Here is a 552,130-nt window from a genome sequence, read left to right on the forward strand (position 1 = left end):
GGTGAGCCTCCGCTTCCCATCTTTAAAATGGGACTAATGATGGTTCCTACATCATATGGTTATTGTGAAGGTCAAATGTACTTAGCACAGCACATGTAATAAAAGTTCTTTAAACTATATCACTAGTAAATATAGCTGGAGCTTGGTAATGCCAGGCAATGGGAACAACATATATGAAGGTATTGATGAGGAGTAAAAATCATTCTCTGCTGCCTCGGAAGCCATGCCTTGTATCTCAGAAATTCAGCCTGAGCTATTTGACCAGGGGAGAGTGTCTGACCTGATAAGAGCCAGTGATAGGTGGCTGGTCAGGGACCTATGACCTAAGGCCAATGAGATTTCCTCTCATGGGTGATTGATTGAAGAGACATGAGAAGAATTGGCAGGAAGAGCAGAAACTGTAAGTTCCATGATGAAAATATCATGGCACAACAAAATAGAAATTAAGTAAGTGCAGGGGTCAGAGAGAGCCAGTCCAGCCCATCTCAAGCCTTATGATGGAAGTCTTATTTTTTTCTGTTGGAGGAGGCAGCATAGTAGTGCAATTAAATTCGACTTCTCGCTCACAAGCGTACAAGCTGTGTGACCTTGGACAGAATACTTAACCTCTCTGAGCTTCAATTTCCTTGTTTGTAACATAGGGATGATAAAAGCATTATCTCAGAAAGTTGTATGGATTCAATGAAATAATGTGGTGGACTATATTACCATTCACTGGTATCCTCACCAAGACCAACCAGCCTGGTTTCAAAGATATTGTGATTGCTTAAGACTTGGCACTACTCCAGGGCCTCTAATCTTTTGTGGATAGAAAACAGGCTGAGAGGCCGGGCGTGGTGGCTCATGCCTGTAATCCCAGAACTTTGGGAGGCCGAGGCAGGTGGATCACCTGAGGTCAGGGGTTCGAGACCAGCCTGGCCAACATGGTGAAACCCTGTCTCTACTAAAAATAAAAAATTAGCTGGGCGTGGTGGTGCGTGCCTGTAGTCCCAGCTACTCAGGAGGCTGAGGCAGTAGAATCGCTTGAACCCAGGAGGCAGAGGTTGCAGTGAGCTGAGATTGCGCCACTGCACTCTAGCCTGGGCAACAGAGTGAGACTCCGTCTCAAAAAAAAAGAAAAGAAAACAGGCTGAGAAATATGCCTAACCCGCAAACTGAATATATTCTCCAACATGGAGAAAGGATAGGTGGAGACTATGAAAATTGCCAATATTCAACCATTTTGGTTCACAAAAGCTGTCCCATAGAGTTCAACATTAGAAGAGGAAGGATCCCTCAGGATCCAAGAGCCCTGGAGAATGCAAGACTAGGGCATTCCTCCCGGGAGACAGAATCAGGACCTGATCAAGGAACATTCCCCGTGCCCAGTGAAGGAACCCTTTGAAATGTGGGTCCAGCCTGATTTCAGAATTTCTCCAGTGCTCTGACTGCCATGTGTCTCCCATTCTGGTCCCTTCGAATAGAAGTGTTTAACTGAGATTGCCCTGTTCCATTTCACCACAGCATATTGAGTCTGTGGGTGGGAGGTAGCCGGTCTTTTTGGTTCATAGATCTCTGAACCAAAATGAGCCAGTTATTTCCTCTCCCTAATGAGTTTCAACTTGATCACAAGATCACACAAGATCCTGGACTTTGGGCTTCAGCCTGAACTAGTGGCTGGATGGAACTTTGGATTGCTTGCCTGGAGGTGAACATGTTCTACATGTAGGAGGTAGAGGGAATTGAACATGTGGTGACCAGAAGAACAGGGCCAATCCAGATTTTTTTTGGCCACTAATGCCCTAGCCCATTGAAGTCAGTCTTCGCCACGTAACTCACTTTGACCAACAAAATGTGAGTAGAAGTGACATGTCACTCTAAGCAGAAACTGCTAGAGTCAATTTGTATTTGGCCACATTTTCACATTTTCTTTCCTACTAAAACAACAAACACAACCAGCAATGGTCCAGACAGAGAATGCTCCAGCGGCCTGGATTCTGGAAGAAAAAAAGTGAATTGCCAAACCCTAGCCAACTTGACCTGGACAGTAGCATGAGTGAGAAATAGACACTGTAAGATCCTGGGATTTTGTTACTGCAACATAGCTTGGCTTATCCTGACTGACCCAATCACTCAACACAGAGCCTGGCTCAAAATAGGTGTCATCACGACTTTTTTCCTATCTCTCGAAAGCCAGATAATCATATTAAAATTCCTGGAGACACACATAAAGTATGAGTTTGGTTTGGTAAATAATTAAATGGAACTAGAGTGAAGCCTACATGGAGGGGAGTAGTTAACAATAAAAGTGAGAAACTGAGGCTGGGTATGGTGGCTCATGCTTGTAATCCCAGCACTTTGGGAGGCTGAAGTGCGCTGACTGCTTGAGGCCAGAAGTTCGAGACCAGCTTAGGCAACAAAGTAACACTCTGTCTCTACAAAAAAAAAATATATATATATATATATATTATATATATATATATATATAAATTAGCTAGGAGAGGTGGCATGCACCTATAGTCCCAGGTACTGAGGAGGCTGAGGTGGGAGGATCACTTGAGTCCAGGAATTCAAGGCCACAGTGAGCTATGATCACACCATTGCACTCCAGCCTGGGCAACAGAGACAGGCCTCCTCTCTAGAAAATAAAAATAAAGCGAGAAACAGAGGCCAGATTATCAAGGACTTGCAATAGAAGCCATATGTTTGGCTGAACTTATTTTGTAAAGGGTACAAATAAAATCACCTTTACAATTCCAATGTTAATTTCCCTATCAGAAGAAAGAGTATCTTTCTTACCCTCTCACACCAAGTTAAATCTGAGATCCCCAACAGGAGTCAGTTGAGGTTACTGCTATCTCACAGAGAGGAGCAGAAAATCCAATCTGTCCACCAGAGGGAGGGCCTGTGTTCCTGGCTGCTGGCTTCTCTGCCTTTCAGTGTCACAGCTGAAAACAGACCCGCCCAAAACAAGCAGCATAAAAGAAACAATTGATAGACCTCCCCACGCTAAAATGTAACACTTCTAAATGACCTAAATGACCGCAGACACCATAAACAAGCTAAAAACAAGCTATAACCTGGGAGAAAATATTTGCAATTTATATAACAGATAAGGGATTAGCATCCAGAATATATAAAGAATTCTAGCAAATCAATAAGAAAAAGACAAATGGCCCAATAGAACACTCAGCAAATGATAAAAAACAGTCGATTTATAGAAAAGGAAATTCAAATGGCCAATAAACTTGAAGAATGTTCAATTTCACTAGTAATCAAGGAAATAAAACATTAAGTGACTTTGAACTATATTTCACTCATCAGATTGGAAAAAAGAAATTAAAGCATTAAAGCTTGATATGAAATGTTAGTGAGAGTGTGTGGAATTCGGGACTCTTGGATCCTGCTGGTCACAATGGAAATTCGTATCACCACTTTGAAGAACAAGAAATCCACTTGCCAGTATCTCCTCTGGAGATAATGTTTGCACATGTACACAAGGAGACCTCTGTGAGGGTTTTTACTGAAGTACTTTCCATAAGAATAAAAAACTGGAGACAGCCCAAATGTCTATCAACAGGGAATTTGCTCAATAAACCATAGCATGGCCCTACTATGAAGTATTATGCAACCATTTAAAAGAATGGGGTAAATCTATGACATCACCTGGAGAGATATTGTTGGGCAAATAAAGCAAGAGTCAAATACTTAGAGTAGTACCTTTTATGTAGAGACAAAGAGGACGAGAAAAACAGAAACACCCAAAGTAAGTTTTTAAAATTTTATATGAGTATGGATGCATAAAAAATACTTGAAACAATGATTCAAAAGGAAATACGAGTAGCAATCTCTGAGACTTCGGGAAAGGACTTTGTGTGGTGGTGGTGGTGGTGGTGGTGGTTATGGTTGAGAGAGTGGCAGGAAAGAATTAAAAGGGACTTGAGCTTTATCAATATTTTTGTATTTTTTACAGAAGACAAAAAGGAGAAAGTATTTATGAACTGCTTGTATAATTGAAAATTAATTATTCATAAAGAGAAAAACAGGCTGTCTGGCAGCTCGGTGAACCCCCTCCCACTGACAGAAAGACAGTGCAGAGCTAGGAGCACACACATCCCACCACTGATGGGGGACAGTCATTTTTCAGGGCACATGGAGGGAGAAACAGTGGGTTAGTCAGGACAACCTAACTGCTGTAAATAACAACACCAACATCTCAGTGCTTTAACACAAGTTTTTGTCTCACTCACTTCACAAGTTAATGCACAGTTGGGTGGAGGCTCTGTTCCACACAGTCACTTAGGGGCCCAGGCCCCTTCCATGTTATGGTTCTGTCATCTCATGGCGCTTTGCCTTTCAGGCCTAGAAGTAACCATACCTCACATTCTATTTGCCAGAACTGAGTCAAATGGTTTCACCTAACTGCGAAGGAGGCTGGGAAATGTAGTCTAGCTGGGTGCTAGGAAGAGGAAAATGGCTTGATGATCGTATAGCAGTCTCTGCTACACTCAGCCCTGGTGGCTCCAGCTTCTATTTACACAGTTGTTTTAGGACATATCCCAGCCTGGCTTCTCACAATAAAATGGCACAGGGACCTATCACCTATAAGCCATCTAAAAATTCAGGTCTTAAACGTAAACTGCCCAATTCTCCTTGCTTGGCACCCTGCAAGTAAATGCCTTCCTTTCTCCCACTACAAACCTTGGTGTGGATATCTGGTCCTACTGTGCCAGGCAAGGGCACCCCACATTGGTTTGGGAGTCACTCTACTCCCAACAGCCTCTCCCCCAACCTCCCTGCACCAAGCCATTTTCCCCAAGGCACCCTCAAGCTGTCAGTTTAGGAGGGGTTTCCAACTCTGACCATCCTCTAAGCCTAGACCCACCCTCTGTCCCCATCTCACTGTCTTGGTAGTGTAGCAAAAAGGAAATCCTTCCCCAATCCCCACGTCCAAATGAAATGCCCACCCTATTTGTATGCCCCGAAGACTACTTTCTCCAGGAGGAATGTTCACCTTTTGCTACACAGGGCTGGGGAATGCAAATTCCACTCAGAAGCAACAGGAAACTTGGAAAAAGTTCTGAGTAGGGCACTGATGTGACGAAATCCATGCCTCAGGAATTGGTGATGGGGCAGCAGTGAAGGGGTGAACCTGGTTTGGAGGTGATAACAGGGTCCTGCTGTGGTACTTGATGCGAAAGGATCACTTAGGCAAGTCTGGGGCATAGGAAGAAGACGAAGAAACACTCAGCTCTCCTCAAGATGTGTCCTTGTAGCTCCCAGCATCCGGAAATTAGGTCAGCTGAAGGGATGGACTTCCAGACACTGCCCAGTCTCTGACACAGGGCAGAGGAGCTAAGACAGGTGGGAGAAGCGCTTGGCAGAGGAGGGAGCCCTGGGTGAGCCCCCATTTTCTGAGAGGGAGCGGCTGGGCCATGGAACCAGAAGCAGTCCAGGGGAGGGGAAGCTGCATGCCAAGGCTATCTTGAGGGCAGGAATGTGGCCAGGGTGGGCAGGGCCAGGTTCATGAGTAGGTACCTGTGAAGTCATACCCAAGCTCCAGCAGGCCCTGAGCTTGGTTTAATGCTCTGCTGTGGCTGTTTTGAAATTCTTAGCAATTTTATCTTTGAACTGTGTTCTGTAAGTAAAGATAATAGGGGCAATGGAGCATGCTGTGAACAGAGTAGATAACATGCAAAATGCACATCCCTGTTCCCCGTTCTCAGTGGTTTCCATGCCCATGAGCACGGAATTCCAGTGGACCCACAATGAGTGGGAGTCCAATGACTGTCAAAGCAATCAGAAGGCAAGCGTGTTACTTCTGCGGCTAAGTGGGATGCTGAAAGCCCCAAGAGGCCACACTCCCTCTGCAAACCAGAACTTGCTTCAAACAGAAAGGAGGTGTTCTGAGAAACGTGAACTACCAAGCAACCCTAGCATATCCTTTCCTATCCATGATACTTCCCCGCATTAGCCAACCACTTAGCCAAAAACCACGATGGGAGCAAAGGAACAGATAGCACAACCGTCGTTCCTTTTCCTTTCAGACCTTCCGTACTCATCTATAAGCTGGAGGTAGACAGTGTTAGGAGAGTGTGAATATATCTAGAAGTGGAATAAAAGCAGGGAGTGAGTGTTGTGCAGTATTTCTACGTTCTGATGAGGACAAAATGCATATGTCTATGTGAGCTATGAAATACGTGTATTGGTGGCGGGCGCCTGTAATCCCAGCTACTCGGGAGGCCGAGGCGGGAGAATTGCTTGAACACGGGAGTCGGAGGTTGCATTGAGCAGAGATCTTGCCATTGAACTCCAGCCTGGGCAACAAGAGCGAAACTCCATCTCAAAAAAAAAAAAAAAAGAAATATGCGTATAACTTAGGTGATTCTGCACATGAGTTAAATGCTCTAATGTTTGCATTTAAAACTGACTTTGTAAAATACAGAGTAAAACTTGTACTAATAATTTGAAATTATGTGTTTTTTATTTTTACTTAGAGTGACATTACATAGCAAACTGAAACCATTATAAGTCAAGAGAGAGACCACTGAGGAAAGGAGAAAACTTTTTATTTTAATATTTTTTTGGTGGCACTTTTCTCCTGCTTTTTGAACAGGGGACTCATTTTCATTTTGGAACTGGGCCCTGCAAATTATGTTGCCAGCCCCAAGGCATTTTTTTTTTAAATGGAATCTCGCTCTATTACCCAGGCTGGAGTGCAGTGGCACAATTTCGGCTCACTGCAACCTCTGTCTCCCAGGTTCAAGTGATTCTCCTGCCTCAGCCTCCTGAGTAGCTGGGATTACAGGTGCCCACCATCATGCTCAGCTAATTTTTGTATTTTTAGTAGAGATGGGGTATCACCATGTTGGCCAGTCTGGTCTCGAACTGCTAACCTCAAGTGATAAGCCCCCTCAGCCTCCCAAAGTGCTGGGATTACATGGGTAAGCCACCGCGCCCAGGCTGGGAAAGCGTTTCGACTTGCTTTCTTCTTGACTGGGGATTTGAACTCTTCTGTAATCTGGCTCTATCTCTGATTCTGGTAGCAAATTGTCCCATGGTTTAGAGCTAGGCTTGAGCCAGGCTGCCTTGATTCAAGTCCCAGCTCAGCTTTTGCTGGCTGTGTGATCTCAGGCAAGTTACTTGACCTCTCTGGCCTCTATTTTGCCATCTCTTGAATGGGGATTTCGGTAACAGTACCTACTTCCAAGGGTTGTTGAGAAGGCTGGATGAGTGAATACCTGCAAAGTGTTTGCACAGCCCTTGAGATCTCCAAATGGAACTCAGCTGTGTGAGCTATTATCACAGCATTTTCCACAATTCCACTGCCCAGTGGAGGAAGCCCCCAGGTGCCATCTCCTCTTGTATCTTGGTGCCACCAGGAAATTGGGCCAAACTCAGGCTGAGGAAGGGGCTGTGGGAAATGTGGCCCTGGGCTTCATGTCTGCAGGGGTCCATGCTGCCTCCAGGGCTCTGTGCAAGGCTGTGAAGGCGATAGTGGGTCTGGGGTGACACTGGGGGACATTGAGGGTCTCTTGGCCTCCATGTCTGAATTCATTTGCCAGGGCTGCCATGACAAAGGACCGCAGACTGTGGCTTACACAACAGGAATTTATCTCCTCAGAGTTCTGGAGGCTGGAAGTCCAAGTCAAGTTGCCAGCAGGGTTGGTTTTTCCTAAGGCCTCACTCGGCGTGGAGATGGCTGTCTTCTCCCTGTGTCTTCACGTTCTTCCCTCTGTGTGTGTCTGCGTCCAGATCTCCTCTTCTCCTAGGGACACCAGTCCTACTGGATTAGGGACCTCACCCCAGTGACCTCATTTCAACCTTCATTACCTCTTTAAAGGCCCTCCCTCCAAACACAGCACATTCTGAGGTAGTGGGTGGGGGTTAGGACTTCAACACATGAATTTTGAGAAAGACACAGTTTGGCCCACAACAATGTCTGTGAATGCTTGGCCATTCCTGGGCCCCTGTGACTGTGTGATTGCACATCTGTGCTTCTGTGTCAGAGTCTGTGTGTCTGTCTGTCTGTCTGTCTGAGCGTCTGACCATAAAGAACTCTGTCCTTGTGAATTTTTGGAGCTGGGACTCCTGGGTCTCGGCTGCCTTTGCTTATGAGACCTCGACAGGGTTCTGTGTGGACTTGACCATGTCTGTAAGTTGGCCTGCAATCCAGGATGTTATAGGTCAGGGAGACTGGGACCTGTGCGAACAGGATCTGTCCCTGTCTGGGCCCCTGTGAATGTGGGTCCTATCATGCATCTCTCTATGGTCTGAAATCCAGCCATCTCTGAGCATGTGGCTGTAAGGCAGAATTTGAAAGGAGAGGGGAAGGATCATATTAATTTGAGATTTGAAAGGAGACAGAGTGTTTACAAAAGCAGAGGAACAGCGGGTTAAACATCTGTTGACGATGACGGTGAGGACAGCAGCTGAGGCTGGGCCGGCTCCAGTGTGAGCTCTGTGGCATGTTGACATCTTTAAAACTGTCACAAAACCAGATACAGAAGCAAAACAGTGGGACTGAGGGAATCTGCTGATGGGGGCCGGGGCGGGCAGTGCAGGAAGCAGAAGGGTCTGGGAGGGGGACTTCATGAAGAGGCCTCTTTGTCTCGGGACCAGGGAAGCGCACAGCTGACCCCTCCAACACTGACCTCTTTCTCTCTCTCCACCCATTTTCTCTGCAGCTGAAACAAATCTGTGCGCCCCAAGGCCTGGGGCTGTCGGGTGGGCATGGCCCTCCCTGCCAAGACGCCACCCAGACTGTGCTTGGGGCTCTACAGGAAGCTTCTGTGTTCCTCCCTACAAGCCTGCAAGGGGCAGACGGCAATTATTATTCCCATTTAAGAGTTGAGGAGGCTAGGCACAGTAGCTCACACCTGTAATCCCAGCACTTTGGGAGGCCCAGGTGGGAGGATCATTTGAGCCCAGGTGTTCAAGACCAGCCTGGGCAACATGGCAAAACCCCATCTCTACAAAAACACAAAAATTAGCTGGGCTTGGTGGTGCATACCTATAGTCTCAACTACTTGGGAGGCTGAGGCAGGAGGATTCCTTGAGCCCAGGATGTTGAGGCTGCAGTGAACTATGATTGCACCATTGCACTCCAGCCTGGGAGACAGAGAGAGACCCTGTCTCAAAAAAAACAAGGGAAACTAAGACCCAAAGAGACTAGATGACTTGGTCAGGCTGTAGCACCTAGGATTTCAGTGAGGTCTAATTGCTCTAGTCGCCCAGGCTGGAGTGCAATGGCGTGATCTCAGCTCACCGCAACCTCTGCCTCCCGGGTTCAAGCGATTCTCCTGCCTCAGCCTCCCCAGTAGCTGGGATTTCAGGCGCCAGCCACTACGCCCAGCTAATTTTTGTACTTTTTAGTAGAGACGGGGTTTCACCACGTTGGCCAGGCTGGTCTCGAACTCCTGACCTCAGGTGATCCACCCGCCTCGGCCTCCCAAAGTGCTGGGATTACAGGCATAAGCCACCATGCCTGGACTGTAATTTTTGCCTATTAACTCACACTAAGCAGGGCCTGTCTTCCCTGGGTCTCCTGTGAGCGCTGGGTTGTGTCTATAGAGCTGTTCCAAGCTTGCCTCCATGGGGATCCAAGATTTTCCTCTGGTCCCAGGTGAGATTGCTTACTAATTTTGCAGGGTAAATGCCAGTGGCTCCAGACTTTATACTGGGGCATGCTCTAGCCCTGGACTCCCATTATTTTTTCCATTCCTGGCCCAAGAGATTGGCAAGACTATTTCCCTCCTTTGCAGACCAGCAGGCAAAACTTTTCCCTACAAGTTTTGATAGGTAGAGCTGCTGTGCTTGTTTATTTGTAAGCATGGTACTTTCTAATTTCCATGATATCAAGGCTTTGGGCCCCATCTATGAGTTTTGACAAGGAGCATTTTCCAACCCAAGCATCCCAAAGGCCCTTGAACTTTTGGCTTTGACCCGTCATTGATTCACAAATCTTTTGTTTAATTTCCAAAGTTTCCTTTTTCTTCTGATCTTTTGTCAGTTCTAACAGATTTTTAGAGTGGATACTAACTAGAAAGGATAGAGCTAGAGAGGTGTCTAGAGTTGTTATTTTAGTTGAATGTTTAACTAAATTGACAATGCCTGATTATCAGTATGCAGGCCAGTTATGGAGTGGCCAGGTCAAATCCCTGCTCCAGGACTGACTTAGCTGTGCCACTTGGATGCCCCACTCCACTAATGGTCTCAGGCCACTGGCTGCTCATTGGGAGGACAGTGGGAGCCGTGGGCAGAGTTGTTCTGTCCCTCTTCCTCTGTGGCTCCTGGCTGTATGCACATAGCACTGTTCCAGCCCATTGCATTCACAGGGCCCAAGGCTCCCAGCACCCTCCCTCTCCCCAGCAAGCCCCTCAACCTCACATTCTGCTCACTGTCCCAGCTCTGAATTTCCTCTTTCTCTGGTCCCTGGGGCTTCCTTTTTCTTGGCTAGGAACTCAACCATGCATTTATATTTTTTGTTTATATTTTATCGAGTATTGTAATGTATATAGAGCAGGAGGGGGGATTTCCCATATTGGCAGTTATGGCCTGAATGTATCCTCCCCAAATTCACATGTTGAAACCTGATCACCAAGGCGATGATATTAGAACGTGGGGCCTTTGGGAGGTAATTAGGTCACGAGGGCTCCATCCTGTGACTGGGGTTAATGCCCTTATAAAAGAGGCACCAAGGAGCTGCCGTTCCCTTCTGCCATGTAAGCACACAGCAAAGAGCCACCTATGAAGCAGAGACCCCTCACCGGAAACTGAATCTGCTGGCACCTTGATCTTGGACTTCCTGGTCCAAGATCCTGGTCCTAGAACTGTAAGAAATAAATGTCTTTTGTTGTAAATTACGCTGTCTAAGGGATCTTGTTACAGCAGCCTGAATGAACTGAGACATTGGCTCAGTGCACTGCATTAGTTAGAATCCCCAACACAATTAGCTACATGACTTTGAGCAAGATACATAATTTCTCTGAACCTCAGTTTCTTCGTGTATAAAATAAGTAGGTCCTACAATAAGAGTATCTATATAATAGGTTTTGTGGGTTTTCTTAGGCAGAGTCTTGCTCTGTCACCCAGGCTGGATGGAGTATAGTGGCGTGATCTGGGTTCACATGGCTCACTGCAACCTCCGCCTCCCGGACTCAAGCGATTCTCCCACCTCAGCCTTCTGAGTATCTGGGACCACAGCGCCCGCCACTGCCCCTGGCTAAATTTTTTGTATTTTTAGTAGAGACGGAGTTTCACCATGTTGGCCAGGCTGGTCTCGAGCTCCTGACCTCAAGTTATCCACCCACCTTGGCCTCCCAAAGTGCTGGTATTACAGGCATAAGCCACTGCACCTGGCCCCAAAATAGGTTGTTATAAGGCTTGTGTAGACAGGTGTGCCAAGAGTTTAACATACATGGTGTCTGGAACAGGGTAGGTGCCCAATAAGTGATAGGTGCTATTGTCATTCCTGCTCCTGTTTTACATATAAAGGTCTGGGGCTTAGAGAGATTGAGTAGCTTGCCTAAAGTCACACAGCTGGACAGCAGTATAATCCCCAGATGTTTGAGTTTTCCCAGACCAGGAGCCAGACATGGGAGTGAATAGGTCTTCAGAATGACCTGGGCCGCAATCACTGTCTGAATACAACTTCATGAGAAACCCCAACTGGGAACTGCCTAGTAGAACCCAGCCAACTCCCAGATTTGTGAGCAAAGCAAACAATTCCTGTTATTGTAAGCCACTGTTTTAAGAAGGCTGGTCACACAAAACTAGATAACAGGAACCGTGTCCTAATGCTTACAGGGTACAGTTAACTCCTCAGCAGATGCAGGGAAACACAGAGCTGCATCATTTGTTCATTCATCCTGTATTAGGCCATTCTTTCATTGCAATAAAGAAAAACCTGAAGGCTGGGTATGGTGGCTCATGCCTGTAATCCCAGCACTTTGGGAGGCCAAGGCGGGCGGATCACCTGAGGTCAGGAGTTCAAGACCAGCCTGGCCAACATGGTGAAACTCTGTCTCTACAAAAATTAGCCGGGCATGATGGCTGGTGCCTGTAATCCCAGCTACTCGGGAGGCTGAGGCAGGAGAATCGCTTGAACCTGGGAGGCAGAGGTTGCAGTGAGCTGAGATCGCGCCATTGCACTCCAGCCTGGGTGACACAGCGAGACTCCATCTCAAAAAAAAAAAAAAAGAAAGAAAGAAAAAAAAAAGAAACAGAAAAACCTGAGACTGGGTAATTTATAAAGAAAATAGGTTGAATTGGCTCACAGTTCCACAGGCTATACAGAAAGCGTGATGCTGGTATCTGCTTGGCTTCTGGGGAGGCCTCAGGAAATTTACCATCATGGCAGAAGGCAAAAGGGAAGCAGGCATGTCACATGGCCAGAGCAGGAAGAGAGAGAGGGGAGAGGTGCTACACACTTTTAAATGACCAGATCTCATGAGAACTCACTATCATGAGGACAGTACCACAAGGGGATGATACTAAACCATTCATGAGAAATCCATCCCCATGATCCAGTCAGCTCTCACCAGACCCCCACTCCAATGCTGGGGGTTACAATTTGATATGAGATTTGTTGGAGACAGAGATCCAAACCACATCACATCCACTCACTCAACAAACATTTATGAGCTCTTGTGTGCCCTGGGCTCTTTGCTAAGCACTGGGGATTCAAGGGCAAATAAGACAGAAACATTGGAAAGATGGGAAATAAACAAAAACACCAGGTAGTGAGGCATTGAGATTAAAATAAAACTTGGTGAGATAGAATGACAAATGGGGCTTTTCAACTTTTAGATGATCAGGGAAGTTTGCTCTGAGGAGGTGGCATTTAGGTTGAGGTGAATGTTAAGAGGAAATATTATCTGGAAGCAGACTATTCCAGGCAGAATGCAGATGCCACTGGGGGAGTGAGCTTGGTGTGTCTGAGCCTCCTTCAAGGGCCAGTGTGGCTGGAACAGGGTGGATGTGGGAGCCGAGGACAGGAGGGGGTACCTGAGAGGTAGGCAGGGGCCACAACACAGAGTGCTTTGTAGACCACTCAAAAGATTCTAGATTTTCTTCTAAATGCAATGGGAAGGCACCAGTGGGCATTTTTAGTGAGTGGTGTATCAGTCAGAATGGGATAGGCATGGTACAGTAACAAATAAACCCTAGAATCTCTGTGGTTTGCTCTGATAGACATTTATTTCTCTGCTACATCACAGTCTACCAGGTTTCTGGAAGGTTTCTTCTGAATGGTAAGCCAGGAGCCCAGGCTGCCTCCATCCTATGGTTCCATCACCTTGTAGCTTCAAGGTCACTCTGAGGTTATCTACCTGAGGGCAGGTAGAAAGGGAAGAGAGAACGGGGAAGCCCACGAGGTACTTAACTACTGTAGCCTGGGATTAATACACAGCACTTCTGCTCACATCTCCATTGGCCAGAACCAGTCACATGGCCAACCTAACTGCAAGGGAGGTTGGGAAACATGAAGGAGCACACCAATATGCTCAAGGGCCCCAGAAGCCTCTACCACAGATGGCAAGGTACTCTGATTATATTTTAATTGGCATTCTGGTTTCTGTGTGAGAAATTTAAATCATCAGTAGTGGGAGTTTCAGCCACATCAGGCTCTGAAATGACATCTTAACTCCTTCCCCTTTGGGTTTGTCATTTGTGGCCTTATTTGCCGGGTAAATTTTACCTCCTGGAACAAAAAAGCATATGCTGAAAGTTGGTCCTAAAGGGACATTTAGGTCAAAGCTGTAGTAAAGAGTTCAAAGACAAATGTTTAATCAGGAGGCCCTGATTCTCAGACCTTGGGATTTCAGGGACTGGAAAATTCCAAAAACAATTTGGCAAACCAACAAAGAGTTGCCTACAGAGAAGCCAACAAAGAGTTAGTCTGTCTCATAAGTATCTATGCTGTCACCATAATTTCATAAAATAAAGTCCATCTTAAAATTTATCAGTTGGAAGGAAATAATAACACAATGAAGAACATTCCAGCCGGGCACAGTGGCCAATGCCTGTAATCCCAGCACTTTGGGAAGTGGAGGTGCAGGATCACTTGAGCCCAGGAGTTCAAGACCAACCTGGGCAACATAGCAAGACCCCATCCATTAAAAAAAAAAAGAAAAAAGAAAAGGAAAGAAAATAACACACTTTTCATTGAAGAGACATTTGACAAATTTGCACATATCACACACACATGCACATGTACCACACACTCGCCAGATATTCACAGGTACTATACATTAGTTGGCCTTCTGGAATTGCCCATGAGAATCTTTTATCATCATTAAATAAGTGAATCTGTGCGATGACCCACTGTGGAAATATATGGAGTTGCCTGTGTGAGAAGCTGCTTGATGATAAATTACCATCTTTCATTCAAAGAATCACCCTAAAAACTTTCAATTTGGGAGTTATACTTAAAATCAGTTTGTCAGCCAGGCACAGTGGCATGCACCTGTAGTTCCAGCTACTCGGGAGGCTGAGACAGGAGGATCACTTGAGGTCAGGAGTTCCAGGATGCAGTGTGTGATGATTGTGTCTGTGAATAGCCACTGCACTCCAGCCTGGGCAACATAGCAAGATCCTGTCTCTAAAGTAAAAAATAAATGAAATAAAATCATTTTGGCTTCTTTTACTGGGGCATCTTAATATTCACCTCGTGTCCCTCTCAACTGGTAGCCATATAGGCCTCTTGTGTTAATAACTGCTTACCTATTTGTGGTGTCTTTCCTCTTGGTGCCCTCAAAGTGAATTTTGTGCATACCATGTAGCTTCAGTTTTAAGCCAGAGTATTCCAAACATCCACTTACATTCAACATGTCCGGTCATTTTCATGCGTTGTGGTAACACACAGACAGAAATGCAATTCTGTTTCTATCATGCCACATTGTCCCTATTTCTCATTTCCCTACTTGCATGTCCATCTCATTGACAAGCGCTGGTCTGTGAACTCGTGCTTGGAGGCTATAGGGCTGGGCGTGCAACAGGAGCCAAAAGCCAAAGCCAAACACGGTGGTCTAGGAACTGTGATTCTGAGAGTCAAGGGTGGCCACATGGGCAATGGGCAGAAGCCTGGGTGAAGACAAGAAGAGTAGGCACAGGGCTTAGTGCTTAGTGAGAGGCTATGGAGGACCTTGAAGGGTAAGCTAGGAGACCTAGGGATCTGTCAGGACCTGTAGGAGCCGGCCAGACTCCATTCACTTCTGGAGCCTTCCTTCACCAGGTCCCCTTGAGTCCCCATCCCTGCAGTCAGACTGTCTTCCCTGCCATCCCCACACAAGACCTCTTTCTTATATTTTTGTGACCTTTGCCCATGACCTTCCTGCCTGAAGCATCTCCTTCCTGGGCCCCTGCCCCACCACTTCCGCTTGGCCAATGTGTATGTATCCTTCACAAGGAACAGGCCTGTTCTTCCACACAGCTAAAAATAAGTTTGGCGCTCAGTAGAGGCACCTTCTTTACTGTCCTAAGCCTTGAAGCTGACAACTTGGAGGTGAGGCATAAGAGAAAAAGAGGAGGAGAAGATGGCGCCCAGGTTATTGGCTGAGCAACTGGAAAGATGGAGCTCCCGATGGATGGGGTGGGGAAGACCGAGGGAGGAGAAGGTTTGAAAGGGATGACCAGAGCTGAGGTCTAGATGTGGGATGCCCACAAGCTATTCAAATGGACATGTCAGGTAGGCTGTTGGATATACATGTTTGGGGTTCAGGGAAGAGGACCAGGCTAAAGGCATCAATTTGAGAATCACTAGCATAATTGGATTTAAAAGAACTTTTGGATGAGGTTATGTGGGATGTGGCTCCCACTAGCCCTCAGCCTGGGACACTAGATCCTTCCAACTGGGCGTCATCCACCAACCGAGCCTCATGCCTTCCCCTCCCACCTGTGCACCCTTCACACTGGCCCCAGCAAACCTCTCATCCTCCTGCACCCTGCACTTGGGGACAGGTTTCCTGGCTTGTCTGCCTATTGACTGCCCCTCGTTTCTCAAGGACTGGCTCATACCTTCTTTTTCTTTGTAGCTTCTTCCTGGAAGAGTGAATATTTCTATTCTTACTTTTCCCACAGCATTTTGACTGTATGTATTGATACCCTTGGCAAATGACCTCACACTATGTTATAATACCTGTGTTGTGGATAAATATTTTGAAAGAGTGTTTTCTCCTTGGCAATTCCTTCTAGCACCTTAACCTGGTTCTCATCCCTCTTTAAAAGTTACGCTTCAGCCAAGTGTGGTGGCTCACACCTGCAATCCCAGCATTTTGGGAGGCCAAGGTGGGCAGATCACCTGAGGTCAGGAGTTCAAGACCAGCATGGCCAACACGGTGGAACCCTGTCTCTACTAAAAACACAAAAAATTAGCTGGGCATGGTGGTGGGTGCCTGTAATCCCAGCTACTCAGGAGGCTGAGGCAAGAGAATCGCTTGAATCTGGGAGACAGAGGTTGCACTGAGCCGAGATCACACCATTGCACTCCAGCCTGGGCAACAAGAGTGAAACTCCATCTCAAAAAAAAAAAAAAAAAAAAAGAAAAAAAAAAAAAGTTAGGCTTCATATCTCAAGGAAGAAGTGATACAAAACAAAAACAAAAAATAAACAGCAAAACAAAAGGTTAATTTTGTAGCTTTGAGTTTTTACATTTCACTACTAAAAATCTATGGCATCAAGAGAATGAGAAGACAAGCCACAGACTGGTAGAAAATATTTGCAAAAGATATAACTGATAAAGGACTATTATTCAAAATATGTAAAGAGCTCTTAAAAGTCAACAATAAGAAAAAAATGATTTAAAAATGGGCCAAAGACCTTAACAGACACCTCACCAAAGAAGATGACAAAATAAGCACATGGAAATATGCTTCACATCATATGTCAGTAGAGAATTGCAAATTGAAACAACAATGAGATACCTCTATGCAGCTATTGGAATGGCCAAAATTCAGAACACCGACAATAACAAATGCTGACAAGGATGTAGAGCAACAGGAACTCTCATTCATTGCTAGTGGGAATGCAAAATGGTACAGCTACCTTGGAAGACAGTTTAGCAGTTTCTTGCAAAACTAGACCTACTCTTGGCGTACAGTCTAGCAGTCAGGCTCCTTGGTATTTACTCAAAGGAGCTGAAAACATGTCCACACAAAAACCTCCACGTGATGTTTACAGCAGCTTTGTTCATAATTGCCAAAACCTGGAAACAATCAAGAAGCCCTTCAGTCAGTGAATGAATAAACTGTGATACATCCAGTCAATGGAATATTGTTCAGCCCTAAAAAGAAATGAGCTATCAAGCCATGAAAAGACATGAAGGAAACTTAAATGCATATCACTAAGTGAAAGCAGGCAATCTGAAGAGGCTACATACGTATTGTTGCCAGCATTGAATCCATATCTGTACAGGTCTGCAGCAACCTCAATTCTTGCCTCTTCAGAAGAAAGAACTCAACTGAGGGGCATAAGGCAGAAGCAGAGACCGAGGCAAGTTTTAGAACAGGAGTGAAAGTTTATTAGAAAGCTTTAGAACAGGAATAAAAGGCAGTAAAGTACACTTGGAAAAGGACCAAGCAGGCGACTTCAGAGATCAAGTGTGCGGTTTGGCCTTTTGACTTGGGGTTTTATACGTGTGCGTATTTTCAGGGTCTTGCTTCTCTTATCCCCTGATTCTTCCGTTGGGTGGGCTGTCCACATGCACAGTGGCCTGCTAGCGCTTGGGAGGGGAGCATGCGCACTGTGTTTACTGGAGTTGTACTTATGCTCACTCGAGACATTCCTCCCTTACCAGTCTAGCATTCCTAGAGGAAGATCATTTACCAGTTAAACTCCACCATTTTGCCTCTTAATGCTTATGCTTGAGCCCACTCGCCCAACTCCTGAGATCTTATTTGGAAGCTGCTGATCACCAGTTTCAGGTGTTCTCTGACTGTTAGAAGACTACCTTTCCCTAGCAACGGATGTTACCAATTATTATTTTACAGAGACAGTCAACAACCACCTGACCATCACCTGATTGTCACCTGACATTCCTGCTGTATGTGTGTGGGTGGGTGGGGGGGAACACTCTCCTGCCCTGCTCATGCCTGACCAGCTACCCACTGTAACAGTATGATTCCAACTAGATGATATTCTGGAAAAGGCAAAAAGGTGAAGACAGTAAAAAGGTCAGTGGTTGCCAAGGGTCAGGAGGGAGAGAGGAATGAACAGGCAGAACACAGGATTTTTAGGGCAGTGAAACTATTCTGTGTGATACGCTAGTGGTGGACATAAATCATTATACATTTTTTCAAACCCATAGAATGTATACCACAAGAATGAGCCCTAACGTAAACTATGGACTTTGGGTGACGATGCTGTTTTAACATAGGTTCATCTGTTGTAACAAATGTACCACTCTGGTGGTGGATGTTGACAGTGGGGAGGCACAAGGGGGCAGTAGGGTGGCAAGGGTGGCAAACCTCTGTACTTTCTGCTCAACATTACTGCGAACCTCAAACTGCTCTAAAAAATAGAGTCTATTAACAAAAAATAGTTAAGACCAAAAAAAAAAAATGTCATGGCAGAGAAATAGTCTGAAAGACCATATGTTTTTTACTTTTTTTAAAAAAAGAAAGCTTCCTGGAATGGGTGTGAATGTGAGGAAGGCTTGGAAGATAAAGCCAGAGGGTTTGGATACTAATTGTGGGATGGGGTGAGCTTGGGATGGGGCGAGCTGGAGATGGCACAGCCATGCTCCTTGAGTTCCAGAACCAACTGAGGTGGGGTTAGGGGCTAGTAGAGGAGATAAGCAAACAGAATCATAACACAGCTTTGGGCCAATACATGGGTTGATTTTCCCAGGACCACCCATTTTCTTGGCAACCTGTTCTTTCTGCAGGAGCAGCTGTGTTCTTTAATGACCCTGTCCCTCTAAATGGCCTTGATCAGGCCAGAGTGGTCACCTGGTCATAGCTAGGCCCATTGGAATCTTTTCCCAGGATTTTTAAAGTGAATCTTAGACAGCCAATTTTTATTTAGTGGTAGAAGCAATAAGAGGATATAAAACTGTCAGCAGTCTGATTCTGCCATGTGGAAGAAGAAGGTCTGTAATGAGAGAATGAAGCTGAGATAAAGGAAGCTCTGGGTTTCTGGTGTCAGTTCTTCCTGAGTACACCTGCAGCCCTAACCTTCCTGAGGTTTGCCTGGCCCAGGGAAGTGGGCACATAGATGTGATGCGATCCTGCCCTCTGTCCCAGTTTATTGGGTCTGGGGTAGTTCTGACCTTTACTGGGCCTGTCAGATCATCTCTCTGAAAGTCTGGAATTGGAGCTTAGAGATGCCTTGTCACTGTCTGCAGGCCACTGGGACTGATGTGATATAGACTGTGGGCTGAGAACACCATCATGGCAGCAATTGTTAGACTGTGGACAGGGAGGAGAAGAAGAGAAAAGTCGTTGTTAGAAAGGGCAAAAAACAAAGGCAGACACAGGGAAAAGGGGAAACAGGAGGAAACATAGCCCTGGAAGAGGCCTGGAAATGTGCCTGCCGTACGAGACTGCTTCCGTGAGAGAATCCCAGTTTGTTCCATGAATTCTGTTTTATGCCTAACTGGGTTTGAGAGCATTTCTGTTACGGAAAACCAAATGATCACTGAACAACATCTGAATCTCCCTACAGCCTGTGAATATCTTGAGGGCACAACTGACTCTGCTCGTCTCTCTAAATCCAGAAGCTTGGCCTGGACTCCCAGTGAGAGAGTGAAGAAACAACCATTGTCCTGAGAATCAGGGCTCTATCCAACACAATGCGTTTCAGGACTCTGGAAATCCTGCTCCAGAGTTTTGTAGGCAGGTGCAGTGGCTCTCACCTGCAATCCCAGTGCTTTGGGAGGCTGACGGGGTAGGATTGCTTGAGGCCAGGAGCTCAAGACCAGCCTGGGTAACACGGCGAGATCTCTGCCTCTAAAAAAAAAAATCTAAAAATTAGCCAGGAGTTCAAGGCTGCAGTGAGCTAGGATTGCACCGCTGCACTCAGTCTGGGCAGCAGAGTGAGATCCTGTCTCAAAACAAAAACAAACAAAAAACAACAACGAAAACAAAACAAAACAAAAAAACACAAAAAAAGAGTTTTGTAGAGTGAAGTTCCAAGCATCGACTTTAGAGTCTAATACCTCTAACTCCTACTTTCCATGATATAACTTAGGAAAGCCACTTTATCTCTCTGAGCCCCAGTTTTTGTAGTTATAATATGGCAATCATACTCCCTGCTTTACAGGATCAGTGTTGGTTATTGAGTGAAATAGTTTAGGCAGAAGGACCTAGCCCAGTGCCTGACACAGAGGAAATACCCCGTGAATGGCAATGATCATGATTCCTAACAGTTGCAGATAAGGACCGACATTAATTCAAGAATTATTTGTTGAGTGCCTGCTAAGTCCTAGAGTGGTAAATAAAAGAGACAGGGCTCCTCAGGTGCCTGCCCCTGTGAAGCTTACAATCTAAAGAAAGGAAGTCGCTTTTGCTGAATGCTGTCTTTGTACCAGCTCTCTGCGGCACAAAGGCCCTCTCTATTAGGGAAGGTGTTGAAACAATCACAAGTTGGATCCGTTATTCTGTGGGGCCTCAGTGTCATAAAAGCAGGTCTGCATGTGTTTATGGCTTCTTCATTTCAACAGCACTGTTTGTGGGTATCCTCCGTTTATTTCTCACATCCATCCAGTCAAAGTCTTGTGAAAGTGAGCCTGCCACATTTACACACCTGTCCCACAAACATGCTAATCCCACCTGCCTGCTTTCTGCTCCTACCAGCAGGTCAAAAACTGTGCAGATCAGGGAAAAGTTCTGTTTAGCCAGCAAGACTCATAACTGAGGAGATTTTACCCTTACTCTTTCAAGGCAGAATCAATCCATTCTAGTTCCCGCAGATCAATACCAGAAAACAGCCCTAGGAGTAATGATGTATTTATTATCATAATTGAGAGAGCCCTTAAAGAGGGCCAAAAAGGAAGGAAGTGAGTGGTGGGGATCTGAGCTCCAGGAAGCTGCCCGAGTTGGCCCTGGACCTGTGCAGGTAAGGCCTGGTAAGCATGAAGGCCTGCTTTGCACGGCTCTCCACCCTTAACCCATCTCTTTCAGAACAGGTACTATTTGTGGCACTGAACACTTTCTGGGATCTTATCATGTATGAAATGCACTGACATTTTTTCCCCTGATTATAAAGGTCATATAGTTCATTATTAATTTTTTTAAAAACTTAATTGCCTTCTTCCTTGATAATGAAACAGTGATTTTTTTTTTTTTTTTTTTTTTTTTTGTATTGGCCTGGAAATACGGCCAGTCTCAGGAAGTGACTGCCATTGACAAAGCCAATTTCCCATCCTCCCTTGCAGTGAGGAGGGGCAATGTGACCCATTTCTAGCCAATGGTATCTAAGCAGGCCTGGTGGGGAGTTTCTGAGAAAGTTTTTGCTGCCAGGCCATGACATCTGAAGCTGGGGGAGTAATCCTGCACCCATGAGGCAATGACAGAAAAGACATCAAGCTGAAGATGTCAAAGAAGTGTGGATGGACATGTATTCTTAATGGCTTCATTCTTTCTTAACAAGAAGACTGAAGATGATTACTGGCCAGTAAAATAAACACCTACTGTTCAAGCTACTGTTGGTTGAATTTTCTGTTATTTGTATCCATATTCCTAAGTGATGCAAATATGCTAAAATAAAAAATGATAGTCTCTGTGTAAACCATTCCCAAGACGTAGCCACTGTTAAACAGTTAACATTGGGTATATATTTTTTCAAGAATTTTATGCATATATGAATACATATAAATAATCACAAATACATATAAAATTGATGGGCTCATATAATAAATGCATTCTGTTCTAGAACCTCTTTTTTACTTAACAAAATACCATGATATATTTCTATGTCAGTACAGCTTTTTTAAATGACTCAATCTATTGCTAGACATTTAGGCTATGTCCAATATTTTCTCATTATAAGCAATGCTGAAATAATTATCCTTGAACATACATCTGTGTGCACTTGTCTGATTGTTTATTGTGGATAAATTATTAGACATGGACAAAGGGTACACACATATTAAATGTTGACACATCTATCTAGAAAATGTTTATTGAGGGGCTAGTATGTGTGGCACACTTATGCTTAGTGAACAGAACAGATATGTCTCCTGTCTGGGTGGAGCTATTTGTATGCTGGGAAGACTGACAGTTGAACAGGTTAACAAATAGTGGATGGTTCCAAATTGTGATGAGTGATAAGTAGGAAATGAACTAGTGGGGTATGGAAATAAAAGGGACCTACTTAGATAGATGACCCATGAAGGCCTCCAAGAGGGTGACATTTGAGCTGAGAGCTCAAGGATGAGAAGAGCCCAGACCCTATAAGACTGAAAAGAGTGCTGTAGGCAGAGTCACCCAGGGAAGAAAGAGCTTTGATGTTTAAGGATCTACAAGGAAGCCAGTTGGTTAGAATGGCTGAGAGGAGGATGGAGGGGAAGCTGGGTCCATATAGCATGGGACCTTGAAGGCTGTGCTGGAGCATTTAAATCTTATTTTATTTTATGGAAAGTCCCTGGAGGGCTTTAAGCAAGGGAGCACCTGCTGCATTTTTATTATTTATTTATTTTGTTTTATTTATTATTTATTTATTTATTGAGATAGGGTCTCACTCTATTGCCTAAGCTGGAGTACAGTGGCATGATCACAGATCACTGCAGCATCAACCTCCCAGGCCCAAGCAATCCTCCTACCTCAGCTGCCCGAGTAGCTGGAACTACAGGTGTGCCACACCATACAAAGCTAATTTTTGTTATTTTTCATAGAGATGGAGTTTCATCATGCTGCCCAGGCTGGTCTCAAACTCCTAGGCTCAAGCGATCCTCCTATCTTGGCCTCCCAAAATGCAAGGATTACAGGTGTGAGCCACTGCACCCAGCACTTATTATTATTTTTTTATTTTAAAAAAGTATTTATTTATTTTTTTAGAGACAGGGTCTCTCTGCCATCCAGGCTGGAATGCAGTGGTACAATCATAGCTCACTATAGCCTCAAATTCCTGGGCTCAAGTGATCCTCCTGCCTCAGCTTCCCAAGTAACTAGGACTACAGGTTCACACCACCATGTCTGGCTAATTTATTATTTTTTGTGGAGATGGAGTCTCACTATGTTTATTGATCTTGAACTCCTGGCCTCAAGCGATCTTCCTGCTTCAGCATTCTCCAAATGCTGGGATTATAGGCATGAGCCGCCATACCTGGCCTATTATTATTTGTTAATGATTGCTCTGGTTGCTACTTTCCATTGTTTGGGTAGGGCAAAGCCAGGAGACCAGTAAGGAAATTACTAGAGTGGTCTAGGCCAGAAAATATGGTTTGGAGTAGGGTGTATGAAATATACAAATTTGTATGCCTTATTTGTATACCTATATACAAATAGCTCAATAGATTAAAATGGATATTCCTATTATATACAATAGATGTATAATATACAATGGATATACCTATTTTTATAGGAATAGTTATTTAAAAATATACGCATTCTCAGCAAACTAACACAGGAACAGAAAACCAAGCACCACATGTTCTCACTCATAAGTGGGAGTTGAACAATGAGAACACATGGACACAGGGAGGGGAACATCACACACTGGGGCCTGTTGGGGTGTGGGAGGTAAGGGGAGGGAGAGCATTAGGATAAATGACTAACGCAAGCGGAGCTTAAAGCCTAGAGGACGGGTTGATGTGTGCCATGAACCACCATGGCACATGTATACCTGTGTAGCAAGCCTTCATGTTATGCACATGTATCCCAGAACTTAAAGTAAAAAAAAAACTATATCTACATCTATATCTATATCTATACACACAAATAGATCAATGGATAAAAACAAAGCATTTATAAACGGAACTTAATATATGACAAAAGTGTATATTCTTACACTAGTGGCCCATAGTTTCTTCTGAAGTTTTACATTATATTGTAATATTTGTTAGAGCAATATTTTCTCATTATTCTTCCATTTCAAAAATTTCATGGGTATTTCCTCATACTTATTTATCAAGATAAGTTTCTTGTTAGTTTTTTTTTGTTGTTGTTTGTTTGTTTGTTTCTGAGATAAGATCTTGCTCTGTTGCCTAGGCTGGAGTGCAGTGGCGTGATTATAGCCTACTGTAGCCTCAAATTCCTGGGTTCCAGCAATCCTCCCACCACAGCCTCCCAAGTAGCTGGGACCACAGGCACACACCACCATACCTGGCTCATTTAAAAAATCTTTTTAGAGACAGGGTCTCACTATGTTGCCCAGTCTAGTCGCAAACTCCTGGCCCCAAACAATCCTCCCACCTTGGCCTCCCAAAGTACTGGGATTACCAGCATGAGCCAACACACTCACGCCAATCAAGGTAAATTTTAAAATAATTTCATCATGTTCCATCTCACCTCACCCCTCAGATCATAGTGGTTTCTTGATCTGAATTTTACTAAATTTATAAAGTGAGTTGGGGAGACACAGCATCTTTGCACTGTTGAGACTTCCTGCCCAGGGATTTGTTATATTTTTCCGACTATTAAGATCTTCTTTTATGTCCCTCAGTCAGGTTTGTAGTTTTCTTTCCATGGACCTTCACATTTCTTGTTAAGCTTATGCCTAGTATATGCCTTATAGTATTCATTGCTAATGTGAATATGCTTTTTTTCCATCATACTTCCTAAATGGAAATAACTGGTATTTAGTGTTGTATTTGGAGGTCTCTGTAAGTAATACCTCCCTCCCTATTCTAAGTTTGGAACAAACTGGGGCATAGACACAGGAAAGAGACATAAGACAAAAATACTACCTTAATTTTTAATGAAGCTGACTGGAAAAAGTAGCTTTTGCTCTGTAGCTAAGTGGGCTTGCTATATTTCTCCCTGAATTGAGTAGATTTATTTGTGTAGTGGCGGGTGGTGCAGGAGAATAGTATCACTCTGTCCCTGAAACAGGTTCACTTAACCCACAGTGAGAGCGCATGGAAATATTTGCTCTCTGCAGTCAGCCAAATCCAAAAAGAGAACTCAGAAGCATCTATTCTTGTCCACTTTTTCCAAACTCACTCATCTTCCCTTAGAGTGGAGAGAGGCCAGAAGTCTTATTCTAATGGAAGTCCCTCTATATGGAAAAGAAGGCTTCTCCCTTCAATACCATAAGACAGGGTAAGGAAGAAAAAAAAGAATAATAATAATAATAATAATAATAATAATAAGAAGAAGAAGAAGAAGAAGAAGAAGGAAGGAGAAGGCTTCTCCCTTAACATTTAGGAAAACCATTGATTTTGGTGTTTATCTTATAACTGACCACCTTACCAAAGTCTCTATGATTTTTAGTTGATTTTTTTTATTTTTACTTTTTGGGAAACACTTAAATCATAAGCAAATAATGACAATTTTATCTCTTCCCTTCTAATATTTATATTTCTTATTTATTTTTCTTATCTTATTGCATTGGCTTTATTCTATAGCCATTATAGCAGGCATCCTTTTGACTGACTTACATGAGAATACCTTTAGTGTTTCACCATTAAATATGTTTGTTGATGGCTTCTGATAAACTTTGTCATGTTAAAAGTTTAAACTTTCTTCCTATAATAGTTTACTAAGAGTTTTTAGAAATTTATGGGTCATTAGTTTTGAAGTTTATAAAATACTTTTAAAGCATCTATCCCATTGATAATATCCTGTAATTTGTTTTCCTTTAACAATGCAATGCATTTACAAATTCCCTAATGTTGGATTTTTCTTGCGCCTCTGGAATAAATCTTGCTTGATCATGGTGGGTTTTCAGTTGCTTTAATAGTAAACTGGATTCAAATGGCTAAAATTGTATTTAATAGTTTTACGACTATTATATACTTAAATATATAGTGCAGATTCACATATTGAGGATTTATCAGTGAGCTTTAGAAGGTGGTCCTGGCTCAGATGAGTTTGGGAAATGCCAGGTTAAACAAACCAAACAGGTTTCTTTACTCCTGGACTTCACAGAGGCCTTCCTTAATATACGAATACTTATCGTGATTCTCCAAAAGGTACACTATAAACGGCATGCAGCACTTTCTCAAGTTGCCCACAGAAGCCCATTTTCAAAAAATAAATATTAAATTCTCTGGGGACTCGTGTTCTAGGTTAGTCATCTGCAGTTCTTTTTGGTATTGTCTGTTGGATTTTGGTATCAGGGTTATGCTAAACTTGGGAAATGAAATAAAAATTTTTGTTTCTTTTGTTTATTTTTTCCTGTGTAACAGTTTAAGTAACATAGGGATGATCTGTGCCCTGATGGGAGGATAAGGCTTGCTGTAAAGCCATCTGAACCCATGGCATTTCTGAGTAGTGAAGACACTGGGAATGCACACGTGCATGGCTTCCCTACAGGATGTTTCCCCCGACAGCCCATTCTGCTTGGCACCCTTCTCTTTAGGATCAAACAGCTATTATGGAAAAGCCTAGAATGTGTGAAAATGAGACTCAATGCATTAGCAAATCAATGCTGATCACTCCTGCATGGTCCTCAAGTCCTAACGAATGCTCCAGCCTCCTGGCAGGAAACCTTTCAAATCTTGCACACGCTGGCCTCTGCCTGGGGTGCCTGGCTGGGCGGTGTGGGGGGCATGGTTGGTTAAGGCGCAGAGTCCGCCTTTCCTACCAGCCACTCTAGCTGAGGGTCAAGCTCTGGACCCTCCCCCAACCATCCAGCTCCATTTTATCCTTGGCTTATGCCTTCCCCAAGTACTGCAGGGTAGGACTCCTGCTAAAAACTTCTTCTAGATGCTTGCCTGAGGCTGGCCCCATAAACCTGATTCTAGGCTTCTGGGGATAAATCATCTAACTAATATAAGAGAATTGCTAGGCAATTGGGGTTAGTTTGAGACGACTGGCTGAGCTCACCTTAGGTGAGCTGGGGGGTGGGGGAAGATGAGCTGAAGGATTCTAGGGTTCAGTGAAGCCTAGAATGGCTGGGTGGGCGGAGAGTCCTTAGAAGGGTCCAACTTCTAGCCTGAGGGCCTGGGGGCTTCCAGGGATCTGCAGCCGAGCGGAAGACCGGTCTTGCGTACAGCGAGGCCTACGAGAGCTAAGTGGGCTGAGGGTCCCTGGAAAAGACCAGCCTGGGGGCGGGGACCATCGATGCCCCAGGCTCTAGAGGCCGTGGGCTCCCGGGGGCCTGAGGCTGGACTGGGGTCGCCGGCGGGCTCGGGGAGGCCCGGGTGGGCGCACCGGGGCCCTGCCTGCGGCTGACGGGCTGGGTCGAGGGGGAGGCTGGGGAGGCGGGGTGCCGGCCGGGGCGGCGGCGCGGGCTCGGGACGCCAGGGCTCCCTCTCCCTCCTCCCGCCCGAGCCAGCCTCGGGCGCCGGGCGCCTCCCCCGATCCTGAACCAGCGCCAGCGCCGGGAGGCCCGGAGCCCGGCCCGCCGCCGCGGCCCGCGGAGGGAGCCGCCGCCGCCACTGCCGTTGTCGCCGCCGCCGCCAGGCCGCGCCCCGCCCCTCCGCCGCCGCCGCCGCCGCCGCCGCTCTCGGTGAGGCTCGCGCTCGAGCTGCGGCGCCGGCTCCTGCCGCCTGGGCCCCGGGCCCGGCCCCTCCCGCGCCGCCCGGGCGATGAGAAGCTGCTTCTGCGTGAGACGGAGCCGGGACCCGCCGCCGCCGCAGCCACCGCCGCCGCCGCCCCAGCGGGGAACAGTTAAGTGAGGCCCGGGCGCCGCGGAGGCTCGGCGGAGCCGGCCCTGCAGCCGGGAGGGCGGGCGGGCGGGCGCGGGCCCCCGGCCGAGGGGCGGGCGGACGGGAGGAGCCGGGCCGCGCCGAGGCCTGCGGGCTCCGTGCCCGGCCCGCGGCGGGGACAGGCCCGGGCGGCCTTTGCAGAGCCCCGAGCGCGCCGCGGCTGCCGGTGCCCGGGCTCGGCCTGGCGGCGAGAGGCGGGAGAAGCTGGGGGACCCGAGTGCCAGCAGCGCCCCCAAGGCCCGGGCAGGTGAGGGGCGCCGAGAGCCACCTCTGCCCGCGTGAGAGGGAGGCGGCCCACCTGGGCACAGACTGGGAACAGTCAATCGTTTGACCGGCCTGGCCTGGGGTCCTGCTCTCTCTGGTCACGTGGGTGCAGACCAACGTGCACCTGCCCCAGGAGCATCACTGCCTCTGTGACCTGGGCACAGCAGAGAGGACACCTAAACCCTCAGGCACCTGTCTGGAAGGTGACATGCCCAGCCTGGGTACCCGAGACCCAGAGCACCCATCCAGGAACATGGTGGGCACGTCGAGCACCCTACAGTGACTCCAACACCAGCGAGACGGGAGGAGCAGGGGCTGGGACAAGAGCTGAGGCATGGCACCAGGGGACATCACATCCTCAGAGGCAGGCACCAGGGAACGGGGTAGACCCAAGAGCATCTTTTGTCCTCTTTGTTACCAACACACAACTGTTCTAAATCAGCAGCCCTTCTCACCATGAAAGATGAGACTCTTCTGTTCCCTGCCCCTCAACACCTCTTGCACAAGGCACTGAGGAAGACCACAGGAGGGCAAAAGGCAAATGGTGGTTGCCCCTTCCCTGCTTCCTGCCCCCACCCAAGAACCAGAGCCCACTCCGATTGCTGCCACAAAAGCAGACAGCAGACCAGCTCCTCTTAGGGGCCTTTGTCTCTCGTGGTTCCTTCTCAGTATAATCTCATTGTACATTTCTCGACAGCTGGCTGGATCTCATCTCGTTTTAACAGGGCTGGGAAATCTTATCAGCGGCACCAGGAAAGCTTAGAGAGTTAAAAAATAAGCTCTGTGAAGCCTTGACTAACTGAAAAACTCAATGTGCTAGGATGTTTAGTTACAGTAGATGGTGACACCTTTCTTGCTTGTTAGAAATCATGTGGGGTCCTTGGAGATACTGTACCATGCTCAGAATCTTTAAATAGGGCCTCAGAGAGATGAGGCTTCTGCTTGGGACCCGGGCTCCAAGCCCCATGGGAAGCAGTTGACGTGGCGATTACTGGTTCATTTAAACCTAAACTTACCTTCTGTAATCCATATTTTTCATTCCTTCCTTCTAGGCTTTAGGTCACACTCCTAATTTAGGTTCAAGGCATTTTTCTTGCCCTGTCTCCATCCTGCTAGGGACCTTTTACCACTTCCAACTGGAATGTTGTGCCATGGTTATGTGCAGGGAGTTTAGAATTAGCCCTCAGCTTAAGTCTTGGCTTTCCTACTTACTTTGTGCCCTTGGACAAATTATTGAACTTTTCTGAGTTTCAGTTTCCTCATCTGTAGAGTGAAACTAATGATAGTATTCATCTCATGGGATTATGGCGTGATGTAAATGAAATTTTGCAAGAAAAGTCTAGCTCAGTGCCTGCTACATGGCAAGAAGTCAGTAAACGGTAGGGGTCATTATGAGAGGTTTGTTAACGGATGAATGAGAGGAGTAGCTTATTTATTTATTTTTAGAGTTTCTTTCTGTCTGCTTTTTTTTTGGTTTTTGTTTGTTTTTGAGACAGGGTCTCACTGTCACTCAGGCTGGAGTGCAGTGGTACCATCATGGCTCACTGCAGCCTTGAACTCCTGGACTCAAGCGATTCTCCCACCTCAGCCTCCCAAGTATAGGTGCCTGCCACCACGCTCGGCTGTTTTTTTAAATTATTATTATTTTTAGTAGAGTTGGGGTCTTGCTATGTTGCCCAAGCTGGTCTTGAACACCAGAGCTTAAGTAATCCTCCCACCTTGGCCTCCCAAATTCCTGGGATTACAGGCATGAGCCACCACGCCTGGCCTATTATTTAGTCTTCAACGGGACAACCAGGAAGTGATGGTATAGTAGAAAGAACACTGGACTTGGATTTAGGAGCTTGAGTTTGACTCTCAGGCTACCTCCTGGACCCCAGGTGACCCTAGGGGAGTCACAGAACCTTTCTGAATCCCCATTTCTGTAATGTAAAAGTGTCTTAAGAACAAAGCCTACCCCATAAAGCTAATCAGTCAAGAAGAGCTGAAGGAGCTAATGTATGTGACTGCACTTGGCACTGCAGGAGGTGGCGGTCCTCATGAAATTTAAGTGTGCGATTCAGCATCCAGCAGCAGATCATGGTGTTTTTTTCAGGTCCGATGTTTATACAGTTTGTTGCGGGGAGAGCATTAAGAAAAAGAATACAAGAATATCCTGTGTTTGTACATGTTACAGAACCACGCCACCATGTGAGCACACTGCTGGATGCCCTCTCAGGGCCTTGGAAGGGGTAAGGGAGAAGTGTAGTCTCTATCCATTTCATGGAGGATCTTCTCCTGGGGGGATCAGAATCCAAATGGCATAGGCCCCTCTGTCTGAGTTTGCTGGAAGTGCTCCATACTCAAAGGGAGACATCCTTGCCACACTGCAAAATAATGATGGTGCTGGAGTCAAGCATGGGAAAAGTCGAAGGTGCTATTATGATGATGAAGATAACAAATGACTACATGGCTGGATGTGGTTAGGCTGAGCACACTGTGTTGCAGAGCCTCCTTTGCAGGTTGGGTTGTGGAGGGGAGGCCTGGGTTTCTTGAATAGACTCCTTCTCCCCAGGCTGCTCTGGCTCTCACCGAGGCCCACCCTGGCCAGCATTTCCCCAACCCACCCCGCCCCCAACCCCGGCTCTCCTTGGCCTTCTGCTTGCTGGGCTGCCCTAGGGAATCGTGGCTTCCCTGCGCTGTCTGCACTAGTTGCAGTGGGTTTGCCAGAGTCAGGTCTCCTGTCTCCGGCTGCCTGGGAGGCAAAGCCACTGCAGAGTGTGCTTGACATTACCTCCCTTGTTGGGGACATCCTGTGGGCATGCATTTGGTTTACTTGACACGCTTCTGGCGAGATGCAGAGCTTGTCCAGGCAGAAATGTGAGAGCCCTGTGGGCCTGGAGCCCAGGGGTTGCACATAGTAGCTTTGTGGCTCATACTTCCCTTAGGACTGGAGGGCCATCTTGTTGGACCTGTGGCAGGAGTCAACATGAGTTTGTTCTTTCTTTCTTTACACACACACACACACACACATACACACACACTTAAAAAAAACAGATTCTAATCAGCAGAGCAGAATATTCAAAAGAATATCCCCTGATCCTTTAGAAGAGAGAAATAAATGAGTTTGTAATGCACTAAATATGCCTGTGGTGTTGATGAAAATGCAGATTCTAGGACCTCATACTCAGACTTTATTGAGTCAGAATCTCTGGGGAACGGGACCTGGAATCTGCAGTCTTAACAGACACCTTGGGTTATACTTCTTCTTACTGAAATTAGAGACCTACAGTTCTTGATGCTTTCTAAAAAAGTGTTAAATACACGTAACATAAAATTGACCATCCTACTCATCTTTAAGTGCACAGATCGGTGGCATTATGCACATTCACACTGTGGTGCAACTAAGCTCCAGAACTTTTCATCTTGCAAAACCGAAACGCTGTGCTCATAAAACAACTTTGCATTTCCCCCTTTCCTGACCCCTGGCAACCACCATTCTGCTTTGTGTTTCTGTGAGTTTGACTACCCTAGGTAGTCAAACTGTGTGATCCTAGTGGATCATACAGTATTTGTCTTTTTGTGACTGGCTTGTTTAGTTTAGCATACTGTCCTCAAGGTTCATCATGTTGTAGCATATTTCAGAATTTCCTTCCTTTTTAAGGCTGAATAATACTCCATTGAATATGTGGACCATATTTTGTTCATTCATCCATAGATGGATGCTTGGGTTGCTTCTGTCTTTTGGCTATTGTGAATAATGTTGCTCTGAACATGGGTCTACAATTCTCTTTGAGACCCCGATTTAAATTCTTTTGTGTAGATACCCAGAAGTGGAATTGCTGGATCATATGGTAATTCTATTTATAATTTTCTGCGGAACCACCACACTGTTTTCCATAACATAGTGGCTGTGCCATTTTACATTCCCACCAGCAGTGTGCCAGAGTTTCCAATCTCTTCACATGCTTGCGAACAGTTATTTTGTTTGTATGTTTGTTTGTTTTTGGTAGTAGCCATCGTAATGAGTATAAGGTGAGATGTCATTTGGATTTGCATTTCCCTAGTGGCAAGTGATGTTGAGCATCTTTTTGGGTGCTGGTTGGCTATTCGTATATTGTCTTTGGAAAGACTTGTTATTCAAGTCCTTTGCCCATTTTTAAATTAAGGAATTTGTTTTTTTGTTGTTGATTTGTAGGAGTTTTTTATAGATCCACATATTAACTCCTCATCAGATACATGATTTGCAAATATTTCCTCCCATTCCATAGGTTGCCTTTTTACTCTGTTGATTGCCTTTTGCTGCAAATTCTTGATGCTTTCTACACATTATAACCCTGTAGAAACAATATTATTTGCTATTCCGGTTTTATAGGGATGGAAACTCAGGCCCAGTTTAGTTTAACTTGCCTAAGGTTGTACAGTAAGTGTCAGAGCTGGAATTCAAGCTCGGGTCCCTTGGACTCCAAAGGGGGCACCCATCCCATTCCTCTGCTCTGCCTGACTTTCCCCCCTTAGAGCTAATAGCATAAGGAGGCCCCATGGGGGTCTGAAGGAAGGGGCGTTGGTTGGAGAAATGTTCAGTTGCAGGTGGGGAAGTATGAACGGAAGGCCTGGGAATCTCTTCCATTAGACCACTGGGGTGCCCCTTCCTGTAGCTCAACATCATTGCTTAGATCTCAGAAACAGCAGAGAAGTGCAGACAGGTTTTTTAGTTCAGTTTGATTGTGTTTTGTTTATTTGTTTTCTTAAGCATTTTATAAGCTTGTTTCAGAGCCCATCTGCTCCTTGCAGTTCCCCGAGCAGTCCCTGTGTGTTCACACCACGGTGCCTTTGTTGAGGCTGTGTCATCTGCTTGCAAGACTTTCACCACTTCACACACCCCCGTCTTTCAGGGAGGCCAGTTCTTTGCTCACCTTTCCCTGCGTCACCAGGCAGAAGGAAGAGTCCCCTCCTTTGCAGTCCCTTTCTCTTGGGATATTTCCCACAGCCTGTGAGTTCCATGTCTTATTCATTGCTCTATCACCCAGCACTGTGGAGCTTCTCCTTGGCTGTGCACTCTCCAGTCTCAGTCCCAGCCTGAACCAATTAAATGAGAACCTGAGGATAGGGAATGGGAAAGCTGTGCTTCTACAAGCTCTCCGGGGCATTCTTCCTGCAGCCAGCCTGGGCACCCACTGGCCCCTGACAGGCCCACATCCAGCCTGGCTGCACTGAGTTAGATCTAAATCTGGAACTCCCTGGAAGTGCTGCAGTCCCTTCCCCCGTCCTCTGTAAGTGGCTCACCCCTGGGGTCATGGTGTGTGTCCTGTATGGAGGAATCAGTGACCCCAGACCCCGGGCTTTCACTGGAAGGGGTCTGACAGCTCTGCTGTTCCCCCGCCCCTTTATGTGCCCCTGCCCCTTTATGTGGCCCCACCCCTTTATGTGCCCTCTCCCCTTTATGTGCCCTCCTTAATCCAGTGAAACTTGGCAATTTTGAGAGGATAGGAATTTTGTTTGTTTATCCTTCCCCCATTCATTCATAATCCATTTATTGAGCACCCACCATAAGCTGGGCATTGTGGTGGACATAACACACCTTTGAGTAACTTACGGTCTGCTAGGGAAAGCATGTTCTAGCCTTCTGAGAGGAAAGGCTGTGTGTGTATGTGTATGTGTGCACGAGTGCATGTGTGCACATACGTGTGCTAAGACTACGTGCTTGCATGATGTCAGGATTCTGAGTGGTGGCACCTGTCTGACTGGGAAATTGGAGAAAGTTTGAGGGGAATGGAAGATGTGACCCTGGTGTTTTGTTTTGTTTTTTTTTGAGACAGACTCTCACTCTGTCACCCAGGCTAGAGTGCAGTGGTGCAATCTTGGCTCACTGCAACCTCCGCCACCCAGGTTCAAGTGATTCTTCTGCCTCAGCCTCCCGAGTAGGTGGGACTACAGGTGCGTGCCACCATGCCTGGCTAATTTTTGTATTTTTAGTAAAGACAGGATTTCACCATATGGGCCAGGCTGGTCTCGAACTCCTGACCTTGTGATCTGTCCGCCTCGGACTCCCAAGGTGCTGGGATTACAGGCGTGAGCCACTGCGCCTGGCCATGACCCTGGTTTTATTTATTTACTTATTTATTTTTTTGAGATGAGGTCTGGCTCTGTCACCCAGCCTGGAGTGCAGTGGCACCATCTCAGCTCACTGCAACCTCCACCTCCTGGGTTTAAGCGATTCTTGTGCCTCACCCTCTCGAGTAGCTGGGATTACAGGCACCACCACCACACCCAGCTAATTTTTGTATTTTTAGTAGAGATGCGGTTTTGCCATGTTGGCCAGGCTGGTCTCAAACTCCTGACCTCAAGTGATCTGCCCACCTTGGCCTCAGAGTGCTGGGATTACAGGCGTGAGCCACCATGCCCGTGTGTGACCCTGGTTTTAAATGGTGGGGTGGGTATCTGCAGGGGAGGAACCTGGTGCCCTTGGGTGAACTGTCAAGAGGAAGGAGGGGGAGACTGGAGGGCTGATTCTGAGGCTTTTCTCCATGGAAGATTACCTTTAGGTTCATTCCATCCATCCATCCATCCATCCATCCATCCATCCATCCATCCATTCGTTCATCAAATACCTGATGAATACCTGCTCTCTTGTACTTAAATTTTGGACTGTAGACCAGCTGTTTTAGTGTCAGCTGGGAGCTGTTACAAATGCATGTTCTTAGACCAGCTCAGGCCTACTGCATCAGTATCTCAGGGGGTGGGGTTCAGGAATGTCCGTTTTAACGACCTCTTCTGGTGATTTTTGCACATGCTAAAGTTGGATAACTCCCACTCCAGAATGTGGACTTTCCGTCTCATTACTGTAGCCTCAGTGCTTAGCCCAAGTGGCTCCGTAGTCATCTGTGGACTCACTGTTCACGCGCCAGGCCCTCTTAGAGACCGGGAATGTAGGAGGATGCTTCAGGGGGAAGATGGCAAGGTCAGCTGAATTTGAGGTATTCCTGAGCCATGTGGGCAAAGACGCGAGACAGATACCTCTGAGTCTCAGGAGAAAAGCCTGGGTTTGAGGTATTTTGGAAGTCATTAGCATATGGGTAGAATGATTAGATGACCAAATATATGAAAAAAAATTCTCAAGACCCATGTGAAAGTCAGAGAGGGGTGTGGTGGCCTGGCTGGCCTGAAGACAGGTGTTCTGATGATTCTGGCAGGGGCCCCCATTTGCCTGGCACTGAAATTATATTAGTATCTTTACTGTATGAGCACCGTGCCCATCAGGGCAAGCTGTGACTCCTGTCACCAAACACTCAGGAACCATTGCTTTTGGGGCCTCCAGGATGGTTTCATTTGTAGGCATCTGCCTTCTGTTGGGGTCCTTTTTTTCTCCTTCTCTACAGGGGACAATATGGCACCACCCAGCAAAACCTGATGGGAGTGGACATGGACTACCCTCATTTGCAGTAATCATGGGCAAGCAGGTGGTACCCACAGTGTACTGGAGAATGCCCTACCCTCGAGTAATGTTCCCTGGTTTGTGCAGAGTCAGGCCTGTATGGGGCAGGGCTTTGGCCAGGGCTGTGCTGTAGAACTTGATCCTGAATTTATTTTTGGAAAGTGAATCCTGGAACCTACCATTGCACCATAAGGGCTGCAGCAATCTGAACCCTAGTCCTGCCTCATGGGGTTTATGCAAAATCTGTTTGGTAATCAAATGGTTAATAGAAATTTAAGCATAAGGCAGATTGAATACACACGTGCATACACTGGATTCTTCTGTTGGGGGGGAAAGGAAGTGCTCACAATTGTTAGTTCCCGAGCTGGAAAATTCTTTGCGATCTAGGAGAGCTTAGAAAAATATTTGCCTTAGTTGCCCAACAACTTAGCAGCCCTCCTAGCAGCTAGTGACTTGTTGCCACCTGACTATGTCCAGCAGCATTTGTCAGAGTGATTTGACTCTGGCTGGTCACCAGGTAATCTGTCCAAAGTTCAGAAGGTGTCAGGATGCTATCCTGAGGCTCCACAGTGACAGCCTCTCAGTCTGTGCACTGTCCCCCACGGGTGGCCCCAAAGCCAGCTGCCCATTTAACTGGGCACAGCATGGACACTGGCCTCAGCTCTCAGCCTTCTGAGGAGGTAGGTCTCTGCAACTTTCTGTAAGGAGGTGGCTGGGTTTGTGTGTGTGGTGTGCATTGGTGAGGCCTGGCCACAGGTTCCCTCCTTGGGGACAGGCAGTCCCTTGCCTGTCCTTCTGTCCCTTGCTTGCGATTTGCCAGCAGAAAGGTGTCAGTAATCCCGGGGCACCAGAGGTGGGCATGTATTCCTACAGACCATCGCTGCCAATGGGAAACAGGCAAAGACCCTTTCTATGAAGGCCGGAGCAGCAGCTTTTACTGGGGGACAACCCATTTCCAGCAGCTACCTGCTCTTGTGGCGTTTCCTACGGCGAATGAAATGTTTATTCTTCTTCCTTCCTCAGCCCTGTAAGCTGGTATATGTGAGCAGGCAGTTTTTTGTCTTTGGTGCCCTTGACTTTGGATTTCAAGCAAGCTGATCACAAGTTTGCCCTTCTGTAGGGATGTAATTAAGCCACTGGTTTTGTCATTTCAATTACAGTAGCCCAATTTAGCCTGCCCCCCGTTAATACTTTGAAATTACTCTCCTCAAAAGTTGTATGCCAGTCATGCCTTCAGCCCTGAGCAGCAGCGCTGGCTGGCGCCGCTTCTGAGCTGGCCTCACCATGGCAGGAGGCCGAGATGGTGGGAGGCTGGAACGTGGGCCCACTGCCCAGGGCACCTGCTTTGAAGGCAGCGCCCCCTGCCCCCTGCAGTTGTTGCTCCCTGAAAGCACTTTAAACTCCTCGGCCCACACCCCGCTGCTGGAAGAGCCTTGGTGGAGAGAGGTCTGAGCTTTGTTAGTTGGGTTTTGATTTCAGTACAGGAGTTGATAAAACGAGATAAACCCCAGGCTCAGGAGGGCCATGGAAATTAAACAGAGATGATATCAAAGTTCCCCTGAGTTTTCAACTGTGATACAGTAGCTCTGTTTTCTCCCAGACTGGGGCCGGGAGGCACACCTTTGATTCCGAAACAATGTTCAGCATCAGTTAAGCCCAGCACTGCTGACTTTCAGGGATTAAACACACTGTTGTAGTAATTCTTTGATCAGCTACAAGGGAGCAGTGTGCCGTCTGTATGAAGGGTCTTTATAGTTAAAGTTCATTTCTCCGTGAACCCGGGATGACAACCTTGGCTAGGTGCTGCAGTACCGGGAGCTGGGGCCTCCCCAAGCGCTATCTGCAGCACTGCAGGCAGAAGCTGGAAGCAGGCTTGCTCCTGGCTTTGTTGTGTGGTTTGCATGGTGCTCTTTGAGCATGGCATGGTGGAAAAAATCCTTCTAGCTTGGAAAACACTTCACCTTAACCCTCCCCAGCTTTCCCATTCCGTACACTTGTGGGCGCACATACATGTTTGTGTGTGCACGCACACACACACACACACACACACACACTACTATCCTGCCTTGCCGAGGGAGCCTCTCGGGGCAGACAACACTGCCTGAACTGAGGCTCTGCAGCCCCCAGCCTTGGAAATTATCTCACAGAGGCTGTATGCCCGCTTAGGGGAGAGGTCAGAATGGAACCATCTGGACCTGATGACCTGCGAGGTGAAAGTAAGAGGACCTGCTCAAGGTCCAGTCTGAGTCCCTGGCATCCTACCACCTTTATTCCTTACCCAGCATGTATTGAGAATAGACTTAGATTGGCCCAATCCTATAGTTCTGAAAAATTTCAACATTTGTCTTGTCATCCAAAACACTGGGTCAGCTTTGGGGGTTCCCTATAGAGAACTTCCTCGCAGCCACAGCTGGGATGGCACAAGTTTCCCCATTTTGCTTCCCCCTCCTCCTGATTGGCCCTGCAACTTCCAGTTGGTAATGGAGCCCCTCTGAGCTGTCGATCCTGCTCGCACCGTGCCATAGATCAACCTATTCCCTCCTGTGCGGTGCTTGGATCTCCCTCATTAGGCCTAAATTTACCTCCATCCTACACAAACATGGCCTTAGCTCATTTTTATTGTTGTAAATTATTTATGAGGGGAATGTTGAATCTTGAAACTGAGGTGTGAGGAAAATTAATCCCGTGTTACTTTTATCCTTCTGTACTTTTTCCCCCTTGCTTGACTTATTGAGCTGTGGCTAGAGAAAGAAAAGCTTTGGCATTTTAAAATATAATTAGTGTTGAAACTGCTTTCTCAATTGGATGGGATATTGGTGCCTCTCTGCCTAGTACAATAGAAAACAGACCAGACCTAGGGAGGAAGACCAGCCGTCCCATTCCTGGAAGGTGACCCGGCCACCTCCCAGGTTTGATGTGAGCCTCAACTGGGAAGGAGCCTGAGAAAGCTTCTGGAGAGCTGCAAAGCGCTGTCCAAATGCAACAGACCTGTTAGTGTGTTTTGCGGGCAGTTTGGGCTTTGAGATACAGATGGATGCTGGATGAGGAGCTGTTGATACAACCTGGGGTTGTTGCCAGTAGGCCTCCGGATTTGATGTGAGAGGGCCCGCATGAATGGCCTCCTCGAGTCCTTAGCCGCGGGGCCATCCTTCCTGGCTTGAGGCTCCGCGCGGCCTGGGAAATGTGGAGCGCTAGTTAATAAATGGCCTTTTGTTAGGAAGGTCAATTGAAGTGCCGGTAGAGACGCAGTTAAAAGTAATTTGCAGTCAGAAAATATGTAATTCAGGGCAAGCGGCTTTGAGTGATGGCCCCTGCCATGGATATCTTGGGCGTTTCTCATTAAAAGCTGCCTTGGCTGGTGATGGCGCTTCCTGGATGGGTCGACTGCAGCCCGCGCGGCCCGGAGCCATTTGTCCATATTTCACAAAGGCCGCCTCCGTCCGGGGCACAGCAGCTGGGGGGAAGGAGGGAGAACGGCTGGCGTTGGAGATGCTCTGCGCGCAGCTCTGCAGGGCCCTCTGGCAGGCCAGGCCCGGCTCCTTTGTCTGCCTCAGCCGGGGGCCGCCCGCAGCCATCTTTGAACCTTCTCCTGGGCCGCCACAGGGCATTGTGGGAGCAGCATGGCTTCTTCCAGGGCATGGTGACCCTCCTGCTGTTGAGAGCGGACTCCAGGCAGAGGGCCATTGTCATCATCGTACCGGGGAGGATACTGTGACCAGGGGATGTGGCAATGAATCCACCAGCAAATAAGATACTGCTTATTCATGCTTACCCCCACTTCTCTCTCTCCTCCTTTTTCTTTGTCACTTTCTTTTCTCTCTCTCTGATAGTAGAGGCCATACTATCTTAAAAAAAAAAAAAAACTTACCTCACATGTTCTTTATTAAATTCACAGCGTGATATTTTAGCACTGGCAGAATTCGTACATTCTGTTAATGAGTTGTTAATTGCAAAGCATTCTTGGTAACCAACAGCAGGTACCAATATTTTGCAAACTGCAGCAATGTTATTTTCATGTTACCAATACTACGGGATTTTTCAAGTGCTGAGCCCTTTTGATCAATGCCTGCTCTGGATCTGCAGGTGCAGATATTTAATTCTAAACCTTTACTGGGGACATGCACTAAGTAAATATTCACTCAAATATTTACTTAGTGCCTACTGTGTGCAGGAAGCACTAAGCCCTGTGTTTTATGCAGATAAACCTGCCTGGTAAATGAAACTTGAAAACAGAAAATGATGCAGTGATGCAGTGTGGTACCCCCTGCCCTGGCCGTTTAGAAGCTTATTTTCAGAAGAATTAGGTAAAGCATAACTTTGTTAAGCTTTGTTGTAAACAGAAGAGGAGACTGCAGCTGTGCCAGGCACTTCCTAGCCTTGATCGAGGACTCAGCTCCATTGCATTGACAAGTCTGTTTCCGGAGCTTTTTGTGGGTTCCACTGACTTCATGGGAGACTTGCATACAGCATTTTGATTGTTCCTATTTAGAAGGCTGCAGTCATTTTTAATGGCCTCTGCCTTTTCTGATTCTAGGCTAGAAGCAAGAATATTCCTCCTGCCTGCTTAGTGAGGTAGGGTGTTTGGTTTGTATTAGAAGCAGTAACCAGCCTTGAGAGATCTGGCAGACCTGCAGCCAGTGGAGTTTAATTGTTGCAGAAGGAGGTGGAATTTGACTTGCTCTTTTTCACTGCTTGTCCTTTTAAAAGTACTTAGGTTCATTTACATATGGTGTTGCCTCTTTTATTTGCTTTCTGGTGCACTGCCACTCCAGCTGCCCAGACCCAGTGCTCTCTATATTCTACCTTTCTCCTCTGGTCACATCAAGAGGCAGTCAGCAGCAGAATAATAATTCCATTTTCCCTCCCTTTCTCTCAAAGTGCCCAGCAAGAATTATGATCATTGTTAGTATTTGGCTTTGAGTAAGTGCCCACATGACCCGAGGGTAAAACACAACAAAGGGATCTGCCAGTCCCCTATGGAGTGACGCCTATCACATTTCTGACCAGTTACCTGGACTTGTGTGTCCCAAACCCCACCAGTTTTATGTGCTTTTTTTGAGCGCCTACTGTATACCAGGGACCTCTCCAGGCCTTTCATTTACATCCACTGTCTTTGACTCTCTTGGTCCTCACAGCAGCTCTGCAAGGGTCAGTATCATGACCTCCTTTTATAGCTGAGAAAATGAAGGGTCCAGGAGGTTAAATTGCTTACTCAAAGTCACCAGCTAGTCAGTCATGGAGCCTGGACTCCAACACCATTCCTTCACCTGAGCCCAGAACACTTATTTCTGTGTTTGCAACATTCCTTGCTTCTTTGCAAAGCTCTGCGTGCTGAAGGCCTAACCTTGGCTGTGGGTTTGGAAGTCTAGGCCTCCGTAGGAGAGATTGCAAGGGAGAGAGAGGAAAGGTGTTGTTAAGCTTAGCCGTGTCTGACATGTCTTCAGAGCAGCTACTGGTATCTGTTCAGAAATCAAGCAGCTGGATGGCGGAGTTAAGAATGACGTGCTCTTGGGTTTGAGTCAAGCTCACCTCCTGAGAGTAGAGACAAGCTCTCATCTTAGCTCAGTGTTCAAAGCTAACCTGAGAAGAGTGGGAAACAGAGGTGATTTGAATTCTTGACCTGGGGAAAGGGTCACATAGGGTCAGGACTCATTCAACCAGTACAGGTATGTGAAACTCAGGGTATTTGCCCCAAGATTCTGGTTCTGTTTGAGACTTTATATTATTCACATAAATGCTATGTTTGAATTTTGTGTTTTCTTTTTCCTTTGCTGAACCAGGACCAGTCCACCATGCCTGAAGTCAAAGACCTCTCAGAAGCCTTGCCAGAAACGTCAATGGATCCCATCACGGGAGTCGGGGTGGTGGCTTCTCGGAACCGAGCCCCGACAGGCTATGACGTAGTAAGTCAAGATACTAGTTTGTACATTTTGCTCACTGATTCTACAAGTATTTATCTCCTGTGTCCAAGACCTTCTGGCCCTTGCGTGTAAGATGTGCTTCTTCCCTCTAGGAACTTAATCCAGGGAGGGCGTGGAGAGCATCCTGGTTTGGGAGTCAGAAGACCTGAGCCCATCTGGGCCGTTTCCTGGCCTTGACCACCTCTGTGATGGTCATTTTCACCTTCTGTAAAATTAAGGAGTTAGATTCATTGATTTTCAACTTCTGGTTGTGACATTTCGTGAAAAGGATCCAGAGTCTATGAACGACTCCTGGTGGTTTTCATATATTGTCATGCATGTGTAAATATTGTAAAGGCATTGTCCTACGTCTGTGTAGCTCTTTACAGTTTAAAATGTTTCCTACCCATGAACTCATTTAGCTCTCTTGGGCTTTTGGAAGGCTGGGAGGGCAAGTAGCTGTATCACCTCTTTGCTGATTAGGAGAACCCACGCTCTGAGAAGTCAAGTAACAGAGTCCCAGTCCTTGGATATGGTGAATCATCAGGACCAGACCCCCTCCAAGTCCAGTGCTGTGGCTGACCACACCACCACAGTTTAGTGGAGAACTTTCCTTGCTTTTCAGCAGACATCTGTGCTGGTGTTCAGTAGTCCTGATGATTGGAACTGGTTATGTTGTTGTTTCAGTAGGTAAATTCTGATTCGGGTGGAGCTTGCAAAGTACAGAGGAACGTTAGGAGGGTTTAATTAACAGTGGATATTATCATGTGTTCTGAGATTCTAAGGTGGTCTTATGTTTACTTTCCTCACTTTGTTTGTGACGTTTTGTTCTTATTCACTGAAAATGTGCACCAAGAATGCATAAGAGTGAAAGAACACGAATCTCATTAGCCAACACTGAAAACCTCCCACAGCAATTAGAATAGTCTCTGATGTCCTGCAGTGAGGAGAATGTGATGCCTGGTCCAGCAGAAGAAGCCCTAAGGCAGGGTTTCCCAACTTCAGCACTGTTGACATTTAGGGCAAGACAATCCAATAATTCTTTGCTATATGTTTTCCTGTGCATCGTATGATGTTTAGCAGCATTCCTGGCCTCTCCTTAGTGAATACCAGTAGCACCTGTCCCTCCTCCCCCAGTGGTGACAACCCAAAATGTCTCCAGACGTAGCCAGATGTCTCCAGGAGCAGGGGGTGGCTGGGCAGAATCACCCCCCATTGAGAACTGCAATGGTCAAGGCAGATCTGTACTGAGTCAGCCAGTGCTGGGTCCTGGGTAAGGAAGGAGGAGCCTGTTCAAATGCTACACATCCCTTCTCCAACTGTTTGAAAGCTCATAAACATTTTAAAAGTGAAAAAGTGAAGGAAACTTTTCTGACAAACATTTCAGTCTTAGCTGCTGCTTGACTTCAAAGTGTGGTTTGAATGTATAACTTTCCATAAAATAGAATCATTAGGTATGGCTTTGTGCCACGAAACTCTGGGGGAAGCTAATAAAAATGTTCCTGATTTGAGAAGCCAAAGTGTCTTTTGATGAATTAGGGATGAAGCAGCAAGTCATGAATCAAGGCAGGGACTGGGAGTTCCCGCTGTGGGAGAGGACGGGCTCAGGGGTCGCTCTCCTAGGAGGGCTCTCAGGGAGCTTGAGCCCAAGGCAGGGGTCTCCCCATCTTCCCATGCCCTCTTTTGTTGATCTGTATCTTTAGCATTCCGTTTGTACCTTTAGGGTCATCCTGCTTGCCTGGGTAGTGGGTGGCAGATGGCCTTTGATAGTTTGGTTTTCTGGAAGTCTTGGTAAGTCTGACAGGAGCAGAATCTATCCCTATCATTTTCTCCTAACATCTAGCTCAGGGCAGAAGAGCGCAGTGTCAAATGAGTAAAATTAATAAGCACATTTCATGATTGTGCTGTGCCATGCATTTTAGTGGGAGGTTAGCAGGGCAAGGGGCTTGAGCTCATCCGCCCGGTAATTACCCAGCTCTGCACGGCCGAGGTGGAGACTGCCTGGGCTCCCTCTGAAAGCCCTAACAGGGAGAGAGGTGGGAGTCCCCTCTTGGTACTGGCCTCTGGACTGTGTGCAGATAAGCGTCTCGTTCCCCAGAGGTCTGGCCCCAAGTTCAAGGAAGGCGGGGAGGGCATGGTGAGAAGAGAGACTTCTCATTCCTTTTATCTGGAGTTTCATATTAAGTCAATATCCAAACCAAAGTGCAAGGCGCTCTGTGGTGGCTAGGCTGCAGAGATGCTTAGACAGAACTCCAGCAGATGAGGAAGCCCTGCTGCGGATTGGGCCGAGACCTCTCTCTGTCTGTTGTAGCTGCTGTAGGATTAATTTCTCCCTGCGCACAGAGCCCGTTAAGTACTGCCACCACGCAGCCCTGCGAGTTAGGCACCAGATGGACTGGTGGCCCTGAGTAGCACAACTGCTTTAAAATGAGCTTAGGTCCCATTGCTGCTTGAGGTAAAAGGTGCCAAATGTTCATTTATAAAAATTTAATTCAATAACTTCCCTTCTCTCTGGGTCAGGGGAGCCTTCTTAGGCTAGGGGGCTGGGGATTATTTGCTAAACTTCTCAATTTATTGTTCCGACGTCTGCGGTCCTCTCTGAAAGAGCCTCGCTTTTCTGTTCTGCACCCACACTATCTGGGAGTGACTGGTGCTTCTCTCCCCTTGCAGTCAGAGTTGGGGTGAGTCTCGTGCATCTTTGTGATGCCACGTGCCCGGAGTAGTGACTATATGTCATAGATGACTAGTGTTTGCCAAAGGTAGTGCATGCTGTTTTATCCTGGGTGGATGGTCAGTTTTCGAAGAATTGTAATGCTATAAGAAGCACTTCCGGCTACAGTGCCTGTGTGCAGAATGTAACCTTTGATTTACAAGCCACTCTGGGATGTTGCAGTGTCTAAAGGGCATCAAGCTGGACATTACTGAGAATCATTGTTGGGTGTGTTTCCAGCAATACACATTTTACCTTTCACCCACATTCCTTTGCCTTTCTAAATAAATGCTTATGGCCAAGCATGGTGGCTCATTCCTGTAATCCCTGCACTTTGGGAGGCCGAAGTGGGCAGATCACTTGAGGTCAGGAGTTCAAGACCAGCCTGGCCAACATGGTGAAACCCCATCTCTACTAAAAATACAAAACATTAGCTGGGCGTGGTGGTGCGTGCCTGTAATCCCAGCTACTCGTGAGACTGAGGCAGGACAATCGATTGAACCCAGAAGGCAGAGGTTGCAGTGAGCCGAGACTGCGCCACTGCGCTCCAGCCTGGGCAACAGAGTGAGACTCTGTCTCTAAATAAATAAATTAATTAATAAATAAATGCCTACAACTCAGAGACTGAAGCTGCAACACTATATTTATGAGATGACTCTTTTTCCATAAAGGACATGTCTTCTTTTCCTTGAAAATATACTTTTCTTGGTAAAAAAAAAAAAAAAAAATAGCAACACAGAGAAAGTGAGACGAATCAAACACTCCAGAACTTTTTAATTTTAAATTGTTTATCTATCCACCCCATTTTTTGAGTACCTACTATGTGCCAGCTAGGAGCTGGGGAGACAGCGATGAGCAAAACACACACAGCTCCTGCCTTCATGAAGCACACAGTCTGGAGGGGAAGACAGGCAATGATGGTTGCAAATAAATAAAAGATGAAATTGGGGGTAAGTGCTTTGAAGGGAAGTCCTTATAGATGATTTATCTTTCAGATCTAGCTTTCCAGATAATTCTGACAGCATGAACCCCTTGCATCCTGCTTCGAAAAATCACTGATCATTCCCTTCCTTCCATACCTGGAAGCCTGCTAGGTGTTGGAGCCTTTCGCAGGAGACTGCCTCAAAGGTGCTCACAGTTCTTCAGCGCCAGCTTTCTCCCCTGCTACCACATGGCGCCTTTTTTGTTGGTGACATCTGCGAGGTTGTCCCATGGCTGGGTTCAGCTCCCTGCTCACCTGGCAGCTGCTGCTCTGGCCTTTCTGGCCTGTGTAGGGGTTGGACACCGCTCTCCCTGCGTCTCCCCCTCCTCTGTGACCCTCCATGGTGTCTTAGTCCTTTTGTGCTGCCATGACGCTATCCCTAAGACTGAGTAGTTTATAAAGAGCAGGATTTATTTCTTACAGGTCTGGAGGCTGGGAAGTCTAAGGTGAAGGGCCTGCATCTGGCAAGGGCCTCATTGCTGCATCATCCCATGGCGGAAGTCGGAGGGGCAAGAGAGGGAGAGTGAGCAGGAGGGGGCCACACACATCCTTTAATTGGGAACCCACTCCTGGGATAAGACTGTTAATCTATTCATGAGGACAGAACCCTCAGAACCTAATCACTTCTCACAGGTCCCATCTCTCAACACTGTTGCACTGGGGATAAGGTTTCTAGCACATGAACATTGGGGGCACATTGAAAGCATAGCATATGGCTTCCCATAGAGCAGCTGAGACCAAACTTACTTTTAGTGAGACCTTTCTGGGACTTTGGGGATAATGGGAGTGAGATATTAAAACTCAGAGGATCTTGACAGCTGTGGTGGGGGTCCAGGTCCATGCTCAGACCTCTTCCTAGCCAGCCCTGTGTCTTGCTGTTGGCTGCCTTCATCTTGCCTACCTCAGAAAAGCATTGAGAGCTGCCACACCTTAGCAGCCAGGCTAAACTGCATCCTGGTCTTAGACTAGGAGATATTTTATTCTTTTTTCTCACTCCAATTTAAGACCTCCTCCATTCTCTTCTGGAGAAATCCCACCCAACACACAGGAGTCTTTCTGGCAAAGTAACCCTGAAGTGACAGATCAGCCTCAGGCTCCGTGACTCTTTCTGAAAGTCCAGGTAAGGGATTCCCAGGCGTTAGTGGGCCTCAGTCCCCTGGAGGGCCCTGCATCAGAGTTCCTGCCTGAAGGGTGCTTTGCACCTTCGGGCATATCTAGAAGAGCAAAGGCCTGATGATAATAAGCATAGGTTTCAGTGGCAGGCAAGGAGCCACTCCCCAGGAGGTCTCTCTGATAACCACCTATAGGATAAAAATCCAAATTCTTTGATTTGGCTTCATGATTTCAGTGTATCTTACAGTCTTACTTCCTTCTGCTCATCCTTTCTCCAGAACCATTGAACGGCTCACTTTCTCACATCCAGAATAAGCAGGAACTTTGTACCATTGTACCTTTAAACCCTCTTTCTTCATGTTTCTGAAATGCCTATACCCAGTCCCCCAACTTTTAAGTAAAACTTTTCTCATCCTTAAAATCCAGGTTACATAGCCCCTTAGTGAAACTTTTTCTGACCATTACTCATTCATTTATTTATTTGCTCATTGGTTTCACAAATGTTTATTGGCCACTTAGCTATTGTCCAAGGCACTGGAAATCCAGTATCCTGAGAAGGCTGGGCTCCATCAGGTGAGAGGTGAGAGATGAGGATGGGCAGGTGGGTGAGACCAGATCATAGCCACGCTAAGGAATTTGCAATTATTCTGAGGGTGGTGGGAGTCACTGGGAGATTTTAAGAAAAAAGAGGCTCTTAGACAGATGTGTGTTTTCCCAAGATCACTTGGTTGGCACGGAAAACCCTTCGGGGGAGGATAAGCAGTGAGGCAGGTGGGCGTGTGTGGAGGCTGTGAATTCGTGCAGAGTGAGAGCTAGAGCCTGCGCCAGGCTATTGACAATGGACATGTGAAGCAGTACGTGGATCCTGGGGCTGTGGGAGCGTGGGACGTGGGAACCCAAATATGTATTTTTGATGGCAAGAATGGGTTGAATGTTGGGAGGTGGGGGAGTAGGGAGGAAGGGGAAGGATGAGAGTGCCACAGGATGTCTTGCTGGCCATGGGTAGATGCTGGGGTTCTCTGCTGGGACAGGAGCAGAGACAGCCAGGTCGGGTGGAGGCGGGAGGGAGACTCTTGGGTCAGTTTTGAACACCTTGAGTTTGAGCTGCTTGTATGACATCTAGCGGAGCCCTGGGGCTGAAGGTCTGGAGAGAGGTCTGAGCACCATCCTCATATAGCAAGGACTGCGGGCATAAGTGGGCTTGTCTAGGGAGGGTTGTGGGACTAGAAGAGAGGGTGTGCCATTTCAGACTCCACTACCGTGGAGGGTCACTGGTTAAGGATGGGTAGAAGAGGAGGCACTCAAAAGGGGACTAAGCCTGAGCATCTGGAGAGGTAGGTGGAAAATTAAAGAAAACTAAGGGGAAAAGTGTATTTCTGTAAGAAGGAGTGGTGAGTAATGTTCAAAGTTGCCGAAGTGAAAGGAGCCTGAAGGGTGTCCATTGGGTTTAATGCAAGGAGATGGTTGTGAACTTGGTGGCAAGCTCAGAAGCAAGGTTAGAGTGGACCTGCAAGGTAAGTGGGAGGTGACAACGAGAGGTTGAGAGTGCAGATGGCCTTTGAAGAGGGGAGGCCAGGGCATAGCGGGAGCTAGAGGATGCCATGACCCCAGCTAGAGGATGCCATGACTCCCTTTGTTAAAGGTAGGAAAGTGTCGAATGTGTCTAGTTACTGATGAGAAGGAACCAAAGAAAGGGAGGGGTGTAGATACAGGAGAGAGGGGCTGGCTGATGAGGCAGGGCCCTTGAGGGGGCAGAGGAGTTGGGACCCAGAGCCCAGTCTGAGAGGGGCACCGGGTCATGTTTCTTTAGCCCTTGCCCTGTCCTGCCCCTGCACGCTGGGAAGCCAGCCTTGGGCTCGGCCTGTGCGGGCAGCACATGGGCCAGCTGCCCTGGGAGTCTCCACTTCCCCTTTTTTGCTGCTCCTGCCTCCCCCCATGTCTCTTTCTCTCAACACTATTTATTTCTGAAACTAATTAGACAAAAGAACCTTTTTTAAAAAAACAACTGGACCTGTATAATTTATATATGCCCAAAACGTAGTAGGAATTTCCTGAATACTTGGAGTTTCAAATGCTTGAATGCAAATATGCGGGACTATGGGGGTCCTAGGAGAGGTCTGCTTCTCTCTGGGCCAGTGGGCTGGGTATAGGGAACATAGGGAGGGATAAGTTTAAAATCCCAAACCTCCAAATGAGGTCCTATTCTTTTACTTACTAAAGTAAGAGAAGGAAAAAGAATCTCAATGGTGATACAAGTTCAAACAAGCTTGCATTTTTATATAGTGCTCAAGGAATTTTTAAAAATCACGTTATGAAAAACATGTGAAGATGGCAACTATATCTTGTTAAAAACATATGGCAGATATCAAGTGGAAATGTGGGACATTGGCATATCCCGTCTGAGCACAGCTGTCACATGGATTTTCAGAAAGCCGAAGCTGTGGTGGGGGGCCTTTCAGGGGGCAGGAAAATTGCCCTCGTTCTCCATGGGCTGGAGGATAGCGGCAGCCCAAAGCCTCAGGCAGTTAGTTGCCCCTCCTGGAACTCTGCCTCCATGAAGCCAATGAGGAAACAAGGGCAGCAGCTTGTTCTTGCTGTCCCAGCTTCCTGAGCACAGGGCTTTGCTATCGTGGGGCTACTAACTGCAGAAATAACCACAGACTTTGAGTCCTGCCACACAGATTGGTTTATTTTCAAAACCAGAGCTTGTTTTGATAAAAGGCACCAGGTGTTCCTCCTTTTTGTTTTGTTAGAAAATACATTAAGCTGAGATTTACTGAAATGCGGAAAGTGGTTTTTGTAACTAGCCCTGGGCCTTTGTTCCCTGTGGCCTGGATTAGCAAACCTCTTTTAAGGTCCTTCCCTCCACATTCCCCTTTGTCCTGCCGCACCCTGGCCCCAAGGGAGCAGAGCTGTGGTCTGAGAGAATGCACGTGGCACACTTAGCACAGTGCTGGCATCCACGAGGTGTGCAGGAGGCAAACATCAGCTATCGTTAGGTGATCCTCTTAGAAATAGTGGCTTAAAGCACCTGGTTGCAGAGGAGCTGGTCTTGTTTTCTTCTAGGCTTCCCTTCCCTGCTAACCATGAATTTTTCGTTTTGACCCAAAGTTCCCGCTAATGACTTGTTCCGTAGTTGATTCATTTGGAAAGTGGTAGGGAACAGGCAGTGTTCTGGTACTTCCTTCTGTTTGCTAAAACTTCCTAATTCCCTATTTAAAAAGCCTTCTAATAATGAAACGTCAATTAATTGGATGGTTGAAAAAAGACGAGGCGCTTGCTTTAATTTTTCTTTCTTTTTTTTCAGTTAAACTTTTTATTTTGAGACAATGGTAGACTCACATGCAGTTGTAGGAAGTACTACAGAGAGATCCTGTTTACCCCCCACCAATGGTAAAGTCTTGCAGACTAGTACAATGTTACAACCAGGATACTGACATTAATACAGTACATTAATACAGAACATTTCTGTTTTAAAACGTGCCCAGGTTTTTGTTTTTATTCATATATGATGTGGCCAATAAATGAGGAGAGGATTGCCACTGGAAAGATTATTACTCGCAGTTCCCAAGAGGAGCAGACAGGCCACACCCTGTAGGGCCACCTGGGGAAGCACAGGTGGGGAAACATAGGTGGGGAAGCGTGGGGTGTGTCAGGAAGCACAGAGAGCCAGGGAGAAACGAGCCAGGAAGGGCAGTGTCAAGCAGGGTGAGCACAGTTAGGATTGATTAAGTTTGAATAATTTTGGCAGGTCCTGGGGTACATGGGTGAGTCCCTCATTGTCAGGTACCTGGCCCTGGGGTGATTTAGGGCAGGGGAATCGTGTCCTGGACTGCAAGAGCCCGTGAAAGCAGGCAGATGGAGATAAGAACTCAGTATTGGTTGGTTTGCATATCCAAGGCATGCACACAAGCAAGTCATTCACCTAGGAGGGGCAGTCCCTCCCTGCTTCTGCAAGACCTCAGGATATCAAAGCCTCATAAAATATAGAAAAAACCTGCCAAAATACAATTTCTATCACCATAAGGATCTTTCATGTTGTCGTTTTATAGCTACACTCACTTCCCTTATACTACCACCTTCTCCTTAACCCTTGATAGCCACTAATCTGTTCTCCATTTCTATAATTCTGGCATTTGAAGAATCTTATATAAACGGAATTATAGTATGTCACCTTTTGGAATTGGCTTTTAAAAAAAACTCAGCATAATTCTCCTGAGATTCATGCAGAGAGTCTATTGTGTGGGTTAATAGTTTATTTCTTTTTACTGATAAATAGTATTCCATGGTTTGGATATCCCACAATTTGTTTAACCATTTACCCATTGAAGGACATCTTGGTTGTTTTCATTCTGGAGCCATTATGAATAAAGTTGCTATAAATACTCAGGTGAAGGCTTTCATGTGGCTGTGTTTTTATTCCTCTGGGATAAATATCCAGGAATGCATTTGCTGGGTCACATGGTAGTTGCATGTTTAGTTTTTAAATAAAATGTTAAACTACTTTTTGGTGTAGCTGTAATGAATATATGAGGATCCAGTTTCTCGACATCTTTTCCAGCATTTGTTATCGTCAGTATTTTTTTGTTTTAGCCATTCTGACACGTGCATAGTGATAATTCATTTGGTTTCACACTGTATTTCCCTAGTGGTTAATGAATGATGTTGAACATCTTTTCATGTGCTTATTTGCCATCTGTATGTCTTCCATGAAAATTTCTTCATGCCCTTTACTCATTTTCTCATTGGATTGTTTGTTTTTTTTACTGTTGAGTTTTAAGAGCTCTTTGTGTATTCTAGCTATGAGTCCTTTGTTGGATATGTGGTTTCCAAATATTTCTCCTAGTCTTTACCTGCCTTTTCATCTTAACAGGGCCTTTCACAGAGCAAATGTTTTTAATTTTGATGAAGTCCAATTTATTACTTTTTCTATCTGTGAATCATGTTTTGGTGTCAAGTCTGAGAACTCTCTGCCTAGCTCTAGATCCTGAAGATTATCTCCTGTTTTCTCCTACAACTTTTATAGTTTTACATTAACACTTACGTCTGTGATCCATTTTTTCCTTAATTTCTGGAGGCTGGGAAGTCCAAGTTCAAGAGGCACATCTGGTGAGGGCCTTCTTGCTTGGTGAAGATTCAGCAGAGTCCCAAAACAGTGCAGGTCATCTCATGGCGAGGAGACTCAGAGTGCTAACATGCTAGCTCAGATCTCTTCCTCTTTTTATAAAGCCACCAGTTCTGCTCCCATGATAACCAATCAATCCATTAATCCAATGAATGAGCCCTCATGATCCAATCACCTCTTAAAGGCCCCACCTCTCAATACTGCTACAATGGGGATTAAGTATCCACAGGATTTTTTGAGGGGACGTTCAAACTATAGCAGGTAGAATGATTCCTTCTACTTTATTCTCCTTTCCAAAATGATTTTAGCTATTCCAGTTATTTGTCCATATAATCTTAAAATAATCTTGCCTATATCTACAAAAAACTTGTTGGGGTTTTAATGGCAATTGATGTTAAATCTGCATATCAATTTGAGGAGGATTCACATCCCCACTATGTTGAGTATTCCAATTCATGAACATAGTATGTCTCTTCATTTATTAGTTCTTCTTTCATTTCTTTCGCCAGCGTTTTGTAGTTTTCAGCAAACAAGCTCTATAATGTTTTGGTAGATTTGAGCCTAAATATTTATTTTTAGATTTTGAGCAATTATAAATGGAATTGTACTTTTAATTTTGATGTTCACATGTTCATTGCTGTTATATAGAAATTCAGTTAATTTTTATAGGTTTATCTTACATCCTGTGACCTTGCTGCACTCACTATTAGTTCTAGGTTTTTGGTTTTGTTTTTTTCTTATGATTCCTTGTGATTTTCCACCTGGACAACAATCTCATCCTTTTTTCTTTCCCATCTGTATGCCTTTTATTTCTTTTTCTTGCCTTATTGCAAAGGATAGAACATCTAGCACTATGTTACCTGTGAGAGAGTAGACCTTCTTGCCTTATTGCTGATCATAGGTGGAAAACATTCAGTCTTTCACTCTTTTTTTTTTTTTTTTTTTTTTTGAGACTGAGTCTTGCTTTGCTGCCTAAACTGGAGTGCAGTGGTGCGATCTCAGCTCACTGCAACCTGCACTTTCTGGGTTCAAGCAGTTCTCCTGCCTCAGCCCCCAAAGTAGCTGCGATTAACAGGCATGTGCCACCATGCCCAGCTAATTTTTGTACTTTTAGTAGAGATGGGGTTTCACCATGTTGGCCAGGCTGTTCTCAAAGTCCTGACCTTGTGATCCACCTGCCTTGGCCTCCCAAAGTGCTGGGATTACAGGCTTGAGCCACCGTGCCTGGCCCCAGTCTTTCACTCTTAAGTATAATATTAGCTGAAGGTGTTTTGGTAGGTACTGTTTATCAAGTTGAGGGAGTTCCTTTCCATTCCTGTTTTTCTGAGAGTTTTTATCATGAATAGGTATGGAATTTTGTCAGATGCCTTTCCTGTATCAATTAATATGATCATGTGATTTTTTTTTTCCTTTAAAGCTTGTTAACATGGTGGATTAAATAGATTGGTTTTTGAATATTAAACCAGCCTTGCATCCCTGGAATAAATTTCACTTGGTCATGGTATATAATTCTTTCTATTTATTGCTGAATTCTCTTTGATAACAGATTGTTAAGAATTTTTTTTGGCTGTTACAGATGTCTGAAAAAGAAAGAAAAAAATGTTGTGTTTGTATTTATGAGGGATATTGATCTGTAGTTTTCTTTTTGTATACTGTCTGTCTGGCTTGGTAATACTAGATTCATAAAATGAATTGGAAAGTGTTCCATCCTCTTCTGTTTTCTGGAAGAGACAGTGTAGAATTAGTATTAATTATTTTTTAGATGTTTAGATGTGGAAGTCTGGGATCCTTACTCTGGCTTTGTTGGCATGGGTGGGTGTGGGGCCACAGTATTTTATGTGGCATTTGGCTGGGGTAGAGCAATTATTGTCTAAACATCTTCCCTCTTGCTAGGCTGCCCCCTGACTAGAGAAAGCAGGCTTCTGTTGTTTTTGTTTGTTTGTTTCTTTGGTTTTTGGTTTGTGTTTACTGCTGTTTCTGGGTTGCTGATTTCTTTAGCTTCAAGTCTGGGATATATGAGGCAGAAAGAAAACCACAGAACTCACCACCATGTTGTTCCCTGGGTCATGAGATCCCTAGCTGGTCAGACGGATTATTTCACCTTTCAGAGTCTTCTGGTGTTTGTTTGGTATAATTTCCAGTTTTTTTAGTTGTACTTACTGGGAAGATTAGGGAAAAGTATATTTACTCCATATTCCTGGAAGTGGAAGTACTGGCTTGCTTTAATTTTATGTTAATTCAGAGTTAGCCAGAGAATCTGTTTATTTCTAAGCCTGTCATAAATCTTTCCAAAACATTTATGTTTCAGCCTTAATATTATATATATAGGCAGGAAGTATGCTATTGTGTGCTTGTAAAATACTTGCTAGTTACTCCTTAAAGTATGGAAGACTCAAAATGCTGCGGAGCCATCTTTCTCAATTTTCGTAGTCCAGATTTATAGTATTAAAAGGCTGTTTGCAGGAGGGATTATGCAAATCAGGAAGAGGAGATGTGGCTGGAGATGAGGATTGTGGCTGGTGAGCAGTATTGAAAGGTGGAGACTACTGAAGAAGAGAAGAGTCCATGAGATGTCTCCAGGAAGGGGAGATGAGACTGGAAGGAAGGATCTGTTCTGGTTCTTGAAGTAGGCAGACATCCAGGGAATCTGTCAGCTCACTTCTGTCATTCATTCATTCATGTCTTTGTAAAGTATTGTTTTGTTTTAATAGTGCAAGTATTATACTGTATAAATACACTCTCACTGTAAAAGATTCAAGCAATAAAGCACTGTCACCTTCCCTTTCCCAGAGGTAATTATCGTTAACAGTTTGGTCTGTATCCCTCCAATCCTTTTCCCACAAATCTGCAAATACCTATTTATAGAGAGAGGCCCTATAGTTTGATGGTGACCTTGGTTAAGTTACTTTACCTCTTAGTGCCTCAGTTGTCTTGTCTCAAAAGTGAGGATTAATAGCAGGACTTTCCTCATAGAATTGTGTTGAGGATTAAATTAGCTAATGTTTGTAATGTATTTAACAGTGACTGGCAGTAGCGTGAGTGTTGTGGCTGTTACCTTAGTGTTATTATTATGTATTCTTATGCAGTACATAGTGTGCCTTGACTTTTCTTTTTCCCTTAACATTATATGTAAGAAGTCTCTCCATGTCATGACATGTCACTCAGCCTCTATTCTTCTACTGGTATGTTTCCCTACTGTAGAATAACTTAGTAACCACTGTGCTGCTGATAAAAATTTAGATTTTTCTTTTTGGTCTGTGAAAAGCAATGCTGATGATGAGTATTCCCATTCATACATCTCTGGGTGTGTGCTGGTGGATCAAAGGATGTGTACATTTTAAATTTCAGTAATTACTATACCAGGTAGCTTTTCAAAAATACTTCACCAATTTATATATACTCCTAGTAAACAGTATATCCAAATAGCTATTTACCCTTGTCCATACCATTACCCTTTATTGTCAGTCTTTTTATTACTTTTCAAAACTAGGAGCTCATTTTGCGAATGTGCAGTTCTGTGATTAGCAATAAGGCTGAGCATCTTTTCATGTTTCTTGGCCTTTTGCATTTGACTGTCAGTTTCCAGTTTTTGTAGCTGGCTCATATGGCTGGCTTTCTCTTCCTGGTTTCTAGGCTTCCCTTATATATTCTGTGTATTGGTTCTTTGCCTGTTATATATGTTACAGATATTTTTCTCTCGGACTGTCAATCTTTCAGTCTTGTTCATAGTATCACATTTTGTTGATATGTTTGTTCCTCTTATCAAAGTTTTGTTTCGTTTTTATGTAATCATATCTGTCAATCTTTTTCTTTCTTTCTTTATGATTGTTATGATTTGTTTGGTCTTAATTCTTTAAAAGACCTGTCTAGATGCTAAAACTAGGAGGTGATATTTTTATGAGAAACAGTGTATTTACAGAGTCTCAGAGTATCTTCCACAAAATAGTTGTTAATTACAAAGGAATAAAAGTGGGGAAACCCAGCAGATACCACTGTAAGCGAGTGATCCAAGTTAACATTACCAGTAATGAGACAATTAGATGTCATGTGCCTGCTGATATGCTACACTGAGAAGGACACAGCATGTAAATGACCACATGGATATGAAAACACATATATACACACATGCGTGGGAATGCAATGTATACATATATAAATACAGAGAAAGAAGGGGAAGCAAACATAGTAATGTTAACATTTTAGGGAATCTGGGGACAGGGTATATAGGAATTATTTGCATTATTTTTGTAGCCGATCTTGAAATATGAAATTATTTTTACATAAAAACTTAAAAAAATTAGAAACAAAAAAGCCTGACTACCTCAGGATAATAGAAATATCATCGATTTTCAGCTAATATACCGTCTATTTTATTGATTTGGCTTTTTAAACATCAGATTTTTATTTTGGAGTGGAGTATAAAGTGGAGTCTAACTTATTTTTTTCCAATTGTGTAGCTATTTTCTGAACACTGTCTTCTCCCTGTGGTTTTGATGAGCTGCATTTGTCATATGCTAGAGGTCTTTGCATATGCACAGATTTATGCTGATTAGAACGCTCGTTTCCTATCCCACAGATGAAACCCACGGCAGCTTCTTTTTCCTTAATATAGGGCCCTTATGCAGGGAATACAGGACATAGGGGAAAAAGAAATAAACTTTATTACCACCTCCTTCTGACCCCTGATGACCCCAAGCCAGACTCCAGCTAGCAGGTGAGGGGCTGATCCTGGAAGCCCCATCCTAGGGGTCTGCGGAAATGCTGGGTGGGCTTTGCCCTTCAGGCTGGGATGTGAGGCCCACGTGCATAGAGGTTGTAGTAGATATAACAGCAGCTACACTGCAGCAGGCCCAGGGCCAGGGGCATAAACAATACTCAGGTTAGGTCAAGTCATACCACTAACAGCAAATCATGCCCTTAACATTCAACGCTACTTTTCTGCTTAAATTTAAAGTACTGCATTATGAGGGCGTTGCAACATCTTGCTTATAACTTAAGGCCTGCTGGCTTCAAATGATTTAGGAAGCAGCCTGCTGACCACAGGAAGAAATCTTGTTGTCGGGTGGCATTTGCTTGGGCCCCAAAGAGAGGGATTTTCCAGAATGTTTTTAGGCCGCATTCTCTTTAATTAATCAATTTAACCTATTCTTCTACAATAGCCCACTGTTTCAGTGATTGCAGGTTTATAGCATCGTTTTTGAAGTTAGCAAATTGTTGATTTTCTAAAAACTGAGGTAAAGTAACATAAAATTAACCATTTTAAAGTGAACAATTTAGTGGCATTTAGTACATTTATAATGTTGAACAACCACCACCTCTATCTAGTTCCAAAACATTTTTATCACCCCAAAAGGAAATCCTGTACCCATTAAAAGTTGCTCCTCATTCTCCCTTCGCTGCCTTCCTCTGGCAACCACCAATCTGTGTTCTGTTGCTATGGGTTTGCCTATTCTGGATATTCCATATAAATGGAATCATATAAGATGTGACCTTTTTTGTTTGGCTTCTTTCACTTAGAGTCATGTTTTCAAGGTTTTTAGAATATATTTTAATGTCTGCTAGAACTATTTCCTTCCTTCTCCTCTTTTTCAAAATTGTTTTGGTTACTACCACATGTTATTTTTTCTAAAAGAACTTTAGATTCAACTCGTCAAATTGCACAAAATACTATGTTTTGATCCTCAGTGCAATTGCAGTGGGTAATAAGTTGATTTGAAGGGATTCGACATATTTGCAATACTGAGTTTTCCTATCTGGGAGCATGATTTGGGTACTTAGGTCTTGTTTTGGTACTTCTTAGTTAAGTTTTAAAGTATCCCACAGATGTTTTGTCATTTCTGTTATTGTACGTACGTGTTTGGTTTCTGTTGCGCATGGATTTTTTTGATAGCTTTATAATTGACATACAATAGACTGCATATATTTAGAGTGTATGATTTGATGAGTTTTGGAGTATGTATGTAAATGTCTGGGACACCATCATCACAGTTAAGATAATGAACATGTTCATCACCCCTAAAAGGTTCCTCCTACCCTTTTACAATGCATCCCTGATTTAGTTTGGGTATTTTGTCACCCTGTATCTCATGTTGAAATGTAATCCCCCGTGGTAGAAGTAGGGCCTGGTGGGAGGTGATTGGATCACGAGGGCGGATTTCTCATGGTTTAGCATTCCCTTTGGGTGCTGTCCTTGAGAGAGAGAGTTCTCGAGAGACCTGATCATTTAAAACTGTGTGGCACCTGCCTTCATTCTCTCACTGCTGCTCCTGCTCTGGCCATGTCACATGCCTGCTCCCACTTCACCTTCCTCCATGAGTAAAAGCTCCCTAAGGCCCCCCAGAAGCCAAGCAGATGCCGGTGCCATGCTTGTATAGGCTGTAGAACCATGAGCCAATTAAACCCCTTGTCTTTATAAATTACCTAGTTTCAGGTATTCCCTGAGACTAGCAATGCAAGAATGGCCTAATACAAGCCATCACTCCCCCAACCCCACTTCTAGGAAACCGTTGGTCTACTTACTTTCTGTCACTGTAGTCTAGGTTGCATTTTCTAGAACTTTATGTAAATTCTTTATTTTGTCTGGCTTTTTTCCTCTCAGAATAATGATCTTGAGATTCATTCATATTGTTGAGTGTGTCCTTGTTTGTTTGTTTAATGAGTAGTGCTCTGTTGTACACCTGTATGACAGTTTACCTGTTGAGGGTTATTTGGCTTGTTTCCAGTTTGGGCTATTAAAGTAAAGCTGCTGTGAACATGCATATGCAAGTCTGTGTGTGGACATACACATTCATTTCCTATGGATAAATACCTAGGAGTGGAAGGGTTGGATTGCACAGTAGATGCATGTTTAACTTTAAAAGAAACTGCCAAATTATTTTCCAAGTGGTTGTATCATTTTATATCCCAGCAGCCGAGCATCTGAGTCTCAGTTCTTCCACATCCTTGCCAACACTTGAGATAGTCATTCTTTTAATCTTAACCATTCTAGTGGATGTGTATTTGTTTATGATTTTAGTTTGCATTTCTCTAACAAGTAATGATTTTGAGCTTTTTTTTTTTTGCCATTAGTATAACTTCTTTGGTGAAGCATCTGTTCAAATTTTTTACCTGCTTTTCACTGGGTTATTTGTCTTATTCAGTTGAAAGGGTTCTTTGTATATTTTAAGTACAATTCCTTTGTTGGATATGTATGAACTATTTTCTCCCAGTCTGTAGCTTGCCTTTTCATTTTCTTAACAGTATTTTTGAAAAGCAAAAGTTTTAAAATTTGATGAAGTCTAGTTTATTTTTTTTCTTTTATAGTTAGTGCTTTTTGTGTTACATTTACTAAATCTTTGCTAGCCCTAAGGTCAAGATTTTTCCTTCTAATCCCTTCTGGAAGTTTTATGGTTTTAGTTGTTATATTTAGATCAATGATGTATTTCAAGTTAATGGTTATATGTGATATGATATATGGATCAAATATCATTTTTTATATATAGCTGTCCAATTGTTCTAGTACCCTTTCTTTAAAAATCATCTGTTCTTCATTGAATTACTTTGGCACTTATGTCAAAAATCAGCTGATCGTAGATGTATAGGCACATTGCTAGACTCTGTTTTATTCCATTGATCTATAAGTCTGCCTGTATGCCAAACCCATACTCTTTGATTACTGTAGCTTTGTAATAATTCTTAACACCAGGTAGTCTTTTAACTTTATTCTTTTTCAAAGTTATTTTGGTCGTTCTAGGTCCTTCAAATTTTAATACAAATTTAAGAATAAGCATGTCAATTTTTACAAAAAAAAAAAGCCTTCTGGGATTTTGATTGGAGTTGTATTAAATGTGTGGGTCAATTCGCAGGTAGTTGACATCTTAACAATATTAAGTCTTCAGATCCATGGATGTGGTACATCTCTTCATTTATGTAAGTCCTCTTTAATTTCTCTCAGCAGTCTTTTAGTTTTAGTGTAAAGTCTGCAGATCTTTTGTCTAATCTTTCAGGCATTTCATATTGTTGATGCTATTGTAAATGGTATTTATTTTTACTTTAACTCCATTCTTGTTGATAGAAATACAATTGATTTTTGTAGATTGACTTGGTATTCTGCAATCTTGTTAAACTCACTTATTAGTTCTTATAACGTTTTTGAATATTTCTTACAACTTCCTATGTAGATAATTATGTTGTGTGTGAATAAAAACAATTTTACTTCTTCCTTTCCAGTCTGTATGCCTCTTATTTCTTTTTGTTGCCTCCCTGAACTGGCTAGAGCATCCAGTACACTATTGAGTAGAAGTAGTGAAATCAAGCATTCTTGCCTTTTCCCAAATCTTAGGGGGAAAGCATTCGGTGTTTCACCATTTAAATATGGCATTTGCTGTGGATTTTGAAATAGATACTATTTAACAGAAAGTACCCTTCCAGAGGGTTTTTAAATCATACATGGATATTGAATTTCATCACATGCTTTATCTGCTTTTATTGAAATTATCATATGGATTTTCTCTTTTTAATTTTAATTTTTTTTTTTTTTATGGAGACAGGGTCTCACTCTGTTGCCCAGGCTGGTATCCAGTCTCAGCTTCCCAGAGTGCTAGGATTACAGATGTGAGCCACCATGCCCAGCCTGGGTTTTCTCTTTTAATCATTTAATATAATGAAATACACTGATTGATTTTTGAGTGTTAAACCAAACTTCCATTTCTGGAATAAATCCCCCATGGACATAATAAATTGTCCTTTTAATATATTGTTAGATTCAATTTTCTAAAATTTTGTTAAGAAATTTTATGTGTATGTTCATAAGGAATATGGATTGGTCTGTGGTTTTCTTATAATATCTGGTTTTAGTATTAGGGTAATACTGGTCTCATATACTGAGTTGAGAAGTGTTCCTTTCTTGCCTGTTTTCTGAAATATTTAATGTTTATTTGGTATTATTTATTCTGTAAATATTTGCAGATTTTACCAGTGAGGCTCTCTGGGCCTGGATGTGGGAAGGTTTTTAAACAACAGTTCAATTTTTTAAATAGATGTAGTGTCATTCAGGTTATCTATTCTTAAATGAGCCTTGGTAGTTTGTGTCTGCTAAGGAATTTTTCATTTAATTTAATTTTTCTAATTCCTGGGCATAAAGCTGTTCAAAATATTTCCTTGTTATCCTTTTAATGCTTCTAAGATCTGGAGAATGTACTCTCTTTTATTCCCAATAATGGTAATTGGTGTCATCTCTCTTTTTTTCTTGCTCAGGCTGCCATCCTGGATCAAATAGTAGTTCTTTTTTTAGTTCTTTCCATTTTATTTTTGGTTATAGTCTTAGTTTTATCAATTTAATCAATCTTCTCAAAGAACCAGCTTTTGGTTTTATTGACTTTTTCTATTCTTGTTTTTAACTTTATTGTGTTCACTTTTTAAAATTTTTTCTTCTGCTTACTTTGGGTTAAATGTTCTATTGTTTAAGGTGGAAGTTTTGGTCATTGATTTGAGACCTTTCTTCTTTTCTAACATAAGCATTTAATGCTATGAATTTCCCTCCAAACTCTGAATTAGCTGCATCCCTCAAATTTTGTTGTGTTGTATATAATTTTAATTCCATTCACAATGCTATCTAATTTCTCTTCTGACATCTTTTTTGACCCATAAATTATTTAGATGTGTGGTTTTTTGTTTCCATGTATTTGGGGACTTCTAGATATGTTTCTGTTACTAAGAATATATTCCGTGTGGTCAGAGAACATAGTTTTATGGCTTACAATATGAGTCAGCAAACTTTTCTGTAGAGGGCCAGATAATGTATATTTTAAGCTTTGTGAGCTATATGATCTCCATTGTATATTATTATGTTTTCAACTCTTGAAAAAATATAAAACTATCTGTAATTTATAATCTGTACACAAACAGGCTACAGGCTGGATTTGGCCTGCAAGCTGTGATTCATTGACTTCAGCCTAGAGTGTGATCCGTCCTAGTGAATGTTCCACATACACTTGAAAAGAATGTATATTCTTCTTCTGTTGCAGTTGAGTGTCCTACAGATGTCAATTAGGTCAAGTTGGTTGATAGTATTGTTCAAGTTTTCTATATTATTCCTGATTTTCTGTCAATTTGTTCTATCAATTATTAAGAGAAGGGTATTAAAATCTCTGACTATAATTGTGGATGAGTCTATTTTTTCTCAGTGCTATAAGTTTTTGTTTCCTGTATTTTGGTGTTCAGCCATTAGTTGCATAAACATTAAGGAATGATATGTCCTCGTGATTAATTGACCCCTTCATCATTATTAAGTGACCCTCTTTATCCCTGTTAATATTCCTTTCTCTGAAATCTACTTTGTCATATATTAGTATAGCCACTACAGCTTTCTTTTGATTTGTGTTGGCATGAAATATTCTTTTCCATCCTTTTGCTTTGAACCTATCTGTGTCTTTATATTTGAAGTGGGTTTCTTGTAGACACCGTATTATCTAGTCTGACAATTTCTTCCATTTAATTGTGGTGTTTAGCCATTTACATTTAACATGATTATTGATGTGGTTGGGTTTAAATGTACCAATCTTGCTTTTTGTTTAATTAATTTTTTCCCATCTGTTGTTTTTTCCCCTTTTCCTATTTTTCCAACATTTTTTATTAATTATTTTTATCTCATTTTATTTCCTCTGTTGGCTTACCAGTTCTATTTCTTTTTGTTGTTGTTGTTTCTCAGTAGTTGCTTTTGAGTCTATACCATGTATCTTTAGCTTATCACAGTCTACTTTTAAGTAATACACAACTTCATGTGTAGTGTAAGAACAGGATGTTTATTGTTCCTCTTCTAGCCCTTGTGCTATTGTTGGCATACATTTTTTTTCTACGTATGTCATAAACTCCACAATACATTGTTATCATTTTTGCTTTAAAGTTTTATTATCTTATAAAAGACTTAAAAATAATAACATAGTCTTTTATAGTTATCCCTATGGTACTATTTCTAGTGCTCTTCATTGTTTTGTGTAGATCTGCATTTGTGTAGATCTGCATCTGATATAATTTTCCTTCAGCCTGAGGAACTTTTTTGAACATTTCTCATAGTGTTGGTTTGTTGGTGATATATTCTCTCAGCTTTTGTTTGTCTGAACAAAGTCTTTATTTTGTCTTTGTATTTGAAGGATGTTTTCCTTGGGTATAGAAATCTAAGTTGGCATTTTCTTTCAGTACTTTAAAGATGTTGCTACAAATACAAAAAATTAGCTGGGTGTGATGGTGCACACCTGTAATCCCAGCAGCTCAGGAGGTTCAGGTGGGAGAATCACCCGAGCCCGGGAAGTCAAGGCTGCAGTGAGCTGTGATTGCGTTACTGCACTCCAGCCTGAGCAACAGAGTGAAACTCTGGAAAAAAAAAAAAAAAAAAAAAGATGTTGCTCCATTATCTTATGGCTTGCATTGTTTCTTATAAGAAGTCTGCTGTCATTCTTACATTTGTTTCTCTGTACATAGAGGGTTTCAGGCTGTCTTTAAGATTTTCTCTTTATCACTGGTTTTAAGCATTTTGATTATGATATACCTTGGTGTAGTTTTCTTAATGTTTATTCTGCTCAAGGCTCATTGATCTTCTTGAATTTGTGGGTTTACAGTTTTCATCAAATTTGTAATATTTCTGTTTATTATTAAAGTATTTCTTGTTCAGTTCTCCCTTTCTGGGACTCCAGTGACATGTATATTGAACCACTAGATATTGTCCCACAGCTTAAATAGCTAGAAAAACACATGGAAGGAAATAACAAAGATATAATCAGAAATTAAAAGTAAGAGAAAAGGAGGGAGAGATGTTAATTAAGAATTGAGTCTTTGTAAAAAGCATAATAGATAAACTTCTGGCAAATCTAATAGTAAAATAAAATAATATAAAGATAAGGAAAATTTATTTGGGAAAAGGAAAGTAAGAATATAGGAAATTTCAAAATTATAAAAGAAGATGATGTGTAGCTCTTATGTACTGCCATGTGTGACTGAAATTGAAAATCCTGATGAGTTAGATAATTTCTACTGCTATCTAAGAACAAATCCTAAAAAGCCTGTATCCAAGGAAGAAATTGGAAATGTTGTTAGAGAATTATTTACAACAAAAGCACTAGGCCCAAATTGCTTTAAAGTAACATTCTCTCAAATTACCAAGGAACAGTTAATTTTTACATCGTACAAACTATCCTAAAGCTTTGAAAAAAGATTGGACGCTTCTTCATTTGTTTTACAGAGCTAATTTACCAAGGTCAGTTTTACAATTGACCTTGCTAATGTAAATGGTACTGTTTCCCCCACCTCATTTTATTTTTTAAAATGGTTATTGGTGTGGTTTACATGTTTTGCATAAAGGAAAATTAATTTTTGGCCAGGCGTGGTGGCTCACACTTGTAATCCCAGCACTTTGGGAAGCCGAGGCGGGGGTATCACCTGAGGTCAGGAGTTCGAGACCAGCCTGGTCAACATGGTGAAACCCCGTCTCTACTAAAAATACAAACATTAGCTGGGTGTAGTGGCGGGCGCCTGTAATCCCAGCTACTCAGGAGGCTGAGGCAGGAGAGTTGCTTTAACCTGGGAGGTGGAGGTTGCAGTGAGCCGAGATTACACCATTGCACTCTAGCCTGGGTGACAGAGTGAGACTCCGTCTCAAAAAAAAAAAGAAAATTAAAGTTTTAAAAATAGATTTCTCTTACATTCAACAACCTCATTGAATTCTTGTTTCTAATTCCCTCCCTTGCTTCCTGGCTGTTCCATGACCCTTTAGATTATGGTTTAGGATGACAAATTTATGAGGTATGTATATGATGGGAAATTATGTGATTACAAACTACCGTGTGTGTAGGGAGTGGCAGGTGATTGGAGAAGAATGTAAGAAGTGATCGACCTGTGGACTAAGCAAATACACGTTGACTCCGTTCTCCACGCTCCTTTCTTAAGGCCTATTGGATTGTCTTCTAATGCATTTCCCTAACTCCATTCTAACCTTCTCCAGTCTTCCCTGAACTGTTGCCAGTGGAAACTTTCCAAAAGATGAGGTTACTCACCTGCTTAGAATTGTCCTCTGGCTCTCTGTTTTTAGACTTACAGGCAAATTCGTTGTTTTACTTACCACCAAGCGCTGAGCACCTAGCACTCAGTAAGTGTTTATGTAATGAATGGACTTCACTGGCATCTGAGAGTTGTTTAGATTTGCTCCTTCCCTAATTTTCATGTTCTCATTCTGCCCCCACTCACAGTTCCTCAGAGGTGCTGTGCCCATCCTTGCCTCTGTGCTTTTGTGCATGCCCACCATTCCTCTCCCTGTGGAATTATGTTCTGGTTCTGTGTGTTTCAATGGCACCCTTTTCCTCCATTGCAGTGCTTACCACTCTTTAATTACAGTTTAATTACAGTTACCACTCTTTAATTACTTCTCTGTGTACTGAGCCCCATGAGGAGGAGGCCACAGAGCTATGCCTTTCGCATAGCTGTACCCCCAGTACCCAGCACAGGGCCTGGTGCACACATTCTCCACCAGCACACACAGGATGTTTATTGAATTGAATTAGCTGGCTCCTTTCTGTTTGGCCTTCTTGTGTCTGGGATATTGGATGCCAACATCCAGCTAAGTTATGTTTGTGTTAAACATGAATTGAAATGCAATTACAGCTGGCAATGTGCTTTGAGAGCTGAGTAATAGAGTACATAAGAAGAGTGACTTAGGCACGAGGACCAGTTTATCTCCTTTCCTTTCTTGCCTCCTGTCATCGGGCATGACTCATGAACGGCGCGAGTTCAACTTGTCTTCTCTTAAATCCCATCACTTCAACTCTTCCTGCCCTCCTTGTCTTGATGGGTCTCTTTCAGGGCCCCTTTGTTAAAACCAGCAAGAAGCCCAGAGCCAGGCCTTGCAGTCTGAGTTGGTTGGAGCCAGAGGAGGCTGCACTCCCCACTCCAGGGCAGAGGTGGGGCCAGCACCATGGGTAGGAGTGTGCACGGGGCTGCTGAAATGCTGGCTGGATCACTAGTTTTCACTACTAATCACATCCTGCTAGTGCCCTAGCTAAGGCAAACATGGTGTCTTTTATCAAAGATGTTGCCACTTTACCTTAGACCCATTGCTTTCATAGCCTTCTCGAATTGCATTCAGGAATTGTGTCTTAGGTTTGGACCCACCTTGAGGTTAATTGATTTGGCTTGATAGAAAAACTCCTCCCTTCTTGTTCTTTTGTTTGTTTGTTTGTTTTGTTTTGAGATGGAGTCTTGCTCTGTTGCCCAGGCTGGAGTGCAGTGGCGCAATCTCCACTCACTGCAAGCTCCGCCTCCCGGGTTCACGCCATTCTCCTGCCTCAGCCTCCCAAGTAGCTGGGAATACAGGTGCCCGCCACCAGGCCTGGCTAATTTTTTGTATTTTTTAGTAGAGACGGGGTTTCACCGCGTTAGCCAGGATGGTCTCTATCTCCTGACCTCATGATCCACCTGCCTCGGCCTCCCAAAGTGCTGGGATTACAGGCGTGAGCCACCGCGCCTGGCCTGTTTTTTGGGATTTTTTTTGAGAGGGAGTCTTGCTCTGTCACCCAGGCTGGAGTGCAGTGGTGCAATCTTGGCTCACTGCAACCTCCGCCTCCCAGGTTCAAGTGATTCTCCTGCCTCAGCCTCCTGAGTAGCTGGGACTACAGGTGCCTGCCACCACACCCAGCTAATTTTTTTTTTTTTTTTTTGTATTTTTAATAGAGACGGGGTTTCACCGTGTTAGCCAGAATGGTCTCGATCTCCTGACCTCATGATCTATCCACCTCGGCCTCCCAAAGTGTCTTTTTTTTTTTTTTTTAAGAGACAGAGTCTCGCTCTGTTGCCCAGGCTGGAGTGCAATGGTGCAATCTTAGCTCACTGCAACCTTCGTCTCCCAGGTTCAAGTGATTCTCCTGTCTCAGCCTCCCGAGTAGCTGGGATTACGGGCATCCACCATCGTGCCCAGATAATTTTTGTATTTTTTGTATTTTTGTAGAGACAGGGTTTCACCATGTTGGCCAGGCTGGTCTCAAACTCCTGACCTCAGATGATCCGCCTGCCTTGGCCTCCCAAAGTGCTAGGATTACAGGCATGAAACACTGCACCCGGCCTCCAGAATCTTTCAGACCATGCAGTTGCTTATTAATATACCTTTCTATTGTTTCTCTAAATCAGCTGGCATGCTCATTTTATAAATCCACTTTCCTGGGTCCAAAGGGAGATTTCATCAAACTTTAGAGATGGAGCAGAGGAAGAGGGAAGTTTTTATTTATTAGCAGTTATTTATTAAGCCCCCACCACGGGCCTGTACTGGGTACTGCAAACTGAGTGGTGAATGGTCAGATGTAGCACTTGCCTGCATGGAATTTACAGACCCAGACTGAAGGATTAAAATGAAAACAGGGGTAGCAGAGATTGGAGCACCCTCCAGTGGCCCTCTTCCTTCCCAAGATTAATCCCAGTAGGTGAGTTCTCATTTCCACATCTTCCTGCCTGGCTTTTGCTTGGAATTCCCTCCCTCATTGTGCTGTCAATCTCTTCCCCTCCTCTGTGTCTTCCTTTCCACAAAGACATGCCTCTGTCCCCTCTGTTCTTAGCAGATGCGGCCTCCGCCACCCTCCCTTCATCTCACCAGCTCCTCCAGCCACCATCTTTGTATGCCCTACTCCCCAAAATCGTCCCTGCTTGCCATCTCCTCTTCATTATCCCCACTCACCCCTCAATTCCTAAATTGTCTAACTCAGTGGCTCTTTCCTAATCCGTATTCTTCTCAACCTCATCTCTACTTTGGTTACTGTTGACCAATTTCCTCCTGCCTTAATATATTCATTTTCTGAATGCAGAACTAGTACATGTTCATTATGGACTATGTAGAAGATGTTAAAAAGCACAAGGAAGAAAATAAAAGCGACCTGTAATCCTACAACTCAGGAAAACTATTGTCCACACTTTAACTGTGTTTAGTTTGTATGTGTGTGTGTTTTAGCAGTAATGGGATTCTATTTATATAAATTTTATAACGTGCTTATTATTGCATCATATTTTCTTATTGTATTTTTGCAGTATTTTCTTAGATCATCGGATATTCTTCTATAGTCCTTCTTTCCTAAAATGCTGCATTCCTTCCATTTGATTTCAGCTGCATTCAGCTTTGTTCCTCTCTGACCCCCCTTCTTGTAGTAGCCTCTCCCTCACTGTGCACCCTGCCCAGTTCCCACCCAGCCTCCTGCACTGAGCATTCTTCTCTCACTTGGCGTCTGGCCCTGCCAGGCGCCGAGCTTCTGACTCCACGCAGCCAGCCTGTGCTCTCCGTAGCACGGGGCCTCCATTTCCACCAGGCTGCTGGACAAGCCCACAAATCGTGACCGGCTGACACCTCAACCTGAATATTCCCAAACCGAACTCCTCTTCTGTTTCCTTACCACTCCCAATAGAAGACCCAACCTACAACCACCCTTCTTCTGAATGTTCCCACGAGACAGAGGCCAGAATCCTTCCAAGGCTTCTCTGCTAGCCCTACCTGCCAGCACCCCATCAGGCATTTCTTCATCTTTTCATCCTCCTCTTCTGTCTCTGCTACCAGCTGGATAAGGTCCTCACAAGTCTTGACGCGGGTAGTTTCTTCTAAGCAGTCTCTGGTGCCTCCCATCTCGACTCCAGGTTTCTCCTATAAGCGCCACTCTGAGAATTTCTCCTTCCTGCCCGGGGCTCTCCAGCCACGCTCCCCCTCTTGCTCCCTAGGATGGGGCAGGTCCTAAGACAGCACCTGCCCTGCAGCCTCCCAGGTTCCAGCTCCTCCCACCAGATCTCTGTGGTCGTATGGTCTGCTCTCTCTCTCTCATCCGCGTGGCCAGTGGTCCAGCCAACCCCACGCTTCCCACATGTGCCGGGGAGGACCCACACCCTGGCCTTTTCTGTCCTTTCTTCTAGGGGTGCGCCTGCCCCTCTGCCCCTACTTCGTTTCTGCCTGCCAGCACTTTATGATGCATCCCACCTGAAGATGCCTTTGGTTCTGTTTATCCTCCCAGCAGCCTGCCTCTTCTCCTTCTGCCTTATGCTTGCTTTTGAGAGCTCTCAGCACTTGGCGCTCCCTTACAGCACGGAGGTGATTCTGTCTTACACTTCTGATGACACCAAATATCCATACTGTGTCTGCCCCTGCACTAGTTGCTTCCACACACAGTATTTATTTCACACAATAACCCTGCCAAGTTACTATTGCAGTCTTGTTTTACAAGTAAGAAAGCAAAGCCTCTGAGAGCTCAAGGGTGTGGCTGAGTGGAGGTCAAACCCAGGTCTCCTGCCTCTGTGTGGCTCTCTTCCCTGCGCCCTCACTCCTGATTCAGCTCACCTGGGAGCCATCCTCGGAGGGAGGGGAGGGAGTGCCTGACATATCATAAATGGCTAGAGAATGTTTGCTGAAAGAAAAGGAAAGACTTGTGTCCTGAAGAGATGAATTGCAGCTTAGTGATGATGGCACATGCTGGGGAGGGCTCTATTTGATGCCAGGCCCGCCTGCATATCTAGGTGCGGAAGGGAAGCAGTGGTTTCCGATGCAACGCCGATACTTGGCATTGATTAAGTGATTACTTTGTACTGACCAAAGCACTTTCTTTGGTGCTGTAACTACAACTGTATGAGCTAGGACCTACTGTTTCCATTTATAGAGACAAAAGCCGAGGCTCAGAGAGGTTAAGTAACACAGCCAAGGCCACACAGCCACTACTGGTTTGTGAATCCAGGATTTGAATCACATCTGTCTAGTATCAAGGCCCATGTTTTAAACTCTGTATGCTGCTGGCCTGCGAGGCTGGTATTGGGTGATGTGGAGCAAACATTGTTATCCCAGATTCCAGCCAGGAAGGGGCTTTGGAGCCTGCCCTGCTTTGCTTTTTCTTCCTTCTCTGCTCAGCAGATGCACCCTCCATAATGAAATCACCTTGAACTCCTTGGATACCGTGGTAGAGAGAGGGTTGGAGAACCTTGTCTTTAAAATTTTTTAAAAAAAATCACATGACATTTAAAAAATTATCAAAGCTCATCTCAGAAAATCTAAATCATGTAGAATTCTATCAACCAAAGAGTGAAAATATTACCTTTCTTTTTTCCTCTAATGCCAATACATCTCGTTGACAGTTTGCAAGTATCTTTCTAGACTTATGTTTTTCTTTTTACCAAAAAAGTATTTATTTTTAATTAAATAAGGAATAGAAGAATATCTTTTATCTAAAAAAATTAAATAATAACAGCCAAGGCTTAAGTACCTTTCAACCACACCAGTTTGCTCATTTTTCTTCCTGACTTTTTTCTCTGCATTTATATGTAAATGACTTACAGAAATACATCGTTGTAATTTGTGTTTTTAATATAAATTAGATCATGCCATCAGCTCATGCTTTATTTTTATGAAGATGTACATATGTCATGTAGATCTTTCTAGACTCGCGTGTGTAGACCCTCCACACTCTTGTTAACGGGTGTGTGATGCTCCGTGGTTGAGTGAGGGCCACAGGAGCCTTCTGCTGCTCAGCCTGTAGTTCTTTTACCTTCAGTTTTTCACTGAACAAAGCTTTTAGTGCATGCTTCCTTGTTAACGTTGTTGGATTTAGCAAATAAAAATACAGGATGAACATTTTGAAAAAATTTTTAATTAAGAAAGGTATTTGTTGTTTGTCAGAAATTTAAATTTCACTGGGTGTCCTGTATTGTCTGTAGCAACTCCATTCCTTATGCACATTTGTGAGATTTGAAATAAAAAGTTTCTTCTTCAGGTCTATTGTCTGATTTTTAAAATTAAAAAGTTATGTTACAAAATATTCCAAATATATAGAAAAGTATAGGGAACAATGTAGCAAATGTCTATGTATCCACCATGCAGCTCTTCCAGGTCTTGATGTTTCACCAAATTTCTGTCAGATTTCTTTTTTAATAAAAGAAAGAAAACATTATTGATGCCCATGCAACCCCCAGGCCCATGCCTCCCTCCTTTCCAGAGTCTCTACTGCTCTGAGTTTGGTGTTTTTCATTCCTAGGTATCTTTCCATGTTTTCACACTTTATATAGGTGATATCCTACATGGGATATACGTCACACTTATATGTATTTTTCACGTGGGTTTTTTTTTGTTTGTTTTTTTGTTTTTTGGCAGATTTTCACTCTTGTTGCCCAGGCTAGAGTGCAATAGCGCAATCTCAGCTCACTGCAACCTCCGCCTTCCAGGTTCAAATGATTCTTCTGCCTCAGCCTCCCGAGTAGCTGGGATTATAGGCATGTGCCACCACACCCAGCTAATTTTGTATTTTTAGTAGAGACGGGGTTTCTTCATGTTGGTCAGGCTGGTCTCGAACTCCTGACCTCAGGTGATCCACCCACCTGGGCCTCCCAAAGTGCTGGGATTACAGGTGTGAGCCACCATGCCCAGCCAGCATGTTTTTTTTTCTTAGCATTGTTCTTGAGATATTTTTCCTTGCTGATACAGCTCTAGTTCATGTATTTTCAAGGGGTATAGAATTATATTCCATGAATATACTATAACTTAGTTATTCATTCTTCTGTTGGTGAGGATTTGGGTCATTTTCAATAATGCAATACTATAAACAATGTTGTAAATAATATCCTTTTGTCTTTATGCTAAGGATTTCTCTAGGGAACAAGTTAGGAATAGAATTGCCGGTCATTTTCGCCTTTCTGGATATGGACATGTGCCCTCTGAAGTGGCGTGCAGGTTCAGGTTTGTACTCCACTCATTTTGTTGGACATTTGCAGTTTGGTCAGTGATTTGCTGTGAATGGTCTAGCACTGCCATTTTGCTTGTGGGTGATGTCTTTTTCTTATTGCTTGGGAGGGGCTCTTTTTTTTTTTTTTTTTTCCCCAGACAGAGTCTCGTTCTGTTGCCTAGGCTGGAGTGCAGTGGCGCCATCTCAGCTCATTGCAGCCTCTGCCTCTGGGTTCAAGTGATTCTCCTGCCTCAGCCTCCCGAGTAGCTGGGATTGCAGGCGCCCACCACCATGCCCAGCTAATTTTTGCATTTTTAGTAGAGACTGGGTTTCACCGTGTTGGCCAGGCTGGTCTTGAACTCCTGACCTGAAGTGATCCACCCACCTCGACCTCCCAAAGTACTGGGATTGCAGGTGTGAGTCACCGCGCCTGGCCTGGAGGGGTTTTTTATTTCCTTATTTTGGATGTTAATCTATTGTCACTGTGCACTGCTCCCAGTCTAAGGCTTATCTTTTTACTTTGTGTCTTGTGTCTTACAAAGGATCCCTTTGGGATCCCTAGGGATACTACAAAGTATCCAAGTTTTCAATTTTAGGGTAGTAAGATTCATCAGCCTATTCTTTTATAGATGGTTTTGTACATGTCCATCTATTTCTTTAATAATTCTCTCTATTTAAACATAAATATACTCCACATTTTTTTCTAAAAGTTTGGAAGTTTTGCTTTTCACATTTCATCTTTAATCCATCAAGAATTTGTTTTTGACAAATTGAGGTAGGGCTCAACTTAGTTTTTCCTCTGTAGTGACGATCAGGTGTCTGGGTACTATTGATTGACTAGTCCCTACTTCAGCCACTGATGCGTCACTGGCAGTGCCGTGGTAGACCAGGTATCCTGTGGCTGAGAGGAGCCGGCCTTCCCCTGGGTGCCGACCAGCCGCAAGGCAACCTCTAGGCTGCTGATGCTGCTCTCTGCAGGCTTGTGGAGGTCCAGGGCCGTGTCATAGCTTGGCCGTCTGGGTGCGACAGAAACGGGAGCACTTCTGGCCCAGAGCCTCCTTCCTGATGACTTGGAACAGGGAGGACGTACCTGCTGCGATGCGGCCAGGTGCCCTGCCTATGTGTATCTCCCATTTCCTGTCTCGTGGGCCCCCCACGGAACTGTCTTCCCTGCCTGGCTCCCTTCGGCCATCAGGAGGTGCAGAGCCAGGGCTCCTAATCCCTTCACCTCTACAAGGGCTTTTGCTGGGAATAGGGACCTGCTTTCTGCCTCCCTGCCCAACCTCAGGAAGCCATCCCCTCTGTGCCTGGCATGGCTAAGGCACCTGTGCCACAGGTAGAATGAGGAAAGGGCTATCTTGTGTAGTCCTAGATGCACCAGGCTTTAGTCTTTGTGTGTTTTTCCTACCATGCATTCTTTTCATGGTTCAATGGTTCAATCAGCTGTTTGGCAAATATCTGATTGTGTACTGTAAACAAGGCATGGGGCTAGGTACTCAGAAAAATATTCCGTGAATAAGATAAGATCTTTACTTTAAGGACCAGAGATAATAGTAAGTAGGTAACATTTTTTTAGTGTCACCATGTGCCAGGCCTTATGCTAAGTACTTCTAGAAATACTAACAGCTTTATTGAGATATAATTCATATACCACAAAGTTCACTTTTTAAGAGTGTACAATCCATTGGTTTTTAGTATAGCCACAGATTTGCACAACTATCACTGCCACCTAATTTTGAACATTGTCATCACCTGCTAAAGAACGCTCCACTCATTAGCCATTCTCTCCATCAACTCTTCCTGCCCCCCAGTCCCTGGCAGCACCAATCCACTTTCTGTCTCTAGGGATTTCCCATTTCTAGACTTTTCATGTAAACAAAATAATGTAATATGTGGTCTTTTGTGTCTATCTTATTTTATTTAGCAAACTGTTTTCAGGGTTCTTCTAAGTTGCATTATGTATCAGTATACCATTCCTTTTATGACCGAATACTATTTCATTGTATGGCTATGCCACATTTTTATCAGTTGATGAATGTTTGGATTAGTTCCTCATTTGGTAATTAAGAAAACATGCTGTCATGAACATTCACATGCAAGTTTGTATGTAGACGCTTGTTTTCATTTCTCTTGGGTATATACCTAGGAGTAGAATTGCTGGGTCATATGCTAACTCTATGTCTAACATTTTGAGGAACTTCCAGACTGTTTTCCAAAGTGGCTGCACCCTGTTACAATCCCACCAGAAGTGCAGAGGGCTCGCATTCGTCCACATCCTTGCCAACATTTGGATTGCCTGTCCTTTTAATTGTCCTGTCCTTTTAACTACCATAGTGGTTCTGAAGTGGTATCTCATTGTGGTTAAGTGCCTTTTGTGCTTTCTCTCATTTAATCCTTACAAATAATCCTATGAGGTAGGTATTATTTCTATTGTCATTTTTAGGTGAGGCTCAGAGAGTAAAAGAGTGACTTTGGAAAACCCTAGTATGTAAATGGCAGAGCTGGGACTTGAACTCGAATCTACCCAACTTCAGAAATCCAAGTTCTTGCCTGCTGGGATCATCACAGAGGCTGTAGAGTAGGGGATTCTTTCAGCCAGGCCCTAAATAATGAGATCATTTCAACAAGACAGATGCGAGAGGGAGCAACACGAGCAAAGGCAGGGAGGCAGGAAATGGCGGGGCACAGTTAGGAAAGACCTGTCTGAGAAGGAGAACTAGAGTGGAAAGCGGGTACAGTACTAGGGTTAGACATAGAGGCCCAGAGGGGTGCAAGGCCAACAGGGCTGGGTGGTCCACTGTGTCCCTGTGCCCCGTGAGTGGAAAGGACCACCTGAAGACTGAGGCAGATGCATTTGTCTCAGGGAACAGGTTTATGTTTTTCATTTCTTTTGCTAAAAAAAAGAGACATTTCAGCTAAAGGTATAAGAAAATGATGCAAATAAAATCAGAACCGAAAAACTGAGAGTTCCTGACCTCTTCACTGGATTAGTCAAATGCCTCTTCCTTTCACTTTATATTTGTAGAAAGCATCTTGAGCACACCACCTGTTAGGGAGTCCACGGATGGTTGGATAGGCTCCTTGCCTCTGCTGTGCCCACGCTGCTCTTATTGAGTTTAAGTGGCTCACAGTTGCCCGCTGTCTGGCCTGGGCCAAGTGTGTGTGTTTCCACTGCTGATGATCTAACATACCCAGAGGCCTATGAACTTCATTCTTGTTCATCGTGTCAGCCAGATATTTCCTTTGGAATGTCTGCAGGATTTCCTGGCCCCTTTCATTGCTTTCTGTCTGCTGAATACACCTTTGAATTGTGGGTGGGCTCTCTTGAAACACCGGTGTGTAAACAGATTGATGAAATTGGTGGTTAGCTTGTCTTTTGAGAGTTTCTCTTTGGCAAGGAGCACTCAATTCCAACGTTGAAGAACCTCTGACGGTTGAAATGATTGACTGCGCCGCTCCTCTTTAGGTGGCTTAGTTGGATAGCTGATTTACAAAGTGCTTCTCAAGTTTAAATCCAGCGGATTTTTATTTTTCACCCCATCAAATGAAGTATTTACCATTATTTTTCTTATAAAAGCTATATATGCTCATTACCAAAAAAGCAGAAATACAGGGGAAAAAAAAGAACATTAAAAATACTCATAATCTCAACTGTGCAGAGCCAAACAGTGGTTAATGCTTTGCTTTATATTTGCCTAGATCCTTTTCTATACAGATAATTGTTTTGAAAACAAACTAAAGTATTGTACTTTATAAACCATGTTGTAACTTACTCTTTCTCCTGAACTTTCCGTGTTAGTGTGTGTATGTGTACAAAGTTGTTTCAAATGGCTGTTGAGTCTTCTATTGTGAGGATGTCCTCTAATCATTAGAAATTTATCATCTCCCACTCTTACCTTTATAAACTGAGCCCCAATAAACATGTCAATAACGCTCATCCCATCTTACCAGGCTCCAGTTACAGAGCCCCACTTTCTGTCCCTTTAATATGACAACTTTATTTCTACCCTAGGGTCTTCACAGTAACTGTCTCCCAGGCCTCCGGCCCCCAGATCTTTCAGGGATTAAGGGAGTCCCTTGAACCAGGGAGGCTGCTTACATTTAACCTCAGCGGTCTCTTTACAGTGAACATGCCTTACAGGCCAGCCTCAGGTAGTCAGTCCCACTGTCCAGTGGGCTGTTCAGGGCTTCCTGAACGCACATCATCCTCTGTGACTGCTGCACAGTGGCCCAGAATGTGACCTCTGAACTCAAGCTAGAGAAAGCAATCAGAGACCTGGGCTATGTGAGACAGGGGTGGGGGCCAGGTCCCGAAAGGTTTGTAGAGCCTTGTGTCGATTCTGTGGCACTGGCAGCCACCATCCCAGGGACTGCCTGGGTGCTGCAGCTCCGTCCCCAGCCATCTGCATGTTCAGTTTTGGTGGACTGTAGCTGTGGGGAAGGCTGGAATCAGCTGGACTTGCAGCTTTGGACATTGTCACCCACTTGGGAACACACTAACAAGCTAACTAGGAGTGAGATTATGTTGCATTGCTAGTCATGTCCCTGATGGCAGCAATAGCGGCAGCTTGCCTAAAAGAAATAACGAATTATCATACTATCTTCCATGAGATATTTCCCCAGCTCTCTTTCAAAGTTAAAATTTGCTTTTACTTTAACAAAGTGATGCCTGCGTGCACAGTTTAAAAAATCAGAGTGCTCATAAGAAAATATAGCAGCCCCTGCCCTGTCTCCCCACCTTCACCTTTTTATTTCCTAGAGGCATTTATTTTCCACTTTTTAAGATTTTTTTCCCTCTAGTACTTTATCTCCATATTTCTAAGTAATTTTATTATATTGCTTATTTCTTGATTATTTTCTTCTCTTATAATCTCCTCCCATTAGGCAGTATCACAATTTTTGGTGGATTAATGCTTAGTGTTTACATAGATTACAATGCAGACATTGAATACCACTGAATCAAGTAACATATTAGGAGTGTGTGTTCTTTCTCATACAACCTTTTATTTTTTTCTTGGAATTAATCAGACTTGTTTCATTCATTTGAGGAGTTGTCCGGGTGCCTATTGATTTTCACAGTACGTTCTTAAAATGTCTTTTTAATTTTTAAATTGATTCTTTTTTTTTTTTTTTTTTTGTCAAATAGCCTTAGGTGCATTGTTTTCATTGTTCTAAATGCTCTAAGGCAGTTGTCACATGCCCATCCCTATTTCTTTCGAACGAGAAAGTACAGTTCTAAATGCTCTCCCCTCCACATCCCCTCCTCCCCAGAGGTTGCTGCCCTGACGTCTCTTCCTTTCCCTGTCTGGGCCTGGGCGTGCTGCTGTCCTCTGGCTGCTGTGCTGTGTGGGTTCTGTTTCCTGGAGTTTATGGTTTCCCCTTTATTGATTTAATCCTCGGTTCTGCTGATGCATCCTCCAGTAGCTTCCTCAGAAAGGGCCCCTGGGAGATAAACTTTTTAAGTCCTTGCACATCGGCAAAGGTCTTTATTCTACCCTCACACTTAATCGATAATGGGCTTAGATGTGGAATTCCAGAGTTCCTCAGAATTTTGAAGACATTGTTATCTTGTCTTTTAGTTTCTAATGTTGCAGTTAGGAAGTCTGATGCAACATGATTCCCGTCCCTTTGTATGTGACCCGTTATTTTTCTCTGCAAGTGTTTAAGGTGGTTTCTTTATCCCCAGTGTGGTGGGATTCTCGGTTCTTTCGTTTTGGGGTGGGTCTTTTTCATCCACTTTTGTGGAAACACTCAGGACCTCTTTAACACAGAGGCTCCCCCTCCCCTCCGGTTTTTATTTTAAAAGTTCTTTCTGAAACTTTTTGTTAGCTGGATGTTGTCTTGACCCTTCAGTTTTCATTCCTATAATTGATCTCTTCATCTCTGTACTTTACCTTCTGGAAGATTTCCTCAGCTTTCTCTTCCAGTGTTTACAGTTTCTAATCTCTTTATATTGTCCTCAAATTGTTCCTTTTTAAAAACGTTTTCATAATACTCTGTTCTTGTTTGGTATTTGCAGTCTATTCACTCATCCCTCTGAGGATTTAATTACAGACTGGGTTCTCTGTCCTGAGCCGGCACTGTTTCCCCCTATTCTCTTTGCTACCTTCAAGCTCCCTTTTTTCTATTTTGGGCCCTTCTGTCATGTCTGAGCCTGTCCCCAGTGCCTGGTGACCCTTTGTTGTGGGTTGGGATTTAAGATGGAGGCACCAGCTCATGGGCTGGAGCCCTGTGGGTGGGGGGCCTGCTGGCTGGTGTGCTACACAGTGGGGCGACGAGCAGGGAGCTGGCTCAGATCGTGGGCTGGTCCACCCTGGCGCTTTCCAGAGACAAAGCCCTCAGTGTCCAGTGTTCAGGGGAGGCGGCTGGAAGCAAGAAGGAGGGTAAGCGCGGGTGGCAGGGAGGGGCCTGCCATTGCCATTCAGTGTGTACGCTTGGTTACTCAATTACCCTCGTTTCCACTCTGAAGTTGCACCTCCTCCCCCACCTCCTCCTGACCTCCAGCCTCCTTCCCCACCTGCCGGGCTTGTAGAGTCCTGAGCTGTGCTGGGTTCCTTTCTGCAGAAGATACACCTGAAACTGGGGTGGGCACCTGGGAGTCTAACCACTTTGTTTATGAACCTTGTTTCAGTCTACCCAATTCAGCCCTAAACTTGCACTTGCTCCCCCGCCCCCACCCCAATGGTGTCTGGTGATTCTGGATCCTGGGGCTCTGCTCAGTATCGGCTGCCACGGGCCCCTTAGGTCACAACCCGCCCCCTCCCCCACACTTGCTAAATCCCTTGCCCTCCGCCTTCTGCAGTGCCAGGCCTTTGTGCTGCCTCTCCCCTCTTGCTCGTCATTGTGGAGGCTTCTGCACTGTCCATTTGATTGTTGTTTTAGAAGAATCCTGGCAGGAAGAGAGATAAACCATGTGTACATTCCGCCACTGCCTGGCCCTAGGGCCCTCCTGCTCCTCCTCAGAGACAGCTCCTACTCCTGGGGAAGAAATGCTAGGAGAGAGGTTGTGAGAATGTGTGAGTGTGAGTGTGCAAGAGCATGTGCATGTGTGCACATGTGCACATGTGTATGCGAGGCCCTGTAACAGACTCTGAAGGTTCTGCAGTCAGCAGACATATCGAGTTGTCTTGGGAACAAGGCAGCAAACACACAAGAGAACCAAAAGAGTAGGTGGCCTCAGTGCTGAAATGGATATGTGTCTCAGAGTGGTGATTTTGAAGGGGATTCACTCAGCTCAATGGATTAAATCCTGGAAATTTCATTTGAAAAACTTCCCGTTACCTTATTTGGGTAGCTGACAGGGTATGTGGCTTTTCACACTGCCCTGATTGCAGAGTTGACTCGTTCATTTATTCTTTCAACAAGGTTTGATGGAGCCCATCCGTGTCAGGCATTGTGCTTGGCACAGGGGGTAAAATGGCAAGCAGAACAGGCACTGCCGTTGTCCTTGTGAAGCTTATAGTCCAGGGTGGGATAGCAGCGGGAGGGCAGATGTTCCTCGTACAAGTATATCATTTGTGTTTGGAAAGACCAGCTTTGTTCCCAGAGATTGGCACAGAGCCCCGGGACAACTGAGGACTTTTTGAATCCTGATGTAGCCTGACATCACTTTCCAGACTTGGTTCGCTGTCAGAGCAGATGTCCCCTTTTTTGGTTTAGAAACATTCGCGCTGTCTTTGGAGTGCTCATGCACTAAGGCAGGCACTTTGCATGTTCGTGGGCTCCTGTGCCCCGGCAGTGATGCCCGCAGGGAAAGGCAGCATGTCCACTTTGCAGAGGAGGACAGGACTGGTTTAAGCTATTGGGCCTCAAATTCAAGTCTGCCTCTGAACTCCATGTTGCGCATGCTGCACGCAAAGCATTTGGTCCTCCACCCCACACCCCACCTTACCCCAGCTTCCTGATGCTGGGACCTGAGGCTGACTGCTGAGTTTGTAAGTTTCTGCAGTGCCGCCAGGTGGGCGTGGGCACTGTCAGGTAGACCCTGCCTTGAGTCAGTGGTGGAGGCTCCTCTTGACACTGTGACTTCAGCCGCATAGATAGATCATTTATCTTGCAGATCATTAGCTCTCCTGACTTGGGATGGGAAGAATTTAGGTTATTAGGCACCTTTATGTGACTGGGTTGGGAAGACACCTCTGGGTACATCTTGTTGCTGTAGGAAAGACAGGCCAGAAATGCCCCCCTTGTTCCACCAGGGCTGCCTTTCCAGTGCTCTCAAAGAGCCAGGAACCCACATCTCACTCCTCACCCAGTACCTGGTCCTGTGGGTCCCTGAACCATCCAGCCCTCCAGGACCATTCCAGAGCCCTTCTCTGCCCAGTACTGCCTTCCTTGGAGGTTAGGGGAGTCTCTCTCTCTCTCTTTCTCTCTCTCTCTTCTCTGTCTCTCTCTCTCTCTCTCTCTCTTTCTTTCTTCCCACCTCACCTCCCTGGGCCCTTCATGATGCCTTTACACACTTCCACGTCATTGCAAATGAGTTTGGGCCCAGGTCAAAGCTGGGTCTTTGGTCATCCTTTTTTAATGCTTCGCAGACAAGGACTGGGAGGCTCTAACTGCCCAAACAGTGAAGCGTGGGCTCAAACAGAGGGGCTCACGTTGCCGGCTTCTCCCATTACATTTTCATTTCTCACTCTGAAAAAGGACAGTTCTAGCAGTGTGGTGGGTGGAGAGAACCATCATTGGCAAGCCCTGGAGACCTTTCTAGCCTTGGGTTAGAATGCACAGCACCCCTCTGTGGCACTTCCAGATATCCAAACAAGCCCTTCTAGACGCCCTTGTCTCTTGGAACGTTAAAGACACAGCTCCCTGTCTTCCAAGGCAGCTTGTGGTTCCACAGCCTTGGAGCGTCCTGCAGACAGTTTCTGTTTTTGAAAGTTTTTCAGAAATTATGCATTTATTATAGAGAGACCATGTAGGTTCCCTTATTCCCTTTGTTTAGAGCATCTTTTATTTTTACATTTTAGTGATTCTGAAATTGGGATGCATCTTAAAATAGATGCATGTGTTTGGATATGGTGCTGTGCCTTTTTCGTGTGAAGGGGTGTTCCCCAAATGACTGCATCCTAGAATTGAGGAAATACAGTAAAGTTGCATTGGGAGACAAAAATCTTTCAAAACATGTAATCCATGGGAGAAAACAAGCATAGGGGGTGCTTTGTGTGGAGGAGCTGAGACCACTGCCTTAAATCTCATGTTTCCCTAGAAACTCTATGTGTGACCATTATGGGGAAAGATGCTGACAAGGCCTGACCCCCATTCGATCGTGTTTCTATCTGTGGGGGTGACATACTTGGAGCAAACAGTTCCTAAAATTATCCCCATACCATTCCTCCTTCAGCTTTCAGGTCAAATATATTTGCATCTTTATCATAAGGGCCTTTCTTTTCCTGTTGTTATATTTGCTAATTTACAATTGTTTGGTTTGAAAAACAAGGATTTTTTCTTTTGCCTCCTGGCCTTTTGGTTTTTCTGAGGCAGCCTCAGAGAGCGTGGCCGTGGTGGGCTCCAGGAATGTCCTGGGGAGCCTGAGCCCACTGGGCTGGGGTCCTGGCTCCCGCCTCCGCCCTGAGCCTGTGACAGGCAGAGGCCATCCATGTGCTGTGGGGCCTGCCATGCTCTGTGCAGAGCCTGCAGTCAGTGTGTGGGATGGGGCTGAATCAGGGCACTTTTGTGTGAAGAATGGAGGCACTTCCAGCCATTTGTCAGGATGGGCGGGAGCTTGTCAGGTCAAGGACTGGATCCCAAAGTCTGAAGCTCAAAAGGACAACCCAGAAGGAGTCAGAAAGTGAACTGCTCAGAGACCTCCTGCAGAGTTTATCCCAAAACAGGCACTGCTCCTCAGTCTTCCTGGATGTCCCCCTTCGCGGTGCTTAAAGGAAGGTGTGCAAGGTTGATTCATGCTCTCAGAGGGAGGCTGAGTCAGAAAACAGACCAAGCCCTGACCAGCGATTCACAGAGCAGTCTGGAAAGAAATAGGAAGAAAGCACCGCCCTCTCCTAGCCTTCTTCTCCTCCTCCTCTCCCATCTCCTTTGCACTCTCTCCCACAAAGCCTGGTCTTTCATGGGAATATCCCCCAGCCCAGCCCCAGTCTAGGTCACAGGGGCTTTGATACTCAGATCAAGGCTGGCTGGCGTCATTCTCAGACTCTTCCTAGTGAGAATTTCTACAGCTGCAGATGAGAAAATGGCTTCTTAGTGAGACTAGAAACAAGGAACCGAGTGAGTCTTCTTTTGTTTTTCTATCCTGATCCAGTTTCTCACCTTGAACCCCACTGTCAGGGCTTGTACCAAGAGGACGCAGGGTGGAGTGAAATGTTTCTGACCTCCCTCCCTGCCCCAGCCTCCAGTAGAATCCCGTTGACTGAAGCACCCAGCTGGTCCTGGGGCCCTAGAGCAGGAGGCTGTGTCACCCTCGCCGCAGGCAGCGCCCCCTCAGGTGGCTCATCACACCCAGTGGACTCCTTTCTTCACCCCGCACCATCCCCCCGAGTAAGTGGTAATAGCCGCTTAATGTACTGACTTACCCAATCCCTTCTTGGTCCATTACGACAAAAGTTGCTCTTTTCTCATTAGAATCATTTTTGTCAGGGTGTCTTTAATCAATGGCTTCCCCAGGGACAGTATTTTTAGAAGTTGTGTTTTTCACACCCTCCCTTTTGGAAAATCTCATCCCAGTGCCTAGTGAAATGAGCTAATGAGATGCCGGGAGATCCCAAGCTGGTGTTAATTGGAACAGGCGTGGAAGAAGTGGCCCACGCGCACCTTCAGTTCCTTCCTGCCTTACCTGCAATCCTTTTCTCTGTCTCTCCGGTGTAGGTTGCACAGACAGCAGATGGTGTGGATGCTGACCTCTGGAAAGACGGCTTATTTAAATCCAAGGTTACCAGATACCTGTGTTTCACAAGATCATTTTCCAAAGAAAATGTAAGTCTAGTCGTAGTTTCCATTTGCTGAGTGAGCACAAGTAATTTACATTCCTGTTTGGAATTTCCTCATTTTGTTGTTGTTGTGGTTTATTTTCATTGCCATATTAATTTATCTGTGGTTTTAGTGAACTGGGTAGAATCAGCAGCCAGCACTGTGTTTCATTTATTAACAGTGTTATTAACCACGTACCCAAGTGTACCGTGAATTCCATTAAATTGTGTTCTCAAAAGGAAACCAGGAAATTTCTCTCCCAGCTCTCATTTGCCTACCTTTCCTCCAAGCAACAGATCACAGGGTAGTGCGGCAGTGAGAGTTCTCCAGTGGAGCGGGATTTAATGCTGGCCAGCAAAGGCAGCATGGCTCAGGGAGGGCCCCTGTGACCCCACCCCATGCCCTTGCTTCCACAGTGACGTTTCCTCGCTCTTTGAGTCTCTGTGTGACATATCACATTTCGTTATTTTTGTAGGTAAGTATTGACTCATGTAGATTTCTCTATGCTTTTAAAAAAAAAAACAAATACTTGCACCTGTAAATTAGGAAACTTTAAAGATACCTACTAAGGTTTTTTTTTTAAAAACATCTAATAAGATATTTTAATAGATGGCTTAGAAAGAAAGGAAATAGCTTTGGTGAGTATCTGCTCTGTACAAGGCCTGCCCTGGGCACCTCATTCTGTCCCCAGGTAATCTCTACCAGTGGAAGTTCCTTTCCATTGAAGAAACCGAGATCCAAGAGGGAATATGCTTGTTCAAGGTTACTTCTCTTCCCCAGCCCCAAACAGGGAGCAGTTGGGATTTTCATTTTCAGGGCTAACATTTTATTTTTGGCCATATGTTATTGTCTCTTTGTCATGTAAATTTTTATTTTGGGAAATATTTTTATTTATTTATATAAATTATATTATAAAAGTAATATTTATTTGCAGTTAAAAAAAAAAAACTGAACCCAGACAACAAATATCCTCATTCAACAGCATGAAAGGGGGAGAGCATTAGTCATCCTCTCTGCCACCTGGCCCCGCAGGCCCAGGGTCCCATCACAGGGTCCTGGCGTGTCCCCTTGGTGTTTTCTGAATATCGACCATCATGTGGCTCTCTGGCTTGCACTCTTTTCTGCCACCCATTCCTGTTGTTTGTGGTTAATTCTTTGATACGATAATTATTCTGAACATATACAGGACTGGGAGAAAAGTCATTGCTTTATTTTTTCCCCTAATTACAAGAGCAATATATGCTCCTTGTGAAGTACAGAGTTTATAATGGAGTCAGGGGAAATCTTGACACAAAAGTCTGGAAATCTTTTCAATTCAGGCTTTTGAGTGTATTTTAAATACCAGGAAGGTGGCAGGGCTAAAGAGTGGACAAGGGCACTGAGATCTTATAATGAGTCCCTGCAGGTCCCCCAGCTCACTGAGCAGCCTGAGGTACCCAGGAGTGGGCTGAAGGCTGAGTAGAGGCTTCAGTTAAAAATGAGTAGAGGCCGAAGAGGCTTCAGTTAAAAATGGCCTGAGGACAGCCATGATCTCTGTGATCATTTTTTAATTTTGTTTTCATTGCATTTCCCCCCAGAGACTATGGGGTGTTGGTACCTAGGCTAGCAGAGTCCCTGCATCCCTTGGAGTGGGGACAGTGACAGGCCTGAATGTGACAAAGAGAAGTCACTGGGGCTTGTTAGCATTGGGTGTCATGGGTAAGTGTATTAAAGAAAACACATTGATTTCATCAACATATGTTGAACATTAAAAAGATATTTATTGGGCATGATGGAGGGATGTAAGAAGAGGACAAGGGCAGTGTGAAAAGCCTCTGCCTCACTTTTGAAGCAGAGTAGGAGATAGGTGCGTGGTGCATATTGTTTTTGGAAAAAGAATGAATGGATCCAATAGTGCGATCCAAACGATCGAGTACCAGCAGTTGGCAGGGGCCCACTTGCCAGCCCAGGAGTGGAGGAGGAATCAGAATATTTTAATCTGTTACAGCCAGTCTATGCTGGCCCTGTAGTCCAAACCAAGACTTTGCAGACCATCATTTTTTACAACTGTAAAGGAGGGATGTGGGGTCTCAAGACTGGACAGATTCTTAATTAGCTGACTTGAGACTCCCAATGTAGGAGTTTTGGGAGACTCCTTTGGAACCCAAATTCCTTTCCCCCAATAATGCTATTAATACAGAAATCTGGCTTTGGAGTGACATTGCTTCCTGGGGAAGGATCGAGATTAATTGCACTTTTCATGCCCTGTACTTTCTGCATTACCTGTAATAATAATGTACATAGATTAGGTAGGGAGGATATTAAACAGAAGGATTTATGAACATTTGAATATTAAGTTGGTTATCTGTGGCTACCTTAAATGCAAGGTTGTCAAAAATAATTACAGTATACTAGCAAATACTGGCTACCAGAGACAATATAAATACCCTGAGTCAGTGCATATTGGGCTTTTGGCATGAATCATTTGCTCAACAAGGATTGGGAATACGTTCTTCATATTTATGAGGAGGAAATGAAAGAGAGAACAGATGGGGGAGGGGAGAGGAACAGGCAAAATTAATGGTGTCGCAGACCCACTGTATTAAACCCAGTACAGTGGCAGCCCTGTGTGAGGAGGGACCACAGTTGGGCTGTGGGGAGCTCTGACAGTGCAGCCTCCCATTTTGTATGCATGCAAGGGTTTTTTGATGCTTTGTTTTTAATGGCCACACCACTGATGTTCAGGTTTTATGATCAGGGACATTGGTAGAGTGTGTGGAGGGTGAGGTCACTAAGTGGTTTGCAGTTGACTTCTGTAAAACCCAACTTGTCAAGCAGAAGACATTTGAGAAGGATATTGATGAATGCCCATCCATCTGCGGGGCAGGAAAACATGCCTAGTTGTTAATTTCTCAATGCAGAAAGCAGTGATGACATGGAAAAGCAACTGCCATGAAAAAAAATTATGATAGATTAGACCAGGCGACTCTGAAAGCAGCTGATGTTTGCAAGTTAGGTTAACAGTTCAAACCCTTCCTACACGGTCAGAGATTTATTCCGTGTTCTGAGGGTCCCACTTACCACTAACTAGGCTGCACTGTACATTGTCTTCCCGAGGCCCAGCTACCTGGAATGTCAGAATATCAAATTGTTGGTAAATATGATAGTTCTGAGAGGAAGAAACGGTTTCCTGATGGCAGTGCCGTAAAAACACTGGTCATAGATTACACTTGCTGCTATGACCTTCCTAGTTAAATTCTAATAATTGGTTTCATTTGTGTACTTTTGGTTCATAATATTTATTAGTGTATATCAATACTTTTGATATTTTTAATCATATAGTTTAGATTTGACATCTCAGCAAACTCAACTTGATATATGTGTGTGTGTATATATATATATGAAACGAAGTCTTCCTCTGTCGCCCAGGCTGGAGTGCAGTGGCACAATCTCAGCTCACTGCAGCCTCCACCTCCTGGGTTCAAGCGATTCTCCTGCCTCAGCCTCCCAAGTAGCTGGGACTACAAGCGTCCACCACCACACCCAGCTAATTTTTGTATTTTTTTTAAGTAGAGACAGGGTTTCACCATGTTGCCCAGGCTGGTATCAATCTCCTGACCTCAAGTGATCCACCTGCCTCGGCCTCCCAAAGTGCTTGGATTACAGGCATGAGCCACCATGCCTGGCAGATTTTTTTTTTTTTTTTTTTTGAGACAGAGTCTCACTCTATTGCCCAGGCTGAAGTACAGAGGCATGATCTTGGCTTACTGCAGCCTCAACCTCCCAGGCTCCAACAATCCTCCTACTTCAGCTTCCTGAGTAGCTGGGACTACATGCATGAGTGCCACCACACCCAGCCAATTTTTTTAATTTGTAGAGATGGGGTTTCGCCATGTTTCCCAGGCTGGTCTCAAACTCCTGAACTCAAGCTACCCACGCACTTTGGCCTCCCAAAGTGTTGGGATTACAGGCATGAGCAACAGCGCCCGGCCTCCAGTTCGATTTGTGACTCTGAGTGGCCCGGTTGAAAAATGTGCACCCGAAATTAATTTATTCAGCAAGTAGTTACTGAGCACCTGCTGTGTGGCAAAAACCATGCTAGGCTTGTATTTATAGTAGGAACAGAGATAGTTTTGGTCTTCATGGTTCTTAAACTCTAGAAGCAAGACAGATATTAAACAAATAACCCCATAAATTGATAGGAAGGGAAAAAGAGAGTGCCAAGAGGGAACATAACACAGTTTAGATGATAAGAACTCCCTGCTTGGCTTTCAGAGACGTGACACAGTGCAGGTGGAGGTGGGATCTTGGCTCCCATGTGCAGAGATGGAGGTAGCAGCCCTTCTTCTCTAAGCAAGATGGAACAACAGCCTGAGAAGTTGCTGTCCAGGGCAGAGTGATGGCTGACCAACTAGATGCTTGTCCAAGGATGCTGAACAAGTAAACAGAGAGCATGTTCACACTGGGCTTCGGGGATGAGGCACTTCTGCAAAATGGGCACGTGGAGTGCACTGCTAGTATCCTAACAGGAGAGATTTGGGATTTGAGCCCATCATTCTTTCCTTAACTGGCTCTGACGAGAGAGGGGGAACCAAGCTGCAAATTACTCTGAAGATTTTAATGAAATCTCCAAAGTGGCCCCACATATTTAAGTTGTAGGGTAGATATCTTTAGAGCTCATTTCCAGCTTGAAATGTGGGCTGCAAGTGCTGGCGTGTTTGCAAAGAATTCTCTCTCGCAATTACAGAATGGTGTACTGTCTTAGAAAGATATTTGTACACCAGTTACCGAAACTGCGCACTGTGGACCCCATATACTACCACTAAACAGAAACTTTAGGAGGCCCTTGTGCGTGTCATTTTAGAAGATGTGTAATATTGAGGCAGCAGGGCTTTCACTCTGTATTAGTGTATGATTCTTGGGATTTTGCAGAATGTATCTAGCAACTGAAATGTGTGTCAGTATGCAGACTGGTGATCACTTAGGAGAGTGATTGGTTCCCTGTTAGGTTTAGATGCAGCTCTTTCCTACGAGTGCCTCAGGAATTTGCTCTTCCTAAAACCTCCTGGCCTTGAGATCTGATGCTCAGGGCTGAATGGCAGCCTGGTCCTGGGACCTGTGTGCACAGCTGCCCTCTGCTGGGTTATGTCTAAAGCATCTCCTGGGTTGCTCCTGCCTCACCAAGGCCGTGTCTGAGTTGAGTGGCTTTGAGGTTCCGCAGATGAAACTCCTTCCCAGGGGCCACACGAGTCCCTGCATAACCACTGGGGACCATTAAGTGTCACCTACTCTAATTAACCTGCTGTCATAAAGCTGCACGAGTCATTGTGTTAAATATGCATCTGGAAGCCAAAATGGCAAACCCACCACATGCATGTTCAGATTAATAGTCTGTATCTCTTTTCTTTCTTCCCAAGAGTCATCTGGGGAACGTGTTAGTAGATATGAAGCTCATTGACATCAAGGACACACTGCCTGTGGGCTTCATCCCAATTCAGGAGACGGTGGACACACGTGAGTCATCCTTTAGTAGCACTCATCACAATGAGCGTTTTCTTCCTCCAGGTATATTTGTAGGTGTTTTTCTATGTGCATTTTTCTTCAGAAACACTTTTGGAGGCCTTACTACATGCCCATGAACAAACCCTGCTGCTTTTGATGTGTGTCTGGCTGGGTTCTCCAAGGAGTTTGCAGAGTATTCTGGGTAGCAGCATGTAAATGAGCAGAACGTGCCTTTCTTTTAGAATGGTGCTCCCTGCTGAATCGGCTCACTGGGGAATGGAATGGTGAAACTATACAGTTTGTCTTTAGTCCTTCCTCTGGTGTTGCTGAAGCCAAGCTTGGCATAAGACCCAGAAGGAAGCGGAAAGAAAACAATCAAAAGACGCCCAGAGAACACAAGGCCAATAATGTGCCCATTTGGGGCCCGTTGAGCAAACAAGAAAAGTGAGAATCAAAAAGACTGCAAATTAAAGTTCATAGGTTCGAATTGGACTGAATATTCTGACCACTGAGCAGGTCCAAGCAGAAGTGAATCACTGAGGAATCGGCAGCGTCTTCAGGGTGTTGGAGCCCTTGGAGCTTCTTGACCCACACATGGGTTATTAAATGGTGCTGGAAAACCTCTGGTGATTCGGCTTCCTTGTTTTGGTGTAATTTAACTTACCTTGTTTCATTTTTAATCACTGGTCAGCCAACTTTATGGTATTTACAACAGTGAAGCAATGAATACAAAACAAATACAGAGAATCCTTTCATTACGACTCAGGGTTTATTTATTAAATTCTCTGTCTCATTTTCTGTCTCATACTTTATTCTTTCATAATTAGCCCCACTTTGGTCCCACTGTTTTTTGCTGTTTTCTTGCTAGCACTTCATATGATATGAACTAGAGTTTCTATCTTTACGCAGATCCCCTGCTGTTATTTTCATGAAACCAGCAGACCCCGTTGTATAGCATATTTTTATTTTCCTGATGGTCTCTTCACATTTCAACATTGGATTGCTTTTTGTCATTTATTATTTTATGTATTACCTGATAATCATAACAGCTGATATTTAGTATGCATTTACTGTATGTTCACCCCTGTGATAAATGCTTTACCTCCCTGATTTCATTTAATCTTCAGAAGACCCCTCTTTAGAGATGGACATTATTATACCCATTTCAGATATGAGAAAAATGAAGCACACTCACTCCTTAGGGATTAAAGAACTTAGCCAAGGTCATGCATCTGGAAGTGGAGGAATAACTAGAATGCTCACATACGTCTTACTCCAGCCACACTTTTAACCACGGCGGCACACTGGAAGAGCATGTGTATAAGCACCTTTTACAGATATGTTTTATATTAATGTACAGAGTTTTAAAAAATTAAGCTATAACTCACATACCGTGCAATTCACCTATTTAACATGCACAGTTCAGTGGCTTTTAGTAAATGCAGAGTTGGCAACCATTATGGCACATTATATCACCCCCAAAACCCATTTTCAGGATATCACCCCTGTACCCCTTAGCAATCACTCTCTTATTGCTCTCCAACCCTCACCTCCCCACTCCCCGCCAGCCCTAGGCAACCACTGATCTACTTTCTATGTAGATTTGCCTATTCTGGACATCTCATATAAATGGAATCATACAGCGTGTGGTCTTTTGTGACCAGCTTCTCTCACTTAGCATACTGTTTTCAAGGTTGGCCCACGTTGTAGGATAGATCATTACTTCATTCCTTCTTATCACCAAATAATATAACATTATATGGATATACCACATTTTGGTTATCCATTCAACTGATGGATATCTGAGTTGTTTGTACTTTTTGGCTGTTAGGAATGAGGCTGCTATGAACATTCATGTACAAGTTTTTGTTGGGCTTATGTTTTCGTTTCTGTTGGGTATCTACCTAGTCATGGAATTGCTGGGTCATATGGTAACTTGGTATTTTTGAGGAACTATCAAATGATGTTTCAAAGGAGCTGCACTGTTTTTTATTCCCACCAGCAGTGTCCTTAGATTCCAATTCCTCCACATCTTCACCAGCAATTTGTTATTGTCTGTCTTTTTGATTCTAGTCATCTTAGTGGGTGTGAAATGGAATCTCCTTGTGCTTTCTGTTTGCCCTTCTCTGATGGCAAATGATGTTTAGCATCTTTTTCTGTGCTTGTTGGCCATTTGTATTATCTCCTCTGCTTAGGATCTACAGTTTTCTCCAAGACTTGGATCACTTTCCTCCTTTTCCCCTGTGTTTTTCACAGTTTTAAAATTTGCATTGGTGTTCGTTTTTTGACAGTCAGTTGACTTCGAATGTTTTTATATTGATGTGCTGTGGAGCCACAATGGGTTTTCCATTCTGCATTTTCCTCTAGGTTAGTTGGACCAGTTCACTGAGGCTCTGTCCTGTCTGGGCTTGGGGCCCAGCTGCTGTGGGGCCCAGGGGTCCTGGTTGGGAAGTTTCTCCCTTGTGACTGGGAGTACACAGGTTGCTGTCCCAAGTGTGGACTCTGAGATCGGTCCTGGGCCCAATGCCAGGTGCCTTGTCACACAGGAGGGTGGGCAGCAGGGGGTCTCTTCATTTCTGGTTCTAGCAACATTTCCTGGAGCTTTTCACCCAGGGAACAGAGGAGCCCAAGCTGGCCACATAAGCCTTATGATCAGCTCTGTATCATCTGAGAGTATTCAAGACCCTGATTTTATACAGTCAGCCAAAAACAGGAGACTCCTGTAATTCATTGAAAATATGGTTTGCTGTAATCCATATAGCACTGAAAAACTGGAAGATGTTTGTTTTAGTAAAGTGCTGTGTACTTTCTCTGTGTTCATTAGCATGACTGAACACATTTCTATTGACTATGTATAATATGTTTACTTAAAATTAGGCCTGCTTAAGCATGTGTAATCAGTGGCTCCATCTCTTAACCCCGAGTTTGCTGCAGACGGAAGAATGGAGCCAAGAGCAGCGTGGCAACAGCAAGTGAAACACCCGGCGTTAGTTTTCTTTGTGTAAAGGTCTCTCTTCTTCGTGCTTTCTAAGGCCGATCTGATCAGCTGATAATCTTTGAAGTTGCAGAGTTGCCATGAGCAGCGCCCCCAACTCCCCAGGTTGCTGTCCCAAGTGTGGACCCTGAGGTTGGGTCTTGTCACACAGGAGGGTGGGCAGCAGGGGCCTCTTCATTTCCAGTTCTAGGATCATTTCCTAGATGTTTAGCAATGTTTAGGGTCTGGATTCAGAACGTTGTTTCTCTCTGCTCGTAGATCTGCTCTAGCCCTCAGTTTCTGTGCCTGAGGAACCCACAGTTATCTGACTCTTTAAAAAACAACCCTACCCCCCTCAAAATATAATAACAAAACAATTCCACTGATTTTCTTGTCCCCCTCCCCACTCCCGGCCCCTATAAGAAACCCTGGGCAGGACTGTACTTCCCCTCATTCTGTTCCTCAATTTGAATGTGCTGTTGAATGTCTTACTTCCTGCCACAGAATTGCAAGGTCTTGAAACCCAATACCAAGCACAGGCATAAATTACATGCTAGAGGCTTACTTGTCAATAATGACGGTAAGATCCCACACAGCTGTTCTTTACTGAGCACTTACTGTGTGCCAGGCACTGGGCTAAGTGGATCATATGTGTTGGCACAGTGCATCCAACCCACATCCCTGTGGGGTGGGTTTCATTAACTCCCTTTTACAGTTTACCAAGACTCAGAGAAATTAAGTAACTTGCCTGAGGTCACAGTGCCAGGAAATGTTGGTGTTGGGATTTCAACCCAGATCTGTCTGACTCGTGTATTAAATGGCCGCAGTTGGTTGAAACTCAGGTTTAAAAGCACAAACAAACACACACCTCCCGTTGGTCAGCACTGGAGGTTGCTAGAGCACCAACTCCTTACTCTAAGGCTTGATAAGTAAGAGAAAAGAATCACGTGCTTATCCTTTTTTTCCTATACAAAACTTATTTCAGGGAGACCAAATAGTTGATGAAGGAAAGTTATTTTTTACATATAGAAGGATTCTAGCTAAAAAATGCAGAAGGAGGCCAGGCGCGGTGGCTCACGCCTGTAACCCCAGCACTTTGGGAGGCCAAGGAGGGTGGATCACGAGGTCAGGAGTTCAAGACCAGCCTGACCAACATGGTGAAACACCATCTCTACTAAAAATACAAAAATGAGCCAGGCATGGTAACACGCATCTCAGCTACTCAGGAGGCTGGGGCAGGAGAATCACTTGAACCCCGGAGGTGGAGGTTGCAGTGAGCCAAGATCATGCCACTGCACTCCAGCCTGGGTGACAGAGTGAGACTCCATCTCAAAAAAAAAAAAAAAAAAGAGCAGAAGGAATGACAGAGTTCAAAAATCACCATTGTGAACCTTTAATAAAACATGGATCTTAGCAACAGTCATCAGAGGGTGAGAAAGTGCTCAGAGGATGGCAGTTGGGGAACTGTGTGACCGAGGTCCTGGGCCGACGCCAGCAGAGCTCAGCAAGAATGGCCCAGCCAGACTCTGGGCCTCACTATATGACAGCCTAGACTTACGTGTACCCCGGACGGCGTGCATGCCTAAAAAACCTAACCTGAGTCTAATCGAGGCTTTAGCTCTGCCAGCCTACAGGAGGCACAGGGGAGTGACCCGATTTCTCCAACCTGTTAGTGCCCTGAAGAAAAGGGAACAGGAGTGGTTGTTCCAGAGTCAAATGATCTGGGAGGCCTGACACCCAGAGGCAGTGTTTCAGCATCCTGGGGATCCAGATGCAGACAGACTGGAGAAAACGTGGATGTAGACTCTCTGTTGGATGATACTCAGGAATTCTGTTCGTTTTGTTAGGAATGGTGATGGCATGGTGGTCTTTAAAGAACAGTGTCCTGGATGCCTACTGAGGTATTGATGGTGACATAACGTAGTGTCGTCAGGGATTCATTTTAAATATCCAGCAAAACTGCAGGGGTGGGAGGAGAGGAAACCAGCTTGTCCATTGTGCACAGCATTGACACTGGGTGACGGGAACACGTGGATTCATTCCACTGTTCTCTCTGCTTTGGGGTATGTTTGAAGATTTCTGTAATAAAAAGAAAAGAAGTCCGTGTGGTGAAATGTGTTAATGCTCAGGGCGTCAGTGTGCAGGTTTCTGATGGCTGAGCAGTGAGCAGATTGTGGTTGCGGCTCTTAGAAGCCACCCAGATTTACTGCAGGGTGTGTGGTCCCCTTCTCAGCAGGGGGTGTCTGGGTTGGGTCCCACATGCAGAGCAGGGTGACTGCAGCCCCGGGGAAGGCAGGCGGCAGAGCGCAGCCCTTCTGTCCAGCAGCTTAGGTGACCTGCCACTTCTGCTGCCAGGAATAGGGCGTGACAGGGGATGTGGTTTTCAGAATAGAGATTCTGGTATCTCTGGAAAACTCATACCTTTTCTATTGTCCTTTCCTTCAGAGGAAGTGGCTTTTAGGAAGAAGAGGCTGTGCATTAAATTTATTCCACGGGATTCAACGGAAGCTGCGATTTGTGACATTCGGATCATGGGCCGGACCAAGCAGGCCCCGCCTCAGTACACGTTTATTGGGTGAGTCTTAATAACAGGACTGTCAGCTGCTTCTCTTCCCTGAGAGCACTCAGGCCACTCCAGGCAATGAGGTCCAAGAGATTTCCATGCAGCCCCCCAGGCTCTCAGCCATGGGCCTCTGTCAGCCCAGTGCTCCTCGCTGCCCTTCCTGCTCAGCTGCGGTCTCTCTGAGCCTCGGCTCGCACTGCTGACTCCACCTTAGGGCCTTTCCTCCCCTGCCCTTCTGCGCATTCAGCCTTGAAGCTCCTCTGGGTCCTTCCCCGACACCCTGTGATGCCACTGGCCTCAGCTCTTCACACTCGTTATTCACCCTAGGAAAGGTCACAGGGACCTATTTTGTACCACGGGGCCAAGGCCACTGGATGTGGATATAAGTGAGGCAAAGGCCGTGCTGTCACAGAGCTGATGTTCTAAAAGGGACAGACGAGCAATAAACAAGAAAATAAATGAGATAATTCCAGACAGTGAAGAAAGTGAAACACAATGATGGAGTGGGGGCCTCTTCCGTGAGGGGGTCAGGAAGGTGACACTTGAGCAGAGACCTGAATGTCAGGAAACCAGCCATGCACAGATGTGAAGGCATAGTCTTTGAGGCAGAGCAGAAGCAGAAGGAGAGAAGTGGGAATGAGCATGGCACGTTCTGGGAGCAGAACACAGCCCTGTGCAGCTGGAAGAGCCAGGGACAATGTTGGGACAAGGGCGAGGGTTGGCAGGACCTCCTAGGACATGGCCTGGAGTTTATTCCAAGCACGCTAGAAAGTCAGTGGAGGGCTCCAAGTCAGGAAGAAACATAAATATTACACAGCTGCATGATAATTCCCCAGTAAGCAGAGAACTGCTGAGGCCTGGGCCCGTTTGTGTCTTGTTCCTCCAGCAGCCTCAGCACTGAGCATGGGCCTGGCTCTGTTGCAGCTCCATAAATACTTACTACAGTGAAATCCCAGGGTTTCACTTAGGGCTCTGTTGATTGTAAGTGACAGGAAACCCAACCCAGTTTGGCTTGAGCAAAAGGAATAATTTATTGGCTGGCATCACAGAGGAGTTGGGGAGGCAGGACTGGCATGCCTGGAAGCGGAAGCTTGAAGGCCGGCACTGGGTTCTGGTTTCCCTGTCTCCCCCTGGCTCCGGTGCTGGGCTCTGTTCTGACATGTTTCCCCCTCGAGGAGGCCTGGTGCTACAGTAGCTCCACCTGCTTTTCATCCAGGTTCAAGTCCAGAGGCCAAGAGCAAGTTTGTGTTCCTGACAGTTCAAAAGAAGTTCTAGAATTTAGTCTCATTGGTCTTGATTGATCTAGGTAGGGTCATGTGCACCCTGGGCTTGTCACTGTTTTCTGGAAAATTCTTCCATTGACCAGGCCTGAGCAGGAAGTAGGATCAGCTCCATTGGAACTCAAGGACAAACCACGACTGGTGCTGCTCCTAAAATATGGAGGGGCAGTCAAAAGTCAGAAAGGGGGTGAGTGGATGCCAGCTGTCCAGAAGGAAATAGATGTTCACTGTCTTCAGTCAACTGAAATCCAGGTGTGCACTTTACTCGGTGTGGCAGATGGTTTACAGCCCCCTCAGCCATGTGCGTCTTCCCTGGCCAGGGCTGGCAGGGGCCATGTGTTTCCCTGTGGGCTCCCAGAGGCACCCTGTCCTCCTCGGCTTCTGAGGCCAGCCTCCTGGCTCAGGCCTGTACTCTGCTTTACTCTTGTTCATTTGAGCCCAGAGCCGCCTTTGTATCAGCCAGGGCCTTTCTGATAGCCTAGACCCGGTGAGACAGCAGATGAGCCCTCGTGGCATTTGCTTGAAGCATGCAGGGAGCAGGTACCACAGAAATGCAGAGTTTCACCTCGGTGGGTGTTCAGCTCTGGCATCTGAATGCTCTGTGTCAAGATCATGTGGTTAAGAAGGACTCTGTGATCATTCCCTTCCTACACACTCAAAAATCCCGTTTTGCAACACGGTTTACACTAATTATGTAAACAGGACTACAGGAGTAGGAAATAGTTAGAATAAACATACTTCAGGCACCTCAGAAGCACCCATTTACATACAAATGGCAGAAACCAGCAATTTAGTAATGAACTTTTAAATCTAATTTCAGTTGCTATGTGTATCTTTAACTACAAACTATCCTGTTGTAAAAAGATTCCATTTTTAACCAATTTAAAAATTTTAAGGAATAGATATGTACCAGTATGTACCTTGATAAAACCAAAGGCTTTTTTCCTTTATGTCACTTTGGAAATATTGCTATAGTTTTATTTCATCTTGGGGCAACAGTTCTTTTCCAGAGGAAGACAATTCCAGTGTTATTTTTAAGCAAGGAAAGAGAATTCAGTATTCAGAACTCTAAGTCACTTATTCTTAAAAGCGGGCACAGTTCTACATGTTACTTTGCAAGGGTTTGGGATTGTCAGTTGGGGAAGATAGAAACCTCACATTGCAAACAGCACCTCCAAAGCCTGGCAGCTGGAGGCCACGGCCCAGAGGTGGAGAAATCAGTGCAGTTCATTGGAATCACTCATCTAAGAAGACAGGATTGTGGTTTTACATGGTTCCTGGGGTGTTCTGAGAAGCTTATTAGGGGTTCCCACAGAATAAGTCATTTTCCATTTTTTGAAGAGATTATATTCCTCTACATCAGGTCCCAAAGATGCAGTTCTGTGGGCAACTGGGAAGTTGGAAACTGAATATGGTGAAAATGATCCCGTCACTATTCCTAGGAGCGTGGCTGTCTCCTCAGCACTCACGAGTGTGTGGTGTAGTAGGGGGCGGGGCTGTGGTGACTGCGAGGGAGGTCACAGGAGAGCTTATGCGGCGTCTGGGAGGCCCCTTGGTGTCCACTCCTAGTTGTGTGGTTCATGGGGCCTCGAGTTTTGTAGTTTGAAGATGACTCCCAAACTGACCCTGAGAATGAGTCCAACGGCAGGTGACACCCAGCTGCAAGAGGCTGTATCCTGAGATTGGAGTGTGTTATAGAGTAGGGGGCTAATTCTTCTCATGGTTAAAAACCAGCATCTCCCTATCTGTCTCTCCTAATTGCACAAAGGACTTGATGTGGATTATCACGTCACACTCCACAAGGAAATGGCAAAACAAAAAGAAGTTTGGAGAAGCAAGGAAAGTACCAGTTGGAGTAGGAAGGCAAGCTTGGGAAGGGTGATGCAGGCGGCCTTGTCCCGAAGGCCTGCCTAGATGGAACGGGTCACCCTCGTGTGAACTATGACACCCAGAGCACAAAGGAGACGGTGGAACCCATTTCACGTGGAGGGCAAGAATTGATTCCCTGGTGTTTGAGGCCATGACTCTTTTAAATGAATTGGTTTGCTTTGTCACTCAGGTAAATGCTTTGTGCTAACCAGAGCCATGAAGATTTCTCTTTTTTCCTAAAGGGAACTGAACAGCATGGGGATCTGGTATCGAATGGGCAGAGTACCAAGAAATCATGACTCATCTCAACCCACAACGCCTTCCCAGTCATCAGCTGCCTCCACCCCAGCCCCCAACCTTCCCAGGTGAGGCCTTGTCGGGGTGTCTTGCGTTGTCCTGTGGTCTTAGGTCCCTGCACAACATTTTAGAACACCACCACTTAGTGTCTGCTGAAATACTGCAAAGTACAGCTGAATAATTGTAGAAGCAATATATCTTTAGAGGAGATTTTTAAAAATCCACTTGGAAATCTTTGCATTACATGAATGCAAAGGCCATTCTATAGTCTATTTTGTGCGTGTTCTGCAGGCTTCTAAAATTGCAGATTATGCAACTTAAAATTGGCTCCCTATTCAAAAGAGCTGCTAGCTACACACAGACACGTGCTGTATAGCCATGGGGTTGGGATCACTGGCCTTAAGGTCAAATTCCTTCTCTGTCTTGGCCAGCAACTCATTTGAAACCCAGGAGGGTAGGTGAGTTCTTATATTCTTCATTTTCATATAATTTCTTTTTCCAATGAGCTATAAAGTAAGAAATGGGTAGTTTGGGTATGAGAGAATAGTGAGGAGTTTTTCAGGAAATGCTAGTTTTAACAATTGTCTCCGCAAAGAAACTTGGGTGAGCCAACTGTTTGCTCTGCAACTGATTTCAGTCATAACAGAGGTAGTAACAGTCTCTACACTTTCTGCAAAAAGAATCCTGTCAAATAAAAATCCTGTGCATCACTAGGAGTAAACTAAGGGCAAGGAACAAACAGCACTGATGGATTAAGCTTGAGAAAGGGATTGCAAAAGTAAATAAAACAAGAACGGTGAGGCAGCAACACTTAGGGATTGACATAACGTAAATGAGAATGGATCTCCAAGCTTCCACGTGGGTGAATAGAGATGAACAAAATCTGTCAGGAACCGGACAGAAGAGTCACCAGTAGGTCTTCCTGGGCCATCCACAATACAGCCTGCCCTCCGGGACATACCACCAGCTCTCTGTACTCTGTTCCTCTGTGCCAAGCCTCCGTCTCACTTGGAAGAATGTGCTGTAATGAGGCTCCAAAGCCCTGAGGACTCTGTCCTCTGGGACATCCCCCTATAAAGACAATCTGGTCCTTCTCATGACAGTTTCACAAACCAAGAGTGGTATTTAAACTTAACTACCCCTGGAATTGCCTGAAACTTTAGAAGTAGTTTTCAGTTTCATTTGGCATAAAAAGATAGGAATCTCTAATAAGCCTCCCAGAGTTGCAGGGTGAACAGTTGAGTCTCTGTTGGGTTCAAGAGTGTGAGGTTCGCACTGCCCATCAGCACTTGTTCCTCACTTCTGAGCCAGAGCGCTGTCAGCTCCGCCCTGGAGGGCACTGCTGAGGGTCACTGTCTCCTGTGCTCAAGGCTATATCAGGTGTGTCACCTGTGCTGGGGAGTCAGCTAAGTCCATCACCTGTGTGTCGGGGTCCTCCATCACCTGTGCTGAGGCCCATCACTTGTACTTGGAGCAGCTCAAGTGTGGGCTCCTTGCAGAGGCTGGAAAGCCCCCACAGGAGCAGTTGCCCTGAAGTTGTTACAGCTGCTCCCTGCTGACATCATGTGGTCTAGAAGGGCCCAGAAATGGGCACCACCTCAGGCAGGTTTTGACTTTCTGTGGTTAAAGAAAGAACACCAGTTCTCTCAGATAAAGCAGAGAGAGCTCTCAGAAGCCTGCTGGTGACTGTGAGAGCAAAGTCACTTGCACCTGAAGCAAGACAGCCGAGAACACCGAGCCACCGGCAGCCTGGTGGGTTTGGAGGGTAGTGCGTCAGAACCAGATGTTTATAAGGCTTATGTATTTTATCACCTCTGCTGTACAGTTTATGGTTTACAATGGCTGCAAGGAAATCGGATCAGTTTTGTTTTACTTGCCAAATAAAACAAATGTCAAAATAGTCAATATAAAATGTATTCTAATTTGGCTGAGTTAAGTCAGCCAATATGCAACAGGATAATTGAATGTTCATTAGTGCTTCCAAGTAAAAGCCATTTGTCTGTCCCAAGTTCTCCTGTGCGGTAATTTACAGGTAGGATGCACACCTATGTAAGCCTCATCCATCAGGGTTTTTTGGTTTTTGTGGGGTTTTTTTGTGTGTTGTTTTCCTATCCAGTATCTTTGATTTATTTTAAAATGAAATGTTGATTATTCATTCAAATTTTCCATTGAAGACCTAGGAAAGGATGAGTATGCTGTTTTATTCCTTGAGGCTTCAGGTCTCTACACTCTCCAGAGGAGGAATCTGATCACCTCCCCTCTGGTGGGGAGCAGTGGCTGGGGCTTGTGCTCCGAGTGCTGGGGGTCTACCAGGAGCCTATAGGGTAAGGCAGGCCCCTCAGTGGGGCCTGCAGGGCTGCACACCAGCTCCGGGATTTCCTGTCTTCCCTTTCCCAGCCAGAGCCCCAGACATTAACGTGCGCTGGCAGCCTCCTCCTCCCCTGGCTTCTGCGCCTTTGCTCCCGGTGCTCCCTGCACATGAGGTGTGTTTGACAGGTCTCAGCGCAGAGGACTTCTCTCCCGGGAAGCCCTCCCAGAGGCTCCTGGGCTGGGCCTGTGCTGGGTCTTCTTCTGTGAGCGCTTCCGGGGCATCTCGAGCCCGTGTGGTGGTGAGGGCATGTGGTGAGCCTCCGAGGAGCTCCCCAGCGCCTACCTGAATCCAGGCACGAATTCAGTTTCACCATAAATGCGTCCCTGGCAACCCCTCCAGACTACTCCCTGGTCCCTGAGCACTGCGCGGGTCTTTTCCTATGGCGAGAGTAATCCAGGCTTGTAGAAAATTGGCAGAATGTAGAAAGTATGAAAAAACAGGAATTCCATTTCCCACGAGCAGATGCTTATAACCTTTTGTTATATTTCCCTCAAGTCTTTTTCTTGTGTACTTTTTACATAGGTGATATCATATCGTGTAATAGCAAGTCTGCATCTTGCTACTCTTTTCTCAGGTAGCCTTAACCATAAACCTGAGAACCACGTCCAGTGCGGTCTTTGTGTGGCGTGGATCGGGCCTCTGGGAGCGCGGTGACGCAGCGCCCTCTACTGCCCAGCCGTGGCGGTGGCGGGGAATGCGGTTCTGAGCCGGAGCTAGTGGCAGGCTCTTTCGCCGCAGAGCCCTGGCCCAGGCCAGCCAGGAGGACCTAGGAAGCGGTGGGTCACAGATCTTGCTGCCTTCTTGAGTCTGTATTCCTCTCCAAAGCCAAAACCATGTGCTCCGCCTCCATTTCTTGTGTCATCGCTCAGATTTCAAAGAATTTCCTGCCATTTTTTGGAATGCCGTTCATTCCCAGCTTTACTTCAGACAAAGGTGGATCTTTGCACCGTCTGTAGGCCATCACCTGAGGACCTCGTGGTTCTAGCAGCACTGCCTTCTCTGTCCAAAAGCAGGAACTGCCTCTAGAAGCAGGAGCTTCCCGCAGAAGCTCCGTTATTGCAGAAAATGCTGTGGTGTCACCGGCTTTGGAGTTGTCCTTTTGGAGCAGGCAGGTCCCCAGGGAGAGGGATGCTCCTGGGCTGTATCCAGTGAGTTGGTGGCTAAGGTGGTAGAAGGTAGCTTGGCAGAGCTCCTCTCCCTCATACAGTGATGCTTCATCTCACATACAGACATCGCCACACACATCTCTTGACTGTCTTCTAGTGAAGAAGGGCAGCCACTTCTTCTGGGACCCAGAGCCTCTCCATATCTCTGGCCGCAGGCGCTCCATCCCCTGCCTGCCTATGTCATGCACGTCGATCAACAGGAGAGAGCTGGCCTGGGGACGGAGGCACAGTCCCATCTCTGTGGCCCTCTTTGGGGCTGGGCCCAGCTTTGTGAGTCAGCCTTGGGCATGTGATCAGATGGTGGGGTTTCTGATTCAGCTCTGTGATGCTGTCTGGGGCAGGGGGCCAAGAGAGGAAACACCTTCCTGGCCTCTATCAGAGCAGCCCCTCCACCGTCTGTCACATGCAGGGCGTCACCTGTTTCTGCTGGGAAGAAGAGGTTCCGCTGCTGCTGGGACAGAGGTTGGGAAGAGCCCCAGGAGGCAGGTGGGCTCACAACCGCTGGAGCACCAGAAGTCCCCAGTGTGATAAGGGAATGGCTCTGTGTCGACCCAGGAGGAGTCCCCTGGTGGGCTGCAGCCCTCTAGCTCAGCAAGCAGCAGAACCATGGCTTGATAAAGACATCAGAGGCATGCTTATCAAATTTGCAGATGATGCAGAGTCATTAGGGTGAGCTGACGTGCTGAATGATAGAATCAATACTCTGCATCTCCTCTACAGCCAGAACAACCTGCTGGAGCCATGGGAGGCGATGGGCGCAGGCGGAGAGGGCCCCCGAGGTTCAAAAATCCATCACACAGGAGCCAAACTGAGGCCTGGCTTAGCAGCTAAGTGTGTGAAATGGCGGGGGTCGGAGCGTGGGTGTGTGGAGTACAGCCTGGTGTGCACAGCGGGAGGCCCTGAGTGGAGTCCTGCTCCTGGGGCGTGTGCACTGCCTCACACCACCAGGCAGAGGTTACCCAAATCCAGTGTCAAGTTTGAGGAATCCAGTTTGGAGCTGAGTAGAGACAGGCCAGCCTGCTGCAGATGTCTTAAGGGTCAATGGCAGGAGAGAAAGTAGAAGTGTTTCCAGGTGGGGATGGAGGGGTGGAGAGATGGCTGGGGGCTCCAGAAGGCAGAATTAGGTCAGGTGGACTGAAGTTACAAGGAGATAGATTTAGGCTTAACACTTTAAAAAAATCAGTAAAGACAGCTTCCCCAAGGTGAAAATTCTGTGGCATCAAGAAGCTGACCTGAGGGGTGATGCGCTCCCAGATGCTAGGGGTGGTCAGACGGCATTTGGATCCTTCAGACTGCAGGAGAACTAGAGCAATCAGTGTTTCTTAAGCCGTATTTAAGGAACTTGTCATATTCCCTCTCCCCACCTACAGAAATTCAGGTTCGGCAGAACTACGTGTTAGGGTCACAGACACCTTGTCCAGAGAACTTCAGGGCCCTGCAGTGGGCAGGGAGGGCACAGAGCAGTGGGCCTTGGTTTCAGAGGTCCTCAAGCCGTCGTCGATGCTGCTTCTGTATCTGACTTGCAGCCATTGCCTTCCTCCACTCACCAGTGCCGAGGTCAGAGGAGGAGGTATGGATAGTGGAGAGTTGCTGCTGTGCAGCCTCCCTGAGAGGGAAGGCTCAGAGGGGCCTCCCACAACGTCCGGGGCCCTCCCTTGGTGATGCGGACACCGTGTCTCCGTCCAGGGTAGGCAGGCATGAGCTGACGATGGGTGGTATTCTGTCCCTTTCAGAGTCTGTCAGAAACATGTAGTCTGGCCTCCAGCTGGCTAGGATTTTCGGGACATCTCATGTTTATGTGAACATCCATCCTGCGGGGGCTCTCCTAGAAAATCTGCAATGTGTGGTTCCAGTAGCCTCACCCCACCCTTCCTGCTGACCTGGGCTGTCCTCACCATGGTCCTGAGGGAGAAGCTGCTGCCCAAACTCTCCTCCCCACAGACCCCAGGCCATGGGCACATCCTGTGACCTTTCCCTAACACTGTCTCTCTTGGGGGAAAGGGTTATTTTCCCACCCGAAGTCACAGAGCATTTCCCAGCCATTGAGTTCTGACCGGCAGCCTCCCCTGCAAGATGCAGCTCCCAGGAGCCTCTTGGAGTGTCAGCCAGGCCTGGGTTGCCCGTAGGAGGTGACGTGTTGCTCGCTATTGCAGTCATCTTCCTGTAATTTGTCAGCTCCCAGCAAGTTGTCAGTCACAGGTTCGGAAGTATGTTTCTTAGTGACAGACATAATTGTACTTAACTTTTTGCATGGATGTTATCAATCTGTGACAGATACTCTGGGAAATGGGGCATTTTGATTGCAGAAGATCTGTCACATGCATTTAGTCTTCCTCTCAGGGACACCAGGATTCAGTCACAACTTTTGCATGTCGATGTCAGGTTTTGAGAACATAGATCCTTGCTGACCTCAAAAATCGTTCCATCACTCTGATCCCAGGGCTGTCATCGGAAAGGTTAATGGCCCTTCCTAGAGGAGAGGAAAAATCATGCCGTGGTGATCTAGAATTCAGGCCGTGCTGCCCAGGCTTGTCCCCCATCACATCATTGTCAGAAGCCCATGAGCGTGCCACGCTCCGTCCTGGCCTCTCCAACCCCGCCTTCCCTCTGGACATGGGGATCAACTCCATTACTTTCTGATTAACTCGCAGAGTAAGTCAGCAGTTGGGGCGGAGCCTTAGGTCACTGGCTGGAGCCTTGTTGTCCACACTGACAGCCTCAAATCCTTCGGCTGCCTTCTGTCCGTTTTCAATTGTAAGATGGCCCTTGTACCCCAGATGACATGTCACCTGTCCTGTTGTTGCAGGACTTGAACGAAAGGCCCAGAATCCCACAGATCAGGGAGGCTGAGTTTTCCTTTTCCTGTTGAGGTGTTTACCTACCTGTTCAGAGTGGCAAAAGGCTTGGTGCTGGAGGCATTTGCCTGTGAGAAGTTTCTCCCTAGGGTTCAGTAGGGGAAGGCTCAGTGCAGAGGATTGGAGTTGAAATCTGTGGTTTCATGTAAGGTGCATCATTTATGAGAGGGGTTCTGTGTATCCCAGGTGATTCCAATGACTCTTTTTGTCCCCTAGTAATAAATTGTGACATGGATTTTGAGCTCCACTTCCATAGTGGCAAGAAATGGTTTGGGGGCAGGTGAGCTAAGCAATGGAGCACTCTGTCCTGGTCCCATCAAAAGAGGGCTTGGGGCGCTGGGTGTGGTGGCTCATGCCTGTAATCCTAGCACTTTGGGAGGCTGAGACGGGAGGATCACTTGAGTTCAGGAGTTCAAAACAAGTCTGTGCAACATGGCAAAACCCCGTCTCTACAAAAAAATCAAATACAAAAATTAGCTGGGTGTGGTGGCACAAGCCTGTGGTCCTAGCTACTCAGGAGGCTGAGTGAGAGGATCACTTGAGCCCGGAAATCAAGGCTGCAGTGAGCTGTGATCATGATTCCTCCATTGCATTCCAGCCTGGGCGACAGTGCAAGACCCTATCTTAAAAAAAAAATGGAAGAAGAAGACGAGGGCTTGGGCCCTGGTTTTCTGGCTTGGGGGCCTTCAGACACTTCTGCAGGTCATGTCCAGGCATAACTATGGGTCTGGCTTCACTTGGAAAAATTAGATTTCCTCTTCCTTCACACTAAAGCCACACATGCTTTTTGTTTGTTTTACCTCTAAAGACAGAACATACATTTTCATTGTCTTTTAAGATGAAGACTGTAGCGCAGGGTTCTTTACACAAGGAGCACGGACGTCAGCACGGGGGTGTGAATGATCCCGCTGCGCAAGTGGCACCTTCCAGCCGAAAGGACCAGCAGCCAGCCCTGTCTCAGAGACGAGCCCTCTGGAGGGGTCGAACCTGAACACTAAATCAAAGATGGATCTGGGGTGGGCTTCTGGGGCTCAGGTATTGTTTCTGTAAATAGCCTGCATTTACATTCTTTGCCTGTAACCTTAAAGTCTGTGGTGACCTGATAACTGCACTGGGGTTTTCAGACACACATATGTTCCTTTTTCCTCAATCGAGAACTTCACTGGCTTCCTGTTATCCGACCGCCCCCCACACATCCTCTTACATTAATTAGGTGAGTCTCCTCTTGGCTCCGGGGCACACCATTCTTATTCCAAAAGCATCTCTGCTCTGGCCTTCACCATGCACCTCAGTTTGTACCAGCCCCTTCCCTCCTGGAAGAGTTAGGCTGGACTCCAGAATGCTTAGGATTGGCCCTGGCCAGCCCCACCCCAGGCCTATAGTAGCCCACATCACTGCTAGAAAGCCTGGCCTGCGTCGTTTTCCTTCTTCTCCTCCAGTTGCCTGCGTCATACAGCCTGGCATCTCACAGTTCCCTGTCATTGCTGCGTGTATTTCTGTTTGATCTTACTGACTAGATTTGCTGCTTACTGATGACAGAGATCCTCATGTTTTCCTTTTTCTCCTTTAAAGCCTCAAAAGAGGCTAGTCACACAGAAATAGCAATGATGATCATATTGCATCACCGTTCATCAAATTTGAGCAAGTACTTTCAACCATGTCATCTCATTCCATGCTCACAGTAAGTGCTCAGTGGAAAATGTGTGGCCCCAAGATGGTAAAGAACTCTGAATTCCAGGTGGCTGACATGTGTTAGGCACCCAGAAAGTATTTATTGGATGCAGAAAATGAGTTAGTTTAATACATAGGACTGGACATCATATTTTATGCATCGCCCTTCCATCCGTCCATCCATCCAGCAGAGACTTATCATGCATTTATTAGGTGTGAGGTACTGTTCAAAGGCTTTACAAATAACTCCTTTAAATCTTTTTTTTTTTTTTTTTTTTTTTGAGACAGAGTCTCACTGTCGCCCAGGCTGGAGTGCAGTGCTGCTATCTCGGCTCACTGCAACCTCTGCCTCCTGGGTTCAAGCAGTTCTCCCACCTCAGCCTCCCAAGTAGCTGGGACTACAAACATGTGCCACCACGCCTAGCTAATTTTTTGTATTTTTAGTAGAGATGGGGTTTCACCATATTGGCCAGGCTGGTCTCGAACTCCTGACCTCAAGTGATCCGCCTGCCTCGACCTCCCAAAGTGCTAGGACTACAGGCGTGAGCCACCACACCCGGCCAACTCGTTTAATTCTAATAATAGCTCTGTGAGTCAGTTACTATTATCAGCCCAGGTTTAAGTTGAGGAAACTGAGGGTGAGGAGGTTAAATCCCTTGCCCAAGGTCATACAGTTAGCAAGTGTCAGGGCTAGGATCTGCACCCAAGCAGGCAAGCTACTGTTAGTGTGCAGACTGTCACGAGGCCCCCAGCCGTGAAGCCTCTCATCAGGGAGCCAAGCATGTGCCTGGAAGGGCTGGTGGGTAGGTGGGGTGCCCATTCAGGTGGCCCCGCCATCTTCCTGTGCAGCTTCTCCAGGCTCCTGACCAGCAACTGGTGAATGAGGACTTCCCAGGGCGTGTGGGTGGGGAACTCATCCCACAGAGGCCCCTCTGGTCAGAAACCGCCTAAGCGGTCTTAGGGAGACGTGTGAACTTTGGCCGGTGTCCAGCACACTTGCACTGTGGTCGCCGACTGAGGGAACATGTGGAGGCCAGCCCAGGAGGTCCCAGCACCACCATCCCTCCCTCGCTTTGAAGCGGGCGTTTAAGCAGGGTTACGAGCAGTGTGGTTGATTCTGGTGATCGTGAGAGTGGCATGAAAGAGACCTACAGAGCGAGGTTATTTGAATATCTTCAAAATGCTCGTGAACAGAGCGGCGGCCGCTCTTGGACCCGTATCAAACTTAGTTTTGGTGTCAGAGTAATTTTGAAGGGGAAATTTCATTAGAATGCAGTTCGGTATTGTTAGATATGAATGATGAGTTTAGGCTGAGCAATACACTTTTTGATATTAATTTTTAATACAGCTTCTTGGGAAGTCAGAGCTTCTATTTAATGAAGAATTGACGATTCGTCAGTTCAGCTCCCGCTTCGGAGCTGGCCTTGGCGTTCGCAGTCTCATGTCAGATTTTTGACAAGGTATTTGCTGCTTGTAAATGTGTTATCTTTGTAATTTTGGTGAATTTCTGAGTGTCTTATTTTTCTCAGTGGTCATGGTGGTTATGTTTGCTTTTTTGTTGTTATCGTCCCGAGAAGCAGGGTTAGAAATGGGAAATTATTCCCTTCTGAGTCCAGCTCGCGAGTGCACGAGGGCTCTTTGTGCAGTTGGTTTCAGCGCCAGGGTTTTGAGAAAGGCTTTTTTCAGGATTATGAAAATAGTTTTCTGTGTGTCAGAACAGATTTATCAGTTCACTTTAGGGTCGGTTTTGTGAACCAGACCATTTAGAGAAGGATATTTTACCTTTTATCAGAGTGGAAGCTGACAGTCTATTTGCAGGTAGCTCTGTGGAATGTTTCACCTGGGTCTCTCAGTGTAAATCTAGCTGCCAAATAAAGTAAAAATGGGCGTTAAACCAGCGATATTTCCCAGGATTTTACTACCACCCCCTACCCCCCGCCCCAACTATGCTGCTCTATTTCGATGCAGAGTTTCAATTATTAATTGGGATATTTAATAAAATCCTTTGCTTGCAGTTACTTTTAAAAGGCCTTTTGAGTTTATTTGGGTTCAGTTTTTGCCAGTGGGTAGGGTAGAATTCAATCTGAATATCCTTCATGAGCAGCAGATGTTTTGTTTCCAGTTGAATAATAATATTAATAATTATTATTATTAGAATAAATACAATTATTATTATCATCATTATTATTTCAGCTGTAATTTTCTGGGCTTCTTGTGCCAGGCATTGTGTAAACGTTATATATATATGTACACACCTACACACACAGAGATAGATATATATGTAGTTTTAATCTTTATAACCATGTTGTGAGGTGAATAATTGTGTCCTCATTTTATTTTGTTTTGGTTTTGTGGGGGGTTTTTTTTTTTGAGACGAAGTCTTGCTCTGTCACCCAGGCTGGCGTGTTGAGAAGACTGAAGCTTGGAGAGATCATGATTCATCCAAGGGCAGAGAGTTAGGATTTAGAGGGGCTGTGAGCAGAGGAGAGGTCTCACCATAATGCCCTGCCTGCCTTCAAGGAGCCTCAGGGCTTCCTGATGGAACGCTGACCCTCTGCTGTGAGCTCGACCTTGCATGGGACCAAAAATCACCGTCCAGCCTGTAGCCCACATTCCACCTCCTCTTCAGTCATGGCTGTATTTTGTTAAACAAATTGTTTTCCACAGCTTTTGAGATGGATTGGGCAGGGAGGAGACAAGTGTTGCCTTTGGCTCTTTGATAGAGGATGTGCTGCATTCAGTCCAGACTGCAGCTTGCCCTGCGCTCTCACGCACACAGTCCTTTATGAATCTGACTTTGGCAGTCCCCCGACTCTTGAATTTTCGAAAAGCGGATGTTTTAGTAGGCTGGAAGAAGATGAAAAGCTAGCAGTGCCCATATGTTCCTTGTTTTTAAAAGTAAGGTCAGCGAGGTTTAGAGACTCTTTAAATATTTCAGTTTATAAGATTAGACTAGATCATCTGGAATGGAAGTGTGGTGCCCCTGGTCCCAGACTTGGCTTTTTTCTTCATTTCTTTTATATGGGAGGTCGGTGTTTTGGCATTGCAAGGTTCAAGTGTAATAAAACTTAAATGTAGTGAATAAATACCATGATTTGGAGTGTTGCTGTGGCTATGAAAGTTAGTTTCCTTTCTTCATCTTTTTTTTTTTATTAAGTAATCAGTGACTTGAAAAATAGCAGATTGGTATAAGGATTGTAACTTAAGAAACTGAAAACTCCCATGCTTTAAAGGAGTATAGGCTTTGATATTTTTCTGCGGAAGCATTTTCTTCACTCATTTAAATCTTCCTAGGCTGAGATTAAGCATTCATCCTGAAATGTACACTTGAATAGTTTGAAATTCAACACAAGTGTATATTTTTAGTGAAGACATTTTCTCTTGGGTTATCAGTGGTCAGTGATGTAGTGGTGGTTTTGCTTGACCCCAGGGTATTTACAGAAGCCTAGGATCTGAGCAAATATCTAGCCCAACCCCAAGTTGGGACTAGGTCTCACTTATTGGTACAGCACACCTAATGTTTTATGCCTTTCACCCAAAAAGCGTTTTTACGGCCAGGATGTGCCCGTAGTCACCAACAGTAACTGCTGGGAGACACGTCAGGGAGAGGTAGCTGTGGTCACTGCCTTGTACAACAGCCAAAAGCCCAAAGCAGGAGGGACCCTGGCCTTCTCCCAGCACACAACGAGTGGGAGCTCTGTGTGCTGGCCGGCATTTCCTGTCACGTTCAATAGGACACGTTCACTCTTCATACTTCTTCAATTCTAAATTTCAGAAGTAATTTGTCACTTTAGAGGAGGGCGTCATTAATAACCATTATTTAGAACTGTCGAGTCTTCCTCTCTGTGAGTGTCTGAGTTAAGCATCCCCAAAATTGGCCTTGTTGGTGGCAAGCAGTGCCCCCACACTGACAGATTGAGACTACCCCACCCCCACCGACGCCCTCACAACCCAGTTCTTCCCCGTCTGCCTTTAATCACCGCGAGGGGGGCGACAGGGAATGGCTACGGCATGTCCTCCTGGAATTCATTAGCGTTATTACCAAAGACCGTGTTGTAAATTGAGATTTTTTTTAACTGCTAGGAAAAAATTTCTCCTTAACTATTTCATTTTATTGTACTTAAAAAAAAGAAAGAAAGATTTTTCTCATCAAACTTTTGGAGCAGAATGGTTCAGAAACCTGACTTCAGATCCCACTGGGTGTGGACCCTGAATTGTAAATGAAGCTGAAATCGCATCTGGTTACCCTTGAGCTCTGGGGAGAGGGCCAAGGAAGAACCCCCAAACCTTCCGATGGGTGGTTAAGAAAAAGAATTGCCATTCAATGTATGTTAATGCACATTGTTATTCTTTAACATTAAAATTCCACTAAAGTACTAATAATTACTGTTAATATCTTTCGGTGGAAACTTACAGTAAAGGAGCAGTAGTGGAAACAGTATTTAAGGGCGAGCTGCCGGCATGATAAGAATGCAAATAAGCGTTATTAGCCTAATGATTTTGCCGTCGCCATGGTTGTGCGGCAGCAGTGTTGTGAATATGTCATCCGGCACCCGTGAATTTGGAAAGTGTGTCAAAACACAACTTCAATTAGTTTGCTCTAATTATGGCTCTGGAGAGTTTGTAACTACATCACTCCTCATTAAAAGAGATTTTCTTATATGGATTAATGTAATATACAAAGGAAAGTTTCAAAGTTCCCGATGCCATTCGCTCCCCCCACGCAGGCCTGATGGATCCGGATCCGGGGTCTGTGCCTGCAGTGGGCCCAGGCAGGGGGCTGGGGCGGCTCCCTCCTTCTGCCTGGCGATCCACTTCCTGCTGAAAGTGGCCACTGCAAATGGAGCCTTTTCCACAAGAGGGTAAGTGAACCCGTCACAGGCTTTTAAGGAGAGATGGCTAACCTGAAACTATCAGGATGTCCCTCCTTTTCGGCTTCTCGGTGGAGGCTGGAAGCAGAAAGGTCTCTGGACCTACCGTGGTCCAGTCCCATGTGTGCACTCAGCCCTTGGCCGTGTCCTGAGTCCTTCGGGGAGATTATGTGGCAAAATGTGTTGTTTTTGGTCACGTAGAATCACATAGTATCTATGAAATGTTAGTAAAAGTCTTTTCAGATAGCAAAGGCGTACATTAAGGAACGTAATCACCAAGCTGATGTATAGTTCTAAATGCTATCATTGAGCCTTGGCCATCTTGAAAGAAGAAAGAGTTCACATTTTTTTGTCCTGTTGCAAACATTCCCCTCCCCAAGGACACCTGTCCCGCAGCGCCCACCTTCTCGAGTCCTACTCTGCGGGGTTTGGATGGCCACCTTGTCACCTTGCCTCAAATCGGCCTTGTGGGACTGTTCCTTGAGCTTTGCTGCCCCCACCTCCACCATTCTGCTGAGCCCCTGGCCACAACGGCATCGTGACTTCCATTGTGGGGGGGGGCTCAGTAATGCATTTTGAACCCAAGAGTTAAATTTTAGAATGCTGATTGAAGAGGCCTGGGTTTTGGTTTTCCTTTGATTTAGCCACACGGTGCAGATGATCCAAAATACAGCCTTGAAAACATTTTTGTGGGCCTTTGCGTGTTCTCTTTGTCATCACTTTTGGTGAGTAACTCTGTGTGTGTGTGTGTGTGTGTGTGTGTGTGTGTGTGTGTGTGTGTGTCCCTTGGGCCTTCTTTACACCACTCACAGGCGGTGTTACTTTGAGTGAGTTTTATCACTCTCTGAGCCTGTTTCTTCCTCTGTGAAATGGGGATAGAAATGCCTCCTTTGCAGGATTTGTCATGAGAATTAAATTGGGGGGGGACACAGAAAGCACCACCCTGGTGCCCAGTGAGCACCCATGCATGCTGGCTTTCTGTCTGTGTCCAGGGTTCAATGCAGAACTTAGCCTAAGCATGAGCAGGGCATCCCCTTAGACCTTTCCTTTGCCACCACGTGGCTCCCGCCTGCTGCAGTTGCAACTCCAGTCACCAGCACCCCTCCAGCACCCCACAGCATCAGAGACTGGGCACAGGCAACCTCCCCTGCGGAGCTGGGACTAGAATGGCTGTGTTCACAGGTGAGCAGCTGGGAAGGGGTTAAGATAGTAATTGTGTAAGTCTTCCAGGCTTTCTCCCAGTTCTGCGATAATTTGATGAAGAACTTCACCCTAATTAAATATTCAAATTAGGAATAAGTGTCAATATGGCTTCCCATTGCCTGGAATGATGATTAATTGTATTCAAAACTCTAGTGGCCCACTGTAATCTAAACCTAACCGTTGTTCTTGATTATTTCTGCACCACACTTGCCATGTTTTTGTTTTAAGATTTAAACTAGTAATTGATTTGCCATATGCCGTCAAGCTGCACGTACTTTATGCATTTAGGAACTTGGGGAGTTTGGAATTGTGATTTCCTTCATCTTCCAGTGGCAGCTTTTTTTTCCCCTTGTCCAATGCACAGTGATTTGGTTTTGTGTGTGTGTGTGTGTGTGTGTGTGTGTGTGCACGCATGCACGCGCATGCATGCATGTGTGTATGTGTTGCCCATGAGGAAAACCCATTCTACAGTCAGCCTGGTAGGTTGGAGTTGCATTGGTCGTGGCAAATGGGCTTCCTGAATGGAAAATGAACAGGTCTGTGTTTGCACTTACTTTGTGCCCTGTGTCATCTCAGTAAAGCAACATGGCATGGTGGAAAGAGCATGAACGCACATCCTAGCCCAGCCATTTTCTTCAGCTGTGTGACTTTGGGTGAGTTACTTAACCTCTCTGAACCACTTTTCCCCCACATATAGGGTACTACTTCCCTTGCTGGGTTGTTTACATTAGAGATGTGTATGAACATGAGGAATGGTGCAAGTGCCCAGTGAGTAGTAACTGCCATAGTCCTAAATAATTACAGGAGTGAAAATTCCAGGAACAAAGCCTTCACGCGGGCCTCCCTGGAAAGCCCCTCCCAGCCATGCAAGTCAAATCCCATTTCCTACCTCTCTGACTCCCGGAGCCTCCGTTGCCCATCCTTGGCTTTGTGACATCTCTTGGGCCACTGTCTAGACTCTTGAATTACTATTTCATTGCTCGGGCCTCTTCTCCCCAGCCACAGTCTTTTCTTTTTGCAGGTGGGACCATGGCTCCCATGTCCCTGGATACCTCCCAGGGCCTAACAGAGTGCCTGGCCTGTAGTAGACTCTCAACAGATGTTTGTTATTTTGGTTATTTCTTTTTTTTTTTTTTTTTGAGATGGAGTCTTACTCTGTCACCCAGGCTGGAGTGCAATGGCGTGATCTCTGCTTACTGCAGCCTCCACCTCCCAGGTTCAAGCAATTCTCCTGCCTCAGCCTCCTGAGTAGCTGGGATTACAGGCACACGCCACCACGCCCGGCTAATTTTTATATTTTTTAGTAGAAACGGGGTTTCACCATGTTGTTCAGGCTGGTCTTGAACTCCTGACCTCGTGATCCACCCGCCTTGGCCTCCCAAAGTGCTGTGATTACAGGCATGAGCCACCACACCCAGTTATTTCTTTTTCATGCCACTGTTTTAAAATTGAAGCATATAACCATATTGTCCTTTATGGCCTATCTTTTGATATTCAGAGCTTTTACTTTGTGATATAGGAGATTTATGTTCGTGTTTCAGTTGACTTATGGATAAATTCCTAAAGGGGAAGATACACGTTTCATTTGGTTTCTTAAACTGTCTCGGTGCCAGGCAGTGCCTAGCACACAGTAGGAGCACAATAAAAAAAGTGCGCTGAGTCAGTCGCCACATCCTAATTATAGCGGCCTTGTGTGCCTGTTGATACTGGTCCAGCTCCCCTGGCATGGGCCTGTGTTCACTGGGTAATACTTGGAATTAAGTTTTAGGTCTGGGCATAGAAGGTTTATAAGATAGTGAATATAACTGTAGAGGAAATAGGTCTCTTTTAAGTTTTACAAAACCTTACTTGTCTTGGCTTGTGTCAATTACAAAACGAAACAAAAAAGAGACTCATCAGACCGTGACAAATGATAGTAAACTTTGCGCATGGTGGTTTCTCCCTGAGGTTGGCTCCAAAATCAATATGAAAAGAAAACCACAACTGAAAATATTTTAGAGCCTAGAGTGATTAAAATAACTGACTTTCTGTTTTAGCGGAAACAAGTTACAAGAAAGAATTACAATATCTCCTCACATCTCTGGGTCTTCACAGATCTCAATCGTAATTCAGAGCCTCACTTGGGAAACACAGGGGACTTGGAGCAGGAATCCTGGCTGTGAAGTCATTGAGGAGGATTCGAGTGTTAGTCAGGCCCTTCCAGCTGAAAATGATTCATTTTAATTACCTTCCAGGGTGATCCGATACCTGAGCATATGGTCTTTAAGAAATAAGGTTCCCCAAACTGTCAGCAAGTGTGGGCAATGGTCAGGGACCTCTTTCTGACACCATTGACCAGCCTTGGAGAGCGGGCGCTCTAGAAGGTGCTTATTAAAATGCCAGCAGGTGCAGCAAAGGTCCCCTTCTCTGTGACTCCCGCACCCTGCTTGTGCCAGGTGTTTTATAAGAGCCTTTTTCTTCATTAAATGGCATTCATTAAGCACGTCCTTACACCTGGCACAGAAGCTGTGCGTCACAGATGACTTCTTCCCAGTGGTGTTTGCAGGAATAATGTGGAATTTCATTTAGCCATTTGCTGTGTTCTTCTTCCCCTTCCTATCTTAACTTGATTTTTGTTGCTTTTCATATTTCTTCTGCTGCCCCCACAATCCATTCCTCTCCTTTGTACATGACCTCTGGTCTTTGTCCACCAGCAGACACATTATATAGAAAACAAGGTGTCCCTTCAGCACCAAGCACCACCACGCTGGATGCTTTCATACGTGTGTCTCTTCTACTCTCCCAACCACATTGAGAAGTGTTCCCCTAGTTTTTGCCATCTTTTTTTCTGATTAAAAGAAATAATTTCTCATCCAAAAAAATTAACACTTAAAACATATGGAAGAGCAGTGGGGAGAATCCACACTCCCATCTTAGAGGCTTCTGTCGTCAATACCGTGAGCCTCTCCTGCCCCTCAGTCACCTCTAAGTTACTCCCTCCAGCCCTTTGCTGTACTGTAGCTTAGCCGTGTGTGCCCATGGAAAAAAGATTGTCTTATGGGATTGTTTATAATACATCATTCTGCAACTTTGTTTTTGCTTGGCTGGTTTTTTGGTTTTGTTTTACTTAACAGCCAGTCTTTGGGAGTTGGGCATTTCTACAGAAAAATCTCTGGCTCTCTTCATCTATTCGTTCTGTCCTACTTTAGTATTATATGAAAATTCCACATTTTATTAGCCTCCTCTTATTGATGGTCATTGGGCTGCTCCCAGTTCATTGCCATGACAAATGCTGCCCCAAGGCCCTGGTTCCTGTCCTTTCCTTCCACAGCTGAGATCATATTCCATACACAGATCCCGAGCATCTCACTCCAACCCTCTCCACAAAGCCTGTAAACATCATTTTATGTCTGCATAATATTCTGAGTCAGACATAGTAACATTATTTCCAGTTTTTGAGTAGACCGTCATAATTAAGAGCATGAATTGTGTAATTGGCCCCATCAGCATTCAAATCCAAGCTTCTGCATACTCTGTGTTCAAGTCCAAGCTGTATCCAGCAGAGAGGCAAGCTGTGGAGCCTCTCTGAGACACCTGTGGAGTAGGGGGGGTCTCAGCAACTCGCCGTAGGATTGGGTTAGGGATCATAAGATGCATATGACAGGTACACGCTGTAAACAAGTCAACTGATGATATTTTTAAATTTTCTTAAATAGGTCATTTCCCACATTTCAGGTTCTTTCCTCAAATCTCAAAAAGGGAAGAATAAATGCTGGTCCTTTTGTCGCATTACTTCCCCTTTCTTAAGTATTAAATTTGAATCATCTGGAATGTATTATTAAGTGTTTCTCCTAGAGAAGGTGACATGAGTAATCTTCTGTTGTCTTCCTGCACAAAAGACAACTTGAAGTCATACAAAATTGCTGAATCACAACTATTTTCACCTTCAAAACTGGCTGCGTCGTCTTCCAGCATTTAGTATGGCAGAGGAAAAGTCTGAAGTCACCATCAGTATTTGCCAGGATGTATCCTCTTTTCATTGCATTTTCTGGAATCCTGTGAACCCCATTGGTTGTGTGTGTGTGTGTGTGTGTGTGTGTGTGTGTGTATAAGGGTTGGGAGATCAAAGTGGCAGGTGCCTCTGACTATGAGTGCGCCTCTGCCTTGCTAGTCACCACTCTCTCGACGCTGCCCTTTGACAGTCTGGGAGGACAGCAGGCACTGCAGCTGCCTGGGCAGAACCATCTTCATTATATGTGGCCACTGGGTCTACAAGATTAATGGTAACATTTTAAAAATTCACACAGACCTGGAATCAGCACTAGAAAATACAGATTTAAATTAACAAGGAAAAAGCAGAATCCCATCAAAGGAAATAAATCGTGCTGGCAACTATTGTCTCATAATAAAATATATTCTATAACTGAAGGGCTTTTATATGGAGCTGTCTGCAGCTTAGTGGCCATGTTAATTGAATAAGGTGCCTAAGACTGACTTGGGGGAAAAAATGAAATTCCCCTCAGCATGTATTTAGCTGGAGCCGTCATCGCTGGCAGTGCGTGCTTGCTGACCTGTTTGTTACAGAACAGCCAATCCCTCCTGCAGAGAGACGTGATGGCCACCAGAAGCAGCAGGGTGAGAGCCCTGTCTCCTCCGGGCAGTTCCGTGGGCAGGGGGAAGGGGAGGATAGCTTGGTAACACTCCCCGAGGATTTAGGGACTGTTCCAGTTACAATTCTCCAGTGACCAAACAGATTTTGGAATAATAATCCATCATTTGAGTCAAGTGGCAGACATGGTTGTCCTCTGATGGACAGCCCTTGCTCCAGGGGTCCAAGACCTACTGGGGAAGGTGCCAGAAGGCCTTCACCTCCTGGCACTATCCTAAGTAGAGACAGTTTCTCGAGCCTTTGAGTCTCCTTCTCCTCAGTCTGCTGGGGAGCTTTATGAACTCTCCTAAAATCTAAACTCATGGATCTGCCTACAGAGTGGTCAACTTCGGGCCCACTAAAATGACTCCACTGAAACTGCTGTCCATAAGTGCACCAGCCACCATCATTCTCGTGGACCTCTCAGGTTTTTTTTTTTAATTTTTATCTATTTATTTATTTTGAGACTGGATTATAAAACTGGCTAATTTTTGTTTGTTTGTTTGTTTGTTTTTTGGTAGAGATGGGGTTTCACCATGATGCCCAGGCTGGTCTCAAACTCCTGGGTTCAAGTGACCCACTCGCCTCGGCCTTCCAAAGTCCTGGGATTATAGGCATGAGCCCCCACTCCCAGCCGGCCTCTCGGTTTTGTTTGATGCTGTCGAGTACCTACTCATTCTTATAACTCCCTTGGCTGGGAGCTGCAGAAGAGGTGAGTGTCCAATGCCAGTGGCCTAGTGCAGCTCCTGATCTCTTGCTTCCTCCCTCCTCCAGGTACAGGGTCGTGATCGGGGCCTTCCTTCAGTCTCTCCTTAGACAATCCAACCTGTTTATTCTCATGAACCAGAGGCCTTTGTATGGGAAAGAAGCCAAAGAGTATTGGGTTAACTGACCACGATTCCAAGCATGAAAATAAGGACTTTCTGTCTATGGATGCCAGTCCATAGACACTGGATGCTGTGGTCATAGGCATAGGCACTGACCAATAAAGAGTCTTCTAAAATATTTTAAAAGACAGCCAAATATTTCATGAAACAGTGGTACCACAATTTTTTAACCAGTCCTCCATTGTTTGATTGTTCATCTGATTCTAGTTTTTGGCTTTATAAGTAGTGCCGTGATGAATTTATTGTTTACGTAAAAATATCGTGAATCAGAAATAGTTGCATTTTCCAAGCCATTAACCAACCCAGTCGTGGGGATGAGAAGGAGAGAAGAGACAAGGCTTCCTGGAAGTTTCCCGAAACTATCCCTAATTATAAGTCAGAATCAGATCAACAAGTAGTAGGTAATCTTAGAGGATTTTCCCTAATATTTGTTAAGCGCTCACTGTGTACTGGGCATTGTTCTCGCCCCTGGGGATGTGGTGGGAAGAAAAGGTGTGGTGGAGATCATGTTCTGGTGACATGAAAACAAGTCAGACAGCCCGATAGAGTGGGAAGGGCGCCACAGGGAGGAGGCAGGTGTTATAAGAGTGTGGCGGGGTGCCTCCTCAGAAGGGTGGCCTGACTGGGGAGGGAAGCCAGCCGCTGAGATCTGGGGACAGTGGCAAGTGCAAAGGCCCTAAGGCAGGAACAAGAGCAGAGGCTGGAGGAACAAAAGCGGCTACTGAGGTTGGCAGACGTGAATGCAGGGAGGGTGGACAAGATGTGGTCAGAGAGGAGGGATGGGCCAGAGCTGGCAGCACTTCTCAGCCGTGGGCGGGTTTGGATTTCATCCTGATGCAGAGGAAAGGCCCCGTGGGTTCTGCTGTGGTGCTGCATGGAGGCCCTCATGAGCCAGACTCTAAAATAATGCCGGGGTGGCAAGAATGGGGAGAGTGGGAGTAGGATTGAAGCTCGCGTACTTGCATGTGCTCACGCATGCCTGGTTCCGTGCTGTCAACCCTGCCTGCATGGTGGCCCTCTGTGCCCTGGGAGGCAACACACCCCTGCCAAAGGCCATGTGACTCCCTGGTGCTGGCGCTGGGATTTGGACCCACATCCAGCGGACTCGGGGGCACTGCCCTCAACCACTACAACTGGTTTGCCTCCCTGGGTGTGCGATCGGGCCATTGGTCATCCAGCTCTGTATAGTTCACTGTAACCTGTCGGGATCACTGAGCTAGTGAGCGGCAGAGATGTCATGTCCCTGGCATCACTGATTTCAAAAGGGCCTTCAGGAGGGACCCTGTGGCCCTGATTGAGTAGTCTCATTTTATATACCCGATAGTGAAGCTGAATCGGGGTAACTCTAACATAGCGATAACCACCTCCGGAGGACACATGGACTGACCTCTTCATTAATACCTAGCTTTCCCTTCATCAGCTTTACCTCTCAGAGCCTCAGTTTCCTATTCTGTTAAATGAGAATAATTACTCCTACCTAAAAAGGTTGTTGAGGTGATGAGGCCGGGTGATATATTGAGGACCCCCAGCCCAGGTCCTGGCAGGTGGGGCTCCATCCCACGCTGGGGAACTGGAATCTCATCTCGCCAGAGACCCAGCTGATGGCAGAGCCTTCATCCTTGTCTCTCACTTTCAGGCTAATCTGACACCAAAGCACTCCTGGGCCACTTCTCCTTCGGCAGGTGACTTGTCCTGTTTAACCACAGGTAATCTGTCCCTGGGGCCCAAACTGTTCATTCTCATTAATGGGAAGCCTTGATGTGCCTTTCTGTCCTGTCCCCATGTCCCCTGCTTCCTGTGTCCAGGAGTAGTGGAAGCAGAAATGCAGGGGAAGCTATTTGCCATGTAGGGAGGAGCCCTTCTCCCTAAAGCTTTCTCTGCCCAGGGGGCCTTCTCACCTGCTGCTCTCTGACTGCTGTCCCTTACCCACTCTTGCATCAGCTACTTTAGCTGGAGTATTCAGTAACCTGATTTCAATTCAGCAGATCCCTACTGAGCAGTTATTCTGCAGAAAATACAGTCAGCCTGTGACTTGAATCCTCTTTTAATTTCACATTTGCTGCATCAGGCACACATTGTCTATCATATATGAACAGAAACCTTCTTTTTTTTCCCTTCTTGTAAATTCCTGGTTGCTGCTGCTGCTGATTTCTTCTTACCCATACCTGGTTTCCTCCATAATGGAGAGAGGTGAGATTCAGGGTATAAAACAGAGACCCCTGGAGCCTAATTAATTGGGAAAATACACACAGGGAGAAATGAAATGATAGAGACTAACAGCAGTTCATGTCAAAAAAGAAACCCAGGAGTTTTAGTGAGCCAACTACAACACTTGATTTGGTCAACAAATGGTCAGTAATTGTCTACCCTGTGACAAAAAATTGTCCCAGAAAATGAAGTACAAAATTGATGATATTTGGCCCTGCTCTTGAGGAGGTCACAATCACATTAGGGAACAGGTTTATATCAGATGACCAAAGTGTACTGTGATACCTGGAGTGGGGTGAGAGAAGACACTCAGGCATCCAATCCAGTCTGGGGCAAGCCCAGGAAAGGTTTTTCCAAAGAGGGCATGGTTGGGTGGGATCTTGAAGTATGAATAGGAGTTTGGAGAGTCGGTAAGGAAGAATGGAGATTCCTAGGAAGAGGGAGTGGCATGGATAAAGAATCAGGCCTAGGCATGAGAAAAACAAGGCCTGTTCAGAGATTAACAAGACTTCCACTCTTTCTGGAGGAGAGGGGAAGTAAGTAGTGGCAAGAGGCAGAATCTGGAAGGTGGGCTGGTGTGCCGGGGATGTGTAAGTGTACAGAGTGAGAAGACAGCTAAGCCAGCACCCTTGCAAACAGCAACCTTGCAAAGTTTGGAGACGAAGTGGGAGTTGGCGGGGTGGGGGGTGGTGGGCAGAAAGAATCATCTCCAACGAGGGAAGAGAACCTGGGGCGGGGGTTGAGTTGCAGAGCAAGCCAGGCAAAATCTGAGGCCCCGAGGGACAAGAAAGTTTGGTCCCGGACATCAGTATTGCATGGAGCAGCTGAAGAGCTGGGCCCCTTGATTTCTCTGTTGTTCATATACTTTTTTGTGGTTGTTATTGCTCATATATTTCTTTTAAGTCCTAAATTTCCCCAAAACTATCCATTTAGAGGGTCTGTGGCAAGTCATGTCGACAGGAATGAAGTCTCTGCACAAAGTAGATAGTGAATAATTGTAGGCTCATGATCATTTCCTGCTACCATTCCCATCCACATTGGCGCCTTAGTTTTATTTCCTCACTCTCCCACAGACGGGCAAGCTTTTGAAATTGTAAATTGGATGTTGGCACATTTCTGCTTAAAAATCATTCCAGAGAAAGGCAGAACCCATGCTGGGCTCCACGTGGCCTGGCCCCACCGTCTTCCTGGCCTTCTAGGCATGGCCACCCTGGCTTCCTCCTAAGTCTGGAGGAGGTCAGACTCCCCACGGAGCCTCGAGTGCTCACCCCTCCTCCCTGCTGCATCTCTCTGATTTCTGCCTATCTTCAGTTCCCACCTCAATGTACCTTCCTCCAGGAAGCCTTCCAGGGAGCCTTCTCCTACCCTGCCCTTCCTAGCACTTGAGTCTTCCCGCCTTCCATAGGAAATGATCACACTTGTAAGCAAGTGTTCAGGTAACTTTATGGATATTTTCGTGTCCCCCTGCCTGTCCTGCCACCACTGAGTCCCCCACAGATCTGTATTGATGCATATTTGACCACCCAACAGCTCGGCTGGCCCCATTTTCTCCTCTGCCTCCTGGCTGGCCTCTTTGCCATCATCCATGTCCACCTGGCTCCCAAAGTTCTGCTAATGCTCCTGCCTCCTCTGTGAGCCTCCCTGAATGCTTCTAGCTCCTGGAGTGTTTACCGCACTGCACAAATCGCTCTGCATCCTTAGTTAGGTTGCGTGCACCTTTTTAGGGCTTTGGAGGCTTAGAAATCTTAGTCTGGCAGCCATGAAGCAAAATACTTCCCTGGCTCCTGGAAATTCCCTCATTGGTATAGTGAGTGCAGTTATAGCACCTACCCTGGATCCTTTTAGTCACACACACAAAGCCCTGTGCTCAGAAGGGCCCCACCATGGGTTTAATGCTCTGCTGTTGCCATCTTGAAATTCTTGATAGCATTTGAATAAGGACCCCATGTTTTCAACACGCACTGGGCCGCGCATATTGTGTAGCTGCTCCCATACCTGCCTCGAGGGGCGTTGTGAGGAGCCATAGGAGGATGTGTGACACCTGCATTCCCAGGGCTGGCACCTGGTGACACTCTCAGCAGGGTCACCTGTCATCATTTTAGTTCTGCTCAACCACAACCACAGTCGATAATTCACTCTTCTGTTTGCTCAGCTTCATTGACTAAGTGCTGTGGTCAGAGACATTGATCAACTGCTGAAAACCCTTCTGCAGCTGCTCCTCACCCTCGCAGGGTTCCCAGACCTGGCCAGTCTTCCCAGACCTGGCCAGTCTTCAGATTCACCGCTGGAGCTTGTTAAAAATAGATTTCTGGGCTGCACCCGGCCAGGCCCACTGAATCAGACTCCCCAAGGTCAGGGCCTGTGAATCTGTGTTGTAGCAAGTTCCCAGGTGACTGACGCCTTCATTAATGCCATGATGGGGGTTTAGGAACCTCCATCCTAGGAGTTTGAACCCAAGCCTCTTGTAATGGTGTTTGGCGCCCTTTCCATCTGGCCCTGCCTGCATTTCTAGCTCTGCTTCCGACGTGTGCCCTAACCCTATGGGGAAGTGCTGGCTCTCTCTGACTCCCTGGTGGGTGCCTTTCACTGCCATAACACCTTGAGGGGTCCTGAAGCCCCGTTCCCTTTAACAGAATATATTGTTCCTTCTTTTCATGCTTACCAGCACTCAGTTTTTCTTGTTCTCCGAGCACATGTCACGTTGCACTGTGATTTGTTTCTGCTTTATTCCCTGCAGCCTGAGCTGAGGGAGCTCACCTCTGTACCCTTAGTTAGCAGCAGTAACAAAGAATATTCAGGTTCCCTCCATGCACGCCAGTGCACCCGGTGGACACACTTACAGTGCATGTGTCTGCTGGTTCCCCAAAGCCCTGAGCGTACAGTTGGTGCTTGATTCAGCCTGGCTGGGCTGTGGCTGAGTGTCCGCCATGAGCTATCACTCTGTGGCTAGCAGACCCAATACCTTCACAGCCCTTGGTGCTCATCTTGCCCCTGGAAGGCTCCTTCCGGTTCCAGCTCAATCCTGGACCTGTGGGAACATCCCCTCCCTGGAGAGCCTTTCCTCCCAGGAGTCTTTTTTTTTTTTTTTTTTTTTTTTTTTTTTTTTGAGGCAGAGTTTTGCTCTGTTGCCCATGCTAGAGTGCAATGTGCAATGGCATGAACTCAGCTCACTGCAACCTCCGCCTCCCAGGTTCAAGCAATTCTCCCGCCTCAGCTTCCCAAGTAGCTGGGATTAGTAGAGACAGGGTTTCACCATGTTGGCCAGACTGGTGTCAAACCCCCAACCTCAGGTGATCTACCCACCTCGGCCTCCCAGAGTGCTGGGATTATAAGCGTGAGCCACCGCGCCCGGCCCTCCCAGGAGTGTTTATGCACAGCAGTCATTCTAGGTCACACATGTGCTGTGTGAAAAAGGCACCTAGTAATTGACCACTTACTTTATGTGATAAGTGTTCCCTCCAGCAGTCTCTTCCTTTTCGGAAATGTCCGGGTGTGGCCACAGGTTAGGCTCCTGAGCTATTGCAACACAGCCCCCAGTTGTCCCACCAAGAGGTTTTGTTGTTTTTTTCCCCCAGTCCTGTTGGGTTTTAAATATTTTCCTATTCGCTTAATTTTTCTTTTCAGCATTCACTACAGGCAGCTGGTGACCATGCCAAATGGATTGTTTACTTTTGACTAAATGCTCACTTAGGCTGAGTGTTCTTTGTGAGCTTTAATGACTCACACCTGAGCCATCAAAGACTGTGCTGTATCTGTCTGGAAGGTGCTTTCCTGAGCACCTACTGTGTGCGCTGCCTGAGGGGGAACACACAGACATAGCAGTTGAGAGCGATGTGCCATCCTGATTTTCAGAGGTCATTAGTCTCCTGAACTCATATGGCAATAATAATTCCCAACACCTTTGTTTACAGAGCGCTTCATGTGCAGTGATCCTCAGCAGCCCTGCGGTGTAGGAATGGAAGCATTTGCATGGCTCCTGGAATAAACCAAGGCTGGTGTTCAGCGCCTGGGTTGTTACGGTCTTGCTGGTGCATTTTGCCCAGTGGGCAGAGATCTGGATCAAACTGCCACCCCGTAGAGTCCCTTGGGCCCGCTGTAAGGCTTGGGACACACTTTCTTCCTCTTGGATGTCCTTTCTAGTATGGAAAAAAAATGTGGCTGCTGATGTCTAGAAACTTCCAAATTCCTTGAGAGGACTTGAGCCCAGTGGAGGAGTTATGCTTGATTGAGAAGGAGGCGCTGGCCAGAAGCACCTGCTCTGCCCGCTGATCTGTGCTGCATTTCAGCTGTTGATGGCGTCAGTGCTTCCTGAGTCTTGGGGAATGCTCCTTGTAATCTCCTTTCTCTCGTCCTTCTCTTCCTCAGGCACATCTCCCTAACACTTCCTGCCACCTTCCGAGGCAGGAACAGCACCCGGACGGACTACGAGTACCAGCACTCCAATTTGTATGCCATATCAGGTATGTGGAGCCACCGCTGCAGGCCAGCTACAGAGTCTGTGTCCCGGGCGCCACCTCCTTCCACACGTTCTCTGTCTTCTCGTGGGATCTGTCTGCCTTACCTCTCTTTTCTTCCCTGCAGGGGACCTGTTCCCTGCAGGGACCAGGCCTTCCCTTTCCTTTGTGTCGCCACAGCACTTAGAGAAGGGCCAAATACTCAGCATGTTTTGAAACTAATGATGAAAAACAATGTGTGGATTTCACAGGGTTGAAGGGAGGTTTCCAGAGAATACTCGCCACATTGTTCACCTGCCAGACCCGGGCAGGCTTCCCACGGGGCCTCGGGAGCAGCGCCGAGCTGAGCCCTGGTCGGCTCACCCTCCCATATCCAAGTCTGTCCTCACCTCTCATTTCTCACAGCCAGGTTTGTGGCCAGCGGGTACACTGGCGGTCTCCCCTCACACCCCTGGAGCATGAGTCTGTGGTTTCTGAACTCGGCCTTGAAATTGATAGTGTTACCTTGGCAGGAACTTCATCAGTCCTAGTTTTCCTTTTCACCTTCACCCAGGGAGGGGAAAACTTACAAGCCTTATTACAGAATTGAGATTCATTAGGTGCTTGGCAGCACAGGTGACTTGCTAAGAGCCGAGGAAACCCACAAACTCGCCTCCGATTATCCTGGGCCGCCAGTGAGGGGTGTTTGTGTATAAGGGGAAAGTGGCAAATCAGTGCCACTTACCAGCACACACCCTTAATGGTGAGTGACATTTTGAACACAGGAACATGGCATTCATTCATGTTCCATAATGAATCGGTTATTTAAAAGGTAATCTTTTTTCTAAAAATTGCAACTACAGGTTACTAAATAGATGAAATAGAACAATGGCATAATTCTTGTCAGTATTAGTTTTTCTCGTTATGATCACTCCCTAATAGGTTTGGAAGTATAAGCAAAAGCCAGTTGTTCCATTTCTGGGTGACATTCCTGCTGAGAAGGGGAGGAACAGGGATGTTCTTAAGCCCCCATCCCTGGCTCCACTGCAGGAGCCAGGCTCTCCAAGGGGAGAGGGAACGTGTTTGTCTAAGAACAGCATCTCCAGGGAGAATTTCTTTTGTGCTGTGGCTATTTCAGCAGAGTCGACAAGGAGCATAACAAGTGTGGAAAGATGACCTATTTTGTAGAAAAGCTGAATATTTCCCCAGATGCTTAGTGGCATAGAGGTGCAGAACAGGCCTGTGGAATCCAGCAGGGCGCCCCCATTCAGAATGCACACAAGGGAAGCTTCATCAAAACGGATGACTTTTTTTCTGCAGCTCACAAATCTTTTTCCAGCCACAGCGTTTGGCTACACCCACTTTACCTGTGTTCTCTGATGGCTTTCCCAGCTGTTGGCGTTTCTGCAGGAAAGAGCCACAGAGTGAAATCTCCTATGGTTTGGCAGGAACACTGCTGTCTGCCTCTGGACCGCTGCTTCCTCGCCCCGCAGCTTTGATGAGGTGTTGTCTGGGTTCATTTCAGCTGTTAGTTTAGCAATACCAAGGTAACAGCCTCAAGACACAGGGGAAGCCATTCAGAAACTTCCTGTTACATTTATGTAAGTGGCAGTCAATTGGATTTTATCTTCCAAACAGAGGTAGTTGAGGCTACAGCCCACGGCAGCAGGCAATTTCAGGCCTCCTCAGTGGCTGCAAGCACCAAATTGCTCTGCCAGGGTCCAGGACTGCTTTGTTGTGTTGCTGCCAGAAATACCCTGCAGGACCTGCTGGCTCCATAAGGCCTGCAAGCTCAGCACTGGGCAACTATGGTACAACTGGGAAGGCTGCCCGCCCACCCACTGGCAGCCTGCCTGCGAGTCATTCTGGCTAGAAGGGAGCAGAGACCACCTCCCTTACCCCCATATGAACAGTATTTGGCACTGAGTGGCCTATCTCAGTTTGGTATTGTGAAGTTAGGGTTTCCAATGGTTTCTTCCAAAAACAGTTAAGGCAAAGTGTGCCCCAGGCCCTAGCCCTTGCCCAGTACCCATGCCTTGATAGCTGGAGTTCTGCTGATAATGAAATGAATCATCAAACCGTTCTGCCTCTGAACTGGCCCTGGCACAGGTTCACTGCAGACTTCAGGAGCTGAGCCTTTGGTGCAGACTCCTGGCGGGCTCTGTGTCCCTCCTGAAGACATTCGATTACTGCTCCCTTAGTGTTCCATCCCTTCCTAAGATAAGTAGGTTTCAAAACAGTGTAATTAGAAATTTGAAAAACAGCCCACACTTAATGTGTATGTATGGTTGTTAAAGTATATTAACTTTTAAATGTTTTCTCAGTGGCATACCTGCTAGTAGATTCCTTTTCCTGTATCTTTCACTAAGACAGTTGGCTCCCATCATGCCTGCTAAGGGTGAGACGTGGCACAGAGTTGCAAGAGACACCAGTGGAGACGATATGTAGTCCCATCCCTGGCACAAAGCAGTGCTCATGATGTGGTCATGGAAGGAAGGAAGAGACGAAGGGAATCATTTAGCCTCCTGTCTGCCTTGCACAGGAGTACCCTCCCAAAACCCTGGGCCAGGTAGTCATCCTGATTTTGCTGCTTGAATGCCTGTGGTGTCTGGGACCACCACCTCCTACCAGCCCACCCATCCCTGTGAGATCCTTCCTCGTTAAGCAGGGCTCTATCTTCCTGTTCTTTCACATCCACTCAGCAATTTGAGACACTGTGCATTCTGCCGACCAAAATTTGCCAGCTGTTCTACACAGTCCAGTCGTATCTCTCTCTTGCCCACGGAAGTGGGGTGAGGAGCTCTAACTCAGTGCTGAAATCCTGAGATGCCTGTGGCCTGCGCTCTGCTCTCTTGTACCCTAATCCAAACGGCCACGGCCACAAAGCCAGCATCCATCCTCACACTTGTCCTAGCAGTATCTCCTAGAAAATACAGATGTGCAAAAAGATTTATCCACAAGGATAAGCACCGCCACTTCTCAAAAATAATACTTCAAGTCAGGGGTGGGAGGTGGATAGATCTTAAATGCCCCAAACAAAGACGAATGCTTAAATTACAAAACATCCATACAGTAGCCTTAACTTTTCAGCCATCTAGAAGTGATGACTTAGATTAAAAGATGTATGTGAATATTGTTAAGTGGAAAGAAAAACAGGTAACAAGTCAGAATATGCAGTGATCTCATTTTAACAATTACATTCTAAGCTGGGAGTGGTGGTGCATGCCTGTAGTCCCAACTGCTCGGGAGACTGAGGAGGGAAGATCCCTTGAGGCCAGGAGTTTGAGGCTATAATGTGCTATTATGATGGCCTTTGGAAATAGCCGTGCACTCCTGCCTGGGGAACATGGATCTTGTCTCTTTAAAAAAATTAATTTTTTAAAATTAACAAAAAATACATCTAAAGGTCTGGAAAGGTCCACACCTAAGTGTTTATGGTGGTTTTCTTGGGACTTTCATCTTTTTTTGGCCTCTTTGCAGTTACTCATTTTCCATAATAGCACGTGTTGCTTTTGTAGTAAGAAAAAATACACACCTGATGTGAGTGTGGCATGTCCTTGGTAAACCCTGCCGGCCTGCAGGATCACCATTTTCTCCTGAGCACTCATGAGTCTATGCTTTCGAAGTTTACTGCAGAGCACTTCCAGACCACAGATCAATAATTTTCTTATTGTCCCTTTTAGAAAATATGATTTTTTTTCCCTGTTATGCAGTCCCCTGAAATCACCTGTTCATTCGAGTTCCTCAGAGATCACTGTCTGTAATTCCAGCACCATCCTTTATGTCCTGCTGGCCCTCTGGATGTGGACTGGGCAGGCAAGCAGCCGGCTGCTCCAGCCACCTCCCTGCCTTCCTTGCTCTTCATGTCCCCCATCAGTGTGTCACTCTGTAGGGTTTTGAAGATGGTTTTCCCTAAAAGGATAAAATGATGGTCGCTTGGCTTGGCTCACTCTGTTACCCATCTGGGTTAGGGTCAGCAAACTAAAGCCCATGGCCCAATCCCATCCAGGGCCTGTTTTGTGTGACATGCAAGCCAAGGATGGTTTTAATATTTTTAAATAGTTGGACAAAAATAAAAAGAGTAATATTTAGGGACATGTGAAAATTATATGAAAATCTTTAGTGTTTGTAAATAAAGTTTTATTGCAACACAGCCATGCCCAGTCCTTTACAAATGGTCCATAGCTGCTTCACGTTCCAATGGCAGAGTTAGGTGTGTGCAGGCAATGCCGGATGGCCAAGAAATCCTAAATATTTACTCTCTGGCCTTTTACAGAAAACATTTGCCAACCCCTGGTTAGGGTCATCACTCCTAAGCCATGGGTGCTATTCATCCTTACTCTTTCTAGCTGTAAACAAAATATTTCAAAACAACCTTTTTTGATAGTTCTTACCTTGCTGACTGTAGCTTTCCTGGTGCTGGTCTTACTGGTGTGACCCCTGTAGCTTTGTGCCTTTGGTTTTTCGAGCATGCCTTTAAGATCTTACCTCTTTGGAGGGCCCTCTTCCGGGTCATGTTGATTTCTCTAGGTTCTACTCCAACCCCACTCCTGAGTTTCCTGGTCAGGACTCTTAGTGGCTGTTACTTTTCTTAAGAACATCTTATCTTTCCTGAAAAGTCTTCTATTTTAGTCCCAAATGGTGGCACCCTACCTTTTTTTTTTCTTGGATTTTTTAATATGTTTAGATGTCTGCCCATTCACTCATTTCTCTTTCATCTATTCCAGAAGGATTTAAGGTAGCTCCAAAAATACATACGGCCAAATGAAAATGGAAGTGAGGAAACACAAGTGAATGGAAATAGGATAGAAAGTAGGTGCGGCTATGTGCAGGGGATATCTAGATTAGGTTCTGAGGCAGAGGGCTGTCCTTTAGGGGTAAGAGAGAAACAAGCTAGTTGCTTGGGAAGAACTGAACTATTCTCTTAAGCCCGAAGAGCTGTCCTTCCTCATAAACAGGGTCCCGTGGGTCAGCGCTGACTCCCACATATGCATTCCTTAGAAAGCTGAACAAAATGAGCAAAAAACCTCTACCGCCAAAATGAGTGCTCTTGTTTTCTTTATTTCTTTAGTTCTGCACTTTCCCACATTATTGCCACATGAGTGTTAGTCCTATGGATACATATTAAAGCTAGTAGACGTCTCAGACAACACTGGACATGAATGAGAGAAATATAAATATTTACCACCTTGCGGGGGGGAGGAGGGCTCCATAAAATGCTGTAAACAATGTAACAATTGCTTTTCAATGATTATAACTCTAAGTTTGATAAGAACAGCTTATACATATATATATATCCATGTATTGGGGGGACACCTACTTGTTTGAAATGAATCTAAAATGTCTGAAAGTTGAGTGAGATGTTTCTTAAGAAATGTTCTTGTGGTGGGTGTCAGGCACCTTATGGGACTGGAGACCTCGGGGAATGTCAGGAAAGACAGATCTTCCCTGACCCCCTGCCCAAACCTGCTGCTCACAGCTGCCCCAGAGGCTTCCTATAAGGAGAGGGGCCACCAAGGAGAGCACAGTGCGGCTTTTCTAACCTAGGAGGGTTTTTTGTCTTACGGCAGGTTTTGCTTAACAAACGGGACTGTGGGATGGGAAATGATACCATCCTATTCTTTTGTTGTGTTTGTTGTTGTAATCTGATTTCTATCTCCAAGTGCACAGTTTTTAACCATAGAAAGCTTATTTATCTCTTTTGAAAAAAAATTGACATAGTAAAATTAAGCAAATACCTATTAAAACTGGCATATAATAAGACCAAAAAATCTCGAACACCCTATGAATGCAGGGTGAGCCACAGTGCAGAAACTCTGCAAAGCCACACAGTGCAGTGAGCTGCGGGGCTAGGACTGCTTTCCTCTTTAGGACCTAGACAGGTTGGCTCACTGACATCTTCATTTATCCATCAGCATTAGGCTGACTATTAAAGTGAAGGGGGCACACAATTGTCCCAGGACAGAAGCTGTAACCTGAATCTATCCTGGCAGACTGGGGTGTATTGGCCACTCCTCTGCCTTCAGCTTTTTTTCTTTTTTTTTTTTTGCTTTTCTTTTTGATTGCTGGAAAAGCCAGCTTATTGCCCTCCACAGCTGTTTGCTTTTTAAAAACCAGCCCCCCTTTCAGGATGTTTGACACCAGGAAAGATGTCGGTGTGGTCAAGTCAGTGTCCATCATCTCATCAGTTTGGATCATGGCCCCTTGTACAGAGAGAAGGAGGATTTTATCTGTAACTCAGAACCGTGGGTGAGCCATGTAGCTCTGACATTGGAGTAGGAAAGCACAAAGCAATTAAAAATAATTAATGATTTCTGAATATCAGCCTTCTCCATGCAGTTTTAATCTAGTCCTCATTTAAATTGGAAGATGGACATTTAATTATCAGTATTATGAAATTCATGATTTATATATTTCATCCAATTGGATAAAATTTCTGCCACCAGCTTTTCATCTTATGATGAAAAAAATGTGTATCTTACAATGTGATCATTTAAAAACTCATCTACAGCATACCAAACAATTCCAAACATATTTTCCTTTCATTTGCAGTGATTACATGATTTCTGTCTCTTAATTAGGAAAAAAAAAACTCACCCGGGAAATTGAAAATAAACTTAATACTTTAATGATCAGGAAGCACTGCAGGGTTGGGAAAATGAAGGGTAAAAGACTCAAACAATGGGGTGCTTGAGAAGCGCTGTTCTCTCCTGTGTCAGGTGTGCTAACACAACTGCTTGGCATGTTGTAATGTTCATGGTTTGATGCCACAGAATTTGCATCCACATTCTGGGTGTGCCATGTGCCTGTGGTTCTCCTTTTCCCTGTGCTCGGGTGAGTGTGTGGGCTGAGTGAGTGTGTTCCTGATAACCACCAAGGAGGGAAAGAGCCACTGTCTTCTGGTGCAAGCCCCTGAGTAGTGTTAGCCTCTGCTTTCACAGGGGTCCCTGTGGCCCTTGTCTTCAGTGGATATGTTCTCGTGGCTCGGGGTGGCATTGCATTTCTGACCCTGGCTTCCCTGAGGTTCTTCGCTCCACAGAGGATTTTCGTAATCACCGACAACTGGCTCAAGCGGTGGTGGGTGAGCGTATGGGAGGGTTGCCCCAGATCTGAGACAGGAACATCAATTTGGCACAGCCACTGATAATAGCATATGGGAAAATTCCTGAATGAAGTGAAAAGATATGTATAATAATTGTGCTTGAACCAAGGAGGAAAGAAGTCATTTTAAAGACAGATACATTTTTATCATCACCTATAAGAACCATTTTTATCATCCCCTATAAGAACCCTTGTCTATCCATCTCCTCTTGCCCTGACTGACAACAAAATCAAGTATAAAGAAAAATAGAATAAGAAAAAGAAGAAATGAATGGGAGCGGATGGGGAATTGATCGCATGGTGTATTTGTATATCCTGATGTAAAAGGTGCGGCTGACAGGTGGCCAGGTTTGCTCCGTACACAACCATGTGTGTGCTGTCAGGCGCACGCACACTGCCTTGTTTCGATTGATGAATTGCCTGCTTTCTTGATTAAACCTTCCGTCACTTAAGAAACAAAAAGCCTGTGTTTAGATGGCAGAGTGGGACATGTCAAAAAAATCTGTCTCCTTTACCTTTGTGCAGATGTTGGGCACAGACTGTAACATGTATTATTAAAATGAATGTGGCATTTACTGTGCATTATTCCTTTCCTGGGAGAAAGGACTGTAAATTATATGCTAATAATAAGCTTTAACCCTTTCGAAATGCAAAAGATTTAAGAGTGCAAATATTCATGTAGGCCTGGCTAATTGGATGTGCTTTTCTACATCCACCACGGTGGCTGTGTCACTGAAGTTAATGAACAGCGTGTGCAGGCAGACACACAGGGCACTTGGGGAACTCCTGCCTCCTGGAGGTTTTCTGCAGTGCGAGTGCCTCCTCCTGGACTTCACAGAGAGATAGACCCTGAGAACCCTGAGCTGGGCTCTGGGTCATCTTACTCCAGATGAAGTCCATGGTCAGGATCAGTTCCCCAGCAGGTCCTCTGCAGCTGAGTGTTAAGCGTGGGACCTCTCTTCGCACACCTGCATTCTCACTTAGAATGCAGGGCCCACAGAAGGCCGTGGGCCCGGGCCTTCTGGGCTGCAGTCTGGCAGGTATCAGGCTTTGGTGCCCAGCCCTTACTTGACTCTCTTCCTTGACCAGGCTTTTCTAGCCTCAGCCCAGTTGCCCAGGTAGCTGACTCATCTCTCCAAAGACCTCCTTGGTCCCCTTGCTCCTCAGATCACACCTTTGTGCCCCTCCACAGCCTGACTGCATTCATTCAGACCTCAGACCTCACCTGCCTGGTGTTGGGGCTGTCAACAACCAGCCCCACCCGTGTCCCACCAGCCTGGGTCGCTCCCTGCGTCCTCCTTGCCTTTGTCTTGCGCTATGCTTGCCCCGCCACTCCAGCAGCTCAGATTTCACCACCTTCTCTTCTCTCTGTCCCTGGCTGTGGCTCTGAAGGCCACTCCCAAGCTGCCTCTCCATCAGGCTTTTCTGATTCCTCTCCCGCTGCTGATGCTCTCTCCTGGTTTACCCCACACTACTCTGTTGGAGAGTTTTCACCTGTGAGCACCTTGAGTGAGAGGGCAGAGACCATATTTAGAGAGAATGGAGGCTCCCCTCTTTTTTTTTTTTTAATTGAGGAGGATGTAGGTAAACAAAGGCAAAGACAAGAGCAAGATTGTTCACTCCATTCACTCAACAGTCACCGAGAGCTGCCCTGTCCTGTGCTCCTGAGGGCAAGCCTGCTGCCCTGATAGGGCATTTGGGGTTGGAAGCATAGGGTCAGAATCTTGGCTCTGACACATACTGGCCATCATACAGTGCTGCTGTGAGCAGTTGCCAAGGTTGTGCACTGCACAAAATATGTGACTAGCATCCTCTAGAACTGTACAAGGACCCTGCACAATGCTACTTTGGGCAATGCTAGTATCCATACCTTTAAAACAATGCAGTAATGCCCGTTTCCTTCCTGGATTGTTGTGAAGATCTAGGGTAGGTAAGAACATTTCATAAACCAGGAAGCAGTGTAGGAATGTCACTTCTCTCCTTATTCAGCTCCCCTACAGGGATGTGATCCAAGAAAGAGCCCAAAGACTTGTTGAGAATTATCACATGGGACACGCTGGCTTGGGCCCAGCACGGTCTTCATCTTCTTAGCCGTGTGCTTCCTTATATAATTTTGATATATAAGATTACTTCTCAGAGTGCTCAGAGGAAATTTCTTCCTCAGTCCAGAGAAACTTGCAATAAAAGGCTCTCTGGCATGGCTCAGCTCAGTACCCCCTGGAAGCCGAGACATTCTGTCACGCATCACCACTTAGAAGTGGGCTATTTTCCGTGGCAAGCAGCCCACGATCCCTTTCTCAAGAAGGTGACAGAATGATGGCTTGGGGGCAGGAAGGAGAGAAGTGCTTGGCAGCGTGAGGCTGCAACTTCTATAAAATCTTTCAATGTACCTTTGGTTTTTTGGAGGAAAAGTGCCTGGGGGGCTGATTTCTGCTCTAGGCTTTCATTTCTGCTTTTCCTGTGCCCCATGGGTAGGAAGAAGTTAAGACTTTTTCCAGTTAAGTCATCATGAAAAATAAAAATATTACTAGGTGACAGATACCTCAGTGCTCTTAAACAGGCGGCCACCTTCCCACTGTGCTTTCCTTCTCTTTTTGGTTTTTAAGCATGGCAGAGCTTAGGCGGCACTGGTTTAATGGGCCACATCCCCTTCTTAACTTGGAAAAGGGTTAAATCTGTGGTCCAGGCAGCCGAGGGCAGCTGGATGAAGCAGGGTGGGAGCCCAAACAGCTGGGTGCAGGCCCTGTCTCTCCCACCGACTAGCCGAGTGAGGCCAGCAGAGATCCTAGCCTTTCTGGATCTAAATTCCACATCTCTCCATATCAGCAATTGCAGTAACAATATCGATCATTTGAACATAGCAATAGGTCGGCTCATTCTTATGGGACGCTTCCTGTGCACCAGGCATTGTCTGGTGTTTAAGGTGGAGGTGGTAATGCCCACCTCCCAGGACTTAAAGCTATGTGGGAAGGAGGCTTGTATATTCTGCAGCTTGAGATGCCCCAGGCCTCGCAGTGGCCAGCAAATGTGCATTTACTGCCCCTGGACTTCACAGACATTCTGTCCAAACACTGCCTTGACTGTAACGTTCCTAAACACATGAACACAGAAAAACCAACTTTCTGATACCTTTCTCCCTGTATGTTTATCTTCTTTGTCTAGTTTTTCAGCAGAAATATGCCCATTTCCCCCTGATAATTCCCTTCCTTAGAGACAGCATAATTGTAGACCTGGCCAGAGAAATGCTGAAAACAAAGGGAACCCCCTTGAGCCCAGCCCTTCACCTGCTCTTAGCACTTCTTCAGAGGTTTACTCTGGAGTGAATGAAGTAGTGTGACCAGACACTCCTGCCTAGAGGCAGCTTATACCAAATTAGCCTTTTGTTTCTTTCTCTACCTCTGTCTCTCTCAAAATAATAAACTCTCAGCTGAGAGGGGAAAATGATGAAGGCAACTTCTTTCATTGAAACACATTTAGTTGTTTTTGCATTATTAAAATGGATTAAATTAATTAAATGAATTTACTGAATAATACCCAGCCTTCCTCTTACTTACCCTGTGTAAGGTATGGCATATGCACTTGCCATGCATTATGTTATTTAATCCCAACAAATCCTTAACCAAGAAAATCTTTTACAGATGGGGAAACTGAGGTCTTGAGAGCTTGTGATCAGCTCACAGTTACACCTGTGGTACGTGGCAGGGCTGAGATTCAGACCCAGGTCTCTTTGACTGCAGACATTGAGCTCGAAACCACGGTACTGAGGATGCTTCTTTAGCACAGGTTGCGTGTGACCGTTTCCCTCCCCTCATCAACTTGAAGGTTGGAAATGGCACACAGACCTGGAGTGAATCGTGCTAGGACTAACTTGGTGTACTGGGCCTCAGCACTGTTTAAACTCTCACGTGGGCCCCTGGATGATCATCTCTGGGACCTCATCAGAGTGAGGCCTTTGACACTTGGCTGATGGCAATGCTGGATCCAAAGGAAAAAAGGAATAGGGGGTGTGGCTCCCATCACTCTTGCTGGGCAAAACAGTGAAGGTGGGGAGCCCAAGGCCTCCTTACTTAAAGTTAAATGACCTTGGGCAAGGAACTGAACCCTTCTGTGCCTTTGTCTCCTTACCTGTAAAATGGGGGTGACGGTGACTTATGGTGAAGCTTAGAACCATGCCTGGGACACAGAAAGTGCTATTGATGTATTGCTGTGATTGTTGGTATCCACAGCCCTGCCCTCCCAGCCCCTTCTCAGATCCTTTCCCAGCCAGGAAAGGGGATACACCAGGTATCCCCTCTGATACACCAGGTATCCCCTTTGATACACCAGGTATCAAAGAACCTCTGCCTTCATAGTGGGGGCTGCACTAGCCTTGCTGCTATAAACCTGTGTCTGGGGGAGCCCTTGGCACTGGGATGTCTCTTCGTGGTGGCCTTCTCTTAGCCTATAGTGATGGTGGGCAGCCCAAGCCCATCGTTTCACTTATTGGGTCTGACCCCCAAGTGTTCTTCTCCCCTACTCTAGCTCTCCTGTTCCGTGAGTCCCTGTACCCTGCCCATGGGCAGGGCTCTAGTTTGAACTGATAGTCACCTGTGTGCTGCCCTGCCTTTCCTGCTTGGAAGCTTCATTCTCTAGATTGGGCCTCCTAAGAGCCAACTTCTCCTAAACCCAAGCCCAAGATTACTGAGCCATTGCAGCCCGTGAGCATTCCTTGTGAGTATTCCCTGTGAGTGCTCCAGAATAACCCTCACCTGTGACCCAGTCATTCCCAGTCCCAGCTTCCACTCCTGCCTGCTTCCAGCCCCCTGAGTCCTCCAGCTGCCAGCATTGCCGAGCTCAAGCATCTCTGAGTTAAGACAGTAGTGGCAGGGCATTGGATTCCGAGTTGGGGTAAACTCTCGATGGCCTGCTAAGGATGGATACATGCGGTGCCAGAACTTGGGGAGAAGTTGAACAGTCGCACAAGCTTTGGTGATGAGATTTATCTTTCAGCTCTTACACAGTATGAGGGTCCCCCTTTTTTGTCAGAATGAATGCATTTAACTGCTGACATTAGGACAAAAGAAATTCCGATCTTTTTTAGAACAACGAAGCCACCTGTCTTGTTTGGACAGAGTACCTGAATCCAACTACTGTCACACAGTTGGTGTTTGTGCCCTGAATACTGAATGGCTTTTTCCCTCTTTTTATTAATGGCCAGTGATAGTCCTAAATGCATTTATGTTTAAAAAAAAAAATCTTCAATCCTGCAGCCTGGAGTTTGGATGGAATATATTTATCACCTATCCCAGAGAATAAGGTTCTTGATTCCCCAGATTTGTCTTACAATTGTCTGTAAGACAATGAATGATACAGAACTCTCCTCCAAGGTTGAGATCCTTTGTTAGAGAGCAGTTTCTTACGCCTGACTTGTTTTATAGCATGAACGATCGCATGATCCACTGGCGAGGCAACATCCATAATTTTGAATGAGGGAGTAAAGCTTGCCTCGGTGGCCCTAAGCATCGCTTCTGGTGACACACTTAGAAGTCCTTAATCGCTTGCTACCTAGAGGCAATAAACACACCTATCTTTATGTTCCATTGCCTGTGTGTTTACCTGAAATATGCCCTGTGTAGCAAAACGCCAGTTTCACTCCTGTGAGAAGGTCCTTGGCTCATGAATTGCACGGCCTTCACTCACCCCTATTTTGCCAAAGGTGGTAGTGCCTTTTGTAGGCCCAAGACGTAGCTTCTTTGGCCAGGAAACCCCTTGGCTATTTATGCTTCTTGTAAAACTCTGGCCATTTGCTTGGTTTCCGAGTTCTAAGAAAGGAGATCCATCTCTGGTCATCATGTGGAGTTCAGGGTTCATTCTGGAGGGCAAGATGATGTCTCCTTCACTGGTGTGTGCCTGATGCCCAATGCCCAGCCCAGGGCCTAGCATACAGGGGATGTTCCATGACACTCAATGTTTCGTTGATTCTGAGAGGACCTGGGTCTTAGAACTGGTTCACCCTTTTGTATCCACCCTTTCCAGCTACATTACTTTAGACAGTTTATATAACATTGCAGTCTGTTTTCTTTTTTTTTTTGTAATTTTGAATTATATTTTCTCTTCTGAATTTGAGGATTAAAGATAATGTACATGAAATACCCAGTGCCTAGTACCAAGAGGGCACTCCAGAAGTGGAGCTGCTATAACTGCCGTAAATATTGTTATTCCAGGGAATTGCTGCTTATTATACCAGAAGGCACTGGTCTCATTCACCCTGCAGTGTGACCTCACCTAAAAGTCCAGCCGGGGATGGAGAGGGTGCAGCTGACAGAGGGAGCTCATGAATGGTGGGACCTGGCATGGCTCAGGGAAACTTTTGGCATAATAGAAGGCAAACCCTCCCTTCTAGTTCAGAAATGTGTAATTGCTGGAGATGTTAGCTTGCTACTGGGTAAAATGATTTTAAAGAGAGAACTTCTCAACATTTAAATCAGCCTCAATTTTCCATGTTCCTTTTCATCAAGTCAGCTCTGGTTTGAGAAGGGATCATATCGGCACTCAACCCTTTAAATGATTTTCCTTCTTTGCCTTTCTTTTTCTTTCTCTTTGGCCTTGGCTCCTTCCTTTCCAACCACTCCCCTCCCAGAACCTCTTATTTTAGCCAAAAAAAAAAAAAAAAAGTTTCTTTCCTTGCTCCAGAATCACACCACCCACCGAGCACATCATCTGGAAGTCCCCTGTCCCTGAGCTCACTTGCTGCCAGGCCGGCGGCACCCAGAGGCTCGAAGGCCACAGGGGCACACCGTCTTTTCTCAGGGTTGGAGAGAGTAGATTAGACAACATCCTCAGATGTCCCGTCTCATGGCAGGTCACTGCCACTGTGAAGGGTACGGCTGTAGATGCGGGGGGACTGCTTGTTTCTTCAGGCTACATTTTTTAAAAAGAGATCATACCTTTTCTTTGGATTTAATGAGGACAGACATTTTAATCAGAGGTTAGTCATTTATTTTTGCAAACTATTGTTTTGATTCATCATTTTTGCAGATAATTAAATGGTTCAGTTGGCACAGTATGTCTACTTTATTAAAACAGGTAATTTTGGGGAAAAAAAGAGATGCTGTTTTTTGGATCACTGCACAAGAATTGCTTTTATCTTCATCTTTGAGCATAGTTTCTGGTTATTTTGCCAGGAGGCTCTCTCGTGTTCGGGCATTTGGGGTCCTTTCTGGTCTGGAGGGGCTTGCCCTTTGATGATTGGGATGTTAGCAGATACGCCCTTTGAAACGGGAGCTGAAGAGTAAATTCTGTGCAGCCGCCTTTTAGGAACACTCTTAGGTTTTAATTGGATTGGGAAAAAGAACCTACAAGTTATGAACTTTGCAGAGCAGCAGTTCTTATGCTAAAAACAGATTAATTGTAGCCCTCGCAGTGGGTGGAGTTTCAAAGTCAATTACTGCTTGTCCTATTATAATTTACACACACAGGATTTGAAAAAGTCTGCCACTTAGTATAAAAGTGAAAAGGTTACGTGTACTAGTTTGAGTATACCTATGACTTTTCATTTGTAAATGCTTTAGCTACATGTATGTGTATGTATGCAACTTGCAGCTGTGGAGCTGTAACTACATCTGTGAGCAAGATTCCTTATGAAGAGTAACCTTTAAGGTCTGGTTCCTTAAATCCGTAGTGGCTCAGCATATAGTCCTTTGTCTGGCAGTCCAGTCCACTTGTGGGCACAGTGGCTGGCCCCTGCAGAGCCTAAGGGGCACTCCACTCATGAGTCATGAACTAGTAAGGGAATGGCCCTTCCTGGGTCAATTTTTTAAAAGCGAATTGCTCACAACATTTGCTTTCTTTAATTTTTTCCATGTTTGTGTCCTGAATCAGTTAATTTACTCATTAAAAGAATTTATTTTAGGTGGACCAATTAAAACTTTGGAAGCTAATTTTTTGCTGAGCAGAGCAGACCTCTGAAAACACAATTTATAACATGGCTTCTGCCCTTCCACAGAGAGCTGTCTTATGGTACTGTAACCTCTGGTGCTTGCAGAAGTACAAAATTGCTGTTCTTTGTCCTCCAGCTCTGGAGCTGAGCTGCCGTGTGGGTGGGTTTCTCGAGCCTTCCCATTGTTTTAGGGTGAACAGGCAAGTCTGAAAAGTCCAGCCCAGCCCAGGAGTGGCATGCTGTATTTGTTTGCTTGCGTAAACTCCATAGTTTAATTTTTTTTAATAGGAAGCTGCTATGTAGTTCGGATATTTAAACAGTTATTAACCGAATGACAATTAACAGATTGCATAGACAGATTTTCTTTTGAAAACCTCTGAAATTGAGTACAGTTTGCAAAACTATCACGGCATAGTAATGACAATGAATTTTGATTTCCCGGAACTGATATTAGACTCCTTATTAAACTATGTGCATCTGCTTTTAATTTACTCCAAATAATTGGAAAATGCAATGAAGCTTTCCAATTAAAGCACGGCTTTATGCTGTTTAATAATACCCCCATAATATTATAGCTTATGAAGTGACAGGTGAGTTGGTGTATGAATAAAACATAAAGGCAGCAATAAGGGACAGAAAACCGGAGACAGTTGTGGGGATTTTAAATGCTGGATGTAATTTGCATATATTAATCTCTTCTTTTCAGCCTTATCAGGCGTTCTTCAGTATTTGAAGTTAAAATAGCGTTGACAGGCGGGAGTACGCTTAGTTTTTTCAAGGATTTATTACTTGTATAATTTCTGATCTTTAATAAGCAGATATGACTGATCCTCATAGTTCTATAGAAATCAGTTAATTGTTCCAGATGGCGTGTACTGATTATGCAAAATTACTTTTCACACCATTTTTTTTGTGATGGAGTTTGGAGTAAAATTAAATTTTTTATAGCCTTCTTATCATGCTGTTTTACAGTGGTTTTTCCACAGAAGTTGAATTTAATCTACTATATTACATTGACCAACACAGTTATTCTAATGTAGCATTTTGTGATTTGACAGAGAATAATAGAACACATTGCTCATTGTTCATTACTGTGTCCCTAATAAAAAGGAACTCCTGTGTATAGAACATAGCTGTTATTTATGAAGAATGCCTAATTCATACAGTTAAAAATGCAAAATTGTATTATGAAGTAGTTCCTTTTGGGGAGAGAATATCTGGAAAAAGCAAATGGAAATAGGCTTGTTGCTGCAGATTCTACATGCTAAGGGAGGAGCCTTCTTTTAATGACCAGCGTGTTTAAATTGTGCTACTTTCTCCTTTGAAGAAGGAAAAACCCAGATAATCTTATTCTATTAACAGAGGTGTCACTGGTTGACTTGTCTTGATTTACATAATCCCAAAAGTCTTTCATAATTGAATAGCATTTATAAAAGGTGGTTACACTTTAGTGTAAAGTATCCAAAAAAAAAAAGTCTAAAGGTGTCAATGATAATTCGTCTCTAACATTTTCCAAAGTGTCTGTTTATCACCAAGGCCCTTGTGTTGGTGTCGGATCCAAGTCCAGGTGGTGTGTACCCCTAGGTAACATTCATGTAGGCTGATCCTCGTCCAGGTTCTCAGATAACACTCTCTCTATGGCTCAGCTGCTAGTGGGATATGAAGTACTCAGCCGACTCACTCCAAAATGGGACTGAGGGACTGTCACCTTGATGCAGGAGTGGATGCAGTTTCCGTCCTTTGGGAGGACCTCTTCCCAGAGCCCAGTGGGGTGGGGGTAGGGGTAGAGAGCTCTCTGTTGCATCAGAAATCCTGTTTGGATATGCGGTATTTTAAATATAGCAGTAAATCCATAGAAAAATATTTCTCTGTATATAGTCTGACCTGTTTACAAAAGAGCCCATCACATATTAAGTCTTATCAGGACTTGTGTAGACTTGGGACTTATCTTTCTATTTTAAGTAGAGTTGAATCCCGTGTATGATACTCGATCGCTGCAAGGTCCATCTGCTTGCTCCTGATAGTTCTGGTCCGCCTCATCAGCCATTCCACAGGCTTGAGAACACGTCCTTGTTTGAACAGACTTGAGGAGGATTTGGATCTGTTTAAAGGGTTCGATTCCCTTAGCCCTGGGGGAATCGGACTTTTTTTTTTATTTTAATACACTTCCACCAGCAACACTGATTGCTCTTCATACAGGGGGCCCTGGAGTGGAAGCAGGCCTGCGTTGATGCCTCTGAGCAGGCTCTGGAGAAACAAAGACAAGCCACAGAAAGTGGCAGACCTGGGAGCTCTGAGAGCTCTGGGCAGGGAGCTCACAGGGTCCGCTGGGGGTGGGGGCGCTAGGCAGGGAGCTCACAGGGTCTGCTGGGGGTGGGGGCGCTGGGCGCAGGGTGAGAGTTGCTCTGTGGGAGTCTGGGGTCTCCACAGGGACCTGAAACACAGATTCTGTTAGAAACCCAGATGTTAGCACTGCCAGTACCACACAGATTGTACCATGTACCTTGTACTATATTCTGGTCTTCAGAATATTTTTGGTTAAACTCTTATTTTGTATCTACTCTGGTCTTGAAGGACATTTCACAGTAAGCCTCGAATAGTACTAGAATGACTAATTAAACCGAACATGAAGAAATGTGACTCAGAGCCTAGAGCACGCTCACACGTACAGTACCAACTCAATTCTGTATTCACTTTACCTCCAGAACTTCAGAAACGTGAAACCTTTCACATACCCTCTTCTGTAAACTCAAAATGTATTTTTGTGAAAATGAAAATTATATGAAAAAGAGAATGCATAAATCAGAGATGATTAAAAATATTTGTTCTAATGCAGTAATAATTTGGTAGTAATGCTTTCATCAGTATAGCTTAAGGCTACATTAAGTGGACAGACTTTATATGGATTCTCTAATTTTAATCTTCAAAATGCTATCTAATGTCTCATTAAGACTTGCATATAATGTATCTTAAGTACAGTCATTAAATATAGTTTAGGGAGATTTATGTTCAGATATTGCTTAAAGATGTTTTAATAGGCCCATTTACTCTGATGATATTAATGAGCTCTTAATACAGACTAAGCTTCTAAAACTAGTGGTAAAGACTCCCAGCCTGAACACAACAACTTGGAATTAATGCCTGGTTTGGACAGATGCCTGAGGGTGAGTCCTGCAGACACTCGAGGGTCAGCGCGAGCCCCTTGCTGTATGGAGCCTTGTTTCAGAAAGGGGCCTCCTGTAACGGGCTCTGGCTGCTGACTCCAGAGCACCCATTCTTCGGCCAGCCTGAGTACTGTCTTTTTTCTCCCCCAAACTGTGCACAGGACATGTGCTAACTAGGCCGAAGTACCTCTCCAAGGTTATTTGAGAGGCGCTGATAGCCTTGGCGGTGGCACTGGGGCCTGTGAGGGGTTAAAGGAGGCTGTTGCTGAACTTCCCGTGGAAGCATCTGCCAGGTAAGGTGTGCACAGTCTGGCATCGTTACGTGAAACAGCTTCCCTCTGCCACGAGTGAACTGTAAAAGGTCACATGGGTGTGCTTTCATCTTTCAGGCATTCATCCTAGCTGAAATACATGTAATAAAGTAGTCCTGCTAATTCAACATCAGAAAGAAAAAAAAAGCCCAACAGGAATCTCCGTGAGCCCCTCACACGCGTGAAACAGTTGTTCTCCAGGCCCCACTTCTAAACGTGTAGCAAAAAAAATCTGTTTTGGTATTTCCCTCTTTCAGAGAAATATTGAAAAGTACATTTTTTTTTTGTTTCAATTATTTTAAGGGAGGAAAAAAAAGAACCAGTGAGTTCAGAGACTTTTCTAATTACTAAATTGGTTTGTTATAAAAAGATAATAGCAAATTTCTTCTTTTCATAATTGGACATTTCTTCCCTGTAGGCTAATGCAGGCACAGCCCGTGCATGCACAATAAGTTATGCTTTTGAAAGCCATAACTAGCTAATAACAGCTACAGTGTCATCAGAGAGTAATGGTGTGCTGATTAGCATAATTAATGACAAATGGTGGTGCGGAATTGGTGGATTGGTTTAGCGGATGATGAATGCGGCGAGGCCTGGGCTGAGGCCTGCCAACTAGGCCTCGCTGGCTGTCAGCCCTTCTGTTCTCCCGATGCAGCCCTCATTAGTCACGATGGGAGGTGCCAGTTTGTATTCCGTTTGGAGCACAGAAAACTTAATAATCCAAGCAAATGTGGCTATCCCTTTTTCCTCTGTATTTACTCACAAAACCCTCTCACTCATTCCCATTGTGGCTGAACCATTAAGACACAGCTATTTCCAGATTCCTCTGCGAGGCTTGAAGGCGAAACAAAAGGGAGCATAATAGAGAGAGGCACGGATCCCAGAGCTTTCATCTGACCATCAATGAATTACTCTCACTAGGAAGACTTCTGTTTGGTGAACCCTGTTTATCTGTGTACTTTATAAGGGGAAAAGAGATGAACTCAGTAAGCGATACATTCTGTCCTAAAATAAGACTAGCATATTTATCTTTGACTTGATTAATCAGACCTAATTTGCATTCGCAAATGAGACTGATAAAAATGGATTTACCTTTTAACCTTTAGAGGAGGAAAGGTATTTCTCTGCAAGATTTCTGGGGCTATCGTTTCTTAACCGATAAGAAGCCACTCCTTTATCAATAAAGATGAAAATCCGCAATTTGCATTAGTGAATGGGACTGATTATTATATAGTTAATTAGCATCTGGAAATGAGGATTATCTTAATTACAAAGCACAATTTCCCTAATAGCTACAAAACTGTAAGTTTGATCCATGTGGAAATTGGTAACATTATTATGTAATTAGTGATAACATTAATAGTGTAGAATATTTAGATGTAATTTGCATATGCAAATGTGATTTACCTGAGCCAAACAAGTGGACCATTAATGATTAGAGCATGATGTAGCTGACTGAAAGTTCTAGATAGCTGAATGGTACCTATTATGCAGAATAACTAAATTATATAGTGGTAGAGTCAGCAAGGACCTTTTATATTTAGGTGGTCAGGGTGGATTTTGCTTTAAGAATTAGTAGCTGCTGGGTTTCATAATGGAGCTAACTGCTTGGAGAAATAGCTAGCCCATAATCATCTCCTTGACTTTGATTTTTTCATGCTTCCCTATATCCCTTGAATCTGAGATGTACTTTCCCTATGTATTTTAACAATTCTGAATTTTGGATCTGTCTTACAATTGATGTGTACTTTTAAAGCAGTAACACACATAAAGAATAATGGTGCAGTTTACAGTTCTTCAGGGGAGAATCAGACCTTTCTGAATTTTATCCGCAGGGCCCTAGAGGCTCCTCCCATCAGAAATGGTTCTTTGTATCTTCTGGGGTTCTATCTAACTTCCTCCCTCAGGCTGACATATGCTTCCCAAAGCCATGTACTCATGGTGGGGTGGATTTTAGAGTAGACATGGATGACCTTTTGAAAACTGTCATTCATAATAGCTTATCAGTGGATATCATTGTTCAGAATGGGACTAAAGTCAGTGTATTGATCAGTCTTTGCTTGGTTATCATGCCAGTAACAAACACCCCTCCAGATCACAATGGCTTACAGTTTCACTGTTTTGTAAAATGGAACTTGGAAATGTAAATTGGAACTTGAGTGACATATATCACCATGTCACTCAAGTTCCAATTTGGTGACCGTGGATTGGCTGGAACCCTGCTCCTTGTGTCTTTGCACTCTGGGACCCAGGCTGAAAGAGCAGGTCCCAACTGTAACTTGCTATTTTTATAGTAGAGGGAAGAGTGAGACCTGGAAGAAACAACCAGTGGCTCTTAAAGCTTCTGGCCATGGTGGCAAGGCCTACAGCCGGCCAACATGAGTTGGGCAGAAGTGTATCCTCTTCCCCCAATGTGCCTTTCACACGGCAGTGGGCAGATGGTCATACTGTTACAGGGAAGTGGGAACACATACTCGGGAATGGTGACACTACCCACTGGAGGAAGCTATTTTGAGTTTAAAATGTGAGTGTGTGCTGTAAAAATATAAAGTCAGTAATTATACTGGAAAAAAATAAGTGAATCTGAGACATCAGGCACCTTCCTAGAGTCTAGAAAACACTGGTGGCCGATAATGTCTGTAGCTTTTCCCTGTGCAGAATTTTATCTTCAACCCATCAAGAGTTTGTGTCCTCCTGGGGTGTTTGGGAGAGCTCAGGGATTTTGATGGGTGTTCAGCACAGTGGAAGTAGCACTACTTTCTGGGGTTTAAGCCCCATTTTGACCATTTCCAAACATGGGACCGTGATTCCTTTCTCTGGAACTCAGTTTGCCTAGCTGCAAAATGAAGCTGTTGGACAGGGTGGACCTCCTGTCCCTCTATCCTTCCACCAATCATTGAGGGCCAGGCACCCTGCAGGGGCTAGAACAGGTGCCTTGAGAGGTTTTGCCTCAGGGTAGGAGGGACTGAGGTTCCAACTGAGCATGACCCACCCGTCATTTCCGGTAAGAGCCTGATAAAAAGTTTGTTCCTAGACCAAACAGTTCATTGATATTTCTTCCTCTTTTAAAAAATAAAAAAACAGACACAAAGCTTTTCTTACCTGAATGATAAAAGTTACATGTTCATTGTAGAAAAGTTACAAAATATATGAAAACATTGGAAAGAAAATATCACAACCCCATTACCCAGAGAAACAGTATTTCAGTGTATGTCCTTTTAACACTTTTTCTATGCCATATGTTTACACTTAAAAGTGTATGTCTACCTAATTGTCCATTCTGGGTTCTTTTTAAGTCAGATTTATTGAAATATATTTACATGTAATAAAATCCAGGCTTTTTATGTGCACATTTCAGTGACTTTTGACCAATGTCAAACTACAGGATAGCCGCCTCCAGAAACAAGATACAGAATATAGCCAGGAGTCCCATAAGTTCACTTGCCTCCATTTCCGGCCCTTCCCTCCCCATCGCCAGTCCCTGGCAGTCACTTGCCTGCCCAGTGCTATCATATACATGGACTCATACAATATGTAGCTTTGTGTGTCTCTCAGCATAATATTTTTGAGAGTCTTCCATGTTATTGCATGTATCAGGAATTTGTTCCTTTCCAACACTCCAGGTGTCTATTCTGCTTTGAGACCTGTTCATGTACCTCGTTCCTTGTCATTAGGTCAGGTGGTCGTCAGGCTGGGATTAATGGTTGTATCATCCTCCCTCTTATGGATACAATGTACTTTACCTAGCCAGTCCTCAGTGGCTGAGTTTTTACATTATCTTCATTTCTAAAAGTTATACTTCGGTGAATGTTCCTTTAAATAAATATATAAACACATTTTTAATTATTTTGACATATAATGACAAATTGTCCCCCGTAATGGTTGAATTTGTTTACACTTCTGCATGTATGAAAGAGGTTTGTTTGGTTTGGTTTTCCACACAAGACTTGCTAACTGGTAATTTTTTTTTTTTAATTTTTATCAATTGGAAGGTGAAGGGGTATTTTATTGTTAATTTACATTTCTTTGATTACTGCTAAGGTTGCCTGTGTTGAGCCACTTGTGTTACTCGAGACCTTTGCCTGTCTGTCCGCAGCATCTCTTCCATTGCAGTCTTAATTTTGTTTGTGGAGTTGCAGGAGCTCCTCTTGCAACAAGGCCTTCTTTTGCTCTCACATTACTACCGCTTGTTTCCAGTTTCTGCTTTGTACTTTCATTTCATGTTTCCTTTATGTTTTGTGTCTTTGCCATCACGTTTTAGAAAAGCCTTCTCGGTTTTCTGGTATATTCTAGTACCTTCATTTTTTTTAACATTTAAATCTAAAGTTCTGCTGTGATTTGTTTTGATGTGTGACAAGATAAGAATCTATGTTTTTCCAAATTATTTATTATTGTCCCAGCATCACTTGTTAAATAATCTTCTTTTAACCAACTCATTTGGAAAACAATCCTATAATAACCTCTTACTGTGATGTATTTTGTGGCCTGTGTTGTGTTCCATTGAGTTGAATGCATATTCCAATGGGAGGGTCACGCTTTTAATAATTATAAATGTATGTATTTTAATTTCTTATCTTACTATTCTTTGTAGTTATTTTTCAGAATGTTCCAGGTAATAATAACTTTTTTACCCAGTAGAAATTTAGAATCACTTTAAGTTCCAAGGAAAATACTTTGAGGATTTTGATTGAAAAAAACATTGAAGTTATAAGTCAATTTGGGGAGAGTGGTCATTTAGAAAAATATCCAATCTTTCCTTCCAGAGATATAACTCTCTATTCAAATGTCTTTGTATATTATTCAGTAACATATTATAGTTTTCTTTGCTTTCTGTTTATATAATTCCTAAGTTTTAAATTTTGTTGCATTACCCATTATGTTGGTTTTGGTTTTTGTTTTGTTTCTTTTTGAGACAGGGACTCACTCTGTCACCCAGGCTGGAGTACAGTGGTGCGATCTCGGCTCACTGCAACCTCCGCCTCCCGGGTTCAAGCAATTCTGCCTCAGCCTCCAAAGTAGCTGGAACTACAGGCACCCACCGCCACACCTGGCTAATTTTTGTATTTTTAGTAGAGACAGGGTTTCACCATGTTGGCCAGGCTGGTCTTGAACTCCTAGCCTCAAGTGATCCTCCCCCTCGGCCTCCCAACGTGCTGGGATTACAGGCGTGAGCCACCGCACCCAGCCTGCATTGCCCATTATGTTTTCATTGGTGATTAAATATTTAATTTAATATTGTTGGGTCTTTTTTTTTCTTTTTTAGAGATGGGGGTTCTCACTGTGTTGGCCAGGGTGGTCTCAAACTCCTGGCCTCAAACAGTCCTCCCACCTCAGCCTCTCAAAGTGCTGGGATTACAGGCTTCTGCCACTCCACCTGGCCCTGTTGTTTTTTTTAATCTTCATTTGGTAACTGGCCACCTCTCTGTATGCTTGTTATTTCCAATAGCCTCCAGTTTATTTACTGGGATTTTCTTGGAAGACAACATCATCTGCAAATACAGATCATTTTGTCTCTTTGATAACATTTATACACCATTGGTTTTTCTTGCTTTGTATTTTTGGCTAAAACATTGAAAGCAGTGGCAGTAGTTTTCATTCTTACCTGGTTCCTGACTTTAATGGGAATGCTTCTAGTGTCCCATGGTTAAGTCTGATATAGATTTGGGGGAATTTGGAGGAGAGAGGGCTTGATTGTATTAAAGGACCCATTCTCTATTCCTATTTTCCAAAGATTTTTTTTTTAATAAATTCAGGCACTAATTTGAGTTTCATATAAAAAAATTTGGAATATTTTAATGTAGTATAATATTTTTTCTCACTTATTGACAGATACAGATTATTTTGTTTTGATGATTTAGCATTTAGAAAGTTATTGTTATATTTCTGAAATCAATCTTTATTATGGTGCATTCTTCTTTAAATATAGTACTAGATTTGAGCCACTGCTATTTAAGTTAGGATTTGGGCATTTATATAAGTAAGATTAGGCTTTTTGCTTATCAAAATGTAATTTTTGTGTGATCTAAGTTTTTTTCAAATATAAAAATATTTCTAAAATATTTAAATGGCTGTTCATTTTGGGGAAAAAAGAACACCAAAAAAAAAAAAAAAAAATCCTGTCTGAACTATGTGGACCTGGAAGCTAGGGGCATTTTGAGGAGATGGACAACTATTTCAGTTTCTTTCAGCATTAGTGATTTTTTTCAGGCTTTCTACTTTTTCTTGAGCCAGTTTTATCATGTGTATTTTTTTAAAGAAAATATAGCAATTTCACCTAAATTTCATCTAAATTTTAAAGTTTATTGGTACAAAATTTTACTTAAGAGTTTGTATTTATCTTAAAATTAATATACCTATAGTCATATATATCCTGATGTTATTTTTCTCTCTCTTTTTCTTGGTTGATTTATTTGCTTTATTTGTCTTTCCAAATAACTGCTTTTTAAATTTATAAAGCCATTAGACTTTTGCTTTATACTATTTAATAAATTTTTATCTGTATTAGTTCTTTTTTTTAACTTTCTTTTTTTTTTTTTTTTTTTCCTTTGAGACAATGTCTCACTCTGTTGTCCAGGCTGGAGTGCAATGGTGCCATCTTGGCTCACTGCAACCGCCGCCTCCCAGGTTCAAGTGATTCTCCTGCCTCAACCTCCTGAGTAGCTAGGACTACAGGTGCGCACCACTATGCCTGGCTAATTTTTGTATTTTTAGTAGAGATGGGGTTTCACCATGTTGGCCAGGCTGGTCTCCAACTCCTGACCTCAGGTGACCCACCTGCCTCGGCCTCCCAAAGGGCTAGGATTACAGGCATGAACCACACTGCCCCCAGCCACCTTTTTTTTTTTTTTTAACTTTCTATTTATTTTAGCTTTTTTAATAGCTTCCCTTGAGTGGTTCCCTCATTTGTTTTCTGTCCTTTTTTGATTTTTAATAAAAGTGTTTAGGGTTATATAAATATTCTTGTATATTGCTTTGGTGGCATTCTGTAGCTTTCATATATAATATTTATTTATAAATACATAATTTCAGTTTTGATTATCCCTTTGACTCAAGTGTTAGAAAAGACATTTCTAAGTAATTTTTGAAACCTTAATTTCTACTTTTATTATGTAATTATCCGAGAATATGACCTCTATAATTTTTTGTTTTTTCAAGTGTATTTAGTCTTTGCAGTCTAATAGATATATCAGTTTTACTAAATGCTCCGTTGATACTTGAAAACACATCTTCTCTCTGTCACAGTGTTTGAGATACACTCCCACCATCAACGTTTTTTGATCAAGTAGGATGGATGGGTATGTATACCCCCATATAGATATATACATTCATTCATTCAATTTGACCAAACAATGGTAGCTTTTGTTTTGCACAGTTCTTCTCATGTCAGTATCATTTTGATCATTGGTTTTATTTTGTATGTTCCTATGCAGTGTTATTGAGGCCATGAAGGTTTATGACGGTTAAAGGTCTATTATGTATTTTACTCTTCATCGAAATAGAATTCCCCTTTTGTCGCATCTCGCATTTTTGGCCATAAGTTCCATGGTGCTCCTGTCCCTTGTGGCCCTGGCTCTGAGTGCTGCCCCTCCTCCTCCCTCTGCTCTGGCCAGGTGAGGCTTCTCCTCCAGGGGTTTTCCACCTTTGCTGTGGTTGTCTCTTCCACCAAAGAGAGCCCTCCTGTTCCCCACCACATCCCTGCCAGCCTCTGACCTGTCTGTGTCTCCAGCTCTTCCCAGAAGCCCTCCCTGGCAGCTCCTGTCCTCCTCTGCTGGATCCTGTGAGCACCACAGCCTCCTGTACACCCTGAGCTATGCCTCTCAAGGCCCTCCACCAGCTCATCCCCTGCTGTGGGCACAAGCCCTGCTTTCAGAGTTTCCCTGCCCAGGGAATGAATGCCCCTTGAGAGACCACACATATGCTGCAAGTCCAGCCCTGCTCAGAGCCGTTCTTTGCCAAATAATCACCTTGTTATTAAAGAGCTGATTGTTCTACTAGACTCTTCTATTCTTATGGTTCACCATGAAAGACCAGTTAATTCACTTTTTAAAAATTACTTCAAGAGCCTTGTGTTTGGCCGTTTTGTGTTTCTATAAAGAAATACCTGAGACTGGGTAATTCATAAAGAAAAGAGGTTTAATTGACTCACGGTTCTGCAGACTATATAGGAAGCTCCAGAATCTGCTCCTGGTGAGGGCCTCAGGAAGCTTCCAATCATGGTGGAAGGCAAAGGGGAAGCCGATGTATCACATGGCAAGAGCGGGAGCAAGAGAAAGAGAAGGGGGAGGTCCCAGGCCCTTTCAAACAACCAGATCTCGGTGAATTAATGGGGCAAGAACTCACTTATTACCAAGGGGATGGTGCTGAACCATTCATGAGGGATCTGCCCCCTGATCCAGTCACCTCCCACCAGGCTCCCCGCCTCCAACATTGGGAATCACATGTCAACGTGAAATTTGGAGGGGACAAACTGCCAAACCATATCAAGCCTCATCCCAGAACTTTGATCATTGGAAGTGCTTATTTGAAATCTTCCCATCTTCCCTGATGATACTCCAGGGGCCCACACCAGAGCGCTAGGCAGCGTGGCATAGAAGGAAGGGCAGGGGTTTTAGAGACTGGCTGCCTCCCTGGCTGGACATGATCCCATAACTTGCCAATGCTCCCGTCAGCTGCCCAGTTCCTTGCACCTGTCTCTCAAGGGGCATTCGTTCACTGGGCAGTTACTGAGGAAACTCCCATGTGCCCAGCCCTGGGGCCTGGACTGGCAGAGAGCCCCGGGCAGTGAGTGGGAGCTCAGAGCACACGGGGCCCCCACACACCAACTGGATGCGACCTGCCACCGGTACAAATACAACCTGCAGAAGTCGGATGTGCTGGTCCCTCTGTTGAGAAGGCTCGGTGGCCGCAAGCACGTATTGCAGTCCACAGAACCATCCTGGCAGATGGCAACGGCTGTAGAGAAGACCCGCAGGCCCTTTCCCTTGCAGGTTTGCTGTCTGACAGACAGGTCTGGCCTCCCTGGCTTCCTGTCATTAATGTGGTTTCAGATGAGAGTGACCCCCCACAGCACCTCCTTGCTAAGGCTCATTTCCAGAGGAAGGCAGAGAGTCATTCTTCATGGTTAAGAATAAGGACAGCCTTTAATTTCAGCAAATTTAGCCACTTCCTTTCTGCCCAGAGGCATAGGAATATTTCTGAACCTGGACAGGGCTGGCCTGGGCCCAGTATGTTCTGAGTCCCATGGGCAGGTATGCTTAGGCTGGGGTGACTGTTACATCATTACCTGCAGCGAGAGACTGGCTTTTTTCCTCTCCTGACTGGCCTTACCATGGAAAAGCAAGTGACTTTTTGTGTCTGTTTGGTTTCAGGAATAATAATCAATTTTTATTGAGCTAAGTCACCTTCATATATAAACTCATTTAATCCTTGAAACCACTCCACTTCCCATTTTACAAATAAGGAACCGAGATTCAGAGAGGTTAAGTGACTTTCCCAACATCACACAGCAAATCAAGGCAGTGGCCCATGGGTGCCTTCATTGTGCCTCCTACGGAATTCCGTAGTAGGCTTTCTCACTCCTCCACTCTTAGTTTTAAGTTGCTGTCTCATTTCCTAGGCTGAGCACTCCATGAGAGATGCCCTTGGCCTCCTCACATCTAACATCAGAGTTAACCGTGAGAGCTCTGCAGTCAAGTTCATGTCGCAGTCTGGTCTCGCCTATGCCCAAAGCCTGGGAGGGCCCATCAGGTGATGAGTCCTGCTGCTCCCTGCACTGTGCAGAGCAGAGCCCCTGGCCCTCCCTGGGAAGGAAGGTCTGGCTCCCAGGTGGGCGGTGGGCAAGCTCCACTTCCTCTCATTAGTCAGCCTAATGGATGGCCGGCTGAGCTTCCAGATCTGTCCGGGGACTAGTGGACTCTTACCGCCTGCTCCCAGAGCAGCCTGGGAAGCTAGCCCCCATTGGGGTGACACAGATGGCAAGCCCAAATGACAAAGTAAACTCCAATATGTCTTGGAGACATTGTCAGCCTGCAGCTTATTTGTCATGTCACAGCAGCCTTGTGGACCAGGGATGTACTCCCTCCCCGGCCCTGCTCCATCCCCATGTGAGGATTATTTACAGGAAACTGCATTTGATAGGGCTGGTGGGGAGGGCATAGAGATGGAGGGGTGCCAGAACAGATGTTGGTCATTTTCTCACGTTTGGGAAATTAATAACACTCACTTACCTAGCATTTATAGAGTGCTTCACCCAAACTCTCTTCAAGTCTCATAGCAACCCAAAGAGGTGTCGATATAATTAATCCCAGTTAATAGATGCAGAAACCAAGGCATAGAGAGCTCAGTCAACTTGCCCAATCACACAGCTAATGAGAGCTGGGATTCCGGCTCAGGCTGGTGCAGCGGAGGCTGAAAGGGCACTTGCTGCCTGCTCAGGGCTGGGTTTTGGGAGGCAGATCAAGCAGGAGGAATGACACCCTGTATCCCAGGGATGTCCTTCAGCCCTGCAGGTGCAGACCAGCTGTGCCACCCAGCCCAAAAGGGGACACATTAAGGGAGGGAAGCGGCACTGTTTGGCCTTTCTCCCATGGTGACTGGGCTCTGCGGTGAGTGGCTGTGTTTGGGGCTGTGCTGGACAGCAAGGTCACGTACTCCACCCTAGGTGGCATCTCTGCATCACCAGAAGAGCAGGGGTCAGAGGAGGAGGAAGAGGCTTGGCAGGCTGAGTATTCCCAGCCTTGCCTTTCACACCACCACTGCCATAGGGAGTCAGGCCCTTCACCATCTGGGCCTCAGCGTCTTTGACTGTAGAAACAAAAATGGAGGCATGAAAAGCCTCATTCAAGAATTGCAGTGAAGATGAAATGAAATAAAGCTTGCAAAATGGCCCTGCCCACGGTAGGTGCTCACCACTGTAGAGAATGGCTGGGAAGCAGTGCAGAGGGGACTCTCTCAAAGGCCTAGGCCTTTTGCTGCACCTCCAGGTGGAGGAGGGTGTCAGGGACAGGTCAGGGGTACTTAGTAGAGGGTCTCGAGCAAATGATCCCAAGAGCTGCAGCCCATCCAGGCTCTGAGCAGGAACCCTGGAGACCAGAGACAGCAAGGCTCTGTGAGAACTGGATTCAAGCCCAGGGGAATGGTCAAGGCTGCATCTCCCTATCCCCAGCTCCCAAAGCAGTAGGAGTTCAAACCCACCGGGACAGGGGGGCCAAAAAGCTGGACAGAGGGATGAGGCACTGCAGGAACTCCGTGGTGGGACACGACCCTCCCACTACCTTCCAGAAGCAGGAAGAGAGGAGGCACAAGGGTCCTGGGTGGGTGCCCGGGACTCATGTCATCTGGAGGGGGTTTATTTATCTTTCTGATTTAGCTTTAAAGATGCCCCTGAACCCACAGCCTCTGGTCACAGGTAAGCAATGAAAAGCCAGGTGGAATATGAAGAGCAGATTAGGTTAGCCGTGTGACTGATCCCAAGCTGTTTGCCGAGTCTCTGTGTAAATTTCATGCAGGTTGTCTGATTGAGGACACCTGGAATGCCGCGGGCTTGGTGGTTATGAAAGTCCCACTGTTTCATTCCTTAGCCCCGCTCACCAGTTATGTGCAAGTTGAACCGTACCATCAACCCCATTCCCAGCAGCTCCTGTGCATGTCGGAGGCAGGGGATCCTTGTGTCAGGCACCAGCAGATGCACCTACTTTTTCCCTAGGAGATGAAAAAAGGAAGAATGTGAGTCCGTGCCTTCAGCTCATGCGTGTGCTCACGTGCAGGCACGCGCAACCAGGGCTCCCAGGGAGAATGTGCATTTTAAACAATAGACCCAGCCTAATTCCTGGTGTTCACGTGGAGGCCATTCAGCCAGCCCTGAGCCCCAACTACTTGCTGGTCATTCTACTTGAATCTGGGACACAAAAGGTAAAGAAGACATGGCCCTGCCTTGGAGCCTGGTAGGCTTTCCCTCCTCAGCTCGGACCAGCACTGGGGACTCAGCTCCAGACGTGTGCAGACCCTGCGGGCCCACGGGGTTGCCTGGGAGCTGGGGAAATGTGTTCCCTGTTAGAGCGCTGTCCATTTGGTGATTTGGGGGCAGCCGGTGCAACACATTCAGCAGGGCCTCAGGTCGTTTGGCCAGACTGGAAATTGGTTCTATCCCAAATGTTGCTGGAAATAACAAGGCAGCTGTTCAGCCTCTCTGTTCTCAGTTAGTAAGTGAGAAAAGTGTGTGAACCCGGCAGAGGAAAGAAAGAGTTGTCAGAGCCCATTTCCCCCATGCCTTTGATCTTGCTGACCTGGATGTTTGGGTGTTGGGGGTGGGGGTGATTTGGGAGTTTGGGTGAGTTTTTTGGCTGAAGTAATTGGGATGTCTTAGGAAGCAGGGAAGGAAGGGAAGTTCAAGGGTAATTGCTAACTGATGCCAGAAAGAAAAAATAAATGAAATGCTTAGGCACTTCATGGCCCTTTATTTTCCAGCCATTTCTGCAAATTGCAGTCTAGTTCTTTCTCAGAAATAAGTGACCTGCTAATACAGGGTGGGGAATAGTGGCTGTAGGACAATGAGGTTTAATTTTTAAAAGCTCTGGACTCAAGTCCCAGCTCTGCCCCCGAGACAAGCCCCTCACCTTCTTTGAGCTTCAAGTCAGTCTTCTATCAAGAGGGGCTGAAAATGCCTGCCTCCCGGGATTGTGGTAAAGACTAATTAAGAGAAGACTTGCTGAAAGTGCTTTGTCAGCTGTGAAATATGTGAGAAAGATAAAATCCCTATTTCTTCAAGTTCAGCGGGTTTTTAGTGAGCATCTATTTTTGCCAGAAAACCCCACAGACGTGCCACCTCCCCGTGAGCATCCCCACCCACCCCAGTGCATTGTCAAGGACACATGAACTTGTCAACTGGGTGAGCAAGCAGGGGAGGGGTGAAAGGTCCAGCTGCAAGCAGGGAAGCAGCTGAGCACCCGGAGCAGACCAGGGCCTGGCTGGGCAGAAGGGACTCCCAGAGCTCAGGAGTGTTGCTGTTTGCCCCTTCTCCCTTCTCAAGTATGGAGTTTTGTTTTCATACCTGAGGTTGGAGGTCCTAGTGACTTCTTTCTGCCTGTGTGGGCTGTAGAGGAATCCGTTGCCAACAGCAGTGGCCTGTGTATCACCGGCTGCTTCCTGGAAGAGGTGTTCATTACACAGGCTCAGCCTCTGCTTGCCCATGAGGCTCTTGCGGTTTCTTTCTTCTCACTATGCCCCTTCTCACATGTGCATAACTCGTACATGGACACAATCTCACATGCGTTACGTGGCACATGCATACACTCACGTGTGGCACACTCTCACGTGTACATACATACCGTGTGCATGGTCTTGCATGTGACACACAGCCTCACATGCATATGTGCACACATGACACGTGTGCATGCTCACATGTGTGCACACATGACATATACACAGGTGGCCTCCCCTCCTCTCTGGATCATCAAGGATACCATCCAGATTACCTTCCAGGGCTGGGACAAGGGCTCACCAGGCCCCAACAGGGCAAAAGACAATGAGAGAGGCAAGATGGAAGTCTGGTGTCCCATCAGGGAAAGTCTAAGTGAGAAACAGACGCGGTAAAGCAGAGAGCACCGGGAGACAGGAGAGGCATGGACCTCAGAGTCAGTGCCACCACCACCTGCTAGCACCTCCCTTTGGTCCCTTCAGCATTTTAAAACCTGCTTTCTGTACTGAGAAATAGGCTTTCTTCTTTTATTTTCAAACTTCAAAGATCAGTTTTGAAATAAAGTTTTTTCTGATGGAATTCCAAAGGTTTTACACATGTGTGAAAGGAGAAGTTTGGCTGTTAAAATGTGTTCACCCTGCCCCTTGCTGCCCTGACCCACCAGGGTCCCACCGTGCCTCCACTTTGTTCTCCTAAATGCTGCACCAGCTCACAACCACCAATAGTGTGTTGTTCCAGCCTCTTTCCTTCATCCCCCTAATTCATTTGTGTTCAGCTAGAGCCTAGTGGGGCAGAATTGATTTTTTTGTTAATGGGAAGAAATGTTTCCTGTGTAGGCATTGTTTACCACTCTGCAGCTAATCCCATTGAGCCTCGGGCTCAGTAAGCGGGACACCCAGGTGGCCTGGGGCTGGGCGAGTAGAAAGGTGGCCCCTGGTCTTAGCCAAAGGAGTGCCCTATTCAAGCATCAGGATACATTTGCAGTGGCCAGGGGTATGGACCTTGCATTTTTTAACCCCTGCATGGCTTTAGCCCCATAAAGACCCAACTAAATAAGTGAGATGGAAGTGAATGTTTTCCTCTTCTTTTTCATTTTACTTTTGTTAAGCACTGCATAATGTGCATGCCACGTAATACAGTGAATAGCCTTCTGGTAGGGGTCGATGACCATAATTGAGTTTTTTTTTTTTTAACCAGCCAGGAAAATGCTTCCTTAATCAATGTTCTTTAAATGCTTTGACACATGGTAACAACACACCACAGAGATGCACGTGCCGCTCTCCACCAGACTCCACTGATAGGAATACTGGGCAGCCCTTTCTTCCCTTCCCTCCTGTGAGCCTGTGGGTGCGCAGGGCAGCCACTCCGGGGATGAGCGAGCATGCACCATGATGGCGATTCCAGGAAGGATCTTGAACCACGTCCTGGCAGGGCTACCTGGGCCAAAACCCTATTTCTAGGCCCCTTAAAGGTGAGCGGGCTTCAGCTCTCTCCCCAGTAAGACCCACAGCTCCCAGTAAGACCCTGCGAGCTGGCTAGAGGTGAATTTATTTTATTTTATTTTATTTTTTATTTTATTTTATTTTATTTTATTTTAGATGGAGTCTTGTTCTGTCGCCCAGGCTGGAGTGCAGTGGCGTGATCTCAGCTCCCTGCCACCTCCGCCTCCCGGGTTCAAGTGATTCTCCTGCCTCAGCCTCCCGAGTAGATGGGACAACAGGCACGTGCCACCACGCCCAGCTAATTTTTGTATTTTTAGTAGAGACGGGGTTTCACCATGTTGGCCAGGATGGTCTCGATCGATTTACCTCGTGATCCACCCACCTCGGCCTCCCAAAGTGCTGGGATTACAGGTGTGAGCCACCGTGCCTGGCCCTTATTTTATTTATTTTGAGACAGGGTCTTTCTCTGTTGCCCAGGTTGGAGTGCAGTGGCAAGATCATCACTCACTGCAGCCTCGACTTCCCAGGCTCAGGTGATCCTCCCACCCCAGCCTCCTGAGAAACTGGAACCACAGGCGTGTGCCACCATGCCCAGCTGATTTTTTTGATATTTTATAGAGATGGGGTCTTGCCATGTTGCCTAGGCTGGCCTTGAACTCCTGGGCTCAAGTGATCCAGCTGCCTCAGCCTCCCAATGTGCTGGAATTGCAGGCGTGCAAACCACTAAGCCTGACTGAAGTGGGTATTTGAGCCTCTAATGCTCCCTGTTACAGTTTTGCTGTCGTGGTGGTTCTAAGACAATAAACTTTGATAGGTCGTTTTCTTTCTTTCTTTCTTTTTTTTTTTTTTTTTTTTTGAGACGGAGTCTTGCTCTTTTGCCCAGGCTGGAATGCAATGGTGTGATATCGGCTCACTGCAAACTCCACCTCCCAGATTCAAGCAGTTTTCCTGCCACAGCCTCCCAAGTAGCTGGGATCACAGGTACCCGCCACCATGCCCAGCTAATTTTGTATTTTTAGTAGAGACGGGGTTTCACCATGTTGGACCTGGCTGGTCTCAAACTCCTGACCTTAGGTGATCCGCCCACCTTGGCCTTCCAAAGTGCTGGGATTGCAGGCATGAGCCACCACGCCCCGCCTGATAGGTTATCTTGAACATCTCTTCCCAATACAGTAATTAGACCTTAAATGTTTTTGTTGGATACTTACCTCCAAGATATTCCCAAATCTCCAAATTTAAAAATAGCTCTTTCGCACACGATTTCTCCCACAGAATGTAGTAATGTAGATATGAAACATTCAGGTGAACTTGTTAGAACTAATGGTTCTATAAATAAAAACTGACATCATTCATAAAGTTATTTAAATAAATTTTGTCACTAAAATAAATTTATATGTTACATCATTGCTAATAATGATTTTAACTGTGAGTTTTCTTTTTGTAAAAAAGAATTGAGCCAAGCCCCAGGGTTTTTCTAACAAGCTGACGGGATACTTGGCTGGGGTTCTCATCCTGCCCCTCCCTGCTTCCAGCTCAGATACTCGGAATATGGTTGAAGCCTGACTGAATCATAAAGACTGCCTGAGAGTGGGAGAGGAAAGGATCAGTTACTCTTTGGCCACCTTGAACGCGCAGCTTCCTTTTCCTCCTGGGATATGGGGTCTGAGGCATCTCCTTCCTAGAGGCCATGTCCATCTGCATTGCAGGGTGTTCTGTGCAAGAGCCATGCTCCCCTCGAGTTTCTTCAGCTGATCTAGTAATTACTTCACCAGCAGCAGGCTGCTGATAGCGCCCCTGTTTAACTTCAGTTTATAAAAGAAAAAGTAAGCGTCTTACAATTCTGGAACCTCCTTTCCTCTTGGGAGTCTACGTATGGGCCCCGGCTTCGTCCTGAAGCAGTGTCAAGAGTCCTGTGCCGTCTGCTCATGCCCTCACCCCACGAGTTTAACCAGATCTTCAGCTCTCACCAGAGTTTCTTCCACAGTCAGAAGCCCTTGCACTAGGCTCGCAAACCCTTTCTCATTTCCACATCGCATGTGTGGCAGGCTTATTCCTCCCAGAGTAGAGCTGAGCTGCGCCCTCAGCCCACCCTCCCCTTTTTAATCGATGTCAGCTCCTTCCCTTACCCACACTGCGGCCAAGTCTCTCCCCTTTCTTAGACCTTTGGGATCCCTTCTTCCCTCCATCACCAACATTAGCAGTTGGCTCTTGGGTGGGATCAGTTTTTTAAAATAAAGAGACGAAGTGTCACTTCAAGGGAGGTACTGCTTTTGCAGGAGAAAAGTGGGGCGCCTCTCAGCCAGGCTGAAATCTGGGAGCTGCATCTGACTGGCTCGCTCACTGGCCCAACTCCCCACTGAGGCACGCCTGCTCCAGGAACCCCAGTGTGTGCCAAGTTCAGTGACATGTTTATGTCATGACCTTCAAGACTTCCACCAATCCTAGCCACCATGAATGTTATTTTTTTAAATTATTTTATTATATTTTAGATTTGGGGGTACCTGTATGTTGTGTACGGGTAGAGATTGGGCTTCTAGTGTACCCATCGGATGTTGGAGTCTCAGGTCCCAGAGAGTCAGATTTCAGGTGTGAGGATGCGGTTGCCAGTACTTCCATTTTCTCCGCATTTTGTCACACCTCAGACAACACAGGTTGAGACTGAATGAAAATAGGGACGCGTCGCCTGTCGTTCTACTGAGGGAGAACGGGTGGTATGTGTTTGGGATTTTACAGGCAGAACATTTAAAGGCCACCTTGTGTTTTCTGAACCTTAGGCACAAATGAAATCACGGCTTGGTGCTTGTCCAATAGCCTCGCTGGAGTCAAGCTGAGAGCCCCTCTCCACCAAAACCAGATAATAAAAGCGAGCAAAAAGCTTGTGCTTTCAAAGTATGTCTGGCAAAAGACGATTTGGGGACTTTTTCACAATAAAGACTGAGCAGAAAGCGAATAGCCATTCTCACCATCTCCTTGAGCTCCTGGACCCCACCGTCAGTAGCCCTGCACTCTCCCTCACCACGGGGCAACCTTGACTTTTGATTGTCAGGTCCCTGCCAGGTCTCTGCTCAAACGGTTTTTCCACTGACCCAATAAATGATTATGTAACAGTCAGGAGACCCCTATTCAGACAACACCTGGTTCTGTTACTCGCCCACCAGGTCACACTGAGCAAGCGGGTAAACGTCTCTGTGCCCAGGCTCAGCCTCACCAGGCCCAGGATAGAGACCAGGACAAATGAGATAATGGGTGTGAAACCCCTAGGAACCCTGTCAGGCACCACACCACACGTTTGTGTGTGTCTGAGAAACCTATTATTTCTAGGCTGTTCGGGGGCCTCTGGGCTGCTCCTTTTGGGGGGCTTTCTGACCCCTGGCCGGAGCCAGCATCCTCACTCAACACTGGCTCTTAACTTTGCCTGCCTGCTGGGTTTCTCTTTTCCCTGAGGGTCTGCTCTTTTGGATTCACGTGATATTCTTCTTCCCCTGGGGCTTTAGGGAAAGTATTTTTAAGAACAGGCGCCAGGTCTCCTGTTGGGCCTTGCGTTTCATGGTGGTTCCCCCTCATTCCAGCCTGCAGTTTGTCCCGCCTGGTTGCGACAGCAGCCCTGGCTTATTGGTATCTTTCTAGGCTGTTAGGTTCCATTGAAATGTGTCCTTCTTATACTTTACTGTGACCAGAGTCCCTTGAAAAAATTCAGGGCAGATTTTCAAATGGCTGGAAGTCATTACTCAGGGAAGCACAGAAAGGTTCAAGGAAGGAAATCAAGAATCCAGCACAAGTTAGAAATACTGTGTTCCTTAGCTTCAAAATAGGAAGAGCTCACTTTGAGTTAGGTAGGGAGAGAGACCGAAAAAACACCCTCTGTCTGGAATCCAGAAAAGGCATTCACAAGGCATCTGAATTTATTCTCTTTCTTTCTATTACTGAAAGTCAATACCTTAAAAACCCTGAGTGCTGAGAAAACTCACTAAGCCTATAGATTCAGATGACCAAGGATCTCTGAGGGTTCCTTTCATCCTGCAAGTTTTAAGGGCTCAGATCACAGCAGGTCTGGACCTAAGAGAACCCCCAGGTTGGGTTACATACTAAGGAAAAAGTAATCAGTTGGCAAGTAGGTTACCTGGCTGTGCTTTGGCACTGGTATTTCTTGATGCCTTGTCGTAAACTCAGAGTGTCACGAGCCTGGCCTGCTGAGTGGTGCCAGTGCAGGCCTCCCCTTGACTGACACATGGCTCCCTTGCCTCTCTGAGTCATAAAACAGGCCAATTGTGTTTTTCTTAGGGGACTGTGACCCATGGGGACAGTCTAGCATGGTGCTTGGCACAAAGTCCAAAGCCGTCTCCAAGACGCAGCTGCATCACTGCCTGCCCCTAGCATGGTTAGTCCTTCCGGGTAATGGAGAGTCCTGTTGCTTCAGAAAGGCTTCACAGAACTGTGCCTGTGAGACCACGAGACCCTCACCCCAGCAGCACGCGGGCACGCAGCCCACAGCAGCATTTCTCATGGTGCCATTGTGTCTGAGGTCCCAGAGCCAAAGCCTCGGGAGGCTTGGGGCTAAGGATGTGTATTTTCGCACGCAGCCCAGGTGACTGTGGCATGCCTGCGGGTTTGAGAGTTTTGGAGCAGAAGGATGCCTCTTCTGGATGTGGGGCAGCTTGGAGTGCGCAGTTGTTACAGCGCTCACAGGGGCCGCGCTCACCTGCACCCATCCTTGCCTGCCCCGCTCACTTGGACCTGCCACTCTCCCACAGGGGCCGCTTGTCTCACAGTCAGAATCGCCAGCTTCAGCCCACCCATCTCGAGGGAGAGAAAGGGCTCCGGGGCTCAGTAATGGTTTTCACAGGCGGGTTTCATGAGTGGAGCCGCTCTTGTTGGGAAGCAGCTTCCCCTGCGATTTGGGGCATGTGCTTTGGACTTTGAATTTGAGGCTCCCATTTGAAACCACTTTTCCCCAGCCGTGGCCTCTGCAGTGTTCTATAACTCAGTCTTAGTGGCTCTAGAGGATGTCTGCCTATCTTCTTGAGGGGGCCCCTAGGGGTCCCCAAATCAGTTGACTGTGTGCTCCCTGGCCGCTGGGCCTGCAACACTCTGCCCAGCTGCTCTTGCTGGCTGTAGTTCTGCTCAGACCTCCTCGGCAGGGTGGACAAGGCTCCGTCACCATGCAGGTGACCAGCACTCACTGCACAATGAGGCAACTTTGCTGCCGCCTTGCTGGACACATTCCTGGGAAGGTCACAGGCACTCGGGCCTCAGTGTCTCCATCTGAAAAAGGAAAGCATTCCACAACATAAGTCGCCAAACTAAACTTCTGGCTCAGATCTTCCCACATTCTTTGATTTGTTTATCCTCAGAATTCTAACGTCTCTGCTTCAGCTCACATCCAGCTGTGCTCTTGGTCATGCCAGGAGATGCCCCCAGATGCTCTGCTTCTGCTGCACTTCCCGTCTATTGCAGAAGCATCTGCTCGGACTCCATTTCTTTCTCTATCCCCTGTGTAGAGATGTGGAGCCAGGAGCAGCCAAGCAGCCAACGGCAGGTCAGAGGGGTGGGCATCGCCTCTCCCTGACCGGGGTCTGGAGAAGGGAGGGCCAAAGGGTGGATTTAGGCCTCAGCATGTTGGGGAGATGATGCTGGGGGTGGTAGCGGCCAGTGGAGGTGGGGAGGAGGGCAAGTTCCAGAGTGATGGCCAGATGGAATGAGAAGACTCCCTGGGTTCAACCCTGGCTCCACCTCTGCTGGCAGGTGCTCCTGGGGAGGTGTCTTAACTGCTCTTTGCCTGAGTGGCCTCTGTAAAATAGGAATAATAATAATAATATACACACATCCCTCATGGGGTTGCCTTGAGGATTAAATCAGTCAATACACAGAAAGCCCCAAGACTACAGCCTGGCGCAGAGCAAGCATTTGAACAACGTTTTGAGTCACCACCACCACCCTTTTTGCGATTTACAGGACTGGTGACTGTTATGAGGTCTGGGGACAGGTCCCTGTTCTTCCCAGGCCTTGGGACCAGACATCCAGGTGGGTGGCAGAGCTATTCACAGGGATCAGGAAAACAGAAACTGGAACCTCATAAGGAAGAGAAGTCCACCCATTCTTCATTTTCCGTGGAGGCCAGGAGTGATGCCTTGATCCAGTTCCATTGTCCCCACCTGGGCCTGTGCATGGCCGTCAGCACCCCCACAACCGCCGAAGGCTGGCCCTGGTGGCTTCTACGGGGATTGCTCTCTGTTGTCTTTGAATCACGCTGCTGGAGAGGAGCTTGCGTAGATTCCCAAGTTTGTAATTAAAACAATCGAGAAACAATTTTCACTATATATAAAAAAAAAAAGAGCTAAACAGAAAGTCTCTTTTAAGCAGATGTTGTGCTGTGAGCCATGTAGAAAAATTATTTTATCATCAACCCAGCTCGCCTATCTCAAGGCTTGAAAGAAACTAAGGGAACATCTTTTCTACTAGCCCAGCGTTTTTTAGCTCCTAATATCATTTCACATTTAAAGGTGACAGCAATATCTTTAACGTTTTTCTATTGGATTAATAACATTTAATGTTCAAAGCAATAAAGCGAAATGTTTTCGTGAGGGTGCTTTATATCACTAGTGGAAAATCCAAGTTTAAAAAAAAAGACCACACACACAAAGTAATAGACGTGGAGAGCCGTAAACCGAGAAAGGGAACCCAGGCGTGGAGGTGGGAGCCTGGGCGTGGAGGTGGGCTCCCGGGGTGGGTGGGCTGGTGGGTGTCCAAGGCCCTGAGCCCCGACTGGCTGGCCAGCGCTGGGAGGGGGTCGGTGCCCGTGGGGGTTGAGAGCATGGGGGCCCTCGCCCACCCGCCAGCCATTCATCTCCACCCAGCAGCGGAATATGACAATGTTAGCATTTTTCATTTCCCTGACGTTACCATTAATAAAGCAATGATCCAAAAGAGGCTTCGCTGAGTCTGTGCTTTATGCTCCCATCACTCACGACTAGATAATTTCACACAGGATCGTTTTAAAATTAAATGACGATAAAAACGCTCTGCTGTTCTGTGTTCACCAGTTCATAGAAGTCTATCAAGTCATTAATGTGTCATGACAAACTGCTCGATAGATACAAGAGTAATTAATTATTTGAATAAATAACAAGTTGAACTTGGAGCTTTGAACCACAATGACATACACATCCCATTAGGGGCGTCTTGGAGCCTCCACAGGGCACTGGTACGAAGAGTTAAAATGCAGGCCAGGGTATTGGAAGTGATGAAAACCAATTTCGTAAACACAGGGTAATATTTTACGGGGAGATAGCCGAAGTGTCACATTTCCGTGCCCGCATGAGGTTCAGTGTTAAAAGTTCCCTGGCAGCGGCCATTCCAAGACACCATTTGATCAGAGATGATTTCAGAGAACAATTATACAGATTTTCATAATCACCATTAATCTCTGCATATTTTTCAAGATAATTACAGCAATTATTATTTAGATTTCTCTTTTATATGCCCATTGTAGAAAGGAACAAGTGCTTATTATACCGGATAGTTCAGAGAACCTTGGATGAGAATTCTTTGTCATCTCTGCGCTCGTTATTTCAACTCATGTTGCCTCTGAAAGTTCATCAGCTGCAGAAATTAGAATACCAGCAGGCCCTGTTATTAAATCTTAAGGTTGAGCTGAGACCATGGTTAGAGTGGCTGGCTGAATTGTTCATTTGTGGGACTGCTGAGCTCAGGTGGGATTACTGTCAGGTGGCAGGAGATGCCCCTGACAGGTACAGGCAGAGATGGGTGGCCGCCTCACGCCCATTTCCCCTGACAGGCTTACAGAGTGAACTCACAACCAATATTTAGAGGATACATTTTCGTGACATGCCCTTTAAAGATTAATATTAGATCTGAAATCTGGGTAATTGATGGCATTCTGCCTCATAGACACAGCAACCAGACAGAAGGCAGCTCAGCACATCCCTGCTATTTCCAGATCAAAGCGCATGTCAGTTCGGCATCAGCTCCGTCTCACACTGCACCTTCCGCCTCATCTCCCCACTGTCCTGCGGGCTGGTCCATTGGAGCTGAGTCCTGGGCCAGTGGGTGTGGTGTGTGCTGCTTTCAAGAGAAGCCCTTTCCCAGGGAAATGGTTCTTGACAGTCCTGCTGGTTGGAAACACACCTCTGCGTAGGTTGGTGTGTGTTCTCCTGCCTCCCGTCTCCAAGAGGCGTGAGTTCTAAGGGCTCCCATCCTCTCACATGCACCATGAGGACTGTCAGCCGCATCCAGCTCAGCTAGATGATACGAGTAGCTATGTGAGGGGTAGGAAAACCAGGTATTCAGTTTTGAACTGAGAAGTCCGGTATTTCTGCTTGCTATAAAATGAGAGAAATACAAGGCATAGAAATGCCTTTTTCTCCATAAATTAAGTTTTATTATGAAGAGATGACCTGGTTCGAATGCACTCAAGTGGTACCAACTCACACAAAATAGAAGTGGGGTTTAGATTGCTGCCGACACTCTGTGGCAGGTCTCTCTTTATTTGGTCTATCCCTGGCCACCATGGTGACTCATCTTTTGGAATCACCTGGTGGCTCTAAGGAGGAAGAAGTCTGGGGCCCTCTCAATAGCCTTTCCCAGGTGGCTGTCCCCTGAGGGGTCACCTCCCAGCCTGAGCTCCAAAGCTTCCATCCCCAATTCTCTGGGCTCTCTTGAGGGTGCTCAGGTCCTGGGGATCTTGGTCCCACTAATGAAGGTCAGAAGATCCCTGTGCTGTGGTACCAAGTGTCATATTTTATACCATTTTTTTTAACCTGTAGGGAGTCTTTTTGAAATCTTAAGCAAAATTTATAACAAGGTTATAGCTTTCCAGTTTGTGCAGTACTCAAGCCTACTATCTTCGTCACTCCCGTACTTGGGCAGATAAGTGATTAAATCATGGAATCCGAGTAAGGAGTGGAATGTCCCCGTTTCACAGAGTCCTAAAGAATCCCCATTGTGAAGCAGCTTTCTTCTGGGCACACGACTTTATTCACTCATCTGTCTATCACCTCATCCAGGCCTTGGCTACTGAGAGTTCCCCCACCTACAGGCCCTGGGCCAACAGGGACCATGGTTCCCTCATGGAGCTCATAATCAGGGGAAGACATCCAGGCAGATGATCGGAGCACAGTCATCCACTATGATGGGTGGTAGCTCAGGAGGCAGCCCAGGGGGTAACGTTTCTGCCCTTTGAGGAGTTCACAAGCAGGTATATAGGAAAGGACTCTCCAGGCTGATCCCACAGCAAGGAGAAAGGCCTATCACAGATGGAAGGCTTGACTCAGTAGAAAGTGGTTAGCAGGCCAGAATAGCTAAATCCTAAAGTGTAGGGAGCAGAGTGGCAGGGAGGAGAGAGCAGCTAGGGAACAAAGCTAGGTTGGGATCAACCTGGAAGGGCCTGGACTGTGGCATTTGACATGACCCTATAAGCTTTAGGAGACATTGAAGTTTTTAAGTAAAGGAATGGTACACGAGGTCTGCACTTGAAAGAGAACTCCAGTGATATTGACGTGGGAATATTTGTCTTGGCCATGAATGGATCTTCTGGGAGAGGGCCCGGAGGACACTCCCTAACATCCCTTAACTCTGTGTGGAGCTTGCCTTCACTTTCACACCTTCTCGATTATATTTTCTCCACTTCCATCTTCAGATGACTTCTTCAGGTCACATGGCAAGGTGTTACCCTCTCTTCCTTCACATAGCGGAAGGCAGTGGATTTAGGAGATCACCGTGTCCACCCAGCTCTGCCCTTGACCAGCTTTGCGGCCCTGACAAGTTCCTTCCCTTCTGGGCTTCAGACTCCTTCTGGGGGGCATGGGAATGCCAGTGCCAGGGCCATTGTGAGGTTTATACGAGAACACCTGTTACTCCCGGCGTGCTTTGCTTCCCTTAGACAGATGCTCTCGTGCCGGTATCGGCTTCAGACACCCAGAGCATCCAAGACACCTTCTCTCTTCTTGCCCTTTGGTTTCAGGGGAGGAAAGGGAAGGCCCAGGACCTACTTTTACCTTTGCAGACCATTTTTGATAAGACTTTATGAGTAGAATCTGGGTGAGGGCTATAGAAATCAGCTGTCATGTAGGATGGACCAACTTAGTGAGATTTATACATTGCATCCTCGGGTTTAAATCCAGGTTCTCAAAAATTACCAATACATATTTAATACTTGGGGTGACTCAGCATTTGTGAGAATGAAGACTATCAGAGCTGGATCTTAAACATCTTCTAGCCCAGGGCTTCTCAAACCTAGTTGCACATTAGAATCACCGGGGAGCTTTGAAACAATGCTGATCCCCAGAGCCCACCCCTCAGACCAATTGAATCAGAACCCCTGGGGTTGGGGGTGGCAGGCAGCAACAATCTTTTCAAACTCACCAGTGAGCACCAGGATGAGTCACTGATCTAGCCCAACCCTTTTACTCTCAGATGGGGGCACAGACTTCATTGCCCAAAAGCTGGGCCCCCTGATGCCAAGGCCAGTTCTCTTCCCATCGTTACTTATTCAATAGGTTTCTTTGGATGCCATTATATGTTAGATACTGTTCTAGGAGCTGGGGGCGCAGCTATCATGGAGCTTACCCTTTAAATGCACGAGTGGCCTCCAGATTGGTGGGGGCGGGGGGTGGGGGGAGCACATTGAAACTGGGTCCTTCCAGCAGTGTGTCAAGAAAGTCTTAGCCTCTGCACATCATTGGGATGGTAATGATAACAATAGCTAACACATGCTGAACATTTGTTTTAGATGTGTTATCTTTCTGAATCCTTGCTTCGCCCCTAGAATAATCAGCCCCATTTCCAGAGGCTGTATAAGTGTGTTTCATGGGTGCAGAGCTAGTGCCTGGTGGGCCTGGCATTTGAACCTAGGGCTGTCTGACACCAAAGCCCTTTCTGTTTACTGACTTTATTCTAAGGCAGCCAGTATAAAGATACAAAGAGAGCAGTTTCTGGAGAAATCTATCTGAATTTCCTCTCAAAGATGTAGCCCCTCCATCAGTTAGTTTTTGTTGCATAACAAACCACCCTAAAACTTAGGGCTTAAACCAACCAACATTTAGAATTTCTCATGGTTCTGTGGGTCAGTGGGTGATTATGCTGGTCTGGGTCAACCTGGCTGCAGCCGGATGGCCTGAGATGGCCCCACTCCCTTGTCTGTAGTTGGCAGGGTGGCTGCTCCAGGGATGCCTTACCTGGGGATGCTCGTGTTTGCTCCACGTGATCTCTCAGGCTCCAGGAGGCTTCTCTGAGCCTGTGTACTTGGCCGACCCAGCACTCCAAAGCCAGGGAAGTCTAACCTGGCCTCACAAGCGTGTTTACGTCTCTGCTGGTGTCATAACTGCTAATGTCCCATTCACCAAAGCAAGTCACATGGCCAAGCCCAGATTCAAGGGGTGAAGAAATAGATTACACCTCTTGATGAGAGAAATGACAAATCATATTGCTAGGGGGCACACATACGCGGATAGTGTGACATGACCGCGTAGGTGACAAATGGTGGGATTTGCCACCATTTTTGCCATCTACCACTGCAGACCGCACCAAAGAAGACTTCCGGCCCTGACAGGTGCCAGGAGTTGTTAAGGAGGAAAAAAGTGTTGTATTGTTGAATTTATTTACATACACTTTAGAGCACTTTCTATGGTGCCCTAGAGATGCATACTTTATAATTAAGTAACTCTGGTGTTTGTGATCATTTCTATTACAAATTGGATATCAACCCTGGGATAGACCTGTAATAACCTTGTGTATGCCACTCACTTTTGTGGGAAATCAGATTTTTTTTTTTCTTTTGAGACAGGGTCTGGCTCTATCGCCCAGGCTGGAGTGCAGTGGTGCAATCTCAGCTCACTGCATCCTCCACCTCCTGTGTTCAAGTGATCCTCCTGCTTCAGCCTCCCGAGTAGCTGGGACCACAGGCATGTGCCACCATGCCCGGCTAATTTTTGGATTTTTTTTTTTAGTAGAGACAGGGTTTCACCATGTTGCCCAAGCTGGTCTCGAACTCCTGAGCTCAGGTGATCTGCCCACCTCGGCCTGCCAAAGTGCTGGAATTACAGATGAGAGCCACTGCGCCCAGCCGGAAATCAGATTTGATTGAAGTAATTTAAACTGAACATCACCTTTTCTGGGGCTGTAACGTGAGGACTCCCCCGGGTGTTGTAGATCCTATCCTTTACTTCAGTATCCTGTACCTTGTGTAATATCCCTTGTCTGATGTTTTCTCATAATAAGATCTGTTATGCATTTTGGCAGGAATCCTCCTGAGGCCATCGATAGAGTCTCACTCTCAGTGCATCCTGTTGGGAGGCCCACGGTGCTGGTGTGACCCAGTACTGGTGAAGTTAGCTTCGATCACCTGGCGAAGGTGCTGTGTAGCAGGTTTCTTCACTGTAAACTTACTGCTTTTACCTTTGTAATTAGTAGGTAATTTGTGGGGAATACTGTAGGCCTACGTGAATAACTTGTTCCTCATCAGATTTTCACCTGCCACTTTTAGCATCCATTGATTTTTATAACTCTGCCATTTCTCCAGTATATAAGGAAGAGGTTTCCCTTATCCTCAGCCAGTTTATTTCTTTATATTGGTATGGACTAGGGTATTCTTACTCATAGTTGTCATTTTTTATTTTGATGCTCAAATGGATTCATATTTAGCCAATGGGAACCCCTTCAGGCTGGCTCTCATGCCCTTCTGCTGTGTTCCCATGATTCTTTGAGAACCTCTTTACTTTCTGGCACAACAAGATGTTCCTGGCCTTTTCCCTTCCTGCCCAGCACTGAATCAGCCACTTCTCCAAACAGCTCCTGTCTCTTTTAGAGGAGATGCTAGAAAGCAGAGTCTGGGTATGAGGAGTGCCCATTGCCTCTGAACTGCCGTTGCCTCAGCAGAGAGAAATGTATGCACACATGTGTGTAGAGAGAAATATATGTACACATATACATATAAGTGTACACACACACAGATGTGCGCTTATGTATCTGTCTACAACTACATATTAAAACCGACTTTATAATGATACATCTGATTTTGATCCAATATCACAGAGTACATTCTGATCTTCCCATTGTTTTTGCCAGCTTGGAACGTTAACATTCCTCAGCTCTGTCCCAGGTCTGCCTCTCTCACCATGTTCCAGAATATTTCATCTTCTCTCATGGTCTCAATTATCACCATGCTGGTTACTTCCAAACTCACCCTCACATCCCCGCCCGCCAGGCCTCATTTCTGGATCTCCACCCGGCAGCCCTCACACACCCATCTCACATTCTCGGTCATAATGTTCTAACCAGTGTTGACCAGTTGCCTCCCCTTGGCTGTGGCCCAAGCCCCTCAAACCAGACACATGCTCAGCGGGACCCACGAGTTCATCTCTGCTGCTTTTCCGCTGGCCCCCACGCCCCGTCAGTACCTGGCATTTCATTCTCCCAGCTCTTTAGGCCAGGATCCTGGGGTCACCCTTGATTCCGCCTTGCCCCTCTGCAGCCAGTGGCCAGGTCTCTTGATTCTTCCATCTAAATGTCCCTTGGCCTTCCCCAGCCACTCCATTCTTACTGCCACTGCCCTCATCCGGGCCACCAGCGTCCCTCGCCTGGTTCAGTGTCAGAACTTCCTCCCTGGTGTTCCTGCTCCAGCCTCACTCCCTGTAATTCATTCTCCTCTCCATAGCCAGGGAGACGCTGTTAAAACCTAAATCTCCCCATCTCTCTCTCCAGCTCAAAGACCCTTTGGTGGCTCCCCAGGGACCTCATGATGTCCTTCAGTCTGCTGAGAATGGCCATCAGGACTCCTGGCAGGCTGGTTCTTGGTTGTCTCTGGACCCTACTTCTATGCAACAGTTAAAAAGGCTGAGACACAGAGCTCTAAGAATTGATGTGGAAACACAGTCAATTGAAAAAAAGTAAATTGCAAAACAGTTACTTATGCTGTGATGCTATTTTTATTAAAAACACGAATACATACAAAACAAAATTCTGGCCAGCTGTAGTGGCTCATGCCTGTAATCCCAGCTACTTGGGAGGCTGAGGCAGGAAGACCCCTTGAGCCCAGGATTTCGGGGCTACACACAGCTATGATGGCACCACTGCACTTCAGCCTGGGTGATAGAGCAAAAGTCCATGTCTAAAAAATAAAAAAATAATATTCTGTCCTTTTTCTATACATGCCAACACGCAGGTGAATGCATGGGAGACAGGCCGGCAGGACCCCAGGCACTGTGTACAGACCACTACCAAGGCTTGCTCTGAGAAGGGTCCAGGGATCAGCGGCTCCGGATTCAAGGGGTGCTTTGACTTAGCTATCCTATTGGAATGGTTTCCTTAGAAAATATATTCATGTGCTGAAGTGTTAAAGAGTACAACTTAAAAATATAGATGGGTTGGTTTTGAGAAGGTAAAAAGAGCCCTGGCAGAGAAAGTGCGTCTTCCAAGCCTGAGGTTCCCTGCTCCACAACCGAGGGGTGTATGTGATGCTCAGCCTGGGGGACAGGCGTGCTCCGTAGTCACAGGCCATGCCTGTCAGGCCCTTGCTGTCAGTTACCCCCCGTGGCTGCAGATCACACTGCCTGTTTTAGAGCATGCCTTCTTCCAGAGGATGTGGTCGCTACTAGTGGTAACGTATCTGCATTGGACCTTGGGTCTGCTTTTTGTTCTGCATCTACAAAGCTCCTTTGGTCTCGAGCTCACTGAGGAGTTTCTGCGTTTGTCGCTGTGGGCAGCAGGTGTGTGCACTGACCCAGTGGCCCCTCAGCCACCAGGGTACCTTTGAACTCATGTGGAAAAGTATCACTGAGTTGCGTTTTATCTTTACCTTGAGCAAAATGCAGTTGATCCCTGCCCCAAGCCATTAAATATTTATAACGTTAAAAAAATGTTTCTTTAATGTCTCTGAGCCTCTCTTTTCTAAACTGTGGAAGAAAGACAATAACAATACCTGGACTGCTATGATGTTTAAATGAGATAAAAACATAAGGCCCTAGGTACAAACTAGCTGCTCAGTAACTGTTAGCCACTGGTATTAGTATTAGTGAGTATTAGTGTTATTACTGCCGTACAGAGGAAAATACCCTTTCGCGGTAGACCCCTTTCTGCCTGCTTTCCCATAAAAACAGGAGTGCAGCCATATTAAATTACATAACCCAGGGGCTGTGAGTCCCAACCCAAAGACGTTTGGAGGGACAAAAGCAATGTTTGCTGAGGAGTAACTCATTGGGTCCCCCAGACCATGGCTCTCCGTGGTGTCTGCTATCTCTGGTGTTGCAAGTCAAGCTCGACTTGGAAGCAAGATCCAAGCTTCTGAGGCTCAGTGAGAATGTTCTTGTTGTGTGTCGAGTTTCTTGTGGGTGTGGACTGTGGGGCAGCTGCCTTCCCTCTGTGCTCCCATAGCTTTCAGAGAACTGCCCTGGACCTGCATGAGGTTGTGCAGCCCAGCACTGCACCCTGGACCCTGGAGGGAGGGACTGCCCTGAAGGAGGAGGTGGGGGGGCTGGTGGCCCTAGATTCCTCCCAGGGCACTAGGGATGCAGAGGGATGAAGCGAGCCCCTCAATTACAGTCTTCTGTGTAGAGATGGGGAGCCTAGGAGGAGTCAGTGCTCTGTGTGTGTGTGTGTGTGTGTGTGTGTGTGTAATCCAGATTGCTCATGCCAAATAGAACCTCTAAGAATGTTCGTTTGTGGTGTGAGGGCACCCTGGTCTGGGTGCCCAATGAGTGACTCCTTAGCAAACATTGCTTCCGTCCCACCAAACGTCTTTGGATTGGGTCTCACAGCCCATGGATTGTGTAATTTAATATGGCTGCACTTACGTTCTTATGTGAAAGCAGGTAGAAAAAGGTCAACCGTGAAAGGGTATTTCCCTCTGTACAGCAGTAATAACACTAACACTAATACGAATGGCTAACAGTTACTGAGCAGTTCGTTCGTACCTAGGGCTTTATGTTTTTATCTTGTTTGAATGTCATTGCAGTCCAGGTATTATTATTTTCTCTCTTCTACAGCTGAGGAAAGAGAGGCTCAGAGAGATTAAATACTTGTCCCAAATTACAGAACTAGTTAGAAGTGGGGCCTGGTCTAAACTCATTTCCTGCAGAAACAGCTGCTTTCGACATAAAACCGCAGCCTTGCCCCATTTTCTCAGTGGCTGCTGTGGTCAGGCTGTTCTTTCCTGTTGCTGTCTGATCCCTCAGCGGTGCTGCGGAGTGGGCACAATTATCCTCATATGACAGATGAAAATCTGACTCTGAGGTTAAGTGACTTGCCCAAAGCCATACGGCCAACAAGCACTGGGCCCAGCTCGGCGTTCACACGTGTCTGACTCCGGCGCCTGTGCTCCGTCCTCCCGTGCTGCCTCTCACGCGGGGGACTCGGGAGGCTCCGGCAGTGGCTGATAAATCACTCCTTTTGGCTTATGAATAACATGGCAAAACAAATTACTTTGGGGATCTAGAAGGAAGTTGTTGGCCCTGTGTAAACTCAATTGGAATGTCACTGAGCAGACAGCTCTGGAGGCATCTACAAATATCTTCCAAGGAATATCCCCAAAGTGAAATCACCAAGAAAGCAAAACAGGCTCCGTGTTTTGGTTTGCAAATGAGTTTTGAGAAATGGCCTTGAGATCTTGAGTTGTTGGCGTTTTCCCCATTACAAATTGTAAAGGACTTTTGAAACGCCACAGGAAAGGGGCGAAGAAAGGCTTAGGGTTGCTGATTATTTACAGCTCCAAGCCCCGGGCAGGTACACAGAATTAAAGGCCTCCCACCACTCCAATTGCATTTAATTTTATTCCGAAAATGACTACCTGCCAATAAGCCTCATTGTTCACCAGCATCTCTGCAAGTACTTTGAGGTACTATTACCCGAGTTCACTTAACACCGCTTGACAACTTTAAGCAGATAACAATTGAGGTGCTGGTAATAGAGTCTGTTTTTTTTTTTAATTTTTACATTTTTACCACATGACTTTATGACTCTCTTTATCAAGCATGTTGAAATTAATCCATGTGTTGATTGGAGTATTTCCTCACCCCTGCTGTGTATTGAGACGTTGGGGAGGGATAAGGGTTGGCGGCTCTGAGCAGCTAGGTATTCCGGGGCAATGGGTGGTCCTAAGTCCGGAGCCTTGGGAGTTGGTCAGTGGTGGGTTTGTGTTGAGCCTGCAGAAGTCTGAGGTGTGTGTTTGGAGGGGAGAATCAAGGGATGGCTCTGGAGGACTGCCTTGGCAGGTAAAATTATAGTTCCCATATGAAGGGAGGATGCAGGAGCTATAATCCCATCTCGTTGCCAGGCAAAGTTCCTACAGATTCATGGCAGAGCTGTCTGTGCAAGCAGGAATCCAATTTTATGTCCAAACAAATGCAGCATGCAGATTGGACTGACTGCTTCCCCGAGAATAGCAAAGACAGGCATTCAGGTCAGCTGGCAAAAAAAAAAAAAACCCACCACCCCCTTTTTCCTCCTTTAAAATAGGGGGTGGGATTAATACAGTAGCAGATTAGAGCTTTATTTGTTTAAACCTTGTAGAATCTGTAAGCATTCACAATCCCCTTGACTTGTAGTGCCTGATTGTAAAAAGAACAGTTGAATGAGCTCATTGTTTTCTGGTTTTTTTCTTTAATGTATTTTACAAACACTCTGGTGACAGGCCTGACATGCTGATTTCTATGTACTGGCACTTCAGTTTGGGATTACAGCATTAATAACAGAGTTCCATGCATCATGCCATTTTTAAGCATGATCGTTATGATAAAGGGCATATACTTAATTACAGGCCTGCTTAATTACAGCTCTGTTGAAGCTCGTTTGTTTAGGAGAATGCTAATTGCGCCACAGAGCCAGCGGCACATCCTTGCTTTCATCTGCTGGAGGTAGCTCGATGCTGTGGATCAGCATTTTGTTAAAACTGCCACCAAAAATAAAAAAAAAATTTAAAAACAAGAAGAAGAAGAAAGCACTGGCCTAGTACTGAAAGGAAACCTGCCCCAGCACATGGCTTTTGGTAAGAGCAGAAGCCAGGGTTAGGTGACCAGCCCTCCCTACGTGGTGGGTGCTTTATCTCTGTCGTCTTATTTCATTTTTCTTCACCCTCACCACAGCCCGCAGAGGCAGCTGTAGTATTATGCCCACCTTACAGACAGGGCAAGTAAGGCTCAGAGAGGTGGGGTGGCCTGTGCAACAGCTGCACATCTGCACCTGCTGAGCTGCAGCAAAAACTCAGGTCTGCCAAGCTCCCAGCCCCTCCTTCCCTGCCATAGCCCCCCATAGCCCCAGAGCAGGTTACACTCTGGGTTTGAATCCTGGCTCCAGCCAAGCCTCATAACTCCTCTAAGCCTTGCAAGTGGTGTATTAGTTCATTCTTGCGTTACTATAAAGAAATACCTGAGACTGGGTAATTTATAAGAAAAGGTTTAATTGACTCATGGTTCTGCAGGCTGTACAGGAAGCATGGCAGCATCTGCTTCTGGGGAGCCCTCAGGAAGCTTCCAATCATAGTGGAGGCAAATCCAGAACAGGCTCATCACATGGCCAGAGCAGGAACAAGAATGCCAGAGCAGGAACAAGAAAGCCAAAGAGCGGAAGGTGCCACACGCCTTTAAACAACCAGATCTCGCGAGGACTCACTCGCTATCACAAGGACAGCACCACGGGGAAGCTGCTAAACCATCCACAAGAAATCCTCTCCCCACATAGCTCAGTCATCTCCCGCCGGGCCCCCTCCAATACCGGGGATTACAATTGAACATGAGATTTGGGTATTTGGGTGGGGACACAGATTCAAGCCACGTTAAGTGGTAATGTTGAGGCTTGAGTTATTTGATGCCTGTTCACCACCTTGTGTATGGGCAGTAAGCACGGATTCCCTTTCCTTTTCTATTTTGTAGAACTGGGCTTGGGGAGAACTTCTTTACCTCCCAGGTTTGTTGGGGGTGGGGGGCTTTGTCATGGCACACTGAGAGCTCCAGGGCCTGGAGAGAGGGCCACTTTGTACCTGGGTGCCGTCTTTGGCTCTGCCAAGGAAAGGGTAGGTGCCGTCCCTGCATCTAGGTTGTGAGTGCAGACTGGTCAGGCAGCGTGGGGGGATGAAGCCCCATCCAAGCCCTTAGGCTGCATGGAAGGGGCAGGTCAGGGGTGAAAATGTGTGTCTCGTTCCCAGCTCTGCCTCCATCCAGCTCCTCGAACAGCATGTCACCCTGCATGGGACTCAGAAATAGACTAAATGCTAGAACATCACAGTCTCTCTGCTCTAAAATAATAACAAAGACAAAATGCTAGTTGCAGCTAGGGAAAAAGAAAGGAAGGAAGTAAACGTGGCTCCCCAGGAGAAGCCAGGACGGAGATGATTCATGAACATTCTTTTGGAATGCATGAAGAATGCATGCCGTTGATTTTAAGAATTATGTTTTGCAAACCTCTAGATGTTTTAAAATATGAAAAGGCTGCCCAGATGAGAGGAGACATGGATGTTACAGAATTAAGAGGGGATTTAGCAGTCCCACAGATCAGCTTTCTACCCAACACACAAAATCCCTCCCTAGCTCCCCAGCAAGTCGCTGTCTGCGTCTAGCCCCTTATGCTGTGACCACCATGAAAACATGTGCAGACATTTGATTATGTTCACCTCAAGTCTTCTCTTATCTGAACCGCCACTTTTGCTGCAGTTCTCATGTGCTGGACACCATACTGGGCTCTGAGGGTGCTGGGCAGGGTGCTAGGATGAACAGAAATGGACAGGATTGTGCCTTCCTGGGCCATCGAACCTGATGGCTGCTTCTCCTTTCCCTCACATGGTCTGGCTTCAGGTTCCCTCACCACTCTGGCCTCCTTGAAGGCCCCCGGGATGACCCTCTGGGAAGGTGGTTCTGGCTCTGAGCGCCCCACTCAAGCTCCAAGTAGACCAGGGTGAGTGACTCATCCGGGCACCAGGACTGCGGCACTGTAACCTTATGATGCTCCGTTTAAATAGTCAGATCACGTCATTGACTTACTCACCTACAGCCGCCTTCTTTCCTGTCTCCTGCTGTTATTCCACGCCTCTTCCATTCCATCCAACACAGTTGGGTTTTCGGACCTACACTACGAGACTCTTCATGGGTCTCTAGTGAACTCCTTCCATTACATTTGGCCCACGATCACAACTTTTTGAGACTTTACTGGTTTTCACTCTGTTATCTGGTTTGTAGACTGCCCACCTCGGCTTCCCATCAGGCGTGCATTAGATGAGCATACCCTGTGTGTCTTCATTTGAGTCATTGATCATGCCCTGGGCACCCTTCACAGGGGTCACTTAAGGTTAGCATTGGTCTCTTAATCAGCTTCTTGAATGTGTGGTTCAACCAGTTATGGATTCTGCTAACCTCCACAGTAGCCAGCTGTATTTATCCATCTTGTGTACATGGATAACATGAGAAAATTTGTAAGATGCTTTGCTGAAATCCATATTATTTCAGCCTGCTTTAATCTTTGATATACTAGATTTTCTAAAATAAGTGGGATTTGGTGGGCAGATTATCTGCTTAGCAGAGTCTTGCTGGTCCTGGTGGCACTTGCTTCTCTTTGGAGCCTCCCTGTGCTGGTGAGAAGGGCACTGTGAGAGCCCCGCTCCTCTTGATTCAGCTCCCACTGTGAGCTTCAGCCCATGGGATCCTATCACCTCCTCTTTCTTTCCTCTGAGTTTGTTAAAATCTGTTTTCTAGGCCATGTGTGGTGGCTCACACCTGTAATCCCAACACTTTGGGAAGTCGGGCTGGGAAAGTCACTTGAGGCCAGAAGTTCAAGACCAGCCTGGACAGCCTGGACAGTGAGACCCCCATCTCTACAAAAAATAAAAGTCTATTTTCTAGAAGAACATAGGGAGCATCTGACTATGCCCCTCCTTCTGTCGTGAACTCTCAGACGGTGGTGGTCTGTCCTGAGGCTCCCGTCTCTGTCACTTGACCAGACAGCTCCTCCTTGCAGTTAGGATTAGGTCAGAGCAGGTCTCCTCATCTCTGCTGCTGGTCCAGTCAGGAGCACATGGGCCGAGGGGTGGAGCGAGGCCGTCAAAGTCCTGAGGGCCCCCCTTGCTGCTGCATCTTGCTCCTCAGACATTTCAGGAATGCGTCTTCCTTCCCTCCCAGTGGCTGCTGTGCGGCATCCCGCAATGGTCTCACATCTCATCTTTGCCTCCTCACTAAGGTGTTACCGCTGAGCCTGCCTGAGGGCCAGAAGGTGCCCTCACCCAGGCACCTCAATGCCTGCATGTGGAGCAGGTTGGCCATGGGCCCCACCAACTCCCCAGGGTGCCCCAGAAGGTCTGGGAGGGAGGGCTTCACCTCTGGAGGGCAGATGTGAGGAGGGCCTGCAGACAAACGGGAAGTGCCTCTGAGGGACTTCAGGGCCCACTGGGAGGTGGGGTGAGCACCCTGCCCGCTCCCTGCAGTCTCTCAGTGGCTAAGGGAGGGCCTTGTCCTAATCATATGTGGGTGTGTGTATGCATATGCATACGTATGCACTTATAATGGAAATATATAATTTATACCTTACATATTATATATACAAAATGTAGAATCTGCCGGTCGCGGTGGCTCACGCCTGTAATCCCAAGACTTTGGGAGGCTGAGGCGGGCGGATCACAAGGTCAGGAGATCGAGACCATCCTGGCTAACACGGTGAAACCCTGTATCTACTAAAAATACAAAAAAATTAGCCGGGCATGGTGGCGGGTGCCTGTAGTCCCAGCTACTCGGGAGGCTGAGGCAGGAGAATGACGTGAACCCAGGAGGAGGAGCTTGCAGTGAGCCAAGATTGCGCCACTGCACTCCAGCCTGGGAGACAGAGCGAGACTCCATCTCAAAAAAAAAAAAAAAAAAAAATGTAAATCTATAATCTATGTAAAGGTATATTTTTACATAATATATGTGATATATATATATTTGTGTGTTAGGCTGTTCTTATGTTGCTATAAAGGAATACCTGAGACTGGGTCATTGATAAAGAACAGAGATTGAATTGGCTCTTGGCCCACGGTTCTACAGGCTGTGCAGGAATCATGGCACTGGCATCTGCTTCTCGGGAAGCCCCAGGAAGCTTCCAGTCATGGTGGAAGGTGAAGGGGGAACAGGCGTATCACATGGCCAGAGCAGGAGTGAGAGAGAGGGCCAGGGGAGGTGCCATGCACTTAACCAGATCTTGTGAGAATCACTCACTACCGTGAGAACAGCACCAAGCCATGAGGGATCCACCTCCATGACCCAAACACCTCCCACCAGGTCTCGATCTCCAACATTGGGGATTACATTTTAACATGAGACTTGTCAGGGACATATATCTAAACTATGTCAATATATGTACAAAAAATGCTATTGTTGATATCTAAGTTTTACAAGTGTATAGTCCATTTTCATACTGCTATGAAGAAATACCTAAGACTTCATAATTTATAAAGAAAGAGAGGTTTAATGGACTCACAGTTCCACATGGCTGGGGACACCTCACAATCATGGCAGAAGGCAAAGGAGGAGCAAAGGCATGCCTTACATGGCAGCAGGCAAGAGAGCATGTGCAGGGGAAACTCCCCTTTATAAAACCATCAGATCTCATGAGACTTATTCACTCTCATGAGAATAGCATGGCAAAAACCCGCCCCCATGATTCAATTACCTCCCACTGGCTCCCTCCCACAACTCGTGGGGATTATAGGAGCTACAATTCAAGATGATATTTGGGCGGGGACATAGCTAAACTATATCAACAAGTTACTTTTTTATCCTTGATTTTTATTTAAAGCCCTAAACTCAGAGCAGCCAGCCTGGGCAACCCATTCTTCCTCATCTCCTCTGCTGACTAGCAAGGCAAGAGCGCAGCGTGACAGGAGGCCTGGCTACTGTAGTCAGAAAGCCAGGCTTACGGGACCACCTATGTTTCTAGATCCTTCTCTTTCAAAGACGTGATCATCAGTTGGAAGGAGAAAGAAACACACGCTCCTTGTGGGAGCAGGGAGAAACTGCTTCATGGGTGAGGGGTTTGGCTTTGGAGCGATGGAAATATTTTGGAACTAGATGGAGGTGATGATCGCACACCATTGTGAATGTTCTAAATGCCACTGAATTGTTCACTTTAAAATGGTTAATTTTATATGAATTTTTTAAAACATTTCCCTCCCTGCTTAGATCTTCCTAGTTCCTAGAAGTGATTCCCAGGCTTCTTCCATCCATGGCTTTCATCTCCAGCAGCAGCAGGCGGGGGTAGCAGTGAGCAGGGTCCCCAGGTCCTGAGAGAGTTAGGCACTTGCCCCAGGCTGGAGCCCTCTACCCAGTTCCCCAGATCCCCGTGCATGGGAACAGCAGCCCTCCCTGTCCAGCACAGCCCCTGAGCCCCCAGGCCCTGCCCCTGGGCTGGGGACCTGGAATGCAGAGGTGACTCGCACATGCACCTACAATAAGAGGAGAGGAGACACGGGCCTGGCCAGACCCCAGGGAGGACCTCGGGGAAGGCATGCTGCAGGAGAGGCACTCAGAAGACTGGGAAGGACAGTTGAGGTACAAGCATAGAGGGAGGGAAGGGATGGGTAAGCCGGGAAGAGGGTCAGGTGCAAGGGGCCAGGGCCTTCAATGCCAGTCGAGACCCCCATCTTGGAAATCCTGCCCTTCTCTGTCCATTGGAGGCACAGGCAGTACTGACAGCCTCTGACTAGGGAGGCCTCCCATGGGAGGAGCCCCCTTCCTCTCTGCCACCCCCAGTACTTCTCAGCCCCCTCAGTTCCTGATGTAATCAGGTCTTTGCACATCACCTTACCACCTTCGTAACACACAGGATCCCTAGACATACAGTGACATGTAGATAGAAACAACTGTCACCAGTGAGAGGCAGTTCTTCACTCCCAAATACTAATAAGGTCTTTAAAACATCAGAGGCAGAAAGTCTGGGGAATGAATGGTGAGTGGGTTCTGCAGGGGAGCAATTGCCAGGGCCTGTGCACAGTACCTGGGCGTGCAGAGAGGACTCTGCTGTGGACCCTGCTGTCTGTCTAGCAGGCAAGAGAAGCTGTGGAAGAGATGGATGTGGGCAGAGAGTGGGAAGTGAGGACCATGACAGGTGAAGAGTGGGCTTCGGGACTTTACTGGGGAGGTCAAGTAGCCTGTACTATCCAGAGCTTTGGGGCCACTGCTGCCTACCTTTGTGACCCCAGCAAGCACCGACTTCTCAGAGCCTCTGCTTCCCAATCTCTAAAATGATCGGAAGTGTTACGAGTGCCCGGCCCATCTCAGCAGCACTAGGAAGGGCATGGAAGTCAGGTCAGGCAGATGGTGGTGGGAGCTGGCACACCTCTTCCTGGATATCCGGTGGGACTTGACTCTGCCCTTCTCTAGAAGGCTTTGTGGCTCTTCCAGACTCCTTTATTCATTGCTGAACTTTTTCATCTGTGAAGCAGCATACACGCATAGGTACTTAGAGTTCACACACAGGTCTGCACGCGGGATGTACTGAACGAGATTGAGGCCCAAATGCGGGACGTACTGAGTGAGATTGTTTGGGGCCTTCCCCTCACCCCACTTTCTGGGGAAGTGTTGCCTGTTCGGGACTTTTGTCCCATCTCTTCCGTCAGCTCACAGCAGGTTGCCAGCACCACCTGAAATGGGAGAAGGCCTCTGACCAGGAGTCTCTGTCTAAGTCCAGCAGCCACACTGGGCAGCGGCCCTTCCAAGAGAGGAGGGCGCGGGGAATGCAGCGACTGCCGCCACCTGTGCTGTGTCTTTTTCTTCATGCTGATCCAAGAAGGTTTCGTTTCTTTCCTTCCCTAAAATAAAGTGTGAGCAGAGTTCTATGATGTTTTATCCCTGTATGAACGTAGCATGAGCCATTCGGCTTTTCTTGCTGATTGGGAGGATCCGTTCCAGGTTTTTTCTTCTCTTATGTCCTTTCCTCTTGCTTTGCTGCTTTCTGCTTCTGCTACTCTTCTGTGTTAGGACTGAGAAAGAAAAAATATGACCACTGAAGGTTCCAGAGAAGTCATCATTCCAGGAGACACTGGGGGAAGCAAAGATTGTTGGTCCCAGGAGCGCACTGCCCGACGCTGCCCCCATGCTCTACCTTGCTTCCATTGTGCTCACTCCGTTTCTCCCTGAAACCACAATTTACTGCATAGCCACCACCTCAGGGTGCGGCCACCCCTGACTTCGGGGCTCCGCGTCCCTGCACTCATGACCAGGCCCCTAACAACTGCGGCTGCATGTTCCCGACTCTTCCCAGACCTAAGGGAGAAGCCAACACTGGAAAGGCCCCTACCACTGTCCCAGCAGCCGCATGGCTGCCACGTTGGCTCTGTGAATGCCGGCATCACGTCTCGTCCAGTGTGACCTGTTCCTCAATGTGGCAGGATTTCCAGTCCTGGTGTGGCACCAGAGTCCTCCTCTCTGAGGTTATAATTCATAGAGAAGTGCTCACTTACGGAGGCACACCCTGGGTCGTTTCTGTCCGTGTGCTTTTGAAAGCGATCCCCTGGGACAGGGCGGAGGGAGGGGTGGCCACAGAAAAGGAACCAGGCCCCTGGTTTCTCCATCGTTGCGTCCCCGTTCCATGCCCTTTTTCTCGTGTCCTGTTAAAATTGAGCACACTGGTGAGCCTCTAGTCAGCCCTTGATGCCCTGGGTCTGAGTGACTGAGAGCGACAGCCACTGTTGCCCCCACATGCCAAGCACCTGCTCTGTGCCAGCGCTGGCCAGGTGCCCCACACACTCCACTTCTGATGCACAGGCACCCTGTCATGTAGGTGGCGCCATCTTTTTAAATGTGACTTCAGTTTTTCGTCTTTCAACTTCAGTTGCTCATCTGCAGTCACCAGCTGGGATTTGAACCCAGCCAATCTGACTCCTGAGCTCCTCTTTCCTCCCACTTAGTCTTTTCCCCTGAGTCCAACAGCACCTTAGAGCATGTCTAATGCACGTGCTTACTGCCTTCATCTCATTGCAGCCTGTCCCTGCCAGCTGTGTCACCTTCATCCTGCTGCCAGCCCCTGGTGACTCTCCCGTTACAGATCAGAGACCAGACTCCAGGGGTGGAGAGTAGGGGTTCTGGACCAGCCGCTCTCTGCTCCTAGAGCTCTTGTCTACACAACTGCCTGGTGCTCAGGGGATGACGAGGCGCCTGCCTCTCTCAGTAGGTTGTGTGTCCTGGCAGCAGGGGTGGGACCTGTCCTCTTTCATAGCTCCAGCACATCTGTGCTGGATGTCACCTGGCTCCATCCAGTGACGGATTCATATTCTCTGTTTCGACATCTTCAGTTGCTGGACAACTAAATGCCATCTTCAATACCTTTAATGCCATCTTTTTTTTTCTTCTTTTGCAGCAATGGATGGTGTGCCTTTTATGATTTCAGAGAAGTTTTCTTGTGTTCCAGAAAGTGTAAGTTTTATGCATGATCGCCCTTCCCCTCTGCCACCCCCCAGCCTGAGGTCCCTCCATCCTGATTTACACAGCACGCAGGGCTGTTCTGGCAGTACTCACGCCCCTTCCCCTACCGGAATCTTGTCCGCCTGCGTGTCCTCTCTCCCACTGGAAGCTGAACCCTGCAACCCAGTGACAGGAACTCCTGAGGTTGGGGGGTGGGTCGTGTGCATCTCTGGCCCTATCAGCCAGTGCCCCATGTAGTAGGTGTTTGAGAAATGAAGAAAACAACAGCTGGGGGATGGGAAAGTAGCAAGAGGCTGTCAGACAAGCTCAGGTGCACTGAGCCTTTGCCATGCCGCACGTGATTAACCCGACCTGAGCTTCCCTGGTTGTGAATGTTCTTTGTCTCCCAAGTCCAACTTAGTAAGTTTTGTTCTTTCTTACTTAAGGATGACAATTTCCTGTAGAAAGGAGGCTGCCTCGTTTTCCCATTGTCATAGCTGCATTCTGCGCTCTGACACGGAGGCCGCCATGCAAATGTGGTGCCTCTAGCTGTGGTCTCCTGCCCATGCCAGTCCAGCATGGACCCAACCATCCACATCAGCACTCTCACGCAGGCCAGGCTCACGCCATCTTTTTATCAGAGGGACCGAGTGAGCTGGCCGGGACCAAAGGCCAACTTCAGACTGTGAGGGGCGGCCACCCTGCATGGCAGTGGGGTCTCTGCCTCTCACTGCTAGGGTCAGCCCTCCAATGGCGCCAGCCCCCAAGGTGGCAGTGGCCCCCTCCCAGCTGCGCAGGCTTGCCCCACGCTGGCTCAGCAAACCCGTTTCTGGTTTTGATCCTTTCTGCAGAAGTTGGCCTTGACTAGCTAATAAACATGAAGGCCCCAGCTTGGGCACAGCTAAAGAATCCTTTAGTGTTTTTCTTGGATCCAGCTTAAAACCACCCGGCTTGCGATTTGACCTGCTCTGTAGTTTCCATTTTCGTGAAATAGAATAGGCCTCCTCTGAACCCTTCTGGTAAGCAGCTTAATCTTGAAAAATGCTCGTGATGTGACATGCGGAGCTCCAGGAACTTCAGCCGACTCCACGGGGCCGCGTTGCCATGGCGACGCTGGCGCCTCTGCCGCCGTTCCCTGGGAGAGGCAGCTCTGTCCTGCTCACCAGCTCCAGTTGGGAGAATTTAGTGGGGTGGTTAGAGCCTAATGACACAGCAGCTGCACCTCTGCTGGGTCGCAGGCAGGCGGCCCCGCTCTCGCACCCCTCGTTTTGGCAGCACAGAGAGCACCACACTGTTCCGTGGCTACCGGCAGAGCAGCCGCGAGCGGAACGTGTGACTCGGTGGCCCCGTCCCAAGATCGCCCTCGCGAATGTGCTGCTGCCGGGCGCTGCCACCTCGGCCAGGGCTCCAAGGACACATACCCAGCCAGGCCCGGTGCCCTGCGCTCCCTGCTCTTCTCAGTGCAGCGCCCCGCAGCCCCACTACGGGGGCCGCCGCTTTTAATGGACGAGGGAATGAGGAAGGGATTTAACCCGCAGCTGCATCGCCAGGAGGCGCTGAGACTGGTTTTGAGTCTGGGTCCTCAGACTCCAGAGCTGGCCTCACAGGAAACCCCTGCTGGCTTCGCGGAGGCTCCAGCTCCCCTCCCATCCCTGAGCTGCCGCCCTTCAGGACCATGCGGGCCCTGGGGTTCTGTCGAAGGCCCTCAGGTTTAGCCTTGGCCCCAGGAGGCTGGGCCAGGGACCCTTCTGGGGAGCACAGAACACTCATGTGCCCAGTAGGGACTCAGACCAGGAGCCACATGGACTGGACGCCCTCTGCCCTCCGAGCCTCTGAGTCCAGGCTTCTATGGGCCTCTAGCTCACTCAACTGCCATGTGTATTTGATTTTTCATGCTGTCTGTTGAAAAGCCAGCATTTTTTTAAGTCTCCAATCTTCATGAAATTATAAAAACTCTCATTAAAATGCAATGTTATCATTTTTTCCACATCGATTTCTCAAATGATAATTGATGGGCAGTTGTTTCATTTACCTGGCATTTCCAAAGACCTGGAATCCCCCCAGCTCCTACCCTGGATTCCCCCTAAGGAACTCTTCCTCCCTGGAGTTCCTTAAACCTCCTGCCTTACCCAGACACAGTGGCTGGGCGGCCTCCGGGGAGAGCTTGGGCACCTCCGGTTTATAGCTGCAGCGAGAAAGAGCAAACCTTGCCTGCGTGTTCTGCTGGCAGGGTGAGAAGACAGGTGAAGCAGGCCAGCCACGGTCAGTCCTCCAGGAGACCTGGATCCCCCTGGGTGCCACAGACCACAACTAGGCAAAGGTCCCGCAGCACAGGGGCCAGCACCTTGAGGGCCACATTCCTGCAGCAGGCTCTATCATCACTTCTCCTGCCACCCCCACGCGTGACCGAGAGTCCCACTGACTGTCTTCCTGTGGAAAGTGGGTAGAGAAACGCTAGATCACACCGTGGCTTGAGGTGTTACCATTGTCATGCATAAAAGTAAGTGTGGGAGGAGCATTTTCCAGCTATTTAAAAGGGCAACTTCATCTGTGTTTTCAGATGCAGCCCTTTGATCTCCTGGGAATCACCATCAAATCTCTAGCAGAAATCGAAAAAGAGGTAAGCAAGCCATCAGGGGAGGGGAGGGCAGGCCTGGGCCATCGCCTGCACACCGGCGTCTCTCGTGTGTTCCCCTAGGGATCCACTCCAAGAGAGGGACAGGTGGAGGTGTTCCGTTCTCTTCTGAGAAAAACACTTTCGTTGCACCCAAATGTGTTTCTTAGATAAAGTAACTAAATTCTAATGTATTTCCTACTTCCAGTCAAATATGACCCACATCTTGTCTTCTCTAAGTCAGAATGTTTTACATGACAGACAGAGCCTCAGTTCTCCTTTTTTAAAAGAAGTCTCAGCTTTGGGAAGGTGGAGGTTGGAGGACAGGCACCAGGTTGACTTTTCTTCCTCCATTTGTTTTGTTTTATTATTTGCCACCAGGAGGGGTTTCGGGAAATGACCAAGCGTCTCCACAATTTAGGGGCAGGTCAGGGTACCTTCCACTGTGCTTCATGAGGTCAGGGTACCTTCCACTGTGCTTCATGAGGTCAGGGTACCTTCTTCCACTGTGCTTCATGAGGTCAGGGTACCTTCCACTGTGCTTCATGAGGTCAGGGTACCTTCCACTGTGCTTCATGAGGTCAGGGTACCTTCCACTGTGCTTCATGAGGTCAGGGTACCTTCCACTGTGCTTCATGAGGTCAGGGTACCTTCCACTGTGCTTCATGAGGTCAGGGTACCTTCCACTGTGCTTCATGAGGTCAGGGTACCTTCCACTGTGCTTCATGAGGTCAGGGTACTTCCACTGTGCTTCATGAGGTCAGGGTACCTTCCACTGTGCTTCATGAGGTCAGGGTACCTTCCACTGTGCTTCATGAGGTCAGGGTACTTCCACTGTGCTTCATGAGGTCAGGGTACCTTCCACTGTGCTTCATGAGGTCAGGGTACCTTCCACTGTGCTTCATGAGGTCAGGGTACCGTCCACTGTGCTTCATGAGGTCAGGGTACCTTCCACTGTGCTTCATGAGGTCAGGGTACCTTCCACTGTGCTTCATGAGGTCAGGGTACCTTCCACTGTGCTTCATGAGGTCAGGGTACCTTCCACTGTGCTTCATGAGGTCAGGGTACCTTCCACTGTGCTTCATGAGGTCAGGGTACCTTCCACTGTGCTTCATGAGGTCAGGGTACCTTCCACTGTGCTTCATGAGGTCAGGGTACTTCCACTGTGCTTCATGAGGTCAGGGTACCTTCCACTGTGCTTCATGAGGTCAGGGTACCTTCCACTGTGCTTCATGAGGTCAGGGTACTTCCACTGTGCTTCATGAGGTCAGGGTACCTTCCACTGTGCTTCATGAGGTCAGGGTACCTTCCACTGTGCTTCATGAGGTCAGGGTACCGTCCACTGTGCTTCATGAGGTCAGGGTACCTTCCACTGTGCTTCATGAGGTCAGGGTACTTCCACTGTGCTTCATGAGGTCAGGGTACCGTCCACTGTGCTTCATGAGGTCAGGGTACCTTCCACTGTGCTTCATGAGGTCAGAGTACCTTCCACTGTGCTTCATGAGGTCAGGGTACCATCCACTGTGCTTCATGAGGTCAGGGTACCTTCCACTGTGCTTCATGAGGTCAGGGTACTTCCACTGTGCTTCATGAGGTCAGGGTACCGTCCACTGTGCTTCATGAGGTCAGGGTACCTTCCACTGTGCTTCATGAGGTCAGGGTACCTTCCACTGTGCTTCATAAGCTGGAACACATCTGGCAGCCTGCTTTCAAACAGTTCACACATTTTCCTAATAAAAAAGAAACCCAGGACTGGCATGCGGATGATAACTCTGAAGAAAGGGAGTTGAGTCAGACCACCAGGGCCCTCCTGTTTCCCTAAGACAGCACGGGGTGTGTGGCTTCTCTTCTGTAGAGCGGGTGGTTAAGCAGTCACACGCCACAGCCAGCTCTCCTCCGAGAGGAACATTCATCTCAAAGATGGAAATGGTAGAACCATTTCAATATTCTCCATTCCTTGGGGTTTTCTCTTGTGTACCCAGCTAGCAGAAGCCGGCTGCATTATTGAAAGATGGCTGAAATCAAGCAAAATTGAATCAATGTAGTACAACAAATTTCTAAACCTGTCATAGCAAAAACAAGACAAAAAAGTCCCCCTTTGTCTTTGATTTTCAGTAAATCATAAAAACCAACCTGATTGTCATATATAGATTTTTTTTTCTTTTTTTGATAACTCAGGGAAAAAATGGCTGGCTGGGACATTAGAAACATAGGTGTGCATAAAATTTCACACCTGCCCTTCTCAAAGCAGGGGAGCTGTGGGTGGCTGTGAAGTCCACCTGCTTATGGACAGCCCATTTGCATGGGGCCCTGCGTGTGGTGCAGCCCAGGGTATGTGAGGAAGGCCTCAGAGGAGCTGCTGCTGCCACAGGTGGTCACCAGGGCAGAGGTTACACTGACATACCTCCAGACCAGCCCGCTCCACTGTGGACAGGGGCAAGTCACATACCTGCTGTTTACCATGGGGTCACGGCAGAACCTGTCTCACGGGGTGCTTTGTGATGCCAAATGGATATAGGTGGGACGTGCTGGCAGCAGCGGCCTCAGCGTCGAGCCATCTCCCCTCCCGTTCTGCTCCGGCCTGCCTGTGGGCCTAATGGTGGCACCGTTTAAGCACCTGCTGTGTGCTCAGCCTGGGGCCTGAGGCTTTCCATACGTGATCACTGGTTCCTACCCCAGGCCTCATTCCTCCCTGTGTCGTGGGGAGAAATGGAGACTCCGAGAGGTGGAGTAACTGGCCAAAGACAAGGTGGAGACCCAGTGTGTCGTGCTCCAAGTCCTCCCCACTGTGACGGAAAGTGGCAGCTCTGTGTCCTTCCAAGGGGGCTCTCTAGGCTGGTGGCCAGTCAGTCTAGTTCCTTAACCTGGGTGGGCCTTCGAGTTGCTGGGGTGGGGTGAAGTGGGTGACGGTCCCAGTGTGGGGTCCAGGGCGGGTGGTGGGAACCCTGCAAACCTTATTCTCTTCCCCACTCTAAGGACTGAAATCTGTGATTCATTACAATGTAGTGTCTCAATGTCGGGCGCTCCGAGTCACAGTGTGGCCACCCCCAGGAGGTGCAGAGCCAGGGGTTGGGGCACACCCCGGAGTCAGTGCCTGGCTAGAATCTCAGATCTTCCACTGACTTTTCTGAGCCAACATTTCTTTTTCTGCACGATCAGGATAGTAATAATAGTGCTTAGTCCAGAGTCTATGTGGGTTTAACTGCAAAGGTCCAGTGAATGGCCTGAACCAGTGCCTGCCTCAGTGCTGCTGGCTGCCACTGTCATCACAGCCACCACCGTCACCATCGTTACCGTTCTCCTTGTCCACAGAGAAGGGCGTGAGTCGGCACAGGCCCACCCATTCCACTGTCCCGCTGCTCTGTTGCTGGGGCTGAAAGCTCCATCCCTGTGGACCAAGGTCAGCTGTATTTCTTGGGTTTAGTGACGGGTTAAAAGAAAAACAGGTCTGGGCCAGGTGTGGTGGCTTACGCCTGTAATCCCAGCACTTTGGAAGGCTGAGGCAAGCAGATCACCTGAGGTCAGGAGTTTGAGACCAGCCTGGCCAACATGGTAAAACTTTGTCTCTGCTAAAAACACACACACAAAAATAGCCAGGCTTGGTGGAGCACACCTGTAGTCCCAGCTACTCAGGCGGCTGAAGCAGATAGAAATCACTTGAGCCCAGGAGACGGAGGTTGCAGTGAGCCGAGATTGCACCATTGCATTCCGGCCTGGGCCACAGGGCGAGACTCCGTCTCAAAAAAAAAAAAAAAAATAACAAAACAGGTCTGTATTTGCTATTGAAGTAAATTAAAGTCGATGTAAAGAAATGTGGGGGAATGGGGAGAGGTTAGAACCTTAAACAGGGTAGAAAACCATAACAAGTATCGCTGCAGTGGAGAGCTCCACAGAGTTTTTCATTTAACCTGAGGACTTAAAAGTTCCTTATACCAGCCATTGGCATGCACAGCCATTCGCGTAACGTTGATGTCCACACACTCTGGCCAACGGGCTCCTTCCGCAGCCGTGGCAAAGGCTTTTCTCCGTAAATAAACCTGAAGTTGCTTCTTTTAGCCACTGAACTCGGCATTGCTCGTGGGAGTTGGGGGCTCAGGGAGAAGTGGTGCCTGGAGCCAGAACGACTGGCTGTCACTCTTGGACTCTGCAGGTTTGGCCCTGGAGTGGGCTGTGTTCCCTGGGTCGGGATGAGTTTGATTTTGTGCCTTCCATTTATAACAGGTCTGGCTGCCCTTAGTGAGGGGCTTGGGGGTGGAGAAGTCTCTGCTCAGAATTTGCTTTGCTCACTGTAAACCTTTGTGTTTTATACCATTAAACCAAAAAAAAAAAAAAAAAAAAATAGAGTAAATACAAGTGGGAGACTGCTTTCAGGTTCAGGGGCATAGACCTTTGACCGTGCCTCCCGCTCGTCCAGAACATCTCCCCAGGCTCGCCCACGATTCCCAGACAGGGTGGAGAGCCTGGCATCCAGGGGGAGGCTGCTCTGTGCTGGGCAGGTGCTTCCCTTCAGGATCCCTCTGCACCACGTGGGAGGAAGGGGGGTCCACCCATTTACGGAAGTCTGGACTCAAGAAGTTAAGTGACTGGCCAGATTCCCACAGCAGCAACCCAGAGCTGAACAGGGGTCTGAGTGTGACCCTGGCTGAATACATGACCGTCTTCATCTACTGAAGAGTGGTCCCAACTTGAAGGGAAATAGAAGTGTGAGCCCTGAGGCAGCACTGTCCTGTCCTTCCAGAACTGCAGCCAGTGTCCCTCCTGCCAGCGTTAACTGTCCTCACCATGCCCTGCCTGAGGGATGTTTCTGAATCGAAGCCGAAGCACAGTTGCCACCATTCGGCTTCAGGGACGGTCACCCTCCAACAAACCGTGTGACCCTGTGTATTCTGAGCATGGAGGTTAGGGACATGGGCAGCCACAGGGAGCTCCCCAGAGCTAGCCAAGCAGAGCTGCCTCCACCCCCACAAGGACACAGATGGCCTGGCCTAGGAGCTGCCCAGCACTGATTGACAAACAGGGTGTCACTTGGTTGTGGGTGGGTGTCCCTCAGCCCCCAGCATCCTGAGGAGCCCCAGGGAGCATGCGCTCCTGGGCCCGGACAGCCAGGCTGCCCTGGAGAACTGGAAGGGGAATGAGCCCATTCAGATGCCGGTGTCTGCAGGGACCCTCATGGGCTGTGTAGGCAGTGGACAGGACACAGCCTCCCAGTGTGGATGCCTGGGGTAGGGGACAAATTTGCTGTATAGGCTTGGCCCTGGGGCATGTTCCCAGGCCCCCTCACCCCAAAGTGGAACACAGGCCTGCTCATCCCAGCCCAGCGTGCCACACAGCGCGGCAGTCAGGGCACCTGGCAGCTGGTGGAGCGTGGTTAGATGTAGCTGCCCTGCTCTTCACCAGGGTCTCCCCAAGAGTCGTGGTACCTGATGCACTTGGGTGAAATTTCATGAAAAATGCCCAAGGACGGTCATGTTTTAAAGTTAGAATCAGTGGATGCGCCATTGAGCAAATTTTGAAGGAAAGGATCTGTGGAAAGACAGAAAACCTCTCACGATTCAGACATGCTCCATGATGGCGCGGGTGGCTGAAAGTGAAGGAAGCCGTGATTCATAGAGAAATTCCAACTCAAACGCCGTCACCCTGCTGGCTCCCCATGACAGAGCAGTGGCCTTCTGCCTGGCCATCTTCCAGCAGCCATGTGCTCCTGCCACCTCCGTCACCTCGCACCCAGAGCAGGGGCTTTGCTGTCCTCCCAGGGCCCGCATACATGAGTCCCAGGCATGAGGAAGTGAATTTTTACCTCATCGTCCCTCAGCCAGGGAGGTGACCAGGGGCTGGTCAGTGGCAGCCTCGTGGCCACCGTGGGCAGTTTTCTTGTCCCGGCCCCACCTGTCCGTGCCTTGTCCCCTCCCCTCCAGTTTGGCTCTGCAGGAGGGCAGTGGGTGACCCGGTGGGGCTGTTGTCCCAGTGAAGCCCTTACGGTTCTCCAGACAAAAGGCTGTCTGTGTCCCAGAGCCTGGAAAGTGTAATTTCGCAGCCAGCGCCCATGATGAAGCATCTTCTCTGGGCGTGAGGAGATGGGTGTATAAATATTCTCTGTCTCTGCCGCTCTTTATTTCCCTGGTAAGCAGTTGCCCCATTTCTCTAGCTGATGGATTCCCCATCGCAACCAGGGTGGGAGCTGCCTGGCTCTGCAGTCCAGGCGGGAGCTTCTAAAATAATCCTCATGTCTTGATTACCTGTGTATCCTCCCTCCCCACCCACGGTCCCGCCCTGGCATCCGTGGAAGACCTCACCATCCCGGTCAGGAGGCAGCAGCCTTGGGTGTAGGTTTCATGCTGTGTGCTTAACTACCCGCAAGCCTTGTGAGAACAGGAGTGAACCATTCCTGTAATGACAGGGCACCGGGCAGTGGAGAAGTCCGGAGCGACTTCCAGCCCCATGCGGAGCCGTTTCTATCAGCTGCCAACCTCAGCAGAAACCACAGTGCTCCCCGTTCCCTTCCAGGAGTGCCACCATCAAAACCGCGGCGGAGGAAGCACACATTAGCCTGCCGCACTCCTGGCGGAGCAACAGCCTCCATTTTCATTCGACTTTAAAGCCGAAAGATGAGGGAGGGTCTAATTAGTAAAGGGATGCTCTAATATTAATCACCCGCTTAAAATTGACAAGGGAGGCAGTTCATTTAACCACTTAATTGCCACAGGTTTTTATGGGCTGCTGTTTGCAGACATATTTAATGAAGAAGTTATAAATCTAAGGGAGCTTACAGTTTTAATTTTATACCTAAATATTTTCCTTGTTCTCATGTTTGTAGTCAGTCCTCAAGAGTGTAGTCACGTGGAATGTTCTTTAAATGAACATATTTGCTAACTGGCGTGATTTCAGTTTTTAAAACACTGGTTCCAGCAATTAGGCATTTTTTTCAGTTCCCAAATGACTAGAGAAATCCGTCTTGATTATAATTGCTCTTAGCCACGCATATCTAATTTGTGTCTTTTTAAGTGTTAATTAGTAAACAGTTTGAGCTGACATCTTTATGTGTTTGTGCGTTGAAAAATGGGGCTTATTGCTTATTTAGCTTGGGGCCGATTCCACTAGCATTTACGTCACGACACTGAGGTGGAATTAATGAAAATGCATTTGGCAGCATGAGGTGAAAAGGATTTTTGAATTCAACTTTTAGACGTCCGCATTGCGTGGGCTTCTGCGGGTCTCTTCAAATATACGAGGTTAGCGTAGATTTGGGACCTATGTCCCGCAGGAATAAAGTGAAGCAGATTTTTGTATCAATAATGAAATGGCAGCGTCCCAATTTTATAAAAGCAAAATGTTCCTATTCCCGCACAATTGTTCATTCTTTCTACTTTTGGAAAGCTTTCCTGGTGCTTATTAGATGTTGAAGAATTTTGTGGCGCGAACTGGTGCAGCCTGAAAAATGTGCGGTCCCTTTGCACCATCTAGTGGTAGGATCTTAAACTGCAGCAGGAAATAAGGTGCCTTTTCTCTGCCTATGAGATTCAATATTTCACCGCCCAGAATCCTTGTTATTTCTTTATTTTTCTGTTAGAAAGCTGAAATGTTTGGGGAAATAAATCTGCCTACTTCAGATATTAAAAGTTAGATAAATAAAAAGAAACCAACCTAGTCTGCTCCCTTTAATATATTGCTAAAAGACACAAAACTATCACCCAAATTCCTACAGAGCTGTCACACTGAGCTAATTCCAGCCCAAAACAAAGAAACCTAACGAATTAGTAAAGTAGATGCCTTGCAGAAATCATGAGAGAAGTCTGAGGCTTCTTTTCAAATACAGGATATAGCTTGGGACCACCGCTTCATAGACTCTACAAGCGTCTGACCACAGCGCAGGAATCAGTTTTATGCCACAGACAAGATTAATTATCTTCCCATAAATTGTTGAGGTTCTTTTGGGCAGTTTATCATTCTAAGCAGCTCCCCTGCCGATCAAAATTGATTTTTTAAATATTTAGTGTTTCCTGAGTACCAAGGTTGTCCATGTTTATAAAAATGCAAACATTACAGGAACATGTAAAAGGTGAACCTCCCCCTCCGTCCACTCCTGCGGCACGTGCACACACACACACACACACGCTCAGCAGGCTCATGCAGTACTGCCGGCTGCGACCTGCCTCTGTACTATCTAGTATGTCTTACACGTCTTCGCATGTTCCTTTACAGATCAGCCTTACCCTTTTTAATGACTATATGTTGTTCCCTTTTATGATTATGCCATAATTTATCTAACCAATCCACTATTGACTGACTTTTGAGGTGCTTCCAATTATTCACAATTACACCGCTGCAATAGATTTCCTTGTACATGTTGCCTGGCTCGCCTGGGTCTTTCCCTGGAAGAGGATGTATGTTACCATTTGCCTTTTGAACAGGGCGGGGCTATTGGAAGTCCCACCAGTGGTGCCTGAGGGGACCTTTCCTCACATCCTTATTCTAGCTAAGACTCACTGGGACCTTAATGTGCCCCTCCATTTAATTTTTAATCTCTGCTTATTTTGGCCAGGTGCAGTGGCTCACGCCTGTAATCCTCACACTTTGGGAGGCCAAGGTGGGAGGATCACTTGGGCCTAGGAGTTTGAAACTAGGCTGGACAACATAGCACCACCCCATCGCTACAAAAATAAAAAAATTATCCAGGCACAGTGGCTCATGCCTTTCTTCCCAGCTACTCAGGAGGAGGCTGATGTGGGAGGATCACTTGAGCCCAGGAAGTTGAGGCTGCAGTGAGCTATGATTGTGCCACTGCACTCCAGCCTGGGTGACAGAGAGAGACCCTGTCTCTTAAAACAAAAAACAATTTGGCCACTCTTCAAGTTGAACAACTTTTCAGGTGCTTATGAGCCACTGTGTTCTCACGCGAGCGTCTTCTGCTCGCTCTCTGCTCAGTTGTTTTCTATCAGCTTCTGTAGCTTTTGCATTGATTTTAAAGAGCTCTTTACGTTTTAAAGAGAGCAAACTTTTCTCTATGAGTTCAAATACACACACTTTAATCAGTGTCTTTTCAGCTTGTAAATGATGTGTTCTGCTATACAAAAGTTTCAAAATGTTCGTGGGCAATTTTCTCTGTTTATTTGGGCTTTGTGTCATAGTTAGATTATGAAAACATTCACCCCTGTTTTCCCTTATTATTTTATATATTAAAATATTAAATACTTTTCAACTACTTAATCCATCTGAAATTTATTAGAAGGTAAGAACTACAGACAGCTTTATTTTACCCTAAAACATTAGCCGGTTTTCTTAATGTTGGCGATCTTTCTTTGACTCTTAAATGCCACTTTTATCATATGTAAGTGGATCAGTGGATGTTTTTCTTGATTCCGTTCTGCTCTGTTATTCTATTTTTATATTAGTACCACACTATTCTGAATCTTATCGCTTTATAGTAAGTTTTAATATAGGTTAGGGTTAGTTCTCTCTTTTTTCCCCCAGAACTTTACTAATTTTACTCACAGGACTATTCTTCCAGTTGAACTTTAGAATCTTGGGGGCGAAGGAAGTTCCGAAAAGCCCACTCTCGATTTTTATTGGAACTGCATTGAGCACATGGTTGAACAGAATAGTAATCGGAATCTTAGATCAAGCGTCTCTCCATCCAGAAACAAGGGATGCCTCTTGTAAGCCCAGGTCTTGGTCCTTTCTCTTTAGGTCATTCCTAGGTGCTTTCTGTCTTTGTGGTTCTTGTGAACGAGATCTTTTTTCTCATTCTATTTTCTGCCACTTATATGTAAAGCAACCATTGACTTTTGTGTAATATTTCTGGAGCTAGATATCCCTCTGGCTTCTTTTACTGTTTCTGATGGCTTTCCAGCTGCATTTCATCGGTTCCCCAGGCAGGCAGTTACGTCGCCTGTGAATGCTGAGGCCTCCATCCTGGCAAGGTCGTTCCTCTTCCTGTGTGCCATTGTCCGACACCTCGGCAGGGACTTGCAGGTCCCCAGGCCTCCTTATGTCATCCGTATTTTAAATGGAAGTTTGTAGTTTCAATATTAACCCATAGTGCTGCGTTTTGACTTGCTATTTATAGACATTGTTTTTTTTTTCCTTCATGTTAAAGTGTTAGCCATCTATTTCTGTTTTCCTAAATGTTTTTATCAGAAATGGATGGTGGCTTTTGACAAATATCTTTGAATCATCCATTGAGATGATCATATTTTTTCTCCCCAAGCATATTAATACGGTGGATTGTATTAATAGAGTTCCTAATTCCAAGAGTCTTGGAGGCCCCCTTCCCCACTGCCCTTTTGGGTCTTCTCGGCAGCCAGTGTCCTGGCAGCCACCACCACCACACATCTTGTTCCCGTGGTGGCCCAAGGCATTCATCATATGAATAAGAGAACCAGGCTGAGCCTGCAGAAATAAAGTGAAGCAGAGATTACGTTTGCCAGGCAGAACCACCTGCCCTGGTTACCGCCATGAGTCATACCCGCTCATGCAGAATTGAAGTCAAGGTGAACATCTCGCCTTTTGCATGTCCTTCAGAGGAGGATTTTCCTACCCTTTTCTTATGGTCTCTGGGAACTTTTGCACCTCTAGTTTTAGGTAAAGTAATGCCTACAAAGATGAACAAGTGGAAAGCTACCTGGCATGTATGTAAAAATAAGCATCAAGACAAAGGGTGGGGAGGGCACCTTTTCAGAGCACCTCACGGCTCTCATTTTCCACCCAGTAACCAGTGGTGGCAATCAGTGTGGTTTTAAATCTCTTCTACAAACTATCTAGAAGAGGAGAAATACAAAGACTCACTTTTTAGGTGGTATTCAGGTGAATTCTAAAATGCTGACTCAGTGACCAGGGAGCACCCCACCCCCCCCCAGGGTTGTTTGCAGACACCAAAATAGCATTTAGGCCAGGCCCGGTGGCTCACACCTGTAATCCCAGCCCTTTGCCAAACCAAGGTGGGTGGATCACTGGAGCCCATGAGTTTGAGATCAGTCTGGACAACATGGTAAAACCCCATCTCTACAAAAAATACACAAATTAGCCAGGTGTGGTGGTGCATGCCTGTAGTCCCAGCTACTGGGGAGGCCAAGGTGTGAGGATCACTTGAGCCCAGGAGGTCAAGGCTGCAGTAAGCTGAGATCGAGCCACTGCACTCCAGCCTGGGTAACAGAGTGAGATCCTGTCTCAAAAAAAAAAAAAAAATGAGAGAGAGAGAAAGAAGAGAAGGGAAATAGCATTTATTCAGTGGCCAGGGCATCTGACGGTGCACAGCCCTGCCCAGAGCCTCCACCCAGAGCAGCACAGCTGGACACCCAGGTGCCACAGGGAGGGAAGGGTTGGGGAGAGCGAGGCGAGAGCAAGTCATGGTTTTGTCTTTGTTCGTCATGCAGCCGTCTTCATTTCCACCACAAAATGTGCTTTCTCCCATTTTTGTTTTGAAATACATAGTTTTCTCTATCTTTCATTTTCCTACTTTTAATAGTCACAAGTACGAGAAACGTTTTGCTTTCTTGCTTGCTCTGCCCCCATCATCCTATACATGCACACACAAGACACAGTCACTGTGGTGAGATGGCAGTGGACACTCTTCCCAGCTGGGCGCCGTGTAGGGAGTGCGGGGTACTGTGGCAAACTGGAGAGCACAGGCCTCTGGAAAGGAGGTCACCTCCACCCACCACCCACCTGTGAGACTGAGGGTTTACTGGGTGAGAATGAGGGTCTGGAATTGTATCTCCCTATGTTTTTTTCAATAACATCTAGATAAATATTGGCATCCTATGCAAAGTCTTTCCACTTTTCAGTGTTTATGACTATTGTGAAACACCGCACAGGCCAGCACTGTGTGAACCTGCAGCTTGTACACTGTCTGCATAGAGAAACAGACCAAATCACTAGACTTAGACTCATTTTCATCATCCACAGGTGTGACATGCTGCTGTGGATGGGCCCTGGGCTTGGTACTTGACATGCATGAGTTACTGTACCATGGGATGGGCTGTCACTCAGTCATGCCCAGGGGCCCCAGGGCTGTGCAGGCACAGTGCTGCTGCTACAAGGACTAGAAACCAGGATGACCTTCTACCTGCCCAAGAACTGAGCCCCTAAACTAGCTGCTTTCTCTCCTTTGCATTGAGCTATGCCCAGAGCCTGATGTGTCTCTTCACTCACCATCGACTTGTCCACCCACCCACCCACCTACCCACCCGTCCATCCACCCACCCATCCATACACCCACTTACCCAACCATCCATCCACCTACCCATCGCCCCACCCACCCTTCCACCCATCCATACACCTACCCATCACCCCACCCACCCTTCCACCCATCCACATATTAACCCATTCACTCATGCACCTGCCCATCCACTCAGCCACTACCTATCCACCCATACCCACCCACTCACTCACCCACCCATTCATCTACTCACCCACTCCCCCACCCACCCACCGCTACCCACCCACTGTTCACTCATTCCTGCATTCATTCTAGGCTGTGATCTCTACTGGGCTCTGGAGCTACAGCTGAGGCTCCACAGCTGCCCTGAGCATGAGGAGGGTATAGAAAGTGTTGTTGTGGTCCGTTCTCCCCGGGGAAGGAACACGCTTCCCAGAGCAAGTGCCCCTTTAGTGGTCCTTAAGGACACGTAGGACTTTGCCACTTGAGGGAGGAGGAGTGTTCCTGACAGAACTGGCTGGGAGAGGAGAGAGAACCATGCAGGGGAAAGACCTCTCCCCAGGATGTGGGGCTCAGGGCTCTGCATCAGGGTGGGGAGCTGGGAATCACTTGCCCTGCTCCTGGACACAGGCCAGATCCTGGGTGGAAGGTGTTTTGTGAGATAGGGTGCCCTGAAGGTGAGGGCGCTCTCCAGGCCCCTGTCCCCCAGGGGACAGGCAGCCTAGGGCAGGGTGTCCCTCAGAGACAGACTCTCAGCGTTGTCATCACCCAGTGGGAGACCCAGGCTTGGAGGAGACAGGAGGGGCTGGGTACCGATGAGGATTGACAGAATGACTGGGATGCGGACTAGTAGAGAGGAAGAGACTGGACTGGCAGATGGCCATGCATTTATTCAGTGACCCGGGCTGGGTGCTGTGCTGGGCAGTGAGGACACAGCAGTGCCCAGACACACAGGCTTCTGCTTCTGGAGCTCTTAGCTCCAGGGAGCAGGGGCTGAACTGGCTGGAAGTGGGGGGCCCTAGAACCACATGGAACCAGCGGGGCCCTTATTGCACCCCCTGGTTTAGGGTGAGACCCCCCAGCTGGATCTGGGGTTCCCTGCTCCTGGGTTGCAGCTCCCAGGTTAGAGCTCATGAACCATCTGGGCGGGCTGTTAGGAAAACAGAAGTAGCTTCCTAAAGGGTCTGCGGGAGCCCTCACCCACCCCTCTGCCCACGCCCCGCAGTGTGGTCATTGAAGGCCTCTCCCAGCTGTGCCCTGACCCCGAGGCCTTGGTCAGGTGGTGCAGCCTCATGGGACCTCGGCTCACTCCCCAGTAGTGGCAAGGAGGTTCTGTCCTGCCAGACTACTCGGCTCCCCACTCCTGACCACAGGGGTCACAGCCCTGAGCTCCAGGCCCAGCTACAGGGCCTCGCTTTCAAAGAGAGCATTGAACAAGGAATCCACCTCATCTCCGGGGCATGAGGTGAGCATCCTGGCTTCTCCCTACCCCCAAGGCCCACCTGCTCGTGAACAGCCTTCCTCCTAGTGAAGCACTTTCTCACGCTTTCTGGAGCTGGGGCTTCCCGCTGGGTATGCAGCCTCTCCAATGTCTCTAGAACCATGGCCCAAGTAGGAAGCAAGGACTTCAGCTGGCCCTGCAGCTGCTGGAAGAAGACGTGCAGGGTTTCCAAACCGAACAGTTGCTCAGAGTCACCTGGGGTCCTTGTCAAAACGCCCACACCCACTGAAGTACTGCCTGGGGAGGGGCCCTGGAATATGGCTCAGAAAGCAGCGGGCGGCCCACCCTCGTCTCGCAGAAGAGGCCTGCAGGATGGGGCCGTGGGGCCCTGAAGGCCTCTCCCGGGACTGCAGCGCTTCAGGCCTCGCCATATGACGTGGGCACTGTGCTGGGCCCTGCCTCTCTCCTCCCGCAGCGTTTCAGAAGCCAGGGCTGCATTCCTCATCTTCAGGAAACAGATGAGGACGTGGAGCCCCTCATGTGAGGAAGCTGAGGCTTTAGGATTTTAGAAACAGGAAGAGCCTGTATCATAGCCGAGGCCGTGGGAGTGCCTGAGATGGAGGGGGATGACTGGAGTGCTGAGCCGGGGGGGCTTGGAGAAGCAGACAGGTGGGGCTGCTGTACAGAATCTCCCCCACCTCTCCCTGCCTGTGCTAGGGCCAGGCCCATCCGCCTGCCCAAGCCCACCCATCAGTGTCTGTCCACCCCTGCACCAGACTCTTCTCGTTGGCCCCAGCCTTGGCCCCTTTGGTTCCCTCCCACCTGTCCTCACCTGGCCCAGCCCCTGCCCTCTGGACTACACCATTCCTGGCCCTATCGTGATTCACCCGTGAGCTCACTAGTTCATGTCTGTCGGTCTGGCCCCCATGCTGGAGTTGCACCCCAGGAGAGGTAGGTGCCAATGCCTGCCCTAATGCAGGTTTCCCAGCCAGCCCAGCGCCTGCCCCCTGCGCCTCTCTGGGCCCAGGCCTCGTCCAGCATTGCCCAGCTCACTCTGGGACCTCAGGAAGTCAGATCCTTTCTTGGGCTTCACTTTCCTTCTCTGCAAAGCTCGGGTGCTGGGAACAGCCCCTTACTGCCTTTTCTCGTCTGGAGCCCTCTAGAGTGTTTAGTATGAGACCTGGTGTGGGAAGGAGGGAGGAGGCTGGAGGGGCAGTGCACTTGCCTTCCCCTCTGGTGATTAGTGCAATTAATACTGAAATCACCTGAGTGTTTTCAAAAAATGCTGGTGTCCCCGTGCCGGTTAAACCAGGACCACTCCTGCCAACCACAGGTGGGGGCCATGCATCACTGTGGTTAAAGCCTTTGGTTCTGATGCATAACCAGGGCTAATTCTCTTCACTTTCAAGGCACTTGCACACGAATCGTCCTAGTTGTGGGTAGACCAGTAGGTTCTATTGCCCCCTCTTTGCCTCGAAGCTGGGTGCTTTCCAGGTGCTGCTGGAAGCTGCAGTTGGCACCTTCTATCACAGGACACTGACCTCACTATGAGAAAAGGCTTTTAGAAGCTGAGACTCTCGCACCGTGGCCTGAGACGCCTGCTTCCATCAGTGGCAGGGTCCCCGGGACCCCTGGCAGAGCCTCCAGGACCCCTGGCAGAACCCCTGACAGTTACATCTCTTTCCCGAGAGAGGCCTCAGGCCCGGGCTGCCCAGCTGCTGCAGTGGCGGCCTGTGCCCACCAGAGGGCGCAGGCCCGGCGCTGCGCAGCTGGACCGGGCTGTGCGGACCAAATGCTTTTTAATTGAAAATTTTTTTAATTCAAAAAGGATTTGCTGTTTGTTCGCAAGTGCAGGTTTTCCTTATGCAGGAGACTAATGTCTTGAGTAAACAGATCCGGGTCCAAATCCACCTTCAAAGGTACTCGCTGTTTGCCCAAGGGAGTGAAAGGGCTTCCAGAAGCGGCCCCGTCTCCTGGGTAAACACGGCGGGAGGAGCGGGCAGGGACCGCGTCTGCGGGAAGGCGGCCGCAGCCAGAGGGGATTATGTCGCGGGACATATGTTGAAATTTCATTTGGGGAGTTAGGGAAAACAAGAAGCGGGGGTGGGTGGCGCTTTTCTCCAGCCAAGATAACCTAAAAAGGGAAAAAATCCCGAGGGAGAGAGGGTGGGGGCGCAATCTGTGCGCCCTCGCGGGGACCGGCGTGGTGCAGGCAGGAAGGGGCGCCTTCTCCGCCCTCCCCCAGCCCGCGGGCCGGGAGAGAGGAGCTCAGCCCAGCCCGGAGGGCCCAGCCATGCCCTCCCCGTGACCCTGTCCCCACTCCTGGCCACAGAGACTGGGACAGCGGCACAGGGTCCCCACGACAGCCCCTCTGCCGAATCAGCCAGTTGCTCACACAGGCGTGGAAGCGTCCTGCTCCCCCGCTCACCATCCAGAAAGCTCCCGCTAGGCCCGGGCCTAGGCTCTCTGGCTGTGGACACTCGGGCTGGGGCTGCAATCGCCCTTAACCTGCTCTCTCTGGCCGGCCAGCCCTCAGCACTCCCTGCCACCCCCAGGAACCCGGCCCAGTAGATACAGCAAGACCTACTGAAGGAGCAGAAGGGCGCGGCCCAGGACGCCTCCCCCAGCCCCTCCACTGCCCTGCAGGAACCTGGCTCTGGGCTTTCTCCCTCTATCATCTGAGATGCTTCGCGTTTGCAGGCATCTCCCTGGCATGGCCTTGGAGCATCCAAAGTGGAGCACCTCCAAGCCATGTCCCACCCCCTCCCCCAACCAGTCCTTCCCCAGCTCCTTTCTGCACAGCGTGTGGTCTCTGGCCCTTCCCTCTCTGCCCATCCATGTCCACACCCATTCCCAGGTTCCAGTGATTGGGTCGTAGAATTCTCTAAACTGATCCCCAGACCAGCAGCATGGGGTTACCTGGGAGCTATTTGAAATGCAGATTCTCAGGCCTGGCCCCAGACCTACCCAGTCAGAATCTGCATTTGACCGGGACCCCCCGGGGACTGGTGTGCGTTCAGAGTTGAAAAGCCTGCTGCATGTTCTCTCCTGAGCCGGGGCTGATGGCCTAACTATCCACGCCGTAGGCCCTCAGCCCCGCTGTCTCCGCAGGCATGTGTGCCCGTGGCACTCTCCTCTGCACCTTGGCACCTATTGCCCTAGGTGCCGTCCATGCCCTTCCCCAGTCAGGCCCCGAATCTGCTTTCAAGATGTGAATGCCCCCTGCCCCGCGAAGCCCTCCTTGCTCTCTCCGGTGATCCCCACGCCCCGTGCATGTGCCCTCGGAGGTGGCCTTCATGCTGGGCTGTGCTGGGCATGCCCGCCCCCTCCTCTGCTACCTTGGGAGTCCCGCGCAGGGCGGATGTCAGTGAGGGCTGATGAAGCCAGCCAGGGAATGAATTTGCCGCTGTTCCCTGCCGTGCATGTGCCCAGGCGGCCACCAGGTGGCAGTGTCCTCCCAGACTTTGGCGCAGCTCCCCCTCCTCAGCCTCCCGGAGCCGGAGTCTCCTGACCGCGGCCTGTGCCTGGTGGTTGGCGAGCAGGAAAGTGAGAGGGCTGGAGTGAGAGAGCTGGCGCTGCATGGTGGGTTCTCTGGAGCAACCAGATGCTCAGTGATCGCTTGCTCAGTGCTAGGGCGCGGCGGGCCCTGATCTACCATCGCTCATTCCATCCTCCAGGCAGGCCTGGACATGGGCGCATCACCCCACCTGAGAGATGAGTTCACTGAGGGCAGGAGAGGAGAGGAGCCTGCCTGAGTAGCCCTGAAGCCTCGGGTCCTTACCTCTGCACCCTGCCAGGCAGCAGATGCTGTGAACAGGGCTCCCTTCGGTTTGGGGGCCACATGTCTGCTCAGCCCACCGTGCACACGGGGACAGAGCCAGCCTCAGCCCCAGCTGAGACTCGGGTCTGTCCATCTGTCCCGGGTCAGCCTGGGGACTGTGGAGCAGTGGCAGCCATGGACATAGTGCTGGGCTTTGGCTGTGGACATGGCGCTAGTCTGTGGCCATGGACGTGGTGCTGGGCTGTGACTTGCTGGCTGCCACAGCCTCCCCACCAGTTTTCCACTTTAAGGGAAAAAGGCCTCCCATGCTCCTTCATGGTTGGATGGCTTTTGGGCCCCACTGTGCCCCTGAAGGCTCAGCCCTGCGGCCCTCCTCGCTCATCAGGGCCCTTGGGAGGGCTCCTTGCTGCAGGCGGCTCGCTCTGGGCAGCAGGGAGGGCTGGGCAGGCCTGGAAAGCCGCCTGCTGGTGGGCAGGGCGTGGGCACCCCAGGGCCCTCCCTGGGGCTGGGTGCAGTGCTCCGCCTCCTGCTGGGGCGATGTGACCCCTGCCGTGTTCCTGAGGGCCTCCCTTCCTGGCCTGCCCGTGTACAGGTGTCCCCCAAGGAGCTGCAGCTCATGGTCAGCTCACCCATAGGGCAGCTCCACTTCCACCTGCTGTCTGCAGGGGAGCCCTTCTTATGACAATTCTACTGCTAAAACTTTTCAAATAAATACTTCAAATGCTTGAAAACCACTGATCTAATCTAAGCTCCTGCTTCCTAAAATCCATGTGACCATGAGGCTGCCTTGACGCAGGGTTCCAGGCCATTCCCCATACCCCACCCAGCCCCAACGCCTTGCACCTGTGTCCGGCCAGGCAGCTGCCAGCCCATTTCTGTGGCTGGGGTGCCCCGTGCCTGCTCTGCCCACATGCCCTGCCTTATGTTTGGGCACCGAGACCTCACCTGGCCTCTTAAGTGAACTACAGGTGCTCCTAGCCCCCTCAGAGGTACTTAACCCCTTCTCTAAATTTCCATCAGACTTGGAACGCGATTTAGTGAGCCAGGGTCGGTTAGGTGAGCTGGGGTCTCTGGCGTGAGGCTTAACTCCTGCCCCCAGACAGGGGAGCAGCAGGGCTGAGCCGTGGAGGAAGGTCCCCCCACCGGGCAGCTGCCCTGGCCCCGCTGTGGCCTGTCAGGAGTCCTCAGCAGGGGTGCCTCTGAGGACTCTGTGAGGAATGCATGGGGAGGGTGTGGATGGTGCCAGGGACAGCAGTGGAGGCCCCTCCCATGACCCTGGGCACCACCTGGTATTGGTCCTTGCTTCAGCGGAGCCAGCATATCAGGGGTCCCTAGAGCCTGGCAGCTGAGACCAGCCTCAGCCAGGTTTGGGGTTGAGAATCTACCCTCACCAGCAGGGGCATGAAAACTGTCCCGCTGGGTGGGAGGCCATGACAGTCAGCACGGGCCTGGCAGATGGGCGGCACCGTGGTTTTACACACTGCTGGTGCCAGGCCTGGCCTCACAGGGAGCAGGCAGGCACTGTGGAGGGTACCAGTCATCACCACAGGAGCCTGTCACCCCCGCAGGCGTGTCCACGCACACACGCCACATGCACAGTTCAGGGGCCCACGAGGGCAGGCTCTGGCTGGCACCGGCCTGGCCAGCTGCGCCATGTCAAGATGCCCCACGAGGCGGCCCAGGCCTCTGCCTGATCTTGATCTGAGGCTGTGGAGGGGTTTCCCTAGTGTCCCATGGACTGACTGTGTCTCTCTGTCCCCACCCGCCCCTGCAGTACGAGTACAGCTTCCGCACAGAGCAGAGCGCAGCCGCCAGGCTCCCGCCCAGCCCCACCAGGTGTCAGCAGATCCCGCAGTCCTGAGGAGCCAGCGGCCACCTGCGGGGAGACCACCGCCGCCCAGACTACTGACGGCAGGGGCTGCTGCCCCCGCCTCCTCCTGCCGCCTCCGCCAGCCCTCCCTCCCACACTGCCCCAGCAGGGCTGGCCCGGAGACTGGGCAGCTAAGTGGGCGCATCCTGTCTTCAGCTGGCCTCACTGACACCCCGGCCTCCCTGGGGACATTGTTCATAACCATGACTAATCTGTGTGTGCTGTAGTGACCAGCGGCTCCTAACGTGTCTGTGTGATGACCAGTTGTCCTCCAAAAACCTCACTCACCACGGAGTCACCCTGAGGGCCCCGGGCAGTTGCCCTGGCCGCCCAGTGACGCCCACCGGCTCCCTCCGCTCCCTCCTGTCACCTACCAGGGCAGACCCCACTAAGCCGTTGAGTCTCTTCCTGGAAGACCCTGAGGGCCGGCAGCTTTGCCTAGGACTCTCCAGGGTCGCTGATCCTCCCCGGCCCAGGGCTGCCAGGAACAAGTTCCTCTCTGCAGGATCTCACAGCAGCCCTGAGAAGACATGGGAGGAAGAAGCCAGTGGCCCTGGGGTGGACCCTGCCCTTTGGACATCCCATGGACTTGTCACCCAGTCGCCTGGAAGTCGGGGAGCAGCACCCCTGCCCCCGGTGGAGGGGTTGTTGCTTTCTGGGGAGGAGGACGGTTGACGGCCCTGCTTGGATCCACCACCAGGACGCTGTGCTCGGCCATGGCGCGCCTCCCCCAAGGGCTCATCTGTGCAACAACCACATGCCAACAATAGCTCCAGGTGCCTCAGCCCCGTGCCCTGACCCGGGGACCACAGGGACACCCTCTGAGACGTGCTGGCCCCAGGAGGATACAGGCACACGGGCACCCAGCCCCTCTCAGAGCCAGGCGTGTCTTGACGGTATCTGCTGACGGGAACAAGTCATTCTGAAAGGTCCCTCTGACCCAGGTCACCAAATTTGGGCCAGAACTGGCACTTCCGAGTGCCCACTGGTGCTGGCGTCCTCAAAGTGCCGGGCGCCAAGTTCAGCCCCAGGTGCGTTTGCCTAGGCAGTGGTGGCTGCCATCCCTCGGGGCCCAGGCCCTCACCCGAAGGGCTGCCTCACTCTGTGGTGTCAGGCACTGGGCTGTGTCCTGATTCCTCAGAGTATGGGGACCTGACATCTTTGGGTCCCCAAGAGTTGGCTCTTGGATGTGGAGGCTTGATGCTGCGGTTGGGGGCTGCACTACCTGCGTCCGTGGAAGCCTCTGCCTCAGCGGGGACGGCCTCCTGCTGCAGGTCCTGGGCAGCCCACAGTAGTGCTAGCTGAGGCCCAGAGGAACGGGAGGAAAGGGAGGCAGCGCCGGACGGCGCAGCTGGCCAAGAGGCGGGCGGGGCCAGAAATACCTCATGCCCCTGCACCAGCCCCTCCGTCTCCAGGCCCCAGGCCTCTTTGTGGACCCATCTTCCTCCTCTGCCACCCCGATCTTCACTCGGATACCTCTTGATTTCTGTGGATAAGGGAAGCGGCCACTTCTCCCTCCCTGAGACCCGAGGATGCCCCTGGTGGGGGTGGCCTTCTCAGGACTCCTGGGTGGCACAGCAGCAGGACCTTGTCATGGGACTGATGCTGAGCAGGGAGGGGGCTGCCAGGCTGGCTGCCGATGCTCCGTTCACATAAGCCAGTGTGGTTCTGGGGACCTGAGGAGCCCTGTGGCACCCACAGGGGGCACCTATGTCTGCCGTGGCTCCTCGGGTGGTGCCCTGTGTGACAAAGCCCAACAGCAAGGGTGACTCCTGGCAGGTGGGGGCAGCAGGAGGGCAGAGGGCAGAGCTCTGGCCACTTCTGCCCACTTCATTAGGGTTTGTGAACTTTGTCCTTCACCTCTTTTCGTGCCCTGGTTGTGAGATTGCCTCTAACAGGTAATGCCAGGGGCCCTTCACTCCGCCCCCATGACTGGGAAGAGGCCTGTGGCAGCGCCGCTGGACCCTAGGAGGCTCAGAGGCAGTGGTGTGGGAGCCCTGTCTGCAAGGACGCAGAATAAGCAGTGAGGGCGGCTGCAGGAGAGGAAGGGGCTCCCACAGCCCCCACTGATGCCGCTGCAGGCCCCTGTCGAGCTGGGGTCCCAGCCAGGTGCCCCCGCATGCCCTCCTGCAGTTGCTGGATGGATAGGGACACCAGGAAGAGGACAAACTGCATGGACTCAAGCGAGCTGGAGCCATCTTCTCCATAGCATTACGGACTTAGCATAAGAGTAAATGACTGTGAACGTTGTAGTAAACGGCAGCTTAAGATAAGTAAGCAGAGACAGTGTTAAGGACGAGTTGGTGTCTGTGGTAGCTTTTAGGCTGCTCCTAACCCACCATTTATTGCCTTCTGAGAGGTGGGTGAGGACAAGCATGTGCCTGTGTGTGTGTGTGTGTGTGTGTGTATATGTGTGTGTGTGCACGCACATGCGTGTGTATAAGCCCACCTGAGTGGGGCTCGTGCAGGAGAACTGAGGCATGAAACTCTGGCTCAAACCTAGGAATTGAGAGCGTTTCTGTCTTTTGGGAGAGTACTTTTCTCCACGAGCCCTCTGGCCACTGTGGGAGGGAAGGACAAGGGTTCCCTTGGAAATGTGAAGGGTCTTGGCCTCATCCCTCAGGTCCCCCCACAGCACTTCCCACTACTGCTTCTGTCCCTGCTGGCAGCCTCTGTCCCTCCAGAACGGCTAACCAGAGCACACTGTCCCCACCGCCTCCCCTTTCTCTCTGGAAAGTTGAAGTATCTCCAAAGGCCTTGGAAATGGCACAAAGGTGATAAGGAGCAGGTGCTTTGCTGCAGTCTCCCTTGCAAATGTATAATTAAGGCCTTTCTTCCCACCCCAAGTCCAAGAACAAATGCCAGCCACGTCCTCCGCCACTTGGAGAGATGAGAACCCAGTGGGGTCACGTAAAGGAATTGCAGGTCGGTGAGAGGACAAGAGGGACTCCCATGTTCTAAGCACCTGTTCCTGGCCAGGCTCTAGGCCAGGCTCTCTAAGCACATTTCTCCTTTCATTCCCCCTAAAAACAGAGTGACCTGGAAGTAGATGTTCTTTGCTCCTTGTCAGAGTTGAAGAGGCTGACTTGGCCCACTGCTAAGCGGCAGAGGCAGGGCCAGCCATCCTGTCGCAAGCCCGTGCTGGGGCTGCCCTTTCTGTTTCCAGTCCAGTTACGGACTTCCCGGCCGCCACTGGGCCCTGCCGGTCACCAGGCCACTGTGCAGTGGGCGCAGAGCATGGTCAGGAGTGGCCTGCCCGTACTCCTCCACCCAGATGAGGGCCCTCCAGAGCCTGCAGGCATCTGTGGGGAATCCCAGCCTGCAGGTTCTTGGAGAAGCAGGTGAACCTAAGGATGAAAGCAAAGGAGGGCCTTGAGGAAGCAGCCCCCAGGCCTGGCAGCCACGCAGCGGCTGAGCTCATGAACTTGGTTCGCAGCCTGCCTTGCCCCTGGAGGCCACGCCAGGCGCTCACCCCTGAGCCCACAGCCCCTGCTTGGGCTGCCTGGCACCCTCAGGGTGGCCCGGCCTCCTCCTGCCACTCTGAGCACATGTCCGGGGGTTGCCACCAGAGACGGCTTTGTTCTCCCAGCTAAGGCCGTGGAGCTGCTGTGTGACTGTGTCAGGCCTGGACAAGGAAGACCCTTAGGGATGACGTCCCCGCTGCATATTTATTCAAGGTGACTCTTGTACTTGGCAAGGGAAGTCCACTGTGTGATTGTCTGTATTCTTAATATAATTTGTTAAATAAACGTTTGTTTTAACCTCTTTCCCCAGTTTGCTGTCGTGGTGTCTGAAGGCAGCAGAGGTCAGTATCCCTCAGGGCAAGCCCCAAGCTCTCTCTCCCCCAGCAGGGCTCTTGTCACCACCTGGCCTGTCAGCCTTCTAGAAAGGACTGGTGGGCTTCTTTGCCCCTTGCTTAGTTGAGACGACCTGGTTACAAGTCAGTGGGATTCCGGGGGATGCAGAAAGCCCCGCTGTTATCTGGTGGCAGCCCTCGGGGTGCTCCTGGAAGGAGAAAAGCCCCAGTTGGCGTGAAGGCAGGAGCAGCTCCTGCCAGGTGGCCCCGGTGGGGAGGGCCGGGGTGCTCGGTGCCTTTCACCTCCGACTCCCCCCAGAGCCCTTGTCTGGGGGCGCAGACCACGTCGGAGTCTGGGTGGTTTCAATCCTGTCCCGACTGCTCACCTGCTTGTGAGAGGCCACTCCAGACACCAGCTAAGGAGGCTGCAGGGCCCAGGAACAGGCGCAGCGCTCCTTGTGAGGAGCCGGCAGTTCAGGTTTCACCATCAAAGCTCTTTGCCTCCTCTTAGCATGCTCTGTGCGTCTGGGCCAGACACCAGTCTGCCTGCAGCCCGTTCACACCGGACTCGGGCAGGAAGGAGCTGGAGCACAGCCACCTTAGCTCAGCGCTCACCTCAGGGGCACCAGCCCCGCCTCCTCCACATCCCAGACCCCTGCTCTGGGATGTCTCAGGTCTTTGTCCCACAGTAGGAGAGGAAAAGCAGCCCGGAGGATCCCATAAGAGACCCGTGGTGCAGATAGAACAGCTGATGCTGGGTTCCAGCGTGGGCCTTGCCACTTCCTGACCACGTGGCCTTCGACAGGTCACCTGCACCCTGTATCTGTCCAAAGCGACACAGTTCCCCTCCCTCAATGGCTTGCCCTGGGAAGATGGAATGAGGACCCAGGCAGGGCATTTAGCACACAGCAGAGACATTTAGCACGCACGTGCCAGGTCTTTCTGGGGGGGCCTTGATTCTATGTTACTGTCCACAAAACGTACAGAGTCCCTCCTCTATGCTGGGTCTGGAGACACCAAGGAAGTACAGGTGGTGGTCTTTGGTATCGAGGACAAGGCCTCAAGTACTGCTTGGAAAGACAGAGCAATGCCCAGGGCCCCAGGGCTGCAAGGAGCTGAAATCTACTACACTGGCCTAAGCCAAGGCAGTAGTGACCAGCCCAGGAGGAGGCCCATGGTGCCCAAGGCAGGTGCAGCCCAGCCTCAGAGGGCCAGCCTGGCAGCCCCTGTTCATCCTCTGCACTTCCCACGGGCCCCATGGCACCTGAGCCGACGTCTCCCCCTGCGCTTCCAGCTGCTGGTTCCCAGCCTGACCACCATCTCAACCCTAACGTTCCGGGGCTTTCTCTTCCCATCTGCGTCCCCGCCGGCAGCTCCCTGCAGCCTTTCTCTGTGCTTAGCTCTGTCGCTGGTCAGTCACTCCAAGCTCCAGCCACATAGTTCCAGCAGCCACCTAGAGGTGTCCATGTGGAGGTCCCATACTCACGTTGACCTCAGCACATGCCGAGCTGAATGAACCATCCTATCTCAAGCCCTAAACGGCCCCTCCTCCTCCAACCCTCCCATCTCTGGGATAGCTCCACCATCTCCCCCTAGAGTTAGCCACGGCCCCCACCTGGAGCCCTTTGGGATCGCTCCATCTGCAGCTGGACAGTTCTGTCATCTAACTGTTTTCAAACCCGGCCACTACATTCTCTTGTTGCTGCTGTGGTATTATCAGTTCTGGCCTCAAGCCCTCTCAATTGGATCGCAGCATCAGCCTCCTAGCCACACCTGCCTCCCACATCACCCTGTCCCCTGTCATTCATCCCCCACACAGCCCAGATCCAGCCAACAGGACTCCTCCACTTACTCTGCCCTCATCACCCTAGGAATGAATGCTGAGTCCCCACCATTCTGTGCCCCTCCCTCCTGGGCCTGGCTCACCTCCCACTGATGCCCCTGCTGAATTATTTGCAGCTTCCCAAACCCTTACCTCTCATATGCCTCCCTACCTTTGCACATGCTATTCCCTCTGCCTAGAATGCTTTTCTCCCATTTTTCTACCTGGAAAACTCCTACTCATCCTTCAAGACCCTGTTCCTGCACCTCCTCTGTGATGTCCATCCGGATGTCTTGGAGGCAAAGGTAATCAATGATTCTCCTGTTCAAGCTGCCTGTGCCTTGCACAGGGGACCACATGTCGCTGCATTGCAGCCACCTGTACCTCTCATTAGATTATGTGCTCCTGGAAGAAGGGGTCCATGTCTCTTTTTTTTTTTTTTTTTTTTTTTTTTTTTTTGAGGTAGAGTCTCACTCTGTCGCCTAGGCTAGAGTGCAGTGGCGCAATCTCGGCTCACTGCAACATCCGCCTCCCGGGTTCAAGCGATTCTTCTTCTGCCTCAGCCTCCCAAGTAGCTGGGACTACAGACACCCACCACCACACCTGGCTAATTTTTGTATTTTTAGTAGAGATGGGGTTTCACCATATTGGCCAGGCTGACCTCAAACTCCTGACCTGGTGATCCACCTGCCTCAGCCTCCCAAAGTGCTGGGATTACAGGCGTGAGCCACCACGTCCAGCCCCATGTCTCATTTATTATGCCCTCCCCCACCATTGTATACCCAGAGTGCCCAGCACAGGCCTGGAAAAATGGTGGACATCAGCAAATGCTCTCTGAATGAATTCCTTACACTGGATGAAGTAGACAGATGAACTAGACTCAATTGCTGAGGAGCCCCAGAAGGACAGACACCAGCAATACAGGGCCTGTGATGCCCAGCGGCAGGCCTCCCTGGACACACCCCGATGCTGGCCCCAGAGAGATCAGACAAGGATATGAAAGCTGAGCCTTGTCTGGTTCATCTCCGAAGCTGCAGGACCCAACACGGGGCCTGGCTGCAAGCTGGCATCAGTCCATGGTGATGATGGTGGGACAGGAAGGTGAACTGCCACCGGCTGCTGTGTCTCTTTCTAGAACCCAGCTCTGGGGGATGTCAGAGAAAGGGAGGAGGTAGATGGGTCACAAGACCCAACACTAAAATGGCCAGGGGCTTGGATCTCAGGGACTGGAGAACTTCAGAGATAAGTTGATTCCAAATAGATATGGATAATGCACATAAAAAAAAATTAGGAGCATGGCTTGCTTCATGAACATGGGCATCAGAAGCCTCAATAAAGTCTTTTTTTTTTTTTTTTTTTGAGATGGAGTTTATCTCTTGTTGCCTAGGCTGGAGTGCATTGGCGTGATCTCGGCTCACTGCATGCAACCTCCGCCTCCTGGGTTTAAGCAATTCTGCAGCCTCAGCCTCCTGAGTAGCTAGGATTTCAGGTGCCTGCCACCTCATCTAGCTAATTTTGTATTTTTAGTAGAGATTTACCATGTTGGCCAGGCTGTTCTCGAACTCCTGACCTCACGTGATCCACCCGCCTTGGCCTCCCAAAGTGCTGGGATTACAAGCATGAGCCACTGTGCCTGGCCAAGAAGCCTCAATAAAGTCTTGAGCAGAGTGAAAGGTGGTTGGGTGCCTAGACGACAGATGGCAGAGGTCAGTTTTCTGGCTATGCCCATTCATCCCTTCCACGTTGCCCTAGGTGGGTCATTTTCATCCATTTGCAGGTTGGGGAGGGGTGTCAGCAGAGGGCAGCACAGGCGGGCAGCTGCCTGGCCCTGAGCCCCCTCCTCCCCTCGCCCCACACCTTGGGTCATGTTGCTGCAGAGACACAGGTCTTGGGAATGGTGGTGCGGGGGCAGAGGTCTGGGAAGGCCCTGAGGGCTGGACTCCTGATGGGGAGGGCACATGGGCAGAGGTTGGCACAGTTTGGAACACCCAAGACACATCCATCCCCAGCTCCTCATCCTTCTCTGGAGCGGGCACAGGGTTCTCAACTTCAGCTGCACATTAGAACCTTCTGAGAGTGGGTTAGAATTCCTGTGCCCAGACCCACACCCAGACCAATCAAACAAGAATCTCTCTCTGCAGGAGGGACCAAGGAGTCAGTAGTGTTCAAGCTTCCCAGGTGATTTCAATGTGCAGCTGAGAGTAAGAACTCAATTCTGGCCGGACTCGGTGGCTCACGCCTGTGATCCCAGCACTTTGGGAAGCTGAGGCGGGTGGATCACGAGGTCAGGAGTTCAAGACCAGCCTGGCCAAGATGGTGAAACCCCATCTCTACTAAAAATACAAAAATTAGCCGGGCACAGTGGCAGGTGCCTGTAATCCCAGCTACTCGGGAGGCTGAGGCAGGAGAATTGCTTGAACCCAGGAAGCAGAGGTTGCAGTGAGCCGAGATTGCACCACTGTACTCTAGCCTGGGCAACAGAGCAAGACTCCATCTCAAAAAAAAAAAAAAAAAAAAAAAAAACAACAACAACTCAATTCTGAGCTTTCACCACTTCCCCAGTTACATGTTACCAGCCAGTGGAGCTGAGTCCCAGGGAACTATGAATTCCCAGGGGCAGGTGGAAGAACAGACATCAGAAGAGCTCATCCACCCAGGGAAGACAAAAAGCTGAGCAACCCACACCAGCAGAAGCAGAAGTCATAGACCAGCCAGAGCATGAGTTAAATATAAACAAAAGGCATCCTCCAAGAGATGTGGGAGGACCCTGGGAACATTGGGCAGGGAGAAGTTGTTTGGAATAAGAGCCTGTCAGTTTTGAAATACTGACAGACCTAGAGAGACAAAAACAGATAAGCCAGTAATTGCACTTGAAGATTTTAACACACCTCTCTCAGAAACTGTAGTCAAATTGCCAAAATATGAGCAAAGATATAAAATGTTTGAATAACCTGATTAACAAGCAGAGAACTTTCAACCTGGCATAGATCCCATATCCTTTCAGAATCAACTAAGAACTAAGCCACTAAACAAACCTCAATAATTTCCAAAGAGCCAACGTCATATCTAAAACCATCTCTGATCATACAATGAAAAAATAAGAAATGTAAAGCAAAATGATAGCTTTTTAAAACCACACATGATTGGAAAATGCACTACAATTAAATAAGAGGAAGCCATAAGGGAAATTATTAACATCTTAGAGGAAAATAATAATGAAATCACTACATATCAAAATTTGTGGGAGGCCAAGCATGGTGGTTCACATGTACTGTAATCCCAGTACTCCAGGAGGCCAAGGCAGGAGGATCAGTTGAGGCCAGGAGTTTGAGACCAGCCTGGGCAACATAGTGAGATCCTGTCTCTACAAAAAAATTCAAAAAAAAAAAAAATAGCCAGGCATGGTGGTGTGCTCCTGTAGTACCAGCTACTTGGAAGGCTGAGGCAGGAGGACTGCTTAAGCCCAGGAGTTTTAGGTTACAGTGAGCTATGATTGCACCACTGCACTCCACTCTCCTGGATGACAGAAACCCCATCTCTAAAAAATAAAAATAAAAAAATTGTGGGACACGATTGAAACGGTAGACAATGAAATTTACAGTTTAAATTTATCCAAAAGCAAGAAAGATTGAACATAAACAAGCTACGCTTTTAACTGAAGAAGATAGGAAAAGAGCAACAAGTAAGTGCAAAGAAATAGGAAATAATGATAAAAAGAATCGATGAAATCAAGCAAACAGAAATTATGAACAAAGTCAAAATTTGGTTCTTTGAAAAGACTAAAAGAGACAAACTTCAGACAAGGAGAAAGAAGAGGCAAATAAGAATTAAAACAAAAGATAACTGCAGATATAACAGTTAACAGGAATATTATTAGTAACCATGTATTAATTACCATATATCTGGAAAAATATAAAATGTCAAAATTGGTATAAGAAAACTAAATACCCTGGCACAGTGGCTCACACCTGTAATCCCGACACTTTGGGAGGCTGAGGTGGGTGGATCACCTGAGGTTGGGAGTTCGAGACCAGCTTGACCAACATGGAGAAACCCCGTCTCTACTAAAAATACAAAATTAGCTGGGCGTGGTGGCCATGCCTGTAATCCCCGCTACTCGGGAGGCTAAGGCAGGAGAATCGCTTGAACCTGGGAGGCAGAGGTTGTGGTAAGCCAAGATCGCGACATTGCACTCCAGCCTGGGCAACAAGAGCGAAACTCCGTCTCAAAAAAAAAAAAAAAAAAAAAAAAAAACATAGTCCAATTTTCAACCTTTTCCTCTATGATCGTTCTTTCTGTGTCTCGTTTAAAAATCTTTGCCTATCCTCCCAAACCCTTTAAAAAAAATGTTTGGCTTTTTTTCCTGCCAGTACCTTCCCTGGAAGATGAGTGAGGAAGGGTTTCTGGAGGAGGCAAGGTATGCCCTGAGCTCTAGAGGGGGCTGGACTAGGATGTGTTTCCCAGGGAAGGTAAGCAAATGTCAAGGGGGGAGGTATTTCATTGTTCACTGGGCATCAGCAAACGTTTACAGAGGACAGCAGGGGTAGCCTTCTGTGTGTCATCACCACAGTCCTGAAGTTAGGGATGGCCCATTTAGCAGATAAGGAAACTGAGGCTCCAGAGAGTGCTCAGAAGCACACAGTCAGACAGGGGCACCTCAGGGCCTCCAGCCCAGGCATGTCCAACTCCAGTGCCGCTCCTGGCGCGGCCTGGATTATGCACACCTGGAAGGAGGTGTCCTGTCCTGTGGGGTTAAGGTGAGGATGGCTCATGAGGTGAGACAGGCCCAGTTCAGGGCCCAGCTTAGTCACCTCCCTTGATGTGCCCCTGGGGCTCTGGGATAACAGCAGCCAGCAGCAACCAGGGCTTTCTGGAGGAGGAATTGAGCAAACCCATTACATACTTGGCCTGGGGCAAGGCACACGGCAGGGGTGGGGGATGCAGCAGAGGGCGTTTGGCCACGGGGAAGCCCCACCAGGCCCCTCCACGGGCAGGAAGGGAGACTGAGGGTCTGAGGTCGTGTGAGCTTCCTCCCCCTACCTGTCCCCTGGCCTTGTGCAGAGACTCAGGAGCACGCTAGCAATCTGCTTCCAGGCTAAGCACCAGCCCCAGTTAGCTCAAGAGAGCTTCCCGCTGAGGAAGAGGGATGATGTCGGGCCAGGTCTCCAGCACCCCACCTCACTGACTGGGGGGCGCTCCCTAGGGTGGGTCCTGGCAGGGGCCAAGACCACCTCACCTCCCGCAGGCCCAGGAAGAGGCACTTCGCAGCGAGGCAAAGCCCCTTGGAGTTCCATTGCCCAGCGAGAGGGCCCCAGGAGGTCTCTGGCCTGCTTTCTCCCCTGGAACCCAAGGGTTCTGGCACCTCCCTTTCTAGGTTGCCCAGCAGGGTGGACCTCCAGAGCCGCCTGCACGAGGCCCCTCCCACCGTGCCGCCCGCCCGGGACCCCGCCCTGCGCTCCGCCCCCAAACACGGGTTCTCACGCGGTCCGGCCGCGCGGGGGCGCCCGGCTCCCCGGCCCTCGCTGGGCCCTGCGGGAACGCCCCGGCCGCGCACTGGGGATGCTCGGACCCCAGCACACACGAGGCGGAGCTCCGCGGACTGGAGGCAAATCAATCCCTCGGCACCGCGCTACGGACGTGTGTTTGGAAGGAGGCTAGCCCGCCGCGCAAGTCCCCGCAGCGCCCCGCCGGCCTCCCACCCCCTGCGGCGTCCGGACCTCGTGGACCTGGGGTGGCTCCCATAGACTGCGGGGCCGGGCCCAGCCGCGCTCGCTTTGGTCGGGAATGCGGGTCGACTGGAGAGGCCCGAGCAAGCCCCCCAGCTCCACCCGCCCCTAAAGGGTGGGCTTGGGCAGTCACATCAGGAGCCTCAACATTCACATCCGGAAAATGGGAAGGTCAACAGTCCCTCCTTTAAAAGGTTTCTGAGAAAGTTAAAGATGTATCACTATTGCCCAGCTTCCAGTCCTTAGGCAAGCCACCTGCGCCCCTCCCTGAACCTCAACTTCCCCCGCTGTAAAATGGGGATAAGAAAAGTCCTCCCCTCAGAGGGCCATTGTATAATACGATGAGCTTGGCCCACGCTGCTGGGCACCCCCTGAGCTCTCAGTAAATGGAGCTATTGGGGTTATGCCCGCTCAGCAGAGGCCCCACCTGCAGTCCCAAGCCTGTGCCCCAAATCCCACGGGTTGCCATTTAGGGACCCAGGCCCCCCAGTTTGGGAGCTGGTGGCTTAGAGTGGGTGCTCCCTCCAGTCCCTGGCTGGAGTGGGGGACTCGCTGTGCAGCCACAGGTGTCTGGGCAGGAGGCTTGGCGGCAGTGCCCCTCCCCTGGCTGCCCTTCAGGGCCCGCTCTGGTTGAGCCACACGGCAAAAACACTCCGCTTTTTGACACCATCCAGAAAATGAAAATGTCCCAGGCGCCTAATCCTTCCCTTCCTTTTGGCAACTTAAACTGCCCTGAAACACAGCCAACATATTGAACGCAGTGTGAGCGTCCACGCCAGAGTGTAGGCCTCCCGCAAAGCCAGCCTTGGGGACTCGTGGAGCAAAGCCTCGTTCCTCTGTCAGACTCTGCCTTACTAGGTACGGAGTGACCCTGGCCCCCACCAGCCGGCATCTCAGCCGCCTTCAAACCCGCCGACCTGAGGGGCACGCCAGCAACTCTGACTTCCTTCCCAGCCAGGGCTGTGCCGCCCCCACTCCCCCCCAGAAAAATATTTGAAATGGTCTTTGACTGAAATGAGATTAATCCTCAGTTCCCTGACAGTGTCTTTGGGCATGTGTTTTTATAACCTCCCTTTCAAATGAGAACCATTTGTCGCCGGGAAGCTGGGGAGGCCCTGCCCCAACTGCTGGGCCAGACATCACCGGCACCTGATTGAATGTCACGGACAGTGCGAGGGGTCAGGGCTGAGGTGAGGGCCGTGTACTCAGGGCCAACTGTCCTCTGCTGGTCTCTGGCTAGGTCCCCATCTCCAGCCAGTGGCGTAAACTAGAGGATATGAATTCCAACCTGGATTCCCCTTACCACCACAATATGCCCTTGAGCCGGTGGCTTTGCCTCTCTGAGCCTCACTTTTCTCATCTGTAAAATGGGGGAGATGATGGTCCCGTCACTCAGGTGATAGACACAGCCTAGTGCCTGAAGACAATCCACACTTGATGTTTGCAAGGCTTTTGAACACAACCTCAGCTCCCTCAGAACTCCTGGTGGGAGGGCAGAGTACCCCCAGGCTGGGGCCTTCCAAGGGCCGCAAACGTTCATTCTAAATGTGGTTCGAGTCTCCTACTCTTCCAGACTTGGCTCTAAATGAGAGGCCATGTCGGCAAAGAAGCCGAGTTGCTGATGCTTGCCTAGGGAGAGAGCTGTGCGTAGAGGTGCCACCATGCAGGCTAATTAACTCTGAGCCCTGGCTCGGTGGCCTCCTCTCCCGGCACAATCCCCCGCCACCCCCACCACTCCAGGTCCTGTTTGAAGTCTGCAACACCCCCCCCCCACCGCCCCCCTTCCTGCCGTCCCTGCTTGCTGAAGCAACTACAGCCCCTTAGGGCTCAGCTGGGAGGGATTTATTGGAGAATTTCAATCATGGGGTCTTGGCTCAAACTTGTTGCTTCCTCAAAAATCTCCCCAGAAGTTGGCTACATGTGAAACTGAGGCATGAAGGAAGGACTCGGATGATCTCACGGTTCGGAACTCCACCTGGGCCTGTCAGAGAATTCATAGACCCTCACTTGGAGGAAGAGAGCACAGAACAGCAAGAAAGATGCAGGTTCCTGGGACGATGTGGAGGTACCGGGCTTGGTTCACTTTTAAGGAGCTGCTTAGAAATAGTGTTTCAGCTTTGACCACCACTCCCGCCCCCAACCATGACACTTGAGTGCAGGTGTCTGATCTCTGCGGTGTAAGCCCGCTATTGGTCTTAGGGTGGGAAAGTGTGGGATGGAATCCTGGTTGAGAGTCCTGAATGGTAGAATAAGGGACCAAAGCCATGCTGATGTGCCATTTTTCTTAAACTGTGTGGCTTCCCTCCCCAAAGACATTCCCTGGGCAGCTTTCAGGCTAAGGAGCCCACGCCCTTCCACGGGAGCCCAGCCAAGAAGGGCCCGGGACAGAGGCTCCATGCATGCTTCATTTTCCTTCCCCTCTGGGCAGGGCTGACTCATTCCATTTCTCTGAACAATCTTTGCAATGATGGATAAGCTGAGGCCCCAAATGCCGTGGCTCTGGAGAGAAAAACCATCTTTCGCAGTTTCACATAAGCCTCCCACTTCTTTCTTAACAAGTGCTGAAAGCGGCACAAACAGAAATACCCCGGACTCCCATGACCAAGGAGATGACTACATCAGGCTGCAGGGCTCAGGAATAGGAACTAGCGAGCCGCGCGGCCCCAGGGCGAGGTGTCCGATTCCCTCCCAGGATGCTCAGCCAACGGCGCTTTGAAGCCGTGGCTGAGGCTGCCGCACTGGGGAGGAGTGGGACCAGGGGCCGGGCCTCCCCTGCACGATGTCCACAGATTCACCGAGATAAAGGAACCGCAGCTTCATCCAACTTGTGCTGAATCGCTCTTTTCAAAAGCCCTTTCAGATGGTTTCACTTCTCTGCCCGCTTTGTTGAAAGATGTAAAAATTTCAAACCACCACAAAGTAAACATTTCAAAACCCTCTCTTTTCAAAATCAGTCACATTTTCAAAAATCTCTTGAATTCCATCCCCCGCGCCCCACTTCGTTTGCTGTCTTTGGAGTGTTTTTCATTAATTTAGAATCAGTCCAGGTAAAGCTGGTGTTTTCGAGCCGTGTTTTAACGGGCGGGAAGTGGCTTTGTTATTTAGTAGATGTGTTAGATAAGTCGATGTCTTGTCAAAATCAAGCAGGTTTTCTTTATTAGGGTGAGAGCGTAATGAACTCATCTGCTTCTAATATTTATAAAGAGAAGAGAGGCCATTAATTCTACTGCTTGTGAATAAAACCATCTGTGATTTCTTTCCATTTGATGGGTTTTGGTTTTAATATACATTTTTCACAAATAAGCACAGAGATTTTTTGGTGAAAATGTCACATTCGGAATCTCATAAAGAAAGAATGCAAAGAGGGGAAAACTAAATGTTTTGTTAGCTAAGTCATTTCTCACCTTGCAGAGTGGGGAACACTTGAGCCAACATTAGCACATTAGGTGATAGACTCGTCGTTCCCCGCTAATGCAATCCATGACATGTGACAAGGCAAACCTCGTCCGTTTTGAAGTTTGTTTTCCTTCGGGAATTACACAGTTCGTTTAACCTAATCTGTCCTGACACTTGAATTATAATATTATGAGCTTCTTCAGGGAAGTAAAACAGTAGTTGCCTGCTTAAAAGCAAAGCAGAAGTTAATAAAGTGGGCAAAATGTCAAGGAAAAAGGGCTAATCGAATCATGGTGTCATTCTCTAGAGAAAATATAGTCAAGTTGTATTTTTTTTTTCCAGTGGAAATCTTGGACGCCTAATGACATATTTCTGTCCAGGAAGAAATTTGAACTCTGAAGCCGAACTTGATTAAACCCCAAACCGAGAGACCTTGCCCAATGGGACCACTCCAGGACTTTGACTTCTGGGTGTCAGAGCTTAATTAAAATATTCATCCAGCTGCTCTCCACTCGCCAAGGGGGCCCAGAGGAATTAAACCAATAAGCTTAATTCTATTAGTTCACCTGCCTGTGTACATAGACATGCGGAAGACCATTTACTGATTCAGAAAAAAATCATCAGACCCACCCTATAAATTCAGCGTGGGCAGCCATCACTGCAACAGCAACACGGTCCCCCCAGCAAACGTAACACTCAGCAATCTCGACTCCTGTCTCCGAACACACACAGCTATTTTTAAGACTCTTCCAAGAAAACCAAAATGCTAAACGGGTCAATGTAAGGATTGATGTGCGCGCATGTGTGTGTTATGATTTATGTGTCGTTTATAATAACATGTAACATTTACTTTGTGCCACAATGCCAAGCCTTTCTCATTCGTATCTCAAGGAAACTGTCACTTCCACTCTAAAAAGTCAACACTATCATTACCCCCACTTGACAGATGAGAAAACTGAGGCTCCGTGAGATGAAATGACTTGAAGCCCAGAATTGTCAGACCACACAGTTGGCTGAGCATTTAACCCCTAGTAATGAGGGCTCTACTGAAATCCGGATCTTTGTTTTACATTGGAATTGATGTCTTGTCTGCCATGCACACACCTAGTGTAACATTTGGAAGGTACAGAAGCTATAAAGTGAAAAATCAGCCTCACATCATCCCCACCTCAGCTGCCTGTTCCCTCCCCCGGCAGCCACCGCGGACAATTTGTCTCTCCTTCTCGAGTGGAGGCTTATACCAGCCAATGTGGCTATGTCTCTTTTTGTAAAAACAGATATGGAGCATAACAGGTACGCTGTTCTGCAGCTTGCTTTTTTCATTTAATAATATATCTTGGGAGAGTTCTCCATCTCGTTCCTTTGAAGACTACACGTCATTCCATTCAATAGAAGGAGTACATTGGCCCCTATGGGATTGTTCATATTCAACCATTTTTGACCAGCAAAAAAAAAAAAAAAAAAGGCAATTTCACATGATTCTGCCTATATACCATAATTGTTTACCGAATCTCCTATGATGGGCGTTTGGTTAGGTGGTTTCACATCTTCTGCCCTTATAAACAGTGCCGTGATGAGTATCATTTGCACACACCAGTGGGTAATATCTGTAGGATAAATTCCTAGAATTGCCACTGCCTCTGTGACCCTGGATAAGTCAAGTTCCTTACCTTAACCCCGAGTGTGAAATGGAGCGGCCGCATTAGATGATTTCTGAAGCCCCTGCCAGGCCCTATTGTTCTGCAAAACTGCACTTCTCACATTTGTAATTCTATATCATAGCTGGAGATTACTCACCACAACCTTGTGAATATAACCACAGCTCAAGCTCAGGGTGCCCCAAATCACTGTGGAAACAAATGTTTTCCACCAAACGCTAACTCACTCCCTGCTGGCCATATTTGTCAACCAGAGAATGAGACATTTCCCGGTGATCAATACAAATGAAATAGAAATCTATCCTGGGCGGCGGCGGCAAGACTTGGTTTTTAATAAGGGAACCTCCAGAGGATATTGCATTCCTATGACAACGGCCGACAGACCTTGATTTTTAGTGTCAGAAGCTGTTGAATGCAAAGGTCTGTGGCCGGGGCCTGGCCAGGCGGTGGGTGCGGGGGTTCGGGCTGGAACCAAGTTGGTCCTGAAAGGCTGTTGCAGAAGCCTGCCGGCCGCCCCAGCCCACTGCCCATCCACAGCCTGCTGTGGGTCACCTGTTCACGAAGGCAGCCACATTTGCCAGCTGGGCTATGGTGGAACCGGCCAGGCCAGACAGCTAGCCAAAGATGATCCGTAGCCACAGATCTGGTTATTTACGGCTTGCCTGTGGTCCCCAGTGACCGGGCAGCTCTCGGATGACAGCAGTTCATCTTAAACAAGACCAGGTACTTGGGCAGAGGTGGCAGGGAGCACAAACGACCGTACTGATAGTCTCTTTTCTGGCTGTAAATTTATCTGGTAACAGAGTGACTCGGAGACACCCCGCATTACTTGCGGTTTGCGAAGTTTACAAACTGCCCGAGACAAACTAGGATATTCTGAAAACACAATTCTCACCCAAACAGCCGAGACAGTTCTGGGTTCCATCTCTTGATTCTTCTGCCTCTTTTAAAATTATCTGCCGATACAGACCAGGGCTGGGAAAGACGGCAGAAACAGGAAAACAGCTGGCATGGAAAGGAGATGGGATCGGCAGTGATTTATTTCCAGCGATGTGATATTTTAGGTTATTGTTATGTGTGTGCAATAAATCATATTTTAAAGCATCTGTTAATAGAGTGTTTTATTCTCAAGAATTAATTCTTTTTTAAAAAACTATTTCAAGTGGGTGGGTTGTTTCTTGAAGTTGAATCCTCAGGTTTTATCAAGAGATGTGACAGTGAGAACATGATAAGAAGTGTTTCCACTGGGAAATTTCGCTACTTAGAAAAGGTCTTGTCCTCGTAAAAAAAAAAAAAAAAAAAAAAAGTAGAAGAAAAACCAGAAAGGGAGCCGTAGAGGTTATTGCTTAAAATACTTTGTTTGAATATGTGTAAATGTATTTAGGCCTTTGGCTTTTTAACCACCAAATTCATGTTTAGGAATTTTAAGCACCACAATGAGCTTTCTCTCTGAGTTTCCAAAGGCAGCTCTCAAAATTGCGTCTACCAAACCTTTAAAATCAGGTACAGAGGTCCCCCACGGAAGGTCTTGGGGGATGATTACAACATTCCTCTGTGCGACACGGTAGCACCCGACCCGGCTCGTGTGCGCTCTCAGACCCTCTGTTGAAAGCAACTGACTAGGCTGTGGCTTAAAACTAATCTTGTCCTCGGCTCCCTGGCAAGAGGTCAGCAGGCAAGTCGGCCAGGAGATGATCCCCAGCCAGATCTGAAGGGCTCTGAGAATATAACAAGTTGTAAAAGGGCCGGGGAAGGGGGAGAGAGAAAAAAAGAAAAAGAATAAAGGCAAAATTAATTTTCACAATTAAGTATATTCTTTTTTTTCCATGTAGTTAATTTCCAGCCGCTCACATTTATTGCACATTAATTATGCATACAGCTTTTGTGCAACTTAAAAAGTGAGGAATGTGATCCTTATTCTTTTATGGAGGCTCCGGCTGCCGTGCTGGAGGCCTCCGAAGCTTCGGGTCAGAGGGGCAGGAGCTGAGTCCCCCTCTGCGAGCAGCCAGTGGCGGGGCCACCTCACCCCCAGCCAGTGCCAGGGATCTTGGATTCCCCCACCTCGACTTTCTTAAAAGTGTTTCCTACAGCAGGGGTGGTGATCGGGGGCCGAGGGGGCCTGGACGATTGGCTGGATGTGTTTCTGGGCCGAATCTTGGGGGAAGGAGCCTGAACTAACCCCTCACCAGCCTCTCCGTCAGCTTGCCCTGGCCAGTATCGGTGTTCAAGCCCACTGGCCCAGGCCTGGGTGTGAAAACAGTAATGTGATGAATGAGGCCTTGGCTGGGAGGCACTGGGGGCACATGTCCTTCCTCCAAGCCCCTCTGTGTGCCACAGGATGCCAAAGAGGTGGGAATATTAACTGGGCTGCGAGATGCTGCCCCCAGCCCCAGCCTCAGACTCCTGATGACCCCCTAAAGGCCTCAGGAAGGGCTGGGCAGGTGGCCCCTCTGCCAACATGCTGTGTGACACTAGACCAGTGCCACAGCCTCTCTGTGCCTTCTCCGAATCTGCATGGAAGTTCCTCTGGACACCAGCAGGCCCACGCCTCTCTCCCTGGGAGGGCTACTTGCACCTGATCCCCCTGCATCCAGCTCAGAACCCGCCAAAGAGGACCCTCCCATGTAAACAGATGTTAGGGTTCCCCACTTGGCACATCCACAGTGTGGGGCGCAGACAGCCCCTTCACCAGCTGCCCAAACTTCAGCCAAGAGCACAGACCCAGGAACCGGAGACCCCGCATCCCACCCACGGAGAGACCCTATGGGACTCAAGCACAGTTGTCCACATTGGACCAGGACCCTTGAGCTCTGCTCAGCGCTAGGCTCCCTGTGCCCCCGGAAGCATGCTCTTCCTCCTCAGCCCAGGAGCCAGATCACTTCATCAGGACAGAGCTCCCACCTGAACCAGGCTGGGTGATTTCCTATGCAGATCCTAAGCAGACAGAGTCAGGACCCTAACCCAGCCTCGCTGCCCCCACTGCTGTGGGCACTTTGGCTAAGGTGGCTCTCCATCTCTGGTCCAGTTCCTCATCCGAAAATGGGATTCAGAATTGGACACAGAGTTGGGTGGAGCATTGTCTCCGAAGCACCCAGCTCAGTCTGAGCTCCCAGGAAATGGCCCGAGGGGTGGGCACAGAGACCCATTTTACAGCTGAGGAAACAGATTTTCAGAGGCAAGGTGCCCTGCGCAGCCTGGAGGTGACAGGAGGGCCAAATGTGTGAAGGCTCCTGGTGCTGTCCTGGGTTCCGCCACCGTCAGCCCACCAGGGTTTAGAACCCAACCCCTGCTCCATCCACTGATGGTGGAGACGAGAAGTTAGAAGAGGAAACTCACGCAACTGGTCCCCCTCTCCCGTGGGGCGGCTTTTGTGGCAGGCTTCCTGAGCCTTCCACACCAAATAGGTGGCCTCTCCCACTCCTCGTTCGAGCTCCCCATGTTCACAACCACAAACCAGCCACCGGGCATCAGCTTCAGAAACAAAGACTGCAGCAAGCAGAGCCAAGTTCCCTCCCACCAGCCAGGCCCTGCAGCCGTAACAGATCCCACCACAGCCAGCAGGCAGAGCTTCATAACCAGGGACCTGACGACAGCCCTGGCCGCCACTCCAACCCCTGACCCAACCGTGGGAGGGGAACAGGGGCCTGGGCCACCCCCTTTTCTCTCTCTTTTTTTTTTTTTTTTTTTTAAATAAAAACTGTTCTCCCAGTGGTCCTGCTGGGATAAACTGTAAAACATCTCTCCCGTTCTGTTCTGGAATCCTGCAGTCACTCGAGGACAAACTTGAAAAATAAAATTGTCATCATAAAGAAATCAACCGAGCATAATAATAAACAACATGTTTAACATTTATTACTCTGTGTTCTGACAAACTAAAATGTGAAAACATGCCAAAATTTGGCTTTCATAAAATAATTTCTCATCAAGTTCTTTCCTTTGACAGAATGCCTCTGTTTCCATTCCTAGCTGGTGAGATCTGCTTGGAACACGGTAGCATTTCCAGAAACGGGTCTTGGGTTTGAGACTTGTATGATCCCCAAAGCATCTCCCTGGCTCTGTTAGATTTCCTCTGATTGACAACATTCTCTCCTAGTGACAATATTCTGGCTTTCCTGGTAAACAGTAGTGAGCAAGCAGGTCACATGGGGACGGGGTGGGTGTCACCATCATTCAGAAACAGGAAACCTTACAAGGCAGCCAGTCACGGCCACCAGAACCCCACTTTTTTTTTCTCACTGTGGCAAAATACAGATCATGCAACATTCACCCACTTAACCATATCTAAAAGTACAGTTTGGTAGCATTAAGTACCTTCACGTTGTTGTACAATCATCACCCCATTCATTTCTAGAACTCATTTCATCTTGCAAAACCGAAACTCTGTCCCCACTACGTAAGAACGCCCCACTCCTCCGTCCCCCAGCCCTTGGCAATCTCCATTCCATTTTCTGCCTCTATAAACTTGACTTCTCTAGATGCCTCATATAACTGGATTCATTCTGCATTGTCTTTTTGTAACTGGCTTATTTCACTTAGTATAACATCCTCCAGGTTCACCGTGTTGTAGCATGTGTTGTAATTTTGCCCCTTTTTAAGGCTGAATAATATTCTGTTCCCAAAGCCCTATTTCTAACATTACACAGAGCACAGACCCACATTCTGACATGAGAACACCCCAGATCTGCTCTTGGGACATCCATACATGCACCAAAATGCACCCTCGCCCCTCCAGTCTCTGTGCACATATGAGGACCACCCTCCTGGACCTGTGAGATGCTCGGTCACACCCACAGATAAATGCAGTCACCCCACAGCCTCCATCTGCAGCTCTCACCTGGGCACGCCCCAACGCACACCCCCCATCAGAAGGAGTCGTGGGAGATTTTGCAGATTCTTGGGGACATCATAGCTGGAAGATCCAGGGACCCATCTCAGCCCTGGGTCGAGATGGGGAGATTTTGGCACTTGAACCCCTCCACTGTCCCTGTCTCCAGGTCCCCTCCACAGGGTAAAGAAAAGGGTTGCTCAGCACCTGGGAAGGCCCCACATCTCCCCACCCAAGCTTAGCTTCCGTGACCCCAAGGGGAGCTGAGGACTTGGTCGCGGGGAAGCCCAATCAGCCCAGGTCTCACAGAGATTCAGCCCAGATCCAATCTGCCTGCCAAGCTCCACCCCCCTCTCCTCTGGACGGGGCAGAACTGGGAAAACAGGAGCCTCTATGCCCAGGAGCATGAAGGGGGACCCAGGGGTGGCCTCTGGCCTGGGACGTGTTCCCTGTGCACATCCCAAGCACCTACCCTACTAGCGTGGTGCTCTGCTCCCCTGGAGATCTCAAACTTTGGAATGGGAGTGTCATTCCATCTTTCTCCAGCTGCCCCGCAGGGGGACCAAGCTCAAAGGAAGCTTTGCGAACAGTAATACAACACAGTACCTCCTCATCTAACGAAGGTCTCAACGCTTACGCCTTGACTAATTCCCAAAATCCCTCCGTCTCAAATCACTGTTAATTTTCTTCAGATGATAATGGTGTTGTGGTTAGAGAATATCCTCATTCTTAGAAAAGCACACGAAAGTATTTAGGGATGATGCCTGGAACTTACTTTCAAACTTACGGCAAAAAATACATAGCTCTAGAGATGTATCTACACAGACAGATAAAGCAAGCGTGTGACATGGTTACGCGTCAGCTCTAGGATGGGCTCTGAGAGTGTTCCTTGTTCTTCCTTCAACTCTTCTGTATGTTTGGATATTTTCATCATACAAATTTGGGAGGAAAAACCCCTCGCCCTCATCATGGCCGTCCTTTGATTACCTGCTCTCCCTCTGCACGCTGTCATCATGAAGTGACCAGGAAGTCCAAGAGGATTTGTCAATGGTAGGACGTGGAAAGAACGTTCTGCCGGGTACACGGGCAGGAATATGCAACTTCCTGCCTCCCAGCAGAGGCGTCGTGTGGCTCAGCCGCGAGCTGCTGAAGGAGCTCTTTCGGACGGGAGCATGAAGCTGCTCCAGGGTGGCTTCCCCACCACACGCCATCCCTAGAGAGAAACAGGAGGGCTGTCCCCAGACACTGAACAAGAAGGTCTCTCCCCAGCCCTCTCTCTTCATGGCCTAGCTGTGCTCTGTGGTGTCCCAAACAGCTGTGAAGTGTGTGGCACAGAATCCATTGCTCATAAGAACCAGAAACCGGCTGGGTGAGGTGGGTTATGCCAGTAATCCCAGCACTTTAGGAGGCCGAGGTGGGTGAATCACTGGAGCTCAGGAGTTCGAGACCAGCCTGACCAATATGGTGAAACCCCATCTCTACTAAAAACGCAAAAATTAGCCAGGTGTGGTGGCATGTGCCTGTAGTCCCAGCTACTCAGGAGGCTGAGGCAGGAGAATCGCTTGAACACGGGAGGCAGAGGTTGCAGTGAGCCAAAACCACGACACTATACTCCAGCCTGGGTGAGAGAGTGAGACGCTCTCTCAAAAGAAAAAAAAAAAAAAAAACAAGAACCAGAAACCCTTCCATGAATGCAGGACCACACCTCTTTCACTCTTGCTGTCTCCCCAGCACCAACCCAGGGCCTGACACGCAGCGGGCACTCGGAGTAAATTAAAGCTTACAGCCAATGTTCTCTCTTTTACAAGTTAGAACAAATTTCAGGTCATTCCTCATAGCCTGCCAACTTTAGAGATAAGAGGTGAATGGCCTGCAGTGAATGGGACCCTGGCCACCCCTGCCGCCTGACCCGGGTGGCTGCAGCTGGGGATGAGCGAGCTGTAGCCGGGAGGAGGCTGAGGAGCCTGGCAGAAAAGCCTCAGGAGCTGGAGGCTGGGATCACGGCAGGAGGAAGGCAACTGGGGTCAGAAGATGGAGAGCAGGCCAGAGCCGGGGCATTCTGGAGCTGCCTTTGACCCTAGGACAACTTCCAAATGAGGACCCTGGGACTGGGACCAGGCAGCCTCTCCCTGGCCGTTCAATGTCTGCCGGCCAGGAAGGAAGGCCTCCTCGGACAAGGAGGAAGCACCGGAGAGGGTGTTTGTTTTAATCATCGGAGATCAAAGACAAGTCCCACCGGGCTGGTGGTCCTCCTGGGGTAGCCAGGCCCTTTCCTCTCCTCCTGCCCCAGAGTGGCTAACTCCACACCCCCCATTCCTTCCAGAGCTGCTGCCCAGGACAGCCGGGGCTCAGGGAGACCTCTGGACACTGCATCCTTCCAGGGCATAGAGAGTGAGGTAGGGATAGGTGTCCAGAGACCTTAGAGCTGAGGCCTTGCTGACTTTATGGCTGTGACCTCACAGAGAGCCCAGTCATGGGTAAGAGAAACGAGAGAGGGATGGTGCAGCTAGAAAACTGCCATGTCCAGGGGGCCAGCTAAGGCTCCCCCACCTTCAGGAAGGCCAGTGGTTGAGAGCAGGGCCCAGGGATGACAGATTCGGTCCGATTTTGCCTCTGATCAGTGAGCCACCTAGTTCTCGGAGCCTCTGTTTGCTCTTCTGGAAAAGGGGCACAGGGCTGCTACTGCCATGAATAGCATTTGTCAAATACTTGGCTCAGAGCCTGACGCGGAGTGAGTGCTCCGTGAGCAGCCAGTGTTCTTGTCATCAGTGTTGTTAGCCTGTGTGCCCTCATGATGCGAGGGACCTCCTGGCTGCTGCGATTTGCTGAGATGCATTCAAGGTTTTGCTTCTACTGGGGGACCAGCAGAACAATCGTGACGGGCAAGTGGGTCTGGATATCAAGCCCTGCAAAGTGACCTGGGCCAGTGACACCCCCACAGGGCCTGCCATCTCCCTGCCCCACACGCCTGGGTGCCCCAGGAGGTGGGCTGGTCTCTATTGCCCGAGGACAGAGGCCAGCGACTTTGTCCCTGCTCTGTTTGCCATGAAAGAGCAAAACCACCACAGGGTTCAAAGGAAAAGAGGAAAACCCAGTAACTCGTCCCAGACGGTCTGTCCCCTTTATCAAAGCTGATTTCAGGGAGCAAAGTTCCCACCAGGAGAGGCCACAGCCTCATTAGAGAGTTCTGGGAATGATGAAAAGCCAGGCCGCCGTGCACATCCCTGGGACAATTAGGCCTTGTCCCTCTGCCTTCAAAGGCAATCTCACTGTCTCTGCGCGTGTGTGCGCACGTGAGAGGGTATGACAGTATCTCCGTGGGTCTCTCTTCTTCCTCTTAGTATTTCTTTTTGGCTCTCCCTGTCTTTTTCTGTTCTCTGTCTTTTCCAACTATCCTTTAACCCCTCTCAGTACCCAGGCACTCTGCATGTTTGAGATGATCCCTCTTCTGCCCACTGGGTACCTAGATGTCTAGATGTCCTAGACCAGACAAAACCTGCCCCAGGAGACCTCCCCTTCATGTCCTCAGAGGAGGCCCCAGACACTGCCCCCCGCCACCAGACACCCAGCTTAACCAAAAGATGGGAATGGTGCAATCACTTCCACGGATCCCTTCCTCTGAACTCCAATTCTCCCCATCATGAGGACAGAATGCAAACTATTCCCCCACAGCAAACTCCGGTTTCCGGATGCCTCTGTTGGATACAGCAGGGTCTGAGCGGAGATTCTTCTCCAAATCCCGACTAGCAGCCTCCCCCAACCCCCAACCCTATGGAATGTTTCTTACCCACGGCAGGAGTTATAAGCAAGGCAGTAACACATTCCTCCACACCCCGGACGCTGCCAGGGCCTTAGGTTGAGAGGCGTTCTACTGTCCAGAGACACAGACCCATTTCGGGGATGCTACCCCAAACCGATCCATGCCCCAAATGCACGCAACGCAGGCCCGCCCGGGCCTGCCCAAGCTGCCAGCACCCTGGCCCCTGGCACCATGAAATGTTCCTAGAACAGACAACACCATGTGTGAGACGCAGATTCTTACATCAGGCAATTATTAGAGGAAATCGGCCTGTTCCTTTAAGTGAGAAGGCAAATTCTACATACTTGTTTTTGTCATAACACCAGAGGAAGCGGGCGCAATATTTTCGAAATTAGAAACAGCCTTGGGTCTCTGCCCCTCGCTGATGGTACTCGGGTATTAATCCATTAAGGCAATCAAAAGAGCTTAAATAAAAGTCTGAAGCCTGCAATATACATGTCAATGAACAAGCGGTAAAACTTCCTGAAAAGGTGATTTCAAAGCCATATTGCCCACGCTTGGCAAATTGCATATTTAATTATTTTGTCAGTCCCTCTTTCTCCTCTAATCTTTGGAAAAAATGCCTTGACCATGTGAAACCAGTTAGGATAATTAAGGTACGATGGAATTAGGTGTCGGCTGATTTCTCAGAAAGATGCCATCCTCTAACCTGGTATGAGATGTGTGCAGGCCCCAGAAGGCAGACGGCATTGTAATGTCTCCTTTCTATAGAAAGATCAAAGGTCTTTTGCCCCTTTCAAGATGTTTGTAGAATTTGTTTCCCAATTATCCCACATTTGCGCGCTGGGACATCCTAGCTAACTCTTTGATGGCACCTCTGGAATTGGGCAGTAATTGACATCAAGCCGCACCTCCTGGCTCCAGGCTGCGGGCTGAGATTTCGATCTTGGGTCTGTGTTCAGAGAGGGAAGAGGATGAACGCGAGATAGAAATGGGGTGCAGGTTTAGGTTTTTCATCCCTTTGGTTCCAGCACTACTCTGCACTCAGTGATTGGGACTCCCCTCATCAGTTCAGCCTTGGTGAGCACTGGGAAACTCCTCCCGCTCTGATTCTGGTGTCAACTGGGCCTCAGATTTGGCCTTTGCAAAATTTTACCATTTTAAAGGCAAAGCCTGAATGCCTTTGAAGACCATTCTGGAAAGCAAATATATTGAATACATGATTTTCCCACAGAAGAATGTTTCTCCTGGTCCGGGAAGATGTTTAAAAAAAAAAAAAAAAAAAAGCCATCAAATATTTGGGAAAAGTAAGAAAAAGTGGTCAAGATTTGAAGTTCTAGTTACGGCATTTTTTAAAAAGCCCATCCATCTGCACACTGATAGTTATGGCATTTTGAAACTAAATGGGATTAGAATAGCACACCGAGGTAGAAGGTCAAATGTTAAAATATTTTAAAGAAAATCTCATATAAAGACTTTTTCTAGTGTGTATTTTATTTTTCATGTTTCCTTTTTTCATGTTCTGTTGATCTTTCTTGACTCTGCAAATATTTTTTTCCTGATTGCTTCATTCAAACAATTCGTCTTCAACATCTTTGTCTTAGCTTAAGAAAGAGAGTTGCAAAGAGAGAAAGAAAGAAAAAGAAAAGCCTTCTGAATCTCTTTATGTGCAAATACAATGACTTCCTTGGAAATAATTTTTTGAAAAAGCTCTCAACAATTTGAAAAATGAAATACCATTGATCCAGGGAACCATATTCCCAAGGCTACTCCAGGAAATTTCTCTGATATTTTATCTTATTCTGTCCACTTTAACCCTTAAAAATTCACCTGTGTCTTACAAGTTTTAAATTGAGGCGATGAGGCCCCAGAGGCATCAGAAGGAAAAGTTTCCCTTATAATGACTCCTGTTTTCCGTATTCTTCCAGAGAAACCGGAGATCACGAGGCTGCCTGCCGGCACTGCTACGTTCTCTACAAACAGCAAACTCGAAAATGCCGTATTTCCCTGATAAATAATTCCCATTCTAAGGGATTCCACCCCCCATTCCAAGTCCCCTCCAAAAATATATATTGAAAGAAAACAAAATCACAAGGAAACACATTTTCTACTCTTGTAGCAGAAAAGGGCTGGTAACGGATTTTTGGTGTCTGCATAAGCTGAGAGCAAGTGGCTCTAACCTGGGTTTCTGCTGCCAGAGAAGGGGCCTGGAAGGTTCTCCCTGTGAGGAGATGGGGCAGCCCTACTGGGACACTGCGTAGGATTGCCAGATTTAGCAAATAAAAATACAGGACATCCCATTAAATTTGAATTTCCAATGAACCAGGAATATATATAATATGTTTGTTTGTTTTTTTTTTTTTTTTTGGAGACAGACTCTTGCTCTGTTGCCCAGGCTGGAGTGCAGTGGCATGATCATGGCTCACAGCAACCTCCTGGGGTCAAGCAATTCTCCTGCCTCAAGCTCCCGAGTAGCTGGGATTACAGGCACCCGCTACCACACCTGACTAATTTTTGTATTTTTAGTAGAGACAGGGTTTCACCATTTTGACCAGGCTGATCTCGAACTCCTGACCTCAGGTAATCCCCCTGCCTAGGCCTCTCAAAGTGCTGGGATCACAGGTATGAACCACCACGCCCAACCAGGAATAATTTTTTTTTTTTTAAGCATAAGTATGTCCCAAAGGTTGCATGGGACATACTTATACTAAAAACTTATTCCTGGTTCATATGAAATTCACCTGCCCTGGTGTATGCCATCTGGCAACCCTAGCCTTGGGTTCCAAACAGGGTCCAGCAGGCTGAACAGGGACATCCCAGTTTTCCCACCTCAAAGCAAAACTGAGTCCATGAAGAAAAGAGTGCTTTGTGCTGGGCTGGGAACAATGCTTGCCTGGCCATCAGCTAGCTGTGTGACAAACTCGTCCCATCTCCTCTCTGAACCCCAGTTTTCCTATCTGTGAATTGGGGGTTGGGTGAGATCTGAGGCCTGCAGGAGGGAAGGAAGCCGCCCAGCTCCGGCAGCCCTGAGCGAGTCTTTCTGGGTCTCACCCTCTCCTGTCTTTGCAAGCCTCCCAGATTACTGAGCCGGTCCCTGCTTTATGATAAGGAAGCTGAGGCTCCAAGGGAGGACGTGCCTGGCTGGGTCACCCAACAAGCACGCAGACAAAAACACTCAGAAATTTCAGTTGGATTTTCTTGTTAAGCACCAAACTGTTCACCGCAGGGAGAATCGGGACTTTGCAGGTTTCCTTGATGTTTGCTTTACAGTTTACTACCGTGTGTTTTGATGACCTGGGGTAGAGGATAAATTTTTGGGAACTTTGGCCGTTCAAAGTCGGGACTTGTGGGCCTGGCTCTCCCCAGCCAGCTTGGGTCCAGGCCCCGGAGATGTGGGGTTTCCCAGACCTCTCACCTCCTGCATTGAGCTTGGGGAAATGGCCTCAGAGGCTCCTATGAGACCTCAGACTGCTGGCCCTACTGGGGTGGCTTAGCCCCTGCTCCACACGGCAGGGCTGGGCAGGCACAGGGATCTACTAATTCAGATCATGTTCTCAGAGGAGAATACCACTTCTCAAGGGAGTGTCCCCATTCCCGCTGCACCCAAACCACATCCCTGCCCCGGGTGCTGGCATTGCCCTCCTGGCCAAAACCCAGTTAGGGGCTGCCAACCTGTTTCTTACAGCTCCTCAGAGGATGGTTCTCTTACTATCTCAGTCCAAACCCCTCCTTCAGCCAGTTCTTTTTCCTATCCTCCTTAACTCCCTCCTGCTGTAGGAGAAATCTTTTTGTTCCTGCTGAGCCTCCAGGGAGACAGGGAACAGCTGGTCAGCATCTGGTGCTCTCCATTAGCCAGGACTCCTGCCCCCTGGGCCTTCCGCTCCCCGGGCAGAATAACTCTGCTTCCTCTAACCTTTCGGCTGGGTCCCGTGCTCCAGGGCTTTCATCATGTCCTTCATACCTCTGAAGCCACTCCAGGCTCCCTGGCCCTCCTGTGGCTTCTGTTGGGCCCTGCCAGGCGGGCCAGCCAGGGCAGGGGCAGAGGGCGAATGACCCTCTCCCCTCCCAGCCCAGAGAAGCGGGGGGTGCGGGCAGCCATGTCTGGGGAAGGAGGCAGATGTCACAGCTGTGCCAGGTTCCTCCTACTGCAGGGTGAGCCTGAGCTTGTCTTCTGGAAAATGCGGACTGATGCCCTTTCTGCAAGGTTTGGTAAGAGGATGCCATGTGGTGGTACGGGTAGAGCCCCCTGCCTCTGTTCCAGGCCACCCTGAACTTCTCTTTCCCCATTGGATGACCTTGGATAAATGACCTCACTTCTCAAACCTCAGCTTTTTCATCTGTAAAGGGGTAGTTAGGAAGATTCTAGAGATAAGGTCCTAATGAGCCTGGCCCTGACCCACAGCGAGAGCTGTGCGGGGCCCATATTTTCAGCGACATTATCTCTGTTTTATTGTTAGTCATCTCAGGCCAGGAATGTGCACACCCAGGGGCTCAGCTGTCTGGCTTTGCTCGACCCTAGAGTCCTGGATTCTGAGCCTGTTGGATTCTGCTGCAGCCTGCTCCTACCTAGGAAAGGAGGGGTCTGTAAACACGGCCGAGTTAGCTCTTCCTCCGCAACACTTCCAAAATCCATTTGGGGATCTCCTCTTTCCAGAAGCTTCCGAGGCCCCAGTGAGATGTCTCTGCCAGCCACAGGGGCACAGGAGGGCTAAATCCAGTGGCCCTCTCCCTTCTCTCCCTAGCTTGGGTTCCTTTGTGCCACCCCGCGAGCGGGGTGTGTGTGCCCCAAGCCGACATGGGCACCTACAGATGAGGCCTGGTGGGCTGAACCGTCCACACTCAGCATTTACAGACTTGAATGAAAACCGAGCTCACAGAAGCTCCAGCCACCATCCTGGCCTCAGGTCACGTCCCTTAGAGACCCACCGCTGTGAAGGTGTCCCAGAAATGCCAGTTGTCTTTTGTCCAAAGATAGCATAAGCTGTCTTTGATTTAGGAGGGATCACCCCATCCCAACACCCGGCTCTCAGAGGCACCTCATTCTGGAAAGAGCTGGAGAGGCCATCTTGTTGGTCTCCTGCTACTGACCTGGGCCGTCTCCCATCCTCCTCCCCGCAGGCCTCTGTGAACCCCCCAGACCCCAAGTCTTGCTCTGCAGCTCACGGGGCTAGGAATGGGCCCTTGGTGGCATCCACAACTCCCCCCTGCCACAAAGCACATCTGCACAGACACCCAGCACGCACCTGACGATTCACTTGGTGATAAAAATTGGAAAGAATCCCAGAGAGAGATTTTTATTAAATGCAAACTTCTAATTATTCCTTTAGTCGTCTTTTTTCTAGTGACTGAGCTACGACGTATTTTCCTAGCAATTATTTTTAACATCTCGAAAACTGCCCTTAAGATATGCAAAACACACTCACTTAAGAGAGGCAAGTTCCCTTTTCCCTCTATCTCAGTTATTAAGAAAATAGGAAGTTAAATTTGTTCATAATCACATTTCCGCAGCAGACCATAACAGGGGTCACGCCTCCAAAATGAACAAGGAAAGAAAACCAAGAAATAAAAAACCAGAACGCCTTGGCGTGTTTGCGATTCCTGCCAGGGTGTGTAGGTTTGACGGTGGGATTTTCCTGGCATCAAACAGCAGTGAGCCCCAGGCTCCCCCAGGATCCTTCAGGGTCCGTAAGTGGGTCAAGGAGTTCAGAGTTGGACCTTACCTGCGGGCGTCCCGAGGGGCAGGCTGGGCTCAGGAGCTGACCGTGCCAGGGCTGGGCCACAGAAGGTGAAGGCGCGGTGCGTGGAGGCCCTTTGTGGACAGGTGCATGGGCCCATCTCTCTCCGAGGCGCTACCTGCGGTTTACTGGACGTTTATTAGAAGCTCACACAATATCATGAAGCACCTGCAGGCAATAAAATCCCTTACATGTGTGAGGCCTTGAGGAAATTAACGGCTCCTCCCTGGGGATGCATATTTTGTGAAGATGTTTATTGCAGATGAAACGCTCCCGGGGTGGGACATTAACAAGTTGTAGAGTGATAAAAGGATTTTTATCCTTTCTCAGTGACAGAAGTAGGAAGAAGGCTTTAATGGAATCTATAAAAGACCTACTTCCTAATGAATTTTCTTAACTCTTTATTAATGGGGCTGGCTGTGTGGAGTCGGGGTCCGTGGTGTGCTGCCCCATTGGACAAGGCGGGGATGGAGCGGGAGAAGGGGCACGGGGCCCGTGCTGGGTCGAGAGCGCATGAGAGGTCTCCGAGTGAGAATCCCGGGGCCGGGAAGTCCATCCGTGAGTGTGCTCCAGTGATAAAGGCACTGCCCCAGGAAACTCATTTGGAGGGCCCTTGGGGTGATGGAGTGAGTCAGGCCAAAAGGCAGGTTCTGAGCCCCACTTTTTAACCCCCTGTGTCCTGCTCCAGCCTGCAGGCCATTACTGAGATGAAAGCCGGGAGAGTGCCTTTGGACCACGACTGCGGAATCTAATTGAATTATATGAACGCAGTTAAACGTCTGCTTCAGAGAGGCAGGGCTCACTTTCAAGATTGGATGCTTCAGGAGTTAATGGGCTATTTGAACAATATAGGCCGAGAGCCGAACACAGGTGGGCTGTGTTAATAACTTTATTTAGACTTGCTTTTTTTTCCCTTTGAGGCGCACAAGCCTTCCATTAATGCATTCATTAGAGTTTATGGGCAGGCTCTGGTTTTCTCCTAATGACACTGTCCAGACCCGGCTCCCAGCTAATTGAGGCCAGCTGCCCGGCTGCCCCGCCCCAGCCTCAGGACCCGGTGTCACCAGGATTAGCTATGGGGCTGGGGCTGGAGCAGTGGGGGAGGAGTCCTGCTTGCCCTCTCCAGTAAGTACAGGAGGGGAGGTGCCGAGGGACACCCCAGCACCACTCAGGCTGGTGAAGGAGCCCAGATGGGTGGGCTGCCATCCCCACGCCCCTTGGGACAGCCTCTGCCACCATCACTGTGGCCCCCTCCTGGTCCTCCTCCCCTTTGCAGTCACACTGATGTTCCAAGAGACCAATCCAACCCTGTCACACCCTGCTGAACAGCCCGCTGTGGCTCCCCACTGCCCTCAGAAGAAAATGCAGACTCCGTCTCTCCATCCAGCAATCTTCTCATGGGCTCCAGCCTCCTCTCTCACCTGGTCCTCGTTCCAGATGCATCCCCATGTCCCTCCTCTCTTTGTTGTGGGCCAACAGCCAGCAATGCCTCACCTTAACCCAAATGGACCCACCCTCTCCCAAACCTACAAGGCCCAGTTCAAATGCATCCTCCTCCAGGAAGCCTTCCTTTTCTGCCTGAATTGGAATCCTTTGAATGTGTGTATGTCTTATTGTTTGCCTCTCCTTCCACTAGGCCATGAATACCTTGAGGGCAGGATCCGAATTTGTTATTAGTATTAAAATAACAATAACACAGCTGGGCACGGTGACTCACGCTGTAATCCCAGCACTTTGGGAGGCTGAGGCGGGCAGATCACTTGAGGTCAGAAGTTCGAGACCAGCCTAGCCAACATAGTGAAACCCCATCTGTACTAAAAATACAAAAATTAGCCAGGCGTGGTGGCAGACTCCTGTAATCCTAGCCATTCAGGAGCCTGAGGCAGGAGAATCGCTTGAACTAGGGAGGTGGAGGTTGCATTGAGCTGAGATTGCACCACTACACTCCAGCCTGGGGGACAGAGTGAGACTCCATCTCAAAAATGAATAAAATAAAAATAACAATAATACACTAGTGGTCAGGTCCCCACTTATGAAGCGGAGGTTGCAGTGAGCCGAGATTGCACCACTACACTCCAGCCTGGGTGACAGTGAGACTCCGTCTCAAAAATGAACAAAATAAAAATAACAATAATACACTAGCGGTCCCCACTTATGAAGCATTTACTATATGCCAGTTGCTTTATAAGCATTGGCTTATTAAACCGCCACAGCACCCGGAAGGGACGTTTTACTGTCCCCATTTCACAGGTGAGGAAACTGGTGCTCAGGGACAGAACATTACTTGCTCAAGGACACCTGTCTCTGCCACTTACCAGCCGGGTGACCTCCCTTCCCCTCCCTGATGACTGCGTCTGTATGTCTGTATTGTGAGATTGTAGCAGTGGGGTGTGGGCATCGGTCCATGTCAGTTTGCAAGAGCTGCTGGTTACATTTTCAAGAATTAATGTTACAAGCTGGTTGTTAAACACAGCCTTTGTTAAACATTTAAATTATGTAAACTTAAATAAATGATATTCAAATCAAAGGTAATAAACACTCCAAACTCATCCATTCCTATACGTTTACTTCATTTTCCTATCATCTATGCCCTTGAGCTCATGTCTACTGTATCTGTGTTGGAAATGCCACATCATGGCAGCTGTGGCACATCTGTGCCTAACTCCACGTGCAGTAACATCATGTTCACCACTTGAAATCAGCCATAGTAGGAGTATTTACACCATAGACATGGTCAAACTCCACAAATCAGGGCTTTTTTCCTCCAGAGAGCAGGTTGTGAGACATGTAGCAGCACATTACTGGGTTATAGAGAAACGCCAAGAAAGAACTCTGCCCACAGCTCTGAGCACAGTGCCAGGTACACACTAAGCACTCAATAAAAGTTTGTTTTGATGAAGATTATAAGAGTGATGATGACAACAATGCCAGTGACATCATGCTCCCCATATCCCCACCCCCAAACCACTCCTACCAGTCCAGGCCTCTATCCTGAGCTCCATGAGCCCCGTGGCCCAGCTTCCTAGACACCCAAAATAGAATCTCCCCCTTGAGGGCCCCTGGGTCAGAGAATGGCATCTTCATCCCCCACGGCCCCGCCAGCAGCCCAGGCAGCTGTCTTGCCTCCTCTGCCATTTCTTGTCTGCACTGGGGTCATTCTCTCTCACTGTTGCCCATCTCACTCCCCCCCTCCAGCCCGCCCTCCTCCAGACGGGCAATGCCACCATCCCCAAGCGTGAATCTGACCCTGTTACCCTTCCCTGGGTCCTGGTCACCTCTGGAAGTTCCGGGCTCCTCGGCCGTCATCTGAGGCTCTGCCCAGCCTCCTGCTGCTGCCTAGGAGTACACAGCCCCATCGCCTGCCCATCCCTCGGGTGCACCCTGCCCCAGCCACACCAAACTGCTCACATTGATGGATGGCATTCTTCCAGATGCTATTCCAGGTACTGGGGCTACAGGGTAGACAAGACAAAATCCTTGTTCTCTTGAAGTTTTCATTTTAGTAGGTTAAAACAAATTTTAATTTAAAAAGCAGCATGTGTGTGTGTGTGTATGTGTGTGTGTGCATTGTGTGTGTCTAATATCAGGTGGCATTGTTATTAGGTTGGTACAAAAGTAATGCGTTTTTTTGCCATTAAAAGTAATGTCAAAAAACTCAATTACTTTTGCACCAACCTAATAGCATGGAGAAAAATAAGCAGGATAAAGACCAAGACAGTCACCGTGGGAGTTGCTGTGTTATATGGGAGTCAAGAACAACCTTATTCATTGGTGACCTTTGGGCGGAGACCTGAAGAAAGAGATGGTGTGGCTCTCCAGGCAGAAGGAAGAGCCAGTGCAAAGGCCCCGAGCTGAGACTGTTTTTCTATCTAAGGAAGAGCAATGGCTGGAATGGAGTGACCAGGTAAATTCAGAGAAACACAGGGGCCAGATTGTGTAGGGTGTGATTGTTCATGCTTAGGACTTTGGAATTTATCTGGAGTGAGCTAAGAAGCCAGTAGTGGGTTTTCAGCAGGGGAGTGATGTGACAGACACATTTCAAAAGCTTCACTCTGGCTGCCGTGCTGATTTGGAAGTCTTGGGCAGACCCCGGGACACAGGCTAGGAGGTGGCTACAATTATCTTCCAATGAGAGATGACGATTCTTCTTTCTGGTCTTTGGCTCATGGTATCCCCTTATCCTAGAATGACCCCCCACTTCTCCTCATTATGTAAGACTAAATCCAGGTTCACCTCCTCCAGGAAGCCACCTCTGATCTCTCCTACCCAGGTTGGGTCAGGTGGCCTCCTGTGTGCTCCCATAGGCCCAGTCACGCCCCTCTCACTGAACTGAAAGGCCTGTTTACCCACCTGGTTCCCCAATAGCCAGAGAGCAACTTGAGGACAGAGGCTGGGAATCTCTGTCTCCAGGACCAGCACATGATCAGGCACAGAAGAGATGCTCAGAGAGGACAGGGGCGGTGGCTCATGCCTATAATCCCAGCACTTCGGGAGGCCAAGGCGGGTGGATCACTTGAAGTCAGGAGTTCAAGACCAGTCTGGCCAACTCGGTGAAACCCCATCTCTACTAAAAATAATAATGAAAAACATAGCTAGGCATGGTGGCATGCACCTGTAATCCCAGCTACTCGGGAGGCTGAGACACAAGAATTGCTTGAATCTGGGAGGCAGCAATTGCAGTGATCTGAGATCACAGCACTGCACTCCAGCCTGGGCAACAGAGTGAGACTCCATCTCAAAAACAACAACAACAACAACAAAAAAAAGAAACAAAAGGTGCTCAGTGAACATGTGTTGACATGAGCTAAAAGACACAGTGATATTATCAGAGTGAATGTCCTTCCACAAATACTTGTCAAAGGTAAGCTTCTACAGGGTGCCAGAGATTCCATCCCAAACAAAATAAACATGGTCCCTGCTCTTGTGACTCTCCCACTCTAGGGTTGGGGAACTTCCAGAAGCTAGGGGTGGCCAGGGTAGCAAAAGAGGGGTGAAGAATAGTAAGAGCTGAGGCAGAGTAAATCATGCTGTACCTTTAATGTCGTGGTAGAGAAGTTGCAATTTCTCCCGTGATCACTGAGAAACTGTTGAAAGCACGTGGCATAGTCAAATGTTTTTAAAAGATGACCCTAAAATGGCACCAGGCCCAGATGATTCTATCAGTTCTCTCAAAGAATAGTGTACATGTAATTTATACTTTTCCAAAGATGAGAAGTTTCACTTATAATTTTGTGAGTTTAGTACAAATCTAATCCCATAACCCAACAAAGACAGCTTTATAAACCCCATAGATGACTAATCTCATCTATAAACAGCGATGAGGAAACACAAAATCAAATGCTATCATAGAGAAAGTAGCAAAACATTAAAGATATTGACTGGGCACAGTGGCTCATGCCTATAATCCCAGCACTTTGAGAAGCTGAGGTGGACGGATTGCTCAAGCCCAGGAGTTCGAGACCAGCCTGGACTACATGGCAAAACCCTGTCTCTACAAAAAATACAAAAGTTAACCAGGCGTGGTAGCGTGCACCTGTAATCCCAGCTACTCCGGAGGCTAAGGTGGGAGGATTGCTTGAGCCCAGGAGGTCAAGGATGTAGTGAGCTGTGATCATGCCACTGCACTTCAGCCTGGATGACAGAGTGAGACCGCATCTCAAAAGAAAAAGAAAAAAAAACATTAAAAATCTAATACACCATTCTAGGAATACAGGTTCAGATGAGGAAAGTCTGTTTATATTATCTATCTCGCTTAATGCCCATTCTCAATCTAAATATTGTGCAGACTTTGTACTTAAGAGTGAACGCCAGCCGGGCATGGTGGCCACACCTGTAATCCCAGCACATTGGGAGGCCAAGACGGGCGGATCACTTGAGGTCAGGAGTTCGAGACCAGCCTGGCCAACACGGTGAAACCCCATCTCTACTAAAAATACACAAATTAGCTGGACATAGCGGTGCACACCTGTTGTCCCAGGTACTCAGGAGGCTGAGGCAGGAGAATCACTTGAACCCGGGTGGTGGAGGCTGCAGTGAGCTGAGATTGTGCCACTGCACTCCAGCCTGGGCAACAAGAGGGAGACTCTGTCTCAAAAAAAAAAAAAAAAAAGAGTGAACATCGTGGCAGGTATATGAACCAGACCTGGCTATGACGAGGATGCCTGTGTGACACAGCATTGCCCCGGGTATGCTGGATGCTAGCGCACTGTCCTCCTCCTTTTGTCTTCATGACACAAACATATTTACATATGGCAGTCCCCCTTTATCCTTGGAGGATAAAGTCCAAGCCCCCCAGTGGATGCCTGGAACCTCAGATAGTTCCAAACCCTAGTTGTACTATTTTTTTTTTCCTGTACATACGTACTTAGGATAAAGTTTAATTTACAAATCAAGCACAGTACACTTGCACTTGGGGGCCATTATTAAGTAAAATAAGGGTGACTTAAACACAAGCATTGTGAAACCACTACATTGATCTGATAACTGAGACAGCTACTAAGTGACTAGCGGGCAGGTAGTGAAGGCAGGTAGCAGAGGCTGTGTGGATCTGCTGGACCAAGAGATAATTCACATCCCAGGTGGGAAAGAGCAGCATGACGCGAGGTTTCATTATGTAACTGAGAACATTGTGCAATTTAAAACTTAGGAATTTGGCCGGGCACGGTGGCTCACATCTGTAATCCCAGCACTTTGGGAGGTCGAGGTGGACGGATCACCTGAGGCCAGGAATTCAAGACCAGCCTGGCCAACATGGCGAAACCCCGTCTCTACCAAAAATACAAAAATTAGCCTGGCATGGTGGTGCACGCCTGTAATTCAGCTACTCGGGAGGCTGAGGCAGGATGGGAGACAGAGGTTGCATTGAGCCAAGATCACGCCACTGCACTGCAGCCTGGGTGACAGAGTGAGACTCCATCTCAAAAAACAAACAAACTAACTAAATAAATAAATAAAACTTAGGGGATGGTTTATTTCTGCAATTTTCCATTTAATATTTTTGGACCATAGTTGACCATGGGTAACAGAAACCATAGAAAGCAAAACTGTGGCTAAGGAGAAGCTGCTGTCCTCGTCTGGTTATGGCCACCCCTGGGTGTAGAGGGTGATCCTCAGCCACACAGGAGGTTTTGCTGGTTCCGGGACCATAGACTGTAACCCACCAGCTCAGATAATCATGACAGACAGTGACCTAGTAGGAAGTACAATATTGGAAAAATAAGTATCGCTACTTTCAGATGAAGATGTCATTTGTCTGTAAAATCCAAAATAATCATTTAGAAATTATTAAGACTAAAAAAGGGGTTTGGCAAAATGGCTAGCAGAAAATTAGAAAAGCAGAAATAAGTAAGTTTTCTATATTTTAATAACAAGCAGTTTGAAAATATAATGGGGAAATCCCACTTATAAAGGCCATTAAAAAGTATTAAATGGGCCAGGCACAGTGGCTCGCGCCTGTAATCCCAGCACTTTGGGAGGCTGAGGTGGGCAGATGGTTTGAGCCCAGGAGTTCAAGACCAGCTTGGGCAACATAAGGAGACCCTATCTCTACAAAAAACTTAAAAAATTAGCCACACATGGTGGTGCACGCCTGTGGTCTCAGCTACTTGGGAGGCTGAGGTAGGAGGATCTCTTGAGCCCGGAAGGTTGAGGCTGCAGTGAGTCATGATCACACCACTGCACTCCAGCCTGGGCAACAGAGCAAAACCCTGTCTCAAAAAAAAAAAAGGTTATAAATGCATAACCAGAAATGTGCAGGACCTATAAGACTAACACTAAAAAACTTTACTGAGGGATATAGAAAAACTTTTTTTTTTTTGAGACAGAGTCTCACCCTGTCGCCCAGGCTGGAGTGCAGTGGTGCGATACAGCTCACTGCAGCCTCCGCCTCCTGGGATCAAGCGATTCTCCTGCCTCAGCCTCCCAAGTAGCTGAGACCACAGGCATGCACCACCATGCCCAGCTAATTTTTGTATTTTTGGTGGAGACGGGGTTTCACCATGTTGGCCAGGCTGGTCTTGAACTCCTGACCTAATGATCCGCCCTCCTAGGCCTCCCAAAGTGCAGGCATGAGCCACCGCACCCGGCCTAGAAAAGCTTTTAAATCACTGGGGAGAAGTTTTCTAAAACTGAGCATTTTTCTGGTATGAGAAGATTGATTAGTATAAAAATGTCCATTTTCTCCAAAGTAATGAACAAATTTAACACCAGTACAAACAAAATATCAGTGGAATTTTATTTTTCAACTTAAATATTTCTAAAGTTCATCTGGAAATACAAATGTATTAGAATTACCAAGAATTTTTTGAAAAGAAGGATTAATAAGAAGTTTGCCTATAAGATAACAAAACATATTATAAAGCTATAGAAATTAAATCAGAAAGATACTGATAGAGAAAGAGACAAATGTGTCAATAAGATAGACCTGGCCAGGCGCGGTGGCTCACACTGTAATCCCAGCACTTTGGGAGGCCGAGTCAGGCAGATCACCTGAGATCAGGAGTTTGAAACCAGCCTGGCCAACATGGTGAAACCCATCTCTACTAAAAATACAAAAATTAGCCAGGCGCAGTGGTGGGTGGCTGTAATCCCAGCTACTTGGGAGGCTGAGGCAGGAGAATCACTTGAACCCGGGAGGTGGAGGTTGCAGTGAGCCGAGATTGCCCCATTGTACTTTAGCCTGGGCAGCAGAACGAGACTCCATCTCAAAATAAAAAAAGGCCCAAAGACAATGGAAATTGAGTATAATAAAGGATAGATTTCAACTCAATAGGGAAATAATAGAATGCTTAATAAATAATGTAGAAACATTAGAGGAAGCATTGGGAAAAATAAAGTTAAATCCCTACCTTATGTGAAAATAAATTCCAGATAGATTAAAGATGTAAGTTTTTAGGGGGATGTTTTTTTAATTGCCAGAAGAAAATATTGGTGAATAGTTATACAATATTGAGTGTGGGAAAGATATTTCTAAATATTACTTCAAAAACAAAAACAAGAAAAAAGTTTTAATTGCTATGTTTACATTATTAAATTATAAGTATTAGATAATATTTTTATTATTTTTACATACAACTATTACATATTTGGCATATTAAAATATTGCAGTGAGCAAACTAGAAGAGATAAATTCTAAATTGAGGAGAGGAAAGGTACTTGCTAGATATATGGCAGAAAAAAGTGATTATATTTACATATAGATATCTCTTACCAATCTAAAATTTAGTACTAATTTGACAGAGGCAGTTCACAAAAGAGGAAATAAAAATGATCCATATGTGCCCAGGCGCGGTGGCTCATGCCTATAATCTCAGCACTTTGGGAGGCGGAGGCGGGTGGATCACTTGAGGTCAGGAGTTCTAGACCAGCCTGGCCAACATGGTGAAACCCCATCTCTACTAAAAATACAAAAATTAGCCTGGTGTGGTGGTGCATGCCTGTAGTCCCAGCTGCTCGGGAGGCTGAACCAGGAGAATGGCTTGAACCCAGGAGGCAGAGGTTGCAGCGAACTGAGATCGCGCCACTACACTCCAGCCTGACTGACAGAGCCAGACTCCATCTAAAAAAAAAAAAAAAAAAAATCCACTAAGTGTAAGAAAAGATGCCCAACCTCACAAATAATCAAAGAAAGGCAAATTAATACACAAAGATAGTATGTTTTGCTTATCAAACTGATCAAGATTCAAAAAAATGCTAACACCCAGTGCTGGTGAGTTTGTGGGGAAAGAGGCACTCTCACATACTGCTGGTAGTGGAGTAAATTGGTGCAGCCTCCTGGAAGAGGCATCATACATGAACAGCCCTTAAAATACTCAGACCCTCTGACCCAGCATTTCCACCTCTTGGAATGTATTGTGGAGAAATAAATAAGATACTTGCACAAAAGAATTCAATGAAGCACTCTTTATAAACAGGTAAAGAACTGGATACAAGCTAAACATTTAGGGAAATGGTTAAATTGTTGCACACCCATTCTAACCAGTATTAAAAAGAATGAGGGAGAAGAATCTCTGGGTGCTGACCTGAGCGATCTCCAGACTATAGTTGGGTAAGAAAAGAAAATGCCAACACTATGTATAGCATGTTTGAAGCTGTGAAATATACTTACAAACATTTATGTTCATAAACATTCTGAAAACATGCCCAAAATGTTACATTGTGGAGAATATAGCTTTTTGTGTTTTTTTGAGGTTTTATATGGTGCTTGTATTATTATTTATTTAAAAATGTTAAAACAAAAAAGTTATGCTATATATGTGCATTTATTTTCACATTGGGGACCTGTCAAAAATAATCAGTTAACTAAACAGTGCAAATAATATGATACCATCTTTAAAAAAAAAAAAAGAAAGAAAGAAAGAAATAGGCCAGGCGCTGTGGCTCATGCCTGTAATCCCAGCAATTTGGGAGGCCCAGGTGGGCAGATCACCTGGGGTCAAGAGTTTGAGACCAGCCTGGCCAACATAGTGAAACCCCATCTCTACTAAAAATACAAAAATTAGCCGAGCGTGGTGGCGGGCACCTGTAATCCCAGCTACTCAGGATCTGAGGCAGGAGAATCACTTGAACTCAGGAGGTGGAGGTTGTAGTGAGCAGAGAGCATGCCACCACACTCCAGCCAGGCGACAGAGCAAGACTCCGTCTCAAAAAAATAAAATAAAATAAAATAGAAATAAATATACACACGAATGTCTATGTGTATGTGTATATTTCTCACCTGTACCTGGCTTATCCATTGCCCCATTCCACTCTTGCACACAAAGCTGGGGCATAATAAATATTTGTTGAATACATTTAAGTGCATATTTCTGGAGTATATACATTCATATCTTAAATGGTGCTGGTCCCTGGGTGAGAAGATTATGGATGGTTTTTATGTTCTTCTATTTGTTGTTTTTTCCCTAAAGTTTCCCTAAAAAATATATATCATGTGTCTTATTTTCCTGTTTCCATTATAAAAAAAGAAAGAAACATTATTTCTCTATGAAATGGATGACTAATGAACTGGTTAACAGGTTGAGGGTCTGGTGACATTGTGGAGGTTGGGGGGCCACCGTCTGCCCAGAACATGCCCCCACTGAAGACCCCTTCTCGAGTCCTTCCCTACTGTTCTCTTATCCATTCTGAACAATAGCAGACTCACCTGGAAGCTTATAAAAAACATTCATTGCCAGGCCCTAGCCCAGGCTGGCTGACTCCCTGGAGGTGGCCGTGGGCACTGTGGTCTGAAGATCCAAAGTCATATTTCACCCGTCTCCCTTGAACCCTATGCCCCCTGACTAAGCGTCTCACTCTTCCTGGAACAGGCCTGGCCCCTTGCACCTTGGCACGGCAGCTCCCCAGTCTGAGGCACCCTCCCCACTTTGCCCCCCAACACATTTCTACCCTTGGTCACCAACCCCGGGTGTGTCTTCAGAGACACACTCACACCCCCGTAAACAAGGAGGTCTGGAAATAGCCTGCCACTGTCCCACACCCCAAATCCTGGGGTCTCCGGATCAACTCCCCACCCTGCCTGGACTCCCATCACCCTCCCAGCTCTATTCTCGGCCGATCACCTGTGGCCCTAAAGCTGCAACTGGTGCTCCGAGTCCATTCTGGGGACAGGATGCTGGAGGGGAACGCTCTAGAACCACCCCCTCTTACAGATGTGGTTCCTGATGCCCAGGGAGGCTGGTGCTACCCTGACCACACCCTCACACCCTGCAACTGCTGGCTCTCAAAGGATTCTTACACATTAATAAGAAATTGTCACGCACCCATTAGAATAACACCAGTCCTCCCTGCTCCCCTAAGAAGTGCATGGCTGGAGGCTTCCAAATCTGCCCAGAGCCTCAGCTCATCCAGGAGCCTCAACTTGGAATCTGGGGAGGAGGAGTCCTGGCTTGGTCCTGGCCCTTAAACTGGGGCTTTCCTCCTTGTCCTTCGCCTGATGCCCTGCATGAAGGGTCTCAAAACCTCTCAACCTCTTAGCATCCTCCTCACCACGCCTCACTCTCAGCAGGTGAGGGCTGAGGCCTGGATGTCCTGGTGACAGGAAGCCCAGATGAAAGAGTGACATTTCCTTTGACAATTGCCCTCCCCAGAGGAGGGGTGACTGAAGGGCCCTGGGGTCTGCGTGGCTCGTCCTGGACATGCCTCTTTGCAAACCCACAGCTCCCTGGAGCATGGCTGTCTGCCCCTGGTTTTCTCATCTCTCCCAGACACCCCCCACCACCAGGCTCAGCCATCCATGTGGGAGGTGGGAGGGTGCCCTGCGGTGGCCATGGCCAGTGAACGCTCCAGGGGGACATGGTTGGTCCCCCTTGGACGTGAACCTACATCAGCACAGGCGTCCCTGGGGTGGGTTTGGCATCTGATTCCTCCTGAGACTCCAGCTCCTGCCCCTGCTGAACGTGGGGTGAGAGTGAAGGGAAGATTGAGGGAGAGGGCAAAGGGATGCAGTAGTGCTGAGGTGAGCCTGTGCCCTGAGTGAGGCGGCCCCATCCAAGGCCTGGCCTCTGCTGAAGTCTAGCTCCTCAGCCATGTGCCCCCAACTTCTCTGCACCTCAGTTTCTTCCTCTGTGAAGGGGACATAGGGATGGTGTATTAGTCTCTTCTCACACTGCTGATAAAGACATACCGGAAACTGGGCAATTTACAAAAAAAAAAGAGACATGGCTAGGGAGGCCTCACAATCATGGTGGAAGGCAAGGAGGAGCAAGTCACGTCTTATATGGATGGCAGCAGGCAAAGAGAGAGAGAGCGTGTGCAGGGAAACTCCCCCTTATAAAACCATCAGGTCTTGGCTGGGCACGGTGACTTACGCCTGTAATCCCAGCACTTTGGGAGGCCGAGGCAGTTGGATCACGAGGTCAGGAGATTGAGACCATCCTGGCTAACATAGTGAAACCCCTTTTCTACTAAAAATACAAAAAATTAGCCGGGCATGGTGGCAGGCGCCTGTAGTCCCAGCTACTCGGGAGGCTGAGGCAGGAGAATGGTGTGAACTCAGGAGGCGGAGCTTACAGTGAGCCAAGATCATGCCACTGCACTCCAGACTGGGCGACAGAGCAAGACTCCATCTCAAAAAACAAACAAAAACAAAAACAAAAAACCCATCAGGGCTTGCGAGACTTATTCACTATCTCAAGAACAGCACAGGAAAGACCTGCTCCCATGATTCAATTACCTCCCTCCAGTCCCTGCCATGACACATGGGAATTTGAGATTTGGGTGGGGCACAGCCAAACCATAACAGGTGGTGTCTGTGTCGCTGGGTTGCTGCGTGAGTTAAGCAGGATGTCCATGGAAATGTGCAACCTGTGCTGGCCCTGGGCGAGTGCTCAGTGCACAGGAGCACCCCTTCCCACCCATCCCTTCCTCCTCCCTCCCCTCCTGCCTTCCCTTGGTCATCTTTTATAATTATAGCAATAATATCCAGTAGCTGTAGCAGTAGTTTGCAGTCTCTGAAGCCCACTCGGGGTCCTCTCTCTTGGCTCCTGCCCTGGAGGCCTTCCCTGGGACCCTGTTGGGCTGGGAGGGTGGGAATGGTCTGGAACAGAGCGGCCCCTGGCACTGAGCTCTGGAGATGATGGAAGAACATACTCGGAGTTTGGTAGGAGACAGAGAATTGAATGGAAAGGAGGATGGTCTAGGCCCGGGTGGGGCAGCTGCTAAGCCCTGTGTACCTTGGTTTCCCTGTCCCTGGTCCCTGTGGCAGAATCTTGCTGCCTGACCTTTGTGCCATGCCCCCTTCAGCTGAGCCATGCAGAGAGGGGACCTCACCAGGGCCCTCCTGTCCTCCCCTTGGCCCCTCCTCTGCCCTCATCCCTCCCCACCCAGAGCCAGCCTGCTCCCCTCACCAAGGTGGCCAGGGTCTTCAGGTGAGAATCTCCATGGCATCTTAGGGCCCCAAACAGAAGTCCATCCCTTCACCTCATCACAGGACCCACCTGCAGCCTGTCACCAGCCACCCTCCTCTCATCCCTGGCCCTTGCTGTCCCACCCCGATGCTGTCCCACCCAGGCTCTGTCCCCTCTCCTCTCCTACCAAAGCTTCCACAGCCTCCCAGTTCCAAGGTGCACCTGGATCCTTTCTAGAGGTAGGGGCCAGCTGAGTCTGTCTAGAAATAATTTCTAGCCATGTGAATTCTTACATATTTTAAGTAATTAAATTTGAAATCTATTGCAACATGTTCTAGGGTGAGGTGGGTGCTAGAGAAGGCGGAAGGGAAAGACTCAGCCCAGGCCTTGCTGTCTGGTCCCGGGGAGCTGAAGCCTGAGCTTCTGTTTCCTTCTATTAGGCTGCAATGGGCTCAGGTAATCGACACTCCAGAGGCCAGGAGAACAGATGTGTTGAGTAGAGGTACTTCTAGGATGTGGGCACACAGTGGACTGGTGGGTGGGGCAGGGGTGACGAGCTGGCATGGAACCCAGCCCTTCCCTGGACCAGATGTCTCTAATGTGCAGGTGAGGAAACCAAGGCACAGACAAGGTGAGTCACTGGCCTGCCACACAGCGCAGAAGCCGGACTTCGGCAGAAACCAGGCCTTGGATGGGGCTGCCTCACCCAGGGCACAGGCTCACCTTTGCACGACTGCATCCCTTTGCCCTCTTGCTCAATCTTCCCTTCACTGTCACCCACATTCAGCAGGGGGCAGGCGCTGGAGTCTCAGGGGGAATCAGATGCCAAACCTACCCCAGGGATGCCTGTGCTGATGTAGAGTCACGTCTGAGGGGGACCAACCATGCCCCCCTGGAGTGTTCTCTGGCCGTGCCCACTGCAGGGCACCCTCCCACCTCCCACATGGGTGGCTGAGCCTGGGAGTAGGGGGTGTCTGGTAGAGATGGGAAAACCAGGGGCAGACAGCCATGCTCCAGGAAGCTGTGGGTTTGCAAAGCAGTGTCCAGGGCAAGCCACGCAGACCCCAGGGCCCTTCAGCCACCCCTCCCCAGCCAATGTCCCCCTTTCCTCTGGCCTTCCTGTCACCAGGACTTCCAGGGCTCAGCCCTTACCTGCTGGGAGTGAGATGTGGCAAGGAGAAGGCTGAGAGGGTAGGAGGTTTTGAGACCCTTCATGCAGGGGGTCAGGGGAAGGGCCAAGTTCAAGGGCCAGGACCAGACTCCTGGACTGCTAAGATGTAAAGGTGGGACAGGAGCCCCTGTCCCGAGTCAGGCTGGCTTGTCTCCATTCATTCATTCTGTCAGTTAGTCATCAGACATCCCTTGATCCCTGCAGTCTGCCCAACTCTGGGCTGGGGACTCATATATAAATGGCAGTGGGTGGGAGGAACGCTTAGGGCTGGGGCTTAGGACAAGTCAAAATCCATGAACAAGGGACGCAGCAGAGGGAATGTCCTCTGCCACCCTTTTCATCGGATTCAGGCTCTGAGCAGAGCCAGAGACCTGCCCATTCCACAGGCACCAGAGTTGGCAGCTCAGCCACCACATAGGTGCACGGGGTGGGGGCAGTGGCTGGCAGGAGGTGGGCAGCTGCTCTGGGGGAGGTGTGGGTGCCAGGCAGAGGGTGCACACCCATGAACAAAGAGGCACACCAGTGCGCACTACAGGGGTTGGGAGCGCGGGGTGGGGTGGGCTGGGGTGGGGCAGCAGCTGCCTCTCCAGCCTCCCAGTCCCTCTCTTGCTGAGCGATGGGCAGGGCTGATAGCAGCGGATGTTGGGCCAGCCGAGGGGGCTCACTGCCCCCCCACAAGAGTTCTTTATCGGCAGGATGCGCCGTTGCCAGGGAGCTGGCTTCAGGCCCTGCTCTAGCCGTTGCTGGGAGGATTATCAGAAAGATTTGAGTCTTTTTAATTAAATCCAAGCGAATGCAATTCTGTGCCTGCACGGAGAAGCCCATTCAGGATCCTGTCACTGCCTCCGATAGCTTTGTCTCAAAGTCCCTGCTATCAGGCCACCAATCTGGCCACGAGGCGGCTGCCCCCATCCCCAGCTTGACAGCGGTGGGTACCTGGGGAGCCAACACGTAGGAGGTCCCTTCTGCCCTGCTGGGTGCTGGCCTCAGAATTCCAGGGAAATTTTGCCAGGGGCCAGGCCAGAAAGTCACAACCCTTCACTCAGCTTTAAAAGTCGGTCTTACCAGCCACAGCACCCAAGCACACGCCCTTTGAGCTTTCACATGGTGCCAGGTGTTGTGCCCTGGCTCATGGATTCCTCAGGCTGCAACCCTATAGGGAAGCTTCTACTACCATCCCCACTTTACAGATTTGAGAAAACAGAGCCCTAGAGGGACGAATTCACTCAGCCAGGTCCACACAGGTAGTAAGTGGCAGAACCAGGATTTAAACTGAAGTCTTTCTGATTCCAAAGTCTCCACTCTTAATTCCACTCTTTTTTTTTTTTTTTTTTTTTTTTTTGAGACAGTCTCGCTCTGTCACCCAGGCTGGAATGTGGTGGTGCAATCTTGGCTCACTGCAACCTGCAACCTCCGCCTCCTGGGTTCAAGCGATTCTCCTGCCTCAGCCTCCCAAGTAGCTGGGATTACAGGCACCCGCCATCACGCCTAATTTTTGTATTTTTAGTAGAAACAGGGTTTCGCCATGTTGGCCAGGCTGGTCTTGAACTACTGACCTCAGGTGATCCACCCTCCTCGACCTCCCAAAGTTCTGGGATTACAGGCATGAGCCACCGTGCCTAGCTTTAATTCCACTCTTAAAGTATCCATGTCTACTAGTTTGAGGGCCAGCCTGGGCCTGCCCAACCATTCCAGCCACCCTCTCACCAAGGCCCCCGGGCTCCATCCAGCAGTCCCACCACTAGCAGTCATCACTCCAACCATAACAACAGCCAGCACGTTCCAAGTACCCACCAGGTGCCAGGCACCTTTCCCCTTGCCTCGTTCAGGCCTCACTTAGCCTTCGGAGGCGGCATCAGCCTCTGCCCCATTCCTGGATGCAGAAACAGGAGCTCTGAGAGGGCTGAGTCAGTTGCCCAGCATCACAAAGTCAGGGACAGGTCCCCCCTCCCAGGTTTTCCTGGTTCAAAGCTGGCATTCCCGGCCTCTCTTGTCCCACAGGAGGCAAAAGCCCGTGCCTGGCACAGCCTGGGAATGGGAGGCAAGTCAGGGTCAGGGCTCAGGGACTCGGAGTTGGTTCATGCTGCTGCCAGAGGACAAAATTAACTCGATAAATAACAGATATGGCAGGGGGCGGGGTGCGCTCCTTTTAGAAAACTCGGCAGCTCCGGGCACCCATGCCTGTGTGTGGGCTTTATGGAGCTAAGTTTTCATTGCAGGCCCCACATCCTGGCCGCAGCCTTCCTGCAGAGGAGGACGCGTGTTCTTTTTAATTAAACCTGTCTGTTATCACAGCAGATTGCTACGAAGGGAGGCCCATTAGCGGAGCGGCAGCTGTTGGGAAACCGCTTGCCACACTGAGCACACGGGCCCTGGAACTCTCGACGGGGCCAGCATCCCTGACCCTTCCCCTGCCCCTGCCCCTGCCCCTGCCCCTGCTGCAACACCAGCGAGGAGCTCTGGGCAGGGCCTCCCACGCCCAGCCCCACTATGCACCAGGAGACACCTGCCACCCAGAGCTCCTACTAAGCAGGGGAGCCTCCCACCCCAGGAACACAGCTCTGGGGACAGAGAAACCTGGATGGGATCCTGGCGCAGCCACTTGTTGGCAATGTGGTCCCAGGACAGTACCTCAGCTCTTTGGTAATGATGAGGCACAGCTCCCATACACCGACGCACCCAGCTTCAGGTACACAATCCGACGACCTCCACAAAGCTTCACGAAGTAGGGACTGTTGTCCTCATTTTACAGATAGGGAAACTGAGGCTCAGGAACAACTGACCGGGTTACACCGCTTGAATATGGCTGAGCTAGGATTTCAATGGACCACAGGCTCAGCTTCCCTAGCTAGGAAACGCAGATAATGGTCTTCACCTGGGAATGTGGGTGGGGGTGGGGGAGTTATTAATAAATAAGGCAGTGAAGGGCGTGGAGTGAGCGTCCATAAATGGCTGCAATTTTTATATGAACGTTGTAATTTAAGCACATGACTGGCCCTTAGCCCCATTTTCCAGATGATGAAACTGAGGCTCTGGCCCTCATAGTCCCCGGTAATCCCCCCTCCTATATCACCCCACACCTGGTCATGCCAGCAGCCTCCCCACCACCTTTCCTAATCTTTTGCCTGTCTCTTCTCCACTGGGCACCAGAACAATTTCTCATTCTCTCATCAAAATAATGTGGATTTGGGCCCAGCGCAGTTGCCATGCCTGTAATCCTAGCACTTTTGGAGGCCAAGGTGGGAGGATTGCTTGAGGCCAGGAGTTCGAGACCAGCCTGGGCAACATGGCAAAACTCCATCTCTACAAAAAATTTAAAAATTAGCTGGGCATGGTGGTGTGTACTTGTAGTCCCAGCTACTCAGGAGGCTGACGTGGGAGGATTTCTTGAGCCTGGGAGGTCGAGGCTGCAGCAAGCAGTGATCTCCAGCCTGGATGACAGAGGGAGACACTGCCTCAAAAATAACAAGGCCGGGCATGGTGGCTCACACCTGTAATCCCAGCACTTTGGGAGGCCGAGGTGGGCGGATCACCTGAGGTCGGGAGTTCGAGACCAGCCTGACCAACATGGAGAAACCCCGTCTCTACTAAAACTACAAAATTAGCCAGGCGTGGTGGCACATGCCTGTAATCCCAGCTACTCAGGAGGCTGAGGCAGGAGAATTGCTTGAACCCGGGAGGCGGAGGTTGTGGTGAGTAGAGATCACACCATTGCACTCCAGCCTGGGCGACAAGAGCAAGATTCCGTCTCAAATAATAATAATAATAATGTGGATTTGGTTTTTAGTTAATTATAAAATAAAATCAGGGTAAACACATTAATGGACAGATGATTATAAAAAGAACATAGAGCCCACGGGCAGTGGCTTACGCCTGTAATCCCAGCACTTTGGGAAGCCAAGGTGGGCGGAGCACTTGAGATCAGGAGTTCAAGACCAGCCTGGCTAACATGGTGAAACCCTGTCTCTACTAAAAATACAAAAATTAGCCAGGTGTGGTGGCGGGCGCCTGTAATCCCAGCTACTTGGGAGGCTGAGGCAGGAGAATCGCTTGAATCTGGGAGGCAGAGGTTGCAGTGAGCCAAGATCCCACCATTGCACTCCAGCCTGGGTGACAGAGCAAGATTCTGTCTCAAAAAAAGAGAACATGGAAATTACCCATAATGCATTATTATTATCTATTGGGGTTCATTTCTTTCTGTCCTTTCCCTGTTCACCCATTCATTCATTCATTCACTGAGTATAGACTGAGTGAGCTCCTACTTGTGCCAGGCCCTGTATGTGGTGCTGGGGAAGCCGTGGTGGAGAAGACTGACCTGGTCCCAACCCTCGGGAGCCTGACGCTGATGGGAGAGATGGATACTAAACAGACAAGCACATGGGCGATATTGAACCCCACGTATAACTGCCACACTGCTCACTCAATGGCCTTCAACAGGGGCACTGACCCAGCTGGGATCAGGGAAGGCTCCTGGGGGAAGTGCCATTACATCTGAGCCTGGAGAGGCATTGATTTTGCCTGCACGTCTATATACCTCTGAGGTTGGAGATATTTTTCTAGAACTTCTGGCCATGTCTCTCCTCGGTGCTCGTTACAGCCTCAGGGCACCTGCACTTTGCTGCCCCTCGAACCCTTCCTGTACCTCCACTCCTTGCAGTGGCTGTGTCCACTGTCTAGGATGCCCTCCCCTCTCTTCCTGGGCCTGTTGATGAACTTCTATTAATCCTTCAAAGCCCAGAGCGCTTGTCTCCTCCCCCCTCCTCACGGGAAGTCTTCCCAAATGCCCATCCTAGAATGGCAGGGTTAGTCACTCTTCTTTTTCAATCCCTCAAAATGTTTTTGTTTTTTTGAGACAGAGTTTCACTCCTGTCACCCAGGCTGGAGTGCAGTGGTGCAATCCTGGCTCACTACAACCTCCACTTCCCGGGATCCTACCTTAGCCTCCTGAGTAGCTGGGATTACCGGCACGTGCCACCATGCCTGGCTAATTCTTTTGTATTTTTAGTACAGATGGGGTTTCACCAGTTGACCAGGCTGGTCTCGAACTCCTGACCTCAAGTGATCCACCCGCCTCGGCCTCCCACAGTGCTGGGATTACAGGCATGAACCACTGCTCCCGGCCGTTCAATCCCCCAAAACTTTTGACTATAGCTGGGTTGTGTCTCTCCCACTGGTCTGGGCCTCCAGGGCCCAGCTCAGGGCACTGCCCCTTAGAGTGGGCAATGAGGGAGGAAGACCTTTTCCGCGGGGTGCCCTGGAATACTATAGGGCTATAAAACCAGCTGGGTTCATTCGGCTTGGCAGTGAGGCCTTGTCGTTCGCTCTGGCCCCCATCTGCCTCCAGGGGCATGACAGCCACTGCCTGTAGCTGGGAGGTGGCAGGCTGCACCATGCATGCTCCTGAACCCTAACTTGCTCCAGGTAGGGGTGGAGTGGCTACACCACAGAGGCCCTTCCCTGGACCAGCCCCTTGTGCCTGGCTTCACCCGTGTCAGGCCTGCTACTCCCCCAGGCGGGAGGGAGTGTGCAGCAGCCTGGGCACTTTGGTGCCTCCGTCCTCAGTGGCGAGGGTCTAGGTGAATTAAGCTCCATATGGGAGACAGGTCACTCTAATGGCCTAAATTTAATAGCTTCACATACTTGACCAGTAACCGTGTGGTCCCCTCCCACCCTGAGTCTTCCCCCACTATGTGGCTTTCTCTGACCAACAGGATGTTTGCAGATGTGACACAAACAGAGGTTTGGGCATTGCCAGCCAACTCCACTTGCCCCTGCTGCACTAGGATCACTCGCTTTGCCCATCTCACCATGGGCCTATGTCTAGGCAACCTGCTGGAGGATGTGGGGGACACAAGGAGGAAAGCCGAGGTGCCCGGCTAAGGCTGCCCACAACCAGCCAGTCCCCAGCCAAACTGCCAGCTGACCACACATGCCTGCGTGAGCCCAGCCAAGATCAGTCAAATCCATAGACACGTAAGATACGATGCATAGTTAGTTGGAAACCACTAAGTTTTAGAATTGTTACCCAGCAATAGCTGACTGATACACTCCAGCTCTATGGTGGCACACAATACAGCCATTGAAAAGAATGAGGTATCAGGAGGCTGAGGTGAGAGGACCACTTGAGCCCAGGAGGTCGAGGCTGCAGTGAGCTATGACGGCACCACTGCTCTCCAGCCTGGGCAAAAGAGCAAGACCTTGTCTCTAAAAAACAAAAATAAAATAAAATAAAAATTTTAAAAGAATGAGGCAGCCCTTTATGTTCTGACATGGAAAAGTTCCCGGGATATATTAAGATAAAGAAATTGGCCAGGCACGGTGGCTCATGCCTGTAATCCCAGCACTTTGGGAAGCCGAGGTGGGCAGATCACAAGGTCCAGAGTTCAAGACCAGCCTGACCAACATTGTGAAACCCCATCTCTACTAAAAATACAAAAAAATTAGCCGGGCGTGTTGGCGCGCACCTGTAATCCCAGCTACTCAGTAGGCTGAGGCAGGAGAATCGCTTGAACCTGGGAGGCGGAGGTTGCAGTGAGCTGAGATTTCACCATTGCACTCCAGCCTGGGCCACAAGAGGGAGACTCCATCAAAAAAAAAAAAAAAAAAAAAAAAGGAAGAAGAAATAAGGTGCAGGCCGGGCATGGTAGCTCACATCTGTAATCCCAGCACTTTGGAAGACTGAGGCTGGCGCAGATCACTTGAGGTCAGGAGTTCGAGACCAGCCCAGCCAACATGGTGAAACCCCGTCTGTACGAAAAAACTACAAAAATTAGCCGGGTGTGGTGGCTCTCGCTTGTAATCCCAGCTACTTGGGAGGCTAAGGCAGGAGAATCACTTGAACCTGGGAGACAGAGGCTGCAGTGAACCTAGATGGCACCACTGCACTCCAGCCTGGGTGACGAGAGAGACTCCGTCTCAAAAAAAAAAAAAAAAAAAAAAGTAAGGTGCAGGTATTGTCCACGGAATGCTACCATTTATATAGAAGAGAAAAAAAGAAATAGCAGGTATTTGCAACCTGTAGACTCTCTCTGGAAATCTCTAAGTCCCCGGTATCAGTGGTTGCTTCTTGGGAGGGGCCAGGGACCTGTGGACAACAGGGGAGCGAAAGAGAGGAAGACAGACACTTCAAAGCCTTATTATCTTATTTTATACCACTTTTGAATTCTGTACCACATGCTTTTTATAATAGGATTTTTTTTTTTTTTTTTTTTTTTGAGAAGGAGTCTTGCTGTGTCACCTAGGCTGGAGTGTAGTAGCACGAACTCACCTCACTGCAAGCTCCGCCTCCCAGGTTCACGCCATTCTCCTGCCTCAGCCTCCCGAGTAGCTGGCACTACAGGCGCCCACCACCACGCCCGGCTAATTTTTTGTATTTTTAGTAGAGACGGGGTTTCACCGTATTAGCCAGGGTGGTCTCGATCTCCTCACCTCATGATCCGCCCGCCTCGGCCTCCCAAAGTGCTGGGATTACAGGCATGAGCCACCGCGCCCGGCCTATAATAGGATTTTAAAAAAGATAACATTTAGGGAATAAATCACCTGTTTTTCCAATATAATGGTTTTACTATTTTTCTTTGGTGTAAAGCTTTGTTGTCTATTCACCTGTGTTCAGATCCCAGCCCCCACCACTTCCTGGCTCTGGGCCTTGGCAAGGGGCTTCTCCCCAGGAGCCCCAGGATGGCAGCCCTGGGGGGAATGAGAATGACATGCGTTTGGTGCCCGGCACATGGCGGGTGCTCCCCCGTTCTGAGGGCCGCCCGCACACTCCGTTCAGCCTGGAGCCCCTCTCCCCCTGGTGTGGGCCGGGACCACTTCTGGCTTCAGCTGGGACCTTCTCTCCCCTTAGGAGTGGTCCTGACCAGCTCTGACCCCAGGCTTGGCCAGGGAGTCCCCCCATGGAGCAGGGACCTGGGAATAGCGGCCCCCAAAGAAGGAGTCCTCCTCTGAGGCTCAAGTCCCGGCAGCCCTCATGTCTCTGCCGGCATCTGAGGCCCATGTGTGCGCTCTGCTGGCCAGGGGTTTGGCTTCCTTGTTTTATGACTCCCTAATCCTCACTTGGCAGAGAGGAAGTGGTGGGCCCGCCTGGCCGCGCAGAGAGTGACCAGAGGATCGGCAAAGGAAAGATTCATGGACCATCAGAAGGGCCCTTTGCCTCCGAGGCCGCCCCAGCCCTTCACGTGGAGATAAATCACAGGCAGCAGGGAAAGATAAAAGGTGCGGGGATGCAAGCCCTGTCTTACGAGAAGAAATGTGCGCAGGGGACGTTTCCCTGAACTCCTGCAGAGCTGGACTGCTGACGTCTCCACGGGCTTCCTAACTCGGACTGGAGGGGACTCGAGTCCACTCCTTGTCTTCTCCATCCCATTGACTTCACAAGGCCCATCCCTTCAGGCCCCTAGCATGGTACTGACCTTGAGATGACCCTGAGACCCATTCCTCACACTTCTTCCTCCGATCCAAAAGATCTGGCTTGGAGGGCATTGGACCTGTGTGGTCACACAGACCCTGGAACTCAGAAGGGTCCTGCCCCTGGCTTAATACTCTCCTGTCATTGTGTTGAAATTCTTAGTAATTCTGGAGCGGACATTCCCACACTTCATTTTGCTCTGGGTCCTGCCTGGCCAGGAGTGGCTTTGGGCATCTGGGTGCCCGTACATCCTCTCCAGCAGACGCCTACCAGGCACAGTTTGCACATCTCCGGCAATGAGGAGCTCACCTCCTCCTGGGCAGCCCCCCCAAGTCCACCATAGAGCAACAGAAGCTTGGAGGCCCTATCTCATGGTGGTGACAGGAATGGGTCCCAGGTCACCTTCCAGTCTTGGTGCCTCACTGGCTGTGTAACCTGGGGCATGTTATGGCGCCTCAGTTTCCGGTCTGCAGAATGAGGCTAATAATAGGGCTGTTGTGAGAATGAAACAATGTATTTGGCTTAATTTTGTGCTTAATCAATGATAGCTGTTTTTGTATTTTACTAGAAAAGGCTGCCTTCCAGCAGATTGGGATCCTTAGGCCTGGCCAGTGGTTAGGGGGAGAAGGTGCAAAAAGATGCATAACCACCACCACCACCCCCAACCACCACCCCCAACCCCCATTCCCCTCCCCCCCCCCCGCTCCCCCGCAACACACACAGCCAGAAGCTCCCCTTCTTTTGCCAACCTTGAAGGTCAAACCTGCGCACTTCACCTGGGCTCCACCGGTCAGGTGCCTTGTTCTCTGCTGCCATCTGCTGGCTGGTATGGGGCACTGCATCACAGCTGGCACCAGGCTTCATTTGTCCCCTTGGAAGAGGATCAAATAATTCTGCAAGTGTTTTCTGAGGACCTGCCTGGGCATTGAGGATTTGTCAGTAAACACAAAAGACAAAGTTCCTGCCCTCTTGGAGCTGACACTTCTGTGTGAGACATGGATAATAAGCAAGAAATCCAATCATGTGATTTCTGCTAGTAACAAGCAAAATTAAAAGAAGAAAAATTTCAGACAGTGGGGAATGGCACTGGTGGACGGTAGGATAGTTTGTTCTGGGGCAGGGTCAGGAGAGAACAGGCTGAATGGTGGTCAGGTGGGACAGGAGAGCTCTGCTATCCAGCCAGTCCCACCAGCCCGGCTGCCTGCCCCCCACTGCTGCAATCTCTGTGACAACTGTGGGCAACTCCCTCTGCTGACCAGGACCTCAGTTTCCTTATCTGGAACACAGGGAGAATCACAGCCACTTCTCGAATTAGTACTGTTGTTTGGATTTAAAGGGATCCTGGAGGGGGAAACGTTTTGTGAAGTGTATTGTTCTCGTGAATTATATGCTTCGTGTTGTTAGCTGATGCTTGCTATGCACTTAACAGTGCAGAAACTCTGTTAAGCCCTTCTGTGGGTTACCTCACTGAGTCCTTAGGGGCACTGTCCTTGGGGACAGAAGCCTGGCAGCAATGAGGACTGAGGGCCTTACCCTCCTCCAGGATAGCAGCCTGCCTTTCCACTCCCAGTCACCTCCATCCACTCTCCAGTCTTCACCTGGGATGAGACGGACCCATGAACAGGACAAGGAATGGATGAATGGACGAATGGATGAATAAATGGGTGAATGAGTAAACAGCAAAAAAAAAAAAAAAAAAAAAAGAAACCCTGTCTCTACTAAAAAAATACAGCCGAGCAGGTGGCTTACACCTGTAATCCCAGCACTTTGGGAGACCAAAGTGGCCAAATCACTTGAGGTCAGGAGTTCGAGACCAGCCTAGCCAACAAGATGGAACCCTGTCTCTACTAAAAAAATACAAAAAAATGTATTTTTTTAATGATAAGTTGTACTTTATTAAAATTTAAAACTTCTGCTCTGCAAAAGACACTGTTTAGGGAATGAAAAGACAAGCCAGACTTCAACAAAACATTTGCAAAACTTATATCTGAAAAAGTACTGGCATACAAAATACACAAAAAAAACTCTTAAAACTCAACACATGAGAAAACAAACAGCCCAATTTAAAAATGGGCAAAAGACCTGAACAGACACCTGACCAAATAAGGTATAGAGATGGTAAACAAGCATATGAAAAGAGGCTGAACCTACCTCATTAGGAAACTGCGACTAAAACAAGACACCACTACACATCTATCAGAATGGCCAAAATACACAACACTGACAACATCAAATGCTGGCGAGGATGCAGAGCATCAGAAACTCTCATTCATTGCTGGTGGGAATACAAAATTATACAGTCACTTTGGAAGACAGTTTGGCAGTTTCTTATAAAACGAAACATACTCTTACCACATGAGCCAGCAATCACACTCCTTGTTGTTTACCCAAACGAGCTGAAAACCTGTTCACACAAAAACCTGCACGTGGGTATTTATAGCAGCTTGATTCGTAATTGCCAAAAGTTGGAAGAAACAAAGATGTTCTTGCGTAGGTGATCAGATAAATAAAATATGGTATATCCAGACAATGGGATATTATTGGGCAATAAAAAGAAATGAGCTATCAAATCATGAAAAGACAGGGAGAAATCTTCTATGTATATTGCTAAGTGGGAGAAGCCAATGTGAAAAAGGTTACATACTGTAGGATTTCAACTATATGTCATTCTAGAAATGACTAAACTGTGGAGATAGGCAAAAGATCAATTGTTGCCAAGGATTGGGGTTAGGGGATAAGAAAGGAAAGGATTAATAGGGGAGCACTGGGGGCTTTTAGGGAAGTGAAACAATTCTTTATGATACTATCATGATGGATACATGTCATTATAAGCTTGTCAAAACCCATAGAATTGCAACACAGAGTAAATTCTAATGTAAACTATGGACTTTAGTTAATAATGTATCAACATTGGCTTATCAAATGTAACAAATGTAGAGCACTAATGCAAGATGCTAATTAATAAAAGGGAAGCAAAGCATATGGGAACTCTGTGTTTTCCATTCAATTTTTCTGTAAACCTAAAACTGCTCTAAAAAATGAAGTCAATTAATTTTTTAAAACACACGCTAGCAACAACAACAAAAACTAGCAACAAACACACATCACAAGGCTGGACGCAGTGGCTCACACCTGCAATCCCAGCACTTTGGGAGGCCAAGGCAGGCGGATCACCTGAGGTCGGGAGTTCGAGACCAGCCTGACCAACATGGAGAAACCCCATCACTACTGAAAATACAAAATTAGCCGGGCGTGGTAGCGCACGCCTATATTCCCAGCCACTCGGGAGGCTGAGGCAGGAGAATCGCTTGAATCCGGGAAGCAGAGGTTGTAGTGAGCCGAGATCGTGCCATTGCATTCCAGCCTGAACAACAAGAGCGAAACTCTATCTCAAAAAAAAAAAAAAGAAATCACAGGGCAAAAATGAGATTAGGGGCCTGACACTCAAATACTTCATCAGTGACACACGTTGATTTGACTCATAATGACTAGAAAATAAATATTTTAAACAGTTAACAGCAAATTAAAAAAAAAAACCTGAAATGACCAATGTTGGTGTGACAAAGAACACCAGGTGTACATATTCATTGCTGCTCATCTTTTAGAGTAATATGATGCACCTAATAAGGGATCTGAATGGATGTGGCTGACATGCATGGTGAATGGAGTTAGCTATAGTAGCAATTGGAGGGGAGTATGTGTTTTGTGTATTCCTACAACCTAGTTCAGCTGGATGAAATATTCCTAGTGTTTCTTGTAGACAAAATCATGCATAAGAAAATGGGAAATTCGAGTAATGCTCAAATTTTCCCAAATGAATAAGTTAATTAATTGTGCCGGAGCAAATTTGGTTTTCAAAGCAGGCATTATCACACAACCGACTGTAGCATTAAAAGGCTTATTAAAACAATAACCTTTGATTTCTTTCATCAATGTCTCATAGTTTTCAGTGTGCAGGTCTTTCACCTCCTTGGTTAAACTTATTCCTAAGCATTTTCTTTTTTTGCTCTCTATTGTAAATGGGATTGACTCTTGATTTCTTTTCAGATAGTTTGTTGTTAGTATATAGAAATGCTACTGATTCTTGTGCATTGATTTTGTACCCTGCAACTTTGTTTGTTTATTAGTTCTAACAGTTTAAAAAATTGTATTTTTATAGAGAGAAGGGCTGCCCTCACATCCAGCAGACTGTGGGCTCCCACACCAGAGAAGCATCATCTGTTGAGCACAACTTTCCCAGGCCAAACCATCCTCGGGACGCGAGGTGAGTTCCTGCCTCCTGTCTCCTCCCCTGTGTGACCCAGACATGCTGCCTACTCCCTCTGTGTCTCTGTTTTCTCATCTTTAAAGTGGAGAGAACAGACAGGATGGACAGAGGCTTGTGAAATAACAGACGGGAAAGGGTTGCGTAAACTGCGAAGCGTGGTGCACACACAGCCCCAGTCGTCACTGCCATTGATTGAGCACCTCCTAGTCCCCAGCACCGTGCTAAGCATTTTTCATGCATTTTCTCCTTCTTACCCTCACAACCCTGAAAGTGACCAGCTTGTCCCAGTTTGCCTGGAGCTTTCCAAGTTTTAGCACTGAAAACCCCATATCCTGGGAAGTCCCTTAGTTCTGGGCAAACCTTTAAAGTGAGAATATTTTCTCCGTTTTTCAGCTGAGGAAACTGAGGCTCAGAGTTTCACTTATCCAGGGTCCCACAGCAGAGAAAGGGCCCAGGTGTGTGGGCTCCAGAGCTGTCATCTAACTAAGGCACGTGGCTGGTTCCTGTGGACAGTGGGAGCCATAGAAGGTTCAGGGCAGTGGCAGGCTCATGTCCAGGAGGTCACTCCCCACCCCAGGCAGCCCTGTATTGTCTAGCCATGGAGGTATCAGCCAGCAATGCACTGCAGAGAAAGACAATCTAAATGAACAGAAGAATCTGCCAGGGACCCTCCCTTCTTTGTTTAGGTTTCAACTTTGCAGATGCAAATGCTTCAAATAAGTTCAATGTGGGCTCTGGGACCAAGATACTCAGGCTCCATTTGCTTCCAAGTGGCCTGTAGACCTTGTCCCCAGAACCCCTGGTGGGCGTGCTCACAGTTTTAGAGGTCTGAGGGTCCCTGGCAGAGCAGGAAGGGACCACATGCATTCTTGGGAGGCTGGGCCAGGGGTAGGAACACTCACACTCAGGGCCAGACAGGTTGGGGCAAAGCCTGGTCTGGAGCTTCTGTTGTCAGCCACAGTCCATTGAATGCTCAGTAAGCAAGCCTGTAGAATGCTCTGAATGCTCACTGTGGCTCAGTTAGGAAAGGCCTTGTTATATCCATTTCACAGATAGGTAAGCTAAGGCTGAGAAGGAGTATGACTTGCCCCAGGTCACCCAGTGGAAGTACCTGAGCTAGATCAGACCAGGGACCCTCAGCCTTCAAGCTCCACTGTTGGCCTCTATACCCTGCTGCCCGCAGACTCGTGGTGTGACCTGGGCATGTCTGCCCTATGCATCTTGACAGCTTATCTGGAAGATGGGAATAAGAGTCTATACCTCCCAATGGGTTAAAAGGAGTCTAGAGATACTGTTTATAAAGCATTCGGGAGCAACCAGGCTCATGGCAATGAAAAGGATTGGTCGTTCTCATTAATACCCTATGAAGGTGATCTCCATATTCAAGTTCATGATCGTTGCTGTTTTTGCTACTGCGGTGCCTGCAATGTCTAGGAGCAAGAGGAGCTATTGATTGAGTACTTACGCTGTGCCCGGTTCTTTACGTGCATTAACTCATTAGTTCTCACTGCCAGCCTGAGACAGGCAGCATTACCAGCCTCAGTAGGCAGGTGTGGACCCCGAGACCCAGAGAAGGCGCTCGCCATGATCACTTAGCTACTAAATGGTAAGGCTGGGACTTGAAGCCATACAGGCTGGGGCTACATGGGGAGATTGATTCCATGGGATGGAGGCCCCCGGGGGCAGCTGGGACCCCTGGGACTCCTGGCTTTGGTGAGGGGCAGGGAGCTGGGGAGCTCTTGGTGCCCTGAGGTGCCATGGACACCCCAATTGGCCCACTCTTAGCTCCCTTTGGCATTCCTATCTGTTTTCTCTGTAAAGTAGGACATGAAGCCCACAAGGAAACCAGGATGCAGAAGTGGAGGACGGGTCGGGGCTGGGGTGGGAGAGAGAGCCACATTAGCCAAGTGGTCAGGACAGCCTTGCTGAAGGCTGACACTGAAGCCAAGCCCTGCAGCGTGCAAGGGAGCTCGAATTGTGAGGAGCCAGCTGGGTGTTCCAGGCAGACAGTGCACCTTGCTCCCAAGCCTGTTTCCCTCTCTGTACAGAGGCAAGGAAAGTGGAATTGTCCCTGCCCTCAGGGAGGCCACAGACTAAAGTGAGGCAGAATCCAGGCAGCTGTGACTCAGGCAAAAGCCAGGGACACACTTGGCTGGGCAAGCTCAGAGGAGGCGGCATTGCCTTTTCTGGGAAGGTCTGGGAGGGTCAGGAAGGTCTGCCTGGATGAGGGGACCTGGGAACCCAGCCTCAGGGAGCAGCAGGTGTGGGCTGCGGACCCTGGGAAGCCTGAGGGCTAGGACAGGGCCCTCCTAGGACTATAGCCTATGTCTCCAGTGGAGGGAAGGAGGGACCAATGGGTCTAGGGTCCAGGATGTGGGGCACGCAGCAGGCAGCAGGCAGGAGGCAGGGTCCTAACCCACGGCTCTGAACTTTTACCCTGGATGGGTAGGGAAGAACTGGAGCCGGATAGCAGAGGAGGACGGAGGCGATGGCCAGCGGGGCGGGGAGAGTAGGGAAGGGCCGCAGATGGGAAGCAGGTGGGGGGGTGGGAGGCCGGAGACAGATGAGGCCTGGACGGGGAGGAAACAGAGAACAAGATGAGAGATAAGATTGCAAAGGCGTCAGACAGTGGCATGGCAGCCACAGAGCAGGGAGCAGCAACCAGGGTGGGGGAAGGGCAGGGCTGAGGGACCTAGGGAGGGACCAGGGACAGCTCCAGGTCATGCCCCTCCAGAGCCTGACCTGCTGTGTCCCCAGGCACTGTCCCGCTGTATCTGTAGTGCTGTCCTGTCACCAGCCACTGTCCAGCCATGTCCCCAGCCACAGCCCCCTGTGCCCTGACCCTGTCTGGTTGAAACTCATGCCTGCTGTTTAGGGGTATGCCTAGTATGTCCCCTGGGTCCCCAGCCACTGTTTGGCTGATCCCAACCTCTCCCCGTCTGTGTCCCGCAGTACTGGCCAGCCTGTCCTTGCCCAGGGACAGTGCTTCTGGCTCCCAGTGCACAGCATCCCTGTGCAGTGGGAGGGGAAGTCCAGGTGCACCTAGTTGGGCAGGCTGTGGTGTGGGGGCTCGCCCCAGCCCCCACATTTCAGCAGCAGATAGAACTCAAAGGGAGTAGCCCTGGAGAAATCCATGCCCAGTGGAGTCCCAGGGAGCATTTAGAGGCCCCCTCTAGCTGGGGGTCTGGATGTCACTCCCAGCCCACCCAGCTTCCTGTGCATGCCTTATCGTAGATGGCCTGCAGGTGGCTCTGGGGACACAGGGACATTCAGAGCCTGCCGTGGCCCCTGACCTGAAGACATCAGCCCAAACCCTCCCACCTCTACCTGCACTGCAGATGCTGGCCCTAGGTGGCCGGGTGGACCCCCAGCTCCACCTCCTACTGCAGAGGCCTTGGCAAGATGTTTGGGTCAAGTCAATGGTGGCGCCTGCATCCCATGGGTTGATATTAAGAATGATGATGGCATGGCCCACAGTTGGACCTCATTCGATTGGCATATGCCCACCCCCCAACCCCACCATCTCCACAGCTCTACTGGGAATAATGGAGTCTGAAGGACCCAACTGGAGGGTAAGACCACTGGCATCAGGAACCCAGGGAGGTCTCTGCCCTATGGCCTGGGTTGAAAAACAAAGGTCCAAGCAGCGCTCTTTCTCCCTTTGAGCCAATTTGCAGCCGACCAGCACTGAGTCTTCAGGGAAATGGGCACCAACCAGAGCGAGGTCCAGAGGCAGGACCACTCTGGACTTTGGGTAACTGTGGCGATCATGATGCAGGAAGCATGCCCAGTGCATGGAGTGGGGTGGGAGTTAAATCTTCGCCAGTGAATCCAAGGTAGTCATGAGTTTTGTTTCTGCAGCAAGTACAACTTGTGCCCAAGAAAATGGGTGCCAAGCTGCGGGTGCAGCTGCATGCAGGCATTCACTGAGCACTTCCATTCCTTGCCATGCACCCGGCAGTGTTCCAGGGACACAGCAGTGAGCAACACAGACCAACATCCCTGCCCTCATGGAACTCATGTTCCAGGAAAGTGGAGGATGGAGACAGGCAGTACACAACATTAATAAGCAGTAGGTTAGATGGTGCTGGGTGCTCCAGAGAAAAACAGAGCAGGAAAGGAGGGTAGGGAATGCTGGGGTGGGAATCACTAAGAGGTTACAAATAGTGTGGCCAAGGGGAAGTGCCGCCACACAGACATCTCAGGGAGGAGGTTTCCAGGCAGCGGGCACAGCAAGTGCAAATGTCCTGAGTCCAGTGCCTGCCCAGCACATCCAGGGAAGGAGGCACTGGAGCAGAGCACGCTCAGACACCAGTGCGGGTCAGGTCACACACGGCTTTGCAGATGGTCATGGGACTTCTACTCTCAGTGCACTGGGGTCATGAGCAGAAGTAGGATGTGTGTTGACTTGAACTCTAAGAGACAGAAGCAGAGAAGCCAGTCATGAGCCATTGCTGTCTCTTCAGGCAGAAGGTGATGGCAATTCGGACCAGGGTAGAAGGGAAGTGTCAGGGTGTAGGGCATGCTCTGCAGCTGGAGGTCCTTTGAGAGTCTTGGGGCCCGTCAGGCCGGCGTGGGTGGTCTGCCTGCAGCCTCCGACATCAGGGCCAATGGAGCAGCATCCAGAATCTGGAGGCAGCTGGACCGGGGTGTGAATGTAGCCCCTCTACTTCCCAGCGGGCAACCCAGGACAACCCAGTCTGAAACATCTTTAGGATAAAAATCTATGCTCTGTGATATGGGACTGGGAGGGCTTAATCCTCCTCTTTTCTGTGTGTTAGAGCACTTTATTTTGGTTAATGTTTATTGGGTACATATTATTTGCCAGTCATTCTGCCAAACACTTTACATACATTATCTTAAGTCATTCTTACCCTAACTTTAACCTTACCCTTGGTCATTTAAATAATAATCTCCATAAAACAGACCCCTGGCCGTGACGTGCACACTTAGGATGTGTGTGTGGCTCCTCCCTCCATGAGGGTACCAGGACCCACTGAAAGTCATGGGGTGTGGAATACTACTCAACAAGAAAAAGTAACCAAGTATTGATGACGCCACAGCTTGAATGACACTCTAGGGAATAATGCTAAGTGAAAAAAGCCAATCCCAAAAGCTCACATATTATATGATTGCACTTATATGACATTTTTGAGATGACAGCATTTTATTTTATTTTATTTTATTTTATTTTTTTTGAGACAGGGTCTCCCTCTGTCACTCAGGCTGGAGTGCAGTGGGGCGATCTTGGCTCACTGCAAACTCTGCCTTCCAGTTTCAAGCGATTCTCCCACTTCAGCCTCTTGAGGTTGGGACTACAGGCATGCACCACCACACCCAGCTAATTTATTTTAATTTTTTTGGTAGAGACAGGGTTTCACCATGTTGGCCAGGCTGGTCTTAAACTCCTGACCTCAAGTGATCCACCTGCTTCAGCCTCCCAAGGTGCTGGGATTACAGGTGTGAGCCACTGCACCTGGCCGGAAATGACAACATTTTAGAAAATAATAGATTGGTGGTTTCCAGAAGTCAGAAGTGGCAGGGTGGGCATATAGGAAGGAGGTGGGCGTAGCTACAAAAAACACCATGAGGGATCCTTGTGGTGATGGAAGTGTTCTGTATCTTAACTGTGATGGATACACGAACCTACACATGAGACACACAGAACTCTCAGTCTCTCTCTCTCTCTCTCTCTCTCTCACACACACACACACACACACACACACACGAACGAGTACAAGTAAAACAGGGGAATCTGAATAAACCCTGTGGCTTGTATCAAGTCAGTTTCCTGGTGGTGATATTGTACCATAGTTTGCAAGATGTTACCATTGGAGTGAAGCTGGGTAAAGGGCTGTATTAGTCAGTGTTTCCAGAGAAACAAAACCAATAGGATCTCCATATATAAATATACAGAAAGATTTATTATGAGGGATTGGCTCATACAATATGGAGGCTGAGAAGTCCCACATCTGTCATCTGCAAGCTGGAGAACCAGGAAAGCTGGTGGTGTGGTTCCAGTCCAAGCTGGAAGACCTGAGAACCAAAGGACTGATGGTGTAAGCCCCAATCCAAGTCCAAAGGCTCAGGCATGAGGAGCGTCCTTGTCCAAAGGCAAGAGGAGATGAATGTCCCTGCTCCAGAAGAGAGAGCAAATTCTGTCTTCCTCTGCCATTTTGTTCTATTCAATCCCTCAGCTGACTCCATGGTCCCCTCCCACATGGGTGAGAAGATGTGAGAATGATGTCTTTTCAAATGCTATTCCTTTTCAGAAACTCCCTCACAGAAACACCCAGAAGTAATGTTTTGCCAGCTACCTGGGCATCCCTTAGCCCAGTCAAGCTGACACACAAAATTAACCATCGTAAGTCCACCCCTTGTCAACAAGGCATCCATAGGCATCTTCTGAAGCCATACTTAATCTCCAAATAACAACAATAATAAGGTTATGGTTCCACTGAACATGATACAACTATCCTGTGTACAACGAAAATGCTCTAATCCCTTCCCCAGAAAAGGAGATAAAGTCCTTGAGTGGTGTTTACTCCTCTCCTCATATCCTGTAACTTCAATAGTATGATGTGAAATTAACAATACTTAAATAGTGATACAAAGTCAATAAATCTTATGTTACATGATAAGGGAATAAGAGAGGAAAGAAAACAAAGATATTTGTTAAATATATGCATAAAAACACAAATGTATTCATAACCAAATAAGGAGGAAATCCTCGTGACAATTACAGTTCTTATTTCTCTAACTGGTCATGTGGTTAAACTGGCATTAATAACTACCATCTTCTGCTGGGCACAGTGGCTCACGCCTGTAATTCCAGCACTTTGGGAGGCTGAGGCGGGAGGATCACCTGAGGTCAGGAGTTCGAGACCAGCCTGGCCAACATGGTGAAACTCTGTCTCTACTAAAAATACAAAAATTATCCAAGCGTGGTGGCACATGCCTGTAATCCCAGCTACTCGGGAGGCTGATGCAGGAGAATTGCTTGAACCCAGGAGATGCAGGTTGCGATGAGCCGAGATCGTGCCATTGCACTCCAGGCTGGGCAACAAGAGTGAAATTCTGTCTCAGAAAACTACCATCTTCTACTACCTATTCCGTACAACCTTTGCCTTCAGAAAGCATCTCAGCGGGTCATGGTTTTTTACCTGGCGGGGTAACCCAAACCTTCATTCCTGAAGGGTCTGGGCCATTCATAGTCCAATAGATTGGGCTATTGTCATTTTCCATTGACCTGAATCACAGGACATGGTAATACTAAGAGATGGGGTCTCCTGCATCCCAGATATACTCTTTTCTACCTCCATTGTGGAGCAGCGCCCAATGTCCTCTTGGTGATCTGGATCAATCACCCCAGCCAACACCATAGCTCGCTTCTTTCCCTGTTGACCCAGAGGTACAAGAGGCCCAAAGTAGCTGGATGGCATCTTAACTTCCAGTTCAATGGAATAGTTGTGTTTCCCAGTGGAAGCACTCCTCCCTCTGGAATTAAGACCCTTAGGCCAACAGAGCATAAAGTCTTGGGAAAAGGAAACAAAGTTTTGCTGATGAGTCACTAGGAGTAATGGTGAGTGGTGCCACTCCCACTTCCACTCCTTGATTCTTGGAACAGGAAATGCTAGCTATGGGAGAATAGGACCATATATTAGGCACTGGTTCAAAACATATCCAGCCTTCTGGAGAACCTTGCCCCAGCCCTGCAAGCTATTGCCACCTAGCTGGTGCTATAACTGAGTCTTCAAAAGGCCATTCCACTATCCATCAAACCAGCTGCTTCAGGACAGTGGGGATCATGGTAAGACCAGTGAATTCCAGAGGGGGGGCCCATTACACTTCTACCAGTTCCTTGGTAGAGGCAATGCTGTGTGGAATACCATGACCATGGATAAGGCACTCTGTTAAGTCCATGGATGGTGGTTTTGGCAGAAGCATTGCCTGCAGGAAAGGCAAATCTATATCCAGAGTAAATGTCTGCTTCAGTATAGACAGAACACTGCCCCTTCCATAATGGAAGCTGTCCAATGTAATCAACCTGCCACCAAGTAGCTGGCTGTTCACCCTGGGGAATGGTGTCATCTCAGGGGCTCAGTGTTAGTCTCTGCTGCTGACAGGTTGGGCACTCAGAGGTGGCCATACCAGATAGGTCTTGGTGAGTGGAAATCCATGTTTCTGATCCCATGCGTAACTTCCATCACTGCCACCATGGCCACTTCGTTCATTAGCCCATTGGATGATGACAGGGGTGGCTGGGGAAAGAGGCTGACTGGTATCCTATCCTCTTGACCTCCTCTGCTGAGGTCACCCTTTGGTGAGCGTTCACATGGGACATAAATATCGTCACAATTTTTTTCCCATTTAGAGGTCTATCCGCATACCTCTTCCCCAAATTTCTTTGTCACCAATGTCCCAATTGTGTTTCTTCCGAGTCCCTGACGATCCAATCAAACCACTGGCTACAGCCCATGAATTGGTTTACAATCGCACATCGGGCCATTTCTCTGTCCAAGCAAAGTGCACAACTGGTGCACTGACTGAAGTTCTGCCCACTGAGAAGATTTTCCTTGACCACTGTCCTTTAGGGATGTCCCAGAGAGGGGCTGTACCTACTTTCTGGTGATACCACATGTTGTGCAGAACCAGCTATAAACTAGGCCAGGGTCTTCTGCTTCTCTATCAACTGATCATAAGAAGTCCCCATAAGCCATAGGTGCAGGTTGGTAGAGAGAAGGCAGTGTGGCAGGAGTGGGAACCAAGGGCATTTGGGCCACTTCTTCATGTAACTTATTTATGCCTTCAGGGCCTGCCTGGGTCTGACTGTGTATATACCACTTTCATTTGATCATGGGGCACTGCTGTGCATACCCAACTTTCTGACTTGGTGGTCAAATAACACCCAGTTCATGAAGGACAGCTCAGGGGTCGCATGGTAACTTGGTGGACCCTGGTCAAATGTCTAGGGACCACCCAAAGCTTAGTTTCTACTAAGGCCCAGTACCAGGCCAAGAGCAATCTTTCAAAAAAAGAGTCATTCTCTGCAGATAATGGCAGAGCCTTGCTCCAAAATCCTAAAGGCCTGTGGAGCAAATCACCCATGGGGCCCTACCAAAGGCTCCAAACAGCATCCCTGCCATTCATTGACACCTGGAGCACCATTGGATCTGCCAAGTCGTATGGGCCAAGTGGCAGAGTAGCTTTCACAGCACCCTGGACATGTTGCAGAGCCTTCACCTGTTCTGGGCCCCACTCAAACTAGCAGCTTTTGTAAAACTCAGTAAATGGGCTGGAGCAAAACATCCAAATGAGGAATATGTTGCCTTCAAAATCTAAAAAGGCCCACTAGACATTGTGCCTCTTTCTTGGTTGTAGGAGGGATCAGTTCCAACAACTTTTTGCCTGAGAAGAAATATCTCAACAGGTCCCACACCACTGGACCCCTAGAAATTGCACTGAGGTAGAAGGCCCCCAAATTGTAATCATATTTATTTCCCAGCCTCCAACACTCTTAACAATAAATCTAGAGTAGTTACTACTTCTTGCTCACTAGGTCCAATCAGCCTAATGTCATAAATGTATGGACCAGTGTATCTTGTGGAAAGAAAAAGTGATAGAGATCCCTGTGAGTTCATTATAACCTGGAGCCAGAGAGTTGGTAGACCCCTGAGACAGGATAGTGAAGGTGTATTGCTGGCCTCACCAGCTGAAGACAAACTGCTTCTGGTGGGCCTTATGGACAGGGATGGAGAAAAAACCATTTTCCAGATCAATAGCTGCATACCAGGTATCAAGGGATGTGTTAATTTGCTCAAGAAATGAAACGACATCTGGTACAGCAGCTGCAATCAGAGTTGCCACTTAGTTAAGCTTACAATAATCCACTGTCATTCTCCAGGATCCATCTGTCTTCTGCACATGCCAAATAAAAGAGTTGAAAGGGGATGAGCAGGAATTACCACCCCTGCATCTTTTAAGTCCTTGATGGTGGCACTGACATCTGCAATCCCTTCAGAAATACAGTATTGCTTTTGATTTACCATTTTTGTAGGTAGAGCAGTTCCAATGGCTTCCACTTGACCTTTCCCACCTTAATGGCCTTCAACTTCACAGGTCAGGAAACCACTGTGGGCATTCTACCAGCTGCTAGTATGTCTATTTCAATTATGCATCTGGAACTGGGGGAATAGCCACAGGATGGTTTTGGGAACCTACTGGACCTACTGTAAGATAGACCTGAACTAAAGTTCTATTGCTCGCCTGACCTCCATAAGCCCCTGCTCTAATTGGAGGGCCACAGTGACATGTGAGGTCTCCTAGTGACAGTGTCAGTTCAGAGACGGTATCCAGTAGTCCCTGAAAAATATGATTATTTCCTTTGTTCCAATGCACAGTTACTCTGGTAAAAAGGCTGTAGGTCTCTTTGGGGAAGGCTAGGAGAGAGGTTAACAGTATAAATTTGGGGTAGTGTACCAGGGTCCTTCCCCGAAGGGACCCAGCCTCCCTTATTCAGGCTGTTCTGAGTATATAAACTGGCTGAGTGTATAAATCTGGGAATTGATCAAAGAGTCATGACCCACTGTTTTTATGATGTGAGTAAGACTTTTGTTCACTTGACCCAGAACTTTTCTTCTTATATGAATCTAGTAAGAATTTAGTGTGTTTCCTATCCATTTCATTTCTAGGAGCACTATGATGAACCAGCCAATGCCATAGGCCTGTGGAGTCAGACTATTCTGATAGTTGCTTTGACTCTGCTGCCCATCACAGTAACCACGCCCACCTTGCCTTTGGCAGTTGAGTGCTGCCATTCGGCCCCTGCCACCCCATGATCCAGTTGCTCCCACTGCATTAGGTTTTCCAATTGAGTGGCTGTGGTTCCCACTGTAAGGTGTGGCCTGCAAAGAAGAGTGATCACAGAACCCTTCAAAGACACTGGGGGTCCCCTCACAAATTTATTTCTCCAAGGGCTGGTGAAAGGTATTGTCTTTGTCTATTTCCACTGCTATAACAAAATACTAGAGAGTAGGGTAGTTTGTAAACAATAGAAACTTATTTCTCTTGGCTCTGGAGGCTGGGAAGTCCAAAAGCAAGGCGCTGGAAGGATTGGTGTCTGGTGAGGGCTGCTTTCTGTTTCCACGATGGTGTCTTGTTGTTTTATCCTCCGGAGGGGAAGAATGCTGGTCCTGACATGGTGGAAGTGGGAAGGGCAACAAGAACCTAAGCTAGTTCCCCCAGCCCTTTGATAAGGTACTAATCCATTCGTGAGGACAGAGCCTTCATGGCTTAATCACTTTCCAAAAGGCCCCAATTCTTAATACCACCATAATAGGGATTAAGTTTCAACATAAATTTTGGAGGGAACATAAACATTCAAACCATAACAGGTATATCCTAGACTCTCCCAGTGTAGATAAGTAGGTCTTAAATGACAAATACACTCTAGCATTCCCATCTGCCTACAGCTCTGACTTTCTTTTTTTTTTTTTTTTTTTTTTTTGGGGGGACAGAGTCTTGCTCCATTGCCCAGGCTGGAGTGCAGTGGCACAGTCTCAGCTCACTGCAACATCTGCCTCTCAGGTTTGTGATTCTCCTGCCTCAGCCTCATGAGTAGCTGGGATTACAAGTGCATGCCACCATGCCCAGCTAATTTTTGTATTTTTTAGTAGAGATGGGGTTTCACCATGTTGGCAAGGCTGGTCTCGAGTTCCTGACCTCAAGTGATCTGCCAGCCTTGGCCTTCCAAAGTGCTGGTATTACAGATGTGAGCCACCATGCCTGGCCTGCACCTTACTTCTTCTTCTTCTTCTTTTTTTTTTTTTTTTTTTTTTTTTTGAGATGGAGTCTCCCTCTTGTCACCCAGGCTGGAGTGCAATGGTGCGATCTTGGCTCACTGCAACCTCCGCCTCCTGAGTTCAAGCCATTCTCCTGCCTCAGCCTCCTGAGTAGCTGGAATTACAGGCACACACTGCCACGCCCGGCTAATTTTTGTATTTTTAGTAGAGATGGGGTTTCATCACGTTGGCCAGGCTAGTCTAAAACTCCTGACCTCAAGTGATCCACCTGCCTTGGCCTCCCAAAGTGCTGGGATTACAGGCGTGAGCTACAGCACCCAGCCAAATATATATATATACATATATATATATATTTTTTTTTTGAGACGGAGTCTCTCTCTGTTGCCCAGGCTGGAGTGCAGTGGTGGGATCTTGGCTCACTGCAAGCTCCGCCTCCCAGATTCACGCCATTCTCCTGCCTCAGCCTCCCAAGTAGCTGGGACTACAGGCGCACAGGCGCCCGCCACCAAGCCAGGCTAATTTTTTGTAGTTTTAGTAGAGACGGGGTTTCACCATGTTAGCCAAGTTGGTCTCAATCTCCTGACCTCGTGATCCACCCACCTCTGCCTCCCAAAGTGCTGGGATTACACCGCACCTGGCCAATATATTTTATTAAAATGAATCTCACCTGTTTTTTTCTGAATGTGGCTCCCAGAAATTTAAAATTACATTGCCCAGGCTGGAGTGCAGTGGCACAGTCTCAGCTCACTGCAATCTCTGCCTCTCAGGTTCAAGTGATTCTCCTGCCTCAGCCTCCTGAGCAGCTGGGATTACAAGTGCATGCCACCATGCCCGGCTAATTTTTGTATTTTTTTTTAGTAGAGACGGGGATTCACCATGTTGGCCAGGCTGGTCTCGAACTCCTGACCTCAGGTGATCTTCCTGCCTTGGCCTCCCAAAGTGCTGGGATTACAGGCATGAGTCACCGTGCCTGGCCAAGACTGAATTTCTTCCTCTACATTAAGCCAAAGAAGGTCAGGCATTTCCAGTTCACTCACAGTGGGTCATCTTTTGGTCCATGTTTCAGCTAACTAACCAAACAAACTGTAAGAGCCCTTTCTAACTCCCCAAGCTGCAACATTAAATGCAGAATCTCTGCTTTAGTGAGCCCATGTCAATAAACGCTGCCTGATCCAACTTTGTTCCTTCCATCATTAGCCCATACCCTTGATATCCATCCCCATACATGTTCCCCAGATTTCTACTTGTCTAAATCAGAAAAATCAAGTAGTTCTTTTGGAATGTAGCATACTTCATACTTGAGTCTAGTTACAGGTCTAGAAGCAAAGAGGGGTAGTGGGGATGGCACTGTCTTGCAGAGCAACTACTTAAGGAGGCCATTATCATTTCCTCCAGCAATGCAGGGTGAAACCCCTCAGACAGAGGTAGAGCAGCCAACACCAGTGTGGCTAAAGAGGCTGATACCACTGGGGATGAGGATGCCACTGTCCCTAGAGGTGGGGAGGCCACTATTGCTAGGGGTGGGAAGCCAGCTTCACTGGGGGTAGGGAGGTCAATTTGGCTGGGGATAGGGACACTTCTTCCACTGGCAAAGAAGACTCGAGAATTTGAGAGACTCAATGTCCCCAGGTTCACCAGAGTCTTCCCTCATGTCCCCATCCCAACACAGGATCCCATTCTTTCCCAACAAATGCCCTCACTTTAATAGTAAACTCCTTTCAAGGCTGGGAGTTCAATTGGTGCTGTAATTCAGCCAATTACAGGATAAGGTTCTGCATTTGATTTTCAGCAATTTCAGCACTATGGCTGCAGGAGGTGAGGTTCTTATTTAGGACACAGTTAGAAGCTCTTAGGTCATTTATGCAGCTCTTGGGCTGGGAATTCAAATCCCTGAGCTCATCCTTTTCTTTCACACTTTGTCCTGCATCATTAGGGGCAGGGAATCAACATCATTATATTCCTTATTTTTCCAAAAATATTTGCAAGTATCATATACAGAGTCACCTAGCTCCTTGCTTCTTGTAAGTGGTTGATTGGAATATTTTGTGTATCTCCATGAACAGTTCTCAGTGCTCTCTTTACTACTAGAAATAGAGTCATTACCATCTTTAAGTGTAATCGGGTTAGAGAGCCAATTTCAGAAACCTCAGAACCAATTTAGAAAACCCATCCTTAAAATTCTGTTCCTTGGCCGGGCGCGGTAGCTCACGCCTGTAATCCCAGAACTTTGGGAGGCCAAGGCGGGTGGATCACGAGGTCAGGAGATCGAGACCATCCTGGCTAACACAGTGAAACCCCGTCTCTATTAAAAATACAAAAAATTAGCCAGGCGTGGAGGCAGGCACCTGTAGTCCCAGCTACTTGGGAGGCTGAGGCAGGAGAATGGCGTGAACCTGGGAGGCGGAGCTTGCGGTGAGCTGAGATCGGTTCAGTGTTCCTCTAGAATCACTCTGTTCCAAAATGGAACTGTTTTGTATCTTGTTTTTATTTTTTATTTTTATTTATTTATTTATTTTTGAGATAGAGTCTCGCTCTGTTGGCCAATGCAGTGCCGTGATCTCAGCTCACTGCAACCTCCGCCCCCGGGTTCAAGTGATTCTCCTGCCTTAGCCTCCCGAGTAGCTGGATTATAAGTGCCTGCCACCACGCCCAGCTAATTTTTTTTTTTTTTTTTTTTTTTTTTTTGTATTTTTAGTAGAGATATGGTTTCGCCATTTGGACCAGGCTGGTCTGGAACTCCTGACCTCAGGTGATCCTCCCACCTTGTCCTCCCAAAATCCTGGGATTATAGGCCTGGCCTGTTTTGTATCTTGACTGTGGTGGTGGATGCACAAACCTATACAGGTGATACACACAACTAAAGATACACACACACACACACACACACACACAAATGAATACAAGTAAAATAAGGGAATCCGAATAAGCTCTGTGGATTATATCAATGTCAATTTCCTGTGGTGGATAGTGTACCATAGTTTTGCAAGATTGAGGGAAACTGAGTAAAAGGCATATTATTTCTTACAACTGCATGTGAATCTACGGTTATCTCAAAATATTAGGTTGGTACAAAAATAATTGCTGTTTTTGCTGTTGCTTTTATGGCAAAAACCACAATTACTTTTGTACTAACCTAATAAAATGTTAAATTTGTTTCAAAGGCACAGGATGCCCACCAGTGATGATGCCTCAGCTGTTGACGGCAGCAGACTCCTGGGTAAGTGATTGGCCAATGGGCCAGTTGTTCACTAAGACTCTTCTAGTTATGACAATAGAAATATGCCATCCAAATATACAAAATAAGCTGTGCTTCTAGTCTCTGGAGCTGTACTGTCAAACAGTACAGTCACTAGCCACATTGTAGCTATCGAACACTTGAAATCTGGCCAGTCCTAATTGACGTGTGCTGTTAGTGTAAAACACACACCAGATTTCAAACACATAGTGAAAATGAAACAATATAAAATAGCACTTTTTTTATATTGACTACATATTAAAGTGATAACACTTCGGATATATTGGATTAAACTATATATATATATATATATATATATATATATTTTTTTTTTTTTTTGAGACGGAGTTTCTCTCTTGTTGCCCAGGCTGGAGTGCAGTGGCGCGATCTTGGCTCACTGCAACCTCCGCCTCCCGGGTTCAAGCGATTCTTCTGCCTCAGCCTCCTGAATAGCTGGGATTACAGGCACCTACCACCATGCCCAGCTAATTTTTTGTGTTTTTAGTAGAGATGCAGTTTCATCATGTTGGTCAGGCTGGTCTCAAACTCCTGACCTCAGGTGATCCACCCACCTCAGCCTCCCAAAGTGCTGGGGTTACAGACATGAACCATTACACCCAGCCAATAATATATTTTATTAAAATGAATCTCACCTGTTTTTTTCTGAATGTGGCTCCAAGAAATTTAAAACTACATACACTTTCTTTATTTCTGTTGGACAGCACTGCTCTAGAGTAACCACAAGCATCTATAATCATCTACAATCATCATCAAATCATTAAGGTCCCAACCAGAATGCACCCCTGGTCTTTATCTGATTTCCTAAGAACCACCTCCTATTGGGTCTGACTCTACAGAATCCAGAGTTGGTTCTGTGTAGGCATCTGAAACCTGCTAGGCTCACACGGCTTGGTCCCAGGTCACCCCAAAGGTCGAGAAATGACCAGTTGATCAGGCGTGGTGGCTCATGCCTGTAATCTCAGCACTTTAGGAGGCTGAGGGAAGAGAATTTCTTGAGCCCAGGAGTTTGAGACCAGCCTGAGCAATGTGGTAAAACCCCATATTCACTAAAAACTAAAAATTAGCTGGGTATGGTAGCACCTGTAGTCCCAGCTACTCAGGAGGCTGAGGCAGGAGGATTGCTTGAGCCCAGAGGATCGAGGCTACAGTTAGCCATGATCATGCCACTGTATTCCAGCCTGGGCAACAGAGCAAGACTGTCTCAAAAAAAGAAAAAGAAAGAAGGAAAAGAAAAAAGAAATGACCAATAGCTGGGTGTGGTAGCTTGTGCCTGTAATCCCAGCTACTCAGAAGGCTGAGGAGGGAGGACTGCTTGAGACCAGGAATTTGAGACTAGCCTAGGCAATATAGCAAGACCCTATCTCTTAAAAAAAAAAAAAACTAAATAAATGTTTTAAAAGAAATGATGGATAAAAGCCATAACCACAATGTTCTTTCTGGAAGATTTCCTCATAGGTGGCTCAGGGGGTCAGGCACAAGGCTCGTTCACTCTCATCTTGGGTCCCAGCCCAAATGGCACCTTGTCAGTGAGCTGTTTTGAACACTCTTGAGCACTCTGGATGTCAACAAGATCTTCCGCCTGTTCCAGTCTTTGTGTCTGTTGTGGCTCATGGTTCTGCAGAGGATCCACCCGGCTCCATGCAGAGGCCACAGGACAGTGCCTCCGTCGGGTGGGGCCCGTGCTCCTCTCACCTCCTGCCTTGGAGCTAACCATGGGACACTGCACAGTGGAACCCACTCCGAGGTCACAAGTATGCAGCCTTGACATTCTAGAAGAGTTAACTTTTTGTTTTGTTTTGTTTTGTTTGAGACAGAGTCTCACTCTGTCGCCGAGGCTGCAGTGCCGTGGCGCGATCTCAGCTTACTGCAGTTGCCACCTCCCAGGCAATTCTCATGCCTCAGTGTCCCAAGTAGCTGGGACTACAGGAGCATGCCACCACACCCAGCTAATTTTTTGTATTTTTAGTAGAGACGGGTTTTTGCCATGCTGCCCAGGCCGGTCTTGAACTCTTGAGCTCAGGCAATCCACCCACCTCGGCCTCCCAATGTGCGAGGATTACAGGCATGAGCCACCGCACCCGGCCAAGAAGAGTTAACTTTTGATCATGAGGGGCTGGTGCCAGTGGACAATGCTTCTGCACCTTCCCCCAGATTGGACAGTCCTGAGATGTCCTTCACACACCACCACAGCTTGTCCTGTGGGACTGAGCAGCCAGTTGTCCCTAGATGCGGTGGCCAGCTTGATGCCACATCCCCTTCACACAGAGATGGGGTTTCACCATGTTGGCTAGGCTGGTCTCAAACTCCTGACCTCAGGCAATCTGCCCACCTCCTTTCCCAATACCCTCTCCCTGGAATCACACACCCCATGAAGTGCCTGCACTCACAGCTTTGCCTCAGGCCCTGCTTTCTGGGGAGCCCAGGCTAAGCAGAGGCCCTCCCGGGCCGCCTGCTCCCAGCCCCAGCCCCCATTTCCCCATCTCAGCACCTGGTTCACTTTTTTGGCTGCGTCTTTTATGCCCCTAAGGATCTTGTGCATTTGTTCATTGGCTTCTGTTTTCCTCTCTGCCCAACTAGACTGCAGGCTCCTTGAGGGCTCCATCCCCAGCGTCTGAAACCCGGCCTGGAGTGAACTTGGTGCGCAGTAAGTATTTGTTAAAGCCCTGACCACAGTGCCCGGTCCTCTCAGAACATTAGACTGAGCCACCCAGCTTCTCTGTTTATCAGCTGGGATCAGACATATTTAGAAGAGATGACCTAATAAGGCGACAAGTCTTTATTCTGGGGAGAGAAGCTGCTCTTTCTAAAACTAGGATATGGCCTGGCACAGTGGCTCATGCCTACAATCCCAGCATTTTGGGAGGCCGAGGCAGGAGGATTGCTTGAGCCCAGAAGTTCGAGACCAGCCTGGGCAACATAAAATAAAAAATAAAAAAATTACCCAGGGGTGGTGGCAAATACCTGTAGTCTCAGCTACTTGGGAGGGTGAGGTGGGAGGATCACTTGAGCCCAGGTAGGTGAGGCTGCAGTGAGCCAAGATAGTGCCACTGCACTCCAGCCTGGGCGACAGAGCAAGACCTCATCTCAATATATATATATATATATTTAAATATCTCAAAATATATATACATATTTAAAAATTCGCCAAGTGCAGTGGCTCACACTTGTAATGCCAGCACTTTGGGAGACCAAGGCAGGTGGATCACCTGAGATCAGGAGTTCAAGCTCAGCCTGGCCAACATGGTGAAACCATGTCTCTACTTAAAATACAAAAAATGGCTGGGTGCAGTGGCTCACGCCTATAATCCCAGCACTTTGGGAGGCCAAGGCAGGCGGATTGCCTGAGGTCAGGAGTTCAAGACCAGCCTAGCCAACATGGCGAAACCCCATCTCTACTAAAAATACAAAAATTAGCCAGGTGTGGTGGCATGTGCCTGTAGTCCCAGCTACTTGGGAGGCTGAGGCAGAAGAATCACTTGAACCCAGGAGGTGGAGGTTGCAGCGAGCCGAGATTGCACCACTGCACTGCAGCCTGGGTGACAGAGCAAGACTCCATCTCAAAAACATAAAAAATAAAAAATATATAAAAATAAAAATACAAAAAAAAAATTAGCCGGGCATGGTGGTGCATACCTGTAGTCTCAGCTACTTGGGAAGCTGAGGTGGGAGGATCACTTGAGCCCAGTCAGTTGAGGCTGCAGTGAGCCAAGATAGTGCCACTGTACTCCAGCCTGGGCGACAGAGCAAGACCCCATCTCAAAATAAATAAATAAATAAATAAATAAATAAATAAATAAATAAATAAATATTTTAAAATTGGCCAAGCGCAGTGGCTCACACTTGTAATCCCAGCACTTTGGGAGGCCAAGGTGGGTAGATCACCTGAGATCAGGAGTTCAAGACAGCCTGGCCAACATAGTAAAGCCACATCTCTACTAAAAATACAAAAAAAATTTAGCCAGGCATGGTGGCGTGCGCCTGTAATCCCAGCTACTCGGGAGGCTGAGGCAGGAGAATAACTTGAACCCGGGAGATGGAGGTTGCAGTGAGCCGAGATCGTGCCACTGCACTACAGCCTGGGCTACAGAGCAAGACTCCATTAAAATAATAAATAATAAATAATAAAACTAGGATGTTACCGTTTTGGATCTACCCAGGTAGAAGCTTGCCCTTAAAGATGGTGAAGGTGAACAGAGAAGCACATATTGAAATCCACCAGTCATCGAGCAGTATGAGCAATCCACGAGCAAATCTTCCTCCCCAGGAGCTTTGCTTGCTTTGAACTTTTTAATCAACCAGGCAATCTCAGGAAGGATTCCCAGGCCCCAAGAGCAGGCTGGGGGTGTTGAGGACATGGGCTTTCTTTTGCAAAATGGGAAAGGCTTTCCTTTGCAAAGTGCCTCTCAGGCACTAAGCAGGTGCTGAGCTTCCACAATCTCATTCACCAACTCCACACTGTGGGTCCCTCTGGGGTTGGGGCAGGGATTAAATAAGATACTGCAAGTAGAGTGCCTGGCATCTACATTATCATCACCATCATCTTCATTATTGTTGCCATCTCTGACCCTGAACATTCACTGTCAGACCAAAGAGGCAAGCCCTGATCCTCCTACACAGACCACATCTGCCCCAGAAAGAGTTCACCTAGAATAGCAGCTGTCATCCCAGGGCAGTGTTAGCCCCCAAGGCACATCTGGCAATGTCTGGAGGCACTTTTGGTTGTCACAACTGGAGGGAGGGTGCCACTGGCATGTAATGGGTAGAGGCCAGGGACACTTAATCATAAATGCAAGGCTAGCCCTTCACAAGAAAGAATTAATCAGTCCCAAATGTCAACAGAAACCCTGGTTTAGAAGGCGCAGAGTATGTAAGAAATGTGCCCTCAGCCCCCAAGGGTGTTGTCAGGGCAGTGTGGTGGGGGACCCCAGCAGGCCTAAGCATGAATCCTAGACCCCCTTACCATGGCTGTATATCCTGGACAAGTGAAATTTCACCTCTGAGCCTCAATTGCTCGACTATAAAATGGGGCCAATGACACCCACCTCTTCAGGGTGCAAGAAGATTAAATGAAGTCATATGTATAAGGGATTTAACTCAGTTCTTTGCAGTCAGAACTCAAGCAATGGGAAATGTACTGGGTTGAATAGCATCTCCCCAAAACTCACATCCACCTGGAATCTCAGAATGTGACTTCATTTGGAAATAGGGTCTTTGGCAGATGTAATTAGTTAAGCTAAAATGAGGTCATACCGGATTAGGGTGGGCCCCAAATTCAAAAACTCATGTCTTTATAAGAGAAAGGAGGAGATTCAGACACAGAGACGCACACACAGGGAGCGCACCACGTGACCACAGAGGTGGAGATCGGAGTGATAAGGCCACAAGCCGAGAAACACCAAGGGCTGCCAGCAACTCCCAGAAACCGGGGGAAAGGCATGGAACCGATTCTGTCTTGGAGCCTTAGAAGCAACCAACACTGCTGTCCCTTTTATTTTGGACTTCTGGTCGCCAGGAATGGAGAGTAATTTCTGTTGTCTTAAGCCACCCAGTTTGTGGTACTTTTCATGGCAGTCCTAACAAACTAGGATGAGGGCTGTGGCCATATGGTGACTGTCATTACAGTGATCTGTGGCATACCCAGTGGGCATCTCTAGAGCACACAGAGGTCTCCGTACCCTGAGAGTACTGGCAGGTGTTTGCCCTCCCACTTGCCGCACAGAACCCTAACACCCATGGTGTACCTGCACCTCAGGACTTTCTCCACGGATGTTGGAGAATGTCTACATCTCCAGGCACCCGGTTGATGTTTACCTACATTCTCTGGAGCTCACGGGGGACCCCTAGGGCCTATGCGATTTGCCTATGATAAGCCATCTGCACTACCTGTATCTGCCACCCCTACACGTGTCCAGGGTGCCAGCAGCACAGAGAGCATACCCACAGCACTGCCAGTGTACTGACAGCAGCTCCCCAAGTGTGTCTAAGGAAAGGTGAGCCTCCTGGAGGACTCACACAGCACACAGCAAGCCTGCACACACTGTAGATATCAAGAGAACACCGGGGGTGACCCCATGGAAGGTACCAGTGACCCACAAACCTCATCCTTGGGAAGCAGATGGTGTTTAGAGGACGGAGTGAACCTGTGGAGTGCAGGTTGTGTCTACAGCACACGGTGGCTGTCTGCAGCCCCGGATCGCACCCATGGCCCTGAGAGGATGTCCGCTCCACAGAAATGGCTCTCCGGAACTCCAAGTAGCTATGGCACATGGAAAGCAGAGAAGGAGGAAAATCCATTTGGGGCCAAGAGCTCTGTCTGAACTTTGTCCTTTTCTCAAGCAAAAGAAAATATTATTTCACCCTCTAAAGAGCCACACATAATAACAGGCGAAATGTCAAGACCAATGTTGATATAAACCCCCAAGGAAAACAAACATCTCCGTACCTTCTCCGCCGCCTCCCCACCTCACCCTGCTCGGCTAGTTTAAACAGATCCAGCGGTGGGCAGAGGGGAGGCGGGGAAGCGGGAAAGCCTGCCTGGCTCCCAGAGCTGTGAGAGAGGCCGCTCCGAGTTCAGGATGCTCCGAGTCCACCTACACTGGGAATGCGTAGGTAAGCCTGGCCCGGGAAGGACACACAGAGTAGACCCATGGTTAAGAGATCGGCTCAATGCAAATCCCAGCATCACTCACTGGCTGTGTGACCTTGGGCAAAAAGCCTGAGCTCTCGGAACCTGAGTGTCCTCATCAGCAATTATCCTCTGGCCAGCCAGATCTCCCTGGGGGTGGGGAAAGGCCAGGGTGTGGGCCATGCAGGGAGGCACTGAGGCTGCGTGACTGCATGAATGAGCAATTCCTGAGCACCCACGAGGTGCCCCCTATGGGTCCAGCTACTCCATAGAATCTACCTCATTGAAGCCACACAGCTCTGCAGGTGTAAATTATCATTCTTAATTTGCAAGAGGAGAAACAGGTTCAGAGAAGTGAAGAAACTTATTCAAGACCACACAGCTGGGAAGAAGGGCAGACGGGCTGATTTTTTTTTTTTTTTTTCTGAGACAGGGTCTCGCTGTATGGCTGAGGCTAGAGTGCAGTGGTGCAATCATAGCTCACTGCAGACTTGAACTCCAGGGCTCAAGTGATCTTCCTGCCTCAGCCTCCAGAGTAGAGATTTAAAGCCAGTCCTGTCTGGCTCCAAAAGCCTCAGGCAAGGTTGACCTCAATTCATCCAGGACACTGGAAGCCGGGTTCTAGTTTCAGAGTTCACAGAACTCTGCTCCCCAGGATGTGTGTTGGAAAGGAGTGTGTTGAGTGATACTGCCCAGGAGACCCCAAGTTTGGCTCTGGCTTGAAGCCTCAACTGACCAGCCCTTGGCTATTGGTCTTTCCAGCCCCACCCAAGGGGCCCTTCAAACTTTCAGTTCAGTTGTTTTTTTTTTTTTTTTGAGATGGAGCCTCACTCTGTCATCCAGGCGGGAGTGCAGTGGTGCGATCTCAGCTCACTACAACCTCTGCCTCCCGGGTTCAAGTGATTCTTCTGCCTCAGCCTCCTGAGTAGCTGGGACTACAGGCGTGTGCCACCATGCCCAGCTAATTTTTGTATTTTTAGTAGAGGCGGGGTTTCACCATGTTGGCCAGACTGGTCTCAAACTCCTGACCTCAGGTGATCCACATGCCTTGGCCTCCCAAAGTGCCAGAACTACAGGCGTGAGCCACCACACCTGGCCCTTTTTTTTTTTTTTGAAGGGAATTCAACAAATATTTTTTGAGCTTTTCCTCCATGCCAACACCTGAGCTGAGCACAAAAAGACCCAGAATGAAATCCTCCCTGAGTCCTACCTTCAAGAAACTTCCAGTTCAGTGGGGGGCAAGGGCAGCAGACAGATATGACAAGACTATTACAATATCATAAATACTCACTTTAATGGGTGCCTTATAAGCTCTGAAAGGACCACAGGAGAAGGGGCCCTGAGTCTCCCAGGGGGAATCAAAGGCAGGTGGCATTTGCATGAAGACTTGAGGAGGGACAGCGGTCGGCCTGGATGGCCAGAGAGGAAGGGTACTGGAGACAGAAGGAGAGGCTCACATAAAAGTACAAGGCCTGAAGGCCAGGCACGGTGGCTCATGCCTGTAATCCCATCACTTTTGGAAGCCGAGGTGGGTGGATCACTTAAAGTCAGGAGTTCGAGACCAGCCTGGCCAACACGGTGAAACCCCATCTCTATTAAAAATGCAAAAATTAGCGGGTGTGGTGGTGCATGCCTGTGAACCTGCCTACTCAGGAGGCTGAGGCAGGAGAATCACTTGAACCCAGGAGGTGGAGGTTGCAACGAGCTGAGATTTCACCACTGTACTCCAGCCAGAGCGACAGAGCAAGACTCTGTCTCAAAAAAAAAAAAAAAAAAAAAAAGCAGGCGGCATGAAAGCCTGGAGTGTCAGGGGATCTGCATGTAGCTCATTCTGTTATGGAGCATCAGAGACTGGCAAGAGAGGTTAATGAACCGATCCAAGATGCCACAGTGAGAAAGTAGGATTGAGAAGTGGCAGGGGCCAGATTACGATGGGCTTTATTGAGGTGGGTTTTTTTGTGAGAGCGACAAGGAGCCACGGAAGGGACGTGGCAGGATAACACTTGCCTTTGAGAGAGGTCACTCTGTGCCCAGCAGGGAGCAGAACTTGAAGGGGGATGGTTAGAGATGGGAGACCAGAAAGGAGCTAAAAGAATATGGCAGCCAGAATGGGGGGCTGACGAGGGGTGTCCCAAGATACACAGGTAGAATGGACAGGACTCGGCACCAGACTTGGAGAAGGAGGAGTGGAAAATGAAGAAGAAGAGGAGGAAGTCTGCAGCACGCTCGGGTGTCCCACCTGGCTGGTGGCTGATGGTGATGCCTCCCAGGGAGATGGGGACCCATGAGGAGGCCTGATGGGGAGAAGGCCACCGGGGCCTGGGGAGTGTCCCAGTGAGGACACCAGGAGGCAGCTGGCCATGGAGGTTGGGTTTGAATGCTGGGGGACACCAGTATGGGGACACAGAGCAAAAGAAGAAATGCCAAAATGTAGCTGGAGAAGGAGGAGCCAGGGGGTAGGTGGTGAGCCAGGGAAGAGGAACATTAAGGGTGTAGGATGAGGCCAAAAAGCCTGGCAAAGGGACCAGACAACTCGTAGGGTGGGGGCAGCCGAGCCAGCCGCCGTTTCAGGTGAGAGATGGTAGTAAGCTGCTGAGAGTTGGGGCGGTGAGGAGGTGGACAAGGGCAGGGGCTGTACACCCCTCTTTTAAAGGCTTGGCAGGAAATGGAAAGAGAGATGGAAGACAGTAGCTAGCAGGAGGCTTGGAGTCCAGGGAGGGTTTTCATTTCCAAATGGGAGACATGAAGAGCTGCTGTGATTCAGAAGTTCAAGTCTGAGTCAGGTTACTGGAGGCAGGGAGGTCCCTGTGGAGGACATCGGGTTGAGGTCTGGAGTCCACTGGGGATGGTGGAGCTTCCACATTGAGACTGGAGGAGAGAAGCTATGAGTGAGAGGGTCAACCTAGACAAGGCAGAGGGAGGCATGATGTGAAGTGAGGCTGGGAGACATCAGCCCCCGGTCGTGGGGGGTCCCCAAGGGCAGGCTGAGGCGTCTGGCCAGGCAGCAGATAGGTGGAAGGTAGATGAGCTTCAGATCCAGACCAACCTGGGTTTGCATCCCACTCGCCAGCTGTGTGACCCCAAACGGTGCCCCCACCTCACCGTTCCCTCATCCCTGACACCAGAAGGGCAGTGGTCCCTGCCCCACGGGAACAAACTCACAAAAGGCATTCAGCACAGGATCCGGCGAGCAGAAGACCTCGATAAATGTTAGCGAATAAGAATAATAAATACTGAGGGGCTATCGAAGGGTTTTTGAAGCCGGGAAGGGACGAGGTCAAATCTGTATTTTAGAAAGACCTCGCTGGAGGGGGAGGTAGCCTTGGGGAGAAACTAAAAGGTCGTGCCCTTCTTGAGGTATTTCTCTGAAGTCTGTGGGAAGTTTGTAGTGTCAGGTTAAGGATTTTATTGGTTCCATGTTTGGGTTTTGATTCGGCCGTTTCCTTGGGTCCTCCTGCATAGACGCTGGTCTAACCGGCGTGTTCATCATTGACCTGGCAAGTCCGGCTCGGTGAGTTGGACACAACGGGGCTTCGAGGTGTATTTCAGTCATGAAATAAACTGATGGGAAAAGTAAATCCAGAAAAATCAATAAATAACATGGAGGGTGGATTTTGGGGAAGGACTAGGACAAGGGCTGGCAGGGCTCAGAGTGAGGGGCAGTGGGCCCCCCAGGAGGGCTAGGGGTGATTCTTTGAGAAATCCGGGACTGTTCCTCAGGGGCAGCCAGCAGCAATGATTCAGACATGACCGGCCCTCCTCTCCCATCCCTCACAGATTCAGCAGAAAAAGCTTCCACTCAGAAAGGCATTGATACATCTTATTGGAGATTACTGGGGCCCACGATGAGCCCAAGGTCTTGGGACTGGGTGAAATAGAAGAATGGCAGTAATAACAATAACATTAGCAACAGTAATAATAATAACATTAGCAATGGTTATCGTTGAGTTCTTACTGTATGCCAGCCCTGTGATGAAACAAATACTATTAATAGCCCCGTTTCACAGAGGAGGAGTCTGTGGCTCAGAGAATTACACTGTTAGCCCAAGGCCTCAGCTTAGGTTTCAGCCTCTGTCTTGGAAGAGCCACCTACGCTCCAGTCCATCCTGCTCCAGCGACCCTGGCCCGCTTGGAGCTCTGGGCAGCACTTTCTCTGTGAAGCCTCAGGGAGAGTGAATTACTCTGCTTGTAACTCAGGCACAAAGTAGGAAGAGCCCCAGGAGCAGGTAGCTTCCCTTTCAGCTCTCTGCTAACCTGCTGTATGACCCTGCGCAAGTGGCTTCCCTTCTCTGAACCTTGGCTGCCTCTTTTGCAGGCAAGTACGGCCCAGTGTCTAGTCCCCAGGACTGTCTCGTAGATTCCACTGGCTCCTGCCTGTCTTTGGCCTAGCACATAGTAGGCACTCCAAGGAGGCCCAAGCCCGCTTCCCAGGGCTTCCCTGTCCGGGCTGATTATCTCCATGGAATCCACACTGTGAAAATAAACATGAACTCAAGTGGCCCCGGTCTCCGTGGCAGCCAAGGGGAAGCTCGGTCTCCAGCCCGTGTCTGTTCTAGGCAAGAACAAAAGTTTCCCTGTGAAGTTGCCCCCACCCCCGCTTCCCTTCTGGAACCAGCTGGGATGGGGGCGGGGGATGGAGGGGGCCAGGCCTGGAGCGTGGTGAGCTCAGCTGCCTGTCAAAACCCAGCCCCAGACCAACACCACCCTGCTGAGACAGGTGGAGGGCTCTAGGCTCAGGAGCCTTGGGGGCAGGAAGTTGGACCTGGGGGCAGGATTTGCGGGCTCTAGGACACTAGGGATGGAGGATGCAGGGATTAGAGGCCGGGGATGCGGAGAGGGGCAGCGCCTGGTTATCCTTGCACAAAGTGCCACAGGGCCCATTCATCTATCTTACACCCCTTTGCCCACCAGCCTCCCTGTGCAGAGCCTGACAGATGCCAGATTTGGGGAGCTGGTGGGAAGTGAGCTGGCCCTGGAGGACATGGCAGAACCAGCACGAAACTTGGTATATCAGGGAGGAATGGGCTCAAACTCCGGCTCCGTCATTATTTGTTGGGGCCTTGGGCAGGTCAGGGCCCCCTGAGTCTCCATTTCTGCATCTGTCATGGAATGGACGATCTGGCCAAGGACTGGGCAGCCTACTGGGGTCGAACATGAGGCACAGCAACAGGGAGCTCAGACACGTGCCAGCCTAGGAGGACAAGAGAGCTGGGTGACAAGGCAGGGTTCTGAGGAGGAGCAGAGAGCCCCTGAAAAAGATCTACCCCAGTAGAAGAGAGCCAGCAACAGTGAGTTGGGTTCAGCCCAGGCTGGGGAGCTGAGGGCAGTGTGGACACAAGGTGGTGCTCTGGGGGGCAGATGGCAGTCTTGACGGCAGTGTGGACACAGGTCTCCTAACAATGTGGAGAGAAGAGTGGCTGTGCAGAAGGAAGCCCTGTTTCTCTAAACTCTAGCCCTTCGTGTGCCCAAGCTGTCCTGCTGTGGGGCCCCCTAACCAAGCGTAAGCCAGTGACCTTGCCGTTTCCTCCAAGGTCATCAGAGCACAGGAAGTCCACAGGGAGGAGCAGCTCCACATGGACAGCAGGCCAAGTGGAGCCATGTGGATTAGTGGCAGCCATCATGACAGAAGCAGCATCGCTTGTCCCTAAGAGGCCAAGGAGGCTCAGAGGCAGCCACAAGCTGCGAGTTCTGGCATGGCCAGTGGTCGTGGTGGTGAACTTTGTTTGGCAGTGCAACGGCAGCATTGGTGAGGGAGGATAGAGGCAGTGTAAAATGCAACCAGAACTTATGTGAAAACCTCAATCACACTGCTTAAAAAAACTGAATTAATGATGGTTTATCACCAGAAGATAGAAATATGGTTGATTTTTGTATATTGATCCTGTATCTGGCAACCTCACTAAACTTGCCTATTAATTCTAGTTGCTTTTTTGAAGGTTATGATGGATTTTCTATCTAGATAAGCATGTCATTTGGAAATAAATGCAATTTTATTTTTCCTTTCAAAATCAAGTGGCAACCAGGACTCATCTATGGGTGCATGTTATCTACCCGCTGGGGTCGCCCTGAAACACGTGGAAGAATGAGGCTCTGCAAGGAGCTAGGTCTCCTGAGTGGAGAGGCAGATGTTCAGAGCGAGCCACATCCAGCTTGCTGTCCTCACAGGCTGTTGATGTCAGAGTTCTGGGAATCGCAGTCCCTCCTGTGCTGGGTGATTACAGTATTCATGATGTCAGAGCTGTGAAAGTGTCTGAAGTGGAACAAGATTTAAAGCCCACAGGGCGGGGCTCTCCACTTTCTGTGAAAGACATTTAAATTCTTAATAATGTACTTTATTCAAATATTAAACATTTCAATAAAAATTACACTGTAGGTTTTTCCATCTTTAAAACTTTCAGATTCAGCAATCCTACCCTTAGAAACTTATCATTAGACAATTATAAAATCTGGCAAGCAATGGTTCACATCTGTAATCCCAGCACTCTGGGAGACTGAGACTGGAGGATCACTTGAGCCCAGGAGTTCGAGACCAGCCTGGGTAACACAGTGAGACCTCATCTCCACAAAAAAATTTAAAAAGTATCTGAGCGTAGTGGCATGCACCTGTAGTCCTAGCTACTCAGGAGGCTGAGGCAGGAGGATTGCTTAAGCCCAGGAGTTCAAGTTGCAGTCGACCGCAATTGCACCACTGTACTCCAGCCTGGGCAACAGAGCGAGACTGAGTCTCCAAAAAAAAAAAAAAAAAAAGTATATATATATATATATATATATATAAAATCCACAAAGATATAGATTGATGATGAGAATGCCATCACAAAGTTATTTGTACAAAAATAATTTAGAGATCATCTGAAGAGCCAACGAAAACATGGAATGCTATGCAGCCATTACGAATGGCTGTGCTGTACAGATATATCTTTATAATGTGCTTGATTTATATCCAAATGAAACAGGCTACAGAACAGTATTACAGAGTAATCCTATTTTGGCACTTATATAAATACACATATATAGGAAAATGTCTGGAATAAAAATATTTCAAAATACTTACCTACCTCTAAAAGGTGAGATTAAGAATAACCTGGGCCAGGCATGGTGGCTCATGCCTGTAATCTCAGCACTTTGGGAGGCCAAGACATGAAGATCGTTTGAGACCAGCCTGGGCCATATAGTGAGACCTTGTCTCTGCAAAAAATAATAATTAAAAAAAATTAGCCAGACATGTTGGTGCGTGCCTGTGTTCCCAGCCACTTGGGAGGCTGAGACGGGAAGATCACTCGAGCCTGGGAGTTTAAGGCTGCAGTGAGCCGTGATCACGCCACTGCACTCTAGCCTGGGTGACAGAGCAAGACCCTGTCTCAAAAAATAAAAATAAAAAATAAAGCAATGTTTTTCCTGATTGCTTTTTGTTTTATCTTCCCTTTCTTGTTTTTCTACAGTTAAATTTATAACAACAGTATAAACAACTCCCATTTATTAAGCACTTACTTTGTGCCAAGGGCATTGTGTATCGAGGGCTTTAGATTTATATGTTTCCTTGACTACTCCTTTTAACTCTAAGAAATACATACTATTGTTTTATCAGCCAGGACTGTTTCAGCTGAAAGTGACAGAATACCCAATTCAAATTGGCTTAAGCAAAGAAAAAAAATTAGATTGTATCAATAGAAAATCATGATCAGCTTCAGGCAGGGGCTCAAAAGTTATGCACATACTGTGGGTTCTCTTGGTTCTACCTCCTCTATTGCAGCCCCATTCTCAGACAATCAGTCCCACTTGGGAGCAAGATGGCTTTGTAGCAGCTCCTCTAACATCCTCTGACCTGCAAGGCCATGGGAAAGAAGTGTTTCAAGCAAAAGCCTGGAGATTCCTGCTATTGGACTGGCTTGAGTCACATGACCACCCACAGACGAATCTCCGCAGTCAGATGCTGGAGTATTCTGATTGGCTTAAGCCTGGGTCACATGCCCCACTCAGAGTCCAGGAATGAATCATGGTTCAGGGTGGGAGAGAATTGGTTCTCCCAAAGGAAAAGCAAAATCATGGTAATGGATGCTAGACGGGGGAAAATAAAGCCATCCACAATTATGATCTCCAACTTACTGATGAGGAAACTGATAAGTTCAGAGATGGGAAATTGTTTGTTCAAAGTCAAATAAATAGCTTGGTGCAGTGGCTCACGCCTGTAATTCCAGCACTTTGGGAGGCTGAGGTGGATGGATCACTTCAGCTCAGGTGTTCGAGACCAGCCTGGGCATCATGACGAGACCCTGTATCTACCAAAAATAAAAAACAACTAGCCAAGCGTGGTGGCACATGCCATCTGTGGTCCCAGCTACTCGGGAGGCTGAGATGGGAGGATGGCTTGAGCCTGGGAAGTCAAGGCTGTGGTGAGCCATGATTGGGCCACTGCACTCCACCCTGGGCAACACAGTGAGACCCTGTGTTGCAAAAAAAATTAAGTAAGAGGGCTGGGATTTGAACCCATGTTGTCCAACTCCAAAGACCATAAACTTATTTATGATGTGATCTTGCCTCCCCTGATTATTTGTACAGTAATCACATCATAATGAATGTAATCATGTCATAAATGAACTTGTTAACAAATAAAATAAAATCATAAGCCTCTGTCAGTGGAATTGTGGTGCGTGGCTGCTTAAGGTGCAGGTGGGGTCAGAGCATGCTTGAGACACCCATGCCCAGTGCCTCCAAGCAAGATGATGGCAGCCATCCAGATACTTCATAAGGCCTGGATTATCTTCCCATCAAGACAAGCTGCCAAGAGCAGCCCTGATACCAGCGAATGGCAAGCGCAGCTCAGAAAATAAGAGCAGAAGCTCCAAACACACAAGTTGTCATAATAATAGCTGATATTTATGGGTGGCTTATGTGTTAGGCACTGTGCTATTGATTCCTCATGACTGCCTGCAGGGGTGGGTACAGTAGCTGCCCTGAGTTACAGATGAGGGATCTAGAGCCCACAGAGTGAAGTCCCTTGCCAAGGTCACACGACCATCTCAGGTGCAGCAGGACTTAGGTGGAGGTCCGACTCCAGAGCCAGCCCTTAATCACATGCTCTAAAGACTGTATGATAGTTCCTCTCTGCAGCCAAGAGGAAATTTTAGTAGTACCTGCAAAGATCGGAACTGCAGAAAGCGGTTGTGCTGATAATACAACTCCTAGTATTAAAGGGTCCAAGGAAGACTGATCCCCCCAGGCTGATGTCTTCGTCGAATTTCCCTGGCGTTTGCTGGGGAAGGATTGTGTAATCGAGACTGAGGCACAGCATGCAGCCTGAAAGCCTGCTATTCTTCCCATTGTGATTTCAGCCTTAATCTTGAGTTTATAAGTATTTTATGTGGTGAAGAATGTCATCACTGGCAAAAAATAAATCCAACCTCTAAGTAGACGCTTAGCTTTAAAGGGATATTCGCTTAGGAAAATGGTCATGATGCATTGTTAGAGATTTTTCTCATTGCAAACAACAAAGCTATGTAGATGGTGTGATCCAAATTTTTTTCTTAAAGGATGTTTATGCAGAAAAAACAAAATAAGCCCAGGCATAGTGGCTCACACCTGTAATCCCAGCACTTTGGGAGGCCAAAGCGGGCTGATCACTTGAGGTCAGGAGTTCAAGACCAGCCTGGCTAACATGGTGAAGCCCCATCTCTACTGAAAATACAAAAAATTTGCTGGGCATGGTGATGTGTGCCTGTAATCCCAGCTACTCAGGAGGCTGAGGCAGAAGAATCCCTTGAACCTGGAAGATGGAGGTTGCAATGAGCTGAGATTGTGCCATTGCACTCCAGCCTGGGTGACAGAGCAAGACTCCATCTCAAATAAATAAATAAATAAATATTAAAAAATAAAAAATGAAAAACAAAAAGACTAACTCTGGGGGCTGGTATTATGGATTATTTTTATTTTCTCATTTGTGCTTTTCTATGCTTTCCAATTTTTCTAAAATGAAGTACATTATATTCATAACTTAAATGTTATTAAAATTTTTTACAAAGGTTTGCTAGTTTCAGAGGCACTAGACTTCCATTAACAACTTCAAGCTTTGTTGTTTTTTTTTTAACTTTATTTATTTACTTATTCATTCAACAAACATCCGCTGATTTCAGCTGTGCTGGGCTGTCACCCAGAGTGGATCAGATGCAGATTCCTTTGAGGAGCTGCCTTGCAGTAGGTGGGCAGACAGACAGTCCCATACCACAGTTGTCTGCTCAGACATGATGACCCCATTAGATGTGAGCTCCAGGAGGACAAGACCCTCTGTGGGTCATCTCTGTATCCTAGTACCTAGGATGGGGTCTGAAACAGTTAGGTGCTGCAGAAATATTTATGAACAAGTAAGTGAAATCAGGGAGGCACTTGTTCAAATCCCAGCTCATTGAGTCCCAGTTTCCTCTTCTACAAAAACCAGAGGTAATACCTATCCCATGGGCATGGGGTTGTTTGAAAGCTCAATTAACAATGCCTTGGCCAGGCGCGGTGGCTCACGCCTGTAATCCCAGCACTTTAGGAGGCCAAGGCAGACAGATCACTTGAGGTCAGCAGTGTGATACCAGCTTGGCCAACATGGTGGAATCCTGTCTCTACAAAAAATACAAAAATTAGCCAGGTGTGGTGGCACACTCCTGTAATCCCAGCTACTTGGGAGGCTGAGGCACAAGAATTGCTTGAGCTCAGGAGGCGGAGGTGGCAGTGAGCCGAGATTGTGCCACTGCACTGCAGCCTGGGCAACAGAGAGAGACTCTGTCTCCAAACAGAACAAAACAAAACAAAATAAAACAAAACAAAAGCAATGCCTACAAATAGTAATAGACCCTTGACAAAAAAGCAGAAATAACTTGTTTCAAATTGGGTAGATGATGATGACGTGCAAAGTCTGAGGTCAGACCTTCCTCTACAAGCATCGGGAACTTGACTAGAAAAAAAATTTGGTTTATAATTTGGGAGAAGAGTATGTAGCTTATACTCCCATTTCTCTAAGAAAAGTAGAGGCATTAACTTTTAAAATGGAAGGACAAAACAAAAACTTGAAGCAGCAACATTTCTCTAAAGGGAGAGGAAGGAAACAAGGTGGAGGGGGAGACAGACCCTTCATAATATTTCTTGTTTTGTAGACCTGACTTGGAAACCAGGCAAATATTTAATATAATCATAAACTAATGTGAAATGCTTGGAAAAGAAATTTCTAATATCAAAAGCAAAACAAACCCAAAAGGCTAACTTATGGCAAGTTGGTGACATCACCACACAGAGAAGAATTACCCCAGGTCACTAAAACGCAGTCATTTTGACTGTCCCTCCCTAATAAGACATTCCCTAAAGAAAAAGCAAAAATAAAGACATAAACTACAAAAGAAAAATAATAATAATCATACTGTTGGGGCGCTGTGGTCTGCATGTTTGTGTCACCCCAAAATTTCCTATGTTGAAACCTAATCTGATGTGGTATTAAGAGGTGGGGCCTTTAGGAGGTGATGAGGTCATAAAGACTCTGCCCTCATGAATCAGATTAGTGCTCTTCTGGGGGAGCTTGTTCGTCCCTTTGCCCTTGCACCATGTTAGGACACAGCTAGAAGGTGCCATCTTTGTTTTTTGTTTTTGTTTGTTTTTGATTTTGTTTTTTGGAGACAAGATCTCACTCTGTTGCCCAGGCTGGAGTGCAGTGGCGCAATGTCAGCTCACTGGAACCTCCACCTCCTGGCCTCAAGCGATTCTCGTGCCTCAGCCTCCTGTGTAGCTGGGATTACAGGTGCGCACAACCAAGCTGGGCTGATTTTTGTGTGTTTTTTTTAACTAGAGATGGGGTTTCACCATGTTGCCCAGGCTGGTCTCAAATTCCTGACCTCAAGTGATCCACCTGCTTCAGCCTCCCAAAATGCTGGGATTACAGGCGCCAGCCAAGGTGCCCAGCCAAAGGCGCCATCTTTGAAGCAGAGAGCAAACCCTCACCAGACACCAAATCTGCTGGGCCTTGATCTTGGACTTCCAGCCTCCAGAACTTGAGCAATAAGTTTTTATTATTTACAAATTATCCAGTCTAAGGTATTTTGTTACAGCTGCCCAGATGGACTAAGACATGATAGTACTGGCATTCTTATCTGAGAGTGTGAAGTGGGTCAGACTCAACAGATGAGTTTATCTTTCACTGGGAACTGAAAAGAAAGGGCATTTCTCATGGGAGAAAGAACAGACAAGGCTAAGTAAAAACATGGTGATCCTGAATTTAAATTAGAAGTGTCAATATGAACTCATGATTTTTTAAGCACATTAGTAGACTTTATTTTTTTAGCAGTTTCAGGTTTACAGAAAAATTCAGCAGAAAATAGAGAGTTCCCGTATATCCCTTCATCTCCCCAACCCCCTCCCAGTTTCCCCTGTTGTGAACATCTTTCATTAATGGAGGGCTCTTTTTTAAAAATCAGACCAGTGACATTGCATAATGGCATACATTTGTTACAACTGATACATCAATAATGAGACATTGACTAAAGTCCACAGTTTACATTCAAATTCACTCTTGATTTACATTCTATGGGTTGGAACAAATGTATAATGACATATATCTACTATTATAATATCATACAGAGTAGTTTCACTAATCCTGTGTGCCCCCTGTCCAGCCCTCCCTCCCCCAAACACTTGGAATCTATGGATCTTTTACTGTCTTGATAGTGTTGCCTTTTTGTATAGTTAGAATCATCTGTGTAGCCTTTACAGACTGGCTTCTTCCACCCAACAATATGCATTTAAGGTTCTCCTGTGTCTTTTCATTGCTTGGTAACTCTTCCTTTTAAGCGCTGCATAATATTCCATTGTCTGGATGTACCATAGTTTGTTTACCCAGTCACCTACTGAAGAACATCTTGCTGCTTCCAAGTTTTGGTAATCATAATTTGTGATGCATTTTACCTTTTAAAAAATGTATTTCTGAGCTCTATTCACTCAAAATGCCCAGAAACAATGACCAACCCAATAGTAATGAGCATTGCATAAAACAAGATCGTGCTTTCTAAATAATATTCCTCACTCAAAGGAACCAGGACTCCTTAGACAGATGGCTGATTCCAGGTTTGGAGCAGCAAGTGTACAAGATGAGTCTGGGGCACCTTGCTGTTCCAGAAAGCAAGGAAGCCATCAAAGCCAACTGGGGTCAAAGACATCAGGAACCAATCCAAAGAGGTTCTCTCTGGCTGAATAGGATCATTTGAACAGCAATAAGAATAAGAATCACAGGGGACTGAAACACATCAAATAGCATTCAGTCCCTATATTCATAATGATACTGTTTTTTTGAGAGAGGTTGAGGGGTGGGGTCTCATTCTGTTGCCCAGGCTGGAGTGCAGTGGCGCGATTTTGGCTCACTGCAGCCTGGACCTCTGGGCTCAAGTAATCCTCCTACCTCAGCTCCCCAAGTAGCTGGGACTACAGGTATGTGCTCCATGGCTAATTTTTGTATTTTCTGTAGAGACAGGTTCTTGCCAGCCCAGGCTGGTCCTGAACTCCTGGGCTCAAGTGATCCTCCCACCTCAGCCTCCCAAAGTGCTGAGATTACAGGTGTAAATCACCAAGCTCGGCCCCATAATGATACTTTTTTAAAAATCAATTTTAAAAAAAAACCTCTCAGGATGCTAGGAAACAAACTCATTATTTGAAAGCCATTAAAGAGCCAAGTCTTGCACTGTCTATAGTGTATATACTGAAAGAGGGCATACTGCGCCTTGGGGTAACTAAAGAGTTAATGAGGAGATGCCCTTTTTCAAGTATTCCAGCTAATAAATGAAGAAGGAAGATAGAATTAGAACACCAAATTAGCTGGGTGTGGTGGCACATGCCTGTAGTCCCAGCTACTTGGGAGGCTGAGGTGAGAGGATCACTTGAGCCCAGGAGATTAAGGCTGCAGTGAGCCAAGATCCCACACTGCATTCCAGCCAAGGTGACAGAACAAAACCCTGGCTAAACAAAAAAAAAGCATCATCATTTTGCAAGCCTTAATGAGATAGTGAATCTAGGCAGTGAACATCCACAGCTACAAACTTCACCCAAAAAAAGAGCTCACAAGACATTATGGGCCTCCTGACAAAAGGACACAGCGCGATACCTCCTGTGAAGTATTGCTGCCAAAAATCAAACCTGAACCTGATCAAGCCTCTAGATCTAATTACAAGAAATTCCGAAGACAGAGGAACATGTTAAAGGACCCCACAGGAATACAAGCAGCAAAATCCAGATTGAGGGAAATGCTGCTGGACAAACAATGGGTTTCTTCCACAGATATTAATAAACAGCAAGAGTGGAGAGGTGGAGAGACAGAGACAGAGATGTGGGGAGAGAGAAACTATAGATTAAAAGAGACTTAAAACACACATGGCCTTTTTAATAAGATGTACAAAACATGTAGGAGACAATCAGGGAAATTGTAGGCGCTGACTAGATCAATTTGATGATAATTTTTCCAGGAGTGATAATGGCATTCTGGCTATTATAACCTTTTGAAGATTCCCTTATCTTTTAGAAATATATACCAAAATAGTCATGGTTGAAACGTTATGGTGTCTAGGATTTGCTTTAAAATAACCCAATGAGATAAGGGTATTGGGGTGGGAAGTAGAGGAAACAAGATTGGGCATGAGTTGTCACTCTGAGGCTGAGTAACTGGTACATTATTCTACTGTTATATATGTTTGAAATATTCCATGATAAAAAAAAAAAAAGCTTACCAGAAATAAACATTTTGGAAAGCTCCTTTTCCAAAACAAAAGCAGAGGCAACCAGGATTTCTTGTGCCTCAGGTGTTTTTATGTTGTCACCATTGTGTGTAACATGTGGCCAGAGTGAGTGGCAGCTTTCTTCCCAGTAGTCTTTCCTTCCTTCCAAGTATGTTGGTGAGTTGGTTCTAAACTGCCTGATAAGGGGTGAGGAGGAGCCACATACGATGTGCCTTCATTGGATCAGCCTGCCTCCCAGGAAGGACCACCAACCATGGGGCAGAGGGAACAAAGCTGGGTCTGGGCCCCAGCACTGCAGCTGACTTGGCAGGTTCAAGGTAGGAGCACTGCAAACCCAGCTACCTGGGCAGGTTTCTCTCTGGGGCACGTGCGGTGCTAGGGCACTCACAGCAGGCATAAATCATGTGGATAAAAGCAGAGTCATGTGATGATTAAAAGCTTGCTACTTGGGAGGCTTAGGCGAGAGGATCACTTGAGCCCAGGAATTCAAGGCCAGCCTGGGCAACACAGCAAGACTCCACGTCCATAAAAATAAATAAATAAATAAATAGGCCAGGCACAGTGGCTCATGCCTGTAATCCCAGCACTTTAGGAGGCTAAGGCAGGTGGATCACCTGAGGTCAGGCATTCAAGACAAGCCTGGCCAACATGGTAAAAACCCGTCTCTACTAAAAATACAAAAATTAGCCGGGCATGGTGATGGGCACCTGTAATCCCAGCTACTCAGGAGGCTAAGGCAGGAGAATCGCTTGAACCTGGGAGGCAGAGGTTGTAGTGAGCCAAGATCACGCCACCGCACTCCAGCCTAGGTGACAGAGCAAGACTCCGTCTCAAAAATAAACAAACAAACAAACAAACAAACAAGAGCCTGGGCTCTGAGAGACATGGGTTCAAATTCCAGATCTACCCATCAGAACCTGTGTGGCTGGTGGGCATGTGCCTTTACCTGCCTGAGCCTCAATTTCCCCACTTGTAGATTGGGAACAGTATGAGTGTATTAGTCTGTTTTCACACTGCTATAAACAAATACCTGAGACTGGATAATTTTTAAACTAAAGAGGTTTAATTGACGCACAGTTCCTTATGGCTGAGGAGGCCTCAGGAAACTTACAATCATGGTGGAAGGCGAAGGGGAGGCAGGCACCTTCACCACAAGGCGGCAGGAGAGAGAAGAGTGAGGAAGGAACTTCCAAACACGTATAAAACCATCAGATCTCCTGATAACTCACTCACTATCATGAGAACAGCATGGGGGAAACTGCCCCCATGATCCAATCACCTCCCTCCCTCGACACGTAGGGATTACAGGCCCCTCACTCGACCCGTGGGGATTACAACTGGAGATGAGATTTGGGAGGGGACAGACAGCCAAACCATATCAATGAGAATCTTCCGATCAGGCTGTTTTGTGGATTCAGTGTGAGAGTATGTGTGAAGCACTGAGCTCAGCGCCAGGCTAGAGTGATACCCAACATATGGTGGTTATTTCTACTGCTGTTATTGTTATCGTTGTTAGGCCTAGCCAGAATATAAAGCAGGGCTTTTCCCCAAAAATTATTCCTTAGATTTGACCGCTTAGAGAGTATGCTATATCATGGGACACATTCCCAATTACTTCATTTTGACCAATAGAATGCTATTTGGGAAAGACGCATTAGCCTGAAATGGCCTCACTAGATGCTCATTTTGGATGCTAATGGCAGTAACCTGACAAATGTGCTAAAAGAAAGATCAGGTAATTTTGTTGTAGCTTTAGAATTTCTCCAGGGAGTGTGGTCTCATGCACACAGGGGATGGATATTGTTGCAAACAAGCCTTTTACTGCCCATTTTGTAACACAATAAAAAAGGTGTGCAGAGTATGAATTTATACTTACCAGAAGAATAAAAGTAACCTAGTAGCCTAATGTTCAGCAAACAGTTATTTTTGGCTTGGGATAATTTTAGCACCGTGTAAGAATTTGTAACAAACAACTTAGAGAACTGGAGACAGGTACGCTAGAAAATGATGGACGTCTCAAAAAGTAGCCAGGTAATGACAAAGGACACAGATTCAAAAATGCAGGTAGAGACTGAGCAAGGTGACTCACACCTGTAATCCCAGCGCTTTGGGAGGATGAAGCCAGCAGATTGCTTGAGCCCAGAAGTTCAAGACCAGACTGGGCAACATGACAACACTCTGTCTCAACTAAAAATACAAAAATTAGCCAGTGTGGTGGCACTCGCCTGTAGTCCCAGCTACTCTGGAGGCTGAGGTGGGATGATTGCTGAGCCCAGGAGATCAAGGCTGCAGTGAGCCAAGATTGCACAACTGCACTCAAGCCTGGGAGACAGAGTAAGACCCTGTTACACAGACACACACATGCACGCAGTAGGTAGAGCACAAGCAACAAACGAAAAAATAAATTGGACTTTGTCAAAATGTAAAATTTCTGTGCATCAAAAGATACAGTCAACAAAGTGAAATGGCAACCCGTGAAATGGGAGAAAACATTGGCAAACCATATATGTGATGAGGAGTTAATATCCAGAATATATAAAGAACTCCTACAACTCAATCACAAAAAAACAAACAACCCAATTAAAGAATGGAGAAAGGGGGCCAGGCACGGTGGTTCATGCCTGCAATCCCAGCACTTTGGGAGGCTGAGGTGGGCAGATCACCTGAGGTCAGGAGTTCGAGACCAGCCTGGCCAACATGGTAAAACCCCGTCTCCACGAAAATACAAAAATTAGCCGGACGTGGTGGTGCACAGTTGTAATCCCAGCTACTCCGGAGGCTGAGGCAGGAGAATTGGCTTGAACCTGGGAGGCAGAGGTTGCAGTGAGCCGAGATCGTGCCACTGCCCTCCAGTCTGGGCAACTGAGCAGGGCTCCATCTCAAAATAAATAAATAAATAAATAAATAAATAAATAAAGAATGGGGAAAGGGCTTGGATAGATATGCTTCCAAAGAAGATATACAAATGGCCAATAAGAACATAAAAAAGATGTTCAACTTCACTAATCATTAGGGAAATGCAAATCAAAACCACAATGAGATACCACCTCATACCCACTAGGATGGCTACTATCAAAAACAAACAAACAAACAAACAAAAAACAGAATGTGGAGAAATTGGAACCCTGTGCACCATTGAAAGGAATACAAAATGGTGCAACCACTATGGAAAACAGTACGGCAGTTTACTTAAAAAACTTAAAAATTGAATTACTATAGGTCTAGCAAACCACTTCTGGGTATATACACAAGATAACTGATGGCAGGGACTCAAAGAGGTATTTGCACACCCATGTTCACTGCAGCATTATTCACAATAACGAAGCAACGGAAGCAACTCAAGAGTCCACTGTCAGATGAATGGATAAACAAAATGTGAGCTATATACACATAATACACTATTATTCAGCCTTAAAAAGGAGGTAAATTCTGATACATGCTACAACATGGATGACCCTGGAAGACATTATGTTAGGTGAAATAAGCCAGTCACACATGCACAAATATGTACAATTCCACCTCCATGAGGCACCTAAGAGTAGTCAAATGCAGAGACAGAAAAAGCAGAACGGTGGCTGCCAGGGACTAGGTCAGGGGAGGGCACTGGGGAGTTATCCTTTAATGCATACAGTTTGTTTTACAAAATGAAAAGAGTACTGGAGACAAATAGTGGTGATGGTTGTATAACAACGGGAATGTACTTACTGTCACTGAACTGTACACATACGAATGGTGAAGACGGTAAATTTCATGTTATGTATACTTCACCAAAATTAAAAGATAATAACAAAAAAATGCAGCTGAAGGGTTTGAAATTAAATTGTTTCAGAAACTGCAAGAAAAGGCAATATTTCAGGCCGGGTACGGTGGCTCTCATCTGTAATTCCAGCACTTTGGGAGGCTGAGGCAGGCGGATCGCTTGAGACCGGGAGTTCAAGACCAGCCTGGACAACATGGTGAAACCCTGTCTCTACTAAAAATACATACAAAATATTATCCAGGCGTGGTGGCGGGTGCCTGTAATCCCAGCTACTCTGGAGGCTGAGGCAGGAGAATCGCTTGAACCCAGGAGGCAGAGGTTGCAGTGAGCCGAGATCATGCTGCTGCACTCCTGCCTGGCGACAGAATGAGACTGTCTCAAAAAAAAAAAAAAAAAAAAAAAGAAAAGAAAAGAAAAAGAAAAACCAATGTTTATATATATGATCTTATTTTAAACCTATTTTTCAGGTTACTGCTACAAACACCCAAAATTACTATAAAAATTGTAATTTTGCAGGTAGTACCAAACTCATAAATTTAATATTTTAAGTAGGTATGTGACGGTTTCATTGTCTTGAGTTTTTGAGGGTTTTTATAAACTTAAATTGGCCAAAAAATACTTGGGGTTTTTTGTTTTGTTTTCAGAGACAAGGTCTTGCTCTGTTGCCCAGCCTGGAGTGCAGTGGTAACCTCAAACTCCTGGCCTCAAGCGATCCTCCCACTTCAGCCTCTTGAGTAGCTAAGACTATAGATACATGCTCCCATGCCTGGCTAACTTCTAAATTTTTTGTAGAGATGAGGTCTTTCTATGTTTCCCAGGCTGGTCTCAAACTCCTGGCCTCAAGCTATCCTCCTAGCTCGGTCTTTCAAAGTGCTGGGATTACAGACATGAGCCACTGTGCCCAGTCCTGGTGGGTGGGGGGCGGAGGGGGTAATCTTTTAATTAGGAAAATACAAAGGTACCTCCTATTGCTTCTGGCATGTTTAGAGCATGTGTGGAATCATCTCCCATCACCACCAGGCTCTCCCCCAGACACCCTTGGCTCTCTCAGGAACTCCTGGACTGTTCTGGGGTCCACACAGACGAGAATCCAGAGCTCAGGGCTCCAAGATTCTCACAAAGCTTTCTCTCCTCTCCAATAGGGCACTTCCTAAAAGCAGAGAATATTTACTGTTTAAAAAGCTTGTATTTTGTTGCCCCCCACCTCACTTTTTTTTTCAGAGACAGGGCCTCGCCATGTTGCCCAGGCTGGCCTTGAACTGCATTCAAAAGGTCCTCCCACCTCAGCCGCCTGAGTATCTGGGACTACAGGCATAAGTCACCAAGCCAGGCTCTGTTGCACTTGTTAATATTCTTTTATTTAAACGTTAAGAGGTGGCTGGGTGCAATGGCTCAAGCTTGTAATCCCAGCCTTTGGGAGGCCGAGGCGGACAGATCACTTGAGGTCAGGAGTTCGAGACCAGCCTGGCCACGATGGCAAAACCCCATCTCTACTAATAATACAAAAATTAGCTGGGCATGGTCGCGCACGCCTGCAATCCCAGCTACTCGGGAGGCCCAGGTACAAAAATCACTTGAGCCCAGGAGGCGGAGGTGGCAGTGAGCTGAGATGGCACCACTGCACTCCAGCCTGGGCAACAGATGGAGGCTCTGTCTCTAAATAAATAAATAAATGGGAAGAGCTGCTCAAAGAAATGGTAGAAAACATATATTTTTAAAAGCTCTTGTACCCCCATATCCTGAAAATGCAGTTTTCCTTTGGCAGAGTCTCCTCGGGACTGTCACCTTACAATTGCCCCCACAATGGGCCCCAGTGGGAAGCTGGCCTGTTGTTTTTTGCCTTGAGTCTTTGGCTGATCTACATGGGAAAGGCATATCCCCAGCTACAGAACCAGCACAACGTGGACTATGTAATATTCAAGGGTATATGTCCCTTCTCCATCTCATAGATCCCCTTCCACCGCCTTGACACTGAAGAGCAACCTCCCCATCACTCCTTTCTCATTGTTCCTGGGTTTCTCTCTGAGACTGCGAGGGCGTAGAATGAGGAATGAAAAAGACATGCAACCCCATCTCACCATGAAGGAGAATCACAATCACGGGTTGCTGAGAACATGTAAGAGGTAGCTCTAAGCTAGCCTGGGAGGTAAAGGAAGGCTTCCAGGAGGAGGTGACCTTTACATTGAGACAGAAAGGATGAACAGGAATAAGCTAGGAAGAGGGAGTGAAGAGGGCTTTCCAGGTGAAGGGAACGACCCATTCAAAGCCTGGAGGCAGGACAGAGTATGAGCTGCTTGAGAAACAGAAATCAGGCCAATGTGCTCGGCACTCAGCGTAGCATGGAGAGCCAAGGGGAGGGAGGAAGAGATGAGGCCAGGGAGAGGCCACGGGGAGGATTCTAGACTTGGAGGCTTTTCCTGAGTTTGGAAAAGCCCAAATTACCAAGCTCTTCCAGGGAGAATAACTCAACTGGGCAGATTGTGTGAGCTGGAGCGGAGGTGGAGGTCAGGACGCCAAGATGGAATTTTCTGGCTTTTCTGCACACTGGGGACAGTTGCAGGGCTGTCTAGATCCCACAGAGCTCAACAATATGCCTGACTCACCACCCCTCTGAGGCTGCCCAGCCCACAGGTGACAGTGTCAGGGCTGCGGCCACCCGCCTGGTTCTGCCACTCAGCGACCTTGGACAAGGCCCCCCTACCCACAAGTCTCTTTATTCATACAATTGTAATGACAGCTACGTCCCAGCCTTACTCTAGGATTCCATGAGATCATTCTAGGTCAGAGGCTTTATTAATAAAGGTTATTATTATTACTATTACTGTTGTTGATGATGTTTGCAGCCTGGCCCAACTCCTGGGCACTGCTTTGTCCGCTGGTTGCTGGTTCTGTTTCAGGGACAGACACTAGCAAGGCGCAGGGCTGGCATGTTTGCTTTTTTGCATACATGCGAATCTTGCATTCAGAAGAGCCCCTCCTTCCACAGAGGGTCCAGCGGGGTTGCTTGGGGGACACATTCCAGAAAGAATAACTCTGTGTAACATGAAACCCTGAATCTGGAAACACAGCCTCTATGGGAAATTGGAGGATAAGGTCTGGTCTGTGGACCGCCCAACCTCATTCCATACAAAAGGGATATTGAAACCCAAAGGCCTCATCCCTTGGCCTCCAGACTATGGTCTCGCCCTCACCGCGGCCTGAGAGATCTTCCTAAAAACCAAACTTGACCAGGACACTGCCCTGTTTCAACTCTTCCGTGGCTCCTACTCAGGTTCCCCCTGAGGATCAGGTCCACACGCCTCATTGTGACCTACAATGCCCTGTGGTCAGGCCACTGTCCATACCTGCAGCCACACCAGAGCCTGCTCTGACCCAGCCACATGGGCCTCCAGCGGATCAAGTTCTTTCCTGCTTCAGGACCCCTGCACATCCGTGAGCCCTCTTCCCACTCTAACAGGCGACTGCTAATTCTTCCAGATTCAGAAGTCTACAGACTTTGTTAAACTTCCAGATAATAATAGAAAGTAGGCCGGGCATGGTGGCTCACACCTGTAATCCCAGCACTTTGGGAGGCCAAGCTGGATGGATCACCTGAGGTCAGGAGTTCAAGACCAGCCTGGCCAACATGGTGAAACCCCGTCTCTACTGAAAATACAAAAATTAGCCGGGCACGGTGGCAGGTGCCTGTAATCTCGGCTAATGGGGAGGCTGAGGCAGGAGAATCACTTGAATCTGGGAGGTGGAATTTGCAATGAGCTGAGATCATGCCACTGCACTCCAGCCTGGATAACAGAGTGAGACTCTGTCTCAAAAATCTAAATAAATAGATAGGTAGATAAATAAATAAAAGAAAGCAGTAATATTATCCCCACTTTCCAGATAAGCAGACTGAGGCCATCCACCTCAGGCCTGGAGTCTAGCTGGCCTGGCTTGAGGTTTAGTTGCAGGAGCCACTTGCAAAATCACCAAGCACCTGGTCACAGCTTCACGACCACAGGAGAGTGGAGGTCGCTCGAGAAGAGAGGTAGGCCAAGGAGAACAGGGCCAGGGTAGCACAGTGTCAGGGTAGCACAGTGTCACGGCATGGAAGCCATTCTCAACGCATTCAAAACCCAGTTCAGCCACTCAGACGCTGTGGTCTAAGGCAGGACATTCAACCTCTCTGAACCTCAGTTTTCTCATCTGTAAAATGGGGCTAAATAATAATACAAACCTCACAGGTACATTGTGAGTATTGGGGAATGACAGATGAAGTGCCCGGCCCGTGGTGGACACTCAGTGCATGGCATGATGCCACCTTCCCTTGACGCACCTGGGGAGGCTGCACCAGTCCAGACCAGCCTAGACCAGACTAGCCTTGCATCACCCAAGGTTAGGCAGCCAGGGCCTGGGAACCATCCCTGCCCTGTTTTCTGTTTGGGGCTTTGTGTTTCCCAGCGTTTCCTTTGGAAAAAGTCCAGCTTCCTCCCCACTGGAAGGAGGCAGGAGGGGACTGTTCACGCCTGGGTCTGGATGCCCGAGGGAGCCTTGTGGGGAGATGACAAGAGCCTGGGGTTTGGAGTCAGGCCAGTAGGGTTTGAATCCAGGATCTGACCTTTACAACACTGTGTGGCCCTGGGCAAGTGACTTCACCTCTCTGAGGTGCCAATTTCCTCACCTCTTTAAGGTCTCATGATCTCTGCCTCAAAGGGTACTGGATGCAGATGGAGGGGTGGGGTGAGAGAAGGTTCTGGATGCAGTTCCCCAGTGTACATACAGTGATTCCTTTTGGGGATGGGCTGAAGACCAGGGGAGGAGCCAAAGGTTGACAGCTGGAGTGACCAAGACAAATGCTCCCTGGCAAACGGAATCCAGTGGGTGTCCTGCCTAGGATGGAGGTGGGAAGGACAAATTTAGGTCCAGCTTGTCAGCATGCTGCTGGAATGAGGGTCCAAAGTGATCAGACCTCTGATTATTCAGGAGAAAAATCCACGCAAAATTTTCACGCAAAATCTCATGATTAAAGTATGGTAAGGAGTATATAGGATGATTCCATTTATAGAAAATTCACAACAGGCAAAACCAAGATAGTGGTTTCCTTTGAGGGAGGTGGGTGGTGCCTGGGAGGGAACATGAAGGATTTCAGGAAGCCAGCAACATTCTCTCTCTTAATCTGGGTGTTGGTGGCATGGGCATGTCCTCTTTGTAATCCTATGCTTCGTGCACTTTTCTACTGTGTATTATACTTCAATAAAAATGCTAGAATAATTTTAAAGCAAATAAATCAAGGCTGCAGTGCTGGGAGAAAAGACTACCTATAGGGGCCAAGCTGAACACACCTGCAGGCTGCCTTCTGACTCTGGGCTGGGGACGTGAGGCAGGCATGGGTGCTCTTGGCCCCTGACACCCTTAGGGGGCAGGTGCTTCCTCAGCCACACAGGAGGAACACCCATCCTGCCCCACCCTGCTGCCTTATCCAGAGAAGGCTGGACAGCCACAGCTCCTCTTAGCCAGATCTGCTGAGCTCACATTCTAGAGAAACAGACAAGTTCTGTCACTTACATGATAAAGTCCCCCCAAAAACTCACCCTTACTTATTATACATTTTACTTTACCAAGAATGCCCAGAGGACAGTAATCAAAAGGCAGACTCAGGCCGGGTGTGGTGGCTCACACCTGTAATCCCAGCACTTTGGGAGGCAGAGATAGGCGGATCACCTGGGGTCAGGTGTTCGAGACCAGCCTGACCAATATGGTGAAACCCCGTCTCTACCAAATACACAAAAAAATTAGCCAAGCATGGTGGCAGGTGCCTATAATCCCAGCTACCTGGGAGTCTGAGGTGAGAGAATCACTTGAACCTGGGAGGAGGAGGTTGCAGTGAGCTGAGATCGCACCACTGCACTCCAGCCTGGTTGACTGAGCGAGACTGTGTCTTAAAAAAAAAAAAAAAAAAAAGCAAAAGAGGCAGATCCAGTTATGTTTCAAAAAAAGGCTTCCTAGAATCTGGATTTCACCAGCCGACTGCCAGCCCTGATCACCCTCACAAGGTAAACCCAAAGGCTACCAACTTGTATCGTCACTGGTGCCCAGGAGCCCCTGACGTCACAGGGGTTGTGGTTGGCAGTGGAATTGCCCCAGCTCCACCCCTCTGCCTGGTCCAGAAGTCTCGGTTTTATTTTTCTTTTCTTTTCTGAGGGCCAACAGGAGATGCACACACCTCCTACATAAAGCGGTACTAACCAAAACAAATGCACATCAAATGCATGTATTTGCACAAACACTCATAAAAACTTTACCAGACACCAAATAATTACAGGAAGGGGCGAACCTTCAATCCACCAAGCCACAGCATTTTGAAGTGGATTTAAGATAAAGATCAAATAGGATGGGCACTGGCCCCAGCCTCACATCGGGCCCCCTTCCCCAGACACGGGCCCATGAGATAGAGACCAGGGAACTTTCTGGGTTTTGGGACTCTGTGTTCAATTCATAGAAAATGTCTTTCTGCAAGTTATTCTTAGTGTCTTCATGTGGCTTTTATGGTTTCAAATACGATCCTGGGTCTTCTCTGCTCTCACTGTGGTCCTCAGCTGGGGAAGCTCCCGGTTCCAGACAGGCTGCAGAAATAATCCAGCCCATCCATTTGGCAAGAAAGCCAAAGATTCTTGAAGAAAATAAATTTTAAAATATGTGACATCTTGAGAATCCCACGTGGTTGCTTTTGATGTAATGGGCTAACGCCCCTAATTCTGTGTCCCCGCCAGGGTCCAGCTCTGAGCAGCTACTTGCAGGCCCAGGCTCTAGAGCAGGGCCAGTGGCAAAGGCTGTGCCGGGCCTCTAGGCACTGCCTGGAGGTCTCCTGCGCCCAGCTCACACCTTCCTGGAGCTAAGCTTCGCCTGCCCTGGAGGAAGGTACGCAGGTGAGCCCAGGGGGTCTGTTTGCCCTCAAGCCCTGGTTGAAGGAGAAGCAGGGAGCTGTGTTCTCCCCAAGTCTTGGTAGCATGGCCCCTCTTCCATCCAATTATTATGACTACTTGAGATGGAGTCTTGCTCTGTCACCCAGGCTGGAGTGCAGTGGTGCAATTTCGGTTCACTGCAACCTCCACCTCCCGGATTCAAGTGGTTCTCCTGCCTCAGCTTCCCAAATAGCTAGGATTACAGACACGTGCCACCATGCCCAGCTAATTTTTGTATTTTTAGTAAAGATGGGGTTTCACCATGTTGGCCAGGTTGGTCTTGAACTCCTGACCTCGTGATCCACCAGCCTCACCCTCCCAAAGTGTCCATCCAATTATTTACCAAATATGTATAGAGGCCTGGTAGGTGCTGGGTGTTGTGGTGAGCACTTATGTTTCAGCCTCTCGACAACCCTGTGGGACAAATGAGGAAGCTGAGGTGCAGAGAGTAGGGCAGGACCTTCCTGAGGTCCCATGGCCAGATCCTGAACCAGATCTGGGTGGCTCCCCAAGATCTGCTCTTGACCACTCCTAGCCACTGCGAGACCTCAGCACTGGGCCACCCCGCCAGGGCACCGTCTCCCTCAGAGCTCCAGTCCCGAGAGCTGACAGCAGCCTGGGCTCTAAGGGAGCACCGTCTCCTGACCCAATGTGGAGGAATCCCATGACTAAAGACCCAGACCTTGTGCTGGAAAGTCATGGGTCTGTGGCCAGAGCCCCTACCCACTGAAGGGGAAGCTACAGGAAGGACTTAGGGGCTTTGCTGGGGCTGGCTGTCTCCCCACTGCACACAGACACACACACTTGCATGCAGCCTCAGAGCCCCAGCTCTGCCTCACCAGCAAATTCTGCCACAAATCCTGTCTCCCTGCAGCCCCTCTCCCATCAGGCTGGAAAACCCCAATGGGAGAGAGAACCAGTTCCCAGCCCTGATTCAAAGGACCCCAGCTGGGCGCCATCACTTTACTCCTGTGTGTGGGCCTCCACCTGGGTTCAAGGTCGCTGTGAGGTCTCCCACCGGCACAGCAAGACCACAGACATTTGCACCGCTCTGCGGCAAGGTGGCTGTGTTACTCTGTGACGATCACACACGGCCATCTCTAGCTGAGAAGGGCCTGACCCTTTGGCCCATGTGCCCTGGGGTCCAGCCCCGCTGGGGTCCAAAAAGCATAACATGGTCACTGCTGGCTGGAAAGTTTCCAGCACTCAGTCTCTGGGTGTTCCCGCTCCACTTCCGGAGTCAGTGTGGTTCTCCCAGGACCCTAGACCCGGGGCCACCTCCCAGGAATATCAGCCCCCAACCTGGCCCACTGCTTGGGCGGCTCTGGTCCCCCCAATCTGGCCGCCTGTCAAGGATCTGAGGCTTGGCAGGGCTGATGGCGCCGGGACAGCGTGGGACGGCCCAGGCTCTCTGCAGCCCTGGTTCTCCGGGCAGAGTGGAATAGAGACACTCGCAGCTCCTGGTCCTTGCCTTCCCACTCCTCCGAACCCGGCCAGGACTGCACCCTGCGCTGCCCCAGATCCGTGCCTCCAGCTGGAATGGTAAACTGGGAGGGGGCAGTGTGGCTCTGGCTCTGGTCAGAAGCACAAAACAATCCAGACAGCCCGGAGCGGGATGGACAGGGCTGGGTGGGGTGGGGGAGGGCAGCTCATAGAGCCGTGCTCGAGGGAGGCGGGTAGCGCAGAGGAGAGGGTGCAAGGCCCTAAGAAGAGGAGCGGGGGGACTAGGGCGGGGCTCAATGGAGCTGGGGCGTCCGCAGACTGGAAGGAGCCGGGACCCCCGCTCCAGAGCCTCCCTTTCCATTCTCGCTTCTTCCAGTGATTCCGAGCCCCCGACTCAGTCTTTCCCCCAGGTAGAGAGAATCCGAGGCTGTTTCTGCCGCTGAAATCTGAGCGGGAGAGCATCCCGAAGCCGCCTGCGTGGAGCGAGCAGCCCCCGCGTCATGGGCCAGAGGCGCCCGGGAGAATCTGCGGGTCACGGATCACACCCGCAGGGGCCTGGCGGAGCAAGGTGCCGTTCGCCGCCTGCGGGCAGGAGCCGGCTCTGGGCCTCGGCCCCTGCTGTGCCGTCCAGTCGGCCGCTTCTTCGCTTCTTCGGCAAGGGAAGCGGTGGAGAGGCGCGGGAGCCCCGATTGTGCTGGAGAGATCTGGGACCCCTGCGCGTCTGCGTGCGAAGGACCCGAGACCGGCCAACTCAGCTGGGAGCACGGGACACGAGGAGTGAGGACAAAGGGCAAGGAACGGGGCCTATAGGGAGGGTGTGTGTGTGTGTGTGTGTGTGTGTGTGTGTGTGTGTGTGTGTGTGTGTGTGTGTGTGTGTAGGGGGAATGAATGGACAGCGGGGAAGGCATGCAGAGGGGCCCAAGGGGTGTGGACTCAGCAGCCCCACCCCAGACCAGAGAAGGCAGCCAGGCTCTGGCGTCCACCGAGCCAGCGCCCCTATCTGGGCGCGGGCCGCATGGCGGCAGACCACCCTATATCCGCCTTGGTGGCGTGGGATATGACTGGCAGGAGCGCGGAAGAGGCGCTGAGAATGCATGCGCACCCGGACAGACCAGACGCGGCACGGAGGGGGTACTTCCCACAAGTCCTCCTGCCTTGAGACCAGGCCTTCGAGTGGTCCGGGGAATGCGCCTCTGGGCACAGCCAGCGGCCCCAGATCGGCACTGGACGCCAACCCGAGTTAGAGAAGCCTGGGAGACTGGATCGCAGGGGCCCTCATTCAGCCAAGGAGGGGGAAAGGAGAGCTGTAGGGTAGGAGAGGCCAGGCACAGGGAAGGTGGGGAGGGGATGGAGCCTTGCGCCAGGAGTTGGGGGTGCAGGGCCTGTGACGAGAGAGTATTACCATGTGCACCCTGAAGGAGAGGGAGAGGGTCTGGGCCTGGAACGAGGACTCTCGCCTGCAGGCAGTCGCCCAGCCCCGGTTGCAGGGATGGACCGCGACCAGCAGAGGGCAGAAAGTGCCTGGTCCGCCCGCCGGCCCCGAGCCGCGCTCCGCGCCTCGGGACTCTGGCTCTGTGCGCCGAAGCCTTGCCCGCCCGGCTTCTCCCTGCAGCAGCCGCGCCCCCGCCCCAGATGCCCGGAGAAGGCGGCTCAGGCCCAGCCCAACTTCGCGGGTCCAGGCCTGGGGTTTCCAGGTCAAGCAAAGAGGGGACCGAGATGTGGGAGAGAAACTCCACATTGACTGTCCACTCTCCCCGACCTAGCCACACAAAGGCGCCTAGAAATACACGAAGGCACAAAGCCCCCCACCACACACAAACACACACACACACACACACGCTAGGAGACACGCGAGCACACAGAAGCATTCAGAACCCCGGAGATAAGCACAGATACGCAAAGCTGACAGAGACACCCATACAGAAAAGGATCGCAGACACAACACAGAGGCTGAGACACGCACAAAGACTTAGGCCCCCGCATGAAATGATGCGGACACACACCCCAGACACAGGCACGAAGGACCCACACATTCACATACACACGGGTGCAGGGGACTCAGACACAGATCCACAGATTCACCCCTGGGAGTCTGGAAGGTTGCAGGGACACACATACCGTGTGTGCAGAGCCAAGGAGCACACGGAGGCAAGAGCCGCAGAGGCGGGGGCCCGACACGCACAGACACACACAGATACCCACCGACACACACGCAGGTAGGGTAGGGCGGGAGCCTCTAATCCTCCACAAAGCCGGGCCCCTCCGCGGGGCCCCGCGGCGCAGGGGGCCACTTCTGACCAAGCCTCCCGCAGGTTCCAAATCCGATCCGCCCTTTCGCCTCCAGCGAGGTCAGGGGACCCGCCCCCCATGCCCTCCGCCCCCGCCCGGCTCCGCGCCGCTGCCTCGCTCCGGGAGGGGCCGGGGCCGCCCCGCAGCGGATCGCGGGGGGTCAGCCCGCCGCTACCCCGGGCCGCAACCGCCCCCCTGCTCCCCGGTGAGCCGCGCGTCGGTGGGGACCACGGGCCGCAGACAGCCGGTCCGACGCTGTGGCCTCTCGCACCGGACGCGGGTGCCAGGCCCGGCTGGCGCGGAAGTCGGCAGCTCCATCTCGCCAGCTTTCGCGTCCCGTTGCCGAGGTCCACTTTGCCCAGGCTGGCTAGAGCACTGTCCTTGATCCGCGCGTCCCAGCGACCCCTGGCCGGGCACCCGACCCGCCAAAGGACCCCGATCTTGGCAGCCAACCTAATTTCTTCAGAGCCGCTACCCTGGGGCCACCACTCCCTCCTAGCGCCCCTCACTGCAAACCCTAGGAGGCCCGGGTCTTGCCCACTGCTCCTGCCCCTGCCCGGGGACCCCTTTTCCAGCCTTAGTTGTCCTCTAAACTCTCGGTCGCCTGAACCCAGGCCTGACCTTCCTTGTCGTCCCAGTGTCCCCCATTCTCGATCCCGGGGCCCCAACCTCCCATCGGCTCAGTCCCCCGCCCAATCTCTGCCAGGCCCGGAGCTTTCCCAGACCCCTCACCCACACTCCAGGCTCACTCCCCGTTCCTGGGCCTGGGCCCCCCTTGCACGAGTCCAGGGCCAGCCGTCCTCGCCTTCTGCCCGCCCCCGTCCTTCGTTCCTGGGAGCCGGCCCTCTCCGCGGACCAAGCGGCCCCGAGCAGGCGCCGCCGCCCGGGGGACTCCGACTCAGCCCCCGCGACCTACCTCGGCCGACAGTCGGGGGTTCCCAAGCGGCCACTCCCGGCCGGCGCCGTCCCCTGGCGGAGCCGCCGCGCTCCCTGCCGTCCGCGCAGTCTGGCCTCGCTCGGGGCCACTCCTCGTAGCGCTGGAGCTTTACAAAATATTAATAATAAAGAAGGCAGAGGAGAAAAAAGAAAGCCTTCGCTCCCCAACTCCCAAATCAATTTTTCAAGGGGGTGGAGCAGAGGGATTTGTTTCGAAGACGATCAAAACTTCTGCGAGGGGCCCGCGGGGCGGCCGGGCCGGGGAGCCGGGGCCTGAGCTCGGGGCCAGGCGCGGCGCGGGGCGCGGGCCAGGGGCGCGGAGCCCCGGGGCGCGCGGGGGGGCGGGACGGCACTATTTGACGTGGAGCCGGCGGCGCATCCCGGCGCAGGGATACCGGCCGCGGGGTTCAAATGTCAGGAAGTTTCGGGAGGTGAGGCGGCCCGTATCCCTCCGCCGCCAGCCCCAGCTCTAAACCCGGCGGCTCAGCGGGCGCACCATGGCACTGGAGTAGCGCGGGGAGCGCGCCCGGAGCCCCGCGGCCCGCTGCGCCCCGCCCGGGACCCCGCTGCGCCGCGCGCCCCCCCCGCGGCCCGCGGGGCCGCCCCTGCACCCCCACCCCCTCCCCCGCCTGCCGCCGCCGCCACCGCCACCGCCGCCGCCGCCTCCTCCCCGCGGCTCCGTCTGCAGCAGCCGCCGCCGCCGGGTTCCGGGACTGACAAGCAGGTGACAGAGGAGCCGGCGCGCGTGGCTGCAAGTGTCCGGGAGAGCGCGGCGCGGGCTGCAGCCGCCCCGGCCCGCCCGCACGACGCCGGGGCCCGGGGCCAGCGCGTCGCCGCTCCACGATCGCCGGGGGCCGGCGCAACCCCTGCCCTGCGGGGGCCGCGCCTCCCCGGTTCCAGGGCCGCGGCGGCGGAGAGCGGGTGGACGGGCCGGCGGGCGAGCAGCCCGGCCGGCGGGGTCCGCAGCGCGCCCCGCGTCCCATGGATATAGCAACAGGTCCCGAGTCGCTGGAGAGGTGCTTCCCTCGCGGGCAGACGGACTGCGCCAAGATGTTGGACGGCATCAAGATGGAGGAGCACGCCCTGCGCCCCGGGCCCGCCACTCTGGGGGTGCTGCTGGGTGAGTGCGGGGTCGGAACGCCCGAGTGGTCTCGGGCGTGGGATGGGGCGTCGTCCGGCTGTGGACACGGGCGTTGGGGCCAACGGATAAAGGAAATGGGTTTGCAGGACATGGGGAGGAGGCAGAGACAGGACTCCTGGAGTGATCGCCAGAGGGCCGCAAGTACGCCTCCGGCAGGCGTCCTGAGGGGACAGGACAGCTCCAGTCGCCACCCACCATCCTTTCCAGGCTTAGGTTCTAGAGCTGCCACTCCGATGTGGTAGGTGGCGGGTGGCAGGGGTGATGGAGGACCTAGCAATCACCTTGGCGAGCTTGGGAGAGGCGCAAGGTCACCTGGGGTGGGGGAGATTCTAAGAGAAAAACGTCTCCCTGGTCACTCAAACCACAGATTTTGGGGAGATCGGGGATAGAAGACCACGAACGCCACCGTGGGGCGTGTCAGCCAGCGAGCGCCCCAGCCTCACCTCGCCTGTCTTGGTCCCAGCCGGCCACCCTGCGCCGTGCTCGTTGTCATTTGTCTTAACACGGAGCGCGGATTCTCCGGAGAAGGGGAGAGCACAGCGCCGAGCCAAGGCTCGAGGCCCGCGGCCTCTCCACGCCGGAGCCCGAGGACTGGGACGGACTAGCCGGGGCCGCCCGGCCCCTGGCGCGGCGGTCCGGGGAGCGCAGGCGGCAGGCGGTGATCCCGGGCGGCCCGAGCCCTCGGGGCCGAGGGCTGTGGGCCCGGTGCGACCGGGACGCCGGGGCTGGGCCGGGCGGCGCTGACGGCCGGGCTTTCGCCCTGTGCGCTACAGGCTCCGACTGCCCGCATCCCGCCGTCTGCGAGGGCTGCCAGCGGCCCATCTCCGACCGCTTCCTGATGCGAGTCAACGAGTCGTCCTGGCACGAGGAGTGTTTGCAGTGCGCGGCGTGTCAGCAAGCCCTCACCACCAGCTGCTACTTCCGGGATCGGAAACTGTACTGCAAACAAGACTACCAACAGTAAGCGCTTCTCGTCCTCCTTCCCCGCCACCGCCCGGCACTCGAGCCCGGTCAGCCCCCTGCCGGGCCCGGCCCGCGCCCGCTCTGCCGCCGGCTCTGTGCGCGGCTGGGCCGGGCAGCTCCAAGGGTTCCGAGAGCTGCGCGTCTTGGGGCTGGGGCGGACCAGCCCAGCCCAGCGGGCACTGATGGGGTCCTGGGAGCCTCCGGACGGCCCCCAGTTGCCATCCGTTGTCCCGGAATCCTGCGCTGGGCCGGCCGAGGGATTTGGTGCCTGGGTCCTGGGATATAGGGTCTGGCGCTACGGAGGCCTGAATTGGGAACCCAAAATTGATTTCCAAAGGAAAATAATGTTTTAGGGAGCCAGGCCTGGCGGACTGCTTCAAGGGCCTGGTGTGTGGGGGTTTGGGATTCCTGGAGCCTGGAGCCAGGAGCCAGGAGGTGGAGTGCTGGGACACTGAACGGCCTGAGCGGCAAGGGAGGCCCCCTTTCTGCCAGGCTCACTGCTGCACTTTTAGTCCCTGATGGAGAGAAAAGAATGTCCATATTCCCCAAACCGTTCCATGCGGGAATTTTGCACTTGCAGTTTTCTTTGGTTGGAGAAGCACTCTAGGAAGAGGATCTCAAAAGGTGGCAAGTTACAATTTGGGGCTCCCAATGGGAGTGAGGAGCTGACTGAGTCAGCCCTTCCCACAAGGCCTCCTTTCTGGTAGTGTGTATTGAGGAGGGAGATGGCCCGCTCTGCCCTGGTATAACCCAAACCTCAGGGCTGAGGCCAGAGATGTGGGTTGAGCCCTTCTTGCTAACTAGTTTTTAGCTGAGACTGGATTTGTATGGCCGGGGTTGGGGACAGACAACAGGACATGCAGGCTTTTTCTTTTGACCTCCTGGGTTTTCTGCCTGGCACTGCAATTGGGAGGGAGGCAGTGAGGAGCCACAACTGAAAGAGGGGTGTGGAGATCCCCAAAGCTCTGTTGCAGACACAGCGGGTGCCTGCGAAAACTTTAGTGATGCCAGAAAACCGTCCTGGATGAGGCTGCAGAGCGGGTAGGCTGCTTAGGTGGTTTGGTGCTCAGAGAGGGCTGTGTATGCCCAAGCCTCCAGGGAAGGAAAAGCTGGGCTGCCGGCGCCTCGTGGTGAGTGCAACCTACCTGTTCTGCCCAGGGATTGTCCCCAGTCCAGGGCCTAGTGGAAAGCAGCGCAGCCCAACTGTTTAACTGAGGCCTGGAAACAGTGCAGGCCAGAGCCCTAGAGAGGGCATCGGATTCTACCCCAAAAGGCTCTGGCTGTGCCTGGTGGTCTGGGGGCTGAGCCTGAGCTGCTTTTTGCACCTAGCTCTTTCTTCCGGCTGAGGGATCTTTGGGTAGGGATTGGAGTCCATTCAGAGGTTCAGCTGTTTTGCTGGTCCCAGAGTGCAGCTGAGGCCTTCCTCTCAGTAGGAAGCACCCCAGATTTAGGCACACTGCCGTAGGTCGGCTTTGTGCTGTGCTCTGAACTAATATGATTCTAGTTCCGGGAGAGGGAGACGCCAGTCCGTTCAGTCACAGCCCAAGCATAGAGCAGCACAAATTGAATGGGGAAAATAGTTTGGGGTAGATGTGGCTGTGGGCTCTGGGCTGGCTAGAGGAGCCCCTCTGTAGGGTGCACCAGCCTCTAGCCCCCTCCCCACCACGCCCTGCACCCCTGGCCTCACTCTGCTTGCCTGATCCCGAGCTCTGGCAGTGCCACTTACACCCAGCTCAGCCACCAGCCTTTACGACAACACATGGGGGAAGGGGGCCCAGGAAACTAAAACCGGCCTCCAAATCATTTGCACAGCTTAAAAAAAAGAAAAAAACTTGTTAATATATTGAAAAGACTTATGAATCGCGTGTACATATTCTGCCCTCCCCCCACTCCCCATAATTATTTACGGAGCTTCTCTTTAAAAAAAAAAAGGAAAGGATAACCCCTGGTTCTTCAGGCACAGAATGGTAAAGTCACGAAATTTCAGCTGGATGTTGCCTTAGAGATGAGCGGCTCACCCCCTCATCTTACAAAACAATTAAACGTTAAGCATTTGCTACTGCTTTGTCCAAAGTATATTTGTTTTAAAAAGAAAAGGAAAGAGTCACCTAACAGCCAGCTTCTTCAGTGCAGTCCGGTGTGTTGAGAATGATTTTTGGCACAGGGCGAATCTCAGGTCCGAAGACCTCACTCAGTCTGGATCCTGTGGGGCTGAAGCCTGGGGTGGGGAGTGCATTATTCTAGCTGTGGACAGTTCATTCCTCCACCCTCATTCTATTTTTTCCAATAACGCCAATTAGGTATCTGCGTTAGGCCGGCCGGCAGGATGTGCTGGGGGTGGGGGGTGGGGGGTGGGGTGATTGTTATCAGGACAAATAGCCAGTGAGTCGTTTCACAGGGAGATGGAGCGCCGCTCCAGGCAGGCAGCAGCCACTGGAAAGGGATGTTCTTTGCACAATAAAAATTTTTTTATTCACATTTCTTTTTTTCTTTGAGAATTGCAGATGCATATTTATTTCATCTGTGCGTAAATGCTTTTCAGACAGGAATCCAAGCAAGCGGGCGCAGAAACGTGCCTTCTTGATATTGTCGAGTCTGTGCGTCAGCGGTATTGAGAAATTAACAATCCCCCCACCAAACACAACTTCTGAAAAATGTGTCCTCACCCCTGGCTGAGTTGCAGGGCTCCGTCCTTAAAAAGAGGTTGCCATTTTTAGTAAATGTCTCTTCTTCCTTTCGATTTGTTCTCAAAGATCCCAGACACCCAGAAGTGCCAAGTTGTCTTACGCACCACGGGGGTGATTAATTGACACTGGGGCACATTGAGCCGAATTTGATAAAAATCCTCTTGTACATCCTTGGCGGGCAGAGCAGAGCGCCGGCCGTGGAGTTTGGGCATTTTCACTCTTAACTCCAAAAGTCTCCTTTTTCCCCATGTGTGAGTTTTGGGGGCTCCTTCAAAAAAAAGAAAAAGCAGCCTTTTCGGACAGAAAACCAGTTAGGAAACGGAGAGGAAACGCAGCCTCCCCCAAATCAGAACACCTCTCACCGTCCTCCACCGGAGAACAAATGAAAAATAAGGCACTTTCCCCCCTCCCATGTTTTTATCTTGGCGGCTTGGCCGAATAGAATTATGTAACTCTCTTTTCTTGCCGTCTGTCGCTCGTCTGGAAAGGGTTTTTATCCTGAAGAGGTGGAGAATTCCTGGAGGAGGCTCCGGAAGGGGGGAGGGTCGGTGGGAGAGTCCAAAAATCTGTCACAAAATGGAGTCTAATCGCTTGTAAGACAGCTCCCAGGTTTGGCGACCCGAGACCCGCTGGGGTGCAAGCGGGCGCCTTTGTGCACGGCGAGACGCGGGGTTCCGGCCCGGGCCGCGCTCCTACCTCGGCGGCGGGGCCGCGGCGTCCTTCCGCCCGCAGGGCCTGCCCGGGCGGCCGAGCCTCTCGGCGACACAGACTTCAGGGCTCCGCCGGGCCCGCTGGGGGCCCTTTGGGCTCGCCTGTCCAGGTAGGATGTGCCTACGTTGGCAGCAGGGGAGCATCGAGGCTTTGATTGAGTTTCACAGAAAGCCCTCTTGAGTCCTGGGGTGAGTTTTTAAAAAATTTCCCCCAGCTGGCTGTGGCTCCAGTGGCCCAACCGCTCTGCCCTGCGCATTCCTTTCCTTGGAAGTGTTTACCCCGGGAAAGACCTTCTTGGGAGGCTCACCTCTCCCCCCACACTCCCCATCCAGCTCCCGCGTTCGGGTGTGGCCCAGGGGGAGAGCAGTCAGGCTCCGGCCTTCTCTGGCTACTTCTTCTGCCAGCCTGGAAGGCCTCCCATAGGCCCTCCTGCAGGGTGCCAGTCTCAAGCAGCACCCCTTCCCCAGTGTGTACCCCAACCAGCGAGCCCCCCTGCCCCAACCATCAAACTCATTCAGGGCTGCAGAGCGCCTGTCCTGGAAACTGCTTGGGAGGAGGAGCCAGGACTTTGCCTTACAAAAAGGCTTCTATGGTGCTGTCTCTGGGGGCTGAGGCCCAAAGGGCTCACCCTGGCAGCCCAAGTCTGGGGACCCTCTGGCCCTTTGGAGGGTACCTCTCCATTTAACCCCGGCACCTTGGCTGTGTGCAAGACGGTAAGCACAGGCCTTCCTGAGGCTGCAGTCCCCTGCTGCTGAACGGAGGCATTATTCACAGTGACTCCTGGCTCACCCTCGACTCCCCGGGCGCTGGGCTGGTGTGGCCTTATTTGTTTGCCCTATTTTTCTTGAGTGGGGGAAGCAGGCTGGGAGGATCTCCTCTGGGGTATGTGATTGGTGACTGTCAGCTCTTTCCTGCCCTGTCCATTGGAGCCAGGCTTAGAGACCCACGGCCGTGGCACCTACCTGATCCTCCTCTGTGAAATGGGGACTTATTCTGCTGGGGGCAAGTATTCTTATAAGGACTTGAGATAAGGTGCCCCAAAGGACCTGGCATCTTGCCTGGCTTGTTATTAATACTCTGGAAGTTATTGCTGTTACTCTTCTCACCATGAGCATGGCAGGGAATACCTTGTCTCCAAGGACACACACCACACTGCCAACAGGTTCTCTACCCAGGTTCCATGGTACACAGGGTTTACCATGAGCCTCTCCATGCAGGGAGGATGAGGAGCACCCTGGGGAAGCCATTGCCTTTCCCTTCGTAGGACACTGTAAAAGTCTTGCCTTCCTCAGCCATGAAAAGAGCTTTAGACTCGGAGTCAGACCTGAGTTCACCTCCCAGCCCCAAGTCTTAGCAGCTGTGTGATCTTCGCTAAGTGGTTGCCCATCTCTGAGCTGGGGCCTCATCAACAAACTGGGGGTGATGATGTGACTTTGCAGGGTGGTTGTGAGGATTACACAGGCACCTGGTGGAACTTTAATAAATATTCCATTCTCCGGGGGATCCATTATCCTCTCCTGCACCTCAAGAGAGGTGGAAAACCTGATTGTGTGGGTGCGCACAGGTGCCAACTGCATTATCAGAAAGGGCCACAACAGGGTGGCCAGCTGTGCTGGGCTCTTTCTCCTTTGGGGGCAGACGGGTGTGCTGTGCTCTTTCTCCCTGGGGGCAGACGGAGGGTGGCCGGGTGTCCTGTGCTCTTTCTCCTTGGGGGCAGACGGAGGGTGGCCGGGTGTGCTGGCTCTTTTTCCTTTGGTGGCAAACAGAGGGTGGTCCAGAGCAACAGTATTTCCACCGGGAAACAATTGGCATCTCCAGGGCCTCCATATAGCTTGGAAAAGCTTAATAATTCATATTTGAAGAACTGTTTGTACTTACTGTTTTGTGATTGAAGCCACAGAAAATAAAGCTCAGCCAATGGAGAAGGGGGTAGGTGGAGGAGAGGTCTGGGGGATTTGTCTATTTCTCAGAAGGAAGATGAGGTTTAAAAGGTGGAGAAACACCATTCCAGGAACTCAGAAGGCCCCTCCAGCTCGGGCTCTGTGGCCTTGTGAGGTTTCCACCCATGGGTGGCTGGCGATGCTTCTCCAAGGAGCCGCCTTTGTCCTGAGGCTCTGGAGTTTCTAAAAAATAAAGAAAAGGAAGAGGAAAAAAACCAGTCCTACTTTGGCATCAGTTAGGCTGAAGGATGGAGGATACTCTCACCGACATGAGTTATAACTTCCAATTTGTTGGACACCACAGTCAAGCCTCAGCCAGGGGAGGGAGGAAGGGAGGGATAGTCTACTCATCCAAGGAGCCGCGTGTGAGCTGTCAGTCAGTTGGGGGTGCCCGAGGACCCAGGGCCCTTGGCTGTCTGGCTGACCCAGCCGGAAGTTCCTCTGGCCCTCTCCAACCAGATTCTGTGCTGATGGCAGCAAAGAGCAAAACCAAAATTATATATATTTATTACCACTGCAGTCAGAAGTGGAGAGACGGTGGTAGTGAGAGAGGGCTAAGGCTGAAAACCATATTTGAAAAAGTTGATTCACGAAGGTAGAGGAAGCAAAGTGGCAGACGTTTGCCATTTCATCGACCGGCTGGTGTTCTCCATTCATGTCATAAATGTCTCCTGTCATTTGATGCCAAAAGCAACATGATTTGGTTCCCCGGTGGCCTATAGGGTTTTTCTCTCTCTCTCTCTTCTTTTTTTTTTTTTTTTTTTTTTTTTTGCAGTAAATGTTTATTTGTTGATAATAGACTTTAAACAGCCTAGCCTTGACCTCAAGTCTCCTGAAGCATCCATCTTCTCTCAGAAAAATGTTTCAAAGTTTGTGTAATTTTGGGGGGAAGGTGTAACTGACGGGGCAGTGAAGGGCTTGTGTTTGCTTTAACTACTGCTGCGGTGAGGAGTGGTGGGGCATAAGGGGCCACTGTGCTCGGAATGGCAACTTTCTTGGGTTTCAGGCCGGCTGACAGCACTTCCTCTCTGCCCTTTACCTTTGCTTTGCCTGATCAGTACAAATAAATTTCTGCGTGGGCCCTTCCTTTGTTATTCCCTGGATAATATTGTATCCATTTCTGCTCAGCATTTTGACTGGCAGCCGCTGGACCTGCCCTGCTGACCTTGGGGCCCCAAAGGGAGGATGAGGGGCTGGGGATCTGGGGATGTGTGGGTACATTTGTGGGGAGGCTTTGTCTCAATTGGGAGCTTGGCTCGGACCAGCCCTGGACGAATGTCCTGGCTGATGGCAGAGCACCTGGCTGGCCTTGGCACTTGGTGAACTGGGGGGAAGTGTTGCTGAAGGAAAAACCCGGTTCCTGGAGCCTGGTTCCAGAAGAAACAAAGATGTTTGCTTCCTGGCCGGGCCAGTGCTGTGAGAGAGGCTTCCCCGGGAACTGTGGGGAGGTGGCTAGCTGGGGAAGGTTGTGACGGCCACCCAGAGCAACAGCGATGCCCACTGGGGCTGGCAGGAATGAGGAGGCCACCGAGCTGCTGGGTAGCTGAAGATGAGCTGAGCATGCTGAGACACAGGGCCGCCAGGGGTCCCTCCCCCAAGCGCCTCCCCAGGAACTTCAGCAGCGGTGACGGGAGGGGAGGAGCAGCACTGGGTTGGGATGGGACAAGTTGGGTGTGACTGCTGTTCCCCCTTCTCCCGCCTCCTGCCTTCCAAGGGGACTCTGTGACTCTTGTCGTGTGATTCCTGGATTGCTATAGTTACTGGGCTGTTGGGTGTGGGCGCCAGACCAGGACTGAGCTGCCCAGGCCTTTGGGGTTCCAGAGGATCAAGGTGCTCTGGGGTGACCTCCTCCAAATGGAGGGGTCCTGGGTGGGGCACATTTTCTCAAAGGAAGAGCAAGCTTGTTGGCAGTTACAGAATGGGGATCCAGAATGTCTCCATCTCCCAGTGACAAAGGCCAAGGGCCTTTAGGGAAGGACTGACAGCTCTTCCTGAGCCTCAGTTCCCTTCTCTGTGAAAAGGGGGTAGTAATTCCAATCTTACAGGGTTGCTCTGAGAATAAAGTGGAACAAACCCAGATGCCAGCCAGTGTTGGGCATGCAGTCAATGTATGTTTTCTTCCTTCCTGCTGGGAAATGAGCCGAAGGCAGCCCCGTCTGGCAGGAATGCATTGTCTGTCCTGCGTGGGAGGCCCAGAAAGTGCAGCCTCCTGAACAGGCCTCCCAGAGGGGTCTTGCCCACCCTTCTGTTCCTCACCCAGGTTGGGAGCCTGTGTTTTTATTTTTATTTTTTTTCCCTTGAAAAGGGCATGGGGCCGGTCTGGATGCCAGAGGCTGCTCCTCGGAGCCAAGGCCAGCCTGTGGATGGGCCCTCATTACTACTGAGACACGTAGGTCCCATTTTTTCCAAGAGACTCCTGAGCATGGTCAGTGTAGATGTGAACTTGCAGGAGCAGCGCCTTACTGAACAGGGAGGCAGCCTGCAGTAGTGCCTCTAGAAGGGCAAGGCATTGGCGTTTGTTGAGCCCCTGTGAAGTTCACTGTCTGTACCGTCCCAACCCTGTGGTTAGGGGAGGAAACTGAGGCTGAGCAGCTTGAACAACTTCCCCAGGCCCAGAGTTAACTCTGTAGCAGATTTTTCCCGGCCCAGAGTTACCCTGTAGCAGATTTCCCCCCCAGGCGGGTCCAACTCCCAAAGCCGGATGGGTTCTCTAAGTCCTCCTATACCGACCTTCCGGAAGGTGCGGGCTCTACATTGTTGCTAATCTCCCCCAGAACGCCCAGCCTGGGAGGGGTGGGGAGGGGGAGTCGCTACCCGAGGGCTGGGAGCAGGGTGTCACTGACCTCCTCTGCGCGGATTGCCCCCTGTAGGGCCAGCCCTGGCCAGCGGAAGAAAAAGGTTAGAATAATTGCCTTCCCCTGGGCGGGAGAGCTTCCTTCGACGTCCGGACACGCGGATGGGGCGGCTTTCAGCGGCCTCCACCCGCGCACCCCTCCAGGCCCACCTCTCGGCGGTTCGTGCAGCATGTTCTTTACTGGGAGTGGGATGACACCATGCATAGGCTCCTGGGCTCCGCAGCCGAGCCGCGGGCACCAGCGGCGGTTGATGAATTTCGGTGTCACCAGGGGTTTAGCCCGGATTTGGGAACCGCGCGCTCTAATACGCGCACACGGTCCTGCCCTTTCTAAAGCGCAGCCCTTTCACCCAGCAGCTGATTTATGGAGGAATTCGATCCTGGGACGCGCTAGGCTGAAGCCCGGAGTCCAGGGCCCTGCAGCAGCTTTCGGGCTTCTCAGCGTTTCGGGGACCCTTGGTGGCTCGGGGGCTCTCTTGGGCTGGGGTCGGGGTGCCCCGCCAGGTGGGGCCTTACGCGGTCCAGAAAGAGCCAGTGATTCTCCTTGGAGCCACTGCAGGCTCCCGCTGGAGGGAGTAAGACTGGCGGGGAGAGCTGGCATTTTCATTCCTTGTTGAGCACAGCCCTCGCCCCTCCCCAAGCCCTCCTGCCGACCCCCTCGGGCTGGCCAAAAGCAGCAAGTTCGGGAGGTTTGTTTATTGAGAGAACAGAAAATTAGGGGTTGCGGGGGAGAATCTAAGACCCTTTTCCCGCCTGAGAAACGTGCGAAGTCCCTCAGCTCCTGGAGGCAACCAGGCGGCCCGAAAGCCGAGTTCCCGGCGCGGATGCTAGGGCCGACCCCAGCCCCCTCCCTCCTGCGCCCCAGCCCGAGGGCGGCGAGTGGCAGGTTTTTTTTTATCTTGTTTTTTTTTTTTTGGATTTGGTTTGCAGGGGGGAAATGTGGTTGTATCAATCCACAAATATTTACTCTTAACAGACTTGTATCTGTGGAGATTTCGAACAAAGACAGTTTAGGGGGATTACAAAAACCCTAAACCCCGTTTTTCTCCCGGACTTGGTGCTTTAAATGCCAATTATAGGCGAGCCATATCCAACAGCAACGGGGAAAGGCGAGCAGGCTCCGGGGAGGGAGGTGGGGGGAGAGTCCGGCCATTAAATGTAACTTTTCATTATGAAAAGGATTTCGCCGGTTTTATCTTCTAATAAGATTATGTCACGAACACAAGTACCTAGGATGGTGCTGAGTGACAGGGCTCTGTCGTTTAATCAGAGGCTGTGCCGCTCAAACCGCGGGGCCCTTTGTCCCACGGAGTGAACGACGGAAACTTGCCATCCTAATCCCCTTATTCATGTCAAGCACAGAAAAGAAGCCGAGCACCTTACAACCGTGTCCCCTCCACCCCTTCCGAGGACGGCGGGAAGAGGGGGCTCCGGCCCTGTAGCCCCCTGACGCTTTTCGTTTCCGAGCGCGCTTGGGCCTCAGGAGCCGGAGCGTTGCCGTGGGGGCGGGGGAAGGGGTGGTTTTGCGGGTGCCTTAATTGGCAGCGTCTGGAAAATGGGGACAGTGACCCCACGACTAGAGGATGAATGGGGGGAGGGTTAGTGGGATGTGTTTGCCTCCTCTGACCGAGAGCACGGGTCCTGCTCTGTCCCCTCTTCCCAGGAAAGGTGGCACTCCGGGTGCACACCCACCACCCCCATTAAAGCGGGATTGACCAGAAGAGAGAGGCCGAATGGAGATGCCAGGCTGGGGCCCTCGGCGGGGCAGATTTCGTTGGATCCCTGGGACTAATGTCGCAGCGCTCGCACTCCTGCAGGTCTCCAGGGTTGGCCATTCCCGGCTGCATGCTCGGCCCCTTTCTTCCGAGGGTGAATTCCTTTGTTCCACCCCCACGGAAACCCTCTTCTCCGCCAGGCCCGTGGCGCCTTTCTCGCCACCTCCGCCGCCGCCGCCGCCACCCTCGTCCCACCGTTTGCAGGGCTTTCCTGCGGCGCTCTGGCCGCAGAGACCCAGCCCTGTCTGCCGACTGGCCCTTCGACGTCGCCGCCGTGCCTGAGCCCCGCTGCCTGCTCGGACAAGCAGAACTCCGGCAGGCGCAGCGGGCGCCGAGGCTTGGGCTTTAGCCGTGGCGCTCGCCTCGGCGCAGTGGGGAGCCGCGGGCGTCGGAGAAGCGGCCGCGCTGTTCCGGGTCACTGCACCGGCTGAAAAAACCAAAAGCAAAACCAACACCCAGAAACGAAGCCTGCGTGCCCCCGGGGGCTCCGTTTTGCTCCCCTCATGGACATGGGGGTGGGGAGCTCGTGGGGTTTCAGCCCAAAGGCTCCAGTCAGTGGAACCGGAGGGGGACTTCGGAGGAATTTGTCTCTGATGTCCCGGCTCCCTGGCCTCCTATTAGAACTCGTAGAGGATCCGCTCTGGAGTCCCCGTGCGCCCTGGCAGAGGTCGGGGACGCCAGAGTGCACGCAGTCTCCTGCGCGCCGAGCCCAGGCTCCGGGCGCAGGGAGGATCGGGCTGAGAGCAGGGTGTCACCTCGTAAAAGCGACAGGCAAGGACTGTTTTATGGGGAGGGAGAAGGAGCAGGAAGTGATGCTTCCATCTCTGACAGCATAGGGACCGGGAGCTCCGATGGAGGAAACCCTTTCCGGGCAGGACGAGTAGAGGGACAGGACATGGCCGGGGACCATGGGATTCGCTGCCATTAAGTATGGGACGGGCAGGCGAGAGCGGGGAAGGGGACCGATGGAGCCAGAAGCCCTGAGCTCACCTCCCGCCCGTCCTCTCCTGGAGCCCCCTCTGCAATCCCGGCTCAGTCGGCAACCGGCCCTTCCTTCCAGGTCAGGGGTGGGGGAGAGACTTTCTCCCTCGAAACACTTGATACCAACTTTGTTTTTTTGGCAAGAAAAATAAGCCTTGTTTGGAAAGGGGTGGGTGGGGGGCGTCGAGCGAGCGAGGGAAGGAGCAAGGAGGCGGCGGCGGAGCAAACTCTGCGGATTAGGTTTCAGCGCCTCCGCCCCACCCCCAGCCCCGCGGCGGTGATTTGTGTGCGGGGGTCTGTGACCCTGCAAGCATCAAACGGCCCGCGGGAACCGGCCGAGTTCAGAGGGACAGTGGGCCGAAGGGCGGCCTAAGACAACGCAGATGGTTCCTATCAGCCCGGCCGGGCCCGCAGCGTCCGCCGGTCCGTCCGGGCTCCTCTGCAGGGAAGAGGCCTTGGTCTTGGGGGAGGCCCCCGCCTGAGCATTGATAAGGGTCTGGACGCAACAGCCCACGCCCAGTCGGCTCCAGTGGAAAGGAGGCCTCGGAGACTGGTGTCAGAGGGTTCCTTGGCCAGGCTGTCCTGACCTCACTGGGCTCAGGAGGAGCCTGATGTGCCTGGTCACCAGAGTGGCCTCTGAGTAGGGACCAGCAGGAAGAGAGACCCCCCGGTCTCCTCCCCGTGGCCGGGTTACCCTGTCCCTGCCCTGCAGGCAGCTGAGGCTCATCCACGATATAGTGCCCCTCCCCCAGGGACCCTTCTTCCCTTTTTTACTCAGAGAGGTGCCCTGCCCTGCCCTCAGCCTGCTTGCTTCTGACTTCATTGATTCTATGCAGTGATAGAATGCCCTGCTTCTTCCTGCCAGCTGGAGCCCTTCTGCTTGGCTTGAGCTAACTTTGAGGGACTCTTCCATTTTCTCCCTCCTGTCCCCAAGGGAAAGCAGAGAAGGAGGCTCACTCATGCCTTGGCCCAGAGCCTTGCCTTGGTGCTGGGAGCCCTGCTTGGTCAGGGTGGGAGGGGCTCTTCCCCCACCAGCCCTGGCCTCTGAGCCTGCTCCCCTTCTTTCCCCAGAGCTGGAGCAGGGCTGTCAACCTCAGCAGTCCCAGGCCTCCCTGGCCTGATTTCCAGGGCCTGGCCTTCTGCGTGGCCTCCAGTGACCACAGTTGAGTGCAGCAGGGCCACACTCACAGGGACCTTGGGCTGCTTTAGGATATCCCAGCTAAAGGGCTCTTCAGGATCCCAGTAGAAATGGGAAAACCAAGGTCCAAGTGCAGCTAGGACTTGTCCTGTTGTAGCAGAGCAGAGGCGGAAATCCCAAGCTGCACGCTACCAGGCTTGGGGGCTGTGTGGCAACTCCACAGTCCTTTTGAGAACCCTCTCCCAGACTCTGGCTTTAACACTGGCCTACTCTGTCTTCCCTGGGCCCAGGTCTCAGGGATGGGAAGGTTCTTCAATCCCAGCTCTTTAAGAAGGGGTGACAGGTGGACCTGGACAATGAAATGATTTTGAGAGTTTTCTGGATAACACGGGGCCACGTGGCTTGGGAATGCGGTCTACTAAACTGGGACCTTGGGGGACAAAAGCCAGGTGAGGACAGTGCCACATCCCACCATCTTTCTTGTCTCTGACTCCCGCATACCCTGGGCTTGGCCCTTCCTGTCTATAGTGGGTCATGGGGAGGCCAGAGGCCTGGCTGGGGACTCAGAGGGCCAGTGGGCTGCTAGGACCTCTCAAGACTCCATCTCCCAGGGTCCCTGCCTCAGGGGAGCAGCCGGCTGGGTCATCTGTGCACAGAAGACACATCTGTCCTCCACATGTTGCAGGCCGAGCAGAGGACATGTGGTTTGGGTCGTGTTATCTTAATCATATTTATTAGCCAATCCTGGGGGAAAAAAGAGTTTGATATTGTTATGATTCGGAAAAGGTCCCCAAATCTACAAGGCGACAGATCAGGAGAGGCCGCCAGCAACAGCCAGGTCTCAGCTGGGTTCAGGACATGGCTTTGGAAGTTCTTTGGGTTGTCTTAGAGCGATGGAATCTCTACGCTGCGAAACAACACTTAACCGCTTTCATTTTCCCAGAGATCTGAAGCGAAATTAATTACCCCGCCTTGACTGATAGTTGTTCTGTTGGAGTATGGTTCTAATCCTTATTAACATTCTCTAAAGTCAGGCATGAAATATGACTTTTATACCACACTCTTTGGCATATGTTTTTCTTTTCCAGGAGATTTTTCAGGCTATCTCTAAGCCTCACTGCTGTTCATTATTTTTGCCATAGGTCTAAAGTTGCCATCCCCAAAGCTAGTCCCGCACAGAGCACAGCCAAGCGGGGAGGGGGGTGTGGGAGGAATGACACATCTCTGCTTGCGACGCAAATTGCTTCTGATTATTGAGCTTTGAATATTTTTCTCCATCGTGTTTTTATTAAAAACTCCAGCATATTTACGCTTGATGGTGTCTTCAATTAGATTAAAAAAAAAAAAAGCAGGGGTTCCCCTTTCTATAGCAGTATGTAAGGAAAATAGTTATGACCACAAAATTACCATCCAAACCTGGTTCTAGTAAAGCCAGTCCTGCTTTGACAAGCCCAGCAGGCTGGGTGCTTTTTTTCTAAGCGTTCCAGCTGCTAGGGAAACAGACCAGAGAGGAAGCCCACAGAAGCCTCCATTCTGCACGGTACTTGGGGCACCTCTCAGGACCTAACACTTCCCAAGTTTGTGAGCCGCAGAAGGAAGCCCAGCTGCTTGGGGCTTTCTGACGGGCCGGGCAGACCTGGAGCATGCACGACAGCAGCAGCAATAATAACGCCAGCTGATGCTTGTTTAGCACTTGTGGTCCATCAGGCACTGCTCTCAGCACTTTCCATTCTTTAATGACACTACGACATGGCTTCCATTATTATTTGCATTTTCAGGTAAGACAACCGAGGCACAGAGAAGTTAAGTAACTTGCCCAAGGTCACACAGCTAGTAAATGGAACCCAGGCATTGTGTCACGAGAAAACTTTCAGCAGCCTTTTGGGAGGGTGGAGTCTGGCCTCTGGCTGGGGTTGGTGCCCCGATGGTGGGCTGGTACTGCAACCCAATGTTGTTTGTTGAAGAAATGGCTCCTAATGAATGGCCAGTGTTCATTTTATGCTGCTTGTGGTAAAGCTTTGATGGGGATTCACTCACTGAATCTTCTTACTGCTCTGGGGGCAGGTTTTATTAATATTATTTCCCATTTTGCCAACATCAAAGCTTGACTTGGGTGCAGTGATTTCCCCAAGGTGGCAAGCTGATGATTGCCAGCTTCAGATGGCACCCTAGATCTTGATGAGACTTCCTAAAAGCACTGTGGTTGGCCGGGTGTGGTGGCTCATGCCTGTAATCCCAGCACTTTGGGAGACCAAGGCGGGTGGATCATGAGGTCAGGAGATCGAGACCATCCTGGTTAACACGGTGAAACCCCGTCTCCACTAAAAATACAAAAAAATTAGCTGGGCGTCATGGCAGGCACCTGTGACCTACTCGGGAGTAGCTCCCAGCTACTCGGGAGGCTGAGGCAGGAGAATGGCGTGAACCCGGGAGACGGAGCTTGCAGTGAGCCGAGATTGCGCCACTGCACTCCAGCCTGGGCGACAGAGCAAGACTCCGTCTCAAAAAAAAAAAAAAAAAAAGCACTATTGTTTGCCTGGGTTTCCAGGTGACAGAATTGGGGCTCAGAGGGGTGAAGCCACACACCTAGGGCCACACAGCCAGTGGGGGGCTATGCAGCACAGAGTCAGCATCTGCGGGTGCCACAACCTGCCCTTGGAACCACTTCTCAGCTCCCGGGAACCCAGGCTTGGGGGAGCACCTGCACTGAGCCTTCTCAGTGGGTCTGACTTGGCCTGAACAACTCTCCTGGCAGTAGGCAGGGCACATTTCATCACTGGGGGGGAGGGTTGTTATCTGTGACCTGTCTGGTGCCAAACAGGCATGGCGTCATCCCTTCCAAACCCCATTTTACAGGGGAGGAAATTAAAGCACAGAGAACCTAAGTGTCTTGCCCTAGGTCACACAGCTAGTTAGCAGCTGATGGGAATCACACTCAGGTGGCCTGTCTTTGGGGCGGTGCCTCTCAGAGAGAGGCTCTGAATCATCATCTTCGTCCTCAGTGTTGTCAGCTTTATGCATGACCACCCCTGAGTGCCTTCTGAGTACTTTGCAAATATATAGTGAAAGCAGCGAGATTCAGAGAGGGAAGGTGATTTTCCAAGGATTACACCACAGGGTGGGGCCGGCCAGGGTCTGCCCTCCTGCCCAGGATAGTGGAAGTCCATGCCATGGATGGGAGCGTGGCCAGCCCTCACAGGGCCACCTTTACCCCTGCAGTGCCTTCCTGGCTCCGGGCTGCCGGTGCAGCAATTCAGGGCAGGCGTTGTCTGGCCTTTGAAGGGACGGCTGTCTGAGTGTGTCACTTTGAACTGCAAAGGGGCCTGTGGTGAGGGCTCGGCCCCCTCCCACGTGCCCCCGCCTGCCCACCCCTCCAGCTCTGGTTCTAGTCGGCAGGCCTGGAGCCAAAGGGGCGGGCAGGGCAGTGGCCCCCCTGTGGGATGTCAGCCTGATAAGTGAGCAGCGACAGACCCCTGGAGGAGGATGGAGCTGGCCGCCCACTGGTTGGGCTGTCCCACGTGGCAAGAGTTCAGGCCAGTCCCCGAGGTGCCATCCTCCCACAGACATGCCCTTACGGCTGCAGAGAAACATCTGCCTGAACGTCAAAAGATTTAAATTAAAATAACAGTAATGATAGTAATAATAATGATTTGTAAAAGGAAACATCTTGCCTTGGGGCACAGGGAGCATCAGGGACTCAACCCTGTGTTCTGCTTGGGGAGTGCTCGTGGCAGGAGGTCAGGAAGAAGAGGTATTAGGTAAGAGACCTAATGCCTATTAGGTCTGGGCTGCTGATTCCCAGGAGTCCAGCTGGGGGCCTTTTGAGTTGCTCAGCTTCCTGGCTCAGCTCGGCCGGCCGGGATGGGGCAGGCCTATCCTGCCCACAGAGAGCTCCCAGGCTAAGTGGGTGGGTGGGGTGAGGTGGGGATAGGGGCGAGGGCAGAGCTGAGCAGAAATGAGGCCAGCACAGTCCCTGTGCCTGCAGTTATTGGCTCTTGGATTTTGTGACCCCAGAACTGATTCCTTGAGAGGCCGAGAACTTAACCAGATTTTTCACCAGTGCTTTGGAACCTCAGGTTTTACCACTTCCCGCTGTGTGACCTTAGGTTAGAGGCTTTAAATTCCCTGTGCCTCAGTTTCTTCAAAGTTTACTAAGGACCAGACCCCTGCCTCCGGGTAAGGATGATTCAGAGGGAGCAGATGCCATTCCTCTTTAGGTGAGTGGTTCCTGCCGATTTTGTTACTGATGCTCCCACAGTCCTTTGTGCTGGGCCTCAAAGGGGGCCACCTTTGACCATATGTATTGGGTCTTAGCTAGAAAAGGGAACGGTAGGTGCGCAGTTCGTACTGAAAGAAAGTATAAGGGTCTAGAGCTGGGCTGGACTCTGGGCTTGGCCTCTTTCTAGCTGTGTGACCTTTGACAAATTCCTTAGCTTCTCAGAGCCTCCACTCTCTCGCAAGCAAAATGCACGTAAAGAACCTACCTTCCAGGTTGTGGGGAGAGCGAGATGAGATGCTGTGTTCAAAGAGCCATACCAGTCCATGGGAGCCGTTTTTCTTAGAGGGAAGAGTTGTGGGCAGGGGCCTCGTTAGTCACACAAGAAGGCAGCAAGAGTGTGTGCCAGCTTACGCCAGGCAGGTGCCCGTGAGATGGGAGGCTGCAGCTTGGGAGGATTTGGGGAGGGCATTCCAGGAGGGGGCCCTGGCAGCAGGAATATTGGGGGTTAAATGGGTGGGCTGGGACAGTGAGTCTGGCGGAGGGGCTGCCGAGGGGCTGCTGGGACTGGAGGCTGCAGAGCAGGGCAGGAGCCTGTGGCTGTGCTCGGGCGTTTGGATTTTATCCTGTGGGCAGGAGGGAGCTATTGAAGGTTATTGGACAGGGGAGTGACAGGAACTGGAGAGGCACTTTATGGAGCTGATGCTGGCAACATGTGCCTGGGATTAGACCGGCGGGAGGAGGCTATTGCCACCTTGGAGGTGAGGGTAGTTGCGGGAACCAGAGAGGGAACAGGGCACAGGGAGGGTCACAGAGGCCTGGGGCTTGGAGCTGGGGTGGCTGGAACCCCAGGTACTCAGCTGCCTGGCTAAGGCCTTGAGGTCCTGAGCACTCTGGGCTGGTCCCAGCAGGGGTGACCCACTTAGCTGGGTCCCTGGAAGAGCCGGCTTGACCTGTGCAGCCCCACTGGGCCCCACACCCAGAAGGGCCCTTAGCTTGGTTTAATGCTCCTGCTGTCACACTCTTGAGATTCTTAACTTTTGAACAAGTGGCTCTGCCCCTGCCTTTTCATTCTGTGCTGAGCCCCGCAGGCGAGCCCCCAGCTCACCTGCCATTCCCACATGTCCCAGACACTTGCCCACATCAAGGTCTTACTCAGGCTGTGGTGGTTGCCCAGGAGGCGTCCCCTGGCCTCCATCATCCTTTCTTCTTCTGGAAAACTCTCCCTACTCCCAAGGCCTGGCACAAGAGTCACCGGTTTCATGGAGTCTCTCTGGCTCTGAGCCCCACCCCCGTCCTCCAGGCTTGGATCTGTCCTGTAGCACTTGCTAGAGGTGCAGAATCCTAGATCTGTGAGGGAACTCGAACTCTCGAGGTGAAGCCCATGAGTCTACATTTCCAGATGGCCCCTGGGGGAAGCCTTGCCTGCTGAGGTATGACAACCTCTGCCCAGGGTACCTCCAAGCCTGGCACAGGGCCTGGTACTTGGTAGGTGCATCCGTGTGTCATGTCATTGTGAAGGAATGAATGAACGGTGCTTACCTGTCCATCTGGATGGATGAAGCTCCCTGGGCCTAGCTCATTGCCTGGCATGGGTGGGTGGGTTGCAGCAAGTCTCCACAGGACAACTGGGAGGACACCTGGCCAATCCTGGGGACTGGCTGGGGCAGGGTTCTTCTTCTTCCTGAAACCTCGGGACATGGGGGCCAGGCTGGGGGATGGAAGGGCAAAATTAGTACCCTCCGGGAGATGGGAAGTGGGCAGAGGCCACGGAGTCCACCAGCACATCCTCCCTGTAGCTGTCCCCTCCTCCGAAAGGACTACCCACTCCTGACATGGTTATACAGCACGCACATAATTATACAGCATGATGGAAGAAGAGAATTTGATTGTTATTTCCAGAGCCTTTACCCTGTGCAGCCACTGATTTAAGGATCACATTATTTCATTCAACCGTAAGCCTCATAGTCTGTGAGGCAGAGCCTGTTATTATCCCCATTTCAGCGATATGGAGACTGAGGCACAGAAAGGGGTAGTCGGCAGTCCAAATTCACACAGCTTTGTGTGACCCCTCTGCCAGTTGGCCTCCGAGATGCCTCATTCCCCCTGTGCCTCCCGCTTTTGATGCCTCGGGGATACACCTGGCACAGTATGTACTCAGCGAATGTTTGGGGAAGGCAGGAGGGAGGGAAGAAGGAAGCCCAGCTCACTCATCCAACCGGAAGGACCCCTGCTCCAGGCAGGACTGGAATAACGCCAGGACTCCAAATGAGCAAGATAGTCCCAGCCTGGCCTGCCTGGGATAAGGAGCGGGCAGGGAAACCCAGAGGAGAAGCACTGACTTTGGCAGGATGGGGCATGTGAGGGCACCTGGAAGGCACTGTGGTGAAGCCCGGGACTGGAAAGCCTTCTTGCCCAGCAGTGACGGGGTCGCCATGGAGAGGCCTCACCGGGCAGGTCTCTGAAGCCAGCGTCAGTTTCATACAGGCATTCCAGAAATACATGTGGAACTTCCTCCCTCCACGCCCTGTGTGGGTATCAGGGAGGCATGGGGAAGAAAACGCTCCAGGTCCTGCCCTCGGCTGCCACCATGGTGCTGAACAGGGTGAGTCTAGCCAAGGAGATGCCAGGAGCAGACCCGGTGCACAGTAGGTGTTCAGGGACTGTCCCCATGGAGATTTTCAGTTACCCACCTCCTGCATTAGCCTCTGGTGCCAGGTTCTGCACACCCCCCCCACAATGCCACATCCATGAGCCACTGTCTTGAGTCCTTTGACCTCTCTGAGCCTGAAGTTAGTCATCTATAAAATGGGTACAGCTATTCCTACTGTCCAGGTTGTTGTAGGGATTAATTTTGTAGCGATTAATCCAGGGGAGGGCCCCGCTGCGAGTGTACCTGGAAGAAGGGGTGCTGCCTGGAGAGGTGGGAGAGCTTTTACCAGGCAGGTGACATTTGGAGTCACGAAAGGGGAGGAGGAGGGCTTTGCAGGTGTGGGGTACAGTGTGGGCCAAAGCCCAGAGACATGGAAGCCTGTGGCCTGTTAGAAGCACAGGGCTCCCCGCTCCTTCCCCTCTCCTCTCTGCCCCTGGCTGTCCTCTCACCCTCAAGCCGGTGCCAGTGTGGCTCTGCAGATTTGCTTCTAAGCCCTAGCACCCGCTGCATGCCAGCCAGGCACAAGCGCCATATGAAGCCTGCTGATGGCCTGGGAGACAGGTGTTACTGTCATTCCCATTTCACAGATGAGGGGACTGACACCCAAAACCCAGAGGCCACTTACCCAGGGCCACACGGCTGGGGAGCTTCACCACCAGGTCTGACTCCAGCTCCTGCTCACCCTTCCCCCAGCCCTCCCACTCCTCTTCTAGTCAGCTACTTGCCCCCACTCGCTCATTGCCCACACAGGGAGCAGGCCCGGGGCTTACACAAAGGCAAGGGAGGTAGACGGCTAGGACTTGGAAGACTGAGAACAGCTACATAGAGGAGGCGGGCACGAGAAGCTTCTGCAAAACCAGTTGCAGTCGGAGGAGATGCTATGGCGAGGGCACTCCAGGCTGAGGGCACTGCCTGGGCAAAGGCATGGAGGCTGACAAGCCCAGCCACGCTGATGATTGATGTCACAGCACAGTCACACACATGACCTTTGAGATTCGGGGGAATAACTGTTTCGGAGGAGGCTGGCGGTCTCAACCTTGGTTCCATCATTTTCTGCCACTTACCCTGTTTTTTTCACCTGTAAAATTGTTATTCTAAAAACCCAAATCAGGGGTTCCAGCAAACGGGGAAATGATAGCTGCTAGATGATGATTAGCCAAGTCTCACAAAATTGCAGCTCAAGAAACTGGGGCTCTGAGAGGTTAAGTTCCTGCTCCGAGGCCACCCAGCTGAGGAGTGAGTTGTTTGGATTAGGGCCTGACTAAGTAGCACCAAGGACTGCACATCTTAGGTGCCATGAGCTGTGGCCTCTCAAAGGAAAGGAGGGGAGGGCCTGAGGCTTAACTGAACACTTGCAGGCTGAGCCAGAACCTGCCCTGTGGGCTGCCAGGCCTTCAGGGGTGTGCAGGGAGAGGCGTCCCACTCCCATGGCCCAGGGAGGAGCACTGGGGACGAGTGATGGGAGTGGCAGCCACTTCCTGCTAGAAGACAGCCCAGTGAGTTCCCTGGGTGTCCTTTACCCTGGAGCCCTCCCCTCTATGAGCCTTTTGGACCCAAGACTGCAGGCCCCACTCTCACTGAGGCTAGGACACCACAAGCAGCTTCCTCCCTTCCTCCTTTCTGATATTTGCTGAGGCTGCTGTGTGCCTTGTCCTGGGTACTAAAGACACAAGGCAGACACAGCCCTCCCCAGTGGCAGTAGCTTGTAAAGGCCCTGATGGAGAGAACACAGGGCATTGTGGTCCCAGAGGATAGGGCTCCTCACCCAGACTTAGGGGCTGGAAGAGGGCTTCCTGGAGGGAGAGCTGTTGAAGCTGAGAGCAGAGGAATTATCCAGGGAAAGAGGGCAGGAGAGCAGGTTTCAGGCAAAGATCAGCATGCACAAGGGCCTGGAGAGGTCAGGTCACAAAAGGTCTTGAAGTCTGTGCTAGAGAGTCTGGCCTTTACTCCAGGGCCCCTGGAAGCCATGAAAAGGTTCTAAGCAGGGGGGTGTCATGTCAGATTTGAGGTTACAACATGCACTCTGGCTGCTGTGTGGATTGCAAGGGGAGGTGGGGGGCCAGAAAAGAGAGTGGATGGAGGCTGTGGACACGGGGAAAGGGGCGCTACAAGGTAGTGTTCAAGTGTGTGCACCCTAGTGCACACGACTGCAAGTACACGTGTGCGTAGGTGTGTGTAGGGGGTGTCAGGGACTTGAGCTGAATGAGAGCCCCACCTTGTCCTCTAGGTCAGGGCTCACCCAGCATCCGGCACAGGGAATGGCCCATGGTAGAGACTCAGTGAATATGTGCAGTTCAGATCTCAGTGGGCACCAGGCGTCCGTGGCTGTGTGTGCGTGCATGCAGGCACATGTATGTGCGAGTGTGTCTCTAGAGATGTATGTGCACATGACAAGTGGTGAGGTGGCATCTCTCTGGCCATACTCCCTGGGTGGGACCCAGGAAGCCTTGGGCAAGAGGGTAGGCAGCGGTTGGCCTGGTCTGGACTGGCCCAGCCTGGCATAGGACACCTTGCACCCAGCCAGAGGCCACCAGCATAAGCTCTGCTTAGCTTTTGTGCCAGTGCTATCAGTCAGGGAGTTATCGCTGCTGCAAGCATACCTGCCTTACTCACTGCAGCTGAGCTGATCACAGGCAGTGGTGGGCGGTGGCACTGTGCTCTGGAACCGGCAGCATCTGGAGAGGCAGGCTCAGCTCCTCCTTGGGGACTCTGGCTTATTCTTCTGAATTCAGATGCCAGAGCATACGGCAGGAGCAGCGCCTGTGTCAGTGTGTGTGTGTCAGTGTGTGTGTCCCTGTGTGTGCTGTGGGTGTGTCCCTGAGCCTGCACGTCACCCTCTGTGCCTGTGGCTGAGGGTGCCCACCTGTCACTTTGTGAGCACAGCTTAGGGTGCCCTGTATCTGTGTGCACTGGTGCAGTCAGGCATTTGCGTGTGCATTTGTGTGTGGGGGTGGGGGGTTGTGGGTGATTCTGTGGTGTGTGGCATACAGGTTCATCCTGAGGATGCTGTGTGAGTCTGGGTGTCCGTGTGGTGTTGGCCATTGTGGGCTAATGTGTCAGGGCATGGGAAGGGCGTGCACCTGTGTCACTGTGGGCCCTGCGGGTGTGATGTATGGATGTGGGCTGGGTGTGACAGGCAGAGCAGCAGATGGCCAATCCTGGCCTGTGACGTCCATGACCAAGGCTCCGAGAGCCAGCCCAGGTTTCGGCGGGAATTTCCTTTCACCTCTATCACGTGCAGGGGAGGGCGGGGTGATGATGGGTGACTGCCTTCAGGGACTGTGGTGCCTGTCCTCCCCCCCCCCCGCCCCCCGCTCTCTGTACTGGGAACAGTACAGTACCCTCCCCTCCTCTCTGTCTTCTCAGGAACTTGGCCCTGCTGTAGCCTCAGGGCCAAAGGGATGGACACCCAGGGCCCCCTCCGACCATGGGCCCTAAACCCCGAGAGGACGCACAATCCCCACTCCTCCCGCTCCGCAGCCCTGCCCGGGGACCTGCTTTGGCCCATGGCAGGCAGCCTTGTCCAGGCTGGGATCTCAGGGTCTGGAAGCGCCCAGGCTGCCTGGGGAAGCATGGGGAGAGGGGGCAGCAGTTCCAGGGCAGGGGGCAGGTTCCCGAAGCCTGAGGAGCTCCTGGCCCAGGTGAGCCCCTCTCTGCTGGTGTCCCTGGCAGGTGGGTCCCGACAGGAATGCTCCGGTGGGGGTGCCCTGCTGCTGTGCCCTCCCAGGTGCACCTGCCCATCTCTCCCAACAGGTGTGCCCTGACAGGTGTGCCCGGATGGAGTTTCCCTGGGAGGAGCAAGGTGAACGACGGGGCCTCCAGGGCTCCCCAGGACTCCCTGCAGCCTCTGCACCACCCTGCAGCCCAGGAGGCCAGTGCCCTCCCTGCTGCCACTGGCTGCCCTGCCCGCAGCCCTGCCACCCTGGGGAGCTGACCCCGACCCCACCCGGCCCCCCACGTCCCAGCTCGGGGGCTCACAAAGGGAGAGGAGGGAAGAGCAAAATCGCAGAGATTTGTCTTGTCTGGGGCTGACAGCGGAGCGAGTGATTGCCAGGCCCGCTTGGCAGTTTTTAATCATTTTATCTCTGTTCTCGGCTCTCGGGGGAGACAGCCAGTGCTTAGCAGTCTGCTCAGAAAGACCTCGGGGCGCGTGGCGCAGCGGCGGCTCGGAGCTCCCATTATTAGCTGTGCTCTTCGGAGCGCGCTCCGATCTCTCCCGGGGGAGCCGGTGAAAAATTAACACGGGCCGGCGGCGCGGGCGCCCGATGTAACTGTAATTACTCCATTGATATTCCTCACACAATAGCGCTGTCATCAGTCATTTACATAAACTTTCTCTCCCCAGGACGGGCGGAGGTGCCTAATCCTATTGGGCGCTTCCACTGCATGCATTATACATGGCAGCTCCTAGGTGCGGACTGAGGGAGGGGCGGATAGCCGGGCTCTAGGTGAGGAGGGAGGGAATAATTGGGAAGGAGAATTGGAGAGGAGAGAGAAGGGGGAGGAGAGGAGGAAAGGGGAGGGGAAAGGAGAGTTGGGAAGGAGAATTGGAGAGGAGAGAAGAGGCTGGTAGGAGAAGAGGGGAGGGGAGGGGAAGGAAGGGAATAATTGGACAAGAGAAAAGGAGAGGAAAGAGAGGAGGGGAGGGAGAGACAGTGAGGCAGGGGCAGAGCCAGAAGCTATCTCTAGAGGGTGGGGCCCCCAGATGGGCTGGAGCCCAGTGGCGCTGGGGTCCCGCTTTGCCGGGTGAGGGTCCCTCTGCATCCTGGGGCCGGTCCCCGAGGGCTCGGTAATGGGGCTCCCAGCCAGCCTGCCCCTCCATCATCTGTCTGGCCTGGAGCAGGTGAATCTGATTCTCCAGGGGCCTCGAACAAAGCCGGGCCCATGCCCCACCCCTCTACCCGCCTGGAGGGTCTCACCCTAAGCTCCACTGGGCTCGGGCTGGAGGCTCTTCAGCTGCTAAGGAGTTAAAACCTCCCTGGAAATTATCCTGTAATGACCTAATTAAAGACTTCGGGCCACCTACTCTGGGGTGAAAGCTAATAACACACGCCCAACAATAATAATCCCAGCGGAGCCCCCCTGTTATTGCCGCAGCCTGGCCCCTTCCCACCAACCTCAGCTGACAGTCTCCCCTGGCCCTGCCTGTGCAAGCTGTTAGTGACTGGGGAGGGGGGCAGAGGAGGGCTCAGGATGGGACCAAGGGGAGAGGCCCAGGATAGTCAAATTTCCATTGCTGAATATTTAATGAGGCCCATGCGGTTTATTTGGTTGGCCTGTCGATTTTTATTCTTCTGTCAATAGCTTCTCATATGTGGGGCTGTGATGATCTTTAGCAGGGCCTCTCCAGGGACGGCTGCCACTAAATGCAATTATGGATTTTATACCTCAATGTGTTTGATATTTCCACTGATCTAATTTGCAGCCTGGTAGTTTATTGTTTGGCATTTTAATGGCGCTCAAATGCTATGGGAAATTTGATTTCTTTTTATAATTCCTCCTTAACGCAGTTAATGCGGGTGGCGGGATGGCCCAGATTTTAGAGCCCAATGTATAGAAAGAAGAAGGGAGGAGGAAAAAAAGAGAACACCCCGTTGTATATATTTAAAGATGTGTCCGTTGAAGGGGGAGCCCTTTGGGCCCTGGGTCCCAGATGCCTGCTGCTTCCAGAGCGGGGACCTCTGAGGACTGGCCTAGGGAGCTGGGGCTGAGGTGTGGGGGTGCTGGTGGTGGTACCAAGGTTCAGTCAGAGGGACCAGCGGGCAGCCCTGTGCCTCAGGTATCCTGAGCTCTGCACCCTGTAGGCCTTGGTATGGGACCCCTCCAAGTGGCTTCAGGTGACTGTCCTACCCAGTCTGGGCAGCTGCAGAGCCAAGAAGGCCAGTCCTTCCACTGGCACCAGTTTTTGTGACCTGTATCTGAGGGCAGGGGCTGCACCAGTCCTGGGCCTTTGAGGGTGGGGGTGATTCTGTGACATGCCTGTCATGTATGTGACAAGTCCTTGTGGGGTCTCACCATGTTCACCAGATGTGTCCTCTTCCCAAGTTCCCAGGCCAAGGGTATCTCTGCCTCTGTACCCACCTGTACCTCTCCTTCTTGTCCTGGCCTCCTTGGGAAGGGTAGGTGTGGGAGCATGGCCAGGATAGGCCAGGGCTGATCACTGTCCCAGAGCTCGGTTCCAGGCTGTGCTGGTCCTTTTTTCAGGCTGGACTGAGGGCAGACAGGATGCTGGCGTCCCAGAGCAAGCTGGAGGCTCCCACCTCTTCGGGCAGTTCCCCCAAGCTAAGCTTCCTGCTTTCCTGACAGTGAGTCCGCAGGCTGGGTGGCCAGCCAGGGGTGGCCTTCTGCCCTCAGATAGCAGGGTGGGGTCAGAGGGGACACTCGGAGAGCCATATAGCAGGACAGCTCGGGCCAGACTACCAGCAATTGTTCTGGACTTTCTAAAACAGCCTCTGGGGAAAAGGAGTTGAGAGAGACTCCAGAAGCACTTCCAAGTGACCTGCCTGGAAGTGACCAGGGGAAACGGTCCAAGACGAGTACACCGAGTTTCTCCACGAGGCACAGAGCTGAGTAGGCAACCTGGCACGGGGGCATGTGGAAGGAGCTGTGGGAAACAGCCTTGGGCCTTCTGGGGAGGTCTGTGCAGGCTCCTCTGGCCTGTAGGCCCCGAGTTCTGGTCTGGAAGGTCCCCTTTCCTGGAGCACAGGGGAGCCTGAAGTCCAGGCCTCTGAGATGATAGTCATAATTAAAGCTGCTGTTGACTGAACACTCTCTGTGTGCTGAGCACTGTACTAAGTGCCTTGCAACCATCATCTCTCTGCATCCTCAGGAAGCATAGGTACCATCAGTATCCTCATCTTATGGAGGCACAGACTGAGGCTCTGAGAGTTTTATGTCACCTGCCTGAGGTCATAGCTAATAGCAGGAACAGGACATGAACCCATGTCTGCATATCTTCATGGGCCCTGCACTTAGCCATGGTGCCTGATAGTATGGTCTTCTCGGGCCTGAGCTGGGCTGGGCTGGGTTAGGCGACCACCCCCACCCAGCTGGGTTCCTCCCTGTCTTGCCACCTCCCGCTTCTGTTCAGCAGCTCAAGTTTCTGTCCTTGAGCCAGTCCCTCCGCTGGAACCCACCACGCTGCTTGCTGAGCTGCACTGGGGAGGCTCTTTCTTCAAGGGGACTCTCTTCTCCCTCCTCCTGGGGGATTCCAGTCTCACCATCTCTCCCAGGTTTCTGCTGGATCCAATCCACCTTCCACACAGCTGCTGTCCACAGCACCCAGCCTCTTGCCACTCACGCGTGAGCAATTGTGGTCACAGCTGATGTGCCCCCATCCCAGCGAGGCCCTGGGCAGAGCACTTCACCCACGTTCTCTCAGAACTCTGTGAGATAGGGACCAGCTTATCCCCATTTTACAGATGACGCAACAGCCTCAGAGCAGACCCATTCCTGCTGGGGTCCTAGCTAAGATTCACAGCTTCCCCCAACAACCCCTTCGAAGCCCCCACCTGGAACAGTTCTTCCACCCCACAGCTCTGGTGTGTCTCGTGGCACCTAATGCCAAGGCAGTTTGTGCTCATATGTGTGTCCCTGGCCAGCCTAGGAGGCTGGAGCTGAGTCTGTCCTGCTCGCAGTCTGCCTGCTGCTGCTACAACAGGGCCTGGCACACCCGGGCCTGGGAAAGATTCCTGAGCACGCAGCTGGCTGAGCGGACCTGTGAGTGCATATGTGTGTGTGAGTGAAGTCCCCAGATCCTGTGTCCCAAACCTCTCCTCACAGCCATTCCAAGATCTCCTGGCCCCTTCCAGAGAGATTGCAGCCCTGATGCCAGGGCTTCAGGTGGTTCACCGTCTTTCTTCCACCCGCCCTCGGTGCTATCACCAGAGCTTCAGTGCCACCCACACTCCCACTTCCCCTGTCTACACTGTTTCCTCCACCAAGAATGCTTTTTTCCTTCTCTTCACCGGGCAAACTCTGCTTCTCCCAGGTCATCCCCCGAAGAGCCACCCCAGGTTGCCTGGAGGGGCTGGCCCTGCCTCCTCTGGGCACCCCCAGCTGTCCCAGCCCTTGTCATGTGGCTTTGCCACCGTCTCCCTCACTGCATGGGTGTTCCCGGAGGGTGGGTCTCTACTGCCATAATATAGACACTGGGGAGGGTCTGCTGAGTGAATGGAGTGAAACAAGGGGGAAGAAATGCTTCTGTTGATCATCTTAGATCATTCTCCTTGTCTTGGAGGCATGAGACAGACTACCTTTCTGCTCATTCAGAAATTCCCACCCTGGGGTGGAAGGGAAAATGGACTGAAACCCCGTCAGCCCTGGTTGTGGACAGGGACCCCGTCCAGGGATGATGGATCTGCAGCCCGGGAAATCGGGAATTGGCCTCACCCTGTGTCTGGGTGTTAAGTGGACTGCGCTCTCTTCCCACCCCCAGTCAGTGAAATCAGACCTGAATAATCTGATGTTCCACTTAGGAAAGAAAACAGGATTCCCCAGCCTGGGAGGAGCTGAGGCTGCAGTGGGCAGGGGCACAGCTTGCTGGTGTCAGTATCAGCCATCAGGGGCCTGATAAGATCTTCACAGCTTGTTATCCCGGGTCAGGCTGACTTGTGTGCACAGCTGGGGGCTAGGGGTGGAGGCTGGGGGGCAGTTCTCCAGGTAGCTGGATCAGCTCTCAGTAACCTGCCTGTGGTGAGGTGAGGAGCTGGGTACTTTCCAGACAGCTGCAGGAGGAACTGGGGGTCTCAGGGCCTCTGTCTGCCCCTGGGAGCGCCAACTCTCTTTGAGGCTCAAGTGCACCTTTGATAGAGCCAGCAGAACAGATGAATGGGGATGGCATGGTGCAGTGGGTCATGCAGACTCGGCAGTGTGACCCTGGCTCAGTCACTGCCCACTGTGAGTCCTTGGGCAACTCACAAAACCTCTCTGAACCTCCGTTGCCTCCTCTCTAACTGGGGAGCACAATCTGTACTCCCCTAGATTGTTGACAAGATTTAGTGATATCCTGTTTGTCCCTGACACAGCTGAGCAGCTCAACAAATTAGGTGTACATAGCAATCATTCATTATCCCAGCTGGGACACTTTTGGGCAAAAGGGGATGTCATTAGTAATTATGCTGGGACCACAAGTATAAGCCAGGACTGTCCTGAGCATCCTGGGATCTCTGGTCACCTGTCAGTACAGGGCCACAGGGTGTGTCCGTGGACTCCCTTGTGTTTCCCCAGTACTTGGTGGTGGTTGAAGGGCTTCTGGGGTCTTGAAAAGGAATTAACTCGAATCAATACTGTATAACCTTTATGGAGCACTTCTTGTGTGCCAGGCACTGTGTTTTCTCATTGAATTGTCACAGTAGCCCTACCAGGTAGACGCCACTTTCATGCCCACTTTGCACATGAGGAAACTGAGGCTCGGGGTCAAGTGACTTGCCAAGGTCTCACAGCCAGAAAGTGGCAGAACTAGAAACAGGTCTGGCCAGCTCCACCAAGGGAGTCTCAGTCACTGGCCCGCACTGCCCAGCAGCAGAGAGGAGAAGAGGCCCGGCTGATAAAGGCCATCTGGAGGCCAGGTGGGAGTCATCTCACCCTGCCAGGTAACGGGGCTGGTGGGCCCGCGCTGGTCTCTCCGGGTCCTCGGTGTCCTGTGCCCCCACCGGGGGGTATCTGCTGAAGTCGTTTCCCAGGCTGGAGAGTCTCCCCCATCAGCTCAGCAGCTGTCAGGATTAAAGAATGAGATGAGGAGAGAAATCCATAAAGTGCGAGTTTGGAAAAACCTGTTTGTTGGGTGAGCTATTGATCGACCGACTGGCCCTTCCCAAGTCAGCATTTAAGCTTTAATGGCCAGCAGAGGATGGTGGAGTCAGGCTCAGAAGAGGGAGGGGGGAAAGTTCACTCTCTCCCACACTATTCTTCTCCCGCATAACTGGCTCCCTTCTCTAGGACGGGGGTAGGGAGTGCCCGCCCTTCCCGCAGCCTTAGGACAGTTATCTTTGGGGATCAATTGTTCCCTAGTCTAAGGCTCCTTGTTTAATTCTGCAAAGCCCCATGGCCCCCTGCATTGTGGGATTATAGAGTGAAATGCTCAGAGTGGTCCCTCCATGAAACAGGGCTCGGGGAAGATAATGGCTTTGCCCTCTGGCTCAGCCGAGTGAGAACTCTACTTTGCCACTTCCTGGCCGTGTCCCTGCCCTTCCCTGAGCCTCGGCTTCCCTGTCTGTAAAATGGGACCACCACCTTCGCAGGGTATGTAGTCGGGGGTTGAAGCTGATGGAAGTTCCTGGCTGCAGCTTCCTTAGGCGGGAGCTGGTGGAGACAGGCGTGTTTCACCTGGGATTCTCTCAACCAAGACAGGCCCTTTCAGCAATTCTGTTGAGTTCCTCAGAATCCCTGCCAAGCGCTGACAAGGACGGAGGGCCTGGGGGCTTCTCCTGCCCTCCCAGCCCACCTGCTGTCAGTCTGCCGTGATAGAGCCCCCACCCTATGGAGACACTCGGCTCCCCTGTCCCACCTGGCCCAGCGGCATAGGCGTCCTGCCACGCTGTGTTGTTCCAGCTCGCTTTGAATCGCGTTCATCTGGCTGGGTTCCCCCCCTACCACCCACCACCGCCCCACTGGAGGTCCATGTGGAAGACCATCGCTCAGACCAGGGATCTCACCTCCCAGAGACCACCTCTCCCAGACACCACTCCAGATGGGCACCTTTCTCCAGAACTCTGCACTTGATCCCTGGCAGACCCGTTCACTGGCATCTCCCCTGGGCCTAGTCAGCCCTGTGGAGGGACACAGGAAGGACTCAGACCCGGAGCCTGTCCTTGGGGAGCACCCAGTCTTGTCAGTCTTGTGAGGGAGACATACATGGGATCCCAAATCCCTGCTGTACTTCAGGTCTGTCCTCCAGCCAGGCAGGGAGCAGGGCCATCTCTAACCCACCCCTTCTTGCAAGGGACATCGTTCCCAAGCTGAGCACAGACTGAATTTCAACCCACTCACTCCTCCGAGGAGCATCTTGTTCAGTGAACAACCTACACAACCACATAGGGCAGCCTGCTGGGGGAAGATCCTCGGAGGAGAAGTCAACAGTGTAGATCCCTTAAGTCAGAGATGCTGCTGGCAAGGCTGAGGGTGGAAGACCTGCCCTCCAGGAGCCTTGAGCACACAAGGAGGGAGGTCAGGGGATGATGTCTCTGGAGAACCATTCCAGGAGGAGCTAGCGAGGAAGTGGGCTTTGTCCTCGGAATTCATGGATTCCATGTTTAAGAGTTGGAGTTGACTCTCGAGTCCAAAGGGAGCCACAGGGGATTTCCAGCAAGAGAGCTCTGGAACCCCAACTGCTTTGTGGAGGATGGGGTGGGGGAGAAGCCGCTGAGGGAGGGAGGTCAGGAAAACAGCCCCACCGTGCCCCTGAGATAGAAGTCCAGTGAGGGTAGGGCCTGCTCTGGCTCTCAGAACATGCTTGGTACCATATCTGCCACCTAGTAGGCATTCGAGAAATACTTCCTGAGCCGATTATTAAACCAGGGGAAAGGGTTAGAATCCTAGCTCACTTCTCCTCATTTAAGGCCTGAGATCCCTGCCTTCTTGGCAGTGTGATTAGGGGCAGAATATTGGGCTAAACTCTGTTCCTCCTCTCAGAAAACCTGTTTTTGCTCTATGTTGATATGAAGTGACATGTCAGGGTAAAATATGGATGACAAGAGGGAAGTCTGCGTATCTAAAAAAGCAGGAAGGTGTGCCTGATCCCTCCCACTCTCATTTGTCCATCCACCTACCTACTCATCCAGCCACCTACCTATCCATCCATCTACCTACCCATCCATCCATCTACCTACCCATCCACCCATCTATCCGCTTATCCGCCTACCTGTCCATCAATCTACCCATCCATCCATCCATCCATCCAGCCCTCCCTCTGTCTTTCCATCCATGCAGTAGTCACTCAGGATCCACTTCATACAGACCCCATGTTAGGCAAATAAAGATACAGTGAAACCTACAGGCATCACCTGCCCTCGGGGGCCCACAGTCCAGGGGAGAGATTGACTGTCCAGGTGGCCAGGTGCAGCCTGCCCCTCTCCCGTGGGGCCAGAGCCAGGTTGCGCCCCTGTAAGATGAGCCCCTCAGCCCCTGGGTTCTACTTCTGGTGGATGAGCAGAGTCTGCCAGAGACTGTGTTCCCAGAACCAGACTCTTGGTCCAATCAGCAAATCTTTGTCAAGCTCCTGCCCTGTGCAGACCCTGCCCTTTCACTGAGACACAGCAGACAAGGTTCCTGTTCATACTCACCCTCTGCTCCTTGTGCTGGCTCTGGAATCGCTAAGGTACATTGAACAACCGGCTCCTAACACTGAGGTCACAGTCTAACAAGGGGGTAGGGGGTGGAACACACAATGTGATAGGTGCTCTAGCATTAAGGTTCAAGGGGTCGTTAAAAGGAAAGACTAACACATTTTGCTTTGGTGGATCAGGGAAGGTCTTATGTAAGAGGAAACAAATGAGATCACTCTTTTGACCAAATATTGTTTTAAAAATTATTACAAAAGCAGTATGGTGCACACCTGTTCCCAGCCAGTCAGGAGACAGGCTGGCGGATCGCTTGAGCCCAGGAGTTCAAGTCTGCAGTGTGCTATGATGGCACCTGTGAATAGCCACTGCACTCCAGCCTGAGCAACAGAGTGAGACTCCATCTCAAGAAAAAAAAAATGCTAGGAAAAATTCAAATAATACAGACTATATAAGCAAAGAAATGAAAGATCCTTCCCCCTACTCCAAGCCTAGTCCCTGAAGATAAACTCCCTTAGAAGGTGGAATAACTTCCTCTGGACATCGTTCGACACATTTACATTCTGTTCTACATGCATAACTTTGGGACACGCCGGGACCGTGCTGCACATGCTTTTTGGCAGCTTGCATTTTTCACTTGCCCGTTCCTTTCACCTTGGCGCCTTCAGCTCCTCCTCACTGTGCACCGGCATAGTGTTCATTTAACTAGTCCCCTGATGATGGACAGTGGGGTTTGCATCCTGGCCTTTTGACCCCTTGACTTTCACTCAAATCTGCCTGGTTTAAGAATGGTCAGTGGCTCAGGGTGCTGAAGTGTTGTGTGCTTCAGGGGGAAATCCATGACCCAGCAGTTCCTTCCAGGAAGCCACGCAGGGAGGACCCTTGGAACTGATGGCTCCTGCACAGGGCAGTGTGGAGCCCTGGCCCAAGCATGAGGTTACTAGCTTCTTGGGGAAGCCCAGGGATGTTAGCGCAACACCAGGCCCAACTCCGCAAGCCCACACTGTGTCCTTTGGGAAATGAGAAGCCTCGAGCAGCCAGCCTGAGGCAGTTCCAGGCATGGACTGGGTGAGTTCACAGGGACACAGACCTCTCTCCCCAGAGATCCGACATCTGCCTCCAACCCTCCATCCTCCTGTCCCCAGGGAGCTGCCGTCTGTGCCCTCCCACTCTGCTCTCCTGACCCTGGCAGCTCCCTGGGTGATGGGAAAGGCAGCTTTCCAGCTGGTGGCCCTGACTCTATGCACAATGCATTTTTATTTTTTCAGCACGTTGTGAAATTCATAACTCCCAGTAATGACTTCCTCACTGAACTGGGAAAAGGGAAGGGGAGAAAAAGGGCCTATAAGAAAAATGAACCGTGGCAGGCGTGGACTCCATTTGTAACAATATGGAAATTGATCGTTGAGTCAGAGGAAAGTTTGCTTAGCTGTGCTCGGCACTAATAGCCGGGAACATTAGTGAACCCAGGGAATGAGTTATAGGCGCATTAAGGAGGCTTCGAGGCTCCCTAGCCTCCCTCGAAGGCAGGTCCCAGCCCTGCGGGTCTGCCCACCCTGGCACTGGCTCCTTCCTGCCCTGGGAGAACCAGGCCAGGCTCTGTGCTAGAGAAAAATGCAAGCACCATCTTGATGGAGTGTTGGGGGCGGGACCCGGCTTCAAATCTCAACTCCTCCCTCCTGTGAGCTGTGGTACCCAGGGCAGGTGACTTGGCTTCTCCCAGTCTTGATTTTCTCATCCGTAAAATGGTGTTAATTATCCATCTCAGGGGGCATGAGAGGACTGGGGACGATCATTAATATAAAGCAAGGAGCACAGAGATTGGGCATGTTGGTGGCACAGCAAGCTGGATGGATAGATCGATGGACAGGTACATGAGTGATGACTCTTCAGGTGAAGATGAGGCCTGGAATCTGGGGGATGCTGGGCTGCCCGTTGGAGGCACCAGGGGTGGCAAGGCTGCCTAGGACCATAGAGGTTACCAGGACTGAGGGGGCTGTGACAGTAGGGACTGAAAGTTGGGACCAGGTAATTGGGTGGAGGGAGGCAATGGCTTGCAGCCTCCTCTGCACGTGGTCAACTCCCAGAGGCAGAGCTCCACCCGGATCAGGCCATGCCGCACGGGAAGCTCTGCTGGTCCTTTAGAAGCAGCATGATCTGAAGTCATGGTCCTTACACCCGCCCATCCAGAACCTGGCCTGCTTGCCTGCTTCCTGTCTTGGTGAGAGGCACCTACCATCTTCCCAGGTACTTAGGTCTAAGCTACCTGTATCTTCCTTGTTGCTCCCTCTCCCTCACCTACAGGCTGACCATTTGACCCCCTGACCATCACTCAAATCTGTCCCCTTCTCTCCGTCCCCTTCACCTCCCCTATCCCAGGCCTCCCCATCCCTCCTCTGAACAACTGCATCAACCTCTTCCTGGCCTCCCTGCCTGCTGTCTGCCTCCCCGGCCCTGAAGTCAGAGTGAACTTTTTTAAGGTCTGACCCTGTCACTTGCTTGCTTAAAAGCCTTCCATGCTCTTATCACCCTTTCAGGGACTCAAGACCTCTAGGAATCTTCCAGAGGCATCTCTCCTGCTTTTCCTCCCTGCGTCCTCCCAGCCCCGTCCCTTGTGTGCTCTAGAACCAGAGTTCTCCAACTCAAGCAGGCCTCAGAATCCCCTGGCAAGCCTGTTCAACTATGGATTGGCACCGCTACTTTCCCAGAGTTTCTGATTTAGTGAGTCTGGGCTGGGGCCCAAGAATTTGCATATCTAACAAGATCCCAGGTGATGCTGAGGCCACTGATGGGGGAACCTCATCTTGAGAACCTCTGTTGTTTTATTTTTATTTTTTTGAGACAGGGTCTTGCTCTGTCCCCCAGGCTGGAGTGCAGTGGCGCAGTCTTGGCTCACTGCCATCTCTGCCTCTTGGACTCAAGTGATCCTCCCCATCTCAGCCTCCCAAGTAGCTGGGACTATGGGCATATGCCACCATGCCTGGCTAATTTTTGTATTTTTGTGTAGAGACCAGGTTTCGCCATCTTTCCCAGGCTAGTCTCAAACTCCTGAGCTCAAGCAATCTGCCCACCTTGGCCTCCCAAAGTGCTAGGATTACAGGTGTGAGCCACCGAGCCTGGCAGAGAACCACTGGTGCAAGCACAACAAATTTTGTACTGTTCTCAAACATCAGTTCCATCCCTGCTTGCGAAGCTTGGCACCTGCTGTGCCTGCTGTTGAGAATGTTCCTTCTTCCCCTTCTCAGCTTGGTGAGCCCCTGTTCATCCTCTCCTACATCCCCCAGCAGAGGCAGCAGCCAGGAGCCCCTCTGTTCAGCAGCCTTTTGTCTCTGTTTGTCCCACATGCTGGGGACTCCTGAGCCCACTGAGGAGGGCTGGGCATAGGAGACTTCAGATAAGGAGCTTCCTGCCCTGCCCCGAAGTCGGTGGCATGTTCTGGCACGTCAAGTGAGGGACTTGGCCGCCAGGGATGTGGGCCATCTGTAGGGTCACAGACCTTGGTCATCTTTTCTAGGGGCCAGAGGGAGCAGAGGCCTCTGGGAAGCCGAGACCAGAGCTGCAGCTCTGACCGGTCAGCTGAGAGGCAGGCGGGAGCTCCGAGGGGGCAGCCTTGTTTTGTTTTAATCATGGGTGAGATGCTGATGTGGCCCTCCCTGGGGACGATAAAGGGGAGGCCAGCCCCATGGGCGGTGGAGGCGCTTCTGCAAACAGCGAGGGAAACCCGAGTCAGCAGCGGCCAGGGAGAAGGACCAGTTGTCCTGGAAAGAGGATGTTAATGACACCGGAGGGCAGCGGGAAAGCCCCAGGCAGGCCTGGTGGCCCCCTCGCTCCTGGCCTCTCGGCACTGCCCACCACTCAGGCCAGCCCCTCTCCCTTCCTGAGGCCAGTGTGGCCGGGGCAGGCAGGAGCCCGCTAGGAGCCTCCAAGCCGCTGGAAGTTGTTGGCTGCAGCAAAACTTGCTGCGCATCCTTTCTGTGGGTGCCCTGGGCGGCCCTCGGCAGGCAGGGAAACTGCTCGCCATACCTATTTTAAACACCAGTGTAATGGTTTATGGCCCATAGAGGGATAATTACGGAGTGCAGAACCCAGCTTTTATGGCCCCTCCTCCCCGGGGCACACTTAGAGAACAGTATGTGTCATGTAGCCAATTTAGATAATGATTCTGATAAAGATAAACGGAATTGTTTATTATAAGTAATTGAGTCTGCTAAGGCCCAGATGAGGCGGTGATGGGGAAGGACTCCTAGGATGTGGGGACATGGGGACAGGTCCTGGATGGGGCTCCAGGGTGGAGGAGAAGGGCCTGCCCCTCTCTCCCTCCCCATCTCTCTCTCTCTCTCCCTCCCCATCTCTCTCTCTCTCCCTCCTTCTCTCCGTGCTGGGGCTGACTGATCCTCCTCCATCCCGGGCAGAGGCTGCTCCTGGGCATAAATAAATCATGGGGTTTTCTGTTGAGTCAGCTGAGTGGGGGAGGCACCTGGAAGGAGGGACTGGGGGGGGTGGCTCCAAGCTGCCCCGGGAAGGGCAGCCTGGCCTATCTGTCCCCAGACCCCGAGGGCTGCCATCCTCCTCAGCAGGCAGCTGGCAGGTGCAAGGGGTGGGGCACAGGGGGCGGGGGTCAGCCCAGAGCTGAGACTGCAGGGTTGTCTCAAGGGGACAGCGGCCTCCTGTTGGGGGTCTTTGTGAAGGATAAACAAAACGAAGGGCCTTGGAGCCCACCTTCTTCTCCCCCCCTCCCAACAACACACACACCTGAGACCTCTAATTACGCCTTAGCCCCAGGCAGGGCCATGGGAACGCTGCCCTGTAACCCACTGCCTGACCCCTCTCCCCTGGGCCCCGCTCCTCTCCTGAGGCCGACTCAGTTCTCACTGCAGGGAGGAGAGGGGTCCCACAGACCCAGATTCAGGAACATGGGGTGCTCAGAAATTAGAGCCTCTGAGAACAGGGTCCCTGTCCCCAGCATCTCTGAGATGAGGATCCCACAGACCAGGGTCTGAGCTGGGAGTTCAACAGGCGGGGTCTGCTCTGAGGAATCCGACAAACTGGTGAGTCCCCTATGAGTAGGACCCTACAAGCCAGGGGCCTAGGTGGAGGATCCCACAATCTAGTTTGAACAGGGACCCTACCAGCCAGGGCCATCGAGACAAAAAGAAACCCAAATCAAACCACAAGCCTCGGTAGTGGCCAGAGATGGGGGGGGGCCTGCCTGCGGTGGGATACTCCAAGGCTTGGGGGTCCCAACAGCCAGGACCCTTGAGGCAGGGTCCTCACAACAGAGATCCAGTGGCCCCTCAGACCCAGGTGGAGGGGCCCGGCTTGGCTGCCTGAGGCTGCAGCTCTCCCGATTGAAACCCAAACCGGAGGAGCTGCCTGTCACGGTGCCTGTGATCCTGTGATCCGAGGCATGATTGAGAGGGGGCGCGGCAGGAGGGGGCTGCAGGCCCCCAGGCAGCCCCTGTGTGGAGCAGCAGGAGTCTGAGGAGGAGAAGGGGGGGGGGATTTTCTCTTTCTTCCCGGCCTGCTTATCTGATCACAGAGGAGGGAAGGGCTCCCGTTCAAAGGCAGTCTCCTTATCAGCTGGGGGTTTGTTTGGAACGATAACTGCACCTGGCAGGGAAGCCTTCCTGCAGGTGGGGGTGCGGCCGCATGGGCGGGGCTGGCTCCAGGGTGTGTGTGTCCACACGGGAACGTGGCTACCGCTAATGCTACGTGAATGTGCATCCCATGGTCTTCGTGTGTGCAGGTCTGTCCTCCGTGTGTACACATCTCCAGGCCAGTTTGTGCTCCCACCTGTGCGTGACTGTGTGTGTGTGTGGATGGGCACAGAGTACATCTGCCCTCGGCACAGGAGAAAGAAGGGACTCAGATCTGGGCCTGGACTGGACTGGGCACTGCTTGGCGTCCACATGATGGGGGTCCCTGCCAATCCCACCCATGTCCTGTCTCCAGAGTGAAGTACCTGGAGCCTGTGGGAACAAGGGGATGGGTCAGGAGCAGAGGTTGTGACATCACAGTTCACTTGTGGGCACAGCAGGGACAATGGGGAAGAGGCTCCATGGATGCTGAGGTGTAGCCCCAGCGGGTGTTGATGGAGAAGAAAAGAGCCTGTGGAGAGGCCAAGGCACGGGCCAGATCAGGGGAGCAGGATGGGCCAGCTGAGGGCTGGGCAAGACTGAAAACAAACCCAGCAAAAGGGCCCAGGGTTGCCTGAAGATAGGAACAGAGCGGTGCCTGGGTCTTTTTGTGCTAGGAGCTGATTTAGCTTAAAACACATCCCCCCATCCCAAACCCAAACCCATTCCCCTCTGTGTTTTGTTTTGTTTCAAGTAGATGCTTTTTTTTTTTTTTTTTTTTTTTTTTTTGAGACAAGGTCTCACTTGGTCACCCGGGCTGGAGTGCAGTGGCACAATCACAGCTCTCTGCAGCCTTGACCTGCCAGGCTGAAGCAATTCTCCTACCTCAGCTACCCCCGATGAGCTGGGACTACAGGTGAATGCCACCACATCCACTAATTTTTTGTATTTTTTTGTAGAGATGGGGTTTTGCCATGTTGCTCAACCTGGTCTCCAACTTCTGGGCTCAATTGCTCTGCCTGCCTTGACCTCCCGAAGTGTTGGGATTACAGGCTTGACCCACCATGCCTGGCCCTAAGTAGATGCTTTTTAATTCAGCTTTTTATTTTGAGATAATTGTAGATTCATAGGCAATTGCAAAAAATAGAGAGGTCCCTGTACCCTTTGCCCAGTCTTGCACAGCCGCGGGACAACATCACAGCTAGGACGTCCACGTCAACACAGTGCCGACTGCACTTAGACTTCTCCAGTGTTGGGTGCGTTTGTGCATGGAGCTCTGTGCCAATTTATCACATGCGAACGTTCCCGGATCTGCCCCCACAGGATCCCTCCTGTTGCCCTTTCATGACCACACTCAGCTCCCTCCCACCCTTCATCCCCAGCCCCCTGGGTTGTGTTGTGTTGTTTTGTTATTTAATCTTATTAAATGGCACCTCCACCTCCCAGGCCCCCAAGCTGAACATTAGGACGTTGTCTTGGTATCTCTCATCTTTACTCCCCACCCCCTGCATCAGGCCAATGGTTGGCCATCCAGGCCTGGACATTCACTCTATTAATCATTTCTGGAACTCTCCCCTTCTCTCCATTGGACCTGGACTCCCAGCTCCCAGGCTTGGTCTTGCCAATCCACCCAGCACTCACTGCCATACCCCGATCCCCTACAGCTCCACCATTCTTAGGATAAGAATGTGGAATATGCCGCTGCTGGGGCCCTACTCATCCCACCAGTCTCCACTCTCTGTGTTTGTTCCAGCCCTTCTGAGCCACTCCCGAGATGCCACACTGTCCTGGCTGCGCCCACTCAGGCTTCCTCCTCTTGGGCAGCTCCTGCCCTTGCGCAGGTTTCAGCTGAACGTCCTATCCCGGGAACCTTCCCTGACACTCTGCTCAGGGTTGCTGCCCCCTGGCTGGGCTCCCACAGACCCCCATGCCTCCCCCACTCCAGCCCTGATTTCACGTATTGTCATGGTCTGTTTACTCAGCAGCCTTCCCCAGAGACAGCAAATAACTTGGAGGCAGAGACTGTGTCTGGTTTAGTGTGGTGAGCCTGTCTATGAGGTGGGGAACGGGCACCTGAATCTAGTTTGTGTGAATGATGAACAGGTAGGTTGGTGGTAGGTACCAGGTTGGCCTGGCATGCCCACTTAGGGTGGAGGCAGCCAGCCAGGGGCTGGAGCAGGTAGAAGGAGAGACTGTTTGCTTCTCTCTTGCCCAAACTGTAGCCACACATCCCAGAATGGAGCCTTCCCCATGTGCCCTCTGTCTTCTCCCAGTGACTCCACTGCCGAGGTCTGAGCACCTGGCTCTAGAGAAGGAAACGAGGAGCAACTGCTGAGTGCCTGCTGGATGCCAGACTCTGAGCATGCCACGGAGAGCCAGGTGGGCCCATGAGAAGAGGAGAGGGTAGGCTTGGTATCTCTCATCTTTACTCCCCACCCCCTGCATCAGGCTAATGGTTGGCCATCCAGGCCTAGACATTCACCCTACTAATCATTTCTGGAACTCTCCCCTTCTCTCCACTGGACCTGGGCTCCCAGCCCCCAGGCCTGGTCTTGCCAACCTACCCAGCACTCACTGCCATACCCCCATCCCCCACAGCTGTGACACCCAGTCCTGGGTCTGTTGCTTCCTGTTGTGACCTGGGGCAAGTCCCTTTACCCTGTGAAATGGGGCGGTGGTGTTAGGATCTTCCTCATGCACTCCTGGGAGGAGCAAAGGAAGAGGTGATGAGAGTGAATGTGACGAAGACTTGTGCTTTTGCCATGGGATAATCAACTTTTTGGAGGTGCCCAAAGATGCCCTGGCCTGGGGCCACTGTCAGGAGGTTGTCCGCAGCTCAGCCCTGACCACTGCTTGGCCTCAGAGGCCTTGTGAGCCTTGCCGCCTCACCCGATGTGGTGGCCCCCTTCGATGAGGGCATCTGAGGGTCCTGGCTGCCCTAGACCACCCCTCCAGCACTGGAGGCAGTGGCAGGTGCTGGAGGAGAATGCCGGTGGGGGTGAGGGAGCTGGCCAGGGACACCTGCCCAGCACAGAGGAATTCTGTCTCAAGAGGGAAGACAAACAGATGGTAAGGGGAGCTTTAAGGTGACCGTGTCATGGAGTGGAATCCCGGCTTTGTCCCCTACTAGCTGAGAGGCCCTCCACGTGGTAAGCAGCAAGGAGGGAGAGGTTTCTCCTGTTTTGTTCACGGATGTATTCTTAGACCCAGAGCAATGCCTGGCACGTAGTAGGGGCTAAAAAAAGTGCTTGTTGAATGAATGAATCAACCTTGGGTGAATCACTTTGCTAAGCTTCCCTTGGAAATGGAGATACAATGATACTGTTTGTTTTGTTTTAGGTATTGTTTTCATAACATAAAATTTCACATAACATAAAATTCACCATTTTGAAGTGTACAATTCAGTGGTTTTTAGTATGCTCACAAAGTTGGGTGCTGCTGTTTTGATCATTGAAAGTAGTGCCTGGCTCACAGCTGCGCCATGGATGTCAGGTCGTCTTTTCGTTTATGATGCACACCTGCTACTTCCCAAAAGGGTATAGACAGCTTCCAAGAGGAGGCGAAGAGTCAGTCAGGTTCTCAAAAATAAAAGCAGAGGATCAAATCCCTAGAGTGTACGGGGGAAGTATGTCAAATGCCCAGGCCAATCTCCACTGAAGTAGAGGATTAAATTGAACTCTGAGCATCCTAGCAGCCCAGGTGGAAGGAAAAATGGGATGAGAGAGAGAATTCACATTGTCTGACCACAGGAGGCTGATGAGTTCATTGGGAGAATAGATATATTTTTACCAAATTTATTTTTTGCAGTTTCCTTAAATGAGGAATGGAAAACAGACAGGTGTCAATGAGCACCTCTGTTGAAGTGAAATATTAAACAAGATCTTCAGGCCGGATGCAGTAGCTCACACCTGTAATCCCAGCACTTCGAGAGGCCAAGGCAGGCAGATCACTTGAGCTCAGGAGTTCAAGACCAGCCTGGGCAACATAGTGAGATCTGGTCTTTAGATAGATAGATAGATAGATAGATAGATAGATAGATAGATAGATAGATAGATAGGATAGATAGATCCTCAGAGGCCATCTCCCCAGGCTCATGGTTTCAGACAGACAAGGACGAAGGCCTCAGAAGCCACTTGGAGGAGGCATTTCTGAAGGCCACTGTACCGAGGAAGGAAGGGATGTGATGCCTCAGGGAACTCTTGGGACATGGGGAGAGGTGGGAGCCTAGCTGGAGGGCAGTGGTGTGTTCCTCCTGCCCATCCCTCAAGCCTGCATGCTCTCAGCAGGTGAGAGCTGAGTTCTCTGACATATGAGTCTAAAACAGTTGACTGCAAGGTTTCTCAGGCTCAGCAGGTTGATGTGGTGGGTCAGCTCATGCTTTGTTGTGGGAGGCTGTCCTATGCATGTAGGGTGTTCAGCAGCATCTCAGCTGCCACTCACAGGATGCCACTGGCACCGCATCCCCCAGTCCATGGCCATCAAAAATGTCTCCAGACATGGCTGAATGCCCCTTGAGGCAAAATCACCTCTAATTGAGAAGCACTGAGTAGGGAAAGACACCAGGCCCTCTGACCTTCTATGTGCCAGACCCTCAAAACTCCCTCTATCCCAGATCTGGCTTTTTCCTATTGCCTGATGAAAGAAGGATTCACACTCTTAGGGGTGGCCCTGGTCACCTAACACTTGCCTGGCCCTACTGCCACCTTTTAAGCAGCACTTGTGCAATTTTTTCAATATTTTATTGCATTTTGTTCTGAGATTTTGAAAAAGTAAAATAAGTGAGAACTGGGCAAAATAAAAGCACTATTACTAGTAAGAAGAAACATTTTTCCCACAAAGGTAGACATCACCAGCTTGGCAAAGTGAACATAAGACTGTCTGATGGTGAAGAGAAATAATGACATTTAAACACATAAATATGGTAGAGCATAAAATGCTGGCAAGTATCTTTCTTGGTCAGGTATCTGATATGACGCACAAAATGCATGAAATAGGCAAAGCATATTTGAGAATCTGACCCTACTTTCAGTTCTCTGCAAGCAGAACTCTGCTTATGTGCAAGTCTGTTCCCCAATGGTGACATGTTTCCAGGATCACCTTATCCTTGGGAGCAGGGGATGCCTGCCTGCATCTGGGGTCAGGACTGGGGTTGGGGGGAGAAGATCCACAGACTTTGGATCCTGGAAGCCTCCTCAGGGAGGCTGGCTGGGCATCCTCACCACAGAGCCCTTGCCATTTCCACAGGGGCACGCATGCCCTGGCTCTGCAGCTCCCGGGCCAGAGTTTTGGAAGTGGGAGAATCTTGATGCATCCATTCATTCATTCAGGCAAGCATTCGGCCACTAGTGAGGACTTGCTTATGCGCCAGCCAGCGTATGAGATGAAGAACATACCAAGATAAGTCAAGGAACCGCAGGGAGCTCCCAGTTTTGTGAGATCACCTAGGGCTGTCCATTTCTGTGATGCAGGACATTCCCTGCATGAGGGCACCCAGCCTAGGAGTGAGTTGGGGACTGGACCTGGCACAGTCCTTTGTCTGGCCAGAAGAAGGGGTGCCTGCCTCACTTAGCAGCACAGTCCAGGGTGGGCTAGCCGTCCAGTGATCAGAGTTTCCAGAAGAGGCTGGGCAAGAGGCCCTACTTAGGTCCTTGCTTGGGGGAATAAGCAGTGGGATGGGGAGGTCTTAGAAGAGGGGCCAAGGGACCTGAGTGGGAACAACCAAGCCGGAGACTCCTGGGTATGAAGGGCAGAGAGGGAATCCCCAGCCAAGTGCAGAGGTCAGGGGTCTGTGTCTGGGGAATGTGGGGGCTGGGTTGTAGGAGTGGGACAGGGCAGGAGGGGGGTGAGTCTACAAAGGGTACCAAATGTCAGGCTTGGGGTTTGGAGAAAGGGAGTCAAGCCTCTAAAATGAGGGAGGGACTTACTAGCTCTGGATCCCTTTGGCCAGGGTGTGGGGAGTGGGTAACAGCAAGCCAGCCTCAAATTCGGCTGGCCCTCCCCCTGGCTGCCGGGCCCGGGCACCCCTGCTGCTGACCCCCTGCCCTCCCTGCCGCCTGCCAGCCCCCTCCCTCTGGTCCACATTCCCAGCTCCTGATTAGATTTGGGAAGGACTAATTAGATATAATTCATTATCCTCAAAAATGAGATCAGAAATCAGGAGCTCTCCTCAGAAGAAGGTGGCCTCGCCCCTCATCCATCATGCCTCTAAGTAACCAATTTAAAGGCAGGCGGCCGCACCCGGCAGCGTTATTACCTTGTCATAAATAGTTAGGGGAAGGCCCCCGAACGAGGCAGCTTTATAAATGGCTTTTATCACATTAGTTTGCAGTTATTTGTCATCCACTTTGCTTAAGATAAATGCCGAACAAATAATCAAATTATCAAGCCAAAACCTGGGAAAGTCATTTGCATTCATTGCAGCAGGAGAGACCGGGGGTTCAAATTCAGAAAGCCCCCTTGCCTGTATCAGGCCTGGTTTGCTGTGGAGAGAAGGAGGACTTCCTGGGGACATGAGAAGTCCATACTGGAGGCAAGAGGCACCCAGAAGCCCCACATAGGATGGGGCAGGCCTGATCCAAGGCTGGGATACAGGGTGGGAGGGACCCTTCAGGGGGCTGAGAGGCGGGTGTTCTGGGGCTGGGGTCTGCCGAGGTATCCTCTCCTTCATGCACGCACAGAGAGGCATGCAGACGCTCAGACGCACTCACAGGCACACTTCTTACTGTCTGTTGCTGGGAGCCAGGGCCTTTTGTCTAGCCCCAGAAGGGCCCTGTCACAGGCCTGAATGGGCCCCCTTCCCCCATAGAGAGTGACAGCTTCAGGCAACTCATGCCCCAAGCCTGTCTGGTTCTTGTCCTGGCCACCAGTGCTGGGCAGGTGGTGAGGAGGGTCCCAGGCCTGGGCAGAACGTGTCCAGGGGCACTGCTGACCCTCTCCCAGCTGGGCTGGGAAGGCGCCCTCCAGCAGCGGCTCCTTAGTGGAGAATGGCAATTTCACGCTGTCCCCAGGAGGCTGTCCTGTGCTCCAGCTGGGCCAGGGCTAGGTCGGCCCTGTAGGCCCCCATCCCTCCTCATCCCAGCAGGGCGGGCATGGCCCATCCAGCCTCTCCACACATTCTCAGGCCAGGGGCTCTGCTGGCTCTGATGATGCTGGCTTAGCTTCAGAGGTGGTCCTGTGTGGGGGTGCCTATACCGGCCTTAGAGATTGTCCTGTATGTGTGTCTATACTGGCCTTAGAGATTGTCCTGTGTGTGTGTCTATACTAGCCTTAGAGATTGTCCTGTGTGGGGATGTCTACACTGGCCTTAGAGATTATTCTATCTGGGGGTGCCTACACTGGCCTTAGAGATTGTCCTGTGTGTTTGTCTACACTAGCCTTAGAGATTGTCCTATGTGGGAATGTCTACACTGGCTTCAGAGATTATCTTGTATGTGTGTCTACACAGGCCTTGGAGATTGTCCTGTGTGGGAGTGTCTGCACTGGCCTTAGAGATTGTCCTATCTGGGGTGCCTACACTGGTCTTAGAGATTGTCCTGTGTGTTTGTCTACACTAGCCTTAGAGATTGTCCTGTGTGGGGGTGTCTACACTGGCTTCAAAGGTTGTCCTGTGTGTGTCTACACTGGCCTTGGAAATTGTCCTGTGTGGGGGTGTCTACACTGGCTTCAGAGGTTGTCCTGCGTGGGGGTGTCTACACTGGCTTCAGAGGTTGTCCTGTGTGGGGGTGTCTACACTGCCCTTAGAGATTGTCCTGTGTGGGGATGTCTACACTGGCCTTAGAGATTGTCCTGTGTGGGGGTATCTACACTGGCTTCAGAGGTTGTCCTGTGTGGGGGTGTCTACACTGGCCTTAGAGATTGTTCTGTGTGGGGGTGTCTACCCTAGCCTTAGAGATTGTCCTGTGTGGGGGTGTCTACACTGGCTTCAGAGGTTGTCCTATGTGTGTGTCTACGCTGGCCTTATAGTTTGTCCTGGTGTGGCCAAGGCAATGTAAGCTTTCTGTGGTCCGTGTACAACTGCTTGGAGCTGCCCAAGAAGTGACTTCTAAGGGCAGTGTAAATAGTATAGCAATGAATGTGGATGCTGCAGCCAGGTGGCCTGGGGTCAAACCCCAGCTCGACTACTGTGAGACTTTGGACAAGACACTTACCCTCTTTGTGCCCCAGTTTTCTCATCTGTAAACTGGAGTTAGTAGCAGTAGCCACCTCCACTGGTCACTGTGAGAGTTAACTGAGTTAACATTGTGAAAGGCTTGTATCAAAGCCTAGAACATGGTAAACCCATAGAAGAGCTTGGAATCCATGTGAGGGGGATTGCAAAGGCTGATGTGAACCCTTGGGGTGATCTCCACTGAACTCTACTATTTATCTGCCCCTTCTTTCACCTAACAACAGTATTCCCTGAGCCCGTAGTGTGGCTGTGGCGGCAGCTCCAACCAAGCCAGTTGAAGTCAATGCCTACTGTGGTTCTTGGGTTGGACTCAACACAAATGATGAAACAGGCAGTGACAGGGCATTTTGGGAGACGCCATGATAGGGGACCCACAGGCAGCTGCTGGAGAGTCAGAACAGGAGTGCTCAACCAGTCAAGGGACCCCACAGAGGATGTCCCTACAAAAGCAACGTCTAAACTTAGAGCTGGGATCTGGGATGGGTAAGAGGTAGCCAGGGGAAGAAGAATGGAAATTTGGAAAACATCCCACATGGGACAGCCTCACACAAGGCAGCCTCTAACCGTAGTAGACACGCCCATACACAGGACAACCTCTGAGGCCAGTGTGGATGCCCTGACACAGGGCGACCCCTCAAGCTAATGTGGACACCCCACGCAGGGCGACCTCTCAGGCCAGCGTGGACGCCCCACGCAGGGCGACCTCCCAGGCCAGCGTGGACGCCCCACGCAGGGCGACCTCTCAGGCCAGCGTGGACGCCTCATGCCTGGCCCCCTTCAAGGCCCTGTTGGCTTCTCTCCAGGAACTCTGTCTGTCGGGGCCAGAGTGGGTTTCTGAGCAGTTGGACAGACTAGGCAGCCAGGATGGGGCAGCTGCTCTGGGTATGGTGGGTGGAGGGCCACTGTAGGGGGCACAGAGGCTGAGCCGAAGCACATGGTCGCTGTCTGTTTGTGGGGCAGCAGGAGCAGGTTTAATGGGCCAGCCCCGGAGGCCATGGAGAGGCGGCTTTCAGAGGAACCCCAGACAAGGGAGGCCCCTCCCTCCTGCCCCAACTGCCCCAGCTCAGCTGGGCCACCAGGAGCCTGGGGCTCTGTGGAGCCCTGTGGGGCCCCGCCCACCCCTCCCCACCTGCCAGCCTGCAGTGTGGCTGCGGGGCCCGAGTTGAGCAGGCACCTGAGAATGCCAGGCCCCAGTGGGAGGGGCTTGGCCTGCCCCTCTCTATCCTTGGAGCCCTGAGGGTTTCCTGCAAGGTGTGGCCGCTGCAGAGGGGAGGGGGACACCTGGCCAGGCCTGCAGCGCCCCCTGGCCCAGTGGCCCCTGCAGCCCTCAGCCGCCTCAATCAGTCATCTCCCTACCCTCTGAACAGCTGGTGCTTCCAGGGAAATTACCTAATGAATCAACAATGCAGGGATTGTGGAGGCGGAACTGCAGCAGGAAGGGGCCTTTCTCCCATGCTAGGCCCACTAGGCATGGGACACCTGCGGGGCAGCCGAGCCCCCTGCACCCCTCCCCCACGCAGCGCCCTGCAGAATAAAGAAAGCTGGAGTCAGACAGACACAGGGCTGCTGCTACCAGTCCCTGCTTTGCTGTTTGCCCGCTGTGTGTCCTTATGCAAGTGTCTTTACCTCTCTGGGCTTCAGGTTTCTCGTCTGTACAAATGGGGTTAATATGGTGCCTTGTACTGGGAGGCTGTGCTGATTAAGAGTAGTGGCCCCTGTGTGGTGCTTAGCATGAGCCTGGGGCAAGTGACTGCTCAGTACCTGGTGGTTTAATAATAATAATGATTATCATTACTATACCTTCTCAGGAGACATTCATCTGTGTATAGTTCCCAGTGATCCTTGTCAGGGAATTCCCTTTGAGCCTCAATTTCCTCGGCTGTAAAGTGGGACCAGGATCTGTTTGCTTGAGGGTAGTGGCAGGGACTGGTTCCTGCCCCTGGAGACCTCCTGGCTCCCAGCCCAGTCTGGGAGAGCAGCCCTGAGAATTCTGCAGAACCAGTTCCCTGGTCTAGCCATGGGAGGCTCCCACGCCCTGCCCTCGGGAGGAAGGAGGCCTGCTCCCAGGGTGGGCACAGGGGCCCAGAGAGGTATGGGTGGAAGTGTGGGCTGGGCTGGGAGCCGGTGGGCGGCCTGTTGGAGCAGGCCCCAAGCTGGGCACAGAGGGCCCATTGTTGCTGGGCTCAGCCAGGCCAGGCCCACGAGAGCGGCCACCGCTGCCGGGATTCAAGAAGTGTCTAGACAGGGCAGCCCCAGGCTCTGGCCTAAGCTTCCTCCAGGTGGGGCTGTGCCACCGGGGACATATAGGGAGCCTGGTGCCCTCAGCTCAAATGGGACCTGACAGACAGAGGAGACTGGGGCAGAGGCAGGACTACCCGTCAGGAAGACAGACAAACACAATCCAAACACACTGCTGGCAAGGAGGGTGGCGTTGGCAGTGGTGGCTCACTTGGGATCTGGAGAGGAGCTTGGACCTGGGAGTCAGAAAACTCTGGGTTCCAGTCCTGGCTCTATTGCTGTGCAACCCAGGGCAAGCGAATGTCCCTCTCTGAGCCTTGTTGACCTCAGCTGAACAACCTAAGGCTTAAGAATTTTGAGGCTGGTGCAGTGGCTCACACCTGTAATCACAGCACTTTGGGAGGTTGAGGCGGGCGGATCACTTGAGGTCAGGAGTTCGAGACCAGCCTGACCAACATGGTGAAACCCCATCTCTACTAAAAATACAAAGAATTAGCCAGGCATGATGCATGCCTGTAGTCCCAGCTACTCAGGAGGCTGAGGCAGGAGAATCACTTAACCCGGGAGGCAGAGGTTGCAGTGAGCCGAGAACACACCACTGCACTCCAACCTAGGCGACAAGGCAAGACTCTTTCTCAAAAAAAAAAAAAAAGAAAAAAAAAAGAATTTTGAGAGCAGAGGGACTTGGGTTCAAATCCCAGCTCTGCCACTTCCACAGTTGTGTGACCTTGGCAAGGAATTTGACCTCTTTGAGCCTCAGTTTTCTCATTTATAAAATGCGGATAATAGTAACCCTTGTCTCTAAAATGAGATAAACACATACGATGTTTGGAGTAGTGCCTGGCGCCTAATGACTATGCAGTAAACATTAATGCCTGCCTCCATTGTTATCACCATTTCAATTTGTTTTGGTTGATACCAAGCTTGTGGATCGCTTGCCAGGCAGTGTCTGGCACATAGTCAACACACGGTACTTGAGAATGCTTTTCCCAAGACGATGTGCTTGGCCCTTGCCCTCTCCTTGGCCTTGGTTGCCCTGCTTGGGAAATGGGCTCATCCCAGACCAGGCCACCCATGGGGCGGGGCAGCAGGCCAGGCTGTCTTTGGGGAATCCCGGGGGCCTCTCTGCCTCCCAGTATGGGGCTATTTTTAGCCAGGTGGGTAGAAGTTGCTGCTCTTATCTCTGCCTGGTATTTTTGGCACATCTTGACTGCCAGGGCTCCTCTGCCCTCCCACGCCAGCTGCACCCACGGAGCCCAAGTCTGAGTCCTGTGCCAGGCTCTTGTCTCCCAACCCCAGCCCAGGGGATACCAGGTGGAGGATGCCTGTCCAGCCAGCCCTCGTCTGCCTCCAGCCACCTCCAGGCCACCCACAGCTGGCCCCAGGTCTGAGGCTGTCGGGGGGGTCTCACATCTGTAAAGGGGAGCCGCGCCATACTCCCCTCCCCCAACGCTCTGTGTCGTTTCCATGGTGGTGAGCACAAATCCCCCAGCCCTGCACAGAGGAACCTTGTTTGTTTCGCCTGCATAACTTGGAGACCAAGTCACAGGACCAGGCCCCCCAAGTTACCCCCGCAGCGCAGCCCAGCCCAATCCCCCACCCAAACAGACAGCCCCAGGGATGGGGGGGAGGCAGTTATACCCCTTCCCCTTGAACCAGGCCAAGGGGCCCTGTGGGCAAGGAGCCAAGAGGTGTCACCTCCAAGTCCCTTCCCTGCTGGGAGTCTCACTTCCCTTGTCTGTAGAATGGGAACATGTCACAGAGATAGCGCATGGCCCGTACTAGGTACTTAATAAATGCACAAGTTGGCTGGGCGCGGTGGCTCACGCTTGTAATCCCAGCACTTTGGGAGGCTGAGGTGGGCAGATCACCAGGTCAGGAGTGCAAGACCAGCCTGACCAACATGGTGAAACCCCGTCGATACTAAAAAATACAAAAATTAGCTGGGTGTGGTGGTGCGCGCCTGTAATCCCACCTACTTAGGAGGCTGAGGCAGGAGAATCGCTTGAACCTGGGAGGCGGAGGTTGCAGTGAGCCAAGATCACGCCATCGCAGTCCAGCCTGGGCAACAGAGAGACTCCGTCTGGAAAAAAATAAATAAATGCACACGTTGTGCAAGTATTTCCTGACCTTGACCAAAGTAATTCAGCTTCCTGAGCCTCAGTTTCTCTACCTACGAAGTTGGGATGAAGGTATCTCTCTCATTGGAGAGGCTGAAGCATTAAACACAGGGATGCCTGTACCGTCCTTAGCGCTGTGCTTGCGTTGGGCAAGTGTCCATTCAGGAATTGCTTGTCTTCTTCCTGCCAATGCTGCTGTTCTTGTTAGTTTTATTATTATTATCCCCAGGTGGAGGTGGGGTGTTCCTCCATGCCTTCGCGCCTCTCTGGCTTCCTCCAGCTCCCTGGAGCTAGCTGCTGGCTGAGCCGGTCCCCCTCCTCCACGGTCCATCGTAACCTGATTTGGGGGGAGGGGCGGTGCAGCCTGGCACGGCCATTGTTGGGCCTCCCCCTGGAGCCAGGGCTGGGGCGGCGGGGGCGGGGCTGCCAGCTGTGCAGTGACATTCCGCAGCCCTGCTAACCGCTGCTCCTGACTCTGGTGGCTAAATTGAGTCTCGGTTTCCTTAAAATGACTATTTATTGCTTTAATGCAGTATTGAGTATTTACTGAGTGTTGGAGAAAAGGCTCGCCCAGTTTGGAGCTTGGCGGCCACCGGCCAGCGGGGCTGCTCTGGGAGGGTGAGTCTGGAGGAGGCGGGAGGCTCCTCTTACCAGAGAAACAAAAGCGCCTCCGGTGTTCCTTCTGCTGGGCTGCAGGGGCGGGGTTGCCCTGTCTCTGATCTGGACCACTCCTTCCCCTGGGTGGTGTGTCTTTGGAAGGAGGGGTTCACAGGACAGCCTTCCACCCGCTTCACCAGCCGTGGAGAATCGCTGGCCTTTGAACAGAGTAGGCACCAGCTGCCCCCTACCAACCCCCCGGGTAGCCCGCTACCTCGGTGGGGCCAGCCCATGCCAGCCCGGGGCAGCTCAGCTGTGTCCCTCTGCATGGAGACCTCCTCACAGCCCCAACAAGGCCAGCGTGGGCCCTCCCCGAGGGCTACACCATTGTCTCCAGGGTGAATGCAAACGCTGACCAGAACCCAGCAGGCAGCATGTGCGGAGAGGCTGAGATGTGCTGGTGAACAAAGATCGGAGGAGGAGGCCTCTCATCACAGCTCCTACGCAGAGGTTCCCGAGCTAGGCGCTGTGCCGAGGCGGTCTGCCCTGCGCCTCAGTAACCCTCAGAACAACCTACCAGGCAGCTTCTATGGCCGGCCTATTTTACAGATGGGAAAACTGAGGTTTGAGAGATTTGCTGAGAGGCACAGACGGGTCTGAACGCAGCTCTGGTGCTCTGCTCACCACCTCCTGGGGGGCAGCCCACTGGAAGATGCTGGGAGCAGGCAGGCTCCCTGAAGGAAGTGCCCATCGAATCCAGCCTGGAAGGATGAAAAGCATTCAGCTGACAGCCCTGGAGGGGCAGGGGGCAGGCCCAGGAGAGGGGACAGGGAGAGCCAAGGCACGGAGTTGAGGCCACGGACCTCAGAGTCCAGAGCAGCTGAGCCAGGTGACAGAGGCTGATGGGATTAGGGAGAGCCTGCCCTGGTGTGGCTGGAGCTGCAGATCCATTTCTGGAAAGAGGAAAGGGAAGCAGGAAGGGAGAAAGAGGGTGGAAAAGTAAGTGAGGGCAAAGAAAGGAAATTGAGGGCAAAAGGAAGAAGGGAAGTGAGAAAAACAGGTTGTTAATAGCAATGCTAATAATAACCTCACTGGCGCCATTCTATGTGCTTTACGTACGTGCTTTACGTACGCATGTTCTATGTGCTGTACGCTGATAACACACTGGGTAGTCAGGGCTGCCCTGTCCTGTTGCGTGTAAGTGGAGAGACTCTGAAGACTTCTGAGCAGGCCGTGATGCAGTTTGATTTTCATTCTGAAAGAGACAGGAGACAGCAGAGGGGACAAGGAGGCCTGGGCAGGGCAGGTATACAGGGATGAGGGCCTGCAGAGGGGCGGCGTGGGAAGAATGGGAGAGGAAGAGGCCTGGGCGAAGGGTTCGAGGTTTCTTCTCTCTCAGCCCTGGGAGAACAGTCATTTCCAGAAGAGCTGGTCAGAGGGAACTGAGCTTAGGGCGAAATGACAAATCGGTCTCTTTTGTTCTCTGTATTTCTTATAGATTTTTTATTTTTTATATTACAAAATCGTTGTTGCTCATTGTAAAATAAATTCAGGCAAAGCAGAAGTCAAACAAAATGGGACAGTATTCATCCGTTCCCTCACCCCTTTCCCAGAGGCGGTCAGTTGACAGATGCGTAACGTTCCAGGCCTTTCCTACAACATAGGAGCATGTTCTGTGCACATCCACTTGGTTTTCCTTTTGATGGGATCCATATTTCCTCTAACTGCTCTGCTCTGTACTGGCTTGTCCCACTTAGCAACACGCTGAGAACACCTGCGCACATCAGTACACGCAGATTTGCTGTATCTTGCAGCCACGACGTAACAGTCCAGGGAATGGGTGAACTTTGATTTATGAACCCATTTCCCTACTGACAGCCCTTTGGGCAGCTGCCAGTGCTTTGCTGTCACACACACCATACATCAGTGAGCATCCTGGTACATATATCTTTGTGCGCATGTGCCGCGTGACGGGAGCTGGAGTATAAACACACTGGGCGGTGCTGCCTTGGGGGCATCCACAGAGCAGCCCAGGAAGCAGGCCAGTAAAGGGGTCTGGATCCCCAGAGAGGCTGGGAGCTTGAGGGAGGGGCCGGTGCTATAGATCTGGAGGTGGTGGTTTGAGAGCTTTTGACATTAAGTGACACTCAAAGCCATAAGAGAACAAAAACCCTGAGAGTCCTGGCATTTAAGAGCAGGTGGAGAACTAGGAACCCACAGGTCTCTGGGGAGAGACCAAGACCGTGTGCCTTCAGAGAGTTTCCAGAAGAAAGGGATGGCCAAAGGTGGCCAGTGGCAGAGGGCAGTGTGTGCTTAGTTGTCCAGCCCCTGGCACAGTGCCTGCCCACAGTAGCTGCTCAGTAAGCAAGGGCCAGTTAAATCAATCAATCAATGAACGAGACACTCGGGTCTGGAAGGTGTTGTTTGTTTTCAGCTGAGTGGTAGCTTAGGGAAAGCGGAGGCAGCTGAAAGCAGGTTGATTGAGGAAGAAAGTGCAGGTGATGATGTGGTCCCACTGGGTGTGGACAGAGCAGGGCTGGCCAGGGAAGGTGAGAGGGGGGCAGGTTGAGGGACTGAAAGGAGCTGAGTGTCCTGGCAGGTTAGGAAACGGAGGGCAGAAGAAGAGCTGCTGGGGAAGTACTTTGGTGTTTGGGGCTCAGGGACAGACACTCTTACTGAGACCAGGGGTCTGCAGAGACCTCAGCATTGCAGGGAAAGATCCCTCTGGTTGGAAAGGGTGGCTGAGTCAGGCTGTGTCACTTCCTGAGCACAGTCCTGGCCACTCAGCGCTTACTGTCTCATCACACCTTCACCAGAACGCTGCAGAGGCAGATCATAACCTCCCATTTTATAGACAAGGAAATTGAGGCTCTGGAGGTGGAGTCATGGGCCCAAGGTCACAAAGCTAAGACTTTAGCTTTACAAATACAGAAGCAGGATTTATTATTATTATTATTATTATTATTTTGAGATGGAGTCTCGCTCTGTCGCCCAGGCTGTAGTGCAGTGGCACCATCTCAGCTCACTGAAACCTCTGTCTTCTGAGTTCAAGCAATTCTCCTGCCTCAGCCTCCTGAGTAGCTGGGATTACAGGCGTGCACCACCACACCCAGCTAATTTTTGTATTTTTAGTAGAGACAGGGTTTCACCATGTTGGCCGGGCTGTTCTCCAACTCCTGACCTCAGGTGATCCACCCACCTCAGCCTCCCAAAGTGCTAGGATTACAGGCATGAGCCACCGTGCCTGGCCCAGAAGCAGAATTTAAATCCACATCTTTCAGACCCCAAAGAGGCCCCACTCACCTCTTGTCCCCCTAACCCCACATCCCCCAGGCCCTCCTGGGTGGTGCTTGGCAGGGGATGATAGACAGGCAGGGAGAGGGGCCTTCTGGAACCTGGCTCTTTGTATCCACAGTTGGGAAAAGCATGCCGCACTTGCCCTTTGTTACGCCTTCAAGAATGCTTGACTGGGTGAGGAAACTGAGTCATGGCCAGACTCGTTTGCTCTTTAGAAATGGACACGGAAGCAGCAGCAGGCCTGGGGTCCAACCCTGCCAAGGGGCTCTCTGGCAGCTTGAGCCCTGAGCAGTCCTGGACCCCGAGGGCGGAGGACGAGGGGACGAGAGGAAGATTGTAGCTGGCATGGGCAGGAAGGTGGAAGGGCATTCCATGCGGCGAGGGTGCACCTGAGAGGGCATGGACTGCCTGGATGGTGAGGCTGAAACAAGGCCTGGCCGCGAGGAGGGTGGAGACAGGGATGAGGGCTCCTGTAGATATGAGAACTCCCGGCGGATGAGGCCTGGGGAGAGGGAGGGGCCAATCTGTGAGTCGGGAGCCCTGGCCTCGCCACTAACCAGTCTCAGACTGTGGGTGGGTCACTGCCCTCTCTGCCTGGGCCTCCCTGGACTTCTGAGAAAAGTTTCCTTCGGGTCTGCATTGTGTATTTGTATGAGCGCATGTGTGTGTGTTCACGTGTGTCTGGGTGTGTCCCTGGGCACCTGCAGCCTGCTTGGGCATCCGTGTGGGCCTGGGGGGTCTTCGTTTTGACGCGTCTTGTTTGTCCAGCCTCTCACATTCACGTGTGTGAGTGTATACCTGGGCTTTTGTGCTCCTCTGGGTATGTCTGTGCACACTGTGTGTGACCCCAGGTGCCTGTGTGTACGTCTGTATATGGCAGTATGTTTCTCTGTGCAAGTAGGTGCCATTCTGGTCACCTCATGTGTGCACATGTGTTAAGGTATGTGTCCATGGGATGAGGGCTTGGGTCAGTTGTCTCTAGGGCAGGGCAGAAAAGGAGGTCATCAGAGCCCAAAGTTCCTCAGGATCTGGGCAGTCCGCTCCTCTGCCCTTCCCCCAGGATGGCCCCCAGGTACTCCCCAGGCCATGAGGCAGGACAGGAACCACAGTGGCCATGGTTAGAAGTGGAGGGGGTAGGAGAGAAATGAAGCCTTCCGAGGAGGCTGAGGGCAGGGCTCCTGGGTGGAGGATTGGTGGACAACTAGGGGTGAGGTCACCCAACAGACAGCGAGGAGACCCCCTTCCTGGCAACTTTTCCAGAAACCTGGCACTGGGAGGGCCCTAACCCAAATCCCAGTTCCCAAGAGAGTCCCGGCGTGTGCCTCAATCTCCCAGAATATACCAGCTGGGCCCCCAGAGCAGTCACCTGATGCTGGGTCTGAGTGACCCCCTCCAAGGGGCAGAGCCCTGAAACAGCCCCCACAGCTGCCTCCCATGGCCAGACATGTGCATACATGAGTAGAGGCGGCAGACCTCCCCACGGGTGGACACGTGTGCATGTGCATGTACAAATGCATCAGCAGTTGTGCGTGCATGTAAATGTGTGAGCACACTCAGAGAGCAGCCTGTAGATAGAGTTGTGTACGTACGCATCCTTGGTGCGTATGAGCATGCATGTGAGTGTATGTGGCCAGTATGTGTGCATATGGGTGCAGACGCGCTCAGATTTGCCGGCATATTGTGCTGGCATGTGTGGGCATGTGTAAACAGCAGGGTTGGGCAGATGCAGATGGACAGGTAGGTGTGAGTAGGTTGACACGCTTGAGTACACGTATGCACACATTGTCAACATACACATATGTATTGACAGGCATGTGTGAGTGGACACGGGTGAGGGCCTAGACTGTTGGCACATGCAATACAGGTATGCACACATATGTGGTACCTGGGTGCTGTGGGTGGCAGTACAGTCAGTCCTCCCTCACCCTCTTGGATAGGTTCTTGGAAACTGTGACATTAAGCGAAACCACAGACAGCAGGTCCTCAAATAACGTTTCCATGTAACACGGACGAAAAAAGTTTATTTCATTATATGGCGTTTCTCTTAAAGTCGCAGTTCCCAAGAACCCATCCACAAGGGTAAGTGAAGACTTACTGTGCGTGTCACAGGTGAATTATCATGGGTGTGGGTATAGCTGTGGGTAGGCATGAGGATTGGGAGCCCAGCACACACAGACCTCCCACGCTAGCTGCCACCACTGTGGTTGTCTGGAGGGGAGTGCAGGACAGATACACAGCCAGGGGCCATGCCAGGTGGCAGAGAAGGGGGCAAGAGAACTATCAGCTGGGACACCTCCCATACTCTCCAGAGTTTGGCACCCAGGCACAGCCCCATGCCCAGCTCACCAGCCGTTGGCAGGAATTCAATCCCACCCCAGTAAACCCAGCTCTGCTTCGCCACCGCCGAGCTCTGAGCTGGGGGGAGGGGACCCCGCTCGGAAATCGGTCATAAATTTCTTGAGATGCTTTAATTTTTTAAAAGCCCCACGTAGATGCTTTGCATTGTGAAAACCCACAAATATCAGCTAAATGAGGTGCGCCAGCAGAAGGCCCGCCAGGCCCACAGCCCTCCCCTCCCAGCAGCTGGGCCCGGGCTCAGCTGGGGCCCCTGGCCTGGCCAGCCAGGGCCGAGGGGCCCATCTTTGTTCCGAGCAGAGCTCAGACTGCAGAGTGGCTGGGTAAATAGTCGCCGCAGTAATCGCAGGCTGATTCCAACTAATTAAATCCTGCGCCAAGAGCCCACTCCAGCCGGTATCCCGAGAGGCCGCAAAAACACAGACACCCCAGACGGGGCACTGCTCCAGGCCGGCTCTGGCTCTCTAATCCTGTATCTTTTGAAAGATAGGCGCACCCCGGGATGAGAGGTCAGCGGGCCTGCCCTGTGCCGAGCGGTGGAATTTTTCAATAACCAGCAGCTGGGTCACCAGGCACACAAAGGCAGTGTAATATCCTGTGGGCTTACTCGGGGAGAGTGAGCGAGCCAGCTCCCTCCAGGCCAGGGCAGCGGCCCCCCACAGCCCAGGCCCCCAGCGGCCCAGAGGCCACTTGGCCAGGCCTCCACTCCCCTCCCTCCAGAGGGGCAGAGAGGGAATAGAGGTCGGCATTCTCCACCACCCCCTTCTCCTGGACTGGGGCTTCCAAGTAAATTCATCTTCCTTATTAAAAACCAGCCTTGATGCTCCCGAGCCCCAGCTGTGGCCGTGATGGGACCTGCCTGGGGCAGGGCTGCTGGGGCCGGGCTCCTTCCAAGGGGTCAGTGGATGCTTCTCACATAGGGAGGCCACACCACAAGGGGTGAAGGTCTCCAGCTCTGGAGTTGGAAGGACCGGGTTCAAATCCCTTGGGCCTGTCTGCTGGAGGCCATCCTGGCTGGCCCAGTACTGGCTGGTGACCTTGAGCAAGGCACTCAGTAGTACCCTCTGTGGAATGGGATCATGAGTTACAGTTATTAGAGGGACTGAATGAGAGCCAGTGTCTGGTAGCTCCCCCTGCCTTAGTTTCTCCCACGGAATAATGGAGATCAGGGGCCTCCCTCACAGGCTCTAGGTGAAGCAGGGTTTGTGCCCATGCGGGGCTCACACACTGTAGAGAGCTGTCCTTGGCGGGACCTGTGCAGCACATGTGAGAGTGATTAGAAGCTGCAGAGACTCAGTTTATTTTATTTTATTTTATTTTTTTTCCCAGAGAAACAATAGTTGCCCCTCTCCCGAGTCTGGAATGCTTTACGCCCTGGGTCTGGGACCCCTCATTTAAATTGGCTGCGAAGGGACAGGCACTGTGAGCCTGGAAGGGGGTTGTTAGGGATGGAAAGCCGGGGCCCAGGAATTTACAATCCGTTACTTGAGGGATGTCCTGCCTCCCTCTCGCCCCATTCAGGCCTTCTCAGACCCAGCATGTGCCGTAAAGATGTCACATGGGGTGCGGGGGGCTGAGGAACAGTCCAGGGCCTGGCCTTAGGGAGGGGGGCGCACACAGCCCAGGACAGAATCCTGGCTGCACCATGTCCTGGCCAGCGGAGCCTGGCAGGAGCTTCCCTCCCAGAGGCACTGGTAAGCGGAAGCGTTGGCTTTTATCGCTTGCTGGCCCCAGTGATGCCAGAAGTGAGGCCAGTGACGTGCCCAGGCACATGACACTGGCACAGGACTTGGTCAGAACGGTGCGCCTCTCGCCGCCCACCTGTGGACTCCTCGCCCACACAAAGCAAGAGGCTCTTTTCGGCTTTTGCCCAACCACATGCTGACCTATCTCTTACTGGGGGCTCTGGCACTTTGTAGCTGTGAGGCTTGGCACAAGGCTCAGTTTTCTCATCTGAGAAATGGGAAGACTCATTCTCCTTGCCTTCCAGGGTCGAGAGGAGATGAGAACTCCAGAAGCTCGGGCCAGAGCCTGGCTCACAGCAGGTATCCATGCTGGGGTCTGGGGGAGCCCCAGACACCACAGGGAGCCCCTACCTAGGGAAAGGGCATTGAGGGGACCTGTCAGAGTGAATGGGGAGCCACCCACAGAGGGTAGGGAGGGCTCTGCGTGCTGCTGGCTGGACTTCCTGGGCGTCTGACACACCAGGCCCCACAAACAACTCCGCACCAGGGAGCTGGGCAGATCTGAGAGCCGCACAGGAGGCCAGTGGGGTCAAGCTCAGGGACCAGTGTAGAAAGAGGCTAACCCAGGGCTCCCTCAGGTAGGGCAGAAGGTAGCTTTTGGCACCATCAGGGAGGTGGAGATGGACAAGGGAACACAGATTTGGGGCCAAACATGAGGCCACGGGGTTTTTGAGGGGGTGGTTCCCCAGGCACCCAGCTTCACCAGGTCCCCGGGCTCTGAGACACTCCACCTCCACTCTGGGCAGAGAGGGGGCATCGGGGGCATGGCTAGGGGCCAGCACTGTGCTTCCTGGGCGCCTCACCTCCTCCCTGACTCCTGGAGACTCCCAGCCCCTGTCTGGGAGATGAGCATTTAGGAATCTGCTTGTGCAGGGGTGGTGGGAGGGGCCGGGGTGGAGGGCGCATCCCCACGGGGAGATTGGATGGAAATGGCCTGCCAGTGTGTGTGTGAGTGTGCGCCTGTGGCAGCAGCAGAGTAAACAGCCGCTGCCCTGTCCTCTCTGCGGCCGTGGCCAGGTACACAGGCCTGTTTGGACAGCTGCCTTGTCTGTCCGTCTGTTTGGGAGATGCTGGCTGATAGATGGGGATGGGCGGACTGTTAACCCCTCGTTGCCTGCACTGCTATGTGCTTCCTGCCTCATCCATGGGGTAGAAGGTAGCCAGAAGGTGGTCCTGGCTGTGCCCCCAGCTCCTCTCTAGGGGGGAAACCTCTAGTTCTGAGTCAGGGACAGAGTGAGGAGGGCTCCAGGGCATCAAGAGCTTGCTCCTCCCCGCACCAGGGAGCCAAGGACAGAGGAGAAGGGGGTCTTCCCCAGTGGTGACTAGGGGCAGAATATGTCTCTGAGTGAGTGTCTGGAGCCCTCCTCACCCCAACACCATGCCCTGTGGAAGCTCCTCTTCCTTTATTAAAAAGTTACTGCCAGGCTTTCTCAGGGCTGCTCTTCTTCAGGAACGCCTGCTCCACTTGTAGGGTGGGGTGGAGGAGGCTGGGGGGGCATTCAGGAACACCAGCAACAGGCCCCTGCTAAGTGTGAACAGGCAGAGATGGGGCCTGGGGCCACCTGTGGGGCAGCTAAGCTCCATCTGTCTCCTCTTGGTCATCAGAGAGCCTGGTGTGGGGAGATCCCTGACCCAAAGATGAACGGATGCTGTGCTGGCAGTCAGTGCAGTGAGCCAGGTGACTGCCTGCCTGGCATCTCCACGTGGTCCCCCATCTGCCACCCTGTGCTCCCATCTCAGGCAGGGCTCCCCCATCCACGTCCACCAGGCACCTGACAGGGCCGAGGGAGCCACTCCAGGTTTCCCATTCAACCCCAAAGCCCCTGTCCACTTCAGGAACTCCCTACATGGCTCTCTGGTAACCCACCCCCTCTCCCACTCCAGGATCCCAGCCAGGACCCGCTGTGCCTCTCACCTGCAGGGCACCAGCCTGGACCCTCTTAGCGAGTCTCCCCACAAATGATCTTTAAAAAATGTAAATCACTCAAGCCACTCCCTACTTAAAACCTTTCAATGACTTCCCCGTGGCTCTTGAGATTAAGACAAAAATCCTTTAAATGGCCCACAAGACCGTCAACAGGGCATGGGTTAAATAAGTTAGGGTTTGCCCTGTAATAGAGGATCAGGCAGCTGTAAAATCAGGTGCTGTTGTTCCAACGTAGAGTCATCTCCAGTCATGGGGTGGGGGTGGCGGTTGTAGAGCATATTAGCGTTTGTATAAAAAAGAAAGTGGAAAAAAATCCCAATCAGTCCTCATTACCAAAACAAAACAAAACCCCCCCAAAATACACCCAAAACCAGGCCGGGAGGGGAATGACAGATGCACTCGGCTTGGTGTATGTGGGCTTGTGTATGTGTGATACGTCTCTGGAGGAGGGTCAAATGAAAGACCTGGATTGCCTCTGGGGAGGGGACCGATGGCTAGGCATGGGGTAGAGGAGGATGCAGAGAACGCCCTTTTGTATTTGAACATTTCAGTATTAAATTATGGAATGCATTACCTCTTCAAAAACAAATTCAATAATTTTTAAGATAAAAAATGTTGGCCGGGTGCGGTGGCTCACGCCTGTAATCCCAGCACTTTGGGAGGCCGAGGCGGGCGGATCACAAGGTCAAGAGATCAAGACCATCCTGGCCAACATGGTGAAACCCCGTCTCTATTAAAAGTACAAAAATTAGCTGGGCGTAGTGGCACACGCCTGTAATCCCAGCTACTCAGGAGGCTGAGGCAGGAGAATTGCTTGAACCCGGGAGGCAGAGGTTGCGGTGAGCCGGGATTGTGCCACTGCACTCCAGCCTGGCGACAGAGCAAGACTCCATCTCAAAAAAAAAATTAAAAAAAAAAAAAAGATAAAAAATGTTCAGTAGGCCGGGCGCGGTGGCTCACGCCTGTAATCCCAGCACTTTGGGAGGCCGAGGCGGGCGGATCACGAGGTCAGGAGATCGAGACCATCCTGGCTAACACGGTGAAACCCCGTCTCTACTAAAAATACAAAAAATTAGCCGGGCGTGGTAGCGGGCACCTGTAGTCCCAGCTACTCGGGAGGCTGAGGCAGGAGAATGGCGTGAACCCGGGAGGCGGAGCTTGCAGTGAGCCGAGATCGCGCCACTGCACTCCAGCCTGGGCGACAGAGCGAGACTCCGTCTCAAAAAAAAAAAAAAAAAATGTTCAGTAGACAGTGTGTAAGACCCTGCACACTCAGGCAGGCTCCTGTACTCCCCAGCTTCCTCTTGCTCCAGGCACCCGCCCTTCCCTCGCAACCCTCTGCACCTTTTATTTCTCATTGATTCTCCTTGTTTCTCAGGACCTTTGCACACAGTGTTTCTCTCCTGCCTGGCCTCTCCGTCACCTCCCATCCTTGCCTGGCTGATCGCCCTCCTCTCCCCGTCTCAGCCCAAATCTCTGTCTTCCGAAAAGTGGCCTTCTCTGACTTGCTCCCCACCACAGTCCCCAGGATGGGCTGTCTCCCAGTGGCTTGTTCGCTGCTGTCCCCAGCACCCAGCACCGCACCTGGCACACAATAAGCACCGCATCAGTATTTGGGGGAATGGATGAAGTGGCAGGAAGAGGAGGATACCCTGGGAACTCCATGCCATGGGGCTTGGGACGTGCCCACCTGGCCTTTGAAGGATGAGAAGCATTTTGCCAGACTCACAGCGGGACAGTATTCCAAGTAGAGCATGGACAAGGTACAGAGACCAGGTGGCTGGCTTTCTCTAGCAACCTGTCTGCTACCCCAGTTCTTCCATGACCAAACTGGGTGTATTGAACAAGTTACCTCCCCTCTCTGAGCCTCAGTTTGCTCATCAGCAAAATGGGGGTGTTGGCAGAGACCTTTCAGACCTTTCGGAGTTACCAGGGGTGGGGTCCGCAGATCCCCATAGGGAGGACTTGCGCACAGTTGGCGCTGGGTAAATGCTGGGAGAACTGCTGCGGGCGAGGGGAAAGGGTTAAAGCTAGGCGCTTTTTAATTGTCAAATGACTGCGGGCGATTAGCACTGGCAGCTTCCTCAATAATCGCTCTTCTCTGTACCTGCTGGGAGCTTAATTAAAAAACAAAGAGGCTCAATTTAAAGGCCATTACTATGCTAATGCGGCCGGGCGGGCGGTGATTAAGCGGCTCAGGCAGGCAGCGGGCGGCTGGGGCGGGGCATGGGGCGATCAGTTACCCACTAAATGGGCGGGCTGCGTGCCCTGCCTGTCCCGAAGGCCGAGCCCTGACCTGCCTCGCCTGCCCTTTGCCCGTCCCCAGCCAGAGCGCAGGAGACCCAGGGATGTGGTCCCCCAGATTCTCTTCTCCATCCCTGGGAGAGGGTCCCCATCTCTGGCAGGAAATGAGTGGCACCCACACTTTCATATACCTCCTTTTAATTCCTGCTCCTGCCCCCTCCTCTCCGAGCTCCCCTGGGCTCAGCATGGAGTCCTGCTCCTCTCTGGCACCCCCTTCTCAAGATATTCTCTCAGGCCTCTGTAGATGACTCAGCCAGGGGACTCATCTTGCCCACCCACTACTGCTATGTCTCCACAAAAAGCCCGGCACAACAGGTCACTGGCTAGAAGCAGGTATCAGGCTCCCAAATCTCTGGGTCATTTGCTTCCCAGTCCCCAACTACCTTTCCAACCTCCAGGAAGGCAGGAGAGTGTGGTGGTTACCAGCCCAGCTGACCTGGGGCCCCAGCTCTGCATTTCACCAGCCGGGTGACCTGTGTAAGGAAGAGACTCCTACCTCCGGTAGTGGTCATGAGGCATCAGTGAGGCCCCTGAGTGTGAAGCTCTGAGCACAGGGCTGAACTGGTTCCCGTGAGTGTAACGTCTAGTAGGAGCGTCTGCCAGCTTCATTCACAGCCTGCGTTCAAACATTCGAGCAGGAGCACAGGGCATGTACTCAGGGCATTGCGGGGAGGAGGAAGCTTAGTCCAGATCTCAGGAAAGAGACTGGGTAGTAAGGCCCTCCATGACTGGGCTAACAAAGTTGGTGCTATCTCTGGCTGCATTAAGAGGAGCATAGGATGGGAAATAAGGGAGGAGATGGTTGGTCCTCCCTCTGGAGGAGAGAGCTACCATGCCTCAAGGTCTTATATGGACAGACTCAGGCTCATTCAGAGGGTGATTAGAATGTGGAGAAACTGCTGGGCATGGTGGCTCACGCCTGTAATCCCAGCACTTTGGGATGCCAAGGCAGGTAGATCACTTGAGGTTGGGAGTTTGAGACCAGCCTGGCCAACATGGTGAAACCCCATCTCTACTTAAAATACAAAAAATTAGCTGGGTGGTGGCCCGCGCCTGTAATCCCAGCTACTCGGGAGGCTAAGACAGGAGAATCGCTTGAATCCGGGAGGTGGAGCTTGCAGTGAGCCAAGATCATGCCATTGCACCCCAGCCTGGGCGACAGAGCGAGACTTCGTCTCAAAAAAAAAAAACAAAAAACAAAAAAAAAAAACAAAAAGACTGCGGAGAAGCTGCCACAGGAGCCTAACCAAGAAAGGGAGGTGTCACTGTCTTTGAGTGCCTGAAGGGCAAGAAGGAGCTCACTTAGTCTGTGGGGCCCCAGCTGAAGCTGGGCATTTGAACACAACATATGACACCCCCAAATCTGTCTCAACCCCATGCTTTTTACCCTGAGCATGTTTTTATCACCTGCCTGGTAAAATTTGTAGTAATAAACTTTGGTAATTTTGTTAACATTGAAAACCACCCATCCTGATCCTGGGGAAAATTTAGCTTGGTAAAATAATCCATACAAAATATAACTGACAACGGTGACACGACCACAGTAAGATGTGTCACTGGCCACAAATTAACCAAAGAGTCCATCAGCAGGATCCAATACAGGCAAAAACCTGATGCTAGAGGAAAGCTTTATAGAAAATTTTTCATGAAAAATAATTATCTCAATGAGAATAATTTTAGGGAAATAATGGGGAAAGTAGAAAATTATTTGACTCTACTAGAAAGAAAATTGATTTAAAAAAATGCTTTAATGGAGTTTGTTCCAGAAAACACTTGCTCAAAGAAAGTTTATTAGTGTTGTTACAGCCCTAATTAAAATGCTATGGTCTATGTGCAGCAGTCCAAAATCCTTAAAGTCATAATGGTGGGGTCAAAATATCAGCTGGGTCAGCCACTTGGACACCCTAGTGGTACCCTGGAGATCTGACACTCCGCTCGCATGGAATACCTGCTCTCCCATTCTACCAGGAGCCCCCTGAAGACTGTGACCCTGCTGATTCCCCATCACCTAGCACAGAGCTTAGTCATGGTGGCTTGCTAGTGCCTACAGAATAGACAAATCATATAGTGAAAGTTTCAGCCCTTTCAGGAGGAACTGAGTCACTACATGGCGTTTGGCACAGAACAAGTAGCTAAGTATTTGTTGGACGGATGGAGGCATGGATGTTTGTATGGATAGCTGGTGGAGAGGGTGGATGTAGCTAAGTATTTGTGAGCTGGATGGAGGCATGGATGTTTGTATGGGTAGCTGGTTGAGAGGGTGGATGGAGGGGGGATGGGTAATATATGGGTGGTGGATGGATGGGTAAGTGGAAGGATAGATGCATGCATGCGTGGATGTTTGTATGGGTGGATAGATGGTTGAAGGGGTGGGTGGATGGGGGACAGGTGGATAGATGGGTAGGCAGATGGGCAGATGAGTGGATGTATGGGTGGATGGATGCATGGATGGATGGGTGGATAAATGGATGATTTTATGAGAAAAAGAGAGGTACGACCTATCCTCCTTAGCACAACACACAAGGTGTCCAGCCTGACCTTTCTTTCTCGCCCACACTCCAACCTGACCACTGTCTCCAACCTGACCCACTATCTTCCTAACCCTGAAAATGGCCTCCATTCCCTTCATGCCATTGTGGTTTTTCAACTTCTCCCTCCCAGAATGGGCTCTCTGCTTTTCCACCTCTACACAGAGCCTGACTCTGGCCTCAGACACACACATTCCCATCCCAGCCCCAACACTTCCCCCATTGGAATCCTCTGAACTCTTTGAAGTCTCCAGAAAGTCCTTCCTGCCCCACCACTCTGCCCTCCACCCGGCTAAGTTTGAATGTCTTCAGACTGCCGTGGAGCCCCCACCCCTTACTGGGCACCTGGCTCTGGGCCTGGCCTATTCTGGCCATGCAGGGCCCCGGAGAGAAATCCAAAGGCCTCTGCCTCCCGTGGCCCGGGGTTTCTCACCTTCCACGTGCGTTGTCAGCCCTCTGGACTGTGGGCGCCATCATCCCCCCATAACCCTGGTGCCCCCAGCCCAGGCCAGAGGCCCAGCAGCTCCGTGCTGATGAAGCAAGTGCAGAGTTGTTTTGGGAGGTGGCCAGGGCAGATGAGGTTAAAGCAGGAAAGGGCTTCAAGAACAGGGAGGTCCAGGAAACCAAGCACAGAGACTGGGAGGATGAGCAGGAGCTGGGAGGCCCAGTGTGCCAGGCTCAAACCCCAGCTCAGACACTAAGCAGCTGTGTACCCTCTGCAAGCAGCACTTTCCTCTCTAGCAAAGAGAGTGATGTTGCCTACCTCGCAGGGGTCTTACAGAGGAGGAGTCCATGGGCAAATAAAGCCCAGAGCTTGCTATGTGGGCAACAGTCAATACATCTTAGTAAGCAATAATAATGATAATAATGAATGTTGGATTTGGCAACCAGGAGCTGCTGACCTCAGTGAGAATGGGGGAAGGTACCTGGGACTAGCTCAAAAAGGTACCTGGGACTAGCTCAGTTTGATGAGCAGGTGGGAGGAGGAGGTTCCTACTGCAGACCAGGAGAGGGCCTGGCTCATGGTAGGTGCCGGGTAAACGTTAGATGAATGGGTGAATCACCAAATCATCAAATGTATTGAATTCACTAGTGAAGGGGCAGAAAGAAGGGGGAAGAGGGTGAACTCAAAGGTCATGAAATAGTACAGGTAAAGCCCTTCGCACAGTGCCTGGCACATCATAGCTCGCAGCCTCCCTGATGCCCGGTTGGTCCAGGATTTCCTGTGGCTCTTCTAGCCTGGACTAGAGTCCCAAGTTCAGCCAGAAACGATGCAGGGAAGGATGGTCAGAGGGATGTGATGCTCCACCTCCTACCTGCACCTGACCTGTCTCGACAATGGCAGGAGGGCTCCTGCCTGTCACCAGGGAAGGTCTGGTCCCCACAGAAGCCTCAATATCCCCACCACCCATCGGAAGTCAGAGCCCCAAAGGTGGGAAACCAGTTGTCAGATGCCAAGCCACATGGACACGGCTGCTCACCCTGTAGCAGTGTGTCTGTGTAAGTGTATCTGTGTGATTGTATCTCTGGGTGTGTCTCCATCCTGGCAGCATCTCCACACAGCATCTCCAGTCTGTGCCTCTCCCTGAACTCCAACCTCACACAAGCAGCTGACCCTGGACCTATCTGTCCACATGGCTGCCTAGAAGGCAGCTCAGACCTAACACATCCAGGGCTGCACTCCCTGTTCTTCCCCTGCCTCCCCACAGACGCCATGTCCTCTAGTGGCAACTCCATCATTCCGGATGCTCAGCCAGGAGATCTGGGACTCATCCCTGATGCCGTCCTTTCTCCCACGTCCTCTCAGGCCCTGTCTGCCTTCACAAGGCTTCCCCTGCCCTCCTGGCTCTGAGCCAACACCTTCACTGTGCTAACTTCCCAAAGCCACTCCCTGCTCCTCCCTCTAACCCGGTGCCCCCCCTACAGGTGCCTAAGGAACCTGGTTAAAATGCCAATCAGAGGCGGACACAGTGGCTCACACCTGTAATTCCAACACTTTGGGAGGCTGAGGTGGGTGGATAATTTGAGGTTAGGAGTTCGTGACCAGCCTGGCCAACATAGTGAAACCCCATCTGTACTGAAAATACAAAAATTAGCCGAGTGTGGTGGCGGATGCCTGTAATCCCAGCTACTTGGGAGGCTGAGGCAGGAGAATTGCTTGAACCCGGGAGGCAGAGGTTGCAGTGAGCCAAGATCACGCCACTGCACTCCAGCCTGGGCGACAGAGTGAGACTCCATCTCAAAAAAAAAAAATAATAATAATAAAATAAAATGCCAATCAGATCACACCCCCCCACCCTTCCCAGGGTCCCTATCTCATGTGATCTGTCCCCTTTGCCCCCCAGCTCTACCTGCACCTTGTCCCCATCACTCATCTGCTCCAGCCACACCCCAGATACTTGCAGATACTTGGTCCCCAGGGTCTTTTTTTTTTTTTTTTTTTTTTTTTATAGAGATGGGCTTTGGCCATTTTGCCCAGGCTGATCTCAAACTCCTGGGCTCAAGCAATCTACAAGCCTCGGCCTTCCAAAATGCTGGGATTACAGGGGTCAGCCACAGAGCCCAGCCTCCCCAGGGCCTTTGCACTGGCTCCTCCCTCTGCAAGGAGCCACTTCCCCCGATATTGTAGATACCATCCCCCAGGTGTCGGCTGGAATGTGTGTCTCATTCATGCCTCTGACTGTCCCTTCTAAAGCTGCAGCCCCATCTCTCTTCCCTGTCTTCACTCTTCTTTGCCTTGTAGTCACCATTCGTCATACTCTGTATGAAATGGATTTATCTACGTGTTAAAATAGATCAGTGTTACTGTCCTTCCGCCTATGAGAATGTCCTCCACGGGTAAGAAGGAACTGGGGGTGGGGGCATTGGGAGGGGCTGTCTCTCTTCTCACTGCTCTAGCCCCGCCTCCAGACAGCGCCGGCCCGCACATAGTAGACGCTAAAGAAATATTTGTGGGGCCGTGTGCGGTGGCTCACGCCTGTAATCCCAACGCTTTGAGAGCCCTAGGTGGGGGGATCACGAGGTCAGGAGATCGAGACCAGCCTGGCTAACATGGTGAAACCCCATCTCTACTAAAAATACAAATATTAGCCGGGCGCGGTGGCGCCTGCCTGTAGTCCCAGCTACTCGGGAGGGTAAGGTAGGAGAATCGCTTGAACCCAGGAGGCGGAGGTTGCAATGAGCTGAGATCACGCCACTGCACTCCAGCCTGGGTGACAGAGAGGCACTCTGTCTGAAAAAAAAAAAAAAAAAAAAAGAAAGAAAGAAATATTTGTGGAATCGCCAAATGTGCATGTGGGCCTCCCTGGCCAGGCTGGCCTGGGATGGCTCCCCGGGCTCCCGGCTGTGCCCGTCCCTCCCTGTCCCTGGCCCGTGACCTCCAGCCCCGGCTGGGGGCTCCCGACAGCGCCCCTGGCGCGGATCAAAGGGCCGAGGGGCCGGCGGCCCCGCACAGCTGCGGGCCGCAGGAAGCGCAGGGGCAGCCCTCGCTGCAGGCCCGGCCCCGACGCGGCGAGGAGGCCGGGGGAGGCCGGGAGGCTGGGAGAGGCCCCGCGAGGCCCGCAGAGCGCGCCCGTCTCGCCGCGCATTCCAGCCGCGTGATTGACGCGCGTACCGGGGCCCCCGCCCGCGGCTCCCGCCGCCGCCCGCCCGGCCCGCGGCCGCCGCATCAAAGCAGATGTTTGCAGCTGGTTTGAGTTGGATCCCCATCAACAGGCCCTTTTTTGTCTCAAAATAAAAAACAGCTACGCCCGGAATGATAAGGACGCGGCAGGCACGTGGGGGAGATGTCAGCGAGTCCGGCAGGGAGGAGGCCGGGCGGCTCCCTCTCTAAGTGACAGGCTGACTCTAGCAGCAGCAGCCGTGACCCCCAGAGTGTCTAGGGTCCTGTCGCCTAGCTCCTGTGAACTGCAGCTCATCCTTCAGCCGGCATCATCAGAGCCCCGTCCCGCCCACAACCATAACCTCAGCCACCACACTGAGCGCTTACTGTCCGACATGCTCTACAGCCTGCCATCCTGGGCACCTCGCCACCAGCCTAGGGAGGAGGTGTGACACAGGAAGGTCAATACATTATGATGATTACCCATAAGGTGGGAATTGGGGTCACCAGTTTTCAAATGGGAAAACCAGTTCAGAGAGCGGAGAGGGCTTGTCCCAAGTCAGGCAGCTAGGAAGTGGCAGAGCCGGGATTTAAATCCATTCCTTCTGCTCCAGAACCGGGTTCTTAGGTATGTGTTATGTCACCTTTTCCAAGAAGTCCCCAGATAGACTCTTGGTGCTTTCTGTGCCTCTCTGCTTGCCCAGCATGCCCCAGTACCCCATCCAAGCACGTGTCCTACGGGATGAGATTCTAACTCCATGCCCCAAGTCCATGAGCCCAGCCCAGAGTCAGCCTCCATGGGTGTTTGCTGGGTGAATGTGAGAGGGTGTAGCCGGTGGGAACAGAAGGGCTGCAGTGCAAGGGCCAAATCTCATGGTCCCCATGGAGGGAGGAAGGTGTTTCCAGCAGTGGTTGCTGCTGGGACCGTGGGCTTGGGCATGGAGAGGCCCTAAAGGAAACCAGCCTAGAATCTGCCTGGTCCCCAGTGCGGGGCATACCTATAAAGGGACAGACAGACAGACAGGGAGAGCACAGACCCAACAGTGCAATTACGGGGCTTCAGACAAAAAAGGGAGGTGGGGAAGAGAAAGTTCCAGAGACAGACTGGGGAGGAGAAGAGAGCACACACCTATTAAGATCCCTCCTGTGCCAGACGCTGGGCCATGCCTTCCCACACTGGTTAAAATCACCAGATTCTCAATTACCAGGGAGGGACAGGTCAAACCCCCATTTGACAGAACAGGAATCTGAGGCTTGGAGAAGGGATGTGAATCACCCGAGGCTGTGCATCACCCGAGGCTGTGCAGCTGGTGATGGAGGTGTGGCAGCCACACCTGAAGATGGAGTAGGGGCTGACAGAGCTCTTGAGTGTGCAGGGGAAGGAAGGGACACAGGACAGAGGGTCTGGTTGGCTCCCCTTGAGTCAGATGTCCAGGCCTGGTCCAATCACTTCCAGTCACAAGAGTCACTTAGTACAAACATGGTACCCCCCGTGGTCTTTCCCTTGGTACAGGGGATGAGGGTGCTTTTGGGGTGGGGGACTCCCAGCCCTGCAGGAGGCATGCGTGGAACTCCACTGATACAAATTCAACAAACCGGACCCAAGTTGTGTTGTTGTGAAGGGGCTGGGGGCAGGAGGGCAAGTTCACTTACCTTGTTACCTGGTGGCAGTTTCAGACCCCTAGGAGCAGAATACCTGGTGTTTTTTTGTGCTAGCTGGCTGCCCATTTAGTTTCACACATGGTTGTTCATTCATTTGACAAACACTAACCACCTCCTCCATGCCAGTAAATTAGACCCAGTATCTGATTTCTGGGTTGGTAGGGACTTCAGACGCACAAATAACTGGAGAGTGGCTGGGATTCTGGCTATCAGGGAAGGCTTCACAGAGGAGGTGACACTTGAATTGGGTCTTCAAGGATGAAGAGGAGTTTAGCAAGATGCAAAGGAAGGGGGCAGAGAAGCCAGGCCTTGGAAGCAGATGGAATTTTAAGCACTAAGGAGGCAAGAAGGGACTTGCTATGTTCAGGGAGTAGTGAGAAGCCTGGCCGAGAGAGCTGGGTGTCACGGGGTGGGTGGGGCCTTGAGTGCCACAGCGAGGTCTTTGGGCTTATCCTGACATTTTGGGGTACTCTTGGACGTTCAGAAATGAAGAGGTTTGTAATCTAACTTCATGAGGAGGCAAGACCAAACTTTGGGTGTCTCTCTCCCAACCTTCTGCTTTCTCTCTGAAGTGGTAGGTAGCAGTGTCCTGGACAAAGGCTGGGAGTTGCCCTAAGCTGTGGCGGAGGGGCTGGACAGGGTTGCCTTGAGGAGTGGAAGAGGTCTACTGAGAGTAGAGAGACCTGAGTGGAGTGTGAAGTGTGAATTGTTCTGAGAACTCAAGGAAGAGCCACATAAACTGTAAAGGGCAGTGACGGGGTGTGGGAATGGCACCCTCAGAGGAGGGTAGGAGATCTTGACTCAGCAAGGGTAGTAAGCGGAGAGTTAGGGTGGTAAGTCCTGGAGAGTTGATAACAGTGATCATGATCACCGTTTATTGAGCCCAGCCCTGTAAGGCAGCCTCTGTCATCATCCCCATTGGACAGATGTGGACAGAGGCTCAAGAGAAGGGACTTGTGCAAGATTCCAGTGCTAGGAAGTGATAGGGCTGGGATTCCAAGCCCGGTGCATGCAGTCTGGACCTTAAGATCTGGGCATGAAGACCTGCTTGGAGAAGCTGGAGTGCTCCCAGGACATTAGGAAGCCAATGTTACTGGAGGTGAAAGAATCAGCCATACCCTGTGTGTCTCTGCAGCTGCCAGTGATTTAAGTCGAGACCATCCTGGCTAACACGGTGAAACCCCGTCTCTACTAAAAAATACAAAAAATTAGCCGGGCGTGGTGGCGGGTGCCTATAGTCCCAGCTACTCGGGAGGCTGAGGCAGGAGAACAGCGTGAACCCAGGAGGCGGAGCTTGCAGTGAGCCGAGATCATACCACTGCACTCCAGCCTGGGCAACAGAGTGAGACTCCATCTCAAAAAAAAAAAAAAAAAGAAATTAATCAGATTAGTAATCCATGTTCAAATGCTCCTGAAAAAATTGGCTTTCAGAGTTTTGTTTATTAGCCTTATGAGTTTAATAAATTGAGCATTAAACAAATAAACCCGTAAAAACTCAGAGGATATGGAGATATCTTCTCACAGCCTGGGACTCTTCAAAGGAGGGACATCCCTGAAAATGGAATTTCTTACTCCATAATATCAGATGATCCCCTGGAGGGGAAAAATGTGTTTGGAGGTAGGGGAGATGTGTATGGCCACCCCCACCTTCTGGAGGCCGGGCTGATGCTGAGTAATAAGAACTTGAGGTGAATCGGGCCCCAAGTCTCAGGAAGAGACAGACATGGGCATGGTGCCCAGGGCCCAGGGTAAGGGCAGCTTATGAGCAAAGGCACATGGAGATGCACAGAGCAGGGAGGGAGTATCTGGAGTATCTGGTGATGCTGCCGTGTGACCTTAAAAGAGTGACCTGGCCTCTGCACCTTTCTGTGCTCATCTGTAAAATGGGAATGGAAACAGCATCTTCCTTTGAGGGTTCTGTGAGGATTGAATGAGGTGATGCAGGCAGCTGATAACTGAGCATTATTAGTCCTCAGTAATGTTCTGAGACTGATAACGGAGCCAGGAGTGCTCTGTCCAGATCAGGCCAAACAAGCTAGAAGGGCTGGCCGGAACCCGGGGTGGTGGTGAGAAGGAGGCACAGTGGGGCCCTGTAAACCCAGTCAGCGTCAGGGAGGCTGCCCCCAGGAATCATGGAGACTCTAGCAAGGGTGAGCAACAAAGGCGTTTTGGGCACACACCGAACAAAAGAAATGTGGGGTACCTGGAGTACCTTCTTCATGCCAGCATGGTGCCGAGGGCTTTAAATGCATCCAGCCCCTGCCAACAACCCCATGGTCGGGGATGATCATTCCCTTTTTTTTTTTATTTTTTATATATTTTTTGAGACGGAGTCTCTCTCTGTCGCCCAGGCTGGAGTGCAGTGGTGCGGTCTTGGCTCACCACAATCTCCACCTCCCAGGTTCAAGTGATTCTCTTGCCTCAACCTCCGGAGTAGCTAGGATTACAGGTGTGTGCCACCATACCCGGCTAATTTTTTGTATTTTTAGTAGAGACGGGGTTTCACCATGTTGGCCAGGCTGGTTTTGAACTCCTAACCTTAAGTGATCCGCCCGCCTCAGCCTCCCAAAGTGCTGGGATCACAGGCGTGAGCCACCGCGCTGGCCTGATCATTCCCATTTTATAGATGAAGAATTTGAGGTTCAGAGAGGTCAAATGCCTTGCCTAAAGCTGCACAGCAAGGAAGTTATGGAGGTTGTGCCCGCCACACCTGCTGCTTTACACTGACAACTCGCTACATCTTCATGCTGAGATGCAGGCAGTGTTGTCCAGCCCATTGTATAGATAAGTGAGCTGAGGCTCGAGAAGAAAAATTACTTGCCCGGTCACCAGCTAGCAAGTGGTGGGACAAGGCATGGAACTCAAGTCCATGTGATTCCAATGCCACCTGTCTGTGGCTGGGCCTTCTTCTCAGTGGCTGGCTCCATAGTCCTCCGTGGTGGGAGGCACGAAGAGAGGGGGAATGGGGGCTCACAGAGAAGAGGGAACCCCGCTGGTATCCCCAACCCCTCCCATACACGCCATTAGTCGCTCTCACCCCAGCACAGTAGACAAAGGCAGCCCCATAATTGGGAGTGAGTATTTCATGCATCCCCCCCGATGTTTTATTGGGTGGAGAGATGCTTGGAGACCAAACGGATGGCGCATTCTGTTTATAAAGTGCGCGCAGTTTGTTTTATTTCCTGAGTTTTTGCAATCTAGATAACAGATGATACCCTGAGTGGCTGGCGCTGCCTCTGTAATGGCGGCACTGAGCCTTTGGAGAAGTATTAATAATAGATTGTGTTGATGAGTTTGGAGAAAGTAGCAATCGACCCCCTGCTGCCAAGGCATTAGCGCGGCTGTTCTGAGCACAGCCAGCACTGTGGCTTTGACTGCAAATGCAGGTCACCCGCCCTGCTGCCCCTTCCCCAGCCTAAGAAGGTTTCCTCTCCGGGAGTCACCCAAGGTGTGCTGACCCTGGCCTGGGACCCTGGGACCGTGGCGCTCCCACGCTAGCAGCGACACGGCCAGTGTCTGTCCACTCAGAGGCCGCAGAGGTCAGGCTGCAGACCTTAGTGTGGCCACTAGGTCAGGTGGAGTGTGGGGAGGGGACAGAGGGGCAGTAGGGGTTGGGGGAGGACCACCCTCCATGTCAGAGCACCGGGTTCTACAAACCCAGGCTCCTTCCTCAGCCCCTCGGGAGAGCTGGACAGCCAGCCAGATTCCTAGGGCCTCTGCCTAAAGCTGTCACTGACAGTTGGGTAGGTTGTGCCCTGAACAAGGGGATTCAGCCAGAGGGCCAAATTAGAGCCAAAATCCAGCCCACATTCCCCTTGCAGAGCCATGCCCTGCAGGCTGGTGGGGTCCAGCATGCCCAGAGCAGAGCCTGGCCTCAGCCTCAGCTCACCCCAGGCCTTTACTCACCTACTCTGTAAACACTCACGGAGGCCCCCTTGAGGATCAGATGGGGCCAGGTCCTGTCTCATGGAACCCTGGTAGAGGTGGTAGAGTTGGGCACCAACAGGGACATGCATTGTCATTCTGCTGTGATACCCGTGTACTGAGTTACATGCTCAGCATCCTCGAATCCTGACAACAGCCTTCAGGAAGGGCTTGACATCTCCATTTTACAGGAGTAAACTGAGGTGGGGGACGCTGAGGGGAGCATAGAGGAGGCTACCTCCCCCAGACTGGGGCATCAGAGAAGGCTTCCCAGAGGAGGTGGCATTGGAGTTGGGCATTGCAGGATGAGTAGGAGCCTGCTGGGTAGAATAGAGGTGGGTGGCAGGGGTTGCTGGGGGTGCCCCCTGCTGAGTGCTCTGGCCAGTGCCCAGGCAGCATGCAGAGCTCCAAGTGGCCCTGCCCACTTCGCCCCACCAGCTCGCCGTGGGCGGTTCTGACGGCAGCTCCAGGAAGGGAGGCAGGCGAGTGCCTCCCATTTATGGCCATTTCTGTTCCAGAACCGATTAGTAGAGAATTGCAGCTGTAATCTGTGCCCGTGATGGTGGGCCATAAAGAGGGATGGGATGTGCACAGCGCTCCCAAGGTGGCGCCCGCAGACATGGCCCGGGGACGCCGGGAATGAAAAATGGTTTTAATTCCCTCCCAGCAGCAATAATTTGATTCTTCATAAATTTTTCCATCAAAGTGTTGTTGAGCTGAGTTCCCACAGAGCAGGACACGTGACAGGGTGGGGGAGTGTCGGGAGGAGCGGTCAGCAGACACAGCAGAGGAGGGGCCGTGCTGCCCAGCCCTCCTGCTAGTGCTGACCAGGGCCCGGAGACCACCTCTCCCGGCCCTCGTTTGTCTGCAGAGATGATGGGAGATGGGAGATGGAATCACGTTGTCATGTGGAAGCTGGATTAGGCCCAGCCTGGGAGTTGCCTCCAGCATTTACTACCCATGCGACCCTGAGCAAGCAACTCTGCCTCTTAGCACCTCAATTTCCTCATCTCTAAAATGGGGTTAATGTTCATTCTTTTCTTGCAGGGTTGTTGCAAGGATTAAATGCGTCTCTGCATATAAGATGCTTAGAGCAGGGCTGGCACTCTATACGTGCTCAGTGAATATCTGTTCGTGATGGAGATGCGTAAGCTGAGACGGAGGGATGGGAAGGTGTTAGCCAAGCCAAAGGACAGAGAAAGATGGGTCGAAAGATGGCTGCCATGATAGTGCTCTGGAGAAACTGCAGGCTGTTCTTTGGGGCTGCAGCCTGGGGAAGCAGAGGGTAGAAAGGGAAGAGGCGGGATCATGAAGGGCCTTGAGTGCCAGCCTCAGGAGCTCGGATGGTCTCCTAAGGGCACTAGGGAGCCATGGAAGAGTCTGGAGCAGGGAAGCAGCTTGATCCGATTTGTATTTTAGAAAGATCCCCCTGGCTCCTGTGTGTGTGACGGTTCCTGTGTGGGCTGGGGTTTGAAGGATTGAAGGGGCCAGGAGCCCAGAGAGGGGACCAGGCAGTTGCTCGGGCAGGAGAGGAGGGGCCCAGGCTGGGCAGTGGGTTGGGCAGGGCTGGGAATTGCTTGGATGTGTTGGTGAGGGAGGATCAGAGGAGAGGCAGACCAGGGAGCTGAGGTAGAAAGGATCCTTTCCAGCCAGGGGCTGACCTGGCCCCCAAGGAAAGTTTGAGTGGACCCTCCACACTGCCCTCTTGTGGCCACCGTGTCTCTGAGCTGGAAGGGCCCTGAGCTGCCACGCCCGGGACAGGTGACTCTAGGCAGGATGCCAGCACCCACCCCAGGGCCACTGGGGGCCTGTAGGCAGAAGAATAGGGCTGCAGGGCCCTTCTGCTGTCTGACCTGGTGCCCAAGGAGGGCCTCTCCCTCCCACCTGGGCCTGAGGGTCAGGGTGGCAAGAGGGAGAGGCCCTCGGCAGGAGTGGCCTCTGGGAGGGACTTCTGAGCACCGCCAACACGCCCGCTTTGTGCATCCGCAGGCTCTTCGCGGCCAAGTGCAGCGGCTGCATGGAGAAGATCGCCCCCACCGAGTTCGTGATGCGGGCGCTGGAGTGCGTGTACCACCTGGGCTGCTTCTGCTGCTGCGTGTGTGAACGGCAGCTACGCAAGGGCGACGAATTCGTGCTCAAGGAGGGCCAGCTGCTGTGCAAGGGTGACTACGAGAAGGAGAAGGACCTGCTCAGCTCCGTGAGCCCCGACGAGTCCGACTCCGGTGAGGCCTGGCCTGAGCTGGGGGCAGGCCTCAGGGACGGGGGTTGCTGGGGTGTCCTGGAGGGGAGTCCCGGCTGGAGAAGCCACCTCCTGCTTCCAGGACCTGAGCTGCACACAGATGGTACATGCATATCCAGATGCACACGCGCACTGACGTGTCCACCTGTGTGCACATGATACGAACATGCATCCCCCCAGGCACACTACCCCTGAGACCTACGCATCCATACATATAAACATATGTGTGATCACATGTGTGCACACAAGCACATAAAATGCATGCAGGAATACCCCTACCCTGAGTATGGATACATGTACATGTATGTGGAGATATGTGTTCACATACCCGGGAATTCAAAAGCCACACCCAGGTCCACACACACAAGTGTACACACTTAAGCATACATACACATACACACATGACACAGCACACTTGTGCACTAAACACCGGTCCACATGGCTGCACATATATGTTTGTCCACATGCTCACATGTACTGTGGATTGTGCTTGTGTGCACACACACACCTCTTGTTCTCTGGCCCACCCCCCTTACCCTCTCTGCCTTGATGGCCCCCCACCAACCCGCAGCCCAGCTCCACAGGGGTCTTCACCAGCACCCAGTCCACAGGCTGGGGATGCCTGAGAGGCAGGGAGATGATGTGCCTTCCCCTTCTCAGCCCCCTGGAGCCTTCAGCAGTGAGAAGCAAACAGCCTCGAGCCAGCCTCTGTTTCCCAGCCGAAGGGAGGGGGCTGGGCCCTCTGTGCTGGAGGGAAAGACCCCATTTCCCAGGGTGAAGGACCCTCCCTCCTCTGCTCTAGCCCCCAAAAGGACGAGGCCAATTTGAAGGCCTCCTGGCAGACAGGGCAAGCCCAGCCAGGAGTGAGCCTTAAGGAGGGAAAGCCCAGGAGGTGGCTTTGGTCCTTGTTCTTCCTGGGAACAGTGGGGAAGGACTGGAGCAGGAGGCATGGAGAGGAGGTGTCCCGGTCTGCCAGGCCCCATGGGTAACCTGGAGCCCTCCGGCAACAGGATCTGCCACATGGGAAGGGTTTTCCATGGCCAGGGCCTGCGTGGAGGCAGTGAGCCCACCACCATCTGTCCCTACCCATCCCTGGGCAGGGCACTGCTGCAGCCAGCTCCATGGCTTCCAGCTGCCTGGACTCCTGAGGAAGAGCAGAGGCTGGCCAGCCCCAGCAGAGGGGGTCTCAGTGGGAGGAGATCACCCGCCTCATACTCCAAGAACAGGATTGAAGAAAGGAGACCAGCCTGGGGGGCAGCGGGAGGCCCAGTGGTGGCTGGGGAGGCTTGGCCATCCATCTGGGGCTGCTGGCATTTCTGAGACCCAAACCTGGGGCGGGGAAGTGCCATGTGTGCATGGTGGGTGTGGCTGTAGCACTGGGAGAATGCACATGCTTCCGCACGCTGTGTGTGTCTGTCCAGATGCATGCATGCCTGTACGTTCCTGCCCGTGAGCATGGGCCCATGTGTGTGAATACGCCTGTGAGTTGCACGCGTGAGGGCCTTTGTGAGCCCACGTGTATGTGGCAGCAGGTGAGTGTGCATCTTACGAGTGTGTGCGTGCATACGCTGTGGTCAGAAGCACTCTTGTGTGAATATCTGTGGTGTGTGTCTTTGCTTGCACACTTTCGTGTATGTCCACACAGCCATGTGCACAACCGTGCGTGCACCTGTCTGCCTGTTCCCCGAGTGGGCCTGCCTTCCTGAAAGTGTGTGCAGCCACATGTACGTGTGTGCATGCCTGTGCTGTGGTTGTCCGAGGCGCACCTGTGTGAGTTCCTGTGCAGGTGTGCCCTGCGGCCCAGGATGAGGGAGTGAGGCGTGTGTGCCGGGGAAGGGACTCGCAGGGTACAGCAGGCAGGAGACCAGGGCCCAGATGAGGTAGGGCCTGTGGGCCACGGGAGGGAAGGAGATCTTATCCTGGGCCACTGGGGAGCCACGGCAGGTGTCAACAGAGGGGACAGGCTCCCATCGGGCAGCAGGTTGCCGAAGGGGACAAGGCTGAGGCCTGGGCTGCCCCCGCCCCTTCATCACAGGCCGGGTTGTGTCCCCCACAGTGAAGAGCGAGGATGAAGATGGGGACATGAAGCCGGCCAAGGGGCAGGGCAGTCAGAGCAAGGGCAGCGGGGATGACGGGAAGGACCCGCGGAGGCCCAAGCGACCCCGGACCATCCTCACCACGCAGCAGCGAAGAGCCTTCAAGGCCTCCTTCGAGGTCTCGTCGAAGCCTTGCCGAAAGGTGAGGGGCGGCCGGGGGGCGGGGCTCAGGCTGATGCCCGCACACCCACTGCCTTTCTGGAGACCACCCCCTGCTCCTGCTGGGGGTAGGGACATCCCTCCATCCTCCATCTCTCCGCACATCCCATCATACCCCTAAACCCACCATCTCCCCGTTGCTGCCCCTGGAGGGCCTGACCTGTTCCCCTCTCTCTGAGCCAGGTCCGAGAGACACTGGCAGCTGAGACGGGCCTCAGTGTGCGCGTGGTCCAGGTCTGGTTTCAGAACCAAAGAGCAAAGGTAAGAGGCCACCCCCCATCCCCACTGGCCCCGGGTAGGGTGGGACTAGAGGGGGCAGCCAGAAGACTACGGTCCAGGGGGCGTGGGGCTGGCTGTGCCTGGGGGCGAGGGGCAGCACCGGCCTGAACTGCGCTCTCCCTGCAGATGAAGAAGCTGGCGCGGCGGCACCAGCAGCAGCAGGAGCAGCAGAACTCCCAGCGGCTGGGCCAGGGTGAGCCGGGGCCGGGGCAGGGCCTGGGCCAGGGTGAGCTGGGGCCGGGGCCAGGGGTGGGCCTAGGCCAGGGTGAGCTGGGGCAGAGGCTGGGGCTGGGTGAGCCTGGGCCAGGGCTGGGACCGGGGCTGCACCTGTCCCAGGGCTAGGGACAAAGGGGCCCGGGATGTTTCTTTTAACAAAACTTCTCAAAAGCCTTCCACCAAGGCCATCAGATCCCAGGGAACTTCTGCTTTAAAACCACTGAGACAGAGAAATAGAGAAGCCATGGGGACTAGGGGACCCAGGGAGGAGAGATGGCAGAGTGGCTGCCTGGAGGGTTGGCAGAATTTCTGCAATCAGAACAGCAACAGTCTACTCACACTCACTGCGTGCAGACACGGGTCTCAGCCTTCAGCACACCCCATCTCACCCTGTCCTCATAAATCACTGCAAGGGGGGGTATTGCCATGTCCCATTTCACAGATGAGGAAACTGAGGGACTGCCTGGGATCCCTCAGCCAGTAAGGCAAAGCTGGACCTCAGCCCCAAGCCTGGAGCTCAAGCCTGTACCTTTAACAGGATGACACTACCCCACTGCCGGAATTCTGCAGACAAAGCTTGTCAGGGCGTGAAGGGCCTGGGGAGTCGGGAGGGACTAGCTGCAGGGGCATGAGTCAGGCCCCCTCATCACTGGGCTTTACCAAAAATCGTGTTTCCACATCAGAATCTTGAGCCAGGGCTGGTCTCCTGGGCCTTCAAAGCCATGAGGGAGGAGCAGGGAGCTCCCTGGGACTGCTGAAGCAGGCGGGGGACAGAGCTGCCTGCGCCCTGGTGAGAGGGAGGCTTCTGGGCAGGTGCCAGGGCACCAATGGGCAGATACCAGGGCACTGGGGGCCAGGCCAGTGTCCCAGGCTGGACTTGGCTTCTAATGACACAGCCTTAGTGCCTGCTGCTTCCTCGCTTCCCCCTCTGCCCCTCCTGGGGCTGCAGTCACTGCCTCTGGTCTCCCAGCCATGTCCTGGGCTATGTCTCACCCCTCAGTGTTCCTAGCTGCTTCCTGGACACAGCCTCCCTGAGAAGGTCCCACAGTCCCCCCAGCTCATCCCAACCCATGCCGTATGCTCCATCCTGCCCACACGCACATGGCATGCCCTGCTCCTCCCCACCCTTCTCTGCAAATGGCACCACCATCCGCCCTGTCCGAGCCAGGAACCAGGAGTCACCTCTGACCTTCCCCATCCCACACTGCTGATCCACTGAGGTGCCAAGTTGGGGAGTGAAGTCTTCTCATGTCTCTCGCACCCTCCTAGGAGCTGTCTCTCCCACAGCCACCTTGACAGAGACCCCACCCTTCCTCTGGCTTCCTCACCCACTGGCCCCAGCCTCGGTCTCCTCCTCCAGCCTTTCTCACCCTCGTCTACCAAACCCTCCAGCGGCTCCCAGCGGCCTCGGGGACCCCCACCCAGCTCGGCACCCCAGGGCTCCCCATGACCTGTGGTCCCTCTCAGCTGGTCTCCCCCACACCGACCTCTCTCCCTGCCTCTTGGCCCCACGTGCTGCACCCTCACTTACCCGGCGGTCTGTCTCCTCCATGCCTTTGCCGCCCCTCAGCCTGGCTTGCCTCCCCTGCTCTGGCCTGTTGAGCCCCTGCTAGTTCTTTAAGTCACATCAGGGCGGGGGCCCTTTCCTCCAGGAAGTCTTCCCGGGGCCTTTTTGGCCTGGGTCTGGGACCTTGGTGCTCCCAGATGCAGCGCAGAATCACTATTGCCTGTGTGGGGTCTGCCGCCTCCCTGGATCCCCTGGAGGGGCGGGGTGGTGGGAGGAAAGAAGATGAGGAGGGGAGGACTCTGGCTTTTGGTAAGCTGAGCCTGGAGGAGGAGCTGGAGTGTGCACCTGGGGAAGGGGCTGGGGAGTCAGTGTCTGGACAGCTTCAGCCAGAGTGGGGTGCCTGGGGAGTCCCAAGGAGATCAGAAGGGGAGGCTGCTGGGGTGTAGCTGGGAGGGCGTGGACCAGGCCAGGGGGTGAAGGCTCACTGTGCCCCCAGAGGTCCTGTCCAGCCGCATGGAGGGCATGATGGCTTCCTACACGCCGCTGGCCCCACCACAGCAGCAGATCGTGGCCATGGAACAGAGCCCCTACGGCAGCAGCGACCCCTTCCAGCAGGGCCTCACGCCGCCCCAAATGCCAGGTGACCACATGAACCCCTATGGTAAGCCGCCCTACCCCCACCCGCCCGCCCCAGCACAGCCCCTGCCCCCTGCCAGGCCAGGCAGGCCTGGGGCCAGGACAGCCACCTGCTGCCCTAGGGCTCAGGCAGCATGGCCAGCACAGCCCTCCTGCCCCTGCTGACAGGAAGGGCCCCAGTCCTTCTTGGCCGGCACTAGTCAGCAGGCCATCCTGTCTCTCCCTGGCCTCCAGTCACACAGCCTACAGGGCAAACAGGGGGCCCCCAGGAGCCCCAGCCTGTACCCCGGTCCTGACACCCCTTCTGCCCCCCAGGGAACGACTCCATCTTCCATGACATCGACAGCGATACCTCCTTAACCAGCCTCAGCGACTGCTTCCTCGGCTCCTCAGACGTGGGCTCCCTGCAGGCCCGCGTGGGGAACCCCATCGACCGGCTCTACTCCATGCAGAGTTCCTACTTCGCCTCCTGAGAGCCAGCCAGGCGCACGGACGCTTGGGCAGGGGCCTGGGGGGGACTGCCAGCCTCTGCGGCCAGCCTGGCCACCCCCGCCCTGCTCTCCGCACAGACTACAGACAGCCATACGGTGCCCTCCCCTCGGCCAGCTGGGCCTGACCACTGTGCCCGTTGGGTACAGCCAGACCGGTAGATGGGCACAGCCTGGGCAGGGGCTGTGTCCTGCCCACAGAGACCTTGTCATCCCCAGGGACCCAGAGCTCTCGGACGGCCACTCGCCTCCCAGCCCCACCTCGGCCTCCATCGCCTCCTCCCCATCTCTTTTTTGGGAAGCTTAAATTCTCTCTATTTTTTTAAATGTCCTCTCTGTGTCCATGGCCCTCCATGCAAGCCCCAGGACAATGGTGTCATGAGGCGGTGACCTGAGAAGCGTGTGTACCTGTGCCCCAGCAAGGGCAGGGGTGGCCTCTGGGGGCAGGCCCACTGCCTGGAACCGCACACCCCTCAGCCTGAGTCTGGAGCAGCAGTGGAGAGGGGCCTGAGGGGAGGCACTGTCAGGAGGCGGGCTCGGAGCCTGAGCCTGGGCAGGCGCAAAGGGACAGAGAGGCACGTGCAGACACATGCACACTTGCAGACAAACCCACGCAAACACACACACAGCTGTATGGGGACACCAGAAGGGACAGGGATGCTCAGCGGGTCTGTCCTGCCTTGTCAGAAAGAGAAAAGGAGGCCAGGCAGGGGACCCCCCAGTTCTTAAGAGCGATTGGAAAGGGAGGAAGGGGAGAGGAAGAGGCGAACTTGAAGCATCGGACCCAGTTGTATCCCAGCCTGGGCCCAAATGGGGGCAGCCTGGGCAGGGAGGGCAGCCCCAGGCCCCACCAACTCTAGAGGCAGATGGAGCCCCCAGAACCAGGTAGCATCAGACCAGACAACAGAGCCTCCAGGGGTCAGGGACTTCAGAAGCACCTGCTGGGCACCCCATCTGCAATGTGGTCCTCTCCCCAGCCACCTCTGCCTCCCCTCACATACCTCCAGTGACAAGGAGCTCACTAGGTCAGCGAGCCCACAGCAGCTGTGCTGTCCTGCATCCCAGAGCCAGGCTTCCCCAGCTCTCCCTCTTAACACTGTCCCCCAGCAGGCCTCCGGCTGTCCCTCTAAAGGTGTGGGGCAGGTATCACTTCACCTTCCCACTGATGTCAGCCGGCCAGAAGTGAGCAGGCACATCACCTCTCCTGCTGTGGCACCCTTCCTCTGTTAATTTGGCCCAAAAGACAATGATTTGGCCACATGACCTTAGAGATTCACCCTGCCCTGCTGTAGCTAAATCCCTGGGCCCCACACGCAAGTGACAGCTAAGCCACATCTGTTTTCTGTGTATATGCAGGATGGGGGCACCTACTGTTTTGTTTTGTTTTGTTTTGTTTTGTTTTGTTTTGTTTTGTTTTGTTTTGTTTGAGACGGAGTTTCGCTCTTGTTGCCCAGGCTGGAGTGCAATGGCGCGATCTCGGCTCACCACAACCTCCGCCTCCCAGGTTCAAGTGATTCTGATGCCTCAGCCTCCCTAGTAGCTGAGATTACAGGCATGCGCCACCACACCCAGCTAATTTTGTATTTTTAGTAGCAACGGGGTTTCTCCATGTTGGTCAGGCTGGTCTCCAACCCCCGACCTCAGGTGATCCGCCTGCCTCGGCCTCCCAAAGTGCTGGGATTACAGGCGTGAGCCACCGCACCCAGTCTGCACTTACTGTTTAGACTGAATGAGGGACCGTGACCTCTTTCCTTTTCCATTCCTTCTTACTCGATTCATTCCAGCCTGTGGAATTTCTCTGCACCCTGATTCAGTGACCACTGCTCTCCTCTCTCCCAGCACATCTGCCCAGTGAGGAGTTGGCCCTGGGTCTCACCTGAGGTGTGTGGACCGGGCTGGCCTCTCCCTGTTTGACATTGGCCCATTAATGCATCCTCTTTGGGGGACACATTCCAATTGCATTTCCTGCCCCCTTCTCCCAGGGCAATTGCAGAAGATTGTGTCAGGCGCCCTGCTGGAAGTCAGGTGCACTAGATCCATCCCCAGCCCCAGTCTGCTCAACTCTATCCCTGTCAGAGCAAGGAGGCTGGGCTGCTGGGGCCTGACTGGTGAGCCCACCCTGTCCCCTGGTGATCACTGTGTCCCCTTGTTCAGGTGCTCACAACCCTACCTTTAACTCTGAGGTCAAGCCCTAGGCCACCACCCTAAAGTCTGCCTGGTCCAACCTTTGAGCAAGTAAGGATAATGAATGTCCCTTTTCCACCTTTGGGGCCCTCTGCCTGGATCTCTGGAATCCTCTAAGTTCAACCTGTTCTGTGGTTTTGCTCCCGTTTGCTGGGAAATTCAGTCCCCCCAGAATGTCCTGGGCCAACCTCCTTGCCTGACATGTGGCCTCGTGTCACCCATTGGGCCCCAGCAGCCAGCTAGCCCTTCTGCAGCTCTTCTTACAAACAGAGCCTCTCCAAGGACCTCAGTTGATGTTCTGGTCCTTCTGCCGCCTCAGCCCACCAGGGTCCGTGCCACCATGGGTCTCTTGAGCAGCAGCTGCACTGGCTTCTGGAGAGACACCCCTCTTTCTCCTTTTGCACATGCACCATCTGAATCGTGCCAGGGACATCCTGGGCAGATTCAGGGGCAGATGCCCTATCCCCCAGGAGACCTGGCCCTTCTCTCTCAGACCCAATAAGTTGGAAGGGACGTCAGAAGCGGTCATCTCATCTGCCCCTTATTTTATAGTTGGAAACCCTGAGGCAAGAGAGGGAAAGAGGCCTGTCCAAGGTCCGGGTTAGTGACAGAGCTGAGCTGAGAACAGGGACGTTGTGCCCCACTGTCCCCTGTGGTTTGTGAATGACCTCCAGGTCAGGGGGTCACAACTTGTTCTTAGTAAACTTGCCAGCTGTTGGGGTCACATATTCCCATTCTGGGGCCTCACAAACCCCCGAATCCAGCCGGGACCCCATGCCAGGAGCTGGTCTAGGGACAGCATGCTTGTGACCCACAGACTGTTAAAGCCAGAAGGGACCTCAGAGAGTCCCTTATGCTGGAGGCGCCCTGTCAGCCGTGGCTAGGGGCCCCTTGCTCTATGCTGTGCCTTGCTGCCCACAGGCTCCCAGACACCAGTGCCCACTCTGCCCAGCCCCGGACTGGGTGTGGCTCGCAGATGAACAAGATGCAGGGCCTGCCTTGAGGGGTGTCTCCTAGAAGGAAAGCCAGACTCTCCGGCCCAGCCAGAGAGTCCAGACATGGCAGGGACCCGTTTCTCAGATGAGGAGCCTGAGGCTCAGAGAAGGGAGGCGATGTGTTCAGGGCCACCCAGCAGAAGCCTGTGGGGCTGGGCAACCTTCTCCCACTTTATGGGAGGAGCTGCAGCCTTGGCTGGGAGCTGGGCGGGGAGTAGCCAGGACCACCCCTTGCCCGTGCCGTGACATGGAACCTTCATCACTAAGGGGGCTGGAGTGGGAAGAGGGAGATAACTGTGTGGTCTCCAGAGCAAAAGAGAATGAGAGGTGGGCAGGGGGAGTCTTGGCAAAAGACCAAGTTCCACTTCCCTGCTGGGGAAGTCAAGGCTCAGAAAGAGGAAATAATTGCCCCAGGTAACACAGGGCAGAGGAGGGACAAAAAGCTGGGCATGGCCCCAGCCAGAGCCTCATCTGCCTACTCCGTGAAGCCTCCCAGGTACTCTGCTATCCTGGGAAACGCACAGGGAGGCCACACAGAGACACTGCTCACAAGAGTCAGACCAAGGTGCCAGCACAGCCTGGAAAGAGCTCAGAAAGGGGGTTGGTGCACGTGGCTGGGCATCTTAGGAGGCTTCCTGAGGGTGGGTAAAGGTGGGAAGGCCCTGGCGCTGCATCAGATGAGCAGGGCCTGGCAGGGACAAGCCTCTTCTCCTTTGGGAAGCCCTGCAGCCTCCTAGCAAGAGGCTGATTCCCCACTCTGCCCCCATCTGAATGTCCTTTTCATGTTGCACGCAGGGAACCTCAGGAAGGAGGATTGCCTGATGCCTGCCTGGCTCCATCCTTGAGCTCTGGGCACCACCTAGGGTGAGGGAGAGCCTGCAGCTCTGGGGCTAAGTCTGCCCTGGGGGGAAAGGGCTCCACGCTCACACGCACGCGCTCGCACACACACACTCACACCTGGACGCACACGGAGGCTTGCGGACCCATACTCACAGGCACATGTGGCCTGGGGACTGGGGGAGCAGGAAAGACCCCTCCAACATTTGGCCCTTGGAAGGCACCATTGCCAATGAGCCTCTTTGCTGGTTCCCCCGACCCCACCTGGGGGTCCCATGGGAGCCCAGCCCAGCCAGGTGTGGGGATGGGCCACCGGCCATTCCTGTTTTCCTTGTACAGACAGATTCTCACTACCCACCCGCCATCCCCAGACACATTTTATTTAATAACTTGTCATTGTTAAATTATTTATTAGCGTTTACCACACCACCACCCCCACCCTGCCCTCCACTCTCACCTTCCACCTCTTCCCACAACAGCAGAAAATGGAAACAACAACAAAAAAAGATGAGACATCAGTATATTTGTAAATAAACCGACCTGTACACTCCTGTGGTCTTCTCCTTGGTGGGCAGGGCCCGGGTGGAGGAAGGGGCTGTCCTGGGCCTGGGCCGGTCTTTGCACGTGACATTAGCAGATTTGTTGATGGCCACCAGGGACAGCAGGTCCGGAGGCGGGAGGGCTTGAGGTCCCTATTCTTGCCCAACCCTCCTGTGATTCTCTTCTCTTCCACCTTTGTCTCATCCCAACCCTGAGCCATCTCCAACCTTAAAAGAAATGCATTCACCCCATCTCCATTTCACTCTATCCCATTCTCCAACACTTTCATTCATTCAATCAACCAGTATTTGCGAAGGCCCCTTAAGTGCCAGCCACCAGGCTGAGAACTGGGGATTGGCTATCCCTGCTTCAAGGAGATCGCAGTGTGATACAAGCTCAGTTGAGGTACAAAGAAACCCTGTTGCCCGGGTACCCAACCTCGTCTGGAGGGTGGAGCATCATGGAAGGCTTCCTGGAAGAAGCTACATATTAAGCTGTGATCTGAAGTTACCTGGCATCAGGAGGACTGAGAGTGAGAAGGGGTGTCTGAGAGCATTCCAGACTTGTCCAAAACCTCAGGGGCAGGCAAAATCTTGTGAATCTCCTAAACTGCAAGAACAGCAAAGTTTGAGGGCAGGGCCAGACCGTTCAGGGCCTTGCTGCCAAGTAGAGAATAGATCCGATTAGATCAAGGTGACTGGATGGAAGCAGGGAAGTCAGTTGGGTCACCAGGTGAGAGGTGACGATGGCTTTGACTAGGGTGGCAGTCTCCAGGGCAGATCCCGGAGATATTGGTGAGGGGGGAGTCCAGGCAGCATCTAGGTCCCTGGATCACCGAGACGGGGGCACAGGAGGCACAGGGAGTGGGGACATGTGTGGTCTGGGCGTGTGAGCTTAGGGTCTCCCAGGCATCCAAGTGGAGACGTCCTGGGCCAGGGCTGGGCCTCAGAGTGACCAGACGGGATGCTGAGCACCCGGGTCTTCAACCAGGTGGCTGGCCACTGAGGCACGGGATGGATGAGTTCCCCAGAGGAGGACGGCATGGGAGGAGGAAGAAGCTGAAGCCAAACCCTGAGGAATCGTGAGGACTTGGGATGGGATGTGGCTGTGGGGTCTCTAGAGATGGTGGCAGGGATGGGGAGTATGGTGGTGATGGCAGAGACTCGAGGGAATTTGGTTTCCAAGGTGCATTCCTTGAAACTCTCAGGGTGTGTGTGCATGTGTGGACGTGTGTGTGTCTATGGAATAGCTCTGTGGGCCGGTTTGCCTGGATATGTCCTGCATGAAGCTGGGGGTCTGCAGGTGTCAGACCATCGTGCATGGCTGTGTCTCCTGGCGAGGCCGCATGTCTCTGCACCTGGAGACACGTGTCCCTGATGTGGCGACGTGCTGGTGGAGATGTTTGCATACCCCACACGGCGTCATTGCCTATCTTTGCATGTCTGCATCTGGGAGGCCTCTGGGCCTCCTGTCCGCAGACCTGACGTCCCAGTGTTCTCTCCCTTCTGCCAGCCCTCTGGTTGCTCCCCGACCTCCTCTCCCCACACCTGTGGCAGGGACCACCCGAAGGCCACCTCTCATCCCTGGATGCCCGCGGGCACCAGCGCCCCCTAGGGGCAGGCCCCGCCCTGCACCCTCTTCTGGGCTCTCCATTCACAGCCCTCCCCGGGCAGTTCCAGCTGCCTTCAGAGTCTAACGACTTGGAGGACCTCCGGTTCATGTCCTCCTCTACACTCCAACAACCCCAAGAGGCAGGTCCCCATGTTTCTGAAGGGAAAACCCAGGCTTGGAAGGCGAAAGCGACCAGCCCAATGCAGCAAAGCTAGCAAGGGACAGCCGAACCAGGGCTCGAACCCAGGTGCAGTTGCAAACCCATGGCCTGGCCACCACGCCAGCTGCCTCCCCAAGACCAGACTCTCTGGCCCTGCGATCCGGTCCTCCAGGTCAGGCCCAGGGTCCCGGGAACAAGGAAACTCCTACCTTCAGAGTGCCTCACTGAGGCTCAGAGAAATCAAGTTGCTCAACCCAGACTGCACAGCACAGAGGGAGGATTAATGGGGCTTTCTGTCCAAGCCACAGGCTGGGCTCATGTGAGGAGCTCTCTAAGCTCCACCCTCGCCCATAATGGGCTGACAGCTCTCTTGCCTACAGCAACCGTTTAAAATCCTGTCACTAAAAAATGTGGGGTGAGGGGTGAAGGGGAGGAGCTGTGCTAATCCGTCTCTCCCTTGTCACCTGCCTGTCTTCTTTCCCTAGCCCAGAAGGTAAAGGCATGGGTTGGCAGAGAAAATGTAGGCTGAGTCCCGGGGAATAAGCGGTCACCCTCTGAACCCCCTTTCTGGGAGCAGATTTTTAATTTTGACTGTCACCCAGGCTGGAGTGCGGCGGTGCAATCATAGCTCACTCTAAACCTCAGACTCCTGGGCTCAAGCAAGCCTCCAACCCAAGCCTCCTGAGTAGCTGGAGCTACAGGCACACGTCACCATACCCAGCTAATTTTTTAAGTTTTTCTGTAGACACGGAGTCTCTGTTGCCTACGCTGGTCCTGAACTCCTGGTCTCAAGCAACCTTCCCACCTTGGCTTCCCAAAGCACTGGGATGATAGGTGCGAGCTGCTGTGCCCAGCCCAGGGGCCAGTGTTAAACAGGACGGGCACTAGTGGAATGCCTGCCCCTGCCAGTCTCAGACTTTGGGCCATTGGCCCTCACGACAACTCAGAACAGCTCCTAGCCCATTGCACAGATAAGAAAACTGAGGCTTGGAGAGTAACTTGGTTCCGGAATGATTCCTCCCAGGAATTTGAGGTTTAGGCCATGGATCCTGTGGAGTTGAGAAAGGAGAGATCACAGGCAAGGAGTATAACTCTGAGGTCACCCTACAAAACTTATCTTCAATGACTCTGAGAGCCCCCAGTCCTGCCTCTGGAACCCCTCACTGCTGCCAGCCCCTGTCGCGCACCCCAGATTGGAGAAGGTGAGGTATGTGCAGCAGCTGTACAGATTGACAATCAGCCTGGACAGATGGGCATATGGGGGACGGTCAGGAGGAGGGCCACCACATAGAGCCATGCAATCCCTAGCATCATGTGAGTGGCACCCTGGATGCAGGCAGTGCAGTGGCAGGTCAATGCCTGGCCTGCAGGGTGGTCAGCTGGCGGAGACGCAGAACGTTGGGAGAAGGCTGCTGGGTTCCCCTCAGCTCCTCATCAGCAGGGAAGGGAGCACTCGGGGAGCACTCCCACGCACCTGACACTGGCTGAGCCTCCTGTGTCCTGCCTCACTGACACCTCGCAGCCCCGGGGGCAAATGATGTCCATTTGGAAGATGAGGACATGGCCCTCCAACCCCCATTCCTCCCAGGACCACCTGTCCTCCAGCTGTCACTGGTCTGCCCCAGAAGCCCCCTTTGGCATGAGTTTCCCCTGACTCTATGCCAGGCAGACCTTGACCCCAGGCATTGATGGACACGGGGACTCTGTTCATGGCTTTGACTTCAGAGCAACCCCTGCAGCCTGACAGAAGGGAGACCTGCCCTGGGCTGCTTCTTGCTTTGCCCTTCAGCCCTAGCTTGGCAGAACCTTCCCAGACCCAGCCCACCTGGGCAGAGCCTAAGAAGGAGTTAGGAGAAAGACTTACAGGACTCAACGAGTGGCAGGCTGATGATGGCTGTGCCTGGGAAAGCAGAGAAAGCCTCCTAAAGGAGGGACGTTCGGGCTGAGCCTGCAAAGATGAGTCAGCGTGCGTGGGGTGAGAGGAGGCGGGTAGGTGGAGCACAGGCTCAGAGGTGGGAGCTGCAGAAGTCTGGGGCAGCAGGGCACAGCCAGCTTGGATTCACAGTCTGAAGGCTGGAGGTGGCAGAAGGTGAGAGCCCCAGCACTACCACGCTGGGCATGCCAGGGTCATTCATGTCCTTGGCAGCAAGAGACACTTAACATGTCACATCCTGTTCTTTGATTTAGCAGGGAATAAAATGAGCACACTACGAGATACTGGAAATGCAAAGGAGTGTATGTATTCTCAAACATACCTATTCATGGCCCAAAGAGGAATGACAAAAACCTCTTTACCCACTTACTAGACAAAGAAAATGTACATTTTTAATTCCTTAGAGTCCTGGGTGTTCCCCTACCATAGTTTCAAGAGCCTTCATTTCTTCACTGGGAAAACTGATCCCAATAGCTCAGCCACAGCACAGAAAGCCCAGAATCTCGTGGGAACGGGCCCAAGGGAAAGCGGCCCTTGGTGCATCTTCCCTCTGCATCGAACATGCAGGTGGCTTGCTGTGAGGAGCACTCCACTTTCACTCGTGGCCCCCAATCCCCCTCCCCGTATCAAATCTTGGGGCGCTTTGCTGTTAAATCCCCAGAACAGACCTGAATTTCGCTACAAACCTGCAATCACCCGTCAGGCCACGAGGTGGCGATCCGGAGTCAGTCAGGTGTAGCCCACGTGGCCGGCGGAGCGCTGAGGGGCGGCGGGGACTGAGGAGGCTCCTGATCGTGGCCAAAGAAGGCAGGAGCGAGGACGCCGCCTCCGCAGAGGCTTCTGTGAGCCCCGCACTGCGTGGGCGCTGCTCACCGAGGACACCGCGGATTCCCCCACGCAACCCTGAGTGGATGGAAGCGCGCATTCCCATTTCACAGGACAGGAGAGCGGGCTCAGAGATGTTAAGGAGCCTGCCTGAGGCCACACAGCTGGGAAGCGGCAGGCTGGGGTCTGAACCAGGGCTGGGGCAGTGCAGAGACACACGAGGAGGAAAATAGAGGGAGATGGGCAGGGAAAAACCAAAAACGATAGCAACCGCTTTGGAGCCTTGTTATGCCTGACCCACGGACTCCTCACGCCGACCCGTGCGGCGGGGACTGTTGCCACCCCGTTTTATTGCTGGAGATGGTGAGGATCAGGAAGGCTAAAAGCCTGGGGGGCGCTGCTTACCCGCAGCTCCGTGGCCCCGCTTACCCGCAGCACCGTGGCCCCGCTTACCCGCAGCACCCTGGCCCCTGCCTACGGCGCTTACCCGCAGCTCCTCGAGCCCGGAGGGAGGGCCATGAGGTGGAAGTAGGGGACAGCTGAGCAGCCACCCCCCACCTCCCACCCCCATCCCCTGAGCTGCCACCTCCCACCCTCACCCGCAGCCCCAGCCCAGCCGGCCCCTTTTCCCTCGAGCAAGGTCAGCAGGCTTAGGTCCTCCCCAGGCCCCAGGCCAGCTTCCCCTTCCCCAGGACCGCCTCCAGGCACACGAGGGGGTCTCCCCGACCAGAGTGAGGCTCATCCCTCCAGGGGATGAGCCGTCCCCTGTGGATACCTCCAGAGCAGGTGGATACCTCCTTTAGGCCAGGGAAGCTTCTGCCAGCTGTGTTTCCTGTGACACCAGCCTTCCCTGCCCCATCTCTGAGGCTGATGGGCAGCTGTCAGGGGAACAGACACTTAGGCCTCCCGGAACCACATGGGCTGCGCCAGAGGCGGCATCGAGGCCTGGGCAGTGGGAGCTTGTGCCTGCCAGTCCGCCAGCTCTGAGCCTGGTGGCCAGAGCACCCCATTCCCTGTGACCCGTCCAAAGCTGAAGTCGGGGCCCCTTCTCGAATCACAGTGCAGGGATGCTCTCAGCCATGTTCCTCACCACGCGGGGGAGCCCTAGAGCTCACGGTCAATTCACAGGCAGAAGGAAGAGTCAGAGAGAGGGGCGGCCCCAAGGCTTCACTTTATGTAGGCATTGAAGGGCTAACAAATACATGGCCAATAAAGCACTTATTGCTTAAGCTAGTTTGAGTCTCTGTCACTTCTTACCAAAGAGTCCGGATTAAACCCCACACCATCTCACAGAGTTTTGGGGTGAATAAATGAGATATTTTTATCAGTGCTCAAAAAAAATAGTAGCTAAAATGATTCTCAACAGAGCACAATGACTGTCTTTGCACTTTCTCCTTCACATTTCACAACATCACTCCGTCTCACTTACACACACATGGTCTGCGAAAACTCTACACCTCACCTGTGCACGGATTTTGAGCCTGTATTTAAGAGGAGGCATTGCTTTGGAGACATTTTTTCTGCAAATTGCATCCAACAGGATATTGTCAAGAGATTTCCTGGGAACAAATGAAAATGATGATTTTTGATGTAAGATACGCAGTGGACAACATATATCATCGCTGCAACAGAGGTTCCTGCTATCACAGCTCTCGTGGTCACCAGCACCTGCCTGGTGTGGGGTCTCCTCTGGTCCCCCTCACACACAGAGAGCAGGGACAGCTGTGATTTACCCACAGCTGGAACTTGAGTCTGTGCCTCAGGGACAGGCAGCAGGGTACTTCATATGCAACAGAGTTCAATTGAAAAAGTGAATTATTGGTGCTGAGTTACTAATAAGCAAATAATCAGTTTATACCCATCACAAAAATGTCGACAAACAGAGTGATTGTGACAAGGGCAGAAAACTGCAATCATGCTCTGCAAAAATGAAGTGAAGCTGCAATTCTGCATGAAGGCAACTTATTGCATTTGATCTTTTTGCTTATAAAATGCCCTGCCAACCCCTAGTAATAGTGCTAATAACGAAGATGACCACAACGATGATAGCTGCTGGACTTTGAGTACTTATCATGATGGGTCAGTGCTTCAGACATTATCTCTTTTTTTTGTTTTTTGTTTTTTTAGACAGAGTCTCGCTCTGTCACCCAGGCTGGAGTACAGTGGTGCGATCTCAGCTCACTGCAGCCTCTGCCTCCCATGTTCAAATGATTCTCCTGCCTCAGCCTCCCAAGTAGATGCGATTACAGGCGCACGCCATCACACTGGCTAATTTGGTATTTTTTGGTAGAGATGGGGCTTTTGCCATGTTGGCCAGGCTGGTCTCAAATTCCTGACCTCAAGTGATCCGCCCGCCTCGGCCTCCCAAACTGCTGGGATTACAGGTGTGAGCCACCGCGCCTGGTCCAGGCATTATCTCATTCAATTCTCACTCAGAGTGTTATTATTATCCCTATTCCATAGATGAAGACACCAAAGCTCTGAGGGGTGAAAGGGTTTGTTCAAGGTCACAGAGCTGGTGGACAGCACTTCCTGAGAGCAGGTTACCAGCGTAAACAAGCAACTCTGCCTAGAAGAAAAGCCGGGACAGACCCAGACAGGAAGAGCCCCAAATTTTCTGCAACTATGCCATTCTGAGGGGTGGGGCAGCCTTCACCAACCCAGGCTCTAAGCCAAGGAGTGCCTTGGAGTGGCTTGAGGGTCGCGGTAAAGGCCTCTTTACAGTGAGGACTCAGCGGCAGGGCTGGGAGGTGTGGCCCCTCCTAAGCTGCTCCCTGGGCACCAGCCAGCAGGTTGGTTTAGACATGACAAGAAGGACAGGGAGAGAGGGAGACTGACGGCCAGAGAGCCACACTCCTTCTCTTGGCCCATCCCAGCCCCAAACAGGAACAATCTGGGCTCCTTACATCCTTGCCTTGTGCTGTTCAGAGAGGAAGGGCAGAGCTCAGACTGGTCAGCAGCTTGCTAAGGTCACATAACCAAGGACAGATAGGAAATGCTTTACAGAGTTGGAAGGGAAGGGAAGAGAATTGGTTCACTTTTTACAGAATAAAGGCCCTTCAGGAAAAGGCACTGGGTAGCGTAGGAGCCTAGAAAGTTGGTGAACAGCTGGGCCTGGTGGCTCATGCCTTTAATCCCAGCACTTTTGGGAGGCTGAGACAGGTAGATCGCCTGAGCTCAGGAGTTTGAGACCAACCTGGGCAACATGGAAAAACCCCACCTCTACCAAAAATACAAAAAACTAGCAAGGTGTGGTGGCATGCACCTGTGGTCCCAGCTACTCAGGAGGCTGAGGCAGGAAGATCACTTGAGCCGGGGAGGCGGAGGTTGCAATGAACAGAGATCATGCCACTGCACTTCAACCTAGGTGACAGAGAAAGACCCCATCTCAAAAAAAAAAAAATTGGCCAATAGTAGGCAGGTGATATGGTTTGGCTGTGTCCCCACCCAAATCTCATCTTGAATTGTACCTCCCTTAATCTCCATGTGTCATGGGAGGGACCCAGTGGGAGGTGATTGAATCATGGTGGGGTGGGGGTGGTTTCCGGTGCTGTTCTTGTGATGTGAGTACGTCTCATCAGATCTGATGGTTTTATAAAAGGCAGTTTCCCTGCACATGTTCTCTTGCCTGCTGCCATGTAAGACGTACCCTTGCTCCTTCACCTTCTGCCATGATTGTGAGGCCTCCCCAGCCATATGGAACTATGACTCCATTAAAACCCTTTTTCTTTATAAATGACCCAGTCTCTGGTATGTCTTTACTAGCAGCATGAGAACCAACTAATACAGCAGGTCAGGAGAAGCAGGAAGGAGCAGGGATCATCCCATGGGGAGGCCAGATATAGGAACAGATGTAGGAGCTGGGATTGGGAGGCTGGACAAGACCAGACTGGGACCACTAGGGAGCCTGGCCATACTCCTTGGCCCCTTTCCAAATCACTGGAGAAGGTAGAAACCTGTCCCAGTGTTCACGTAACCAGTCAGCACAGATAGGAAGATGCTCAAAGCCAGGACTTCTCAGGCCAGGACGCTGCTCAGGAGGGATGTCCTACCACTGAGCCGGAAACTATGAAGACAAACTATTGTGATTTTTTTCCTGGAGTTTTTGCAAACAACACAGCAGCTACATATATATATATATATATATATATATATATATATATATATATATATATATACACACACATACATATATATATATGTAGCTGCTGATATATATGTAGCTGCTGTGTTGTTTGATACAACAAAATTTATGATTGTTTTATGTTCCTTGGGGAAGGATGTACATTTCTTCATTAAATATTGTCCCTCTTTGTTCTGTTAAATGCTTTTGGCCTTGAATTCCACTTTGATAATATTGTTGATACTCCTATATTATTTTTTTGTTTACCTTAATCTACTATAGCTTTGTCTTTGTCCAGTCCTTTATTTAACAATCTTTCTTTGCCTTTTTTTTGTTTCTTATCTTTCTTTTTTTTTAAAAAAAAAAGCAGCACAATACTGGAGTTTATTTTCACTGTGTTATATTTGATACATACACAAAGAAAATATACAATTGATGTAAGTTATTAAGCATAATAAAATGAATACCTATGCCATCGCCAACCATAGGAACTAGAATATTGCCAAAACCATTGAGCCTTCCTGTGTATTCCACTCCATCCCGTCTTCCTATCTCACCCCTGAAGATAATCACTACCTTATGTTGTATATTTATCAATGGGTTGTTTTTATTTATTTATTTCTAATTATTATTATTATTATTATTTTGAGACAGAGTCTCACTCCGTCCCTTAGGCTGGAGTACAGTAAGGCAATTACAGCTCACTGCAGCCTTGAACTCCTGGGCTCACATTATTCTCTCACCTGAGCTTCCCAAGTAGCTGGGACTACAGGTGCACACCCCTGCACTCAGCTAATTTTTTATTTTTACTTTACAATATAGGGAGATGGGGTCTCCCTATATTGCCCAGGCTGGTCTTTAACTATATTTATGTTTACTTTACAATATAGGGAGATGGGGTCCCCCTATATTGCCCAAGCTGGTCTTTAACTTCTGGGCTCCAGTGATCCTCCCACCTCAGCCTCCCAAAGTGCTGGGATTACAGGTGTGAGTCGCTGTGCCCGGCCAGTTGCCCTGCTTTTTAAAAAATAACTTCTAATCCCCTAATTATATATTGTTCAGTTTTGCTTGTTTTTGAGCTTCATATGAGTGATATCAGATATGTGCAGTCTTCTGCTAATTTCTTTTTTCCCTCAAGATTGTTTCTAGCATGCACCCACATTGCTGCATTCACATTGCCACCATTCACTAAGCTATATATTAATGACATTCCATTTGTTTTTGTTGTCATTGTATTTTGTTTTTGTTTTTGAGATGGAGTCTCTCTCTGTCACCCAGACTGGAGTGCAGGGGCGCAATCTCAGCTCATGAGAATTTATTTTTTGGAGAGAGATGAAGGAAGGATCCAATGTCCTATTTTTCCATGTGGATAACAAATGATCCCAGCACCCTAGGTTGAATAGTCTAGCCTTTCCTGGCAATCTGAAATACCAATCCCGTGATATGTCAGGTTTCCATCAGTGTGTTTATTACTGTCACATTGTTCTGTTGATCTATTCCTGTGCCAGTCTCACATAGTCTTAACTACTAATATTTTATAATGTCTCTATTGCACTTAGAACCAGTTCTTCCACCATTTCTTCTTCAGGAGTGTACAGCTACTCTTGAGCTTTTTCTCTTCCGTATAGGTTTTAGAAAGTTTGTAAAGTACCTTGAAAAATTCGATTGGGATTTTGATTGAAATTGTAATCACTCTTTTGATCAATATGGGGATAATTGATAAAATTATGGACAATTTTAGTATTTCCCCCCTTGAAAAGAATAAATCCCAGGTTTATTTAGGTCTTCTTTAGCTTTTTTTTTTTTTTTTTTGAGATGGAGTTTCGCTCTTGTTGCCCAGGCTGGAGTGCAGTGGCGCAACCTAAGCTCACCGCAACCTCCACCTCGTGGCTTCAAGCGATTCTCCTGCCTCAGTCTCTGGAGTAACTGGGATTACAGGCATGCACCACCACACCTGGCTACTTTTGTATTTTTAGTAGAGATGAGGTTTCACCATGTTGGTCAGGCTGTTCTCAAACTCCTGACCTCAAGTGATCCGCATGCCTCGGCCTCCCAAAGTGCTGGGATTACAGGTGTGAGCCACCATACCACGCTGTTTAATTTTTTAACAAAGTTGTATCATTTTCTGTATCAGGTCTTGCACATCTTTTATTAGACTTATTTTTAGATTCCTTTCTGTCTATTGCTATTTTAAATATTGTCTTTTCCTGGATTGTTTACTTTCATAAAGAAGTGTGGAGAAAAGCAATTTAGTTTTGAATATTGGTCTTATATCCTGCCACCTTGATTAACTCTTTCATTAATTCTAATAACTCTCAGTAGATTAGTTTGGATTTTTCTATGTAGATAATCATATAATCTGGAAGTGATGATAGTTTTGTTTCTTTCTAATCATTATACCTTTTCTTTCTTTCTTTTGTTTTAAACACCTTGGCTAGAACTTCCAATAAAATGTCGATTAGGTAGCTATCAATTGGGATCCTTGCCTTGTTCTATTAAGGAGAATGTTTTTTACTTTTTTTTTTTTTCTTTTTTGAGACGGAGTCTTGTTCTGTCACCTAGGCTGGAGTACAGTGGCGCATCTCCGCTCACTGCAATCTCCACCTCCCGGGTTCCTGCCATTCTCCTGCCTCAGCCTCCCGAGTAGCTGGGATTACAGGAGCCCGCCACCACGCCCGGCTAATTTTTTGTATTTTTTTAGTAAAGACGGGATTTCACCGTGTTAGCCAGGATGGTCTCAATCTCCTGACCTCATGATCTGCCCACCTCGGCCTCCCAAAGTGCTGGGATTACAGGCGTGAGCCACCACGCCCGGCCTTTTTTTTACTTTTTACTACTAGGTGTGATTTTGCTAAATTTTGCAACTTAAAAAAAATTCCCTTGTATTCCTAGTGAGATAAAAATTTTAATCATGAAAGGATATTGATTTTTATTAAATGCATTTTTGCACAGATTTTCTCCTTCAACCCACTGTCACTGAATATATTTACACATTTCATGTACATAAAAATAGTATTATATGACATATAACATGATATTCTAATGTGTAATATAATGTTATATATATAAGTAATATATAAGCCATATTTCTGATATTAATATGATGTTAATATATAATATGTATTAATGTTTAACCACCCTCGCATCCACGGTATAAACCCAGTTTGGCCATACATTTTAAAGTGTTTTGTTGTATTCAGTTTTCTACTATTCTTTCATGATCTTTGCACCTAGGTACATGCATAAGGTTGTTCTGGTTTGGGTGATAAGGTTATATTGGTTTCACAAAGCGAGCTGATGAGTGTTCCCTCATTTTTTTCCTCTAGAAGAGTCTATATAAAATTATAATATCTGGCCAGGCGCAGTGGCTCACACTTGTAATCCCAGCATTTTGGGAGGCCGAGGCAGGTGGCTCATGAGGTCAGGAGATCGAGACTACGGTGAAACCCCGTCTCTACTAAAAATACAAAAAATTAGCTGGGCGTGGTGGCGGGCACCTGTAGTCCCAGCTACTCAGGAGGCTGAGGCAGGAGAATGGCGTGAACCCGGGAAGCGGAGCTTACAGTGAGCTGAGATCGTGCCACTGCACTCCAGCCTGGGTGACAGAGCGAGACTCCGTCTCAAAAAAAAAAAAAATTATAATATTATAATATCTAATCCTTGAATGTTTAAAATCATTCGGGCTTCGTGTTTTGTTTTGTTTTGTTTTTTAACCTTTTTGTGTGTGTGTGTGAAACAGAGTTTCATTCTGTCACCCAGGCTGGAGTGCAGAGGGGCGATCTCAGCTCACTGCAACCTCCACCTCCTGAGTTCAAGCGATTTTCCTGCCTCAGCCCCCCGAGTAGCTGGGACCACAGGTCTGCATCACCATGCCTGGCTAAATTTTGTATTTTTAGCAGAGATGGGGTTTCACCATGTTGGCCAGGCTGGTCTGGAGCCCCTGGCCTCAAGTGACCCATCTGCCTCGGCTTCCCAAAATGCTGGGATTACAGGTGTGAGCCACCATGACTGGCCAGTGCTTGGTGTTTTCTATGTAAAAATATTTAAACTACCACCTCAATTATGTTTAATGGTTATGAGACTATCCAGGATTTTTATTTCTTCTTGAGTCTGTTTCAGTAAGTTATGTGTTTCGAATAATTTATCCATTTTGCCTGTTTTTAAAGGTATTAATACATCTTTTTCATAGTTTTTGTTACTCCTTTTACTTTTTAAAAAATTGATGGTGGCCAGGGGCATGTGGTGGTTTACACCTGTAATCCCTGCTCTTCAGGAGCCTAAGCTGAGGGGATCACTTGAGGCCAGGAGTTCGAGACCAGCCTGGGCAAGAGAGGGACAAAAAATTAGTCGGGCATTGTGGTGGGTGCCTGTAATCCCAGCTACCTGGGAGGCTGAGGCAGGAGAATCACTTGAGCCCAGGAGGCAGAGGTTTCAGTGAGCCAAGATCGTGCCACTGCACTCCAGTCTGGGCAACAAAAGCGAAACTCAGTCTCAAAAAAAAAAAAATTTCCATGTGATGTTTTTCATACTTATAAACATATGGGAATTTTTTATTTGTTGTTTTGTCTTTAACTTTTAACTTAGTTGCATTGTGAGTCACAGAAACATGACCTGTATACTAGTTATTATAATTTGTTCAGAATTACATTATGTTATTTTTGTTGTTGTTATTGTTGTTTTAGTAGAGACGGGGTTTTATCATGTTGGCCAGGCTGGTCTCGAACTCCTGACCTCGTGATCTGCTCGCCTCTGCCTCCCAAAATGCTGGGATTACAGATGTGAGCCACAGTGCCTGGCTGAGAATTACATTATGTCCTATGACCACAATATGTAGTCACTTTTTATAAATTCCCTATGTGTTCATGAATACATTTGTATTCTCTAATTGTTGGATTTAGGATTTTATTTGTATCCATTTGTTCAAGTTTGTTAATTATGTAGTTTTAACCTTATATATCTTTCTTAATTTTTACTTTGAAATATCAATAATTAGAGGAAATATGTTGAACTCTTCCATAGTAATTATAGATTTATCAGTTTTGCTCTGTGGTTCTATCCCTTCTAGCTTTGTATATTTTGAGGCTACTTTATTAGTTGAATTGTTATATCTTCCAGGTGCACTAAAACTTCTATCATTATTAGGAACTTTCTTTATCTCTTATAATAATATTGACCTTAATGACTATTTTTTGATGCTAATAAAGCCACTCTTATTTTGATTGGTATTTTTCTGAATACCACTTTGAATATCTTTATTTTCAGCTTTTCAGCGTCCTTGCATTTTAGGAGTGGCTCTTGTAGGCAATCTATACTGAATTTTTAAAATCTTACATCTGATAATCCTCTTTTTTTTTTTTAACTAAGGAGTTCAGTAGCACATCTACATTTCCTAAAAACTAGTGATAAATGTGGACTTGCATTTGCCATCCAACTTTGTGCTTTCTTTTTGATTCACCTATCTTTTTCATAGTTTTTGTTACACCTTTTACTTTTTAAAAAATTGATGGTGGCCAGGGGCGTGTGGTGGTTTACACCTGTAATGCCTGCTCTTTAGGAGCCTAAGCTGGGGGGATTGCTTGAGGCCAGGAGTTCGAGACCAGCCTGGGCAACACAGGGACACCCTGCCTCTACAAAAAAATTTTAAAAATTAGCTGGGTGTGCACCTGTAGTCCTAGCTACTCAGGAGGCTAAGGCAGGAAGATTCCTTAAACACATGAGTTCAAGTTAATAAAGAGCTATGATTGTGTTACTGTACTCCAGCCTGGGTGACAGAAGAAAAAGAGAAAAGAAAAGAAAAGAGAAAAGGAAGGAAGGAAGGAGGAAGGAAGGAAGGAAGGAAGGAAGGAAGGAAGGAAGGAAGGAAAGAAGGAAGGAAGGAAGGAAAGAAGGAAGGAGAGAAAGAGAGAGGCAGAGAGAGGAAGGAAGGAAGGAGGGAGGGAGGGAGGGAAGGAGGGAAGGAAGGAAGGGAGAGAGAGAGAAAAGGAAGGTAAGGGAAGGGAGGAAGGAAGGAGTTAAAATTAATATAAAAAAGGAAAAAAGAATGATGGTTTTCTCTCTTTTATTCCACTTATTTTCCTGTACATACTTGGTAGTTTCATACTCCTTTCCTATTCTTTTAGTAATTACCTGGAAATTTTGCCTTGCACATTTAAAAAAGTCTAAAGTTAATAATTATCTTATCCTCCTGAATAATGCAAGGCGCTTAAAGTGTATTAACTCCAGTCATACCTTCCAACTTGCATACAACTGATAACCAGTATTTGAGTCCTGCCCTTGTTTGTCCACAAAGTAGACATTATTATTACTATTGAAACGATTTTATACAGACAATTTTTACTTAGATTTACCTACATGTTTGCCAACTCTTTTGTCATCATTTCTTCTTGTATGTTAGAATTACTTTTGGGGATCATTTTCCTTTCATTTCCTTTAGTAAAAGTCTAACAGTGGTAAATTCCCTCAGTTTTGGTTCATATGACGATAACATTATTTTGTTCTCATTCTTTAAAGATAGTTACATTGGTTGGGCGTGGTTGTTCACACCTAGCACTTTGGGAGGCCAAGGCAGGAGGATCACTTGAACCCAGGGGGTGGAGACCAGCCTGGGCAACATGGCAAAACCCCATCTCTACAGAAAATTTAAAAATTAGCCAGCCATGGTGGCGTGCACCTGTAGTCCCAGCTACTAGGGAGGCTGAAGAGGGAGGATCACCTGAGCCTGGGAGGCAGAGGTTGCAGTGAGCCAAGATCACTCCACTGCACTCCAGCCTGGGTGACAAAGTGGGATTCTGTTTCAAAAAAAAAAAAATGATAGTTATATTGAGTGTACAAGTTTAGTATAGGAAAAAGAAAGAGAGATCAGACTGTTACTGTGTCTATGTAGAAAGGAAAGACATAAGAGACTCCATTTTGCAAAAGACCTGTACTTTAAACAATTGCTTTGCTGATATGTTGCTAATTTGAAGCTTTGCCCCAGCCACTTTGACCCAACCTAGAGCTCACAGAAACATGTGTTGTATGAAATCAAGGTTTAAGGGATCTAGAGCTGTGCAGGATGTGCCTTGTTAACAAAATGTTTACAAGCAGTATACTTGGTAAAAGTCATTGCCATTCTCTAGTCTCAGTAAACCGGGGGCACAATGCACTGCAGAAAGCCGCAGGGACCTCTGCCCTTGAAAGCGGGGTATTGTCCAAGGTTTCTCCCCATGTGATAGTCTGAAATATGGCCTCGTGGGATGAGAAAGACCTGACCGTCCCCCAGCCCGACTCCCATAAAGGGTCTGTGCTGAGGTGGATTAGTAAATGAGGAAAGCCTCTTGCAGTTGAGCTAGAGGAAGGCCACTGTCTCCTGCCTGCCCCTGGGAACTGAATGTCTCGGTATAACACCCGATCGTACATTTGTTCAATTCTGAGAGGAGAGAAAAACCGCCCTATGGTGGGAGGCGAGACATGTTGGCAGCAATGCTGCCTTGTTATTCTTTACTCCACTGAGATGTTTGGGTGGAGAGAAACATAAATCTGGCTTACGTGCACGTCCAGTCATAGTACCTTCCCTTGAACTTCATTATGACGTAGATTCTTTTGCTCACATGTTTGTTGCTGACCTTCTCCTTATTATCACCCTGTCCTCCTACTACATTCCTTTTTGCTGAAATAATGAAGATAATAATCAATAAAAACTGAGGGAACTCAGAGACCGGTGCCGGTGCTGGTCCTTGGTATGCTGAGCGCCGGTCCCCCGGGCCCACTGTTGTTTCTCTATACTTTGTCTCTGCGTCTTATTTCTTTTCTCAGTCTCTCGTCCCACCTGACTAGAAATACCCACAGGTGTGGAGGGGCAGGCCACCCCTTCAGTTTAGGATGATAATTACTTTGTCTTAGGACTCCAAAGATATTTTTCCATTTCTTAGGGATTTCCATGGTGGCTGTTGATAAGCCACTAGTATTTTATTTATTTATTTATTTATTTATTTATTTATTTATTTATTTTTGAGTCAGAGTCTCATTCTGTCACCCAGGCGGGAGTGCAGTGGCACAATCTCTGCTTACTGCAACCTCTGCCTCCGGGGTTCAAGCAATTCTCCTGCCTCAGCCTCCTGAGTAACTGGGATCACAGGCACGCACCACCACACCCAGCTAATTTGTTTGTATTTTTAGTACAGATGGGGTTTCACCATGTTGGCTAGGCTGGTCTTGAACTCTTGACCTCACATGGTCCACCTGCCTTGGCCTCAGTTACTAGTATTTTAAATGTCATTCTTTTGCAGCCAACTTGTTTCTTTTCTCTGATAGATTCTGAGGTCTTCTCTTACCTTTTGGTCTTCTGCAAGTTTATTACAATATGCCTAGGTGTGAATTCATGTTTCTTATAAGTTCTGAAAAGTTCTCAGCCATTATCTCTTTGAATGTTACCTCACCTTTGCTGTCTCTATTCTTTCCTGTGGGTCTTAGTTAAATAGTAGACCTTCTCATCTTTCCCTCCCCTCTCTCCTAAACATCTTTCATATTTTACCTCTCCTTTTTCTGTGTTGAAAATTATGCAGAAATAGGTACTTTTGTGGATCCATTTTCTATTCGGTTGGTGCAAAATTAATTGTGGTATTGGCCATTACTTTTAATGGCTAAAATCACAATTACTTTTGCACCAACCTAATAATTCATAATTATCTCTTCAGCTGCATCTGATCTGCTATTTAATCATCTGATGAGATTTTTGTATCATCAGTTATAACTTTCATTTATGCAAGTTCTATTTTGGTTTATTTTCCAATCTTCCTGGACATTTTTGATAGGTTTGTATTCTGCATTCAGTGTGTGTGTGTGTGTGTGTGTGTGTGTGTGTGTGAATTCATCTTGCATTTCTTTAAATATTTTCTACATAATTATGTTATTTTCTGTATTTGGTCATTCCAACAGCTGAAGTATTAAAGGGGTATGTCTACGCCTATTGTTTTATTTGCTGACTCTCACTCATAGCGGCTTGTTTCCGTGTAGTTTGGTGACCACTGATTGTGAGTTCATATTTTGTTGAACTTAATCTGTGGGAATCCTGAGGGCCTACACTGGACCTACATTCCTACTGAGGCATTTGCATTTGCTTCTGCCAGGAGCCAAGGGGCTGCTATTAACCTGGGAGGACTTCAGCCACCTTTAAATGACTCTGGCACAAGGCAGGAGTCTCAGGTGCTCTCACCTTGCCTCTGCCCTAGACTTAATTTGCCTATCGCAGTGCTTATTTCATCATTTAGCTCGATTTTCTTGTTTCCCTGTTAGTCAACGCTCCATGCTTTAGCTTCAGTTCCCCACTGTCTTGCCACGCTTTTCTTGGCAGAGGACACTTAGTCCTTACAGATTTCCATTACTCTCTAGGAAGTCCAGCAATGCATTAAAATGATGGTTTTTTATTTGTTTTGTTTTTGTAATTCTTGTTTTTGTTGTTTTTGTTTTGAGCGGAGTTTCGCTATTGTTGCCCAGGCTAGAGTGCAGTGGCGCAATCTCAGCTCACTGCAACCTCCACTTCTGGGGTTCAAATGATTCTCCTGTCTCAGCCTCCCGACTAGCTGGGATTACAGGCATCTGCCACCACACCCAGATAATTTTTGTGTTTTTTTGTTTTGTTTTGTTTTTGTTTTTTTTTTTTTTAGTAGAGACAGAGTTTCACCATGTTGGCCAGGCTGGTCTTGAACTCCTGACCTCAGATGATTCGCCCGCCTCAGCCTCCCAAAGTGCTGCGGTTATAGACGTGAGCTACCGCACCCGGCCTTGTTTTCGTAACTCATGCAGAATCCAGTTATATTTTCATGGGGTGACCTTTGAGAGCCCTAGTCCACCATCTTGCCAAAAGCAGAAATTCCATGGTGCTACTGGGATCCCCATTTTACAGATCGAAAACCGAGACTCATAAAATCAAATATGTTGCTGGAGACCACACAACACTCAGGCTGAGTGTTTAACCAGAGGCTGATGCTCCCCAAATAAGAGGAAATGTATTTTCAGGGTTGCAGCCTTGGCCAACGCTCTGGGATAAAACCACAAACTTCTGCTAAGGAAGGAATGAGGAGACCCAACCCAGCCCAGAGTGGGCAGGCCCCAGGCACCCAGCACCAGCTCAGCCAGTCTGCACGGGGCACTCCGCCTGCACCTCCTCCCACCCTGGGAAAGAGCCAGCAGCGCTTCCGGCACTTGGGTTTCCATGGCAACCAGTCACCCTGTGTGATGAGACGCAAAAGCCACAGGCAGTGAGTGGAACATTCCTGAATCTGAAGCCCTCATTACAGGTGGGTCTCCTGCAGCCTTGGGGACAGTGTGAGGGAGGCTCAGAGGAGAAAGAATTTGTGTGAAGGGGTCATGTTCAAACTAGCCACAATACCACTTGATAGCCCCTTTCTTTTTGCCTATACCCCGGTTATGATGGCCCCAGAGTCCCAGGTCCAGGAAAGTCCAGAAACAGGCTGGAGTCGGCCTGCTGCTAGGTCCCACACAATACCAGCTCTGCCTTTTTCATTCAACAACAGTCCCTTCATGCCTCCTCTGGCCAGGTCCTCAGGATCCTCTGACAGATGAGGGTCCCTGCCTGCGGTGAGCTATCTGGCTAGTGCAAGACTCAGACAGGCCCTAAAAGCCAATTACAACCAGGGGACAAGGGAGCACAGAGGCCATGAGAGCACAGAAGAGCGAGTGCTCCCTGCAAGGAGGCTTCCCAAAGCAAAGATATTTGAGCCAAGCCGCAAAAAAATTAGTATGGTAGAAAAGGGAGGGAAGAGCCAGGCATGGTGGCTCATGCCTGTAATCCCAGTACTTTGGGAGTCCAAGGCGGGTGAATCACAAGGTCAGGGGTTCAAGATCAGCCTGGCCAACATATAATGACATCTCATTTCTACTAAAAATGCAAAAATTAGCTGGGCGTAGTGGCGGGCACCTGTAATCCCAGCTACTCGGGAGGCTGAGGCAGGAGAATTGCTTGAACCTGGGAGGTGGAGGTTGCAGTGAGCTGGAGGTTGCAGTGAGCTGAGATTGCGCCACTGCTCTCCGTCCTGGGTGACAGAGTGAGACTCTGTCATAAAAAAAAAAAAAAGAAAAGAAAAGAAAGAAAGAAAAGAAAAGGGAGGGGAGGGCATTACAGGCAGAAGGAAGCACAATGCGGTGGGCTCAGAGGAACGAAACAGCAGTGACTTTAGTAAAACAAGGGAACGGAAGCAGAAAAGGTGACCACAGAGAGGAGCCACAACAGAGCTTGCAGGACACTGCTGTGAACTTGGGCCTTATCCCGGAAGGAGTGGGCAGCCTTAAATGGTTTTAGGAGAGTGTTGTCTTCATGGCATTGAGGATGGATAGGAGCCAGGGAACCCGGCAAAAGGCCCCTTACAATAATGCAGAAGAGAGATCACAGTAACCAACATAAAGGGTGTAGCTACGGGGATATGCAAGGAAGGGGCAGATTTGGCTGGGTGCCATGGCTCACACCTGTAATTGCAGCACTTTGGGAGGCCGAAGCGAGTAGATTGCTTGAGGCCAGGAGTTTGAGACCAGCCTGGCCAACATGGTGAAATCCCATCTCTACTAAAAATACAAAACAAATTAGCCGGGCGTGGTGGCACACGCCTGTGATCCCAGCTACTCAGGAGGCTGAGACATGAGAATCATAGGAACCCAGGAGGCGGAGCCAAGATCGGGCGATTGAACTCCAGCCAGGGCAACACAGCCAGACCCCGTCTCAAAAAAAAAAGGGGGGCGACAGACTGGAGAAATGTTTAGGACAGAGCAGCTGGACTTGGTGAGATATTGGGGCAAAAAGGATGGTAGCGTCAACCTGAGAGGGGGCACAGGAGCAGGGAGGGACTAGGGTAGGGGTGGCCATTCAGGCCCCTGCTGGGTCATGTGAAAGTGACCAGTTTTCCTCATACAGATGCTGGGGCTGACCTCCCTGGAGTGTGATATCCAGGACCTTTTCTCTCCAGGTCAATAGAGAAAAAGAATGTTCCAGAGCCTTCTTCAGCCTGGAAGCTTCTGGCAGGTTCCAGTCACTCTGTGGGCAGTACCAGCTGCAATCTTGCCACCAGGCCCCACCCACTCTGCACTGCACCACCCCTGGCATCCCACAGCCTCTGCAGGGGGCACCCCAGGCACCTCCAGGCCACTGGCCCCTGCATCTTCCGGACCAGTAGAACCAAATTTCTGTTCCGTGTACTTCTGTTCCGTGTCCCGTTTCCTTGTTCTGGTTACATGCATGTCACAAAGTTATATCTGTGGCAGCTAGCTGTGTAGCCTGGGGCTGAATTAATAAGGAGTACATTGTAGAATCAAGTTAATGACTGCAACTCTAAGACAGGTGGCTTGGGAGTCAGACAGAACCAAGTTCAAATCCTGACTTATTCGCTCTGTGTCTTTAGGCAGTGACTCCTCAGACCCTCCGTGCCCTCTGCTCACCCTTCCTCCTGTCTCACCCCTCTGCGGTTCACAGCCCCTCTTCCCTCAGGCCCCTCTTGTTCACACTTATCTCCTGTTCATGTGCCCCTCTCCTCCTTCGACCCCACTCCCAGGCCACACGCCTCTCACGCCCACACCTAGGGCAGGTTCCCCACTGTCTCCAGATTGATACTGGTCAGTTACCTCAGGGTTCTGAAGGAAGAGCGCTGAGACCCAGAGGCCACCCCATGCCCCTCCCTTTACCTCCAGCCCCCAACCTGGTCTCCAGGCAGGTGCCAGCCCGGGCCGGCCTCGGGGACCTGGCTGGCCTGCCTGGCTCGACTGGAGTATTCCGCCCTGACTCAGGTCTTGGGAACACCGCTCTGCCCCCAGGGGAAGTTGGGGGTGGCGGTGGCAACTGGGCTTCCAGGCTGGCCCGGATTTCTGCTCCTCTGACTCCCTCCCCCAGCAGTCCCCTCCCACCGCCCACCCCGCTGCGCTCCCCGGGAGCAGGGGAGAGGCGTGGCCCGAGACGAGGCCCAGAAAGGGGGCGGGGCCGGACGGAGACGTTCCGAGGCCAGCCCCGCCCCCTGGGCCCCGACAGCCCAGACCCCCTCCGGGAAGGCCCCGGGAACCAGAGTAGGGCACAGGCCGGGCGCCCCTCGGAGTTCGGACGCCCCGGGCCTGACCCGCACCCGGCCTGGTGGGGCCACCCCTCGGCCGGGGAGGCTCCCAGAGCCAGCACCCGCTTCCTCCCCAGGGCGGGGCCCGGCGGCCATGGGCCAAGCGCCGTAAAATTTAAAGAGGTGAGAGAGACACTTCGCAGAAACCTCAGCGGCGCGGGGAAATGAAATAAGGCCTCCCCCCGGGGCGCCCGCCCCCGCCCGCGCTGCCCAGGCCCCAGGTCACCCTGGAGGGTCCAGGTGCGGGCCCCGCGCACAGCAGCCTCTCCCCGGGCGGGCGAGGGCTCTCTCCCTTTCCAGCGCTGCCCCAGGCACTCGGGGATCGGGACCCAGCCAACGGCCCCAGTCCCAGGCGGGGGCCGAGCTGGCCCGAGAAGCTCTCCCCCTCCAGGGCAGAGAGCGTCCCCTCCCCCACGTGGAAAAGCAAACCCAGACCCCCCTGCCCCACTAAAAACTTGTCCCTCTCCTTTCTCGGTGTCCATGGTGGGTCTGGTTCCCACCGCTCCCTCCCTCCCCGCACAGTCTGAGACCCCCTTCCCCGGGCCGCCCCGTCGATCCCAGGTGATGGATGGAGCCTTCAGGGAGCCCGCGCGGGCGGGCTAGGCTCGGGCGGAAATGAAGAGGATAAGATCTGCGAGCAGAGCCGCCTGACACCGTGATATCCGCCTGGCTCGCTGCGCTCCGGGTGATGGATGGGGCGGAGCTCCCCACCCCCCAGCCCCGGAACCTGGCGCCCCTCCCAGAAACACCGCTCCGCTGCCACACACGCGGCCGCCGGACTCCCAGCCACCGGCGCACTCACGCGGCGCCCCCCACGCATCAGCCCGGCGCGCACGAAGGGAACCGTTCCTCTTCCCAGTCCCCTGGCGCTAGCACCAGCAGGACTGCCCTTAGCGCACACCACACCTTACCCACTTGCCCATCACACAGCCTCTTCCGCGCACGCACATACACATGCATGCAAGCTGCACGCCACCCCTCCCGCCCCCCAAACATGTGTTCTTTCCTGAGTCTTGGAGCCACTCAGGAAGAGGGTTTGACTACCGTGAAACTCAGCCCTGGGCGGGGGTCTTGGGACAGGGAACAGAACAGCAATTGCTAATTGTGCTTAGCATCTTGTTCGGCCACTGAGCAGGTCGGGCTTGGCATGGACCACGGCAGCTGAGGCGCCAGGACTGTCCGAGCAGGCCTCACCATCAGTGTTACCATGGTTACCATCTTCCTAGCATTATCACTCAGCGACATCATCGTTACCATGGTTACAGGCACCGCATCTCCCTCTTCCGCGTTGCTGCCATTTGATTCCCATCACCATTACCATTCATTCATTCACTCATTCGTGTATCACTCATCCCCTCTATTCATCAGCTGGGGATAGAGAGATAAGTCAGTCGGTCCCCACCTTTGAGAGCGCACAGCTGAAATAGGGGAGGCAGAGGTAAGCAGCCAAGAGCCTGGTGCATTCTGTAGAGCCCTGAGGAACAATGAGGCCTTGCCACATAGATGGCACCAGGCAGGAAGGACCACAGTAAGAAGAAAGGCATGCAGCTGTCAACAGCATCATCGCCACCACGGGGTGCTCCATGTGCTTGGAGGAGAGTACACTCTCCGGGGCAGGCAAGCAGGGCAGTCATGGGCAGGCAGTAAGGAGAGGAAACCGGTTTGGGCCACACCATGAAGGTTTAATGACCCAAGGTTCCTGTGGCACAGTGATTAAGAGCCAGTCTTAGGGAGTCTGAATGAAGGACCTGGACTTGAATCCTGACTTTGCCACCCCCTGGCTTAGGGACGTTGGGCCCGTCATTTCTGCAGTGTCTGGCACTTTGGAAGTGCTCTGGAAGTCATTGTTTTCATTACTATTCTTTTTCCTAGAGGCCACGCTTTTGGCCTCTAGGAAAGCTCAGGTTCCTCTCTTCCCTAACCTACAGCTAAGCCACACCTCTGAGGAGCCAACGTAGGTGGTTAAGGCCAAGGTTATTACTGGAGGGTGAAGTCTGGGAGCGGAGCTTTCCTAGAACCAGTCCACCTGTGTGTGCCCTCTCCTTTGTTTCCGTGTGGCTGCAGGCTGGAGGACCAGGGATTGTCTGTCATAAGGAAGGAGTTCCTACCCCTGCACATGCTAGGCAGGTAAAGGCTTGTTCCCGCTTACCTGAGCCAGGGATTCAACACCATGATTGGAACCCAGGGCCTTAGGTGATTGTTCTTTATCCAGGGTTTCCATCAGAACCACTGCTGGATTTTTTTTTTTTTAAATATGGGTGCCTGGCGGCCTGGAAAACATAGTGAGACATTGTCTCTACTGAAAATAAAATAAAATAAATTAGCAGGACGTGGTGGTACACACCTGTAGTCCCAGCTACTTGGAAGGCTGAGGCAGGAGGATCTCTTGAGCCATAAGGTCGAGGCTGCAGTGAGCTGTGATTGTGCCACTGCACTACAGCCTGGGTGATAGAGCAAGACCCCTTCTCAAGAAAAAAAAAAAAAGAAAAAAGATTTGTGCCTTATTATATCTATCTGATTGTGCCTTCCTTGTCTCTTTTTACTACCTTCTTCACACCTACTGACTCAGAAGTGACTACGGTTTTTTGTTTTTGTTTTCTTTTTGTTTTTTTGAGATGGAGTTTTGCTCTTGTTGCCCAGGCTGGAGTGCAATGGCTCGATCTCAGCTCACTGCAACCTCTGCCTCCTGGGTTCAAGCGTCTCCTGCCTCAGCCTTTCCTGAGTAGCTGGGATTACAGGCATACACCACGACACCCAGCTAATTTTGTATTTTTAGTAGAGATGGGGTTTCTCCATGTTGGTCAAGCTGGTCTCAAACTCCCGACCTCAGGTGATCCTCCCGCCTCAGCCTCCCAAAGTGCTGGAATTACAGGCATGAGCCACCAAGCTCGGCCAACTACTGTTTTTAGCTGGTGTTTATTCTGCCTGTTCTCATGTTTACACTTTTACTATAAAGGTACCTGTAAAAATGTAGCATTATTTTGTGTATTTACATAAGTTGTTATAAACTATCATGTACATATTTACCTGAACAGAATCATTCCCAACTTTTCACTAAACATTATTTTCTAGGATTTGTCCACATTGATATATGTAGCTTTTGTTCATTCCTTTTATCTGATGATAAGTAGCCCGTTGTACAAAACGACTGAAATTTCTTTATTTACCCCACTGTTTGTAGACATACAGATTGTTTTCTGGTTTTGTTGCAATTACAAATGATCATCCTCATGCATGTCTGTTTGTGTATTACAGCAAAATGGCTCTGGCGCATACACTAAGGAGTGGAATTGCTTGGTGCCAGGGTGTGTATATTGTCAAATTGTATTTCCAAATTGCTCTCCAAAGTTGTTGCCCTAATTTACCCTGCCACCAGCAGTGCGCAAATCTTCATTTCTCCACATCCTTACTAATACTTGCTACTGCCAGACTTTTAAATTTTTGCCCATTTGAAGGATGTGATATGATATCTTGTTAATCTTTTAACTGTGGGGGTCTTCACCCAATTATGAATGAAGTAGTTGAGCATCTTTTCATTTGTTATGGGAAATTCCCATTTTCTCCTTTGCGTATTTGCTGTTCGCACCCTTTGTCTATTTTTCTGCTGGTTGTTTGTCTTTACCTTATTGGACTGAAGAAGTTGTTTACATAAACTGAATATAAATCCTTTACATTTTTTATTGTGAAAATATTTTCTCCGACTTTGTGGTTTTAAAATACTTTTGAAGAGTGTTATTTCAAATTTTATTTCATTTTTAGATGATAAAAAATAGCCGTATATATTATATATTTATGGGGTACAATGTGATGTTTTGATATATGTTTAAATTGTGGAATGATCAAAGCAAGCTAATTAACAAATCCATCACTGCACATTCTTAGTTTTTCATGGTCAAAACATATAAAATCAACTCAGTAATTTTGATAAATTTTTTTCTGTACTTCAATGGATGTAAAAACTTTTTTAAATTTAGGATGCCTTTATATATAATGGTTTTGGCACAAGGATAGGCAAATAAAACAATAGAACAGAATGAAGAGTCAGATTTATCAGTCTTCAGAGTTAGTGCTTTTCTTCCTCCCTCCCTCCCTCCCTCCCTCTTTCCTTCCTTTCTTCCCTTCTCTCCTTCCTTTCTCCTTTTATTCCTTCCTTCCTTCTTTCCTTCTGTCCTTTCCTCTTTCCTTCCTTCCTTCTTTCTTTCCAATACTTAAGAAATTTTTCCCTAAACAAGACCATGAGATATTCTTTAATAATTTCTTCTATTTTATTTTTTATTTGTATTTATTTATTTTTTGAGATGGAGTCTCGCTCTGTCACCCAGGCTGGAGTGCAGTGGTACAATCTCAGCCCACTGCAAACTCTGCCTCCCAGTTTCCAGTGATTCTCCTGCCCCAGCCTCCCGAGTAGCTGGGACTACAGGTGCACGCTACCACACCCAGCTAATTTTTGTATTTTTAGTCAAGATGGAGTTTCATCATGTTGGTCAGGCTGGTCCCAAACTCCTGACCTCAGGTGATCCACCCTCCTCGGCCTCCCAAATTGCTGGGATTACAGGTGTGAGCCACCTCACCCAGCTGATTTCTTCTATTTTAAATGCTTTGATTTTTTTTTTTTTTTGCATTTAGGCCTTCAATCACCTAGAATTTATTTCTATATATGATCTTCCAAATATTACATATTATTTTATATTGGCTTTCATATTGATAGCCAGTTCTTCCAGCACTATATATTACATGGCTCCCCACTTCTGCACTGATTAGTGAAGCTGTCACGGGTATATACAGAGTTTTCTCTGACATATGGAAGTCAGTTTCTGGGCTCTGTTTTTTGTTCTACTGATCTACTTGTTTATCCTTTGCCCCACCCACACAGTTTTAATGACTGTATCCGTATAAGAAATCTTGATCGTGGGCAGATGCAACAGAGACTGGCTAGCTCTTCACTACACCTATTTCCTCTTGTTCTTGGTACCACAACTGGGCTCCATCTCACAACCTCTCTTGTAAGTAGATGTGGCCACTTAAGTGAGTTCTGACCACTGATGTGAATGGAAACAACGTACACCATTTCTAGGCATTGCCTATAAAATGTCCCATGCATGACCCTTCATCCTCTTTCTCCTCCCACCACCTTGATGCAAACAAGCATAATGACCTTGAAAGATGGGATCCCAGAATGGAAGAAGCCTGAGTCTCCAAATTGCTACATAAAGAAAGCTGCCCACTGAAAAGAAATGTCCATTTTGGATTTTACACCAGCTGGAAATAAATTATTATTATTATTTTCTTTTTTATTATTATTTTTTTTTTGATGGAGTCTTGCTCTGTTGCCAGGCTGGAGTGCAGTGGTGCAATCTCAGCTCACTGCAACCTCCATCTCCTGGGTTCAAGCGATTCTCCTGCCTCAGGCTCCCGAGTAGCTGGGACTACAGGTGTGCACCACCATGTCCAGCTAAGTTTTGTGTTTTTAGTAGAGACGGGGTTTTGCCATGTTGGCCAGGATGGTCTCGATATCTTGACCTCGTGATCCACCCACCTTGGCCTCCCAAAGTGCTAGGATTACAGGCGTAAGCCACCGTGCCTGGCCTAGAAATAAACTTTTATTACGCTTGGGCCTTAAATATGTTGAGGTTTGTTTGTTTCAGCAGCTAGTGTTACCCTAATACAGCATGGCTAAGTGTGTACCTACCCTCCCCCTTGTTCCTCCTCTTTAAAATTGTCTCGACTGTTCTTGGCTCTTATCCTCACAGGAATTTTAAGATCAATTGACGGACTTCCTTAAAAAAAAAAAAAAACTTGCTATGTCTTTGGTTGGAATTCCATTTAATTTCTATATTAATTTGTGGGGACTTACTATTCTTATAATACTGAGTCTTTTCATTCATAAACACAGTTCACTTACTTAGATATTAATTATTAAATGTTATTAGATTTGGTTTGATTCAATATTATTAGATTAATATTTATAATTTATTTTATATATAGGTCTGTGTATCTTCTATTACATTTAATTATAGTTATGTGGATTTTGTTGCCATCATAAATTAAATATTTTTCTTTTTTACATTTTATGTCTTAATTGGTTTCTGCTGTTGTATAGAAACCCAACTGATTTTTGAACATTTATCTTGTATCTAGCAACCTTGCTAAATTCTCTTCTTAATTCTAATATATTTTGTAAATTTTCAATGTAGAGAATCATATCAAAGATGCTTCCACTTGCTATTCCTTTTGCCTGGAACTCACTTATCCTAGATATCTGTATAGTTCATTTCTTCACAACCTTCAGGTCTCTATTCAAATATCATTTAATCAGTCAGGCCTTCCGTGACCTCCTATATAAAGTAATACACATGCATACAGTGCTCTTTATTCCATTATTCTACGTTATTTTTCTTCTTAGGACTGATATAAATTGTTCGCTTATTTTTGCTTGCTTCCTGCACTAGAATGTAATTTAGTGCAGAAAGTTTTTCTGTTTTACTTACTTCTGTATCTCCCAGTGCTTATTTCAATAGATCATTTTTAAATGAATAATATCAAATGTATTATTTCCTTTCCTATCCCTAATCCTGATTCCTCTTCGGTACAAAATCAAAGGGGTTGCTTCTAAGATTTCACCACTTATATTCTTTGTAATAGGCTTGTGATAGGCTCACTTTATCTGGTTAAAACATTTCCTTTAATATCAGCTTTTCTATGAATATAGTTTTTCTATAAATATGTCGTTTTCTAAGAATTTAAAATATTTTATTATCATTGCAAATGGTTTTTCTCCATCTATTGATGTTAAAAATTATTTTTATTTTCAATCTATTAATGTAGTGAATTGAACCAATAGATTTACTAGTAGTTAGCTATTCTTGTGTTCCTGGGATAAATTCAATTTCGTCTTGGTGTATTTTTAGTGTAAGATTTAAGGTTCATTTTGCCAACATTTTTAAAGGATTTTTACATCTATGTTCATAAGTAAGATTGGCCTGTCATTTTTATTTCTCTTACTGTTTTTTCTAAATCAGATATCGAGGTTATCTTAGCCACAGTATAGATGGAGGTAAGGGTTCATTCTCTAAGCAGTTTAAATAAGACAGGATTTACCTGTTTCTTGAAATTTTGGTAAAGCTCACCTAAAAATAAATCCAAGTTCTGAAGCTTTTTCGTTTTTGTCTTTTTTTTTTTTTGAAACACAGTCTCACTCTGTCACCCAGGCTGGAGTACAGTGGTGTAATCACAGCTCACTGCAACCTCAACCTCCTGAGTTCAAGCAATCCTCCCACCTCAGCCTCCTGAGTAGCTGGGACTACAGGTGTGTACCACCACGCTTAGCTAATTTTTGTATTTTTAGTACAGACGGGGTTTCACCATGTTGGCCAGGCTGGTCTGGAACTCCTGACTTCAAGCAATCCATCCACCTTGGCCTCCCAAAGTGCTGTCTTTACAGGCCTGAGCCACAGGGCCTGGCCGGCCATGAGGTTTTAATTGTAGGTCAAATTCTTAAGTGGTTATATAAGTGATTATAGATCGACTTGAATTTTCTATTTTTTCCCAAAGCTGATATTGATCATTTTTTAGATTTCTAAAAAAGGTTTTATTTCATACAATTTTTTTTTCTTTTTTTTTTTTTTTTTTGACAGAGTCTCGCTCTGTCACCCAGGCTGGAGTGCAGTGGTGCAATCTCGGCTCACAGCAACATCTACCTCCCGGGTTCAAGTGATTATTCTGTCTCAGCCTCCCAAGTAGCTGGGATTACAGGCATGCACCACTACGCCCAGCTAATTTTTGTTTTTTTAGTAGAGATGGGGTTTCACCATGTTGGCCAGGCTAGTCTCGAAGTCCTGATCTCAGGTGATCCACCCGCCTAGGCCTCCCAAAGTGCTGGGATTACGGGCGCGAGCCACCACGTCTGGCCTTCATACACGTTTTTAAATGACTTGGCAAAGAGTCAAAGTAGTCCCTTATGGGCCCAGCGTGGTGGCTCAGACCTGTAATCCCAGCTACTAGGGAGGCTGAGGCAGGAGAATCACTTGAACCCGGGAAGTGGAGGTTGCAGTGAGCCAAGATTGTGCCATTACACTCCAGCCTGGGCAACAGAGCAAGACCCCATCTCAAAAACACACACACACACACACACACACACACACACCCCACAAAAACAACAACAAAGTAGTCCCTTATGATCCTTTTCATCTTTACTGTATACATCCCTTTGAAAAAAATTCTTTTTTTCTTCATTAAATTTGCTAGAGGTTGTCCATTTTACTAGTCTTCTCAGAGAACTAATTTTTTACTTTGGTGGTAATTTCTATTGCTTCTTTGTTTTCTAGTTCATTTCTCTGTCTTCTTGAGTTGAAAATTTGGTTCAATTGTTGTTGGTCATCTTGTTTTTTCTAATACAGGTATTTAAGGCTATAATGTTCTAAGTTCCACTTTGGCAGAAACCCACACATTTTCTTATGTAGAGCTTTTATTGTTCTTCAGTGGTAAAGATTTGTAAATTTTTGTAAGGGATGTTACAGTTCCTTTTTTAACCCACTAACTATTTACAGATAGTCCTGCACTCTAGTTAGCCTTTTACAATTAAATGCTAATTTCATGAGGGCTGCACGATAGTGCTTCTTGGTTACTTTTGTTTCTTCGTTTATGTGTTAGAATGGGTTGATTTTTACAAACATTCCACACATTCAGGAGGAGAATGTATATGCTCCATTTGCTACATTCAGAATTCTACATGGATTCTTTACATTAGCTTAATTCTGTTATTTAGTGTTCTATATCTTCTTTATCTTTACTAGTTTTTTTTTCATATTCCCTCTGCTAAAAAGTGTTAAAATCTCCTAGTATAATTGAGGATCTGTCCATTTCTGCTTAATGCCTTTCAGGCTACAACAAGTTCAGTTTTATATGTTCCTGGGAAGTTCTTTTTATAATTAATTACCACCCACTTTTCTTAATAGTTCCCTTTTCCCTGAAGTTTGTTTACAATTAACATTGCTATACCTGCTCTCTTTTTGTTACTATCTACTTACTGTTTGTCTCTTTCCATACATTTATTACAACCCATGTCATTCTTGTAGATGTGTCTCTTGTAAAGAGCACTTATAGCTGATTTTTTTTTTTTTTTGAGATGGAGTTTCACTCTTGTTGCCCAGGCTGGAGTGCAATGGCATGATCTCGTCTCACCGCAACCTCCACCTCCCGGGTTCAAGGGATTCTACTGCCTCAGCCTCCCAAGTAGCTAGGATTATAGGCATGTGCCACCACGCCCGGCTAATTTTCGTATTCTCAGTAGAGACAGGGTTTATCCATATTGGTCAGGCTAGTCTCGAACTCCCTACCTCAGGTGATCCACCCGCCTCAGCCTCCCAAAGTGCTGGGATTACAGGCGTGAACCACCTTGCCTGGCCTTATAGCTGAATTTTTAAACCAATCCGAAAATCTCTGTCTTTCAGTGGGTGGATTTAATTTGTTCATATTTACTGTGACATTTTATTTAGAACTATTTATAACATCTTATTTATGTCTGCATGGGTCTCTTCACTATACTTTTCTTTGTCCCTTATTTCTTTTTTTCTGTCGTCCATTGAATTAATCATTTCCCCTTTTCCCCTATTGGTTCATAAATTATATATTCTATTTATATTATTTGAATAGTTATCCTTAAATTTTAACATAATTGATAGAACGAAGCCAAGAGATAATAATCAGTATCTCCTTAATAATATGAGAACTGATATTTAATTCATGTGTCAGCCCCATCATCCATATCTTTATTGCCTAGCTTTTAGTTTCACCTTACGTTTTTTTGTTTTTTTTTTAAGACGGTCTCCTGCTCTGCCGCCCAGGCTGGAGTGCAGTGGCGCGATCTCGGCTCACTGCAAGCTCCGCCTCCCAGGTTCACGCCATTCTCCGGCCTCAGCCTCCCGAGTAGCTGGGACTACAGGCGCCCGCCACCTGTATTTGTATTTTTTGTATTTTTAGTAGAGACGGGGTAGTTTCACCTTATTCTTTACTCTCCCATTAGTTAGTTATGTTTTAGAGCTAAGGCTTACCGTATTTTATCAAACCTGAGATTTCAGCAATTGTAAGAAACGCTATTATTTTATGGTCCCCTAAGAAAAAAAGGGGGTGACATCAGCAAAAATGGCAGAGTAAGGTCTTCTGAAAGTTCCTTCCTTCATAAAAGCAATGAAAACACTGGCAACAATTGTCAGAAACAACTCTTACAGAACTCCGGAAATTAATCAAAGGCTTGCAGCAATCTGGGAGTACTAAAAAAAAAAAAAAAAAAAAAAAAAAAAAAAGCCAACAGCTATATCTCAGTAAAAACAGCAAGCTCTGTGGCATTTTAACTTTTCCTATTTCCACATCCCCCGTCCCCAGCTCTCCAGTAGCCTTTTCACTGCAATTACAGTAAAAATCAACAGTCTGGTAACCAGTGGAAGGGACCGAAGGGGTTGGAGCAGTTCAAAGTCCCATTCCCAGAGAATTGTCAGTATTTGACTTGTCTGGTGGTTCCACGGAAGATCCCACTTAGAAAGCTGTCTTTATTCCACCTGATTCAGAGCTCACCCAGTGAAAACAACTTTTCTTCAGGCCCATATGCCCAAAACATTAGAGGCAATTGTTGAACATTGGGTGCCAGAGGCTGCCGTAGCTGTTGGGGCAAGCAAGAAGCTGAGCAAAAAGCTTAAAAGGAAAATCTGGGGCGTGAGATGACAATAGGGGGCCTTTTAAAAGCTCCGACGTATCCCAGGGAATCAAGAAAGCCAGACACATCTGTAGGGCTGTGCACATGCTCTGGAAAGATGTGGGAAGGCCTTAAACTCTCACCTCTGGCTAACCTTGAAGCTCTGCGTCAGCAGGAAGTGAAGGCAAAAGCGGAGTTGTACGCTGCCTGACTGGATGTTGAAGGCATGCCCCAAAACACACATATACACAAATATAGCCCCTCAAAGAGACTTAGGGACTTATTGGTTCTAGGCATTTAAGAAAATGTCGACTGGGCACGGTGCTTACGTCTGTAATCCCAGCAATTTGGGAGGCCGAGGCAGGTGGATCACGCAATCAGGAGATCGAGACCATCCTGGCCAACATGGCGAAACCCCATCTCTACTAAAAATACAAAAGTTACCTGGGCATGCTGGCGCGTGCCTGTAGTCCCAGGTACTTGGGAGGCTGAGGCAGGAGGTTCACTTGAACCCGGGAGGCAGAGGTTACAGTGAACCAAGATCGTGCACTGCACTCCAGTCTGGCGACAGAGCGAGATTCCATCTCAAAAAGAAAAGAAAAGAAAAGAAAAGAAAAGAAAATGTCTGTCCAGCTGTTACCTGGCCCACTAAGGTAACAAATCAGAGATTTCAGTAGCCAACACATGACAAGGAATATGTCACAGTAGCCACACATGACAAAGAATATAGACCTTGCAGAATTTGTTCAGAAAAGTCACTAAACAAGCAACAAAAAGCTACCACAAATACAAACCTTGGGGGGCAGAAAGGAGAGGAGGAATTGGATTTCCAGAGTTGCCACATTCAATTATTTGAAATGGCCAATTTTCAACACAAAATTGAGACATGCCAAAAAAAAAAAAAAGCAAGAAAATATGGCCCACAAACAGCAAAAAAGCAATAAATTGAAACTGTACCTGTGGAAACCCAGACATTGAATTTATGAGGAAAGCAACTTAAATCAGCTATCTTAAGTGTGTTCAAAGAACTAAAAGAAACCAAGTCTAAAAACTAAAGTGAAGTATGAAAATAATGTCTTATTAAGTAGAGAATATCAATATCAATAAAGAGATAGAAATTATAAGAAAGGGCTGTGCAGTATGACTCATGCCTGTAATCCCAGCACTTTGGGAGGCCAAGGCAGGAGTATCACTTGAGGTCAGGAGGTTGAGACCAGCCTTGCCAACATGGTGAAATCCTGTCTCTGCTAAAAATACAAAGATTAGCTGGGCATGGTGGCACACACCTGCAATCCCAGCTACTCGGTATGCTGACACAGGAGAATCACTTGAACCCAGGAGGCAGAGGTTGCAGTGAGCCAAGATCGTGCCACTGCACTCCAGCCTGGGTGACAGAACAAGACTCCTTCTCAAAAAAAGAAAGAAATTATAGGAAAGAACCAAATAGAATAGTCAAAAAGTAAAATAGCAGAAGTAAAAAATTTACTAGAGGGACTTAATGCAGATTTGAACAAGTGGAAGAAAGAATCAATACACTTGAAGATAGGTCAACTGAGATTCTCTAGTATGAGAAACAGAATAAAGTGAAGAAAATAAATGAAGAAAAATGGACAAAGCCGCAGAGACCTCCAGGACATTATCAAGCAAACCAACATATGTAAAATGGGAGTTCTAGGAGAGGAGTAAGAAAGGGGCAGAAATAATATCTGAAGAAATAATGGCTCCAAAATTTCTGAGTTTGATTAAAAATGTTAATCTACAAATCCAGAAAGCTCAATGAACTCCAAGTCAGATAAAAATCAAAGAGATCCACGCCTAGACACATGATAAACTATTAAAAGACTATGACAAAGAAAGAATCTTAAAAACATCAGAAGTAGACTCAGCATGGTAGCTTATGTCTGTAATCCTAGCACTTTGAGAGGCCAAGGTGGGAGAATCACTTGAGGCCAGGATTTTGAGACCAGCCTGAGACACATGGCAAGACCCTGTCTCTACAAAAAAATTTAAAATTAGCTGGGCATGGTGTCCCATGCCTGTAGTTCTAGCTGCTTGGGAGGCCAAAGCAGGAGGATTGCTTGAGCTCAGGAGGTCAAGATTATAGTGAGCTATGATCATGCCACTGCACTCCAGCCTGGAAGACAGAGCAAGACTCTGTCTCAAAACAAAACAAAACAAAAAGTAAAGTGACTCACTACAGACAAGGATCCATAATAAGATTAACAGCTGATTTCTCATCAGAAACCATGGAGGCCAGAAGACAGTGAGATGACATATCAAAGTACTGAAAGAAAAAATCCAAGTCAACCAAGAATTTTATATCTAGCAAAGTTATCCTTCAAAAATGAAGAAGAAATTAAAACATTCCCTCATAAAGAAAAAAATCCTAGACAATTTATTACTAGTAGGTCTGCTATAACCGTACAAGAAATAACTAAAGGAAGTCCCTCCAATGAAAGGACAGAAATGCAAGGACACTAAGCAACAATTTCAATCTGCATGAAGAAATAAAAATCACTGGTAAAGGTAACAACATAGGTAAATATTAAAAAATAGTATAAATGTATTTTTTTGTTTGTAACGTTTTTCTCCTATATGATTTAAAAGACAACTGAATAAAGCAATAATTTTAAATCTGTGCTGATGGACACTCAATGTATAGAGATGTAATTTGTATGAAAATAATAGCACAAAGAAGGGGAAGGGGATGGAGATATGCAGGAATAAAGTTCTTGTATGCCATTGTAGTCGTACTAATATAAACTAGATTGTTATAAGTTAAAATGTTAATTACAATCCCTAGAGCAATCACTAAGAAAATAAATCAAGTAAGTTTAAAAAATGACAAGACAATGAAACGATACACTGGAAAAAATATATTTAACACAAAATAAGGAAGTAATAGAGGAATAGAAGAACAAAAAAGTCATAGGACATATATAAAACAAATAGCAAAATGATAGATTTAAATACCACCTTATCGGTAATTACATTAAATGTAAGTGGATTGAGCACTCCAATTAAAAGACAGAGATTGGGAGAACCATTTATTTAAAAAAAAGATCCAACTATATACCGTCTATAAGAGACAAACTTTAGATTTAAACATACAAATAGATTGATAATATAATAAAGGATGGAAAAATACATACCATACCAACATTAACCAGAAGAGAACTAGAGTAGCTATCCTAATATTAGACAAAATAGACTATAAGACAAAAAAAGTGTGTGTGTGTATATATATATATATATATATATATATGTATATATATATATATATATATATATGAATCATACAAGGTATCTCTTCTCCAACCACAATGAAATGAAATTATGAATCAATAACAGGAGGAAATTAGGAAAATTCGCTATGAAATTTCAACAACACAGTCCTAAATAACCAATGGGTCAAAGAAGAACTCAAAAGAAAAATTAGAAAATACTTTGAGATGAAGTAAAATAAAAACACAGCATACCAAACTTAGCTAAAACAGTGCTAAGAGGGAAATTTATAGCTGTCAATGCATGTTTTTAAAAAGAATGACCTCAAATCAAGAACCTAAACTTCCACCTTAGGAAACTAGAAAAAAAATTAAACTAAACCTCCAAAAAAGCAGAAAGAAAAAAATAATAAAAATTAAGTTGGAAATAAATGTGATAAAGAATAGAAAAACAACAAAGAAAAATCAACAAAACCAAAAGTTGTTTCTTTAAAGGATCAACAAAATTGACAATTCTTTAGCAGACTGACCAAGAAAAGAAAGGATTCAATTATTAAAATCAGAAATAAAAAAGAAGAAAATGTTACTGATCTTATAGAAACAAAAAGGAATATAAGGGAATACTATGAACAAATTAAATAACCTACATGAAAAGGATAAATTTTTAGAAAGACACAAACTACTGAAACTAAATTTAAAAATGGAATGTCTGAATAGACCTATAACAAACAAAGGGATCAAATTAGAAATAAAAAACTTTCCACAAAGAAAAGCCTAGGACCAGATGGCTTCACTGGTGAACTCTACCAAATGTTTGAAGAAGAATTTATACAAATCCTTTACAAACTCTTCCAAAAAACAGAAGATGAAATGTTACCATGCATTCTATGAAGCCAGTATTATCTTGATACTGAGACACCGACAAAGAAATCACACAAAAAGAAAAATACAGAACAATATCCCTTATGAATATACATGTAAAAGTTCTTAACAAAATATTAGCAAACCAAATCCACTAACATTTAAAAAGGAGTATACACTATGACCAAATGGAATTTATCTTAGGAATACAAGGTTGGTTCAACATAAGAAAGTCAAACAATGTAACGCACTATATTAATAGAATAAAGGACAAAAGCCACATGGTCAATAAATACAGAAAAGCATTTTACAAGAAAGAATGAGATTAACAAAACTCTGATGCAGTGCTTCAATTTTACACTTACTGAAAGCTTTTTAAAAACATCTATTAGATTTATTTTGTCATAGATGTTTATCATATATTACTCTCATGAATATATAAGAGGAAAATATAAGTGAAATCAATGAATTCCTAAAACTTTTCACATTCAGAGTACAATTCTTCTGAAGAATTGGTCAATATATATGTATATTCATATATTCATATCAAAGTATGGAAGGAGTACTAAAAAATACTGCAGTCCTTATTTCTGCAATGGGTGACATAGTTATCGTCAGTGTTTTAAATTTCCTTCTTTCAACCACCTAGTTCATAGTCCCTTTGCACTCATCAAGCACTCAACTCGTTGTGGTTCCTTGCCTTCTGGATTGACCCTAGCTTTCATTCTGAAGGTCTGTGCCACTAGCAGCCTTGTCTCTATTGGGATGTGGTGGTTCTTCATTAACCTTTATTCCAGGACATGAGACTACTAAAAGTTACCCACAAAAGACTTCTTGTATTCCACACAAACTCCTCCCTGCCCTTATTATAGAAATCCAAATTCTGGACTGATTTCTGGATCAATCAACCTAAACAGTACAATAAATCCTTCATTGCCTATTAGTTCATTGGTGTGAAGAGCCCAGTGTGGCCAGCTGGCAAACTCAGCTTCCAATTTAATGAAACCACATCTATACCCACGAATGAGAGCATTCCTCCCTTTGGAACCAACACCTCTAAACCAGCAGAGCCCCAAGTGTCAGGGACATGAAACAAAAATTTTGCTAGTGAACCATTGGAGTAAAAGTGAAAAGGGCCACTCTCATTTCCACCCTTTGATTCCAGGACCTTGAATCCTGTTTATGGAACAAATGAGACCACATATTGGTCACAATGATTCAGAGCATATACCATATCTTAGAAGGTTCTGCCTTAGCCCTACAAGATGTTGCCACACACCTGGTGTCATAATTGAGTCTTCCAAAAGCCATGTCATTATTTTATCAGGCCAGCTGCCACAGAGTAATGGGGAACCTGATAAGCCCAGTGAATTCCATGAGCCAGGAGCCTTCTGCCACACTTACTCATTTTCTGTAAAGTGAGTTTTCTCTGGTTAGAAGTGATGTTGTGCAGAATGCGATGACTGTGGATAAGGCTGTTGCCATAGTTTGAATATGCTTTGTTTGTCCCCACAAAATCTCATGTTGATATTTGATCCCCAAAGTTGGAGATTGGGCCTAAATAGGAGATGTTCAGGTCATGGGGGTAGATCCCCCATGAATAGATTAATGCCCTCCTCAGGGGTTAGGAGCGAGTGAGTTCTCACTCTATTTGGTCCCATGAGAGCTGATCATTAAAAAGAGCCTGGAACTTCTCCTGCCCTCTTGCTTCCTCTCTCGCCATGCTCTCTGCACATATGGCTCCCTTTCACCTTCTGCCATGAGTAGAAGCAACCTGAAGCCCTCACCACAACAAGATGCTGGCACCATGCTTCCTGTACAGGCTGCAAAACCATGAGCCAAATAAACCTCTTTTCTTTGTAAATTACCCAGTCTCCGGGAGTATCCCTTTATAACAACACAAAACGGACTAAGACAGGTGTGGATGGTGATTTTGAAAGAAGCATTGTGAGCAGAGAAAGCAAATCCACATCCAGAGTATCTATTCCAGTGGCAACAAAGTGCTGCCCCCTTTATGCTGTAAGTAGCCTGTATAACCAAACTGCCACCACATGGGGGGAATGGGCCCCCCACTGGAGCCTCTGAGGAATGGGGCCATCTTGGGGGCTCAGTGTTGGTCTCTGCTGCTGGCAGGTCAGGCACACAGCAGTGACTGTGGCCAGATCAGCTTTGTTAAGTGTAAGTCCATGTTGCTAAGCCTATGAATAACCTCCATCCCTGCCTACATAGCCACTTAGTTCATCATCCCATACAGGAGTAACTGGGGAGAGAGGTTGACTGGAATCCAGAGAATGGGGCATCCTGTCCACCTGAGTATTATGATTCTTCTCTGCTAAAGTTGCTCTTTGACGAGCATTTGCATGGACACAAATATCTTCACACCATGTGACAATTTAGGTTCATTCACATATCTCTTCCCCAGATCTCTTTGTCACCAACTATGCAATCTTGTTCTTTCCAAGTCCCTGACCATCCAACCAAACCATTAGCCATCTCCTGCAATTAATTTTTATTAATCACCTCAGATCTATACCTCTTGCCAGCTCTCCTTCCAGGAGAAATGAACAATAAGGTGCACTGCTCAACTCTCCACTGGGAGGACTTCCCATTCCCACTGCTCTTCGGAACCACCCCAGAGTGTGGTTTAGTACTACAGTGGTCCACCTATAGATTGTTCCAGCCTGTCTTGCAGAACCATTTATTTTCCAGTCCAAATGTTTTCTTTCTCAGTTAACTGGTCACTGGGAAACTTCTCATGACTGCACAGGTACAGACTGAAAAGGAGGAGGCAAAGTAGGAGAACCAGGAGTCACTTGTGCCTTTCAGATCCACTCAAGCCCAACCTAGTACAAAACACCTCTGCTTGCTGAGGGATTGATGGGATATGATGGTGTGGATACGGCAGAGTTGTCTGTGGGCCCACCAGGCACACAGTGAAGTTGACACAAGCCAAAACTCCATTAGTCACCCAATTGCCATAATCCCCTTCTTTCATTGGTGAACCACGATGTCATTTTGGGTCCCCAAGCATGCAGTGATCTCCAAAATTCTGGTTCTTTCCCCCTCCCCAGTGTATAGTCATCCTGGGAAATGGCTGCTGGTAGCTTAGGAAGGTCTAGGAGGAAGAGTCATGATGTATTGAAAAAGTTGCAGTGCACACTTTTGGCAGTAGCATTCCTTGTGTTGATTCAAGTCAGACTTCCATTCACTGGACCTAGAGCTTTTTTGCTTATCCGAATCAAGCAAGACTTTAATAATCAACTACCAATGCTAAAGCATTCTTCAGATCAGACCATTCTGGATACTGCTTTGGCTTCGCTGTCCATTATGGGAATCATGCCCACCTTGTCTCTGTTAAGTGCTACCACTTGGTCCCTGCTACCCCAGGATCCCATCATCCCTATTGAATCCAGAGAGCTCAGTTTCATGGCTCATGGCATCATTTCCCACTGTAATTCCTCTCTTGAAGAGAACTGATACTATGGGACTCTTCGGAGTTGCTGAGACTCCCTTCATCAATACCAATGCATTGCTTTTTCTTTTCTTTTCTTTTCTTCTTTTTCTGAGACAAGATCTCATTTTGTCACTTGATCATCAAGCTCATTGCAGCCTTGAATTCCTGGGCTCAAGTGATCTTCCTGCCTCAGCCTCCTGAGTAGCTGGGACTACAGGCATGTGCCACCATGGCCAGTTCAGTTTTTTTGTAGAGATGGGGTTTCACTATGTTACCCAGGCTGGTCTCAAACTCCTGGCTTTAAGCAGTTCTCCTGCCTCAGCCTCCCAAAGTGCTGGGATTACAGGAGTGAGCCACTGCACCCGGCCTTATTTCTAAAACCCTTGGTGAGCATATTATTTCCTAAAACTAATTATTGGTGAGCTAATTATCTCCTAAAGCCTTGATAAGCATAAACTTAGGGCCCTCCTGGGAGACATGGAGAGGGGGTGGGTGAGTAGGACATAAACAATGAATCTCTTCCAGCTTTCTGTCCCTAAGTTTTGGATATCTCCGTCTATAGTATATCAAGAAAGTCATGAAATTTCATCCTTATTCAGTATGGTCCATATATGGATCCAGGTTTCAATCAACCAACGGAGCAACTGTTAGAGTCCCTCTCAGCCACTCAAACTACTGCAATAAATCTAGAGTCTTCACTTACCTATTAATATCAATAAATTCAGCCAGATTCTACATTATATTGCTCCCACCAAAATCTGACAGTTAGGGTCCATTCCCATGTTGATACAAGTTGGAGACACCTTATAATTCTTTTCTGTATGTACAATGCCTCCTCATGAGTCACACTTTGTGCTTGATCCCATGAAGCTTACTGGGTTTGAGTCTGGTTATAGTTCTAGAAGCAATGGGTGTGTATGCGGGGTGGGGGTGGTGTAGGTCCTGAGGAAGATGGCCATTCCCCTGTAGGAATATCACCTCAGGAGAGGCCATTAGAGATTTTCCAGGCAAGTGGTGAGTAAACTCCCCAGAGGGAGAGGAAGGGATGCTTCCACTGACAAAAAGCTTGGTGGGATTGGGAGTTCAAGGTTCTTATCTTCATCGGAATCTTCCCAGATACCCCCACTCCAAATTTTAGGGTCCCACTCCTTCTCAATCAATGACCTCTAACTTTAACATGAGACCTTCCAAGGTTGTAAATTCAATCAGCATCATAATTTAGCTACCCAAGGGATTAGATTTAGAGTTTGGTTTTTAGAAATCAACCTGCAGCTCCAGGAGGTGAAGTTTTTTCTTTTCAGAGCATATGGAAGTGCTTCTTGATTGTTTACCCATTTCTTCATCTGAGAATTTAAAGTCCTGCACTCATCATCATCCTCTCCAAATTTTCCAGTGCACTTAGAAGCAACCAACCTGTTGGGCGCAGTGGCTCACACCTGTAATCCTAGCACTTTGGGAGGCTGAGGCAGGCAGATCATGAGGTCAGGAGACTGAGACCATCCTGGCTAACACGGTGAAACCCTGTCTCTACTAAAAAATACAAAAAATTGTCCGGGCGTGGTGGCTCACACCTGTAATCCCAACACTTGGGGAGGCTGAGGCGGGCGGATCATGAGGTCAGGAGATTGAGACCATCCTGGCTAACACGATGAAACCCCGTCTGTACTAAAAATACAAAAAATTAGCCAGGCATGGTGACATGCGCCTGTAGTCCCAGCTACTCAGGAGGCTGAGGCAGAAGAACCACTTGAACCCAGGAGGCAGAGGTTGCAGTGAGCCAAGATTCCGCCACTGCACTCCAGTCTGGTGACAGAGTGAGACTCCATCTTTAAAAAAAAAAAAAAGTAAAGAAGCAACCAACCAACCCCTGAATCCTTGTACCATTTATTTCCACCAAAATGTTCTATGGCAGTAGTTACTTGGTCAAGAAAAGTCATGCCTTCTGTAGGCCTTGATGCCAAGAGTCTAAAGATGATAATTTAATAGCTCTTCTCCAGCACGTGCCATCAACCACCGGCATCCCCTTTACTCCTAAAAGCAGTATCCTTAATGCCTCTATATCTACTCGGATGGGAGAACCAAACCACATTCCCATCCTTAACATTCTCTTCCCTGGAAAGCATCATTAGTATCAATAACTGCATCAGTCAGGGTTTGGTTAGGGAAGCAAAGCCACTGTGAGTGTTACAGGATACAGATTTATTACAGAGATTAGGCCTGAACAATGTGGGTAGAGCTAGGGAAGTGAAGGTCATGGGGGGAATTGGAGGATCACAGGCAAAGTCACTAAGTCATCCTCCTCCTGATGCATCGGAGGCTCGGTTGGAATCGAAACCAAACAAATCGAGCCACTAAAAATGGGATTGCAAAGGGGTCATTGTAGGGAGGTCCATGGGATGCTGTTGCCTCTTGGTAGCTCTTCCTCTGTGACTCCACAGTTAAGCATCTTGTAGGGGACATGGAGCTGCTCCTGGTGAACAAGAAGAGCCGGTTGTGGAACTGAGAACAAGGAAGACAGGTTGGGACCCACCCTGCACCTCAGCATCTGTCTGTTACCATACTCGACCACAGTGACAATCAGGGAACCATGGCAACTCCTGCACTTCTTCCAGCCACCTCCTGTCTTGGTCAAGTGTCCCCTGGAAGGAGATTCTGGGAGCGGTAGTTCATAGCTTAACCAAGCTGGCACTAGAACATTGCAGTACAGGGAATATAATGGCTTTAGAGCTCATAAACTTGCAAGTTATTATTTCAGATGCCGATTGAGACTAGATTGCTCTGTCAAAGCATTCTCCAAATGGCATGGAGAGAGAATCTGATGGTCTCAGCTTGGGTCCTGTGTCCACTACTTGTTTAATCAGCTATGCCCAAGGGACATATGTCACATTATGGCCTGTGGCCCTCCCCTGAGAATCAAGGAAAGGGAGTTGGTTTACAGCCCTCAACTGGTATTGTGTAAAATCGAGGACTTTGCTAGAATTTTTGTTTGTTGGTTGGTTGGTTTTAGAGACAGAGTTTCACTCTGTTGCCCAGGCTAGAGTACAGTGGCATGCTCATAGCTCACTGCAGCCTCGAACTCCTAGGCTTAAGAGATCCTGCTGCCTCAGCTTTCCACATGGCTAGGATTACAGGTGTGTGCTACCACACATGCCCAGGTTTTTAAAATTATTTTTTGTAGAGATGGAGTCTCATTATGTTGCCCAGATTAGTCTCGAACTCCTGGCCACAAGCGATCCTCCTGCCTCAGCATCCCAAAGCATTGGGATTACAGGCATGAGCCACACACCCAGCCGGAATTGAGAACTCTGCAGAGCTGCTTACTAATGTGAGGTACCCTGATCACAAGAGAAAGTAGAGGCTGTGTGCATAGAAGGAGCTCACGCTCCACTCTGGGTGCCAGGATGGCAGGAACCAAAGGGAAAATGGAAATCTTCAAAAGATTTTCCCCATGGGCCAGGCACTGCATTAGGCTTCAGAACCAACACAATATCAGCTTTTGTGGAACTTACAAATTAGAAGGTTTTAAGTAGCTGGAGCCTGGCGCACAAAAGAAGGGATCAGAAAAGACATTGAGCTTGTTGGTGCTAGGAGACGAGTAGCTTTTCCCGTCAACAGGCCCAACAGTCCCCTGTGGCATGTTCATCATTGGGACCACCACTGCCCCTTGCACTGTCACCTGAGAAGCTTACGTGTACAAGCAAAAAAGATTTCCTAAACATCTGTTGCCATGCTAGGAGACTATTCTGTCTTCTTTTAGGTGATGGTCAGTTAGGTGGGGCCACAGCGGGAGACATAAGAGAGGCTCAAGGAAAGAAAGTTTCTTATTCTCACAGCTCCTGGAGAGACAGAATCACTGCAGGAGGACTCGTGGTTGAGTGCCCTTATCAAGGGTCAGGGTGAAGTGCACAAGAAAAGGTGCAAGGGAATTTCATTGGTGGATTTGAATGTTACCAGGTCACAGTCAGGGGAGGACAGGAGCCTACCCTATCACACAGGTCACCTGGCAGGGTGCTTTCTGCAGCCTGTTTGTGGAGGCGACAGGAAAAAATATAAAGTTTCTAAAATATGCAATACAGGCCAGGCACAGTGGGTCATGCCTGTAATCCCAACACTTAGGGAGGCCAAGGCGGGCGGATCACCTGAGATCGGGAGTTCGAGACCAGCCCGGCCAATATGGTGAAACCCCGTCTCCACTAAAAACACAAAAATTAGCCAGGCATGGTAGCCGGTGCCTGTAATCTCAGCTACTCAGGAGGCTGAGGCGGAGAATCGCTTGAACCCCAGAAGCGGAGGTGGCAGTGAGCCAAGATTGCGCCACTGCACTCCAGCCTGGGTGACAGAGTGAGATTCCATCTCCAAAAAAAAAATTAATACAGAGATGGAGCAAGGGCCTGGGAGAACGTGCAAGAGAGGAGGATGCTGGAAAGAACTGAATCAACACGGTGGTTTGAGATCAGTGAAATATGCTCAAGGTCTTCTTTTTTCCCTCTCTCCCTCCCTTCCTTCCACTTGCCTTTCTTTCCTTCCTTCCTTCCTTCCTCCCTCGCCGTTCCCCTCTCCAGGAGAGATAAGGAGGCTGGGGCAGTCTGTGGCTCAGTGGTTAGCCATTATATATTACTGGTCACATATTTTACACTCGGCAGCATGAAAAAAGGGCATAAAACTGCAATTAAATGTCTGAACTGTTGCTATTTTGGAAATTAAAACAGCCTACATTATCCTCGGTGCAACTCCGATTACTGACTCAGGGCTGAGGAGCAGTTATTCCCACCACTTTAACCGACTTCTTTCCCATAAAAACCCATTGTTAATGGGTCCCCGGGGACCTCTGAAAATAACAAGATCTGTAATAAAGAAATTAATAACATGCAGAGCAGGCCACAGCTAAAAAGCTTTTTAGAATACATTAATGGTTCTGTTCTGAATGAGGAATACTTGTACCCAAATTCCTCCCTCCTGTGTTTGATTTCTGGTTGATGCCAGGGGATGGGGGAAGGGGACTTTTTGGCTGCAGTGGCAGTGGGAGGGTGGTCCCCAGTGGTGGGGGGAGTCAGCCACTCCCCAGTGTCAGCCTCCCTGCAGACAAGGGAGCTGGCAGTCCGGAACGCTGCCCAGCCTCTGCCTCCTCTTCCCTCTGCCTCTCCTTAGTCCTCATGATTTCTCTCTCAGTCTCCTCTTCCTCTGTCTCTGTCACTTTCTGTTGCCATCTGTTTCCTCTTTCTCATTATGACTTTCTCCTTCTTCCTGTCCTTCTTTCTTCGCCACCCCCACCCACCAGCCACACTCACTCTGTCTCCTCTTTCTCTCCCTCTTTCTTCCTATCTCAGTCTTTCTTTATGTCTCAACTCTCTCTCCATTGATGTCTCTGCATTTATGTCTCTCCCTTCGTCCGTCTCTGTCTCACTGTATTCTGTTTTCTCTCTCTTCATTTTACATTCTTTTTTTTTTTTTTTTTTGAGATGGGGTCTCAAAAAAATGGTGACAGACAAGACTCTGTCACCCAGGCTGGAGTGTAGTGGCACGATCTCAGCTCACTGCAACTTCTGCCTCCCAGGTTCAGCGATCCTCCCACCTCAGCCTCCTAAGTAGCTGGGACAACAGGCGAACCACCATGCTTGGCTGATTTTATTTTATTTTATTTTTGTATTTTTGGTGGAGACAGAGATTCACTGTGTTGTCCAGGCTGGTCTCGAACTCCTGGGCTCAAGTGATCTGCCTGCCTCAGCCTCCCAAAGTGTTGGGATTAGAGGTATGAGCCACAGCACCTAGCCTTCATTTCACATTCTATCCTTCCCTCAGTTTCTCTGTCTCCACTTCAATGCTTCTCTTTCTGTATTTCTGTCTCTCTCTGCCACTATCTTCCTAATACATACATATATATGTACACACACGTGTGTGTGTATGTTTATATATCTGTACATATCACATATATTGTATGTGATCTTTCTCCTCACCCTTTCTCAATCACCCTCCTCCCACATCTTGGTTTCCCTCCTGCCCATCTGTCTGGCCTCATCTCCCCTAGCTTTTCTGCCTCTTCAAGTTTGAAAGTCATACATTCTATATCTGTTATTTTATTGGTTATCTTTCAACTTTTTTGCCCTTATATTTTTTATTTTTATTTATTTCTTTATTTTTGAGACAGACTCTTGCTCTGTCACCCAGGCTGGAGTGCAGTAGTGCGATCTCGGCTCACTGCAGCCTTTGCCTCCTGGGTTCAAGCAATTCTCCTGCCTCAGCCTCCTGAGTAGCTGGGACTATAGGCGCGCACCACCACGCCCGGCTAATTTTTGTATTTTTTTAGCAGAGACAGGGTTTCGCCATGTTGGTCAGGATGATCTTGATCTCCTGACCTCATGATCCGCCCACCTCGGCCTCCCAAAGTGCTGGGATTACAAGCATGAGCCACTATGCCCAGCCTGCCCTTATATTTTTGATGCCCATTATTAAACATGCGTTTTTCAAACAATGTCTAAAGTTAATCAGAGTCTATGTAATTCACCCCCAAAAAATCCAAGAAATTGGATATTTTTCTGATTCTCTCTTCTACACACATGCACACACACATGCGTACACACACACACACACACACATACACAGACTTTCAGGTTTGAATTGTGGTTTCAGCTTGTTACTTAAATAATTCTTGACTATCACTAGTCAATAAAAATTACTGGCATGTGTTATCATTCCATTGCCTTGCCATTGTTTCATATAGTCCACTATTTCCTTCTGGCTTTATTTTTCTTCTCTCTCACTCTCTCTCTTCTTTTTTTTTTTTTCTTGAGACAGAGTCTTGCTCTGTCACCCAGGCTGGAGTGCAGTGGTGCGATCTCAGCTCACTGCAACCTCAGCCTCCTGGGTTCACATGATTCTCATGCCTCAGCCTCCTGAGTAGCTAGGATTATAGTCATGCACCACCAAGCCCAGCTAATCTTTTTGTATTTTTGGTTGAGACAAAGCTTTGCCATTTTCACCAGGCTGATCTTGAATTCCTATCCTCAAGTGATCCATCTGCCTCAGCCTCATGATTTCTTTCTCAGTCTCCTCTTCCTCTGTCTCTGTCACTTTTGTTGCCATCTGTTTCCTCTTTCTCATTATGACTTTCTCCTTCTTCCTGTCCTTTTTTCTTCCCCCTCCCCCAACCAGCCTCTCTCGCACGCGCTTTCTCTCTCCCTCTGTCTTTCTTCCTATCCCAGTCTGTCTTTCTTTATGTCTCATCTCTCTCTTCATTGATGCCTCTGCATTGTGCCTCTCTGTCTCACTGTATTCTGGGATTTTGCCCTTCCCTCCCCTCCCTTCCCCTCCCCTCCCCTCCCCTTCCCTGCCTACGGGGTATTACAAGCGTGAGCCACCACAGCCGATTTTTCTTCTTTCTGGAATTCATTTTTTATTAGCCATAAGTGGATCACTCATGGCCATTTAGCGTTAATAAAAGATGGCCTTTCTTGGGTATCTGAGATACCCTGACATTTAAATGATGGTATAGAATTCTAGGTTCAAAGTTATTTCCAATCAGCACATTCAAAACGTTACTACTCTTCTGTCTTGCGTCTATTGTAGCTGATGAGAAGTCTGATGCCCATTTGATTCTCAGTTCTTCATAGGCAATTGATCTCTTTTGGGATGGATGGTCACTGTTAGGATTTCTATAGCTCTAGTAGATAGATGTTTGCAGTTTTGAATCTAGTCTCCATGTCTCTTTTCTTTTATACTTTTCTTCTTTTTGTTTTCTTTGTGCTATGTTCTAGAAAATTATTTTAGCTTGATCTTCCAGCTCATTAGTTTACATTTCAGCAAACTTTAAAAAAAAATGTCAACAATTACCTATTTCTTATTTACAAGCTCTCTAATCCTTCCTTCCTTTTCTTTTTCTTTCTTTATTTTTGAGACAGGGTCTCACTTTGTCTCCCGGGCTAGAGTGCAGCTGCAAGATCATGGCTCACTGTAGCCTCCATCTTCCCGGCCCAAGCGATCCTCCCACCTCAGCCTGCAGAGTAGCTGGGATCACAGGTGGGCACCACACACCCAGTTAATTTTTTTTGTTTTTTATAGAGACAGAGTCTCACTTTATTGCCTAAGCTGGTCTTGAACTCTTGAGCTCAAGCGATCCTCCCACCTTGGCCTCCCAAAGTGCTGAGATTACAGGCATGAGACACCATGCCCAGCCAGATCCTTTTTTTAAATGCCTATTTGTATTGTTCCATAAAAGGGGTTCCCTCCTTTATCTCTATGATCATGGCTATCCTTAGTTCAAAGTCCTTTTTTTTTTTTGAGGTGGAGTCTCGCCCTGTTGCCCAGGCTGGAGTGCAGTGGCGCGATCTTGGCTCACTGCAACCTCTGCCTCTCAGGTTCAAGCAAATATCCTGTCTCAGCTTACTAAGTAGCTGAGATTATAGGTGCATGCCACCATGCCCAGCTAATTTTTATTTTTATTTATTTTTTTTTTTTTGAGACGGAGTCTCGCTCTGTCACCCAGGCTGGAGTGCAGTGGCGTGATCTCGGCTCACTGCAAGCTCTGCCTCCCAGGTTCACACCATTCTCCTGCCTCAGCCTCCCAAGTAGCTGGGACTACAGGCGCCCTCTACCACCCCCAGCTATTTTTTTTTGTGTTTTTTAGTAGAGATGGGGTTTCACCGTGTTAGCCAGGATGGTCTCAATCTCCTGACCTCGTGATCCGCCTGCCTTGGCCTCCTAAAGTGCTGGGATTACAGGCATGAGCCACCGCGCCTGGCCAATTTTTTGTATTTTTAGAAGACACGTGGTTTCACCATGTTGGCCAAGCTGGTCTCGAACTCCTGACCTCAAGTGATCCACCTGCCTCAGCCTCCCCAAGTGCTGGGACAAAGTCTTTTTCTGATTGCTCACTCATCTGTTTCCTTGGATGTGTCCCCCACCTGTTGAGCTCACTGTTGCTCTTCACTCTCGGTAGCGCTGGCACCCTGGGTGGGTGCTGGCCGATTCTCAGCTGACACTCACTTTGGAGAAGAGCCCCCAATATATGCTGTGGTGGCACAGCCTCCTTCTTCCTGCTGTGACTTTAGCTGCTTCCTTCTTTTAGGGATTCTTTTTCTATTATTTTTATTATTTCTATTATTTTTCTATTTCTATTGCTCAGAACATTCTCTTTTTTGTTTTTGAGTACACTTTTTTTTTCATCAACTTACTTTATAAATCTTGTCCTACCATTTCTAGGGTTTAATGAAATATGGCAGGATTTTTGTGCTCACTTAGTCTCTGCCAGGAAAGCAGATTGCCTGGCCCCTGGGAATTGAGTGTTTAGCCAAAGTGTCACCCCAAGGCTCGTGCAGACCAGGAGTCTTTGGTGCAGTTCCATCCTCACCTTTACTAATCAGTACCCAGAGCCCAGGAAGGAGCAGCCACAGCTTGGGTAAGGTCATCATGAACCCCAAGAGACACCCCAGGACAGCAGAGCATCCCCAGGGCAGCGAAGCTTCTTCCATCTCCTCTTCTTAATCTTCTTGTTTCTGTTGTTCTTTTTCCTTTCCCTCCAGCCCCAGCACCTCTTCCCTGTATTAGTTAAAACTCTGAGGGCTGAGCACGGTGGCTCATGCCTGTAATCCCAGCACTTTGGGAGGCTGAGGCGGGTGGATCACGAGGTCAGAAGATCGAGACCATCCTGGCTAACACGGTGAAACCCCGTCTCTGCTAAAAAATACAAAAAATTAGCCGGGCATGGTGGCAGGCACCTGTAGTCCCAGCTACTCAGGAGGCTGAGACACGAGAATGGCATTAACCTGGGAGGTGAAGCTTGCAGTGAGCCGAGATCGTGCCACTGCACTCCAGCCTGGGTGACAGAGCGAGACTCCGTCTAAAAAAAAAGAAAAAAACCTGTGAGTTATTGTGATTTAAAAAAAAACACACACACACAACCTACTAGCTTAAGCAAAAAAGGGGGTTTATTGGAAGAATCCTAGAGAAGAAAATAGTGAACAACCAAATTGAGGAAGGACAGGGGTGTGGCTGAATCTCAATCCCTGGATCCTGGGAGTGGAGTGCTGTGTGTGGGCTTCTCTCCATCTCTGCTCATCCCACTTCTCTGCATACCTGCTTAACCCTCCACTCCCACTATACACCAACTTCCCCTACCCCTCAGCCCATATGTCCACAGGACAGGACACCTGTCCACCAAGGGCTCCAGAGTTGGCCATGTTACAGCCCGGGCCATCAAGAGAGCCTGATTCAACCCTCACTAGATCCAAGATCCTAAATCCAGGGAAAGAAATCACTGGCTCAGCTGGCCATGGAAGACAGACATGGAGATCTACCACTTATATCCCCCTTCAAGGAAGAACTTGTTGCCCTACTGCAAGGAGGGGAGTTAGCTGCCAAGCCCTAACTATTCATTCTTTCGGGTCTACCTCAGCTTCGCAGCCAAGGTCATTCTCCTCTTAGGGTGGTCTCAACCAATGACTGTGCAAGACTGTGGTGGATGGACCCAATACAGGACTCCTCCAACTGGTGATCACTGTTTTCTGGAGCTCTGCACTGGGCGGGCACAGCCTACGTCAGTTTGCATCACCATCTCATGGCTCACACGCCCATTCCCACTTCCTCCTCCTTTCTCCTTTCACAGGTGTACTTCTCAACAAACTGTTTGCATTCCTAACTCTTTCTCAGTTCCTGCTTCCCTGAGAACCCAATCTACACACAGCCCACCCCTTGGCCATCCTCTGAGCTTATGGGATCAGGTTGACATTGCACAAAATAGCTGCTCTCATGGAGATACATGCTTGGAAAGGGGGCATTACCCTGAAAAAGAAGTGCCCAGAACACGCCTTCTCCTGCCCCTCCAGGTCTAGATTTTTATTTATTTTTATTTTTATTTTGAGACAGAGTCTCGCTCTGTCGCCCAGGCTGGAGTGCAGTGGTGCGATCTCAGTTCACTGCAACCTCCACCTCCCAAGTTCAAGCAATTCTCTGCCTCAGCCTCCCGAGTAGCTGGGATTACAAGCACTCGCCACCACGCCCAGCTAATTTTTTTTTTGTATTTTTGGTAGAGACAGGCTTTCACCATCTTGGCCAGGCTGGTCTTGAACTCCTGACCTCCTGATCCACCTGCCTCGGCCTCCCGAAGTGCTGGGATTACAGGCGTGAGCCACCATGCCCAGCCTGTTTTGGGTATTTTACCACAATTTCTCCATGTACTCACCAACACCTGCTATTTTCTGGGGTTGTTAGATAACAGCCATCCTAATGAGTGTGAGGTGGTAGGTATGAATTTTTTAATTGATACAGAATAGTTGTACATATTTGTGGAGTATATGTGATGTGTCGATACATGCATACAATGTGTATTGTATGCATGATATCCATCACCTTGAACATTTATCTTTTTTTGTGTTAGAAATATGGAACAAACCTAAGTGTCCATCAACAGGTCAATGGATTTTTATTGGGATGGGCGCCCAGCCATCCCCACTGACAGGGCAAGCCTTGGTGTTATGCCGGCTGTGATGAGCTGCCAAGATTACCCTCAGGACCAAGGCACTCACTCAGCTTCCAGAAGTGTCACCTGCTGACAACTTACAACTAAACTCCTCCCTCCCTGGGAGTTGCCCTTGGCTGGAAGGACCTGCCTCCTCCAAGTTTACATTCCTTTCCTCAGGATGGCACATGCTCAGTGACTGGTCGGTGCAGAGGAGGCCCAGCTTCAACTCAGAGTATCTCTGAAGAGCGTCCCACCTTCAAAGCTCCTGGCACAATCAGCTGAGGTCTCTGCTGTTCCTACATGGCAGTTCACCTTCACCCTCTGCCCAATCCTGCTTCCCTTGCTCTGGCTCTTGGGAGCAGGAAGGACAAGATAAAGTCATGTGACAGTCTCCCCAAGGGATTCTAGGACAAATCTAAGTTTGAGGACCACCGTACTTAACACTGGAGCAGTTCTAGCTAGACTCATTGGAGCCCCTGACAACAGGGAGGTTAGCCGCAGCAGCATTTGAGGCCCCAACCTGACACCTCTGGGCTTTGAACTTCGTCTGGGGAACATATACTCCTCCCATTCCCTGGGAGGCACCGACTGACTCTTGTCTATGCTTTGGTTCCCTGAGGACCTCCACCTGCACCTTGATCCCAGGAGCTTCAAGGGACAAACATTCCTCACCCAGACGCTGACCTGCAATCTCGGACCCCACGGGTTGGTCCTTTGCACACTCCATGCTGTGATTCATGCTGGGATCCCATGAGGAATGCTCTGCCCACTGCTGGGTCCAGCTCAACTGACCTCCTTCATGAAGTCTTTTCTGATGCCTCTCACCACCAGCCCACACAGCTAGACTAGACTGGGCACTCTTTGAGGGCAGAGCTTAGGTTGGATTCTCCTCAATACTGTCAGTGCCCAGTGAGCACCGGGCCCAAAGCAGGCATGTGAATATCACCTGCAAGGGACAGGCCTGGCTTGGCCCCAACAGGATTTGTCTGATCTTGTCCCAGTATTGACTAGACTTCAAGGAGGTGTTAGTTCTATCGAAGGTGAAACTGCTCCTGCTGCCTGAATCCCAGGGGCCTGCTTCTGTCCAGACACGTCTGCCTACCAGCCAAGGTGGAAGAGTCCTAGGTAGCTGGGCCAGGCCCAAGGTAAACCTCGGAGTGCAAGGAGGTGTTCACCCTGCACCTGCATACTTCTGGGAGTGAGCACCTTCTTATATTTTGCTCCCTGGGAAGCTGCTTTATAACAATAACAATAACAGCCACACGGGGCTGGGCACAGTGGCTCACACCTGTAATCTCAGCACTTTGGGTGGATCATCTGAAGTCAGGAGTTCTAGACCAGCCTGGCCAACATGGTGAAACCCTGTCTCTACTAAAAAAATACAAAAATTAGCCAGGAGTGGTGGTGGGCACCTGTAATCCCAGCTATTCTGGAGGGTGAGGCAGGAAAATCGTTTGAACCTGGAAGGCAGAAGTTGCAGTGAGCCGTGATCGCGCCATTGCACTCCAGCCTGGGAGACAGAGCGAAACTCTGTATCAAAAAAAAAAAAAAAAAAAAAAGAAACACAAGGCGGGGGATCACCTGAGGTCGGGAGTTCGAGACCAGCCTGACCAACATGGAGAAACCCCGTCTCTACTAAAAATACAAAAATTAGCCGGGCGTGGTGGCACATCCCTGTAATCCCAGCTACTAGGGAGGCTGAGGCAGGAGAATTGCTTGAACTCGGGAGGCGGAGGTTGCAGTGAACCCAGGAGGTGGAGGTTGTGGTGAGCTGAGATCGCACCATTGCACTCCAGCCTGGGCAACAGGAGCGAAACCCTGTCTCAAAAACAAACAAACAAATAAACAAAAAAACAAAAACAGCCACACGTGATCATGATATCTGGGAAGCAGGTACTATGTGTGGGGCTCTGAGCCACTTGCATTGCAGTAAGTCTAATCCACTCTACACCCCAATGAGATGGGAACTTAGACATCTCCGTTTTATAAATGAGGACACAAGGCCCAGAGAGGTAAGTGACTGCCAAGCTGACACACAGATTTGCTCCCAGCCCAACCTGGCACAGTCATCCTGACCCTGGGGAGGAAGCCATTTCCCTCCACGGAGCTCCATCGTGTTCCCCCAACACCCCTAGACTGTTCCCTCCTCTGAGTCTTTGCACAGGCTATGCCAGGCACCAAGTGAAGTCATCTGGTGCCACGCTGCCCTGAGTCCTTGCAACAGCTCTGTGCAGTGGGTGCTATGGTGCTCCTCATTTTACAGGTGAAGAAACTGTGTCTCAGGGAGGGATGGCGGCTCACCATTGGCCACCCAGGGTGTCGGGGGCAGAGCTGGGAAGAGTTCTCTTCTCCTGCCTCCCCATGGGACTCCTCTGTGAGACCTTCCACCAACCCTCACCTCATCAGGTATTTATGGTTTTGCCCATAAAAGGACAAGCCATCCTGATAAGATAGAAACGTTTTATGGGGCAACAAAAATATAGATAAAATTTTATAGTGCAAATCAGGAGGAGGAAAGTATTAAGTTCCACAAACACCTTTAAATTTTAAACAGCCCCCATTGCAGGGTCCCTGGAGGCAAACTTAAGTAATGGATCAGAAAAAGGATAAATCTCCCTGGTCCCCTGTGCGACCGGGGGAGAGGCCTGATCGACAAGCGGACAGCAAAGGTGGGGCGTGGGTGGCGGCCAATGCAGTGCCGGGCCCTGGCGGGCCGCAGTGCGGGCACAGAGCCTCGTCTTTATTGTACTTATAAAATATACATGGCCCTTTATTGAATTGCCTGCTGTCGAAATCTGCAAGAACGTTATTGCCTTTTACTGTCCTGGAGAGAAGCAGAGCAGCAACATCTGTGTAATTTCATAAGATGCAGGAGCCATAAATCTGATTGTGCCGGATATAAGATCGATCGTAAAAAATCACGCATTGAACATGGGGGATGTCGGGAAGCAGCAGGGGCAGGAGCAGCTTGGGGGGCCCGTTCCGAACCTCGCACCGCAATTCCGGTGGGTGCTGGCCGGCAGGTGCTTTGGAGGAGCAGGGCCTGCTCTGTGGGGCCCTGGGCCTCTGAGGGAAGGGCCGCTGTGTCGAGTCAAAACCTTCCCCAAGCTCTGGGGAGACCCACCCACCCAGAGAGAAGCAAGAACCAGAAGGGGACCCAGGAGCCCCTGTCTTTGGTATAGAAGAAAGACGGGCAGCTGTAGACACAGACACATGCACCCACTCGCTCACAGGCACCCCTGTGTCAGGGACAGCCCAGGGACACAAAGGCACAAAGGAGACACACCCCCCTTTCACCTCCACCCACCGTGCCCCAGCGGCCTGATTCTTCCTTTCTGTCAAAACTTGCTTCATATCTTCAATTAAAAACTCAGTGATATGGGGCCGGGGGCGGTGGCTCATGCCTGTAATCCTAGCACTTTGGGAGGCTGAGGCCGGCAGATCACTTGAGGTCAGAAGTTCAAGACCAGCCTGACCAACATGGTGAAACTCCATCTCTACTAAAAATACAAAAATTAGCCGGGCGTGGTAGTGCACGCTTATAATTCCAGTTACTCAGGAGGCTGAGGCAGGAGAATCACTTGAACTCTGGAGGTGGAGGTTGCAGTGAGCCGAAATGGTGCCACTGCACTCTAGCCTGGGTGACAGAGCAAGACCATCTCAAAAAAAATTTTTTTAATAAAAATAAAAAATTAAAAAACTCAGTGATATTGAATACACCTGTTGATATTTGGGGGTAGAGACAACCAATAAAACCCCTCTCTTTCCCTCTGAACTTGGAAGCAATGGGAAAGAAGTCACAGAGACAGGTGAAATACGGGCTGGGTGACTGATGAAGCAGATTGGAGAACACGGCTTCCTGAGCCACCCAGTGGGCTTCCTCATGCTCCTCCTGGACTGAATTTGCCCTTCCACTCACATGCTACCCCTGCATGGGCAGAGGCCTCTGGGGCTGCCTACAGTACCCCTGTCATGAACAGGCAGCAGGCACCCTCCCCGCAGGCAGGCCAATGGGTCAAGAGAGCCCCACAGGGACTGGGAGGGGCAGGCTCAGTTCCTACTCCCAAATACACGGTCAAGTCTCACCTCCCTTGGGGCGGAATCAGTGAGGGATGCAGAGAAAAGTCAGGAGTATTCCTCATGGAAGTATGAGTCTTCCTAGCAACAAGGGGAGCTCCATCCCTGGCCTCTCTCCTGAGATGAAGTCCCAAGAAACTCATCAGAAAATGTGAGAAAATGGGAAAGGTTTGCACAACAACTCTCTGTCCTCTGAATGCCTGTAAATTACTTTTTCCTCTTAATCACAACTGCCCTTGCCCTAAAGTTGTGTGAGAAGAGTGAATTTTTAAAGGGCAGGAAAATGATACCGAGAAAGCAATTGGTTGCTCCCAAGGAGATGGTTTTCCAGCAGCACTGGATTAGTTCTCTGTTGCTGCGTGACAAATTACCGCAAAACACAGGGGCCTGAAACAAAAGCATTTGTTATATCATGGCTTCTTGTAGGTCTGGACTCCTACAAGGTGCAGCTTAGCTGGGTCCTCTGCTCCGAGGTCTCTAAGAGGCTGCAATTAAGGTGTTGGCTTGGGCTGCGGTCATCCTAAGGCTAACTGGAGAAGGATCTGCTTCCAAACTCACTTATGTGGTTGTTGGCAGCATTCAGTTCCTCGTGGGATGTTGGCCAGAGGCACCCTCAGTCCCACCTTATATAAGCCTTTCCCACATGACAGCTGGCATCACAAAGCACCCAAGCTGAGAAGGCAATAGAGAGGGGATGGCAGCAAGCCAAGTCTTTTGTGACATAGTTCCAGGCATGACGTCTCATCACTTTTGCCATCTTCTATTCATTAGAAGCAGATCACTCCCAAGGGGAGGTGAACACCCAAGGGCATGAATATCAGAATGTGAGGTCATTAGGAACCAAGTCAGAAGCTGCCTATTGCAAGCACTCTTTCTCTCTTTTCTTTTCTTTTTTTTTTGAGATGGAGTCTTGCTCTATCGCCCGGGCTGAAGTGCAGTGGCGAGATCTCGGCTCACTGCAACCTCTGCCTCCCGGGTTCAAGCGATTCTCCTGCCTCAGCCTCCTGAGTAGCTGGGACTACAGGTGCGTGCCACCACGCCCAGCCAATTTTTGTATTTTTTTTCTTTTTCTTTTTTTTTTAGATGGAGTTTCACTCTTGTTGCCCAGGCTGGTGTGCAATGGTGTGATCTTGGCTCACCACAACCTTTGCCTCCCGGGTTCAAGCTATTCTTCTGCCTTAGCTTCCTGAGTATCTGGGATTACAAGCATGCACCAACATGCCCAGCTAATTTTTTGTATTTTTAATAGAGACAGGGTTTCTCCATGTTGGTCAGGGTGGTCTTGAACTCCCAACCTCAGGTGATCCTCCTGCCTTGGCCTTCCGAAGTGCTGGGATTACAAGTGTAAGCCACCGCACCTGGACTAATTTTTGTATTTTAGTAGAGATGGGTTTCACCATGTTGGCCAAGATGGTCTCCATCTCTTGACCTCGTCATCTGTCCACCTCAGCCTCCCAAAGTGCTGGGATTACAGGCGTGAGCCACCGCACCAGGCCCTTTTTTTCTTCTTTGAGACAGAATCTCGCTCTGTTGCCCAGGCCGGAGTGCAGTGGCACAATCTTGGCTCAATGCAGCCTTGTCCTCCAGTGCTCAATTGATCCTCCCACCTCAGCCTCCTGAGTAGCTGGGACTACAGGTGTGTGCCACCACACCCAGCTAACTTTTCTTCTTCTTTTTTTTTTTTGGAAAGACAGGGTCTCGTTTTGTTGCCCTTAGGCTGGTCTCAAACTCCTGAGCTCAAGCAATCCACCTGCCTCAGCCTCGCAAAATGCTGGGATTACAGGTGTCAGCCACCGCACTTTGCCTAAGCACTCTTCCTAGGAGCTCCTCTTCTCCAGCCACAACCAGGACCCAGAAGGATCCCTGAAATTTGTGTTTTGAAGCAGACTACAATGAGAAGGCAGGCATGGTGGTGTCAGACTGATGAGCGCAGCCAGGGGCTATGACCAGGACAAGGACTGTGGCCCTAAATTCAACCATGGGATTCTTTACATGAAGTCCTCAGACCTACAATTGGGGTAGATGGTATAGCACACTGTTCTTGTCCAATCAATCAGCCATTGCCAATCTCACTTACCCTTGCCACCATCCACTATAGGCCAGAAAGCTGTTATTTTTCTCCCAGGCTCTTTTGCAACTGGGATAGCCATGAGATCCAGTTTTGACAATGAAATGTAAGTATTCCAGGTGGCTTCTGGGTAAGAAGCAGCTAGTGTCATCTGCCTTTCCTCCATCCTGCCAGGGACAGAGACATGCTGTCTGGAGTGGTGACAGCTACCTTGTAACCATAAAAAAAGTGAGAACAAGTTGACAGTCATGAGGAGAGAGAGGCCCACCTGCTAAGAATATTGAGTTAGAAAGAGAGAGAGGGTTTTTTTGGTTTTTTGTTTTGTTTTTGACCTTGGCTCACTGCAACCTCTGCCTCCTGGGTTCAAGCCATTCTCCTGCCTCAGCCTCCTGAGTAGCTAGGATTACAGGCGCCTGCCACCACGTCAGGCTAATTTTTGTATTTCTAGTAGAGACAGGGTTTCCCCATGTTGGCCAGGCTGGTCTCAAAGATCTCAGGTGATCCGCCCACCTCGGCCTCCCAAAGTGCTGGGATCACAGGCATGAGCCACCACATCCAGCTGAAAGAGAAAAAGAGCTTTGAAGGCATGAGGAGAGGGTCAACCACCATAAGCAACCACCTTTCTCCATTTTTTTACATGAGAAAATAAGTCATTTGTTTGAGCCAACGTGCGTTGGGTTTTCTGTTATCTACACAGCCCAACACAATCTCTATCTGACCAATAATGGTAACCAACTGGGGAAAATGCAGCTTTGAAAATGGGTCTCCCCCTCTGTGACGCAACACATTGCACCAGTGTACAGATAACAAAGTGTTTAAAAGAAATGCTCTCCAATTTGGCAGGAGTGTGGGGAAACAATCATTCTTATGTACTGCTGGTGGAAGCATAAATTGGTTTAGCCTTATTAGAGAGTAATTTGGCTGTATCTATTACACTATAAAATGTAGAAACTCTGACCTAGAAGCTTTAGCTCTATAAATCTATCTTAAAGAAATAATCACATGAATGTATAACGTGATAAGCATAAGAATGTTTACTGTAGCATTGCTTATAATGGCAAAAATTGGAAGCAACCTATATTTCCATCAGCAGGCCCACAGTTAAATAAGTTATGGTTGATGCCTATGTCACCTAGTATAGTGGGCACTGGCCACATATGGCTACTGAGCACTTAAAGTGTGGTTAGTCCAGGGCCAAGCATGGTGGCTCATGCCTGTAATCTCAGCACTTTGGGAGGCCAAGGTGGGAAGATTGGTTGAAGCCAGGAGTTGGAGACCAGCCTGGGTAACAAAGTGAGACACCATCTCTACAAAAAAATTTAAAAAAAAAAATTAGTCAGGTACCCTGTAATCCCAGTTACTTGGGAAATTGAAGCATGAGGATCGCTTGAGCCCAGGAGTTTGAGGCTGCAGTGAGCTATAATTGTGTCAATGCATGCTAGCCTAGGCAACAGAGCAAGATCTCATCCCTTAAGAAAAAAAAAAAAGTAGCTATTCCAAATTGAGATGAGCTGTAAGTGTAAAATATATGCTAGATTTCAAAGACTTAATGTTCTGAAAGAATGTAGATGTCATTAATAATTGTATATTGTTTACATGTTGTAATATATTGGACACATTGAGTTAAGTAAAATATATTATTAAAATTAATTCCACTTGTTTCATTGAATTTTTTTCAACGTGGCTGTAAGAAAATTAAAATTACATGTGATACTCATATTATATTTCTGTTAGACAGTGGCGTTTTAAACACAAATGGAAGAGTACTCAGGCTTTAAAAGGGTGAGGTAGGCCAGGCGCAGTGTCTCACGCCTGTAATCCCAGCGCTTGGGGAGGCTGAGGTGGGCGGATCATGAGGTCAGGAGTTTGAGACCAGCCTGGCCAACATGGTGAAACCCCGCCTCTACTAAATATACAAAAATTAGCCAGGCGTGGTGGCGTGTGCTGGTAATCCCAACTACTTGGGAGGCTGAGGCAGGAGAATTGCTTGAACCCAGGAGGTGGAGGTTGCAGTGAGCCGAGATCGTGCCACTGCACTCCAGCCTGGGCAGCACAGTGAGACTCTGTCTCAAAAAAAAAAAAGGTGGGGACACTGAGGTAGATATGAATGTGCACTTAGCAAAATGCCCACAATATGACTCAGTTAACAACACATTTATAGAACTTAAGAATTAGTATGATTCCAATTTTGGAAAAGAAAAAAAGTGAGTGTTGCGTGCATCAACAAAGTTGTTTTTTGTTTTTTTTTTCAGACAGAGTCTTGCTCTGTCACCCACGCTGAAGTGCAGTGGTCTGATCTCAGCTCACTGCAACCTCCACTTCCTGGGTTCAAGCAATCCTCCTACCTCAGCCTCCTGAGTAGCAGGGGCTACAGACATGCACCACCACACCCAGCTCACTTTTGTATTTTTGTAGAGATGGGGTTTTGCCATGTTGCCTAGGCTGGTCTCAAATTCCTGAGCTCAAGCGATCCACCTGCCTTGGCCTCCCAAAGCGCTGGGATTAGAGTTGTGTGCTACTGCGCCCCGTCCAAAGTTCTTAAAGGACATACTAAACTACTAACAGTGGTTACCTTGGAGTGAGCTCAAGGAATCACTTTTCATTTTTTGCACATCTGTTAATGTATTTCTTGTGTAACTGAAATGATTTTTAATAGGAAAGAGAGAGGAGTAACGGCAGCAAAACAGTGGCTGCTGCATTTTAATCATAGAAACTTGCACATTAGAAACCGGGTTTCTGTAAATACAGAGGGGCCAGTCAGGGAAGAGAAGAACTACAGAGAAGGCAGCCAGACAAGGGGACCGTGCCAGGGGACAGCAGCTCAAAGGAGGCTGTCAGTCAGGGTTGAGACGCCACACTTGCGCAGCATCCTGGCGGCACTGCACTGCCCTGCTGTTCAGCTTCAGTGCCGCTGCCCTACTGCTTGTTAAATATTTTGAATCTCCTCCCTGACCTCTAGGGACCCATGGCTGGACGTCACCACCAAGCCCTCTTGAGAGGGGCACAAGATATGAGTTTTCTAAGGGCTGCTGTTTAGTAATGTTGCGTGTAATTCACCCACTTCAGTGGGTGACAGACAAAACAGACAAAACATGCTATTGACAAGGAAAGGAATAAAAAATTGGCAGCGGATATCAAATTTACTATACTAAGTGTGAGAGAGAAGATATCTTTTACAGAGTTCTGGAATTAAAAGGATTGTGATGCTAGAATTATTTTTATTTTTTATTTGATGCTAGAATTCTTTTTTTTTTTTTTTTTGAAAAGGAGTCTCGCTCTGTCGCCCAGGCTGGAGCGCAGTGGCGCGATCTCTGCTCACTGCAAGCTCCGCCTCCCAGGTTCACGCCATTCTCCTGCCTCAGCCTCCGGGGTAGCTGGGAATACAGGCGCCCGCCACCACGCCCAGCTAATTTTTTGGTATTTTTAGTAGAGACGGGGTTTCACCATGTTAGCCAGGATGGTCTCGATCTCCTGACCTCGTGATCCGCCCGCCTCAGCCTCCCAAAGTGCTGGGATTACAGGCGTGAGCCACCGCGCCCGGCCGATGCTCGACTTCTATACCCAGTCAGAATACTATTCATAAAAGACAAAAGCAGTTCAGACCTGTACCACCAATATATCCTTTCTGAAAAAGTTACTTCAAGAAGTATCTAGTTAAAATAAGGTAGTTTTAAAATGTGGTCTACAAGAAACATGAGTAAGAAATCAAAACTGTTAAGCTGATAGTTTATTCTAATGGCTGACAATGTGGTTGTGGAATTTTATGCAATCTTTCAAAAAAGATTCTTGAAATATAAGAGGCATAGAGTAAACAACTAATAATAATGTGTAATTTACCTTATTGTTAATTTAATAATGCTTTTTAAGTGTAGATGATAACGAAAGAGGTATTAAGACATTGTAAAGGACAACTTTTTTTTTTTTTTTTTTTTGAGCCGGAGTCTCTCTCTATCACCCAGGCTGGAGTGCAGTGGCGAAATCTTGGCTCACTGCAAACTCTGCCACCCAAATTCAAGCAATTCTTCGGCCTCAGCCTTCTGAGTAGCTGGGATTACAGGTACGTGCCACCACACCCGGCTAACTTTTGTATTTTCGGTAGAGATGGGGTATGGCCATGTTGGCTAGGCTGGTCTCGAACTCCTGACCTCAGGTGATCCACCCGCCTCAGCCTCCCAAAGAGCTGGGATTACAGGCGTGAGCCACCACGCCCGGCCTGTAAAGGACAACTCTTAGCTGAAGAGCAAGAGAGAGGTTATAGGCACCACTTAACTTTTGACATTGATAGAACCATAATTTTAAATATGTTAAAATTTTATATCAATAAAACTAGTAGAAAAGCATATATAGTTACCCAAAAAGGGGGAAAGAAAAAGAAGAAAGATCAACGCCCTACAGTACAAGCCAATAAGGAAAAAAAAAAAAAAAGCAAACCACACAACAGTGTAAGAAACAGAAACGTAACCCAGGGGGTGAAAAACAAGATCATACTGTTGCATCCAGAGGGAAAACTCAATTATTAACTGAAAAAAAAATTTTAATGTTAAATTCTATTAAAAAACAAAGATTCTCAGATTAAATAAAACAGAAAAACTACTTCCAGTTATTTCCTGATGAGTAACAAACCACTCCAAAACTTAAAACAACAATGAACTGTTATTTCTCATGATTTTGTAGCTCTGGGATGCCAGCATGGCTTGGCGGGCGTCTTTTGTTCCACAGGGCATGGGCTGGGCTCACTCATTTAAGCTCCATCCTGCGGGCGGCTGGGCTGAGCAGTCCAAGATTTTACTCACATGGTGCCTCCGTGCTCCTGCACTGTGGCCTCTCTTTCTCCAAGCCTGCCTCACAGTTTAATATTCCAGCCTGAGCTTCCTTAAAGTATGCCTGCTGGTTTCCCCAACACAACCTGAAGTCACCTGACTGCTTAAAGGCTAGGTCCAGAACTGACATCATATCACTTCCTCTGCTTGCTATTGGTCAAGGCAAGACACAAGGCCACCCGTATTGGAGGAGAGGAGAAACAGACCCCACCTCCTAGTGGGCAGAGCCATCAGGCACGAGATAGGCACAGGAAGGATTTATGGTGGCCATCTTTTGGAGACTGCCTACCTTAATTATGCTTTACAAGGGATTCCCTCCAAAGTTAAATAATTCTGAAAAATCTAAAATAAATATATTCCAGGGAAATCCAAATAGAAGAAAGAGAGTGTGGCAGTGTTCATATTTTCAAAAGTGTAATTCAAGGGAGGGAAAGCGTTAAATGGAACTGAGGGATTTTTTTTTTTCTTTTTTTTTGAGACAGACTCTTGCTCTGTCGCACAGGCTGGAGTGCAGTGGCACGAACTTGGCTCACTGCAGCCTCTGCCTCCTGGGTTCAAGCAATTCTCCTGCCTCAGCCTACTGAGTAGCTGGGATTACGGGCGCACACCACCACGCCTGGCTAATTTTTATATTTTAGTAGAGATGGGGACCTCACCATATTGGCCAGGCTGGTCTCGAACTCCTGACCTCAGGTGAGCCACCCCCCCTCAGCCTCCCAAAGTGCTGGGATTACAGCCGTGAACCACCATGCCTGGCTGGGATTTTTTAAATAATTGTATTGATAAAATACCCAATCATCAAGAAAAAATAATAGACATTTGTCGAACACTTACATGAATAATTTCATTTAATCTCATAACAATTATGTGAGGTAAATGTTATCTTTTTTGCCCCATTTAACAGATGAGGAAACTAAAGCTTAGAAAGATTAAGTAATTACTCCACCCCTACGTATTTTGTAAGGGGAAGAACCAAGATTTGAACCCATGTACCCTAACACCAGAGTTCGTGCTTTTGTTTATTGTTTTTGAGACAGGGTCTAACTCTGATTCCCAGGCTGAAGTGCAGTGGCATGAACATGTCTCACTGCAGCCTCGACCTCCTGGGCTCAAGTATCCTCCTACCTCAGCTTCCTGAGTAGCTGGGACTACAAATGCAAGCCACCGCTCCTGACTAATTTTTTTTTTTTTTTTTGTAGAGACAGGGTCTCAAACTCCTGGGCTTAAGCGATCCTCCTGCCTCCTCCTCCCAAAGCATTGGGATTACAGGCATGAGCCACCTCGCAGGGCCCAGAGTTTGTGCTCAATCACTGAGTGGCTGAGTAATCATGAATCTGAATCAGACAGATACATGGGCAGAAATACTGAAAAGAATATATAAAGCAAAAAGCAAAAATTGAGGCTGGGCGTGGTGGCTCACGCCTGTAATCCCAGCACTTTGGGAGGCCGAGGTGGCCAGATCACCCGAGATCGGGAGTTTGAGACCAGCCTGACCAACATGGAGAAATCTCGTCCCTACTAAAAATACAAAATTAGACAGGCGTGGTGGTGCATGCCTGTAATCCCAGCTACTGGGGAGGCTGAGGCAGGAGAATCGCTTGAACCCAGGAAGCGGAGGTTGCGGTGGGCCGAGATTGTGCCATTGCACTCCAGCCTGGGCAACAAGAGCAAAACTCCATCTCAAAAAAAAGCAAAAATTGAAAAACTAGGAGAATTTTACAAAAGCATGCAGAGTGGGAGATTTTAAAACACCTGACTCAAAATTTAACAGGTCAGATATTTTTAAAATCATGAAGACAATCTAAATAACAAAATTAACAAGACTGTTTTAATATATCTAGGTAGAATTTGAACAGGGAATTCCTTTTTTACCAATGCTTACAGAACATAAAAACAAATTGATTAAGTAATGAGTTTCAAAGTAAACCTTGATAAATTCCAAACAGTAGAAACTACACAGGCAATTTCAACAAATCAATAATAAAAAGACAAATGACCAAATAGAAAAATGGGCAAAGGATTGAAAGGGACTTTTTTACAAATGAGGATATATATAAATGGCCGAAAATATATAAAAAGATGCTCCAACTTCACTAGTAAACATAGAACATGAAATCAAATCAACAAATACTATTTCTCTTCACCCAAAAGATTGGGGAAAAAATAGAAAGTTGGATATCAGTTGTTGGTAAGAAAATAAAGAGAAGATTTTTTAGAGTTCTAGTGTAATGTAAATTGACATGCCGTTTTAAAGAACAATTTAGGGCCAGGCGTAGTGGTCACGCCTGCAATGCCAGCACTTTGGAAGGCCTAGGTGGGCAGATTATCTGAGGTCAGGAGTTCGAGACCAGCCTGACCAACATGGTGAAACCCCATCTCTACTAAAAATACAAAAAATTAGCTGGGCCTGGTGGCAGGTGCCTGTAGTCCCAGCTACTGGGAGGCTGAGGCACGAGAATCGCTTGAACCTGGGAGGCAGAGGTTTCAGTGAGCCAAGATCGCACCACAGCACTCCAGCCTGGGCGACAGAGTGAGACTCCATCTCAAACAAACAAACAAAAATAGGCCAGGCACGGTGGCTCACACCTGCAATCCCAGTACTTTGGGAGGCCAAGGCAGGGGGGTCACCTGAAGTCAGGAGTTCGAGACCAGCTTGACCAACATGGTGAAACCCCGTCTCTACTAAAAATACAAAAATTAGCCTGGCGTGGTGTCGTGCTCCTGTAATCCCAGCTACTCGGGAGGCTGAGGCAGGAGAATCGCTTGAACCCAGGAGGCAGAGGTTGCAGTGAGCTGAGATCGTGCCACTGCACTCCAGCCTGTGTGACGGAGCGAGACTCCGTCTCAAAAATACATAAATAATACATAAATACATAAATAAAATAAAGAACAATTTAGAAGTACGCATTAATAGCTTAAGCATATGTAACTATGTCACACACCGATTCAATTTGTAAATTCTACACCAGAGTTCTGATGCTGGCCAAGGCAATGTGTGCCACCACAACCTCTCTGTCCCACTGACTGCCAACTAAAAGATCTGGACAAAATACAAAAAGCACTGCCTGAGGATTCAGGAAATAACAAGTAGATTGGCAAGAGGGGCAAAAACTTGAAGAAAGACCCTAATGGGGTGAGTTTCCAGGGTTGTGTTCCTCTTTTATCACCCAGCTTTGACCCGAGGGTGGCCCAGATCTGGAACTGTGTAGCAGGTGCAGGCAACAAAATCTCCAAGAGAAACCCATCTTCCTGAACGGATAATTGGAAAAGGGGCCTCTTGTGAGTTACAGAGTGTAGGGTATCTTTTCTTCTCTTTTCTCTCTTTCGACCTGTCCTAAGGGTGAGCCAGTCAGAAAGCTACACTATGGTGGCAGGGGTGGTGGCACAGACACCCAAAACCCCCAAAGAAAACCCATCTTTCTTGCCGGATGAACCAGGAATAGGGGGTGTGAGGGGGGAATCCCCCTTGCTTTTTCTCTTTCTTTTCTCTCTTTGCATTACCCTGAGGGCGGCCAAAGCCATGTGGAGCTATACAGTAGATTATCTAGAGTTTTAGCCACCTGTGCTATTGCAGAAGCCAGAAGACTGGTCTAAACACACCAATTAAAAGACAACACTGGCTGAGTGCGGTGGCTCATGCCTGCAATCCCAGCACTTTGAGAGGCTGAAGTGGGTGGATCTCTCTTTTTTTGTTTGTTTTTTTTGTTTTGTTTTGTTTTGAGGCGCAGTCTCGCTCTGTCGCCCAGGCTGGAGTGCAGTGGTGTAATTGGCTCACTGCAAGCTCCGCCTCCTGGGTTGACACCATTCTCCCGCCTCAGCCTCCCGAGTAGCTGGGACTACAGGCTCCCGCCACCATGCCCGACTAATTTTATTTTTTGTATCTTTAGTAGAGACGGGGTTTCACCGTGGTCTCAATCTCCTGACCTGGTGATCCGCCTGCCTCGGCCTCCCAAAGTGCTGGGATTACAGGTGTGAGCCACCGCACCCGGCCTGTGGGTGGATCTCTTGAGGCCAGGAGTTCAAGTCCAGCCTGGCCAACATGGCGAAACCACATCTCCACTAAAAATACAAAAATTAGTCAAGCATGGTCATGCATGCCTGTAGTCCCATCTACTTGGGAGGCTGAGGCACGAGAACCACTTGAACCCGGGAGGCGGAGGTTGCAGTGAGCCGAGATTGTGCCACTGCACTCCAGCCTGGGTGATAGAACAAGACTTTGTCTAAAAAAAAAAAGACAACATTGTCAGATTGGATTGAACACACATATATACACATTTACACAAGACCCAATACATGCTCTCTACATAAAACCCACCTTAATGTAATTACATAGATAGATTAAAAGTAAAATGATAGAAAAGGTTAAACCATATAAATACTGATCAAAAGACAGCTGGAGTGGCTATATTAATATCAGACAAAGTAGCCTTCAAAACAAGCAATATTACCAGGGATAAAGAGAGATATTACATATTAATAAAAAGGTTAAGGCTAGGTCCAGTGGCTCATGCCTGTAATTCCAACACTTTGGGAGGTTGAAGTGGTTGGATCTCTTGAGCCCAGGAGTTCAAGACCGACCTGGCCAACATGGTGAAATCCTGTCTCTACTAAAAATACAAAAATTAGCCAGGTGTAGTGGCGTGTGCCTGTAATTCCAGCTACTCGAGAGGCTGAGGCAGGAGAATCTCTTGAACCCAGGAGGCGGGAGGTTGCAGTGAGGCGAGATGGTGCCACTGCACTCCAGCCTGGGTGACAGAGCAAGACTCTGTCTCAAAAACAAAAAAAAAAAGTTAATTCCCCAAGAAGATATAAAAATCCTAAAGGTTTATGCATATAACAACAGAGCTTCAAGAAGCACGAAGCAAAAACGGATAGAACTCAAATGAGAAATAGAGAAGTCCACTATTATAATTGGTGAGTTAAACACTCCAATAGAAAAAATAAACAAAAATTAGCAGGGATATGGAGGATCTGAACATCACTCTCAACCAGTGTGGCCTAACTGACATTCATAGAACCCTCCATTCAACAACAGCAGCATATACATTCTTTCAAGTGTGCGTAAAACATCAAGATAAACTGTATTCTGGGCTATAAAACAAACCTTAACACTTGTAAAAGAATAGAGAGAATATAATTCCTCTGACCATAATGTAATTAAACCAAAAACCAATAACAGGAAGCTATCTTTTAAAATCCTCAAATATTTTGGAATTAAATAACATACTTCTAAGTAACCCGTGGCTCAAAAAGAAAGTCTCAAGGGAAATTTAGAAAATGTTTTGGGCCAGGCATGGTGGCTCACGCCTGTAATCCCAGCACTTTGGGAGGCCATGGCAGGAAGATCACTTGAGGTCAGGAATTTGAGACCAGCCTGGCCAACATGGCGAAACCCTGTCTCTACTAAAAATTCAATATTAGCGGGTGTGGTTGCACACCCCTGTAATCCCGGCTATTTGGGAGGCTGAGACAGGAGAATTGCTTGAACCCGGGAGGTAGAGGTTGCACTGAGCTGAGATCGATATTGCGCCACTGCACTCCAGCCTGGGGGACAGAGCAAGACTCCATCTCAAAAAAAGAAAATATTTTGAATTTAGTGAAAATAAAAATACTACATGTAAAATTTTGTGGGAAAATTGTGGTTGCCAGGGACTGCAGGAAAGGTGAAATAGGGAGTTGCTGTGCAATGGGTATAGAGTTTCAGTCATGCAAGATGAAAAAGTTCTAGAGATATGTTATCCCACAATGGTTAGCAATACTGTACTATTTTATGTATATATAAAAATTTGTTAATACTGTAGATCTTAAGCTATGTGTGTGTCTTTAAAAATTTCTTCCCTTCTCGGCCAGGTGCGGTGGCTCATGCCTGTAATCCCAGCACTTTGGGAGGCCGAGGTGGGCGGATCACAAGGTCAGGAGATCGAGACCATCCTGGCTAACATGGTGAAACCCCGTCTCTACTAAAAATACAAAAAATTAGCCAGGCGTGGTGGCGGGCACCTGTAATCCCAGCTACTCAGGAGGCTGAGGCAGAATGGCGTGAACATGGGAGGTGGAGCTTGCAGTGAGCCTAGATCACGCCACTGCACTCCAGCCTGGGCGACAGAGCAAGACTCCGTCTTAAAAAAAAAAAACAGTTCTTCCCTTCTCTTCTGAAACATATGTGTTTTATTACAATAAAAAAGTTGTGAGATACAGCTAAAACATTGCCTAGAGGGAAATTCATAGCATTAAGTGCTCATATTAGAAAACTAAAGAAAGGTAGCAGACTGAGTAGCATGGCTCATGCCTGTAATCTTAGCACTTTGAAAGGCAAAGGTGGACAAATTGCTTGAGACCAAGAGTTCGAGACCAGCCTGGGCAACATGGCAAAAGTCCATCTGTACAAAAAAATACAAAAATTAGCTGGGCCTCGTAGCACACATCTGTGATCCCAGCTACTCGGGAGGCTGGGGCAGGAGCCTGTGCCCAGGGAGGTCGAGGCTGCAGCGAGCTGTGTTCGGGCCACTGCACTCCAACCTAGGTGACAGAGAGATACCCTGTCTCAAAAAAAGAGAGAAAGGTATCAAATGGAATATATAAGCTTCCATCTTGAGATATTAGATAAAAACCAAATTAAACTCAAAACAAAAAGGAAGAAAAGTATTATAAGCATAAATCAATGAAATCAAGAACAGAAAAGCAATAGAGATAATCAATAAAATAAAAAGCTGGGCTGGGCACAGTGGCTCACGCCTGTAATCGCAACACTTTGGGAGGCCAAGGCGGGTGGATCATGAGGTCAGGAGTTCAAGACCAGCCTGGCCAAGATGGTGAAACCCCGTCTCTACTAAAAATACAGAAAAAAATCAGCCGGGCATGGTGGTAGATGCCTGTAATCCCAGCTGCTTGGGAGGCTGAGGCAGAGAATTGCTTGAACCCAGGAGGCGGAGGTTGCAGTGAGCCAAGATCACACCACTGCACTCCAGCCCGGGCGACAGAGTGAGACTCCATCTCAAATTAATTAATTAATTAATTAATTAAAATAAAAAGCTGGTTCTTTTTTTTTTTTTTTTACATGGAGTCTCGCTCTGTCGCCCAGGCTGGAGTGCAGTGATGATCTCAGCTCACTGCAAGCTCCGCCTCCTGGGCTCACGCCATTCTCCTGACTCAGCCTCCCGAGTAGCTGGGACTACAGGCACCTGCCACCAGGCCTGGCTAATTTTTTGTATTTTTAGTAGAGACAGGGTTTCACCGTGTTAGCCAGAATGGTCTTGATCTCCTGACCTCATGATCTGCCCGCCTCAGCCTCCCAAAGTGCTGGGATTACAGGTATGAGCCACCCTGCCCGGCCAAAGCTGGTTCTTTCAAAAGATCAATAATATCAGAGCCCATGGGTTATTTTTACTCATACTTACTCTATGACCTTAAATGATTTTATTAACAAAGAAGAAAGATTACAAATAAAGAAACCAAGCATTCTTCTCAAAAAGTTAGAAGAAGAAAAATTAAAAAGTAGAAAGAACAAATTAATATAAAAGTAGAAACATAAAAGTAGAAATTGCCTAGGTTTAAATCCCAGCTCCACATTTATTAGCTGTGCCCTTAGACAAGTCACTTACTAATTTTGTGATTCAATTCCCTCATTTGTAAAATTAGATAATAGTAGTCCCTAACTCATAAAGTTGTTATGAAGATTGAGTTAATATAGCTTAGAACAGGGCTTGGAACAGAGGAAACACTTCGTAAATATTTGCTATTATATTTCTCTACTTCTGCTACTATTACATTTTTTATAATTCTGATGAAGAAATGAAAAGAAATAAAACACAAAAACACATCATGAGTAAGATGAGATCTTTTTTCCCTTTTCTTTTTTTCTTTTCTTTTTTCTTTCCTTTTGTAGAGACGGGGTCTCACTCTGCTGCCCAAGTTGGTGTCAAACTTTTGGCCTTAAGCGATCCTCCTGCCTCAGCCTCCCAAAGCACTGGGATTACAGACATGAGCCATAGCACCCAGCCCTAAGATTAGATCTTTAAAAGAGAGGGAAAGATACAGAGATTTTTTTTAAAATCATAAGTAAAACTATTTTTTTATTCTAATAAATCTGAACTTCTCTAGGTAGACAGAATAATTACTTCAGCAAAATATAAATGACCCAAATTGACTCAATCATGAGAAGCCAGAAATGATTAATAATGTAACAAGTTTAAGGTAATTGTTAAAGGCCCCAGGCCAGATGGTTTTACAGATGAAGTAACAAACATTTGACAAACAGATATTGCCTAAATTCCTTAAAAAGTTTTTGAAGTACTAAAAAGCACTAAAATATATGGAAAATTTTCTATTTGTTTAATGAATATTGGATAATCCTGACACCAAAACAAAACAAAGCACAAAAAAAGAAAACTTTGTTGAAAAATTTCACCTACATGCAAAAATTCTAAAAACTATGTGAGCAAACAGAATCGAGTAAAAAGGGTAGCAAACTATTATCAGATTTATTCCTGGAAGCAAAGGGTAAAGTTGGTTTCACTCCAGAGCATGGGTTTTGGAGGTAAACTGCCAGGTTTTGAATCTGGCTTCACTACTCACTAAGAACTAGCTGGGTAACCTGGGTAAGTGATGTAACCTCTCTATGGTTGTTTTCCTGTTTGTAAAATGGAAATAATAATACCTAATTCAGAGGGATGGGAGGAGTAAATTTAAATTATTCATTTGAAGAACTTAGTTAAGTATTTGGTATATAGCACTCAACAAGTGTTAGCTGTAAGTATTCATTTAAAAAATAATTTCAAGGCCAGGCGTGGTGGCTCATGCCTGTAATCCCAGCATTTTGGGAGGCCGAGGCAGGCAGATCACTTGAGGTCAAGAGTTTGAGACCAGGCTAGACAACATGGCAAACCTCTATCTCTACAAAAATAAATAAATAAATAAATAAAAATAAAAATGAGCAAGATGTGGTAGTTCACACCTGTAATCCCAGCTACTCGGGAGACTGAGGCAGGAGAATTGCTTGAACTTAGGAGGCGGAGGTTGCAGTGAGCCAAGATCACGCCACTACACTCCAGCCTGGGTGACAGAGTGAGACTCCGTCTCAAATAAATAAATAAATAGGCTGGGCACGGTGGTTCACACCTGTAATCCCAGCACTTTGGGAGGCCGAGGTGAATGGATCACCCAAGGTCAGGAGTTTGAGACCAGCCTAGCCAACATGGTGAAACCCTGTCTCTACTAAATATACAAAAATTAGCCGGGCATGGTGGTGCGTGCCTGTAATCCCAGCTACTAGGGGGGCTGAGGCAGGAGGATCGCTTGAACCTGGGAGGCGGAGGTTGCAGTGAGCCGAGATTGCGCCACTGCACTCCAGCCTGGGCGACAGAACAGAGTGAGACTCCGTCTCAGAAAAAAAATGAAAAATAAAAAATAAAAACAAATAATAATAAATAAATATATATATAATTCCAAACCTCCTTGATAATGCAATTGGAAATTGGCTTGAGTTCTTCACCCAGCCCAAGTTCTCAAACCGGAATCAACTAAATTTCTCCGTTTCTGAGTGGGAGAGTGGAGGGATATGGAGAGGAAGGCAAGACAGGGCAGGAAACTCAGATTCAGGGAGCAGGGACCACACGGTGAGTCCCTGTGTTCCTGGGATTCTTCCAGGCCAATCTTCGTATATTGGTTTGACAAAATTAGTACCAAATTACCTAGGGGATTGTGGAATTGCCGCTCCTATCCTAGAAGTCTTAGCCAGCCGAGCTCAGAATCTTCCCCATGGATATTTAAGTCATAGCAGCAAACAACCACCAGGAGACAGCAATCTGCCGCTGAAGCAGAGGCACATTAGATGCCACAAACAGACAGACCCTGGGAGCGCGGGACCTGCTGGCTGCTGGGGCTTCCTCCGCCACATGCGATTCTCTGATCTTGTGGGATATTTTGAACCACATAGGATGCATTGTGGTGGGGTTTCACTATACTAATTTAAAAGAGGAAAATTGGCCGGTTGTGGTGGCTTACGCCTATGATCCCAATACTTTGGGAGGCCGAAGCAGGTGGATGGCTTGAGGTCAGGAGTTCAAGACCAGCCTGGCAACATGGTGAAACCCCGTCTCTACTAAAATACAAAAAAGTTAGCCAGGTGTGGTGGCAGGCACCTGTAATCCCAGCCACTCAGGAGGCTGAAGCAGGAGAATCACTTGAACCCGGGAGGCAGAGGTTGCAGTGAGCAGAGAACGTACCACTGCACTCCAGCCTGGGCAACAGAGCAAGACTCTGTCTCCAAAAAAAATCAATCAATCAATAGAAGAGGAAAATTGTTGACCATTTCCATAGACATTTAACAACCATTTGATCAAATTGACTTCTATTTCTAACTTAAAAAAAAAACCCTCAATAAACCAGGAATTGAAGAAAATAGTCTTACCACTATAGAAAGTACTTGTCTATTCACCCAACAATTCTTTTTCCAGAAATCACAGCAAACATCATACTTCGAGGTGAATTCTTAGAACAGCAGTTCCAGTACTGCCCTGTAGAACACTACTTAACAGGAGATGTTGAACAAGAAGGGCGCATCATGTAAATGTCAGTGGTTAAATTAGCTCAAGACATGTTACTTAGTATATCTCCTTCTTCCACATCTGCAAGCAAGTCAATGTCAAATGTTCTGATTACTTTTAAAGTAAAGAAACAAATTTGTCTTTGTTTAACACAGTATATCCTAAAGTTATTTGGACCCAGAACACTTTTTGTCCGCAATACTACTATTAGCGTCCTCTGATCTGTGTCCTTCAAATGACAGTTTTGGAAATATCACATTAGGATCTTTCTATTCAAGGTAGCAACATTTCAAGGGTGTCTGCTATCACAACTGTCACTTGTCTTTATTCTAGAGGTGCCAGCCACGTGAATAAGATAACCCATGGCATGGCAGAGACAAAATTCTCATTATTTATAGATGATGTGTTTGCTCACCCTGAAAAGTCGAAAGAATAAACTGAAAACCTATAAGAACTAATCATGGCATTGACTATAGAGGCTGACACAAGGTGATAAATATATCAAGATCAATGCCTGTTCTCTACGCCAGCAATAACAGGTTCGAATGCATCAGGGGAACAAAAAAAGAATGCGCTTAGCAAAATAATGTGCAAAGATATACTCGGGAGGTGGATGAAAGGCATTAAAACAAGATTTGAATCAATAGAGAAATTGATCTTGTTCTTGAACTGTATTGTAAAAGTGTCAATCCTCCCTCAAATAATCTATAAATTTGATGTGATTTCAGTGAAAATCTCCACAGGAATTTTTTTATCATGAGAGATTGATTCTTTTTTTTTTTTTTTTTTTTTTTTTTTTGAGACGGAGTCTCGCTCTGTTGCCCAGGCTGGAGTGCAGTGGCGCGATCTCAGCTCACTGCAAGCTCCGCCTCCTGGGTTCACGCCATTCTCCTGCCTCAGCCTCCTGAGTATCTAGGACTACAGGCGCCCGCCACCACGCCCGGCTAATTTTTTTGTATTTTTAGTAGAGACGGGGGTCCACCTTGTTAGCCAGGATGGTCTCGATCTCCTGACCTCGTGATTCGCCCGTCTCGGCCTCCCAAAGTGCTGGGGTTACGGGTGTGAGCCACCGCACCTGTCCGAGAGACTGATTCTATAGTTCACCCGGTGCAACGATTGCACAGAATAGTCAAGAAATTCGGGAAGTGAAAGGAGAGTCATGGGGGGCTTGCCTTACAAAGTTCAATACTATAAAACTAAACTAATTAAAATGCTGGTGGACAATCTGGCAAATAGACCAAGAGAGCTTTCAAAAAGGGCACAGAAATCAAACAGCCATGTTTCTGTGGTGGTCTTAGGAGGTGCAAAGAGTAGAAACCCATTCAGGTTAGTTTAATCAAAAACAGGGACTTTGGGAGAATGTTAGATTATCTCACAGAATCCAAGGAAAAACTGGACAGCCAGACTCCAGAGTGGGCAGGAACTGGGGCCATGCTGAGGTGTCAGCAACACGAGCATGTGTCCTTCAGGGGACGAGTCTCTGTCCTGTGGTCCCTGTGTCCATCTCCTCTCTTTCCATCTGTGTTTCATTTCAAACCTCAGGCTGCTGATCTGGCTCTCCCCAGCCCAGCTGGTTCATCCCTGATCCCATTAGATATGGTCTGGGGTTCAGGAACTTTCCTCTGGATGGAGAGAAGCATGAAGGTGCCTCCTTAACCACACTTGTTCTCTTCCTCGACACTTTCAAACTCCATTTGGAGAAAATGAACACAGGGTCTCCCCCGACTAACCTGACACTTCACCAGGGATTCTGTATTTCAGAAGATGCCACCATACAACTGGTTGGCCAAGCCAGAAGCCAGAGGCCCCCAGCCCCCTGGTTCTCCCCATCCCATGTGTCCAACTGGCCACCAAGTTCAATTGATTTTAGTTCCCAAATATTTCTAGAATCTGTCCACATTTGTCCATCTCCACTACTGTTACCCTAGTTTAAGGAATTGTCCTATTTCACCTGGACCATTTCAACAGCCTTTTGGTAGGCACTTTTGCCCTCTGCCAACATTCGCTACGTGACAATAGCCATCTCTGCTCACCCCTCAGAGCTCAGCTCCTGGAACCACAGTTCTGATTTCTGTAATTATAATTTTGCCTTTTACAGGATACCATATAAGTGAACTCTATAGTATATGACCTTTTGAGTCTGGCTACTTTCACTTAGTCATCATATAATAATGTAATGTTTGCCTTCCCTGCCACCATGTGGGTTCTGTGGAGTGAGAGACCATGTCTGACTCGGTAGCCTCTGTGTCACCCTAGTTTAGCATGGCGTCTCTCACCCTTTTTTTCACTATTCTTCCTCTAAGGAGAAAATTTAATTTTAATTTAAATTATCGCAGATGAGAGAAATTAATTAAATAATTAGAATGCATCAAGCTCCGCCCTTCTATGCCAAATCTTATTCCATTAGAACTAAGGGGTAAGATTTGGTATAGAAGGGCGGGGCTTTGGAAGTGTTTCAGCTCAGGCTGCTATAACAAATTACCATAGACTGGATGGCTTAAACAATATTTATTTCTTACAGTTATGGAGCAGGGAAGTCCAAGATGAAGGTATCTGGTGAGGGTCCAATTCCTCTTGCAGACAGCTGTCTTCTCACTGTGCCCTCATGTGGCAGAGAGGAGAGAGAGATCCAGTATCTCCTACTGTTTTGTTTGTTTGTTGTTTGTTTTTTGAGATGGAGTCTCACTCTGTCAACCAGGCTGGAGTGCCGTGGCGCCATCTCAGCTCACTGCAACCTCTGCCTCCTGGATTCAAGCCATTCTCCTGCCTCAGCCTCTCAAATAGCTGGGATTACAGGCGTGCACCACCACTCCCAGCTAATTTTTGTATTTTTAGTAGAGACGGGATTTTACCATGTTGGCCAGGCTGGTCTCCAACTCCTGACCTCAGGTGATCCACCCACCTCAGCCTCCCAAAGTGCTGGGATTACAGGCGTGAGCCACCGCACCCAGCCTCCTCCTGTTTTTATAAGGCATTAATCCTGTAATGAGGGCCCCACCCTCAGGACCTCAAGCCTGGCCAACATGGTGAAACCCTGTCTCTACTAAAAGTACAAAAAAAAATTAGCCGGCATTGTGGCACACGCCTGTAATCCCAGCTACTCGGGAGGCTAAGGTAGGAGAATCGCTTGAATCCAGGAAGCAGAGGTTGCAATGAGCCGAGATCAAGCCACTGCACTCCAGCCTAGGCGACAGAGCAAGACTCCATCTTAAGAAAAAAAAAAGAAAAGAAAAGAAAAGAAAAAGAAAGAAAGAAAGAAAAAGATAAAAGAAAAGAAGACAGGATTAGGGAGGGGGTTCCTTTCACATGCAGACCCAGGTTTATCTGCACACATTCCTGGAATCCTGACCCTGAGCCATCTTCACAGAGCCCAGGTTTTTGGTTTTTGTTTTTGTTTTTATTTGTTTTGTTTTGTTTTGAGACAGAGTCTCCCTCTGTCACCCAGGCTGGAGTGCAGTGGCGCAATCTTGGCTCACTGCAACCTCCACCTCCCGGGTTCAAGAGATTCTCCTGCCTCAGCCTCCCAAGTAGTTGGGACTACAGGTGCTCGCCACCATGCCCGGCTAATTTTTGTATTTTTAGTAGAGACGGGGGTTTCACCATATTGGCCAAGCTGGTCTTGAACTCCTGACCTTGTGATCCACCCACCTCAGCCTCCCAAAGTGCTGGGATTACAGGGGTGAGCCAACGCGACTGGCCAGAGCCCGGGTCTTTGGTCTCCTTCCTGGAGGATGTTCGGTCCCCCTCCTGGGAGCTGGGGGAGGGCGAAGAATGGACCGCAGGCTTCCAAATTCCAGGGAGAAGCTCTCCTGGCTGGGAGTCAATGCCTGGATCTTCTTCCCGCATCTCTGTTGACCCCAGAACTGGGGAGCAGGGCCCTGCTTAAGCCCAGGGGGACACTCCAACATTCCCTGAAGATTTGTCTCCACGCCCACCTCGCAGGCTCAGGCTGCTCACCTGTCCTGGACCGGCTGCAGCAGCACCACCTCCAGGCCATCCCAGAGAAATGTATTTTCAGAACCCCACAGTGTGCCTGGATGACCTGGTTGGGCTGGGAGGCAGGTGGCAGGGGCCCGGCTGACACTGCAAGCCAGTGGCCTGGGGAAGCTCACCTCACCTCTCTGAGCCCCTGTAAAATGGGGATGTAACACCTCAAGGCGGGGCTGTGAGGATACAGTGAGACAGCCACACTACACATCTGGAAAGCGCCTGGCCCAGCAGGAGCCCAGTAACCAATTCTGATACAGTTCGATGATGTATTTGTTGGCCTAGTTTGCAAAATCCCCAAACATCCAACCATTTCTGAGCTTTATAAAAAACTCATCAAAGTCCTCGCCCCTCCCCCTCTTCTTTTCTTTGTCGCTTTGGACCTCAGATGCTCGGAACTAGGTCAATCACGACCGTCAGCTCAGCTCACAATCACTAGAGACCACACGTGGGTCCTCTGGTGTGTTTCTTTTGTTTTTGATTCTTTCACCCACTTTCTCCCACCCACTCCTGTCTCTCTCCCCTCTCCCACAGGCAAACATTCTTCTGTCATCAGTGTGTGTGTGTCCATGAAATCATAGATTGCAGCATTCATAAGTAGTATTTGCAGGACTTTTCGTTTGGCATTACATTTTTACCATCTTCCAGAGCTAAAGCACATCATTCTCACTTATTCCATGGAGCTGCGGCATGGGGTTTCATTACTCGGCTATGTTACCGGTAACCTACCCATTCCTTTACAAGTGGACACTTCGGTTGTTTCCATCCCTTGGCCAGTACAAATAAATGCTTTCAGGAGGGATATCCTCAGGCAAGTGTCTTTGTCTACTTGTGTGCAAGTTGCTCTGGGGCTTGTGCCTGGAAGTGGAATTGCCTGGGCATGGGTTGCGTACTCTCAACAGTGGCCACACCAGTTCACTGTCCTGCCAGGACCAGAGTTTCTGCATCCCCCTGTCTTCACCAGCATGAGCCTATCTGATGAGGATCAAATGAGCTTCTCAACACCTCTCTCTCTTTTTATTTATTTATTTATTTTTGAGACAGAGTCTTGCTCTGTCGCCCAGACTGGAGTGCAGTGGCTCGATCTCAGCTCACTGCAACCTCTACCTCCTGGGTTCAAGCAATTCTCCTGCCTCAACCTCCCGAGTAGCGGGGATTACAGGCATGTACCACCATGCCTGGCTAATTTTTATACTTTTTTAGTAGAGATGGGGGAGGTTTCACCCTGTTGGCCAGGCTGGTCTGGATCTCCTGACCTTGTGATCTGCCCGCCTCGGCCTCCCAAAGTGCTGGGATTACAGGTGTGGTTCACTGTGCCCAGCCTCGGTTGTCTTTTTTTTTTTTTTTTTTTTTTGAGATGGAGTCTCACTCTGTTGCCCAGGCTGAAGTGCACTGGCGCAATCTCAGCTCACTGCAACCTCCACCTCCCAGGTTCAAGAGATTCTCCGTCTCAGCCTCCCAAGTAGCTGGGACTACAGGCGCGTGCCACCACGCTCGGCTAATTTTTTGTATTTTTAGTAGAGATGGAGTTTCACCGTGTTAGCCAGGATGGTCTCGGTCTCCTGACCTCGTGATCCACCTGCCTCAGCCTCCCAAAGTGCTTGGGATTACAGGCGTGAGCCACCGCCCCAGCCTTGGTTATCTTTTAACACAAGTGGCTCCAACTGCTGATGCACCTCCTCATGGCCCATCATAACATCCATGTGCTGTGCTCTGCTAGGGAGGTGACACGGGCACTAACTTGGCTATAGCCAGCTGGACAAGGGATGGTGCATAGGTCTAAGACAAACCAAGGTGCATGGCTAGTCCCAAGATGGCCCCTCAAACTCCACTCACACTGAAGGTGCCAATCAACTCATCAAAAAGCAAATGCATCAGCCTGGACAACATCGCAAAACCTGTCTCTACAAAAAATACAACATTTAGCTGAGCCTAGTGGCACGCACCTGTATCCCAGCTGATTGGCTTGAAGGGCTGACACAGGAGGATTGCTTGAGCCCTGTGAGGTCGAGGCTGCAGTGAGCCAAGAGCATGCCACTGCACTCCAGCCTGGGTGACAAAGTGAGACCCTGTCTCCAAACAACAACAACAACAAACACACACACAAAAAAAACAAAAATCAAATGCAGTTTGCTTGCTCACCACCTCTCTTCAGGAAGTCGAAACGTGCAACAAAAAACAGGAATGTGGTTGATTTGGTTTGGGCTCCTGTCCTGAGCCCCCGTTTGCAATCTTCTTGGTTGTCTATGAGACAGGAGGAGGGGCCACAGTATATGACAAACTAGGGCCTAAGACTGGGTGGCCCTGTCCCCTTCAAGCTCCAAATCCCTGGTGCTTTTGCATATAGGCTTTCAGAGTCATAAGCTCTGGAGTCAGAATATCTTGGGTTCAAATCTCATCTTAGCCACCTGGCAGAGCTGTTGTAAATGACAAGCACTCAGTAAATGCGAAGAGCTTAGCAGGGCTCCAGGCACATACTAAGCCTCGAAAGTGGCAATCTATTACCATTAACAACCCATAACATAGGAGATACATTCTCCACCTTATGGATAATAAAAGTCATTCCCAGAGAGGCTGATAGCTTGCAGGAAAACAGAATTCAAACCCAGGTTTGGGCCAGGCACGGTGGCTCATGCCTGTAATCCTAGCACTTCGGGAGGCCGAGGTGGGCGGATCACTTGAGGTCAGGAGTTCAAGACCAGCCTGGCCAACATGGTGAAACCCCATCTCTACTAAAAATACAAAGATTAGCCAGGCGTGGTGGTGCTCACCTGTAATCCCAGCTATTCGGGAGGCTGAGGCAGGAGAAGTGCTTGAACCCGGGAGGCAGGGCTGCAGTGAGCCAAGAGGGCACCACTGCACTCCAGCCTGGGTGACAGAGCAAGACTCCATCTCAAAACAAAACAAAACAAAACAAAAACAAAAAACAAAAGCCCGGGCGCGGTGGCTCACACCTGTAATCCCAGCACTTTGGGAGGCCGAGGCGGGCGAATCACGAGGTCAGGAGTTCAAGACCAGCCTGACCATTTTTAGTCTCTACTAAAAATACAAAAATTAGCCAGGTGTGGTGGCGGATGCCTGTAATCCCACCTACTCAGGAGGCTGAGGCAGGAGAATCATTTGAACCTGGGAGGCAGAGGTTGCAGTGAGCCGAAATTGCACCATTGCACTCCAGCCTAGGTGACAGGGTGAGACTCCGTCTCAAAAAAAAAAAAAAACAAAAAAAGCAAACAAACAAACAGAAAAACAGGTCTATGGGTCTGGCCCCTCTATTTGTTCTCGCTGCCTGACTTCATTGACTTCCACTCCTGCCAGGAGCTGGACTGAGTCGAGAACTAGATGCCTTCATAGAGCTCCAGGTCCTGGTCTTAGGGTGGGAGACCGGCCCCCTTAGCAGGGGTCCCTCAGGGAGTGGGAGGACCAGGGCGAGCCTGGGTCCAGGCAGGGCTACAAGAGGCTCCCAGGTGATGGGGAAGGGGGCTGCCTGGCCCTTCTCCAAGCACATTTAGAGCCAACCCAAGGGAAACCCCGATTCTGTCAGTGCTGGCACGCCTGGGGCACAAGCATCGGAGACATTAAATATTAAACACGTCGGCTGCCTTCCAAGCTTGGTAATTAAAACTCTTATTTCATATTTTACACAGGATGGACGGGGAGGTCACAGACTGCTCTTAGATGTTTCATAGTTCCTTGTTCACAGATGAAGTGGCTCTTCCGAGGAAAACCTCCTCTCACTTGGGATCCTCGCGCCCTATTTATTAAGTGATTTCCTGGGAGGGAGGCCAGGGAGCGGAGGTCGGGGAGGTCTCCGGGGTGTAAGGCCCCAACCAGGAATCCCAGCAGGGTTTTGGGCTTTCTTTCTGCTTCTCCAAAATGGGCCTGGGTTCCCAGGAGACGGCCGAGGGCGCCTCGCCCCTGCTGGAAGGGCAGCCTGGGAGCTGGAGTTGGCAAACGGGAGGGGACGGGAGGGGACGGGAGGAGCCCCAGGGGAGGGGGCGTCTTCCCTTAGCTTTCAGCGCCATCTGCTGGCCGTATGCTAAACTGCCGCTCCCCCGGAGGCCAGCTAGAGACCAATTTCGAGTTCTGAGCAGGGAGAGAGAGGAGGGGTTCCAGGACAATCAGGCCTGGAGCTTCCAGAAACATTCCAAAAACACAGTTTAGATTTTTAATTGTTCACTCAGTCATTCTCCCGGGGTCTAGGGAGAAATAGGACTCAGACTCGGATCTCTGGGGACCTACCCCAGCATGATAACCTGGGTGTGCCTGGGGTTCATGGGGGCCTGGGAATCACGGAGGCCCCCTCACCTGCATTCACTGTGTGCCAAGCACTGGCCTACATCACTGACATTTGTTGTATCACTGCAGGTGCTGTGATCTTGCTGCCGTGCTCATTTGACAGATGAAAACACTCAGGCTGTGAGAGAACCCCAAAGCCAGAGGATTCCCTTGATCACTCCCCACCATGGCCAACATGATGAAATCCTGTTTCTACTAAAAATACAAAAATTAGCCGGCCGTGGTGGCAGGCACCTGTAATCCCACCTACTCGGGAGGCTGAGGCGGGAGAATTGCTTGAACCTGGGAGGCGGAGGTTGCAGTGAGCCAAGATCACACCACTGCACTCCAGCCTGGGCGACAGAGCAAGACTCCATCTCAAAAAAAACAAAACAAAAAGAAAGAAAGAACAAGGGAGAGAGGAGAAAGCAAGCAAGCCAGTGTGAGGGAAAAGGAGTGAGAATGGGGAGGGCCTGAGATAAGACTGCAGCAGAAGGTCCGGGGCTACTGGATTTGAACCTATAGCTTTAGAGCATGGGGCACCATGGAGAGAAGAGAGGTAGGGAGGAACACGAGCAGATTTGTGGTTTTTTGGGGGTTTGTTTCGTTTTGTTTTTTGAGACAGAGTCTCACTGTGTCGCATAGGCTGGAGTGCAGTGGTGCAATCTTGGCTCACTGCAAGCTCCGCCTTCCGGGTTCACGCCATTCTCCTGCCTCAGCCTCCCGAGTAGCTGGGACTACAGGCGCCCGCCACCACGCCCAGCTAATTTTGTGTATTTTTAGTAGAGACGGGGTTTCACCGTGTTAACCAGGATGGTCTCCATCTCCTGACCTCGTGATCCGTCCGCCTTGGCCTCCCAAAGTGCTGGGATTTGTGTTTTTAAAATAACCCTCGGGCTGCACAGTGAAGCATCGCAGTGTAGGGAGCAGGGTGGGGGAAGGCTGGAGTCAGGGAGCCCAATTTGGAAGCCGCTGTAGTCAGGTGAGAGAGGATGGGGTTGGGGGAGGGAGCCTGAACTAGGGCAGAGGAGACAGGAGTGGAGATAGTGGATGGATGTGGAGATTGAAGCTGGAAATAGAGCCCAAGAAGTATCCATGGCTCACATTTCTGCAAAACTGGACACCTGGAGGTGACGTTCACTAAAATGAGGCCCATACTTCTCCCACCACATCTCACTGGCCAAGAGCAGTCAAGGGTGGGAGCATTCTCCACCTTTGGTGGGAAAGACCATGAAGTTACATGGCAAAGGGTGCACATGCAGGGGGACTAAAGAATCAGGGCCAGTGACGCACAGTTTTTTGTTTGTTTGTTTTTTGTTTTGAGACAGAGTCTTGCTCTTGTTGCCCAGGCTGGAGTACAGTGGCACGATCTCGGCTCACTGCAACCTCCGCCTCCCAGGTTCAAGCAATTCTCCTGCCCTCAGCCTCCTGAGTAGCTACAGGTGTGCACCACCACAGCCTGCTAATTTTTTTTTTTTTAATTTTTAGTAGAAATGGGGTTTCACCATGTTGGCCAGGCTGGTCTGGAACTCCTGACCTCAAGTGATCTGCCCTCCTCGGCCTCCCAAAGTGCTGGGATTATAGGTGTGAGCCACTGTGCCCAGCCAGGTGTCCAGAGAGAAAATGATCGATGTTTGAGAAGCCACCTTCCCCTTCCACACCCTTGTCCTGGTAAAGGAGAAGGAGTCTTGCTTGCTGATTCAGCTCCTGGCCGCCCTTCTCTTGTGGGGATTCTGGGTGAATGGTGAATCTCACATAAACAAGCTAGAGGTTAATCTATGTAAAAAAGACTTGAGAGTGAGGGCAGGTTAGGGAGAAAAAAACTGCTTAGGCAAGGAGAAAGAATACTGCCTGGCTCCCAGTAGCAACATGGGCCTTATTCCAGCCCTTCCTAAGGCCTTGCCAAATTCCCAGCATTAGTTCCTTTTAATAAGCCATCAGAGGAGACTAGGCTGGGAGTGATGAGACTTGGCATGCATTTTTTTTAGAACACTGGCTAAGAATAGCTGAGAGGTTCTCAAGGGCAACAGGTAGGAGGGGTCAGGCCATCCTTATCACAACGCTCTAGTCATTAAAACAGTGTGGTTTCAGCACAAGGACAGACACAAAGACTAATAGAGGGGAAGGTAGAACCCAGAAGCAGACCCTCAAACACACAGGCACATAATCCATGACAGAGGTGGTCCACAGAGCAGTAGGGGACAGAGAGAGTCTTCAGTAAGTAATTTTGGGACGAAATTGAGTACCCATGTGGAAAACATGAAATGGACCTCCACCTCCGCCATATGCAGCAACACCCATTCCCTGCAGGCCTCCCGGAAGGTCTGGAACCAGGAACTGGAGAGCTATTGGAACCGTGGCAGCTCCGCCGTCCCCGGCCCACTTTTCCCCCTCCCCTCCTGATGCTTACAGAACGCATTTTAGACACTGGGCACTGTGCTAACGGCTTCTTTGCATTCTCATTGAGTCTCCACAACATTCTTCTGAGGCCAGTATGATGACCCCATTTTACAGCTGACGAAACTGAGGCTCAGCGATTGAGTCATTTTCCCAAGGGTATATAAATTATAGGATGTGGGGTTGGGATTTGAACCCAAATAGGCCAGTTCCAGGGCCTACTGTTTTACAGCATCTGATATGGTTCAGCTGTGTCCCCACCCAAATCTCAACTTGAGTTGTACCTCCCAGAATTCCCACGTGTTGTGGGAGGGACCCAGGGGGAGGTAATTGAATCATGCGGGCCAGTCTTTCCCATGCTAGTCTAGTGATGGTCTCATGAGATCTGATGGGTTTATCAGGGCTTGCCACTTTTACTTCTTCCTCATTTTCTCTTGCCGCTGCCATGTAAGAAGTGCCTTTCACCTCCCACAGTGATCCTGAGGCCTCCCCAGCCATGTGGAACTGTAAGTCCAATTAAACCTCGTTTTCTTCCCAGTCTCGGGTATGTCTTTGTCAGCAGCGTGAAAATGGATGAATACAGCACCCCTTCTGGAAACAGAAGTTCAGTGTGATAGGGGTCTGTGGTATTGGGATGGGGGGCTTGTGGTGTGGAGGCTGGAAGTGAAGGAGTGGGGTGGGAGGAGTGCCCGGAGAGGGGGGTAGAAGCAGACCATCGAGGGCATAGAATGCCAACCAGGAAGCTTCCCCTCTTTCTTCAGATAGGAGAGAGTGGGAGGATTGGAAAGTGAGAGAGTCATGCTGGCTCCTGCACTGCAAGTCCCCTCCTCACCACTTAGACCATCCCAGGACCCCAAGCCAGCAGTTCTGCAAGAAGGCTGTTCAGACACAGGCCGCTTCCTGCCAGCCTTCTTCCTTGTCTCTTAGGCCTTAGAAGTGGCTCAGTTACATCTTCCCCTGTCATGCCAGAATCTGGCCTCACTGGATGCCACATCAGGGTGAAGTGGAGAACCAGGAGGTAGGCTAGCCAAAGCAGTTAGAATGTTTCAGTTGTGAAAAAAAAAAAAAAAAAAAAAAAAAGGCCGGACACAGTGGCTCACGCCTGTAATCCCAGCACTTTGGGAGTCTGAGGAGGGCAGATCACGAGGTCAGGAGATTGAGACCATCCTGGCTAACACGGTGAAACCCCGTCTCTACTAAAAATACAAAAAATTAGCCGGGCGTGGTAGCGGGCACCTGTAGTCCCAGCTACTCGGGAGGCCGAGGCAGGAGAATGGCGTGAACCCGGGAGGCAGAGCTTGCAGTGAGCTGAGATCGTGCCTCTGCACTCCAGCCTGGGCAACAGAGCGAGATTCCGTCGAAAGAAAGGAAGGAAGGAAGGAAGGAAGGAAGGAAGGAAGGAAGGAAGGAAGGAAGGAAGGGAAACGAAACGAAACAAAACCTACTTGGATTGGCTAATGCCCTAAAGTGAGAATTTGATGTTTCGACCACTGAAAATTTGAAATGCCACCAGGGCCTAGAAGCACCTGAAATCATGAATTAGAGATCCAATGGGAAATAAGAGACTCCTCTTCTTCATCCTAAGCCCCCCTTCTTTCTTTCTTTTTATTTTATTTTATTTTTGAGACAGGGTCTCGCTCTGTTGCCCAGGCTGGAGTGCAGTGGTGCAATCTCAGCTCATGGCAACCTCCGCCTCCCGGGTTCAAGTGATTCTCCTGCCTCAGCCTCGCAAGTAGCTGGGATTACAGGTGCCCGCCACCATGCCCAGCTAATTTTTGTATTTTTAGTAGAGATGGGGTTTCGTCATGTGGGTCAGGCTGGTCTCGAACTCCTGACCTCATGTGATCTGCCCACCTTGGCCTCCCAAAGTTCTGGGATTATAGGAGTGAGCCACCGCACCTGGCCCTTTTTTCTTTCTTAATCAGGGTTCCTGTGGTCCCTCCTCTCTGACATTCCTGCAGTCCTCTGCCTCTCCAGCCACCTATGTGCAGATGAGCCCCACATCTCTGGTTCTAGCCTGGTCTGCTCTGGAATCTCACACCAAAACACCTCCTGAGCATGGCCATTAGGATATTCCACTAGCTCCTCAAACTCAGCATGTCCCAAACTCAACTCAGCCCCCTCCCCTGAACCTGGTCTTCTTATCCTATGTTCCTCTGCAGTGAGTGTGTGATAGCGCCACTATGATAGTTGACCCAGTTACCAATGCCAAAAATCAGAAAGTTGCCCTGGACAACTGCCCCCTCACTCCCACATTCACTATTCAGCAAGACCGGTTAGTTCTTTCTCTTAAATGGCCTTCAAATCTGCCCTTTCCTCTAAGTCTCCACAGCCACTGCCTTAAACATCTTTCACATGGACAACTGCTGTAGCTTTCTTACAGATCTCTCCCACTTCAGTCTTAAAATACAAAGTAGGTGTGCCACTCCTCTGTTTAAAACCCTTCCGTTACTAGGATAAAGATAGATAATGGTTCAATGGGATAGAATTGAGAGCCCAGAAATAAACCCACACATTTACGGTAAATGGATTTTCAACAGGGGTACCACAACGATTCAGTGGAAGGAAGTTTAGACTTTTCAACAAATGGTGCCAGGACAACTGTATATCCACATGCAAAAGAATGAAGTTGGACCCCTACCTCACACTGTAAACAAAAATTAACTCAAAATTGATCGAAGATCTAAATGTAAGGACTAAAACTATACAACTTTTAGGAAAAAAGGTAGATGTAAATCTTTGTGACTCTGGATTAGGTAACAGTTTCTCATACATAACATCAAAGCACAACCAGCCAAAGGAAAAATGGATAAATTGGACTTCATCAAAACTTCTAAATTTGTGCTTCAAAGGACAGTATTGAGAAAGTGAAAATGTCTGCACATCATGTATATGATAAGGGTCTAGTATCCAGAATATATAAAGAAATTTTATGATTCAACAATAAAAACACAAATGCAACTAAATTTTAAATGCTCAAAAGATCTGAATAGATATTTCTACAAAGAAAATATACACATGGCCAAAAAACTCATAAAACGATGCAAAATGTAATTAGTTACTAGAGAACTGCAAATCAAAACCACCAATTGGTGGGGCATGATGGATGGCTCATGCCTATAAACCCAGCACTTTGGGAGGCTGAGATGGGAGGATTGCTTAAGGCAAGGAGTTTGAGACCAGCCTGGGAAACATAGCAAGACCCCAATTCTAAAAAAAAACCAATTGTTTAATTAAACAAAATAAAACAAAACCACAATGAGATACGTTACACCCACTAGGGTGGCTATAACAAAAAAGACAGGCAGTAACAAGTGTTGGAGAGGATGTGGAGAAATTAGAAATCTTGTATTAATATATTGCTGGTGAGAATGAAAACTGGAATAGCCACTATGGAAAGCAGTTCGGCAGTGCCTCAAAAAGTTAAACATACTATTATCATATGACCCAGGAATTTCACATCTAGGTATATGCCCAAGAGCTCTGAAAACATATGATGTCCACACAAAAATTCGTACATGAATTTTCATAGCAGCATTATTTATAGTAGCCAAAATGTGGAAATGATCCAAATGCCTGGGATATTCTTCAGTTCTGAAAAGGAAGTACTGATACATGTGACAACAGGGATAAATCTTAGAAATATGCTAAGTGAAAGAAGCCAGACACAAAAGGCCACATACTGAATGCTTCTATTTATATGAAATATCCAGAACAGGCAAATCTGAAGAGAAAATAAATTCATGGTTTCCAGCAGCTCGAGGGAGGGAAGAATGGGAAGTGATTGGGTGCAGGATTTCTTTTGGAATGATGACAATGTTCTGGATTAGAGAGTGGTGATGATTGTACAACTTTATGAACATGCTAAAAATCACTGAATTGTATACTTTAAAAGGGTGAAGCTTGTGGTATATGAAATAATGTATCAATCTTAAAAAAATAAAACCTTCAGTGGCTCCACTGACCCCGAGGACCTTTCATGGTCTAGCCCCTGCCTACCCCTCCAGCCTCATCCCGTGCTAGTCCTTCTATTGATCACTTTGCTCAGAGGAGCAGATCATTAGGATTTTTCTTGAGATTGTGGTCGATGGGTAAGCAGTTTTTCTGTCTGTTGCCCTGCATCTAAATGTGTCAGCTGCAATAGCACCTGACTAAGCAAAACCAAGGCTGCTGCTTGATCTCCACCTTCCTGACTCATACACATTTCTCTTGAAACAAAACCTGACCCACAACCACACAGGGAAAGGCATCTTGGGACATGAAGTTCCAGCTTAGCTAAACAGACATAGTACCAAGCCACCCGGGTTCTTCTCACATGCTATTTCCCTGCCCAGAGCCCGGTCCCCACTTCTGTTTTCACCCACACATTCCTACTCCTTCTTCAAATCTCAGCTACCCTCAGGAAAGCTCTCTGGCCCTTGCTCTATTCCTGGACCGGCCCCTCCTCCGATCTTCCCTGGCCCACTTTATGAGGTCCAGGATATGCAGTTGAGGAGGTTGTACACGACTCCAAGAGCACAGTTCACACTCCTAGTCATCAGAGTCATCACACACATCCTTAACGTGAATTTCTCCACCAATGGTAGTAAAGTGACTAACGCTTAGGGCAATTCTTTCTTTCTTTCTTTCCTTCCTTCCTCCCTCCCTCCCTCCCTCCCTCCCTTCTTCCTTTCTTTCCTTCTTTCTTTCTTTCTTTCTTTCTTTCTTGACAGAGTCTCGCTCTGTCACCCAGGCTGGAGTGCAGTGGCACAATCTCGGCTCACTGCAAGCTCCGCCTTCCAGGTTCACGCCATTCTCCTGACTCAGTCTCCTGAGTAGCTGGGAGTACAGCCGCCCGCCACCACGCCCGGCTAATTTTTTGTATTTTTAGTAGAGACGGGGTTTCACCGTGTTAGCCAGGATGGTCTCGATCTCCTGACCTTGTGATCCGCCCACCTCAGCCTCCCAAAGTGCTGGGATTACAGGCGTGAGCCACCGCGCCCGGCCCACTTGCGGCATATTTTTCTAACACAGGTGCTCATAGGAGGTCCTGGGGCTGACCGTAGTCCTTTTGTTTCAGGGGATGGAGGTACCTGGGCACCAGGCTGTTTCCCTTCCTAGACTGTGGGCTCCATCTGTCAAGAACCATGTCAGAACAGCTCAATATGGGGTTCCCAGCATTTAGCCTAGGGGCTGGTACACAGCAGACACTTGACATCTATAAAACAAAGGAATGAGTGAATGTCTGGAGGATGAGAGAGGAGTGGCAGGAGAGAGGGCAGGAAGATGGGTGGGCTGGGGGCTTCAGGAACCGGGCTAGAGGCAGAAAGATGAGACAGTACAGTGAGGTAGCTCGGAGTGTGGATTCAAGAGCCAGACCCTCATCCCCATCACTTACCAGCTGTGTGACCTTCAGTGAGTTACTTCACCTCTCTGTGCCTTAATTTGTTGATCTGTAAAAATAGAGCTAAGAATAGCACCTCCCTTGATGGATTGTAAGAGAATTCACTGGGCTAATATTTGCAAAAGACATAGATAGCAGTACACAAGTGTTCATTAAACAAAGAAATACATATATGCATGCATACATACATACATACACAAACACACAAATGAATAAATACAATAAAAAGATGAATAAATTTGTTTCTCTTTCAAAGCCAGGAGAAAATGCAGCAGAAGGTGGTACTGGGGTTCCCTATTCAAGTGGTGGGAAGGCAGTGTAGTGCTTTGACTCTGAAAGTACATAGGTTTAAGAGCATCAAGATAAATGCCCCAGCTGGCAAGAACCTCTAGACTAGAGGGTATTGCATTAGCATACTGTTAGTTAAGGAGTTATAGCTCTTAGGATACCAGCTTCTGCACAATAAAATGATTTTTAAAACATTTTTAAAACCCGATTAAAACATAATGCTCTGTTGAGTTACTGCCACAAAATGTTTTGTTTGCAAATTACAGCCTAGTGGATTTAATTTACTTTCTGCTGACACCCGTATTAGACATGATGGACCAGGCAAGCACAGCAAGGCTGCAGGCTGCGGAACAGCATTGCAGGAATTGGAGCTTGCGGCTCCACCGTGGAGCATCTGTGGAGGAGGTGGCATGGCCAGGCCTCTCCACTCCCACCACTAGGTCCTGAGGGTCTTACTAATGGCCTGTCACTATGGTCCTTCCCATAGGCTCTCTGCACCATGGAGGGTTTGGGGCTTGGCAGGACACTGTACACTGAGGACAGAGACTGAAAAGGTGATCCAGGGCCAAGTTCAGCCACCTGATTGTTTGCCTGGCTCACACCAAGATTTCAAAAAATTTGAGCCAAGCTTTTTTTTTTTTTTTTTTTTAGTGCAGTGGTGCAATCTCAGCTCACTGCAATCTCTGCCTCCCGGGTTCAAGCGATTCTCCTGCCTCAGCCTTCCAAGTAGCTGGGATTACAAGCATGTGCCACCATGCCTGGCTACTTTTTGTATTTTTAGTAGAAATGGGGTTTCACCATGTTGGCCAGGCTGGACTCAAACTCCTGACCTCAGGTGATCCGCCCACCTCGGCCTCCAAAAGTGCTGGAATTATAGGCATGAGCCACTGTGCCTGGCCTGAGCCAACATTTAAAAATCAGGAGGTACAGGCTGGGTGTGGTGGCACGCGCCTGTAATCCCAGCTACTCGGGAGGCTGAGGCAGGCAAATTGCTTGATCCTAGGAGGCGGAGGTTGCGGTGAGCCAAGATTGTGCCACTGTTCTCCTGTCTGGACAACAGAGTGAGACCCTGTCTCAAAAAGAAAAGAAAAACAAAATCAGGAGGTACTACTTTAAAAATCTTGATGTTTTACTACTCTTGAAAAATGAGAACAACGGGCAACACTGGGCTGTCATTGTCATGGCAACAAAAGGCTGGAGTATGTATGAGTGGTCATGTGCTTTCGGTTTGTCACACTCTCTACCCTTCCCTACCGCCTCAGGAATCTGAGACGCACTGAAGTCCTATTTGCTGGTGCATGTGAGCTGTTGTTTTTTCTCTGGGTGGAGAAGTATTTCCAGACTCCATAGGTATCATTCCAGTACCAGCAGGAAACAGATGACACACTCAAGTTGAGTAATTGAGGAGAGTTTAGCAATGAGATTATTTACAAAGGTATAAACAGGGATTAAGAAAAGCAACAGGGAAGGAATGATTTAGTACCCTGGGGCTAGGAACACTGGGGACTGTTGCCACCCTAAATTTGAAGCGGTGCAGACAGGGGACCTGGAGAGATTTACTGACGGAGCTGAGGCTGGGTCAAGGGCTGTGGCCAGCCCACGGGGACTCCACAGGAAGGGAGCCCGGAAAATGATTTTTTAAATGTACTCCTCCTTCCCTCCAGTCTCCCCTGGGGATCCCAGGGGCCACACCAGCTGGAAGCTAGCAGACAGAAGAGTCCATATGAATCAGCCCCCCAAACACAGACTTGGGGTGGGGAGGCAGAGAGGATCTGTGGGAAGAGCCAAATGGAAGACAGCCAGCCTGTCACATGTCCTTCAGAAGTGGCAGGATGGCCAGGCGTGGTGGCTCAGACCTGTAATCCCAGCACTTTGGGAGGCCAAGGTGGGTGGATCACTTGAGGTCAAGAGATTGAGACCAGCCTGGCCAACATGGTGAAACCCTGTCTCTATTAAAAATTAGCCAGGCATGGTGAAGCAGCCTAATTGGGAGACTTGAAGCAGGAGAATCAGTTGAACCTGGGAGGAGGAGGTTGCAGTGAGCTGAGATTGCACCACTACACTCCAGCCTGGACAACAGAGCAAGATGCTGTCTCAAAAAAAAAAAAAATGGCAGGACAAAAAAATACACATAGAGGAGCCAATATCTAAGGACAAATGAGAGTGCATAGCTTTGTGTAGATGTTAAGAATATGCATTCTGGCCGGGCATGGTGACTCACACGTATAATCCCAGCACTTTGGGAGGCCAAGGCAGGCAGATCACGAGGTCAGGAGATTGAGAAATTCCTGGCTAACATAGTGAAACCCCATCTCTACTAAAAATACAAAAAATTAGCTGGGCATGGTGGCACACACCTGTAGTCCCAGCTACTCGGGAGGCTGAGGCAGAAGAATCGCCTGAACCTGGGAGGTGGAGGTTGCAGTGAGCTGAGATCACGCCACTGTACTCCAGCCTGGGCAACAAAGCAAGACTCCGTCTTGAAAAAAAAAAAGAATATGCATCCTTATACAGTTAATGTGCAAATGTCTACTGTTCTCATTTGCATCACCGACTTTACCTCTTGGGAAAGCTTGCCTCCCCTTGACCCCTTCATGCCCCCTCTCACCCCACCACACCATGTTTTTGTGCTGTTTCCTCTTTGGGAAATGGATGGAACTTTCCATCTTCAAACGGAAATAGCATTAGAGGATCCTACCCCTCCGCCCCTCTGTGTGGGGAGGCAGAGGACAGGTGACAGCTCAGACACTGGCCTCCCCTGGACCTGCCCTCATCAACAGCTTGTCCCTTGTTTCTGTTCCCGATGTCAAGCAGTATCTCAGCAAGGCAGAGCATCCCTGCTCCAGGAAGAGGGCTCTCCTACAGCCAGGAGAGAAATTCTGTTCTGGAGGCTGGGCATGGTGGCTCACGCCTGTGAGCACTCCCAATCTCAGCACTTTGGGAGGCCAGGGTGGATGGATCACTTGAGTGCAGGAGTTTGAGACCAGTCTGGGCCACACAGGGAAACCCCGTGTTTGTATTTTTGTTTCTACAAAAGATTAGCTGGGCAGGTGATGGCACACCTAGCTACTAAAGGGGCTGAGGTGGGAGGATCACCTGAGCCCGGGAGGTCAAGGCTACAGTGAGCCATGACTGTGCCATTGCACTCCAGCCTGGGTGAGAGAGTAAGACTCTGTCTCAAAAAACGAAAAAAGAAAAGAAAAGAGAAAAGAAGTTCAGTTCTGGGAGCGGGGAGGGAAGATTTTGGCCCCAGGTTCCAGTTGCATTCTCCAATTTAGATCTACCAGGAATAAAGCTGAAGCCATTGTCTCTATTTGATCTCAATCCCTTATGCCCTGTATTGAGACTCCCTAGCATGACACCCCATCCTGTGTTTGAGGAATTCCCCATTCTCCAAAACTTGGAGAGAGGCGGAAACTACGCCCCACTGTAGAAGCCCAAAGGGCCAGTTTGTTGCTTCCTCAGCCTCCCTTGCAGCCAGGGAGCAGACGCTGGCCAGCCTCAGCCAACCAGAGGACTCTGACTCGGCAGCTAGTGGCACATGAGGGCAGTGGTGGCAGCAAGATCTGCTTCCAAAGTAGCAGGGGCAGCGCAGTGCAGACTGGAGGGGACGGGGGATCCAGTTGGCAGCAGCAACCGCACTGGCAAAAGTGGTGGCCATGGTGGTGGCAGCAGTGTTCTGGCCACCCCAGTTCTGTGGCCTGATTGTGGGTGCGGCTTGGCTGCATAGTCACAGAGCTCGATTTTCCAGCCCTCTTGGGGATCAGATCCTTTTAGTGAATTCTTTTTCTACTGTAATCAGCCAGACTCCATTTCTGTTCTGTGCAGCTTAGAATGTCTACCCAGACATGTGCACACATGTCCCAAAAGCCAGAACCCTGGAAGAAAGAGTGGGTGACTCCTCCAACCACTCCCCCGAGCAACCACCTCACAGCCTGTGTGTCAGTTAAGAGTGTCTTGATTGTAAAGAAACAAAAACAAAAACAAAATTGCAAACTGATGAGCAATGAAGGGAATGTGTTGGTTCACCTGGGTCTGGTGAGGTGAAGCTGGATCCAGATTCTCACCAAGACACTGACTTTTCCCTACCTGTGTTTTATATCTTTCTTGCTGTCAACTTCATTTCCAGCCCCCTCACACAGGCTCTTGCAATTCCAGGCTCTCTCCTTACAGAAATAAAATGGCTGCAATGGTTCCTGACCTCGCATCCTCCCACACCATCCAACAAAAGGGTGTCTCTTCCAGTAGCTCCCCACAACTCCTGGGGTGTCCAGCTGGTCCCACAGCCTGAAGCAGAGCTGCCCAGTTGAGCCCAGCTTAAACCAGCCAGCCCTTAACTGATCTGCAGACACACAAATGAGAATAGGTAATTACTGTTGTAAGCCACTGAGCCTTGCGGTGGATTGTTTTGTAATAACAGCAGGCGGACACAGTCATCGGCGCTGAAACTGGGAGCCTGCCATAATAAAAACTTCAAATATGAGGCATTGGGTTTGGGACCAGGCAATAAGCAACAAGGAAATATTTACGGGGGGCTGGAAAGTGGTGAGAAAACTTATAGGAAACAGGAAAAGGCAGCCTGTGTTAAGTAGTGGGAAACATTTAGTAAAACTCCTGTGTATGAAGATTTGAATGAGAAAAATGTATCTAATGAAGTTTTAGAGTTGGGAGAAGACATTTAGAGGCAAAACGTCAAAAGTAGGACTTTCTTGGCGGGCCATGGTGGCTCAAGCCTGTAATCCCAGCACTTTGGGAGGACGAGGCAGGTGGATCACCTGAGGTCGGGAGTTCGAGACCAGCCTGGCCAACATGGTGAAACCCCATCTCTACTAAAAATATAAAAATTGGCCAGGTGTGGTGGCACGGCCTGTGGTCCCAGCTACTCAGGAGGCTGACGCAGGAGAATTGCTTGAACCCGGGAGACAGACGTTGCAGTGAGCCAAGATCATGCCACTGCACTCCAGCCTGGGCAACAGAGAGAGACTCTGTCTCAAAAAAAAAAAAAAAAAAAAAAAAGTAGGACTTTCTTGGTGTTAGATAAATTTGAAAAGACACTACTATAAGAAAGAGATGTGCTCAGAAAAGAAATGGCCAATTTCACAAGCAATAATTAGGGAGAATATGGAGTCCAGAAATTGCTAGGTTGGAAAAATAAAAATAATGTCCAACCTCTCCAGACAGTAGAAGATTCTTATATCAAGGCCGGGTGCGGTGGCTCACGCCTGTAATCCCAGCACTTTGGGAGGCTGAGGCAGGTGGATCACGAGGTCAGGAGATCGAGACCATCCTGGCTAACACAGTGAAACCCCATCTCTACTAAAAAAAAAAAAAAACAAAAACAAACAAACAAAAAAAACCAAGATTCTTATATCAAAATACGATTTAGGGACAAAAATTAAATCAAGGGCGTGGATCCTTTCAGCTGACAAAAAAGGCTTCTAGAAAGATTAAAAGGTATTAAGGGTATGGTCCCACAAAATTTTAATACCCCTAAAGTGCCAGTAAGTACATTGAGTCTATAGAAAGAGGCACATGTTGAGAAAAACTATAAGTATACCTTTGTCATATGAAGTTGACTGGAATCAAATACATAGAAAATCTACAATGTCTTTGAGGGCTATGTACTGGCAAAAGTGCCACCAGTCTGGATGGAAAGAGGGCAGAGATCTCCCCAACTTTCTTCTTTTTTTATTTTTTTTTTTTGAGAGGGAGTCTCACTCTGTCACCCAGGCTGGAGTGCAGTGGTGCAATCTCAGCTCACCACAACCTCCACCTCCCAGATTTAAGCGATTTTTTTGCCTCAGCCTCCTGAGTAACTGGGACTACAGGTGCACACCATCATGCCCGGCTAATTTTTGTATTTTTAGTAGAAACGGGTGTCACCATATTAGCCAGGCTGGTCTCGAACTCCTGACCTCGTGATCCACCCGCCTTGACCTCCCAAAGTGCTGGGATTACAGGCATGAGCCACCGCGCCCAGCCGAGATCTCCCCAACCCTCTCTGGGAATGTAGCAACCTGAGAAAGCTGATCAGCCACCAAAAAAAAAGCGCATATTTTTCAATGCTATCTTCAAGACATGCTTCAGAATTAAGCAAGGGAGTTGTTGCAAAAGGAAGGATTTCCAAAAGGGTAGAACCAACAGCTGTAGAGAACTGACTGAGGAGCTACTCTCAAGGAGAAATCAAGGGCCTTCATCTCAGCATAGTGATACCTGGCAATATTTGTCCACTGGGATTTTGGAATTGCTATTGACCAGTGACTGACTACTATGTGCCTCCCATTCTTAACTATTTTCAAATGAGAGTGTTTATTGCAGTTATCTCATTCCTATTCTATCACTGTGTGAGGCTGAGAAGGCAGACAACTTATCTTTCTAGTTCGTAGATGTTTTAGAATGAAGAGGAGCCACATCCAGATCCGACGTAGATCACAAGACTCTGAACTTTGATCCTTATGAGGATTTTAAGTCCGGATAAGATTTCGGAAGGTCTTGGGATTGAGGTGAATGTGCTTTGCATGCAGGAGGAATTTGAACAATTGTAAGATGGCGACTCTGGTCAATTGGTTTATTGTTCCCAATCCTTCACCCCTCCCTGTGTACATGCATGCTTTCACATGACTTTTTAGTTTCTCCCTCTAAAGGTGAAGTGCACTTCCTGCCCTTGACTTTGGGCTATCATGTGACTTGCATTGGCCAATAGAATATTAGCAAATAAGACATCCACGAAGGCTTAAAATGTGCTTGCAGGGTAGGGCCTTCTCTTTAGCCCCTTTGACATCATCACGAGGTAAGCTTTTCCTGGGTAGCTGCTGTCCCTTTAGCCTGGACCTGCCTAAATGAATACATGTGGAGCAGACTTGGCCCCCAACCTGCAGAGAGAAAAGCCAAGCTCCGCCAGAGATGCAGTTTAAAGCAGAGGAAGGACAAATTATTATCGTTTTAATCCACTAAGTTTGCAGTTATTATTTAACAATAGCTAACTCTACACTTGCCTCTTGCCTCTGCAGTATGCTCTCAAACGGATTGGTTTATCAGTTGGAAACATATCTGGCTGCAAACAAAAGAAAATCCTCAAAACGTGGCTTAAATAGGAGGTCTGTTTATTCTCTCTTCTCTAGATAGATAATACATACGGAGAGATTTACAGAGATATCTTTGAGAGATACTCTCTATGATCTATGATATATATATCTCAAAGATATCTCTAAATCTTTCTCTATATTATATGTATCTTATCGATCTTGCCTGAGATCTGTCAGGTTTTTTTTGTTGTTGTTTGTTTGTTTCTTTGTTTTTGAGACGGAGTCTCCCTCTGTCGCCCAGGCTGGAGTGCAGTGGCATCATCCGGGCTCACTGCAAGCTCCGCCTCCTGGATTCACGCCATTCTCCTGCCTCAGCCTCCGTAATAGCTGGGACTACAGGCGCCCGCCACCATGCCCGGCTAATTTTTTTGTAGTTTTAGTAGAGACGGGGTTTCACCGTGTTAGCTAGGATGGTCTCGATCTCCTGACCTCGTGATCTGCCTGCCTCGGCCTCCCAAAGTGCTGGGATTACAGGCGTGAGCCACCGCGCCCGGCCCCTGATCTGTCAGTTTTATTAGTCAATTCAAAAACTTAACTTTGGGCTTTATTGGTCTTCCTTATTGTATCTGTTTTCTAATTAATATACAAACTTATCTTTTCCTTTCCTGTGTCTTTCCTTTCACTTTCCTTGAGTTTACTTTGTTTCATTTTTCTAACCTTTCAAGTGATTAACTCATTAACTTAGACCTTTCTTCTTTTATCATAATTGTTGGATATAAATTTCCCTCTTAAAACTTTTTTTGCTGACAACACAGATTTGGAAGGTAGTGTTTTTATAATCATTCAATTATAAATATTTCAAAATTTTCATTAGGATCTCTTTTTTAACCTGTTACTTATTTTTCTTTCTTTCTCTTTTTTCCCCCGAGACAGTCTTGCTCTGTGGCCCAGGCTGGAGGGCCATGGCGTGATTTTGGCTCACTGCAACCTCTGCCTCCTGGGTTCAAGTGATTCTCCTGCCTCAGCCTCCCAAGTAGCTGGGATTAAAGACAGGCATGCACCACCACGCCTGGCTAATTTTTGTATTTTTAGTAAAGATGGGGTTTCACCATATTGGCCAGGCTGGTCTCAAACTCCTGACCTTGTGATCCACCCACCTTGGCCTCCCAAAGTGCTGGGATTACAGGCATGAGCCACTACGCCCAACCACCTGTTACTTCTTTTCTTTTCTTTTTTCTTTTCCTTCCTTCCTTCCTTCCTTCCTTCCTTCCTTCCTTCCTTCCTTTCCTTCTTTCTTTCTTTCTCTCTTTCTTTCTTTCATTCTTTACCTGTTACTTATTTTCATGTGTGTTGTTAAGTGTCCAAATAGAGACTATTTTGACTGTATTATTTTGTCGTCAATTCCTTACTGAATTCCACTGAGGTAAGGGACATAACCCAGGTGATTTTATTTCTTTGAAAATTGTTTGGGTTTGCTTTACGGCCTAGCACACAATTTTTATAACTGTTCTAAACATGTCATATAATAAAATGATGTACATTATCCAGTTCTTCTGTGCAGAGTTCTACCTATATCCTCTCTCAGTCTGTTTGTGCTGCTGTAACAAAATACCTGAGACTGGGTAATTTATAAAACAGCATCCATTTATTGCCCACAGTTATGGAAGCTGGAAGGTCCATAACTGTGAGCAATTTATTGATCAAGGTACCAGCATGTTTTGTGTCTGGTGAGGGCCCAGCCTCTACTTCCAAGATGGCACCCTGAAAGCTGAGTCCTCCAGAGGGGAGGACAGTGGTGTCCTCACATGGTGGGAGGGATGGAAGGGGCAGAAAGGGCAAAACAGGGTGTACAGCTCCCATGCAGTTCTTTTATAAGGTCATTAATCCCATTCATGAGGGTGGGTCCCTCATGACTAATCACCTTCCCAAGGGCCCCACCTTCTAATATTATCACCTTGGAGATTAGGTTTCAACATGCAAATATTGGAGGGACACATACACTGAAACCATAGCAAATAATGAGTTGCATAATCTCCATACGAGAGTTAATTTGTCTATTTCTTCTTATAGTTCTATCAATATTTATACAATAGTTTGAAGCTGTATATAGATACATATATACACACACATATATATACACACACATATATACACACACATACACACACACACACACACACACACACACACACACACACATATATATATATATTTGAAATGGAGTTTCACTCTTGTTGCCCATGCTGGAGTGCAATGGCACAATCTCGGCTCACTGCAATCTCCATCTCCCGGGTTCGAGTGATTCTCCTACCTTAGCCTCCCAAGTAGCTGGGATTACAGGCGTGCACCACCATGGTTGACTAATTTTTGTATTTTTAGTGGAGACGGGGTTTTGCCATGTTGACCAGGCTGGTCTTGAACTCCTGACCTCATGTGATCCACCCACCTCGGCCTCCCAAAGCATTGGGATTACAGGAGTGAGCCACTGCACCCAGCCTGAAGCTATATTTTTATATGGATACAATTTAGAAGTATTATGTCCTCCTGGTGAGCTGAACCTTTTCTCATTATAAATCACCTATTTGTATTACCCATCTTTTGCTAAGTTAGGCCATAGTAACAGCATGATAGCATGAATCATGCACTCGCTCTTAAAGTGCCCACCTGGAAATGATGCATGTTTTATAATACATTAGTGAGGCCGGGAGCAGTGGCTCATGCCTGTAATTCCAGCAGTTTGGGAGGCCAAGGCGGGTGGATCACCTAAAGTCAGGAGTTCGAGACCAGCCTGACCAACATGGAGAAACCCCGTCTCTACTAAAAGTACAAAATTAGCTGGGTGTGGTGGCACAAGCCTGTATTTCCAGCTACTTGGGAGGCTGAGGCAGGAGAATCACTTGACCCTAGAAGGCGGAGGTTGTGGTGAGCCAAGATTGCTCCACTGCACTCCAGCCTGGCAACAAGAGCGGAACTCCATCTCAAAAAATAATAATAATACATTAGTGAAAGAAAGGTATCTGAACACATCTACTTTCAAAAATTTCTGCAGCTTACAATAATGGTTAATTTCTCACTTACGTTATATGACTTATGTGTGTCATTTGTGGCACTATCCATTCTTCATTCTATATTCTCTTCATCCAGGGACCCAGGCAGGAAGAATAGTCAATCCCATCCAGGACATGCTCTTCTTGTGGCAGAGGGAGAGAGCAATGGTTCTGAAAGCTGTGCTCAGGAGTGCACGCATAACCTCCAGTCACATTTCAGTGACCAAGCCTGACATCCATGGGATGGGAAGTAAACCCTCTCACAGGAACAGCCACAAAATTATTGAAAACAACAATATAAGCTACCACATATTTCTAGAAATGCTTTTTTTTTGAGACGGAGTCTCACTTTGTTGCCCAGGCTGGAGTGCAGTGACACAATCTCGGCTCACTGCAAGCTCCTCCTCCCGGGTTCACACCATTCTCCTGCCTCAGCCTCCCGAGTAGCTGGGACTACAGGCACCCACCGCCATGCCCAGCTAATGTTTTTATTTTTAGCAGAGACGGGGTTTCACCGTGGTAGCCAGGATGGTCTCGATCTCCTGACCTCATGATCCGCCCACCTCGGCCTCCTAAAGTGCTGGGATTACAGGCATGAGCCACCACGCCCGGCCGAAATGCTTTTTGTTTTAGAGTCTATTTATCCAATGTTTTTTGGTTTTTGAGACTGAATCTCGTTCTGTTGCCCAGGCCGGATGGAGGGGCAATGACGTGAACATAGCCCACTGCAGCCTCAAACTCCTGGGCTCAAGCGATTCTCCTGCCTCAGCCTTCTGAGTACCTAGGACTACAGGTGTCACCACACCGGCATTTTTTTTTTTTTTTTGAGATAGGGTCTTACTCTATTGCCCAAGCTGGAATGCAGTGGTGCAATCATGGCACACTGTGGCCTTGACCTCCTGGGCTCAAGTAATCCTCCCACCTCAGCCTCTCGAGTAGCTGGGGCCACAGATGTGTGCCACCACACCTGGCTAATTTTTTTTTATTTTTTGAAGAGAGCATCTCACTATGTTGCCCAGGCTGAATGTTTTTATTTTTTATAGAGACAAGGTTTCACTATATTGCCCAGGCTGGTTTCAAACTCCTGGCCTCAAGTGATCCTCTCACTTTGGCCTCCCAAAGAGCTGGGATTAGGGGTATGAGCTGCCATACCCATCCTTATTTATCCAATGTTAATATAATTTAACCAGCACAGAATCTCTTTTGCCATTCTTTTACTTCAATTTTTCTTTTTTTCCTTTTCTTTCTTTTTTTCTCTTTCTTTGAGACAGGTCTCACTCTGTTGCCCAGGCTCGAGTGCAGTGGCATGGTCATGGCCCACTGCAGCCTCAATCTCCTGGGCTCAGGTGATCCTCCCACCTCAGCCTCCCAAGTAGCTGGGATTACAGGTGTGCACCACCACACCATTTTTTGTAGAGATGGGGTTTCACCATGTTGCCTTGGCTAGTCTTAAACACCTGGGCTCAAGTGATCCACCTGCTTCCCAAAGTGCTAGGATTACAGGCGGGAGCCATCATACCTGGCCTGAAATTTTCTTTAGGTTTGTGTTTTAAACAGTATATAGCTTGATTTTTTTTTTAATCTCATGTTTCCATTTCATCCTTCCAAGTAGCTGGGATTACAGACGCCCACCACCACGGTTGGCTAATTTTTTTGTTTTTGTTTTGTTTTGAGACAGAGTCTTGCTCTGTCACAAGGCTGGAGTTCAGTGGCACAATCCTGGCTCGCTGCAGCCTCTGCCCCCACCCCAGGTTCCAGAGATTCTCCTGCCTCAGCCTCCTGGGTAGCTGGGATTACAGGAGCACACCACCACGCCTGGCTAATTTTTGTATTTTTAATAGAGACGGGGTTTCGTCATGTTGGCCAGGCTGATCTTGAACTCCTGACCTCAGGTGATCTGCCCACCTCAGCCTCCCAAAGTGCTGGGATTATAGGCGTGAGCTGCCACACCCGGCTGCCTGGCAATTTTTCAAGAGTTTCTTGATATTCACTTGTGCTTTTAGCCCCTTTGTTTTTCTAAGCATGCTTGTTTTATATTCTGGTTCTAAAATATCTAATATCTAAAGCCGGTGTGGATCCACCTCTACTGCTTGTCTTCTCTGCTTATTTCCTCAGGGGGTTTGTGGTTTCTGGTTGTGAGTTCATATTTATTTAGAACCCTATCTGTGGGAATTCTTTGAAACCTGGGTTGCCAGTGAGCTCTTCCAGAGAAGATCTGTGTTTGTTTTGGCCAAATACTGTAGGCACCACCTACCCAGGTTCATTTCAAATTAAAGCGATTGCGGGCTTTTGAACTATGCAAATTGTGTGTCCATTTGATAGCCAGACTTTTTGGCCATGAATCCTCCAGGGGAATGTTTTCCCCTTCTGCTCAGAACCAAGGCACAGAGAGACATCTTTAATTGCTGCACCTCTGTACGGCAGATTTTTTCCACCATAGTTTATCCTTCACCTGAGGACATATTTCTTCGTGAGTTCCAACCTGATGTTGCAATTTGACTCTTATCCTGCCTGGACCCAGGTGAACGCTCCTATAGCTGGTAGCAGTATCAGTGTTTACCTATCTCCAGAGATAATTTTGAAAATATTTGTCAGTACAGGACATGCACCAATGGATCGGAACAGATGCAGACGGTACCTCTGCATAATTTCTGAACATCAATTGTTTGACTTCCCAGGCTTGTGTTCTTGTTTTCCTCCTAGCTTCAGATAATTTTCCTGACTTTTTTTTTGCAAGTGTATCCATGCGTTTAAGAGGGTATTCTAAATATTTCTTCTAGCAATTTTATATATTTTGTTGTAGTAATATTTGTAAATATATAGTCCTCAATATTGCCAGAAATAAAGTCCAAGTAAGAAGTTTATTTGGCTCATGCAACAAAACACTTAAGGGTGTCCAAAGCTGGAACTGTGGCCTAATGTCATATGGGACCTAGGTTCTCTCAATCTTCCTGCTTTGCCAGCCTTAGCATTTACTTACCACTTCATAGGCACATGATGGCAGTTGAACTTCCAAACTTCAGGTCTGCTTAGAGGCAGGAATAAAAGTGGCAAAACACTTAAAGAGTATACTCAACTAGGCTGGGTGCAGTTGCTCACGCCTGTAATCCCAGCACTTTGGGAGGCCGAGGCGGTTGGATCATGAGGTCAGGAGTTTGAGACCAGCCTGGCCAAGATGGTGAAACCCCGTCTCTACTAAAAATACAAAAATTAGCCAGGCATGGTGGCATGCACCTGTAGTCTCAGCTACTCGGGAGGCTGAGGCAGGAGAATCGTTTGAACCTGGGAGGCGGAGGTTGCAGTGAGCCAAGATTGTGCCACTGCATTCCAGCCTGGGCAACAGAGCAAGAATTCGTCTCCAAAAAAAAACAAAACAAAACAAAACAAAACCACAAGGCGGGGGAGCTGGAGCATACATGTTTGAAGTAGAATCTTTGACAAGCTGTTCTGCATCCACTCCCATTTCTGTGCTTCCATATTTGTTTTCTTTCATTTTGTTTTCTAGAAAAAAAAATTTTTTTGGTAGAATTCTCTAGGAAAGCTACACTCCTGTGTCCTAGGGCCCAACAACAAGCAAGACAGGCATAACAGCTGGGAAACCAATCAGCTTAAACTGAGACAGACAATATCAAACAGGCATGTCAGGCCCCACGAGAACATCCACCCTAAATCCAGAAGGCATTATGACCACATCGCTTCAGCTGCCTGGATTTCAGGTATAAATTAGTTCTTCTACAAAGAGGGCACTTGGTCTGTAAACGGGTCCAAAGGTAAGAGTCCCACCGCTAAAGACCTATCTCTCTTCTACACTAACATGGGGGGGCAGTGGGGAAGAAAGGGGCGAGAAGAGGTATGGAGGTTTTGGGAGGGAGTGGGAGAATTGGAGGCTAGAGAGATCGTTTCTGTCCCACCATCTGTGTGACCCCAGTGCCCAGCACAATGCAGCCCACGGAAAGGCACTGGTCCTTTCATTGACCATTTACTGAGCATCTACTACATGCCAAAAAGCGAGATGGGTGCTGTGAAGGCAGAAACGGATTTGGAGATAATCTCCGCCAGGCATACTGAGGTCAAGGTTTTCGTTCGTTTGTTTAGAGAAGAGACGGAGAAGGTCAAGGTGTTTTTGTTTGTTTTGTTGTTGTTGTTGTTGTTGTTTAAGAGTCTTGCTCTGTGCTCAGGCTGGAGTGCAGCGGCGTGATCTCGGCTCACTGCAACCTCTGCCTCACGGGTTCAGGCAATTCTCCTGTCTCAGCTTCCCAAGTAGCTGGGATTACAGGCGCGCGCAACCACGCTCAGCTAATTTTTGTATGTTTTGTAGAGACAGGGTTTCACCATGTTGGCCAGGATGGTCTCGAACTCCTAGCCTCAAGCGATCATCCCCTCTCGGCCTCCCAAAGTGCAGGGATTACAGACGTGGGCTACCGCGCCTGGCCTATGCCAAGGTTTCAAGAAGGTTTAGAACTCAGTATCTGCTCCCCTATTTTCAACAGCGTAGTCAGTCCCTAAAATTGACCCGCTCCAGAGTGTACTGCGCAGGCGCCCGCTACCTCCGCGCTCTCTCCCGACGCCCAGCTCAGACGGTAAGTCCCGCATGCGCACTCCGCTTTCTCTCTGACGCACCCCCGGAAGCACTGTCAGTTTCGGGGGGCGGGACCGGGAAGCGTTTCCGGGGGCTGAAGGCACAGGCTGAATCTGTTGCGGCAGCTGAGGCTACAACAGGCCTGCGCCGGCGGCAGAGAGGATATCTTGGGCGGGGGATGTGAGCGCTGAGCCCTTGGCAGGTACTGCGTGGCCAGGACCACGGGCGGCAAGGGTAGGGGAGGAGAAGTCGGTGGGGGAGTTAAGGGCTCCTCAGCAGGCCCCGACGCTCGCGCCGCTGGCCCCGCCAGGCCCATTCCGTGGACCGGCATACCAAAGCCCCGCGCGGGAGGTTGGGGTCCCGGCGCTCCAGCTCCGAATCCCGCAGTCTTCTGCCCACACGGCGCGCAGACCGCGATACCGAGGCCTTTGGGGCAGCTTCTCGCCCAAGGTCACCCTCGCGGCGGCGGAGCTCCGCCGGCCACAGCGCTTAGAGATCCCGCCCCCGTCCGTCCGCTGGCCTTTCGGGGCGTAGGGTGGGCGCGGCTTGACGACCTCGGGTTCGAGCCACCAATGCCTGAGGCCTGACGAGCCGAGCTGGGAGAAAGACTGCGCCTGGACTTAGCTGATCTTCTGTTTAAGTAAAACATTCAGCATCCCCTGTTGCTGTCTCTGTCACCTGTTGTAACCTGCCCTTTTTGTCTTTCAGCTAGGTCGCTGTCAACCTGATATTTCTCTCCACTTTGTCTTTGTCGGGGTATCTGGATCCTGTTTTATATCTGTCTCCACCTTGCTTCTGTGTCTGTTCACCCTGTCTCTGCCACTCAGCCCTTACTCTAATTCAGGGCCTGTCAGTCTGGCTTTTTGGCCATCTGTCTGTTTCTCTCTTTCTGCCAACTTTGTTTTTGCCTCTTGTCTCTCTTTCCTGAGTTTGGGTGGGGCAGGGCTGCCCAGACCTCTGAGCCATGGAAGGTGACTCATGACCCCGTGAAGTTCCCTGCACTGGTGACACTCTCAGTGACTCGACCGCAGTTTGGCCTCAACTCTGACAGGTGTCGCCCAACATAAGTGTCAGAGTGCAGGAGAGCCTGTCAGGGAGACAGGAGGCCCATTTTAGGGCCAGAGCAGCTTGATGAGTCCTCTCCTTTTCTCGCCTGTGGTTTCTCAGGCCTGCACAGCTTCCCAAATGCCTTCGCTCTATCCACTCACCACAGGATGGTCTCCAGGGATCTCTGGAGCCTGCTCTTTGAGTTACAGCTGTTTAACAGGCCTGTCTACAGGCTAAGAAAGGATCAGACTGAGGTCTTTGGGGCTACTGGAACAGTAGCAGGGTTTCTGGGATAACTGCATGCTTAGTTCAGAGATTGTGTCAGCATTTTCAGTTAAATTATAAGAAACCTAATAATTGGGAATTTATTATTTGCTTTATAAAAGCACCACGGGAGAAATAAACCACACACAAAAGGACAAATGTTGTTTGAGAGCACTTAAATGAAGTACCTAGAATAAACCAATTAAGAGACGGAAAGTAGAATAGTTTACCAGGGGCTGGGGAGAGGAGTTATTGCTTAATGTTACAGAACAGAGTTTTGGGGGATGATGAATAAGGTCTGGAAATGGGTTGTGATGATTGCACAACATTGTGAATGTACTTCACTGAATTGGACTCTTAAAATTACTTAAAATTGTTAAGTCTTAAAGTTTTATGTATATTTTATACAATACAAAAAACAAAAACAGTATTCATTGGAGACTCCTGAAACCAATAAGCTCCTTTTACATGTAATTTTTCAAAATTCATTCTGTAGTTGTTAGGAACACAGTTGAACCTGTGTTTATTGATTCCTACTCTCTTTACAGCAGTGGGTACAGCTGAGGTTCTTAGAAAAGTTTAGTTAAATGAATTTGGTTAAAATCTTTCTCAGGCTTTCTACTTACTTTCTGCCCTGGCTCTCCTCCCTCTGCCTTTCTTGGAATCAGTGCAAGAATGTGCTCATAAGTAGGATACTTGATAATTATGCTTTTCACAGGAAGAAAACTCATAAGGTTGAAAAATAGCCCTTTTATTATAATGCAAAATTATGTGTTATTTCTTGAGTTTCGTTATGGGGGATGCCTTTGTGGTTTTTTTGTTTTTTAAAATCTCTTATTTAAGCTGTCTATTTGCCTTTAAGGTAGTTTATCAAGCTTTCTAATAAGATATCACAACTGAATTACTACTTTATTTAATTGAATCCTAGATGCTGTTATTTCATGTACCACCAAGGAAGGGAGAAACCCTGCTAATTGAACTATGGCTTAATACGCTCTTATCGTTTAGACTTTTTATTATTGAAAACACTTTTAGACTTAGACACTAAAACATGGTATCAATGCCTATTCTAATGCATATATACAAAGGAAAAATAAGAACACATTGGTTAAAGTGTTCGTTAAACTTAACATTCCAAGTTCTACTCTTCTGTGCACTTTTCAATTCAGAGTGTGTCCATATTTTTTCTAGAGTGTCATCCTTTGTGTCATCAAGAACATTGATGAGGACCTCAGCAGTTCTCTATCATTGTCTCAGGCAGTGACAGCTATTAAAACTGCCACCTGGTGATCACATTCTGATTTCAGGAATTTTAAAATGTGAAAAAATGCATGTCTGAAAATTAATTGAAGAGTATCATTTTCATGAACTTTTTTTTTCTTGTTTTTGTTTTTGTTTTGTTTTGTTTTTTTGAGATGGAGTCTCGCCCTGTCGCCCAGGCTAGAGTGCAGTGGTGCAATCCCGGCTCACTGCAACCTCCGCCTCCTGGGTTCAAGCGATTCTCCTGCTTCAACCTCCCGAGTAGCTGGGATTACAGGCGCCTGCCACCACACACAGCTAATTTTTGTATTTTTAGTAGAGACAGAGTTTCACCATGTTGGCCAGACTGGTCTCAAACTCCTGACTTCAAATGATCCACCTGCCTTGGCCTCCCAAAGTGCTGGGATTAACAAGTGTGAGCCACTGCGCTGGGCCTGAACTTTTCCTTTTCAACTCTATTTATATTTGCAGTTAGAATAGGGGCTTTTGTCTTATTTGTAACATATTGAGGAAAAAATATTTTTTAAAATTTGTCGATATGTTGTTAATTTCTTGAAATGAGTACTGTTTCTGCCTTCTGCTTTCTTGATTTCAGCTTCTTATCCTGAATTCTAATGCACGTGAGGGTACAGTTAAAAACATTTCCTTGGCTTTATTGAAATTCAATGGAAGGATGATCGATAAATGGGGGGTTAGTTTCTAGAACGTTACCTTCTCTTTTGAATCTCAGAGAGTTTGCTGTAATAGAATGTTTGTCCTAGAAGTTTTTAAGTAAAACATTCAGCCGTGGCTTAAAATTGAAGGGAATCATGAATCAAACTTCATAAAGCAGGTGGCTTGTTTTTTTAAAAAACATCTTAAAATAGTTTTTACTAAGTGATTTGGCCAAAGTGTTCTAATTAGGAAAAAAATGGAAGAATACTGATTGACAATGGTCAGGAGACCAATAGCACTGTTCCAAAGGATATATTAATTCTGCAAAATTACATAGTCATTGACCATGTTTTCTAGTTTTAATGAATATGCCACAGTAATGGATGAGAGGTATATGGGAGTTATGCACTATCTTTTCAGTTTTTTTGAAAATTTAAAATTATTACAAAATAAGTTTGTTTTTTTAAAAAATACAAAAGCAGGAGCTATGAAGTTGCAGAATGGAATTTAATATAACCAAAAATGCCAGTCTTGATTACTTTTCTTTCTGCCGCTAATGTACATCTCTAGTGTTTATTAGCAAATACACGTGTACATAGCATCTCTTTTACATTTTCACTGTTACTCTTCCTTCCAGAAGTCAATGTGATTTTAATTTGAAGCAAAACTGAAATGGGTTCTTCTTCCTCATTCTATTCATGTTGCTTTTTGATGGCCATGGCATAAGGAACTCTATCCCAGGAATACAGCTTTGCATTAGGTAAGCTATCAACTTGATCACGATACCATTTTTAAAGTTACTTACTGTAATCATTTCTCTTTTAGCAAAAATAATAATGTATTTTGTTAAGATTTTTAATTCCTCTAGACCAGAAGATTCTTTCTTCTCTTCTGAAGAGATGTTACACCTTCTAAGGCCCATCAATGCCATACTTTGCACTGATAGAACATTTAATGTCAGATAAATTTTTCTGCCAAGTGAATTTTTTTTCTTAACTTAGAAAAATGTTAGATTTGGAGTTATACTGCTGTTTGAATGCTGACATGCCATTTCTGAGACGTGTAACCACTGGCAGGTCTTTTAATTTGAGCTTCAGTTTACTCATATTTCAAAAGGATGCAATGATACGGGAGTGTTGCACAACGCAGGTTTACATAGTGTGCTTTGTGAACTCTAAAGCATTTCACTAATGTAAAGAGTAGGCATAGGGTATTGGTGTTTTTGTACATTTGTGCCAGGCTTTAAATTTACTGAAGCAACATTTACTATGTTTAAATATGCTTTCTATAGTAAGCATGCAAGTTACCATATGCTCTGATTAAAGAAACCTCTGAAGGACTTCACAATAAGTAGCTGGTGGGTCTGCTTCCCTATTATATTGCTGTCATCTGTGTTTTTAGGATGTTTAATAGGTGTTTAAATCACGTATAAAATTTGACTTGGAGTTCCTCAGCCGAATAATAAATAGTGGCTGTTATTAAACTCATCAAAGTTGGAAGGAATCTTGAAGGTCATCTAGTTCAGGATTTCTTCAGTATGTTGCCCTTCATCTGCGTTAAAAAAAGCCAAATAGCTTTTAAGAAGCATAGTGGAACAGGCTGGCATCGGTGTGTTTGTTTTAGAACTGTTGCTATTGGATTAAAAAAATAAAATACATGTGCAAAGTGGCATAAAACTGCTGGTATCTTTTTTTTTTTGAGACAGAGTCTCGCTTTGTCGCCCAGGCTAGAGTGCAGTGGCAGGATCTCAGCTCACTGCAAGCTCCACCTCCCAGGCTCAAGCAGTTCTCTGCCTCAGCCTTCAGAGTAGCTGGGATTACAGGTGCCGGCCACCACACCCGGCTAATTTTTTTGTATTTTTAGTAGAGATGGGGTTTCACCATCTTGGCCAGACTGGTCTTGAACTCCTGACCTTGTGATCCACGGGCCTCAGCCTCCCAAAGTGCTGGGATTACAGACGTGAGCCACCGCGCCCGGCCCACTAACTGCTGGTATCTTATTAAGGTTTTTGTTTGTTTGTTCATTTGTTTGTTTATTTGTTTGTTTGTTTGTTTTTGAGATGGAGTCTCGCTCTTGTTGCCCAGGCTGGAGTGCAGTGGCAGAATCTCCGCTCACTGCAACCTCTGCCTCCCAGGTTCAAGAGATTTTCCTTCCTCAGCCTCCTGAGTAGCTGGGATTACAGGCATCTGTCAGCATGCCCAGCTAATTTTGTATTTTTAGTAGAGACAGGGTTTCGCCTTCTTGGCCAGGCCAGTCTCAAACTCCTGACCACAGGTGATCCACCGTCTCGTGCTCCCAAAGTGCTGGGATTACAGGCATGAGCCACTGTGCCCAGCCGTCTTTTTTTTTTTTTTTTTTTTTTTTGAGATGGGGTCTCGCTCTGTCACACAGGCTGGAGCGCGTGGCGAGATCTTGGCTCACTGCGACCTCTGCCTCCCGGGTTCAAGTGATTCTCCTGCCTCAGCCTCCCAGGTAGCTGGGACTACAGGCATGGGCCACCATGCACAGCTAATTTTTTTTTGTACTTTTAGTAGAGAAGGGGTTTCACCATGTTGGCCAGGATGGTCTCCATCTTTTGACCTGGTGATCCGCCCGCCTCGGCCTCCCAAAGTACTGGGATTACAGGAGTGAGCCACCATGCCTGGCTTGGGCCATCTTAAGTCTAAGGATGGTCAGCGTGCGAAAGTTTGTGAATGCATTGTATATAATAAAATTATATAGATTATTTGTGAAAATGATATTCACGTTTACTTTCCATACTCTGAAACTATAGTGATATTCACAGCCAGGCACGATGGCTCATGCCTGTAATCCCAGCACTTTGGGAGGCCAAGGTGGGCAGATCACATGAGGGTCAGGAGTTCGAGACCAACCTGGCCAACATGGTGAAACCCCATCTCTACTAAAAACACAAAAATTAGCTGGGCGTGGTGTCACGCACCTGTGGTCTCAGCTACTCAGGAGGCTGAGGCAGGAGAATCGCTTGAACCTGGGAGGCGGAGGTTACAGTGAGCTGAAGTGGCACCACTGCCCTCCAGCCTGGGCGACAGAGACTCCATCTCAAAAAAAAAAAAAAAAAGAAGAAAAAATTATATTCACCTTTTCTTTCCACCTCTTAAGCTATAGTGGGCCTGAACAAGTACTTTGGATTTAAATCTCAATTTTACTGCTTACCAGTTATATGACCTTAAGTTGCTTAGCTTTTTTGTCTATCTCCAATTCTGTACAATGGAAGTAAAAAATACCTATTGAGTGGGTTGCTGTGAAGATTAAGTGAGACAGAGCATATAAAGTGCTTTGCATAGACTTTGTACAATGTCTGTATTAAGCAGTTTATATATTTGTATATGTATGTCATAAATAGTAGTTGCTGTTATTTCCTATTAATGATGACATTTTCCTAGTCACTCAGTCATGAAATTCAAAGTCGGCATTGGTACATCAGTTTGCCTTGCATTACTCTTTATTTTATTTATTTCTATTTTTTTGGGATGGAGTCTCACTCTGTCGCCCAGGCTGGAGTGCAGTGGGGTAATCTTGGCTCACTGCAGCCTCCGCCTCCTGGGTTCAAGTGATTCTTCTGCCTCAGCCTCCCGAGTAGCTGGGACTACAGGCACCCACCACCACACGCAGCTAATTTTTGTGTTTTTAGTAGAGACGGGGTTTCACCATATTAGTCAGGCTGGTCTCGAACTCCCGACCTTGTGATCCACCCACCTCGGCCTCCCGAAGTGCTGGGATTACAGGCGTGAGCCACCGCACCCGGCCACATTACTCTTTTTTAAACAGCTTTACAGAGACATAATTCATAAGTAATAAAGAGGTTTTTTTTTTGGTATATTCACAGATTTGTATACCCATCACCACAATCTAATTTTAGAACTTTTGTCTCCCCTCAAAGAAACCCAGTTAGCAGTTGCTCCCCATTTCTTCTACCTGTAGCCACGAATCTACTTTCTGTCTCTATGGATTTGTCTATTCTGGACATTTCATATAAGTGGAGTCATACAAGATACGGCCTTTTGTGTCCGACCTCTTTCATTTAGCATAACGTTTTCAAGTGCCAGCCGTGTTGTCACATCTATCAGTATTTCGTTCTTTTTTATTGCCAAACATCCTATTCTAAGGATATATCCTGTTTGTTTATCCAGTCATAAGTTGATGGAGCTTATGATGGTTTTCACTTTTTGGCTTTTAAGAATAATGCAGTTATGAACATTCATGTACGAGTTTTAGTGTGGACATCATATGTTTTCATTTTTCTTGGGTATGTACCTAGGAGAATTGTTGAATTAACGTGGTAACTCTATGTTTAACTCCCTGAGGTGCTGTCACACTGCTTTCCACAGTAGCTGTACCATTTTACATGCCCACCAGCAATGTATGGAGGTTATAATACCTACACATCCTCACCGACACCTGTTATTGTCTGTCTGTCTTTTGACAGCCATTTTAGTGAGTGAAAAGGGATGTTTAGTAGTTTTGATTTGCATTTTTCTAATTACTAATGATGTTGAGTGGTTTTCATATGCTTATAGGTTATTTGTATATCTTCTTTGGAGAAATGTCTCTTCAGATCCTTTATCTGTTTTTCAGTTGGGTTATTTATCTTTTTATTATTGAGTCATAAGAGTTCTTGAGGTATTCTGGATGCAAGTCACTCATTAGTTACATGATCTGCAAATAATTTCTCCTATTCTGTGGGTTGTGTGTTCACTTTCTTGATGGTATCATTTGTACCTTGTACTACTGCTGTATCTTCCTGCTGACCAGTTCTGTCAGTCTCATCAATGCCACCCCTTTTCCATACCCACTGTTACTTTTTTTTTTTTTCTTTTTTTTGAGATGTAGTTTTGCTCTTGTTGCCCAGGCTGGAGTGCTTTGGCATGATCTCGGCTCACTGCAACCTCCGCCTCCCAGGTTCAAGCAGTTCTGCTGTCTCAGCCTCCCGAATAGCTGGGATAACAGATGTGTGCCACCACGCCCGGCTAACTTTGTATTTTTAGTAGAGACAGGGTTTCACCATGTTGGCCAGGCCGGTCTGGAACTCCTGACTTCGAGTGATCCACGTGCCTCAGCCTCCCAAAATGCTGGGATAAAAGACGTGAGCCACCATGCCTGGCCCCACTGTTACTTTTATTACTACCTAGACTACACTTATTGAAATCCTATAATTAGCTTCTACTTCAGACTTTCTCCTGCTTTAGTCCGTCAGCAGATCAACCTTCCTTAACCATGCCTCACAGCACGTCACTTAGAAGTTTTCAGTGCTGCCCCAATGTAGACGTCTCATTCGGCTTTTTCTAGATTTATCTCCCATCACTCATTGTCACTCATAGAAGGAAGCACAAGTAATGATGTGTGTGTCACCAGGGTTAGTCTTGAGTGAAAGAGAGCCGAGGGAGATCTGAAATGGCTTTCTGATGGTAATTTCACCATAATCTAGGATCTTGCCGTTAGTGTGATTGGACCAATAACTCAGTGTCTTCAACATATCATACTTATGATGTACCAAACCCGCAAGAGATTAAAGTATACAAACCAGAATGCCATGTGATTTATAATTTTTCTTTCTATGTTAATAAGTGAGATTGGCTTGTAGGGTTTTTTTTGTTGTTGGCCAATTTTGATACCAGAGTTTTGTATAAAATTTATGAATTTTCTCCTACCCTATTGCCTTGTCCTCTTCTCCCCCTCTACTTTTTACATTTCTAGTTTTATCATATTGTGTAATCCATTGTATAGTCACATGTAATCAAATGTGCCCTGTGCATTTCCGCTTTGGAGAATTTATTGATGTTCTCTGTAGCCACGTATATTATCATTTTTGTAAATGTCCTACAGACAGTAGAAAAGGAGTATTATTTGTAGAGTATATAGGTATTGCATTAAATTAGCTTTATTGATAGCTGTCTAAACCTATAGATTCTTGTCCTTTGCCTACTTGATTTATTAAGAATTAAAGAGGGATACTTATATTTCCTGCTACAATTACAGTTCTGTTACTGTTGCCTTATTTTCTAACATTGTACTCTGACACATAAAAGTTCACAGAGTAAACTTCATTGTGAATTATAGGTTTCATCAGTTAACAATAAACTTTCATCCTGATTTTTACAGATGAAATTTACATCTGTAAAATTTTTACAGATGAAATTTACATCTGTAAAATGTAAATTTTACATCTGTAAAAATTTTACAGATGAAATTTACAAAGTAAATTTACATTGAAATTTACTTTGATATTAGTATTGTGTTGCTTGACTTTTGTTTTCATGTGACTTTTTTTTTTTTAAACTTTTGACCTTTTTGGTGATAAATTCTTTCAACTTTTCTATGTCTGAAAAAGTATTTTGGGCCGGGCGCGGTGGCTTACGCCTGTAATCCCAACACTTTGGGAGGCCGAGGTGGGCAGATCACGAGGTCAGGAGATCGAGACCATCCTGGCTAACACAGTGAAACACTGTCTCTACTAAAAATACAAAAAATTAGCCGGGCATGGTGGTGGATGCCCGTAGTCCCAGCTACTTGGGAGGCTGAGGCAGGAGAATGGTGTGAACCCAGGAGGCGGAGCTTGTAGTGAGCTGAGATTGCACCACTGTACTCCAGCCTGGGCAACAGAGCAAGACTCTGTCTAAAAAAGAAAGAAAGAAAGAAAGAAAAAGTATTTTGCCTTCACTTTGAAGATACTTTCATGGGTATAGAATTCTAAGTTGACAGGCCTTTCCGCCCCCTCCCCCACCTTCATTTCAGTATTTTAAAATGGTCTCCTGTCTCCTGGCTTGCATTGCTTCTGAGGTTCTCTGTACACAAGGGGCCTTTTTTTTGTCTGGCTGCTTTTAAGATTTTCTCCACTGATTTTAAGTGATTTGATTATGATGTGCCTTGCTGTAGTTTTTTTCATGTTTCTTGTGCTTGGAGTTTGTTGAGCTGCTTAGGTCTGTGAGTTCGTAGTTTTCATCAAATTTGAAAAAGTTTTGGCTGTTGTTTTCACATATGTATAAAATGTATGTGTGTATGTGTGTATTGTTTATATATATAGTTTTCAATATATAAAACTATATATATAGTTTTCAATATATAAAACTATATATATATAGTTTTCAATATATAAAACTATATATATATAGTTTTCAATATATAAAACTATATATATAGTTTTCAATATATAAAACTATATATATAGTTTTCAATATATAAAAATATATATATATATATAGTTTTCATGTGTCTGATAGCTTATCACATAAAACTTTTTGCCTTCCCCACAACAATCATGTCTACATTAGGTATCTGGAAGTTGTCTCACAGCTCACTGATACTCTATTCCCTTTTTATTTGCCTTTTTTTTTCCTCTGTATGTTTTATTTTGGGTAAGTTTTTGTTGCCATGTTTTCAAGCTCACTAATGTTCTGCAGTGTCAATTCTGTTGTTATTCTCATCCCAATGTATGTTTGTTTTTTAAATTTCTAGATGTTTTATTTGGGTCTCTCTCTCTCTCTCTTTTTTTTTTTTTCAATAGTTTCCCTGTCTGTACCTAACATGCTTAATCTTTCCTCTACTTTCTTGAAAATATAGAATATAGAATTGTTTACCAGTTGTATAAATCTTCTGTCATTTCTGGATCTGTTTCTGTTGATTGATTCCCACCCCCACCTCAGTATCCTGGGTTATATTTTCCTAGTTCTTGGCATGCCTGGTGATTTTTAAATTTGATGTCAGATATGAGTTTTACCTTGTTCGGTGCTGGATATTTTTGTATTATGTAAATGTTCTCAAGTTTCATTCTGGAACATAATTAAGTTAGAAACAGTTTGATCCTTCTGAGGCTTGTTTTTAAGCTTTGTTTGGCAGGACCAGAACTGCATTTTGTCTGGAATTAATTTGTCCCCACTACTGAGGTAAGGCTTTTCTGAATACTCAAGGTTTTCCATTCAGGGCAGTTTTCTTCAATTAAATTTATTTTTTATTATTTCACGTTCTCTGGTTCTTTCTCTCAAGGACATTAACGGGCTGTACATCGATCTCTCTTCTCTGTTCTCCTGCTTTATCATCTTCTCTCTCGCTGTTTTCACTTTCTTGTATTTTAGTAGAAGGTCCCCAAAGTGCCTTCCACATTATCGATTCCATTTTTTTACTGTTGTAATTCTGCTTCTTATTGCCTGTGTAAATTTCTGCTCTATATTAGTTTCCTGATACCCTATCATTAATTCAGTCTGCCCTTTTTTCATATCATTCTACTGTTTTGTCTCATCTTCCTTATACTTTATTCAGAGACTGTGTTTTCATGAAGTTTGTGAAAAACATTTTAAAAATTGTTTAAAATGTACTCTTTGTCTATTTCTTGCTATTTTTTCTTTTTGATATTCTGGAATATATCCACAGACCTGTGTTGGTTTTATTTTGTTTAATTCTTGAGAGGGAAACATTCTGTTCAGGTCTGAAATTTGCTTTTGGGTCCCTTGTTGTATACCCGAATATTGTTAGAATCAGCTCTTAGTTCTTAAGCTAGATGCAGGGCTGAACCACATTGACATCTGGGATTAGTTGAGTGGGGCTGGAGGGGTAGGCCTTAGGCCCTCTCAGGGGAGCTTGAGCTCTGTGTACTTTCTTTGCAGTTGGTGAAATTGGGATACTAGGACCCTCTGTTGTCTTTGGCCCAACTGGCAAATGATGGCTATGCCTTTACCTCCTTCCTGGGGCTACGGAGTCCCACCCCCTTATGTTAATATTTTTTCCTTCTGCCAAGGTAATGTGCAACCTTTGGTATCCTAATACCACCCACCTCTGAGTTTTGCCAGTCTGCAGGACCTGTCTGTCCTTGGCTTTTAGCTCTGGGACTCCCAAGTGAAAGAGTGTTACTGATCCCGTCAGAATTGCCTGGAATAGGACGTGGAGTTTCAGGCCAGTGTTTCCCTTCAACTTGGCCCCATTTCCACTGTATCTTTTTTTTTTTTTTTTTTTTTTTTTTTTGAGACAGAGTCTTTCTCTGTCACCCAGGCTGGAGTGCAGTGGTGGCAGTCACAGCTCACTGCAGCCTCGACCTCCCCTGTTCAAGAGATTTCCCCTCTTCAGCCTTCTGAGTAGCTAGGATGTCAGGTGCATGCCACCATGCCTGGCTAATTTTTGTATATTTGTAGAGATGGGGTCTTGCTATGTTGCCCAGGCTGGTCTTGAACTCCTGGGCTCAAGTGATCTGCCCACCTCAGCCTCCCAAAGTGCTGGGATTACAGGCATGAGCCACCATGCCCGGCTGGACTGTGACATTTCTTGATTGTCTTTGAAGTCCCCCATAATACATTGAATATAATGTTCCATGAAGTTTTTTTTTTTTTTTTGAGACGGAGTCTCGCTCTGTCACCCAGGCTGGAGTGCAGTGGCGTGATTGCGGCTCCCTGCAAGCTCCGCCTCCCAGGTTCACACCATTCTCCTGCCTCAGCCTCCCGAGCAGCTGGGACTACAGGTGCCTGCCACCACGCCCGGCTAATTATTTTATATTTTTAGTAGAGATGGGGTTTCACTGTGTTAGTCAGGATGGTCTCGATCTCCTGATCTCGTGATCCACCCACCTCGGCCTCCCAAAGTGCTGGGATTGCAGGCGTGAGCCACTGCGCCTGGCCCCATGAGGTTTTTTAGTGAGCTAATTAATTACTTCTATGACATCATCTAAATAACTGAAACAACAGCTATACTCTCAGTATAGGTCACAATTGCCTATGAGTTTGTAATAGAAAAACCTGTAGAAATTTAGCATGTTGCAGGTCAGAGAATATGGAGAAATGCCATATTCACCCAAAGTTAAGGGCAAGGATTTTTGATAGGGCTTGGTTTGAATCTGTGTATTGCTTTGGGTAGTATTGTTATCTTAACAATATTATGTCTTCCAATCCATAAACAACATGGTATTCTATTTATTTGTGCCTTTAATTTATTTCAGCAGTGTTTTGTAGTTTTTTTCTTTTTCTTTTTTTTTTTTTTTCCTTTTTGGACAGAATCTCCCTCTGTCACCCAGGCTGGACTACACTGGTGGGATCACAGCTCACTTTAGCCTAAAACTCTTGGGCTCAAATGATCCTCTTGCCTCAGTCTCCCAAGTAGCTGGGACTACAGCTGTGCACCACTATTCCTGGCTAATTAAAAAATATATATATATATATATTTAGAAACAAGGTCTTGCTGTGTCGTCCAGGCTGGACTCAAACTTCTGGCCTCAAGTGATCCTCCCAAGTAGCTGGGATTGCAGATGAGAGCCACCACACATGGCCGTTGTGTAGAGACAGGGTTTTACCATACTGCCCAGACTGGTCTCAAACTTCTGAGCCCAAGCAATTCGCCCACCTCGGCCTCCCAAAGTGCTAGGGTTACAGGCATGAGCCACCACGCCTAGCTTCTTGAGTGTTTTTGTCATGAAAGGGTGCTGAATTTTGTCAGATGCTTTTTCTGTGTCAGTTGAGATGATACGTGTTTTATGTGTTTTTTTCCCCTTCATTCTGTTAATGTGCTGTGTTACATTGATTGATTTCATATGTTGAACTATCCTTGCATTCCAGGAAGAGATCCCACTTGCTGGTGGTGTATAATTCTTTTAATATGCCGCTTAATTTGGTTTGGTAGTATTTTGTTGATATTTACTCCAGTGTTCATAAGGGGTATTGGTCTATAGTTTTTGTATAGTGTTTTTGTCTGGCTTTCATATCAGAGGGCACTCCTGACCTAATAGAATGAGTTAGGAAGTGGTCCCTCCCCTTCAGTGTTTTAGAAAAGTTTGAGAAGGATTGGTGTCAGTTCTTCTTTAAATGTTTGTTAGAATTTACCAGTGAAGCCATCAGGTTAGGATCTTTTCTTTATTGAGTCAATGTCCTTGATAGTTATAGGTCTTTAAGGGTATTGTTTAATTTCCACATATTTATTAGTTTTTCAGTTTTCTCTCTTATTGATTGCTACATTCATTTCATTGTGGTTAGAAAAATACTTTGTATTTTTAAAAAGACTCAGTCTTGTTAAGTGTATTAAGACTCGTTTATGGTCTAACACATGATCTATCCTGGAGAATGTACTGTGTGCACTTGGTGGCTGACATGTCCTATACAGGCATACCTCATTTTGTGCTTCACGGATATTGCATTTTTTTTTTTTTTTTTTTTTTTTTACAAATAGTCTGTGGCAACCCTGCATTAAGGAAGTCTATCAGCATCATTTTTCCTGTTGCACATGTTTACTTTCTGTTTCTGTGTCATATTTTGGCAGTTCTTGCAATATTTCAAAACTTTTCATTATTATTATATCTGTTATGGTGATCTTTGATCAGTAATTTTTTGATGTTACTATTGTAATTGTTTTGAGGCACCACAAACCACACCCATAAGGGACAGCAAACTTAGTCAATAAATGTGTGTTCTGACTACTCCACTGACCCACCATTCCCCCATCTTTCCCCCTCTGTTCAGGCCTCCCTATTACGTGATACACAACCACTTGAATTTAGGCCAATTAATAAACCTACAATGGCCTGGTGTTTAAGTGAAAGGAGGAGTCATATGCTTCTTACTTGAAATCAAAAGCTAGAAATGACTAAGCTTAGTGAGGAAGGCATATCAAAAGCAAACATAAGCCAAAAGTTAGACTTCTTGCTCTAAACAGCCAAATTGTGAATGCAAAGGAAAAGTTATTGAAGGAAATTGAAAGTGCTACTCTAATGAACACATGAATGATAAGAAAGTGGCAGCCTTAGTGCTGAGAGAAAGTTTTAGTGGTCTGAATGGAAGGTCATACCAACCACAACATTCCTTTAAGCCAAAGCCGTCAGAAGAAGACCCTAACTCTCTTCATTTCTCTGAACACTGTGAGAGAGGTGAGGAAACTGCAGAAGAAAAGTTTGAAGCTAGCAGAGGTTGGTTTGTGAGGTTGAAGGAAAGAAGTGTCTCCGTAATGTAAAAGTGCAAGCTGAAGCAGCAAGTGCTAATGTAGAAACTATAGCAAGCTATCTAGAAAATCTAGCTAAGATAATTGGTAAAGATGGCTGCACTAAACCACAGATTTTCAATATAGATGAAAAAGCCTTCTATTGGAAGGAGATGCTATCTATGACTTCCATAGCTAGAGAGGAGAAGACAATACCTGGCTTCAAAAGACAAGTTATAACTCTCTCATTAGGGGCTAATGCAGCTGGTAACTTTAAGTTGAGGCCACTGCTCAGGTACCATTCCCAAAATCCTAGGGCCCTTAAGAATTATGCTAAGTATACTCTGCCTGTGCTCCATAGATGGCACAGTGAAAGCTTGGAGACAGCATTTACAGAATGCTTTACTGAATATTTTAAGCCCACTGTTGAGACCTACTGCTCAGAAAAAGATTTTTTACAAAGCATTACTGCTCATTGAGAAGGCACTTGGTCACCCAAGAGCTCTGATGGAGATGTACAAGGACATTAGTATTGTTTTCATGCCTGTTAATACAACATCCATTCTGCAGCCCATGGACCAAGGAGTAATTTCAATTTTCAAGTGTTATTATTTAAGAAATACATTTTGAGCCAGGTGCAGCAGCTCACACCTGTAATCCTAGCACTTCGGGAGGCCAAGGCAGGCAGATTGCTTAAGCCTAGGGGTCCAAGACCAACCTGAGCAGCATACAAAACCCTATCTATACTGAAAATGCAAAAAATTAGTGAAGCGTGGTGTCATGCACTTGTAGTCCCACCTACCCAGGATGCAGAGGTGGGAGGATCACGTGAGCCAGAGAGTCGAGGCTGCAGTGAGCCACAATCGCACCACTGCACTCCAGCCTGGGTGACAAAGTGAGACCCCCATCTCAAAAAAAAAAAAAAAAAAAAGGATATTTTGTAAGGCTATAGCTACTGTAGCTGCTATTGATAGTGATTCCTCTGACACTCTGATGGATATCTGGGCAAAGTAAATTGAAAATGTTTTGGTGGCAGTGTGGTAGCTCACACCTGTAACTCCCAGCACTTTGGGAGGCCAAGGTGGGTGAATCGCTTGAGGTCAGGAGTTTGAAACCAGCCTAGCCAACATGGTAAAACCCTGTCTCTACTAAAAATATATATAAAAATTAGTGTGGTGGCATGGTGTCACATGCCTGTAATCCCAGCTACTTAGGAGGCTGAGGCAGGAGAATTGCTTGAAGGCAGGAGGCAGAGGTTGCAGTGAGCTGGGATCGCACCACTGCACTCCAGCCTGGGCAACAGAGCAAGACTCTGTCTTTAAAAAAAAAGAAAAAAAGAAACACAAAAAAAATGTTTTGGAAAGGATTCACTATTCTAGATGCCGTTAAGAACATTCGTGATTGGTGGGAGGAAATCAAAATATCAGCCTTAACAGAAGTTGATTCCAACCCTCATGGATGACTTTGAGGGGCTCAAGACTTAAGTGGAGGAATTAATTGGAGATGTAGTGGAAATAAATAGCAAGAGAAATAGAATTAGAAGTGGAGCCTGAAGATGGGACTGAATTATTGCAAAGGCATGGTAAAACTTGAGTGGATGAGAAGTTGCTTCTTAGGGATGAGCAAAGAAAATGGTTTCTTGAAATGGACTCTACTCCTGGTGAAGATGGTGTGAACATTATTGACAACAAAGGATTTAGAGTAAGCTTTTCTAACCTGTGGCCCCCAGGACGGCTTTTCTAACCTGTGGCCCAGGATGGCTCTGAATGTGACCCAACACAAATTCATAACCTTTCCTAAAACATGAGATTTTTTTTCTTTTTTTGAGACAGAGTTTCTCTTGTCTCCCAGGCTGGAGTGCAATGGCACGATCTTGGCTCACTGCAACCTCCGTCTCCTGGGTTCAAGCAGTTCTCCTGCCTCAGCCTCCCAAGCGATTACAGTCGCCCACCACCACACCCAGCTAATTTTTGTATTTTTAGTAGAGACAGGGTTTCACCATGTTGGCCAGGCTGGTCTCGAACTCCTGACCTCAGGTGCTCGCCCGCCTGGGCCTCCCAAAATGCTGGGATTACAGGCATGAGCCACCATGCTCGGCCGAGATTTTTTTTTTTTTTTTTTTTTTTAAAGCTCATCTGCTATGGTTAGTGTTAGTGTGTTTTATGTGCAGTCCAATTCTTCCACTGTGGCTCAGAGAAGCCAAAAAATTGGACACCCCTGATTTAGAATATAAACTTTATTGATAAAGCATCAGCAGGATTTAAAAAGATTGACTCAAATGTTGTGAAAGAAGTTCTGTGGGCAAAATGTTATCAAACAGCATTGCATGCTACAGAGAAATCTTTTGTGAAAGAATCAATTGATGTGGCAAACTTCACTGTTGTCCTATTTTAAGAAATTGGCAGGCCAGGCACGGTGGCTCATGCTTATAGTTCCAGCACTTTGGCAGGCTGAGGCAGGCGGATTGCTTGAGCCCAGGAGCTCAAGACCATCCTGGGCAACATGGTGAGACCCTGTCTACAAAAAATACAAAAATTAGCTGAACATGGTGATGCATGCCTGTAGTCCAGCTCCTTGGGAGGCTGAGGCAGGAGAATTGCTTGAGCCCAGGAGGTCAAGGCTGCAGTGAGCCGTGATCACATCACTGCATTTCATCCTGGGCAGCAGAGCGAGACCCTATCTTGGGAAACAAAAAAGAAAGAAAGAAATTGCTACAGCCACCCTACCGTTCAGCAGTCACCACCCTGATCAGTCAGCAGCCATCCACTCAAGGTAAGACCCTCTACCAGCAAAGGGATTACAACTGGCTGAAGGCTCAGATGATTGTTAGCATTTTTCAGCAATAAAGTATTTTTAAATTAAGGTGAGTACTTTTTTTTTTTTAGACATAATGCTATTGCACACTTAATAGACTACAGTATGGTGTAAGCATTACTTTTATATGCACTGGGATACCAAAATTTATGTGGCTCACTTTATTATGGTGTTTATTTTATTGCGGTGTTCTTGAACTGAACCAACAATATCTCTGAGGTATGCCTGTATATGTCTTTATAGCAGGCTTAACTGGTTTATAATGTTGTTCAAGTCTTCTATTTCCTTATAGATCTTCTGTCTGCTTTTTTCTATCAATTCTTGAAAGTGGGGTATTGGAGTCTCCACCTATTATTATAGAACTGTCTATTCCTTCCTTCAATTTTATCCACTTTTACTTCATATATTTTAGAGTTATCTTGTTAGGTGTGTATATGTTTATAATTGTTATATTTTCTTGATAGATTGAACCTTTTTACTCAACATATAATTCTTTGTCTCTTGTAACCTTTTTTGACTTAAAATCGATCATTTCTAATAATATAGCCATCTCAGGCCATTTTTTGTTGTGCTTACCTGGAATATCTTTTTTCATCCTTTTCCTTTCAGCCTCTTTGTGTCGTTATATCTAAAGTGAGTCTCATGCTCACCTCGGCAGCACATACACTAAAGTGAGTCTCTTGTAGACTGCATGTAGATGAGTCGTTTTTTAATCCAGTTACTGACAAGGAAAGATTCACTTTACAATTTAGCTATTTGTTTTCTGTATGTCTTACATGTTTTTTATTCCTCAATTCTTCCATTATTGCCCCCATCCTACTTTTTATTATTTAGGGGTTTTGGGTTTGTTTGGCAGTAAACCATTTTGATTCTCTTCTTTTTGTGTATGTTTTTAGTTATTTCCTTAGTAGTTACTTTGGGGTTTGCAATTAACATTTTAAACTTTTAACAACTTACCTTGAATAGTACCAACTTAGGTTTAGTACAGTCACAGCAAAGTTATCTCCTGTCCCTTCACCTTCATGTTGTCATTGTCACTGATTATATCTTTATATATTGTGTAATGTGTATTAACATAAATTTATAATTGTTTTATGCATTCATTAGCCTTTTAAATCATATAGAAACAAAAGAATTAAAAACCAAAAGTACAACAATGATGGCTTTTTTTTTTGAGACAGAGTCTCACTCTGTTGCCCAGGCTGGAGTGCAGTGGCGCAATCTCCGCTCACTGCAACCTCAACCTCCTGGGTTCGAGCGATTCTACTGCCTCAGCCTCCCAAGTAACTGGGATTACAGGTGCGCACCACCACGCCTGGCTAATTTTTGGTTTTTTGGTAGAAATGGGGTTTCACTTTGTTGACCAGGCTGATCACAACTTCTGACTCAAATGATCCACCTGCCTTGGCCTTCCAAAGTGCTGGGATTATAGGCATGAGCCACTGAGCCCAACCAGTGGTGACTTAATATTTACATAAGTAGTTAACCTTTACCAGCGGTCTTTGCTTTTTTATGTGGCTTTTCATTGTCTAGGGTTCTTTTATCTCAGCCTGAAGGACCCCTTTAGCATTTCTTGTAGAGCAAGTCTACAGGTAGTGAACATCCTTAGCTTTTGTTTCTCTGGGAATGTCTTAGTTTCTCCTTCATTCTTGAAAGGATACTTTTGCCAGATCTTAATTGACAGATTTCTTTTTTTAAGCGCTTTAAATAGATTGTCCTACTGCCTATGGCCTCCATATGGTTTCTGCTTATGGTTTCTGATGAAAAATTAGCTGTTAATTTTAGTGAGGATCTCTTTTACGTGACTAGGAGCTTCTCTCTTGCAGCTTTCAAGATTCTCTTTGGCTTTGGCTCTTTCTACAGTTTGACTATAATGTGTCTTTATCCTGCCTAGAGTTTGTTGAGCTTCTTGAATGTGTAGATTCAAATCTTTTATCAGTTTTTAGAAGTGTTTGACCATTATATATTTCTTCAAATTGTTTTTCAGCCCTTTTCTGTGCCTCTACTTCTGGAACTCCCATGATATGTATGATGGTGTCCCACAGGCACCTCAGGTTGTATTCATTTTTCTTTTGTGGTGGTGGTTGTTTTTGAGACAGGGTCTCACTCTGTCACCTAGGCTGGAGTATAGTGATGTGAATATGGCTCACTGCAGCCTCAACCTCCTGTACTCAAGTGATCCTCCCACCTCAGCCTCTTGTATAGCTGGGACTATAGATGCATGCCACCATGCCTGGCTATTGTATTTTTGGTAGAGACAGGTTCTCACTATGTTGCCCAGGCTGGTCTCGAACTCCTGGGCTCAAGTGATCCTCCCACCTCAGCCTCCCAGAGTGCTGGGATTACAGGCATGAGCAACTGTGCCCAGCCCATTTTTCTTCATTCTTCTTTCTTTCTGCTACTCAACTGGATTTTATTTACCTTATCTTTGAGTTTGTTGATTTTTTTTTTCCTTCTGCCTGCTCAAGCATGCCATTGAACCCCCTCTTATGAACAAGTAATTTCAGCTTGTATTAGTTTGGCAGAGCTACCGTAACAAAATACTACAGGCTGGGTGGCTTAAACAATGGAAATGTATTTTCTCACAGTTCTGGAAGTGGGCAGTCTGTGATCAAGATGTTAGCAGGTTTGGGTTCTTCTGTGGCCTTCTTCCTCAGCTTGCAGACAGCCTCCTTCTCACTGGGCCCATACAGAGTCTTTTCTTCGTGGTTGTGCATCCCTAGTGTCTCTGTGTGTGTCCAAATCTCACCTTATAGGGACACCCATCATACTGTGTTAGGGCACATCTAAATGGACTCATTTAGGTTAATTACCTCCTAAAGGCTCTACTTGTAAATATAGCCAGACTCTGAGGTACAGGGCATTACAGCTTCAATGTGTGAACTGAGGGGCAGCAGGGGAAATGCAGTTCAGCCCGTAATGCATCGTTGCACTTTTCAGCTCCAGCTTTTTCCATTTGGTTCCTTTTTATATTTTTTTTTTTTTTTTTTTTTGAGATGGCGCATCACTCTGTCGCCCAGGCTGAAGTGCAGTGGTGCCATCTCAGCTCACTGCAACCTCCTGCCTCCCGGGCTCAAGCGATTCTCATGCCTCAGCCTCCTGGGTAGCTGGGACTACAGGCTCATGACACCATGCCCAGCCAATTTTTTTTTTTTTTTTTGAGATGAAGTTTCGCTCTTGTTGCCCAGGCTGGAGTGCAGTGGACTGATCTTGGCTCACTGCAACCTCCACCTCCCGGGTTCAAGCAATTCTCTTGCCTCAGCCTCCCGAGTAGCTGGTATTACAGGCGCCCACCACCACGCCCAGCTTATTTTTGTATTTTTAGTAGAGATGGGGTTTCACCATGTTGAAGACTGGTTTGGAACTCCTGACCTCAGGTGATCCACCCATCTCGGCCTCCCAAAGTGCTGGGATTACAGGCATGAGCCACCATGCCCAGCCCATTTTTATATTTTTTGTAGAGATGGGGTTTCACTATGTTGGCCAGGCTGGTCTCGAACTCCTGACCTCAAGTGATCCACCCACCTTGACCTTCCAAAGTGCTGAGATTACAGGCGTGCGCCACCACTCCTGGCCCCCCCGCCTTTTTTTTTTTTTTTTTTTTTTTTTTTGAGACAGAATCTCGTATTGTTTCCCAGGCTGGAGTGCAGTGGCACATTCTCAGCTCACTGCAAGCTCCACCTCCCGGGTTCACGCCATTCTCCCACATCAGCCTCCCGAGTAGCTGGGACTACAGGCGCCCGCCACCACGCCTGGCTAATTTTTTGTATTTTTTAGTAGAAATGGGGTTTCACCGTGTTAGCCAGGAGGGTCTCGATCTCCTGACCTCGTGATCCTCACGCCTCAGCTTCCCAAAGTGCTGGGATTACAGGCGTGAGCCACCACGCCCGACCTCCTGGCCCCTTTTTATAGTTTCTGTCTCCTTATTGACATCGTTGTCCTGATTTTCTTTACTTTATTCATTATTTTCTTTTGTTCTTTGAGCATATTTAAAACAGTGGATTTAACCTCTGTGACTTGTGATTCTAGTGTTGGTGTTCTGCAGGGACAGTTTCTAATTCTTTTTCCTGTGAATGTACTGTATATTCCTTTTTCTTTGTGTGCTTTTACTTTCTTGTTGAGAACTGGACATTTGGAGTATGATACTGTGGTAACTCTGGAAATCAGATTCTACGCCTCCTCTGGGATTGCTTTTGTGACTTGTGAGGTTAGTTATCTGTTTGTACAATGACTTTTCCTATTTTGTAAAGTCTGTATTCCTTGTTCCATGTAGTTGCTTAAGTTTTTTTCTCTCTTATCCGTGCAAACCAGCCTGTGACCAGGTAGATTTCCTTAAATGTCTGGATCTGTGTGTGTGCGTGTACAGATGTAGGTGTAGGTGTTTTAAATCTTGTGGTAGGTGCCACCAGGGAAACCACTGCAGCCTGAGGGGGCCAAAACAAAGCTGAGCGGGTTTGCCAGACTGGCCAAAACGCACAAGCGCACATTTTTGGAGGACAAGGTCCTTCCTCCACCCCCTCCTCTTGTATGAGCCAGCTGCTGTGGGAACACAGGCCACCTTCCTGCAGGCTGTGTGTGGCAGGGCTGCGGAATGGGGATTTATGCACACTGATCTCTTCTGAGCTTCAGCAGCCTCCCTCCATCCAGCACTCTCTTGGTTGCTGTGAGTGTCTGATCCGCTTCCAGAGGCCTGAAATCGTGATTTTGATCATTTTTTCAGCTTCCTGATTGTATTGGTGGAGGAACCAACCCATGGAGCTTCTGACTCCACCATTTTCCATAACCTCCCTTGTGGCATTTATTTTTTTAGAACTGATTTTAAATGTATTCTCGTCATTTAGAATTCCACAACAGAGGCCGGGCGAGGTGGCTCACGCCTGTAATCCCAGTACTTTGGGAGACTGAGGCGGGCGGATCACCTGAGGTCAGGAGTTGGAGATCAGCCTGACCAACATGGTGAAACCCCATCTACACTAAACAAAAAAATACAAAATTAGCCGGGCATGGTGGCACATGCCTGTAATCTCAGCTACTTGGGAGGCTGAGGCAGGAGAATCAATCGCTTGAACCCAGGAGGCAGAGGTTGTGGTGAGCTGAGATTGCACCATTGCACTCCAGCCTGGGCAACAAGAGTGAAACTCCGTCTCAAAAAAAAAAGAATTCCACAAAGATACTTGCACTTTATGAAGCAAGCATAGGTTATTTGACAAATAGTGTTAGAAAAACAGGCTAGCCATTTTGGAGGAAAAAAGGCTGGGTCCCAACCTTACTCTTCATGCCAAAATAAACACCCATGTATTAAAGGTTTTATTATTTATTTATTTTTTTTTTGAGATGGAGTCTTGCTCTGTCGCCCAGGCTGGAGTGCAGTGGCGCGATCTCGGCTCACTGCAAGCTCCACCTTCCGGGTTCACTCCATTCTCCTGCCTCAGCCTCCCAAGTAACTGGGACTACAGGCACCCACCACCGCGCCTGGCTAATTTTTTGTAGTTTTAGTAGAGATGGGGTTTCACCGTGTTAGCCAGGATGGTCTCGATCTCCTGACCTCGCAATCCACCCGCCTCGGCCTCCCAAAGTGCTGTGACTACAGGTGTGAGCCACCACTCCCAGCCTTCATTTTTATTTTCAAAAATAATTTTGGGCCAGGTGCAATGGCTTATACCTGTAGCCCCAGCACTCTGGGAGGCCGAGGCGGGAGGATTGCTTGAGCCCAGGAGTTTCAGACCAGCCTGGGCAACACAGTGAGACCCCCATCTCTAAATAATAATAATAATAATAATAATAATTATTATTATTATTATTATTATTTTGGAGGTGTGAATGCCCTCCTATATCTGACACAAACCCTGGAGCAAAGAGTAAAAGCAAAGAGTACTTATTTTATGTAAATTTCATCTTGGCAAAAAAATCTATAAAATCAGCTAACTGAAAAAATTATCACAACGTAGGATAAAGTTAACTTCCTGAATTTACAAAAAGCCCCACAGATCAATAAGATTAATTGCCCAATTTATTTGAATCAAGGATGTGACTGATTTTATAAGAGAAAACCACAAATGACCAGTAAACTAAGTACAGAGTGCCAGCCTCATTCATAATTAAGGAAATGCAGATCAGAACAGGAATGAATCATGTCACTTAGGAGATAGGCAGACTTTATTTTTCTTGTTAAATGATATCCAGTCTTGTAAGAGTGTGCTAAGTAGACACTGTCATTGATTGTTGGTGAGGGTGTGACTTGGTGCAGGCTTTCTGGCAAGTAGTTTGGTAATATGTATCAGAAAATTTTTTAAAAACATTAGCCAGGCATGGTGGCATGCCTATAGACCCAGCTGCTTGAGAGGCTGAGGCAGAAGGATTGCTTGATGACCCAAGAGTTCAAGGCTATGTCAAATGCACAGCCCCTTAACCCAGCAGTTCCACTGGTAGAAATTAAGCTATAAATATTTCCAAAGGTATGCAAGATAGTTATGCAAAAATATCTATTGTAGCATTGCTTGTGATTTTACAACCCCTGCCAACTGAAATTCTGTAAGAGGAGAACTGCTTACATTACGATACATCCATATAATAGAAAGCTATGTGGCCATTAAACAGAATGAGTTAGCTCTTTTTGTGCTAATGTGGGAAGATCTCCAAGATATATTAAGTGACAAAAGCTAAGTGTAGAATAAAATGTAGGTAATGAACCCAGTTGAGTAGGGATTTTTAAAGGATGTATATGATTTATTCTGATATATGCACAGGGAAGTTTCTAGAGATATAAACAGGAGTTTAATGGTGATTTCCTTTGGGGGAGACTAGGAATAAATGATGGGAGAGATTTTTTTTTTTTACACCTTTCTATAATTTTTTTTTACATGTGCATGTGTTATATCCCACACCCCCTTTTTCAAATAGCTAAAAGCAAAATTCTACAGTGGTGAGATCTAGCAGAGAATCTGTTCACCCAGATGTAGTTTCCAGAATTTACATACTTTTAGTCTACTCATTTATATAGTCAACTTTTCTTTTTGAAATTACGAATACCTAAATCATTTATTTCATGATCTATTTTTGTTTTAAATTACTATGAAATGTTTTAAGATGTATAAAACGATAAATTAATACTTCACTCTAAAAACACAGTCTTTTAAAATTATTAGTGCCTAATCTGGCATTTTTGGCATCTTAGAGGAGGCAGAGTGATGTGATAAGAAAAATCACATAGACTTTAGAGTCATCCAGACCTGGATTCACATCTCAACTTAATAAAAACTAGCTTTTAACCTTGGGAAAGTTACTTAAAATAGCTGAACTTCAGACGATCAAGCCCTACATTTGCAGAGTAATTATAAAGATTAAGTGGGAAAAAAGGTATCAGTCCCTAACATATCATAATTACTCAAGAAACCTTCATTTCTTCTCTTGTCATCTCTCCCTATCCCTCGAAGATGACTTTCAGTCTTTGTCTGGGTTGTCTGGCTCTTTTATATCATACTTAGAAAACTTGGGGCTGGGCGCAGTGGCTCACGCCTGTCATTCCAGCACTTTGGGAGGCCAGGCGGGCAGATCGCTTGAGTTCAGGAATTCGAGACCAGCCTGGACAACGTGGCGAAACCCTGTCTCTGCAAAAAATACAAAAATTAGCCGGATGTGGTAGTAGTGCATGCCTGAAGTCCCAGCTACTCAGGAGGCTGAGATGGGAGGATCACCTGAGCCCAGGAGTTTGAGACTGCAGTGAGCTGTGATCACACCACTGTACTCCAGCCTGGGTGACAAGAGTGAGACCCTGTCTCAAAAAAACAAAAGAAGACTTGGTAATTTAGCAATGTTTGGATGTAGTATCAGAGCAAGGTGACATATGCAGTAATAAATCGTTTGGGTGGTTTTTTTTTTTTTGCTTTAATTACAGAATTTGGGGGAATTACAGAGTATGGGCAGGATCTCTAGCACAGCTCATCTTGTGTGCCATTGTTAGGAATTGTTTCTAATGCTTGACTTACCCCACAGAATATATTTACAGTAGCAACACAGGCAATGCCTTAGTCTTCGTTATAACTTTGTCTTCTGATCGACTCTGTTCAGTAGCAGGGACTTACTATCCTCTTTGGTCTATAGACAGTTTGGAGATCACCAGATAAGAAGCATACCTCACCTTGCAGTTTCATTCAGTTTCATATTCTCAGAAGCTCTTAAAGGGCTAAAATTCTGGCAGCAGCTGGAGAAATCTGCATTGCTCAGGGCCTGAGTGACTGTGCCCCTTTAGTGCTGAAAGACCAGAGGTGCAATTGTCCCGTCCTCACTGCTCAAGCCCCCAGGCCCCTCACTCCCTGACTGTACTCTAGTCTAATGGTCTCCTTTCAGTTCCTTGCAATTGCCAAATGCATTCCTGCCTCGGAGCCTTTGCGTATGCTTTTCCTTGTTCCCACCATTCTGTTCTCCCACCCTCACCACAACCTGTCAAATATCAGTTAAATCTGAGGCTTAAAAGTTCTGTCATTTTGAGCTGGGCATAGTGGTATATACCCATAGACCCAGCTACACAAGAGGCTGAGGTGAGAGGATCACCTGAGCCCAGGAGTTTGAGACTACAGTAGCTATGATGGTGCCACTACACTCCAGCCTGGGTAAAAGAGTGAGACCTCATCTCTTTAAAAAAAAATTCTGCCAGGAGCGGTGGTTCATGCCTATAATCCCAACACTTTAGGAGGCTGAGGCTGGTGGATCACTTGAAGCCAGGAATTCAAGACGAACCTGGGCAAAAAGTGAGACCCCTGTCTCTACAAAAAAAATTAATTTTTTAAAAAAACTAGCTGGGCAGCTGGCGTGGTGGCTCACACCTGTAATCCCAGCACTTTGGGAGGCTGAGGTGGGTGGATCATGCGGTCAGGAGTTCGAGACCAGCCTGGCCAACATAGTGAAACCCCATCTCTACTAAAAATACAAAAAAAAAAAATTAACCAGGTGTAGTGGCGGGCGCCTATAATCCCAGCTACTTGGGAGGCCAAGGCAGGAGAATCGCTCGAAACCAGAAGGTGGAGGTGGCAGTGAGCCGAGATCACACCATTGCACTCCAGCCTGGGCAACAAGAGCAAAACTCTATCTCAAAAAAAAAAAAAAAAACTAGCTGGACATGGTGGCATGTACATACAGTCCCAGCTACTCAGGAGGCTGAAGCAGGATGATAGCTTGATTACCCAAGAGTTCAAGGCTGCAGTGAACTATGATTGTGCCACTGCACTCCAGCCTGGGCAACAGAGCAAGACCCCATCTCGTTTAAAAAAAAATTATATTATTTGAATGGGTATCTTGTTTGTTTTAACTGTAAATATTTACAGTACTTGGTTTTACTTGGGAGATTTGTATAGCTTACAAATCTTGTCCCTATGGATTCAGTTCTCTTACCCACAGACACAGAACCAAAATCAGGAGTTCCACAAGGAGTGGTGGTGAGTCCTGCCTTTGGCAAACACGCACCTGCAAGCTTTGCTCTAGGGATTGAATCCCTTACCCAGTGGGGCCCATAGGCTAGAGGACTTTGTGGAACTTTGGAACTTGTCTTAACAATGGAGGAGGGGATAAAATAAGTTTATCTTTGGGCTGGAATTTGTACTAATTTTTCTTTCTCTTGTAGCACCGAACAAGATTTGTGATGAAATGGAGCCTGGAACAAACTCTTTTCGGGTAGAATTTCCTGATTTTTCCAGCACCATTCTACAGAAACTGAACCAGCAGCGCCAGCAAGGACAATTATGTGACGTCTCCATTGTTGTCCAAGGCCACATTTTCCGGGCACACAAAGCCGTTCTTGCTGCCAGTTCACCCTACTTTTGTGACCAGGTACTCCTGAAAAACAGCAGGAGAATTGTTTTGCCTGATGTGATGAACCCAAGAGTGTTTGAGAACATTCTCCTATCTAGTTATACAGGACGTCTAGTAATGCCCGCTCCAGAAATTGTTAGTTACTTGACAGCGGCAAGCTTCCTCCAGATGTGGCATGTGGTAGACAAATGCACTGAAGTTTTAGAGGGAAACCCTACAGTCCTTTGTCAGAAGCTAAATCATGGCAGTGACCACCAGTCACCAAGCAGCAGTAGTTATAATGGCCTGGTAGAGAGCTTTGAGCTGGGCTCTGGGGGTCATACTGATTTTCCCAAAGCCCAAGAACTGAGAGATGGTGAAAATGAAGAGGAGAGCACCAAAGACGAGCTGTCATCCCAGCTCACCGAGCACGAATACCTGCCCAGCAACTCGTCCACAGAGCATGACCGCCTGAGCACGGAAATGGCAAGCCAGGATGGGGAGGAGGGCGCCAGCGACAGCGCCGAGTTCCACTACACCCGGCCCATGTACAGCAAGCCCAGCATCATGGCTCACAAACGCTGGATCCACGTGAAGCCCGAGCGCTTAGAACAGGCTTGCGAGGGCATGGATGTGCACGCGACCTACGACGAGCACCAGGTCACAGAGTCCATCAACACCGTGCAGACAGAGCACACGGTGCAGCCTTCGGGAGTGGAGGAGGACTTCCACATCGGGGAGAAGAAAGTGGAAGCTGAGTTTGATGAACAGGCTGATGAAAGCAATTATGATGAGCAGGTGGATTTCTATGGCTCTTCCATGGAAGAGTTTTCCGGAGAGAGGTCAGATGGGAATCTAATTGGGCACAGACAGGAGGCTGCCCTCGCAGCAGGTTACAGTGAGAATATTGAAATGGTAACAGGGATTAAAGAAGAAGCTTCCCACTTAGGATTCTCAGCCACTGACAAGCTGTATCCTTGTCAGTGTGGGAAAAGTTTCACTCACAAGAGTCAGAGAGATCGGCACATGAGCATGCACCTCGGTCTTCGGCCTTACGGCTGTGGGGTCTGCGGTAAGAAATTCAAAATGAAGCACCATCTCGTGGGCCACATGAAAATTCACACAGGCATAAAGCCGTATGAGTGTAATATCTGTGCAAAGAGGTTTATGTGGAGGGACAGTTTCCACCGGCATGTGACTTCTTGTACTAAGTCCTACGAAGCTGCAAAGGCTGAGCAGAATACAACTGAGGCTAACTAAAAATAGGATCTGGCCCTTGAGTGGCATGCACAAAAATAAACTATGGTAATTAATGCAAATCTGGGCACAGATGATGCGTGCTACTTGCTATTATGAGAGAAGCTTAAAAAAAAAAAGGAAGATATTTCTGAAAGACCAGCTCTAAGTAGGCCAATTAAAAAAATCTAATTCCTCAAATTTGTGTGTTCCAGTCCTGGCCTGGAATGGGTAATGGGGTGAGTTAACCCACCGCCCAGCTGGCAAGGGAAACCTTCTGACTGGTTGTGATCGAAACAGGTGGACAGAGACACCTGCACTTGGAACTGGACTCCACCCACCAGTTCCATTTTGGGTGGCAGCAGCTTTGGATCACTCATTATTACAAGGTCATGCTGAAATTTTATTTTGCTCTTGCTATAGATACTTAGGTAATGTGGATTTGTTTTGGTAGCTATTTCACTGAAGGAAGTGCTACTTATATAAAAGCTAGAAATAATGTGATTCCTAGGATGAGAAATTGGTTAACAGAGCTCTGTTGTCTGGTTTTAGTCTTTCTAAAGGATATTTTAACTAAAACTATGGAGATGCTAAGAGAGTGACTTTCTAAATATGAAACAGATAATTTACGGTACAAGGCTGACATAGTGCCCTTGTCAGTTTCTGTAAGATGCCACTACTGTCACAAGGTGTTTCAGACTCTTGATAAGGCAGTGTTTTGTATTTTAGTTCTAACATTGAGTTTGGACAATTTTATCTAATTGTAATTCTCTAGGGTGCCAGAGATAGGTATTTCTCATTGGTTTGCTTTCCCAAATCCTGTTTGGTTAATTGTAGCCTCCATACAGTGGGGTCTTCTCTGTGGCTGGTAGACACCAAGCTGCTGTGACTGACCACGGTACCACGGGCTGCCACAGCCCCTGCTCTGTCTTAGATTATGGTGCTTTACAAAGAGAGTGGTCCATGACCACACTTAGTGAGAAGGAGCCACAAGTTGTGGCTGAGAGTTCCCTGTGAACTTGAGTAGTTCATAGAGTGCTAAGGTGACACTCCACCAACCAGAGTGAGAGGGCAGATAGGCAGGATTCTATGAGTGGTTATACTTAAGGGGGACAAAACTGCCCAAGAAGAATCTTGAGAATACACTCTTTCAAGGTGGGGGAGATACTCTTTAGAGGGTACACTGAGCTAATACTACCAGTTCTTTATGAGCACTGGAATGTGTTTGTAAAAGGAGTCCTAAGTTTAGCAAGGTAGTCTACAGAACCATGCTCCCACATTATAGATAAAGCTGCTTAAACTTAAAAGTCCACAAAGCTACGCCGACCAGAAAAAAAAAATTAAAAAAACAAACAAGAAAAGCAACTATTCTGAGACCTTTTCTGCCCATCAGTTAGATGATTTAGGTTAAAAAGAAAGGTAATATTGCACATGCTTTTAAGCTGTGTAACATACCTGAGGTTATCACCAGGGTAGGACAGGGTGCTACTACCATGTCATCTTTTCCACAATCGTACTGGGTTATTTACTTCTAAATAGAAACTTTTTTTTCTTAAAATAAAAATAATTTTTCTTGGATTTGGGGTGAAATTTTATTTGAAAAGTTTGGCTTTGCTGTAATGTAATAGACATTGCTGGCAATGGCCTCTGATTCTCAAGCTCCTAACACCAGGGTGTTTACTTGTTGAACATTGTCTGGAAAGAGGAAAGAAAATACTTATTTACCAGTTAACTCTTGTAAGCAAGATTACAAACAGGGATTTATTCACAACACTGTATCATTCTCGATATATAAAAAGCACTTTGTATTTAAAACTTTATTATAAATATATATATATATTGTTTTTTTTTAAACCTAGAAACTAGATATTACCTCTTGGTTGTTTGCCACATTAATAGCTTCTCTTAGTATTGAAACGTTACTGGTTAGCAGTCTTTTCTCTGTGTACCTGACACACGTATACTGAGGGGATTGTACAATCAAGCCTATTGTCTCCTTTTCTTTCACTCATGGTAGAGGCCAGTGGGTTTTAGGTATGATCCTAGCCATTATATTTGAGGAGAAATTGTTCTATTACTCCTACTAATTTCAGTACTAAGGTGGTGATGCCATTTTGTTCTGCCAAAAACTGATCACCCTCTCCCATGGTATTAGCAGAGCATTTTCTGCCTGTTTGGAAGGTTTGATGTCCTGTTTCTCATTGAAGACTATTTACATGATCATTAGGACATTGCAGGAGAAGTCTGAGAGGTAAAAATACAGATATTCTGGGAGAGTCGTGGTCCTTCAGTTCTGCTGAAATCAGCATAGTGCCCTTGTCATGAGGAAGAGTTTCTGTTCAGCCAAGAGTGGTGGCACGCTTGGGTGGTAGTTTTGGAAGCAGTCAGTTGTGCTAGGACTTATTTAATATGTTGTGAAGAGAAGAGTGTCTTCTTGAAAGCCTTATGTGTCCATCAGCTACTAAATGTAGAACTTAAATAAGTTGCTCACATCTGTTCTTTTAGTGTTTTGTGGTATTTGAGGTTTTGGCAAAAATTGGGATTTTTTTATCAGGCAGCCAGAGCCTGGGAGGTGGTAGGGTGTCTGAAATGCTGGCCATGTTCAGAGAGGCAGGAGAAGGGGGTTGCTTTCATTTGAATATTAAAAGTGAATTTTTGTAAACTCTGGTTTTTACCTTTTTTTCATCCCCACGTTGAGTTGGAGGAATAGTCTCTTCTCTTCACCTCAATATAGCTTTAGAAAATCTTTATCCTTCCTAATAAGTTTGGATGGTTGTGGGTAACATTGTTCAAACAATCTTTCAGGGATCACGTCAATGGCCTACAACCAAGCTATTTGTCCCCTACTTTGAGTCTTAACTGTGGTTTTTCTTCAATCCCCATGGGAAAGGGCTTCAAGGCACCACCAGTGGTATTTAATATTCATACTTGGGGCCAGGCATGGTGGCTCACGCCTGTAATCCCAGCACTTTGGGAGGCCGAGATGGGTGGATCACCTGAGGTCAGGAGTTTGTGACCAGCCTGACCAACATAGTGAAACCCCATCTCTACTAAAAATACAAAAATTAGCCAGGCGTGGTGGCGCACACCTGTAATCCCAGCTACTCGGGAGGCGGAGGCAGGAGAATCACTTGAACCTGGGAGGCGGAGGTTGCAGTGAGCCGCGATTGCACCACCACACTCCAGCCTGCGCGACAGATCGAGACTCTGTCTCAAAAAAAAAAAAAAAATTCATACTTATGCCATGCTTTTACCTTTAGATACACACGTTACAGTAATCCACGTGGTGAAGTGCATGTCACCGTTAACTAAGGAAGGACTGCGGTAACTTACCCTGCAGGGCTGTAGGTTGCCTGCAGGCGCTCCAGGCCCCCAGCCTGTTGATTCCGATTTCTAGGTCTCATCTTCCTCTGGTCCCTTTTGGCCACTACTTTAAAAGCTTGCCCAAAGGGATCCCCTCCATTCTAGTGGGCATTTGCTGAACTAACCTGCCCCTAAGGCTGGCTTCTAACCACCGGGGAAAGCTGCTTAGCCTCCAGGGCTCCCTCCTTGAGAGGCTCACACACCCCCAAGCTGCTGTGGAGTGAATTTGAGACGGAGCAGAAGCTGCAAAGCTGTGCTTTCCCTGGGGAAGGGGATGTGCTGCGGCCTCCTGGGTGGGCGTGGAGAGGGCGCCATCACAACGAGTCCAGGTTTTTGCTTTTGGAAGGTCTCTGATAATTTAGGGGTGCTGGAAACCAGCACTGTGTTATCCCCAATCCCTCCTGTGCCACCAGTTTTGTGATTTAGGTTGCTTTAGTGGGTGACTAACTTTTGTTCAGTGAAACCAGGGTTTGTTTGGGGTTTTTTTCTTTGCTACTTACATATTTAAAGGTACAAGTTTCTTATTTCAAATCTCTACTGATAGTGCCCTATGGGGAGATGCTGGAACACATTTTGCAAATGTGACTTTTTTTTTTTTTTTTAATTTTTGCTTGAAGCCTGTGTCATGTTAGTTGCTGCTGCCTTCTTTCCTTTTGTGAGGTTCCCAATGTTTCGTCCAGAAAAGTACTTTATTTATGCAAGTCAGGTGACTCTTAGGCCACAAAACCATTTGATGATAAACAGATTATCATTAGGTGCATATCTTATTGATATTTTGTGAAATGTTATGCCTATGTTGCAAAAGTTGAATAGTTTTGTCTTTATATATTGCTGTCTTCAGTGTACAGCATGGTTTTACTTAATTGAATGTTAATGTTTAATATTTTCTTCTTATAGAAGAGATCATGCCCTTTTGTATGACATGTTTTAATAAATGTTATCTGTCAACTTTGTAAAAGTTTTGTTTTTCACTATGAGTAGATGACCACATCTTGTTTGACTCTGGGTTTTGCCACCTGAGAATACAGTTATATGGTGGCGTTTTGGTAAGTAAATGCCAAATAATCTGATCCAATGGGCAGTGAGTGACTGCCAGGCAGGCATTTATAGTAATATTTTAGACCCCCACTGGCCCCTTCGGGTACTTGGGGTGTGCTAGAGGCTCTCTGTGCCCCCTGGGCCCCCTTCCTGCTATGCACTTCTCTCCAGGAAGCTGGCCACGGTGGACCTGTCCTGGCTTCCGGTCAGGATCCAGAGACACTCTGGGTGGAGCCTGGCAGAACAGAGAACAGAGAAGTCAGGGAATTCATTCCCCTGGCTCCTTCCCGCCAGCTGTGGGTTGGCGGTGGCTGGGCTCCTCTGCCAAGGCCCACAGGTCCTGTCAGGCAACTTCTGGGGTTTAGTAGCCACACCTTCCCCTTGTCCCCTCAAGCCAGTCTCAGTCCTGACTCCCTGCTTTTGCCAGGCCTCGGGTACATCACTGTCCTCATTGGAGTCTCTTAACCCTGCCCACACCCTTTGTAAATAGTCCCTTTATGAAACTCTTCTTGGTCACTCCATCTGAGTGTACCATCTGTCTCCTGCCAGGACCCTGGCTGATAGCTTAGGTGTCCTCATTTTACCAGTGAGCCAACTGTGATTCAGAAAAGGTAAGTAAGGTACCAAAGGTCGTCCAGCACCCAGAGCGGAGCTGGGCTTCTCTGCATGGTCCGCGGCTGGCACGCTTGGCGGTGGGTTTCTCCACTGCTCTCTCATGCCTCCATGCACTCGAGTGTTCATTGGGTCTTTGCTTCACGTCACTTTGCCCTCTCCTACCCCTACAACCCTGCCCTCGAGAAGCAGCAGCGGTGCTCTTTCAAAGGCTGCAAGCGCCGGGTATTTCCTAACAACAGCTCATTACCAGAGACACTGCTTGTTTTAGACCAAACTCAACCACCTTCCCACACAAACCTTCTGTTACCACTGTTTGTTGTGAGGTTCTTCCCCCTCCCCATTGCTGATTTTGAAGCCAACTACAGATTGCCTCAGCTAGCTTAACCATTCTCTGTATGGGGAAGAAGTCATCCAGAAAAAACACTTCTAGCCTTTATTTGAGGCAGGGCTTGTCCATCCTGACCAAGGACAAGTAGCTCAGCCCCTGCAGCATGGTGACCTCTCTGACCCCCACTTTCAGCCCTGCAGAGGACCCCACCGAGGCCCTGGTTAACCAGCCGTGCACACCTGGGAAGCAGGTGTCCCCACTGCACATGCTTCTCCCCGGGGTGGAGGCCGGTGGGGTTGAAGGAGAGCAGCGCTGCAGTTCTTGTGAGGAGAAAGAAGATGGAGTGGTTCCTTTGTGTTTGGGAACAGAACGGGGTGGGATGTGAGGGGTGTCACCCACATGGAGCATTTAACACCTGTGCGGTTATTTTGATTCCGTCACACTCAGCTCAGGGACTGCTACTTCCCACCAAACCACCGAAGCGTTCCTTGAGACAGTCCCCATCCCTGGGCATCTTGGAGGGTGCAGGGCTCTAAAATTTGCCCAGTCAGTGGCCCAGTTAGCAGGTCATTGGAAATGAGGTAAGCTTGAACTTGCTGTAACAGTCTGTTATTCCGTAAATGATGTAAAATATGTTCTTTCTCAGTGCAGATAAGTAAAGGATAAGAACGCTGTACCCTTGGTTCCAACTCTTAGGTTCTTTTTAAGAAAATGTTCTACGTTTAAAGTTTAGTGAGTGAAGATGGGTGCGAATAACATTTTTTTCCTTTAACAGGGAAACAGAAAGTGAAGTAGTGGTGGGGAGAGGAGTCTTGGGGACTTTTTCTGAACTGGTTTGACTTGTTTGAATCAAAACCAAACAATTTGCTGGGTGCACTGGCTCATGCTTGTAATCCCAGCACTTTGGGAGGCTGAGGTGGGCAGATCACCTGAGGTCAGGAGTTCGAGACCAGCCTGGCCAACATGGTGAAACCCCGTCTCTACTAAAAATACAAAATTAGCCGAGTGTGTTGGCACATGCCTGTAATCCCAGCTACTCGGGAGGCTGAGGCAGGAGAATTGCTTCACCCAGGAGGTAGGGGTTGCAGTGAGCTGAGATTGCACCACTGCACTCCAGCCTGGGCGACAGATACTCCGTCTCAAAAAAAAAATTTTTTTTTTATTTTAAAATATTGTACCACTTTTAATTTCTTCCAAATAAGCCAAAGTTTACATTGCAAGTAGCTTGATGCAGTTACAGGAAGGAGTTACCATTGTCCTTTGAGGGACTTTGTGGGCTCTATAAAAAAGGATAATTCATAAGCAATATTGTAGGTAAATACATATTATTTTTTAAAAGTGGCTTTTTACTTAGACTACAGTGATTATGAGATCTGTTTTTTTCCCTCATTCCAAAATAAGAAACCAATACAAAAGCCATTAAATGTATTTATAACTTAATAAGATACTATGTTGCTCCCCAGAGTATTCTGGTCTGCTTAGTGCAACAGCTAACCTTTGTTAATGGAAGCTAAAGGCTTGCCTCTAGAACTGCCACCGTTAATTAGATAGGGACGGCAATGTCACCTACCTGGCAGGGTTGGTGTCAGGGTGAAGGCTTAATCCATGGAAAGCGTTTAGAACGCCGCAGAACACAGTGGCCCCGGGGAAATGTAAATGCTAGCAAGGAGTGAGCCCTTTGGTCACTGTGGCACGTGAACTTAAAACTGCTGTGGTCGGGAGCGGATGGGGAGGGGTCAATGCTCCTTTTACCCGCCCATTCCTTGGAGTAGGCCTTGATGATAGCTTTTCTACTAGTTTGAAAATCACTGGACTTGTATTCCTGGGGTTAATTTCTACATGTATTTCCTAAACCTGAGGGTTCAAGTAGGGTTAGCTGCTGGTACCAGTCCTAGAGCACAGTCTGGGGGTGTGTTAATTTGGGGTTAGCAATGCTGTGATAAAATCTCACTTATTAGGATTCTCGGGAAAGATCCTCAACTGCACAGCGTTCCACTCAGGATAGAGGGATGACAACGCTGTAAATGCTGCTGGAATTCCTTCAGGATCTGGCTTAGCTAGAAATTCTAGGCTTAAACATGACAGCAAAGTGACCTTCAGCCAAACTAGAAAGGACTCATTTTTGCTTCACATAGAGCATGTCATATTGTGTGAATCTCTTTTGTCTATTCATAATATGAAGAATATAAGCGAATTTGTCTTGGAGAGAATTTTTTTTTTACTGCAGTTCTATATATTTATTGGCCTCTGAACACCCACTCAACTCACTAAACACTATGCCGACTTTAATAGATATAAGAAAAATTGGGATTATGGAGTAAAAATAACAGCTCTAAGTGAAGATCCACTACATGCTTAACATGTGTTAAGAACGCAACTTGGATTAACTCCTTTATAACAGAACCATGAAGGAGAATTTCCTTCCAGGCCTCATGTAGCGGAAAAGGATGACAGCTTCCTATTCTGTTGGTGAGATGTTTTTCTTCTTCAGGGAAACCCCTCTGTAAGGGCTTCCTCCTGGGCCAGCAGGGATGTCTATGTCTGGAGTGAGATGCAGACAGTTGTCCCTCTCAGGGCACCAAGGCCAGCTTCTGATGCTCGGGAGCAAGGACCTAAGTAGGCCAGGCTGTCCTACTGACGCCTTTAGGTGGTGGGTGACTCGCCGGATCCCCCTCAGGCTCTTGCACTGGGGTCTCTGAGGAGAAATAGAGACTCCACCCCCAGACTGTGCTCTAGGACTGGTACCAGCAGCTAACCCTACTTGAACCCTCAGGTTTAGGAGATACATGTAGAAATTAACCCCAGGAATACAAAGTCCAGTGATTTTCAAACTAGTAGAAAAGCTATCATCAAGGCCTACTCCAAGGAATGGGCGGGTAAAAGGAGCATTGACCCCTCCCCATCCTCTCCTGACCAGAGCAGTTTTAAGTTCACGTGCCACAGTGACCAAAGGGCTCACTCCTTGCTAGCATTTACATTTCCCCGGGGCCCACCGTGTTCTGCGGCATTCTAAACGCTTTCCATGGATTAAGCCTTCACCCTGACACCAACCCTGCCAGGTAGGTGACATTGCCGTCCCTATCTAACAGGAGAACACTAACTTTCACAGATGTAAGAAACCCAGGCAGCCGGTGTCCTGGGCCCCACTGAGCTAGCTACGCGTGCCCTGTTGCTATCTTGTGACTGCCGGCCCAAGGGCCCAGAATGTCAGAGGAAACCCCACTCTGCCTGCTGGCGCCCTAGAGAGGGGTTCTAAAGGCCAGGGGTTTATCTGGGCCCCTGACCATTGCCCTAGTGTTTATCTCCAAGAGACTGTGGGTCTCAACACCAGCAGAACCTGCTTATCTCCACGTTTTTGGGCCCCAAGCTGGCCTACCCTGTTCCCATTTGCTCTGGGACAGCCACTCCCTCACAGCAGCCTCAACTCCACACGTAGTCTTCTGCCCTTGACTGCTCCAAGGCCTCCTCCTAAGCAGATCTGATGCCATCATCTCCCACGTGAGGTCCGCCTGACAGGATCTCAGCTCCTCAGCTTGGCCTCCAAGGCCCTTCCAGATCTGACACCAGCCCTCTTGTTGGTTCTGTTCCTCTGCTCCCCACTTGGGACCTGGGTACTCTCCTAAGGCTTCTCTTGGCTCTTCCATGATGATTCTGCCTTGAATATTCCCTCCTCCTCTTTTCTATTCACTCCCCTGTGACTTTTCCCCTCCTGGGTGAGCTCCTTTCTATTGTTCTAGGCTCTGCAAAAATCATTGCCAAGACACCTTCCCTGAGCATCCCACCCAGCTGCTTAGCACTCAGTGATCCCATTTCAATTTTTTTTTTTTTTTTTTTTGAGATGGAGAGTCTCCCTCTGTCCCCCCAGGCTGGAGTGCAGTGGCATGATCTTGACTCACTGCTACCTCCACCACCTGCATTCCAGCGATTCTGCTACCGCAGCCTCCCGAGTAGCTGGGACTACAGATGCCTCCCACTACGCCTGGTTAATTTTTGTATTTTTAGTGGAGACAGGGTCTCACCATGTTGGCCAGGCTGGTCTTAGAAGTCCTGACCTCAAGTGATCCACCCACCTCGGCCTCCCAAAGTGCTGGGATTACAGGGGTGAACCAGCACGCCTGGCCCCATTTCATTTTGAACTTGGCTCTGCTGTGGCACTTGTCACTTGGTAATTTTGTATATACCATCCATCTTCACTCCCCTCCCCGCCACACACACCCACATGTCCCCTGCTAGACAGCAGGCTCCTCCGAAACAGGAACTATGACTTCATTGTCTGCCCGTTCCTGGCACAGTCCTGTTCCACACTCAATCAATACTGCTGATTTTTTTTTTTTTTTTTTAATGAATGCAGATTCACTGTTGAGTCTTTACCAGTTACAGCCATGAACTTTTTGCTTCCAAGATCTTAGGAAGTACAGGCACACAACAATGTTACGAAGTGCCCTCTTCCAACTGAATGTCACCTAAGTGTTGCCAAAATTGCCTGTTACCTGAGAATTCTGAGATAAGTATGGGTCTTCTTTTCTAACCCAAATGAAAGATTTTATATCTCAGCAGACAGCTGAAATACTGGACACTGGTTTATGTAAGTTAGGCAGAAGGTGGCAGTGGGATTGATCAGAAAAGGGTTTCTGGTAGAGTCAGTGTGTGTCAAGAGAATGACAGCTGGCAACTAGCTTTGGAGGTAGAATAAATGGAATTGACACATTCTCGATTAAATATACCAGAACTATAGTTATAAAAATTGACTAATTTTGTTGTTAATTTCTGCTGGGAAGCTTGTTCTAGAAGGGCATATTTTCAGTGAGGTTTTGGCACAATCTAAAGCAGATGGTTACATGTTATTTGGTGCTTCATCTAATACTGAAATTTGTGGCAATTGATTAAGGACCGAAAGTTGCTTTTGGACAACTTTCAAATTGTGATTTCACCAATCTGAGCTCCAAGTGACAGTAGCACGTTGTAGTCAGGAAACACAGAATGTGGGCTAGATAACTTAGGAGGTTATATGTAATAAAAAACTGTTTCGTGTGAGTCAGCTCTGAAGAGTATGGTGTGAGCCTGTTCAGACCACCCGAAGTTAGAAAGGGCAGGAGTGAAGTCTGTGACTCACACAGGGAGCTCTGCCAAGGAGGTGCCATGCAGTTCTGCTGGCAGGGGCTTCAGAAGCATCTTAGGACAACTGTTTCCAATCTTTTCAAGTACTGTGGAAGGATGGATATTTATTTATTTATTAATGAATGAATGAACGAGACAGAGTCTCACTCTGTCGCCCGGGCTGGAGTGCAGTGGCATGATCTCGGCTCACTGCAACCTCTGCCTCCTGGGTTCAAGCAATTCTCGTGTCTCAGCCTCCCGAGTAGCTGGGATTACAGGTGCGCACCACCATAACTGGTTTTTTGGGGTTTTTTTTTTTTGTATTTTCAGTAGGGATGGGGTTTCGCCATGTTGCCCAGGCTGGTTTCAAACTCCTCAGCTCAGGAAATCCACCCGCCTCAGCCTCCCAAAGTGCTGGGATTACGGGCTTGAGCCACTGTGCCCGGCCTGTTTTGGACATTAGAAAATTTTGCAGAGCATCCCCTCCACCACATAATAGTTGGTCAAGAAAAATTCAAAATCACAAAACTATTATGAATTCAGTAATGCTTAATGCATTTACATTTATTCTTCAAAAAAATATACAATTGATGCCTGTAATCCCAGCATTTTGGGAGGCCGAGGCGGGCGGATCACCTGAGGTCGGGAGTTCGAGACCAGCCTGACCAACTTGGAGAAACTCCGTCTCTACTAAAAATACAAAAAATTAGCTGGGCATGGTGGCACATGCCTGTAATCCCAGCTACTCGGGAGGCTGAGGCAGGAGAATTGCTTGAACCCAGGAGGCGGAGACTGCAGTGAGCCGAGATGGTGCCATTGCACTCCAGCCTGGGCAATGAGAGCAAAACTCCATCTCAAAAAAAAAAAAAAAAATTGATAGTAGTGCAAATATATGGGGGACCTCAAAAGTAGCTTTATATCCTTCCAGAGTCTGTTCTTTGGCTTAGTCATTCACTCCTTTATTTACCAAATATTTATTGACCATCAGCTTTGACTCTGGGCTGGGTCTACAATGGTGATTTCCCTGTCTTCAGGGGTTGTGAAAATCAGTACACAAAGTAGATAGGTCCCTTGCTGTCTGTGTCTCATAATTGGCTAAACCTTATGAATCCAGACCTATAAATAAAATTTAACCATCAACTTACAGAGAACAATTCTCAAAGCTAACTGTGCTTGGTAACTAGGACACTTTTTTTTTTTTTTTTTGAGACGGAGTCTCGCTCTGTTGCCCAGGCTGGAGTGCAGTGGCACAATCTCAGCTCAGTGCAACCTCTGCCTCCCGGGTTCGAGCAATTCTTCTGCCTCAGCCTCCCTAGTAGGTGGGATTACAGGCATGCGCCAACGTGCCTGGCTAATTTTTGTATTTTTAGTAGAGACGGGGTTTCACCATGTTGGCCAGGCTGTTCTCGAACCCCTGACCTCGTGATCCACCCACCTCGGCCTCCCAAAGTGCTGGGATTACAGGCATGAGCCACCGTGCCCGGCCTAACTGGGACACTCTTAACTGTGAATATGGTCCAAGCTACTGAAATTAATTGATCTGTAGGACAAGACCAAAGTTAAGGCCACTTCTTGTAATAGCTGTGTAGCTATCTTCAATCACATCTCCTTTGCTGGGTGCTTTCAGTTAACTCATAACTTATCACCTGACTTTGAAAAGGGGCAAAACTTCTCCATCAAAGGTTTCTATTTCTGCCTCCTAGGCTTTTCCCATTCCCCTATTTGAGCAGAACCTTTTTCTTATGTTTCACCTGCCATAGTTCAGCACGTTGACTTCACAAGGGCAGCATGGAAGCTGTAGAATAAATCAGACCCTCAAACAGCAGTATCCATCTAGTAGGCAGAGTCATGCTTTCAAAAAACCATAAGAGCCTAATGCTGTGTGATGTTCTAAGCACTGGAGATACAGCAGTAAATAAAATAGATTTTTTAAATCCCTCCTATCCTGGAGTTCACATTCTAAAGACAGGTAAGAGTGGTCCCTCTCCAATGCTAATGAGAAGTACCACGGACTCTCATGTAGGAACAGAATACCTAGGAAAGACGCAGGAAGAATGGCTGGAATTCTGACCTTGGGAAATGTGGATTGGAGTGAAGAAGAGGCCATCCACTGCCAACACCAAAGTATGAAGAAAGGTACGGAGGTGGGAAAGTGTGGAGGTAGCTGTGGAAATACAGTAGGAAAGGTAGGTTGAGGGCCATATTGTTACCATAGTAATGTATATCAACTTCCGAGCATTTACTTATGCCAGGCTGTGTGCTACCTTCCAGATGTGTAATCTCATTAGGTCCATACTACAACCCAGCTTGACAGGGGAAACTGAGGCTGAGACAGGTTAAGTGATGGAGCTGGAATTCTGAACTAGGTTGTCTGACGCTAGCACCCCAGCTCACAATGATGACACCGCATTGCTGCACAAGGTCACGAAGGGCTACAGATTTCAGGCTGAGGACTGGTGGACTTGATTTCATAGGAGCTCATCAGAGCTGCCAGGAAGATTAGCCTGAATGATAGGATCTAGGACGTGGTGTGTGTGCTGCATTCCCTACGTGGGCTGAGTGACTAATAATAGGCTTACCAATATGGTCTCCTGGGTGTGGAACAGGTGCCTGGAGGGAGGAGCCACCAGGAGCCCAGGTAGGTCAAGTTCAAAGTCAGTGATGAAATGAGGCAAACCCAACTCCTAGTAGCCTAATGGGGGGCTGTTGTTAGCCTAAGTAGGGCCATCTGAGAACAAGGATTGCAGAGGCTCCTAAACCTGGTTTTCTTCCATGGGACTTGCCTCTGGCAGTGGTCACGCAACCTTCCAGTCATGTATGCCAGCCAAACTCCAATGAGCAATTCCTTTCATATAATCAAGCATTGCTCCACCAGTGTCCTCAGGATGAGCCATGCTCGTGCCCTCCTTTCCATGAGGCTCACGCAGGGAACGGCAGCTGGCAGGGAATGTCAAGAACCCCATCCCACACACATGCTTCAGAGGTCCAGTCCTTCATACCGGGAAGGTGGCTGTCCCCGCCCATCCTCATTGTCTCTCACCTGGATGATTGCTCCAGCTTGGCCTCCCCATTGCACGTCATCCTACATATTCCTATCTGCCTCACTTTTCGAAAACCTCATGCTGCCAGGCTGCTCAGAAACCTCCATGGGTTTCCCAGTTCCTGCCAAAGCATACCTACTGTAGACCTATGCCTAGTCCAGACCATAGGCTTGGACTTTCTTTCTGGTTTGTTTCCTTCCCCACTTTTGCATCCTACTTACTCTACTCTCCAGCTAAATCTCGTATTCCTTGAACATTCCCCTGTATCCGGATGTAGGCGTTGCTAATGCTGTACCCTTTGGGACGCCCCCTTTGTCCTCTCTCCTCCTGCTAGAATCCTACCTATTAAGCAAAGCTTTTTTTTTTTTTTTTTTTTTTTGAGATGGAATCTTGCTCTGTCGCCCAGGCTGGAGTGCAGTGGCATGATCTCAGCTCACTGCAACCTCTGCCATCCAGATTCACAAGATTCTCCTGCCTCAGCCTCCCGAGTAGCTGGGACTACAGGCATGTGCCACAACACCTGGTTAATTTTTCGTATTTTTAGTAGAGACAGGATTTCACCATGTTGGCCAGGCTGTTCTTGAACTCCTGACCTCAGGTGATCCATCCACCTCGGCCTCCCAGAGTGTTGGGATTACAGGTGTGAGCCACCGCGCCCGGCCTAATTTTTATTTTTTGACAGGGTCTTGCTCTGTCTCCCAGGCTGGAGTGCAGTGGCACCATCTCTGCTCACTGCAACCTCCACCTCCTAGGTTCAAGTGATTCTTGTGTCTCCTCCTGAGTAACTGGAACTACAGGCATGTGCCACCACACCCGGCTAATTTTTTTGTAGTTTTAGTATGGATGGATTTTTGCCATGTTGGCCAGGCTGGTCTTGAACTCCTGGCCTCTAGCATGCCACCTGCCTTGGCCTCCCAAAGTGCTGGGATTACAGGCATGAGCCACTGTGCTCAGCCTAGGCAAGGCTATTTCTAATGCCAACTTCTCTAAGAAACTTCCGCTTTTCTAGCCCAGCATCATCTGTCTTTACTTAGAACCCCATAAAGTTTAGGTCGTGTACTGCACACAGGCATCATTTAGAGCACATTTCTAGTTCTGTGAGGACCAGAGGGCTGCGAGATCAGCTTGCTTCTGTGTTCCTTACAGCCTAGGGCCTGGCCCCCAACAGGTGATTGTTCATTTGAGGTCACAACGGTCTCCTACAGTCTTGAGACAGGCTTGGGAGTGGCACTAGCAGGGTGAGAGACTGGGGAGACCAAAATACTCCCTGAGATCCAGAGATACCCAATTCCTGTTCTGGTGAGGGCTACAAATGTACGAAACTGCACCCTTACTGGTTGTGTTGCCTCTTGTAAATTCAATCATCCAGTAAATACAGATGTTTCATTACCAGCCACTCCCAAGCCAGGCAGGACCTGCTTCAGAAATTACTGGGTGTTGGCCGGCCGCGGTGGCTCACACCTGTAATCTCAGCACTTTGGGAGGCCCAGGCGGGCGGATCATGAGGTCAAGAGATGGAGACCATCCTGGCTAACACGGTGAAACCCCGTCTCTACTAAAAATACAAAAAAATTAGCCGGGTGTGGTGGCGGGCGCCTGTAGTCCCAGCTTCTAGGGAGGCTGAGGCAGGAGAATGGCGTGAACCCGGGAGGCAGAGCTTGCAGTGAGCCGAGATCGCACCACTGCACTCCAGCCTGGGTGACAGAGCGAGACTCCGTCTCAAAAAAAAAAAAAAAAGAAAAGAAAAGAAATTACTGGGTGTCACAGGTCAGCTTGGTCACATTCAAGTTTCTCCCCTCTTCGGGACTGAAATGTGCTGAGCCACAAAGAAGCTCCTGCAGCTCCTCCACCAGCCTGGCCTGCGAGCATCTGTCACAGCTGGCGTGTGGTGCCTGGGATCAGGAACTGGTCACTGTTCACAAGCCAGAGTGGTCTGACCGGGCCGTATGTCAGCCACCCTCTACTCTACCCCTAGCTGAGCTGCTTCTGCACCTCCTGGTCTCTGCACCCTCTCTGCAAATGGAGGCCCATGGTCATTCAGGCTGGATTTTCTTTTGGAACTTAGAAAAATGACTAGCTTGGCTGACTTTAAAAACACAGTCTCTTGTTCTTTGAGTCATCTTATCAGGGTCACAAACCTCTCTTTCAGAAGTCTGGACCCCAAATTGCCTCCCTCTACCTTGGGCAGGATGAAAGTCAACTTGTTATTCTACCGAATGCCTGGGAGGCAGCTTGTCCTGTGATCAGAGTTGGGGGGTGGGGGGATTCTGCCGGGTGGAAGGGCAGCCTCCTTTGTGGTTGGCAGCCCCTCCCCAAATATGACCCTTATCTGCTCCAGGCAAAATTGTCACATGCTCTTACAGATTTTCACCTGTAACAGCTGCACTTTCCAGCAGCTACTGACCCCTGGCCTCCATCGGGGGTAATGATACGGAACTTGCACAGACAGTGATCCAAGGGAGAGACCCTGGATAAGCATTCCCACCGCCCCCCCGCCCCCCACCTTTATTCACTAGAAAAGGAAGGTTTTCTCTTGGTAGAGTTTAATGACCCCTATGGACACAGGAGAACTGGGCTGAATGCACCATTCTTTCCATCGCGCTATTAGTTTAAACTTAAAGAAATTTACACAAAAGCTTGCATTATCATTGTGTGATTCAGTCATGGACCTCAGGATTTCCTGCTGGCCACATGCACTTTTTTTTTTAGTAACTGAAGTATGATCAAGCATAAAAGCACAAATCATAAATGTACAACTCAATGAATTTTCACAAAATGAATGTGCCCGTGTCACCAAGTATCTAGATCAAAAAACATGGAGCTCAAAATTTCCCTCATTGTTCTTTCCAAGGGTAACCTATCCTGACTAGTAGCACTATAGAGTAGTTTCACCTGTCTTTGAACTCAGTATAAATGGGATCGTAGTGGCCGGGTGCGGTGGGTCACGTCTGTAATCCCAGCATTTGGGCAGGCTGAGGTGGGAGGATTGCTTGAGCCCAAGAGTTTGAGACCAACCTGAACAACATAGGGAGACCCAGTCTCTACAAAATAACAGAAAATTTTTTTGTCGCCAGACGTGGTGGCTTACGCCCGTAATCCCAGCACTTTGGGAGGCCAAGGAGGGCGGAGAGTAGCTGGGACTACAGGCACCTGCCACAACGCCCGGCTAATTTTTTTTTTTTTTTTTTTTTTTTTTTTGTATTTTTAGTAGAGACAGGGTTTCACCGTATTAGCCAGGATGGTCTCAATCTCCTGACCTCGTGATCTGCCCTCCTCGTCCTCCCAAACTGCTGGGATTACAGGCGTAAGCCACCGCGTCCGGCCTCTGCTGAAGAAGTTTAATGGGAAGAGGAATCCAAAAGCTAAGATATCAGCAAACATGAAGAAATGCTGCATCCGTTTCACTGAAAAGAATCGCTGTCCAGGCTGGGCGCGGTGGCTCACGCCTGTAATCCCAGCACTTTGGGAGGCCAAGGCGGGTGAATCACGAGGTCAGGAGATCAAGACCATCCTGGTGAAACCGGGTCTCAACTAAAACTACAAAAAATTAGCCGGGCGTGGTGGCGGGCACCTGTAGTCCCAGCTACTCAGGAGGCTGAGGCAGGAGAATGGTGTGAACCCCGGAGGCGGAGCTTGCAGTGAGCTGAGTTCGCGCCACTGCACTCCAGCCTGGGCGACAGAGCGAGACTCTGTCTCAAAAAATAAATAAATAAATAAATAAATAAATAATAAAAAGAATCGCTGTCCCACAAGTGGGTTTCTGGAACATATTGTTGGTACAAGAGGGATGATGGAGGAGAGGTTGTTGCAGGTGATTCTCCCACTGAGAGAGGGAACGAGGTCAGTTACACCCAGCTCTCCTGGGGCTTCGCTGTTGGTCATCTCTTACAAGTGGACTCTGCCTGTTTGTCAACTGTATGGAAAGGCAGGGTGAGCAGCAGTTTTGAGAGGATGTTGGCATAAGGACCCAGGAAGGCTGGCATGGTGGGAGATGGTCTGCCTACAGGCAGGGTGGCTGGAATGCTGCCTAATCCGGAGGGTGCTATGAATCTGTGTTCCCTGGTTCCGAGCCATCTCA

The 552,130-nt window shown here is 48.5% G+C and overlaps 3 protein-coding genes, 5 long non-coding RNA genes and 1 pseudogene across 27 annotated transcripts, besides 86 other annotated features; 6 read left to right on the forward strand and 3 right to left on the reverse strand.

Moving 5' to 3' along the window:
- Positions 27,495–27,634: a silencer, noted in NCBI's record as "silent region_20286". NCBI's record gives its function as "represses an Ori minimal core promoter by ATAC-STARR-seq in GM12878 lymphoblastoid cells {active_cell/tissue: GM12878}" and the evidence as "EXISTENCE:reporter gene assay evidence [ECO:0000049][PMID:35858748]".
- MVB12B (multivesicular body subunit 12B) lies at positions 27,510–207,721 on the forward strand. Of its 8 annotated transcripts, none has more exons than NM_033446.3 (10): positions 27,510–27,691; positions 41,189–41,311; positions 81,745–81,852; positions 87,243–87,339; positions 92,747–92,876; positions 96,256–96,378; positions 122,535–122,629; positions 182,050–182,105; positions 184,654–184,713; positions 203,858–207,721. In NM_033446.3, the coding sequence occupies exons 1-10, from the start codon at positions 27,611–27,613 to the stop codon at positions 203,942–203,944; spliced, it is 960 nt and encodes a 319-aa protein (NP_258257.1). In that variant the 5' UTR covers positions 27,510–27,610; the 3' UTR covers positions 203,945–207,721. The 8 variants fall into 8 exon arrangements, with proteins under 8 accessions (NP_258257.1, XP_016870764.1, XP_016870766.1 ...); XM_005252297.1 differs by lacking the exon at positions 27,510–27,691 and adding an exon at positions 35,887–36,088; XM_017015275.3 differs by lacking the exons at positions 182,050–182,105; positions 184,654–184,713; positions 203,858–207,721 and adding an exon at positions 148,823–149,090.
- Positions 28,076–28,727: an enhancer, noted in NCBI's record as "H3K27ac-H3K4me1 hESC enhancer chr9:129089674-129090325 (GRCh37/hg19 assembly coordinates)". NCBI's record gives its function as "activates a minimal SCP1, AML or CMV promoter by ChIP-STARR-seq in primed H9 embryonic stem cells {active_cell/tissue: H9 hESC(primed)}" and the evidence as "EXISTENCE:reporter gene assay evidence [ECO:0000049][PMID:30033119]".
- Positions 35,651–35,945: a silencer, noted in NCBI's record as "tiled region #7128; K562 Repressive non-DNase unmatched - State 22:ReprW". NCBI's record gives its function as "represses a minimal TATA promoter and a strong SV40 promoter by Sharpr-MPRA in K562 cells {active_cell/tissue: K562}" and the evidence as "EXISTENCE:reporter gene assay evidence [ECO:0000049][PMID:27701403]".
- Positions 36,249–36,750: an enhancer, noted in NCBI's record as "H3K4me1 hESC enhancer chr9:129097847-129098348 (GRCh37/hg19 assembly coordinates)". NCBI's record gives its function as "activates a minimal SCP1, AML or CMV promoter by ChIP-STARR-seq in naive H9 embryonic stem cells {active_cell/tissue: H9 hESC(naive)}" and the evidence as "EXISTENCE:reporter gene assay evidence [ECO:0000049][PMID:30033119]".
- Positions 36,751–37,250: an enhancer, noted in NCBI's record as "H3K4me1 hESC enhancer chr9:129098349-129098848 (GRCh37/hg19 assembly coordinates)". NCBI's record gives its function as "activates a minimal SCP1, AML or CMV promoter by ChIP-STARR-seq in naive H9 embryonic stem cells {active_cell/tissue: H9 hESC(naive)}" and the evidence as "EXISTENCE:reporter gene assay evidence [ECO:0000049][PMID:30033119]".
- Positions 47,422–48,382: an enhancer, noted in NCBI's record as "H3K27ac-H3K4me1 hESC enhancer chr9:129109020-129109980 (GRCh37/hg19 assembly coordinates)". NCBI's record gives its function as "activates a minimal SCP1, AML or CMV promoter by ChIP-STARR-seq in primed H9 embryonic stem cells {active_cell/tissue: H9 hESC(primed)}" and the evidence as "EXISTENCE:reporter gene assay evidence [ECO:0000049][PMID:30033119]".
- Positions 76,663–77,268: an enhancer, noted in NCBI's record as "H3K27ac-H3K4me1 hESC enhancer chr9:129138261-129138866 (GRCh37/hg19 assembly coordinates)". NCBI's record gives its function as "activates a minimal SCP1, AML or CMV promoter by ChIP-STARR-seq in naive H9 embryonic stem cells {active_cell/tissue: H9 hESC(naive)}" and the evidence as "EXISTENCE:reporter gene assay evidence [ECO:0000049][PMID:30033119]".
- Positions 77,269–77,873: an enhancer, noted in NCBI's record as "H3K27ac-H3K4me1 hESC enhancer chr9:129138867-129139471 (GRCh37/hg19 assembly coordinates)". NCBI's record gives its function as "activates a minimal SCP1, AML or CMV promoter by ChIP-STARR-seq in naive H9 embryonic stem cells {active_cell/tissue: H9 hESC(naive)}" and the evidence as "EXISTENCE:reporter gene assay evidence [ECO:0000049][PMID:30033119]".
- Positions 80,003–80,910: an enhancer, noted in NCBI's record as "H3K4me1 hESC enhancer chr9:129141601-129142508 (GRCh37/hg19 assembly coordinates)". NCBI's record gives its function as "activates a minimal SCP1, AML or CMV promoter by ChIP-STARR-seq in naive H9 embryonic stem cells {active_cell/tissue: H9 hESC(naive)}" and the evidence as "EXISTENCE:reporter gene assay evidence [ECO:0000049][PMID:30033119]".
- Positions 99,250–99,309: a silencer, noted in NCBI's record as "silent region_20287". NCBI's record gives its function as "represses an Ori minimal core promoter by ATAC-STARR-seq in GM12878 lymphoblastoid cells {active_cell/tissue: GM12878}" and the evidence as "EXISTENCE:reporter gene assay evidence [ECO:0000049][PMID:35858748]".
- On the reverse strand, positions 108,456–111,185 carry NRON (non-coding repressor of NFAT). The gene has a single exon (NR_045006.1). It is a non-coding gene; the product is annotated as a non-coding repressor of NFAT (long non-coding RNA).
- Positions 116,369–116,961: an enhancer, noted in NCBI's record as "H3K27ac-H3K4me1 hESC enhancer chr9:129177967-129178559 (GRCh37/hg19 assembly coordinates)". NCBI's record gives its function as "activates a minimal SCP1, AML or CMV promoter by ChIP-STARR-seq in primed H9 embryonic stem cells {active_cell/tissue: H9 hESC(primed)}" and the evidence as "EXISTENCE:reporter gene assay evidence [ECO:0000049][PMID:30033119]".
- Positions 121,439–122,122: an enhancer, noted in NCBI's record as "NANOG-H3K27ac-H3K4me1 hESC enhancer chr9:129183037-129183720 (GRCh37/hg19 assembly coordinates)". NCBI's record gives its function as "activates a minimal SCP1, AML or CMV promoter by ChIP-STARR-seq in naive and primed H9 embryonic stem cells {active_cell/tissue: H9 hESC(naive and primed)}" and the evidence as "EXISTENCE:reporter gene assay evidence [ECO:0000049][PMID:30033119]".
- Positions 122,123–122,807: an enhancer, noted in NCBI's record as "NANOG-H3K27ac-H3K4me1 hESC enhancer chr9:129183721-129184405 (GRCh37/hg19 assembly coordinates)". NCBI's record gives its function as "activates a minimal SCP1, AML or CMV promoter by ChIP-STARR-seq in primed H9 embryonic stem cells {active_cell/tissue: H9 hESC(primed)}" and the evidence as "EXISTENCE:reporter gene assay evidence [ECO:0000049][PMID:30033119]".
- Positions 124,323–124,822: an enhancer, noted in NCBI's record as "H3K4me1 hESC enhancer chr9:129185921-129186420 (GRCh37/hg19 assembly coordinates)". NCBI's record gives its function as "activates a minimal SCP1, AML or CMV promoter by ChIP-STARR-seq in primed H9 embryonic stem cells {active_cell/tissue: H9 hESC(primed)}" and the evidence as "EXISTENCE:reporter gene assay evidence [ECO:0000049][PMID:30033119]".
- LOC124902337 (uncharacterized) lies at positions 127,574–127,651 on the forward strand (annotated as a pseudogene).
- Positions 136,802–139,141: an enhancer, noted in NCBI's record as "VISTA enhancer hs186". NCBI's record gives its function as "enhancer in: midbrain (mesencephalon)[6/8]" and the evidence as "EXISTENCE:transgenic organism evidence [ECO:0001131][PMID:17130149]".
- Positions 152,519–153,020: an enhancer, noted in NCBI's record as "H3K4me1 hESC enhancer chr9:129214117-129214618 (GRCh37/hg19 assembly coordinates)". NCBI's record gives its function as "activates a minimal SCP1, AML or CMV promoter by ChIP-STARR-seq in primed H9 embryonic stem cells {active_cell/tissue: H9 hESC(primed)}" and the evidence as "EXISTENCE:reporter gene assay evidence [ECO:0000049][PMID:30033119]".
- Positions 175,087–176,286: an enhancer, noted in NCBI's record as "P300/CBP strongly-dependent group 1 enhancer chr9:129236685-129237884 (GRCh37/hg19 assembly coordinates)". NCBI's record gives its function as "activates an origin of replication core promoter dependent on BRD2, BRD4, P300/CBP, MED14 and CDK7 cofactors, with strong dependence on P300/CBP, by STARR-seq in HCT116 cells {active_cell/tissue: HCT116}" and the evidence as "EXISTENCE:reporter gene assay evidence [ECO:0000049][PMID:35650434]".
- Positions 176,448–177,027: an enhancer, noted in NCBI's record as "H3K4me1 hESC enhancer chr9:129238046-129238625 (GRCh37/hg19 assembly coordinates)". NCBI's record gives its function as "activates a minimal SCP1, AML or CMV promoter by ChIP-STARR-seq in primed H9 embryonic stem cells {active_cell/tissue: H9 hESC(primed)}" and the evidence as "EXISTENCE:reporter gene assay evidence [ECO:0000049][PMID:30033119]".
- Positions 177,028–177,606: an enhancer, noted in NCBI's record as "H3K4me1 hESC enhancer chr9:129238626-129239204 (GRCh37/hg19 assembly coordinates)". NCBI's record gives its function as "activates a minimal SCP1, AML or CMV promoter by ChIP-STARR-seq in naive and primed H9 embryonic stem cells {active_cell/tissue: H9 hESC(naive and primed)}" and the evidence as "EXISTENCE:reporter gene assay evidence [ECO:0000049][PMID:30033119]".
- Positions 183,051–183,345: a silencer, noted in NCBI's record as "tiled region #3753; HepG2 Repressive DNase matched - State 15:Elon, and K562 Repressive non-DNase unmatched - State 21:Repr". NCBI's record gives its function as "represses a minimal TATA promoter and a strong SV40 promoter by Sharpr-MPRA in HepG2 and K562 cells {active_cell/tissue: HepG2 | K562}" and the evidence as "EXISTENCE:reporter gene assay evidence [ECO:0000049][PMID:27701403]".
- Positions 199,931–200,225: a silencer, noted in NCBI's record as "tiled region #6068; K562 Repressive non-DNase unmatched - State 12:CtcfO". NCBI's record gives its function as "represses a minimal TATA promoter and a strong SV40 promoter by Sharpr-MPRA in K562 cells {active_cell/tissue: K562}" and the evidence as "EXISTENCE:reporter gene assay evidence [ECO:0000049][PMID:27701403]".
- Positions 208,548–209,048: an enhancer, noted in NCBI's record as "H3K4me1 hESC enhancer chr9:129270146-129270646 (GRCh37/hg19 assembly coordinates)". NCBI's record gives its function as "activates a minimal SCP1, AML or CMV promoter by ChIP-STARR-seq in naive H9 embryonic stem cells {active_cell/tissue: H9 hESC(naive)}" and the evidence as "EXISTENCE:reporter gene assay evidence [ECO:0000049][PMID:30033119]".
- Positions 215,047–215,106: a silencer, noted in NCBI's record as "silent region_20288". NCBI's record gives its function as "represses an Ori minimal core promoter by ATAC-STARR-seq in GM12878 lymphoblastoid cells {active_cell/tissue: GM12878}" and the evidence as "EXISTENCE:reporter gene assay evidence [ECO:0000049][PMID:35858748]".
- On the forward strand, positions 217,142–221,455 carry LOC105376276 (uncharacterized). Its single transcript, XR_930358.4, has 2 exons — positions 217,142–217,362; positions 219,036–221,455. It is a non-coding gene; the product is annotated as an uncharacterized LOC105376276 (long non-coding RNA).
- Positions 217,782–217,871: an enhancer, noted in NCBI's record as "active region_29016". NCBI's record gives its function as "activates an Ori minimal core promoter by ATAC-STARR-seq in GM12878 lymphoblastoid cells {active_cell/tissue: GM12878}" and the evidence as "EXISTENCE:reporter gene assay evidence [ECO:0000049][PMID:35858748]".
- Positions 220,352–220,858: an enhancer, noted in NCBI's record as "H3K4me1 hESC enhancer chr9:129281950-129282456 (GRCh37/hg19 assembly coordinates)". NCBI's record gives its function as "activates a minimal SCP1, AML or CMV promoter by ChIP-STARR-seq in primed H9 embryonic stem cells {active_cell/tissue: H9 hESC(primed)}" and the evidence as "EXISTENCE:reporter gene assay evidence [ECO:0000049][PMID:30033119]".
- Positions 222,162–222,662: an enhancer, noted in NCBI's record as "H3K4me1 hESC enhancer chr9:129283760-129284260 (GRCh37/hg19 assembly coordinates)". NCBI's record gives its function as "activates a minimal SCP1, AML or CMV promoter by ChIP-STARR-seq in primed H9 embryonic stem cells {active_cell/tissue: H9 hESC(primed)}" and the evidence as "EXISTENCE:reporter gene assay evidence [ECO:0000049][PMID:30033119]".
- Positions 222,663–223,163: an enhancer, noted in NCBI's record as "H3K4me1 hESC enhancer chr9:129284261-129284761 (GRCh37/hg19 assembly coordinates)". NCBI's record gives its function as "activates a minimal SCP1, AML or CMV promoter by ChIP-STARR-seq in primed H9 embryonic stem cells {active_cell/tissue: H9 hESC(primed)}" and the evidence as "EXISTENCE:reporter gene assay evidence [ECO:0000049][PMID:30033119]".
- Positions 231,826–232,459: an enhancer, noted in NCBI's record as "H3K4me1 hESC enhancer chr9:129293424-129294057 (GRCh37/hg19 assembly coordinates)". NCBI's record gives its function as "activates a minimal SCP1, AML or CMV promoter by ChIP-STARR-seq in naive H9 embryonic stem cells {active_cell/tissue: H9 hESC(naive)}" and the evidence as "EXISTENCE:reporter gene assay evidence [ECO:0000049][PMID:30033119]".
- Positions 234,426–234,952: an enhancer, noted in NCBI's record as "H3K4me1 hESC enhancer chr9:129296024-129296550 (GRCh37/hg19 assembly coordinates)". NCBI's record gives its function as "activates a minimal SCP1, AML or CMV promoter by ChIP-STARR-seq in naive H9 embryonic stem cells {active_cell/tissue: H9 hESC(naive)}" and the evidence as "EXISTENCE:reporter gene assay evidence [ECO:0000049][PMID:30033119]".
- Positions 234,953–235,477: an enhancer, noted in NCBI's record as "H3K4me1 hESC enhancer chr9:129296551-129297075 (GRCh37/hg19 assembly coordinates)". NCBI's record gives its function as "activates a minimal SCP1, AML or CMV promoter by ChIP-STARR-seq in naive H9 embryonic stem cells {active_cell/tissue: H9 hESC(naive)}" and the evidence as "EXISTENCE:reporter gene assay evidence [ECO:0000049][PMID:30033119]".
- Positions 236,004–236,528: an enhancer, noted in NCBI's record as "NANOG-H3K27ac-H3K4me1 hESC enhancer chr9:129297602-129298126 (GRCh37/hg19 assembly coordinates)". NCBI's record gives its function as "activates a minimal SCP1, AML or CMV promoter by ChIP-STARR-seq in primed H9 embryonic stem cells {active_cell/tissue: H9 hESC(primed)}" and the evidence as "EXISTENCE:reporter gene assay evidence [ECO:0000049][PMID:30033119]".
- Positions 237,354–237,854: an enhancer, noted in NCBI's record as "H3K4me1 hESC enhancer chr9:129298952-129299452 (GRCh37/hg19 assembly coordinates)". NCBI's record gives its function as "activates a minimal SCP1, AML or CMV promoter by ChIP-STARR-seq in naive H9 embryonic stem cells {active_cell/tissue: H9 hESC(naive)}" and the evidence as "EXISTENCE:reporter gene assay evidence [ECO:0000049][PMID:30033119]".
- Positions 237,855–238,355: an enhancer, noted in NCBI's record as "H3K4me1 hESC enhancer chr9:129299453-129299953 (GRCh37/hg19 assembly coordinates)". NCBI's record gives its function as "activates a minimal SCP1, AML or CMV promoter by ChIP-STARR-seq in naive H9 embryonic stem cells {active_cell/tissue: H9 hESC(naive)}" and the evidence as "EXISTENCE:reporter gene assay evidence [ECO:0000049][PMID:30033119]".
- Positions 257,567–258,143: an enhancer, noted in NCBI's record as "H3K4me1 hESC enhancer chr9:129319165-129319741 (GRCh37/hg19 assembly coordinates)". NCBI's record gives its function as "activates a minimal SCP1, AML or CMV promoter by ChIP-STARR-seq in naive H9 embryonic stem cells {active_cell/tissue: H9 hESC(naive)}" and the evidence as "EXISTENCE:reporter gene assay evidence [ECO:0000049][PMID:30033119]".
- Positions 283,486–283,986: an enhancer, noted in NCBI's record as "H3K4me1 hESC enhancer chr9:129345084-129345584 (GRCh37/hg19 assembly coordinates)". NCBI's record gives its function as "activates a minimal SCP1, AML or CMV promoter by ChIP-STARR-seq in primed H9 embryonic stem cells {active_cell/tissue: H9 hESC(primed)}" and the evidence as "EXISTENCE:reporter gene assay evidence [ECO:0000049][PMID:30033119]".
- Positions 286,841–287,010: an enhancer, noted in NCBI's record as "experimental_106628 CRE fragment used in MPRA reporter constructs". NCBI's record gives its function as "activates a minimal promoter by MPRAs in K562 erythroleukemia cells, with activity observed for both the introgressed and non-introgressed 9:129348524 variant alleles {active_cell/tissue: K562}" and the evidence as "EXISTENCE:reporter gene assay evidence [ECO:0000049][PMID:34662402]".
- Positions 288,470–289,304: an enhancer, noted in NCBI's record as "H3K4me1 hESC enhancer chr9:129350068-129350902 (GRCh37/hg19 assembly coordinates)". NCBI's record gives its function as "activates a minimal SCP1, AML or CMV promoter by ChIP-STARR-seq in naive H9 embryonic stem cells {active_cell/tissue: H9 hESC(naive)}" and the evidence as "EXISTENCE:reporter gene assay evidence [ECO:0000049][PMID:30033119]".
- Positions 289,305–290,139: an enhancer, noted in NCBI's record as "H3K4me1 hESC enhancer chr9:129350903-129351737 (GRCh37/hg19 assembly coordinates)". NCBI's record gives its function as "activates a minimal SCP1, AML or CMV promoter by ChIP-STARR-seq in naive H9 embryonic stem cells {active_cell/tissue: H9 hESC(naive)}" and the evidence as "EXISTENCE:reporter gene assay evidence [ECO:0000049][PMID:30033119]".
- LOC124902272 (uncharacterized) lies at positions 290,008–291,195 on the reverse strand. Of its 2 annotated transcripts, none has more exons than XR_007061780.1 (2): positions 291,095–291,195; positions 290,008–290,337 (listed from the first exon to the last, which is right to left on the reverse strand). It is a non-coding gene; the product is annotated as an uncharacterized LOC124902272 (long non-coding RNA). The 2 variants fall into 2 exon arrangements; XR_007061779.1 differs by having other exon boundaries at positions 291,091–291,195.
- Positions 308,514–308,714: a silencer, noted in NCBI's record as "fragment chr9:129370112-129370312 (GRCh37/hg19 assembly coordinates)". NCBI's record gives its function as "represses an EF-1alpha promoter that drives an FKBP-Casp9 reporter gene in an ReSE screen in K562 erythroleukemia cells {active_cell/tissue: K562}" and the evidence as "EXISTENCE:reporter gene assay evidence [ECO:0000049][PMID:32094911]".
- On the reverse strand, positions 308,794–314,480 carry LMX1B-DT (LMX1B divergent transcript). Of its 3 annotated transcripts, none has more exons than NR_184147.1 (3): positions 314,130–314,480; positions 309,825–309,895; positions 308,794–309,142 (listed from the first exon to the last, which is right to left on the reverse strand). It is a non-coding gene; the product is annotated as an LMX1B divergent transcript (long non-coding RNA). The 3 variants fall into 3 exon arrangements; NR_184146.1 differs by having other exon boundaries at positions 308,794–309,189; NR_184148.1 differs by lacking the exon at positions 309,825–309,895.
- Positions 310,729–311,593: an enhancer, noted in NCBI's record as "H3K27ac-H3K4me1 hESC enhancer chr9:129372327-129373191 (GRCh37/hg19 assembly coordinates)". NCBI's record gives its function as "activates a minimal SCP1, AML or CMV promoter by ChIP-STARR-seq in primed H9 embryonic stem cells {active_cell/tissue: H9 hESC(primed)}" and the evidence as "EXISTENCE:reporter gene assay evidence [ECO:0000049][PMID:30033119]".
- Positions 312,315–312,384: a silencer, noted in NCBI's record as "silent region_20289". NCBI's record gives its function as "represses an Ori minimal core promoter by ATAC-STARR-seq in GM12878 lymphoblastoid cells {active_cell/tissue: GM12878}" and the evidence as "EXISTENCE:reporter gene assay evidence [ECO:0000049][PMID:35858748]".
- Positions 313,537–314,505: an enhancer, noted in NCBI's record as "H3K4me1 hESC enhancer chr9:129375135-129376103 (GRCh37/hg19 assembly coordinates)". NCBI's record gives its function as "activates a minimal SCP1, AML or CMV promoter by ChIP-STARR-seq in naive H9 embryonic stem cells {active_cell/tissue: H9 hESC(naive)}" and the evidence as "EXISTENCE:reporter gene assay evidence [ECO:0000049][PMID:30033119]".
- Positions 314,609–401,713, forward strand: LMX1B (LIM homeobox transcription factor 1 beta). 3 transcript variants are annotated; one of them, NM_001174146.2, is made up of 8 exons: positions 314,609–315,269; positions 316,064–316,250; positions 391,517–391,749; positions 393,823–394,004; positions 394,205–394,282; positions 394,427–394,526; positions 396,520–396,663; positions 396,975–401,713. In NM_001174146.2, exons 1-8 carry the CDS (start codon positions 315,131–315,133, stop codon positions 397,130–397,132), a joined length of 1,221 nt encoding a protein of 406 aa, NP_001167617.1. In that variant the 5' UTR covers positions 314,609–315,130; the 3' UTR covers positions 397,133–401,713. The 3 variants fall into 3 exon arrangements, with proteins under 3 accessions (NP_001167617.1, NP_001167618.1, NP_002307.2); NM_001174147.2 differs by having other exon boundaries at positions 394,427–394,493; positions 396,520–396,684; NM_002316.4 differs by having other exon boundaries at positions 394,427–394,493.
- Positions 314,761–315,342: an enhancer, noted in NCBI's record as "H3K4me1 hESC enhancer chr9:129376359-129376940 (GRCh37/hg19 assembly coordinates)". NCBI's record gives its function as "activates a minimal SCP1, AML or CMV promoter by ChIP-STARR-seq in naive H9 embryonic stem cells {active_cell/tissue: H9 hESC(naive)}" and the evidence as "EXISTENCE:reporter gene assay evidence [ECO:0000049][PMID:30033119]".
- Positions 315,343–315,922: an enhancer, noted in NCBI's record as "H3K4me1 hESC enhancer chr9:129376941-129377520 (GRCh37/hg19 assembly coordinates)". NCBI's record gives its function as "activates a minimal SCP1, AML or CMV promoter by ChIP-STARR-seq in naive H9 embryonic stem cells {active_cell/tissue: H9 hESC(naive)}" and the evidence as "EXISTENCE:reporter gene assay evidence [ECO:0000049][PMID:30033119]".
- Positions 316,503–317,082: an enhancer, noted in NCBI's record as "H3K4me1 hESC enhancer chr9:129378101-129378680 (GRCh37/hg19 assembly coordinates)". NCBI's record gives its function as "activates a minimal SCP1, AML or CMV promoter by ChIP-STARR-seq in naive H9 embryonic stem cells {active_cell/tissue: H9 hESC(naive)}" and the evidence as "EXISTENCE:reporter gene assay evidence [ECO:0000049][PMID:30033119]".
- Positions 326,205–327,170: an enhancer, noted in NCBI's record as "H3K27ac-H3K4me1 hESC enhancer chr9:129387803-129388768 (GRCh37/hg19 assembly coordinates)". NCBI's record gives its function as "activates a minimal SCP1, AML or CMV promoter by ChIP-STARR-seq in naive H9 embryonic stem cells {active_cell/tissue: H9 hESC(naive)}" and the evidence as "EXISTENCE:reporter gene assay evidence [ECO:0000049][PMID:30033119]".
- Positions 331,025–331,592: an enhancer, noted in NCBI's record as "H3K4me1 hESC enhancer chr9:129392623-129393190 (GRCh37/hg19 assembly coordinates)". NCBI's record gives its function as "activates a minimal SCP1, AML or CMV promoter by ChIP-STARR-seq in naive H9 embryonic stem cells {active_cell/tissue: H9 hESC(naive)}" and the evidence as "EXISTENCE:reporter gene assay evidence [ECO:0000049][PMID:30033119]".
- Positions 331,593–332,160: an enhancer, noted in NCBI's record as "H3K4me1 hESC enhancer chr9:129393191-129393758 (GRCh37/hg19 assembly coordinates)". NCBI's record gives its function as "activates a minimal SCP1, AML or CMV promoter by ChIP-STARR-seq in naive H9 embryonic stem cells {active_cell/tissue: H9 hESC(naive)}" and the evidence as "EXISTENCE:reporter gene assay evidence [ECO:0000049][PMID:30033119]".
- Positions 337,380–337,880: an enhancer, noted in NCBI's record as "H3K4me1 hESC enhancer chr9:129398978-129399478 (GRCh37/hg19 assembly coordinates)". NCBI's record gives its function as "activates a minimal SCP1, AML or CMV promoter by ChIP-STARR-seq in naive H9 embryonic stem cells {active_cell/tissue: H9 hESC(naive)}" and the evidence as "EXISTENCE:reporter gene assay evidence [ECO:0000049][PMID:30033119]".
- Positions 352,856–353,735: an enhancer, noted in NCBI's record as "H3K4me1 hESC enhancer chr9:129414454-129415333 (GRCh37/hg19 assembly coordinates)". NCBI's record gives its function as "activates a minimal SCP1, AML or CMV promoter by ChIP-STARR-seq in primed H9 embryonic stem cells {active_cell/tissue: H9 hESC(primed)}" and the evidence as "EXISTENCE:reporter gene assay evidence [ECO:0000049][PMID:30033119]".
- Positions 354,893–355,392: an enhancer, noted in NCBI's record as "H3K4me1 hESC enhancer chr9:129416491-129416990 (GRCh37/hg19 assembly coordinates)". NCBI's record gives its function as "activates a minimal SCP1, AML or CMV promoter by ChIP-STARR-seq in naive H9 embryonic stem cells {active_cell/tissue: H9 hESC(naive)}" and the evidence as "EXISTENCE:reporter gene assay evidence [ECO:0000049][PMID:30033119]".
- Positions 363,292–363,905: an enhancer, noted in NCBI's record as "H3K4me1 hESC enhancer chr9:129424890-129425503 (GRCh37/hg19 assembly coordinates)". NCBI's record gives its function as "activates a minimal SCP1, AML or CMV promoter by ChIP-STARR-seq in naive H9 embryonic stem cells {active_cell/tissue: H9 hESC(naive)}" and the evidence as "EXISTENCE:reporter gene assay evidence [ECO:0000049][PMID:30033119]".
- Positions 364,376–364,892: an enhancer, noted in NCBI's record as "H3K4me1 hESC enhancer chr9:129425974-129426490 (GRCh37/hg19 assembly coordinates)". NCBI's record gives its function as "activates a minimal SCP1, AML or CMV promoter by ChIP-STARR-seq in naive H9 embryonic stem cells {active_cell/tissue: H9 hESC(naive)}" and the evidence as "EXISTENCE:reporter gene assay evidence [ECO:0000049][PMID:30033119]".
- Positions 364,893–365,407: an enhancer, noted in NCBI's record as "H3K4me1 hESC enhancer chr9:129426491-129427005 (GRCh37/hg19 assembly coordinates)". NCBI's record gives its function as "activates a minimal SCP1, AML or CMV promoter by ChIP-STARR-seq in naive H9 embryonic stem cells {active_cell/tissue: H9 hESC(naive)}" and the evidence as "EXISTENCE:reporter gene assay evidence [ECO:0000049][PMID:30033119]".
- Positions 366,111–366,405: a silencer, noted in NCBI's record as "tiled region #8141; K562 Repressive non-DNase unmatched - State 20:ReprD". NCBI's record gives its function as "represses a minimal TATA promoter and a strong SV40 promoter by Sharpr-MPRA in K562 cells {active_cell/tissue: K562}" and the evidence as "EXISTENCE:reporter gene assay evidence [ECO:0000049][PMID:27701403]".
- Positions 366,111–367,122: a biological region, named in NCBI's record as "Sharpr-MPRA regulatory region 8141".
- Positions 366,283–367,122: an enhancer, noted in NCBI's record as "H3K27ac-H3K4me1 hESC enhancer chr9:129427881-129428720 (GRCh37/hg19 assembly coordinates)". NCBI's record gives its function as "activates a minimal SCP1, AML or CMV promoter by ChIP-STARR-seq in primed H9 embryonic stem cells {active_cell/tissue: H9 hESC(primed)}" and the evidence as "EXISTENCE:reporter gene assay evidence [ECO:0000049][PMID:30033119]".
- Positions 375,116–375,771: an enhancer, noted in NCBI's record as "H3K4me1 hESC enhancer chr9:129436714-129437369 (GRCh37/hg19 assembly coordinates)". NCBI's record gives its function as "activates a minimal SCP1, AML or CMV promoter by ChIP-STARR-seq in naive H9 embryonic stem cells {active_cell/tissue: H9 hESC(naive)}" and the evidence as "EXISTENCE:reporter gene assay evidence [ECO:0000049][PMID:30033119]".
- Positions 377,151–377,679: an enhancer, noted in NCBI's record as "OCT4-NANOG-H3K4me1 hESC enhancer chr9:129438749-129439277 (GRCh37/hg19 assembly coordinates)". NCBI's record gives its function as "activates a minimal SCP1, AML or CMV promoter by ChIP-STARR-seq in naive and primed H9 embryonic stem cells {active_cell/tissue: H9 hESC(naive and primed)}" and the evidence as "EXISTENCE:reporter gene assay evidence [ECO:0000049][PMID:30033119]".
- Positions 377,680–378,208: an enhancer, noted in NCBI's record as "OCT4-NANOG-H3K4me1 hESC enhancer chr9:129439278-129439806 (GRCh37/hg19 assembly coordinates)". NCBI's record gives its function as "activates a minimal SCP1, AML or CMV promoter by ChIP-STARR-seq in naive and primed H9 embryonic stem cells {active_cell/tissue: H9 hESC(naive and primed)}" and the evidence as "EXISTENCE:reporter gene assay evidence [ECO:0000049][PMID:30033119]".
- Positions 383,979–384,699: an enhancer, noted in NCBI's record as "H3K4me1 hESC enhancer chr9:129445577-129446297 (GRCh37/hg19 assembly coordinates)". NCBI's record gives its function as "activates a minimal SCP1, AML or CMV promoter by ChIP-STARR-seq in naive H9 embryonic stem cells {active_cell/tissue: H9 hESC(naive)}" and the evidence as "EXISTENCE:reporter gene assay evidence [ECO:0000049][PMID:30033119]".
- Positions 388,562–389,444: an enhancer, noted in NCBI's record as "NANOG-H3K4me1 hESC enhancer chr9:129450160-129451042 (GRCh37/hg19 assembly coordinates)". NCBI's record gives its function as "activates a minimal SCP1, AML or CMV promoter by ChIP-STARR-seq in naive H9 embryonic stem cells {active_cell/tissue: H9 hESC(naive)}" and the evidence as "EXISTENCE:reporter gene assay evidence [ECO:0000049][PMID:30033119]".
- Positions 394,976–395,746: an enhancer, noted in NCBI's record as "H3K27ac-H3K4me1 hESC enhancer chr9:129456574-129457344 (GRCh37/hg19 assembly coordinates)". NCBI's record gives its function as "activates a minimal SCP1, AML or CMV promoter by ChIP-STARR-seq in naive H9 embryonic stem cells {active_cell/tissue: H9 hESC(naive)}" and the evidence as "EXISTENCE:reporter gene assay evidence [ECO:0000049][PMID:30033119]".
- Positions 397,136–397,636: an enhancer, noted in NCBI's record as "H3K27ac-H3K4me1 hESC enhancer chr9:129458734-129459234 (GRCh37/hg19 assembly coordinates)". NCBI's record gives its function as "activates a minimal SCP1, AML or CMV promoter by ChIP-STARR-seq in naive H9 embryonic stem cells {active_cell/tissue: H9 hESC(naive)}" and the evidence as "EXISTENCE:reporter gene assay evidence [ECO:0000049][PMID:30033119]".
- Positions 402,827–403,421: an enhancer, noted in NCBI's record as "H3K4me1 hESC enhancer chr9:129464425-129465019 (GRCh37/hg19 assembly coordinates)". NCBI's record gives its function as "activates a minimal SCP1, AML or CMV promoter by ChIP-STARR-seq in naive H9 embryonic stem cells {active_cell/tissue: H9 hESC(naive)}" and the evidence as "EXISTENCE:reporter gene assay evidence [ECO:0000049][PMID:30033119]".
- Positions 405,465–406,190: an enhancer, noted in NCBI's record as "H3K4me1 hESC enhancer chr9:129467063-129467788 (GRCh37/hg19 assembly coordinates)". NCBI's record gives its function as "activates a minimal SCP1, AML or CMV promoter by ChIP-STARR-seq in naive H9 embryonic stem cells {active_cell/tissue: H9 hESC(naive)}" and the evidence as "EXISTENCE:reporter gene assay evidence [ECO:0000049][PMID:30033119]".
- Positions 405,465–406,916: a biological region, named in NCBI's record as "H3K4me1 hESC enhancers GRCh37_chr9:129467063-129467788 and GRCh37_chr9:129467789-129468514".
- Positions 405,991–406,285: an enhancer, noted in NCBI's record as "tiled region #3640; HepG2 Activating DNase matched - State 12:CtcfO, and K562 Activating DNase unmatched - State 8:EnhW". NCBI's record gives its function as "activates a minimal TATA promoter and a strong SV40 promoter by Sharpr-MPRA in HepG2 and K562 cells {active_cell/tissue: HepG2 | K562}" and the evidence as "EXISTENCE:reporter gene assay evidence [ECO:0000049][PMID:27701403]".
- Positions 406,191–406,916: an enhancer, noted in NCBI's record as "H3K4me1 hESC enhancer chr9:129467789-129468514 (GRCh37/hg19 assembly coordinates)". NCBI's record gives its function as "activates a minimal SCP1, AML or CMV promoter by ChIP-STARR-seq in naive H9 embryonic stem cells {active_cell/tissue: H9 hESC(naive)}" and the evidence as "EXISTENCE:reporter gene assay evidence [ECO:0000049][PMID:30033119]".
- Positions 406,917–407,640: an enhancer, noted in NCBI's record as "H3K4me1 hESC enhancer chr9:129468515-129469238 (GRCh37/hg19 assembly coordinates)". NCBI's record gives its function as "activates a minimal SCP1, AML or CMV promoter by ChIP-STARR-seq in naive H9 embryonic stem cells {active_cell/tissue: H9 hESC(naive)}" and the evidence as "EXISTENCE:reporter gene assay evidence [ECO:0000049][PMID:30033119]".
- Positions 407,375–407,454: an enhancer, noted in NCBI's record as "active region_29017". NCBI's record gives its function as "activates an Ori minimal core promoter by ATAC-STARR-seq in GM12878 lymphoblastoid cells {active_cell/tissue: GM12878}" and the evidence as "EXISTENCE:reporter gene assay evidence [ECO:0000049][PMID:35858748]".
- LOC107987129 (uncharacterized) lies at positions 418,044–426,096 on the forward strand. 2 transcript variants are annotated; one of them, XR_001746936.3, is made up of 3 exons: positions 418,044–418,073; positions 420,352–420,632; positions 422,313–426,096. It is a non-coding gene; the product is annotated as an uncharacterized LOC107987129 (long non-coding RNA). The 2 variants fall into 2 exon arrangements; XR_001746935.3 differs by lacking the exon at positions 418,044–418,073 and adding an exon at positions 418,514–419,147.
- Positions 420,489–420,988: an enhancer, noted in NCBI's record as "H3K4me1 hESC enhancer chr9:129482087-129482586 (GRCh37/hg19 assembly coordinates)". NCBI's record gives its function as "activates a minimal SCP1, AML or CMV promoter by ChIP-STARR-seq in naive H9 embryonic stem cells {active_cell/tissue: H9 hESC(naive)}" and the evidence as "EXISTENCE:reporter gene assay evidence [ECO:0000049][PMID:30033119]".
- Positions 422,729–422,788: an enhancer, noted in NCBI's record as "active region_29018". NCBI's record gives its function as "activates an Ori minimal core promoter by ATAC-STARR-seq in GM12878 lymphoblastoid cells {active_cell/tissue: GM12878}" and the evidence as "EXISTENCE:reporter gene assay evidence [ECO:0000049][PMID:35858748]".
- Positions 423,029–423,638: a silencer, noted in NCBI's record as "silent region_20290". NCBI's record gives its function as "represses an Ori minimal core promoter by ATAC-STARR-seq in GM12878 lymphoblastoid cells {active_cell/tissue: GM12878}" and the evidence as "EXISTENCE:reporter gene assay evidence [ECO:0000049][PMID:35858748]".
- Positions 423,699–423,778: a silencer, noted in NCBI's record as "silent region_20291". NCBI's record gives its function as "represses an Ori minimal core promoter by ATAC-STARR-seq in GM12878 lymphoblastoid cells {active_cell/tissue: GM12878}" and the evidence as "EXISTENCE:reporter gene assay evidence [ECO:0000049][PMID:35858748]".
- Positions 480,234–480,403: an enhancer, noted in NCBI's record as "experimental_106693 CRE fragment used in MPRA reporter constructs". NCBI's record gives its function as "activates a minimal promoter by MPRAs in K562 erythroleukemia cells, with activity observed for both the introgressed and non-introgressed 9:129541917 variant alleles {active_cell/tissue: K562}" and the evidence as "EXISTENCE:reporter gene assay evidence [ECO:0000049][PMID:34662402]".
- Positions 493,020–493,189: an enhancer, noted in NCBI's record as "experimental_106710 CRE fragment used in MPRA reporter constructs". NCBI's record gives its function as "activates a minimal promoter by MPRAs in K562 erythroleukemia cells, with activity observed for both the introgressed and non-introgressed 9:129554703 variant alleles {active_cell/tissue: K562}" and the evidence as "EXISTENCE:reporter gene assay evidence [ECO:0000049][PMID:34662402]".
- Positions 504,753–538,891, forward strand: ZBTB43 (zinc finger and BTB domain containing 43). Of its 7 annotated transcripts, none has more exons than XM_011518409.1 (4): positions 504,753–504,802; positions 505,523–505,612; positions 509,474–509,596; positions 533,168–538,891. In XM_011518409.1, exon 4 carries the CDS (start codon positions 533,191–533,193, stop codon positions 534,592–534,594), a length of 1,404 nt encoding a protein of 467 aa, XP_011516711.1. In that variant the 5' UTR covers positions 504,753–504,802; positions 505,523–505,612; positions 509,474–509,596; positions 533,168–533,190; the 3' UTR covers positions 534,595–538,891. The 7 variants fall into 7 exon arrangements, with proteins under 7 accessions (XP_011516711.1, XP_047278988.1, XP_047278987.1 ...); XM_047423032.1 differs by lacking the exons at positions 504,753–504,802; positions 505,523–505,612 and adding exons at positions 505,721–506,251; positions 508,778–508,873; XM_047423031.1 differs by lacking the exons at positions 504,753–504,802; positions 505,523–505,612 and adding exons at positions 505,721–505,813; positions 524,161–524,222.
- Positions 505,336–505,385: a silencer, noted in NCBI's record as "silent region_20292". NCBI's record gives its function as "represses an Ori minimal core promoter by ATAC-STARR-seq in GM12878 lymphoblastoid cells {active_cell/tissue: GM12878}" and the evidence as "EXISTENCE:reporter gene assay evidence [ECO:0000049][PMID:35858748]".
- Positions 505,447–505,948: an enhancer, noted in NCBI's record as "H3K27ac hESC enhancer chr9:129567045-129567546 (GRCh37/hg19 assembly coordinates)". NCBI's record gives its function as "activates a minimal SCP1, AML or CMV promoter by ChIP-STARR-seq in naive H9 embryonic stem cells {active_cell/tissue: H9 hESC(naive)}" and the evidence as "EXISTENCE:reporter gene assay evidence [ECO:0000049][PMID:30033119]".
- Positions 506,016–506,075: an enhancer, noted in NCBI's record as "active region_29019". NCBI's record gives its function as "activates an Ori minimal core promoter by ATAC-STARR-seq in GM12878 lymphoblastoid cells {active_cell/tissue: GM12878}" and the evidence as "EXISTENCE:reporter gene assay evidence [ECO:0000049][PMID:35858748]".
- Positions 506,486–506,595: an enhancer, noted in NCBI's record as "active region_29020". NCBI's record gives its function as "activates an Ori minimal core promoter by ATAC-STARR-seq in GM12878 lymphoblastoid cells {active_cell/tissue: GM12878}" and the evidence as "EXISTENCE:reporter gene assay evidence [ECO:0000049][PMID:35858748]".
- Positions 506,746–506,895: an enhancer, noted in NCBI's record as "active region_29021". NCBI's record gives its function as "activates an Ori minimal core promoter by ATAC-STARR-seq in GM12878 lymphoblastoid cells {active_cell/tissue: GM12878}" and the evidence as "EXISTENCE:reporter gene assay evidence [ECO:0000049][PMID:35858748]".
- Positions 533,387–533,888: an enhancer, noted in NCBI's record as "H3K4me1 hESC enhancer chr9:129594985-129595486 (GRCh37/hg19 assembly coordinates)". NCBI's record gives its function as "activates a minimal SCP1, AML or CMV promoter by ChIP-STARR-seq in primed H9 embryonic stem cells {active_cell/tissue: H9 hESC(primed)}" and the evidence as "EXISTENCE:reporter gene assay evidence [ECO:0000049][PMID:30033119]".
- Positions 533,889–534,388: an enhancer, noted in NCBI's record as "H3K4me1 hESC enhancer chr9:129595487-129595986 (GRCh37/hg19 assembly coordinates)". NCBI's record gives its function as "activates a minimal SCP1, AML or CMV promoter by ChIP-STARR-seq in primed H9 embryonic stem cells {active_cell/tissue: H9 hESC(primed)}" and the evidence as "EXISTENCE:reporter gene assay evidence [ECO:0000049][PMID:30033119]".
- Positions 539,704–539,833: an enhancer, noted in NCBI's record as "active region_29022". NCBI's record gives its function as "activates an Ori minimal core promoter by ATAC-STARR-seq in GM12878 lymphoblastoid cells {active_cell/tissue: GM12878}" and the evidence as "EXISTENCE:reporter gene assay evidence [ECO:0000049][PMID:35858748]".
- Positions 539,894–539,973: an enhancer, noted in NCBI's record as "active region_29023". NCBI's record gives its function as "activates an Ori minimal core promoter by ATAC-STARR-seq in GM12878 lymphoblastoid cells {active_cell/tissue: GM12878}" and the evidence as "EXISTENCE:reporter gene assay evidence [ECO:0000049][PMID:35858748]".

The sequence above is a fragment of the Homo sapiens genome, chromosome 9 (assembly GCF_000001405.40).
Source record: "Homo sapiens chromosome 9, GRCh38.p14 Primary Assembly".
In the NCBI taxonomy this organism is placed as follows: Eukaryota; Metazoa; Chordata; class Mammalia; order Primates; family Hominidae; genus Homo; species Homo sapiens.

Coding starts and splice junctions, on each gene's coding strand:
- ZBTB43 (XM_011518409.1), top strand. CDS start 533,191: ATGGAGCCTGGAACAAACTCTTTTCGGGTAGAATTTCCTGATTTTTCC.
- LMX1B (NM_001174146.2), top strand. CDS start 315,131: ATGGATATAGCAACAGGTCCCGAGTCGCTGGAGAGGTGCTTCCCTCGC. Junction 316,251..391,516: donor TGCAAACAAGACTACCAACA/GTAAGCGCTTCT, acceptor GTGCATCCGCAG/GCTCTTCGCGGCCAAGTGCA. Junction 394,283..394,426: donor TTCAGAACCAAAGAGCAAAG/GTAAGAGGCCAC, acceptor CTCTCCCTGCAG/ATGAAGAAGCTGGCGCGGCG.
- MVB12B (XM_017015275.3), top strand. CDS start 27,611: ATGAGAAGCTGCTTCTGCGTGAGACGGAGCCGGGACCCGCCGCCGCCG. Junction 41,312..81,744: donor CCCCGACAGGCTATGACGTA/GTAAGTCAAGAT, acceptor TCTCCGGTGTAG/GTTGCACAGACAGCAGATGG. Junction 122,630..148,822: donor CAATTTGTATGCCATATCAG/GTATGTGGAGCC, acceptor CTGTGTCTCCAG/CTCTTCCCAGAAGCCCTCCC.